The sequence below is a fragment of the Rhyacophila brunnea genome, unplaced genomic scaffold (genome assembly GCF_057557595.1).
Source record: "Rhyacophila brunnea isolate RB1 unplaced genomic scaffold, BYU_Rbru_1.0 scaffold_15, whole genome shotgun sequence".
NCBI classification, from domain to species: domain Eukaryota; kingdom Metazoa; phylum Arthropoda; class Insecta; order Trichoptera; family Rhyacophilidae; genus Rhyacophila; species Rhyacophila brunnea.
Genome location: NW_028232806.1, coordinates 24397034 through 24973749, shown reverse-complemented (window position 1 = coordinate 24973749; position 576716 = coordinate 24397034). Strand labels below are relative to the sequence as shown.

Here is a 576716-nt window from a genome sequence, read left to right as displayed (position 1 = left end):
CAATGTCGTTTGGTGAACACTATTTTATTTTATTCAATATTAATTTGGCCACGTATTTTTTTCAACTTATACGTGGTCTAAAGGGTCTAGGACGATTTGGCACCGCGAACTGGCCTCCGGCGATTGACCTCCGGTAATTGGCCGCCGGTACAATCGGACGCCAGCCCAATTGGACGCCGACCCAATTCGACGCCGACCCAATTGGCCTCCGGGAGGATTGGACGCCGCACAGTTGAATTAAATGCGCAAAAGAATAGACGTACGTTACGATTTGTTGGAGTAAATTAGCAAGTCAGTTTAATATGCTTCTATCTTCTCAGTAGTTGTACCTTATACATTTTGCGCTCGACACATTTTTAATATAGATTGAGAATAATTATTATGCCTTATGATGTTTATTAAAAGAAAATAATTCTTCCCTCGTTAAAACTTAAAGATGTGCATAATCAATTAATTTATTGTCTATACATGGGTACTTATTTATATTTACAACAAATATTTAAAATAATGTTAGATGTAAGAATGAAAATAACATTATATTTCAGCGTTTTATCGACTTAATATTATAATAAAGCTTAAACATGTATATTATTATGCATAAATGCGTATTTTAAGATAGTATGAAATTACAAACAAAATATTAAGTAAGTTATCTGCTAAGTATAAATGTTTCAGTTGATTGATAAACTACTTAGGTACTGGGTGCCGGACGAAATCCCGAAGGCCGAAATCCCGAATGCTGAAATCTCGAATGGCCGAAATCCCGAAAGCCTAAATCCCGAAAGCCGAAATCCCATTCCATTTTTTGTGGAAAATTCCAAAAATTGCAAAATTATTGATGTTTGTATTTTACATTTTTTTTATATTTCCACAAAAAAGAGGTTTTTGTGTCTCTTGCAAAAATTGCGCATTTATTGATGTTTGTATTTTTTTATTTTTCGGGATTTTGGCCTTCGGGATTCCGGCCATTTGGGATTTCAGCGTTCGGGATTTCGGTATTCGGGATTTCGGCTTTCGGGATTTAGGCTTTCAGGATTTCGGCCATTCGCGATTTTAGCATTCGGGATTTCGGCCTTCGGGATTTTGTCCGGCACCCAGTATCTAAGTAGTTTATCAATCAAACTACTGAAACATTTATACTTAGCAGATAACTTACCTAATATTTTGTTTTTAATTTCATACTATCTTAAAATACGCATTTATGCATAATAATATACATGTTTAAGCTTTATTATAATATTAAGTCGATAAAACGCTGAAATATAATGTTATTTTCATTCTTACATCTAACATTATTTTAAATATTTGTTGTAAATATAAATAAGTACCCATGTATAGACAATAAATTAATTGATTATGCACATCTTTAAGTTTTAACGAGGGAAGAATTATTTTCTTTTAATAAACATCATAAGACATAATAATTATTCTCAATCTGTATTAAAAATGTGTTGAGCGCGAAATGTATAAGGTACAACTACTGTGAAGATAGAAGCATATTAAACTGACTTGCTTATTTACTCCAACAAATCGTAACGTACGTCTATTCCTTTGCGCATTTAATTCAACTGTGCGGCGTCCAATCCTCCCAGAGGCCAATTGGGTCGGCGTTGAATTGGGTCGGCGTCCAATTGGGCCGGCGTCCGATTGTACCGGCGGCCAATTACCGGAGGCCAATCGCCGGAGGCCAGTTCGCGGTGCCAAATCGTCCCATTCCCTGGTCTAAATGAGAACTCTGCCATTCTTGGTAGTAATGTACTAGTATGTCCTTGATAACTATCTTAGAAATCGGGAGTATTAGTTGTTTGTTTCTCAAAGTGCAGAACTAACGTGCCACGGGTGATGTAAATCGGGAGTACAATAACTCTGTTCAACCAAATCGCTACAGATGTTGATATATTCCACCTACGTGAGGATGAGTATAATACGTAGGCATTGTTTTATAAATTATTAAAATAGGGTCCACTTAGCTCATTCGGTTATAATTTAATTCGGCTATATAATTTTTGAACCTATTTACTTTTTATACTTACTGTTTTTGGGATACCTACTGCATAATGTATTTATTTCTTCTGTACACTGTTTTAATACTATTTCTTTATTTTTAAATGTCACGTTGTGAACGCCTTATTTTTATAATTTGTAATTTTCACTATGTGTATAGAAGAAATTGAATTTATAAATTCTTAATGATGTAGGTAGCTCATTCGGTATACTTAAATGTACTTTTTAATGGTACTTACCATTTTTGCGCTGCCCTATATTCGTCATACTGTTACCTATATGACCATTATTTTTGTGAAGATATTTTTTATAATTTGTACAATTCACTATATGTAAAATAAATTTGATTGAATTTGAAAATTACTAATGATATTATTTACAAAGCCTTAAGTGCCAACGCCCACGGCGACGGATAGTCGCAGCGACGCGATACAATAGGCCAGAAACCTCTAATCAGTGGAGATCACCATGATTGCGTCGCAAGGACCAGCTGTAAAATCGTCATCATTTATTAGGCAAGGAAGAGAATATGAGTGATTTATTTGCTCAAATCACATGAAATATATATGCTAATGGAACAATTTTATTTATTTACATTTTTTTATAAAATTCAATTAAATTCATCCAGAAATTACAAATATCAACAAAATCAATAAAACAATATGTCATTTTGCAATGTTACGTATGAGTAAGCCTGGTCTCGGATACAAATCGTCTCGTTTGCGACACAGCCATAAATCAACCCTTGTAGAAAATAATGTCGCATAATTGTTCTATCTCTCGCCCTTGCACATAGTCGCCTATTATTGGCGAAATATCAATGTCGTCAACAAAAAACGTCAATATAAAAAAAACCCGTCAGACGCCAGACCAGCGATTATTATATTGTATTGGTAGGTACAGAAAAAAATTGGTGCATTCATCTGCCAGGTTATATTAAATCTATGTCTGCCACCGTGACTGATGGGTTTGACATTTGAATTAGAAATGGCCGACTTATAACGTCTGCGCATGTATAACTGCAACATCAAGGACGTGCAACACGTGGTCCGAGTCTCATGAAACTTGTTACTAGTGACACCAACTGTTTTTTAAAAAAAACTGTCGCATTCCAATAGCATGCAAAACTCAGAACTCTCGCATATGTTTTGTGAATACTAACAAAAATACACCGTCATATTTGACATATTTTATTTGAAACTATTTTAGACGTGTAGTCTGGCCAAGATTCAAGAAATAAAATGCTTGGATAAGAATAAGAGGCTTGATTATATATAATGCTTTTTGATAAATAGGTTTGGCAATACGCTACAGGCTTTAGCGATGGTGCCCACAGAACGCGTCGAGCGGGCAAAGTCGGCGTATTAAGTGTTTATTCATAACCATAATCACACGTCTCTCGCCGCGCATTACCCTTTACCTATGTAATAAGCGGCCCAAGCAGCACAAAACAATTATTTTTACAGCGTCTCTCATAACAAAGCAATAAAAATATTATATTATTTCGGGGCTTGTAATAAATATTTACGACGACATTATTCAACCAGCGAAATAAAGGACATGCAATAAAATTAAACAATGCGTTCTCTGTTATTAAATAATGACTTTTCGCCCGTCGATCGACGACGCCGTCCAGAGCGTGATTTTGCTCGCTGTGTTCAATGAATGGACTCCATTGTATTGTCTTTCATTCGTATCGCCGAGAAGCGGTGATTCGCGAAAAAACGATGTTTCATGCGGCGGGCGCGTATAATGCGTCGCCAAATCCAGTGGGCGCTGGCGTATTTGATTACGTTGTATTTTCGATGATTTACGCGCCACTTGTAGAAATTTTGCGCGAGCGCCGCACTCGCTGCGTCAATGGGCTTTATGCCTTAGAGTTAAAAATAACAGCATCTATTCCTAACGTAGGTACTTAATGTTATTTATATTATGACTTATGTTAATATAAGTATGTAATTAATTGTCACCAAGAATTTACCTTTAATTGCCATTAAAATGGCTCTAAAGTTTATGTTTTTTTATTTCCTGCTAGTTACTAAACGTTATGTAATAATATACTCAAGATTACATGATGAGTGATGAATAATTATGTATTAAAAGTAAATGCGCTTTTGTTTGCTTAGTTTACAATGGACGTACAACAACATATTGCAAGAAAATTGTTATAATATCAACCATGTAAAAACAATATTCCATAACATTATATTATTATTATATTTCAATTATTACGAGTACCACACTGAATGAATAATTTAATAAAGGATCATAAAGTTCCAAACTAAATATAAATTTGTTTATTTTTTCTTTTTCGTATAATGTACTTCAAAACTAAGAGACACCACATTTCCTCGAGGACTATATATTATTATTTCATAGCGATATCGTCCATATAACCCTTTTCCTCCATTTAATTTTAAAAATATTCCCGTCAAGTCCACTTCAATTTTTTGATTATCAACCTAAAATAAAACAAAAACATTATTTTAAATATGTTTTATTAAAAAAAATATATATCTATCGTCAGAATTATTGTAGTAATGTAGTACATCTGAATAGATGAATGATTTCAATAATTTTGGCTATTCCTCTGTCAACTGGATTCCGGCTAAACACCATCCATTAGACATATTGTACAGAGCTATGTAATACTGGCCTAAAATGTCGCCAGAAGACTAGAGTGACAAAGATCTGATGATCGAAAATGGGCAGATAAAGAAGGAAATTATGAAAAATAAATTTACATAAAATATAACTCATTACGGACGGAATCAAAATGCTTACCTTTTTCATCGTACACGTTTCTTTTTGCATAGTACTTTTTGCGAGTATGTCGGTGATAAATTCATATGTTGGTCTACATATATTTTTCTCATATATATTCAATACTCTATTCAATACTTTCTTCGCATATATAGAAATCCGAATATTTATCTATAAATGAAACAAATTGAAATAATGAAAGAACTTAAAAAGTGAAACTAGACAACATGAACGAAATCAAATAATTAAGGGCGGACGTGCTCAGCGTTGGTCAAAATAGAGCTTTTATTGTATTTCAAAGGATGATCCTGGTGTTGTAGATAAACGATCTATATAATTTTAAAGCCTTATTATCCTTTATATTTATTTTAAACATTTGATGACTGCATAAAGTATTTTTATTACATAAAATAGTATTCTTTTAAACCTCTCGCTCTAATGTTTTAGAATATAGACATATTTCAGTACATACATGTGCAGTGGTGTTAAGATTTTTTACATTTATTAATTTTTAAACGCATTTATAAAACTATTAGTATAATTTATGTCAACATTATTATAGTGAAATATTTACGATAAAAAATTATATTGATAATCTCTGTGATCCCAAATTTGACAAGAATTAGGGATTTTATTATTCAAAAAATGGGCAAGATTAACACATTTGAAGATAATTCTTAAGATATTAATTATAAGCTATGTTTTTGACCATTCAAGTGTGATAAACATCCTACAAATAATGATTGCTTTATAATAATTATTGACCTAAGAATAAGGTAGTGTTTTTTTGAAATACGCCATTTCTTTTGGCATTCTCCTGTGGTTAAGCTACAACATACGGCCGTAGCCATAAATTGACAAACTAAAACTGAAGTAGGGAGTAAGATCATGTTAACTCGCGTGTTTTAACATGTACCTAACCGATTTTTTTTAACGGTACATGTTCAAACACGCACAACGTACAATAAAAGCTCTTTTGACCAACGCTGAGCACGTCCGCCCTTAAAGGGTTCAAAAAAAAATAAACCAATGGATAAAGAAATAGTCAAGAGTACACAATATCATATAGGTTGCTGCTAAGCAGATGAAATAGTAATAAGCTGGGTATATCTCTGGACGAATAGACAACTACTAGACAAAATATTCCGTGATTCAGCGGTGCCTTAAAACCTGCTGGATAGTCGAATTCATAAAGTTCGGTGGATGTACGTGGCAGCAAAGATAGACCAAGAATAGTAGGTGGAGCTGGGGGAGGCCTTCATTTAGCAATGGATTGACCCTGGCTGATGATGATGATGATATAATATATTATCACAAAAAAATGTAGATAGAAAATAAATCGTACTAGAATCTTAAAAAAATAAAAGAAAGCTAAAAACAATACTCTAGGGCAGTGTTTCCCAACCTTATTTGTACTATGGGAATGGCAATAGTAATTTTCTCGGAAACTCATGGTTGCAATATTAAAAAAATATTTACAGAAACAAAAAAATGTACCAAATATTAATGATTTGCACATTGCCCCCCAAAAAATTCAAATTCCCCCCGGTGAGGAGTACGTCCCACGTTTGTAAACACTGCTCTAGATTCTAGACATTGATTTGGAATATAAACAAAAATAGATTAGATTAAATTGGAGAAAAATTTGGGAAGAAGAGATAAAATTATTTAGAGAATGTAATAAAATTTATATTTTATTGCATTTCCTAAATATTATTATGTTGAATCTGGATGTAGTCGGGATTCATATTATGCTCTTAAAGCCCATAACCATTTTGATGGTGTGGATAGAGGATATCTTCGGTTGTCGCAGCCAGGGACCAATATACTACTAAACGTATGTAAATAAGCGGCAGGCGTTTTCATTCCGTACCTAGTTGACCACTAGATACACTTATCTATTATCCAGTTTATTTTGGTTCGTTTATATACATATATTTTTTTTAATTTCATACATTTTACGTCCACGATGACCCAGACCAATGCATCGACTTATGATTTCGATGGTCCCGTGAGTCCAAGGTTTGGCAAATTTACTCGTTGTTTTTCAATATGTGTTTGGACACAGAATATGGAGTAGGTTGAATAAGGGGATAACATCTGTGGGAAATCACTTCAGTGATGGATAGGTGATGCAAATGAATGACGGTTGTAGTTGCCGTGATGATGGAGGAGAGCGAGTTTATTTACTGTTTATACAATTACAAGGGAACAATCATCGATATAATATAAAAAATCGGTGTGTGTACTTATGTACGCGCGTTAGAAGTTATACTTCTTTGGCGAAACAAAAACAAAACTTGTGATAAACTAGATTCTTTAACTAGTTCTTAATTATCTTATTAAATTACACACTCAAGACACTAACTTATATTACTAAATTATGTAATGGTTCCTCGTTATTTTTATTTTTAAAGTAACAAATGCCACTATGAAGTTTAATAGTTTGTTTACGTAAGGAATTTCAAATGGCCGAAAATAATAAATTCGCTGCCTAGGCAAAGGAACAATTATAAACTACAATATTATACTGTACAATCGTCACGATTGCAGTATCATACTGTGGCGTAAAGGTAATGCGTTTGGCTGATAACCGAACAATCGTTGGTTAGAATCCAATCGAGTGCGTTTTTTTTGTGTGAAAAAATAAATTATGTGTTATATGTCGCACGCCAAAAATTCACTCTGATCTGATTTCCCAAACGCGCCAAAAGAAGTATAACTTCAATAAATATATGCGATTTGTTTTTACCGGGAACTTATAATCGAATGACCTGTCCCATCAAATTATGATCCGCTATTTTTATTGACAGATGCACTATTGAATAATAATATGTTGGAATGACTCTTCAATCAATTGTTGCGAATCAGCTATTTTATGTGGAGTGTGCGCTAATTTAGACATTTAGCTAACTATCGTTAAAAAAGATATTAAGATATAAAATTTTAATTATTGAGGTCAATTCTTTTGTTGAGCTTACGATAATTGGATATTGGCTGATTCAATGTAAAAATGATATTAATATTGAGGTCTGGGTTACAGAAATCCCATGACAGACACACACCCATTTCTCGTTTAAAAAACTTTGTTAATACAACTACTCTGTAGAGACCCATATTATGATTTATTTATATCATTTAATTTTGAACATGATCTAAAATAATGTAACTAATAAAATTATACACGTACAACAATGGAACTTGTATCTTCAAAGAATGTGTAGTTTCCAACAAGTTTTGTGTGATTCATTTGATCATGTATCATTTCAAAATAAAAATTTGTTGCATTTTTGGCTTTTGGTCCTTTATTTAAAGTAAATGCTTTAAATTCCATGTTGACCTCACCCTAAAATATAATAAAAAAATAACGATTAAATATATTTTTAATAAACCTTGATACACACAAGATTTATGAATATTATTATTGAAGTTACATAAATTTACAAAAAAGGACAACATGTGTCGCCTAGAGCCATAACTCACGTATTATTCCAAAAATCGAGTTTTAATAATATAATCGTACATGTTTGTTGCAATGTTTTTTTGTAATTAGAAAAAACTAATGAACTCACTTGATTATTAATGAGTGAGTGAGTCGATTTACATTATTTAAAAAATATATAATACCTACTCCTAAGGTTGCAGACACACAGCAAACTATGAAAAATAGAGCTCCCTGATTGGTGAGAAAGGTATTGATGACAGAACTCACACTATTAATTGAAAAATGTGAATTATGACACTAACAGTCAACTTTATCAACGATTTTCATATGGTTGAAAATGAGTTTTGATTGCTAACTGTGTTTCTTTATAATATATATTAATGCATACAGATCGACAGATCGAAAGTTTAAAGGCTAGAACACTTATCCAAAGAGTGAAAGGTGTGAGTTAAGAGTGTCAACTGGTCCAAGTTTTCATTCAATAATAAAGAATTTAACATTCACAAATCTTGTGTAGGTATATTCATTGTTGAAAAAAGTTTACAATAATTATGTTAGAGTTAATTGTTACAAATGAAAAGTTTTCTTCTTCTTCTTCGGCCACATCCGCCCCTTCGTTGGAGCATAATATGGACACCACGCGGCACCTCCAAGAATCCCTGTCGCTCGCCAGTCTTCTTGCTTCATTCCAGGTCAAACCAGTATCCCATAGCGCCGCCGTTTACACTATATAGATATTATTTAGCGGCCTTCCAGGACGCCGGAATCCGGTTGGCTTGAAGAACAGGCAAGCCTGGTTGAGGTTTTTTCCGGCATCCGCAGCATGTGGCCAAGCCAAGTCCAACGTCGCCTCTTCACTCTCAGCATGATGAGAGGCTGCTTGGTGCGTTTTCGTATCTCCTCGTTGCTTCTAAAGTCATACCACCGCATACCTAGTATCCGTCGCAGATATCTGTTTTCGAACCTCAGTATACGGTTGCTCTGAGCCTTCGTAAGATGCCATGATTTGCTACCGTTAAGCAGCACCGTCAGAATGCAACCATCGAATAGGCGCCATTTTGGTTTTGAACGAGTACAATCATGAGTCCCAGACACTCCGCATCGAGTTGAATATTGCTCCAGCCATTCCCATTCGGATAACTCTTTCTGCAAAATTCCATCTCCCGTGATGTGTACCCCCAGGTACTTGAAGCTGTCGACGCTCTCGATGTTTTGTCCGTCGCTAATCAGAAGTAAATCTGGATCAGGACAGGTGCTATTACACAAGACGTTGGTTTTCTTCGCGTTGATTTTCAAACCAACGCGAGAGGAGTTTTATGCAACCTGTCGATTGTTTCTTGAATGCCCTCGATTGAATTGTCGAATAGGACAGCAAGGACACAACCCTGTATGAATCCGATCGTGATATTTGATTATGACAAAAGTTTTAAACGGACAAAAATTAAAGTACCTAATAATGGTTTATTATAGGTATTTACCTTCATTGATTTAGTGACCACGGCTGACGACAAACAATTAAAATTACTTAAGGCCGTACATCAGTTGAGGCACGGTCTAAAAAGATCGTTGCTAGGCGATGCGCGGATTGCGGGTCGCGGGTGCAAATGACGCCTGTCAAACGAAATATTATTTGTCATACAAATCCAACATACGTCCATTTTAAGTTCTGTTTATTGATCTATTAGTAACAATAATAATATATTCATTGAAATGTTTTCTTTTTAAAGTAAATGGGTAACGTTTTTAGTCATCTTTACACGATTTAAAAATTAATTAGGCCGTCGCCATCACGAAGCAAAGTGACGTGCTTCTAGTTCGACGTTCTCTCACTGAATGCGAGCGAGTCCAAAATTTCGTCGCGCTTACAGTTGAAAATTATTTGCCGTTTCACTGATGCGTCACCTTTAAGCTTCAATGACATTGAGCTTCTTTACGAGCTGTTTGTTGGCGAATTTATAATCTGCCTGTAAAGTCGCCCAGTGTAATCATCGAACATGTTAGCTTGTTCGATGATTACACTGGGCGACTTTACAGGCAGATTATAAATTCGCCAACAAACAACTCGTAAAGAAGCTCAATGTAATTGACGCTTAACCAATGAAGCTAAATATAATCTTAGTCCTTATATGATTGGTCAACGATGATTCCGATGATTTGTATGTATTTAGTCGAATAGAGACAACAGTTCAACAATAAATTTTAAGTGTCTTACCCATATATTTCCTGAGCTTTTAAGCATATTTTCTGGTGCGCTGCTTACCGCATTTAGAAACATACATAGTAAAAACAAATTACGTGTGATGTTATCTGTGCAAGCCATTTTGACATTTAAAATTAGTTTCGATTTACTGATACTTTTAAATAAATATTGATGCAAGGGTAGGCTAAAAAGTTCGCAGCATCGTAAAATATGTTATATTATTACAGTGGTACATGTTTTTATTTTTACAATATATATATATATAAATCGACAGATTTACGATTTCTTAATAAACTCACATGATAGACCATTTCAAACATTTTAACAACTTCAAAGTCAAATTACTCAAAACTAGTATTCTTCAGTTAGTGTGTTCTGCCAGAACAGAGACGATTAATGGACAACGCACTCAATACAGTAGCTAGCAAGTAAATTCGTGCATAGCGACATTCGCACATGCATAGGTAGACGTCACGCAATTTTCATTATGCGATAACACGCATCGGGAATTTATAGCAATATCACCTTTATTGTAATGACGTTACAACAATGTTTCTAGTATCAATGTTAATTTGAGCAAACCCGTTCGAACCGAACCATTCGGCAGACCCGACAAAAAGCATCGGAAATTTATAGCAATATCACCTTTTTTGTAATGGCGTTAGAACAGAATATTATGCCATTCGGCAGACCCGACAAAAAAGTGAGTGTCATTTTTTTCCAGATGATTCGTCCATATTAATGTCATTGGATGGTACGGTCCCTTACTGGACTTTAACAAAGAGAAATTAGCGTTTACTATTACTTTGATTGTGTATTTAGTTATCAATAACCTATTCGTGAAGATTAGCCACTAAAACTTATTTGTAACAGCGTCAGAAGCTTTCACGACTGCCGAGTCGAAAAATTTGATTACTCACTGCTATTTCGAAGACGAGATTAATACCTATTCACATAAAATAGCTTCAGGATATCTGCTATCTCATATATTCAGCATTCTTGTCAACCAAATCTGTGACTTGGTTGGCATATTTTGGAATTACCTACTGCTGGTGCAAGGGTATTGCACCATAATTAAGGGTAGGTATATGGCCATTGCAAGGGTAGTTTACAATATCTTGACGTCTTCAATACTTGACTGCACATATTTCACCATTGTACATGATTAAGTAGACTACAATAATGTGATCAATACGTCGTCTAAGATCTGCTTTGATGTACTTTATATTATATAAATTATTTAAAAACTAAGCACAACTAAATATTTACCAGTTTTACATAAAATCCAAACGCAGTAAATTCAAACAATAAAACTCAAATAAATTGTTGAATCAATGTTGTCAGATATTTCCAGTAATAATAAGAAGATTAAATGTATTGATTGAAAAAGTAATTTTAGCTTATCAGTTAATACGTGTTTTTTTTTCCATTCTATGAATTTTTGATCCATCTTTATATTATTCCAGGTCCATACACAAAGTTTACGTAGGCACAGAATAATATTATATATTATATTTAGTATGCATATAAAACGTATTATTTGTTCCCTTACTGACATATAATATTCTTCAAGAAATATATTATAATATATTATGTAAATATTGGATGATCATCAATAAAATTAAAAGCATCCACCTACCTAAGGAAGATTAATTTTGGGCTCTGATGACCGTAATATATGAGTTAGAGTATCCGCTTCTTAAACATTGAATGGTGGAAGGAATCCCACGTCTGGAATATCCACATGTTATTTTCTTTTGGTTGTAGCTATAGGGGACAGATTCCAGAGAATGAATCTATCAGATTTTGCGAATGAGTGACAATCAAATCTCTCAAAAGAAGCCTTTTCAGAAGAAAGCCATGATTCACATGAAATTGTAGAACAATCATGACAATTGCGTATTTTAGTTAATTGTTTTGTTATTATTTATTTAAAATTAATATCTTACCCCATAATCTTCCGGAGCTTTTATAAATATTTGAGGCATGCCGGCAGAAAACCTAGCGAAAAAATACAAGCTTGCAATTTGAGATTTTTTTTGATAATTTACAATTTCAACTGTATTATTAATACATATGTATATGAAAACATTAAACAGATCTTTTATTTATTTTTTAATTTAAAAATAAATTTACAATTATAAAAAAATTTAATAAACTGTGAATTCGTTGCAGGGTCACATATTATTATTACTTTATATTTTATGGTCATATTTATTATTAAAATTTAGTTTATTAAGTTTTCAATTTTTCGTGGTGTAGATTTTTGACTTATTCATTGTTTTAATATTTTTTATATTTATTTTAAAAAACATCGATTTTTATAAAAATATAAACGTGTATAACTTGAAATCCTTTTTATATATATCTATATATTTATATTTTGAAAAACTTGGTTATAATATAATATTATATGAAAAAAGACTGACTAAGTTTATTTTGAATTAGGTAGATCTTTTCACTGTCTATGTGAGTGTTCTAGCAATATAAGTTCACCCTAAAACTCATACTACCTAATTGAATTCAATAATATCTGCGTCATCGGAGATTTTCTAAAGATTTGATTTTTTATCTAGAATTTTATCAAATATATATTATTCAAATCTAACTCAAAATTATCCCCATTTACATAAAAAAAAAACCCAGTGAATTTAAATAGTGGTCCACATTGTATAGTACGCAATCTAAGATGTTTCCAGTAGCAATAATAAAAATCAGGATAATAAATAAAGAGTTAAACCAATATCGAGAAACTTATTTTTTTAAGGCTGTGAATTTTTAAGCCTACCTTTATTATTGGTCGATTGAGATAACAATACTAATTATAGTAGGTAGGTAAAATTATTACCGATTTAAAATATATAATATTATAATGTAATATAATATTTTACATTATTTTGTCATTATAACCATTAGTTACTAAATCCTAATGTTTAGATCAAATCATAATAATAACATTCATTAATAATAATATCAGCTTTGGAAATTTGTTAAGGTTTGTTTACACGGCCTCAGTGCTTATTATTAGTAATCGCTACTCGCACTAATACCGCCACGTGTAAACAGGCGGAATTAGGCCCGTTTCAGACGGAACACCGGTGTCGCGCTCGATATAATATAGGAGACATTTGTATTCGAATAAAGGGGCCTTTGTATTATGTTTATGAACGTCTCAGAGCTAATGAGTCAACGCGTGCCCGGTACACTTTTCCGTCGGCCGCTACATTCTTAAGCCGCCGATATACTTGTTTATATTACCGCAGCCAGTTTTATGTTCTAATTTATAACGCAAAATTATGCGTTGACTCATTAGCTTTCGCGGGTTCATAAACATAATACAAAGGCCCATTTATTCGAATACAAAGGCCTCCAATATAATATACGAGCGCGACACCGGTGTCGTACCGTCTGAAAAGGCTCTTAGTAATAAGCATTTTGTTTTCGGTTTGTTACCACGTGTCTGTATTAGTGCATGTAGCAAGTACTAATAATAACTATTGGTAATAAGCCCGTATTAACAAGCCGTTATCTTGCAAAAAAATGCGGGGCTCTAACCATTACCGCTGGACCGGACCAAACCACTCACCGCCGAGTCTGTTTCCCGAACTGGAAATTCTCAAATTGTCAGACTGATATATAAAGTATACGCTTCAAAACTTTGCACACCGGCTCTAGGATGAAAATGATGTAATATAGGTATCTATACTCAAAATACTTTTTTTATATATTATAATATGTATTTATTATTATGAGAAGACACTCGAACTTAACAAATAACGCCCCAGTTTTGAAAAAATCGCTCTCAACGTTAATACTTTGGACGCGGAAGACGCACACGGTGCGTAATGACCAGGCGGCCGATCGATGTAATTAACGTGCATTTTAAAGGGGGCAATTAAAATCTCATTATCTATTCAGCAGCGAAAGCGTTAAGCTAGCTATTATTATAGTGATACACAGTGGAGAACTGGCACGAGTTTTGTCTTACAGTAGCTGACTTTATAGAAATAAACTACGAGACCACGTAATTATGTGTTAATAATTTAATTTATTTTTGAAATTCTTTTCATTTAAATTGATTCAAGCTTTGGTATTTCGACCATAAAATATTATCATGAATAAATACTTTTGCCTTGACCTCCCGGGTGGATTTCTTACGAAAAATCGCACAGGCGTAACTAGACTAACAATTCAGAAACCTTTGTGGGCGTGAGCACAACACTTGATCAAAATTTCATTGCAATCGGACGAATGGTATAAGAACGCATACGAATAGAAGAAGATAGAATAGAAGACGAAGAAAAAGAAAATGGTTGTATTAATTCAAAAACCTTCGCGGGTGTGGGCATAATAACTGACGAAAGTTTCATTGTAATCGGATGAGTGGTATATGAACCATACGAATAAAAAAAGATAGAATGAAGAAGAAGAAGAAGAAAATAGTTGTACTAATTCAAAAACTTTTGTGAGTATTAGCACAACAACTGACGAAAGTTTCATTGCAATCAGATGAATGGTATAGGAACCATACAAATAAAATAAGATAGAATGAAGAAGGAGAAAAAGATGGTTGTACTAATTCAGAAACCTTTGCGGGTGTTACCACAATAACTAACGAAGTTTTTATCGCAATCGGATGATTAGTGTAGGAACCATACGAATAAAAGAAGATATAATGAAGAAGAAAAAGAAGATGGTTGTACTAATTCAGAAACCTTCGCAGGTGTTGGCACAACCACTAACGAAAGATTCATCGCAATTGGATGAATGATATAGGGACCATACAAATAAAGGATGATAGAATGATGATGAAGAAGGAGAAGAAGAAGATGGTTGTACAAATTCAGAAACTTTCGCGGGTGTTGGCACAACCACTGACGAAAGTTTAATTGCAATCGGATGAATGGTATAGGAATCATACGAATAAAAGAAGATAGAATGAAGAAGAAGAAGAAGATGGTTGTAGTGATTCAGAAACCTTTGCGGGTGTTACCACAACAACTGACGATGGTTTCATCGCAATCGGGTGAATGGTATAGGAACCATACGAATAAAAGAAGAAAGAATGAAGAAGAAGAAGAAAAAGAAGATGGTTGTACTAATTCAGAAACCTTTGCGGGTATGCGCACAACTGACGAAAGTTTCATCGCAGTCGGATGAATGGTATAGGAACCATACGAATAAAAAAAGATAGAATGCAGAAGATGGTAGTACTAATTCAGAAACCTTCGCGGGTGTTGGCACAACCACTGACGAAAGTTACATTGCAATCTGATGAATGGTATAGAAACCATACGAATAAAAAAAGATAGAATGAAGAAGAAGAAGAAAACGAAGATGGTTCTACTAATTCAGAAACCTTCGCGGGTATGCGCACAACTGACGAAAGTTTCGTCGCAATCGGATGAATGGTATAGGAACCAGTGGCGCACCCAGGATTTAATATTGGGGAGGGGCAAGGAGGAGAATGTAAATTAGTCCCATAGGCTCTTTTTTTATCTTCATATAATTATTTTTACATATTTTCACAATACATGGCGATATATTTGTACAGTTTCTCGCGGTAACCGTTGAGCGTGTCATCAGCGACTGGCGAATTGGAAGTGACTAACAGCGACCATCCTGGACATGTGAACCTTGTATGCTAAAATATTACTCAAATAAATTGGCTGTGCTACCCGCTTGGTCTAGAGCAGTGTTTCCCATAGTGTGGTACGCATACCCCCTGGGATACGGGAAGAGTTTGGTGGGGGTACAAGCTGCACCGGGCTATGGCTGCGCCTGGTGCAACAAGCATTAATACAACATCCATGCGAGAAGGTTTATCGCATGCGGAAGAAGAGCAATTTTACAACATCATTTAGGTTGCAAATGCAACATGTGTATCCAGTTTGAACAGAGAAATTCCTGAAATACATCTTGCCTTTTCCAACTTCATATCCATGTGAAGTTGCTTTTTCAGCATTTGTGGACATTTAGTCAAAAAAAAGGAACAGCTTTTTGGGTGTGAAACCGCATCTCAGATTAAAATTATTATCCAGGGAACCAAATTTAATTACGATGATCTGTCGTTTCAACATAAACAATTTCGTCCTTCTCATTGATTTATAATGAATGTTATTTTTTATAATAGTACTTCTATTTATATTTTATTATGAATGAATTTATTTTTCGTTTATTATTAATTTGTTTATGTACTACAAAAGAAAATATAAATATATTTTGATTGTTATTAAAGTACTTATATTCATTATTCTTTGACGAGGGGTACTCAATGTTACGAAAATTATAGAAGGGGTACACAGATGTCTAAAGTTTGGGGAACACTGGTCTAGAGAGCTACAATATTTATGCCGAATTCCATTGAAAAAAATGTTCTTTTGATTTACACCACCACCGACTGTAGTGGGTGTAGTGGGTGTAGTCGTTCTTTTCGCAGAATTTTTATTGTAGATTTTAGGTTTTTTAATATTGAGGTTCCAATAGAATGAAGAAAATGATTTGTCTAATTCCAAAAACCTTTGCGAATACACAACAACTCACCAAAGTGTTATCGCAATCAGATTATAGGAACCATATGAATAAAAGAAGATAGAATGAAGAAGAAGAAGAAGAAGATGTTTGTACTAATTCAGAAACCTTCGCGAATATGCGCACAACTGACGAAAGTTTCATCGCAATCGGATGAATGATATAAAAACCATACGAATAAAATAAGATAGAATAAAGAAAAAGATGATTTTTCACTAATTCAGAAACCTTTGCGGGTGTTGGCACAACCACTGACGAAAGTTACATTGCAATCTGATGAATGGTATAGGAACCATACGAATAAAAGAAGATAGAATGAAGAAGAAGAAGTAAAAGAATATGGTTGTACTAATTCAGAAACCTTCTCGGGTATGCGCACAACTGACGAAAGTTTCGTCGCAATCGGATGAATGGTATAGGAACCATACGAATAAAATAAGATAAAATGAAGAAGATGATTTTTCTAATTCAAAAACCTTTGCGAATATGAACACAACAACTCACCAAAGTGTCATCGCAATCGGATGAATGGTATAGGAACGCATACGGGACATACTGATAGACTGACAGACAGACAGACATATATAAAATTTATAGCCTATAATCTTTGCGCAAGTGCAAGCAATAAGTAGACAAAGTTTTATCACAATCAGATGAACGGTACATCACTTTCATGGAGGAAACGTTCGGACTTCTGCTGATAACGAATCCAACTACTCGTGGTGGGTCGTGCATTATTTTGATCTTCGCTTGCCACATCCACAAAATTCATTCTAAAAATTATTACATAACTTACTTCAGCTATCATAAACCCATGTTGACCATTACTTCTAACGATTATGTGCAGCAAATACTTACGCACCAACATGACTATATTATTAGTTCATAAATTTTAATTATCAGAAAAGTGCAATAATTCTTGTTTGAATCCTTTGCATTCGGTTACTTCGACAAATAAATTTCTTTCGAATTTAGACAACCAACATTCAGAGAATCAGCAGACAAATCATGTATCCATGTTTAATAATTTTAGCCGTCAGGGCTTAAGTAACTATCATTTGAGGGCCCCAGGAGGGGCCGAGCCCCCCCTGCGAGGCGCAAAGCGCCGAGTTATTTAATAATACATATAATGAAAATACATTTTGTTTGTTTATTTATCGATATTAAGAAAATCAATATTAGGAAGAAAAAATATTTTTATTTAAATTGTATTATGTTACATAAGAATTTATGTAACATAATAGAGTTTAGCATCCCAACTCATCGTCTGTTTATAGATTTAAAGGCCACATATTATTATAATACTGTAAAATTTGGCAGATTTAAAGATTAGTCTATTTATTAGTTATATATTCTATATGTAATTATATTTTACATATTAGTTATTATCTTGTACTTATGTATTTTTCTTGACTTTTAAACGATGGATCGCGCTGTGCTCTAATGTTAATGTATGGAGAATGTAGAGTCCTATGAATAAACGCAAAAAATGCGAAATCTTGACAACGCGACCGCTGAGGTCTTTTATGCGTATGTGCTGGAATGTATTAATATATTTATAACTAGCTGACCCGGCGAACTTCGTACCGCCTCAAAATCAATAATCTTGTGTTAACTTGTGAGCTGAATTAAATTCAGTTTTTTATTAAGTTAAAATGAATACTCAAATTGAATTAAGTTCAATAAATGTGCAAAAATCAAATCAAAATGAAATAGATTACAAAGTTTTGGTTGGTTCAAAATTCGAAGCAAGATGACTACCGAGCCAATCTTCAGTTGTAAATTGTGCGGTGGCAAGTCAGGCAGATCCAATGACTTAAAAATTCAGTTGGATAGTTCGTTGCTTCGTCTTCGTTTGTTACACAGTCGATAGATTTGAAGGAATGCAGTGAACCAACGATTTGATTTTGAAATGTGAAGTTTAAGTGATCCACATCTTTGTTCTTTGCCGCAAGAATTGCTCGTTCACTCAACTAATTGTAATTTTGTGGTTAGCAATGATGTTCAGGAACACTTTCTATGATTTGAGGCAAGCGTTTATTTCATCGGCAGCGGTCGATCTTGGAATGACTGGTAGTGTTTGGCGGAAATCGCCAGATAGTAGAATCATTGCGCCTCCAAAGCATCTTGAGTCATTGCGCAGATCTTTCATAGTTCAATTTTGAGTGCTTGCAATGCGCGTTTGTGCGCCATTGTGCATTCATCCCATATGATGATTTTACTTGCTACCAAAACATTGGCCATTGCTTAGTGTTTCGCAATATTGCATGTCAGTTTTTCAGTCGTTTGAAGGTTTAACGGCAATTTTAACGCTGAATGAGCCATTCGGCATTCTTCTAGCAACGTGGCTGCTATTCCAGAAGAAGCAACTGCTACAGCAATTGTATATCTCGCACAAACAGTGGCCAAAATCAATGACATGAGAAATATCTTTCCAGTTCTACCGAGCGCATCGAGGATAAATAAACCACCATTTCCATTAGCAATTGCCTTCATTAACGTATCGTACACTTCCTTCTGTTGGGGGTTCAACATTAGTACATTTGTTCAAATTGATTGGTTCAATACATCTCGATCATATTCTTGTTCATGTTCCAATTCTCGATTGAAAGCGTCATTCATTCCACGATGTGGCGTTGGCATTCCTAACTTGACTAACAAACTGCCGCACATGAGGTAACACATGTCTTCGATCAAAAGCAAAGCCTGGTTATGTATCTCCTCATTCACCTCAAGATCGGGATTCCCTGAACTGACACGAATTCGATGTAAAATGTCTTCTGACATATCATCCTTGTACTTTTTCCACAGTTCAGGTGTGTTCGATGGGAAGCATGTCGAAATAATGATAGCAAATAATGTGCGTATCTGACTTGGAGATGCTGAAACAATTGCTTTAGCGATTGTCATGTCCCAATGAGTATCGTTTTCAAGCAAATTGAGCTGTTGACATGCAGCACGAAATGTTTGACACACTACACCATTGACAGGTCGAAATGATTCAAATGATGTCGGCCTACGAACGTTTACCAGCAACAACCGCAAGTAGAAGCATTCGTCATTCTTCGGATGAACTGTGTAAATGCAACCAAGAGCATCAGTAGAATGCACATCCGGATGATTAGTAACCACATCGTCTCTCTTCCTACGTTGAAATTTCTTCGATAAAGCGTTCCAAGTGTAATAACGTGGCATCTCAGAGTAGAGCAACGTTCGTGCAAACGGATCGCTTTGGCAAATCGAAAAGAAACTGGTCAATGTTGTCACTGGAGATGTTTCAGCACGTTGAGCAACATTCGATGCGTTGAAATAAGCTCGTTGACCATTCTCTGCATGTCTATCTTTGAAACATTAGCTGCATCTCCTTCGGTGCTGATTGCATCGGGTAGATGAATATACTCCTCCGAACGCAGTTTATTATTAGTTGTATACGGATTTAATTTTTTTGTGATTTTCTTACTTTTCCAATGCGCGAGGAAACTTCTCGAGGCCGAGGCGAACAAAAAAAATCATCGAAATCAGTCAATCAGTTCTCGAGATATCATCAAAAAAGCCGTTCCATACGAAATGTATGAGAAAATGAATTTTCTTCATATTTTTTTTTCCGATTTTGACAAATCCAACAAATCAAAGATCATAAAAATCGGTCCAGCCGTTTTTGAGTGATAAATGGTGTAACTAACCCGACTTTATACACATTGATATATTATTTTTCTATGCAATTTAGTATTTACAATAACTAAATTTCATGTACTTTTTAAGTAAGAAGTAAAATCATTATTCTTCATTTAGAATTTATTAAATATATTTAAAAAAATAAATGTCACCTAATAGTATTATTATGAAACACCATGGATGCGTTTATATAATATTAATTATTAAAATGACCAATAATGCATAATTATGTTATATGGTATCTATTCGAAATGCATTTGTAATAATTTACATCCGAAATCATTTTTTTATTGGCGTATAAATATAGATGCATCTACTCATTGCATTTTAATCGGTAAAAATGTTACATATTTATTTTATATTTTTATATATGTTTGTAAGTTTTGAAACATATATCGGGAATTCTTTTAATTATGTAAGTGTTTTCATGTGTATTATACCAACTATTTATTTTTTTCTGTGTTTCCATGTAATCCGTGTAAATAAATAAAAAAATAAAATTTCCACTTTTACAGTGGATTGAAGTCATGGCTCCTACTCCTGAAGCGGGTCCCCAGACCACGATGTTTTGCGACCCCCTAATCCAGGGGTCGGCAAACCGTGGCTCGCGAGCCGCATGCGGCTCTTTGCCAAATTCCCAATTCACAATTTTTACAAAAACTATTTCAAAATTTACAATTTTTATGTTTTGACATTATTTGTACACTTATTATATTATATAATGACATTATCGCGAGCCTAATTTTTCCTCCGTGATGGTTGATGCAAAAAGGTATGATTATTGTTGTTTTAAATCCGCCCATTGCAAAAGTCGACAAATAAAATTTTTCTCCATTTGATATTGACACGAGCACTTTTGAAATACAATTTTATAGGTAAATTGGTGAACAAGCAAAGAGTAATAGAGCTCCAAATTTGTAGGTCTTGCCACTAATATTGAGGGTTAATGGAGAGAGAAAAATGCAATTGAATTTCACAACATAAGTTAGTGGAGCGCTCTAAAAGATTTACATAAGGTAGATATTACGATTTTAATACATGGAATAGCTTTTCGTACTCATATTCGAGTCTATATAATATGTATCTGAATAATCATTTTCAAACATGAACAATATAAATAGCATTTAGAGAAGCCAAATAACCGATGAGAATTTGGAGTCGCGCCTGAAATTAAAAACTACAAGTTACATACCAAACATACAGAAACACTCCAAAGAAATGCAAGGAAGGTCATTCATTGCTCACATTAGTTTCAAGGAATGCGTGAAATTGTAATTCATATTCTGTAAAAATTGTATTTATAATTTCAACAATAAAAACATATATGTACATTAGTTTTATTCGGGAAAACTTCTTCCCTTAGTAAATAAACAATAATAAAATGTAATTAGTTAATTTAAATAAATCATATTTATAAAAATATACCTACGTATGGCTCTCGAATTTTTTTTAACCGTTGTGCCACTCATATTTGCCTCCTAAGGTCTAAGAGTTTGCCGATCTCTGCCCTAACCTATCGCTAAGGTTCAGGGCAATGTAGTATTCTACAGTAGTGTTCCCCAAATACTATTTCATTGAACTCTATGGTTATTTGTAAAATAAAGAGTATTCCAAGTTTTTTAGCGATTTTTGGAATTTTACATAAATCCAATTAAAATGTCGGCACTCGGCATCATATTATTATGAAGTCGCTTTTTGTGATAGCGAAAATAGATGCAACCCCTTCGCCATATTGGATAAAAAATCATTTTTATTAGTCAGGAAACACTAAAAATAATTATAAAATTAAAATCCATTTGTGAAAAAGCACCGCAGGCGACTTTTTTTGCTATTTTAAGTAAATTCTTGATGTGTGTTTATCTCACACAAAACATAGTAAGTGAATATCAAGCTAGCTTCAGGGCAGAAAGGTCTACAACGGATCAGCTCTTTACAGTTCGCCAAATACTGGAAAAATGCTGGGAATTCAATGTGGACATTTATCAGCTCTTTTTTGATTTTAAGCAGGCATATGACAGCATCGACCGGGAAAAACTATTCACTGTCCTTCTGGACTTTGAAATCCCACCAAAACTAGTCAGGCTTGTTAGAATCATATTTAGTTAAGGGAGGCTTTGTAATGTATATATTTTATATAATATTAGGTACATAAGTTTGATAATATTTTTTTTATTATTTTTATGTTTGCATTGTATGTTATATGTAAAGGCTTAAAATACGCATGTAATTATTATTATCACAAAAATATAATTTTTATTGATAATATTTTGTATGTTTTATTACATATTTAATATGCCAAGTCTATTGTATAGAAATTATGCAATATACACTTTAGGACACATAGTGGTGAACTCCAATAATTTCCCAATTATGAATTAATTAAAATCAAAAAATTCTAACCTCGAATGTTCATTACAATTTACAAATTTAGCAAAGTAATCTAAGATATGTATCTGAAAAGTTTCATTTGTAGAGACATTTGTTTTTGGTTAAAACTGCTCTCCTACAAAATATTGAATGTGTGACTTCAGATTTTCAGTTCTAAGGTATATAGTATAATATTATATATCTGTATATTACACAATATGGTCATTTTTTAGTATAAAAATACTAATTTTATATTATATGTGCCCAAGAGAGAATATATAATTTTACGCGTAGTTTATCATATTAAATAAACTAAATTGTAATAATAAATATGACCATAAAATATAATGTAATAATAAGATAGGACCCTACAAGAAATTCACATTATATTACATTTTTTTACAATTGTAAGTAACTTACACTTAAATTGTTTATCTTTGACTTTAAAAAAATCTTTTTAATGTTTTACACACTTATAATATATATGATACATATTTATTAATTAATACAGATGAAATTGTAAATTATCAAAAGAATGTCTCAAATTGCAAGCTTCGTATTTTTCCGCTAGGTACCTCTGTTGGTATAAGGATCCCCCTTAAAATTGTGTATTGTTTAGTATGGGATAAATACTAATTTAATGATATTAGTTATAAATGTAAATATTTTTCTTTGTAGTAACTTTTAACATGGCGTCGTTATTTTCTTCCAAAACACTAATAATATGTTTATGCAGACTTTTACATTGGAATCCAACATAAAATTATTGAGACCATTTTGATTTATTAACACTGTATTATACTAGAGTACAGTGTAAAGGTCGATACCTTCACACTGTTGTACTCCGGCCCTTAAATATATGTCAGAAATAAATGAAGGCATATGGTGTTGAAATGGACTGCTATCCATATAATAATATCATTTTTCATAAATGGTTTTTGTAGCTAATAAAAAGTACAGAACAATTGGAAAATGAGAAATTTCAACTTTTATTAAATGCGTTTCATGCGAAGGAGTTATTTAAGGAAACCATGAACACATTGGAGACAATCGGCGCTAATTTGGCGCCGCTGTTACAGGGTGCGGGAGATGGTGAAAATCAAATATTTGTAATCATATTTTGATATTTAAAAAAGGGAAGTTACCTACTAATAGATGTAGCTATCATTTATGGTGTTGGTGTTAGTTATTATAGAGTCCGATAATTTTTTTTAAAATTATTTGATTAATAAAATCTATTTTTATTTAAATTTGTCAAAATAATGACCAGTTTGGTAGGTATGAGGTGTTTAATTGAGTAAAAAACATATAACTGTCCTCCATCTTCTAAATATCTTGAAGAGTAAGTATAATATTTAACTCCAGTTTTAGTGTATCTTTATTTTATTATTTACTTCTATCATATAATTTTTACCTTTACCATTTTATATAAAAGAAGGCTAAAAATAAACAAAAACCTATATTTGACATATTTTCTTAATTCCACTGATACACAAAATTAACTTAAATTATAAATAAATAATAATAATAAATAAAATTGAATACCTATAAAAATTTTTAAAAAATATTTGATTTAAATGAATGAGTGAGTGAGTTATATAAATTTTAGTGATCAGTGTACCTTTATAAGTGATCCTCAAAAGTTCACTTTGTCTCCAATGGGTTGAATAATTTATTATGCTTATTCACTTAAAATAATTTTTATTTCAGGCATCAGATATTCCAATAGAGGTCGACATATTAGACACAATTAATGTATTTGACCGTAGCCTCGGTTTCTATGGACTATTCTGGTATAGATTTACGATGCACGTACCCAGAGGAAATACATTATGTATTAGTTTCTTGATGCACAATTCACCGAAGAAGGAATAGACATCTGTTACGATGACTACCACAATGATTGCCTACGACTTTCCATGCGATTGAGCCAGGACATATAATATTCTTGAAATGTAAAATTATTTATTGCAGTGTTATTTATTTGAAACGTACCTACCAAATTGAAAAATAATAAATCAATTATTAAAGCAAGCCATAAATAATGTTATTCGAACAAGTGAATTAAAAATTTAAAATTTTAAATACTATAATAATCATCAAACCAATTAAGTACATAATTAAAATAATTTAGGAAACAATAAGATTCAAAACGTACAAATATATATAAAAATATAAAATAAATATGTATCTTTTTCACCGATTAAAATACAATGAGTAGAGTGGATGAATTTATATTTATATTTATACGCCAATACCAAATGTGATTTCGTGACAATTATTTATCAATATAATTTAACAACTTCTAAATGACGAAAAATGAGTTTACTTACAAAAAATTCATACCGGTACTAAACCAGCATAAAAAAACCTAAAAAAAGATCGTGGTATCAATATTTCGCGTTTTCTGCGTTGTTCATAACGCTCTGCATCCACATATTAGTATTATGTACACTAGAGTTAGAGCAAATGCCACCAATGATGAAGGTGTTATTAAGTTATTATCATATTATGTTGCACTGTGGAGAACTGGTATATATTTGGTTTTTCTTTCGTTTATCCAGAGTCCCATGTTTACAGCAGCTGACTTTACAGAAATAAATGCCCGTTTGAGGGTTTCTAGAGACCGGGCAATGACATCAATATCGTCGGCATTGGCTCCCAATTTGGTATCTCGGATAATCTTTTCAAGGGCCATGTTAAAAAGCAGGCAAGTGCGATCCTCTGTGTAAGACCATTCGTTGTAAGTTAAGTGGAGGCGATGACAATCTATTTTAGACCCACACACTTGATTCAACCCTTGACATGCTTTAACTATTATATACACGAGTTTGTATGGTATATTTACCTCCCGCATGGTAATTGGTTATTATTTTAATAATAATTGGTTTCTATTTACAATTTCATATTATATCCCCTTAAAATCTATAAACAGATTATGGGTTGAGATGCTAAACTCTATAGTTGACCTTTTTTGCCAAATTTACATTAGTAGTGTCCAGTTATATTCTCAGTATATTGAGTAAGGCGCTTATAATATATCACGTTTAAGAGAATATTTTTACAAAAATTTATACTATATAGTACCGCAATTCAATTTAATACATTCTGCTACGCATAAAGCGCCTCGACGCTCGCGGCGTCAAGATTTTGCATTTTCTGCGTTTCTTCATTCATAGCGCTCTGCATCTACATACACCAGTGACTAGAGCAAAGCACGATTCATCATTTGAAAGTAAAAAATATACATATATAATATAATATTCATGACAATAATCATAAAACCGATATATTATATATTAGGACAAATTGACTCCGCGCGGAATCAGCTGTGTCTAAACTGAGCTTTAAAATGGAAATCTGCATGCCTGATCGTTTATTATTTAAGTTTTTTTTTTATTTTTCTTTACAAGTCAATTTTATATAACAATATTACAATAAATAGATAATAATGTATTTATAAATTAGGTTAAATATCCCTTTAAATTTTATTATTGTTGAAATTTTATGGAAACAGTCATTGTAGTTTTTATTTATTCATTCTTCGGTGAAAGTTCTATCATGAAATTTATACAGAAGGTGTTTCCTCTTGGTGTATACGTCAATAATTCGTATTTGAATAGCCCATAAAAACCAAGGCCACGTAAAAAAAAGTTAATTGTTTCTATCATGTCAACTTATATAGGTGCTGTCCCCTGTAAAAAAAATTAAGTGAATAAAAACAGTCATTTTTTTCAATCCAAGTACAATATTTTCTATCTGCGGTGGATTACATGGAAATTTTTAATAGTTTTAAAACAGATGTTTTATAATATTCATTTCATTCACGATCAGATGCATCTTGATCTGAACTAAATTAGTGACTACTGAACTCTTCATATGAAAAATAATAGAAATATTCATATATTTTCATTTTAAAAATATGGGTGACTTTTTATCACATCCACAAGACCCTTATTGGTAGAGTGCTGGTTTAGAACGCCATACCTTGCGGGATCTCTCCCTTGACTGGTAAGCATACATTCTTTTTACAACTTGTGCTTGATTCAGTGAGTTCTCTGTCTCGTCTGCCTCACAACCATAAATCAAACCTAATATGAACGTTGATCCGGTATTGTATATTATGAAGACCGCACACGTCTACCTAGCAACAGTCGCACGTAACCCTCGAAATTTATAAATATTTGAATACGGTGATCGGCAAATCGGTATAGAAATGACCAATTCGTAGGTATTCGTATGCACTCTGGCGTCTTCGACTGACAGCTCGAGAAGCATGAACCTTGTCGATTGCAACAGTAGATTTTTTTTCAAACTAAGATATCGCATTTGACCAATCTGCGGAGCTCCATTTGGCAACGTGTGTTTTGTAAATAACTATGACGTCACATCGACGTATTCGACATGTTGCAGACGAGATGAGTTTTGTTGTGAGAGCCGGCTTGTGTAGGCTGATGTGAGAAAGGCGATTCGAGAGATTGCTCATTACTTTATAAAATGATATACACGCCATGTGAATACACATTATTGAACTAAGTAACCATTATACTGGCTTTGGATTTATATATCTCGATTTGAAGATGCTCTTATAATAATTGTATTGTGTGGCATGAACAACAGGAGTACAACACGTTTCATTTTATAGTTTAAAAACTAAGGTACCTTCCATAGCAGAAGCTGTAGTGCATTTTCACTAGAAATGGTTGTTATCTATTTGCTGAGACTTTTGGCTTCTTGCTCTGGATTCAATCAAATAATGAAGGTGATGACACACTTACTTTTTTCACAGTGCAATCATCTGAGATATTGGCAACTTTTCTTATGAAGAACACAGCACCATAATACGGTTTGCACATATTAGGTTCCAGTGGCGGAGACTCCATACTAGGCAATTATTTAAAGCATACCTTCTTAAGAAATTATTTTTTAATTTTATATTGACATATTAAATAATATAATCACATAATAATATATTCAATATGCCCAACGACATCTATCGTATAATTGTCATAATAATTTTACGATATTTTCCACTATTTCAATAAGCACTATTTATGGCATGTCTCGAAGGTTTAAAAAATAAGCGACATCTCGTTTTGCTTCACATATTGTATGGATTACGTTCGCGTGAATCGAAAACTTTTTTTATATGAAGTTTGTTTCTCATAATTTCAAGACGTCTGCGGCGGCCCATATGAATTGGTAAGCTATTTAAGGAGCGCTTACATTTTACGTAAGTGCACATTTATTCAAAATAATTTATAAGATAATTTAAAAAAAAAATTTCTAGGGATTCAATCAAAATATTGATTGTTGTTAAAAATATTAAATAATTTATCTCGTAATTTTTATTTGTCAGTTAGTTTATTCATAGACTAAGACAATTTATTCAGCCAATTATGTAAATTGAAATCTGATATTGTATCTAAGTCTGTGTTTTAAATAATATAGAAGTATTTTAAAATGTCTAGTTTACGGGTTAAATTATAAATTGTTATTCAATTGTGATTCACAACAATGGATATTTTCAATATATTTGAGCGTATCTTGCGTTTATATTTAAGAAAATACATAATTCAAATCAACTGCTTAATTTTATATCAGTGAGCTTTTGAAATTTCATCGGTTTTTGTGTACCTACCTATTCATCAGTAGTTATGTCGGATTATCTTCTTGTTTCCCGTAAATACATCTAACAAGTGTGCTTTCTCTACAGCCTACCTGTTTCCAAAAGTCACATTTCGCCAATGTTAGTTTCTCAAAAATTGATTATCTTTGTCATTTTTTTCATTACAAAATGATATACACGTAATTTTACCTACAAAATTAGGTTGATGATTTATTTATTTATATTAATAAACTTATATACTTATAACAAGCGACCGTAAGGCCTTGTCTACATGGCCCGTATCTCGCCGCGAGTGAATATGGACACCTCGATTCATGGCCTCCACATTCTGAAGCGGGCCTCCAGGCTAAGATATTTGGCGGGCCTCTCTACCTATCGCTAATGATAAAAGCAGTGTGATGCTCTTCACAAGCGTTTACCAAATGATGTACGCGTACGCGGTAAAATTAAAGTGTATATTTAGTGTTTTTTGTATATTTTAATACGTCCGTTTGAATTATGTTGTTGTCGAGTATTGATTCACAATTAAAAATTCTTATCGTACAACCGTATAATTTAAAATTAAAATATTATTGATGACAAAAAGCGCCTCAGGCGACTTTTATTTACTATTAAAGTAAAATTGTAATGTGTGTTTATCTTACTTATCTGGTCGACTCACCTCGCTGGGCCCCTCCTGATTCCGTGCCCCGAGGATAGAGCCCTGTCAGTCCCCCCCCATTGTGGGAGCCATGCCTCGATGTGGTCACATGTACCTTGATATATATTATTTTATCCGTTATAATATGATATACATATAAAAATATATTAACTATGCATCCATTTGATACATGTGTGTGCAAGATAGGGCTTCCCCGAGATTGTGTGTATGTGAAATTTTTTACAACAACATAATAATAGGTATGTATTTCATTTTACTTTGCTATGCGTACCACATTCGGAGGAAGGTCTTCAAGCAACGTAGCATTTCCAATTACTGTTTCGTGTCAATGTTCATTTTTTATCAATTTTAGATTTAGTATTGTTAAATTACGACGCATCAGGCCATTGCATACATTAAAATCTGAATTTTTTGCCGTGTATAAGCCCTGAAATCAAATTTTTCAATTGAATTGAGTATTGAAAATAGATCACTTTGGAAAACCACAGAAACATACATTTTAGAGAGAAAAACCTTGTCCTGAATGGGATTTGGATTCACACCATAGATAACAGACGTATATATATATATATATATATGAATGAATAAAAGCCGATATTTCAATTCACGTAGGTACAGTTTATTGCAATGATAATCATATTGACAAATTATGAATAACAACATAACTTTATGAGGACATAATTATGTAATAATAATAATAGTAACGCACTCCCACCATGGAAATTATTTGTTAGCACTTCCTGTCAGATTGATGACTTCATTAATTATTTCATATTGTGTTACATTATAAATTTTCATCGCTTGCTGTTATTCTCGCAGTGAAAACCTCAACGATCGAAAATATCGTCGGTGTTTTGTAAAAAGGGCGAATCAACCATTTTGGCGAAATTGAGATTTTAATGAAAACACAATATGTACCTCACTAGCCTTGTTGTGTAAAAACAGCAAACCTGTATCTCTACGGGAAAGTACTTAAAAACGATAATCGTATATCCACTTTGTGTTATGAATAAAGGGCGAATGTGACATATTGGGCCTTTTAAAATAAAATCTGTCCTAAAGTAGTGGTAAGTGTTATGATGTACGGGCGAATATACGATATTCGCCCTCCTTGCATATCCATCTACATATCAATGTGACTATTGTTAAATCAAAATTGTCGAGTTCGCCCAACGTCACTATCATTCGTGTCATTTAATTAATGACAGTAATGACAAAGCTTATAGGCGGGATTATTTTTAGAAGTTTCCTCAGTGTAATTTATGGCTCGATGACATTGAGCTACTTTACAAGCTGCTTGTCGGCGAGTTTAAAAGTGGGCGAGTCAGCGAGTGCGATTGTGATGATGACACACAAAACTTTCCACTCGCTTAGAAGCCAGCAAGCTATTGATTTGAAACCATCATTTTTGGTACTATTTTGACAGGACGTATTGAGTAGTTCGTTTTTTTACCGGCTGGTTTGCCACTATCGCTCTACTGCGCAGACGCAGATCGGCCCACACGCCAGCGTGTAGCGTGTAAAGTTGGCCGGCAGTCAACTTTTATCGGTAGATTGTTTACAATCTGCTTGTTAACTTGTTCGATGATGACACTGGGCGACTTTACAGGCAGATTGTAAATTTGCCAACAAGCAGCTTGTAAAGTAGCTCAATGTCATCGAGCCATTAGTGATAAAAGAATGTTTAGTTGACAATTTGTTAAACAATCGTTTGAAATATAGTTATTTGCTTTTTCTACTAATGCGTCAATTACATTGAGCTACTTTACGAGCTATTTGTTGGCGAATTTAAAAGCGGGCGATTCAGCTACTGCGATTGTGATGATGACACGCAAAACTTTCCATTCGCTGAGAAGCCAACAAGCTAGCAACTATTTTGACAGAGCGTAGTTCGTTTTTTACCGGGAGGTCGCTACTACGCTCTACTGCCCACACGCCGGCGTGTAGCTTGTAAAATTGACCGACTTTCAACTTTTCTCGGTAGATTGTTTACAATCTGCTTGTTAACTTGTTCGATGATGACACTGAGCGACTTTATAGGCAGATTGTAAATTCGCCAACAAGCAACTCATAAAGTAGCTCAATGTCACTGATGCGTAATTGAACAGCATTTGTATTCAATATTAAGTATTCATAGAGTGATACAACATACTTTACCTCAAAATGAGCGAGATGTAAGTTTTCTTGTTTAATTTTTCGTGTTGTACAGTTGTTAAGCAATTTTGGTTTTGATATATAATATACAATAAGATAAAATACCGGAAATCAGGCTATGGAAAGAAAAAAAACAGCTGAGAGCCGCTGGAAAAGAGTATAAAACTGCGGCGGGAAATGTTGTTCAACAAAGGAAACGATTTAATTTTTTCTGCAGAAAATGTACATATTATAAATGCAATGATAGATTTTTTGGGGAATTTTGGAAACTCGGTGAAAACGATGGCATCCAAGATGAACGGAGACAATATATTTCAGATAGTATAACTATTGAAAACCCCAAAAGGCAGCGTGTAAACAATATTTCACACAATTTTATTCATTTTGTATCTCCTGTCCAGTTAATTTGTCCTTACTTAATAAAAAATAATCTGATGTTCCATAACTATTTTGATTAGGTATAATATGCCTTTTAAGGACAAAAACACTCTTAATGTTTACTAGAATATGGTTTTGATTTAATTTAACTTTCACTAATATTGTTTTGTCTTGAAAAGTTTAAATAAAATATTATAAACATAATAAAATTACTTTCCTTATAATTATTCCCTAAGAAACCCACATATCTAAGGGCGAACGTGTAACTGTTCCGTATTTTTTATCACACATAAAGGGCGAATATCCATTTAAAATGATTTTTCCGACCTTTTTATACAAGTTTATACATTTTTTTTATAATATCAAGACAGTAGTTCCTCTAAGCTTTATTATGTATTTGTTAGAAATTTATATTCATCCATAGGTAATTAATAATTAAATGTCAAAAGTTAAAAATCCTCCTCCTGTAAAATAGCATTTTGGTTGATTTGCCCTTTTTACAAAACACCGACGATATAAACCCGGGACGTCGACTTGTCAGCGCAAATCGCTACCGGCTTTTCCAATTTATGCATTATTTTTACAAATACATACAGTATGTTACAGTTCATACATACAGTTTTATTATGCAGAGAAAATTAACGCGATTTTCCTTGTTAATGTCACGAAAATTATAATAATAAAATTACTTAATATAGTTTTTTAAATTAATAAAAAGCAATTTTTTGTAGTACTTAATTCACTTTTAATCAATTTGCGTTTTATTAAATTAAACAACAATACAATGCAGTTACACCATGAATTGACAGTTAACAAAATAAAAGAAATTACTTAATGGTAATTAACACAATAAAATTAATACATACCTCCAATATGGTAAAACTGTGCAGAAACGAGTAAATAATACGTTTGAAATTTATGCCAAGCTACTACAATATTATATTCGAAACCATAATAATATTAGAAACTATAAGGGTAAAAGTAGGTACTCCTTAATAAATTTGATAAGGGTTCGTTGTATTCTTTGAAAGTATAACTATGGCAAAACCTGAACTCGTACCTACCTCACCACAATAGCTCACTGTACACTGATAGGGTTACGGGAAGCCGCTTATACCATTTTCAGTGTAAACAAGACTATTGCGTTGAGCAGGGTTTAGCAAGTATAGCTCACTGTGGTCTGATAGAGTTCACGGTAAGCCGTGTATACCTTTTTCAGACCATGCAAGACTAGTATGCTGAGTCAAGGCCAAGCTGGATCGGCTTGGATCGGCTCAAACCGATTTGTTTGAGACTGCGTAGCGCCTTATATTCTCATCCGGGCGACCCTCTCCTCGCTGTCCAGCCGAGACGCCGGCGCGCGCAGGGATGGGAGGCGCCCGCGTGGACCGTAGGCGACGGCCGCGGTGCGAGGGAGAAAGTATTCGGTGCAAGCGAGAGGTCCCGCGCTACAAGACTCTTTAATTTGTAGCTACTTCAAACTAAATATTATTATCTACGACTTTACTAGCATACGTCTTATAGTCAACTGCAGCCAACACATCAACTGGACCACACTTATATGCGGTCGCTCTTAGTTCAGTGCTTCCATGTCTACTGAAATTTCAGTAGATCTACTGATATTTGTGTTTTTCCATAATTGTAAGTAAACTGATGATTATTTTAATAATAAACATGAAATGATTTTCGCACGCCCTTTTTTGATGTGTGACTCTTCTACAATGACAACAAAGAAAACATTGTAACTCTACCCAAGAACGCAATTTTACCCACTCACATAATCATTGTTTATGAAAAAAGAATAATATCAGTTATTGTTATTCTTATTAGTCTTAAATCATATCTAATATACTACATTTTCCAAAATCTACCGGTATTTTATGGAATCTACTGAAATATTTGTCAAAATCTACTGATGTTTTAAATTTTGACTTGGCAACACTGTTGGCGCTTGCTCCTTAATACCTTTCAAACGCTGTCCACTGCTCGCTGTCGACGAATGAAAGGTCAAAGGGGATCGGACAAGGCCTGAACAAAAACGATGCACTGGTTTACAGATGTGGGAGATGGGGGTATAGGACGATTTGGCACTGGGACAACTGGGCGCCACGGAATTCGAATATAAATAGACGTTAGGTACTTATAGGTACTTTAATATTTAAAATATTTAATATTATTATTTAAATGATTATATTATGATTTAATAGTTGGTGAGAGTATAAATATGCAGAAGTAAATAATGATTTAATCGTGCATAATATGTTTAATTAAGTACCAACGAAAAAGGAGTTTTTTTTATTTTATATAGGTACCTAAAGCCTTAGGCATGATAATTCTCGATCCGCAATAAAGAATACATTATGTTAAGAGTAAAATGAATTAAAACTACTAAGTAGTAGATATAAACTGATTGAAATACCTCGTCTACGTTCTGTATACTTCAGCGCACGAAATGTAAAATTATACGAACCGGAGCGCTCGATAATTTTAAGATAATATTAACATAAAACTTATAAAAATAAGTGTGTTAATTTCTTTGTTATGTGGCCTATCTAGTTCAGATGGTCACATTTATTTTTCCACAAGGCGTAGCGAAAATTTTGGGGAGTTTATGAAACGGAACGGCGCTCCGGTCCATTCCGAGCCCTGGTATACGTGTCTACGACAGTGTGGCGTCCAATTGTCTTGAATCCAGTCGTCCCATTCCCGGGAGATGGTTTGCTAAAGTGTAGACGCCAAATCGTAGTTTGTTGCTTAACTTAGCGTCGATAACCGTGTTGCTAAAATCGTTATTTTTGTGTTAAACATAAAGTCAGTGGTAAATATTTTTAGTAAATAATTAAATAATTAGGTAGAAAAGATGGTTCTGTGTGTTGACAGTATTAAAACGCGGTAGCCGTACTGATAAGCAAGAAGATTGTATTACGATTCATGGTTAGTTGATACATGTTCGTGATAATTTATTTGTATATTATTATGTATTTTATTATTAAGTAACCTGGTGTATCTTTAAAATAACCTAAATTGTGGATATCTTTACTTAATGGTTGCATTTTGACCGCTTAAAAATACTATATAACGTAAAAAATAGAAAATTATATTTTAATTCTGAGCGTCCAGTGCGAGCACTAGCGAAATGGTCTATGGTCTCAAACATTTGTGTTGCTAGATTTCAAAATTAGCCAATTCCATAATAGATGAATTAGAGAAAAACAGCTTTTTGTTTTCTCAAATACACAGTTACAAGGGTGAAAGTTTATATTATTTCAAGTATTGAATATTTAAAATGAATAAAATTCATATTTTGATAATGCAGAAATGTTAGAAATCAGTAGTTCTTCAGCAATTCACAAAAAAGTAAAAAATACCTAAAGTGGACTTTTTGATTTGTGGTGATTTTGAAATGTTGCGATACATTTGTACACGAATGCGTTAGCTCGCCCACAAACCAAACGCACGGCACGCAGCTTCATTTAGCTATGCAATGGGTGGCGTCTAGATGTATCTATAGTCTCTAAGGGTTTGGATAAGTTTTGATACAATTGAGTTTTCATTACAGACAAGTGGACTTCGGCGCTTGTTCTCTATTAACTTTCAAACGCTGTCAACCGCAGGCTGTCGGCGAATTAAAGGTAAAAAGGATAAGTTTTGATAAAATTGAGTTTTCATATTTCGACGCTTGTTCCCTATTACCTTTCAAACGCTGTCAACCGCAGGCTGTCCATGAATGAAATGTAAAAGAGGATAAGTTTTGATGAAATTGAGTTTTCATATTTACACGCTTGTTTCCTATTACCTTTCAAATGCTGTCAACCGCAGGCTGTCCATGAATAAAAGGTAAAAGAGGATAAGTTTTGATGAAATTGACTTTTCATATTTCGACGCTTGTTCCTTATTACCTTTAAAACGCTGTCAACCGCAGGCTGTCCATAAATGAAAGGTAAAAGAGGATAAGTTTTGATAAAATTGAGTTTTCATATTTTGACGCTTGTTTCCTATTACCTTTCAAACGCTGTCAACCGTAGGCTGTCCATGAATAAAAGGTAAAAGAGCATAAGTTTTGATAACATTGAGTTTTAATATTTTGACGCTTGTTCCCTATTACCTTTCAAACGCTGTCAACCGCAGGCTGTCCATGAATGAAAGGTAAAAGAGGATAAGTTTTGATGAAATTGAGTTTTCATATTTTGACGCTTGTTCCCTATTACCTTTCAAACGCTGTCAACCGCAGGCTGTCCATGAATGAAAGGTAAAAGAGAATTAGTTTTGATAAAATTGAGTTTTCATATTTTGACGCTTGTTCCTTATTACCTTTCAAACGCTGTCAACCGCAGGCTGTCCATGAATGAAAGGTAAAAGAGGATAAGTTTTGATAAAATTCAGTTTTCATATTTCAACGCTTGTTCCCTATTACCTTTCAAACGCTGTCAACCGCAGGCTGTCCATGAATGTAAGGTAAAAGAGGATAAAATTGAGTTTTCATATTTCGAAGCTTGTTCCCTATTACCTTTCAAACGCTGTCAACCGCAGGCTGTCCATGAATGAAAGGTAAAAGAGGATAAGTTTTGATAAAATAGAGTTTTCATATTTCGACGCTTGTCCCTATAACCTTTCAAACGCTGTCAACCGCAGGCTGTCCATGAATGAAAGGTAAAAGAGGATAAGTTTTGATGAAATAGAGTTTTCATATTTCGACGCTTGTTCTCTATTACCTTTCAAACGCTGTCAACCGCAGGCTGTCCATGAATAAAAGGTAAAAGAGGATAAGTTTTAATAAATATCAGTTTTCATATTTCGACGCTTGTTCCCTATTACCTTTCAAACGCTGTCAACCGCAGGCTGTCCATGAATGAAAGGTAAAGAGGATAAGTTTTCATAAAATTGAGTTTTCATATTTTGACGCTTGTTCCCTATTACCTTTCAAACGCTGTCAACTGCAGGCTGTCCATGAATAAAGGTAAAAGAGGATAAGTTTTGATGGAATTGAGTTTTCATATTTCGACGCTTGTTCCCTATTACCTTTAAAACGCTGTAAACCGCAGGCTGTCCATGAATGAAAGGTAAAAGAGGATAAGTTTTGATAAAATTGAGTTTTCATATTTCAACGCTTGTTCCCTATTACCTTTCAAACGCTGTCAACCGCTGGCTGTCCATGAATGAAAGGTAAAAGAGGATAAGTTTTGATGAAATTGAGTTTTTATATTTTGACGCTTGTTCCCTATTACCTTTCAAACGCTGTCAACCGCAGGCTGTCCATGAATGAAAGGTAAAAGAGGATAAGTTTTGATAAAATTGAGTTTTAATATTTTGACGCTTGTTCCCTATTACCTTTCAAACGCTGTCAACCGCAGGCTGTCCATGAATGAAAGGTAAAAGGGGATAAGTTTTGATGAAATTGAGTTTTCATATTTCGACGCTTGTTCCCTATTACCTTTCAAACGCTGTCAACCGCAGGCTGTCCATGAATGAAAGGTAAAAGAGAATTAGTTTTGATAAAATTGAGTTTTCATATTTTGACGCTTGTTCCTTATTACCTTTCAAACGCTGTCAACCGCAGGCTGTCCATGAATGAAAGGTAAAAGAGGATAAGTTTTGATAAAATTCAGTTTTCATATTTCGACGCTTGTTCCCTATTACCTTTCAAACGCTGTCAACCGCAAGCTGTCCATGAATAAAGGTAAAAGAGGATAAGTTTTGATGAAATTGAGTTTTCATATTTCGACGCTTGTTTCCTATTACCTTTCAAATGCTGTCAACCGCAGGCTGTCCATGAATGAAAGGTAAAAGAGGATAAGTTTTGATGAAATTGACTTTTCATATTTCGACGCTTGTTCCTTATTACCTTTAAAACGCTGTCGACCGCAGGTTGTCCATAAATGAAAGGTAAAAGAGGATAAGTTTTGATAAAATTGAGTTTTCATATTTTGACGCTTGTTTCCTATTACCTTTCAAACGCTGTCAACCGCAGGCTGTCCATGAATAAAAGGTAAAAAAGGATAAGTTTTGATAAAATTGAGTTTTAATATTTTGACGCTTGTTCCCTATTACCTTTCAAACGCTGTCAACCGCAGGCTGTCCATGAATGAAAGGTAAAAGAGGATAAGTTTTGATGAAATTGAGTTTTCATATTTCGACGCTTGTTCCCTATTACCTTTCAAACGCTGTCAACCGCAGGCTGTCCATGAATGAAAGGTAAAAGAGAATTAGTTTTGATAAAATTGAGTTTTCATATTTTGACGCTTGTTCCCTATTACCTTTCAAACGCTGTCAACCGCAGGCTGTCCATGAATGAAAGGTAAAAGAGAATTAGTTTTGATAAAATTGAGTTTTCATATTTCGACGCTTGTTCCCTATTACCTTTCAAACGCTGTCAACCGCAGGCTGTCCATGAATGAAAGGTAAAAGAGAATTAGTTTTGATGAAATTGAGTTTTTATATTTTGACGCTTGTTCCCTATTACCTTTCAAACGCTGTCAACCGCAGGCTGTCCATGAATGAAAGGTAAAAGAGGATAAGTTTTGATAAAATTGAGTTTTAATATTTTGACGCTTGTTCCCTATTACCTTTCAAACGCTGTCAACCGCAGGCTGTCCATGAATGAAAGGTAAAAGGGGATAAGTTTTGATGAAATTGAGTTTTCATATTTCGACGCTTGTTCCCTATTACCTTTCAAACGCTGTCAACCGCAGGCTGTCCATGAATGAAAGGTAAAAGAGAATTAGTTTTGATAAAATTGAGTTTTCATATTTTGACGCTTGTTCCTTATTACCTTTCAAACGCTGTCAACCGCAGGCTGTCCATGAATGAAAGGTAAAAGAGGATAAGTTTTGATAAAATTCAGTTTTCATATTTCGACGCTTGTTCCCTATTACCTTTCAAACGCTGTCAACCGCAAGCTGTCCATGAATAAAGGTAAAAGAGGATAAGTTTTGATGAAATTGAGTTTTCATATTTCGACGCTTGTTTCCTATTACCTTTCAAATGCTGTCAACCGCAGGCTGTCCATGAATGAAAGGTAAAAGAGGATAAGTTTTGATGAAATTGACTTTTCATATTTCGACGCTTGTTCCTTATTACCTTTAAAACGCTGTCGACCGCAGGTTGTCCATAAATGAAAGGTAAAAGAGGATAAGTTTTGATAAAATTGAGTTTTCATATTTTGACGCTTGTTTCCTATTACCTTTCAAACGCTGTCAACCGCAGGCTGTCCATGAATAAAAGGTAAAAAAGGATAAGTTTTGATAAAATTGAGTTTTAATATTTTGACGCTTGTTCCCTATTACCTTTCAAACGCTGTCAACCGCAGGCTGTCCATGAATGAAAGGTAAAAGAGGATAAGTTTTGATGAAATTGAGTTTTCATATTTCGACGCTTGTTCCCTATTACCTTTCAAACGCTGTCAACCGCAGGCTGTCCATGAATGAAAGGTAAAAGAGAATTAGTTTTGATAAAATTGAGTTTTCATATTTTGACGCTTGTTCCCTATTACCTTTCAAACGCTGTCAACCGCAGGCTGTCCATGAATGAAAGGTAAAAGAGGATAAGTTTTGATAAAATAGAGTTTTCATATTTCGACGCTTGTTCCCTTTTACCTTTCAAACGCTGTCAACCGCAGGCTGTCCATGAATGAAAGGTAAAAGAGGATAAGTTTTGATGAAATAGAGTTTTCATATTTCGACGCTTGTTCCCTATTACCTTTCAAACGCTGTCAACCGCAGGCTGTCCATGAATGAAAGGAAAAAGAGGATAAGTTTTGATAAAATAGAGTTTTTATATTTCGACGCTTGTCTCTATAACCTTTCAAACGCTGTCAACCGCAGGCTGTCCATGAATGAAAGGTAAAAGAGGATAAGTTTTGATGAAATAGAGTTTTCATATTTCGACGCTTGTTCCCTATTACCTTTCAAACGCTGTCAACCGCAGGCTGTCCATGAATAAAAGGTAAAAGAGGATAAGTTTTGATAAAATAGAGTTTTCATATTTCGACGCTTGTCTCTATAACCTTTCAAACGCTGTCAACCGCAGGCTGTCCATGAATGAAAGGTAAAAGAGGATAAGTTTTGATAAAATAGAGTTTTCATATTTCGACGCTTGTCTCTATAACCTTTCAAACGCTGTCAACCGCAGGCTGTCCATGAATGAAAGGTAAAAGAGGATAAGTTTTGATGAAATAGAGTTTTCATATTTCGACGCTTGTTCCCTATTACCTTTCAAACGCTGTCAACCGCAGGCTGTCCATGAATAAAAGGTAAAAGAGGATAAGTTTTGATAAAATAGAGTTTTCATATTTCGACGCTTGTCTCTATAACCTTTCAAACGCTGTCAACCGCAGGCTGTCCATGAATGAAAGGTAAAAGAGGATAAGTTTTGATGAAATAGAGTTTTCATATTTCGACGCTTGTTCCCTATTACCTTTCAAACGATGTCAACCGCAGGCTGTCCATGAATGAAAGGTAAAAGAGGATAAGTTTTGATAAAATAGAGTTTTCATATTTCGACGCTTGTTCCTTATTACCTTTCAAACGCTGTCAACCGCAGGCTGTCCATTAATGAAAGGTAAAAGAGGATAATTTTTGATAAAATTGAGTTTTCATATTTCGACGCTTGTTCCCTATTACCTTTCAAACGCTGTCAACCGCAGGCTGTCCATGAATGAAAGGTAAAAGAGGATAAGTTTTGATGAAATTGAGTTCTCATATTTCGACGCTTGTTTACTATTACCTTTCGAATGCTGTCAACCGCAGGCTGTCCATGAATGAAAGGTAAAAGAGGATAAGTTTTGATGAAATTGACTTTTCATATTTCGACGCTTGTTCCTTATTACCTTTAAAACGCTGTCAACCGCAGGCTGTCCATTAATGAAAGGTAAAAGAGGATAAGTTTTGATAAAATTGAGTTTTCATATTTCGACGCTTGTTTCCTGTTACCTTTCAAACGCTGTCAACCGCAGGCTGTCCATGAATGAAAGGTAAAAGAGGATAAGTTTTGATGAAATTGAGTTTTCATATTTCGACGCTTGTTCCCTATTACCTTTAAAACGCTGTCAACCGCAGGCTGTCCATGAATGAAAGATAAAAGAGGATAAGTTTTGATAAAATTGAGTTTTCATATTTCAACGCTTGTTCCCTATTACCTTTCAAACGCTGTCAACCGCTGGCTGTCCATGAATAAAAGGTAAAAGAGGATAAGTTTTGATGAAATTGAGTTTTAATATTTTGACGCTTGTTCCCTATTACCTTTAAAACGCTGTTAACCGCAGGCTGTCCATGAATGAAAGGTAAAAGAGGATAAGTTTTGATAAAATTGAGTTTTCATATTTCGACGCTTGTTTCCTATTACCTTTCAAACGCTGTCAACCGCAGGCTGTCCATGAATGAAAGGTAAAAGAGGATAAGTTTTGATGAAATTGAGTTTTCATATTTCGACGCTTGTTCCCTATTACCTTTAAAACGCTGTTAACCGCAGGCTGTCCATGAATGAAAGGTAAAAGAGGATAAGTTTTGATAAAATTGAGTTTTCATATTTCAACGCTTGTTCCCTATTACCTCTCAAACGCTGTCAACCGCTGGCTGTCCATGAATGAAAGGTAAAAGAGGATAAGTTTTGATGAAATTGAGTTTTCATATTTTGACGCTTGTTCCCTATTACCTTTCAAACGCTGTTAACCGCAGACTGTCCATTAATGAAAGGTAAAAGAGGATTAGTTTTGATAAAATTGAGTTTTCATATTTTGACGCTTGTTCCTTATTACCTTTCAAACGCTGTCAACCGCAGGCTGTCCATGAATGAAAGGTAAAAGAGGATAAGTTTTGATAAAATTCAGTTTTCATATTTCGACGCTTGTTCCCTATTACCTCTCAAACGCTGTCAACCGCAAGCTGTCCATGAAGAAAGGTAAAAGAGGATAAGTTTTGATAAAATTGAGTTTTCATATTTCGACGCCTGTTCCCTATTACCTTTAAACGCTGTCAACCGCAGGCTGTCCATGAATGAAAGGTAAAAAAGGATAAGTTTTGATGACATAGAGTTTTCATATTTCGACGCTTGTTCCCTATTACCTTTCAAACGCTGTCAACCGCAGGCTGTCCATGAATAAAAGGTAAAAGAGGATAAGTTTTGATAAATATCAGTTTTCATATTTCGACGCTTGTTCCCTATTACCTTTCAAACGCTGTCAACCGCTGGCTGTCCATGAATGAAAGGTAAAAGAGGATAAGTTTTGATGAAATTGAGTTTTCATATTTTGACGCTTGTTCCCTATTACCTTTCAAACGCTGTTAACCGCAGACTGTCCATGAATGAAAGGTAAAAGAGCATAAGTTTTGATAAAATTGAGTTTTAATATTTTGACGCTTGTTCCCTAATACCTTTCAAACGCTGTCAACCGCAGGCTGTCCATGAATGAAAGGTAAAAGAGGATAAGTTTTGATGAAATTGAGTTTTCATATTTCGACGCTTGTTCCCTATTACCTTTCAAACGCTGTCAACCGCAGGCTGTCCATGAATGTAAGGTAAAAGAGGATAAAATTGAGTTTTCATATTTCGACGCTTGTTCCCTATTACCTTTCAAACGCTGTCAACCGCAGGCTGTCCATGAATGGAAGGTAAAAGAGGATAAGTTTTGATAAAATTCAGTTTTCATATTTCGACGCTTGTTCCCTATTACCTTTCAAACGCTGTCAACCGCAAGCTGTCCATGAATAAAGGTAAAAGAGGATAAGTTTTGATGAAATTGAGTTTTCATATTTCGACGCTTGTTTCCTATTACCTTTCAAATGCTGTCAACCGCAGGCTGTCCATGAATGAAAGGTAAAAGGGGATAAGTTTTGATGAAATTGACTTTTCATATTTCGACGCTTGTTCCTTATTACCTTTAAAACGCTGTCAACCGCAGGTTGTCCATAAATGAAAGGTAAAAGAGGATAAGTTTTGATAAAATTGAGTTTTCATATTTTGACGCTTGTTTCCTATTACCTTTCAAACGCTGTCAACCGCAGGCTGTCCATGAATAAAAGGTAAAAAAGGATAAGTTTTGATAAAATTGAGTTTTAATATTTTGACGCTTGTTCCCTATTACCTTTCAAACGCTGTCAACCGCAGGCTGTCCATGAATGAAAGGTAAAAGAGGATAAGTTTTGATGAAATTGAGTTTTCATATTTCGACGCTTGTTCCCTATTACCTTTCAAACACTGTCAACCGCAGGCTGTCCATGAATGAAAGGTAAAAGAGAATTGGTTTTGATAAAATTGAGTTTTCATATTTTGACGCTTGTTCCTTATTACCTTTCAAACGCTGTCAACCGCAGGCTGTCCATGAATTAAAGGTAAAAGAGGATAAGTTTTGATAAAATTCAGTTTTCATATTTCGACGCTTGTTCCCTATTACCTTTCAAACGCTGTCAACCGCAGGCTGTCCATGAATGTAAGGTAAAAGAGGATAAAATTGAGTTTTCATATTTCGACGCTTGTTCCCTATTACCTTTCAAACTCTGTCAACCGCAGGCTGTCCATGAATGAAAGGTAAAAGAGGATAAGTTTTGATAAAATAGAGTTTTCATATTTCGACGCTTGTTCCCTTTTACCTTTCAAACGCTGTCAACCGCAGGCTGTCCATGAATGAAAGGTAAAAGAGGATAAGTTTTGATGAAATAGAGTTTTCATATTTCGACGCTTGTTCCCTATTACCTTTCAAACGCTGTCAACCGCAGGCTGTCCATGAATGAAAGGTAAAAGAGGATAAGTTTTGATGAAATAGAGTTTTCATATTTCGACGCTTGTTCCCTATTACCTTTCAAACGCTGTCAACCGCAGGCTGTCCATGAATGAAAGGTAAAAGAGGATAAGTTTTGATGAAATAGAGTTTTCATATTTCGACGCTTGTTCCCTATTACCTTTCAAACGCTGTCAACCGCAGGCTGTCTATGAATGAAAGGTAAAAGAGGATAAGTTTTGATAAAATAGAGTTTTCATATTTCGACGCTTGTTCCCTATTACCTTTCAAACGCTGTCAACCGCAGGCTGTCAATGAATAAAAGGTAAAAGAGGATAAGTTTTGATGAAATAGAGTTTTCATATTTCGACGCTTGTTCCCTATTACCTTTCAAACGCTGTCAACCGCAGGCTGTCCATGAATGAAAGGTAAAAGAGGATAAGTTTTGATAAAATAGAGTTTTCATATTTCGACGCTTGTCTCTATAACCTTTCAAACGCTGTCAACCGCAGGCTGTCCATGAATGAAAGGTAAAAGAGGATAAGTTTTGATGAAATAGAGTTTTCATATTTCGACGCTTGTTCCCTATTACCTTTCAAACGCTGTCAACCGCAGGCTGTCCATGAATGAAAGGTAAAAGAGGATAAGTTTTGATAAAATAGAGTTTTCATATTTCGACGCTTGTCTCTATAACCTTTCAAACGCTGTCAACCGCAGGCTGTCCATTAATGAAAGGTAAAAGAGGATAAGTTTTGATGAATCTGAGTTTTCATATTTCGACGCTTGTTCCTTATTACCTTTCAAACGCTGTCAACCGCAGGCTGTCCATGAATGAAGGGTAAAAGAGGATAAATTTTGATGAAATTGAGTTCTCATATTTCGACGCTTGTTTACTATTACCTTTCGAATGCTGTCAACCGCAGGCTGTCCATGAATGAAAGGTAAAAGAGGATAAGTTTTGATGAAATTGACTTTTCATATTTCGACGCTTGTTCCTTATTACCTTTAAAACGCTGTCAACCGCAGGCTGTCCATTAATGAAAGGTAAAAGAGGATAAGTTTTGATAAAATTGAGTTTTCATATTTCGACGCTTGTTTCCTATTACCTTTCAAACGCTGTTAACCGCAGGCTGTCCATGAATGAAAGGTAAAAGAGGATAAGTTTTGATGAAATAGAGTTTTCATATTTCGACGCTTGTTCCCTATTACCTTTCAAACGCTGTCAACCGCAGGCTGTCCATGAATAAAAGGTAAAAGAGGATAAGTTTTGATAAAATAGAGTTTTCATATTTCGACGCTTGTCTCTATAACCTTTCAAACGCTGTCAACCACAGGCTGTCCATGAATGAAAGGTAAAAGAGGATAAGTTTTGATGAAATAGAGTTTTCATATTTCGACGCTTGTTCCCTATTACCTTTCAAACGCTGTCAACCGCAGGCTGTCCATGAATGAAAGGTAAAAGAGGATAAGTTTTGATAAAATAGAGTTTTCATATTTCGACGCTTGTCTCTATAACCTTTCAAACGCTGTCAACCGCAGGCTGTCCATTAATGAAAGGTAAAAGAGGATAAGTTTTGATGAATCTGAGTTTTCATATTTTGACGCTTGTTCCTTATTACCTTTCAAACGCTGTCAACCGCAGGCTGTCCATGAATGAAGGGTAAAAGAGGATAAATTTTGATGAAATTGAGTTCTCATATTTCGACGCTTGTTTACTATTACCTTTCGAATGCTGTCAACCGCAGGCTGTCTATGAATGAAAGGTAAAAGAGGATAAGTTTTGATGAAATTGACTTTTCATATTTCGACGCTTGTTCCTTATTACCTTTAAAACGCTGTCAACCGCAGGCTGTCCATTAATGAAAGGTAAAAGAGGATAAGTTTTGATAAAATTGAGTTTTCATATTTCGACGCTTGTTTCCTATTACCTTTCAAACGCTGTCAACCGCAGGCTGTCCATGAATGAAAGGTAAAAGAGGATAAGTTTTGATGAAATTGAGTTTTCATATTTCGACGCTTGTTCCCTATTACCTTTAAAACGCTGTAAACCGCAGGCTGTCCATGAATGAAAGATAAAAGAGGATAAGTTTTGATAAAATTGAGTTTTCATATTTCAACGCTTGTTCCCTATTACCTTTCAAACGCTGTCAACCGCTGGCTGTCCATGAATAAAAGGTAAAAGAGGATAAGTTTTGATGAAATTGAGTTTTAATATTTTGACGCTTGTTCCCTATTACCTTTCAAACGCTGTGAACCGCAGACTGTCCATGAATGAAAGGTAAAAGAGGATAAGTTTTGATAAAATTGAGTTTTAATATTTTGACGCTTGTTCCCTATTACCTTTCAAATGCTGTCAACCGCAGGCTGTCCATGAATGAAAGGTAAAAGAGGATAAGTTTTGATAAAATTGAGTTTTCATAATTCGACGCTTGTTTCCTATTACCTTTCAAACGCTGTCAACCGCAGGCTGTCCATGAATGAAAGGTAAAAGAGGATAAGTTTTGATGAAATTGAGTTTTCATATTTCTACGCATGTTCCCTATTACCTTTAAAACGCTGTTAACCGCAGGCTGTCCATGAATGAAAGGTAAAAGAGGATAAGTTTTGATAAAATTGAGTTTTCATATTTCGACGCTTGTTTCCTATTACCTTTCAAACGCTGTCAACCGCAGGCTGTCCATGAATGAAAGGTAAAAGAGGATAAGTTTTGATGAAATTGAGTTTTCATATTTCGACGCTTGTTCCCTATTACCTTTAAAACGCTGTTAACCGCAGGCTGTCCATGAATGAAAGGTAAAAGAGGATAAGTTTTGATAAAATTGAGTTTTCATATTTCAACGCTTGTTCCCTATTACCTCTCAAACGCTGTCAACCGCTGGCTGTCCATGAATGAAAGGTAAAAGAGGATAAGTTTTGATGAAATTGAGTTTTCATATTTTGACGCTTGTTCCCTATTACCTTTCAAACGCTGTTAACCGCAGACTGTCCATGAATGAAAGGTAAAAGAGGATTAGTTTTGATAAAATTGAGTTTTCATATTTTGACGCTTGTTCCTTATTACCTTTCAAACGCTGTCAACCGCAGGCTGTCCATGAAGGAAAGGTAAAAGAGGATAAGTTTTGATAAAATTCAGTTTTCATATTTCGACGCTTGTTCCCTATTACCTCTCAAACGCTGTCAACCGCAAGCTGTCCATGAATAAAGGTAAAAGAGGATAAGTTTTGATAAAATTGAGTTTTCATATTTCGACGCCTGTTCCCTATTACCTTTAAACGCTGTCAACCGCAGGCTGTCCATGAATGAAAGGTAAAAGAGGATAAGTTTTGATGAAATAGAGTTTTCATATTTCGACGCTTGTTCCCTATTACCTTTCAAACGCTGTCAACCGCAGGCTGTCCATGAATTAATGGTAAAAGAGGATAAGTTTTGATAAATATCAGTTTTCATATTTCGACGCTTGTTCCCTATTACCTTTCAAACGCTGTCAACCGCAGGCTGTCCATGAATGAAAGATAAAAGAGGATAAGTTTTGATAAAATAGAGTTTTCATATTTAGACGCTTGTTCCCTATTACCTTTCAAACGCTGTCAACCGCAGGCTGTCCATGAATGAAAGGTAAAAAAGGATAAGTTTTGATGAAATTGAGTTTTCATATTTTGACGCTTGTTCCCTTTTACCTTTCAAACGCTGTCAACCGCAGGCTGTCCATGAATGAAAGGTAAAAGAGGATAAGTTTTGATAAAATTGAGTTTTTATATTTCGACGCTTGTTCCTTTTTACCTTTCAAACGCTGTTAACCGCAGGCTGTCAATGAATGAAAGGTAAAAGAGGATAAATTTTGATAAAATAGAGTTTTCATATTTTGACGCTTGTTCCCTATTACCTTTCAAACGCTGTCAACCGCAGGCTGTCCATGAATGAAAGGTTAAGGAGGAAAAGTTTTGATAAAATTGAGTTTTCATATTTCGACGCTTGTTCAATATTACCTTTCAAACGCTGTCAACTGCAGACTGTCCATGACTGAAAGGTAAAAGAGGTTGAGTTTTGATAAAATTGAGTTTTCATATTTCGACGCATATTCCCTATTACCTTTCAAACGCTGTCAACCGCAGGCTGTCCATGAATGAAAGGTAAAAGAGGATAAGTTTTGATAAAATTGAGTTTTCATATTTCGACGCTCTTTCCCTATTACGTTTCAAACGCTGTCAACCGCAGGCTGTCCATGAATGAAAGGTAAAAGAGGATAAGTTTTTATAAAATTGAATTTTTCATATTTCGACGCTTGTTCCCTATTACCTTTCAAACGCTGTCAACCGCAGGCTGTCCATGAATGAAAGGTAAAAGAGGATAAGTTTTGATGAAATTAAGTTTTCATATTTCGACGCTTGTTCCCTATTACCTTTCAAACGCTGTCAACCGCAGGCTGTCCATGAATGAAAGATAAAAGAGGATAAGTTTTGATAAAATAGAGTTTTCATATTTAGACGCTTGTTCCCTATTACCTTTCAAACGCTGTCAACCGCAGGCTGTCCATGAATGAAAGGTAAAAAAGGATAAGTTTTGATGAAATTGAGTTTTCATATTTTGACGCTTGTTCCCTATTACCTTTTAAACGCTGTCAACCGCAGGCTGTCCATGAATGAAAGGTAAAAGAGGATAAGTTTTGATAAAATTGAGTTTTTATATTTCGACGCTTGTTCCTTTTTACCTTTCAAACGCTGTTAACCGCAGGCTGTCAATGAATGAAAGGTAAAAGAGGATAAATTTTGATAAAATAGAGTTTTCATATTTTGACGCTTGTTCCCTATTACCTTTCAAACGCTGTCAACCGCAGGCTGTCCATGAATGAAAGGTAAAAGAGGAAAAGTTTTGATAAAATTGAGTTTTCATATTTCGACGCTTGTTCAATATTACCTTTCAAACGCTGTCAACTGCAGACTGTCCATGACTGAAAGGTAAAAGAGGTTAAGTTTTGATAAAATTGAGTTTTCATATTTCGACGCATATTCCCTATTACCTTTCAAACGCTGTCAACCGCAGGCTGTCCATGAATGAAAGGTAAAAGAGGATAAGTTTTGATAAAATTGAGTTTTCATATTTTGACGCTTGTTCCCTATTACCTTTCAAACGCTGTCAACCGCAGGCTATCCATGAATGAAAGGTAAAAGAGGATAAGTTTTTATAAAATTGAATTTTTCATATTTCGACGCTTGTTCCCTATTACCTTTCAAACGCTGTCAACCGCAGGCTGTCCATGAATGAAAGATAAAAGAGGATAAGTTTTTATAAAATTGAATTTTTCATATTTCGACGCTTGTTCCCTATTACCTTTCAAACGCTGTCAACCGCAGGCTGTCTATGAATAAAAGGTAAAAGAGGATAAGTTTTGATGAAATTGAGTTTTCATATTTCGACGCTTGTTCCCTATTACCTTTCAAACGCTGTCAACTGCAGGCTGTCCATGAATGAAAGATAAAAGAGGATAAGTTTTGATGAAATTGAGTTTTCATATTTCGACGCTCGTTCCTTTTTACCTTTCAAACGCTGTTAACCGCAGGCTGTCCATGAATGAAAAGTAAAAAAGGATAAGTTTTGATAAAATAGAGTTTTCATATTTTGACGCTTGTTCCCTATTACCTTTCAAACGCTGTCAACCGCAGGCTGTCCATGAATGAAAGGTGAAAGAGGATAAGTTTTGATAAAATTGAGTTTTCATATTTTGACGCTTGTTCCATATTACCTTTCAAACGCTGTCAACCGCAGGCTGTCCATAAATGAAAGGTAAAAGAGGATATGTTTTGATAAAATTGAGTTTTCATATTTCGACGCTTATTCCCTATTACCTTTCAAACGCTGTCAAACGCAGGCAGTCCATGAATGAAAGGTAAAAGAGGATAAGTTTTGATAAAATTGAGTTTTCATATTTCGACGCTTGTTCCCTATTACCTTTCAAACGCTGTCAACCGCAGGCTGTCCATGAATGAAAGGTAAAAGAGGATAAGTTTTGATAAAATTGAGTTTTCATATTTTGACGCTTGTTCCCTATTACCTTTCAAACGCTGTCAAACGCAGGCAGTCCATGAATGAAAGGTAAAAGAGGATAAGTTTTGATAAAATTGAGTTTTCATATTTCGACGCTTGTTCCCTATTACCTTTCAAACGCTGTCAACCGCAGGCTGTCCATGAATGAAAGGTAAAAGAGGATAAGTTTTGATAAAATTGAGTTTTCATATTTCAACGCTTATTCCCTATTACCTTTCAAACGCTGTCAAACGCAGGCAGTCCATGAATGAAAGGTAAAAGAGGATAAGTTTTGATAAAATTGAGTTTTCATATTTCGACGCTTGTTCCCTATTACCTTTCAAACGCTGTCAACCGCAGGCTGTCCATGAATGAAAGGTAAAAGAGGATAAGTTTTGATGAAATAAAGTTTTCATATTTCGACGCTTGTTCCCTATAACCTTTCAAACGCTGTCAACCGCAGGCTGTCCATGAATGAAAGATAAAAGAGGATAAGTTTTGATAAAATAGAGTTTTCATATTTAGACGCTTGTTCCCTATTACCTTTCAAACGCTGTCAACCGCAGGCTGTCCATGAATGAAAGGTAAAAAAGGATAAGTTTTGATGAAATTGAGTTTTCATATTTTGACGCTTGTTCCCTATTACCTTTCAAACGCTGTCAACCGCAGGCTGTCCATGAATGAAAGGTAAAAGAGGATAAGTTTTGATAAAATTGAGTTTTTATATTTCGACGCTTGTTCCTTTTTACCTTTCAAACGCTGTTAACCGCAGGCTGTCAATGAATGAAAGGTAAAAGAGGATAAATTTTGATAAAATAGAGTTTTCATATTTTGACGCTTGTTCCCTTTTACCTTTCAAACGCTGTCAACCGCAGGCTGTCCATGAATGAAAGGTTAAGGAGGAAAAGTTTTGATAAAATTGAGTTTTCATATTTCGACGCTTGTTCAATATTACCTTTCAAACGCTGTCAACTGCAGACTGTCCATGACTGAAAGGTAAAAGAGGTTAAGTTTTGATAAAATTGAGTTTTCATATTTCGACGCATATTCCCTATTACCTTTCAAACGCTGTCAACCGCAGGCTGTCCATGAATGAAAGGTAAAAGAGGATAAGTTTTGATAAAATTGAGTTTTCATATTTTGACGCTTGTTCCCTATTACCTTTCAAACGCTGTCAACCGCAGGCTATCCATGAATGAAAGGTAAAAGAGGATAAGTTTTTATAAAATTGAATTTTTCATATTTCGACGCTTGTTCCCTATTACCTTTCAAACGCTGTCAACCGCAGGCTGTCCATGAATGAAAGATAAAAGAGGATAAGTTTTTATAAAATTGAATTTTTCATATTTCGACGCTTGTTCCCTATTACCTTTCAAACGCTGTCAACCGCAGGCTGTCTATGAATAAAAGGTAAAAGAGGATAAGTTTTGATGAAATTGAGTTTTCATATTTCGACGCTTGTTCCCTATTACCTTTCAAACGCTGTCAACTGCAGGCTGTCCATGAATGAAAGATAAAAGAGGATAAGTTTTGATGAAATTGAGTTTTCATATTTCGACGCTCGTTCCTTTTTACCTTTCAAACGCTGTTAACCGCAGGCTGTCCATGAATGAAAAGTAAAAAAGGATAAGTTTTGATAAAATAGAGTTTTCATATTTTGACGCTTGTTCCCTATTACCTTTCAAACGCTGTCAACCGCAGGCTGTCCATGAATGAAAGGTGAAAGAGGATAAGTTTTGATAAAATTGAGTTTTCATATTTTGACGCTTGTTCCATATTACCTTTCAAACGCTGTCAACCGCAGGCTGTCCATAAATGAAAGGTAAAAGAGGATATGTTTTGATAAAATTGAGTTTTCATATTTCGACGCTTATTCCCTATTACCTTTCAAACGCTGTCAAACGCAGGCAGTCCATGAATGAAAGGTAAAAGAGGATAAGTTTTGATAAAATTGAGTTTTCATATTTCGACGCTTGTTCCCTATTACCTTTCAAACGCTGTCAACCGCAGGCTGTCCATGAATGAAAGGTAAAAGAGGATAAGTTTTGATAAAATTGAGTTTTCATATTTTGACGCTTGTTCCCTATTACCTTTCAAACGCTGTCAACCGCAGGCTGTCCATGAATAAAAGGTAAAAGAGGATAAGTTTTGATAAAATTGAGTTTTCATATTCCGACGCTTGTTCTCTATTACCTTTCAAACGCTGTCAACCGCAGGCTGTCCATGAATGAAAGGTAAAAGAGGATAAGTTTTTATAAAATTGAATTTTTCATATTTCGACGCTTGTTCCCTATTACCTTTCAAACGCTGTCAACCGCAGGCTGTCCATGAATGAAAGGTAAAAGAGGATAAGTTTTTATAAAATTGAATTTTTCATATTTCGACGCTTGTTCTCTATTACCTTTCAAACGCTGTCAACCGCAGGCTGTCCATGAATGAAAGGTAAAAGAGGATAAGTTTTGATAAAATTGAGTTTTTATATTTTGACGCTTGTTCCTTTTTACCTTTCAAACGCTGTTAACCGCAGGCTGTCCATGAATGAAAGGTAAAAGAGGAAAAGTTTTGATAAAATAGAGTTTTCATATTTTGACGCTTGTTCCCTATTACTTTTCAAACGCTGTCAACCGTAGGCTGTCCATTAATGAAAGGTAAAACAGGATAAGTTTTGATAAAATTGAGGTTTCATATCTCGACGCTTGTATCATATTACCTTTCAAACGCTGTCAACCGCAGGCTGTCCATGAATGAAAGGTAAAAGAGGATAAGTTTTGATAAAATTGAGTTTTCATATTTCGACGCTTGTTCCCTACTACCTTTCAAACGCTGTCAACTGCAGGTTGTCCATGAATGAAAGGTTAAAGAGGATAAGTTTTGATAAAATTGAGTTTTCATATTTCGACGCTTGTTCCCTATTACCTTTCAAACGCTGTCAACCGCAGGCTGTCCATGAATGAAAGGTAAAAGAGGATAAGTTTTTAAGAAATTGAGTTTTCATATTTCGACGCTTGTTCCCTATTACCTTTCAAACGCTGGCAACCGCAGGCTGTCCATGAATGAAAGGTTAAAGAGGATAAGTTTTGATAAAATTGAGTTTTCATATTTCGACGCTTGTTCCCTATTACCTTTCAAACGCTGTCAACCGCAGGCTGTCCATGAATGAAAGGTAAAAGAGGATAAGTTTTGATGAAATTGAGTTTTCATATTTCGACGCTTGTTCCCTATTACCTTTCAAACGCTGTCAACCGCAGGCTGTCTATGAATGAAAGGTAAAAGAGGATAAGTTTTGATGAAATAGAGTTTTCATATTTCGACGCTTGTTCCCTATTACCTTTCAAACGCTGTCAACCGCAGGCTGTCCATGAATAAAAGGTAAAAGAGGATAAGTTTTGATAAATATCAGTTTTCATATTTCGACGCTTGTTCCCTATTACCTTTCAAACGCTGTCAACCGCTGGCTGTCCATGAATGAAAGGTAAAAGAGGATAAGTTTTGATGAAATTGAGTTTTCATATTTTGACGCTTGTTCCCTATTACCTTTCAAACGCTGTTAACCGCAGACTGACCATGAATGAAAGGTAAAAGAGCATAAGTTTTGATAAAATTGAGTTTTAATATTTTGACGCTTGTTCCCTATTACCTTTCAAACGCTGTCAACCGCAGGCTGTCCATGAATGAAAGGTAAAAGAGGATTAGTTTTGATAAAATTGAGTTTTCATATTTTGACGCTTGTTCCTTATTACCTTTCAAACGCTGTCAACCGCAGGCTGTCCATGAATGAAAGGTAAAAGAGGATAAGTTTTGATAAAATTCAGTTTTCATATTTCGACGCCCCTTCCCTATTACCTCTCAAACGCTGTCAACCGCAAGCTCTCCATGAATAAAGGTAAAAGAGGATAAGTTTTGATAAAATTGAGTTTTCATATTTCGACGCTTGTTCCCTATTACCTTTCAAACGCTGTCAACCGCAGGCTGTCCATGAATGAAAGGTAAAAGAGGATAAGTTTTGATAAATATCAGTTTTCATATTTCGACGCTTGTTCCCTATTACATTTCAAACGCTGTCAACCGCAGGCTGTCCATGAATGAAAGGTAAAGAGGATAAGTTTTCATAAAATTGAGTTTTCATATTTTGACGCTTGTTCCCTTTTACCTTTCAAACGCTGTCAACTGCAGGCTGTCCATGAATAAAGGTAAAAGAGGATAAGTTTTCATGAAATTGAGTTTTCATATTTCGACGCTTGTTCCCTATTACCTTTCAAACGCTGTCAACCGCAGGCTGTCCATGAATAAAAGGTAAAAGAGGATAAGTTTTGATAAATATCAGTTTTCATATTTCGACGCTTGTTCCCTATTACCTTTCAAATGCTGTCAACCGCAGGCTGTCCATGAATGAAAGGTAAAGAAGATAAGTTTTCATAAAATTGAGTTTTCATATTTCGACGCTTGTTCCATATTACCTTTCAAACGCTGTCAACCGCAGGCTGTCCATGAATGAAAGGTAAAAGAGGATAAGTTTTCATAAAATTGAGTTTTCATATTTTGACGCTTGTTCCCTATTACCTTTCAAACGCTGTCAACTGCAGGCTGTCCATGAATAAAGGTAAAAGAGGATAAGTTTTGATAAAATTGAGTTTTCATATTTTGACGCTTGTTCCCTATTACCTTTCAAACGCTGTCAACCGCAGGCTGTCCATGAATGAAAGGTAAAAGAGGATAAGTTTTTAAGAAATTGAGTTTTCATATTTCGACGCTTGTTCCCTATTACCTTTCAAACGCTGTCAACCGCAGGCTGTCCATGAATGAAAGGTTAAAGAGGATAAGTTTTGATAAAATTGAGTTTTCATATTTCGACGCTTGTTCCCTATTACCTTTCAAACGCTGTCAACCGCAGGCTGTCCATGAATGAAAGGTAAAAGAGGATAAGTTTTGATGAAATTGAGTTTTCATATTTCGACGCTTGTTCCCTATTACCTTTCAAACGCTGTCAACCGCAGGCTGTCCATGAATGAAAGGTAAAAGAGGATAAGTTTTGATAAAATTGAGTTTTCATATTTCGACGCTTGTTCCCTATTACCTTTCAAACGCTGTCAACCGCAGGCTGTCCATGAATGAAAGGTAAAAGAGCATAAGTTTTGATAAAATTGAGTTTTAATATTTTGACGCTTGTTCCCTATTACCTTTCAAACGCTGTCAACCGCAGGCTGTCCATGAATGAAAGGTAAAAGAGGATTAGTTTTGATAAAATTGAGTTTTCATATTTTGACGCTTGTTCCTTATTACCTTTCAAACGCTGTCAACCGCAGGCTGTCCATGAATGAAAGGTAAAAGAGGATAAGTTTTGATAAAATTCAGTTTTCATATTTCGACGCCCCTTCCCTATTACCTCTCAAACGCTGTCAACCGCAAGCTCTCCATGAATAAAGGTAAAAGAGGATAAGTTTTGATAAAATTGAGTTTTCATATTTCGACGCTTGTTCCCTATTACCTTTCAAACGCTGTCAACCGCAGGCTGTCCATGAATGAAAGGTAAAAGAGGATAAGTTTTGATGAAATGGAGTTTTCATATTTCGACGCTTGTTCCCTATTACCTTTCAAACGCTGTGAACCGCAGGCTGTCCATGAATAAAAGGTAAAAGAGGATAAGTTTTGATAAATATCAGTTTTCATATTTCGACGCTTGTTCCCTATTACATTTCAAACGCTGTCAACCGCAGGCTGTCCATGAATGAAAGGTAAAGAGGATAAGTTTTCATAAAATTGAGTTTTCATATTTTGACGCTTGTTCCCTTTTACCTTTCAAACGCTGTCAACTGCAGGCTGTCCATGAATAAAGGTAAAAGAGGATAAGTTTTCATGAAATTGAGTTTTCATATTTCGACGCTTGTTCCCTATTACCTTTCAAACGCTGTCAACCGCAGGCTGTCCATGAATAAAAGGTAAAAGAGGATAAGTTTTGATAAATATCAGTTTTCATATTTCGACGCTTGTTCCCTATTACCTTTCAAATGCTGTCAACCGCAGGCTGTCCATGAATGAAAGGTAAAGAAGATAAGTTTTCATAAAATTGAGTTTTCATATTTCGACGCTTGTTCCATATTACCTTTCAAACGCTGTCAACCGCAGGCTGTCCATGAATGAAAGGTAAAAGAGGATAAGTTTTCATAAAATTGAGTTTTCATATTTTGACGCTTGTTCCCTATTACCTTTCAAACGCTGTCAACTGCAGGCTGTCCATGAATAAAGGTAAAAGAGGATAAGTTTTGATAAAATTGAGTTTTCATATTTTGACGCTTGTTCCCTATAACCTTTCAAACGCTGTCAACCGCAGGCTGTCCATTAATGAAAGGTAAAAGAGGATAAGTTTTGATGAAATTGAGTTTTCATATTTCGACGCTTGTTCCTTATTACCTTTCAAACGCTGTCAACCGCAGGCTGTCCATGAATGAAGGGTAAAAGAGGATAAGTTTTGATGAAATTGAGTTTTCATATTTCAACGCTTGTTTCCTATTACCTTTCAAATGCTGTCAACCGCAGGCTGTCCATGAATGAAAGGTAAAAGAGGATAAGTTTTGATGAAATTGACTTTTCATATTTCGACGCTTGTTCCTTATTACCTTTAAAACGCTGTCAACCGCAGGCTGTCCATTAATGAAAGGTAAAAGAGGATAAGTTTTGATAAAATCGAGTTTTCATATTTCGACGCTTGTTTCCTATTACCTTTCAAACGCTGTCAACCGCAGGCTGTCCATGAATGAAAGGTAAAAGAGGATAAGTTTTGATGAAATTGAGTTTTCATATTTCGACGCTTGTTCCCTATTACCTTTAAAACGCTGTTAACCGCAGGCTGTCCATGAATGAAAGGTAAAAGAGGATAAGTTTTGATAAAATTGAGTTTTCATATTTCAACGCTTGTTCCCTATTACCTTTCAAACGCTGTCAACCGCTGGCTGTCCATGAATGAAAGGTAAAAGAGGATAAGTTTTGATGAAATTGAGTTTTCATATTTTGACGCTTGTTCCCTATTACCTTTCAAACGCTGTTAACCGCAGACTGTCCATGAATGAAAGGTAAAAGAGCATAAGTTTTGATAAAATTGAGTTTTAATATTTTGACGCTTGTTCCCTATTACCTTTCAAACGCTGTCAACCGCAGGCTGTCCATGAATGAAAGGTAAAAGAGGATAAGTTTTGATGAAATTGAGTTTTCATATTTCGACGCTTGTTCCCTATTAACTTTCAAACGCTGTCAACCGCAGGCTGTCCATGAATGAAAGGTAAAAGAGGATTAGTTCTGATAAAATTGAGTTTTCATATTTTGACGCTTGTTCCTTATTACTTTTCAAACGCTGTCAACCGCAGGCTGTCCATGAATGAAAGGTAAAAGAGGATTAGTTTTGATAAAATTGAGTTTTCATATTTTGACGCTTGTTCCCTATTACCTTTCAAACGCTGTCACTCGCAGGCTTTCCATGAATGAAAGGTAAAAGAGGATTAGTTTTGATAAAATTGAGTTTTCATATTTCGACGCTTGTTCCCTATTACCTTTCAAACGCTGTCAACCACAGGCTGTCCATGAATGAAAGGTAAAAGAGGATAAGTTTTGGTAAAATTGAGTTTTCATATTTCGACGCTTGTTCCCTATTACCTTTCAAACGCTGTCAACCGCAGGCTGTCCGTGAATGAAAGGTCAAAGGGGATAAGTTTTGATAAAATTGAGTTATCATTCCACACAAGTATATTTCGCATATCTAAAAATTTTTTAATACTGTAATAAATATACATAAATAATTACTTACTTCGCATGCTTGTACGTTGGTTCTGTTTCGACATCTCAACAATCATTACCTCTTCAAAACATTGTTTATATGCAAATATGAACCGATACCAAGTGTTTACTTAAGTCAAATTGACATCTTACGCCAAACTAAAAATTACGAAATTTCCATAAACTAAACTTTATGTCGGTGTCATAAAGACGAAACGCCGCTTACGCCGAACTGTCCTTAATCAATCTTAATATTGATTTGTAGATACGCCGAGTAATGTCTGGCAAACCGCTATACGTACGAGTTTCATCTTTGTACATATAATAGAACTGCGTTCTAGCAAGACAATGCAATATTTAACTCAAAACAGCCATTTTGTAATTTCGCCCTTATGATCCTAGAACCTCGATTTAATGTCAACGACACACATACTCTTGCGCAGCCCTTATGAATGAGAGCTTGGCGCATGGAACTCAGAAATAGTAAAAGTTCTATGGCTTGGCGTAATAAGGAAATTTGTTTAGAGTCAATAAATCGGCGAACTTTATTTCTGTAGACAATAAGAATGCCAAAACTATATCCGTCTTCTTTTCAGTGACGAAGGGTGGACGTAGGTTGTGCATATTGGGTATACATAGTGCATACTAAATTTTGTCAGTCAAACATAACATAAGTTTTCATTGAACTCTAAATTGCAATGTTTACTAAGTTTAACTAAGATTTTAAAATTCAATTAAATCCTACTGATCTAAGCGATATAATACTAAAATCATATTCGACTATTAGCTGCTGTCTTTTTAATGATTTTTTAATTACCACCTTTAAAATGCACGTTAATTACATCGATCGGCCGCCTGTTCATTACGCGCCAGGTGCGTCTTCAGCGTCCAAAGTATTAATAGGATGTATTCATAATTCAACGAAAATAAATAAATACGACTGTAAACGAGTGCACCTTTTTCGTTGGGTCGCGCATAGCACAGCTGAACTAAAATGGTTTGGAGAAGGCAGGGCTTAATTGAATTTTAAAAACTAACAGCACCATCTGCCTGTATTCTTAGTTCAATGAAAACAAATAATTATGACTGACAAAAAATATAGTGCGCACTATTTATGTTGCATCTCAACAGCCTACCTCCACTCCTCGCCACTGCCATTAGACACAGAGATCCATTATTTAAGCTATTAGTAAAAAAACTTCATCACTTGATATTAAAATATATAAGTAATAATATACTTACAAATAAACTATCACACACATATTATGTGTAAACTTACCTACATATGAAACGTAATATCTGCTTCTTACTTCTCAGTACGGCTATTATAATTTTTAGTTAGACCCCTTTTTCTGATTCTATTTTTGTGACCGAATTGCATAAGCGACACTAATTTCTAAATTGAGTCATATTTTTAAAAAGTATCAACACCACCACTTAGACACAATCTTCAGGACCTTATAAAAGTGCAAATTTTAAAAATCGAACCATTGGGTGATTTAGAATGATTTTTTTTCCAAAATTCTTAACTTTTGAACATTTTGTATTTTGTCGGTTATTCCCGATAGCCTTTCAAACGCCGTCGACGTATGAAAGGCTTAAAGGAATAAGCGACAGTTTTGATGTAATGTAGTTCTATGTAATGGATGTTCTTCTTCATGTGTAAATAAAACTAGCTTAACGGTGCATAAAAAACATACAAACTATTAAATTTCCATATGTACCTATGTGATAGTTTAATACCTATTAAATGTGTTTTAAAATAAACAGTTCGGTTGTTTTTACAACGTTTTTCTTAGCTTGTATTCTTATTTGTCCGGTGATGCTTTGTCCGGTACAAATCTTGCAATCGATTTTTAATTAATTTCCCGACTAGCTAGACATTTGAAACTTTTAGAATATATCAGAACACGATGCCAATGCATTTAGCCCTTTCAGTAGAATTGAATTCATTTTCAGTTAATTCTGTTTTGTATTAAAAGTTATTTCGACACCATTATCGGTTGCTAGGGGTCTGGGGTAATAGTAACTAAATTATTAATATATACGTGTCTTACTATTGAAATCATTATGACATATTGTCAAGTACTTACAATTTTTTTTAAATCGTTTAAGCTAGTCAAGTCAAGTGTATATGGTTCAACAGAATTTAAAAACGTTGTATATAAAAAGTTATTTTTTATCTTGTAATTATTTTTATATAGGTAATATTTTATCTTAACAAATCCAGTATTCTCAAAATATAAATTCATTTTAAATCAAAAATGATGCTTTATGTAAGTAAGTAGGTACCTAGGTACATACCTAATTCAGTTTGCTATTGTCAAAATATATTTTCCTTCCAAGCGAACCAACTCATCACGCTGGTAGTGAAGAGGCGACGTTGGACCTAGCTCGGCCACTGCGGACGCCTGAAGAGAAGTTCAACCTGACTGACCTGTTTCTTACAAGCCACCATATTCCAACGGAAGGGCACCAAATAACATCTACAGACCTACAAAGTTATCTAAAGAATGGATGGGGGAGCCGCCGTCGAAAACTACCCAATCAAGACTCGCAGCTGGACACAATCTGACATTCGAATGATGTTTTCAAAATGGCGTCCATAGTGTAGTTCGTAGTTCAATTTTTGACCATTCTTTAGATAAGTTTGTAGGACTGTACGCTATGGCCCCCACATCCTTAACCGGGCCCCCAGGCTAGGATCTTTGGCGGAAGCCCCTTAACTATCACTAAGGACAAATACAGTGTGACGCTCCACATAGCGTTTTCCAAATGGTGTATACGGTAAAATTAATGTGTATTTTTAGTGTTTTTGCATATTTTAATACATCCATTTGAATCATAATCGCAGGCGACTTTTTTTTACTATGGAAGCAATTTTGTGATTTGTGTGTTTATCTCACTTATCTGATGGACTCGCCTCACCGGGCCCCTAGGCTAGGGCCCTGCCAGAGCCTCCCTTGTGGGGGGCATGCTGTACACGGTGTATACGGCGGAGCCACGGAATGCTGGAATGACACAAGGAGACTGATGAGTGACAGGGATTCTTTTAAGCGCCGAGTGGTGTCCATAATATGTTTAAACTAAGTGGCGGACAAGACATTTATAACAAAATACATCAAATTTGTAAAAAAAAAAACTTCGCTATAACCTTTCTAGTAAAGCAACCAGCCCAGTAAGTAGGTACTAGTACCTATGAGAGAAAATATGGCGTTTTGTGGTAGTACCCAGGTATCTAGTGAAGAATATTAGTTTAGAAAAACTATTTTTTCTCCCATGAATAATATTTGGGAGATTTTCAAAAATTGCTTTATTTTTTAGTCTTTTCCAAATTATTTACTTGTATTAAAACAACAAAAAAATCAATAATACATAATTCTTGTTAAAATTATCAATATACAAGTCTGAAAGGCATTAAAGAATCGCTTGTACTCAAAACATGACATCGACATTAGGTACTTCTTTTACCAAAAGTCCAGAAATATAATATTATTATTTATTTACAACATTGAAGTAAATAATGCTATTTCGGTAAACCTATAATATTCATGTACAATACATAATAATTACAAGATAAAAAGAACTTTTTATATACTTACAACGTTTTTAAATTTTCTGTTAAATAATCATATAAACTTGACTTGACTAGCTTGAAACGATCAAAAAAATTTGTACTTGATAGAAATGAGTCGTATAGTTCCTATATACGATAAGTGCACTTTTGGTCAAAATTGAGATAATGATGACATTTTTTTCTACCGCCAGCGCTCCACAATTTGGTTCAGTTGATTCGTTCCTAAAAACTATAAATTCATATGAAAAGAGAGTTTCAAAATCACGATAAATTCCTATCGGCGATAAATCCACGGTGCGGTTGGTTCCTAAGGCCGATAAATCCATGCGACCTTGTAGACAGCCAATTAGCATTTGCTAAAATCAACATGGCCGTTGTAGCAGTTCGCGTTATCAAAAGTGTCTCAAGTTTTTAGTAGAAATACAACGAAATAATGTTTGATCTTAGCCAGAATGTTGCTAAAGTGGAAGGAAATACATCAAGGAAACGATTCATCAATTAGGAATTATGGAAAAAGAACGTGGATCATCGGGAAAGGTATTTAAAATAAGACTATTTTGCATTAAATGTTGGCAAATACTGGGTGATTGAGAATTTCTCTCGAATTAAACAATTGTTTTTATTTTAGATATTTCCGTACTTTTTTGTAATTGTTCTACCTTCACAAAATAAAATCTGTGTGAATGTAAACTTCCCTCGTTTCAAATAATGGTTTTTTAATAACATTTTTTCATAACATTTTTTTCTGTTAAAAATTACTCGGAATACGTTTATTTAAAAAAATATATTGTGATTACATTCTTGATAGTAAAAAAGTGTCAAAATTATACATAATAAGTACATTGTGTAAAAGTACATGTTGTTTTTTCATGGTATGCTTGATCCAGTGCAAGGGCCTAATGGGTTGGGCGAATGGCTAACAACCATTCCTCGAAAAAAAGGGTCTCTTAATATAACCTTCACTCTGTGGAGGTTCCTATGCTCTGCTTAGGAGCGAAGACGGTAATTACATTTGTGTATCTTTTTCTACTATCACTTACCTAAAAAATCTTTCTAAGTTACCTAACCATGTTATATTTTTTTGATTTTATTTTACTAATCATTTGTCTATTTGATAAAGAGAAGACAAAACTTATGTTCGATTCGTTCTAATGTATTAGGTTTTATGATAATAAATAAATTTAAAAAAAATACGATTTTTATTTTACTGACGAAAATTCCCAGATCACCAATGAATGAAATCATTCTAACAAATTATTTTTGTATTTATTGAAATAATAATTGTTTTTTATTTACCCTATACTTGTCAACCACTCATCGTTAGCGTTGAGAAACAAAGACCGATAAGTCACACCTACTGGGTTCCTAAATACGATAAATTTGACAGTTAGTTCCAAATGCCGATAAATCCATCACTGTTTTGTCAATTTCTCCATTACTGCTATGAAAATGGTAAAAGAGGATAAGTTTTGATAAAATTGAGTTTTCATATTTCGACGCTTGTTCCCTATTACCTTTCAAACGCTGTCAACCGCAGGCTGTCCATGAATGAAAGGTAAAAGAGGATAAGTTTTGATGAAATTGAGTTTTCATATTTCGACGCTTGTTTCCTATTACCTTTCAAACGCTGTCAACCGCAGGCTGTCCATGAATGAAAGGTAAAAGAGGATAAGTTTTGATAGAATTGAGTTTTCATATTTCGACGCTTGTTCCCTATTACCTTTCAAACGCTGTAAACCGCAGGCTGTCCATGAATGAAAGGTAAAAGAAGATAAGTTTTGATAAAATTGAGTTATCATTCCACACAAGTATATTTCGCATATCTAAAATTTTTTTAATACTGTAATAAATATACATAAATAATTACTTACTTCGCATGCTTGTACGTTGGTTCTGTTTCGACATCTCCACAATCATTACCTCTTCAAAACATTGTTCATATGCAAATATGAACCGATAGCAAGTGTTTACTTAAGTCAAATTGACATCTTACGCCAAACTAAAAATTACGAAATTTCCATAAACTAAACTTTATGTCGGTGTCATAAAGACGAAACGCCGCTTACGCCGAACTGTCCTTAATCAATCGGCATTAATGTCAGTCACACAGGCGTAAAAAGGTGTTCGCCTATATGAAACTAAAATTCCATATTGATTTGTAGATACGCCGAGTAATGTCTGGCAAACCGCTATACGTACGAGTTTCATCTTTGTACATATAATAGAACTGCGTTCTAGCAAGACAATGCAATATTAAACTCAAAACAGCCATTTTGTAATTTCGCCCTTATAATCCTAGAACCCCGATTTAATGTCAACGACACACATACTCTTGCGCAGCCCTTATGAATGAGAGCTTGGCGCATGGAACTCAGAAATAGTAAAAGTTCTATGGCTTGGCGTAATAAGGAAATTTGTTTAGAGTCAATAAATCGGCGAACTATATTTCTGTAGACGATAAGAATGCCAAAACTATATCCATCTTCTTTTCAGTGACGAAGGGTGGTCGTAGGTTGTGCATATCGGGTATACATAGTGCATACTAAATTTTGTCAGTCAAACATAACATAAGTTTTCATTGAACTCTAAATTGCAATGTTTACTAAGTTTAACTAAGATTTTAAAATTCAATTAAATCCTACTGATCTAAGCGATATAATACTAAAAAAATATTCGACTATTAGCTGCTGTCTTTCTAATGATTTTTTAATTACCACCTTTAAAATGCACGTTAATTACATCGATCGGCCGCCTGGTCATTACGCGCCAGGTGCGTCTTCAGCGTCCAAAGTATTAATAGGATGTATTCTTAATTCAACGAAAATAAAAAAATACGACTGTAAACGAGTGCACCATTTTCGTCGGGTCGCGCATAGCACACCTGAACTATAATGGTTTGGAGAAGGCAGGGCTTAATTGAATTTTAAAAACTAACAGCACCATCTGCCTGTATTCTTAGTTCAATGAAAACAAATAATTATGACTGACAAAAAGTATAGTGCGCACTATTTATGTTGCATCTTAACAGCCTACCTCCACTCCTCGCCACTGCCATTAGACACAGAGATCCATAATTTAAGCTATTAGTAAAAAAAACTTCATCACTTGATATTAAAATATATAAGTAATAATATACTTACAAATAAACTATCACACACATATTATGTGTAAACTTACCTACATATGAAACGTAATATCTGCTTCTTACTTCTCAGTACGGCTATTATAATTTTTAGTTAGACCCCTTTTTCTGATTCTATTTTTGTGACCGAATTGCATAAGCGACACTAATTCTTAAATTGAGTCATATTTTTAAAAAGTATCAACACCACCACTTAGACACAATCTTCAGGACCTTATAAAAGTGCAAATTTTAAAAATCGAACCATTGGGTGATTTAGAATGATTTTTTTTCCAAAATTCTTAACTTTTGAACATTTTGTATTTTGTCGGTTATTCCCGATAGCCTTCCAAACGCCGTCGACGTATGAAAGGCTTAAAGGAATAAGCGACAGTTTTGATGTAATGGAGTTCTATGTAATGGATGTTCTTTTTCATGTGTAAATAAAACTAGCTTAATGGTGCATAAAAAACATACAAACTATTAAATTTCCATATGTACCTATGTGATAGTTTAATACCTATTAAATGTGTTTTAAAATAAACAGTTCGATTGTTTTTACAACGTTTTTCTTAGCTTGTATTTTTATTTGTCCGGTGATGCTTTGTCCGGTACAAATCTTGCAATCGATTTTTAACTAATTTCCCAACTAGCTAGACATTTGAAACTTTTAGAATATATCAGAACACGATGCCAATGCATTCTTTTAATACTTTTAGCCCTTTAAGTAGAATTGAATTCATTTTCAGTTAATTCTGTTCTGTATGAAAAGTTATTTCGACACCATTATCGGTTGCTTGGGGTCTGGGGTCCTAGCAACTAAATTATTAATATATTATATTGATGTAGATTCTGAAACAGTAATTTTAAAATGTACTTAATGTCAAATATAAAATGACAATGGTCGCCATTTACACTTTTGTAAGAATGCGCAAATATAATATAGACATTTTATATAGGTAGGTACGTAATTTACTCAAACATAATCTTCTTTACATACCTACCTATTTTTTATGTTTGCGTTGGTAGATTTGCAAACGTGGAAATTACAATAGGTAGGTACTATCATTTTTTCGATGCCATGACTGCAAAGAAATTTCAAGGGGCATACAAGCGTATAATACCTATAAACATAATATAATAAAAGTAGACTTACCCATTAACTTATTTTATCAGCTATCGGATTGCAAAACCTTTTTATCAATATGTTTTAAAAACAATAGCAATATTATTTCGACACTATTACATAATATTATTATAATTTATTGACACGCATATGTCAACTCGAAAAGTTTGCACGACTGCTTTTATTTTGAAAATATCATGTAGAATTGACATGAAATTTGAAAAGACTGATCGAAAGCTCGAATTTTGTTTGGCTGGACCATGGGTGAGCTCTGATTGGTCTTTGAAATGGCCTTGTGTCATGCGACTTCGTGTGTGACCATGCTGCCATCTATTCTGATAACTGAGTATTTCTAATGTATTAGAATTAGGTGGTCACGTTCGCTGCATGGAACTTTCGCCCCCCTGATGTACACCATTCACATTCTTTCTTTTAACGCAACAACAGATCGTACGGCACAATTACAGTAGTGTAGTTTAGTGAAACATTAACATAAACACAATACACAAAACTTAAATAATACTTTATTGTAACCCCACCGGGTTAAACCGGAAGCCCCCGGATATAAATGCACTACATAACATAGTTAACCGAAAGGGTAGCGCTTTACGGTTTATTACTCTAATTCAGGCATGTCCAATTTCAAGTAGGCTGTAATTTACAATCCAGTATAAACACTGACAGTGATCTATTGTAATCAGCTATTGTTAATTAACTATTTCTTTTATTCAATGAATAATTACAAGATTTAAGAATGTAATATTCTAATTATTGAACATACATAATTCTGAAAACACTCATGATAAAACCCGGCTGGAATCAAACCAGCGTTTGTTGCAATGAGTGTTTTCAGAATTATGTACGTTCAATAATGTTCTGTTGTTTTTCATCTTAAATAAACGTATCATAATATATTTTGACTCTAAGGAAGGAAGCGTTACCGATTAATAAATTACGACTCTGTTTAAAACGCGAGGATTCACATGTGCTCTTTCTTTGACTCATGCAGCAGGCCATTACAATATGCAGCCAGTGATACGGAAAAGCTACGCGGGCTTCCTCGTAGTTACTTTGAAAACAACTGATTAAGAAAATAAAATAAGAATGTTTAACGATTTCTCTTCCAAATCTCAGTGAAATTATATTATATCAGAACTAAATATACCTACTTGTTTTATTACATTTTTACGACTTAAATCCTATGGAGCGAGAGTCCAAAATCTAGTCATACAAATAATTGCAAGCATTCCATGTGTCATAATTCCATCAAGGACAAAGTCATGACGTATTTAAGTAAAAATATTGAAAATATATATATTTTCAATAAAAATAATCCTATATTTTTGGTACCTACGTTCACTAAATAAATAAATTTAATTTAAAATATTATTGCGATCAATAAATCAATTTTAACACTCTCGATTGCGAGAATAAACATGATGAAATTATATATATATAATTCTAAATGAAAGCTTTTTAAGATTTTAAAGAAATTGGTTTAAACGACCGGGGATTTACCATTTAACATCTTCATTGTCTGTATATTTAATATATACCAACAATGTGTTGTATATTATGTAATACAACTAACATTTTTTTTCGACCATGTCTGATCCTAATAAGATCATAATATGGGCTTACACAGAGTAAAGGTTTGTATTAACAGATTTTGTTTTTACGAAAAATAGAAGCCATTTAGTGGCAAATTTTGTGTACCTACTATAAAATATCAAAACGTTAAAGAGCAAAAAAGGTTTGAGTCACGAGATATTCATTCCTGAACATTTTAATAAAACTGACTTCTAGCCTTCTTCGCCTGAACCCTTCAAATATTCAACTAACAAACCTAATGAAATTTATCGACAGTCATTCATATATAAACAACTGCTTATTATTTTGCCTCAAACATAAATGCTAAAAATGGAAAACCGTTCAGTGATGGGTAATATATATTATGAAAGAAGCTAGTAATAAGTAGTTAAAATGCTTCTACGATCTGCTTAAAAATTTTGAAAACAAGAAAAACACGATGATAAATAGAATCTCAAGAAATCCGCGCAAAGACCTTTCGCAATATCAATTTGTAAGGGATATCGCACAATATCATTAACGTCAGCACAAGTTCTGGCAGGCATAGTGCCAATAGATATAAAAATACAAGAACTCACAGGAATATACCAAGTTAAAACAAGCCACATACTTCCTCGACACTTACCTACAGACAGAACATACGAAAACAAAATACACTACACACAACTTCCACACCCTGGTATCAGACATCTAGAAAATATAGAACACATAGGAATAGTTGACGAAGACACAAAACAAAATACAAATCACAGGATTGGAGATCTACACAGATGGCAGTCTAATCGATAACAAAGTAAGGGCAGCTTTTGTAGCCTACGAAAATGGAACATTAATAACCCCCCGAAAATTTAAGCTCGAAAGCTACTGCACTGTTTTCCAAGCAGAAATATTTGCTATCAAAGAATCTCTCGAGTGGACACTAAAAAGATTAAAGTTCCACAGATACGACTATGTTAACATATTCTCAGATAGCCAATCCAGTCTGATAGCTCTCCAAAACCCATCATGCACACACCCACTAGTAAGAGACATTTTAACACTATCAACACAGCTTCGAATGATAGGAACAAACCCTAGATTCTTCTGGATAAGAAGTCATACAGGGATAGCCGGAAACGAGGAAGCTGATAAATACGCTAAACAAGCCACAACAGATAAAAGACCTTTAACCTACACACACTTCCCTCTAAGTTACGCAAAACAAAAACTAAACGAAGACACAATAGAGCTATGGAACCACAGATACACAACATACGCCACAGGATCAATAACGCAGACATTTATTCCAAACAAAAACTGTGCCATCACTCTGGCCAGGAACTAAAAAATATCACACGAACTCACACAGATACAACAGGCCACGGAGCGGTGCGAGCTTACCTAAAAAGATTTAAATTGAGGGATGATGACTGTTGTCCATGTGACGGCAACACATCTCAAACTGTGTGGCATGTCATCAACGACTGCCCTATACTAGAAAGGAAGCGATGGACTCTCAGGACTTGATGTAGACAGCATAATTATGAAATTGACCTCCAAAAGCCTCACGAAGTACTAAGCAATAGAACAACTCAAGAACACTACACAAAATATTTAATCCTGACCATAAAGAAAATTAAAGACATAAATGGAGGAACCTAATTAGCTCCACGTCAACGCAACTAACACACCCAACCACCTTGTACGAAAAAGCAAGGGCATGGTTATAAATATTAAAAAAAAAAAAAAAGAACTCAGTTGTAATTTTTAAACTTTTTTAATAACATACTGAAAAACTATGTTTTCACTTTTCTTCATGAAAAACGCACGGCACGTCAGACAGTCAAATAATAATAGTTGGGAATTTTTGGCACGTGTACTTAAGAAGGTTCGCCAACCATAATCTAAGATATATAATTAATATAATTATATAATTAATAATATAATAATATAATTCAAACTAAGAATAGGAAGCTTTTACACTGTAATACCCACAATTCACAACCAAAGTCTTTGGAAGTTTCTCCTGGGACTCTCCTGTCACTTCTTTAAAGGGCAATACTTGAGAATTAAATTGAAGGAAAGTACGTATGGGTACAAGACAAATAGAAAAAAATATGAAAAACTTACGTAATTATAAGAATTCTCAATACATAATGTTCCTACAATAGCAAACATACATAATATTATTAAACGTACTGCGTTCATTCTCAGCGTTTAAAATGCAATGAATAGATGCCATTATAGTAGTAGGTAAAAAATAAAAATATTCATGAAGGATGTACATTATTACGACTATTTTTTTTAAAAACAGAAAATAATTAAGCAATATTTATCTATGTTAATCTCATTTTACGTATGTTTCAATGTTATTATACAATGAAACGATTAAATAGAATTATTATTGAAACGCAAAAACAGGTGTCGGTTTTTGACATACATCTTTGGGTGACCGGACAAAACAGAACATGACAAATCAGAACATGACATAACAGAATAGCCAGGGGAAAAATGAAACATTAATTTTTGTGGAATCTATTTATTAATTAAATTTTAAATGAAATACATATACTTACTTAAATATAAATATTTAATATTTAAAAAAAAAACAATTTTTAAGTGAAATCATCAAGGTATAAATATATTTCTTTATATATATTATATATATATATTTGTGCATGCTCGTCGAAGGTCAAAATTGAGTTTTTATTGTATTTTCAAACCATGATCCTGGACACTGATTAAACGTTGTAGATAATCTATTTATATAATTTTGAAGCCTTATTATCCTTTATAGTTATTTTAAACATTTGATGACTGCATAAAGTATTTATGTTACATAAAATAATATTCTTTTAAACCTTTCGCTCTAATGTTTTAAAATATAGTCATATTTCGGTACATAACTGTGCAGTGGTGTTAAGATTTTTTACATTTATTAATTTTTAAACGTATTTATGAAATCATTAGTATAATTTATTACGAGATAATTTTTGTAAAATATTCACGATAAAAAATTATATTGATAATCTCTGTGATCCCAAATTTGACAAGAATTAGGCATTTTATTATTCAAAAAATCGGCAAGATTAACACATTTGAAGATGATTCTAAAGATACTTATTATAAGCCATGTTTTTGACCATTCAAGTGTAATAAACATCTTATGAATAATGATTGCTTTATAATAATTATTGACCTAAGAATAAGGTAGTGTTTTTTTTGAAATACGCCATTTCTTTTGTCATTCCCTAGTGGTTAAGCTACAGCATACGGCCGTAGCCATAAATTGATAAACTATAATTAAAGTAGGGTGTAAAATTATGTTAACGCGCGTGTTTGAATCGGCCACATTATGAGAGGAGAAAAGTACAGTATTCTCCAACTTTTCATTCAAGGAAAGATCAATGGTAAGCGTAGCAGAGGACGGCACTGCATTTCATGGCTTAAGAACCTCTGTGATCGGTACGAAAGGAGCTACACTGAACTGTCCCGGGTAGCAGATGACAAATCAAAGATCGCCTTGATGGTGGCCGACCTCCGCTAGGGGATGGCACAATAAGAAGAAGATTTTTTTTGAAGAATTCTCATTTTAATTTTATAACCTTGATTTTGGGAAAAAGTATATTTAGTTTAGTGGAATACAGTAATGCACAATGAAACTTTACAATTAAATTAAGAATTAAAACAGAACTTCCGGTATTTAACTGAATTAATGATTAATCTCTGAAAGTGTTTTTCGAATCCATTACACAGAAATGTTTGGCTCATTTTTTTGCTGAATTATAAAGAGAAGCCTTTTCTACATCACCTAACTCAGAACCTCATAATTTTCAGTGTTTTCCTTATTAAAATGGGGTACAAATATATAGGTATACCTAAATTGTGTCATTTTTTTAGTAAAGAGGGGACATGCTCAGCGTACGTCAAAATGGAGCTTTTATGCTATTTTCAAAGCATGATCCTGGACATTCCTTAAACGTTGTAGATAATCTATTTACATAATTTTGAAGCCATATTATCCTTTATATTTATTTTAAACATTTGATGACTCCATAAAGTAATTTTATTACATAAAATAGTATTCTCTTAAACCTCTCGCTCTAATGTTTTAGAATTGATTTTTAGAATAAGATTTTTTATATTTATTAATTTTTAAAAGCATTTATAAAACTATTCGTAAAATTTATGTCGACTATAACTCTCTATCTAATCTTAACAGCCTACCTCGAGCCTTCGCCACAGGTTGGTAGGTAGTTAGTACTCTACTGATGCCATTATCATTATTGATTTATAAATCCATTAGGTATCTTAGCTTGTTTCTGATGAGATTTATAAACATTTGTTTTTATGACAATTGATTCTTCATCATTCACCAATCGTTTAATAAATACTGAATACATTATTTCTATCGAGAGCTTTCAACTCAGTTAGAAACGAGAGTACATTACTCAACTGAGAATACGAATAATATATATTTTAGTTAATATGATGAACAATATGATACCTATTTTATGTTTGTAGCTGCAGAATAATAGCGATCAAATATCTATTGTTTAATGTATCAAATTACTCTGCAGTAACATATTCCCAGCGAATTAATTTCCAGCAAACAATCATAGCTAAATCAGTAAGTTGTTTGGCAACATTAGATACGGTGTATTATTACATCATATCACAGCACATTATACCATTACGGTGTATCAGCCGAATAATCATTTTTCATAGTATCATATTTTCTTACAACTGTAATAACAAATAATATTTCATTTCACTACTCGATTTAAAACGCTGATTCTATAATTAGTCCAATATGATTATGTACCAGAATTTAATGTTAATGTGTTACTTTTTATTGTATAAATAACGAAGCATAATTTATCTAGATGTCACTCGAATCCAAGTACTTAGCTCGTAACTATCATTGTATAATATTATACTATTGTACCGATACGCTGCTAATAAATCTCACCCTGCTACATCGAAGTCTTCATTATCATCATCCTCTACCTACACATCGAACACCACACTAGTGACCCAACATGTTGATATAATATGATGTCGAAATAACACAAATAAGTAACGAGGGGTTTTTTTTTGGTTACAACATGAAAATAATATTTTAGGTTGATTATATTATTATACGAATAGTTGATCGATGGACACATTAAAAATAACATAAAAACGCTCATGTAGTATGTCATATGTCATTGTTAATATATTATGATAGCTATAGTCTGACTAATAAAAAATACCACGGTGATAACTGAAAAAATGTTGTTGAATACATATTTGTATATTTTCTATTTTATCTAACACTTTATTTTTCTATACGTTTTATTGAAAACACGACAAAGTAAGAACACAGAAATAGTTATAAATATATATCGCAAATTACGTTAGTTAATCATTCGAATCAATAATGGAAATACATTTACAGTAGAGCAATTGTTAATTAAAAATTTTCATTAGAATAGTCTTGACAGATTATGTTGGTGTTGATTTGTAAATAATATTATGTTAAAATATTTTCATTTTACTTTCCGTTTTCTACATATCATCAAACCATACTAAAACGGAGCCTTATAGTTTCAAATTTTTATAATACTGCTAATTTTTAGTTTTTTTTTATATTTTACATATTTATTAAGGAAAACAAAATATTACATCGATTAAAAATATGTAAAATAGATTAGAAAAAGGATATTTTAAGCAACAAAGTTAAACTTGACAAGATAGAAAGAAAGAAAGTAAGAAGAACATATTATACTATAAAGAAATTACATTAGAAAAATGAGAAAGAATATTGAACAATAATTGACAAAAAAATAACATAATGTTCCTATATTTTTCAAAGTGATCGAGGTATTTTAAAACTTTATATACCATTGTCTACTTGTAGAGCTTTAAAAGTTGTATGAACTAACAATGCTAACTCAATTTATACCAAAAGTGGAATTGTTAAAACTGTACTATTCACCTATTTTGTGTATTTGGTTTTTAAACTGTCTGGTGGGTATCATATCTTTTTTTGTGTTTTAAAATGACAACTACGGTCATAAATTTCATCTCCACTATCCTAAAAGTTTAAGATGTATTCATATAGCTCCAAATTGTTGTTGCAATAATTACATATGGACATACAATCCTATTTTGGCTAAGAATGGAAGTGATTTAGAGATCATGGTATACTATCAATTTTTCAATAGCATCGTGCAAAAAAACTAAGAATGTTTTTTTTAACTATGTCTCTATAGTCGCCATCGATGTAGTTGAATAAAGGAAATTTAAAGAATCATGGAAACTTTGCTGGTTGCAATAACTTTTCATTATTATATTTTATATTTTTGTAATCAATGTGTAACTGTTTGTTTCCTTAATAAATTTAAAAAAAGATTAAAAGTATTTATTGTACAAAACAGACAATATTATAAATATACAATATCATTAATTTTATTTCAATTATTTTTAAAATGGTTAAACATTATATTTGGTATAATATGAAATGAAGTTTATTTAATATACATTTATACACTTAAGTATTTTTATTAAAAACCATTATACAGTCTTTGGAAAGAACTCAATTTTAAACATCATACAGAATAAATTTCCTTTAGATGCATACATTGTTAATTCGTATCTATATAATCCATAGAAAGCACGACCATTTAGGAATGGATGAAGCAATAAACCAATATCGTGATTAAATATGTATAATCCCTAGAATCAAAAATAAAAATACAATTACGACTAAGTATGTAATGAAGTAAAGGGTAATATTTGAATTTGGTTTTGTATGAGTAATGGTATGTACTGTTACCCTTATGATAAATTGTAAACAAGAACTTATTACTTAAACTTAAAAAAAAATCAATAGGCGTCATCCGGTCCCTCCTTCCTAGGTAGCGTATCTAAAATACTTGGCCCGCCCAGCAAGCATGTTCATTTTAGAGATATACAAAAATTATGAAGAAATTTGGTACTGTTCGGTTAAAGCGGATACAGCGGAAAACGCATTTTGAAAATAGCCGATAAACTGGATTATTTGTTAGTTTGGGTTAGTTTAGGTTAGATTAGGTTGGGTTAGGTTAGGTTAGGTTAGGTTAGGTTAGGTTTGGTTAGGTTAACCTAACAAATAATCCAGTTTATCGGCTATCAAAATGCGTTTTCCGCTGTATCCGCTTTAACCGAACAGTACCAGAAATTTTATTAGACTTATGCATGTTGCCAAAATAGGTATTTCTTTATTGTCAGTCATTTAGGGCAACCCAAAGTGACAACACTAGAGCTAAAGGATTTTTAGGGTTGTAATGGAAAAGTTAAAAAATGTGTTTTCATTCGATTCGTACTTGTATGTATATAATTATACAAACCCATTTTCGTTGTTTTGTAACACATGGATTTCTGCCTAGAGTTAGGTTTCGGAAATTTCCCGACGGGAATTCTCGTGAAATTTTTGAGATTTTCCATCCCGAATCTCGAGAATTGAAATTTTTAATATTTCGGGAAATCCGGGATCTCGAGAATCTTTTCTCGAGATTTGGGATTTCTTTATTATTAAATATTAATTGAAAAAATATTATATATATAATTAAATTAACAACATTTGAGTTCGAATGTGTGCGGGAGTGCGATCGTGTGATTTTAGTTCAACATAATTAAGCCAACGTTGACTCAAAATGACCGCAATTATTCAACATCAGGGAATTTTGTGTCTCAAAAGCGTATACGATTGTCAGACGCAGCCATTGATAGTATTTCTTTTTGGAAATTCTATTTTAATAAGAATTTTTTTGAATTATTTTTGCTTACCTACTACTATTTGTTTGTCTTCTTACTTAAATAAAATAAAACATATTTTTTGAATCTGTCTGTTTTTACATTAATTTTAGGATTTTTTACTGTTTTTTTTAATTTTTTCGATATCTCGAGAATTCCTGAAAGTTCTTTTCTGGAAATCCCGAATCTCGAGAATCCAAAACTTCATCATGTCGGAAAATTCCGAATCTCGAGATTAAGATTTCCTCGGTAAATACGCAACTCTATTTCTGCCTATTATTCAACCCTTGAAGCCTATTATGGGTGTTAGTACATAATGTATATATATTATTATAATATTATTTACATTTTTCTTTATTTATACTATATACATGAATAATTGCCAATTATTTTTATTCTCATCTTATTATTATCTTGATTCTTTTTGAAGATTTGGGGAATCCAAAACCTCAACGAAAGCAGATAGCTGCTTTGAATATAACGTTATTGAGATCTAAATTTTACTAAATTTCTAAATTCTAAATTTCGAGATTTTTAGATTCTAAATTTGAACGTCTCTTTACTGATATGGACATATTAGAGAAAAACAAATATTAACATGGTTTACAGCACAAGTAGTCTGCTTTGAAAGACCTGGAGAAGGAAGACATGATGATTTTTAACACCTGAAACAATATTCCTAACTCATATTATAATCAGTTGAAAAAACTAGCATTTGCTGTTCTTTCCCTGTCCGGTTCTATATATTCATGCTAACAATCTTTTTCAAGCATGAATCTTATGAAGAGTAAATTGAGAAGTCATCTTATTGATGAGAACCTGGATTCGTGCCTAAAATTAAAAACAACAACATACAAACCTGATTTACCAAAACTTTTCAAGGAGATGGATATTAAGTGTTTGTCATGATTTAATTTTATGGATACCTTATTTACAATATAATTTTTATGAATAAATAAGATCATTATCAAGTATTATGATATCAAGTTGTATACAGTGTACTTACTTATAGTTTAATTAAGATTTAGAACTTTAATTAAAGTTTATCAAGTGAATAAGCAGTGTACCTACATATATAGTTTAAGAAGTTTGGCTCTCAAAAGAAATCTCAATCGTTGTATTGTTGATATTTGGCTCTGTTGACTAATGAGTTTGCCGACCACTGTTTTAGTCCAAGACCCCTGAAAACTTAGGTAAATCTGAATCTAGAAAGCGGGATTTAGCTTAGTGGAAAAGAATATAATAGTTGACTGCTGAATTTTATCTGGATGAGATGACAAAAATGAATTTGAAGTTTAATCACACACCTACTAATAGTCCTGTAAGGCCTTACCTTTTTTGCTGAGCAATCGTCAGAAAGACTTCCAGCCGTTCTTATAAGAGCCACGATGCCGTGAAGATTTTTACATATATTTTTATCATAAAAGTTTAATAATTTATTCATTTTTCCATTTTTAAAACGATGCACACGAAATCTTACCTAGGAACAATGAATAGAGTTAGGTATTTCAACACACGTAGTAGTCAGTAGCAGTTGCAGTTCTAAATATGCTTGATATTTTTTTACGATTTTATTTCAATAATTGTGGAATATGAAGGTTACCGACTTTTAAACTAACATTTAAACTAACCTCATATACGTTATTGTCAATATTAAAAGTTAACATTAAATTGTATTTGGTTGTTGTTGCATAAATTGTAGGTATGTAGGCTGCAGTGGCGAAGGGTAGAGGTAAGCTATTAAGATCAGCCATGAAATAGTGCATACTAAGCTTTGTCAGTCATACGTATTTGTTTTCATTGAAATAAGACTACAATTTACAGACGGTGTTGATTAGTTTTTAAAATTTAATTGAACCATGCTAAAACCAAGCCATAATAAATAATGGTCAAAAAATACTTGTCTATCTATAAAATATCTAAAATTATCCAATTAAATCATACATAACTTCGAATATTTTATATTTTTTTATATACTTATTATTATAGTTTGGTTTAATGAATTTAAAAAAAAATAGACCAACTATAGGTATATTGTGTAATATGTATTCTTAATCAAACGAAAATAAATAATTATGAATTAAATAGTGTGCACAATTTTATCGTATCGCCCAAAATATACCAAAACTATTATGGTTTGGTTTGGACAGGGTTTAATTGGATTTTAAAAACTAACTTACACCCTCTGTAAATTGTAGTCTTAGTTCAATAAAAACAAATACGTATGACTAACAAAGTGAAATATGCACTATGTATGGTGGATCTTAACAGCCTACCTCCACATTTCGCTACTGGTAGGTTGTAATATTTTATTCCATGTGCTCTATTTTACTATTTTATTTTATTTTTATTTTATTTGTATTTCATATAATAATATGTATACTGCCTTGCTAAGTAAATATATAGTATTTTTGGTTTCAGTGAAATGAGAATCCAAGTTTTATACTACATTTTCTCTTCCAATAATTTTACATAATGAACGGGTAGTTTAAAGTCTTTTTACTTAGCAAGGTAGTATATATAGTATATATAGTATACAAATTCCAAAAGATCTTTATTTAATTTGTTGATGCATCAACAGAATGATTATTATAATTTGGTGACTCTTTTCTCCAAGCGATAACAATTTTTATAGGAAATCTGGTATTTTTTTTCTTGTAGGAAAGCTGAAGAAGCATTGGCTGGACAGAATAAAAAAATGTGAAAAAGAATTGTCTAGATTTAACAAAATGTTCTCAATTTTGATTCTAGAATGAAAATGCCTTTTCAAATAATACAGTTCCAGGGCACCGTGAAACAAAAAAAATAGAATCGACAGCATTACCATTGAAAAAGACTACACTTTTATCATACTAATTTATATAACTTACCAGCAAAGGAGGTATGTCTTCCTGAAGTGTGAGGTTACCGACAATGATTCCATTACCAATTTTATTTGTGATCATTTCTAAGCTTCCTATTGTTAAATTTCGACGCTTTGGCCCATTGCACATACTAAAGTCGGAAACATTGTGAACGTATGGACCCTAAAAGCAGAAAGATTTTACTAAAACCATTAGATTAGTTATAACCCAGATGGAAAATGTGATTGATAGATAGGGCTGATAAAAAATAACATTATACTTACGAAGAAAACATTTCAATAAACTTCGTTTAAAAACTTCTTCCCAACAGCTCCTTACTCTAAATTTTAAATTCAAATCAACAGCAATATAATATACGGGTAGCTCAACAAGAACTGTAGTTTTTATCTCTCAATAACGTATAATATTTATAATAGACATACATAATCTAATCTTGTAGTAGTAAACGATTGCAAAATGCTTAGAAATTAATAAAATTTCTACTTTGTATAATTCGTGGTGTTTTCCCGCAAAATCATTTTTAATGCACTGAAGAATTTAATCAAAAAATTCGTTCTGATTAAAACAAGTAAACAGCAATTTGTCATTGTCCAGTTCATTCAAGTGGAAATAGTGATGATATAAGTATAAGTCTTATGTTTAAGAGATAATGTCATAAATAAATCAATCACTTTAACTCATCATCGTTTACACAATTAAACATTTCCAGATGATCGTTACAAAAATATTTAAGTTTACGACTTATCAAATTCAATTGGTTCAAAAAATAAAACCTGCTGATCATCAACAACGTCGTACGTTCTTGATTACTGCTTGTAATTGTAACGCATTGAAGAAGGTGATGATTTTTTTTTAAATCATTTTCAATGACGTACAAATACAAATATACAAACAAAATTACTGAATATGGATAATAGTAAATAAACTGTAACGGGATTTATTAATTACAAGATAAAAAGAACTTTTTATATACAACGTTTTTAAATTTTCTGTTGAATTATTATGCTCAATATGCTCAAACTTGTACTTGATATGAAGTAAATAAAAACAAACAAACAAATATAGAATACTGAAATGTCATTTTGACATTTTATTTTGATTCTCATAGTAACGCACGTATATATTCATAATTTAGTTGCTAGGACCACCAATAATAGTCGTTTACTTTTTACGGATTTTTCTGAAATAACTTTCCATACAAAACTGAATTAACTGAAAATGAATTCAATTCTGGTTAAAGATGGCTAAAAGTATTAAAAGAATGCATTCTTATATTTTATAAAAGTTTCAAATATATAGCTAGTCGGGAAGTTAGTTAAAAATCGATTGCAATATTTATGCCGGACAAACAACCACCAAATAAATAAGAATACGAACTAATAAAAACGTTGTAAAAAATACTGATTCATCTAAAACGTGTCACCGTTTGGTGTAGCATTTGGGCAGGAGAAGTCATTGGAACATATTTTTTCGAAGATGAACATGACCAAGCAATTTTGGTCATCAATGGAAATTGATATCGCGACGAAATTCAAACTTTTTTGACATCATACATGTACATGACATGACATCATACAGCCATTATTTCGCCACCCATATCATACTTTATTTAAACTTATTATAGTTGACATAATTATTAAATATTAAAATGCAGATTTTAAACATTGACTTACATAATTCAAGCCACATTCAATATCTTCCCATATGCTCATAAAAACTATTAAAATAAAATATAACGTCAAAGACCGCATCATAATAATATTTATGAAATTAAAGGAATATTTTATAGAGTGTGTAAACAATACAAAAATACAATATCAAGTGAACAAACGTAATCGACGATTATTAAATAAAATTGATGTCTCGTTAACTAATACGATTCAGTAAACGTTACATGTGGATGACCGATGATTTTGGTCTGTAAAAAGAATGAATAATATTATTATGTAGTATCCTGTCATATATCTTATTTATAAATTATTATATGCCAGTTGTTTTTATCTTATCTCATTTGTAATTTATAATTTTCTGCAGTAATATATAAAAACGATTAGATAGCTTATTCTATTACCTATTAAATTATGTTGCATTGCTGTTTTGATATTAAAAAAGATATTTATCTGTGTCATTAAGCTAGTTAAAATTGACTTTGTGTTATTCAAGGTTGGGAGCTGAAATTTAGCAGAAATGTTTTCTCTCAAAATCCTTATTTTACAAATACCCATCAGTAGCAATAGGTGTGGTGTCTTTTATGGATCGGTCCAGTTTCATATTGTAATGTTAACTAAAACTCCTAAGATTTATTAAGAATATTATATTCTCTACACGTTTGATGAATAATGTAAAATAACAGAAGTGAATTTTTTTTACTCTCCATTTTCGGGGACGCCTTCATCCATTTTTCTTTATGCGGCTGATTGTGCCATAATCATCATCATCATCGTCAACCTGAATCTATCCACTGCTGGATGAAGGCCTTTTCAAGCTGCTTCCACTTCTCTCGGTCTTGTGTATAGCGTTGCCACGTACTTCCGCAGAACTTTATCATTTCATCAATCCAGCGGCCTCTAGGTCTACCTTGCGGACGTTTTGTACTTCTTGGATACTACTGGATGATTAGATTTGTCCAACGATTGTCTCGTCTTCGAGCTATGTGTCCAGCCCATCTCCATTTAAGGCTTTTAATAAACTTTATTACATCGCAAACTCTTGTCTGCTTCCTTATCCACTCATTCCCCTTTTTGTCCTTTCGCGTTATGCCCAGCATGCACCTCTCTATACCACGTTGTGCTACTCTAAGTTTCTGGATCTTTCTTTTACTTAGGGTCCATGTTTCACACGCATATGTGATCACGGGAAGCACACACTGCTTGAACACTTTGCGCTTTAGGCACAGTAGAAGGTCACATTTGCCATATTAAAGTTAGTAAAACTATATAATCATAAAACACTAGTAGCGAGTTGTGACTTTGCGTCTGCGTTTGAGACTCATTTGATGGTCGTGATGGTTTTACCGTTACATGTCAGCAAGATTCACTCCAATGCAGAAATATATTCATCATTTTATGTATTTAATATTTTATTAAAAAACACATTTATTTCATATAGCGGTTAAGTTAATGTTTTATTAAAAAAAAACAATGGTTCATACACTGAGTATGTAACTCTTTCATATATTTAAACACTAGAAAAAATACAACACCCAGCAGGATTCGAACTTGCCCCACTCGGGTTTCGCGCCCATGTGCTATTTATCACTCATCTATAAGATCTGAATTTATTTATGACCTCCTTTTACTGGGAAATAATTATTGTTTAATTACGTCGATTAGGTATGATTTATTAATTTTTTTTTGTCTTCTAAATTCAATCATACAGCGATTTCACGGATGAAAACGAATATAAATATGCATGGATTTTTAAATAACCTGATTTCATGTAGGTGTCAAAAACATTTAATATAGGTACAGCAACCAATAGGTTTCTGAAATTCTACCTTCAAGAGTTATTTATATATAACGTTATTTTAGAAAGCTTAAAATTATTAAATTATCTCATATAAATGTTACTACGGGCTATTTAATTTATTTTTCTATTTGAATTAAAATGTTTCTTTCTCATTTTTGAAAATTTTAGAGTACGAAAAGGTTAAATAATTCGAAAGAATTAAATTCTACAGAAATGTGTTATAGGGATAATTTCTACTTTTGCATTTCAGATCATAATAAAATTATAGAGCTGCAAAATTTACTTTTAAAAGTGTTTTAACTTAGCAATATTTAGCCATTTAAAGTCAATGGCTTTGGCAGCATCCTCTTTCTACTGTTTATTACTATGGTTTGTTGAGCGCCACCAGAGGGCAAGCATCTGGATGTTTCTTCCTCGCCGTTTCCTTTTCCGGTGTTTGGATCTCAGGGTGTGTGTCCGGATGAAAGAAATTCTACCTGCTTCTTGATTCCAGACGATCAAAATCAAGAAGCGTAGTCCCACGTTGACGGGGCCACTTATCACTTGCCTTCATTTTCGTAAGTGAATAGCAAGCTGTCACTTTTATTTTTAGTATGGTTTTTCGTCTGGATTTTAGGACTTGAAGGTGGACAATTAACACACCGGAATTATGATGGAAACGACGGGTTTATTTGATGTTAATATATACTAGATTACTACATTTTATATAATTTATTTTATGGAGGACAAAATGTGCGTAGCGCGAGCGAACAGTGTTTTCTGTCTCGTAGCCGTCCACGTTCTGCCGCGCCAAAACAAAACAAAAACGAAAAAACTATGCGGAGTTCCCCAATATAAAATTTCTCCGGCAACCATATACAACGTTGCCGGTTTATTAATATTTATTTTCGTAATCAACCCACTCACTATTTGTTGGTTTGATATCGATTTAGGCCTCTCCAGATTCACAGAGACATCCCCAAATGGGGGACCATTCGGGAATGTAACACTTTGATTAATATTCATGAATCTTCTGGCGTCGTCAGTGATCTGGATGCTGGTTCTCTGACTACTTGTTTCCTGTACTCTTTACGAAGGATGCCAAATGATACGTGTATGGTGCGATCCTTGAACTGGTATCCACTCATTATTATAATAATGCGTAAGTGGGTCCAATAATCAAATTTGTGGCGGAAAATGATTTTTATTTCAATATCAAGACAGATAGCGTAATACAATTGAAGATCTTAGCATAAAAACAACAAATGTCCTTTTTTCCATTTTCATTTTATTACATTTCTATATTCCCTGTGTATGATTACATACAACTGTACAAAGATATATTTAAAAAAAAAAATATATATATAAGTCCCTCAAATCTGCTCTCAAAAATATGCCACTTTTCTAAAAACCGCAATAGTCTAGGCATTTTTGTATTGTAAACAGCAAAGGTCCAGTTGTTCTACACTTTTATCACCAGGCGGCGGTAGTAATTTTAGTATACATTCATACTACATATTATTATTATTTAGTGTCTGAGCTGTCAAATTATTTTTGATTCATTTAGTTATTGCTTTTTATAACGTTTTATTATGATTATTTTTATATTTTATCATGGATAGTACTATTATAGGTTAAAACTTTGGCATTTTTCGGTAAAAATTTGCAACATATTCAAGTTATAATGTACCAAATAGACCAGGCTATTAAGGGGAAGTGCTTTGCGAACATTTCAGTTTCTTTGAGATGTAGGATAGATTCAATTTAGTGAAGAAAAATCAAATGCCAGTCACGATTGCATTTAAAACAACATATTATGATGGATTAATTCCATTGAAAAGTCGGAGCTAAGAAAAAGATATTTTAAAATTAGCTAAATATTTACAAAACCCATTAAATATATAAATAATTTATTATTACAATACTTGGGCAGTCTAGCAGAGAAGTCCGAGTATATTCTTAGAGTACAGGCCGAATTCGCATATCCCTTGGTATGATTAACTATTACTGATTTAACCGAGTAAGGTAGCAACATCTGGTACCTCCGTCCTTCTTTTACAGAATTTGACTAATTTACTCTTACCAGGTGAAAGTTTTTTTACAATAATACAGCTAATTTTTGTATGCAGAAACATATAGTCAAATTTTATATTTTTAGACAAAATTGTAGGTAACTTCTAGTTATGAGACTGACAAAACCTGGTAGAAAAATGGTGTTGAATTAAGTCAGTGTAGATAATGCTATAATAGCTTTAATTTGGTTTATTTTAAATATTTACCAGTGCATAAAAGAGTAAAAAATATAATAATGAAAAATAACTTGGGTAGGTAGGTACGTAAATAAAATAACTGATACCTTATCCAAAATTCTTAATAAAATTATAAATCATATAAAAATAATATCAATACAGGATAATGAGTAAATACCATAAATTAATATCGTTATGTTATGATAAAAGTTTAAAAAAAAATAACGAATGATGTAATATATAATAAGTATTATTCGCTATCATACTTTCAACACTAATAACTAGACATTAAGCGAGGTTAATAATAATTATTTAAACATAATAATATTGGTACCGTAAAAAATAATTATATATGTATGATAGATATAATGAGTCGATGTTATTTTATTTTTCAAGGACTTCTAACTGATGCATGATAAGCAATGATATAACTTGTTAGTAAATGTATAAAAAATTTTAATTGTAATCAGTAATTACATAATATTGCATAACATAAAAACATGCAAGTACATGTATGTTATAACTAAAGTTTGGAGAGATCCAGACGTCAGTAATTGATACCTTGATAGATTTCAATAAGCCGATTGCCAAAATTTAACGCATTTTTTTAATTAAAAAATATATTATGCATACAATAATCGTTTTAACACTAAAACAGACCATGATGCCTAATATCAGTAGTGTGATGAAACAGTGGTAAAAGTGAAACGATCATAATAATATAAACACCTAGGTTTTGATAAACCATATAAGCATATTGTGACCACACCGGGAATCAAACTCGGAACCCATGAGTGAGAGCCCTGGATTACGCTTCAATATGCAAATACTACTATCATATTATTATAATATGTCGAAAACCAATATGGACATAACAAATCAGAATTCAGAACGTTCTTATAAAATTAAAATTGGCAAAACTGATTCAAACTGATATTCAAACAAATTAAATAAAAATACATATTTATATAATATAACAAAATAATATTAGCCTCACAAGTAAGAAAAAAAACATTAATAATGATATACAACGAAATAAAATTTTACAAAGTACATAACACATCACTGAAAATATCTATATTTTTCGTGAGCGCATTGACTAGATTTACACCCTTCGCTAATGGTGCCTGATATGCTTGACAGGAGAAAACGGTTCTGACCCAGAAAATATCATGGCTGCATCCACGTAGATAATCGATGGGCCCATATAAATTCAGATTCTTTAGTACAAAGGTCAAGAGTGGAAACCATCCCTTGTGAGAGTAGGCAAAAATGTTTCCAAAGCAGAAATGAGTGAAAATCGAGCATTCCTTATATAATAAGTCGGAAAATAATTTATTGTTTGACGAATTATTGAAAGGAAAATAGTTATTTGAATAAAAAATCGAAGAACATAAGCTTGTAGAAAACTTCATAATTACTCCAGATAATAGACCCATATTATTCAAGACTACTACGCACTAACTAGACGTAGAGTAAACGTATGACACTTGGATTCTTAGCTGAATAATAATAAATATCTGAGTTGTTCTCAAATTCTGTGTAATATTATTTTTTTAAATAATTTATATGTTTTATGATCAGAGAGATGGAGAAAATTAGGTGGCTAGACATGCGGATTCTATTTTAAGTACCTACCTGAGGATTCATTCTTCAAAAAAACATATGGTATTGAATGCTAATAGATATAAAATACATAAAATTTACCGGATGTGCACTTATGTGGCTCATAAACCTTGAATCATTTAAATAATACATAAATGACCTATCATTATTCTTGCAGCAATATGTATTAAAATACATAATATAGAAAATCATAAAAAAATCAAATAACCATGATGAAATTTAAACAGAATTAAGGTTCCTATAAGAAGATTCATGGTGGTATAATTAATAATACGATTGTCTCTAAAAATATATAATTTGTAACGCAATTATACTAGGGTTTATGACAATTCCTATCATAAATTTATATTATTACTAGAAAAAAAAAACGATTGCATTGCAAAAAATCATTTGTTTTCTTTCACGACCCGATTAAAATAAACGATTCTTTTATTTCTGTGAAAGCTTATTTTTATATTAAAAATTAGCGTTTATATGTGTGTTTTCTCTCCCCTCACTCCATTTAATAAGTTTTCTCCCTACTTGCTCACTTTTACGCATTTACATAATATTATAAAGGGTAAGTCGAAAGAAAGATGATTAATTGTCTATAAAATCGCAAAATGAATTAATGATACCATATTGTGGAAAACAATTTGAGCTATTGGATGGTATAATTGGAAAATCATAATAACAATCATTGTCCAAACACTGACCTTAAAAAGAAAGAAAACGTTAAAAATCAAAAGAAAAACATTTAAAAATTTATATTTATATATGTTTTTTTTCTTTCCAAAACCCTATATAATATACTTTACTAGAGTGAATTGTGATTGTAATTTATATAAAATTGAAGTGTAAGATGTTTTTAATAAAATAATATAACAATGAAGTTTTTTCACTTTATCTCAAAACTGAATTAATGTGACAATGATCTTTCGTTTCGCTTACCCTCCATATGTTTTCTCTCATGCGTTACAGAGAGACATATATACATAAATCAAGACAAATATATTATGCTGTAATAACTTTCACTCTGGGCCTAATCATAATATTATATTTTTCTTAATTATAATAATAATATATTGTTAAACAAGTAATTTTAAGTGTATATTGAATAATAAATAATACCCACTGTGTGTTTGTATTATTATAATTGAATTAAGATTAAACATATTATTTTAAAATACATATACCTATAGAAACATTGTATTTAAAAAAATATTTGTATTATGCCATGCCAATAAATTTGGTAGGTACAAATCATAAATGATTGTATTTATTATATTATTAATATTATAGAAAAAAACTTTTTATGGATGATAATAATATAGTTGCATAGAACCTTATTTAATATTTTATAATATTTATGCATTCTTTGGAAAGAATTGAATTTTAAACATTATACAGAATAAATTTCCATTAGGTGCGAACATTGAAAAATCGTACCTATACAATCCATAGAAAGCACGATTAAGAGTTATTGCATTAATCATTGAAGTTGCATCGCAATTTACGATATTTGTTGCCTGGAACCCAAAGATAAAATTAAAATACATTACATTGTTAAATTATCAAGTAGGTCTATTGTTGCATTGATTGATATTAGTATATAATATACACATGCGTCCTAAAATTGATTGTGCAGCGACATTTTTTTAGAATTTCCTACAGCAAATAGTGAAATTATCTCACATGTGTATTAAGAAATGTTTGAATGCTGCTTCTTCTTCACAGCATCTAGTTGGTAACTAGGATTATTTAAAATGCAAGTTATTTATAAGCAATATTTTTATTCTATAACAATCTTGGAACTGTAAATATTTAAGCCTATTGATTTTCTATGTAATACATTTTAAGTCATGGGACCTCATGAAAATGAAGCAGATATTTTGATAGGAACTTACTTTTTTTGCCGAACAATCGTCGGATACATATCCAATTGTTCTTATTAGCTCAACAGCCCCGAGAAAATTTTTACATATATTTTTATCATTAAATGTTAATAGTTTCGTCATTTTTCCACCCTTAAAAAGATGCATACGCACTCTTACCTGGAATAACGAACAAAATACTTAATAATACATCAATATTTCTACAAACTATATATGTTTTCATGTATTTAACTTTATTTGTTTATGTGTCATGCATGGAAAAACTATTTAATACTAGCTGAAGTACCCTTAGATATTTGAAAAATAATAAGAGGTAATTATTTTTTTAATATTAAAATATCTGTGTAATACAATATAGCATTATGAAAATAATTCGAATATGAGTAAAGGTCAAACATAAGAACACTAAATTAAAATCGAATCCAAAATATGAAAACGTTATTAATGTTATTAATATGTAGTAAAAAAAAAATCAAAATTGGATAGAACAAACAAACAACAAACTTTTTATTTTATATAATAATAATTTAGAAACCTTTGCAGGTGTGCGCACAACAACTGACAAAAGTTTCATCGCAATCGGATGAATGGTATAGAAACGCATACGAATAGTAGAAGAAGATGATTTTCTAATTCAGAAATCTTCGTAGGCATGCGCATGACAACTCACCAAAGTTTCATTGCAATCGGATGAATAGTATAGGAACGCATACGAATAGAAGAAGAAGAAGATAGTTGTACTAATTCAGAAACCTTCGCGGGCTTGCGCACAACAACTGGTCAAAATTTCATCGCAATTGGATGAATGGTATAAGAACGCATACGAATAGAAGAAGATAGAATGAAGAAGAAGAAGAAAATGATAATTTTTCTAATTCAGTAACCTTCATGGGTTTACATACAACCACTTACCAAAATTGCATTGTAATCGGATGAATGGTATAGGAACCATACGAATAAAAGAAAATAGAATGAAGAAGAAGAAGAAAGTGATGATTTTTCTAATTCAGAAACCTTTATGGGTGTGCATACAACCACTTACCAAAATTTCATGGCAATCGGATGAATGGTATAGGAACGCATACGGGACAGACAGACAGACATACAGACAGACATACAGACAGATAGACGTTCATTTTTATATATTAGTATAGCCTATACTCTTCGCGCAATTGCAAGCAATAAGTTGACAAAGTTTTATCGCAATCTGATGAACGGTATGGCTGCGCATTAAATACGAACAAACAAACACACAAACAAACAAATATTAATTTTTATATATTAAGAAGATAGATAAGATGAAACTAATAAGATAACAATGAACAATTGATCGACCATAAAACTAATAATAAACAATAAGTAAATTCTTGAAAAAGCGTAGTCGCACAAAGAATCAATCACATGTTTATTGTTATAAAAACGGGAAAATTTCCTACACAAAAATATTCTTATGACAAATCTCTCAAATTTTGTATTTTTTGGTAATTTGATTTCAAACACTAATACAATATTTATTTAATTTTATTTTTCTATAACTAAAATTAATTAATTCATATGCTATAAGCTGAAAATAATTATCATAAATTAGGTATTTAATCTTGATATTATTATGTATTTTTTTCAAATATTAGCTTACTTATGTTAACAAAATGGTTTTAAGAATTAAAGAATTTAGTAAGACTTGACAGAAAATAATGAACAGTACCTATTTAGAAAGTTATTAAAAATTTTAATTTTGACCCAATAAAATAACACAGTGTTTTAATTAAATTATTTTTTATTTAAGAATAAATAATTTCTAAGACTTGAAAAAGCATTATTTTCATTTGAATATATATATAAGGTAATTGGGACCAAAAAATACCTCTTAAATTGAATCAGTTTAAAATGGAGACTAAAATTACTTATTAAATGGGTTTAATTGTGACACGTTTAGAAAAGACAAAGACATGTGAGCAAGACAGAAATTGCGTAAGAGTGTAAGATTTTATAGTTTTTTTGCCTTTTCCTACAAATTCGTAAGTGCGGGGACTTGTACTCGGGTAATGAAGTGCCCCTGTACATAGAAGCTTAGAACAACCTAACAATTATTGAACAAATGACCGAACGTTTAATCAAGCAACGTAGGTTCATGTCCCGTTCGTTCTCATTTTTTTATGTTTTATGGGTAGGTCAGATGCTTCTCCAAATCATCAATATTAATTTTGTTTATTTCTTTCAGCTATCATCTCTATCCACCATGAAATAACATTTTTAATAAATTAGTATGATTTTAAATTCGAATCGAACCCTGAGTCAAATTATATATTAAGGCGAAGTCTTCACTGAGCCTTTTTTAAAGAGGCACCTAGCGGGAAAAAACGAAGCTTGCAATTTGAGACATTTTTTTGATAATTTACAATTCCAACTATATTAATGATTAAATATGTATCTGAAAACATTAAAAAGAAAAATATTTTTTATTTTAAGTCAAAGATAAACTTACAATTGTAAAAAATGTAATAAAATGTGAATTTGTTGAATCGGACCGCACCTTATTAATACATATATTTTATGGTCACATTTATTAATAAAATATAGTTTATTAAGTTTTCTAAGCATCATCTAAGAGATTTTTGACTAATTCGTAGTTTTAATATTTTTTATATCTGTTTTAAAAAACATCGATTTTTATAAAAAATATAAATGTGTATAACTTGAAATACTTTTATATATATCAAATCAAGCTTCAATATTAGGACCATACATAAATAAAATTGAATATAAATAAAAAGGATTTCAAGTTATATACATTTATATTTTTTATAAAAATCGATGTTTTTTAAAATAGATTTAAAAAATATTAAAAGTATGAAATAGTCAAAAATCTCTTAGGTGATGCTTAGAAAACTTAATAAACAAAAATTTTAATAATAAATATGACCATAAAATTTATGTAATAATAGGGTGCGGTCCGATTCAACAGATTAACATTTTATTACATTTTTTACAATTGTAAGTTTATCTTTGACTTAAAATAATTATTTTTTAATGTTTTTAGATACATATTTATTCATTAATACAGTTGAAATTGTAAATTATCAAAAACATGTCTCAAATTGCAAGCTTCGTATTTTTCCGCTAGGTGCCTCTTTAAAAAAGACTCAGTGAAGACTTCGCCTTAAATAACGATATCAAGATTGGCAATGGATTTAACTGGAATAAAATATTAGATTTATATTTTAAATACTTACCGCCAAAGATGATATGTCTTCCAAAAGTGTATAATTACCAATAAATATGTCATGACCAAGAACATTTTTCACCAATTCAAGATTTAATATGCTAATATCTCGACGTTTTGGGCCTTTACATATACTCAATTCAGACATATTAGCTTTATATGAACCCTAAAAGCAAAAAAGCTAACGAATTTTAGGTAATTAATGCCAGTTTCATAATGTGGTTGTAAATAATAATAATTGTATGATTAATCTGTTACGTTTTGTCGATGGCGAATCTCGACCCTTCAATTTCAGACTTATTGCTAATAAGTACTGATTCAAATGATTATTAATGTAAAACATAATTGGTACTATTTTCATAATATTATAAATATTGACTTACATAGTTCATATCACATTTAGAATAGTTCATCAAACTTATAACGATAATTAAAACAAAATAAATAGTATATGATTTCAGCGTGATCTCCATAATAATTAAGAGAATGTCTGTACTGTTAGTAGTTGACAACGTTACAAGTACACCAGGTAAACAAAAATTATTGACAGTTTTTATATAACTATAATCACTCATAAATCGGTTAGCATTATGTACATAATATTATTATGTTTGCAAACAAAAAATAAACCTAAATGTAATAAAAATTATTATTAAATTGAAATATAATAATAGCTATATCATACTCATATGGCATTATGAAATATTGCATTTTATTTATATTATTGTTTTGTCATTTATTTTGAATAAGTATATTTTTCATAACTATGCACTTTGGAATAAATCTAAATAATGTAAAATATGGTCGCGTGGCCGATTTTTAAGTATTCGCTAAGTAATTCTAGAGTCACGGATTCAAATCCTACCTATATAAAAATTAAAATATAGTTTTTAAATATGTATTTGAATTAAGAGCATGGACTGAAAGATTAAACAAGTGGCTAACATTCATTTCTCGTAAAAAAAAATGTTACGAAACATCTACATGAGGAGGCCAAGATCCGCACTGAACTGTAGAGCCAATTAAAAAATGTAAAATACATAATCATATTATGATCGTTTGTTCTTTCTAAATTTAAATTTGCAACATCTTAAGGGGGGACATGCTCAACGTAGTTCAAAATGGAGCATTTATTCAATTCTTATATTCTTTAAGATACTGATTATAAGCTATGTCTTTGACCATTCAATTGTAATAAACATACTATGAATAATGATTGCTTTATAATAATTATTAACCTAAGAATAAGGTAGTGTTTTTTTTTTAAATACGCCATTTGTTTTGGCATTCCCCAGTGGTCCGTACTTCAGTTTTAATTTGTCAATTTATGGCTACGGCCGTATGTTGTAGCTTAACCACAGAGGAATGCCAAAAGAAATGGTTTATTTCAAAAAAACACTACCTTATTCTTAGGTCAATAATTATTATAAAGCAATCATTATTCGTAAGATGTTTATCACAATTGAATGGTCAAAGACATAGCTTATAATCAGTATGTTTAGAATTATCTTCAAATGTGTTAATTTTGCCCATTTTTTTAATAATAAAATGCCTAATTCTTAAATCTGGGATCACAGAGATTATCAATATAATTTTTTATCGTAGATATTTCACCATAATAATGTCGACATAAATTATACTGATGGTTTTATAAATGCGTTTAAAAATTAATGAATGTAAAAAATCTTAACACCACTGCATATTTATGTGCTGAAATATGACTATACTCTTAAAAATTAGAGTGAGAGGCTTAAAGAATACTATTTTATGTAATAAAAATACTTTATGCAGTCATCAAATGTTTAAAATAAATATAAAGGATAATAAGGCTTCAAAATTATATAAATAGATTATCCACAACGTTAAGAAATGTCCAGGATCATGCTTTGAAAATAGAATAAAAGCTCCATTTTGACCCACGCTGAGCACGTCCGCCCTTAAGATACATTTTGCATATTTCGGTATCTATTTTAATTTGTGGTATTGACTTCTCTTTCAGAGTTATTTTTATTTTAACATTCTGTATGGCGTATTCCTAGTGATACTTCGAGGCGAAACAATCCTTAGGTGGCTTTGCTGATACGATCATGTGTAAAGATCTATGAAAACGATGTTGTTAGGATTGATGGCAAGTAAAAAAAAACAACGGGTTGTATAGAGATCGGCGAGATGTATTTACAACAAGATTGTTACAAATTATAGCGCATTAAAATAAAATTGACAATACTAGAATACGATTATTCGGCGGCTGTCTGCAATGCAAACAGACACAAGAGATATTTACATTCCGAGATCCCCGAGTATAGCCTTACGAGCATTATAGGTATTTTTGCGCCCGCAGGTACAGGGTTGAAAATCCTTTGTGTAGATAATTCGATTACCTACAGAAAATCAACTGATTGTGTATCTTTATGCATTCTTATGAAAGAAATTGATCTTGAACATTATACAGAATAAATTTCCGTTAGAGGCAAACATCGAGAAATCATGTCTATATAATCCATAGTAACCATGAATAGGCGATACTGGATTAATTATTGAAGTTGCATCGCAATTGATGAGATTTGATCCCTGAAATTAAATTTAAATAAATAATGTAATCTCCATAATTATTATGATAGTAATAATTAGAAGTTAAAATACGATACATCAATAATGTTTTAATAAATTATTGAATTTGTATCGCAATTTACGATTATAATTTATGTCTCGAATAAAAAAATAAAATAAGATCACCATCATTCGGCACATAATATACTCTATCTGTTTTGCCTGCAATAGTCAAGTGTCGGAAATAGATTATGAAGACCAGAAATATAGACGCATTTTAAGTGCATTTTCCAGACTATTAATTAGCATTAAACTAAAGTGTTGAATAGTAATATTACTTCCATGTAATTGTGCATCTTTACGTTTGCTGATTTGGAGTATTTTTCAATGTAATAAAATGACGGATTCCCGTTGAGAGTGTGACTATGACGTTTGTATAGATTATCATGACGTATAGCACTATGTAGCTTTTCGATCACGTAGCTCCAATGTGGACGATACTTTATAAGAAATACGTCCAACTTTAGGTAGACTGTGAATTAACGTCGACTATAAAAACTGCCAGTATCATTCTTCAATTTGAATAATCGTATAATATTTAACGAAATCCTATTCGTCGTGAAAATTATAAGTTTTGATGATCTTTTGGGCACTTATTATTCACATCGACAGAATATTATTCTACTGTGCAGAGAGCTTACGGTGCAACGAGAAAAGTCTCAATTTAAAGAGCGGGTATTTACGTATTCTCCTCCTCTTACTTTTGCGAAAGTTGTAGGTGATACAATACGAATCAAGTGACACAACAAAGTCACGCAAGCTTCCTCGGGATTAATTTAAAAATTACGTTCATAGAAACTGATTAAGGAAATTACAATAGGAATGGTAAATACTTCCGTTTCAAAATACCAAATGAAATTATTAGGGGTACTTCATTCCAAAATCCATTCCGCAATCGACAGTTTTATTGCAATCGATGCGTTGAACATGATTGACACCGAGCTTGTCCATAATTCGCACCGTGAGTGTAAAACCAACGTATGTGCAAATTACATGGTTTGGAGATTCGCACCGTGAGTGTAAAACCATAGCAAGTGCAAATTTTTCAATTTCGAGATTTAAATGCAAAACAACTGTAAAAGTCATAAACTTGATAATGTAAAATTGAAGTTACTGCAAACTTAAAAATTTTCATTAAAAAAGACAGATATTTGGGTTTTACAATACAAAGATTTACTTCCATTGTTAATGTAAAACCATAGTATCTGCAAATGATTATCCATGACTAATTGTGAAACCCGAGCATCAGACGCATTCTTTTGGTGTATGCAATGTGGCATTGTTTTTATTATTGTGATAGCAGGCAATTATTGAAATGATTCAGTGTTAAGACTTAGATAACGCATCCAGACGTATTCTACAACACATTATTGTTTCCTTTGATTCAAGTAATGTAGTGCAGTGTATTTTTTTTTTTATCAAATATGAGTTTAAGGATTCGAATGATGGTGGAGTTAGCTTTAAAAGCTGAAAAACTTCTAAAAAGGTAAGACTTTGTGATAAAATATTATACTAAAATGATATACAAAACTAACCTTAATATTATTATTGTTATGAAACTTATTATTATCGACTTATCTTATGTACCTATGTATTTATTTTATGCACCTATAATAATAAACTCTTTCAATTAACACAACAGTATATCAATCAGATCTATGATATTTTTGTTTTTGCAATGTTACAGATTTTCAAAAATGTGACAAGTACATTTTCTGATGCTGAAGAACCCATGTTGGATATAGATAAGGATGCTGCTGCTTTGCAAGAGGAACAATACCCATTATAATATAGGCTTTTTTCAACCAAACAAGGACCTATGTGACTTTTGTAAAAAATATAAAAATTGCAGTAGCGAAGAGAAAAATATAATTCAAGTTAAATAATATATGACATTCATCAAAAAAAATAAACAATTATTGAGAACACAGAAGGCGAAAGACGAATAAAATAGTATGTTGCTATAATCTGCAGGCCATATTATTATCTACACCAAATGCCCAGATATCAGTGCTATATTATAAAAGAAAGCTTTCAACCTATAATTTTACCATCTTACACACATTAATAATAAAAATGGTTACTGTTTTGTTTAGCATGAAGGGACTACAAACAAAGGGGCCAATGCAATTGGTTCTTGTGTTGTAAAATTTTTGGAAGACCAATCAATTGGGAAGGAAGTCATTTTTTATTCGGATAATTGTGCCGGACAGAATAAAAATAAATTTATTACAGCAATGTATTTATACGCCGTCCAGAATTTTAATATCCCAAAAATCACACACAACTTTTTGGTCGTAGGACACACCTAGAACGAGGGTGACTCTATAACACTCTTGCATAGAGAAACAAAAAAATAGTCTTGAAGTCAGGTCCAATTTATATACCATTACAGTGGATTCCAGTGAATCACTGGAAATTGGCACTGACGAGATTTTTGATTTTCACAAGTTAGCAAATGAAATGGGCAATAATTTTCAACTCAACGAAAATAGTAAAAAGGTTAGTTGGGTAGACATTCGCGTTATTGAAGTGAGGAAAAACAATCCTTATTGCCTGTAATAACCCTTATTGCAAGTATGAAACAGAAGTGTTTGATATAATAAATATTAGAAAACGTCAGGGCGGACGTCAATCAGTACAACCTCAACTACACAAAGCATTTATAAAACCACCTCGGATCTCCGAAGCAAAATTAAATGACTTGATTTCCCTATGTTCATCAAAAGTGATACCAGAAATACACCACAATTTTTATAAAAAAAAACCTTCATCTACACATTTAAATACAGATTCAGATAATAATTGACGTCGATAAAATTAATTATAAAAACATTATAATTATTGTAATTTGCTATTTTTATTTTGGTTTAAAATTGTATGCATCTATTTTAATAAATTATAGTTAGTAAGCTTAAAATATCAAAATATTATAGGTAAATATCATTCTTGATTTATTTAATAATAATATAATATATTATATTATAATGGTATTACCAAAGTTCCCAATAAAAATCTTACTGCAATTCAGGTAACTGCGAAATATCAACATTTTCTATGCATCATGAAAGTGTAAAACCATAGCAACTGCTAAAACTTGTAATCTTGATAGATTTATATGAAAAAAAATAAAATTAATAAAAGAACATGTCATAATGTATACATACACCAAATATTATGGTTTTATTTTAGAAACTCTATTTATCCTGACCAAATGAAAACTTCAAATCATGACGCATAAAAAATGTTGATATTTCGCAGTTACCTGAATTGCAGTAAGATTTTTAGTGGGAACTTTGGTAATACCATAATTATTATTATTAAATAAATCAAGAATGATATTTACCTATGATATTTTAAGCTTACTAACTATGATTTATTAAAATAGATGTTTACAATTTAAAACCAAAATAAAAATATCAAATTACAATAATTGTAATGTTTTTATAATTAATTTTATCGACGTCAATTATTATCTGAATCTGTATTTAAATGTGTTGATGAAAGTTTTTTTATAAAAATTGTGGTGTATTTCTGGTATCACTTTTGATGAATATAGGGAAATCAAGTCATTTAATTTTGCTTCGGAGATCTGAGGTGGTTTTATAAATGCTTTATGTAGTTGAGGTTGTACTGATTGACGTCCGCCCTGACGTTTTCTAATATTTATTGCATCAAACAGTCTTCTTGTTCATACTTATTTTTATAGAACAGGCAATATGAATTGCTTTTCCTCACTTCAATAACGCGAATGTCTACCCAACTAACCTTTTCACTATTTTCGTTGAGTTAAAAATTATTGCCCATTTCATTTGCTTACTTGTGAAAATCAAAAATCTCGTCAGTGCCAATTTCCATTGAATCACTGAAATCCACTGTATTGGTATATAAATTGGACCTGACTTCAACACTCTTTTTTTTGTTTCTCTATGCAAGAGTGTATAGAGTCACCCTCGTTCTGGGTGTGTCCGACGACCAAAAAGTTGTGTGTGATTTTTTGGGATAATAAAATTCTGGACGGCGTATAAATACATTGCTATAATAAATTTATTTTTATTCTGTCCGGCACAATTATTCGAATAAAAATGACTTCCTTCCCAATTGATTGGTCTTCCAAAAAATTTTAAAACACAAGGACCAATTTTATTGCCCCCTTTGTTTGTAGTCCCTTAATGCTAAACAAAACAGTAACCTTTTTATTATTAATGTCGAAGATGGTAAAATTATAGGTTGAAAGCTTTCTTTTATAATATAGCACTGATATCTGGGCATTTGGTATTGATAATACGGCTTGCAGATCATAGCAATATACTATTTTATTGTTGGCTACTGCCTCTTCAACGTCTTTCGCCTTCTGTGTTCTCGATAATTGTTTATTTTTTTTATGAATGTCATATTTAACTTGAATTATATTTTTCTCTTCGCTGCTCCAATTTTTATATTTTTCACAAAAGTCACATAGGTCCTTGTTTGATTGAAAAAAGCTTATATTATAATGGATATTGTTCTTCTTGCAAACAAGCAGCATCCTTATCAATATCCAACATGGGTTCTTCCGCATCAAAAAAATGTACTTGTCACATTTTTGAAAATCTGTAACATTGCAAAAACAAAAATATCAGAGATCTGATTGATATACTGTGGAGTTAATTGAAAGAGTTTAATATTTTAGGTGCATAAAATAAATACATACATAAGATAAGTCGATAATAATAAGTTTCATAACAATAATAATATTAAGGTTAGTTTTGTATATCATTTTATTATAATATGTATCACAATGTCTTACCTTTTTAGAAGTTTTTCAGCTTTTAAATCTAACTCCACCATCATTCTACTCCTTAAACTCATATTTGATAAAAACAAAATACACTGCACTATATTACTTGAATCAAAGGAAACAATAATGTGTTGTAGAATACGTCTGGATGCGTTATCAAAGTATTAACACTGAATTATTTCAATAATTGCCTGCTATCACAATAATAAGCACAATGCCACATTGCATACACCAAAAGAATGCATCTGATGCTCGGGTTTTACAATTAGTCATAGATAATGTAAACCGAATCATGTGCAGATACTATGGTTTTACATTAACAATGGAAGTAAATCTTTGAAGTGTAAAACCCAAATATCTGTCTTTTCTAATGAAAATTTTTAAGTTTGCAGCAACTTCACTTTTACATTATCAAGTTCATGACTTTTGCAGTTGTTTTGCATTTAAATCTCGAAATTGAAAAATTTACACTTGCTATGGTTTTACACTCACGGTGCGAATAACGCTTGTCTCGCTGCGATACGTCGCGAGTGCATGTGGATGGTTCAAAGAGGTCACGTGTACCTGGTATGCAAGCGAGTTTTTACGCGCGAGTCAAATCGCGCCATCTGGACATGGCCTTATAGTATTGGTCTGAGCAATTCGACGAGAAGAAAAAACAACCCTACGTAGATGGACATTATTAAATTAAGGGTGATTTTGAGGGTATTTTATTGACATATTTCTTATATATTCCCTGTAATGCTGAGGACCTTATGACGAATGATGAAAATAAAGCATACATTCTGATATAAATTTACTTTTTTTGCCGATCAATCATCACCTACATATCCAACTGTTATTATCAGCTCTCTTATCCCATGAACATGTTTACATATATTTTTATCATGAAAGTTAAATAGTTTAGTCATTTTTCCATTTTTTAAGATAAATATCCGGATTCTTATCTAGAAATAATAGACAGCAATATTTTCACAAATTAAAAATGTCTTCATGTAAAAAGTATTTTTATGGGTCGTGCATTATCGTATAAACTACACTGTGTGTAGCAGGAAACTAACCTATTAACATTTTTTTTCAAATAATATGTAGGTTATAACAAATATTAAAAAAAAAAAAAGTTGACGGCCAAATTGGAGCGAACGGAAATGAATAAATTAGGAGACATGGTGCCAAAAAAGCTAAGATACATAAAATACATTTTTATATTTCACACAAATATCACTTATCAAACTTAAAAATACAATTAATTTAATTCCTTTTTTCTTTTTTTCTGCTTTCTTTTGCCATATCCGCCCCTTAACTGGAGCATATGGACACCACGCGGCGCCTCCAAGAATCCCTGTCGCTCGCCAGTCTTCTTGCTTCGTTTCAGGTCAAACCAGCATCCCGTAGCTCCGCCGTATACACTCTATAGATTGTATTTAGCGGTCTAACAGGCAAGCCAGGTTGAAGTTCTCTTCTGGCATCCGCAGCACGTGGCCGAGCCAGGTCCAACGTCGCCTCTTCACTTTCAGCGTGATGAGAGGCTGCTTGGTGCGTTCTCTTATCTCCTCGTTGCTCCTAAAGTCATACCACCGCACACCCAGTATTCGTCGCAAACATCTGTTTTCGAAGCTCAGTATACGGTTGCTCTGAGCCTTCGTAAGGTGCCATGATTCGCTTCCTACAGAGGGAAATCTGGATCAGGACAGGTGCTATAACACAAGACATTGGTTTTCTTCGCGTTGATTTTCAAACCAACGCGAGAGGAGTTGTTATGCAACCTGTCGATTGTCTCTTGAATGACCTCGATTGAGTTGTCGAATAGGACAGCGTCATCGGCGTTCTAGGTCGCATAGCTTCACCGTGGGGGTAACAGGTATGCCTCGGTCGGGTGGTATTGACTTCCGTAGTATGAAATCAAAGATAATGATGAAGAGAAACGGTGCAAGGACACAACCCTGTCTGACTCCGGTCGTGACCCCGAACCATTCCGTGACAGTGTCTCCAATTCTGACACAGCATTCGCTATTCTCGTGCAGGCTTTTGATTATGGCAATGATCTTGGGAGGGATCCCGTATGCTCCCAGTATAGTCCAGAGGGAGGGGCGGTGCGGACTGTCGAAAGCCTTCTCATAATCCACAAAGCAGCAGGCCATCGGACTGTTCAGCTCATGGCTCTACTGGAGAAGACATCGAAGGTTGTGGATTTGGTCTTTTTTTCTACAAACTAAAAAATGATTCCTACCTCTATTTTCTATTTGAACTAAGCGAAATAAAACTACAGCCTTCAAGTACGTTATTATTTTCCCCGGTTTGGTAAAAAAACATATTGTTTTTTCAATGGGTATTTTGTTTTTGATTTTGTTGATTTTTTCAAATAGGTATACTTCGACACTTAACCCTTAAATTCATAATTAAAACCCTTTAATGTATGTCATACTAATTTTCTAATCGATCACAATAATTTAATGTATACTATTATTATTAATTAACAGTGGCACTTCCAAATAAATCTATATATATTTTTCCGGTAAATTTGCATTGAACTGCATGTTTTAAATAAAATTTCATTCAAGATAATTAATACAGATTGTTCAGGATTAAATCTGAATTATTTAAATTGATGTCGTTATTTGTTTTCAACTATCATGGCTTTGTATCAAGAAATAATAATATCGTAACATAACTGAATTTAATAAATGAGACTTAAAATTCATTCTTTTTCTGATCCATTATAACAAAAAAACAATTAATCAGCTTTAATTGGGAATGGAGCTGTCTTCACTGATATATTAGAATAGGTATATGATATATTTATAATACTTACCGCCGTAGTCGATATGTCTTCCAGGAGTGTAAAATTACCGAAAACAATATGATTACCATTTTTATTTCTCACCATTTCAAGGTTCAGTATGGTAATGTTTCGACGTTTTGGGCCATTGCATAATATACTGAATTCATTAATATTATGACTATGAAAACCCTAAAATCAGAAAGACTAAAACTTTTAGGCTAGCAAGTAGCATAAAATGCTGTAGTAATTGCTGAATAGAAAAAGACCGTACTTTTGTAAAGAAAGAATTGTGGGGATAATATATTTTACAACGTTTTTATTAGGTCGTATTCTTATTTGTACGGTACAAATCTTGCAATCGATATTTAACTAACTTCCCGACCAGCTAGACATTTGAAACTTTTAGAATATATCAGAACACGATGCCAATGCATTTTTTTAATACTTTTAGCCATCTTTAAGTGGAATTAAATTCATTTTAAGTTAATTCTGTTTTGTATGAAAAGTTATTTCGGAAGAAATCCGTAATCCAATCCAATATTATCGTTTAAGCTAGTCAAGTCAAATTTATATGATTCAACAGAAACTTTTAAAACGTTGTATATAAAAAGTTCTTTTTATCTTGTAATTTTTTATTATTATCATTCAATACTGAATTACAAACATTCTAAGATTCTTGATTCTTTATTATAGAAAAAACACAATTTGGAAAAACCTTAGAAACATAAATACTAATAATATTTGTTGTATGTTGGTAACATTGTCAATTATTGATCATTTATCATCACCAGCTGCGTGTACCTCAGCCACTTTATAAGAGAACTAAAGCACCACTGTGCAGCACTAAAAGTCAGTGCCTACGGTATTTAAATCAGATACGATGATTCTTTGGACATAGACTTGATACTTTTCTCTCGTATTGTACAAGGGCGAATTTTTTATCTTCCAAACGTAAGCTTTTTATCATCTGTGACTAATAATTATTGTCAATCATTTTCATATAGCCCAGCTATCTAAGGTGGCAATATTTGGTGGTTGATAGACTGTAATACTATGATGTGTCGGGTCTTATAAAACATATTCGTTGATGCGGCCAAAAAAATTATAAACGCAATACTTACGTTAAATTTTTATATTTTATATTATGTGGTTAATAACAATAATAAGAACATAATATTATATACTTTTTTATATTACTTATATTTTATTATCATATAAATTCATTCATAATATTATTGTATTATCTCCTATAGTTTCAACCGTAAACTTTTTTCACAGACGCAAACCAAAGAGTGTCCCTTTTAGAATTTATAGGAAACTGCCTTTGTTTTTTTGGGAAAGTCTAAAATTATTCAACGCTCCCATAGATGTCTTCGAGTTTTAACTGTTGAAATTCAGTGATTTTTCTTTATTTGAAATAAGTATTTTACTTACAATGTTTCCACAATCAACATATAGTTGATAAGAATAGCTGTATTTCATATAAAATCAATGAATCAAATTCTACAAACTATATGATGTGGTCAATAATGATTAAATTTAAACATTTTCACAATTTATTAAAGTTATGATATTGATAAATGCGTAAGTCGAAAGTCGCGAAAAGAGTATCACACTACTATTAATTGACCTTAGAAATAAATAGGGGGCCCACTTCAGAATGTGGGGCCTATGTCCCACCAATTAGAGGCGCTGTGGTGTAACGCTGCTAAACTTTACTGAACATAAACATTCATTTATTTCATAGCATTATTAACGGTAAATCTGTAACTGTTGCGTCACTCTATTAAATCACGTTTTATTTTATTGATTATGTGTGATTGAGATATATTTTTATACTTAAATTAATTCGTATTTTTATAAAAAAAAGTTTATTACCAGGTATTAAAAGATGTATCACTTTTTTATTATCTTTTATGTATCTTACAACCCTTAGCCAAGCCTTTTAATGACGTAACATACCTAAGTGAAAGAAGATATTATATTAGTAGATTTTAAGTTCCTAATAACTGTTTTTAGATAAAAATCAATCAAGTAGGGCCGAAATTATCCCGTTTAGATTAACTTTATCAGTGTCATATTATGTTCATCAGAAAAGCACATTTTTAAAAAATGGTATAAAATATTGTTTGATCATTGAACGGAAAAGGAATACGTTACCAAGGTATTATTAAATTATTTACCCAAATCTAACTTTTTCCATCGTTTATGAGTAATGGCAATTTCTTTAATGCGCTAACTGATTGTATTAATAGTGAGTATCTAGGGCTTGGGTCGAAATCCCGAAGGCCGAAATCCCGAATGCTGAAACCCAGAATGGCCAAAATCCCGAAAGCCCAAATCCCGAAAGCCGAAATCCCGAATACCGAAATTCCGAACGCTGAAATCCCGAATGGCCAAAATCCCGAATGGCCGGAATCTCGAAGGCCGAAATCCCGAAAAATAAAAAAAATACAAACAGCAATAATTGCGCAATCTTCAATAATTGCGTAATTTTTACAAGAGAGACAAAACCCCATTTTTGCGGAAAATGGATTTTGCAGATTGCAAAATTTTTGCAGGAGAGACAATTTCGTAGAATAAATGGATTTTGTCTCTCTCCCACAAATTACGCAATTCAAGATTGCGTAATTATTGTTGTTTGTTTTTTTTTATCTTTTTATATTTTCACAAAAATGGGTTTTGTCTCTCTTACAAAAATTGCGCAATTCAAGATTGCGCAATTATTGATGTTTGTATTATATTATTTTTCGGGATTTTGGCCTTCGGGATTCCGGCCATTCAGGATTTCGGCCATTCGGGATTTCAGAGTTCGGGATTTCAGTATTCGGGATTTCGGCTTTCGGGATTTCAGCATTCGGGATTTTGGCTTTCGGAATTTCGGCCTTCGGGATTTCGTCCGGCACCCGAGTATCTAATGTAATTACAACGGGTTTTTACAAACACTTCCAACTTTCAATTAGTTTTTATAATTGCTCATTTGCTTAGTATAAAATAAGGTTTCATATCGTTTTGTTGTAGTATTTTTTTGTATAAACGAAATTGAACTGTATTCGTTGTTAATCTGCATTTACCATTGGCGAGTGCGCATATTACCTGAAGATGCCAAACCTGCATTGCAAAAATACATTCAGTTTAGTACAAAACTTTACAAATCAATTCGAATTTATATTTTTTTGTAAAAAAATTAGGTGTTTTTTTTGACAGTTACTTTTAAGTATCTTCTAATGCATGATTATTTATTGAATTCCTCATAACTAATAATTACTGTTATATTAATATTCACTTTATGCAGATTACGTATAATTGCTAATAAATGTATATTATCTTCTGTAAAGTTCTGTTTTACTTTTGAACAGAATTTCATTTAAGTAATATTATATTTCATATTATTCTCTTATCTATCTTCAATATATAATTTTTCCATTTAAAAATTGTTAATATATAAATATCTGTATTAGGTATCGTTTATTTCGTACCACTTGACAATGGCTCTAAGTATTAAACTAAGTGGAATTTGCGTACATATTATGTTTTATTTTAATTAGTAGGTACTATCAACGCAAATAGTATATAATCTGTAGTTATGAATTCATTATTACATCATACTAAATCCTTGTGCAAGGCAGAGCTATTCTATTATGCATGGCACATAATGTGCAACAGTGTTAATTTTCAATTTAAATAACCGCTTATTATATAATATACATAATTGACCTGCGCGATATTCGTGTTATTTCATTTCATTCAGTGTCATTAAGAAAAGTAACAGAAAAGTGTTATCGTGTTAACCTTTTTGAATAGCATGTCAATAACAGAAGTCGTCCTGATTACTACCTACCTCTAGTTTTATAGGTAGTGGATAAATTTTGAGGTTAACACAAAAATAACGTAACAAAAATTAATTTATTATGCAAATTCCGTATATTTAGGCATAAAGTATTTATTTTCACATTAATTTATTTCTCTAGTACAATCAAACGTCTCGTGGTAAAATGTGCTGTTAGCATAAAATAATAAGACAATCTCCCTTTTGTTATTATTGCCAGTTCTCGGCTTTTATTTGCAAGATCATTTCAAAACAAATCACCTCATAATGAATGACATTAGGAAGCTTTTGCCTGGAGAACTCTGCGCAGGCGTATTTCCAAGTAGCACCATTGGCCACACATTTTCCAGCGTATTCAATGGGTGCATTTAACTTCCACTCGTTACTACACCTTTTCATACTGGATGTACTAAACCGCATGCGCTCATTTTACTACAGCATTGATTTTCTTTTGTCTTCTGTATATGGTTTTATATTCTCGAAAAGGATTTGTCTAGAACGTACTGATAGGAAAATCCAGCTGAGTATGTTCGCTTGTCACAACACAGAGTCCGCTAGTGTCAGTTAATGCTTCGTGTGGAGGGGTCGCGTTCCAATTTTCATGAAAACTTTCCAAATTCAAGTGTTACATCTATTATTCCGATAATTCACACGAAATGTATAAAACAAATGGAAATCATCAGTGAAAAAAACATGGCCAATGTCGTGACGTGTTTTTGTCAGTGTGTCAATGACAATTGTGTGGTTTTTGGAGATTTTTGTGATAGTGCTCTGTAATGTTTTTCAAGATATATTCGAGATAACCGGCCTAACCTATTGTGTCAAATGAAACCTTGCCACTGGTAACCTATATTGCAATCACCGTAAGAAAACGATTTATTTTTATCGAAACTAGAACAATTATTTTCATAATAGAGCTATTATTGATAGTTTATTGAATCGCAAATAGCCAAAAAATAAAGTAAAATCGTTTCATAATAGTGGTAAAAAACAAAGGTTAAAAATATTAAAAACTGATTTACATATTTTTTTTAATTATTGCCAAATAACGCTTTAATTTATTTGGATAATATTTGTTGGACTTTAACAACAATAACTATAAAAATATAATAGTATTTTTTTTTCGAATGAACTATCTGTGTTTATTATTTTTATAGTTTGACTTAAATATAATTTATACTTTTTTTATTCTGTTCAACCAAATTGCTTCGTATATAGATTTACTCCACTTACGTGACGATGAGTTTAGGTGGACGTTGTTTCATATTATATATTTTAAATAGGCTTATCGGTGTAACTTCCATATAGGTATTTTTTACTATTATAACCGTGTATTCTATTTAAATATTTTTAACATTTATTTTCTTCGTATTTATGTCATGTTCTGAAGGCTTTAAATTGTAATATTGTGTCACTATATATAAAATTAATAAATTTGAATTCGGGAAGAAAGACAATTAAAAATCATCATTTATTGGAAATGTTCACTCATATTCCTACTAGTAAGTATTGCAGTTAAAAGAGCAATTTTATTAATTTATCATTTCTTTTTGTGGTTAGGTATATTATAAAAATTATAAATGTATTAAGTATATACGATTTTGTTGAATAAAAAAAGGTTATTAAATTATTAGCAAATACAAGTACGTTATAAAAACTAAATACTTGGAGTAATTCCGTGTCGTCGGTTTGTAATTAGGGCATTTAATTAATACATACCCTTACATACAAAAACCGATAGCCAACATTATTAACGCAATTTGATAAGCATTTTATATAAGAACTACTACTTAAAGTTATCAAAATGAAGTAGGATGCCCGTAGCTTAATTGTTAAAGCTACTTGGCACGAATACTGCGATTACAGGTTCAAGTCCCGTCGGGTGTCGTATTTTTTTCTAAAAATGATTTTTTTCTGGTGGGTATATGCATGAGATGTTTTCAAATTATGTATGTTCGATATAAAAATGTATTATTTATTTATGTACTTAACCATAATATTGGTTTTTTTATATCCAATACAAATAAAGCAGGTATATATAATTTAATCTGAAATAATAGTAGATAAGGATACCTATAAGTACTTTATTCTTTTTTTGTTTAATATAGGTACCTACATACATCTGATTATTTTCCTGTTATCTATAAGTTGTATTGGGTTATCTCTATTGATATACTTAATTTTATTTTTGTCATCACTTTTAATTTGGTTTATATCACTAATAATTATATTACAATAATTATTGGTCTCAAATTCATTTATTATAGTTACTAACTATCTCTACTTTGAAGAAAACACAATAATAATACTTTAACAGAACTTCATCACTTCAACAGGATATTGTTATAATTCGTCAGTTAAGAATGTCCTGTTGCAGCTACCGAAATCGTTCCTGATCCTCAATGAATTGTGTGGATTAATAATTACTATACATTGTATTTTCTTTTAAAAAATGGGTACTCATTTTTTTAAGGTTAAAAGAACTACACATTTTATAAATTTTAGAATTTCGATTTCGGTATTCCGTTTCATTAGACAACTTTTAATATACCCATTAAAGATTTATTAATTATTACATGTACCTATCGTTAATTCCATGTTTAGTATTCTTTTTAGTTTGGCATGTCAACATCATCATGATTATCATTGGTACTACAACTCAATGTGTGAGTCTTTACATAGCCAGTAAAACTCTCCCTTCTGCCTGCTATTAGCTCTTACCATCGCCTTAGCGTCAAGGATTATGACGTGTTGATTTCTATACAGCCCAACTACCGGTTTACTTTCTGGTATGTTTTTAATTATGAATCTTTTGGATGGTTGCGTATCTTTGATTCTTCAGAAATAGCTTTTTACAAATGATACAATAAAAGTATCACTATACAACGCTTACATGGTGTCTAAACTCCCACCTCCGCACCCGTTATGTATATGCAGCCACGTCGATGCGCGGCCGCCTCACATAACCCTTACATGTGCCAGATCAAAGAATTTAAGCCCTCATTTTGTCCCGAGCAGAGCCGCACGGGACTGGTGATGCAACCTTGCACCGAAGTGCGAATGCATGATGTTAATTTATATAGCAACTATCAAAGTGACTTTAATTTGAAGAGTCGCAAGGGGAGTCGGGAGTGTCCCGCTCCCTGTACGCTCTGGCGAATTTAGTCAAGGCCGCAAAATTAGCCTCGGTTGCCACAATGTCCGCGTGTCCTATACAACGCTTACAATGGAATATAAACGTTTTCGAGATTTCGTGAAAATTAAATTAATCTCAAGAAGTAAAAAGAGTCAAAAAGTTTTAATAACTCTCGGCCATTCAAAAAATATTATTACATAGAATAGCTACTTAATGAATATACTGCGATTGAACGCTCCAGTTTTATCAACGTTTTTCGTTTTGATAGGTAATATACTTGCGTGTGGATTGTAACCACTCTATAAAAATTAGTCGTTAAACATTATATCTGTGAGTTAATCTTGGATGAAATAAATGTAGGTGTAGGTACTTTTCTTTTTATTACAACATCACCTTTATAAAGGCGTAGAACCATTTACTAAATCCTGCCTTTTTAAAAGAAACTATTCTAAGCCTGACTGATGTGTCTAGCGCTTACTGAGTGGTAAGTTTGCAAAATATACCTACGTAGTGCATTACTCACATATTCTTATATGAATATCGTTGGGATGGATTTACCTGACGTATATAATATATATGAATGACATTAATCAGATACATCAAATTTAGTCTAAGTGATGTATTGTAATAAGAAAACGTTACATAGTACTTGATCGGACTATATATTATTATATAATTAGTGTTTTATTACTTCGTATAACCAACATCAGAATTATGGGCTTTGTTTTAATTAATTGTTTTACGTGTAATAATTGTAAAGCTGTAATATATTATTGATCACATACAGTACAAGTGAAATTATTTTTAATTATGTGAAGAAAAGATCAAAAATGGTTTTCTTTTCTTTGTTAAATTTACGAAACATGCGGTTCAAACGGTGATTTCTGTTTTGGTATTTCCATATCCGCCTTGATCGCAGAGTTTTTACACAGTTAGCCTATCGGCTTAAATAAGGCGATAAATCGTAATATGTGTACTCTTGAATAGTTTTATGATTGTTTTATTCTATAAAATTGCCCTTGACGTAGTTGTAACGCACAGCGCGTGCCACCGTTACCCAAAAGGTTGGTGTTTTAGCCCAACTGGTAGGCTAATTTTTTCATGTTTTCATGTTAAATAATAAATTATTACGGAATAAAAGATATTTTTGTTAATCTGAGCGTTCGACTATAGGTAAAAACGTTGGTAGTTTTATCTTCTCATGGTTTTCACTCCAGCCAGCTGTGACGCTTTTCCGTTACACGTTAGCTGGATCCATTCTATTAGCGAGTTTTATGTACCTAAGATAAAAAGTCCTTCATATATTGGTACATTCTTTACACCATCTTCAAGGGAAACAATGTTGTCTGGGAATTATAAAGTTTTATTATGCTAGATCATGCGTGTTGTAATGATTGTATAAATACTCTAGTTATATACGGAAACAACTCAAATATCATAAGCTAATGGTAAAAAATCTCTTGAATGTGTATTAAAATGAAATAAAAATTTCCGTGTATAATTATTATTTTAATAATTATACGGGAATATCTTATTTGATTCCTTATTAAACTATAAGATTTCATTGAATATTGCTAAAAACTATTTAACTAAATAAAAAAATCATAGGTATATCCCTTAAAAATTTAAGTTTTTAAATTAAAATGATGATTTTTGTGTAAGTTTAAAATGTTATTATGTTAGAACAATTTGTTTTGAGTTGATTTCGTATGGTACTATTGTATTGATTTATGTAAATGATTTTTAAACTATAAGAGAACATTATCAGCTCAGCGCATCCATTCTATACTATAGACTGCTTTCGACCGCTATCTAGGGTTGGAAAGTATCCAAGTATTATCACGTTTTGTAAAAATTACAATAAATTAGTTGTAATTGTTACAATAAGTGCTATGTTTTACAGGACCTCTCTTGGCTGTAATAAATTTTAGAGCGAGATAGACAGTTTTGAGAGTTCAGATGGCTAACTTATTGTAATTGTTACAAAAAGTGTTAATATTTCGATACTTTCTAACCCTAGTTAGCTGCCGTAAAGGTCGAAAGCAGTCTTGTATATAGAATAGATCCGCAAAACCCTGCTTTTACACGTACTTGAGTACGTATAAATTACCCCTGGAAATGAAAATAATCTAATCTATCTACTAAGCGACCAAGCGCTTGACACATAATCTACTGTGCCACTTTTCTTTGTGGTAACACGACGGAATATAAAATGCCATAGACTGTTGCATAGTCCATATGCGAAAGTCGGCAGGTAGGTAGTACCTAAGTACCTCGTAATATTATCATGCCGGGGTGAACGAAACAATATCACGACGCAGGGCGACTCGATCCATCCGCAGCCGTGGCTGTTACCACGACCACGCTTTTCGCGCATGACGTGCCGCACGCGAGTCCGCCTTTTAAATTTTACAGGCCGCTCCCAACGTTTTTGTTTTGTCCGACGAGCTTCCATTTGACCACCTGATGGAGTAAGGGCACTTAACTTGATTGTGATGCTCTGATATTAGGTACTGTTCGTTTGGCTTCACAATTAAATTTTTACGCGTGTTTTTTACGTTAACCGATTCTAAAAGGCTTGTCGTAAAAAATATTATCATTTTATTATATTCTGTATCTGGGCTACATATTGTGTTTTTTCTTTCTTTTCGAGCTCATTGCAGACGATAGTGTACTAAAATTTATTATTAAGAGTATGAATTGTATTTGATTTCATTACCGTGTGTTTTTCCACATTCTTTCTTTTACATTTCGAACCATAAAAGTTGATTTAGTTTTCTTGAATTATTTTATTTTTGCGTATTCAATAGATGAAATGTATAATTGTTTTTATTATTGAACTTTTATCTTATGTAAGAGATTATTTCTTTTTCTCCCTTCTTGTTTAATATTATTTAGTTATCATCGGTATTCAAGTATTTCTTATCTATTCCAAATCTACTTTTCATTTGATAATGTATTATGGCATATTGGTTAATAGCTGTTATATCATACTTCTCTGTCTCAATACATAAATAAATAAATAATGCACTAAAGTGACTAGAATATGAATTTGGTTTTAAAGCGTGTTTTTTCTCTTTCCTTTCTTGACATTTTAGGCTCATTGGAGATGACATTCTTAAGAAAAAAAATTGTAGATAAAGTAGTGTAAAAAAGAAGACAATCATAATCACGGTGACAGCCTAAAATGAATTACAGTAACGAAATACTAAGAACAATAATTATTAGAAATAACCTAATAAGAAACCTAAAATGACTATTTATTTTATTAACAGAAAACAATGGTAAAACAGAATGCTAATTCTCCCGACCAAGTATTTAGATTAGAGATAATATTTTGGATTAAAACAAAATAAAGTCTTTCGATTGTATATTTCTCTTTATAACAAGTCATTTATCAGCGAGCACCATAATGAAAAGGTTTATTCTCTATCGATTATCGTTGTTATTATATTACGATTCATTCATTAGGTGCCTACCTAACCAATAAATGCTTGAAAAGTAGGGTGTGGGCGTGATGAATAAAAACACAGCGATTCGGCACCATTTTCTTTAGCACTACGATAATTGCCGCTTTCACTGCGTACCTTGTAAGAATTTCAGTATTCGGATACAAAGGATACGTCATAATATCATATATTGTAAAATCAATTAATTGATACATGATAAAATCAATAATTAACCTTCTTCTCTTTACAAATTACATTGTTAATAATGTTATGAGTTTACGGCTATTAAAAACAAAATTTTATTTATAATATTAATTATAGTACATATTATATTTAAATACACTAGCATAAACATTACATAATATTATCATTCAATATTTAAATAGAAGTTGTTGGTTTGACGTTTAGAACAAGAGTGCCTTTAGTTTGATTAGATTTTAAAGTCTGCTTCAGATAAAGATTTATACTAAAGGTCTAAATAATCTTAATCGCTTCCGTCGGGCGAGAGTCGATGGTGTGATAAGGTATGATTCACTTGAGGCTGTAATGATGGTTTTGAAATACACATAAGTGAATACACAGTTCTCACTCCGGCGCCGTTTCCCTACGTGTCCCTTTTTACACTTGTGGAACACTGAAAATACGAGAAGATAAACGTTTTGTGGACCGTTAATGCAGAAGTAAAATATATTATTTTAAACGTTGTTTCGGAGTGAAGTCCAAATGCCTAGGACGCCAAAAATTTACGGACCACTAAAAAAATTCTGCGGACCACTGGTTGAGAAACACTAGTCTAATATGCAGTGATGTCTCATTCCGTAGGTTCAGACTTCAATTCCCGGTGAGATCACAATATAGTTTTATGAGTTTCTCAAGCCCGCGTGTTTCTGTTATTTTGTATTGTCACATACTACCTACTAGGTATTTCACTCGTGGCGTTTTGTAGTGTTAAACACAAAGAAAAGAGGAAAGAAAAAGCGAAAATCCTTTCATTCTGACAAATTTATAGCGTTATGGAAAATATCCATGCATAAACTACTAGCATATAATATACGTGGCGAGTGGAGATAATGTGAGATGGGTGGGTACTAAATTATATTAGGCCTACTACCTGAGCTTGGATGTACAAAGCCTCTTTCCATCTTACTTATATTACTTATAGCTAATCACCTATTATATAAACCTCCACTAATATACTCATTGAGGTATATAATAATATAAGAAGACTATTTTACTTCCCAGAAATTCTAAAAACTTTAAAAAATAATACATAATACTCAAGCTCAACCACTACGTTTGTATTATTTTATCAAGCCTTATATTATAATATTTTGATATATGAAAAAAATATTATAAAATCTGCTACGTTTTTCTGCTATTTTTTGTTAAAGAAATTTTTGCCTACTTCCCATAATCCTATTGAATTCAAATTGGATATGTATGCGCTAATTTGGTAATCCAAACATGGGATATATTTATATATTATAATGTCATACAAGTTTTTTGTAATGACGCTATCAATCTGCACCCTTAAGGCCATGCATTAGTTGAGGCACGGTCTAAAAAGATCGTTGCTAGGCGATGTGCGGATTGCGGGTCGCGGGTGAAAATGACGCCTGTCAAACGAAATATTATTTCTCATATAAATCCAACATACGTCCATTTTATGTTCTGTTTATTATTCTATTAGTATCAATAATAATATATTCATTGACATGTTTGCTTTTTAAAGTAAATGGGTAAAGTTTTTAGTCATCTTTACACGATTTTAGAATTAATTGGCCCGTCGCCATCACGCAGCAAAGTGACGTGCGTCCGACGCCACGTTCTCTCAATGAATGCGAAGCAAGTACAAATTTTCGTCGCGCGTACAGTTGAACATTATTTGGCGTTTCACTGATGCGTCACCTTAACTAGTGATTACTCGTGACAGTTTTCAGATAGAATTAACATTTTTAAAAAAATCGTGTTGTTAATGCAATTTTCGATATACGTAATGGAACTAAAACATCATATTAGTACGCGTTACCGTTTTGCGTTTTATAAACTGAAGGATAGGCACTCTTGCTTTGAGTAGGGGTGAGTTATTGTAATACTGAAGGTGGCCAGGGGGAAACTTTTTCTTATTTTGCCTCAAGCTACCTAGGAGGGTAGAGCCTAAGCAGTGCTAAGTATATAAATTGATTTTGATAGCAGTTTGTCATTTTGCTATATTTCTTCACAGTCTTAACAAGTAGGCATTTTAAGTACTACTGAGGTCCATGACATACGGCTCCGATATGGCTCTCCGTCAACGCGTCGGTCTACAGCACCGTGTGTTTTTCCTTTAATCTAAATAGTGTCTTCATATCCACCTTTAATCGTAAATTCTGGTATATTATTTAAGTATCTATTACAGGGCCAATAAATGCTTAACAACGTTTTTATACGACTTTGTCACTAGGCTGTAAGACTTCATATAAATTGTTCATTATGTTCTATTACCCTAGTAATGGCTCATTTATCTACGTTTATCTACGCTAAATACGGATATAATAATGACATACTATTTTTTTATCTTCATTCTACATCCTACCAAATTCAATTCAATTTATAATAAAACATTTTTAATAATACTTCAATAAAGAAAGAAATATTTTAAACAATTTAAAAAACATTACATGGTATTTATCTTACAGTATTTTTTTTAATATATTTAGATTTAATTAATATAGTGTAAATAATTAAAAAAATATTTTGAGAAATGTTACCTTCCTGTCTACCTGTGTAGGCTGTGTGCTTTTGTACCTACGGCGCTGGCCAATTTAATATGCACAGGTTATGCAAATATTAAACACAGGAAAATAATTAGAATATGAACCCATAAAACATATCGTGCTGAAAAATTGTAATTGCTTTCAAAAAAAATATTTGCATTGGTTTAATTATTCTTTTATTTGAAAATAACATTTACTTAGGTAAGAGTATCCACTTGGAATCCGCATAATTCATAGTATAACAATTGGCTGATATCATATTCATGCTCTAGAAAAATAACACTGATAATTTCTAGATGAAATATAATTTTAATTAATCATCATCATCATCAGGGGCGCGACAACCTGGTGTGGGTCCTAGCTTCCACCTGTCCCTATCCAGTGTGGCTGCTTTCCAATTTGGTACCCCCAGAATACGGCAGTCACTGGCAGCTCCATCCAACCAGCGAATCTTTGGCCTCCCTCATCTTCTACGTCCTATTGGATTGCTGGACATCACTCTCTTTGCCGGTTCATTGTCATTCATACGATGCAGATGACCTAGCCATCGCAGTCTCCCATTCTTAATTGATTGAACTGCGCTGCAATCTTCGTACACCCCGTAGAGCTCAGCATTATAATATAAGATAATAAAGATATTATCTTCTCCTCCAATTGGTGCCATCTCTGATCGGTCCATATATACGGCGGAGAATTTTTCTTTCAAAGATGTTCAAGGCTCGTTCATTTCACAGAGTTAATATCCAGGTTTTCGATGCGTAAGTGATCACTGGCTTTACAAGTGTCTTGTAAAGAGTGTTTTTAGTTCGGCGAGATAGTATGCGGGACTTAAAATGTCTTAACAGGCCAAAGTAGCATTTATTCGCAGACATGATTCTCTTGTTGATTTCTTCTGTAATATCATTATGTCGAGTTCTAGTAAAGTTAGTTAGAGAATTATAATTTTAATTAAGTAGGTATTATATTATCATTGCAGTCTCTCTAAAAAAATGGTTTTAATCTGCAAAATCACTACCTACTCAGACAATAATAGTACATACGCATCTTGAGTATTATTTTTAATGAAAATTTAATAAAAACTGAATGAATGTTTAGCAATTACTGTAAAGCATAGTTAACTCTTTGGTTTAAAATTGTATTACTTCATTCAAATATTTTTCAATGAGTACGTCCCGTTTTGATTTTTGAAATTAATATTGTCAACAATTCATAAATATTAATTATTATTAATTTCAGAATATATTTACTATATCTGGTTCAACGGACATCATATTAAACTAATAAATTAAGTTACGTTATTGGAGTATAAACATATAAAATTGTTTTTTTTTTTTAATAATCGTTACCTTACTACTTCACCCTGTCACATCCCAGCATTGATATATTTATAGGGCATGCAAAAGTTTACGCCACTTACCTCGGTCCATCGCCTACTCTTGCGCCTCTTGCCATGCAAGACCTGTAGCGCGTAGATTGCTTTTGTAGCACCGTTGCAGGACAATGAAGGGCCGGCCGTGGCGACGGAACCCTTACGGTTGTGTCTCAAGGGTACGAAGGGGTCATCCGGAATACATGTCCGAGCCATATGAAGCGCCTCTTTGTGATTATTTTAATCTGAAGGCTGCCGTGTCCGCTCATGACCTCGAGTGTTTGTAACGTGGTCGTACTAATGTATCCCTATGATCCGGCGGAAACATCGATTCTCAAAGCTCAAAAGCTGAGACCTTTGAATCTTAGTAGGATGCTACATCTTACAGCCATACAAGAGCACAGACAGCACCAACGCGTTAAACAAACTGCATTTATGTAAATAATAATATGTGTGTAATTATAGAACCCTTTTAAATATTTATTTTCACTAATGTAATAGTTTCCATTTATATAAATAAATATGGACTTACCTACGTTTTATAATATGTGGTCATCTATTTATGACATCACGCGTTATGGCAGAAAAGAAGGTCTGATTTAATATCATGATTTATGTTGACGGGGTTAGGTTAGGTCCTATAAAATGTGATGCCTCAAATCCAACAAAATATATAATATAGGTACGCTTTTTTTTCTGAGAATACAATATTCTGTGAGAACATTTAACAGAAATTGATCAGTAACGAATTTGTTTTTTAATGAATAGAGGGGATAGAAAATTTTATGTTACTTAGATCGAGATATAAGATTTAATGTGACGATGAGAAAAGAGAGACCTTAAATACTGAAAAACGTATGACCTCATTATTATGGGTGACCTGTTATGTATATATCACCTACTAGTCTATACTGTTTCAATTATAATCCAATCCCAAATAACTCTTTTAACGGTGAGTTATGTGACACATTGTATATTAAATAGTTTTTTTTACATATAATGAATTACTTTTGTTTATACAGTAACAGCTATGAAAATTGCATTACTTAACGCCATCAAAAAAGAAGTATTTTTACATAGATGAGCGACATTTTAATTTCTGTGACCCCTATGAATTTCATTTTATTTATGGTGTAGATATGTCATAGATACATATTATTGAATCGAGTTTCAAAATTGTTCCATATTTCTACAGCTTTTCATAAATTAAGCTCGTTATTAATAAACTACTCCAAACATTTGTCAGACTTTTAATTTATAACTACTCTTAGGCATTGGCATTGTCAGAATATTCAATATTCAAAAACAAATGTAAAATTAACTAAAATAATTACAAGATAAAAAGAACTTTTTATATACCACGTTTTCAAATTTTCTGTTGAATTATATAAACTTGATAATTCTATGTACTAATAATTTAGGACAAATAAGGCAATTGTCAACAAATCATTTTTTTTGCTATTTTGCAACAAACAAACAAAATAAATATATAATACTGAAATGTCATTTTGATTTCCATAGTATCGCACGTATATATTAATAATTTAGTTGCTAGGATCACCCCCTTAGCAACCAATAATAGTGGATTGGATTACGGATTTCTTCCGAAATAACTTTTCATACAAAACAGAATTAACTGAAAATGAATTCAATTCTACTAAGAGATGGCTAAAAGTATTAAAAGACTACATTGGCATCGTATTCTGATATATTATTCTAAAAGTTTCAAATGCCTAGCTTGTCGGGAAGTTAGTTAAAAAACGATTTCAAGATTTGTACTGGATAAACAAACACCGGACAAACAAGAATACGAGCTAAGAAAAATGTGGTAAAATAGTCGATTGCTATTTTTGTATCAGTTTTGTTAAGTAAAATCAATTTAAATAATATGTTTTGTACATAATACTACCTTTGCTGTCAATACGTCAAACCTTATATTATGTAGCTTTTAATCGAGTTCCGTTGCGCCGGGGGCATCAATAATTACATACGTACACAACACGTCACAAAACTCTCAGGCTTAATTGAGATGACGTATTTTTATGACTTCTCCAGGAATCTAACCTGGTACCCCTAGTATGAAAACCCAGTATCGTGCGCATTTGACAAGGGCCAATAGGATATTTATTTTTTTAAAGAGGCTTATTTCAGTCTCTCAAAAAAATTTTTTTTTTCATCTACACACTGTTTCATCAATCATTCTATTCGTATACTTAGACGTGTGTGTATTTACACCCGGTCAATTATTTTTGTACAATTAGAATTTTAAATTCTCTATATTATATTTGATATTGTAGTCTTTGATTCAACATTAAATAATTTTTTTGTGATGTCCTTATTGTAATATTATTCTCACTTGGTTTTTTTTTGCCAATTTGTAAATATAACACAAACGAAATACAACTAAAGCCAAAGCTGTTAAAAAAATCAAACACTAGTGGCTATAAATGTCAGAAAAAACATTATACTTAAGTATATTACATAACATTAAATTAGTTATAAATATAATATTTTAGCTTTTTCTTTCACAATCAAGGAATATCAATATTCCCACATGTATATACCCCTCCAAAGTTACTTAAATAAATCCTATTATAAACAGCGACAATTTTCTTTCACTTAGATGGTTTCGTTTAACCTATGCAAGTGAAATAATTGACATTATCAACACAATTTCGAAACAATGTTATGTTTTCATGTAAACGGATTTCTGTTTGCGTTTCTATTCATACAATTGACGACGTTTACGATATAATTTTGTTGGTTGAATATAAATATAGTATAATTCAGAGATTATTAACCGTTTTCTAATAGCGATAAACCTATGATAGATTTGACGTTTTTACCACTATAAGCTGCAAAAAACGCCGAAAATATTGTATTTAATTATTGTTTGTGTCAAAATAAAGAATTAAGATTTTTTTCTATATTTCCATAATTTGCACATATTATAACATATATATCTTTAATGATAAACCAGAGAATAATATAGTTTACACATTTTTTTCAAAAAGGTAGCAAAAGCTGAGTAACATTTGTATGTATCTCACTGTCAGTAGGGATTCCAATCCCGGGATCCCGAGCTATTTTCGATACTTATGAATCCCGGGATTGATAAACATAATCCCGGGATTTCGGGATTGATTTTTGTATCAATTTTTATGGAACATAAAATAAAAGCAAAAATATAAAAGAAAAAATTCTTATAATAAAAAATTACTACATTAGAAATAAATTGAGTTTGAATGAAGTTTGATTTATACCCATGTGTAAGTTACCGATTCATTTTATTTTATCACATAAATTATTAAAAATGAAAAACATTGGAAAAAAACAATGCTTCGCACTTTTAACAACGTAATTCCACCATGATCTCATACGTTTTACGGCAGTTTCATATTTGGCTGATTAATTAGATTTATGAAGCGGAAAGGCCATAAGTACGCCATGATTATTTGGTTTACTATTTTAAATCTCGCTAATCCATTCATTAAGCCTTTACTATCAGTAACAGCAATCTCATATTAAATTCACATTATTATTTATATTACAATATTATTTACTCCATTAAACTTATGTATTTCCAAGATTGAACGTAGATACAATTTTAACAATAAATGTCTTAAATAGTATAAATTATACTAGATTTATTTTTGGACGATTTTATCAATGTTATTTGTGAATATAAAATTTTTATATTAACAATGGAAAAAATGCCAATCCCGGGACCAGTCCCGGGATCCCGGGATTGTCAAATTGTAATCCCGAAATCCCGGGATCAGAATTTTGGCTCGGGATTGGATTCCCTAACTGTCAGTATGCCTCAACAATATTAATTTAACTCTGTTTTTTCTTCAAACAGTTAATATAGAGGAAACCGTTTTCATTCCGATATTTTTACGAATTTGAGTCCCAGCTATCTCTTCATCATTTAGAAAATCTGTCAGGAAGACGACGATGATTGATTTTCCGTGCAAAATTAATTTCGCCCGTCCTTTGTGTGTGTACTCGGATCTGTTCATCTTTGTTTGATCCCTGAAAAGTTTTCCTGCGTGTTTTCATTTATAGTCTACGCAACACGAATGTTACTTTGGCTGTATCTGCTTTATTTTCGATCCCATATTAAGTATATTGTACATATTAATATGTATTATTGGCTTTAATTAGGTTTATAAAATTCGTATTTGGTTGTCTCATAATATTATGTTTATCACGCCAATTAGACACATTTAGATGACTGATTATACATATCATTTAATTTCACTTGGTATCTGGATTATATATCCTACTTTAAAGATTTATATTCGATCATAAAGTCATATGCTTTCCTTGAAAATATTAAGAATTTTGTAATACATACTTTTAATACATAATTTGAAAAAAAAATTTATTCAACGAATAATTTACAAGATTTAAGAATGCAACATTCTTTATTGAACATACATTGCTAGTTAATTTCGTCACAATTAGATAGAACACACATAACTTAGCAGTCAGCGTGCGTGGGGTACATGGCTTTGAATTCTGCCAGGTATGGTACCTATTTGTTTTTCAAAAACATTTTTTAATAGTTTTAATATTATATCTTTAACATGTGTTTTCAAATTATTTATAAGATAATTTGATATTGAATATTTTAAGTAAGTAAATTCAGCCAAGTGAATTTATAAAACCAACAAAGATATAAATCAATAGAAAAATATCATATATTATTAACAATATTACCAACTTTTGTAATATAAAACTTTTTTTTATAAATATTAACCATTAAATATGGAAACGAATGGTAATAAATTATTTCATATTACTTTAGAAAGTTTACCGACAAATCAATTCTCGTTTCATTGGAGATGGGTAGGCATTGGAGAAAGCAACCGAATATAAAATTTCGCGATTGCCTAGAGTCATTTTTAAATTTAAAATACCAAATATTCTTTCTTTAATAGGAAATGCGTTCAGATAGCATCACATATAGATATGAGATTCTATTATTATATAGATTACTTACTTAGTAAGATTGTATTCAGAAAACAGATGAAAATACTTTTATTTCTAGAGTATTATTTTTCTGTTTCTTTCTTGTCTTGAAGATTCAAAATACTAATATTGAACTTATATTTGGTTAATATCCGTGCTGTGGTAGCGAGAGTAAAATCAATATTTTGTAAGTTGGCGGATCGAAATTGTAACATGGTGGCTGTTGTTTTTTTTAAAGTAAACCATTATACACAGTGTAGTGAAATAGTAGTGCAATAGTAGAATCAAAAAGTTTACATAAACACCCAGACTGAGAAAAACACATTTTTGTGACCTCACTGAGAATCGAGTCCGGAGCCCTTGGGTAAGATCCCAGCACCTTACTCACTGGATGACAAAAACCAACTTCTCGCCTTTGCAATTATAACTGACATAGCCTGCCATTTGTGTTTGTTTTTTTTATATTAACACAATGCTTACGGGCCTTTTTAATTAATTTTGTAATTAACGTGTTAATTTGCATTTGAAAAGTAATTAGCAAAAACACAATTTTGTGCGGCCCGTAAGCTATGGGTTAATTATATAGATAGTTACATGTTTGAATAATTATTTGTGATCGTTCATTTTATTATTATCTAAATATGTTTACACGTTCTGACGAATGTTCACTTGCTTAAACCGTGAGTAATTACGATTTAATTTAATATTGAAAAGACAGTTGAGGGTTGCTCTCATACTCAATCATTTCATGATAGCCTGATTCATATTTTCACTGATTGCATCATCTTAATAATTATTATGCCATTTAAATTTAAGACTAACCGAATTCAGCATCTTTAGGAATAATTGGGCATAATAATAATAAAAATCATTTACAAAATATTTTTCTGGTTGTCTTGTTGAAAAACTTGCAGTTTTTTATAGAAGCAGATGAAAGCAAATGAAAAATGGATTGCCGTAAACATAAACAGCCGTTTATGAGTCATTTATTTCAGCTTGAAATAGGTACATATAATATAGATTCCTTTTAATAAAGCTTTGCAGAAAGTGGAGCTTAAATCAATAGACTTTTTTTACGATAACGTACTCTATTCGTAGAGCCCATTGAGCTTTGGATCGAAAACAAATATATTATTTTTGCCGAATAAGATATTCGTACCCACAAAACAAAAGTTCGCAAATGAGATCTTTGTCACTACTCCATCGTACAACTACAATTACCAGAGTGCGTTTATTTAATATTCAAAATATTCTGAATAAATTGTGTTGTAATAATTTTGTGCCGAAGCGAATTGAATAATTAAATTTATCACGTGCCAAGAATATGCTTTGTGTGTTTGGAAATATTAATTTCAGTTACTGTCTGCTCGAATTTCATATGGAGTAAATATTTTAATTACAAATTTCAATGACATTGTGTGTTTATAACATTTATATTTTGTCAGGTAACAATGCCATTATTGGAATAATAAACAAGAACTTTGATTCTTGAATCAATCAATCACCATCATAATTTTTCGGTCCACAACCCTTGGTGGGTATTGGCCTCCTCTATAAACTATCTCTATCTCAGAAGATCTAAAATAATTGCTTTGGCTGAGTATTCTTCAAACCGCTATGAAGTAGTACAGCCATTTCAGTTTCAGTCATTCATGCGTACTTAGTCCACCTTTTTTTTTCGACCATGTCCGATCCTGATAGGATTCTATGGGCCTCCACAGAGTGGAAGTTTGTATTTTGACTTATTTTATTATTATTTTTTACTTGTATGACAGATTTTGTTTTTTACGAGAAATGGATGTCAGCCACTTGCTTAACCTATTAGGTCCATACCCTGACAACACACAAATTGAACGCTTAAGCCGCGCGTCCACCGTACTGGTAGCTTTTCCGGCATTGTGTACAGGTGGCTGATCCAGTGCAGTTTTTGCATACTTTTATATGCTAAATGTTTTTTTTGCGCCCCTAAAATGAATACACAGCTCTTTGCTGTATATCGATCCCCAAATAACCAGAATCTGGAACCCGCGACATTAAAAACCGGCACTTTACAGCTTGGCCATCTATACAGTATATTTCAAATATATATGATGTACTTGCCAATTACTTACTTTCTATTTGTATTTTGGTTGCACGGCCGGTAATAAAATAACTTTTGTTTAACTTTTTCGTACTGTAAATTAAGATTAAAGTGTATCACAAGCCTTAAAATGTCTTATATAATTTAGTCAATATGCAGTAATTTTAATCAGTCTTCAACAGATGCTTTTTTTCATAATGTTAACTGATGCAAATATGAAAATAAGAGAAATGAATTGTTTTTGGTAATTATTTCATGATATGAGTAAAAGCACAACTGATTCATTCGTCAAAATATGTTCAGCCTTTAATTACTCCCTGTAAATCAAGAAAATAAAGAACAATGGTAAATTATATTAAATGTACCATTAAATAATTTTACTGAATATTAAATCTGTAGTAAGATGACAAAGCACGATATGTCCGTTTTTCTAAATTGTTCAGGAGAGCAATTTTAAACTTCGAAAGAAAAACAAAAAATTGACATATCACATATTGATACAGCTTATTTCTCCCAACCTATAAGATCTAGACATACCATATATCTTGTAGATCTCACTGAGACGAGTCTGAAGGTAAAAGTTACATAACTCGTTTTGCCATATTACTACGGATATAGTTTGGATTAATCAGATACAGATACCTACCAAGTATATCAAGTCAATTCAAAATTATCAACTTCACATATCTGTTTACTATTTTTTCTAGATTTACTTACTAAAGACCATAGATTATATTATATTCAATAAATTTCTCTCTAACTTTTCTTATATATTAAATTTACACGATGTTTTTTGTAATATTTTTACCTGTTTATCGTATTTACAATACAGTGTGGTTTTAATCTCATTAAAAAGGCAAATGACCATCCATATGCCGCATAAACGGAATAATTGATCGAATGTAAATTTGCCCGACGACCTCAGTAATAGCGTTGCATTATGTCATTATTTTATCATAAATTACTCGCGTAGTATGTTATTGAGAATCTGTCTGCAATCGATAGAATATTGTCCAGGGATCGGCAAAGAGCTGCTTTCGAACCCAAACTTGAGAATTTACCATTCGCAATATTTTCCCATAAATTTAATAAATGGCAAAAGTCATATTTTATTATTATACTTATATCACAACTTTAATTTTTTTATAACAAGAGTTTTTTTAAGCCAAAAGGGAATAAATAACGATTTTCAACTTTATAGAATACAATATTTTATTAAGGGGCTTTAATAATTTTGACATATTTTTTACTAACTACCCCACTATACTATCTTTGAGTGCATTCTCGTAATAGAAGATAATAATATGGTTATAGAAAAAAATGATACTTAGCCTTGGTCTCTTTTAGCGCTTTCCTCCAGACATTTAAAACTATTCCAACAAGGATCATTTTTAACATGCGTTGGACATGGGTTGCCTAGTTAAACCTCAGTAGTTTTGAGAAGTTTCAAATCCTGATACATGCAGAACAACTCACCATTATATCAGATTTTTCACATGTTATCTTTATTCATGGGTTTGTATTTCCAATATAAAATCTTTCTCTTTAAAGTTTCGTATAAAAATTTTATAAAGACAAGCCACTGCTTTTTCTGGGGGATACTCTTAGGCTCTTACGATAATAAAACTCGTATTTTAACATAATATGGTACTAAGTCAATCCGATGAAATTTAAAATATACTGCTGAAAACTGCTGCCTTCTCTCAATAATTCTCAACTTTTCTATGGCCCAAATAAAGCAAATTTTGGCTTTCTTAGATCCAGATAAAAATAACGCAACTGAAATTATGTAAATATCTTATGAAAAGACAATAGATCGTTTGTATTTTATTGTTCAGTGACAATCCTCTTTGCCCTTATTTTAATTTGTCAAGACCTGTAAAACATCTAAAAATAATTTAACTGGTTATTATGAAGTATGGTGATAAATGAATAATATTAGTTTGTGGTGTTTTGAACAGTTCAACAGTTTAGTATCAAAAATAAACTGCCAGTGGGGTGTTTTCAAGCCACCTGCTAGTATTTCTAAAATTTACAATTACACACATTCAACGCAACACTAAATACCAATAATATCATAATATACAATAAGTGAACTAACATTAAATATAAGAATCTTAATTCGGGTTCACTTTGCATCTCATAGTTTTCCGCACAGATGGGAACGACGGATGAGATTTCAAAATCTAATATTCAACCTGACAGGTAATACTGCCTCCTGCGTATTTAAATAATGTTTGGGTTTCGTATGACAAAAGATTTTTGATCCATGATTCAGTTATTGTTGTTTTATACGATAATTTCTAAGAAAAACTAGCATTGCTGTAAACATTTGTTTGTAGTTTATAATAGCTTATTAATATTTATATTAAAATATTCATGTTATACGTCTATTACTATCGTATATTTGATATTATGAAAGAATTCTCATATCTCAACGTCTTATAATACACATTCTGTTATACACTTATTAATGCATTTATTAGTATTTATGTTTACTGTGAAGCATGGACTAGCACACGGTATCTCTTACTATTGTTTCACTGGTTTAAATCATACTGTCTGATCACATTCACACAAAAAATATCTTACTTAAAATAAATATCAATTTTCAGCAAATTATCATATTCACCAATGCCATACTATATAGAAAACTAAAACCTTTTAACAGAAAATGCATTTGCGTGTCTTGTCAATACCATTATATCACTCTGCGGATATAAGGTGATATAGAACTACAAACCCTCACACTTTTTCACTTGAAAATCTATCCCTTCAACCCCCGCTGTCATCCATTATACTACTTCAATGGCAAGTAGTGCCTGTTGAAGGAAGGTAGGCTCTAGTAGGTAATTGAAAAAACTCTTTGGACAGCTATATTTACGGGACTTAAATTTGAATCTTGTTCGTCTTCAATATTTTTCTGATGCAATGTATTGAAGATTAGATATTCTTTTTAACATTAGATTATATTAAATTTTAGTTTAAAAAAATATGCCTAACCGCGATTCAAAACCATGTTCTATACTTAGAACATCGTATGAGTACCTACCACGGAGTGGAGATTGTATTAACAGTTTTTTTACGAAAAATAGATGTTAGCCACTTGCTCAACCAATCAGGTCCACACGTACATTGAAAAACAATATGTGTAGTTTCCAGACCCAGGGATCAAGCATGGGACCAACGACACTATAAGCTGACGCGTTAGCCGTTCGGCTATCGTGGCGCGATTTAAACTTGTGCTTAAAAAATCTAACGGCTCTATAGTCGAGCAGCTTGTCCAAAGAGAATATACATTTTGCGTAAAATAAATAATATTATAGTTATTATCTAAAACTATAGGCAAAAAACTTTTCCAAGATTTTATTTGTGTTTTTTCGTAGAAGATTCTATAGACTCGGAAACAATCAATCTATGCATGTGACTATTAAATTCAATGTTCATTATTCAAGAGACAGTAGGGTCTACCTGTATTTTTTATGTTTTAAAATGACTTTAGGTGATTAATATTATTTTTTTAAAGAATATAGGCTTTGCCACTGCACTATTACTATAATATATCGTTATTAAATCGTAACCATGATGCCATGTTGGTTGTAGAATAGTAAATTAATAAATTTTAAAATATTATTTTTTTTTTTAATTTTTGCAGCATATTAAAAAAAAAATCTTTTAACATGAAAAATGATGTAATCGGACCTCTCTGGGGTAAAAATATTTTTATTATCCTCTTTGTTTTTAAAGGCAGTTAACATTGAATTCTTATAATTGCTGTCTGTTTAAATTATGTTATCCTATTCTGGGGGTTTTAATTAAACTTGCTCTGCAAAAAAGATAAGACCATACGGAAGACAATAATTTTGTTTTTTTTTTAATTAAATGAGTATTGCAAGAGAAAACTTTTCTGCCAGTCGCACAAATATTATTTCCGTTTCAAAAAGGTGTAGGTATGTACGTAACTGTAAGATATTTTTTTACAAGAAAAAATAAACATAATATATTATTAACCACTTAATCTTTATTTTATATTTAGAATTTTCTTAAGAAATATTCAATTAATTCTAAAATACCCAAAATATCAAGTATCTATATTATATAATCATCATCAGGCGGCTCTCGTGGTGCAGTTGGTAAGGCGCTCGCCTTCCACCCGAGAGTTCCTGGGTTCGATTCCCGGTCATGACAAAAACATTTATGTGTTTTTCTCAAAGCCTGGGTGTTTGTGATTGTTCAAAATTACTAACAACCACCTTGTACGAAAAAGCAAGGACATGGTTATTAATAATTCAAAAAAAAAAAAAAAAATCACATCACAATATGGCGATAGAACAAATAGACAACATTTGATTGTAAATGATAAAAATATATTAGAAAACAAAAACACAATTAAATCAAAAATAAGACAACATACTCAAAACTTCAATTCATTCACTCTCTATCCACTACTGAATGAAAGCATCTCCTTGCTATTTCTTCTTTTTGGATTTATAGCCTCCGCCCATTACGACGACCACCCGTTGTAACAAGATGCAACGACTGATAGGTGAGCATATCAACACGCAGTCACCGTAAATTGTGTACTGTCTGGGTATGAGAGAAAACAAGCAAAGTAGATAATGCGGAAATAATAATGTGACGAAAGGCATGTATTGTGACCATGGCCCCCACATCGTGAAGTTGACCTCAAGCCAGGATCTTTGACAGGCCTCCTACCTATCGCAAGGTCAAAGGCAGTGTGATCCTCTTCAAAAGCGTTTTCCAAAAAATAATGTTGCCGGTAAAATTAAGGGTATTCAGTGTATTTTTAGCGATTTTTTGTTTTATTGAATACACCCATTTGAATTATGGAGTTACGTTAAAGTTCCCACCACCACCCGTCATATATGCACAGCCATGGATATGCACGGCCGCTTTCCATGACGCTTTAATCGTGTTGAAAGAAGTGATTTTAAGTGCTCATTCCGTCCCGAGACAAAGCCGTACGGGATTGATGCTGCAACCATGCACCGTAGTGCTTAAAAAAGAAAGTTAAGAAAGAATTTTTAATTATAAAATAGGTATTCTATTTTATATATATAATATTATGCTTCTTTGTTGCAAAAAAAAATACTTAGGTATTTTACACTCACATGCTAATATTTCTGGGGTCAAATCTATTACACTTTATACCATAAATAATAAAACATATATTTGTGGTATAGATTTTTTCTCTTATTGCCTGTTTTCTACTTATTGGATCGTGACTACTTTGGATTATTTTCATCTTTTGAGCGACCAAGACTTTTTACCCCTCTTGATCTTCTGTTCCTCTCACGGCAGAGTAAATGCTGCCCCCAGTCAGCCTCCTTCACTTGGTCGTTGCAACCCACCAACGCTCTTCTTCTCCTTTACTTTCCCTGGAGGCTACACAAAACCACCAATCTCTTTAGGTTCTCCAGTCCGTGCCGAACAATACGGCCAAAAACTTATAGAATGCGTCAATAGTAGTTTCTTTATCTACAATCTCTGGATGATTGACTGGTTCGTCCTGTGCTTTGTCTACGAAAAACGATGCATTCAGCGCCAACACCACATTTCAAAAGCGTCAATTGTTTTTGCTACCTTGGCTTCAGGTTCCATGACTCATTTGTATGTTTTACTAACATTGAAATAGACTTTTTTTATTTTCTTATAAAATTAATCTAAATAAATTCTCAATATAATATAATATGGAGTTAATATTATTATGATCCGTTAGAAACGGACGTGACAAAAAAAAGGAAACTAAAACCCTGTTGAAACGGTGTGAATAAAAATATTTATTTTTCATTTTGAAACGCAAGACCTACAGCTTTTTACTCTGTGCACGTGATATATTTATCATATACGTGTTTTAATGAAATACGTAGGGATACTCCACCATAATGCGAACTCATATTTCACATTTACATACAAAAAGTGACTTGAAGTATATTGTTGACTGCTGAGTGAGTAATTTCACAAAAATCTTGAGGGAATTTACCTCGCTCCATTATTCAAGTAGGTAAGTGATCGACTGACCTGTTTGTCTATGAGACTTAGTAAATTAATATTCATGTTAATAGCAAATAAACTTCACAACATCAGTACACTATTTTTTAGATCATCAACCGACAGTTTTTAATTTCTACGGGTTTAACTTATTTATTACTGCTATAAGATTGGTTTGTCAAATAAAGGAAATATGTATGTTCGATATTATATAAAGGAAATATCGAACATACATAAGACAAAAAAACCATTTTTATGGTATTAATATATTTTTATGTACAGAAAGATACATACGTATAAAGGTCAATATAATAAATGTGGATAGTATTTTAGGTTTCTATAAAATATTGTTTAAAATAGATTTTAATAGCTACTTATATTTATTTATTGATACTTCTTTTTTTCTATATTATGTTTTAATGAATATTGGTATTAATATCGGTATTCAATAAGAAATACTGAAATACCGGTATTGAAATATTCATTCGGTATTGCAATCCCTGATTGTTACCAATTTACATTCAATAGATTTTTTGGAAACTATCTGGACTCTTAATTTCAGTATTTGAAAACACTACCCATTAAATTACTAATAGAAATTATTAATTTTTCTAAATAATGACGCTCAATTTGGCTTTTTAAGTAAACATTTTCATGTTCCAAGTAACTTTGGTGAATATACAGGCATTTTATTAAACAGTTGCTTGGGTCGGGTTGAAGTGTTTCAAAATTTATAAAGTATGTACGGGACGAGCAATAAACCCTTGTTAGTCTTCAACTGATATCACTTAAGATAAAACTTTAACTTTGTTTTGAGATCTACAGACTACTTAAGTACTTTTTCGCGATCTTCTTTAAATATGGATAACAGATTTTTAAGGCCGTTTATTAATAAATATATTTTTTTATTTTCTATTAGGTACTGATAATGAAAATATTAATATCATTGAGAATATATAATTATTTTTAAACTCACTTATTAAAAATATACCTACTTATAAAAATATATAGATACATTGTAATATTAGCTATAAAATTGATAATAAATATTGAATAAAATAGAGGAGAGAATGTGTGAATAAAAATATAAATTGTAGAAATTGCAAGTTAAAGGTAGAGCATGATTAGATTTAAGCGTGAATAGTAAAATCGGATAATTGAATTATTCAGGGCCATGAGATTGCGCTGACAATTGTATGTGATTAACAGAGAACTAGCATCTGTAAAATATGTAAAAAAAGGAATTTAAATGGACTAAGAGAACTACGTATAAAAGAGACTTGTAAGTGTATGATAAAATTGACTGATGAAAGGGGCGCCAAGTGCTTTCTAAGTGTGTACATAATGAAATACCATATAAATAAAGAAAACACTAGATTTAGAGATAACAATAATTGTTTATTATAGTCTAAAAAAAACATTAAATTTATTTTGACAAGTATAACAATTGAAATTAAGGAGACTCGGTGATCTTTTTTATGCGAAGACATGCTATTCTACAAAAAAAACATTATAAATAAAAATAATAGGGTACTCATCTGCTCTGCATCCCTTCAAATTGTAGACACTGAATTTTAGAAATTAATGTTAATAAAAGTTCAATAAAAGTGAAAGAAAAACTGATTTTTATGTGGCCGGCGTCCATCCGGCCATGTACAAAAAGTAGGTTAAGTTGAAAGATCCATCCAGTTGAGAAGTCAGGGTAAAAGTGAACGAGATCGATAAAGGTGCAACCCTCCTGTCCGCCAAAGTACAAGTAGGTATCAGCAACGGCCGCAGGGTGGGGGTTTGTGTGAAAGAGAATCGATCTTGCTTCCTCTTCTATCGGTGAGAATTTACCTACTCTCAAATTACGTGTAGGTACGTATCCACAACGTGACAATACCTACTTGTACTTTGGCGGACAGGAGGGTTGCACCTTTATCGATCTCGTTCACTTTTACCCTGACTTCTCAACTGGATGGATCTTTCAACTTAACCTACTTTTTGTACATGGCCGGATGGACGCCGGCCACATAAAAATCAGTTTTTCTTTCACTTTTATTGAACTTTTATTAACATTAATTTCTAAAATTCAGTGTCTACAATTTGAAGGGATGCAGAGCAGATGAGTACCCTATTATTTTTATTTATAATGTTTTTTTTGTAGAATAGCATGTCTTCGCATAAAAAAGATCACCGAGTCTCCTTAATTTCAATTGTTATACTTGTCAAAATAAATTTAATGTTTTTTTTAGACTATAATAAACAATTATTGTTATCTCTAAATCTAGTGTTTTCTTTATTTATATGGTATTTCATTATGTACACACTTAGAAAGCACTTGGCGCCCCTTTCATCAGTCAATTTTATCATACACTTACAAGTCTCTTTTATACGTAGTTCTCTTAGTCCATTTAAATTCCTTTTTTTACATATTTTACAGATGCTAGTTCTCTGTTAATCACATACAATTGTCAGCGCAATCTCATGGCCCTGAATAATTCAATTATCCGATTTTACTATTCACGCTTAAATCTAATCATGCTCTACCTTTAACTTGCAATTTCTACAATTTATATTTTTATTCACACATTCTCTCCTCTATTTTATTCAATATTTATTATCAATTTTATAGCTAATATTACAATTGGCGCCCAACGTGGGGCATAATAATTATCTGAAAAAATATTCATGTTATTTCCTTTCTAATTGAATAAAATTGTAATATTAGCTATAAAATTGATAATAAATATTGAATAAAATAGAGGAGAGAATGTGTGAATAAAAATATAAATTGTAGAAATTGCAAGTTAAAGGTAGAGCATGATTAGATTTAAGCGTGAATAGTAAAATCGGATAATTGAATTATTCAGGGCCATGAGATTGCGCTGACAATTGTATGTGATTAACAGAGAACTAGCATCTGTAAAATATGTAAAAAAAGGAATTTAAATGGACTAAGAGAACTACGTATAAAAGAGACTTGTAAGTGTATGATAAAATTGACTGATGAAAGGGGCGCCAAGTGCTTTCTAAGTGTGTACATAATGAAATACCATATAAATAAAGAAAACACTAGATTTAGAGATAACAATAATTGTTTATTATAGTCTAAAAAAAACATTAAATTTATTTTGACAAGTATAACAATTGAAATTAAGGAGACTCGGTGATCTTTTTTATGCGAAGACATGCTATTCTACAAAAAAAACATTATAAATAAAAATAATAGGGTACTCATCTGCTCTGCATCCCTTCAAATTGTAGACACTGAATTTTAGAAATTAATGTTAATAAAAGTTCAATAAAAGTGAAAGAAAAACTGATTTTTATGTGGCCGGCGTCCATCCGGCCATGTACAAAAAGTAGGTTAAGTTGAAAGATCCATCCAGTTGAGAAGTCAGGGTAAAAGTGAACGAGATCGATAAAGGTGCAACCCTCCTGTCCGCCAAAGTACAAGTAGGTATCAGCAACGGCCGCAGGGTGGGGGTTTGTGTGAAAGAGAATCGATCTTGCTTCCTCTTCTATCGGTGAGAATTTACCTACTCTCAAATTACGTGTAGGTACGTATCCACAACGTGACAACACCCCTTTTCCACTCAAAGAAAAAAAGATTGAACTCCTCCCAGGGTTTCCATTGGCAGACAGCTGTTCATGGTGTGACTTATCGTGGTTGAATTTGCCCACGGCTCGTCAGCATCTCGACCATTGAAGTTCAGTTGCCTCTGCCAGAGTCGCTAAGTAGTAGACCATCGTGTGATACACTGACCCAAGATCAGTAGTGGAGAGCAGTTCCTCATCTTGCAGACTGGTTTGTTCCAAGGGCTCGTCTTTCTTCGAAAATCTTTGAGCATCGTTTGAGAAAAACATTTAGACGGTTTGTTCACTTTGGATTCTTTTCACTTAAGGAAATTTCGTTCCTTATTTTTTCACTAAAGGAAATTACGTTCCTTGTTTTCACTTTCACTGAATGTTTCTTCAAAGGTAAAATTGTCATTTTCACGTTGAGAAAAAAAAAATCTTGATGTTGATGATAATGATAGCAAATACCAGAAAGTAAAATTGATCACGAAGTCTCAAAAAGTCTCAGAAAAAATAATAAAAAAATATACAAAAATTCAAAAACTTATGCTAAACAATACCAATACAATTTATACATGTTGTTAGTCTGCCAGCATAGCAAAAAAAATGGTTTTAAGTTTTCAAATAGAAAACATTTGCAAAAGATGATAAATGATTCGTCAATAATAAAAAGCTTTATGAAGAACAAGCAAAGATAAAATTAAAGCGTAGTAATTAGTTATCAAATAAATGAAAGAAAAAAGATACATAAGCAATTTAAAATAACATCTATCAGTATGTCCATTTCCAAATTAAAAAACTACCAGCAAAAAAAAAAAATACAATTTTTAATTCAGTCTTTAGTTTAATACCGTTACGTGATATCGAGAACATTAATTAATTTATCTTTAAGCTCGCCATAATTTATGACATTCTCATTTAATCGAGTTGAAATAGCTTCAAAAACAAAGGGAAATGTTTACAATTTAGTAAACTGCTTTGATAAAATAGCTTACCGTTCAATGGTAATGCTTAGGTAAATACATTACATTAAGTAGACAATGTGATATTTAAAATAATACAAAATCTAGTATTGCACAAGCAACATCATAATAATAATGACTATACAACATAAAAGTTTAAAGATGTAAAGTATCAAATTACAATTCTTTGAAAATATATAAGTAATATTTTACAAGGAGAAATGCATAGATAAGTTTAGATAAAGATAAGATAACTCTTGGGAAGTTGATTTAGTAAGATTCAGTGCAAAAAATTGTGTTGGTATAAAAGAAAACAGAAAGCGACCAAGTCAATTATTGCGTTAAAGATTAGTTATTAATAACCAGTAGATCCTGCGATAAGCACATAAGGATAACAGGTGGAAAAAATAATAACATAAAAGATTGAAGCAGTACAATGAAATGCATAAAAAGAATACAAGCCACTGCCACAAATAAAATTTCTACTTCCCATGAATTTCTTAGTTGCTGGAATGGTGTTCACTTCAAGGTTTTCACTCAACGGTTATAATACTATCTCACTGTTTGTAAGCAGTCCGTACATTTATAATTTAAACTAAATACAATTGAAATTTCAGATCAGTATGCAGACTTTTCTGTTTATCTCACGAGGATACTAACCCAGCGTGATAATGCGTGGAAATCTTCTGCGAAACGTTATTAAGAAAAAAGATGCACTAAGAAGTACCTAGTCACAAATCTGCCTACCACGATTTCTCTACATGAATCTACTAACAAATGATATTAGGCTCATTAGTGTACTAATAATTAAGGACATTACGATTACTGTTGGCAAAAAACAAAAAGCTAATTAAAAAAAACTCTAATTTTAATGTCTGCTATTTATGTTCCCAGCACTGTCAATATCCTGCCTCGACAATTCTTACTTCATGTACTCTAATTTTAATACAATTTGCATAACAGGGGGTTATTGCTTGTTGTATAACCATCAGAAGTTCCATATAAAAAAAATCCTTAGAAAGTTACATGAAACAACCAAGGGTCAGTTCCCTTTTAAATTCTAACTTAATTACTACAGAGCCTTAGCAGACAATTAACATCGCAAGGAAAACAAAGAGACTTCTCTATTACGACAGATATATACTTTCTTGGACTCACTTTCCTACTAACTAAAATTAACCTAACGTGAGACCATTCATGAACACAAATGTGAGAGAATTGCGAAATAAACGAATCTATTGAGAAATCATAATAAACGAGAGTTGCAACACAGCTACATCAAAAACTACATCGAAAGCTAGTGCGAAATTACTGTTAGATACCACCAACGATATCCATGGATAATTACTAATTCAAGTAAAATCCATCACAAAACAAAGAATTTACTCATGTTTCGAGAATTAAGCTAAACAAGCCACCACTATGCTTTCATGCAAGGAAAACATTCTGAATTTAGAGCCCGTTACGTGACAAATTCATTCATAGGATCTGCTTCTTCTCAACCTTAAATAAGAATAGTAGTGCAATAGCTTATGAAACTCATGCCATAAGACTAATGACTAAATAGAGTGATTGGGTAAAGCTCCTCACTAAATGTTCCCGACCCAAATCAAAGTATCTGTGAGCGACACAGATAAACTACAAAGTAAAGGACCAATCCTAAATGTCCGCGACTTCGCAGTTTTAAAGAGAGTATGGAGATGTATGAAAATAAAAGTTTTGCATAGAAATCATCCACAATAGAGTAAGATTGAAAAAAAACTAGACCTCTGAACTTATAGTCACTAACACTTACTTCCTATCAAATACAAGCTCAATTTTCATTTCACAAAATTAATTAATAATACTAAGAATAAAAAAATATAACCCTAAAGTGAAACCAAACCATTTTGCAGATTGATTTAACAAATAAAATAGTCAAGTTACAATAAATTACAAGAAAAATTCTGTACAGAGTACAGTTGTAAAAAGAGAAATAAAAAAGAAAGAAAAAACATGTTTTAGCGTGAAAACTGAATTGTCCTTGCAAGCATTTGCGTAAAAGCCCTCATGACCACAACCTAGCAAAACTTAAGTTGATGTTGAACGTCCTCAACCATAAAGTAATAGACACAATTAAAAAAACAGGATTGCATTTGGCTGTTGACCACTGGAATACTGCGACACAAATCTCTGCAAGCCGACATTGCTTTTCATCCAATAAAAGCTTTTCAGTGTTGTAGTTGTGAACCTTGAATGAGATAAAACAATTATGTAGATTAAAATTGTCACAACATGTTGAAAGAATATTTGAAAACATATAATATAATTTGTTAGATTTTGTTTTAATCTTAATTTTGAACAAAAGAAATCTCGATATCAGATGTAACGTATAATACTAAAAGATAAAACTAATTGGAAAAGAGAAAAAAGTAAATGTATTATCTTAAATGCAATATTTTAAGTAATTCATACGTCATTTAAGTATATTATTTACAATACAAAATTACAAAATCATCATACCTAATTTAAACACCAGTTTTATAGAGTAAGAAATTTGTAAATATCAGTTTCGATATATAATAAGAGCATAATTAATCATGATTCATGAAAATTTGCAAAAAAAAAATATATGACATTAGAATCATTAACATAGATAAGAATAAACTTAGTTTCTAGACATGATAATGGGTAGAATCACCCCCTCGAAATGAGTTTGAAAAAAAAAAAAAAGAATTTTCTATAGTCTTTGAGTGACAATGTTAATTCCAAGATTAATAAATGCAAATTAAGTGATTAGCTTACTCAAAAGTAAAAGTATGTTGAAAAAAAGAAAGAAAATGGTAGCAATATTAACAAGCACACAAATAAGTTCTCAGTTTTAAGAAAAATAAAAGTAAGGTAGTTTGTCAAAATCATTTAAATTGTATTGTACAATTTTAATAAAAGTGCAATTTAAAAAAGTAGTGTGCAATAAAATAAGTTATATTTAGATTAAATGAAAAGATTAATAGTAATTTAAAAAATATTATGCTGATTTGGCAATATCTTTAATATGAAATTTCCCTATTGGTTTGAGATTTTTATCTCCAAGCAAGTAGATTAGAGGCGAAATTTTCTTTAAAACAACGTTTTCCACGAATCTCGGCGCCAGTTTGCTAGAAAAATAATTAGCTGCCGATGATTGCACAAGGTCCTTTCTGTATATGATGTCTCTTTGTGACGAGTAGACATTCATATTAATTTATAAGTATCTAACTTTTTATAAACAAATAACAAGTAGTTATTTCAAATTTAACGATTTGAGCTCTACTATATTTTACGTGAAAATATTAAAATTGCACAGAGAGTGCTAAAGAGTAAAAACAAAATAATATACAAGATAAGCTTGTAGAGATATAAGAAAATGTGCGAAAATAAAAAAATCTGAAAAAAAATATACTGAGCTCGCTCCTAGGCAATTGACAATCGTTTTCAAGTAATAAAAATCTAGATAGAAAATATTAATTTTGAAATATTACTGAAAAAATTATATCGAGGTTCTAATCGATGATAATTAATGTCGAAAAATAAAAATCAAGATAATCAATAAAAAATATTGAAATAATACGTAAAATTGTCTGAAATGAACGAGAAATTTACGAATCTTTAGGTGTAAATAAAAAAAATCTCCGATACTTGAAATTGAAAGAATAATTATGCTAAAATTATAAGGTTAATCAAATGTGAAAGATGACGAATAATATGTAATAAAATTCAATCACAAGATGAAAATATTCAAAAAAAAATCAAGCAGACGTAATAAAACTACAGTAAGTATTTATTTAAATAGTTGTTGAAGTAGTGATGAATTTCAGATTTAAGATTAAAAACTGCAACTATTTTATTTTAAAGATTAACATAGTAAAAGTTAATCACTGGCAACGAATTAATAACATCTGAAAAGAAATAGTGATGATTTAACCAGTTACTTAGCTTTTCAATTATATCTTCTGTGATATATTGAAGAAGGTATGTCGAAGACCAGACATTTGTCCTCCCAAGATTGAAGAAGACAATCTCGATTTTTTTTAAAATCCTCTTTGAAGCATTCATCAGAATCCCATATGATGCAATCGAGTCAGAGGTATGTATGCCCACGCGGCATAATAATTATCAAAAATCAAACCACTTGTAGACACTAAGCACGAGTACAATGGAAGCTAGTATAGAAAATATATAAAAGAGTAGGTATAGATAGTATAACACAATTAAGTTCTTAGATGTTGACACTTCGAAAGGTAAGATTGAAATGAAAGATGCGAACTGCCCCGTACCTAATATACAGTAAAAATGCAGTGCCACGTGGAGAAACTAAAAATCTGCGTTCGAAGCATCCACGGCCTCAACAAACAAAACTATATGAATTTCGCTAAATTATTGATATTCTCTATCAATATTTAATTGGATGTTAGAAAATAAACGAACAATGTAATTAATATAAATAATCAAGCGAAGATAATACAATCCACTAACTTTAACATAACATGAATTAAGTATTTTTGGCTAAGAAAAAATATATAAACCTAGCATTATTTATAGAATACAAACTAATGCATTTATAAAACAGTTTCTAACCAAAAATTGAAAAAAAACACCACAAACAACTATGTTTAGATAGGATTTGCTGTCAACGGACTTTCATAAAATTCATAATTCAAACAATTCACTAAGAAAAAATACTATAACAGATTTAATAACTAGAGTCAAATGCCGTCGGACATGAAAATTTTCTGACTAACAAACCTAACAATATAGATTATAAGTCTCCTTATAAAGTACAATATTCCCAACAAAATTATATATACACTGATTCAAAAACTAGTATGATGATAACATGTAATAATGCATTAGTAAAAAAATACAACATAGAAAATATCTAAGCGAAAAAATTAGCACTGCTGAAATAAATACACAAAAATATAGATTACAAAATAACCTAACATAGTAATTAAAATATCTATCTCCGCAAGCAAAAGATCACGTATCATCCGTTTTATAAGAGTAAAAGAAATAATTTAAGAGAATAAAACAATTGACAAAGCCTCAATTAAATTAAATACAAGTTCCACTGAAAAATCACACACAATTGACAATCGATGTTAAAATAGTTCAACAATCGGTCCTATGTTGTAGCGCCAATTGTAATATTTGCTATAAAATTGATAATAAATATTGAATAAAATAGAGGAGAGAATGTGTGAATAAAAATATAAATTGTAGAAATTGCAAGTTAAAGGTAGAGCATGATTAGATTTAAGCGTGAATAGTAAAATCGGATAATTGAATTATTCAGGGCCATGAGATTGCGCTGACAATTGTATGTGATTAACAGAGAACTAGCATCTGTAAAATATGTAAAAAAAGGAATTTAAATGGACTAAGAGAACTACGTATAAAAGAGACTTGTAAGTGTATGATAAAATTGACTGATGAAAGGGGCGCCAAGTGCTTTCTAAGTGTGTACATAATGAAATACCATATAAATAAAGAAAACACTAGATTTAGAGATAACAATAATTGTTTATTATAGTCTAAAAAAAACATTAAATTTATTTTGACAAGTATAACAATTGAAATTAAGGAGACTCGGTGATCTTTTTTATGCGAAGACATGCTATTCTACAAAAAAAACATTATAAATAAAAATAATAGGGTACTCATCTGCTCTGCATCCCTTCAAATTGTAGACACTGAATTTTAGAAATTAATGTTAATAAAAGTTCAATAAAAGTGAAAGAAAAACTGATTTTTATGTGGCCGGCGTCCATCCGGCCATGTACAAAAAGTAGGTTAAGTTGAAAGATCCATCCAGTTGAGAAGTCAGGGTAAAAGTGAACGAGATCGATAAAGGTGCAACCCTCCTGTCCGCCAAAGTACAAGTAGGTATCAGCAACGGCCGCAGGGTGGGGGTTTGTGTGAAAGAGAATCGATCTTGCTTCCTCTTCTATCGGTGAGAATTTACCTACTCTCAAATTACGTGTAGGTACGTATCCACAACGTGACAACATACTTAAATAAAAACTTATAAAAAATATCTATCTTTAACATACAAAAACACCTAACAGCCAAAGTGGCACTAGCAGGTTTGGAGGGACCCTTGTAATAGAGTTAATTGTGCGATAAACCGTCATTGAAATATGTATTACAATACAAGAATAGTTATGTAGTCAGAATTTGTAATGCTTCGATTATTTTTTAAACCAAGATGTCGATACTTTCTAATAAAGCGACCGCAAACGTTCTTCATGGAAAATCGCCATTGTTCTAAAAAGTTGCAATATTCGTATTCGTTCCTCCACTCGCCACTTCTATGCAACGCATGATCTGCCTACGTTGATGACGTTGATTTGTAAAAAATATATTATGACTATTATGCAAAAATTAGTGCCGAAAATGGTGATGTCGTATCTTTAGACACGCCTATTATAACAACGCGATAAACTTTGTCAAGCAAAATTGTCGACCGTATGAAATCGTTGTCCAATAATCGTGACACTTAAATAAACTAAAATTAAAACACCGTGTTCTGGCAAAATAATGATTCAGAAAGCTCAATATAAAAAATGGTTCAGAAAAGCTGACCGTCGAGCGGTTACCGGAATGAATTTGTCACCCATCACTGTGTATATGCACTGCTGTATGTATGCTGTTTTGTGTACTGGTGCCTATTTATTTATTATTCTTTTTGTTTACACATCGTTTACTTTCGTTCAACAGGCACTTTTTGTCACTGATGCATGCTTGTGATTATTTTAATAAAAATGCTGGACAAATGTCAGACGCAAAAATGGCGCAACGTAAAAAAAAGTGGTATAATTTATCAAAAAAATATTAAAAGACTAATATTGTATATACACAAAGTCTTATTTTGTCTAATATAATGTAAAATCAATAGGCGTGTAATTATATAATATTATCTTCAAAAGTCACCTCCCTATGTGAATTGGGAGCTAGGGAAAGCTTTCACCCTGCAGTGGATCAACCCCGGCTGATGATTACGATATATATATATATATATATATATATTTATTTTTTCCTTGTTTTTCAATTTCTTCATCCACTTATCTCCATTCCCTCCGTTAGTAGCAAGTTTCCTCCACTAATTTATTCCTCAAGGATGTTGTTTCTCTTTGTACACCGTCCAACCATTTCAGGCTAAGTTTTCGACCCTCATTCTTCCATCCGGTTCTTTAAAACGTTTTACGCGATTGGCGTCTTCCATCCTCGATTCACCTTTTTTCACTAATTGTGGAACGACTTTCTTGCCATATGTCGTATATGTTACATAAGTCTCTAAAGACCGTTCTATAAGTATATTTTCTTTTAAAATGTATTTAGCTTCTTTTCTTCTTTTTTTCTATTTAATACTCTAAAATACTCCGATGTATATGTCAATATTAGCTTGATGAGGGTTTTGTGTCAGATAAAATTGCTAGCGTGGTACATATTATTTGTTACTTTTTAGGAGGACAAAATAACGCTTCAAAATAAAACAATTCGATATATCTTTAGATTTTTATTAAATAAACGAAGGGGTATATTTAATTTTGCTGGGCGGCCTAGAATTTATATTCCGTTATTGCTAATTTATATAATGTAGTCCATTAAAAAATCACAAAATCAACAATTATGATTATGGACTATTAATTATTGGGCCTATTGATAGGTGCAAAACGTATGCAATCAATAATATGTGTAATTGACGATACAGACTGAGTATAAATTACAGGAAATTAAATTACTACATACTACCTTTTACCTATTATCACAGTTGTTTGAATATATTAGAATTTAAATATTTTCCGTGGCACGACTCGGGTGGTACGTAATCTAATAGAGAATAATAGCGATTATATTTTTATAACTTTTCCAGTACAAATTGTTCTATAAAACGTTTTGTTTTTTGAATAAACCGTACGTCTTATAAAAACTGTTTTCCATAAAACAACCGCATAACTGACACATTAACATAGTTTGTGAGTTTTATTTAACAAATTTCTATTTCCATTATTATAACCCGGTAAACTTCTTTCAATATTTATTTAGAGATAATTCATAATTATTATATATAGAATATATCGCACCCCCAGTAAAATATTGTAGTAATCCAAAAATTGGCATTTTGCAGGAGAACCATTTGAAGTTTCAAATATTCTTTGTAAATACAGGAAAAGTCTGAATGTAAAAATTATTACTCATTTTTATGGAAAAACACGATCTATTTTCAACTGTATTCACCATTTTTCTCTAAAACATATACAAATGGAGATATTTGAATATTTTTGAGTTACGACAGTATTTTATTAGGATATTTGAAAATTTCATGGTAAAATTTGAATCAACTCAATACTTTCTATGTAAATTTTCCTACCATCACTCTAATAATTTCGACTAATTTGTTGGGCACTGTAAAGGAACGTTTTCAAAATATTAAGTTATGGTATAATCTTTAAAGATTTAATGACAAAACCAAGAAAAATACAATTATTAGTTCAAAACAATAAAAAAATACTTAATTATTTTATTTAATAAGTAAATAAAAATTTTAGGTACGATTTTTAATTTTTAAACATCACTTGGAAAAGAAGCAAAAAAATCATAATAAAATTCACGATGTAGCAGTGCAGAGAGAAAGCAAATCCTTCTTTTTAATTGTCGTTATTTTTGGCCGCTCTTGATATGCTTTGGATAAATTGAGACCATCCATTGGTAACGGTTTACCTATTTGCCGTTGACGAACATTCAATTTCCTACTTCTTCATGATAACTGGTTCTAAAAAATATAATGTATGGCTAGTCTCTGTCTACTTTTATAACTTTAATCTTCTGCCACAAAACTTTTTCTCCATTTTCATCTGTGTTGTAATTTTTACCGATTTCATCTGCTAGTTTTTTCATGCTGTGAAAATTATTTGTCGCCATGGGTTTAACTTTATGGTTGTCCTGTTTTCTTACTTATTTGTACAATGGTAATCATTTGGCTAGGCACAAATATTGGTCTACTTGTTAGAGCCTTAGTCTTCTGCTGATCAATTGTAGAATGGACAATATCGCCTTCATTTAGGGTATGCCCGGTGACCAAAAACTTATGATAGATCATTTTATTTTTTTCTGAATTCCCGATAGCATATAAATACATTGCAGCAATGTATTTATTTTTATTCTGCCCGGCACAATTGTCTCTGTAAAAAAAATGCTCAATGTGGTGATATTTTTCACGTAATCGAGTACACAGCTACCAATTTCATTGGACCCTCATGCAGCTTGACTCTCGTCCCACATGTATCAGTTTGCAATATTTTCAGTGATATTATAGACTGTAAGATTGTACATGGCCAACTTTCGTTTATAATAGAAAGTTGACACATTTCCGCAAGGAAGCGGTAAAACAGCCTGCAAATCATATACAGCTACATTAATGACGCTATTTTGGCCATTAGTTTGGGATTCTGCTACGTCTTTGGTCTTTGCATCCTTTGCCTCTTTTTTTCCAGGTTGATGTGTCTCATACTTTTCTTGAAGTTGTTCTTTTTCTTCTGGTGAAGAATTATTGTATAGGTCGCATTCAACGCACAAATATTTTTTAGGCTTAAGGAAGCCAATATTAAATTCGTTATTAAATATGGATGCGTATAATATTGTTCTTTTCCAAATGGCATTATCAGCAATTGTTAATTTACCATCTAAATACAATCTAGACGTCTGTGCACGCGAATAATGTTACTCGATCACTGGGAAAGACTTAATGTGAGCTCTTATATCATTTTTTAAATCATCATCAATTTTTTTGTGATTGCCATGGTGACCTCTTTGTTCTGGAATTGGCGTTCCGGAAAGGAGATCTCTTGTTTTCCATGCAGTGAAGCAGTACCTTTCACTCACCCCAAATATATTGATAAAGTATTTTTTGCATACTTCTTCTATTTTACTTCCATTTAATTGAAGTTGATAACAAAAATTGTTGCCTCTGCTGCTTCCAGTTTTTTGTTTGAATACTACAATACTACTGTAACAATAATATCCATGCAACTAGTGAGAAAATTACGCTGTATCTCAAGATATTCGTGTAGTAACAGAGTTACAACAGTATTTTTTTGAAAAGTATTGTTTTAGTTTTTTAGAAAGCTTCTTGTAAAATACTGTCGTAACTTAGTTACAACACTATTTTATTATCGATTTAACAGTTTTCGGAAAGTAATGTACTGTATTAAGTGCTTTCTCTCTGACACTATTTGAGTTTGAGATATGACAGTATTTTATTAAAATAGCAAAAAAAAATACGAATCCAACCACATCCATAACTCGAAAACGCCCATTTCAGACTTACGACAGTATCTTACTGGGGGTGCGATATATTATCTATTAGCTGGTATTCATCACATATTATTATATATTATTTTCACACTTGTATCGCCCAAATACTATCACATAAATAATCACATTTAAGTCCTGTCAGTGGTTTAATCTTGAAAATTTATAAAATCCACTTCTCATTCCAATTAGGGAACAATATACTGTAGTAAGATGGCAAAACATGATAATTATGTCTGTTTTTTTTTTGGCAAATTGAGTTATGTATACCTTCAGACTCATCTCAGTGAGATCTACAAGATATCAAAATGGGGTAAAAGTCATTTATGTTGGAAGAAATAAGCTGTATGAATATGTGATTTGTTCATTGTTTGAATATTTTTCGAAGATTAAAATTGCTCTCCAGTGGGTCTATTCTATGCTTATCGACCGCTAAAGTGATAAAGTGAAAAATATTATCAAACTTAGGGTAGGTTTGTATCAAAATATTAGCACTTATTGTAACAATTACACGAAGCCGGTTTTTATTGTTGCAATAAGTGCTATATTTTAACAGCACCTATCTTGCTGCTGTTAAAATATCGCACTTATTGCAACAATAAAAACCGGCTTCGTGTAATTGTTACAATAAGTGCTAATATTTTGATACAAACCTACCCTAAGTTTGATACTATTTATCAATTTAGTGTTCGATAAGTATAGAATAGACCCACTGAACAATTTAGATAAACGGACATATCGTGTTTTGCCATCTTACTATTTACATATTATGAACATACTGAATTTTAAATCACCTGTGATAATAATTATGTACACCTATTAGAAAAAATCTTTTTGAAAAAAATATAATCTCCAGCGGGAATCGAACACGCATTCACTGGATTCGCGCCAATGTGGTTTACCAATTAAACCATGTGCGTCCAATCTAATTAACTAGTAGTTTTATTTAAATTTGTAATCCAATGGCTGCATGAAAATAGCGAATGCTGTGTCAGAATTGGTGACACTGTCACGGAATCGTTCGGGGTCAAGACCGGAATCCTGAAACTGAAACTGAATAATTACTGTGAAGCAGTAATCAAATCAAATCATATTTATTTATTTTACATATAATTAACACAACAAATTATAAATTTAAAGCGTTCACGACATGATATAAAATAATCGTTAACATTTAGTGAAAGTAAGTGAAGTAATAAAATAAGAAATAAAATAAAATAACAAAATTAAAAATAGATGGAAGCACACAGAGTGAACTATTGATAGACTTTATCTTAAAAACTTATAAAACATCGTCCACCTAAATTCACTCTCACGTAAGTGGAATACATCAATATCCGAAGCAATTTCATTAAACATGCTTTCCCAATTGGCATTACTAATAGTAGGTTAGTTCTGCACCTTGGGAGAACAAACAACGGATGCCCTCGATTCCTAAGAAAATTATCAGAGCCACACAAGCCAACATCACCAAGAATGGCAGAGTTTCCATTTACGCCGTGCTTAAGTCGGAAAAAATATGAAGCTAAATAAAGATCCCTTCTAAATATTAAGCTACAGTATGTAAACATAGTTAAGAGAAAGTCAGTCGGATAAATCACGGATAAATATGGTTTACCATTACAAGTTTAGTGTTGATTTTTTTTTTATATTGATTGTTTAGTTACTGAATTCTATGACTATGCATACTATGCATTTTTCATATTATGCAAAGCCTCCTCTTTAAGGGACTTATTTCCAGGTAAATATCTAATATGACTGAACTATAAGTACAAGTAACAAGAGACATTGTTGCAATTAACAAATCATAATAAACCCTATTGATCTAGAATAGATTATGATTGAAGAAATGCGGAAAATCGTTTCCGCTACATTGTTTTGTTTTGACAACAAAACATACATATTAAAGTGTATCACCTTTGAAATATTGAATGGTATGATTGCTACAAGTGTAATCATGCTATAATAATTTATAAAATAATGTCCACCTAGTCTCAACTTATGTGGAATATAATATCTATATCAGAAACAATACGGTTATACATAGCAATTTGCTTCCCAATTAGTATGACAAGTGATAGGCGTGTACCTTAAGAAAACAAAAAACTGGTCCTGCCGATTCTTTAGATAGATAACTATACTCTATATAGGATAGACAAACATCAGCGCACGTAGGAAAATATGTAACCAAAAGTAATATCACTTCTAATTTTTAGCCTACTGTATATAAGCATGCCCAAGGGAAAGTCACTTGGATAAAGTCATGGGTATTACGTCATATTCCCACACAATTTCTAATAAATTATGAACCTTGCTCACCAAATTGCGTAAAAATTTCGTCCATAAAAACTTGCATAATATTTTGTAGATGGCCACATTCTCCAGCTTGAGGTGAAAATAGTAATTTTAAGCTAAATGAAAATTGAAAGGAAAAACGAGTAAAAAAAACTAAATTCGGCATTCACCCCAACCGTTTTGATGAAGTAGCAATAAATACGCGTAATGTAATGGAAAAGTTATCTCACGTTTCTAATAATTTATATTCAGGAATCACAACAACCTAAGTGATTTTTGGCGCTCACAGATCGGACAGTTTTCTTCGCGGAATAATTTAACGACTTTTAAAATGTTCCGTTTTCCACTCTGGATTTTCATTTTAGAACTCTGCGCCTTGTTTTTTCTTTTTTATACATTTCTCAAAAACTTGCTGATTTTAAAAATATATTTTCAGTGTTAGTTTGCTAAATTATAAGTATAATATATTGTTGATCACTTTTTAAATAGCATGTAGGTATATAAATTATTTTGATAGTATTTTTTTGTAATTCTTAAATAAAAGCATAATGATAATAATATATACTTTATAAGAAATCATATATGTTAATAACGATAAAAAATTAAATACTGGTTTTGTACTATTAAAGAATATTGTACAGTTATTATTAATTTATAAGGTATGATAGTTCAATGAATTTTCATTAATTCATTCATTAGTTCATTAATACAGATAATGACATGTCAACAAAAATAACTGAAATTAAGATATTCTCCACACGAAAAATATAAGATATTTTTAAAATTAAAAATTATAAGTTTTATTGTAAACTAACGTATTTTTTTAAACGTAGTTTTATTTGAAATGGATTTAAGTTTCATTTATTATTATACCCTAAATATTATAAAAAATACTATAATTTACTATTTTACTTATAGTTTTTACTCAATTAGTATTTAAATGACATTTAGTTCAAACGCGATTTCGTTAGATGGCAACTCTTCAGATCTATGTTGGTCAAAAAACAGAATTTATCATAAGTCGACAAACAAAAATACACTTTAATTTTTCTGAGGGCTGAAGTTATTCTTCTTCTTTGATGGCGCTACAGCTCAAGTCAAGCCCTGGCCTCCTTCACCGCCGGAAGGGTCCTCCGCACGTCTTTTCCAGTTTTTTAGCAGCTGGTTGGCATCGTTTGTCCCATCGTGTGCGTGGCTTTCCCACTGGCCTTTTCCCCCCTGGGTTTCCATCGAGGATCTTCTTCGGTATCCGTGACTCAGGCATGCGCTGGAAATGGTCTGCCCAGTTTAACCTCTGGAGTTTTATGAAGGTGGAGAGTTTTTAATCTTGGTATAAGCGGTATATTTCCGTGTTGTACCTAATTTTCCACTCCCCACCATCATTTATGGAGTTTCTGAAGTTAGTCTGCTGAACCAATAATACCATCACATGTCTGCAAATAGGCTTAATCACTACGATATAATTTCATGTGCTGCTGTAGTGCATTTGAATGTCTAGCAACTTGTTTAGCTTGCCCACTCTACACGCAACTTTGTTACGTAAGTAATAATTTTTAGATCAAATTAAACTCTGAAAAAAAATATCATATTTAAGTAAGTACATAGAGGGAACACATTTTGTACGATTCTCAGGGCATCCAACTCGTTCAGATACGTTCTAAAATTAGAAACTATCAATAAATAAAAATAGGTCCTAAAAATGACACTTTCTGACATTACAAAAAAATACTAATACACAGTTATGCATTATTTTAAAATATTGCTTTTATTAATAGAATATTTTAGTTCACAGTATACATTAATAATTGAAATTATAGTAATAATATTTAAATTTGATATGAAATTAAACCTAAATTAAAAAGTGAAAAGTGAATTATTTTGTAAAAAAAAAAATGTGTAACACAGTATCTGTTGACGTTGTGGAAAATTTGAAATGCTTCCGGATCGAGCTGCCTAACCCAAGAAGATGCAGTGGTTGAAAACCGATGCAGGACAATGTCTACCAAAAAGGGATCCCCAACCAACGGTAAGGAATTTCTTTTCAATTATAAAATTCTATTACAAGTATTTTTGTAAATTGATATGATTTTAATTGAACTGCGTGTCAAATTACCTACAAATACGCATTAATAAAATATACTTTCTTTTTCAAATAACCTCTTGGGCCTTTTTATATTTCATATAATGTTATATGATCTATTTTTACAGCTCTATCTATATTAAAAGTTTTGATTGGAATATAATTTTCTGTCAGAAAAGGACAGCATATTTATATTATTATCATGAAATATTGCTATTGTTTCTTTAAAATGGAATGCTAAACGTCCAAATGAACAAATTTTGTTGTATATTATTATTATTGTTGATATAATATATAACAATCAAATTATTCAATTATTTCTTCAAAAAAGACATTAAAATGATAATATCTTGTAAATAAATACCATTATGGTGTGGAACCATCGTCATAAACATATTTACGTCATAATTATCACAATCCTAGATGGTTGGGCCAAATATGCTAGCCCTCATCCTTTCTTTCCACCAACCCTCGAATCGTGTTCACGCACTTACGCACCGGTAAACGAACAGTACACTTTTAATGGATGATATATGAGGTTGATGAATGATGATGATTAGTTCAGAATGGCTGATATAGATGCCACGTTCACTCAAGAGGTTGATGTTTAGTGGAACGAAGGTCAAACAGATGCATTTCGTATGAATCACTCTGTAGTTAACGCGACCTCGTTCGTATCGTATCAAATATAGCGCGATAACTTTAACAAGCCTACGCGCTCAGCTGTCTTGGAGTAACTGAATGTAAATTGCAATCCACGAACCGTAACTGCTGGTCGCACTGGTCTGGCGATGATAATAAATAAGGATTCGAGTGTAGGTGGGAAGATAGGATGAGGGCTAGCATATTTAGCCCAACCACAACATATAATTATCCATTTAGAAATTTCGAGACTAATATTCTCTATTCCGATCCAGATAATTAATAAACGATCAAGATCCAGAATTTCCGAATCATAGTACCTACCTATAACTTCTCTAATGCAAAATTATTTTATTTATTTTTTAAAAATTACACAAATTTCGAAAATGTAAATTTAATAACTAATATTAAAATACATGTCCAGTTTGTTAAACCTATGCATATTTTACTCGCTATCTTTTGATGCATTTCCTGGAATATTGAGTGCGCTGAAAATGAACGGAAATCCCCAAGCTACTCGGTTCCTTTTGATGGTCTATGAATTTTTCATCATCTGATGCAAGTATATAATATTATGTATTATTCCATAAGGAATATCAATAACATAGTAGCTCGCTGTGATATGCATGCAATATTTTAAATATAAATAAATTGACATAAACCACTGATATTTTACCTTTAAAGAGTCAATACCATTATTTGAATCGACCATTTCTATGATTATTAGGAACTTCTAAATATGATTATTTTTTTTATATTTTGTTCATTACTCAAATGATAATTTCTGTCACTTTGACAGTTCAAACGATATACTACATTATGCTAGTATGACATATTAATTATACAGGTACCAAACGAAAATCCATAGTATGCAAATGAAAATTACGATTTTGTGGGTTGTTTTATTTGTGTTTACTCAATACTACCACGAAAGCAGGTATCTCATTAAGATATTCTTTAATTACAATTATTAATCTCTTTATTTCTTTTGAAACGTAATTGGTAAACATTCTTGTCTTCTCTACCGAATTAAAAATTATATATTTTATAACTACTTAAAAATAATCAAACTATAATAGATCGAATCAGTCAGTTTCACAATAACCACGCTCTTTAAAATCTGTAGATAATTAATGACTTCATTGACGTCAGTTTATCCGTTGTACTTAAGAGCATACATAAGTGAAACGGCAAATAATTTTCAACAGTAGGTGGAAAGAAAATTCCGTACTAGTCGCCAATCGGAGACCGATAGTCAAAGTGTGAGCATGTCAATTTGTTTTGTGATGGCGTCGGAGAAATGTTTTCTAAAATCGTGTAAAGATGACTAAAAAACGTTACGGACGTACTTGAAAAAGAAAATATGTCAATGAATATACTATTATTATTACTAATATAACAATAAACATAACATTAAATGGACGCATGTTGAATTTTAATTACAAATTATATTTCGTTCGGTTCGCGTCATTTACACAATCCGCGCATCGCCTAGTCACGATCTTTTTTGACCATGCCTCAGCTGAAGTATAACCGTAAGGTACCAGACGTTTTAAATAAATATGAGACAAATCGCGGAGAAAAAAGGAGTAGTTTCGTTTAGAAATAAACCATTTTTTTTCAGATCAAGCCTTTTTGATAAAGAGTCTTCTTGATCTTTTTTATGATTATGAAAATAATAGAGGTGAAATTAATGCCTGGAGGCCAATGGTGAGAATTTTACTGATGGTAAATGGAAAATTGTATCTTTATCTACTGTACGATTCAACACATGAAAATCGTTATATAGACTAATATAATTAATTTTATTAAAAGAAGCATATTGCATAATAATGTATTGTATTTTCTCTTCTTCTTCCTCTAACAACCTTATAATTGAGAATCATGACCTAAATATTTTCTCTTCTCTACGGCTCAGATCCTTAGTTAGGAGACAGTAGAAAATTCTTGTAATTATTGATTCAGTCTGCTCATTTAAAGTGATATTTTTACATCACTGTGCATTTAAAAAGTTTGTTGCGTCAATAGGATTACGTATTAGTTTAGATTTATCACTTTCAAACTCCTGATTTATCTACCTCAGCAGAGTTCATTGTACGGTTACAAATGACACTTAATATTACTATGACGGAAGACCAACTCTCTTTTTTTTTTTTAATTTTTCTTAACTCTTTCTTTAAGTACCAAGATGCATGCTTTCCAAATCATCTTCGTGTGGTTTCGTCTCGGGGCGACGAAGTGTAGCCCTAAAATCTTTTCATGTAGATAAGTTTCTAGCATCATGTACATGACAGGTGGAAATTAGGTAGGTTACTCCAATCAGTGACCACCGAAGTAACCAAATACCACTAGTTATTGCATATTGTTGTTGTCGGCCTACATTATTAAAAAATTAGAGGGTTCATTGACGACTAACCGAGGAGAATCTGTTTCAAATCTGGAATTCACTGATTATGGAATCATTGGTTCGTTTAGTAAACCAAATCTGTCGTAATTTTGGAACTCTATGTCTACTCTACTCTCTCTTCTTGGTCGTGCACTCATGGCTGAGGAACGTGACCACATTTAAATTTCGCCATCCTTTGAGCGACCAAGACTTTCCATCCTTCTCGATCTTCCGCTTCTCTCAGGGCAGAATAGATGGTGCCCCCAGTCAGCTCTTTCACTTGGTCGCTCCATCGCGCAGACGCTTTTCTTCTGCTTCGCCTCCCCTGGAGGCTACCCTATCAGTCTCTCCAGGTTGTCCGGTCCGCGCCTGACAATATGTCTAAAAAACTGCAGAATTCTTCTCAGACATATCGTTGAGAGCCGGTCCTTTATCTTCAGTCTCTGGATGATTGACTGGTTCGTCCTGTGCTCCGTCCAAGAAATGCAAAGCATTTGGCGCCAATACCACATCTCAAAGGCATCAATTGCCTTCTGTTCTCTTGCCTTCAGGGTCCACGACTTGACTCCGTATAGAAATATCGAGAACACTAATGTTTGCACAAGCATCATTTTTGTGGCAATCGAAATTCCCTGATCCTTCCATATAGTGGTAAGGCGTGTCATCGCATTTTTTTCAATCTGTGTGCGCCTTCTTATTTCCGCTTCGCATCCGCCCTTTCCACTGATGGTCGATCCAAGATATACAAACTCATCGACTGTTTCGAGATTTTGGAGTGAACTTGATGTTGGTAGAAGGTTGGCCCGATCAACAACCATTAACTTGGTCTTATTCCTATTAATAAGGAGGCCGTATTTGCGACTGTCTTCCTCTACCCTCTACCACTCTAATCGCTAATGAAAGAGAACTCACAGAGCTACTCTACTCCACTAATTATGAAACTTTTATAGATTTTGATAGACATATTATATCATATTGTATTTTAGCCTTTATAAACTAATGTACAGTATTAAGACATGAGCTTTTAATGGACAATTCTCAAATGTGAAAAATACTTCAAGGAAAAACCTAATATTAGATTTTAAGGTATAAAGATAAACCCAAAATATTAGGTAATAAATTATAGCTCAATATACTATATTATCATCATGTTAATAATACGACAATATATCCGTGTAGCTTTATTCAATATTTCTAAGTACTCTGGCAGTTTTCATATCATTATAATTTTTTATCTTTATTCATCACGCAACATGCCTTCCAATCAATACCACGTGATCGTTTTCAGTTTTATAAATACCAACACTTCGACAAAAAATATTCTATTCCAAATAGCTGTTTGACTTTATTGTCGAATGGCCTACAAACCACAATGGGAAACGCTGTACAATGGAAATGGAAAAGGGTGATAACGGTTCAACGATTTTCAGATTTTTTTTTGTAGTCAACCTAGATTCCCAAACAATACCTCCAATCATAAATAAAAATATTAAACTGTCTACAAATCAATATGACAGAGGTGTAAAAACAAAAAAAAAAGAACTTTTCTATTGTGTACAAATTGCTCTATTTACAATAAATCTGTAAAAGAATAAAATCGTGAAGTTAGTAACAGAGATTTTCAACCTTGGTGATCTGGGGCGCCGTATTTTTTTTTGAAAATTTTAATACTTCATAATATTAATATTAATACATGCAATATTCAATTTACAGATCGTTCTGGTGTTCTGCAAATTTTGTGTCTGCAGAATTAGTGACATAAAATTATGTGGGTGCACGAATGGAGTCAGACTAGGTTGTCTTCTTGTTCCGTTACAATTTACCATTTTATACTTCGAAAATCACCTGATAGACAATATGTCCAGTGTGAAGATGTAGGAACTCGCATATACCAATGATGCTATTGTAACTGTCAGTATATTAGTGATCAAATATTTATTTTGAATGTATCAAATTATTCGACCATTCCCAGCAAATCATATTCCAGTAAACAACTTTATCTGTATCAGCGAATCGAAAAGCGATATGAAATACGCTATCGCAATGGAAAAGTATTCAAATATCTATTCCCATAGTCTCATATTACATCACGACTGTAATAATAAATAAACTATTCGATTTAAACCGCTGACTCGTTCAAGATGTACTAGAATATAATGTTTATGTATTACTTTTGACTGTATAAATAACGAAGAATAATTTATCAAATGTCACTCGAAGATACGTTTCTAGTCTGTTACCATCGCAGTCTCGATATCGCTTTGCTCAACATCTGATTGTACCGAGATGCGGACCTCGGCTCCATACCTATCATAATATGTACTGTCATTGTAATCTACTGCTGCTAATACTGCTGTAACATCTATTAATTGTACCGACCATTACGCTGCCAATAAAACTCGCTCCTGCATATGCCATTTACGACTTCTTCGTCATCATCCTACAACTTCCCTAAACTATTATATTTGACAATTATATGGAAGCATTCAAAAACAATCGATAGACTACGTAACAAATCTTCTGGCATTCACCTCAAAATCAACACGCAGAAAACTAACGTTAGTTAACGAAAGTGTCGAAAGCTTTCAATGCTGTTGAGTGCACATTACTGGAGATATAAAAGCTGGAGAGGAACTGTGTCAAAATCAAATGCCGCTTGGTCAAAGTTTCCATTTTGATGCTACCGATTTTACAGAAATGCATTATGGTATTTCTCAAAGACTCAGATCAGACCATACAGCTTCTCGTCACACTAAAATGACTGTCAGATGTTGAACCTTGCTCGGCCATGTGAAAGCCTTAAGCGAGCCAAACTTGTATTTTTTCAAGACAACCGGAATATAGGTATCCTTTAAAATCTATAAATACTACCCACAAGATATACACGGTAAAACTACGGGGTGAATCAACGTTAAGCGAAAACTTAAGTCTGGCAAGCGATAGGGATTATTTTATTTGCTGTGCAGTGATTAAAAATGCTCCACCTGAAGAGTGGATAAATCAAAAAATAAATAAAGATTTCTTCGGAAGCTATTTTCGGTACTGTTCGGTTATCAGGAATACAGCGGAAAACACATTTTGAAAATACCCGATAAACTGGATTATTTCTTAGGTTAACCTAACCAAACTTAACTTAACCTATCCTAACCCAACCTAACCTAACCTAAACTAACCCAAACTAACAAACAATCCAGTACATCGGGTATTTTCAAAATGTGTTTTCCGCTGTATTCCTGATAACGGAGCAGTAGGTACCATATTTTCTTCATGCGATAACAAACTTTCAGCATAGTATATCTACTGCTTTTCTTTTATTGCAAATATTACGTTTTGGCAATAAGTAGCTGTAATAAAAACCAAATGTCGCTAAAACCTCTCAAATTAGAAAAATAAATGAGGGCGATAGTGACTAGTTTGAGTCCAACATTTGAACAACTGTTTGGTGTGTAATAGGCTCACCCACCCTACTCATCTATATTTTTTTAAGGCGATGTGAAAACTTTTTCATACACTAAGGGCACCGTGAAACGAAAAAGTTTGAAACCCGCTGAGTTAGTATATTGGGAATATCTTTAAATTTTCGATTTCCCCATTTAAATGGAATACGATTGGATTTTCTACTTCTTTGTTCTAAAGATATCATAAATAAACAGTTCGGGTACGAAACAACTACTGTATACATCCAATGAATAATTTATTTGATTTAACGCTGTTAAAATACGTAAGGAATAAAAACGAACAACCGAAACGATTACAATTGAGATGCCTTCATTCAGCAATGGAATATGCCCTGCTGATTTCCAAACATATTAATATAAATAGTTACTTCATTTTTCTAAAAATGTATAAACACAAATCATTAATATTTTAAATGATTCTTTGAATTACGTGTTGAACGTAGTAATCAGTCCATATATTCTTAGTTGGTACTATTAATCAAAATTCTCATGAACAATGTCTCAAAACATACTATTTAGATAATGTCTTTTATTGTTATGTATCAATGCCAATAATTCTTTTTGGCTTTAAAACTCGCGAGGTTCCAAGAAGATATCAAAAATTTGGATCTAAATGTCGACTAAATCGAAGCCTTTCTACCGCTATATAATTGTTATAACTAGACTCGCGACATTAGTGCTAATGTCGCGATGTGAATATGACTGATATAATGCGGAATATTAGTCTTCCAATCAGTGTACTTCAAGCCATACTAAGTTACGGTCTATAATCATATTATGTTTTTCATACCGATTAATATCTAAATATAATTGAAGGGGATTCTTTGAGGAGGCTATTAAGCCGCCCGTTTTTTAGCCACTGATGACGGTGATGATTGCGATGATTGTGATGACTGATGAATATTAAACTCTTTAGATATGATAGCGATTTAATTTTTTATTCCGTTCATTTTCACAATACTTGTGGTTGCTTCGTAGATAAATACATTGTATTGGACAAGCTATGTGTTTTATTTTGTCATAATTTTAATCTTAAATGTAACACATATTAAGTAAAATTACAAAACATAACAAATGGTTATAACAATAGGTACTCGAAAAAGTAATAAAACCAATCAATATTTCTCCCACCATGAAAGTAATTTGATTGTTTTATAACCCTGCTAAATATTATTTTAATTCATTCTGCATTAGAAGCGCAATGTTCCTACTAGGTGAGTTCTGGTCTCTTTCTAGAATTCTCTCTACCTATTCCTCCTCCAAAGTAGCCGCATTCTAATTCGGCACCCCAAACGCACGGGTGTCATTGGTAGCTCCATTTACCAAAATAATGCTTCTTCTCCTGCGACTTATTGGGGCTTGCATTGCACAACATTACTCTTTTTACCATTCCAGTGTTACTCGTACAATGTGCATGTCCTAGTCAGCACGGTATCTTAGTATTAATTTATTGACCTATGCTGGAATCTTTAGAGTTCAGAGAATATAATATATATATAAAAAATATCATTTTTCTCCAATCGGTGCTGTCTCGTATTGGCTCATATATACGGAGGATTTTACAGTAAATTATAATCTATCAAAAAATGGTATTTTTATCATGTAATTGACAATGAATGAATCTAGATTGCAATTGCGCTCGATCTTTTTACTGTCAGCTATGGGTTAATTTCATTTGACCTATGAAATAATCGCGGTAGCCAAGTTCATAGTAGTATTATTATCAAAAAGTAAGTTATATCTAGATATACGTAGGTAGTTAGAAAATGAAGCGTAACACGAATGAAAAAATCCACGTTTCTCTTTCATCTGTGATCATTGTTAAATAATTTAGCTAATTATTAGTTTTCAAAAATAATTACAGTTCTCATTGAAATATATGCTTATAGCTGTTATAGTTATTAACTAATAAAATTGGAAACTATTGACATAGTTTATCTTTCCACCGATGTATGTTTTTAAATAAGAAGAACAAAACTGTTTACACTATTTCTAGTAATAATGATTAATTTATATGATAGGTAACGAAATAGGTAAATGAAACTAGTCCAGGTATACATAAAATAACATACTCTTTACCACTGGTATATTAAATCAAGCGTTCATTAGTTTTACATCATCTTCTAGGTTTTAGAATAATAAAATTTGGAAAATTGTCGAACAAACAAACTAACATAATAGACTCTCTTGAGGTATCTATAAGACGTCTAAACATAGGTTTTATATGGCAATGGATGATAAAAAGTAAAATGGCAAAATACTGATATAGGCACATAATAATAATATATTAAATTAGGTAATTAGATACCTACTATCGGAACTGTTAATTTGCAATATAAATAAAATACTCTTTAAATATTTTTAAAAAATATGAGCAATGCAAAATAATGAAATGTGCATTAATTACAATATTATGTTAATAGAAATGTCACAGCAATTTTATATACTTAACTTAATCATCTATGAATCCCGGTAGCAATTATTTTAACGGCTGCAATTCGAGTTTTGCAACTAGTATGTAATATATCAAACCATTGTTTAGTTTATCATGTCGTGGAAGGAAACAAATAAACTGACATATTAGTCTAACAAATATTTAGCAGAGATGTATTATTTTATTATAATAATAACATGTACTACATTTTGTATACTCAAAGTTTATTTTACTTCAGTGTCCTGATTTAAATAGTTTGTGGGAACATAATATTGACCAGGGGTAGTCAACCTAATCCCTACAGCCCAGCTTTCATAGTGGGCGGTAGGGCTAGGAAAACATCTAAGTGCAAGTCTTCTTTCATCGTTAACTATAATAATAAATCCAATTCAAAAAATGATAGAATGTTTCGACAGCTTTGCCAGGACAATAATGATACAAGGTATAAATAAAAAAATAGATTTAACTACAGTAAGTTATTTTATAAAGATTTATTCTGCCAAACTTAGCAAAAGTCTGACATAAAGTATTTGGTAAGTAATTATTATATGCTTTAACTTACTGTACGTCTGCTTTATAAACTTTATAAAGTAAATTTATTTCCCTACTTTATAACTCACCATTACTGTGGAACCGGTGGGCGGTTAGAAAATTTTACTACTAACTGATATACAAAAGTGGGCGGTAGGTATAAAAAGGATGACTACCTCTGATATAGACAGTAAGTTGTTAACGACACATTATTTAATTCGTGATAAGTCGACGAAAAAATGTAAAAAAGTTTAGTGTTGTATATAAAACTCTACATTTTACATAATAAATCTATGGAAGTCTCAATTTGCTGAAAAATGTTTTTGGGAGTCTATAAATTGAACTGAAATTGTTAAAAAATCAACAAAGTGGCGATTGGATAAGAAATTAGTGTTTTATTAAAAGTTTCTTTAGAGAGGAGTTTTAAATATTATATTGATATGCTTATGTTTAGCAATACAGCAAGATGAAAACGTTCATGCCACAGCAATTAAAAGTACCCGAGTATCAAGGCGCAACAAATTACTGATAAAATGGTCGTTATGGGAGTTGTAGTAAGCGAGAAAATTCGCTATATCACTTAACAAATTAAATAATAAATTAAACCAGACGATCGCAATCTACTTATTTACCATACTGAATTTATGCTGTTTAAACGTACCAAAACATATTTATTTCAAGTTATTATGATGAGAAAAGTATTATTGTGTCGATCAAAACATTTCATTTTATTCTATGACTTTATGAATTTGGTTAAACACGTAATGTGTATAGTAAACCAACGTATACAACTAATATCAAATGATAAAAGTAACGTGATGTTAATGCTATTAGGAAACAAGCGTCTATGCTGAGGAAAAGCAAAAAAAACTGATCGCTATCATTGTCGCCGGAAAGTCGGAAAACGGTAGCATAAAACGAAATCTACATAATAAATTTTCCAAACCACGCACTACTAATAAAACGAATAATAATTAAATGTGGCCCACTGACTACAAAAGAATTTTCTTTGTTTAATCTTTGTAAAAATTCCATTAGTCATTTTAATAGTGTGAACTGTTAATTTCTTGATGGAACTACTTTGTATTATAAAACACAAAATAATAAACACTATCGTCATTTCTAAACAATTCATTATTAATTGCATACATAATTACATTTTAATTAAATAGATTGTAAGTTTATCTGGGGAGTTAAATTATTTACAGCTAGATTAGTGTTATCAATTTTCACATAAGCGAGCTTCAGGCTAACACTTAAGGCTATATATCAGCTGGGGCACGATCTAAAAAGATCCTGACTAGGCGATACGCGGATTGTGTAAATGACGCGTGCAAAACGAAATATAATTTGTCATAAAAATTCAACATGCGTCCATTTAATATCCTGTTTATTGTTTATTAGTAACAATAATAATATATTCATTGACATGTTTTATTTTTCAAGTAAATGGGTAACGTTTTTTAGTCATCTTTATACGATTTAAGAATAAATACCCTCGTCGCCATCACGAAACAAATTTACGTGTTCACAGTTCGACTTTCGCTCTCCGATTGCCAGCGAGTCCAAAATTTCGTCGCACCTATAGTTGAAAATTATTTGCCATTTCATTGAAGTATGCTCTAAAATAATAAATTCCACTATTGATTACAATGACTAGCGATTTAAAAGTTTGCTATAAAAACTATATATAGTAATTATTAGTCGGTAATATCATCACATTCTTTTGGTTGAAGTACTTTTGCATAAACGCCTTCTAGTGTTTCTTCAACTCTTTCTGGTCTATAACAGCTTTCATAAATATTATTTTAACCAATTAGTATCTTTTACATAGGTACCGTTGTATGATGGTAATATGTAGAGCTTTTTATTTCTAAACTTTCGAACAACAAATCTTCGTCAACTTTTAATATACCTTCAAACTATGAAAGCATAATATGAACTTTTTTATTACGACTCTTATTAGCGGTAATAACCGTAGACAAATTGGTAACTTCTACACGTGCAGCAATGTTTATAAATAATATAAAATAAATGGATACTAGTTTTACTCGATTACTTATTAACGTAGGTACTATTATTTTAATTTTTTCATGATAGCTAATCTAAATAATTATGATGATTAAAATTATATAAAACGTTTACAGCTTGTAACACTAATGCAAGTGCAATCCTTGAACATAAATCTCAGTGTATAAGTGTCATAAGTGTAAATTTTCTACGGATAATTCAGTGATACGAAATGACTCGCTGCTAATTGACTCATTCGCTATGGTATCCTTTTTTTCATCAGACTTTTATATATGTCAGGTTTATATTCATAATATAAGGTTTTTCAACATTTTTGTACTTTATCCTTTTTCTATAGATTTGAAAGGCGGACGTCAAAATTGTGATTTATGAGATAAATCATGTCCCTCTCCGTTATCATAAAAAAAACTAACTTGTAAAAGCAATACAACTCCCAATAACTGAGAAAACGACATGTGTCCAAGGCGTCATATCTGTGCTGCCTTCCTAAAGGGAGAGGGTATGAAAATAAAAACAGTATTTGCTTCTTACTAATGTTGTAGGTATGTAGGAGAAAAGCAAAATATAAAAGATATATATTTTCTTTCGACAAATTGGCAACTTGGAACGTAATTATATTTTTTTCCACGAGGCAATGTAATAACGTCGAATATTTGACGTTTCGGAATTCTGGCTCGTGTAAATTCCGAGCCCTGAAGGCATATTAACATGAGATTATAATATTTAAGGCCTTCGTCCACAGAATATGTCGCTATTCGCCAGTGCGGCCTAGCGACAAAATAATATATAAAGGCCGTTATGTAAATCCATCTACCAAATCCGTCATATTTTCCTACACTATTGATACTATACGCACGACTAGATTTGAATCCCAGTAGGTATCAGTGGAATAACTATTTGCTTTCTGTCAATATGTATTTTTTATATTCAGTGTAAGGGTTTCGTAACTTACCCGAATTATTATACAATTGAATGGATTTACACACATAAAAAACTGTTACCAGGTAACTACGATATCAAATAAAATTGATAATCATCACATTATTGCATCTATAAAGCAATGATAAATATGTGTTGATAACAATGAAATGATGTTTGCCAATACGGATTGTAATGTGTCTTTTAGCATTTTTAATTATCAAGGGTAGTCAATTTTCCTTGAACCATTATTTTCTTATGCAGTTTGAAAATACTGTTGAAGATATATATTGTTAGAAGATAAATGAAATTTATTATCGCGAGACATAGAGCCTAACCCTTATTTCACACTGTACGGAAAAAAATCGAACGGTAAAAATCCGAATCGGCAACAAGTTGGTGATCTTTTAACACTATATAGTTTATGCACGGTTTTTTTCTGTCTCTGTTTGTGGTTGAGTGTTGTGCTGACCGTTTGATTTAAAACGGTCTAATGTGAAAGCTTGCATTAGGTCACGTACACCACTGAGTCATCGGTGGCCATCTGGGCGCCATGAATACAGTGGAAAAGACGGCTGCTATACCGTTTCGGTTTTTAACCGTCCCCGTGTAATGTGAAAATGGCCATGCTCTTCTTCACGCCACTAAAAGAATGTCGCCGTTCAATTTTTTGCCGTACAGTCAAAACAGTATAATGTGAAAGGAGCTTTACAGAAAAGAAAATGTCGTCAAAGTATTAATATTATTTTACAAACTTTACAAATATTCCATGAAAAGATTGTTTGAGATATTCGACATTTTGTATATAATTAGGCTTAATAAATGTTTGGAAATCTTTTGTAACCGTTGAAAAAAGAATTTACAACACATGTCTAAGACCAATAATGGCATATGGGAACAAAACTAGAATAAATACAGCCAAAACTTAAATGTATACCTATATAGAAAAGGCGAGGAATAAGGACGGCTACCAACACCCAACAAAATGAAAATTTTGTTAAGTGGGGTTTTATATTATTTTGGGTTAGTTGGTTTTACTAATACCTGTAGAATTTATGCATTTTAATCCACTAGTATCTTATTTTTTAATCCTAATCATAGTCTGGATGATGATGTATCAACATGAAAAAATATAATTTACATTACGGGAGATAGGTTTATAGACACATAGACTTATGGTTTGAAATATTTAATATCCATAAAAACTCACATAATTTAGAAAGGTCAGATAATTTAAATTGTATGGACTAGGAAATTATGCAGTGGATTAAAATATAAATACAGTTAGGTACATAGACGAAAATTAAATTGGTCGTATCTATATATACGAATAAAATGATGCCATCTGGTATCATATGCGGCCTGACTATTGCCATATGGCTAAATAATAACCGTGTAGAAAATATCCTTCCCCAACTCGCCACAATAAAAATATATTGATATCATTGAATATAAAGTGGAATAAATTATTATAACGATAATATTAAGAACGTTCAGTGCTCGAAATAGAAAATTTTACAAACCGGAACGCTCAATATTTTTTCAAAAAATATGTGCAATATTCCATATAATAACTGTAATACAAAAAAATATCTCAGTTTTACATAATGTACTTTATAAAACATTTTGATCACCACATTCGCCCAAATCAGCTGTTGTTTGTGACATCCAAATATATAATAATATAAGTTTACAAAATCGTTTAAAAAATTATAACAGTAATATACAAATATAAATATCTAAATGTAAATGAATCTAATTGGAGTAGGAAACATAAAAATATATGAAATTATGGACAAACCAATGCAATTTCCCATTGGTTTCGTCAGTAGTTTTATCTACCTTACATAACCATCTACCTTACGTCCTTCTATAATCTATACCCATAATACCAGGTACTCTAAACAAATGATGTATTTTGTGATTAGGTTTGCACGCAAAAAAAACATTGTTATATTAATATAATATTATCTCATATTATCTTATTAAGAAAACGGAAGAGAGCAATAAATCTAAAGGTGCTTTCGTCAATAAAAACTTTTATTTTTTATTATTAGATACATGGGTTGTCTAGAAATGCACTGTTGGGAAAAAATATACCTAACTTTTAACTTGTGGCACCCATTTGTATTGACATATTATGTAAGAACAATAATTAGGGATTTTCGACCAGTAAAATCATTGTTTAAAAGATAATTATTTTATTATGTTTTCAAAATATTTTGAACCGGAACACCATATAAATTTTACGAGATATCTTCTTGTATTCCACGAGACGGAATGGTATATTCGAGGATTCCACTAAACGGAACGGTATTGTCGAGAAATTCATGAACCGGAACGATGCTCCAGGGCGTTCTGCTCCATTCCGAACGCTGGGAATGTTACGTTCTAAATCCATCCCTAACTTACGAAAACTAAAGACTTAATAATATGGAAGTTTGTTTAACATGCGAAGCCCTACTAGAATCAAGGGGTGTGAGTTTAAATTCACCGCGTTGTAAATGATTGCATTACCGTCCATTGCAGGTTAGCGAGCCAAATCAATTACGCTCCGTTCCATTGTTTCCGGGAATATTCAACAGCCATCGGCCGCAGTGGGCGCTTATGTCACATTATGTATTTAAATTTACTTTACTACACGAATACAGTGGCTTGAATATGTTACTAGTTATTACCTAGCGTGACTTGTCAATGTTACTAAAACAGCAATTATTTTATCGACTGTATTTCGTTTATTATTGGTCATTTTTTTGCATTATGACTAGAGCTGTCATATAGAAGGAAAAATAGTTGATACCCGGGATTGGTATCGTATCGAAAGAAAGTATCAATACTTGCTTCTACATACAAGGTTGGGCTTACTAATAAAAAAACTCATATCAATGTATCACCGTAGTTGGTTTTTTATTTTTTAATATAATCATTATTTTACTAACTATACAGAATAAGTAAGAGGCTCTGGAGATAGTGTTAAGTAATGTTTTCCAACCTTTTTCACGTCATGTGGTTTATATGTTCTTATTGTACTTTCAAAAGGATTTCGAATCCAATCAAATCATGGAGGGGCGGTTTTGTTAAAATCACGATGGGACTTCTTCACAAGTATGCTCAGATGGCACTCTAACTCAAACATAATATAATATATTGCAATGAAGCATTTCCTGAAAATGAGAACACAACTGCTAGTCGATCCTTTCGCCACCATATATATACTGGTAATCAAAATTAAAACATTTATAAATATTGGAATAGTGCTATTAACATATTCATTCAAAATAAAACGATTATATTAAAATCCATTGACTTTATCAATAGATAGTCAAGACCTACACCTAACTGCGATATTTTATTAATATGATACTGTAAACTTCAGATATATTCAATATCGTTATATGAACGTGTAGCCGCTCCTTTGACGCTAGACATATTGTAACTGCGGTATTTTAACACCACGAATGTCTACACTGTACGGTAAACGTATGAACGTAAAATTAACTCTCGTTGCTACAAGGCAGCCCAGCTCGGTCGATCGACCCGATTAGTGATTGAACCAACTTGAATGTTTCTTCCCTTTTTTGCTCATCGTAAAATATTTACTAATGTTTATTTTATCTCTGTCACACCAGCTGTCGCCAAAATTTCTAAGGGCGTACCAATGCGATGATGTTCAATCTCGTTGTATGACATAATTACGATTTACTGGCGCATCCATACAAAACTGCTATATAATAATAGTAAAATAAACATAACTTTTACTAAAAATAATTTTACGGCTTTTCAAAATGCCTTCCATAATGTGCATGTATTCAATGTTGTTTTATTAAAATGGTACGCTGCTCTGATGTCAGGTAAGCGCCTACGTGTAAAGTAGCAATCGAAAGTAATTGCGTAATTTATCATCATAAAACTAACACTTCTAGAGAGTTACGGCAGCTATCTAGGGAAGTTTTGTATCGAAGTATTAACACTTATTGTAACAATTACAATACGTTAGTTATAATTGTTACAATTTTATTTACAATTTTTGTTTTTTTGTTTACAATTTAACAGCAAATTGTTTTAACAGCACCTTTTTTGGCTGTGGTAAATTTTAAAGCAGGAGAGACAGTTTTGACTATTGATACGGTTAATGTCATTTCCTTCCATTTTCAACTGTGAAAACACGTTGTCACTTTTATTTTTTTTGCTGGTTTTTCGTCTGGGTTTGGAGGTGGACAAATAACACACCGGAATTATGGTGGAAACGACGAGGTTTATTTACGTTAATATCTACTAATGGTTACATTTTTTATAAGTTATTTTATGCGTAGCGCGAGTTAATAATGTTTACTGTCTGGCCGTCTGCCGCGTTATGTCCGCCATTTTATGTTTCGTCTTCAACGGAAAGCGCTGTCAAAAACGGCGACAATGGCGACGTTGCAGATATTTTTAAACGGCTGCAATTTACAGCATTGCCGGCTTTATTATTATTTATTTTCGTAATCAACCCTTACTATTTGTTGGCTTGGTACCGACTCGGGCTTCTCCAGATACACAGAGACATCCCCAAATGGGGACCATTCAGGAGTGTAACATTAACTTATTGTAATTGTTACAATAAGTTCTAATACTTCGACACGTACATATCCTAGATAGCTGCAGTTATGGCCCAAAGCAGTCTTGTGTATAGAATAGATGCGCAGGAGTCCTTTTTGCTTCACCTGCGTATGTTTATATATTCCAATACAAGAAGGTTTTCATCAATATCTTTGGTAAACAACCAACTTTCTTTCTTTCTTTAATGAGCATAATGATTAGCGCATACAGTAACTAGTTATTCTTTACAATATTACATACTAATGCGTCGATACTGTGCAATATTCATGCGTTCAATATATAAAAGTGCGGACGTTATTAACTTTACATTAAATTTAATGGTGGGTCGATTCCAGACTTCCGCGTACTTAATGGAAGTCACTTGTTTCTGTAGCGCAACATGATAATATTGTCGTTATAAATACAATATAATATGCGCATATAAAACACTACATGAAATACTTACACTATGTCGCCTGCCGGCTGTGCTGTTGAGTTCGAAAAAAGCTTTATTCTTTCCAAACTTTAAAGCTTCGATATTGAAATTATTTTTTTGTATCCAGTTGATTTATATTTTCTATTAGAACAGTAATTTTTTCGATTGCTTTTAATTTGAAACCAATTTATAGCCAATTCGAAAAAACTTATATTTTATGATGCGCAAACATTTTCTTTTGCATATAAAATAATATGGTAATAATAATCAGGTACTGCATGAAAATACAAATTAATATTCACATAAATATTCCTTCTTCCATACTATGCAATTTTTGACAAGAAATTTTAATTACGATCGGTTTCTATTATTGTTATATAGGTACCAATCATGGCCCCCACAAAGGGAGGATGATAAGGCTCTAGCCTGGGGACCCGGCGTGGCAGGTACAGTGAGATAGACACACCGTAAATTTATATGCTTTAATAGTAAAAAAAGTCGCCTGCGCGCTATAAGACGAAAAGAATTTTTATTTAAGAAGACTATCTATCCAACATGGCAAAGGGTCACATGTAACTTGGCTATCACAAAAGAGGATCGCGATCAGCGCTTCGTAATATGGTGACGAGTGCCGACAATTCCAGCTAATATATTTAAAATACCAAAAATTGCTAAAAAAAATACACGGAATACCCTGTATTTTCATTTTCACATTAAAAATACACAGAGTTCCGCGGAGTATCATTTAGGAAACACTACTATAGAACATTATACTGCCTTTAACTTTAGCCCGTCAAATATCTTGGTCTGGGGGCCCGCTTCAGGATGTGGGGGCCATGGTACCAATACAAATACTGCTTTGTTACGTATGTTACAACTATTTTAATAATATTAACGTTCACAAGGTATAGTAAGTTATCGACTTTCAGATACCTCCTAATGGATGACAAAGAGCTATGAGTTATGATTCTATAACAAGTGGAGTAGAGTCTTAAATTAATGATAAAATAAAAACTTATTTACGGTTGAGATTTCACCGGACGTACTTTTTTATTTCGAAGATTTATACATGAAATAAAAAATATTGCCTACCATAAGTATGATTGAACTTTTCCCTAGCCCCTAACAAAAATAATGACACGGTTTTAATTATTATAATAAATATTCTCTTGTCTGGTTTATATTAGCGATCAAATAAGAGAGAGATCATTATCCGCTATGGACTCTCGAAAAAAGCTTCTGGTATTTGCGTGAGCCACTATTACGTGATCGGGGAAATGCCTGTTAGTTTTTTGTCGAACGCTAAACAACACGCGAAATATAAAATGAAAAATGAAACACAGTACAATATCATCTCATACGCCTTGGCGATGTATTATTGTGATGGTAACATTACCTGCTTACCACTTTGCATCCATTTTGACCTATTATTTGTACATATACGAAGTCGGGAGCCGCAGGTTATTTTTTCAGTGTGTATTTGATCCAGTGCAAGAACACATTGGGTTCGGTCATTGCCTGCTCGAGAGAAAGCCGAAACATTCACGGCTGGCCTTACCTTTTCCGCCCGTCCCATTGTCTATGGATGACCTGTCATTGTTTTATAGAGTGCTCATACTGACGCGTGTGTCGTGTTCACTTATGAATAACAGGAATGTATATTATTTATAAATAACACTGATAGCTAATATACTTGATTTTTTTTTATAATTCAATTTGAAACGAGAAAGGGCGAATCAATATGTCAAGCAATCTGGAATCTGATTTGGACAGCTGAACAGTGGACCACTCGTTGCTTGTGCAAAAACATATTATGCGCAGGCTTTATTAATCTAAAGATGGCGCTGGTTGGGTCAATTCCTAAATACCAATCCTTAATTATTATATCGTATATATATAAATATCCTCATTAATTCAAAAATCTGTTTTTACAACATCCACTCTGTGAATACCCATATAATATAATACTCCGCTTAGGATCTAATGATGTAATTTAGTTTTTTACAGCACTATATAATATATTGTAGATAATTTAAATCTTCGTAAAACATATTTTTTCTCACATTCTTTTTTGCGGACAAGTTTTACATTAATTACAAATGTGCAATTGCATTATTGCACATTAGTAAACCTACTCAAGTAGGTGGGTACTTGAACATTTAAATACGGAAGTCTTTATCTCAGTTCAGTGTGCTTATTTAACGTCGGCAAAAAATCTTTCTCTATTTCAATATTCATTTGTTAGACTTCTTACCATTAATATTTAACTTGGAACATTCATCAGAAATTCGGATTCTTTTGACAAGTCAGTTTTAAAACGTGAAAACTTCGCTTATAAAGCTTTCAAAGGATCTTGTAATTATAAAAAAGTGTGCTCATAAAATAAAGTTTTAGTGGATACAATGAAACCCCGCTTTACAAACTATGAAGAAAAAAATACAAAAAAAAAACAATGATATTCAATTTTTTTATTGCTGTACACCTAGTTGACAATATACTTAACTGGATTATTTCGCATAAAATATCGCTTTTTGCAGTAAATACATATTGCCATCATTTTTATAAATAAATTACAATAGTACAAGAGTCATTGAGTATGTAGTTTATTCTTAACATTGTTTTAAGAATATCTTCTATCATAATATGGGGTATATTTTTAAATTTATATAATTCACGTCATATAGGTACAACATTTTGTACCAGCTTTCACGGAGAATTATTTCGCATTAAAATTCTCATACATATTTCTGGGAACACCATTAGTCAAGTAGATCATATAATTATTATATATGGGTAAGTCACTTCTAGACATTTTTGCCTGTTATCATGAGGGTTGGTTTCCAATCCTGGCGTCGTAAAGAAGTTGAATTTTTAATAGTATGCACCTGTAAATTATCTACGTGGCCGCAATGACTTATTCTGGATAGAAATCGTTTCCTCGTGTCAAGCTTATCAGGCACCATTAGCGTAGGGCGCAAGATTAAACAATGAGCTCACCAAAGACATATACATTTCCCGCGATATGCTGTGTATTTTGTTTTTGGAATATTATTTTATTCTATAACAGTGTTTTTGTTTTATTTTTTCTCTCTTGTGAAGATAATATTTATATCGACTGTGGAAAGGCAAAAGGATTTAACCCTCACTTTTTGCAAAATAGGTTTTATTGAAAAATAGCATTGCACACAACTAAATACACGTTCTGCCTAAAGGATGTAAGCTGCAAAATGCCAAATTATTATCAAATTTTAGCTTTTAATTTTTAAAAAAGAAGGGCGTTCGAAATTTGCGTCCAGGTAAAAGGATTTATTCCACATCAATGACATTATTAGTCATTCAAGTAATCTTTTACGGAAAGGAAAAAGGCGTTATGCATCTTACGTTGCAAATGTATGAAAAAAATGGTAGTTTTACTAAACTCTGCCGGCCGACCAGGTAAGTTATGAACCAGAAGGAAGACTTAAGCCACATACATTTCTCGGTCGGTCGTTTGACAGTTAACATGGATTTCGACAGTCTTTTCATAAAAAATCATTTAATGTTTAAGCATTGAGTGAAAATGGTAACAGAACGAAGCAAAATGATTCTTGAAATGTGTGGTGTTAATATGGACGCAACAAATAATCACGATAAGAACTGTTAGTGTTTAAAATTACATCTTGAAGTTTTTATATCACACACGAGAAGAGCTATTGTAAATTCTATCTATATCGGTATGAAACGGCCTGTTACAACTTATATTGTGTTTTAATTATCGATTATCGATTAATTGATTTGATGATTTCATAATATCTGAGAAAAGTAATACAATATTTGCTAATTCACTTAAAACACCGCCATGCGATTTATAGGTTATGTGATATGTCAAAAACACTTCTCAATTGAAATTGTTTTCAATTCGCTTTAATTTACGATTAATATCATTGTAATAGACTAATATCATTATTATGCACTGTTTTATGTTAATATATTATAGTAATAACATAAATCGCATGTAAAATGTATGTGTCTAAGTCCAAATATGTTAATACCTACCTAATTTTTAGTCAGGTAAAATGACTTAACCCTCATTTTTATTAGTTTTTCTTCAATAACTTCATTATTTAATTATAGATTGGGGGAAAAAAACACCAAATTATTAATCATCATGCACTTCAAGTTTGTGTCTATTTTATATTTAGACTTTGGCCCAAAATCATTATCAAAACGTTTTTTGTGCCTCCTGTAAAATTTGATTAGTGTGGATTAACTCCTTTTGCCTTTCCACAGTCGATATATTAATTTAAATCTCACTTCCACAAAATCTTAAAATCCACAATGCTTTGTATCTTTTAATTTATAAATAAATATACTATCACTTTACTGAGAATCGAACTCGAAACGCCGGTATGAGAAGTCAGTGCCTTACGCATTAGAATTAGAGGGCAGCCAATTATCTATACAATATAAAAATTATGTTTGTGTGTTTTTCTTACCAATTTTTATCATATATTAAGACAAAGCTTGCATAATATTTTGGATTCCATTTAAATTTAGTATTAATTTCTTTGACCTTTACTGCTGTCATAAAAATGTAATTTTGACATAATGTGTGCCTATTTATATACTGAACACTATAATTATTATTGTTTTGTTAGATACGAAAAAAGTATTTCGATCAATAAAGCGACCTCGTACGATGCCGGCTACTTCAACTAGTATATGCATAATTGTTTAATATAATATTCGTCTTACACTAACCGTATCAAGGTAATTAAATAATACAAGTAAAACTATCTCATCTCCAAAGATTCATGGGCGTAAACTTTCCCTTTACACCTCAAGCAGAGATTACGAATTTATCTACGCTTCGATGAATTTTTAATACGCCATAAATTTTACAACAACGTTTTGTACGTCAAAATATACCAACTAATTTTAACATTTTATAAGCTTCCGTTCTTAATACAAGAATACCTTATTAGCATACCAGATTTTCGCAACACTTGCTTGTCAATTTGAATTAATAATAGAAAATTACTAACAATATCATCGAAGTGTCTTATAGAATAAAACCACTTGTCTCATTAATAAGGTATCTTGTAGAAAATTTACTTCAGGGGTTGGCACGTATTTTAAATTTTGCTCAAACCAATGTTTTGATAAAACTTTTATAATGAAGCTTACGCTAATAATTAAGCAACCTTTTCATTTATTTCGCCTGCAGTGCCGTACTTCTTTAGTCCTACTCATTAACTTACATCCTTTTATAATGTCCCTTACTTTCTGAGTATAGGAAAAGCACCAGGTTATACCATTTTTCGCGTCACTTCTTGTAAGGGAAACTCGTTTGCAATGAAGGAATATGTGAGTCTCTGCCACCAAGGTGCTACATGTCTCAGAAAGATCTTCCTTCTTTAACTATATTAATTTATTATATGCGTTAGAATTGACTGTATTTGTTGTCAGTCGCATAGTACCTGATGGGCCAAAAGGCGAAACTCAGCTTGCACTAAACGGCTCAAATGTGCAGAATTTAAATCAATTAAAATTCTATATTAAGTTGAATGCTGCTCCAACTCTTCCCATTCATAAAGCGAGATGTTTTTTCGATGTGTTATTTCTGTGCACTTTCAGCTGTTAAAAACAACTGTCTAAACTCTTGATGTTCTACCTGTCACTGAAGAGTGGAAAATAAAATGGGACAAGAGCGATTGGACAAAATGTTGATTTCTGTTAATACAATATTGGCATTTTTTCCGTATTATGGATCGAAAGTAATTATTACTAAATTCAGGATAGTATTACTAAGACTTATAATGACATATTCGTAAGACTATTAGGCTGCTCAAAAGGCTAATAGTCTCATCAACATCAGATTACTTTCTAAATAATTAGTGGCATTGGTTGACACACAGTCAGTAACCACTACTTTTTTTTACATATTTAGTTAATAATTTTGTTCTCTAAGTAATGTTCTATTATTTTTAGTTAGTTTATAAAATAGTAAATCCAGCTCCTTTTCTAACAAAATGTATTAACATCGGAAGTGGGTACATCAAGTTACAATGTTAGTCAATGTCGTACAGTGGCGCACCCAGGTTTTAATATTAGGGGGGGGCCAAGGAGGAGAATGTAAATAATTAGTCCCATAGGCTCTTTTTCTTCTTCACAGCCTAATTTCTCGTTTATCGGTATTTTGTCTATTGCACTCGGTGTACCTACACCATGGTCCCCACATCCTGAAACGGGCCCTCAGGCTAGGATATTTGGCAACACTACATTAACGTTTTTCAAATTATGTTTTAGTTCAAATTACGGGTACTTATACAGTGAATTATTGGCGATTTTTAATACATCCACTTTAATAATGGAGCTGTCGAGTATCGACACATAATAATCAAAAAATATATTGCACAATGATTATATAAGTAATTGAAAATGTTCATGGCCATGAAATATAATAGCGCCGCAGGCGACTTTTTTTACTATTAAAGCTAATTTATGATGTGTGTTTATCTCTCTTATCTGATCAACCCGACACTCCGGGCCCCCCACAGCCCAGGCCCCCAGGCTGGAGTCCTGTCAGCCCTCCCCAGCCATGACCTACACCACTCCGGAATTCGGGTGGACACCGAGAATTTTTTGACAGTTCCATTAGGGATTGGGTTTCTAAAAAAAAACCGACATTAGTGTTTCGAAATTTTTGTGTTAGAAATTAAAATCTAAGAAATTGTTCTATAAAGGGTGCTGGAGATTACAAATGCCAGTATTTTTATTTGTCTAAGCCCAAAGGTATAGTTTATTGGCTTTCAATGTTTAAAATCATTCTGATAATTTTCATGTTTGGGGGGTGCCAGGGCCCCTTGCCCCCCCCTGGGTGCGCCACTGATGTCGTATAATTAATTATTTGTATAATAACAAAAAACTCTATTATTAATTGAAGTAGTAGATCTCTATTACAACGGTAACATAAAAAAAATCATAACATATGGAGCAAACTGTACCTATTTAGAAGTAAAGTGTCTAATTATTCAAAAAAGATTTCAATGTAATAGTCAATTCCAAATTGTATAATATAACGTCATCTCAAAAGAACTAGTTCTCAATAAAAAATTCTTTTCCTGTTCAGTTTCCATATACCTTTTTCGTGTAAACTAGACTATTGTATCAGGAATAATATAATAATATTGATTTATTTTAAATTAAACCAAAAAACAAATATGCTTAAGATGCCCATGGGGATGATCTCTGGCAGGGGTTTCTAACCCTAAGCCATCACTGTTATCACCAATAATTACTGATGGTGCTCCAGCAAGAATAGATTCATTTTCCAGTGTAAGAGATATGAGTGTTTAATGTACTGTAAGTATTAATTATTATTCATTATGATGCATTAAATGTATCAAAATACTATTCTTTGAACATGTCATGAATGCAGTTTTGAAAATAATCAACAATATTCAAATAAAACACAGAATGTTTAAAGCCCCCGTAAAAAAACAATTCCTCGAGAGCTGACCTTATAAGATTGTTTTTTAATCTTTTTGAAGAGATTAAAAATATTCTTATTTCAAAAGGTCAAACATTCGAACAATTAGATAAGCTTTATAACTTCAGGGAAAATAATTAGAAGATAAAAAGAACTTTTTATGTACTTACAACGTTTTTAAATTTTCTATTGAATCATATAAACTTGACTTGACTAGCTTAAACGATCAAAAGAATTTGTACTTGATAGAAATACTGAATAATGAAATGTCATTTCATATTGATTTCCATAATAATGCACGTATATATTATTTAATAATTTAGTTGCTAGGACCCCTAGCAACCAATAATGGTATCGAAATAACTTTTCATACAAAACAGAATTAATTAAAAATGAATTCAGTTCTACTTAAAGATGGCTAAAAGTATTAAAAAAATGTATTGGCATCGTGTTCTGATATATTCTAAAAGTTTCAAATGTCTAGCTAGTCGGGAAGCTAGATAAAAATCGATTGCAAGATTTGTACCGGACAAATAAGAATACGACCTAAGAAAAACGTTTTAATAAAATAAAATAAACATATCGCAGAGATTAGCTCTATAAAACCTTTCAAAGTTAATATACAGTTTAAGATAATATTTTGGCAAAAAATTCTCTTGTACATTTTCCATGGATGAAAAAAGTGATTGGTGAAATAGTTTTAACCTAAAATTATTTAACACTGTTTATTTAACAAATGTTCCAAATGTTTTTCTTTTTTTTTTGAAATCTGGCGTTCGCCCGCTACTATTTTCCTAATTCTTAAATGCGTCCGCGACCGCAATAATGTTAAGAATCCCTGATCTATAGGGATTACTTTTGTATTATGCCAATGGCACAGCAGGCTATTTTAAGATCGTTTTGTGGAAAATTACACTCAAAGAAAACACGGTTAGGAACTCTGGTCCCAGTGATAAATATGCATATAACATAATATAACAATGTATTTCTGATTGAGACCTTTGCAAACAGAGTTTATTTGTTTTAGCTGCTTCACGGACCATTACTATATTCATGATCCGGGGCAATTCGGGGGTCGAATTATTTATACCGGCTCGGTTTATTGAAGAGGCGGTAGAAAGGTTATGTCATATAAATCAAAGCTACTATATTATAAGCCCCGACGTTAGCAACCCATAAAACCGTTTGCTTATATTATAATAACTTACTATCACGCTCTTAGTGACTCTGTTAAATATTTAATACGATTGTAACCACTGTGATATTTGTTTTTAGTTCAGAGCAGTAATTTACATAGTTGGATAATTATTATAATATTCTTAACCACATCATTTCTAATTTAATAGGGAGATGGTGAAAATTTCTCCTATTTTATTCTAGACAAGAAGTCACGTTGAGTAGTTTCAATTAAGATCTATTGTATTTAATAAGCAACAGAACAAATAACACGTGGAATGGTAGTTACGCAAATGGTTTATGTAGAACTATATTAACAACCATGCATTATAATTTAAACACAGTAATAAACGAATACATGCAATCCGGGATGCATGCTAGTCCCAACTCATAATATGTACATACTTAGTTAAAATTGCATCCAAGACAAAGACTACAAAATATTTTATATTTTCCAGTAAATTAAGCCAATTCTGAAAATCAACATAATATGGTGAAAACTGCTTTTACTTAGATATGTTCATAGTGGACAATTCGTTCAACGATTGTGTCAAATTAAAAACTGAAAGTTATCTCGTCCAGTCCAGACGTATCTAAAGGTTAATTATGATCAAAATTGTATATAAATAATTATCACTGCGCGTCTTTTCGGGATGATCTAAATGGAAGAGAAAATAAACATTTTAATAATTATTGAATTTTGTTAGTAACTATATTAGACTATGACTTTTTTTCAAATCCGTGTTTATTGAAATATTATATATATGAAAACAATACTTAACTTTACACGTCGAATAGGATATTATATTATAAAATATGTATATATATTATATTAAACTTGCTCATCTACTTTTCGGTTAAAGATGTGTAACGTAAATGCTTATATGTATTTGTTGGTGCATTTTATTCATCTGTGCGGCACCCACATGTCCGTCGATCAGTTATTCTGGCTTCCAGTCGGCATTACAGAATTGTCATCGACTCGTCCCATGTCGCCCATATTATTGCGATCGATATAATACATTCGACTTATATAAGATTTTCTAAAGATTAGTGTTAGGTCCTAAATGAAATATGGATAGTGTAAAATACATTTGTAGTATATGGTAAGTAAATATGATAATTTTATTACCTGTCAATAATTTATTATAATTAATAATATCGTATTACAGTTGAATCAATTGAATATATTACTAAAAAAATAATTTTACTAATGGGAATACTAAATGAATTCAATAAACATAGAACGATATAAGCGTGATGCATTTTAGTACGAAAGCTAGACATATTTTCTTTTCTTTATTTATTTTAAAATTTTCTTACCAACAAAAAGGAGACAAAAACACTCTGACTGATGAGGCCGCCGCAATTTTATTCCTCTATGTAAGACGTAAGACCTCACGTTATACTGAGCAAAGATGTCTGGTGAAAGTAATAATAACTAAGCTCGCAGAAGTAGCTTTTTTATTATTCATTAGACTTTTGATTCATCCATTATGAATGAGCTTAATAAAATGTGTTTTACCACACTCAACGACGGCTCATTAATTATTTGATAAGTACATACACATACAATAAAATATAACTTTTATACGTTAACTTATTATTGCGTCAAAGTCTCTGAGAATAGGTCAAGCTTAAGGTTACACAATAATTTTATTCGATCTATTCCATTCATGCAGCCCGTAGATCGCTGTTTTAGGCTCCTGGACAATGAGTGCTGTCTATGAATACAACAATGGAAACCACGATGTAAAATTTTGAATTTAATTTTTTCATGATCAAACTTCTTTCATCATCAACCGGACTCAAAAGGAATGAAGGCCTCTCCAGTTTATTATTTTCTTCTCAGTATATATCGCAGCCACATTCTTCTGCATTCGGCTAGCTTTAGAGTAAACCTGTGCTTATTTAGACGTGCCCCTCAGATGACCTTATTAATTTTCCCAACATTTATCTATCGATTGTCCGTTATGAGTCCGGCCCATCGCCATTTCAGCACCTCAGTGACCTCTATCACACCACGTACTTTTTTGTGTACCTAAATTTTTATGTGGTATTTTCATCTACCAAAGTAAGTAAAAACATTACGTTTATGTATACACACATTTGTAAGTTGATTTGTTGGTGAATGATAAAAAAAATGATAGTTAGCGGTTTACATACATCGAGACTGCCAGACCAAATGGGCATAAAACAAATTTTGCCAAAAATATGTTCTTACTTGTTTATAGGGTAAAATCCAACCCCCAAAGTAAGAGCTATTCCGTCAATAAATTACATTTTTCGGTACTGTTCGGTTATCAGGAATACAGCGGAAAACACATTTTGAAAATACCTGATATACTGAATTATTTGTTAGTTTGGGTTAGTTTAGGTTAGGTTAGGTTGGGTTAGGTTATGTTTGGTTAGGTTAAAAAATAATCCAGTTTATCGGCTATTTTCAAAATGTGTTTTCCGCTGTAATCCTGATAACCGAACAGTACCCATTTTTCTGCCGAGTACTTAGTAAATAAATAAGATGAAATAGATAAATAAAATAATTTCAAGTGTGTTCAAATAATGATTTCCAATAAAGATACTATTTGCACTATCACGAATAATTAGTAATTTTAATATAAACATACGTAATAGTAATATATAAGTAAATATATAAGTATAAGATCGTGCAGAGATGTCTAACTTCCCATTCTCACGCGTGTAGGAATACCGTCTGTGAAAAACTATCTGCTAGTTAACAAACTGCGTGCTAGGTATTTTCCCCCTTGCTGACCAATTAGTGAAGAGGGTTGAATGAATAGCTTAAATATATAACTAATTACAGTCAGTTTTACATATCTGCACGACATTGACTTCCCTATGTCATCTCTTGGTCTGGCGCCGCTGCCATACATGTCGACCACAACCCTGTAAATTGGCATATTTCCTTAGCAATGTACACACTTCGCTGGCAGGCGTTAGAACCGATTTGAAGATTAGGACAGGTGCCTAGTGGATGAACTGTCGGTGGGATTTAAGCCAATGAGCTCGGGTTTACCACGATATCATGTCATGGCATGCTATGGTCTAAGCAGGAGCAATAATTGACCACATCCACCAAGAGACAAACGTTATTATTATTTTTAGTTACGTATATTATGATGCGTGTAGGTAACCAGATTGACTCCACATTTTAAACTGTAGGACTTTCCAGTAGTCCTTAACCCAGGGAACTCAGAAATAATGGGAACTGAAATACATAACGGGTAAGGCGAAGCAGGTAACCGACTCCGAGTAAGGAAGATTCCGGGCTAAACTTACACACGTGTCAAGAATACGTTTTACCTCAAATACTGAAAACTGCTCTCGGTTTATGCATTTACGCTCATTTAATGTTGGTGTATTACACACACTATTGCACGTGCATAATGCGTGCTTCATTTTTCGTAGGTCACTCACACATTCAAAATACTGCATCAACATGTGGCGTATTGAATATAGCCTATCGATATTCTATTTATTATCTGTTCTGTGCCTTAACCGGATACGGAGGTTGTTTTGGCACCATCCTCTGCTGGAGTGTCCTTATAAAAATTCGTACATACTAGTATGACCAATCGAATATTAGGCGGTTCTCGTAGTGCGGTGCGTAAGGCCCTGATTTTTCATCCGGAAGGTACGGATTAGATTCCCGGGAGGTCACAATATATTTATGCGATTGTTCTCAAAGCCTGAGTGTTACTAAATACACTACTGTGATTGGGCTTCTTGGTCTGTCGTAGTGTGTATATACATTTATATATATATATTTGATTATGTAGTTGTTTATAGTACATTTATTGGGACGCCATTTGTAGGTGATCAACTGGTTTAAATTTTGATATGTTGATAGATTATTGATTGATTGACAGAACTGTTCATAATGGTTATTTACTGTCGGCCCTTGTACATTATATTAAATTTTGAGGATGTATATATTTAGATAATACTAATTTGGTTATGTATGTTAATTTAACATTTAATACTATTATGTCATATTAGGACAAACGCAATATGCGAGTAACGACTAGTTAATTGAGAGGTTAATTTTGAACTGCTTGATTCGAAGGTTTGATATATACTGATTAATTTATTCGAGTGACGAGTACATAACTATCGTCTGAGCTCGTTAATTATAATTTATTTTGATATATGTTACTATAATTCCAAACGTGTCATCTAGGGGTGCCAACGTATTATATCGGTTGAAAAACAACTTTTAGTACATGACATATGGTATAATACGTTGTTTCTACCGTAGTAACAATTGAAAATTTACAGACCATAGAGAGCTCATGCTATTAATATTGCAAACACATATTATAGATTGACTCAGCATTTCGTTCTTTTTTCTATACTTTCGCGTTATATTATAAGTTTTTTTATCTAGCTATCTTGTAGTGAGGGTCAATGTGAAACTTTTTAAACTAACATTCAAGCACCCAAATAAATTCCTGCCCAGATTATTCTTTCAAACAATTTCTTCAAGCAGTGTTCCATCTAAGGACTCTTTTTGTATAAGATTATTATAGTAATTCACTTATTCTGTCCCATTTGGTATTCTTATTATTAATAATAGCCCTACAGCCTTATATGGGCCCCGGCTGACTCCAACATAGCTCTACACCATCTTCTTTGCTTTGCTCCGGAATGCCAGTTAGACACACCGAGACTTTGGATATCTATTACTCTATCCAGCCAACAGAGTTGTGATCTTCTGGCACATCGTTAAGTACTTGGAGCGATGATGTATTGTTCATCTTCTCTATGTATCTTACCAAAGTTTCTGTATCTATAAATTACATAATTTTTACGATACTCAGTTCATCTCAGTTACTGTACAGTCTCATTTTCTTTTTTTCTATACACCGTCCGTTCCTGATAATCACTGTTAGCACATTATCCATATTTCATCCTAGTGTGACAGCGTCTATCTCACGAGAGTTTTTTACATGCTTACTTTTTCTGCATAATCCGTTTGATTTAACTTGTTCTTGTAGATTGTAGATACACTGATGGCAGTTAATATTTATCTCTACTTCTTTCTATACCATATCCTTTACCGGATGTCGACGATGATTTTGGCTACCTGTTCTTTGTTCGTCGTTGCGCTGAATCAATCTCCGAAATTCTTGAACCAGAACGTTTTTCTGGCAAAATTTTATTTTACGAAAATCTTCTCTTAAATAATAGAATGCTGAAGATGTACTTTCTAGTTTTTACTAGTCTGATTATTTATTTGGTCTTTTTTATCTTTGGTATCGCCTCGGCACTCGTAATATTGACTTTACAGCTTATACATAGAATATGTCTGAATAGTCGTATTTCAAAAGCTTTAAATTTTTAACATTGTTTCTGTATGTACACGTCTTCACTACGTATACAGGATCAAAAAAAGATATTAACACTTTATCATTCTCATTCTGATTCCCAGGTTTAAGATCATTTCTACATAGTAGTTTCCGCATACGTATGAAAGCCGCCATGACCTTTTCAAATCAGTATTTGAGTTCAAAGGTATAGTTCCAATTATCACCTCGAGTGCAACCTAAGATCCAGATGCATTAATCGCTAAACACATTTATTTTTTGCTATAATATTGGGTAATTAACGGATACACGATTAAAATAGCAATATTAATGATTTCATACACCTCTATTTTTTACATTTAGTATTAAATGGTGATATATGCATATCGATTTAATGTAAATCATCATTCTATGCATCTCGAGTTAAGTGTCTATATAATTAATTTCGTCACCTCAATATTACAACTAGATAACTCTGATTTAGTCACTGTTGGGAAAATAAAATGTAAATTTTACTTGATTAACATAAATCTAGGCTGAAATTATAATTTTAAATTAAAATGGTAAATTTTGCTTGTCTAATTGGGAAAGAGCGCGGCACTTCGTACCCTTATGGCACAGCCTCAAAGGTTCTGTCGCCGTGGCCGGCCTTCCCTCACCCTGCAGCGGTGCTATCGACCTACGTGCTGCAGGTCTGACATGACGGGAGGCGCAGGAGTTGGCGATGGACCGAGGGAAGTGGCGCCAACTTGTGCTTGCCCTATGCCCCAATGTTGGGACGTGACAGGGTGAAAGAAGAGAAGAAGAATAAGACTTGGGAACAATTAAATTATGTTCAATTGTATGAAAAAAATATTGTATATATATTATTTTATTTATTAAAGGCATTTATGGTTTTAAAGTTATACAATATGTTCAATCACAAAATTAATACAGTTCCCATTACATTTTGACTTACCTAATTTTATCATTTTGTAGAGAAGGAAATGTAGAATCATATTCAATAGCAATCTCAAAAACGGTGAAAATCAAGTTATCTAGTTGTAGTATATTGAGGTGACGATTTGTAAACTTCCTTGCTCATTTGATATATTTATTGTAAATATAAATAATAATAAACATCTATATAATTCATAAATAACTGTGCCCATTTATTGTTAAGATTGTTATGTTTTTCATAGCCATATATCAGAAAAATGTTTTAAAATTGAGAGACAAGCGTAGGAGTATTCTACCAAGTACTTGCCATACTTAATTCTATCATACCGTTAAGTCATGCATACAATTGGTTTAACTGCAGAGTTCTTTACTACTCATAAAATAACACCATTAACGTCACATAAGAAATATACAATAAAATACAAGTATTTTATTAATACATCTAGTTTATTATTATTGTGATCGATAGGTTTTATTAAATTTTTTCCGTAAATCTCCTGAACAGTATCATATAATGACATACTATATAATATGGCGACGTGACTTTGTTTGAAGTCAGAACAGATGAAGAAAGAGCTTCGCAAATAACTGCCATTTACAAGTGTTTCTCGACTGTCTTGAATGACGTCTGACTCCAGATTTTTTCATAAAACTGGATATGTTTATTACATGAATACGTGTATTAAATAAGGCTCTAAGTACCAAGAAGTAGTATTGCCTGTAGTTACAAAAAACCGAGTCATTGCAGTAAAATTTCATGAAGCAGACCTTTTGAAAAATGTAGTTTTACAGTGTGAAGCAATCACGGCAGCTTCTATAATTTTAGGTATTAAGAACTCGCAAGTGTCAACACACCATCGTCAGCTATTTTATAATGAATGCCGTTGACCACTGCAGTGCTACTTACACCATTATAAATAAAACACGCCAATGGACTTACAACGTCGACAGGTTTAATTATTTTGCTGTATTTTTTTGACTTGCTTGAGGCACTTAGACTATAGTTGAAGTTATTGGCGTTGGTATGTAGAACATTTTTCTATAAAAATGTCAGTTTTTATTATTTTGGTACTTAGCGCCTTAATTAATACACGTATTCACATTATTATGTGATTCTAGTGCCAGTATTGTGAAATAAATCGATTAATCTAACATAATATTAGTATTCTTTCAGTTGAACCAGTTTTTATATCCGTCTTAATAAACAGGTTATAGCAAAAATATATTAATGATTTCGGACTATATCTCTAAGATTTTAAATCGGGTACTATACGTATATTTGTAACCTATACCTACAAAATATGCACATTTGAATATATTAAAACCTATTTTAGCTTAAATTCAAATATACCATCAAGTACCCTCGGTCAAAAACTCACTATTGCCGAGCGGCTTAAGCGTCGGCTGATAATGTCGTGGTTCCCAGGTTAAAATCTTGGGTCTGGGAAATACCGACACACATTATTTTTCAATTTGTGTTGGGGGTCAGAAAAATCTGTTAAATACTTATATTCTGCAGAGGCCCATAATATTATGATTCTATTAGTATCGGACGTGGTTAAAAGAAAGAAAAAGAAGATAGTATTATTTTTTCTAAATATTGTTCTTGATTTAGTAGCAATTGAGATAGTATTATTGATATTTACCTAAAATGTCATACAATATTGGACACATTTTTTCATTCTTTAACGACATTTGTATCCACGATTGTGCGATCGGAGACACAATTTATTCAATTTGTTTAACGGAAGGAAATAGAAATTAGATATTTTTATAATAATAAATGTATTTATAAAATCATTTAGATAGATAGATGAAATCAAGTTAAAGACATCTGGTGCTCGTCCAGTAATAGCAACGAGAGGAATGTAATCACATACACAACTTAGAGTGCCTTTTTTCCAGCTATAGAGTGTAAAATGCTGATAATGCTAATCCATTAAAACGCTACGCTTTGCAAAAAAAAGTATTTCGTCAAAAATTGAACCGTTATACTTTGGGTGAATAATCTGTAAGGAAACACTAATATCTTTTTCAGTTAATCCTAGATTGAATCGTTCTCTTTTGAGGAAGGCGATTAAAGAGGCCTGTATTTGAAAATCGCTCGTTTATGTTACGAGGGTGGGTCAATAAGTCCTTAGAAAAGCCGACAGGTGGCGCGACTAGTACTGTAAGCGGTTTGTTTTCATGCAGCGGCACTACCGATTCAGTATGCTGCGAAGTTTCAATCAGATTGGTCGGGTTGTTGTGTGTTTCTCGTACATTTAAAAAAAAAATTTGCTTGTGGAAAATGGAAAAATGGAAAATGGAGAAAATTGAGTTGAGATCTGTTATTAAACATTTTAATATAAAAGGGTTAACAGCAAAGGAAATAAAAAATGAGTTGGATTTAGTACACGGCATATCTGCTCCTTCACTTGCAACTATTTATAACTGGTTAAATGAATTTAAACGTGGTCGTAAATCAACAAAGGATGAACCACGCTCAGGACGTCCTGTAGAGGTGACTACACCAGAAATGATCAATAAAATCCACGATATGGTGTTAAGTGACCGAAGATTAAAGTTGAGTGAGATAATTGAGGTTACAGGGATCTCAAAAGGTAGCGTCATTTCTATTTTACATGACAAATTGGGCATGAAAAATATTTCTGCAAGATGGGTGCCGCGTTTGCTCACAGTCGACAATAAACGCAATAGGGTGGTGGCCTCTAAAGCCCTGTTGTCGCTCATGCAACGCAATCCGGATAAATTTTTTCGTCGCTTTGTGACTGTGGATGAAACATGGATACACCACTATACTCCCGAGATGAAAGAACAGTCAAAGCAGTGGATTGCGAAGGCAAACCATGTCCATAGAAGGCGAAAACCGTAAAATCAGCTGGTAACGTTATGGCTACTGTATTTTGGGATGCACGTGGAATTATTTTCGTTGACTATTTGGAAAAAGGAAAAACAATAACAGGGGATTATTATGCATCTTTATTGGACCAGCTAAAAAACAAAATTGAAGAAAAACGGCCTCATTTAAACAGGAAAAAAATCCTCTTTCATCAGGACAATGCCCGTGTTCACACATGTTTACGATCAATGGCTAAAATTGAAGAATTGAAGTTCGAATTGGTCGACCACCCACCGTATTCGCCAGATTTAGCCCCCAGTGACTTTTTCCTTTTCCCAAACTTAAAAAAATGGCTAAGTGGACAACGTTTTTTTTCAAATGAAGAAGTCATCGATCGGACAAATGCTTATTTTGAGGACCTTCCGAAAACTTATTTTTCTGACGGTTTAAAAAAAATGAGAAACGTCTTACCAAGTGTATTGAGCTCCAAGGAGATTATGTTGAGAAATAAAAAAAAAATACAAAAATAAAAACTGTTTTAATGCTTTTTTCTAAGGAATTATTGACCCACCCTCGTATTTACAAGAAACATCTGATAATAATATTTCAAAACCCTGCAATGTACCTAAATGTATCTGTTCATATGAGGATTGGTTGGTGTTATTAGCAATTTTTCATTCCTTATTAAGAAAAATATATTATACAAACAACCACGTTTTTCATGGAAATAGATAAGATGGTTATTTGTACAATATATAAATAATTGTAATGATTAAATAAAGGTTTATATTATATATAACCTCACAGTTATGAACTATCTGACTGATTTTCTTATCATCACAACTTGGCAGCATATTAAAATAATTAACTGGTCACCCTCTTTAATACCACGTGATTTATTTCCTCTTTATATAAACATTATCTTCTGTATTTGTTGCATTTCTAATCGAATTCTATTCTCAAAGGTCATATACATATTTACCGTAACAATATTCATAATATGAAGCATTTGTTTAGTACACTATAATCTCATTAATTTACAAAAACATTTCCAAAATCAAGACAGAGCACATAAATGGCGCCCGTCTAATAATCTAAATGTTTCGACGTCTAGGGAAAAATGAAAGAGTGAAAACAGAATTGTATTAGATAACGTCACAGAATAAATGCTTACATACTGTAGCTTAAAATTTAGAAGGGATCTTTATTTAGCTACATATTTTTTCAGACTTATACGCGGCGTAAATGTGAACTCTGCCATTCTTGGTGGTGTTGGCTTGTGTGTCTCTGATAATTTACCTTAGGAATCGAGGGCATCCGTTGTTTGTTCTCACACGGTGCAGAACTAACCTGCCATTAGTAATGCCAATTGGGAGGGCGTAACCATGTTTAATGAAATCGCTTCGGATATTGATATATTCCACTTACGTGAGTGTGAATTTAGGTGGACGTTGTTTTATAAGTTTTTAAGGTAGGGTCTAATAAAGTTCATTCTGTGTGCTTCCATCTACTTTTATTTTGTTACTTATTTTATTTATTTTCTTATTTTATTTCTATTTTATTACTTATTCTCTGGATTTTTATTTTTTTAAATTATTAACACTTATTTTATGTCATATCATAAACGCTTTGAATTTATAATTTGTTATGTTCATTATTTGTAAAATAAATACATTTGATTTGATAAAAAACGGCCTGGCTAGATTGAGACTATCTAAAGGCGTATTTTCATCAACAATCTTATTTACTGTATATTTATATTTTAAAATATATATTGTTTTATTTCTAATACGTTTAACTTAAACGATGGTGAATATTTGACGACCTCATTAAACATTTCACGTGAAGAGTCGACAATTATTTTTCTATTATGCTTTTACTTCTTAAAATTATATTTTCATAAAGCTCCCCTGCTAAAATATCTCGTTTCATCAGCCGCTCCTTTGTATTGCAATTTGCTAAAATGAAAAACAAAGAGATTTCTCAGATATTTCATTATACCTGTGTACACAGAACACAATTTGAAATTATTATTTTTACGCCACGTAAAAATTCTGGGCCCGTACACTCACTTGCTTTTAAAACTTACCTTAAAAAACTTTTTCAGTTCAACATAATAATATTATTCACAAAATACCTACTTTATATAATAAAATAATTTTTAACAAAAAGTTGATTACGCCAAAGAAATTTTTTTTATATCGTCACCTTAATACTACAACTAGATTACTTGATTTTTACTGGTTTGATCTAGCTATTGAATATGACACTACATTAATTCCTTCTCTACAAAATGATACAAAATAGGTTAGTCAGAAGTTAATGGAAACTGTATTAATTTTGTGTTTGAAAATATTAGATAACTTTAAAAATATATATGCATTAAATAAATAAAATAATATAACTATAATATTTTTATGCAATTGAACAATATTTAATTGTTAATTTTCATTAATTATGTGATTACAAAGTAATCACATAATTAATGAAAATTTGGTAATGTATTCGTCGCCACTATTAAATATAATTTAAGTACATGATTAACACAATTATACTAATAATATTTTAATTGATTAATAATGTCAAGAAATAACCTAATCACTCAAACACTGTACTTTTGATAAATTTTGTAAATTTTGATAACCATTAAAAACCCACTTAGGGTTTCCAAAGTATTAATAATATTACAATTAATAATAAGTATACAAAGTCATAATATTGTTTGAACGAATAAGATGTATTATGTCTCTATCTATACGTATAGTATTTAAGCAAAATCAAACGGCCTATCTGAATAGTCTTGATCATGGTGTCATAACCGAAATAGCTATCGACAAACCTTTTAAAAACCTGGAGAATTTAATATTAATTAAATTTTCATTTCTTGTAAAATGGAATTCTACCAAGTAAATGCTAACTCAATTAATATTTTAATATGATTATATGCGTATTGATTATTTAAAATGAAAATAAATATTAAAATGTATTAGTTTGAAAGTTTTGCTATAATATATTAATATATTCCTCTCAACTCTAACTATGTGGTGTAACAAAAATTTTGAAAAGAAACGAAATCGGAGGTTTTTACAGCTCGACGAAGATATACCTACTGGTAAAAAAAATCGGTGTGTACTTATGTACGCGCGTTAGATGTTATACTTCTTTGGCGTAACAAAACAAAATAAGCCGTTATCTGAGTCTATTAATACTACAGTGGATTAGGTTGACGAAAACGTACGCGATTCATACAGCACATACGTGGCACAGACGTGTCTCATATAGCACATGATAATTTCAATTTAATTATTGTAGTGGACCAAAACTCATTTTTGCCATACAGCGGTTATAATTGATTCTGAAGTGCCCATGATGAATTAATGAAAAATCAAATTTTATTTATTATTTTTTGAATTATTTACAAACTCAACATTCACAAAATTTATTTATTGATAAATAATTTTGCTCATAAATAATACTTACATAAATATAGCCTCAAATCTTGATACACAATATTTACAATGAAAAATAAATATACACTAATATAAATAAAGTTTTATGAATATAAATTAACAGTGTAGAATGTTAGTCTCCAGAAGTTTGTTTATAAACATATATATTTATTATGACACAATATTGGTAATGTTTTCAACATGTGCTGTTTATTTGGTTGTATTGAACGACTAACTAAATGATAGTATGCGCATGCGCATGTACCCTTGAAATGAATATAATCATAATAATAAATTATGTGTCGCATCGGCGCGCGCAACTTCCGTCACACGCCAAATGTGTTACATCAGCAGCCCTATGTTATAACTTGTGATATGAAGTCACCCTACGACATGACGTAAGCCAATACACGCTCGAGGCAAGTCGTCCAACGCACACGGCTCACCATAGATATTATTATGCTGAAACACGTATTTGTGTATGGGGACAATGGATAACGCCAGTATTTGAGTAGCGTTAATTTCTTGAATGCTTTGACTCACTCCGGTAGTACGTCACAATGATGTTATATGACGTCATGTCGACCGGGCGACTTCAACTCGCAAATTACAACATAAGGCCCCAGTGCGCGCAACTTCCTCACACGCCAAAAATACACTCTGATCTGTTTTCCCAAACGCGCCAAAAGAAGTATAACTTCAAAAACCTAAGTCCTTAGTGGGACCGGTGGTTGTAAAATATTACCCATATAAAACTAGATTACTTAATATAAAACTGTAATAAAAACTAAACTATTCAAATTGGTCAGTCGTATCGTGTAAAATTTATTTCAAAACGAAATTAGTTCGAAAGAGGTTTTTTATGCATAAAAATAACTATTATTTAACAACCCACATTTCCCGAGCACAAAAGAAAATTCTCGTGAAAACCGGAATAAGCTGTTCTAAGAGAAGTGTATTATGAATGTATATGTCGGGTTACCGCAACCTGTGACCACGCAATGTGTGCTGTATCACTGCGCAGGCGTCGAATATGACCGTTCTTTGTTTACGTGAATATCTAACGCCGTCTAAAAGTAGGGCTGTCATTTGCGAATAACTCGTTTCATTATATTTAAAACTTTTCTTATTATACGCCATGGTTGACTAAATTTCAAAGTAAACGTGAAGTTTATAACTAGTGAAAATGCAATAAATAAAAATTACATAAGTAGGTACAGTAATATAAAGAATACAATAATACTTTTTTTTGTTAATAAGAAAATAAAACCAGATCAACAGGTGTTAATAAATATGTTATCCACATGATATGCAGCATCATGAAATATCTCCCACCCTGTCTCGTGATCGGATAATCGTAGATACCATAGAGTTAGGAGTGTCATTTGTAGTAATATTTTAAGTTGTAAAACATCGGTTCCCAAGTTATTTTGAGTTGCGACTCGTCGTGTGTCCCAAGCTCGAATCCTGGGTCTAGCAAATATACATATTGTTTTTCAATGTCTGTTTGGACCTAATAGGTTTAGTAAGTGGCTGACATTGATTTCTCCAAAAATCAAAAATCGTCACTCATTGGAGGACAATAATATGATCTTCTTAGAATCAGACATATTCAGAAAAAATATGCATTCTATACACAAATAAATAAATTTAAATATGAAAATTATTGATATAAAGCAAAGCATTTCAATATTGAGACACCAATAATATAATATATTTTGTATCGTAGTGAATATGTTTTCAATTTAATATTATTAATACTATCGACTGAAGGTATTTGATAGAATTTTAATTTAAATTCTAATGGATTTCAGTTTTATACTAGTATTCCATTTGAGTCCAATATTATGTTACCCATTTTTGGAATACTCTTTGCAACTCAAATGGTATAGTACAAAACTTAAATCCATTGGAATTTTAATATTATTATTTTAACTCGCAAAAATATAATAAAATATTTTGAAAGAAAATTTGCTCTTAGGTTGGGTAAGGTTAGGTTAGTTAGAGTATGTATGTACCTCACATAAACAACAAATAAACTAATTAAAAAAATATTTTTCGCATAAACTCGTTAACTAGTTATGTAACCCTAGTTATTATGGCGTTCGTTATTCCATGTATAAAAACTTTTCGCATATACCTACCTAGTGAAAGCAATTTCACAGCTGACCGAAGTTTTGTGAACACAACAGATTCCGTTCGCTTCAAGTCATGATATTACATGACCTATCGATTTAGCCAGTTTTGCACATTTTTATTAAAATAACTTATACGATAAATAATTTTGACAGTATGTAAATAATCTATATATAGGTAATTATAGTCTGACTAACATAAGGAGTCATAATAGCTGAATCAGACATGCTACCCTTGTATACATAATATGTGATATTTTATTTACGTATATTTGACGTATCTATGTAATGTCACGTAGTAACTACAAATCTACGACATTGTTTAATATCAATAACTTGTTTTTTTCTTGATTTATGTCATCATATGTATCAGAACACAGCAAAAAAATAGATATTACATATCAAAAATATTAACCAATCAAATTAAAATGATACCTACGCTTCTAAAATAATACATCGTACTTACATGTGTTGATATTAGTCATCACGCGGTACTACGTGAAATTCTATTTGTCACTGACTGAGAAATTTAAAAACGGGACATCATAATATTCTAGCTATATGCCATTCTAATTCAGATCTAGTATAATAATAATTTCGTATTTCCAATTTCTTGGACGGAGCACAGGATGAATCAGTCAATCATGCAGAGACTGAAGATAAAGGAACGGCTCTCGACGATATGTCTGAGAAGAATTCTGCAGTTTTTGGACATATTGTCAGGCGTAGACCGGACAACCTGGAGAGACTGGTAGTTTTGGGTAGCCTCCAGGGAAGGCGAAGCAGAGGAAGAGCGTCTGCGCGACGGAGCGACCAAGTGAAAGAGCTGACTGGGGGCAACATTCATTCTGCCCTGAGAGAAGCGAAAGATCGAGAAGGATGGAAAGTCTTGGTCGCTCAAATGATGGCGAAATTTAAATGTGGTCACGATCCTCAGCCATGAGTGCACGACCAAGAAGAGATAATAATAATAGTTATATGTCAACATTTATTCATGCAGTAATACGTGGTATTGGAATCAGATGCTTAGAGATATGACAACATAAACACGAACCTTTCCAAACCAACCAGCCCCGCACCACACTCGGTCTTAATCGAGCGTCTCACGAGGCCCTACGTTTGTATGTGGTCCAACAGCAGTTTTTTTTACGCCTGGGAACATCGCACGAGCAGATACCTAATACTGAGATCGCCACGCCTAAGTTTACTGAAAGACATAATTTAATAAAAAGTCCTATGGAAGAGAAATAAATGAATTTAATGATATATAATATACAAAAATCAATGCTAAAACTACAAGAACAAACAAGTTTAGAGACATGACAGTGGATTACAGCCGCTGATTATTACTGATATACAGCCATATTACGCTGCCTACTGCGTGTCCATATGGGACGTTCGGGTGCGACTCGCTACGGAGTTTAAAAAATTCAGATCTATACGGTGCTACATAATCCCACTCCACACCACCTACTATTTATCATACTTCGTTGCTTCCATCGCCGACCCGACCAGTCCAATCCAGGAGAAATTCCCTATGGTCTTATGTATACAATTCGCATGGCTTATTTTAATACAACATTCATCCAATCGAATCAAAGCCGCGCGAAAACGTCTGAAGTAGACAGAGGTTTTGTCGATAGTAGTTAAATTTTCAATTATGAAGTTATTTATTACCGAATAATAAACAAAGTTTTTACGGCAGCGGTCTAGGAAATCCAAACCACGCCCGCCAGCTATTATGAATCCGTAACTTAGTAGTACCTAACTTAGCGAGAATCAATATTTTAAGATGGATGCTCTACCACTATCGAACCTGTCCAAGTATATAGGAATAAAATATATCTCAAGATACTTCCTGTGGTATGTTATGTAAATATCATTCGTGAGCCAGTGTATGCACACCGTTAACTACATCTTTCCAAGATAAATAAAGGACTTTTCTAAACTTACCGTTTCAAATATTTACTTATAAAAGGGTCAAGAAATGACAAGGGAAATCTTTAAAATTTTATTCCGAAAAACCAGTCTAAATTTTATGTTGAAGATGGGTGGGTACTTAACACTTTTATTTGGATAATATTGTACAAAAATAATTGTTTAATTAATTTTATTATACATAATAATTTGATGCATTACTTAGGAATATAAAACTTCTATGTGACATTCACCATGATAGTAAGTTACTTTATAACTTTCTATCAAATTAACTCATCCACATTCTTACCGTTGATTACAGGTAGATCACATACTACAACTTTTATCTACAAACCGTCCGATTTGGGCTATTTAAGTAAAACTTTTATATTCTTTCTTTTATATTTCTTTGATATGCATTAATATCTATAGATTATGTTATTATCACCTGGGATCGATCCACCGCCCAATGAAGGCCTCATATAGCTTCTTCCATTTTTCTTGGTCCCTAATTCTTCGCCGCCACATACATTCACTGAAGTTTATGAGTTCGTTTATCCAGAGGACTTAAAGTCGTCAATGCAGTCATGTAATACCTCTTGGGTACTACTATATGACAGCTTTTGACCAGTGGTTGTCTACTTGCGGAGTAACATGTCTAGCCCCATTTCCATGTCATCTGCTAGCCTCCTTTACCATATCGTATATGCATATTATTTTTTATATAAAAAGCTCAAAACATCGAGAAAGGAAGTAAATAGCAACTTAAATCTCACACATTATGCCTTAGTTATTAATATTATACTTTTGGTACAGCATTGGCGAAATTAACACCTCACGCATTTGTCACAAATGCGCCATCTCCAATTTTAATACTGTTTAATATTTTTTTTATGTTTATCGGAGCTGCTGAAGATGAAGTATTTTGTCTATTTTTATATGCCATGTTTAATGATAGAATTGTATAATATACTTATATATTATATATAAGGTCTCGCCGTTTTATTATGAATAATGAACTCAGGGAAAGAATGACAAATGTAGTGACAATATCCATTTCCAGATAATTCTCCTCGGGCTAAAATACTACTTTTAAACTTTGCTTACATTTCAACAGCTGATAATAATATACAACAGGTTGAGATGTGATATCCTATCTTCTTACATAATATTCTAAATGTACAATATTATAATAAATTTCAATAATAGATATAATACCCATTTTAAACATTTTATTATTAATCATATCAGTATGAATTATGAGGAGTGGTGATTTGATCGGTTATTGTTTCTTTTGTATATATATATATATATATATTATTTATTAAGGAAACAAACAGTTACATTTTGAATGCAAAAATAAAATGAAAAAGAAATAGTGAAATTATATTTCAACCAACAAATTATGTATGTTTTTCTTTATTATAATAATAAATATACTTTGAATGTTTCGTCACTGTTCTGGCAGAAGACACTAATTCGAAAAAAATACATATTGAGTTAGTACCAAAATGTTGCTTATTTCAAACTTTACCGTTTGGAAACCTTCTTAATAAATAAACAGTCTTTATTTTAAAGTCATCCTTTTTACGATTACTTAATAAACTCACATGATAGACCATTATTTCAAACTTATTAACAGCTTCAAAGTCAAATCACTCAAAACTAGTATTCTCCAGTTAGTGTGTTTAGAACAGAGACGGTTTTTAATAGTGTCTTCCAGAATAAAATAATCGCATATAAATTTATCGTAATCTTACACTTCAACAAAAATACATACGTATGTCATGAATAAAAGCCCAGTACTCATTTTTCTTCATTCACACATTCATAATAAATGATACTAATTATTAATGGAACTAAGGTTTACCTTTACATGATAGAATTCCATTATTTTTGTTAAATCAACAAAATGGTAGAATTAACAAACACATTGTTTCAAAACCATTACATTATAATACTGTTTAGAATACTAGTACAAATATTCTAGACTCTAAAAGTACATAAATAAGTGATATTCATGTTGTCTTTATATATTTTCACCAACTGTTAAATACAGTACTTACTACGATAACTATTTACACATTTTAAAGTAGGTACATTGATTAAGTATTCACTTTACATTCAATATTTCTTCCTTAAATACGGTACTACGATATCTACGACAACGTGATACGCCCCTTTAGGGGGTTTCATTGGTTATTCCGCAGTCGGTAAAATATTTATTGAATTTATTCACTAACTCTGAAATTCAGCCTGTCAGTCAGTGTTTGGTACACTTTCGTCCCCTGGCGATGGCAATTCAAATTTCTCGCGATAAGCGCCTCAAATAATATGTTACTTTAATATTCACGAGTTCCGCGTCCACGCCCTGCACGACCTGTTAATATGCGGTTGATTCTTGTCTGTTAGTTACATGTCACTTTAGTCTTTTTAATGATACACTTTTCATGCGGCCTAGTTTTTCCCAATTATCTTAGGTACTTACCTGTAATTAGTACTTTAATACACAACGTGAGTTTTTAACATGCTTACGGTTTTAATTTATCACAAAATCTTTTATTGTTAGTGAAAATTGTTACGTTTAGTCGACATTTATGTAATACTTATTTAAATAATTATTTAGTAACCACTGTGTAGCATAGATAAGTGTGCTAAGCTCTTTGCCTAGTTCAGGAGTCGAATACCATACCTGGGTCATATTGATTAATACTGTATCTTATGAAATATATTATTAATGTCACTAAAATTCTTATCTTTCTTATCTTTAATCACTAAATGCGATTAAAAATTAATAAATGTAAAAAATCTTAACACCACTGCACATTCATGTACCGAAATATGACTATATTCTAAAACATTAGAGCGAGAGGTTTAAAAGAATACTATTTTGTGTAACAAAAATACTTTATGCAGTCATCAAATGTTTAAAATAAATATAAAGGATAATAAGGCTTCAAAATTATATAAATAGATTATCTACAACGTTTAAGGAGTGTCCAGGATCATGGTTTGAAAATACAATAAAAACTCAATTTTGACCTACGACGAGCATGTCCCCCCTTAACAACTACCTACATAGTCTGAAAATCTGAAATTGTTTTAATGGTATATTATATATCACTTAGTTTTCCCGTAAATCACCATACATCAATTACTTAAAAGAAACCACATTCTAAAAATATATCGTTAAGTAATTTGAAAGAAAACATTAAAATTCTTCATTAGTTGTACGTATCCTGAAATAAAAAAAGCATCACAATCTTATTACATGCTTGGATCTAAAAATCTAAATTGGAATCTTCTACGTCAGTCAACATCCTCTTTGATCAGCTTTTCTAGATGTGATCATTGTCTGGAGTAGATACCTATAAAATAATATTGTGTCTGACTAGTTTAATAAATCTAATACATCTCAGTAATTTCGGTTACATGGGCAGTGTATCTTTTTCCTACTGCGTTTTCCTATTTCTGAGTTAAGTAATTTTAATTGATGTCAGTCTCTCATACAAACGATCATAAAAATCATTTTTCACATAGTATCCTTGTTTAATATTATTATTAATTATCTACTTATTTTCTTTGAAAGACAATGATGATGATAATGACATAATCCGTATATAAATAGTACAGTAATTGATATAAAGTTTAGCCAATTTACTTCATTTGGATAAACACCAAATATGTAGAACCTACGTAAGCCATTATATAATAATATATACAAACTTATAAAGCATGCAAATAAAAAAAATCTATTCTTTAAAATTATTATGCTTTTGGCTCTTATAAGATAATATTTTTTTACTACTACATACTCATGTAATCTATTATTTCACACAACAAAAATATATTACAATCTTCCCTTTTTCGATAACCGTAAATCCTTCCGACATCCAATTTATAAATCTTGTGAGACAATAAAGCAATCTCTTTTATTTGTAAATATGATTACTTTTACCACATAAAAGCTGCTAGGGTAAGAGAAGCTTTCAAATTTCTTTGACCTTACTGACATAAATGAATTTTCATTGCGTACTGGAGGTATGTGGAAGAATATAGGGATTGCAATACCGGTATTTTGAAATTTGTACGCTCGATCTCGATCTTGACCCCAAAATCCCGGGATTCGGTATACCGAAAGTATTATTTTAAAAAAGTCTTAACTATTATATTATCAACCTACAAAATTATCATGTAGTTACTTCGTTACATCTTAAAACATGAGAATCTAGCTACGATTATTTTTCTATAATGCAAAAGTATCATAATATTATATGAAATCATATTTTTCATTGAATTGAATATATATTACATTTGGAAAATCACTTCTGTCAAGCAATATTTTTAGAAAAATAAAATTAAAAAGTAATTGCGATTTTTTTCGATCCTGTCATAATGGGAGTCAAGTAATCAAACAGAACCTTGATCCCCGTTTGAAATATAATTAAAGTTGTGATCGTAAATACCCATGAACTATCTTAAACTATTTTTTTTCTATTAAATACTCATACCTATATTTTTACGTTTATAAAACAAGTAATTAAAATGAATAATCATCTTCAGGAGCTGTCTCTTTTGCGAATATTGGCCATTATGCCTCTGATCGGCATAATAAAGCTGTGCACTTACGAAAGATTTTTTTAGATTCTTCAATCACGGTCTTTGTTTTCTATCTGGACCTCTTTCCCAGTTCTATACGCATATCTAAATGCATTCTCTTTACTATCATGTCGTTTTTTATCTTGTTTATCCACGATAATTTAATCCCATACTTCACTTTTGCATATTTCAACTACCCAACACAATTAATTTGATTGCTACGTTGTGAATAGCTTAAACTTGTACATTAATAAATTGCATGTTTCATCACACATAAATATTATGTAAAATTCGCTCTAAAAAATAAATAAATTATAATTTCAATGCTTTTAATCATACAGAATATAATAGTAAAATGAAATTCCTCATACTTTGCACAGGCCATAGATTTTCTTAATAATAATATTACAGTCGTACATTACCAACTTAATCCTATCATCGTGGAAGATACGCGTGACTCAGTTTTGATTAAATCTGTCTGGAGACGCTGGTGATTCAAGTTCGTAGACATGGAAATTTTAGTACAGTACTCAAACTCTTCAGACTAAATAGCATTTAATTTGATATGCCGATTCGTAGTTTTAGTGAGAACGAATCAAAATAACATAAAGGATTAATCATCGAAATCATAACATACCGCTCTACTCAATTTACGAAAGTGTTATTTAATTCTCTCGTCGGTATCGTAAATCATGTGTGTCCAACCGTTTAATACTCGTACTTGGAAGTTTTCAATATTTTTTTTTATTTGAGTGCATCTTTACTTATTTTACATCCAGTGTGAATCTTGGTTATCTATTATAAAGGTTTCTTTGCCGAAACCTCACAGGAAGCTTCAGGCAAGATGTGGGACTTGCGTGCGCAAACCAGTGCTTCATAAACCCTCCTAATTCGACCATTCGTCACACCACGTCTTGTACGCCTTCTCAGTAACAGTTATTTGAATTACGATTATCAATACTGGTATTATACCCTGGCTCCAACATTGCGATCTACCACCCTTTTTAATTTGTTCTGATCCATCATTTTTGTAAACAAAAAGTTTGAACATTATTTTCTTCTCCATCCAACCACTGAAGTCGTCGCACCTCCAGCTTTGTCGAAGTTAGCGTTTCTATGAGGACTTGTCATCCAGTTTTACTTCATCTATGTCTCCAAACAGCGGACCTATATTTTTATGCACTTCGTGATATCTACATAGCTCATCAAAAACACTGTATAATTATTATTTATTCATTAAACTGGCGCCACCATACTCTATTTATTTAATTACATAAATTTAGACATAATATATAAACAGTGGTTATTCTTTCCAACCTTTGTAAAATATAATTTCAATATTATTCGTAAACCAATGCTCAGTTACAGAATGTTTTAAACAAACTATTTAAAATTTATAATTGAATACCTACTTATATTTCAAGTCAATTTACTCAACTAAGTCACCGTTGAGCTTGTATTAGCTCAATCCTTAGTACCTACCTGAAATATTATGCAGGCTATAAATTATATCTTCTATTTGACGAATAAAACATGTGTAACATTGCACAGCAGTACGTGTGACATAATATAACTGAGTCAAATGATATTGTCTTTCGCAGTATAAAGTCGAAGATGGTAATTTAGAGAAACGGATCAATGACGCGACCTGTCTAATTCCGTTCTGAACTATTATGTGAAATGATTTCTTTCAGCATTAATATATTTTTTAAATCTAACAAATTACTTTGGTATTTGGAAATTCCATGTCACATAACTAAATAGTGACAGTGACAATGACAGATATGCGTCCGATATAACAGTTTATTCACCCGCTAAAATTTGTATAAGCAACAAAATTATGTTGCTACATCAATGATGCCTGTAATTTTTTTTTAAATGTTGCAAAGAATAGTCATTATAAGGATATCATAGTAAACTTTTGTAAAAGTTGATTAAGGATTTGATAATGGCTCCGCAGTCGACCGGTTGGGCACGCGTGATATAAATCGCTGGACACATTTAGAGTTATTATTTATACATATAATATGTAAACGAAATAACGCGAAGCCATTTCGGTATCAGCCGATCTTTTGTCCGATTTCGGGCTCATTGGTTCCGTTGAATACCTTTTTGTTGTTTAGCTACAACATAATATAATTCGAAACGTATCGACACCGTATAAAGGAAAAGGTACAGAAGGTTTATTTAAATGCTTTAACCAATTTGCATCGTGTGGTTTAAATAATATATTATTTTATTTCCGCTATCTGCCGCTTTCTATACGGTTTCATAATGTTTTTTGACCGGGAAATTAATTTATTGCTTATGACTAATAATATAATAATTTGAACATTTTTTAATCGGAAACCACAATTTTATTATTATTATGAATTAAATAATAAGGTAATATTTGAACGGCTTCTTTAAGTTAATTTCGACCCATTATAATACTTTTCTAACGCATTTAATTATTCATATTATAACTACGATTGATAGATGACTAAATAATTCTCCCAGAAAACTATTTGTGATTACGTATCTAGTATTAAAATTAAAATTATAATAAGCTTATGCCTGGTTAAACATTATTGTTGATTCTGAAGAGGCGTATACCTACACAATTTTACATAGTGATTTAAATAAAATTTGAGTTACCACATCTCTACCCGTCATGTATAATAATATATAACTACATATTTATTTCAATTTCAATTTTAATTTATTTTACATATTGTGGATATTACAAATTATAAGTTTAAGACGTTCACAACATGACATTTAGAAACAAATAAATATTATTAAAAAAGTATTATGTAATATTGTAATTATGCAATATTAAGTTATTCTATAGTATAAATGTGTAAATACAAAAAATATGAAGTATATAGGTACAAGGAAGTACACCGGATGAGTTAAGCAGACCCTATTTTAAGAATTTATAAAATAACGTCCACCTATACTCATTCTCACGTAGATGGAATATATCAACATCCGAAGCAATTTGGTTGAACAGAGTTATTGCTCTACCAATTGGCATCATCAATGGCAGGTTAGTTCTGCTCCTCGGGAGAACAAACAACTGATGCTACCGATTTCTAAGATAGTTATCAGGGACACACAAGTCAATATTACTAAGAATGGCAGAGTTCTCATTCACACCACGTATTAGTCGAAAAAAATACGTGGCCAAATATTGATATCTTCTAGCACTTAAACTACAGTATGTTAGCATACCTAAGAGAAAGTCAGTTGGATAAAGCCACGGATAGTATCCATATAACCTCAAATAAAGGAGTCTCAAAAATTTCTTTTGAACTCGTTCCACCATAAGGTCATATTTCAACTGATGCGGGGCCCAAACAATCGACCCACTCTCAAGCCGGCTTCTCACTAAGGAATTATAAAGAATTTTTAATACAGTAACATCCGAAAAGACCCGGGAAGTACGCAAGACGAAGCCCAACATTTGTAGCGCCTTTTTACAAATGATAGCTATATGACCACTAAATGACAGCTTACTGTCAAACGTAATGCCAAGATCCCTTACAGATGGTATTCGCGAAAGAACTCTGCCATTCATCGAATATTGGAAAAATAATACTCGCGAGGCTCTGGTAAATGATAAAATATTGCATTTTTCAATATTGAAGTCCAGTTTGTTACGCCTGCCCCAATCTAATATATTGTCTATATCAAGTTGGAGTTGACAACAATCGTCTAAGGTGACAACTTCCATGAAGAGTTTCAGGTCATCAGCGAACAACAAAAACATAGCATTTTTAATGAACATTGCTATGTCATTTATAAAAATCGTAAACAGCAATGGCCCCAAGTTTGAGCCCTGAGGGACACCAGAAAATGTATTGAACATCTGTGACTGATAGACTCCATACGATACGTATTGTTGACGATTCCTAAAATAGCTCCCGAATAACTTCAGAAAACGATGACATTATTAACGTACCTATCTCAACTAAAATATTTTAATGCCACACTTCTTTGTGCCGAGATGAAGCTGCACGAGACTGGTGTAGGAACTATTCGCCTTGGTGCATAAAGAAAAAGCTTAGAAAAAACTTGACTTGCTTTGCTGCCATTTATCTATATCGATATTAAGTTTCATTTGTACTCGTGAACTAAAACTTAGAAGTCAGGAGATGAAAGTTATCAATATTGGTTGATATCAATGCCCGTATGTGGATGGACCCTGCCAAACAGCTCCGCTCGGTCGGGTCCCAACTAATAGCGGTCATTCCCAAAGGACGTGTTCAACGTCTTCACTGCCATTCTTACAATATGTGCTTTCAACCATGTAGCTTGGCCGTGAAACCATCATGGCCGGTCAGGAACCAGCTTTCTCAATTTGTTGGTCTTAATTGTCTCATTTGAAGCCTGTAGAACACATCTAGCAAAATACAAACACGTTTATCGCCCTTTTTTAGATGCAGATCATCTCAATTTCCATGTATCGAGTGCTATCTTGGACTGACATGATCACAGTCTCCGTGTAAGGTACATCTCTCAGTTTTAGCGGGAGTGTCAGATGGACACCATCGATGATGGAGTTGATCCCTCTGTCGGATTCACTGTTCAGCCGATTTTTCGGATAAATAGTAACTTGTCATTTTTTCTGCACAATTAATGAAGCAGGCAGCAACTAACTAAATCCAATACTTTGAATAAAACTGACAGCTGCCAAATAATAATATTTTGTAGTAAATAAAGTTTTGGATTACCGATTATCTACACCGAAAATTACTAATTTAATTAAGAAATTAATAATTTTCAAATATTAAGGATAATAGTTATTGTCGATGGTCAATCCATTTTGAAAACTGATGTAAAATAATTATTGATGGTGTGTTAGTATCCAATGGTTGTTTTGCTATTTCTATAATGAATACAACATTATGTTTTGGATCACTTAAGCCGAAATGCGTGCATTTACTATAATTAAAATAATATGGTTAAATAATTTAAATTTTAAATCTATAATTTTTTTATTTATATTGTGCAGTGCTCATACCATTATTATCATTATTGCATGTCAATTAAAAAGCTTCCAATATTTTTGACAAATAAGAATTCATGAAATCGTGGATTTTAAATCATTCTGATCGCGTGAAGTAACATTGGCACTGTTAGTCAGGGTTTAGTAGCTGTCATTTCTTATTATAAGATCGTAGCGGGAACAATGTGAAGTGTACTGTAAAATTCAAATTTTCGTTATATTACATTTAATCAGTTAGATAATCAAGAACAATTTATAATGAGGTTGCGTTCATCAGAGATAATCTAATATTATATTTAATAGACCTGTCAAGACTTGAAATCACAGTATAACAACATCATAATGACATAAATATTTTTCCTACTAAATATACAATTAGTCCAAGCTTGAATCTCCAACTTGCCCCAAAGTGTTCATTTTTAACAATAATTAACAATAAAATAGTTTCTCTTAAAAGTACGTATAATATATTTTTAATATAGATATACATTTGAGTGACTATTTACAATCGTAAAAAACTTTAACATAAATGTTAATAAAACCGCGTAAATATGTATGTACAAGATGGCAGGGATAATATCCAACGGAACCACTGTAACTGAATACTTACATAATAAATCTGTCTTTCCTCCTTGGTATTTTATTGTCTTTTCTCTGATTTTCTGCGTTGTAAAAAAATGTGTTTTCGGAAAAGTCTACCCTCTAGAATTTCATCACCGAAATATGTGTACAGGTGGAAACAGGACTCTCTCGTACCGTATTATATTATTGAGCACGGAAATGCTTTCCTCTGCCGCATTCTTTTTCCGAAGGAGACATTTCTATATCAATTTAGTTAGAATTCGAATTTCATAACATAACAGGATATTCTTTTGTTTTTTTTATTGTAAAGTAACGTCATTGAAAAAATCATTCTAGAATTTTAATCTGTCAATTGCGCCGACGATTTTCTTACATATCATGCGATGATTTGGTAGTTTGAATGACAAAATTACTAATTTTGCAACTAATATTTATTGAATATACATACTATAACTGTTTATATGTGCTTATATGTGAAACAAACTGCTATGTCGCTTTAATAAAGATGTACAAAGCTGCTTCGCACAATGAATTTCCAATACTTCGCGTCGTGGGTCTCAGGTTTGAATCCTGGGTCTGCCAAATACACATATTGTTATTTAATTTGTGTATGAGCCAGAGTATGGACCTAATAGCTGTTGCACTGTTGCTGTTGATCAAGTGGCTGACATCCATTTCTCGTAAAAAACAAAATCTGTTAATACAAACCTTCACTCTGTGGAGGCCCATATAATCCTATTAGGATCGGACATGGTCGGAAAAAAAATTATAATATCATATATTTAATTTAAAATATATGAAAATCTATATTTTGAAGCTCTAGATCAGGCATTGCTTTGCAAATTTGGTTGGTCATTTTCAACAATAAAATCATGTTGCATTACTTATTTACATTTACTTACATTACCTACATTATTACTAGAATTCCATACATTACAATTGTACACATATAATTTTAACAACCTTTGGAAGTTTTGGTTGATTTTTTTTTCTAAGAATGAGTTTTAAAAAGCTATTGACTATGGTCGTAAAATGAAAAATAATACGCTAATAAATAGACCGTGGTTAAAAAAAGTTTAAAAATCCTGCTATAGAATAGTCAAAAATTGCCTCACCACAACTTTATATTTCATAACATATAAAGCTCAGAATATTGAATATATCGTCTCATATTTTTGTGTTTATATAAATTATATTATTCCAATCATCAAAACCTTTAATTACCACCATCCACATGGTGTATACGATGAAGATATTAGATGCTGGCATGGCCTGAAAAGAAGTAAGAAGACTGGCAAGTGACACAAACTCTTGGATGTACGGCTCGGTGTTCATATTATCTTCCAACTAAGAATATGGACTTGGGGAAGGGAAACAGGGAAGGAGGAAAATATAATCTATGAAATACTTATTTTCATGGAAACTTATGATGTTCTTTTCTCTTTGTCTTTCAACTACTAGTAAAAACTAAACAAAACATTTATATCAATAGAAAACTGTAATATTATTTAATATTCAGGGATTACAAAAACAATGGAAAGTGGATTGGTGATGGTATACAAAGTTTAATTTCTGAGTGTGAAAATATATTAGATAAATGTAAACACGTACTTAAGAATATGTTATTTTCAACAGTTATGTCTGTATTTTAATAATTATTATAGTTTATCACGTAAACAAAACGCGTATTCGATTTTAGTTATATTTGAGGACATTTGGCGTGCTAGTATTTTTCGAGTTTTATGGTCTGACCGTCATAAAGTAATGATCCAAAATTTGGCATCATAGTGTTAATCTAACTCATCAACTTGCTTTCACATTTCAATATTATTAATCTACTCTATGGTAATATCTTTACTATGATTTTAAAATAAGGTTTTTGTTATTTATTATACGATAATTCTACTCTAATCGCTTTTTAAAAGATCTATACCTACCTACTGTTCGGTTGACAAAGAAGGATTTTGAATTGGTTGAAGTGTATGATTATTATGCTATTTTGAATTTTCCATCAATGGGATAATCATCCAAAGACTCCCTTATTATATTATTTTATACTCAAATATATTTTGAAGATAAAACGAATTCATCCAGCGACGCCCGTTTGACCGTACAACCCTTATTATATCCATTTCAATTCCCATGTCAAAATAAAACATTCTGTTATAAGATAGAAAGGATATTCGAGAAATATCCAATTGTATTATATTCACGCCAAGAACAGAGAGATCAAACACTACTAGGTACTAACTTTATTAGAGAAAATTATTTTCTTGGCCACTTACCTCGTAACGGAAACTGGATAACAATCAAATGGATAACAAGAAATATTATGTTTTCTTGGCAAAAGGTCGCCTAATTAGTATAGTAGTGTGAGAATAATATAATAACAGTAATATATTGGTTCAAATTAATACAATATATTATATTAATTTTACTGAACAAATGTCGTTTTCACACTGTCTTCAATATTCTTTTAAATTTGCATGAATATTGAATTTAGATAATGATTTAAGAATGTAAAATAAAAGTACAATTTTTAATAGCCTCATAAATACACATTTTAATCCTTCTAAGCGATTCTAATATTAATCTTTCATCTTCTGGGTGAGTACTCTTTGCTAATTAAGCTATCGACCTACGTGACTTTCTTTCGAGTCCTGGAAACATCTTGTGACATATCTTGCTGTAAAATAAAAATACAGTAGTCAGCCTTTATCTTTATTTTAAACGAATGTAATAAATAATAATATTACCAAATAAATTTATATATAGTGTCAGGACTCAGGAGTAATCTTAATAATATTTTTAATATATTATTTTATTACTATTCTCTGCTAACTTTTATATATATTTTTGAATTATTAATAACCATGTCCTTGCTTTTTCGTACAAGGTGGTTGTAATTTTTAACAATCACAAACACCCAGGCTTTGAGAAAAACACATAAATGTTTTTGTCATGACTGGGAATCGAACCCAGAACTCTCGGGTGGAAGGCCAGCGCCTTACCTACTGCACCACGAGAGCCGCCTAGCTAACTTTTATATTAAGAGCAGTGAAACGGCAAATAATTTTCAACAGTAGGTGGGACGAAATTTTTCACTCATCGCCAATCGGAGACCGATAGTCGAGGTGTAAGCACGTCAATTTGTTTTGTGATGGCATCAGAGGTATATATTCTTAAATCGTGTAAAGATGACTAAAAAACGTTACCCATTTACTTGAAAAAGAAAACATGTTAATGAATATACTATTATTATTACTAATATAACAATAACATAATATAAAAATAGACGCGTGTTGAATTTTAATGACAAATTATATTTCGTTCAGCTCGCGTCATTTGTACAATCTGCGCATCGCTTTGCAATTGCTGTCGCAATTAGTATGTCACGCCGTAGCATATTGGTTAAATGCGACGGATGGGCATAAACCCGGGAGAAACGGGGCTTGATTCCCCGTCGGGGTGACTTACTTTTTTCAAAAAAAGATTTTTTTCTATTGGTTACAATATACTCTCTCAGAAAGTGTTTTTCAAAATTATATATGTTCAATAATCAGAATGATATATTCTTAAATCTTGTGAATTATTCGTTGAATAAAAGAAATAGTTAATTATGAAGTATAAGCCTTAAGTTTTATATTTTCTTTACAATTATTACCTATGCGGGTGGTACATTGCCGCAATATTACTGAATAAACAAATTAATTATTATACCAATTTCCCCTAATTAAAATATAACAGTTTACCATTATTTATACACACATAGTAGCAGCACCTGCCACGTTTCTATTTTACTAGAAAAACATAATACGCGTTATCGAAATGCAAGCGTGCTTCCGTTGTTTAAATATTCACGATGCTATGTTTAGATAAGAGGTTTTTCCACGGGTCAACTATGCGGTTATGTGGATATTCACTTATAAAATATTATGAATTATTTTCTTTACCTTAAAAAAAACTATTTTTAAATACAGTTTTACTTATTATTTCGTTATTATTTATGTATTTATTTATACGTATTATTATTATCTACGGTATAATCATGTTTACTCTAAGTAATTATCATCACTTTATGCAAACGTATAATATAAAGCACGTATCTGGTCTTCTTCTTATTGTGCCATCCCCTAGCGAAGGTCGACCACCATCAAGGCAATCTTATCTTTGTTCTCTGCTACCGGGAACAGTTCAGTGGAGCTGCACTCGTACCAAGCACGGAGGTTTTTAAGCCACAAAATGCGGCGCCGTCCTCTGCTACGCTTACCGTTGATCTTTCCTTGAATGACAAGTTGGGGAACGCTGTACTTTTGTCCTCTCATAATGTGGCCGAGGTAATGTAGTTTCCTGGTTTTTATACTACGTAGAACTTCTCGGTCCTTTCCCATTCGATTGAGAACTTCAACATTTGTCACCCGGTTAGTCCAAGGAATTTTGAGGATGCGTCTATACAGCCACATCTCGAAAGCTTCAAGTCTCCGTGACATCTCTTGGTTTAGCGTCCATACTTCCATACCATAGAAAAGAATTGAGAGCACATAACAACGTACCAAACGCAGTCTCAGACCTAGGTTAAGGTCTCGATTGCTAAGGAGGCGTCTCATTTTGAGAAAAGCGCTCCTTGCGATCTCAATTCTAGTTTTTATTTCCTGAGACTGGTCCCATTTCTCATTGACCCATGTACCTAAATATTTATAATGTGTCACACGTTCGATTGGTTCGCTGTTAATAACAAAATTTTTGTTGGTGTCTGATGTCACAATTTTTGATACTAGTAATAGTTTTGTTTTCCTGAGGTTCATTTTTAAACCATAAGAATTACTGACCTCGTTAACCTTTTCAATCAGTTGATGTAAACTCTTTAAACTATCAGTAATCATAACAGTATCATCGGCATATCGTTAATTGTTAATATGTTTCCCATCAACCAAAATACCCACCGATTCACCTTATAAGGCTTCCTTGAAAATAGCTTATGAGTACATGTTAAATAGCAGTGGTGACAATATACACCCCTATCTTACACCGCGACGAATTTTTACCTCTCCACTGATTTCCTTTTCGATCTTAATATTTGCTGTTTGATTCCACTGAGTTCCATTGAGTTAACTATCAGTTGAATGTTTCTTGCATCGATGCCTTTCTCCTGTAAGAGTTCGAGAATTGTATGCATCTGGTAACCATACTATAAAGTTTAATATCGTATTGTGCTTACAATAATTTGAGCCTAAAGCGAAATGTACAAAAGTTAAATACTTAAATATAGTTGCGCCAAAATTACACCAAAATATGTTTAATTAAATAATATTGTGAAGAATCAACTATAGTTATTACTAATGTCTGCGTGTATAAATGTATGATATTTATCATTGATTACTTATCGGACAGCGGTAATGATTTTTGCTATCCCTGTCTACGGTTACTTTGAACAGACGAGTGGAGAATGATTATTCATTTACATGAGCTTCTCTTACCGAAAATATAATAAGCAGTCAGAAAATTTTCACCAAACGAATATTATCTACATTTGTATAATTTGTCGCAAAAAAAATATATCCACTCATCTCCACTCATTTTGCTACTACCTACTTCCGACAAACTTGGTTATTTCGTTAATCGAGAAGTTTTTTGGTAGGCCTTGTAGCCATTTAATATCTCTTGGTTACAGCTATATGTCACTATATATATATATATATATACATTTTTTAACCGAAAAGCACTCACGATCAACATTGCTTAAATCGGCTCAGTGAATTTTATATCCGTACATCCATTAGTAAAAATAAAGCAGACTATATTATAAGTTTTTCACATGATTTAACCAAGATCAGGATCGGTTTATTTCACAAATAAAAAGTATGGTTAAGAATGTTTCGTCTCTGTTCTGGCAGAACACACTAACTGGAGAATACTAGCTTTGAGTAATTTGACTTTGAAGTTGTTAAAATGTTTGAAATAATGGTCTATCATGTAATTTTATTGAGTAATCGTAAAAAGGATGACTTTAAAATAAAGACTGTTTATTTATTAAGAAGATTTCCAGACGGTAAAGTTTGAAATAAGGAACATTTTGGTACTACCTCAATATGTAATTTTTTCTTCTGCCAGAACAGTGACGGTTTTATTGAAGTGTACGAAAGCACTTCTAATCATTAATACATTATTTTCAATAAGGATTATAATATATAGCATTTTATTTTTGTATTTCAATTCCTTTCCACCAATATTTAACGGTTATTTGAGTACCTTGGTATCAAAGTGGGACATAAGCCATTTACAAAATTTTACAGGAGACTCACAAACATGTGTGAAAAGTGTCCGTTTTTCATATAACATACCAACTTTAAACTAAAAAATCTCTATGAAAACTACCGTTTTTGATACTTTTGGTAGATTTTTTGAAAAGAGCATCACTTGCACTACCATAATCAATTAAAACATGAATTTAGTGGGAGGTGGCATTTGTCCCACTTTGATACCAAGGTACTCATTTATTCATTAAAATTATTAATTACATCTATATCAGACAAAAAAATAATAGATTATGTTTAGGCCTTTTTGTCAAAATAATTCATTATTGTATGGTGAGAAAAGCTTAATTTTATATTTTTTGGTACTATTCCTAAAAATATTATATTTGTATTGTAAATATTATACTGTCGTTACAATTCGCTTCAAGCTTTTTCTCTTATGTTTTATTTTTTCCGAATTTTAGTAAGAATTTTTTTAAAATATTTATTGCATATTTATAGGAAAATATATTTCATTTTTTTCGTTTCTCTCTTTCGGGGTAATAAAATATTAAATAATGTGTTTATACTGTGAACTACACCAGTATACGAGTATAATTCAAATAAAAAATCCTGTCCGCTAAGATCTGTTACAATGTACGACGGACAGTCACAATCTTATCTACTATCAATAATAATTGAAACCAATGAACTGATCCAGTTATAAGACACTCATCTTACCAGTACTTACAAACAGATGGATTGATGTAATGATGGACATAGTGATTGATAACTGCGTTAGTAGCTATTTGTTTTGATAAAGAATAGGGTATAAGGTGCGATCGTGATTTATACAAATTGTACAATAATGACACAATCATAATATTATTATGGTATAGTTTTGATTTTTAGAACACGTACAGCCCATGAATAACTGCGAGCCTTACAAACAACTATTTTAAAAGAATCCTACAGGGAGTTGGAGAAGTCCGAGACTTCGATATTGCTGATGATATCAGTAGGGACACTGATTTTAGATTTTTTTCAGGAATAAATTGCTCGTGGACAAGCATCATAGCGCCCGTTCACGTACATGGATTTACTTGCACCAATAGTGTATATTTTAAACTATCGTAATAATATATGTTTACGCGTAAGAGCGCTGACGGTCTCTCCAATCCCATTCTTCAAGAGTAAGCGAGGCGCGATGTAGTCATTCTATGGTACTATTTAACAGGTCGTGAAAATCGGCTAACCTTAAACCGAGTCTTTGCGCGGTGTAGTTTATTTTTTTTAACGGCAGGTTTACTACTATCGTTCTATTGAAGATAAGAAGTTTCTGATTTTTTTTATACTTTTTTGATTCATGCATGCAATCTTGCAATTTGCTCGATAATACGTGTTTACACGTGCATTTTTTCGTTATGGCCGCGATAATACGTACTTATTGTCAGCAGTAAATTCATGCACGCATAAACGGGGTATCATTTCGATACCGATACTTTAGTAGTATTGATACTAATTGATAGTATTGATATATTTAGTTGGATATTTATGTCCCTAGGTATCAGTGCTGATTACACACTGACGCATGTTTGTGCATGACAGTCGAGCTTAGCATCTATTAGTTGTGAAGCGCGAAACCCACCCGCCCACAAGTATTTTACCACGTTTTTTTAGCTCGTATTCTTGTTTGTCCGGTGGTTGTTTATCCAGTACAAATCTTGAAATCAATTTTAAACTAATTTCCCGACTAGCTAGCCGAGCTAGCTATTTGAAACTTTTAAAATATATCAGAACACGATGCCAATGCATTATTTTAATACTTTTAGCCATCTTTAAGTAGAATTGAATTAATTTTCAGTTAATTCTGTTTTGTATGAAAAGTTATTTCGGAAGAAATCCGTAATCCAATCTACTATTATTGGTTGCTCAGGGGGTGGTCGTAGCAACTCAATATTAATATATACGTGCGTTACTATAAAAATCAAAATGACATTTCAGTATTCTATATTTGTTTGTTTGTTGCAAAATAGCAAAAAAATGATTTGTTGACAATTACTTTATTTGTCCTAAATTATTAATACATAGAAATGAATTGAATTGAAGTTTATATGATTCAACAGAAAATTTAAAAACGTGGTATATAAAAGTTCTTTTTATCTTGTAATTATTTAAATATTTTTTTACGAATTTTAAATTTCGTTAGATTAAGTAAATTTAATTTAAATTATAAATAGTAATAATGAAAAATTTTGTCTTTTTTCTTGATTTAAGATAAGAAAAATAATGTACTATTTTCCTACAACACAAGATAATTTTCTAGCGGCATCGAGAAAACCTCTCACCCCTTTTATTAAACTCCTCTCATGTCAATTTACCCTCAGTGGGAAATATTATTTTATTTTGAGTTCAGATCTCATTTCATCTTATTAAAATGATTGATCGTTTGAATTATGGCAAGCAAAATTCAACAATTTACATCAAAAACAGAATGCAGAACATTTGTTTTACTAATTCTTAGTTCAAAGTATTTTCTCTTTTGGAAAACAAAAAATGCCTTCTTAGATAGATGTTCGTAAAAAATCTCGTTTGTAAGCAGTTCTTTTTAATTCAAAGTGAATTCTTCAAATTTACCTAGATCAACAGTTTTTGGATTTTTTTTCAAAAAAGTTTTTTTTTCTTTTATACATAGAACTCAGTTTATAAAATTATTTTTTTTTGTTTTGTTTAAAGTTTTGTTACGAAGTAATAATTTTCACCTTATATATTGTTTTGCTAACCGAATATAGGAAAAAAGTAGGTAAATATATATTTTGAACGACACAACAAACGCCGTGGTTAAAAATTTAAGTTTGGAACTTAAAACTTGGGTATTTCAAAGACCATATTTTTTACTGTAGGTTTGTAATTTGTATATCATCATATTATTTTCAGAGAATATTAAAATAATATGTAATACTATCCCTACTATTATATTACGGACTATTCCAAGAATTTCAGAGATTATCCTGAATTTTTTTCGTACTTATAAAAACCTTAAAACAAAATTCATTATAGAAAACATCTTAAATAATTTTAAAATACCACAGAAACATGCTTACAAAAATAAAATAATACCAAAAAAATCTAGGTAAAAAGTTGAACTAAGTGGAACTCGAACTCACGTCTCTCACTTTTCGGTTGAGTGCTTTTTCCCCTTAACTATCAATCCATACAAGATTAATGAGAAATATTTCTTAAAAAAACGTTAAAACTCAGATACTGAGAGATTCACTACACCAAACTGGAATTGTAACCATACTAAACTCCGTATTAATTTTTATTTGATAATAAATTGTATGGTTATACAAATTAATATTATATTATCAATATTATATAAATATATATATATATATATATATATATTTATTTTCATACTAAAATATACAGACAAAGCGTATCAAGCTAATAAAGAGACATGTCAAATGAGAAAATAATAAGATGTATTCCTCTAAAATTATTATTAAATAAATATGTGTATCATTCTCAAATCGTATATTATAAACTTTTCTGTCTTTGGATAATATGCAAAACATTGAGTAAGGTCTATTCATCTTCTGTTTGAAATGCTTTGTCATCTCTTCCCTGCAAACTTTCTGAGATATTTCTAACTTTCCTTTTCAGTACCTATACTACGTTATTATGGCATTTTGTAATATTAAATTACGTGGCTGGTGGTCTGGTAGTCTCGGATGTAACAAAAATATTTATAATTTTACATATATTTAGACTATGTTGGTTTATGTTTACATTATTTGTTATAATAATTATTAATGGCGCTTCAGGTTAGTGTGGGCTATGGCCATTTCCAACATAGCTCTCCACCATTATTTTCTCCCTTGCCGAATTTGACACATCGAGAGTCTGGAGGTCCTTTTCAATTTCGCCTAGATACGGGAATTAATAGTGGTCTTCTGTATTCCACTAAGTCTACAATTTTCACGAAATGCAACTTTTCATCACTGACACCATATAATCCATGATGAAACCGGCGCCAAAATACTCTATTTTCACAGATCGGCCCAAAGATCTTTTCTATATACCCTGCAACTCAAACGCCAACCGTTTTTGACAATATTAGAAGATCTAAGGGTGTATGTGGCAACCCCGCATAAAAATGTTGGTTTTACAAAAGTTTTGAATTACTGTAAGCTATGATTTATTTAAGATATATCATTATCAAAACACCTCGGAAACATATGCATTGAAAAATCACACGTAAAAAGGTTGACTCGAGCCGGGTACAAACTCACATCTGTACTGTTTGGATGAGTTTTCTTATCCATTAAGCTATTGATCCATTTACGATTTATAAAAATGATGTCTAATATGACACTTTATCTGACAAGTTCAAATGCTGTCAAAGAAATTTACCAAAATAATGATATGAAATACATTACAATTTTTCATAACCATAAGATCCAAATTGGCATCTTTACACTTGCGATTAATTATTATTTCTTTTTCCTTTCAATAGTGAATACATAAGATGTGTGAATATAATATTATGTATATTGTATAATTTTCACAGTGTATCAGAAGGTATTGAAAAATATAATAAATAATCCATTTAAATAAAAAAAAATTAACCGGAGCACCGATTTCATAATGGTATTTATGATTTTATTTTAGATGTCTTTATCTAGTGTAGGGTGTATGTATGTATACCCAAAAATGCGTGAACACATCATTATGAAACATTTCTGTAACTGTTTGCGTCTGGGAAATGTTACACTAAAAGATTACGTGGATTAAGGATCTTTTGGTTAATATTATATTTTGAGGTCGGTCTACCGTCTTTGCTTTGTTTTCTTTGTATTTGATGAGTAAATCACGTGCCATACAGCAAACAAACGTTCTTCGAAAAGAAACAGTTTGAATAAATCCTTCTACCGGATAATGTGTACATATTGGAAAGATTTTTTTGATTCTTTGATACTAATACTGAAACGAAAATATTATAGATATAAAATAAACGCTGTTCTTTCCTTTGATGGCTGTAATTTCTTCAGAGCAATATTACACAACTCTGTATCTTATTTTAATATTAATAAATACTAATAGTTGTTGAAGCATACTATAAGAATTTGTGTTTATCTGTACAGTACTGTTAATCTCACTCAGAAGCGCAGCACCGCTAATTAAGCGCTGACCTTTTCCAGTATACTGTATATTCTACTGCTCTCTTTCAGATGTTCACCAGTAACAGCTCCTTCAAATGTTTCTCCAGCTTCTCGATATTGTTTCGCTAATATAATAAAGTCTATGATTTTCCACGAATTTCTTTCCTCTTGTACATCCATTAAGTATCTTTTTTATAAATCGGATGTAGCTCATCTATTTCAGATACTTCGCCCATCTTAGGTTTGAGCAGTTTTATATTATATGTATATGTAAAGTTGTGGATCCTTTTTACATACGGTTTGATTATGGCCAAGAGACTCAACATTTATATATCATTTATAGATTTATATATCATGCCTCACAGAGCCTTCCATTTGAACAAATAAATAGTAGATTATAAATTGTCACCGTTATGGTCTAGGACTCTACTAAGACTCTATGACATAAATGTGCAAGTAACGGTTTAGTACATCATTTAGTGAGTTTTTCTGTGTACATTAATGGCCATAAATAGTCCATAAGGAATAAGTAAGTTATATTCCGTGCGGCTATTTATTTAGTAAATTTGATGGATTCTTCGATGTTTTACTGTAATAAGTAATTATTTTATTATTAAAAAAAACTAAGAAAAGGAATATCCTCCATGTCGTCGACTCTTAGAATTTCATAGTAATTCTAGAGGGAGGCAGCACAACATTGAAGATACTTTATAAAATTGCTAAAGAAAGTTTTGTTTTTACTTTAGTTGGCTAAGATCCGATAGCTTTATAAGCTTTATAGCTTGTCAAGATTTTTTTTAAATTGGCGTTACAATCCGTTGGAGACCTCGGGTGCCTCGGGAAGAGGTTTCTCAACAGATGTTTTTGTTTTGTCAATAATCATTTATAACATTTCTGGCAAACCAATCTGTGAGGTGTTATGGGAAGTCTTTCTTCTTTCATATAAAAATAAAAATATCACCAAACCTGGTTATTCTGGAAAAACAAAAAATCAAAAATGTTTAAAGCCATTTATGATTACATATTAATAAATTATCAATTCAGTTATTTGATTATATATTTTAAAATATTTTTAGTTATAATTGATGTGCGAATTGAGTCATATAATATGCTTCTTACTTCCAGAACCAATATAAATACAGTAATAGACTTTCTAGTCTATAATTCTAAATCCATGACTGTATCTAAATAACTTTTCTTATGGTTTAGTCCTAATTGAAAATAGACACCATCATCACCACTTTATTCCAAACAACCTTACTGTTCATAATAATGATTTGTACTACATCTGCACCATGGCCCCCACATCCTGAAGCGGGCCCCCAATCTAGGATCTTTGACGGCCCCCCCTACCTATCACTAAAGATAAAGGCAGTGTGACGCTCTACAGTAGCGTTTTTCAAATGGTGTAGGTACGCGGTAAAATAATGTGTATAATAAGTGATTTTTGTATATTTTAATACATCTATTTGAATTATGTAGTTGTCGAATATTGATACATAAATAAAGATTGTATCGTACAACCACATAATTTTGAATAAAAATATTACTGAAGGAAAATAGCGCCGCAGGCGACTTTTTTACTTTTCAAGCAAATTTGTGATGTGTGTTTATCTCACTTATCTGGTCGACTCGCCTCGCCGGGCCCCTCCTAAGTCCGTGCTCTTAGGCTAGAGCCCTGTCAGCCCCCCCATGTGGGAGCCGTGATCTGCACCGTATTTGGAGGTTATCCGACATTTTTCTATCGGTACTTTGATGAGTTATTGTTTCTCGTTTATCATTGTTTATCAATCTCATGGTGTGCTTAAAGTGTCTAAATTATTCTCATTCTCTATAGATTGTAATATTTACTTATATTTTACCATGCCATTCAAGAAAATCTGATTTTTAGTTTCAAAACTTTATCTTTCGAAAAAAGTTTTAATATCCTACGGTATCTATGAATACCCGTAGGATCTTTTGCTATCATCTTTACTGATTATTTTATTTGGATGAGACAACATCTTACAACTTGACATCCAAATAACCCAATTACCGTTACCCATCTTTCAGAAAATCTAAAAAAGCTGGTGTTTATCTGTACAATCTGATGTGGATACTGGCTGCTTCACGAATGGGTTTCTTGACAGAGTATTGAAGAGAAATATATGTTAGTTATTCTTATAGTCCTTGCTCTACGATTAGAAAAACATTGTAAATTTGCCAGATCTGGATTTATAACTCAAAACCCACGACTTCAAAAATAAATACTTGCGATAAAGCATATTTTCAATTATTTTCTCATAATTTTCAATGTTTAGGCCCTCGGGAAAATTTTTATTCTCAAAGGATACCGTGAAATGAAAAAGTTCAAATACCACTACCCTAAGTGTTTATATATTTTTATGTATTAGTATAGGTACCTATCCATCATATTATAATAACGAATATTTTCCCATCTATTATACATATTATTAAGTAATTATTTATATCCATCATTTATTACATCTTCGCAATTTTGATTACTGAACTTAAAATGAAAATATTTATACAATTATTAATACCAGTACTAAAATTCTGTGAGTTTATTTTCTTCCGGCTGTAGTTATCATTTTGATGGGGCAATAGAATAATTATTTAATTTCGTAACTTTCCTTTGCCTCAGCGGATCTGAATGAAAAGGGACGAACAAACCCAGAACGTTGTAAGTATGAACAATGTGCGATGCGAAAACTCAAGTTTAATATTCATAAATTCCGGGCCATAATTGCTTTTATCGAAAATGATTTACGCATATCAATTATTATAGATCGATGCTAGCAAGCCGCCACGTCAAGGACATGTTGAATTTAATTAAATTATTAAGTCGTCGATAAAATGACAAGACACAAAATATGGGAACCAATTGAGTGGACTCGTTGGACGGTTGGGACCGTTGGGACGGTTGAGGCGGAAATGGACGGTTGAGTTTTATTTATAATTTTTCTTATTCTTATGCCATTCCATATCTTAAGTCGGTCACCATCAAAGCGATCATTACTCTATTGACTTGTATCGATGCAGCTTTTGACAAGCACCTTTTTCATCGTCACAAAAATGCCAAATCTTACTTATACGTAACAGAGAAAAAATACGTAAAGTTTTTATTGATTTCGCTGACATTTTTTTAATAAAAATAAAAGCTTTCGAGATGTGGCTATATAGACGCATCCTCAAAATTCCTTGGACTGACCGAGTGACAAGTTCTCAATCGAATGGGGAAGGACCGAAAAGTTCTACGTAGTATCAAAACCAGGAACCTCGGCCACATTATAAGAGGACAAAAATATGGCATTCCCCAACTTGTCATTCAAGGAAAGATCAATGGGAAGCGTAGCAGAGGACGGCGCCGCATTTCGTGGCTTAAGAACCTCCGTGATTGGTACGAGTGCAGCTCCACTGAACTGTTCCGAGTGGCATTTAATTGCGTTTTTATGAGGAAGCGTAAATATGCTCCCTTTTGGGTGATACGTTTATGATTTCAATAAAACTTAGATTTTAAAATTACTTACATCATTCTTCTTGTGCGAAAAATGCCATCAATTATTATGCATAACACATAGAAAATAAAGAACAATTTTCATAAAAATATATAGAATGTAATATAGAATGTAAATGTATGTGTGCGACTAGTGTTTTCTTTTCTTGTGTGTAAATCTCTACAAAAATGGAGCTCAACGGTGCAGTTAGTGCTTATTTATCCAATTTTATGGCACAGAAACATTAATATCTCACTCTAAGTTGTGTTGACAATATCCTCGTCAAAAGATATATTAACACATCTTTTACAATTATTTTTGTTTGGCAAAACTTTGCACGAAACAGTTGGGTAAAGTTGCACCAATCACTGCGATTATTAAGTCATAAAATGCGCCATCTTCCTCTGCTACTTATGATTTATGACTTGCTACCATGATTTATTCATTAGATAATAAGTTGGGAATGCTGTACTATTAGCGAGAAGATATCGCTATGAATTATAGCATATTATAAACATAAATAATAGGAGGAAAATGATAAAAATGTGGATGCATATTATTTCCTCCAACGAATTTTGAATGAAATTATATTATGACGAACAATAAATCACGTGATAAAATACGTACTTATATAATATCTACTTTCATTGAAAATTACAATCTAGAATGAAAAAGTGATTGTCCTGTAGTGTTCGATGTGAGGGTTATGGTGTTGAGGATAATGATGAATAAGTCGAAAATGTATGCAGGAGCGAGTTTTGTTTGCAGCGTAACGGTCAGTACGATAGTATAAATACAAAAACAGTACATATTATTTACTGGGATAGTTACGAGCCAGGTACTTAGATTCGAGTGACATTTTGATAAATCAGTATTCGTAATTTATGGAAAGGGGGTATGTAGCTGTCAGTATAGTATTGATCAAATATCTATTTTTAATGTATCAAATTATTCGATCGCAATAATAAATTTTTGGCGATATTAAATACGGTATCGCAATGGAAAATTAGTCTAATATCCATTCCCATAGTATCATATTATATTATGACTGTAATAATAACTAAAATTCACAGCTACTCATATTTAAACCGCTGACTCGTTCAATATAATTATGTACTGAAATATAATATTTAGGTATTACTTTTGACTGTATAAATAACGAATACTAATTTATCAAAATGTCACTCGAATCTAAGTACCTGGCTCGTAACTATCTCAGTATATAATATGTACTGTCATTGTATTTATACTATAGTACTGACCATTACGCTGCAAATAAAACTCGCTCCTGCACACATCTTCGACTTCTTCATCATCATCATCATCCTCAACACCATAACCCACACCTCGAACACTACAGTCCTATTTTATTAAACAATAATATTAAATTTATTGGTTACTAAATACTATAGCTGAGAATTTGGTATGATCGAAATTTGTTCTCACATCATATTATTATCTACTAAGTACTAATAGTTTTTCCCTCTGACACGATGGATTTTTTGTAATGTTTTTGTTTCATACACGGCCTAACATTAAATTGAAGTAGGTATATAACGATCAAGAAAGGTTCGTGTGAATTTGTAATGGGGTATATTATATTATTTTCATTTTGAGATTTCCATATTGAGCGACCATTAAATCTGAAAGGCATTTTTACTTTAGTATGGTACACGTATATCGAAATTTGCATGAAAAGTTTTACTAATTCACGGAAAATTTACAGGGTAAATTTCATTTCAGATTTTGTGTAGTAACTATACTCAGAAGCTATAATTATTTTGTATTATTTTACAGACCCTAATAAGTGATTTTTAATTTTCATTCGTAATATCAAATTATTAAAATCTTTTTAAGAGATCCAGTGTTTACTTAGTTTTATTTAAAAATACATTTATAAAAAAAAACATTATTATATTGCTGAGATAACGATATTATTATATACCTTTCTATATTATATTATTTAGAGGTCTTACTTTGTGGTGTCAATGTGTATTCTTTCTTCTTCTTTCCTCGATCTTTTCTTATATCATTTTTATTAATTGTAAAATGTCTAATTTAATAAACGAATATAAAATATAATGTACTGTTAAATCAAATATTATCGTTTTACTAAACAAATTATTGAACATACATCATTTTGAAAAACACTTTCTGAGAGAATATATTATAACCAATAGAAAAAATCTTTGTTGAAAAAAGTAAGCCACCCCATATATATAGATAAGCAGGGAATCGAACCCTGCATATCCAGGATTTATGCCCCATCCGCGCATTACCTCTATGCTACGCAGTGACATACTAATTGCGATAAATTTAAACTATTGGCCACTTTTAATACCCACTCATCAGCGCTCTTCTAAATCAAGTTACTATGGCAATCGATTTTTGCTTATTAAATCAAAGTAGATACCTATTACTTAAATTACTAGCCGACGTCGTGGATTTCTCCAATATTTTTTTATGATATAACTTACTTGAACTTGCCGGGGTGGCTTACTTTTTTCAACAAAGATTTTTTCTATTGGTTATAATATATTCTCTCAGCAAGCGTTTTTCAAAATTATGTATGTTCAATAATTAGAATGATACATTCTTAAATCTTGTGAATTATTCGTTGAATAAAAGAAATAGTTAATTAGAAATAAATAATTTTTTTCTTTGCTAAATAAAATCATTAAACCCTAATATCTCCAAAACGTATCATTTGCACTAACTTTAGTTTAAACTTAAACACTCACAGTGCGATTCGATTATAAAAACTAACGAAAAATATAAAAATATGATGGAATCAATTATATTAATAAAATGTGTTTATTTATTAGACGTTTGCAGTTTATGTTGCATAAAAGGGGTCTTAAAATGTTATATTTTTTACGTTTCTGTGTATTCTTATTAGGTAGCTAGTCTTAATGATATTCATGTAAAACAAAGTTTTCCTTTAGGGTATTTTATAATGAGCCAAGTAAAAATACTGGTATAATTTTAACAAGTAAAGTACGTGATCCAACGTTACGTGGAATGGAAACTTGTTCGCTCTATAAGACGTAAATTTATGTAAGTATATGTTTGCAGCTACAGGTGTGTGTTTTAATTAAAATGGCGCTTTAAAAGGCATTCATTCAAATATTTTTCATAATTATTGGATAATAATAATAAAATATGCATTTTAAAATAGTTTCTAATCAAAATCAGCTTTTTAGTGTCAATAATATAAACGTCCAGTACTGTAATAAATGTCGACAATGTAAAATCTGAAAAAAACAACTATACGCAAAAATTTTCCAGGGATGTATCCTCCCCCGAGATTTTTTTTGATCTATATGGAAAACAGATTATGAAAAGATTTAAAATTCATTGTTTTAAAGCACATTTAAAATTTAACCGAGGAGTTAGTTGCTCTAATATATAAAATTGGTGAATTGATGGGCTTATAGATAAATTTCCAAGACGAAAGTAATGTCGATAGATTGAAATAATTCTGTGCAGCAACCTTATCTACTGCTTAAATAGAAATATACGGTCTAGATTCTACGTCCTATCTAGAGTCGAGAATTTCTATAAATGTGGATGTGAACCAAATATCAAAGGAAAATCGCAATTACAAAAAAAAATCTATGACAAAACTGCAACCAATTTTTAGAAATAAAAATATTACCAAATCAACTAAAATGACTTGAATAGGCTATGCAAGAATAATACCCCGTTTACACGTCCATAGATTTACTGTGCACAGTAATGAAATGTATGGGGAAACATGTATTATCCTGCAGTTGGCAAGATTGCATGCATAAATCAAACAAGTTTGGAAAGTTCCAAATTCAACGCGTAAGTAAGATTATTTTCGATAGCGATATGAGCAAACATGCCGGTAAAAAAATGCACTAGAGCTTAACCGATTTTTAATACGACCTGTCAGATAGTAGTATAAAATGACAACATCGCGCCTCGCTTACTCTTGAAGAATGAGATTGGACAGTCAGCACTTTTACGTGTAAACAGTTATTGTCACGACAGTTTAATAAAAACACTATTGCCGACAGTAATTCCATGCACGTGTAAAGGCGCTATACCTAAGTCTGGACATATTTAAATCGTGGTGTTAAAATAAGGCTAGAACTAACATCTTATCGGGCCGCTTTGCACTACAAAGATTTTTTTAGTACAAGGCGGGTTTTATGGATCGTAGCCAAATCCAAATCAGCAATTTGATGCAGGTAGACAGATAGTTTTCAATAAAAAAAATTCGTCAGCTGGTACAAATTTCCTTTGTCTTAGCATCAATTGGAGTTGTTTCATGTTAAATTCATTAAAGAAACTTTGATAGTTAATGCGAGGTACCCAGGGGGAAAAGTCTAATAGACGTCAAAACGGATGAAAAAATTAATCATCAGTGAACTACTAAATTCTAGTTAGATTTTTCTCAATTTTCTTATACTGAACTCTCCAATTCTTCAATCATTTCGACGACCCGGAATAACTTGTGATGTTTGTTCACTTCGGTGATCGGAGAGGTCTTTTCCGGTGAACGGAATAAATAATGAATGCAACGAACTTGCTATTGAAACAAACGCTGCATACCACAGAATGAAAAATGGAACAAATTCGACAACTAAATTATCTGGACCTCGACAATGTAAAAGTTAGGTCATTATGTTAGCCAAAAATACCCTCATACTGATTTACAGAAAAATGATTATAAGGCATTATATTTTTTTATGTCATTATAATTCAGCATATTACGCCACATCCAAAAAATATCCGCGAAATTTTCCGTTGGTTATATTATTTTCCTTGCGGCCATTTAATGTCGATATTCACAATTATTTTTAACGGTTATCAATAATCTCTGTATTCTCGGGTTAATAATAATAATAATATCCGTGAAAAATTATTATTTTATTAAGCCTTGAAAACTTCTAAAAAATAGCTTGAATGTCAATACCTAAAATTTAGGGAATGGGACAACTGGACGCCGGGACAATTGGATGCCGCACTGTCGTAGACACGTATACAGAACGTAGATGAGGAATTTTAATCAGTTTCTTTCTATTACTTAGTAATTTTAATTAATTTTTCTCTTAACATAATGTTTTTTTTATTGCGGATTCAGAATTACCTTGCCTAAGGCTTTATATAAAATAAAAACTCTTTTTTCGTTGGAACTTAAACATATGCACGATTAAATCATTATTTATGTGTACATATTTTAAATTCTCGCCAACTTTTAAATCATAATATAATAATTTTAATATAAATAATATTATTAAATATTTTTTTTAAAGTACCTATACGTACCTAACGTCTATTTAATTTCGAACTGCAGTTGTCCAGTTGTCCCGGCGCCAAATCGTCTTAGACCCATTATTTAATATGTATTGCGTGCTTATGAGCGGATATTAAACCTCAATTTTTCCCCACTGTATGTATACACTAGGTAATAAGCCAAAACCTATTATAAGATAGACGCTAACTATTCGATTTCGTAAACATTATTCAAAGTACTTATCTAAAGGATTTGTTTCCATTATACGTTTAGACTTTCGATTATTATTCATGTACAGAATTTAAGTCAGGTATTGATTGAGTCACAATTTAAAAGGGTTTCGTTTCAGTGTGGTAGACTTTATCTATAATTTCATCATCATTATCAACTGGAATCAATCCACTGCTGGGTCGTATTTATTAGTTTATTTAAAAACAGAATAATGTGGATTTAAAAAAAATATATTACTGAGTAAGAGTTAAATAAAAATACATGTATTATCTAATACAATATACAAAGCATTTACCTCAGGAGAGAGAAGGAACAAAAATAAAAACATAAACAATAAAATTAAAATTTCTGTAGAGAGTGCATTGATAAGTCTCGCCCCCTAGCTAATATTGCCTGATAAGCCTAACACAAGTAAAAAGCTCTGATTCAGAAGAGGTTATAGCTGCGACTACGTAGGTAATTTACGGGCGCATATAAATTTAAATATGACATTAGGATTCAAAACTATCCCTCGTGAAAGTAGGCAGAAATGTATTAAGTGATCTACAAGCTTCAAGAGGGTGAAAAACAAAAATGCCTTCAAAAAGACAGTTGAAAAAAATATATAGAAAAATATTACTTATAATATATATTATAATGAAAATAGTTTATGTATTAAAATAAAGGCATCAATGATGCTGGATGTGGTGTAAAATTAGTTTGTACGAAGGGCTACAGAAAATTGATCCATATTCAAGAATACTACGCACTAGCGAGATGTAGGGTATACATATGACATTTGGATTCTTGAATGGTTTAGCTTGTATCTTTTTATGTCGGTCTTGAGTTGGCTTAATGCCTCTTGGGTAGTCCTGCATTACTCTATCAGTTTTCCAATCATCGAGAGATATAATATTATATTTCTCATTGATATATCATCAGCTTGAAGACCTCTCTCACAGCACGTATTTTTACCTGTCTTCTTATATCTTGGTCTTTCTTTATGGTTTTATTTTTTAGATTCTTCATACATTAAGTGCTTTAAATACTTCACGTGTATACTTTAGAACTAGTATCATACATTTATCGATTATTTTTAAGGTAGGTATTATTCAAACACCCAAATACGCTTCATTATAGTTTGCTTTTACGAACAATATCGTCGTCTTCAATGTTCATCTGTTGTCCGAGAGAGACGTGCTTATTTAGTTGCTGGATTTGAGTTCCAAGTATTAAAGTTCGTTTTTAGGTCAGCTAAGAAGTTTATCATTACGTTTGTCTTCAAGATATAATATGTATGTGTATATATATATTGTTTAATTACCTTCATAGATAAGTCTAACTGAGCTGTTATTTAACACATACACATAATATATTAAATAGGTTATTAAACTTTATAATAAACATATTATTTTAACAGTAGACATAATAATATAATAATGTGTATTTCAAAATAAATAATAAACTAAAATCATTCTGCACATCATTAGCATAATATTCAGCTTTTCAAAATTTTAGTATTAAACATTGCTTTCAATATTCGAACTCACGCATAATACCTTTGCATCCTAAATTAATTTTTTGATTTCTCAAGGAATAGAATAAATCAAATACTTATGTATATATATTTTCAAACACGGTATCTACAGCCTAGAGCTAAAAGCTCAACATAGCGTACGCCTATACTGATTATAATATAAAATTTATTTAATTTAAATAAGTAACGAGGCAGCTTTTTGTATGAACTATTAAATATGATTAAATTAATATAACGTTGTAGGTAATTTCCTGCGTGAATAATTGATGTATCAAAAACTCTGTTCCTTTCAAATTGCTCAAGGTGCGCTGAATTAAAAGCTTCGCACGGTTGAGCTTATTATCATCGAATATGTACTGACACGCTACATACTTTTTCGACAGCGTTTTGTTTATGATTCTCTTTGGGGCTGATAGAAAAACTTCTGTGAATTGGGATTACATAATATACTGAATTAATAATTAAATATATTGAGTACATCCACTAACGCTAATAAACTAGTATAACTATTGGATGGGGTCTTACTTTTTGGTAATCGAAAGCTAGCAACAGGATCTCTTCACTAATATAATATGTTTTTTAATGCAAAATGATGTTATTTGTATCAGAATACTTCAATCATGTTATCGGTCCACCTCTTTTTGAACAGCGTTTCTCAAATGCTGTGCGCAAAAAATAGGTGTCTCGTGGTTAAACTTCTCGATTCTCGGTGAGGTTACAATATATTTATATTGTTTTCTCAAAGTTTGGGTGTTCGTGTGATCGTTTCAGTTATACTACTGAACTACTTTTTCACTACACTACTGTCATTTGGGCGTTATAACATGTAAAAAATATATTTTGTATTTTACATATAGGTATATAGATAGCAAATATTTATTACTAACTAATTGAACCAGATAACGTTACACTAACAGAATATCGTCACAAGAAGTATCATCCTAGCAATTGGATTACGACATTACTCCTATACTAACAATAATAGCAAGGCTTCATCTCTCGAGCCACCGCCAGAGCACCTACCTATCCATTTTTTGCTAGATGCCTAAAATAATAACGTGTACTCATACAGTCATCTCGAAAAGTAGATCGACGACTCCCATTTTTTTTACTGTTTTTTCTTTCTGGAAACCGTGAAAAATCCGTTAGAAATCTATTAGTAAAGATTTCAAAACGATAATGAAACCCATGTTATGTTGTAAATTTACAATAATATGTAAGTAATTAAATAAAAAGGATTTCAAGTTATACACATTTATATTTTTTATAAAAATCGATGTTTTTTAAAATAGATATAAAAAATATTAAAACTATGAATTAGTCAAAAATCTAAGCGGTGAAAATTTTAAAACTTAAATAACTAAATTCAATAATAAATATAACCATAAAAATAATGTAATAATAACGAAAGCCATGTACCAAATATGTGACAAATTCACATTTTTTTTACAATTGTAAGTTTATCTTTTACTTTAAAAAAAAAATCTTTTAATGTTTTCAGATGCATATTTATTAAGTAATACAGTTGAAATTGTAAATTATCAAAAAAAAAATCTCAAATGGCAAGCTTCGTATTTTCCGCTAGGTTTTCTGTTGGCATATAATTATGATCCCCCTTAAAGTGTACGTGAACAGAGATTTTTCTAGATTATCTTTTATATTTATATGTTATAAATATAATTAACATAAATTGTTCAATAAACATATTCTGTTTGTATATTGAATGCGAATATTTGCTGTAAAGGTATTATTTCATGTTGAATAACAGTTAGACAATTCTCCCGATATCCTTAATTACGATGGGATCCACCGATAAAGTGTCTCTAAGGAGATAAGAGAACGTTTTAGGTTTTGGAAACTGAAATAAGTCTTGACTTGTATTATGGATAAATTTTCGGAGACTTGAACCATCGTATCCATTATAAATTACATAAAGAAACACTCATAATGAAATTGAGTAAAAATAAACAAGTTTTATTTAAAAAAAAAACTCTTTTTGAAAAATTTGAGAAACATACATATTTAATAGAAGAAATCCTAGTGAGTGCAAAAGATGTAAGTTTGATACCTATATAGTGAGTATAACCTTTTTTCAGTTTTCTTCTAATAATTATATTATGTTTTTGAGATTTTTAAAAATATATATTTTCTATAATAAAAAATCTAATTTTTAAATTTTGGTTTATTTAGTATTGAATAAAAAAACAAACTTTTAACGCTATCATTACCAATAATTGGCGTAGACGACTTATTCAAATATTAGATAGGTACTGTGTGAATTATTTTCCACCATTAATTTCGTTATATTGCTTTTAAATTGTTCAGAATTGAAATCAAATCTACATAGTAAATTTGGCTTGTGTGAGGACTAATTTTCCGTTATTTAAATGAAATTTGCATATTCAATTCATATAATATGTCAATTGTTAGGTACATATAAAATTGTAATATACGCCTATTAACGGCCCACATGCTCAGCGTAGGTCAAAATGGAGCTTTTATGGTATATTCAGAGCATAACCCTCGACATTCCTTAAACGTTTTAGATAATCTAATTATATAATTTTGAAGCCTTATTATCCTTTATATTTGTTTCAAACATTTTATGACTGCATAAAGTATTTTTATTACATAAAATAGTATTCTTTTAAGCCTCTCGCTGTAATGTTTTAGAATATAGTCATATGTCAGTACATCCATGTGCAGTGCTGTTAAGATTTTTTATATTAAATAATTTTTAAACGCATTTACAAAATTCAATTAGTAAAATTAATGTTAACATTGTATAGTGACATATTTACGATAAAAAAAATATATTTTATAATCGTTGTTATCCCGAATTTGGCAAGAATTTGGCAATTTATTATTCAAAAAATTGGCACGATTAACACATTTGAAGATAATTCTAAAGACTACTGATTATAAGATATGTCTTTGATCATTCAAATGTCATAAACATCCTACGAATAATGTTTGCTTTATAATAATTCTTAACCTAGGAATAAGGTAGTATTTTTTTGAAATACGCCATTTCTATTGGCATTTCCCAGTAGATAAGCTACAACATACGGCCGTAGCCATAAATTGACAAACGATAAATGAAGTAGGGAGTAATATCATGTTAACGCGCGTGTTTGAACATGTACCTAACCGAATAAAAAATATTTTTTTAAAAACGGCAAAATGATTCCCAAATATATACATTTTTTTTTTATTTTCGGTCAAATAATATTTTGTTGTATTTAAAATCCATTATAATTGTCGTCTCATACTATTTTGTCTTTGACTGACATGCTGGATATAATGTAATGTTCGTTATTAAACATACATTGTTTGGAGTCATATTCACCATATGAACGACATTTAATTAACTGTCAAACACAATAATGTCGACCAACCAAGAGAAGCCAAAAATACTTTAAGGTGGTGAACTAAATATTTTTTAAAGATGTATGCTAAGTAGTGTAGATAACAAGTATGCATTTCAGGCGTACTTACATCTCAAATGCATGATTTCGAATACCAATGTATATTAAACTTCTGATATTGTTCCAAATTATATATTATATATATTTATATTCTTAAACGATTAGATGGAAAGACAATATCATCAGAAATATCAAACAATTTTACATGTTTAGTTATAATTTTATTTATACTTTTTCCACACAATATTAATAAAAATCATACATCGGTTTTGTCCTGACAGACATTCTCAAATTGTAACAAAACTCTATGAAACAACATACCGTATAAACTTATTTGATCACTATTATACATAATATACACATAGAAACATTTACCTAACACTGATATCAACACACACACACACAAAACCAAACAATACTTACCAAAAGTGTTAATTTTTTTTATAAGTAATAAAGTTTTATTATAGTAAATAAAATCTTTAAATGCTGTTTATTTCTCGTTGTGTATTTCAATAAATGGAAAAATCTGGAATTTCAATTAAAATATTTTATTTTTTCACTTTCACAGGTCGGTCCCGGCTGAACGACAATGGCGCAAACCTCGGACGGCTGAGCAGGTCGGCGTCGGAGCTGTCGGGCGCAGGCCTCGGGGGCACCTGCTGCCAGCCTCCCGGCCCTCCCCGCGCCAAATCCGCGCAGCCTCGGAGGTCGCCGGCGCCCCTCTCCGTCCTCAACAAAACGCATAGCTTCTTCCATACGCTCAGGGTAACGCTTGTATGATGACTTTGATATTAGGCTGCATGTGCTTGGTGGAGCTGCAAGCATGTACGTGTCTTGTATTACTTGTATGACTGTATTAATTTCTTCTTCTTCTTACTATTTGTGCTGTAAAGTTAGGTTACGTCTGTTTTATTCGGAAATTTAATATGTTCATAATTAATCAAAGGTTTGCCAGAAAGACAACGGTCAGCGAGTTTTAAATGCAACTAGGTATATTATTTACTTACTAAGTTAATTAATTATAAACCACACATGTTGGAGACATCTACATATAATAGTATTATCAATATAGATGCCTCTTTCTGTCATATTAATTCGACTGTGCTTAGGAAAAAGGGCGTAATCCTCGATTTTTCTAAAAGTGCTTTTATTAGATATTAACAATGTATACAACTAAATTTACACGTTTTATAAAAAGGAAGTAAGCCGCAAATGCCGAATTATTATCTAAATTCAGGTTTCAATTGAGTTTTAATTTAAGGAAAAAAGCATTTACCCTCAATATTAATGATTTTTCTATAATAACTTCTTTAATTATTATTAGATCGAAAATTTATTACACCAAATCATCAATGATCGTGCACCCAATGTTTTTGCCTATTTAAAAAAAATATATTAAACTAAATTCATTCAAAAAACGTTTTTTGCCCCTCCTGTAAAATTTGTTCTATGAGGGTTATGCTCTTTTTCCTAAACACGGTCGAATTGTAATCAGCTTCATTGTCATAATATAAACGTCGAATAACACAACAAAATATTCCAATCATGTTATTTCAGTGGGTCTATTCTATACTTATCGAACACTAAATTGATAAATAGTATCAAACTTAGGGTAGGTTTGTATCAAAATATTAGCACTTATTGTAACAATTACACGAAGCTGGTTTTTATTGTTGCAATAAGTGCGATATTTTAACAGCAGCAAGATAGGTGCTGTTAAAATATAGCACTTATTGCAACAATAAAAACCAACTTCGTGTAATTGTTACAATAAGTGCTAATATTTTGATACAAACCTACCCTAAGTTTGATAATATTTATCACTTTATCACTTTAGCGGTCGATAAGCATAGAATAGACCCACTGATCGCCGTTAAATACTATTCTTACCAATACAATATTGCCCACAATATCACAATAATTAATTAAATGTTATTTACAATACAAAATATGACAGCTGTATCAACATTAACAAGTAATTACTTACCACCCACTATCTATTATTCATCGGTTACAGCTAGTAATGGATTTTTACTTAACATCATCGATTTAATTTTAAATTTTCATAATACATTCATTTACAAATATAAAAGCTTTATGCTATTTTTCTCACTGAAAATGGGTATCAAAAAAAATCTGTGATCTGAAGACCTAGAAACTACCCTTCCTTTTATAGCTTGTAAGTTGTTCGAGCAACGTAAAAAAAATACTCAGTGATAACCTCGTGTGAAAGTTTATCCATTTTTTATCGTAATCTTACTCGTAAACGCAACATTATTTCGTTTAAATTACATATGATCGTAGATTTGTTTTATGTTAAAACTGTAAAGATGTTAAGTCGTGCTTGTAAATAAATCACTGGTGTATTTGAACGCAACGAATTTATCCTAAGTTTTTACTTCAATGAATCCCATATAAACATATTAACAACTCACATGCTATTGCAATGAATACTAACACTAACCCAGATTGAATTCAACCAAACTAAATTCAATTCAATTCAATTCGCACTTCGATCCATTAATCTAACCATTCAAATCAGTTGATATCGCACCACGTGGCTCCTTGCCAAGAAAGAAATCGGAGAGATTAAATTTCACTACTTAGGTACAGAAAATGGCACTATGTCCAATCTTCCGGCTATTCTAGCTTGAATAGCTAAAATTTTAATTTAAAAAACTTGAGCATTTTGATTTCATTTAACGTGTACAACCACAAGAAAATATATGTACTGTATATAGATATTTCAGTACATTTAATATTTGATGTATTTTTATTATAAACTCATAAGTATTCTTTCAGTTTACAATTACTTTTAGTAACTATTGAGGTATTATCGCATATCTTTCAAATGAATTGGTTGCGCTTTTTATAGTGGACTGTAATTAATTTTGATGAAATGATTATAATGGTGGATGTGGATGCTGGGGGGTATTATATTAGGATGCCAGGTACTAACCGTATTGCTGTTGAGGCTGGCTCCATGGTCTTGTTGCACTAGCGTGGTATTATTTGTAGGGCTACCCGGTGTGCGGCACTTGACAGTATAATATTGATGAATGTTATGATAAATGAGGTTGATAAATTACATGAGCCAGTATATCGGATTGCCAGGTGTTCAGAATTAACTTGGACGACACACTATATCAAATTGACTCGGCCGTCGTCTACGAATAACTTTTGAATCAGTCTGTATGCGCTTTGAATTACTCGCGACGGTCTAGCTGTAACAAGCCTAAAATACGCCCGCTGTCTTGAGGTAACGTGTGGTAACTTAATGTTATTCAATCACGGTCGACTGGTGACCCATGATTGCTGGTCGCCTGACTTGCGACAATAACTGGGGATTTGAGGTAGTAGGGAAATTTAGGGATGAAAGTGACCATAATTGGCCCAACCAGGTATATAGATTGAATAAATTGATGAATACTCACCGAATATGTTTTTAATATTTTTTAGTAATTTATCAGTGTAATGATGATTCCAAATTAACTTTAATAACCATGATCATTATCACCACTATTACCCAGTACAGACTATGGATGGTTTTAGAAAACGTCTACCCTCTGTTTGTCATAAGCTCTGTCCACTGCTTTAGCTACAAATAATATGCTGTATTACTTTTTACACAGTCCAACCATTGCAGTTTGGGTCTCTCAACCATTATAGTATAATATAGTGTCTTGACACATGGTCTCCCCAATGGATTCTCTCCACTTTCACGTATGAAATGACAGGGGATCATTGTACACTGCGTAGGTATATGTCGTATTTATCCATCTCGGCACGTACCATCTTCGTCACAAACGGCACCGATGACCCTTCTCAATATACTCCATGTGGACATATCCGACGCATTGGTCAATATGGGCCTGAAGAGGGTTATTTACGTATGTACGTGTGTGTTATTATATGATTAATATAAATAATGGGACAAAATCACATTTTTGTATGTCGTGGCTGCATTTTCTCTCATGTCGTAATATGTTTTTGTAAAACTTTGTTGTCTGTATGTGCTTGGATTGAATGTGCATGGTTGTGTTTCTTTATATATATGTATAAGTACTTGTTTTCACATATAGAAAAACAAACACAATCAGAAGGCAGTACATTTAAAATACAACTCGTCGATTGAAAATCATGATAAATATAGAGTAAACTTGTCTCAGGTAAACATAACCTACTCGAAAAAATGTATGTGTGATTTCTTCGTTATTTTGGGCTACCTTTATTTAAAATAAATAGTGTCTTTAGTGAAGTATCATGCACGATTGTTGTAAAAACATTTGTAATTATTTTACGTCATTGTATTCTTTTTTGAACTAGTAAGATTGTCGTCCATTCTAATTATTATAATTATCTATTCTATTGTCATTTTAATTTTAATATAATTTATAATATACTTTCATAATACCTACAACAATTAAAAATTGACCAATAATCATAAAAATCACAATATATCAAATGTAATCTATACTAATACGCTGAGAAAAAAATATGTTGATTAAGGGCGGACATGCTCAGCGTAGGTCAAAATGGAGCTTTAATTGTATTTTCAAAGCATGATCCTAGACATTCCTTAAACGTTGTAGATAATCTATTTATATAATTTTGAAGTCTTATTATCTTTTATATTTATTTTAAACATTTGATGACTGCATAAAGTATTTTTATTACATAAAATAGTATTCTTTTAAACCTCTCGCTCTAATGTTTTAGAATACAGTCATATTTCAGTAATTATACTGATGAATTTATGTCGACATTATTAGAGTGAAATATTTACGATAAAAAATTATATTGATAATCTATGTGATCCCAAATTTGACAAGAATTAGGCATTATATTATTCAAAAAATGGGCAAGATTAACACATTTGAAGATAATTCTAAATATACTGATTATAAGCTATGTCTTTGACCATTCAAATGTGATAAACATCTTACGAATAATGATTGCTTTATAAAAATTATTGACCTAAGAATAAGGTAGTGTTTTTTTGAAATACGCAATTTCTTCTGGCATTCCCCAGTGGTTAAGCTACAACATACGGCCGTAGCTATAAATTGACAAACTAAAACTGAAGTATGGAGTAAGAACATGATGACGCGCGTGTTTGAACATGTACCGTTTTTAAAAAAAAATCGGTTAGGAGGGTAAGACATTTATATTGTATTAGGGACGTCATAACTAGCCCTACCATAATTATTATTGTACTACAAATGGCTTTTCCATATATGGCACAAGTGCAAAAGCAGGGTTAAAAAACAATTTGTTAAAATTGCACAGTGGCTCCAAATAATCAACTGTCTCATAAAAAAACTATTTTTTGATACATACTGAGTATTATGATGTGCTTAATATGTCACATTTGAAACTATTAGTTTCAAAGCCGGTAACATCCATTTTTATTTGATTTTGATTTGAAAACATATTATATCTAGAAACCTCCTCGGGAGGAACCCAAACTCACCATATAATTGCAGAGCCAATATGCAACCTGTCAAAGTTCTTGTATATTTGCTGAATAATAAAAATTTTTATATCATGAACAAAGCAATATAGAATAAAAAATATTTCATTCTAAAGAGCGCGTCGATTTGAATACTTACATTGGTATGTATCTATTTTGATAAAGCCTGTGTGTTTATTTATAATAATAACAAAACTTTAATACAATACATTGTATGGGTCAAGAATCGTGTGAGCAAAATGCATATACGTATCTAATCTATGTTTGACAGGGATGTAACGTGGGTGTTCTATTAATTCTTATAATATGATCGCAAAGACGCAAACTCCTTTGACAGATAGATATCGAGTATGCTGCCCTTCTAAGGAAGAAAGCAGTAACTGACTCTCACACACTTTCGAGATAAATGACATAATGTGGTTTTTTTTCAACTTTAGTACTGTGAATTAATAAAAAAACGGTGATAATTTTTATTAGTAGGATGTTAAAATACATAAACAAGCAGTAACTGCAATAAATAGATGCACTTACTGGCTTTTTGCTAAGAAATTTGTATTATTTTAGCAGATGTCCATTTTTTCACTAAGAATTTTAACGGTATTTTAGTTATAATTCTAATTTTAAAGTGAACAGAATATATAGCTTTCAAAATTACCTAACGGATGGCATTCATAACTCAATTTCACAAATTTGGCGAGTTACTGCCATCTTCCTTCGAAGGGCAGTATGATTGTCTGTGTGCTCTGCGTTACAGACATATAAATCAATACAAATCCATTATTATAATGTAATTATTTTGACACATGTCATGTCAAATGTAAGCTTTTAGTAAATTGTGTGTAATTTGAGGTTTTCTAATTTTACCATGACACGAGTGACGATGACACCAGATATGTAAATTAACAATCAAAATTATATAATCCAAAATTCTTCAACTTTTGAAAGACAACAAAGTACGGTGCATCCGTATCAATGTTGACCTGTTAAAATTTATATTCCCCGTACAACAAACATTACTGTATCCCAAAGGCTCAGGACAGGTTTTGTAGTCAGGTGCGAGAGATCCGGAGCTGTAAAAATGCCCCACGAGGGGGATCCTCCCTGATACTCAAGCCCTGAGCCACCCAATTCAAAACATGTGCGGATTATATGCATAATGGATGCAGTAACGGTCAATGTGTCCTGTTGGAGATAAAAAATCAAAATTGAAACTAAAAAAAGATACAGAAACTATAGAGATTGAGAAATCAACCATTGGATTGGAAGGTTTTTTTAGTAGGTATAATAACCTTAAATTAATAATAAAAAACACACACTCGTCGAAAATCATAAATATCTCTACAAGAAAATATACATAATGTAACCCAAACTATATTTTTTTTTCAATATTAAGAATTCAATATTCTATTTATTATTATTTATTATTATTGTTTTTATTGAATTAAGACTACAACTATTTACAAACGGTGTTGATTAGTTTTTAAAATTCAATTAAACCTTGGGAAATCAAGCTATAATAGATAATAGTCCAAAAATACTCGTCTATCTATAAAGTATACAAAATTATGCAAATTAATCATACCTAACTTTAGATATTTTATAGATAAAATAATATTTTTTATCTATTATGGTTTGGTTAGGCGGCTTAATGAATTTAAGAATTGAACCAAGTGTGTAATATTATTTATTCTTAATCCATGAGAACAAATAAGTGTGAATGAATAAATGTGCACAATTTTGTCATATCCCCCAAAGTAGACCAAAACTATTATGGTCTGGTTTAGGCAGGGTTTAATTGATTTGTAAAAACTAACCAACACCATCTTTAAATTGTAGTCGTTGTTCAATAAAAACAAATACGTATGACTAACAAAGTTTAATGTGCACTATTTATGACGGATCTTAATAGCCTACCTCTACCCTTCGCTACTGGTATATTCAGTATTGAATGATAAACAATAATGTATTTGTTGAATATTCGCAAGTGCAGACGTTATTAATAAATTTTGTTAACACTGGTTGCCATTTACAATCATGTTAGTAATATTAGGACTTAATTACAAAGCTGGTTATATTCTATTCTATACTTGAATCGATGGGTAACGTAGTTATTACAATTAATTCATGCGATCAGATATACATCATAGACGGACCAATAGCCGAATAGATGAAAGTAGTCACCCGGATAGTAAAAGAGTTTGAATCCCACTCGGTCTCTCTTTCTTCTATGATTTTTTTTAATATAATATATCTTTAAGATCATTTAAAAGAAGGTATAATTTATTATAAAGTCAGTGCAGGTGTGTACATAAGGGAGGTCCTCAATTCTGGACCCTACCCTACCGAAACGAAAAAAAATAGAACTATCAAAGTGATGTAAAACAAATGTTTGATTTTCTATTGCCATGCAGCTTGTGTAAAATACGTGACAACGTGGTATGGATGACACAAATGGACACCAAAGCCCTTAATTATCACCACAATTAGCACACGTGTCTATGATAACCATTTGTGGATATAAGAGGTCACTGCGACTAATAAGTGCTGAGTTGGCACAACCACACTACCCAGCACAATACAGTTGTAACCACGTTTTTGCCAGAAGCCATCTAAATAACTAAAGCGATTATTAAAAAAGTTTCAAATATCTTAATCATAACTGTCATAATCTAATAAATATTAAAATATATCAATTTTTATTTAAAAGAAATATGTGCAATGTCGTTGAAAAAATATCATATTTTTCCATAAACATAAGTATTAATTTCTTCATTCACACTTTTCTATATATTACAAAGAATGTTTAAAGTTTAATTTTTAAATTACTACATTAGTTTACTGGGAATGCGATATATTGTGATAAAAACAGTAAAAAGCCATATAATAAGTATGAAATTGTAGTCAGTATTGACAGATAAAATTAATTTTCTTTTTTATGTTATTTATTGCTCAACTTTAGAGTAATTTTTAAACTAAATTAAATTTCGTTATATTATAAATTATAATGAACTAGTTTCTTTTCAATGCCATCAAATGAAATTAACATTGATAACGTTCAAAGTTTTTCATCCACACCTTTACCTACACACATGAAGTCTCTTGTTCTAAATTTGATAACATAAGTTCAACAAGTGCGTGAGACCAAAAAATATTTTACATACTCTCCCCTGGGGATGTGTGAGGTTCCATTAAAGCCTAATTTTATTATCTAACACCGTTGCTCAGAGGCTTTTTAGGAGGGTAGTGATGCGTCAACAAACTATTAGTTACATAAAAGCTCGATTATTTTTAACTGAGGCTGAGTCGTTAACATCATCTCACTGAGACTTGCATAATGTAAGAACTAATCATACTTTATAACTAGAAGAGTTAAAGACTATATAACTTAATCCTTAAATAAGAAATAATGTCGTTAGTTATTAATTACCATTTTAAGTTTATTCTGTCTATACACAATTTATTTCACCCAAAATTACTTACTTCGAAAGTTTTTGTATTTTTTATTGATTTTTGAAAACTTTTCGTATCTTTAATTAAATTTGAATCGTTTTATCGAAGTGAGTTTCACTTTTAGATATCATCTTTAGTTACTATGCAAATTTTCTTGTGGTATCCACATCTAACAAATTATGAAAATCTGTAAATAAAATCAATTCTACATTATGAAACTGTTGGTTAGTCTTCAATCACATTTGCAATTCTGCATTTGTTGGTGGACTCAGCTGTCGGACAGTTATCATTATAATATTATGAACACGCATCTGATGATCATTTAAATCAGGAAATATTTGTCCATTCAACTTGTGCACAAACATCGCATGAAAATGATTTTCTGGCAGTGAGTGTTTTTAGATGACTCGTATACTCTCTACGCATAAAAATTGAGTATAATTTTGGTTATGTAAGCAGGGATTTCCAACCTGTACCTTTGAGCTTTTTTGCATGCGGTCATGGACGAAGTTGTGAATTTAATGTATTTTTTTTTTAAATATTATGAAAGTTATTATATTTTAAATTAATTAATAGCAATTAAATTATTTCATTGGTCTATGTATGAATAAACAATCAATTTAATTTACTTCAGAAATATTTAAAACTGCATACATTTTTTTAACCAGCAGTTCCGCCGCCTAGCGGAAAGACGATGCAGATATTTAGCCTATTTAAATCTGTGTACGTACTCGTTTGTTACGATGCATTAGTTGTTTGTGCTTCATAATATATTTTTCAATGCGTGCCCAAAAATGAGTACTTATTCCAAATTAAAAAACTGTTTTTAAATGATTTATAACTTTATTATTGACTAGACTATAATATATTTTCTAAATAAGTCTAAGTTATATAAGTTTCTTGGAAAAAAATCCCGCCATCCCATTTTTTACTTTATTATGTGCTTCTGGTGAAAATATAATTGGGAACCCCTAACAAAGCATTTCCCCGTAATTTTATTATTATAAATAAATAAAAAAGCTATAAATTTACTTTCATTACTTATATGAGACTCAGATCTTCTATATGTACAGAGGTACTACATTATTTAAAAGTAATGATAGACGTTGCTGCTTTATTTTTATACCTCTCTAAAGTGACGTGGCTAGGTACCTTTCAACTTTGATAAATTATTCACGGATCAAAGGTGAAGGGAATAAAGCTAACCTCAAAGTAATGTTTATGAAAAAGCTACCCGTAACCTTTGCCAAACTCGCCTAATACCTACGCCGAATTTCTCTTCGGCTTAAAAAACTAACAAACAGTTTAAAGCCTTTCAAAATGTTAAAATCAAACTACGAATAGGTATGTATTCAAAAACTTTCCAAACCACAATTTGTCAAAAGCGACGGCGAACGTTTCGGAAAGCATGTAGGTATCTAGTTGCCGAATTGCAGAAGTTACCAGATTTAATTTGTGTACAAATAAATGTCCAACTTTGGTTTTGCCTTTTTGCGTTCCAATAGCTTCAATTCGACCACTGCATACGTCTTTTTCAACGGCGTCATTTGTGTCGCTAAATTTCAAAACACGCTATAACACTTTTTTGAAATAATTAAGATATATAATATATATATCGTTGGATTCGTTATTAAAATCTCTACATGAAAATCTTATCGCTTCTTTCAAAATCCGCTACGATTAACTGTCATTTATGAAACAAAATCAATGCGTCTATCAATTCCCGCTATAACACTACTAAAACATTCAAAAACATTTTTAATTCAAAAAGTTTTTATTGATTTTCTCAACGTGGAGCGGGTTTTGAAACTTAGTGACACATTTATAGAAAATTGAATTTATATATTTTATTTTAGGTCAGTATGTTCCTTTGTGAATTATAAATTCTTGTATCAATTCACCAAACCTACACGAGAAGAGTGGGTTTATATTGTTTATTGTGATTTACCCGATATTAGCCTTTATATCATGTCAGCCGAAGTTATTTAAATTTCATCCAAACTTCTCTCATTCGATTCTCTTGTAAAATGATAGACATTTTTTATAATTGATTCATATAATAACTCATCCGCTCTTTTTAAATGCGCCATTCCCAATATATCGTGTAATCTATGCATATTGCAACTTCTTCTCCTTATCATGCCATCTTTTAGTAGAGGTCAGTCACCACCAGAATGATCTTTGTCTTATCATCTGTTACCCAGTACAGTTCAGTACATAATTATTATAATGCATATTGTTTCTCTCTGAACTTTCTTACATTCGTACAGATACATTTTAATACATTTCACTAATTACAATTATTTTGGTTTTCTCTGATTGTAATAGTGTACGTATTGTTCATTAAAATAAAATCAAACTTAGTATATAAAAAAAATATCTAATACTTAGGTACTACATTTTATTCCATGAGGTTGGATCGGTAACTATAGAAAAACTTATTCTCAGCATTGGCAGCTTTATTTTATAAACAAAACGACGGCCTATTTAATTTTGCAGTATAACGTGACTTTCTTTCACATTATTATTTGCGACTATTTGTGTTTTTATCTAAACAATGATATTTAATTGAAAATAACTTTGTTATAAGTAATGATGAATGAATATTCAATTATCTGAATGTTGGTCGATTGTAACAGAAATGTTTATATATTAAATAATGAGCAATAAAGAGTCGTCGTTGAGCTATTTAAACTTGCAATGTGACAATTTTGTCAAATTGTTTGTTTTTGTTCTTTTATTCGTTTATTAGACGACATAATTTAGAAAAAAATATTAATATTCTTTATACCACCATAATCAAAATAATATGATTAATTATAAACATCATCTCATTGAAACTATTACAAACACCAAATAATGGTGGTTCTCATATTGCGAGTCATTTAGATAAATCAAATTATTCGGAGACTCTAAAAAAAGAAATTCCATCTACAGTTTTGTGCTTATAAAGCATTTTTTGTCTCTCCTGTAAAATTTGAATGTTTTCACATCAAAGATTGTAAATACCTAGTTCAACGATGATTCGCAATCACGTATTTCTTTGAGCAATCTATCTATCATTGTGACAACTTCTTTAACTACTGGAATTGCAATTACTCACCCACCCATCTCTTCTTCGACCATTGACCCAAATATCAAAAAACATGCGCAAGTAACAAAAGTTATAGGTAACGTAACTTTACTAATCTTCGGTTAACGTCTCCTCTAATGTATGTCGTGTATGCTAGCATATTATTTGTAGAAATTTACCTACATAATTATGTTCAAACTGGTTACACAGAAATATTGTAGACAGTAGTATACGATTTAGTTGGGTAGGTAGTAACAGCATAAAATTTCGACGATTTATGCAAAAAAAAAAAAATTATTGCGCACATACTGTCTTTGTATAAAATTTACTGCTGAGATGAATTTTATTTATGATTCGCACACACAAAATTAGAGATAATATTGTCGTCAGTGTCCAGTTTTTATTTAATTTTAATACTTTTAGTAGCTATTCATATCATGTCACTTACCGAAACGAATTTTCTATCTCTCTATTAGAGCATCTGTAAATAATAAAATAGTATAGGAGCTTTCATATTATAATAAAGTATGTCAATAAATAGTATGTCTAATAATCTGTGGAGGGAACGCAACAATGATATTCGTATTTGGAAAGTGATAACCTATGTTGTGTGTACCTACTATTGTGTGTCGTGATACGAAAAAGGTTGAGAATCATCTATCTACATTACATTTATAGTATATAACTATAACATCAAGTCCCTAAGAAACTTTTGCTTTGATGTTTATTATCTTTGAAGAAGTTATCGTTTGTTGTATTTAACATAACATATACCAAAGTATCATTAATGGAGTAATCTCACTATTCTAATAAAAACAATAGTTTATACAGAGGTCGTACAAAACTTTTCCGCATACCAAATGTTGAGCCAAAAGTCCGATCAGTAATAAATTTAATGTAACAAAAATGGATTAACTATGACTCTGTGCCAGGTATGCGTAGGAGTATAACATTTTTGCGTGAGAGCATCTATTTCCCAAGAGAAATAATTGTACAAAATAATAAGTGTCAAAAGAAAATGACCAATCTTCTTCTTATTGTGCCATCCCCTAGCGGAGGTCGGCCACCATCAAGGCGATCTTATCTTTGTCGTCTGCTATCCGGAACAGTTTGGTGGAGCTGCACTCGTACCAATCACGGAGGTTCTTAAGCCACGAAATGCGGCGCCGTCCTCTGCTACGCTTCCCATTGATCTTTCCTTGAATGACAAGTTGGGGAATGGTGTATTTTCGTCCTCTCATAATGTGGCCGAGGTATTGTAGTTTGCTGGTTTTGATACTACGTAGAACTTCTCGGTCCTTCCCCATTCGATTGAGAACTTGAACATTTGTCACCCGAGTCAGTCCAACGAATTTTGAGGATGCGTATGGTACGATGTTATGTGCTCTCAATTCTGTTCTATGGTATGGAAGTAAGGACGCTAAACCAAGAGATGTCACGGAGACTTGAAGCTTTCGAGATGTGGCTGTATAGATGCATCCTCAAAAAATGACCAATACAAAGTAGTATTTTCTAGTATCAATAATTAAAGATAAAAGGACGAGTTTTGAAAAAATAATGTTATAAAAACTGTGCCAAATGTAAGTTTTCTATATAATATAATAATTATTAACAACATAGTTAAAACATGAGTTATTAGTTATTAGTTGATTTCTTGGGTAATTTACTTATTGATTGTTTTTGGCCTTTTAACCATGCTGTTGTGTAGGAGTAAACTATTCATAAACGTATTTTATTCAAAACTATTCGACGGATGCCCTGAAATGACACAACAAATCGTAAAAAAAATACCCAGTACCGTAAGACGAGAATTTCTCGTATTCGAAAACCAATGGGTAGCTCTTGTATTTTTCATCCCTCTCGATTCCTCTTTAATTAATGATTTCGGACGCCATGTATATACATATATTATATATATATGAGTTTCTTACGGTCACTTGACTTTACGAACAGTTTCTCAACAACTTCAAACTTATCCACTCTCTAGAACTCCTCTTATGTACCTACTCCCAACTCTGAGAGCGAATTGGTGACTTGTGACTGCCTCAGGATATTTTCTGTCAAAATTAAAATATATAATATTCTTATATTATGTATACAAATTATATATTCTTAAAAATTGAAACTAAATGTTGAAACACAAATTAATAGCTCGATATGTTACTTATTGATTATTATAAATACTTTCTAGGGTGGTTAAGATGCGGTAAAGAAATTATGACAAGGTGCCAGGAATTACTGCGTGTTATCATATTTTGAATCGATTTAGGCGTTGCTGGGAAAATAAAATGGAAATAATGTACTCGTCGGGCTACCGGGATTTCCGTCGGTGTCCCGCCGGATTAATCCGCCCCTGTTCAACTCTTCCCACTGCACATATATTTCAGGGTAGTGGTATGTCATAGAGGGTTATACGCATGAGATTTGACTCCATGCCTTGGTAGCGATGTAGACTATCTGTCTGCGGTGACTCCCAAAATTAATGTAGATTTCTATGATATTCAATAATCAACTGTATTACATTTGACGTAATAAACAATTTGTAGCAATCATACCATTCAGCATTACAAGAGTGACACAATTTAACAAGTATGTTTTGTTGTCAAAACAAAAAAATGTAGTGGAAGTGATTGTCAGCATTTTCTCAATCATAATCAAGAGCAATAAGGTTTATTATGATTTGTTACTTGCGATAATGTCTCTTGGTATATATTATGAACTGCATTTGTATAAATAGCAATGATGATCGATAACTCGTCACTCATCCTGAGTTCGGTCACTCGATACAGTCAACCGTCTTTCCACTCGAGTCCAGTCTTTCGGTTATATTAACATCTCAGTACATCGCCTGTCAATAATTCAATAATATAGCCAATCTCATCAGTACATCCATACCCGCGATTATAACATCACTCTGTCATCATCATTGTATTTATTTATTCTTGTAACGATAAATAAACTCTCTCCCAAAACATCCAAACAACTACAACATTTGATTTCCTGATTAATTACGTTATCCCATTTTATATTACAAATCAGGATTATAAGACTTCATAAGCTAACGTGAATTTTCATTAATTGGATCGATTACGATCTCGAAATTAGTCAAACCAAGATTAAGATATTATTGTGTATTACGTCTTGTAAAATAATTATAAACACATCGTTAATGTCATCTTCGTAAACGAGATATTTTCTTTGTTCATCATGTCACCCACCAAAGCATCTATTATCCCAACTGTTGAACACTGAAACATGACGTGGCATTTTCATTATATCTTTGAAATGTAACTATTCTCTTTGAAATAGAAAACAGACGGATTTTAATGATTCAACACAGCCTATTAATGTTCTATAATCTAATACAAATTGGCGGTGTTATAATATTAATTATTTACATACTCACTGCCAATTCAATATCTTTCTATATTTTTTGGGAAGACTGGACCATCCGCCACTCTCATTATTCACCATAATATATTTCATTCATTTCAATTTGTTAGACAAAAGAATCCTTGCCACCTGATTGATTGCCGTTGATGTTTCAAAATGAAAGCCATAAATTAGACGTCAGGTATTATTTCCAACCGACGGAGTTTTTTTTTTTGATAAAATCGCAAATATATTTTATATGGTCAGTATCTCTACCCTCACTCTTAGACTGATTTTTAATTTATTTTCGTTTAGATAGAATCATTATTTTCAATAGATGATAACGAAAAATCTAGCAAACAGAATCAAAAAAAAAACTGAAGCTATTATGTACATAATATAAATTAAATCACATAATAAAATGTTTGATTTTTTACAATATAAAAAATAACCATTCGTTAAATATATTTTGCATAAATTCCACGCTCTGGATCAATACACAAATTGAAAAGATAGCATGTAAATTGGACAGACGCTAAATTCAAATTGCTTATCTAATGATTTAGAGTATTTAAAGTATTTAGTGGTTCTTGGGTCGTCCTGCAATTGCTAAATTGCGCTATTTCAATCGCATAAGTCTGTTTATATTAATAATAGCATATCTGCGTAGGTATTTACTGATTTATATTCGTCTTCCACAGAGCCGCTGGCATCGCAGCAGAAGCAAGGAGAGACCTTCAATATCGGGAATGGGCAGAGATGGCTCCGCAGGGAGCAGCACGGAGTACGCTGGTGACCAAAGCTCGGACCACAGTAGTTCTGCTACCCCAAGCACTCAGTCTCCAAGACATCGAGCTAATAATATCCAAGGTAATTCTTAAATACAACTAAATAAATCATAATTTTTAAACAAAGGTCTTATTTAATTTTCTCAAAATGATTGATTTCGGGTTTCTGTCACGATGCCGGGTATGTTTATTTATTTAAATTTACTTGTTTATAATATTATATTAAATTGTGTGTGATCTTTTAAAATTGTATATACCTATTTTGCATGTCGTATTTTAATATACTCATAACTATACAAATAGTAGCATTATAATTATGTTAATAAGTTTGGTAGGTAGCTACTTAAATTTTGTAAGTAGATATAACTGCCCCTGTGTGAAACTACTGCTCATTTTGGATACGATTATTTTTATCTACCTTCCTCTAACAAGCAATCTTCATCACTATTATAACTAATCTTACCACACGTCCCGGTTTAAGGGTCCGTCCCAAAGTCTCGGCCGGTTTGTCATTTTATCACGATTTGAAATTCAGAACACATTTCATTCAACTCATCGAGAATTAAAGGATTAACATTTTTTAATACCGAATCTAAATCGACTAAGTAATAAAGTTATAGTTATATCTAGTCGAGTTACCCGGTCTTAATAGGGCGTGTCACGGGATTCGTGTAAAGCATCATTTTTTTACGACTGCTAATGTTTCGGAAACAATTACCCAAGATGGAGGTGTTTTTACTAAATTTACATGACTTTAAATAAAATGTACCCATGGAAAAGGGGAGTATTTGGAGGCAAAATTACAATGTTTAATAAGTAACAAAAGCTAATACAAAAATACCGCACTATTTAAGTGAAGATATTTTTACGTTGGCAATAATTTCTAAATGCAACAAATTTTGTTTTTGTAGCGACCAGGTCGGATGGTCCGATAGTTTTAACAGCATAATTCTGCAACGCTTAGCATAGACTTTAAAACATATTATTGTCACATCAATAATTAATGGTGTTCCATAGAATTTGACAAGCGGCTATTTAATAGTCATTCATTGTGGCTTAATAATTTATAACGCCAACAATGAAAACACATAAGATAAGTCTCCACCATTATAATAATACACTAAATAATAATATAATAAAAATTGATTGTTAATAATAATACGCACGTGATGAGACAATCTGTCTGTGTGTTAATGTGCCATAGGTTTTGTTTCTGTGCGAATTTTTGTGTTGTGTTCTACACCTTGTCGTCATACAAAATAAAAAAAATACCATACACGTTACATATTTGAAACATTTTCTTTGCCAAGTAACGTCGATCACCTTTACTATTGATTAAAGGTAGTTGAGATATTGTTCAATATCTCGATTTGTATTCGTATGTCGCGATTGTGCTATCATTCATCATTATAAGACAACAACCTAGACTTGCGTTTTTTTATCCTACTTCAGTATTCTGTATTCTTACCAGTATTCTCCGTTGCTTATACTCGTTTTTTAATGTCTATCTATATGGTCTATAATATTTTGTCGTTGAGATACTAAAACCTTCAATTTGATGAATTTCAATTATACAGAAGCGACAAAAAATGCTCTATTGTCTATAAGCACACATGTGAAGGTATATTTTTTGTGAGTTGTGAATAACTAATGAAGAGGTCGTCATCATCGAACATTATTGTAATCACGTAAAATGTGATTACACTGATTACTACGATTATTTGAGATATTACGCCATTACGGTCTATTTTTTAAATGAAACATGTTACACCGCTGGTTTTTATAATTAATCATAATTTAATTAAGATGGTTGGTATATTATAGAACATTGATAATTTTACTAAATCAATGTACAGAAAATATATAAAAATATATTTTCCAAAATTATCACAATAGCTCAACGACGATTTGTTTCATCTGTTTATTGGGTGTAATATTATTGAACTAAAATAAGCTATCTATAATTAACTCAGTCAATCTACCTTTACATTGTCTCATAACAATATTATGTACTTATGTACATACCTACGTATATTCTTAGTATCATGTATATTAAACACTGTCAAAATATAATCTAGAGCGAAATCTCCCAGCTTAGCAGCTTTAATCGATTATATACCTATGAACATACAAAATATATAATATACATTATTGTATCATGTCTATACTATATACTTACTACGTATCTATTTGAAGACCCAATTATATCGATGGAATTAAATTTATTTTCGTTTTAAATAATACCATCCATTTACAAAATTATCCGTCAGTAGACATGTATTTCTATGATTAATTATTAATCAAGTTAATATAATCAATGGCCAATTATTGGTAGATTGTTTAGTATAACAATTATATTATTTAGAAACCTCAGAGACATACAAATTAAAGAAGAATAAAGATATATATATGTTCTGTTAGTTTCTGAGGTATTCCAAATTACGTATGTTCAATAAAAAATACTGCATTTTCATATATTACGTATTATTGATTGAATTGAGATCAATTTGATATTATGGACATATACTATTTAAAATAAAACATAATATTATATTATAACTTAAACAATTGAATTTATATCTAGTTCTGCCCGCTTAGTTAGACGGAAATTCTCAACTGATCAAATTGTACTATAAGAGGTTTTTTTTTTTTTTTTTTAAATAAAATCAGATAATGGCAGTGCCGCTTCGACAACGTTAGAAGGTCGACCGACTCTACCAGGCGTCTCAGATCAGCCTCTCCGTTACCGCGTCGCTATATGTTAACAAAAATCGTGACACCACCGCGTTAAGATTTTTTGATGGAGGTCTTCCCAATAAACGTAATCTATGCTAATATTGCTTTACCTACTTTATCTTCGCTTGGTTTACAATCATTTATTCGAAGGATTTATCACTCCACTTATCATCATCATCATCAGGGGCGCGACAACCCGGTGTGCCAATTTGGTACCCCCAGAATACGGCAGTCACTGGCAGCTCCATCCAACCAGCGAATCTTTGGCCTCCATCTTCTTCTACATCCTATTGGATTGCTGGATATCACTCTCTTTGCCGGTGCATTGTCATTTATACGGTGCACATGACCTAGCCATCGCAGTCTCCCGATCTTAATTGATTGAACTGCGCTGCAATCTTCGTACAGCCCGTAGAGCTCAGCATTATATCTTCTCCTCCAATTGGTGCCATCCCTGATCGGTCCATATATACGGCGGAGAATTTTTCTTTCAAAGATGTTCAGGGCTCGTTCATTTCGCAGAGTTAATGTCCAGGTTTCCGATGCGTAGGTGAGCACTGGCTTTACAGGTGTCTTGTAAAGAGTGCTTTTAGTTCGGCGAGATAGTAAGCGGGACTTAAAATGTCTTAACAGACCAAAGTAGCATTTATTCGCAGACATGATTCTCTTGTTGATTTCTTCTGTAATATCATTATGTCGAGTTACAAGAGATCCACGATATATGATATTTATCACTCCACTACTCTCTATAAATTCAAATTAAGCCCTGGTGTCCTTAATTCTTTGTATTCACGCTTCTCCAGCGTTCTCCATCCAACGTTTTTCTGTGCTTTACTCCCAAAAGCTCTCTTGCCTGTTGTAGTCCTCATGTCATGGCGTTTTCAAGTTATTCATTCACTGATGATTATAATAAGAACTTTTACAATTTCAAAAAGATTTCTTCGGAATAATAAAACACGCCCTGATAAATAATACGGTTCAATCATTTTTAGATTTCCTTTTCCTTTTTTACATAATCCTACCCCTCGTCTTGTAAAATGACGTTTAAAAAAAGCTATAAGGAGTTATTACTTCCGGCTATTACCTATTATTCCCTTATCCGTTTTTCAACTAGCGGAATGGGAATTCCCAAGTATGTAAGTGTGGAACGCAAGGTGATTAGATAGAATATTCCAGTGCCAAAGCAAGCCCGGGGCGATAATCAAATATAGTCAAGATTGAGGGTTTAGTTGGGATTAATAATTCCTTAGCAGGGTAAGACTATAATATGCCAGGCTAGTCAATTTTGCTAACTAGATAGTTACACGATGGAACTGACATTATAACTAAACTTTTTTCAAAAATTATCACGAATATTGGTAGGTATATTATTTTGTGGTTAATCTGTAATAAGTATCATTAATAATAACTAAATTTCACTTATTTTCGTAACACATTTTATAGGTTAGGTGCGAAGTAAAAAGAGCGTAGAAAGATACAAACCAATATGAAAAAAATATATATTTTTTATTTAAAATAAGGGTCATAATAATAATCTCTATATATATAAAAATCTCGTGTCACGGTGTTTGTGGTCGCACTCCTCCAAAATGGCTCGACCGATTTTTATGAATTTTTTTATGTATATTTGATAGGTATGATAATAGGTCAACAAGTATATTTCATACCGCTAAGTGATTAGGGTATCTCTGTCTAGAAAAAATTTTCTTTTATTTTTTTGAAAATTTCTTTTTGTATTTTTTTTATTATTTGGCATTAAAAATACCTATAACCCCAAATTTTTATCCTCCTACCCCCATCCTCCTATTTTTTAATCGCGATTTTATTATTTTTGTATGAACAAATTTAACCGTCGTTCGTATTTCAAACAGAACGAAATTATTTATGTTGTTGAATGACAGATGGCGCTACGTCCAAGAAGAATTCAAGAAAAGCGTCACGTCATTTTGACATTTCATTCGGCATATCACAACGCAGTGCGTGCAAAATTTTGTACGACTTATTTTAATTTATCTATTTTTGTGTGCGTGTATTACAGTGCAAAATGCCAGCAAGACGCAAGGGGGGCCATTTGGGCCGTCGAACGAATAAATCAACAAACATGCAAAATAGTAGATCAGGAAGAACAGACGAACAAATCCAACAAAATAACAAAAACGTGCGTATGAGCATGTCGCAATTGCGTGCATCTCAATCACAAGAGGCACGAGCTGAACGAAATCAACAACGACAATTGGAACGGAGCCAAGCGCGCCGGTTCGTAGTTAACACACGCAGAGCAAATGAGCGACAACGCCAACAAGTACATCAAGTATTTACATCCGCTTCGTTCCTTCGTCTTGCATTCGAGTACGAGCCAGATATTGAATATTCCGCTCATCCAAAAGTGCTGATTGGGTGCTATGGACAAAGAATGTCCCCATTGTCATGCGCTCATCAGCCGGGATGTGTTGCGCATCAGGAAAAGTGCAACTACCAGAAATTGAGATACCACCAGAACCATTGAACGGCTTGCTCATCGGCACGGTTCCAGATTCAAACCTGTTCCTGAAGTCCATTCGCACATTCAATTCATGCTTCCAAATGACTTCGTTCGGAGCAACAGAAATAGTTCACAATACTGCGGCAAATGGTCAACAATTCCATTCTACGTTCAAAATCAAAGGCCAAGTATACCACAAAGTAGGCTCATTGCTGCCAATGCCAAACGAACCATATACATTTTTACAAATCTACTTCATGGGCGGTGAGGACACCAATCGTGTGGATGCACGTTGCGGCTACAATAACCTCAATTCGCCTAATGCCAGGCGCATCGTTGGCATACTGGACGTCCTATCGAATGAGCACAATGAATTATTGAAATTCTTCAAAACACACATGCACGAATTGCAAAGTGACAATCACGCTATTGTCATCAATCCTGATAAAACAGTAGCTGGAGAGCACGTTCGCCGATTTAATGCGCCTGTTGTTGACGACATTGCTGGAATCATGGTTGGCGACTGCACATCGACGCCAGAAATCGTAATTCGAAGAAGAAACAATAATCTAGAGTTCATCGCTGACACACACCGTTCATACGACGCTCTCCAATATCCGCTAATTTTCTGGAAGGGACAAGACGGTTATTGCATAAATATTGAACAACGAGTTCCTGTCACAGGTAATTCATTCATTATGAACATCATTACTCATTTTGAATTGAGAAAATGAATGGTTGGTGTTTTTTTGTTTTTATCGGCGGTCATCGTCTACAGTGCTCCATTCCTCTTTCTGTCATAGATCCCATCCCCACACAAGTACGATACATTCATTATTTTTTATTTAACAACCAACATATTTACTAAAAATAATTTATATGGCAGAACAACGTTTGCCTGGGCAGCTAGTAATATATAGTTTCTCAACATTTGAGGCTTTTTCACAGTCCGTTACTTCCACATTTCGCCATTTTTAGATAATCGCAATATATCGCTAATAAAAACTGTCAAGCATATTTTATGACTCCACACCTATAGATTTTTTTTAAACATATTAGTAAACAGTATCATCAATATAAGTCACTTTAACATAAGAAAAAAATATGAAAATCATGTATAATGTCAGTCGTAAAATATTAAAAAATTCAGACTGATGATTTTGTAATCAATATCCGATTTAATTCGTTTTAACTAGCAAAAAGAGCTGGATTTTGTGTATACCATACACGATTTAAAAAAGTAAAAATGAAGTTTACCGACTTTGAAACTAATAGCGTTGTTTGTTAAATATAACAAAGTAAACCACCTGATCTTTTTTTAATTGTTACTTTACGTCTAGCTACGACAGATTTATAATAATAGCGATCAGGGCCGATTTCGTAATTTGTAATGTAACATTACCACTAGATGAAAGTAGATTTCCGTAATAATTAACACTATTAAAGGAACAGTGTTTTTTTCTGAATACCGAATGCTTTTATATTATAAATTAAGTATTTAAAATAATATATTTTGATTCAATTATCTCAAAACTATGATTTATCATAATATACTACATAGTCAGGTTCCATAACACGCTGATTTGCATTCAATCTTCACACCCGATTAACTCTACTCACTAATAATAATATTGCATTCACATTATGTTAGTAACATGTTGACAATATTATATAATATTATTTTCCTAAGTATCTTATTACATTATACCTAGGCCATATTTTAAAAAAAAATTATCAAGCAGAAGTGTATGAACAACAGTAAAATTAAATAATTACAAGATAAAAAGAACTTTTCTATATATACAACATTTTTAAATTTTCTGTTGAATTTTTATGCTCAATATGTTCAAACTTGTACTTGATATGAAGTAAATAAAAAACAAACAAACAAATATAGAATACTTAAATGTCATTTTGATTTCCATAGTAACGCACGTATATATTAATAAGTTAGTTGCTAGGACCACCCCCTTAGCAATTAATAATATTCTTTTACTTTTTACGGATTTTTCTGAAATAACTTTCCATACAAAACAGAATTAACTAAATTGAATTCAATTCTGCTTAAAGGTGGCTAAAGGTATTAAAATAATGCATTGGCATCGTGTTCTGATAATATATTCTAAAAGTTTCAAATGTCTAGCTAGTCGGGAAGTTAGTTAAAAATCGATCTCAAGATTTGTACTGGACAAACAACCACCGGACAAACAAGAATACGAGCTAATAAAAACGTTGTAATAATAAATCAACAGCGTTTTGCGAATAAAATTTCACCTGCAATGCGTATCGATAAAATCAATTTCGAAAATAATACCGTAGTTTTGTTATGCAATCCATATGTACTCTATATTTAATTCTTTAATTCTTATTACTAATAAGAATATCATGTGTTTCCAGTTTTTACATTTAATAATTATTAATAAATTATTAATATATCCTGTTTTAATTATGTCTCATTTCTAATAAATTATAATCTGAACACTGCAGGCGTTTTCACGGCAACTTCCGGCTTCCGTACTCCTCATTTTGGTGGCATATGTCACTCAACGTGAATTAATAATGTTACCATGCCGTATAGTATATTAAATAAGTAATAATGTATTATTTTATTATGTAGAATCTAGTTAAGTTTAATTACAACAATACCAGCAGAATATTAAAAGCTTGTGATAAAGCGGTAATTTCATAATACAAAAAAAACTTAAAAAGATCGCAATGCCCGATCGACGTTTCCCCTATGCATGCTCGAGCTTTATAAATGCAAATAATCTCCTATATATTATTATCCTACAGCTTTGCCCGTTTTTGCGAGCGATTGTGTGCCTTATTCGTCATGTCCAATAGGCTTAAATGAAAAATCGGCTCTCGGATCGTGAAATAACGGTAAACCATAGTTGACAGCCGTTTGACGAAATTCCACCCGATATCGGTGATTTTTATTCATTTCCCGATACATTTTCTAGCGACACGCCACTTTATTGACAACTGATTATGTCGGGAATTTATTTTTTCACAATGTTTGCAACACTCAAACCGACTAACCAAAGATGGCCGCTTTAAATTTAAAATGCGTTTTAACCGATATATACAATCGATTTTCACAAACTAATCATAATAAGATAAACCGATAAACATATTAGAACTGATTTATTTAAATTTTTATGAATTAAGTTCTTTGTTTAAGTTAAGTTTCTACACCTCTGACGGAAAGGAAGTCTTTTGATACTGCGCGTATTTATCACGCTATGTAAACTAAATTACGGTATTTCAATTGACCCACCACATATTTACTTATCAGATGCATTCGAGTAACTATAATTTGAAGTGAGCACAATTTTGTAAAACTTAACACAGTCACAAAAAAATCACTTTTAAAAACTAGGTAACATCCGTCATTATTTGGTGTTTCACAGGTCACAGGTGATATTATTTACGTCGCATAAGGATTTAAAAATGCACAGCACTATATAATAACTCACATTTATAACAAGTACCCGTAGATAACTATAATTATTCAAATAAACAATAACATTTATACGAATTCCGATTAAAACTGATCATTTCATTGAAACGCGGGCGCACGAAATATCGGCGTTTTAACATAACCAAGGAATAATAATATTTCCAAAGTCACTTTTTTTTTTTGTACGGCTGTTGGATGAATTTTTTTTGAACCAATGAAACTTATATACATTTAATTAGCTCATTATATAACCCAAAAATATTTAAAAGGTATCAACCAGTGTTGCCAACTAAAATTTTCAAGGTGCAGTAGATTTTTTGATTTTTTCTTCAAAATATCAGTAGATTGACAAAAATGTATAAAATTCAACAATTGTGTTTGGTGAAAGCGTGCATATTGACACAATCTTACAAGTGTCTTTTAAAAAATCATGTAAAAAGTGACTTTTGTTCATCACAAATATCAAAATTTCTTCTTTTCCTGACAAAAATTTCAGTAGATCTAATGAAATTCCAATAGACATGGCAACACTGACTATGCGATCAACCCAGTGTTGCCAAGTCAAAATTTAAAAATTCAGTAGATAGACATGGCAACACTGACTATGCGATCAACCCAGCAGTGTTGCCATGTCTACTGAAATTTCAGTAGATCAACTGATATTTTTTGCCAAAATACTGAATTTTTGATTTTTTTTTCGAAATTCAAGAAATCTACTGATATTTGTGTTTCTCCATAATTGTAAATTAACTGATGATTCTTTTAATAATAAACTTGAAATGATTTACGCATGACCTTTTTTGATGTTATACACTTCTAAATTGACATAAAAAGCATTGTAACGTGCGCCATTTTACCCATTAATATCATCATTGCTTACAATAAATTAATATAATTAGTTATTGTTATTCTTATTAGTTTTAAATCATATCTAATAAACCACATTTTTCACAAAATCTACTGAAATTTTAAATTTTGACTTGGCAACACTGCAAATATTAAATTTTGAATTGGCAACACTGGGTTGCAGTGTTGCCAAGTCAAAATTTAAAAATTCAGAAGATAGACATGGCAACACTGACTATGCGATCAACCCAGTGTTCCCAAGTCAAAATTTAAAATTTCAGTAGATTTTGACAAAAAAATCAGTAGATTTCATAAAATATCAGTAGATTTTGAAAAATGTGGTTTATTAGATATGATTTAAAACTAATAAGAATAACTATAACTAATTATATTAATTTATTGTAAGCAATGATGATATTAATAGGTAAAATGGCGCACGTTACAATGCTTTTTATGTCAAAAGGTCATGCGTAAATCATAACAAGTTTATTATTAAAAGAATCATCAGTTAATTTACAATTATGGAGAAACACAAATATCAGTAGATTTCTTGAATTTCGAAAAAAAATATCAGTTGATCTACTAAAATTTCAGTGGACATGGCAACACTAGATACCATAGAATATTATTTCAAAATTTGATAACGTAACATATTTTTTATGGCTGTTTAACAAACCAATGAAACTTATATACATTCAATTAGCTCATATAACCCAAAAATATTTAAAAGGTATTCAACAATAATTGGTGTTATACCTACATATTATTTAAATCATTATTAACCAGGATCAATCCACTGCTGGATAAAGGCCCCCCTAGCCTGATTCTATTCCTTTCTGTCATTTGAATTCCTGTATTTATCAAAATCGGTGATATTATATTTATCCTCATATTCATATCGTCATCATAATCATCGACCTGAACCAATTCACTGCTGCATTGCTGTATTTATCAAAATCGGAGATATTATATTTATCTACATATTCGTATCGTTATCATCATCATCGTCAACTAGGATCAATCCACTGCTGGATGAAGGGTTCCGCAACCTGATTCTACTACTAGCAGTTAAACGAATTTGTGATACTATACCTATTTATATCATCCTTATCGACATCGACCTGAACCAATCTACTGCTGGATTAAGGCCTCCCTAGCCTGATTCTATTCCTTTCTGCATTTTAATTGCTGTATTTATCAAAATCGGTGATATTATATTTATCTACATATTCATATTGTCACTATCGTCATCGACCTGAACCAATCCACTGCTGGATAAAGGCCTCCCTAGCCTGATTCTACTCCTTTCTGTCTTTTGAATTGCTGTATTTATCAAAATCGGTGAACTTATATTTATCTACATATTCATATCGTTATCATCATCATCATCAACTAGGATCAATCCACTGCTGGATGAAGAGTTCCCTAGCCTGATTCTATTCCTTTCTGTCATTTGAATTGCTGTATTTATCAAAATCGGTGATATTATATTTATCTACATATTAATATCGTTATCGTCACCTTCGACCTGATCCAATCCACTGCTGGATAAAGGCCTTTCTACCCATATTCTACTCCTATCTGTCATTTGAATTGCTGTATTTATCAAAATTGGTGATATTATATTTGTCTACATACTCATATCGTCATCATAATCATCATCATCATCAACCAGGATCAATCCACTGCTGGATGAAGAATTCCGCAACCTGATTCTACTACTATTGGTTTAACGAATTTGTGATATTATACATATTTCTATCCATCTTATCATCATCGACTTGAACCAATCCACTGCTGGATAATGGCCTCCCTAGCCCGAATCTACTCCTTTCTGTCATATGAATTGCTGTATTTATCAAAATCAGATACGTCTTTATTTATCTACAAATTCATATTGTTATCATCTTCATCATCAACCAGGATCAATCCTCTGCTTAATAAAGACCTCCATAGACTGATTCTACTCCTTTTTGTCATATGAATTTCTGTATTTATAAAAATCGCTTATATTATATTTATCTACATATTCATATCGTCATCATCATCATCATCACCACACTGACCTGAACCAATACACTGCATAATAAAGACCTCTCTAGCCTGATTTCACTCCGTTCTGTCATATGAATCCCTGTATTTATAAAAATCGGTGATATTATATTTATCTACATATTCATATCGTCATTATCATTATCATCATCATGGACCTGAACCAATCCACTGCTTAATAAAGACCTCCCTAGCCTGATTCTACTCCTTTCTGTCATATGAATTGCTGTATTTATCAAAATCGGTGATATTATATTTATCTACATATTCATATCGTCATCATCATCATCATCGACCTGAACCAATCCACTGCTTAATAAAGACCTCGCTAGCCTGATTCTACTCCTTTCTGTCATATGAATTTCTGTATTTATCAAAATCGGTGATATTATTTTTATTTACATATTCATATCTTCATTATCATCATTATCATCATCATCATCATCGACCTGAAACAATCCAGTGCTTAATAAAAACCTCGCTAGCCTGATTCTACTCCTTTCTGTCATATTATGAGTTTCTGTATTTATCAAAATCGGTGATATTATATTTATTTACATATTCATATCATCATCATCATCATCATCATCGACCTGAACCAATCCACTACTTAAAGACCTCCTTAGCCTGATTCTACTCTTTTCTGTGATATGAATTTCTGTATTTATCAAAATCGGTGATATTACATTTATCTACCTAATTCTACTCTTCTTGGTCATATAAACTACAATATTTTTTTAAATTTGTGATTTTATATACCTACCCATTTATATCGTCATTATCGTCATCAACCTGTATCAATCCACTGCTGGATGAAGGCCTTTTTAAGCTGTTTCCACATCTTTAGGTCTTATAAATTCCTATTCTTATCAGATATAATATGTATTGCTTCATTATTTATCAACATTTGTCTCGATATGAATGTCCCGCACCGGGAAACTATATTGTTTAAGGTTAATTTTTAAAACAAAATATGATTTTTAAAATAATATTCTATGGCTCCAAGCATTTATTTTTTATAGACAATGAAACAAAATAATGTTTAAATTTATTTTTTATGCTGCTAACCTTTTTCTATTATGTAAATGGGACCCGAAAGAGATTAATATTCGCGTTATATTGGATCGCTATTTATGATATTCACGATTGAGATGTCTAATTATTTATCATATTTAAATGCACATACCTACACATATATTGTACGAGGGTGGGTCAATAATTCCTTAGAAAAAAGCATTAAAACAGTTTTTATTTTTGTATTTTTTTTTTATTTCTCAACATAATCTCCTTGGAGCTCAATACACTTGGTTAGACGTTTCTCAATTTTTTTTAAACCGTCAGAAAAATAAGTTTTCGGAAGGTCCTCAAAATAAGCATTTGTCCGATCGATGACTTCTTCATTTGAAAAAAAACGTTGTCCACTTAGCCATTTTTTTAAGTTTGGGAAAAGGAAAAAGTCACTGGGGGCTAAATCTGGCGAATACGGTGGGTGGTCGACCAATTCGAACTTCAATTCTTCAATTTTAGCCATTGATCGTAAACATGTGTGAACACGGGCATTGTCCTGATGAAAGAGGATTTTTTTCCTGTTTAAATGAGGCCATTTTTCTTCAATTTCGTTTTTTAGCTGGTCCAATAAAGATGCATAATAATCCCCTGTTATAGTTTTTCCTTTTTCCAAATAGTCAACGAAAATAATTTCACGTGCATCCCAAAATACAGTAGCCATAACCTTACCAGCTGATTTTACGGTTTTCGCCTTCTTTGGACATGGTTCGCCTTTCGCAATCCACTGCTTTGACTGTTCTTTCGTCTCGGGAGTATAGTGGTGTATCCATGTTTCATCTACAGTCACAAAGCGACGAAAAAATTCATCCGGATTGCGTTGCATGAGCGACAACAGGGCTTTAGAGGCCACCACCCTATTGCGTTTATTGTCGACTGTGAGCAAACGCGGCACCCATCTTGCAGAAATATTTTTCATGCCCAATTTGTCATGTAAAATAGAAATGACGCTACCTTTTGAGATCCCTGTAACCTCAATTATCTCACTCAACTTTAATCTTCGGTCACTTAATACCATATCGTGGATTTTATTGATCATTTCTGGTGTAGTCACCTCTACAGGACGTCCTGAGCGTGGTTCATCCTTTGTTGATGTACGACCACGTTTAAATTCATTTAACCAGTTATAAATAGTTGCAAGTGAAGGAGCAGATATGCCGTGAACTAAATCCAACTCATTTTTTATTTCCTTTGCTGTTAACGCTTTTATATTAAAATGTTTAATAACTGCTCTAAACTCAATTTTCTCCATTTTCCATTTTTCCATTTTCCACAAGCAAATTTTTTTTTTAAATGCACGAAAAACACACAACAACCCGACCAATCTGATTGAAACTTCGCAGCATACTGAATCGGTAGTGCCGCTGCATGAAAACAAACCGCTTACAGTACTAGTCGCGCCACTTGTCGGCTTTTCTAAGGACTTATTGACCCACCCTCGTATTAAAATTAAAATGACAGTGGAAGCAATCGGCGATTGCCAGCTGTTCTGCTAGGCTTAGCAGCCTGAAATGGATACTCCAGAATAGACTACGCACATGACTCCAAATTTGTATTGGCAGGGACGACATGCATATCGTAAAACTGACAAATCAGATAAATTTTCAATTATCTGACGTGAATGAAAATCCATCCCGAAGGGAAAACTATGGCGCCGTATATACACACTTTACAATTATTATATTAAAATCCAACACCAAGTCACTATGACGGAAAGCTGTCTGCAAGACCTAGCGAGACAGACTGGCGAGAGCCAGCTGGCTCAGCTAGTACTATATAAAGACGTGTAAATGAACAACACTGATTAAGTATACCTACGTATAATCAATATGAAACTCTACTAAATTGTAAGTTCATCACTATTAATTGGTCTAGTAGTTTTTAAGTTACAATGAAACAAACAGACATAAAGGAAAAAAACTATAGTTTTTAAGAAATACTATATTTATTTTTGTACTTAGTTATCTATATGACGTAAATCAGCATTTCTCAACCTGTATATGGGGCTCCCTTGATGCCACAGGACAATTCAGGTCAAAATGAAATTTTAAGGCACCACTGCAAACTACATTGGGAGCACCAATGACATTATTATTGGACAACGCTCTCAATACAGTAGCTAGCAAGTAAATTCACGCACAGCGACATTCGCACATGTATAGGTAGACGTCACGCGATTTCCATTATGCGATGTCACGCATCGGGAATTTATAGCAATATCACCTTTATTGTAATGGCGTTAGAACAGTGTTTCTAGTGTCAATGTTCATTTGAGCGAACCTGTTCGAACCGAACCGTTCGGCAGACCGACAAAAAGCATCGGGAATTTATAGCAATATCACCTTTATTGTAATGGCGTTAGAACAGAATATGCCATTCGGCAGACCCGACAAAAAAGTGAGTGTCATTTTTATTCCCAGATGCTTGGTCCATATTAATGTCATTGGGGAGCACAGATAAAATAAAATATTAAATTTATAAAAAGAATAAAATAAAATTAATTATAGCAATATAAATTCATAAAAATATTATAATTAAATATTTTTTTTTGTAGAAACAGTGGTACCATCATGAGCTTTTAGTTGCAAAAAATAGGCGGACTATAATAAAAACCACATTTTTTTTTATAAATATTACCATAAAATACGTAATTCTAATCGAATCCACCTCAAATCGTCTTTTTCGACGTCGGTCAGGAAAATGAGAAAAATTTTGACGCCGCTGAGAATAAAATTATAATTAATTATTATGCACAATTTGTTCATTGGTAATCAAAGTGTATTAATATTGCATTTTTGTCGCGTTGTTGCACTTTGGTACAGTATTTTATTATTTATGAGTGGTAAATAATTTGGAAAATAGATAGCTGGTACTAAATGTATATTTTATCAATCAGATTATATTAAAAAAACTTTATTTATTAACAGTCGATAAAATTTTAATCAAGCTCAGAAACTAATCGTACGTATATACTTTATCAAATATATTATGGTTTAATTATTTTGTATTACAATTTTATTTTGTAACTTAAAAAACGGTGAAATTTTTAAAGCTCTTTTTCCCCAACCCAGTGGGTAGGGGAAGGCTTAAAAATATAGTACAAGTGTCCAAGAGAGGGCGACAGACTACAAAGGTTGAGAGATTTGTAAAAACACTGATAAAAGAACAAAATAGACATACCTACCAAAATATTCATTTTATTATTAGTATAATTATTGGAAAAATGATATAACTTTATTATTTATTTATTAATCGATAAAACTTTCCATGTGAGTTATAAATTCTCCATAGTTTTGATAGTTCAATAAATGCTAAAATAATTGGAGATAATATAACTGTTATCTTAGATACTATTTGATTATTACAATATTATATTAGAATATAATATTATGTTATATTGAATACCTACAAAAAAATATAATGCGGCATGTACATTATAAAGCTATTACACGTTTGGACCCTTGCTTAGCTTTGTGTGTCGATCACTGATAACTATTTCGCAATATTATGTAGCAACTGTATAATATAACAAGTAGCAAACAACACACTTTTGTGAATCGGTATTGTTAAAATATGGAAACGAGGCATGCTTTGCTCTAGTTTTGCCTTCAGTCGACATGAAAAACTTCAATTTGCAGTTGAAAATTCAAAAACCATACGCAACAATGGTAATTTGTAAATATTATGTTTAGCTTTCACGGTTTGTCGGTAGGTACCTCGTTTTCCCCCGATACGAATAAATTAAAACACGCAATGTGCTATTTTACATAGTATTATTTTTCCATAATATAATATAGTATAATACAACGTGTAAATAAATATGAAGACACAATAAAAAAAATACACATCTACCTACTTAATATTAATAATTTGTTGAACACGCTTGTTTCTTTCTAAAACAAAAATAATATTAAAGCTCAATAAAAAAAACCTGCATAACCGATATTTTATATTATTGTGGTCATAAAATAAATAATGCCTGGCTATTATTATAATAATAATGTTTACAAACACGAATACGAAAAATGTTTAATTTTCATAAATTGTGTTTACTAGTGCCATCTGTTGGCTTAAATTAAAAGCTTTGAGCTTTTCATGCGGATCGGTAGGTCGCTTCGGAAAATTTATTACTTACGTCAGCTTTTTACTAAAAAATCTCTTAGGAATAAATTATAACAGTATTCTCAATCAATTTTAATTATTATTCCGATAAATATACTAAAATTAAGATTGATTATGTCCTCAGAGAGGCGAAAATAATTTGAAATCTTAGCAGAATGAGTAATGATCTCTAAAGTACCCACTTAAAAGTATATAAAATTATTTTACTTTACTTTCCATTTTCTTTTCTGGGGTACTAGAAAGCGGCTTACGTTTTTTTTTCAATAAAAAAACCCCTGTGGATACATGAGCCGAGTCAAATTTCAAACAAAGCTGACTTTGTAGTTTAGGAAATGCTTGTTGAATATAAATTTTGTTCGAAACTTGATTCGGATAACAAAATTGCAGAATATATTCAAACAAATTTCGATTTTAAAGAGATCTTACTTTTAGTAAAGAATGCTTCTTATAAAAAATGCATATCTACCTATATGATACGAGTATTTAAAAACAATTAGAGTTATTAAAACAATATGTCGGATACAATTTACTTTAAATTTAATGCCTACATCTTTAGTAGGTACCTACTGTCACGGAAAGCTTTCAACGTAATACTAATTATTATGCCCTTCGGTCACATATAGAAATATCCAGGGGCGGCTCTGCCTTAGGGGTTCGTAGGGACCATCCCCACATACCTATCGTGTCAAAAATACAAGTATGATATTTGTGTTATTGCAAATAATATTCATTACGTTCATTCATTCATTCACCGCAACTGGTGCGTTGCCCATCAGGATGACATTTGATATAATTAGCATGTTATTTAAATGTGTTAATTAAATATTAATTAAAAGGTCCGCAGCGAATGGGTTTTAAGAAAGCTAGTAAGGTCAATTTCTCGATTACCGTGATCTCTCTGTCCAATCCCTTTGCCACGGTACAAATCTCGTTCAACACGGGACTCGAATGCATTGTCCTTAGTAAACGCATACTGCGGATGCATTAAAATAACCCCGACGTAAGTTAATTACATTTCGAAATATTGATATGTATTCTGATAATATAAAATTACCCTCAATCACCATTAATAAAAATCATATTAATATTACTAGCTTGGGATGTAATGTATAATATTATGATAAAGTTTGTACCTAGGTATATTAAATTTAATAATTAATGGGTAAAGTAAACCCCACCGCCTAAAAATTCGTTGAGCCGCCACTGGAAATATCATATTATAATCGCATCCAACCGAATTACAGTCATGTCCTCTTTTTTAACAATAATTATTGATCAATGACATCGATCTATTTAATAACTAAAGTTCCCTTTTGTCCTCATTGTCAAAAAAATCATTTCATTGTCGTCATTGGCAGAAAAAAATGTCAACATTTTGTAACATCGCAAACATATCGAAATAAATATGTAAGTACATTTATGCCTATTAATTTTTTGCTATTGAACTGTCTGTGGACCAAAAAATGTATTGATTTCGATTTATAAACATAGGCATTATTATAATTTTGTGCTATGGATCTAAACCACCTTGCCAATACATTCATGCCATATTTTATTATCTGGTTACTCTAAGCATCTACATCATTTGTGATAAATGCATTACATAATAAAATTATTAATCTTTTTATCCTATGCCCGTTCGTTAGTTGAAGAATATGGACTCCCCATGGCACCACCAAGGATCTCTCTCAATGTTCATATTACACACACTTCCCCCTAAGTTGCGCAAAAAACTAAACTAAGACACAATATCCGCCACAGGATCAATAACGTGGAAATTTATTCCAAATATAATTTCTGCCATCACTCTTCTCAATATTATAAAAACGTCACATGAACTCACACATATACTAATAGGTCACGGAGCACTAAGAGCCTATCCACAAAGATTAAAATTGAGGGACGATAATTACTGTCCAATGTGACGGCTACACATCTCAAACTGTGTGGCATGTCATCAACGACGACCTAATACTAGAAAAGGAGCGATTTATTCTCGGAGTTCTGTGTAGATAACATAATCACGAAATACTAAACAACAAAATAACACGAGAGCACTACTAAAAATATTGAATTCTGGCCATATAGAAAATTAATAGAATAATATAATTAACTGCACACTTCGCCTAAGAACTCTAATCGAGCAAATTTTTCAATATTAAGTACATACCATAAATGATAATGATATGTAAATGACACAATATAATTAACTCTTTCAACCACCTTACTCAAAAAACCAAGGGAATGGTTATTAAAAAAAGGAACCATATTATCACTCTTTAGTTTTCTTGCATCTTCCCAGGTCATTAGGCGCGTACTAACTCAGCGAGCAGCTTCGGGCATTTGCTTCGCAAAAATCGCCGCACGAGGCAGCTCGCAATAAAAGTAAGGTCACGCGAGGCAGCCGTGCGCTGCACCTTTGAGCATCGATAAACCTAGAACGATTGGATAGGTTGTGACAATGCTCAAATGCTGACTGACTGAGCATGTTGCCTCGCGAGGCTTTTATGTATATTTTCTATAGCGAAGCTGCCTCGCAACCATGCCAGGCTGCTTGCTCGGTCAGTACGCACCTATTCTTTTATTCCAGTGTATATTATTGTATTCCTAATAGATATTACTCACTTCTAAACTTACACAATTAACAGCGTATCATACATGATCATTATTGTGATACTTTTTTAATATTTATCCAGTTTATCCATCATTTAATGTTTTTATTGAGTAATTTACTATCAGAATATTTACATATTCCAAAGATAACCCAGTAAAATATAAATAAATCATTGAGGCGAGCCATCTCAGCTACCCCATAAAAGCATAAAGCGATGTCATTTTGAGTTTAGCGGAAATACATAAAATGCGGCATAAAACTACAAGACATGAAAAATTTAAGCATGGCTTTTTCATACTGTTAAGTGTACTGAAAATGCGATCCATTTTGATTCCAATAACTTTTAAAATCAGTCGTAAATACTGCTTACTTTGACAGGTAGTTACCTCTTCTGGGTGAAAAAAATATAACATTACTTGTTATCGTATGGTCTCATACTATAAACTATATTATAGTTTTTAAATATTACATGTAAATTATTTTTCATTCAATAGCTTCATACGATCCGATATTGATTTTAGCCTTCTCCCGAGATGTTTTATAACACACTTTGTTAAATAAGTAGTTAGCCATTCACTAAAAATATTAGCTACATGCTCTGAATTGAAATATATATTATTATTTCAAAACAAATTTTATAAAGTATAAAATTCCCTCATCCTTCTCTTCCTCGAGGGAGGCTGACTCAAACTAAAAAAATATTCAAAACTTAAGAGGTCAGAAATTTGTATATCGGTTATGCCATAGCAGCATAGCACATGCAATCAATATTGCCACCTGTCTTTGTTCGGGTGTTTTACGGTGAATTTTGTCAAGCTTAGCGGCAACGCTTAGCTGGTGGTTATTCCTAATCCATAATGATTCTATTTTTTGATTGATTATGTATATTGTTTTAGGTTATGGCACCATGTCCGCGTTATAGTTACCCTTAAACATTGTTCATTCTAATTACTCGATATTCTATTACCGCAGTTTAAGAAGCATCTGTCAAATTGTTATTTAACTTACCCAATTAAAATATACAACTTTTCCGATTTTTCAAATTTAGAATTTGCATACGCGTATGATTAGTACTTCTTCTCTCTATCCCGCTCACTTAAACATTTTTAAATAATATTATATTTTCTCATGCGTTCCAGATAATTCAAGATTATTATAATAAGGTATCTATTTCTGTTAATCCTTTACCTTTAATTTCATCCAACACCCTTATAACGCTTTTACCCCTAAGCAATTAACAGTACGAAATAACTCAAAATTTATCAGTTTAACGACCCCTAGAGTAATCAACTCTTAGTATTATTTTCATGACCACATTAAGACCTAATTTAATTTTATTCATTATAGTCCATCTTTTTACCGCTTTTTACGTCTTCTTGCCGTAATATCAGTGTAGTACCTACGTAAATACTTAGAGCATATTACTACCCAATGTTCGAAATTTACTTACAACTAAAATTTATTATTTATGAAGGCGTTCTGTTTGATATGCATACATTAATAATAAGCATTATCACATAATTGTTTAACACTACTTTTGGTTCTGTCAGCAATCTCGTCAAACATACATAAATCTATAGAAATCTGTTGTAGGAGATAAGTGTAGTTTTCAATCTACAAGAATTTAGTGCCATTTGTGTGCAATGCTTTAGGGTCAGATAAATAATTTATCATCACAATGTGGCATGGCAATTTATTTAACCTTCTTCTTATCATGGCATCCACTAGTGGAAGTCGGCCACAATCAGGTTTTAACGGTTCTCTGCTAAGCTCACAGTTGATTTTTCCTTGGATGAAAAGTTTGGGAATACTGTAATTGTGTCCTCGAATAATGTTTGAGAACGTCAACATTTGTCACCCGGTCAGTCCAAGAAATTTTGAGGATGCGTCTATACATCCACATCTCGAAAGCCTCAACTCTCCGTGACATATATATAATATCTATATAACATATAACATCGAACCATAATTACGCATTCTCAGACCTAGGTTAATATTTCAATTGCTATGGAGGTGTTTTATTTTGATAAGGGCACTCCTTGCGATTTCAATTCTAGTTTATATTTCCTAAGAATTAATTATTATTAATTAGAAAGAATTATTATCAAATATTGCTTTGAATCTTATTATACAATAAATTTTACATAATATCTACCTACTTTTTACTAACCAGTTGACAATTACTATACCTACATGCATTGCAGTAGTAATAATATTATAATTGGTACAACAGGTCATCTCACAGAACAGACTAATAAGATTAAAATGCGAAACCCAGTCGCCATATAACATGATTTTGAATTAGATTTATGACTTAATGACGGTCAGCCAAATTCCCTCAAATATTAGCAATATTCAATGCGCGTTTCGTTTCCGTGACAATCATTAATGCATACTATGATACAGACATAAATATTGAAAATAACATTGTTAATCCCATATTTCCCCATACTCGAGAGTTATACCTTCTTACAGCCACACACATAAGGTAACCCGTTCCCCCTATTGTTGTGTTCCCTGGGTTAATTTTACGAAAATATTATTTAAAATACGGTGCCATATTTTTCGCATATATTTTCGTCCAGAGAATACACAAAAATAATTGATATGAAATAATGGGACCAAAAATAATTAATCTCTCAATTTCGCCAGAATACACAAAAATACGGAAAGTGGTCAATGGATTCCTCATGTTTTTTCATGACAATGTCGAAAACGTATATGATACAACCATGATTCAATCGAACGAATTGATACGTATTTATTATCTACCAAAAAATATTGCGAAAACTTTTACTACCATTGGTGATGAGAGTGGATAAATAGTGAACACTAAGCTTTGTCAGTCAAACTTATTTATTTTCATTGAAGTAAGGATACAATTTGCAGATGATTCTGGTTATTTTTTTTTAATTCAATTAAACTCTGTCTAAACCAAACCACAATAATAGTTTAGGTGTGCTATGGGTGATCCGAGAAAAATAGTGCACACTTTTTCAGTCATACTTATTTATCTTCGTTGAATTAAGAATACATATTACAGACAGTGTTGGTTAGTTTTTTAAATTCATCAAGAACTGCCTATACCAAACTATAATCATTAAAAAATATTTTATGGATAAATAAATATTTAGACTTATATCTACTATGGCATCGATTAGCAGGGCTTAATTAAATTTTCAAAACTAAAACCAACACTATATACACATTGTAGTCTTATTTCAATGTAAACAAATAGATTTGACTGACAAAATTTATTGTGCACTATTTATATCGGATCTTAATAGACTACCTTCACCCTTCGACAGTGTAACCTACCTATTTTAATTTTATAATTCTTGTAACTTTTCTCAATCATAGTTGCAACAGTCCGTTTTATAATGTGTTCAAAATGTTCTACATGTTTACCAGTTTTGAAGATAATAAGAAAATAAAAACGTAAATCAAAGTTTGAATGATTTTCTTTTGTAATTTACTCTAAATTACATATAAAATATATTCACAGTACAAATTTAATGATAGTACCTACAACGACAACGATCACAGCAAGTGATTTTGTACGTTTTATGTGTTCACTACCTACAGTGCTCCTGTCCCTTTTACCGCGGGTAAACTGCTCCCTACACTTACATGTCACATCGTATTTTTGCAAACTGCTCCCATATGAATACATATAAATATACACCATGTTCCAAAAAACAGCCGATAGTTTCACTAAAATGACAGAACATAACTTTAAAACAAGTTTTATTGTGAGTTTAGTTGCAAGTGTGAAGTCGATGAATAGAAATGGAGTAGTGAAGCTTCGAAAAAGGATACTTGAGAGGAATACTGAATACCTACGTAATTTAAGATGCAAAGCTTACAAGAAGAGCTGAAAAAATGGCATGTGCACCAATTTACAAATGGCATATTGTCCGTCCACTCAATCAAAATATAAAGTAATCAGATACTGCAAAACCGTTCAGTTTAAGATGCTAGATTCTTGGTTGAAGCAGTGCGCCACCCAAACGACATGTCTATCTTTTTCCTATCACTTCCTGATCGATTATTGATATATTTTTTGAAATATGGATAAGTACACATTCACAACTCTGATACTACATGAGAAATGTGGAACCATTAAGTTCGTAGGTATATGCTTTGAGCAATGCCTCGTAAATCTCTTCACCATACCCGCTATCTGAGAACTTTTTCACTAAAAATAACAAAGACACGCTGCCTCTCGTAATATTAAAAGTGAAGAGGCGATGTTGGTTCGGCCACGTGCCACGTGCCACGGATATTTCAAGAGAATATCCACCAGGCTCATCTTTTCTTCAAGTCCACAATATTCCAACATCCTGAAAGAGTGAGATATACGCTTTATAACTTTGCACTTTTTTTTTCATTTTTTACTACATTGATATGCATCTTTGCCTGATTACCTCGCATAAAATCACATCAAATTATATTCACTGTAATATTGTATATATCACACAATAATATGTAGGAATAAGAAAATAAAAAAATAATATATTATGTAAAAAATGTCTTCAGAATATATTACATCATTTTCATCCTAGAGCCGGAGTGTAAAGTTATGAAGCATATACTCTTCCATCCACAGGGTGTATGTATACGGCAGAGCTACGGAACATGATATGATCTAATAAGATGCAACATGACTGTCACGTGACAGGAATACTTAAAAGCTCCACGTTGTATCCATATACTCTGACTGAAGAACAGACATGGAAGAAGAAGTTATAAGTTGTGTATAAGCCACTACAATTAAAATTAATTAACTTCAAGTACCTAACTGGATTATTTTATCTAATTTTATTATATCTTCACCAAGACTTGTTGAGTATATTTTCCAAATTTCAGAGCGATTATTTTTATTCTTTGCGATAAATTTTCTTCTTGTTTTTTTCGTGGTGTGTAATTTACGGCTCGTATACTCGCACCCTTCTGAGATTTCAGAGAGACTTCCTTAATAATTAGTGCCGGTTAGTTTGGTTGGCTAACTTTTTAATTAACAGGAAATAATAATATGCCTTTCTTTATGATTAATTAGGTTATTGCTTTATTTCTGATTAAGGTTTTTCAATAATAATAATTTGCTTTCAAGGAAAATTGACCAAGTGGAAAATTATTGACCGCAAATGATACACTATTTTAGGCCTTTTTGTTTATTTAATGTTTGATCCATTCAGTAATGGGTAAAAATTTATTGTTTTCACTCAGTTATTTTTTTATACATAAACTTGAATTATTCCAAAAATTATAAAGGAGGTCTCCTAATTCGTTTTAGTAAACTAATGCAGTTACAATTATACAATTTCTCTTTTTAATATCATGGAGATCAATAATTGAGGCGGCTGATTACAAAAGCGACAAGTCCACGATTCAATATTTTCAGGAAACAACGTTTTTATGTTTCACGCTTCAAATATTTGTTTTAACGTGAGATTATTTTTACCGTTTTATAATATGTCGAAATTAGCACCAAATGGCAATTTGTTTCAGCCGATAAACTTTTAAATGTAATAAATATAGGCAAAATTAAATTGAACGTAGCGCTATTTTTACCTCACTTTTTAATTTACTCCGCATAAGGCACATATTTCTGTGGCACTGTCATGAGTTTACCAGATGCTACAGCATGGGAGACGCTCTTTTCAATATTGAACGTTCCCTTATTGGCTGACTTAAATACGCACGAAATCAACCAAGCTTTAAATAATATGAAACACGGACTTAGCGCTTTTTGTAATTAATCGAGACTTAAAAGATTTTTTCTCGTAGGGTTATGTCGCGTTTTGGAATTTATAGATCAATAAACATTGTGTAAAATTATACAAAGAATACGTCCGTATTTTTTCTCGATTTTGACTAAATGTGGACTTATCGCTTTTTGGAATTAGACGCTTAAATTTACTTCAATACCACAGTGACTAGTTAATACTTTGTATCAATGCGTATGTGAATTGATATGTATGTGCAATATTCCATACGATAAATAATTCGGATTCGATAATTGGCAGATAATGTGTGTTTATTTGTACGAATTAAAGTATTCTTTGTTTTTTAGGATCGTCTTTTATCAAAATGTTGGCAACAAAATTGAAATAAGTACCTACATCCTACATCTACTTGTCGTGGTCCAGTCGTATCAGACCATCAATTATTATACTAAACTTAGTATGCGGAAATCATTCAACTGTGGCACCATGGATATGGAAATTGCGATTTGCGGTTGTAATGGTATTGTTTGACAGCATGGAAAGATGCATTGTAGCAAGCAATACCAACACACCTTCAAACCGTTTACGGTGCCACTAAAAGTGGTGAATGATTTACCTCTACATTAAGTTACTTACACAGCTTGTGTAGCGAAGAAATTTTTTTCTTCGTATATTTCTGCTACCTTTTATCTTTATCTTTACCTGCATTATTATGACTTTTAGTAAATTCTATTTCTCATTGAGTAAATTATAGTGCATAATCAATATAATAGTACACCACATTTTACAAGCCGGACTAAGTTTTTATTGATATTCAAGTGGTATGATAATGTTGACAAAATAATATTGTATCTATAAAAAAAACATCCCAAAAATTATGATATATAAAGTTATAAACTGTCGCTTGATGATGATCATAAAAAATCGTTCTATTCTTAGATTTTTATCATTATTTTTTAAAACTACACTTTTCTGAAGACTGACTTTGTGACGTCGTCGTTATGTATATTTCCGGCGTAAGTTCTTATGATTTCATACAGAAGTACTTCATTAATTCATAGGCACGATTCCTCATAACACGGCGATATATATGCAGATTATATTTTGTTGCAGTTGCAACTTAAATAGAAATAATTACAAGATAAAAAGAACTTTTTATATACCACGTTTTCAAATTTTCTGTTCAATTATATAAACCAATTCTATGTATTAATAAAAACTTTTTATTGTACTTGATAGAAATACTGAATAAATATAGAATACTGAAATGTCATTTTGACATTTCATATTGATTTCCATAGTTTCGCACGTATATATTAATAATTTAGTTGCTAAGACTCTCTTAGCAACTAAAAATAATAACTTTCCATACAAAACAGAATTAACCGAAAATGAATTCAATGTTGCTTTAAAATGCCTAAAAGTATTAAAAGAATGCATTGTCGTCGTGTTCTGATATATTCTAAAAATTTCAAACAAGATTTTTGGACAAACAAGAAAAAATTTATACTGGACACACAACAAAAAATCTGTACCGGACAAATAAGAATACCAGGTGATAAAAACGTGGTAATAATAAAATAGATAAGTGAACACCAACAGAAGCTTTTTTTTAAATGAAGATAGTAACTTAAATATACTTTTTATTTTTTATTGAATGAATAAATTATATTCAACATTTTGTTACATAATTTGGATCCGGTACCAATATTTTTCAAAGAATGTGTCAGAAGAGAAAGACATGTTTTCTAATATTGGTATATTTTTAGATGTTCTGTATTATGTATATATATACTTTTTAATAAATACATGAAAAGTACATGTCCATATTGTATAATTCAAAAGCAATACATAAATGTTTCCTACGATCATTCGTCATTTTACAAACATACATTGTATGCTACGCCTATGAGTCAAAGCATGGACCATAAAGATGAAAGTTATAAACCGTCTGAAAGTATTGTAAATGTAAAAGTATCAAAGGGTATCACTCATAAATCATCACAAACACTACATTTTTTCAAACCTTAATATAATTATTGAGATAAAATAATTGACGATATTGTTGTAAAACGGTGCTATGTAACTTTTTTCGGCCACATTTTGCGGAAGAGAATTAATCATTTTCCACAGTGCGTACCGAAAGGGAAAATAGAGGGATGCATAGGATCTTTTAGAAAGTGAACATCCGATACTATACTGAATTTAGAAAAGTCAAAGAACACTTCCATATAGTGCATGGCAGAGACGCTTTTGCCAATGTAGTTGCCAACGTCAGAGAGATCTGATGACAAACACTACACAATTGAAATTTTCAGGTCTAGACACAATACCCATAAAATAAATTTTGAAGCTATTCCGTTCAGAATGTCATTCGATATAAAAAGGTCTTATCTTTATAATTCAGCAAAAAAAATAGTCAAAAATTTCTTTAATGTGTCATAAAATCAAATAACCCTTTCTGAGATTAATCAGTAATTCCGTTATATAATCAAATTTATTGGTTAATTCCTTATTAAAATGTACAATTTCATTGTGCATTGATGAATCCCACTAAATTAAATATAAAAAAACATACACTTTTATCGAAATCAATGCTTTAAAATTAAAATGAGAATTACTGCGAAAAATTCAAACGCCATTATCTTGGAACAAGGTTTTATAAGTTGTTCCCCTATTGAACTAGGGTATCGATATGTACATCAATTCATGGGATTATAGCAATTAACCCGAAATAACAACCCATAGTTTTAACGTATTTTGAGGTGTTTAGCCATTCGCTCAATTCAAACACACACGTTAACTCAGGAAGAAAAACATGTCAATTTTACCCGACCGTGTAATTCAGCGACCTATCTAATAATAAGCACTTAAATACTCCACGATTGTCACAAAATATACTTGTACGTGTGAATACTGGATAGGCCCCTATTTCAGACAATATACCTGTGCTAAATTACTGTTACGTACTGGCGTATACAAATAAAGAGAAAACATATGCTCAAATTATAGTTAGGGGTCATATTTACACGAATAAGTTCAATGAAACCTTTTTTAACCCATATAAACTAACACTAACTTTATATAACACTAAAAGGATGACTGCAAACGCTTAATAGTTTGATAACTTCACAGATGTACCTAAAGGGAGATGTTTTGAAACCCCTCTTTCAAAAAAAAACAAGGGTATATTTTTTTCAAGTATAAAATAATATTGAAAAGAATGAATTTTTGACGCTTCACTGCGTATTTTCAGTACTTACTCCAGATCAAAAAGGCACATGGATCTGTTTAAAAGGTCTTTTATTGAATAAAGACTTTTCAAGGAGCTACCCTAAAAATGTTACGTCTTCTCTTATCAAACTACAGGGATGCTACTGTAGCTTTGGAAATAAATTCTGAATCACTGAAGCGAGGGATAAGGGTAGATACTGAAATATTTTATATGCTGAAATATTATTATATCGTTTAAAGTTAGCGGTAAATATTATAATAATATACCTCATATAATATGGTTGTATTTTATCAATGAAAATATAAACATAAACATTCAGATGAAAAAAAATAGATCAGCGATGTATCTATCAAGGCCCGAACAAAAACGTGCATAAGTGCGAGTGAGAAAGTATTCGGTACCCTTATAATCTCTGCGACACGCACTAGAGTAAGATAAAAGGTTTACAGATATGGGAGATGGTTTGCTATGGTATAGCCGGCAAATCTTAGCTTATTGCATAACTAAGCGTGGATAACCGTGTTGCTAAAATTGCTATTTTTTGTGTTAAACATAAAGTCAGCGGTAAATATTTTTAGTTAATTAAGTAGAAAAGATGGTTCTGTGTGTTGTATTAAAATATGGTAGCCGTACTGATAAGCAAGAAAATAGTATTACGTTTCATATGTAAATTGATACATGTTCGTGATAATTTATTTATATATTATTATATATTTAAATATCAGTGACCTAGTGTTTTTTTTAAATAACTTAAATTATGAATATCTTTACCTAATGGTTGCATTTTGACCGTTTAAAAATACTATATAACGTAAAAAAAAATAGAAAATTATATTTTAATTCTGAGCGTATAGTGCGAGCACTTTGGGCGAGCACTAACGAAATGGTCTATGGTCTCGAACATTTGTAGACGAATGCGTTCGCTCGCCCATAAACCAAACGCACGGGACGCGGCTTCATTTAGCAATGCAACGGATGGCGTCTAGATGTATCTATAATCTATGGATACAGCAGACAATCAATCTCTAGGTGCTTTTACAGTGACAGCCAGTGTGAAGCTTCATAAGCCGTCTTGTAAGTTTCCTATTAGCAAGTATGGCGACACGATATCACCCAAATTATTCGAAATCAAGTATTTTTAAACATAAACCCAAGATATACGAGTTTGTAATACTCTATTTTTTCTCCTTCTCTCTCATTAAAATAATGGTTAAATTCCACGATAATTAACAAAATTTGTTTAACAAAAAATTATTTTAATCGAAATTTAATGAGGTTGGCAGCAACTTGTTGCCAATGTGGACACGGCTTTAGGATTTAGGCTACAGTTTAATAGAATTTATAACAACCAATACTTGCAAAAAACTGCTATGTTCATACCCTCCAATTACAGAATTGTATGTTCTCCAGTTTTAGAGCTGAAGTGGGGTTTCATATATTTTTTAATACAAGATAACATTATTTCGCTGATGAATATTATACTTTAGATATCTGAATGGATAATTTATGTAAGTTGGGATAAGAGAACACAATATGCTATTGCACTGATTATTGTTATATTTTAAATAAATAAAACGAATGTAAAAATATTATGAAGTACCTAGATTTACTCAGTATTTTTTTTTAATAAAGAGATAAACCTACAATTAATAAAAAAAACTATTATAAATCGAGCTTCAATATTGAGACCATACCTAAATAAGATTTGATATACATAAAAGAGATTTCAAGTTATACAAATTTTTATTTTTATAAAAAACGATGTTTTTTAAAATAAATATAAAAAATATTATAATTATGAATTAGTCAAACATCTCCTCGTTACAATATAGAAAACTTAATAAACTAAATTTTATTAATAAATATGACTATAAAATAATATTTATAATATTAAGATGGGATCTTTTAACCAATTCACATTTTATAAAAAAAAAATGTAAGTTTATCTTTGACTTAAAATAAAAAAATAAATATTTTTTAATTTTTTCAGATACATAATTTTACACAGTTTTAATTTTAAAATTATCAAAAAAAAATGTTTCAAATTGTAAGCTTCGTATTTTTTCGCTAGGTTCCTCTGATAGGTAGAGAATTCGCCTTAAACACTATCATATGATATTTTGATGTTTTTTTATTATTCAAGTGTTTAATAAGTTCTCTCATTTATCTACTAGATAAATTTCTGAATAATTATTCAAAATTTTGATGTTTTCTTTATTTTATTTAAAAAAAAAACCACAATTATTGTGGAAAATAACTGAAAGTCGTTTTTTTTAAAGGTACAACGTTCAAAATAAAAATGTCAGATTAGCTTGACCAAGATACTTACTTCTTGATACTATTCGTTAGCTATTTTTTACAAAATGTGCTCCCACACACAGTTTAGTGAATATTATATTATTTAGCATATTTACATTATATTGTAACTCACTTTTCCAATATTAAAACATTACAATATGTATTGATTGTTTGACTTGCCTGAACCGGAAACGTCAAAAAATGAATACTTTTAAAACATAACGTTGACAGACATTTTTATATTGTAAAGATGTTTTAAAAGAAAATACATTTTATAAGACTATTTTTCTTTTGTATTATACATAAAATCGATAAATAAAAAAATGAAAAAGACAAGCTTATAATCTAAAATTGTGGATACTGGTACTAGACAATGTAAAACATATTACGATAGGTGTAAATTATTATGCAACCTTGCGTATATACATCTGCCTCTATAATTTACATAAAAAAAATATTTATAACGAGCAGTAAAATGCGGTGGCTTTTTTTCGAGTTTATTATTCCGCGCAGGCCACTAGTGAAAACTACAGGTCAAAAAGTAACAAAATAAGTTTGAAAATGTGTACTTTTACTGAACAATGTTTATTTAATAATAGTTAGGATTTTACCGTGTTTGATTTTTGTTTACCTACCTTATTATTTTTATTGATATGACAGTTGATATTATACGTTGCAAAATATCTTATTTAGCTGTCTTTACAGAGCCTAACTTTATATATAAACGATAGATGCGTACTGTTTTTTTTAATTTTTTTGAGATAACTTATATTTAAATCATCATCACCATCAGCCTAAATAACCCAAGGGTGAATCCAAGGGTTGCTATCATCCATTTGGGAGTTAAAAATGTCAAAATTGGTCTTTATAAAAATATGGTAGAATTATATATGATATATTATTATAGATATGTTAATTTTTTTTATTAGGATGTGAAAAAGTACATATTTGTTATCATTAAAATGTTATATTCACAATTGACTACTCAAGCAGGTCTATTCTATACTTATCGACCGCTAAAGTGATACAGTGATAAATATTATCAAACTTAGGGTAGGTTTGTATCAAAGTATTAGCACTTATTGTCACAATTACAATAACTTGGATGTGAGTTGTAATAAGCGTTACATTTTAACAGCACCTCTCTTACTGCTACCCTAAGTTTAATAATATCTATCACTTTATCACTTTAGTGGTCGATAAGTATAGAATAGACCCACAGATGGAGTAAATATTACAAGTTAAAAAAAAGTTATCTAATATTGTATATTTTCGATGCAACAAAATACTATTAACTGCTCGCAAATTATTCAAAGTAAAATAGATAGTTAGTATGTACATACTTTTATATTGCATGAATTAAAAGTCAAAGTAAATAAGTTATGCTACATATTAACGTACTGCGTGTGATGGTTACCTATAGTTGTAACTTTAGCATTATTTAATAGTAATTTTGGTATCTACTTCTACTATTTATAATATATTTTTAATACTGCTATTAATTTGTAAATTGTATATCTCTTTAACATCGTTAGCAGTGCACACACAGTATTAAACAAAAATTTTATTCAGTAGGTTTTCCATGCTTCTTATTTGCATAAAAACGTGAAGTGTACACAGTACTATGTATGTGCAATGCTATGTTTGTCATGTGAAAAATCGATTATGAACCGTTGGGCGTAACAGGTAAACACACTGTCACACAGCTCTGCCTTTTAAATTACTTTATTTTACTACTTCTAAACTACATTAGTATACGTATTGTGCTATAGTATGCCCGTATACAAAAGCGTGAAGTTCAGATTCATACTAAAATTCCAAAACAATTTAATACTATTTTTCCACTATTTTTCTTCTGACATAATTTTAGCATCGCATCAGTTATTCCCATCTTGGAATCGGTCATTCTAGATAACCAGTTTATAATACGAATAGCTGTCAACATGAATTGAAATGTTGTAAAAATAAAAAATAAATTATTAAACCAGTATGACTATTAGATAGCTTTTATTCACATAAAAAATATTATACTAAAACTTCTTACATAGTGGTATGGTAGATAATTAAAAATTTTGTTCAGTCATATTAAGCGAAAAACTCCTTACCTGCATTTTTTCCCAAATGGGGATACTTTGTATAATATGCATGTACTAGTTCACAGTGATACCGTTATTTTTAGCCATCAATAGGATATTGCTGAAAAAATAATAATCTTCCACCGATTTCTATGTACGAGTGTTATTACTGCAAAGCTTTCCCTTGTGGGGAATTATTGCTAAGTAAAACCTCAATATGATTGGGTTTAATCACTTAATAAGTTTTTGTCAGAACTCTTAGAACTGTTCATTTTTTATCGCCAATTCCAGGTTCGGCTCCTGCCTTTCCTTGAAATGAAAAATTGAAAGTTCAGTTCTGTGATTCGGATTGGTTCTTTTCAAAAGCAATTTTCTTACTTACCTAACTAAAATAATGTGAATTAATATTATATTATGTTAATTTAAAAACTCCTAAATAGATGCATACGTTATTTTTTCAAGATACTCTTACCAAGTGGACATTTTCAAACCACAAAATGTTAGTAAGTATTGAATAATATAATGCACCAGCATCACTAAATGAAGGCATACCCAGAAAAGGGGTCTATATAATACATCATATCAAAAATTGATTTTATTGACTAAAACGGGCCATTGCTCACGATATTGGAAAGTTTTATTATTTTAACTGCCACACTTTTTCAGATATTAACAACACTAAAATGCTTACCGTAGAAAAGGGGTCTATATGATTATATTATTATCAAAAATAAAAAAAATAAAAAAATTTCAATGATTAAGAGTGTTTTCATGAACATAATTATTATCACAGATAATATACTACAAAAGACGGCATGATCGAATAAAACGCTTTTTTTTCTCTCCTGAAGAATTTTGTTTTTTAATATAGACCCCTTTTCCGGGGACGCCTTCAATTATTATTGATAGACAAAAATAATAGAATAATGAAACGTCCAGATCCCTGTAATTTTAACGGGTTCCTGTTAAAGTTCGGTTATCATAAGATTAGGAATCAAGGGTTTGGATTCCGGTATAATTAGATGGTTAGTGAATTTTGTGGTTTGGTTCCGGTTTCATTTTCAGAACTGATTTCAGTAAATATTTAATAACTTACCTACTATATAAATCAAAAGACATGATGTGTTGTGGCATAATTTTATATGGGTGTAATTGTCATTAAACCACCCTTTTAACTACGTAGATGTACTTAATACCCTACACACCAGCGTTGACTAATGAGGTCATGCTTACGTCCGTAACATTTCTGAACCAACCCTTTTTATTTTATTTTATTTTATTCTGTGCTTATGTTGGCATTAATAACCCTGAAATGTATAATATTATGTACTTATGACAACAAGTTATATTCATTTTATGCCGTGCTGAACAACTGTGTTATTATGTTATACTATATATCTTTAAAGTATACGCAAATATTAGCATCATCATTGGGACAATAATCTAAAGTGGGTATTGGCCACATCCAATAAAGTCTTATATGTCCTTTATCTGACCCAATTTTCATCCACTGCCTTAGCCCTAGTGATTCTGTTTCTCTATCTCCACAGTCTATCCTTTGCAATTTAGGCCTCCGGGCCCTCCTTTTCTCTCACAGTCTATTGAATATTATGTATATACTCAAAGCCGACTTAAGTACAAGCCGAAGCATTCGGAAACTTTCCGACAACGAGTGGTCTTATCTCTCCTGCCTCTTCCGCTGCTGTCTACGGGTGACCTATAAAGTGCTTATACTGACGTGTCTGTCATGTTCACTTGTCAGAGCATTTTTATTGATTTCGTCAAAAACTGATTATATCAACGTATCTTGGAGAACTCGGAGTTCATGTGATTTAGTGGCGTGGCGGTGATTTAGTGGCGCTGAAGATGGCGCTGATATACCTGATAGATAATATAATGATTTACAGGTAGCGCTCACTTAGTATTATGATAATAACTGAAGTAAGTAAAAAAATACTCATTTTTTTATCTCTAGTAACAACAGTCGATTCGACATGTCTCGCTCATAAATTAACATTACAAAAATGTAGCTCATAGTATAATCAGTTTGCGGTTAATCAGCAATAAGTTTTTATCATCTGATATAATATTATAATGGTGATATTATTTTTAGATATTATACAATTCTACCGATTCTTCCAATATCCACAGCATCACAATTATAGAGTAGCATCTTCTCCCACTTCCACGTCGTACAATTCAACAGTGAGATCACTGTACAAAGCGTATTTATGTAGTTCCTAGTCATAACTTATTTTCCACGGGCTAACTTTTGGATAGCTTAAATTTAATAATAAAAAAATGTAGATTACCATGTTTACCCCTAAGCTGAAGAAAAATGCTTCTTCCTTGTGATAAAAATCCAACATCTGAATTTGGCTGACACGTGATGCATACCCGTTACCTACAGCTTTAAATTCGTATGATCAGCAATTATCTTACCGTGAGTGCATAAATAATTATGCTACGACTAAAGAACGGACATGCAGTGACGTCCCTAGATAAAATGCCGCCCCATTTTTATTCAGTATTTTTTATCATCCTTACATGACCCCAATATTTAAGAAATGTGTTGTATGGATACATTACTAACAAAATAATATATACCACTAAATCCAATTTAAATGCCACCTCTACTTCAATAAACAATATTGCAAGTCCACGGTTTCATTTACATTTAAAAATACACCTGACAACTTTCAAAACACGCGAGCTAGGTAAGTATCTATGTAGGTGCCTACCTATAATTCAAAATATAATTCGCAAATCTGCACGTGTCATTGCTGGTCATCAAAGACGTGACGTCCAAGGACAACAGAAGTAAACTAGACATCGCGAAACTGACGAAAACAATACAGTCCTGTTAAACCTTTTATTTTAATTCTTATTTTCCAACCAGTGAGCTGATTTTTTTAATCAAAGGATATTTTCATATAATATACCTAATGAGTTTCTCTCTGAGACTGATGAGATGAGACTCTCAATCTGCCTACCCCCATGGGACGTCACTACGGACATGGACTAAATAAGTAGATACTTAAGTAGTTTAGTACTTTTACAAATTCTTGTACTAGCTGATATGTTCATTTAAATTGGAATAAGTTCTATTTCTATTTTTAAATTCTATTTTTATTACAGCAAAGTTTCTACGACAAGAGAAGCGATACGTACAGTATTTCAGTGAAAGAGACAAGTCACGTGACATGCAAGAATGTCATAAATCTTGACATTATATAATGTTACGTTGTGTTTATTTCCTAAAGTGTTCACGGTTAAGGCTTAGTGAGAGTAAATTAGTATGCCGTATTCATTTCAGGAAGTGTGCGACGCTCGCGTTCGCTTCAAGTATTTTACAATTGAATCATTTGCCAATGTAAGTAGTAACTTGTTAAATTTATTGTAATCAAAGGCATAATATTCAAGTCAACAAAATTAATGACAATGACTTAGGACGCTTAATTGAAATTGAATTAAAATTCTAGGTAATGGAAGTTTTACTACTTATTTATAGCATAAGAATAGGGCTTGCGACCCGTGTTCTGTCTTTCATTGTCATCGAATAATGTATATCTATACTAACTGTCAACTTCAAGTAACTGTGAGTAGTTACTATTTACCTACTTTCTTATGCATGTATATTTCCGAACCGGTTCTTGCATAATTATAATACACTACGATAAGTATATAAATATAATTAGGTAAAAAAATGTTTTCCGGCAGTTCCATCAACGTTTGACGAAAGCACGCTGGTCCGCGAAATTAATCTGAAATACGTATTTGTATTTTCTATTCGTTTTAAATGGAATATATATTTTTAAAAACCTTTATATCATGTCCTAAAAAAAGTGTTGAACGTCTTGAGATTCTAACTCACATATTTCACTGTTCGGAGTAAGTGCTCTTATCCTTCAAGCTACTGATCGTTATATAATCGTGTGAATTAATTCTGAATATAAATTTTGCAGAAGAAAAAAAAATACGACACCCGACGGGACTTTAACCTGCATCTGCTGGGTTCGCGCCAGTTTGCTTTTCCGATTGAGCTACAGACATCTTACTGAAATACGACGCGTCGTAGTTGTATAACATGCATGAGATGTTTTCAAATAATGTATATTCAGTACCTATAATATAGAATGTTTCATTCTTAAATCTTGTGTCTTATTCGTTGAATAAAAGAAATAGTTTATTGAATTAATTCTAAAAACTACGTGCACCGAGGTGTTTTCAAATTTTAGAAGTGGAAAAGCAACCAATATTTGAATTTAATCAAAGTTAATTACATACTAGCATGATTATAGATGACGTTTTAGCTGTTAACCAAATTTATTAAAATTATCCTTGTACCAACTTGCTTATAATTATTAATAAACGTTGGTTGGTATATTTTTAATTTAATACGAAATATTTACGAACGTTACATTATTATTAATGAAAATACATATATTTCATACAATTTTAATGGATATTGTAATACAAAATAATAATATAAATTATTCTACCAAGTAAATGCTGACTCAATCAAAAAATTGTAATTCTTTAAAATTATATATTATTTTCATTTATACCACACCCTTGTGACTGATGTTGCTCTGGAATACTGAGGTAATTTGGATCAGATTTTCCATCTGCCCCTATCTCTGCATGCCTTTTGGCGGGTGCTATTAATTTTCCAGCAGATCTCTTCTTCTCCAACTCATCATATTTTGCCTTCTACCCGTTTTGCTGAAAGACCGATATCTGAAAGATAAAAAATAAATAACCTTTCAAGATTTAGGATAGGATAGCTCCGCTCCGCATAAAAGATTTGGGTGTATTGTATGATGCAAAGTTCACTTTCAATTAGCATATTCTTAACATCAGTACTAGATCTAGCAAAATGCTTGGTTTTGTTAAGGGTTTCAAAATCATTCGAAAACGTCCGAGTGCTACGTACATTATACGTATCAGTTGTGTTGAGTATTCTTGAATATGCCAGCATTATTTGGAGTCCTAATATCCACACAATTAAGTTGGATCGAGTCCACAATAGATTTCTTAGATTTCTCTACTTAAGAACATACGGGTTCTTTCCTTATGATAATGATAATAAAATTAATTTCCCGACTCGTTTTCTTCTGGCTATGCTATCAATGCAATCCCTGTCTAACCGAAGAGTGATTTTTCTTTTAAAGCATTTCTTTTTACTTCTTCGTGGGTTCATTTACAATCCGTATATACTGGCAAATATTAATTTTCATGTTCCCACCAATATCACTCGTAGCTCCACGGTCTTCAAGATACCTCGTCGCAGGACAGATTTAATGTTTCATGATGCTGTGTATCGTGCAATTAGCTTATTTGATGGCACCATAAAGGTTGATTTGTTTTTTTATTAACTATATAATGTTTGTGGACGTATTAAATAGGTTAAATTTGTAATTGTATATATTATCATATTTCTTTAATATTTACACATGCTGTCTTTTTTATTTTCTTGTTATATTAGTTGTTATTTGTAATTAAGATATTTGTATATATTTGAATTTATTATGTATTATGGCGCATTGGCAAATCGCTGTAATGCCGTAATACTCTTTTTCTAAATAAAAAAATAAAATAATACGACCCAGGCGCACAAAGAACAGTTTTCACTAAAATGCCATTGAGTTATCGAGTTATTGCCATTGAGTTATATGTTGTTTCCTGATTCGGTCAAAATACCTTCAGCAGCAGCTGTTTCTAATGGTACGTTTACATCTGACACTTATACCGTTATACTTATTTTATGTGTCGGACATAAAATTTCATTTACTGTTTACACCTGCATGGATCTGACATAAAATTCTGGTATACTTCTCGTTGAAATAAAGTCTCGACACTTTATTCAATGGCAACATTGGAATAAATATATGCGGTGTTTACATATGATATTGTAATTTATTCGGACACTTATTTTGTATACTTCTCAAAAACGTTATGTCAGTTGTCAATATGGGAATGTTAAAAAAGAAAGCAGCGAGTGTTATTATTTTAAGTCTTTTGGCAACAAAAAGGAGGAAAAAATGGTCTAGATGGGTGCGGGAATGGATTCAGCGACGAGAAGAACTAGGTGCCTTCCGTTTAATGTCAGAGTTTAAAATCGAAGATCCAACTCAATTTGTGAACTTTAGTTTGCAAGATTGGACCTTTTGCCAAAAAACAAGACACACAATTCAGAAATGCGTAGAAGAACGATTAACAGTAACATTGCGATATCTAGCACTTGATCGTCATTGCATATTCAATATAATATTATCGTACCTAATACGAGTGCAGGTGTGGGCCAAAATGAATTAGGTAATACCATTTGAAGCGCATTTTTTCTTCACAGAGTGCATCAGAATTAATCGTATGTGCCGAGAACAAGCGATATTTTATTTTCGAACAAAATCCATAGAACACGGCACATCCGATTTATTTCTGATTGTCTATGATTTTTGACAGATCGCTACAGTACATTTATTAACGTAAACGTTGGGCATACATTCATGGTTTACCTATGATTATTGATTGTCCGTTGTTTTAGAAATATACATATGCAATTCACTAGGTACCTGTCAAACTTCAAATATTGTGTCAGGTACTTGACATAAAAGTAGACGGTGGTCCAACTTCGGTGATATATCGCTCCAAGTTTGAACTTGTCGAATACGCGGTGTTTACATTTGCGTATATAAGTAGATTGAATAAGTGGTAGGTGAGAGTCGACACACGCAAAATAAGTGGCAGATACAAATATACTTACTGTTTACACTTAAGTGAATATGGTGTCATACATAAATATGACGATATTAGTGTCAAATGTAAACGTACCATAACACCACATCTCGTAGGTATACGTCGAACATGTTCTTATAATTTTCTCATGATTCCAGGATTTCATACCAAATAGGAAAACAGCACTAGTTATAATGTGGCTATTTAAACATATTAGGTACAATTATATTCCTGGAGATATTCCAAACTCGCTGTATAAGGTTCAGGCAGGTCAAAGCCGAATCGTCTATTATCGCTCTATATTTTATTTGTTTCTCGCATCTGCCCGAGCTATTTTTTTGTTCTTATATTAAGGTAACAAACAGTTACGTGATGATTACAAAAATATGTTTAATAATAGAATAGTGAATAGTTAAAGTCTCCATATATAAATTATAATATACATTGTCAAACTGAACACTTTCCTGAGGTTAAAGTCTAGAAAAACAAAAACAATAAAATATACCGGTATAATGCCACTTAGTTCATTCGAATGCCTGTTATTTGGGTCAACTGTACTACCTACTACTTATTTGTCAGGTGTTTAGTCATATTTAACATTATATTCCCTCCACTACCCACAATATCTCCACACCCGTTATGCAGGCATATACGGTGGCGTAACATTCGTTCAACACCCTTCAATTTTGTACTGAGAGTGTCCCAGGAGCTATTTTCCAAGAACTTGGTTGTCATGCACTAGAGTGCGCATGATCCCTATTTTGATATAATATATTACGGTCAATCCTCGGTAAGAAAAAACCTTCTCGGTTGCCGTAAAATGCCGCACACTTTTTGAAAGCTGCGAAATTTTCCCTTGTAGATATTAAATAGCAATAGCTGACCAATCCAACTAAGGATAGGACCAACTTGAGAAGCTCTTCTCTTTCAACCCCCATATGGGGACACTACCAGAGGATGCGATCGGCATCCTAAAATTCGCCACATAAACAAGCCGAAGATTCTATTAGACCAAGCTGACAGAGTTTGGAGGCAAAACCGCCGAGTAATTACTTGACTGCCGTTTAACGTTAAGTGGCCTAAATCATCCATGTTATGACTATTAAATACAACTAAATAGTGAGAGAATTGGGAAACGCACCCGACAGCCGTCAAAATAATCAATTTATATTCATCTTAATTTTATATTCCTAATAAATAAACAAGACCCGCCACTATAAAACCGTCATACGCACAGTCGTTGCATACGGGTGCGAGTCATGGACGCTAAATATGAAAGCAGCTGAATTGGTGGATTGCTTTGAGAGAAAGATCCTAAGGCGGATATACGGATCCATGAATGATAGTGGGGAGTGGAGAATTAGGTACAACACGGAATTATACCGCTTATACTAAGATTCAAAACTCTCCACCTTCATAAAACTCCAGAGGCTAAACTGGGCAGGCCATGTCCAACTCATGCATGAGTCACGGATACCGAAGAAAATCCTCGAAGGAAACCCAGGGAGGAAAAGACCAGTGGGAAAGCCACGCACACGATGGGGTGATAACGTTACAAAAGATGCCAACGAGCTGCTAAAAATCAGGAACTGGAAAAGACGTGCAGAGGACCGTACCGGATGCAGGACGGCGGTGAAGGAGGCCAAGGCTCGACTTGAACTGTAGCGCCATCGAAGAAGAATGAATAAACTAAATACAATAAACATCTATTACATTTACTTATAATCTGCCACTTTTTAGTCAGGTTAATTTAACGGCAAAATTTATGCATATTGCTTCAATAGTTTTATAGTTATATTTATTTTTATACGACAGTTTTTTTCATATTATAGTCTATATAAATAATATCATGTTAGTGCTTTCGAAATAATTTATATTTTTTATATTCAATAAACCTATGTATATTCTTTAGTCTATTAACTCTTATTCGTTTAATATATTCTTGGATAGAATACGAATCAAAAAATACAAACTATTAGTGACTTACGCTATTATTATGTCTGTTTTGATGCTGTCGCACCCTTCCAATAATTAATTCATATATGGCATGCTCCTTGATTTTTAATGCGAACGCCGAATAAATGAACTTTACAATAGGTTCATAGATTGACCTTCGCCAAAAACGAACAAAGCATGCTATATTTCAAGGTCTTGTGTCAAACAATTTTGCAACAATGTACTCACTCGTGGCCCCATAACCATTATAAGAGTATCTATATAATATACCTACCTTCCGTATATTCTATAGATATATATTATACTACAATGCAATGTCATGAAGTATAAAGTAATAAAACCCAATCTACAACCATTTGTATTGTAAATTTATACTTAATAATACAAACTACTGTCGTACATATTCAGTAGGAGTATTTTACTAAGATTTTACGTATGTATATTAATTTTATAATGCAAATAAATTGAATCCATATAAGGTTTTATTATTTTTTTTCTGTTAAAACCAAAGATATTGAACTATGTTTTTATTGGGTATTTATTATTGTACTACAATACTTGCGGTTGCAGATGATTATCTCCGTCGCTAACACAGAAAATAATATTCTACCTATACGATGACAGGGTTGACTTTTTAAATCAATATGGTGCCCTGGCTTGATTTTTGTATAATGTGGCTTGTGTACTAACTATCATTACTATATATCTATACTGAATTTTCTTGTGACACGTCTTATTCAATGCGTTTTAAGTCAGCGCACTCTATGAATATCAAAGCACAAAAGTGTGATCATGTTCCAGATGAATCAGTAATGCAAACTTTAGTCATCAGCCTTAGTAACCTCTTTAACTTCACTTGCACAAAATTTAACATCTACCTAGACAGAATATCGTATTTTTTAACATCTTTGCTTAGAGCATTTATGGGGATATCTTAAGGCTATACTTCAGTTGAGGCATGGTCTAAAAAGATCGTGGCTAGGCGATACGCGGATTGTGCAAATGACGCGTGCCGAACGAAATATAATTTGTCATAAAAATCCAAAATGCATCCATTTAATGTTATGTTTATTGTTATATTACTTATAATAATAGTATATTCATTGACATGTTTTCTTTTTTAGTACATACGTAAGGTTTTTTAGTCATCTTTATACGATTTAAGAATATTTTCATCCGACGCCATGAAAAAACAAATTGATGTGCAGACATCTCGCCTATCGGTCTCCGATTGGCGACTAGTGAGAAATTTCGTCGCACCTACTGTTGAAAATTATTTGCCGTTTCACTGAGATACGCTCTTAAATTGTTCTTCTTTGTGAAGTTAAAAAGTAGGTATGCTTTTTGAATTCGTAATAGAATTGGCTAGACAAACAATTATTAAAGATCTTTGGCAAGGATGTCTCGTTGAAAATTATCAAAAAAAAAAGGAATCTTTTATTACTCATATATATTTTATATCTCATAACACAAGTAAAAAAAATGACAGACTCTCATTTCATTATTTCTTTATCAAATTTCAATACCTAGAGAGGCCGTGCTGTGGAATAAATAATTGAAGATATTTTACATTTTGTGTTCCCAGAATATATTTTGTGTGTTATATAATATCGCAAATGGTAATTTGATAGCAAATTAATTAACATTTTAATGATATTTTTTGGAATTTTGTTTTGGTGGTTAACGACGTTTTTTACAGCTAGCATTTTCATTTCAATTTGTAATGAAAATTGGTGGTATTTAATTTTAAAAGGTGTTTTTCTTTGTTCTATTTTATATTAGCATACTCGTATATTATTATAATAGCTAAGATTGCTCGACTCAAAAATGAACGTTTGAGTAAGATAATGTAAGAATTATATTTAAATTATATTTAATTAGTTAAGTATGAAGTTCTTTCATTCAAATACATTTTGTTTATGTGTATATGTTACGCCGAATGTGTGAAATTGAATATTACATGAAATGGGCAAAATTTTGCCTAAATCATGAAAAATGCAAGCCCGTTGCCTTATTCATGAATAAGACAAAATATCTGAAGAGTGCGTGAATTCGGCAGTAATTTTTCTGCCTAGTTCATGTATTGGACAAATTAGATAGTAGCACTACGGTGGTATTTTTTGCAACTAAACTAAGTGTATCAAATGCTCATGCATTCGTCAAAATGTACATATATTATCTATGGTCAAAATAGATGATCGCGCTCCAGTGGTGTTTTTTGCAACTAATCAAACTAAACAAATGTGTCAAATGTCATTGATTATAATATTAAAATATACCAACCAATAACTACAATTATGTTCATATCCATTTACTATGCGCAAAAAAAAATCTAGAACTATAATATGATAACGGAAGAATTTTATTGAAAAGTATTTTCGCGATTTGATTCGTTGTTGGGTATCAAACGTGCAATGGTCGATTGAATGTTTGTGATAGTTTGTTGACACTTGATAGCTAACCTCAAAATGGACATTCAGTTGAATAATTTAATTCAGAATTACAAAACCTAACCTAACCTAACCTAATAATAATAATATTATATTATGTCCAATTATAACTAATAAAACCATCCGTATTAAATTTACTTTTTCTTCTGTCATGTTGACAGTTCAAGAATTCCATACCCTGGCGAATTCATGTACTCAGCAGAAAATTTACCTAATTCATGAATAAGGCAACAGGCTTGAATTTTACATGAATTAGCCAAAATTTTTCCCATTTAATGTAATAGTTAATTTCGCACATTCTGTGTAACATATACAAATATGTTATTTAAAATACTTTGGACGCTGACGACGCACTTGGTGCGTAATGACCAGGCGGCCGATCGATGTAATTAATGTGCATTTTAAAGGTGTTAATTAAAAAATCATTATCTAGTCAGCAGTGAATGAGTATGGTATCAATAATTTATTTTTATTTTATTGACAATAATTAAAAATTAGAGCAATAAAAGTACTGATTTCTCAGATGATATGTATTGCTTTGGTTTAATTATAATATTAAATAATTAATAAACACAGGTGACCGTCCTATTTTTAGGCAGGTTGTTAACACTTTTTGAATATTTTTTTTTGTATGTGGAACCCTAATTGGTGCTACGATTAACCCAAGAATGGTAGGTATATTATATATAAATTTTTAGCTTATATTATCAAGACACCCATACATACGATTACATGAATATAGCATATAGGTTGCTGCCAAAAGTTTATATATCGATAATTTAGGTATTCAGAGTTAACAACGGATTATTTGTCTATATATAAATATATATGCTATATATTTGGCCACCCTATTCGAAAAGCGATTGAAACTAACCCGGCACTAAGAACCACGACGTTGACTACGCAGATAGTTAATATTGTTAGGAAATAGGAGCAAATGAATTATGTTTAATAATATAATATCAAGATTACTAACATTGCCACTTAAAATGACGAAAACTTCCAAGTTTAAGAAATGCAGACAAGAGTTTTGTATTATATTTTTTCCCAAAATGGGAAAAATCCTTAGCTATTTGTGAGAACACAATTTCATTAAAGTCAAAATTGAAACTATTTATATAGTTACCAGTTATTTTAGAGCTATTTTATTTCAAATAAATTCAATTATGCATTACGCATCATAGCATATAAAGTATTGAGACACAATATATGTTTTCTAATCAGTTTTTTCAATCTGTAAATCGAGTAGGTATTGTGTAACAGGAAAAGTATTCACCCACACTATTTCCAAACATCCTCACAATCTTGATATTATTTATAGGGGTGTTATAATGCCTTTCTGCTGTTCTTTTGTTAAAAGCAAACAACCTCAAAAATAAAACTTTACGCCCACAAAATAATACACACTTACAAAATAAATAGAATATATGATATGGCATGTTTTGTTAAAATAACCTAGAGCTCTCCCTCGTGACTGTGTGAAGTGAACGATGTTCAACGAAATAACAAAAAAAAACATTCAGTCTTTTTTATGTTTACATGGAAGTTTTAATCGGAAATTATTTATTTACCCTGTTTTAGTTTTCATATTATTAAACCATAATTATCAGAATATTGATATTATACATTAATAATAACCTTATACTGTGGTAATAATTTGTACTAAGACACTAATTTTATGAAGAAAAAATAGCCAGAACGATTAGTCCATAAAAGGCAGTCCCGAGCCTTGTCACAACCGTAATTGGTACGAATTTTATAAATAAATAGAACTGATTTCAAACACGAATTTAATTAATTTAATATAATAATATTATAACTAGGTATATAATATAAAATGGCAATGTACAAGTAGTAGTCTCATAATTATGAGTAGGTATCTAGGTATAGGCAATTTTCGATTCGTTTAATCGTTAGAGTTTTAAAACACTTACCTATAAAATGTCATCATAGACAGCACGCAACCCCCAGATCTTTCTCAGTACATCAATTAAACTTAATTTTGAGCAATTGCTTTTAATTAGGTCATAGGAATATCTTTCCCACATACAATTTCGGTGTTTTTTTTTTTATCAGGCAATGGTTAAGTTTTCCCCGTAGGCCACAATCTCTCAGAATTCAATTGGACGCCTATAAAATACCAAGATGGTGACCTAAATTTGAATTTTCTACATCTACCACCTGGTTTAAATTATTTTCACTGTAGATAAGACGTTGTTTAAGCAGTTATTTTAAGTGTAGACGAAGGTTTTATAACTTTTAAAACTTTGCTTAATTAGAGGTTTATTAAAAGATTTTAATTGTCAATGCAAAGCTCGGAAAATTCAATGACATGTATTTTTTATTAAAAAAAACATGATCTTTTGCATGATTGATATGGAAAATGTAAAACCGTTGTATACACTTAATATAAGTGTTTCAAAATTAATAATCAATCAAATCAGAGGAATATAATATTTTTTCATGAGCTTCCAATTATAAATTATAAACTTTAATTTCAACTGAAAATCAATCAAATCAGATGGTAGATAATAATTATAGAAAATTGAAATATTTTGGGCACCATCTTCGAACTTTTAGGCGTCCAATTTCAGAATATCATATTTAATTCAAATTAATATTCAGCATCATAAAATATAGATTAGCCGGTAATTATCTAAAATTGAATCTATGTTCTCCCTGTTGGAATTTAGAGAATCATCCCTTAAATTTTAAAGCGACTAAATGTATAAAAAAAACCTTTAGGATAAGCTTATTTATCGTGTTTTTATTGAAAAGTGTATTATAGTAAAGTTACAATATCTGAACTACATTGATCGAATGGAATTCGAACCCATATCTTACTGATAATACCAATACATCTGGCCTTTGGTAAGTTGTATATATAATTAAATATACAACCATTTTATCAATAATTGTAATCCTATTGCCATCTAGTATTGGAATATGGAGACTACAGTTAGAAAAGTGGTGTTGCACTACGAATGATGATATTCACCTCGTTTCAAACTTGTTGTACGTAAGCTATAAATTACTCGGTTATCACAAGTGTGTATAGTTTTAGCCTCTCTTCAGTAGACATTCCCATATTTTATCAATCGGTTTTAAGCCTTAAATCATTGCCACTCGGAATTCCGTCGAATTTACTACTTAGATTCAACCTTCAAACTCGATTATCTCAAAACTAATAAATCGTACTTACAAGCTATAACTCGATTGGTGATATAAATATCAACTATAGGGATCTATAGATGTATCACAATAATCCCTAGCAAGATTTCCACGAAATCCTAGAGTAAACACCTCGTGTGAGATATTTCCGTGAAATCTCATTTCAACCTCAAAGATCCTACCACGTAAACGTAAACGACCCCCGAATAAGCACCGACCCACCCACGCTACGCAGGAGCGCTTAAAGCTCTTTTCCCAAAATAAGTTTCACAGTATGATTCTGGTATATTATCAACAATTCTATCTAAATCATGTATAATTAAAACGTTTTTTATATATTTAACAAAATATTCATATTTATATATACGTTTAAAATAATTTAAAATAAATAGACAGTTGGATAATAAATGTTAATACCGAATATATATTAACTAATTTGCAACTTACCAGAGTCATTTTGCGAAATAACTTTCACCTGAAAGCTGTCGACTAACCTAACCGATTTGACAAAGTAATTTGTCAAATTCGCAATGAAAGGGTTAACAATATTATTCATAGCGTTGATTGTTACACATTTTGAATACAATCGATATGAAATACGGTGTAGGTTTTCATAGACTATTTTGAGTACCCACCCATAGGTAGATACCTAAATCCGATATAGCTTTTATGCAATATAATGTTTATGTCACAGTCTATATTAGGTATTACTATTTACGATGATCTATCTGTCTGCATCGTTGACGCATAATCTTTTCATCAGTACGGTAGGTGGTTAATTTATCCATTTTATAACTTTGCGTTATATCACTGAGGAAACTAATAGTACAGTTAATTTATATCTCTCATAATTATTGTATGTACAATCATCGTTATATGCGATATCGAGAGTTACATAATATGCATCTAAAAATTAGATACTAGTAGCGCAACGTGGCATGGAAAGTCATTTCCTGAATCAGGAACCAGATATTTGCGGCTGATACTTTATGTCTTTTTTGCGGTGCTATAAATATAGAAGTAACAATGAAATCAGTTAATGAGTGATACTGTGGGTGAATATGTTGCATTGGACCTGGATTAGCTCTTTCTCACGAAAATTTCAACCTGGATTGCTTGTTTTTTAAGCTATTTGGATTCCGGCGTCCTAAAAAGCTGCAAATTATCATCGACAAAGTGTATAAGACGGATCTACAAGATCCTGGTATCTCCTAAAAAGGTGCAATAATAATAGCGAGCGACGGGGTGGACATTGTCGAAGAAGTATAAAATAATTTTATCCTAATACTGTGAATGTATTATGACGATAAAAGATAGGGCATCGTATTGATATCAATATTTTTTACAAATGGAACCTACAAATCCCATTTTTTTCATTATAACATATAGCAATACATTCACTTATTACTAGGCTCCTCTTTTTCTTGTTGAAGCTATTACCTGTATAAATGTTGTCGATTATTCTATTTTAAATCAAATTAAATTTGAATACTAGCCTCCTTCACAGCAGTAGAAGAATTAATACATACAAACTGGTTTCCTGCGGTGCTTTTTCCAATTACGCTTCTTTAAAATGTCTTAAGCATCCTTTACCATAGACTTTCAAACATTACAATATGTTCATTTTAGATAATATCATCCAAACCTGTGAGCGTCACGTTTTCCATAAAACATAACTAATCAAAAATCAAATCTCTAAAATGGAAAGTGCGATGAATTGCAGTTAATTGCAATTTGGAAAATCTGTTTAAAACATTATTTTCTTCCATGAACAGTCATATATTATACCTATATAATATGAAAAAACTAATTTACTTTAAACTTATTTTCTTGGCTCACCTGTTAAGCTAACGACCGAAAAGAAATTAAATATTTTTTGAATTTCATTTTTGTAGGCAATTCATCATTATCCCTCACTCCCATACTATATCATTCTTCACAAGCCCTTACATATTTGCTGTAAGATCATTCCCTCAAAACTGTCACATAACTTTTATATTATTTAATATAATTAGATAAAACACTTATAAAACTTGTATACCTCTACATACTACATATTATGGCACCTTTCGAGAGCGAAGCGTTGCCGTAAATCTTATTATCCCTTGAGGTATATTTTATGAACGGTTTTAAGGGCATTTTGAATAATTTATTTTAAGATATTAACATTCATTCGTATAGTTTTATGCAAAATAGAACTGAATTCGGAGTATAGCAATTTCCATTTATTTAAAATACAGTTAGGTACATATTATGTACGTTACGTTTCTTAGATAAATGAATCTATGAAAACCGAATGAATTAATCAGTCTGTACGGTCTGTACCTATAATATGCCCAATATTTAAATCTGTATTACTTGCAGCTTTTACATACAAAATTAATATCAACCAGTTGCGTGTAATACTCCTTAACTTAACAATATTAATGCCTCACATTCTACATCAGCGATTTCCAAACTGGGAGGCGCGGATTGTTGCAAAGGGAGGCGCGAAAAATTTAACACAATTAATGTAGTCACAGATTTGCAGTTTGCAAATGCATAGTTTATAAAACGGCCGCTAGTTATATACTACATAAAAAACAGTCCTATAAAAAGTTGTTTGCAAACCTGTCTGAAAATATGGAGACTAATTTTATAATACCTCACTTCTATACTATTGTGAATCGCGCTGGCTATCTCATGAAAAAATGAAATAAAAGGGTCAAATCATAATGTTGAAATTTGAGGAAAATTTGTTTGGGAACGATAATTTTGTTGTTAAACTTGTCTATTTGGTTGTAATTAAAAAAAAATGAGTGAATATATCAATGCAATGACCACTAATGAATTTACTGATTTAAAAAGACAAAATGAAGGCATTCGTAAAAAAAAATCATAAAAAGAATTGGTTTGGAAATCAAAATTACAAAAAAAATAGTTTGGCATGTCTCCACTTTTAAATGATTTCTACGCCAGATATATTGTAAGCTTTTTTTACTATTTATTAATAGTAAAAAAAGGCGCTGCTTTGTTTCAGGGCTGCTACATATTTTAAATATGTGGTTGTTGCAATTTGGTGTGATACCTATATGATGATTGATATACTTAAATGATAATTCCCGTGTATAATTTTGGAAACACAAGATTAGAGCACCACACTGCCGAACGATGAACGATGACCGATGATGAATTTGGATTGACTTCTATTGAAATTGACTGTGCTAAAAAAACAAATTAATTTGAAATGTATATAATATAAGTAGTAAAACCTTGTTTATTTTTATAATGTATTATTTAATGAAATAAAGGGGGGGAGGCGCCAAGATTAGATTTTTTTAAAGGGAGGCGTAGTAACATAAAGTTTGGAAACCACTGTTCTACATTTTGGTTCATGAATGCCGTAATTATTTAACCAATTAATAATTGTGTGGTATAATTTTATTAATTACCAAATTAAACTGTAAATTATCTTTGGCATTAATTATTGATTGCATTAAAATTTGGTAAAATCGTTAATTATTTATAAGGCGTTCATGTTTAGATGTTACGATTATTTTTGTTCATTTTATTGCATTATTTTAATTCCAATAACATGATTGCTTTGAACCGGTTTCAATCAGAATTCCTTATATGCATTTATTCTCAATGGTAAGTTCCCACTCATCTGTTTAACGTATTAAGAAATATATACCTAAAAATATTGTCATGTGAGAGGTGTATTATTGATCATATTACATTCCATTCTTTCACAGTAGAGTATAACATTTTTTTTACAATATTGCAATAATTTACAACTTTACAAAATAACTTTTCAAGCTCTTTAAAACGTATCGATGTGAAAATCGCCAATAGTTTTCTGATAATTTTTAAACACTCAGAGCAATCGTTAGTATTACCCAAGAAGGGCTACGTATGCTGTAATCCATAACTATACCAGAAAATTACAACAGAGACCACGTTATAACCTCGTAGGAATAACAGTTATTCATATTTTACACAACAAAGCACACACCACCGTGCCTCGGACAGATACCCTGGAAATAATACAGCTTTTATTAAGAATTAACATATTATAAATTATACAATATATTACAAAATAAAAATATAATTCATTATACATCCGTATTAAATTACTTCTTTCGCTGTGACATTTCGGGAAATAAGAAATCTTTATGATTCACGACGTAATTTGGCAAAGTATTATAATATTTTATCCATATCAAGATACTCAAGCAGTATATAAGTATAATTTAAATTGTTTTTTATGCATTTTCGTCTAGTTTTTCATTATAATGACAATTGTATAACTCTCTTCTATATTTTCTTCTTATTGTGGAGTGATTTAAATATGCCCCATTAACTTGCTAGTCTACATTTTCCCATGCGAACAAGGATTTTGCTTTAATTCAAGGACGTGTGAATAATAATAATACACTAAATAATTAATGATATATTTGGTTTAATATATTTTCATGAACATGTAGCCTTCATTCTTCAATTTTTAATTTGATAACACGATAAAATACTTAAAATAAAAAAAACGATCATTATAATATTATATTATTTATATGTGAAATAAGACTAACATTACTGCTTTTTAGTAGAGCCAATATATAGGATAATTTTGTATTGGAAATTCTATTTATGTGTAAATTATGTGTGAATTTATTAATTTAGCAGTGTTGATTTGACTTTGGGTTTTTGTCGGTTGTGAATATAATAATATATAGTAATACGTATGTGAGATGAGGCACTGAGCTAGCCTATGTTTATTATGAGGATGCCATGTATGACGGAATCATACAATATATACAAGCGGTGAACGGTGTTTATTTAAGATAATCACAGTGCAATTTAAATATAGTAATATATTATTATTATGGCAATATATTCTATATTATGGCAAGTCCGAGAAGTTCGCCTAGGTAGCGGGTCAGGTCCAATAATTATTGATGAGTATTTTTTGGAACGTATTGGTGATGTGTTATGTGACAGCAGGGATTGTCTGCTTTTCGGAACTCCGCAACACTCCGTAGGTAATTCTTTAATTAATATTAGGTAAAAATAATGCGGCTATCCTCGTTTATTAAAGTTCCTTAAATGTAGGCATGAATAAGTATAATATGATGGAATACTTAACCCAATACTTAACTCTTTTAAATTTTAAGACTTATCCACCCTTTTCTTTCGCGCGCAAATATATTGTCATGAATGAAAACCTTGAACTTATCCGCATTTATCTCTTTAAATCCAAGTATGGTAAGCTTTTGAATATGTAGCTATATAGGTTGAGCTTTTAAATATATTTAACTTTCAGCTTTTACTATAAATTGTTGAAATAGTTTAAATACTAAGCTCCCGTGCTTAAAATTGTTATCTGGAAATGCTTTAAACTTCGAAAACGTTAAGGCAATGCCACCGTCAGATGAAAAGTGGTAAGGGGCTCGCCAGAGAATTTCTACTGCGCAGCCTTGTGCGAGTCTAGGTCAACCCTGTGCATGTTATAAGGGGAAATATTCGCACACTGGATTGAGGCGGAAGTGCATAACCGTGTCATTTAATAATCGATCTCATCATAATATTTTTACCATCAATATTAGATATGAACGAGTTTTAAAATTGACTTTAAAGCACGTGTAATATCTCAATATATATTATTTTTTGTATAAGTACTGTAAATTTATATATATATATAATAGAAATCGCATTTTGCAATGGATTTACATTTGGTTTCATGTCAAAATATGACTATTTGAAATTAATAACTTTTTTCGTCGAATTTATTGAATACAACTCTATACTTTATAATATCTAATTAAACAATTATTCTCATAATAAAAAAACAATGATTTTACAATTTTTTTACCATGTTACAATTTAATAAGTAACCTTTTAAATAGGGTTCGAAATGATTAAAATTTAATAAAATAATTCGACCATAAGACGAATAAGACCAAATATATAACAAAAACTTCATCACACTTATTTTTATAAAATATAATAATAATAACCACTATTTAAAGTGATCTTTTCTCCTATAATTCTCCTATAAATACTACACTCAGTTCATTTAATTACCATTCAAAACATTATTCATTAAGTAGGTACACAATAATATTGTTGTTTTGTTAAAAGTTGTAATTAATTATGAATAACTTGATAACATTATCAACAAAATGTTGGCATTTTGGCAATTTTATTTTATCAATGAAATTAATTGGTCTTATCGTATCGTATCAAACATGTATTTATAAATACGCTTTACAAGATTTTTAGTTTTTTTTTTTTACAGTTTATATAAATATATTATATTATATATAAGTAGTTATTATAATATACTCAGTTAGTTAATTACAAAATAAATTATCATCATCAACTAATGTCAATCCGTTTCTAGATAAAAGCTTCTTCTAACTCCTTCCACTCTTTTTGGTTAATAGTTATTCTCTGCCGCATACATTCGTCTAACCTAGTGAGTTTTTTTAATCCAGCCGGCTTTCGGGCTAGTTAAGTGCTCCTTGCTTGGGTACCACTCTATGACTGCATTTATTTTATCAATTTGTTGTCAACTCGCTAAGCGGCATATCTGGCCCATTACCATTTCATCAGCTTCATCGCATAACCTTATCTGCTTTCTCAGCTATTGGATTCTTTTCAATATGCAAATTTCCATGCTACGTTGCATTACTCGTAGTTTTTGGATTTCTTTTATATTAAGAGTTCGTGTTTTACGTACATACGTGAATACTGGCAACACTCATTGCTTGAACACTTTAAAATTTGGGCGTAATGGGAAGTCACTTTTAAAGATATTATTCAGGTGCCTAAATTCAGTCTGGTTCTGGAGCAATCTCGTTATACATTGTCCAAGACAGACGTAGGTAGATCAGTATTTTGTTTTAATATAGTTATCTCTAAATCATAAAATAAATGCATACATATTATTACGTGTAACTATTTAATACAAAGATAATCTATACAAAATCTTGAAAATTAATTCTGAGAGTACTTAATTCGAACGTATCATAATCTTTTACATATCTTATAAGACTTCGATTTAAACCCTTATTTGGCACGTTTAATAGTACAAAAATAACAATAAATTATTTACACAACTAACATAGAAGTTACGACGTGTGGATTCTCTATACAACGGTTAAGAACTCGGAGTGTATGGGTTGATATTCCCGCATGCTCAGTTGATACTAATAATTCAATACAAGCCAATACAAAAAGAAATATTTGTTGTTTAATTTATATTTATAAAACACAGTAGTATGTTATCGAAAGGAAAATGTTTGCATATCCTGCGAAAAGTGACGTAGAAAAGAGGAGTAAAGAGGTTTCGCGCATCACATGACAACTAATCCCGATCGCAATCAGTTGTCTGCCGGCGAGCGTCGGGAACGGACGTCCAAGTATATGGACGCTCGAATTTTCTCTATTTCCGGTTCAATATATTTAATAGTTTTCCGAGTGTGATGTGATTTTTTTTTCTCATTCCGTGACTTTTGGATAACACCGACATGACGCTGAAATCACTTTTTAGCGGTTCGAAATTAACAACAATATTCAATTACTAATTTTATTATCTTTGGCAAATTCGTTCAAGTGCATTTCGATTGTATTAACAAGCGTAGTGCAAAAATGTATTATTCTTTTTTATTTATTTTACGTACTTTTTATTTATTTATTTTATATCTAATACACTCACATAAATAAAATGTAAAATAATTCACAAAAATATCTTTGGTTCTCTTGTTTAATATTACTTAGAATAATCGCATAACAATATTATTAAATATATCAAATTATATTCTGCACATTTAACATCGGTATTGGGTGCACGATTCCTTTTAATGTAATTAGTGTTTAGTAAGCGTGTTATGTTTATAATATCGTTTTAATCGAAAGTTTAGAATTTTTTGTCAAAAATCATATTGGTTTTCTCATAATTCAATGTAATTTTCTCTTTAAGACTACTGGTTTTTTATTATATCAAACTTTGAATGTTCTCTTATTTTTCTCGACTATATTGCTTCTTATCACATAACGTAGTGTTAATCCAAAGTACGTATTTAGTTTTAACAATCGAAATATATTACACAGTAAAGTTGTTGTTATTAGGTACTCTTTTTTCCAATTTCTATTATTAGATGTTTCATAATAAATATTGACTTTTAGTTTTATATAATACTAGTAAGTATGTACATATATTTAATATTCTTTATTGCTTTTGATATTGTAAGATAAGTAGAAAAGTTATTGGTATATTAGGTAAATATATTATTATTGGGACAAGTATTGCACATTCACTTCCATAATAAGCTTTCAATATATTTGTACAAGTATAATTGTTAATTATTGTTTGTTTGTTTAATATTTTCTATCAATTTCAATGTAGAATATTGTTAATAATATTCTTACCTACTTTATTGAACTAAACATAATATTGCATTTTCAACTGTGATTTTTGTATTGATTTTTCTTTTCTGAAATTGCTTTTGAATAAATAAAATATCATAATTTGCAATTGATTCAGTAGTTATTATCGGATTGCATGTGTTATTCATATGATATTATAATTATGTTTCATTAAGTTTTTATCGAAGTATTTTGTACGATAGCAATTATAAATTATTTATATGTTATGTTGTATCATGGAAACTTTTTGATTTTAAAGTAGCTCTCGGTCTACTAGTTGTAGCATGTATCACTCATTTTAAAGTAAATAAAATAACATTAATTAAATACTGCATTAAAAGTCAAAATAATTTTATATTAATTTCCTTCTAATATGACGTATAAATAATGAAACTCAAAACAGTCTGAAAATAAGATAGTCTGTACCAAAGTCGTACTTGTTTTAAAGTAGGTACGTATCTCTATTAGATTTAAATGAAAAATATGACAAACACGGTTAAGAAAATAAGCTATTTTTATATAAAAAAAAATTAAAAAATCTAAAGAAACTATAATTTTCAAAAATATTATATAATATGAACGTTAGATTCACGAGAACAATGATAATAGAAAAAATCATACGACTATAAATTAATTGTATGTAAGTACGATACTTGTGTTCATTGTTAAATATCGTGTGTTATATTTTTATACTATTGTCTCTTGTCTTGATGATATCAGGATGTTTATGTTAAAACAAATTCAGTAAGTATAACATGTTAGATTTTGTAGATAACTCATATTATGCTATCTATTTTTGTTGTCAAGTAACGTTAGATTTAACTCCATGCACCCGATGCGTGTTTTGCAAACGATATTATTTTGCCATGAAGCTAGTAATATAGCCAGATAATTTAAGCGTATAGCCTTGGTACAATACAAGACTATACCATGGACTGTATATTTTGACTTTTTTTAAATTCGAGTAGTACGTTGAAATTAACAGCTGTACAATATTATTTATAAGAAATAAATTCACAAATATTTTGAAATAATGTTTCTAATCATAATATTTTTGAGATGAAGAAATTATTTATTTTCAACAGATTTTATTCCAAATACCTAGGTACGAAAACGGTAAGGTAACAGTTTCTAATCTACAAAAAATCTTTACTCATCCCGATTACATATCATTGTTATCCATGAGTAAATCAATCAAATACGCTACACATATTTAGTCAAATTAACAAAAAAGAAGATCTCATCTGGAATATTAACGATAAATTGTTCCATATTGTAACAAAGCCTCTTACCTTTTATCTGACAATCCAAATCAATCACAAAACAGTAGGATATTCTTATCGGCTAAATTATTTATTCTCAACAAATATTGTTATACTTACCATTTTTTAATAAATCTCTACTTATCGTACAAATATATTCAGGTTATGCCTACCTATACTTTAGTTTTACATATACTTACACAAAATTTTTATGAAATACATTCACATTAAAATTTTCTCAAAGTTGTGATTAAATTATATTCTTGAGTTTCTTTGTCTTGTTGAATAATTAATTCTCAAACAGTTGAGATAATTAGATCAATGCTGCTCGAAAATCTCGTCTTAATTTACTTCTTACCCATATAAAAGGTTTTATTCGATTCAATAGAACCACATTTCTAAATAATTCAAATGGTTCCAACCACTCTCATTTGTTCGGCTTAATAAATATATCTTCATGAAAACACTAAATCATTATGATATAATATGCAAATTTCAAAGTTGAACAAACTCTTTGTTGCTCGATAAATTCTGCCTTACATTATTTTTGGTAACAAAAGTATTGTCAAAATTAAACTTTAAAAGTTTTCTTCATTTCTGTTTTCATTGTTTGTATAAAATCATTTCTTTATAATACGGTTATTAGTTAAAAAAAACGAGGTTTTGTATAAAAAAAATATCGTTAATTGTTGTCAAAACGTGGTTAATACTTAATACATATAATCTTTTTAGGATATAAATTTTTCATTGTCAAATACTAAATAAATCGGTATATAGTTTTATTGTATAACATGTATTTAGTTAAAGATACAATAAATCGTAAAGTAGAGAGGAGTTGGTTGCAATTATTGTTTAAAATATTACAAATTAACGTCTTACTGCTATTATAATATTATGTTTATTTATGATAATTGTCCATAATACATAATAATAGTACTTAAACTCGAGTGTAAATTATACAAATCTATATCGGTACCCATACATACTCCCAACCAAGTGATAAATACGTTATTTTATGAATTAATTATCACCGAGTAAATGCTGAATCTCACAATGACATTGGATATTATTGTTTAGTATTTATAAAAGTATTAACATAAAAAAATATTAATTGTTTGAAGTATTAGTAGTACTAGTATCATCTTAAGAATTTTATGTCATCATCAGCCTGAATCTATTCACTGCTGGATGAAGGCCTCTTCAAGCTGCTTCCACTTCTCTCGGTCCTGTGCATTGCGTTGCCACGTAATTCCGGAGAACTTTATCATTTCATCGATCCAGCGGCCTCTAAGTCCACTGGATACCACTAGATGACTAGATTTGTCCAACGATTGTCTTTGCTTTGAGCTATGTGTCCAGCCCATCTCCATTTCAGGCTTTTAATAAACCCTATTACATAGCAAACCCTTGTCTGCTTCCTTATCCACTAATTACTCTTTTTATCCTTTCGCGTTATGCCCAGCATGCACCTCTCCATACCACGCTGTGCTACTCTAAGTTTCTGGATCTCTCTTTTACTTAGGGTCCATGTTTCACACGCATATGTGTAGTACTAGTATCATCTTAAGGTGATTCATCAGTGAAACGGCAAATAATTTTCAACCATAGGCGCGACGAAATTTTGCACTCGCTCCCATTCGGAGAGAGAATGTAGAGCTGGAAACACGTCATTTTGCTTCGTGATGGCGACGGCCGTAATAATTCTTAAATCGTGTAAAGATGACTTAAAACGTTACCTATTTTCTTTAAAAAGAAAACATGTCAATGAATATATTATTAATGTTACTGATAAAACAATAAACAGAACATTAAATGGACACATGTTGGATCTATAAGACAAATTATATTTGGTTTGACATGCCTCATTTGCACCCGCGACCCGCAATCCGCGCATAGCCTAGCGACGATCCTTTTAGAGTTTTTAGACCGTGTCTCAACTGAGGTATGGCCTTAAGAATTTTATGTAAACGAAACTAATGCTAATTTCTTTAAAATTTATTTCCAAGGAAATGTATTACTTTACTGCATTGAAAAACTACAGAGATCAATGTAGCTTTCTTTCAGTATAAATACTATAAAAACAGTACTTTATGTATTTTCATCCAACTGAAAATACACGAGTACCTACATATTTCTTCGGAAATACAAATGCTCTTTGAAGTTTTATTATTTTACATATTGTAATACAAAATATTTTGTATGTTACAAGAGAGTCTCAAAACATTTTAGCTCCCTTGCGATCCCACTCACAGCTACACGTTTAATACACATGGAAGGTTTTTTGCTCAAACGTCTTTGCCTTGAGGTCATTTATTTGTATTTTATTATATCAAAGGAATTTGTAACAATGTAAACCACATCTTGCGAGCCTTGTAAACTGAATAATATAATATATTATTTTAATTGCTAGAATTTAAAAATGCCGTAAATGTATATAAAAACGTTGTAAAGTTTTCCGATAAAAAACTGTGTCATTTATATACCTGAATTTTATCATTTAAATTACGACAGTTAAATGCGGGTTATTATTTATTCATTTATAACGCCATCTACCTATTGATACTGATAATATAATATGCCTACTATCTACATTATTTGGTATACTTTAGCATGCTATTAAAAAATATTCGTGCCATTTAAACTAAATATTGTTTTTTAAATATATATAACTATCGTCAACTATAACCCAATGTGTGCATTGACCAGTGCTCGAAATGGAAAACTTCACGAACAGGAACGCTCTATAATTTTCCGAAAAAAAGTATGCTTGATTTTTTTCGTTACATACGTGCCTACTTTGGATGTACAAATGCAACAATAAACGTTGAACTTCTTACGTGGATGTATATTGAGCAGGTGGGCAAGGATTGTCATCGCCGCAGGCGAAAGAACCACGTTTCAACAAAGTATACCGTCAAAAATTGTATTATTCTCTATTCTTACTTTATCTACCACCCATAATCAGTACATGATATATCTACCACCACTCATCACTGTTTATAACTTATATTACTGTCTTATTTGGGATAGTTCAGTTTGTTAATTAATAATCGTTAATTTTTAATTTTGAGAAAAACTTTAAGAGATACATTCATAGATAATTATCTCAATCTAATGAACCGGAACGCAATTCAAATGAATCTACGAACCGGAACGGTATTTTTTGGAATTTCACGAACCACAGCGGCGCTCCGGTGCGTTCTGCTCCATTCCGAGCGCTGGACTATTGACTACCTCCAAAAATATCTCCACTCTCCTCTATGTATCGCCCTAGATATACTGAATATTTTTCTATAAAGTCTTAATACTTATATCTAATTTTTTATACTCTCTCTAATTGAAAAGGAATGTTGTGGATTACTGGGTGTCTTATATCCTTGAAACATTGGCCTGCCCAATGAAGTCGTCTACGGCTCCGACGATCATTCACAATATTTTTTTAAATGCATAAATAAATTAATGCACATTTATTCGAACGAAGAATTAAAGGTATAGCGTGATTGTGATGTGTCTTATGCCGGGTCTACACTGGCAACATGTCGCCGGCAACCTCATTAAATTTTACGATAAGTATGATAATTATCGTAAAATTTCTTAAGCAATTATGATAATTATCGTAAAATTTAACGACATTGCCGGCGACAAGTTGCCAGTGTGGACCCGGCATTACGCTTACAGTATTTCACAAATTATGGTACCTTCGCGAATGATTTTAAATTTTACGCGTTTGAACTGTTTATATAATTGTTCTTTTTATTGTGTGATAGATTCAATATATGTAGCCAAAAACTAACGTCATATTATGCTATGGTTACAGTATATTGCATACTTAAATATTTAATCATTATTGTAAAAAGTGGTGGACGCGAGTAGAATCTAAGGCTTTTTTCAGACGGGACACCGATGTCGTGCTCTATATAATATAGGAGGCCTTTGTATTCGAATAAAGGGGTCTTTGTATTATGTTTATGAACGCCCCAGAGCTAATGAGTCAACGCGTGTCCGGTACACTTTTTTTTATTACCGCAGCCAGTTTTATGTTTTATTTTATAACGCGAAATTATGCGTTGTCTCATTAGCTCTGGGACGTTTATAAACATAATACAAAGGCCCCTTTATTCGAATATAAAGGCCTCCTATATTATATCGAGCGTGACACCGGTATCCCGTCTGAAACGGGCTTAATTCTCTAATCGAGTACGTTGTTGCATAGCATGTTATAAGTATATGCCTTTCGATTTATAATGGCAACCTTTCAACTATCTTAGTTTGACACACAATTGAGCGTTTTAGCATATATTTAACAGTAATAATCCATTAAAAAAACAAAGATATTTTTTTATTATTTTCACAAATAGCTTTTCGATATAAACAATTATTAATGTATACCTATGCATAAACGATAAAAATCACAATGCATTTATTGACAGCTAGCTCATCAAAGGAATTTAAAGAATTTATATTGTAGTAAGTTAATTCTTACCCGCAAAGTAAAAACCTGAAGTAAAACTAATTCTTTAGCTGCGTAGTGTAAAATCACCTGAAGGATAACCAACATCCATCAAGAAACATTACACTATATCAGGATAACATGATTTGCGAGAAGGCATTCTATTCTGAAATAAACAAACCTGAAATAAATAATGGCAATCTTTTATCATAGAATATTTGAAACACAGGTAAAATGAATTATCTAGTCATTTCAGTAAATTTATTAAATCCAATGATTATATTATGTATTATATAAATTTTCTTTCGTGTGAAACACAGGCGGTATTTTAATCTAAGCATAATCCAAAAGAATTTTCTTTTAATTATTAATGGTTTTATTGGTACTTTTAACATACGATCTTAGTCATATTTTAACACATTTATAATAGTTAATTTGTATTTTAATAGACATTACTAAGGTTTATTAAATTCATATGCGCGTGGAGGACACAAATATTTATTATATTATATATTTTTATTTTTTTTTGTAATAAAAACTACAGAATTAGGCATATTCAATGAAAGAGAATGAAAATAGAAAAGGACGATGACGATCATTTTAAAATAGAGTCAACCTTTTGCTATTTACACTATAGCGGCCACTACATGCAAAAGAAACAAAACAGCATTACACGTTATTAATCATTTCAATTTGATGTAACTACTCCGTAATTATTCATGTCTAGTTTGGATCCTTTTTCTGAGTCCGGCCGCATTGTTTTTGAAACATTTTGTTGGAACAAAAAAAACTAGCCCACCATGCAACCTAATTCAGTCTGCGGGCGGCATGTGCAAAAAACTGCTATTATAAAGGATGGTTTGTGAGTTAGTCGGTTCCACTATGTTGAGCTTTTTTTAATTTTTGACCACATCTGCCACTATAGCCGAACAATAATTGGTCATAGTTATGCAGAAAGTAGCCAGTCCACAAAAAATAAAAAAATGAGATATGATATAGATCAGATGCGAGAAGGTTTTCTCTACGTTCTGCTGAAAATAGCCAAATCGCAAAAAAATTATTCTTGAAATAAAATACTATTTACAGTTTTACATTTTACATACATTTTTAATATCATGTTGTTGCTAAAGTGCCATTATCTCAGCTGGACATTATTGTGGACTGGCTACATTCTGCATACCTACGTTCAATTTAGCTTTGAAGATTTGCATATTTGATTTTTTGTACTACGAAATAATTAGACGGAGAGAATGCAATTTTTGTTACGGTTGCTATTCTCCACTGCATAATATACACCAATGCATCGCATTCTCTCGCTTGGCGCCGCTCTGACTATATCTTATTTTCTGTCAAAACTATCAATCTAGGTGTCACAGTAATATGGTAAGTTTTACATTAGTAAAATTGGAATGCGTATATGTTGAGAAGCGCGCGCCTAGAAATCGAAAAATTATCGTATTTCAATACAATATAAACATTTATGGATAAACAGGCAGGTAAGAGTATTTGACGACATAGATATCGCTAAACTGGTAACACACCAATAGTATTAACATATTCCTCGACTATCGGATACCGGATGAATCTATGCAGTGGTAGTTACATTTTAGTCCTGGTGCCTGGAAATTGTTAGTAATAAACGAGTATTTGGTAATCTTCTACGTCGGCGAATGAATGAGCATGGCGGAAAAACTTAACATACCCACACTATCATATTATATACTATCTTAACACAATAAAAGGTTTTATGAAAATGATAGTTTGTGGCGATAGTCTCTTTTTCTCTACTCTTGTCTCTACTCCAGGACGCATGACTAATTATTGTACGAGTTCTACCCAAGAAGTACATCTACGAACTGATATAATTTGGTGGAAATAAGGTGCTATAGGAGGGTTTCATTCAACAGTCTATCAATATTATGATATAAAGTTATAGTAATAGATACTTAGCGTTAAAATTGATACTCAGAATACGAGATATGGATGCATGCTCCGTTTATAAATATATATATTTATATAAGTGGTGGTACTTTAGAATACGTCTTACTGAACTATGACATTTGTTCATTATTCGTATAACATGTTTACTACACCTATTGACAACAGAGAGAAGTTTTCCCATGTTGGCCTGTTCAAAAATAGATGAAGTAATACACTTTTCGTAGTATGTAAACATTTGTTAAGGGATATTAGCTTACGCAACTTTGTAAAGGAACACTGATGGCAGGGATATAAGGTAATAAAAGCCACCCCGCCTTAACTTAATTGACCTACATGCCGTGACGTAAGTGGCGACTTTACGAGTTGACGGTAAATTGCACGAAAAGAATTTGCCAAAAATACAATTCATCAACACTGTTTTTCATAAAAAATAGTGTCGTGTTTTGTATAATAAATACTATCTAAACTCATCACACAACCTTATTATCTAATATCGCAGGTGCTTAACCATACTTAGTCGTACTTATGAGGTCTTAAATAACTTAGTCAACCGAAATCAACCATTTAAGTGGCATCGACGCCACCTGTATATAGTTTAAAAACAGGAACAAGGAGTGGGTATAGAGATTTACGTGAAAAAAGATAATATCGTTGGTGTACAGACAGAAGTCACTAACTCCAAATACACAGTTCTGAGATAATCAATGTTTTGTGTTTTTCTTAAAATGGTTGTAAAATCTTTATTTTTCGAGTTCTTTATTTCTTTTATTTTTCTATATGTTCAATAATCTTAAATCGTGACTTATGCTAGTCAAGCAGCATTACTTTTTCTATATAATGACATTAAAACCTCAAATTCGTCAAAACTGGAGTTAGTGACTTCTGCCTGTACGACCACGATATGATATTCCACAGATAGCCACTAATGCGTCCACAACTGATATAATGGTAAACCTATAGCCCAGGGTTTGCAAACCTTTTTATGTACACGTGCCAAAATTTCCCAAATAATATTTTTCAACTGTCTAACGTGCCAAGAAGTTTTTCATAGCGAAAAAAAAAGTTTAAAATTACGATTGAGGTCTTGCTATTCTATCTTTCGTCATACTTCTAGCTGAATCCATATATTTTATTATTTGAATGTTATTTTTTCCTTGTTTTCAAGTTTCTCAAAGAGATCGTGGAAGCATTTAAACTACTCTGCTTTCATATTATATTCTCCATCACTGAACGGTTTTCCATTTTTAGAGATTATGTTTGAGGCAAAATAACAAGCAGTTATTATATTTTAATGACTGCCGCTAAATAATTTATGTAAGTAATGATTATTCTTGAAAAGGATTTTTTATACAATGTGATTTGTCGTTTATACATGATTTTCTTCGTTTCCATTTGCGCATCGATTTGTAAATATAATATGAAAAACCGAAGAAAATACACATGGCTAGGTCGTCATTATTTTTTTTATTTAATTATTTATTGTATTATTTGTAACAAATCCTTTTAAAAAATCATTTTTTAAATATATATATACTTAAAATAGTAATTTCTTTTCTCTTCAAAGTGAAACATTCGCGTGCCATGAAAAATCATCTTTCGTGGCATTGGTGGCACGCGTGCCATAGGTTTGCCATCCCTGCTATAGCCTATAGTAGCAAAATTGAGTAACGCAAGACACTTTTTACACCGAAGATAGTATTTTTAATAAAATTACAATTTTTCTTGACTAATCGACAAATTGATAGTAATTTTAACGACGATATATTCCAGTTTCGATATACGTAATACAAATAATTTTTCGAATATGGTTTTAACGTATACCCGGACAAAGAAAACTTTTTTAAACAGATGCGCGGTATATCATCTTCTGAGCGTCGCGACGCCCTCCCAGGCGCCATCCTGTTTCAAGCGTCACTCACGAAAACTTTCTCTCTTTGCGACAAAAGATTAATCCATTTGGAATTCTTGTCACAGAAATGAATCTGATAGCTTAACACGGAAATGAATACGTAAGTAATTGTAAGGTTCTGTGACCCGCCAAATCAATAATAAATAATATTATTACTAGAAGACATAATTTATTGTGTATATTTTCTCTTTTTTTTGTGATCATAAATTTTAATTTCGATTTTCTGTCTATAAAAATATTCTGCCTTATCTTATTCTTATATTTATCGAATTGATAAATCAAAAACATTTTTTTTCTTTTTATATCTTTTTTTAGTCAGTCTTCAAACAAATAATGTGTATTATTATTTGTCAATATATAGCTAGGTGATTATATTCAATAGGTTTCCTTACATGTATTATGAAAAAATAAACAGTAAAATATATACTTACCAGTCTTACCACTTAGTAAACTGCAGACAAAGGAATCCGTCGGTGGTAAATATTATTATAAAATTGACAAGACTGGAGGGGAAAAACAGACTCGATAACTGTGTTTCAGCAGTCATATTATCCAGATAACTACTTCTACCAAACGATTTGGAAGTTCACGTTGTTTTTTATAAACCATTCACTCTTTCAATAAATGACACATTATTTTCATACAAATAAGTGATTAACACTTGATACGCTATTTGAAGTAGCTACATAAGATCAGTCATCGTATATCGTTTGAAAGACTGCTGCTTGATCAAAAACCTAGGGGCGGCAGGTTATATGAAAGTATGGTGAAGCAGGCAAGTATGCAGGCAAGTATGCAGGCAAGTATGGTGAAGCAGGCAAGCTGGTAATCAATTTGTGGCAAAATTTCTACGTTAATATTATAATGTTATAATGACCAAAGTAAATCCTCCGTGATGCCCTGATTTTTTTTTATCGCGTCGGTATTTCTCGTAAGTTGTCGGCTAATATTGGCCTGCTTCATTCAGTTGTATGAGAAAGCCGATTCCTTGCCCCTCTTTTCAATTAATACCTCTATGTCAAAAACATATATATATTACTGGAAACCTTCAAACAGAGTATTTTCCGTCATATGAATGAATTCTGGGGTTGAGGAAGATTTTCAAGTATACAGATAAGCTCAATTAATATTACTTCATCGTAAAAGCTATCAAATGTCGTCTCAAATGGAATATTTTTCTACCACCACCCGTTATATTAGGCATCCTTCAAAATTGTTTGACAATTGTCCTAGAATCAACTTTCCAAAACAATGGTGTCATCTATTAGAATGAGGATTATTCCTATGTTGATTTACTACATAACCCTTTCGTTGATGAGAGGAGACCTTACTATAAGCCGCTCCAAACTTTTTGAAATATTTTTTCTCTTAAAGAAACTGCTGTAATATGTTACCTATCGTTGACGTGGGAAGCTCTTTTCTTTCAACTGTAATATGGAGACACTCCCAAAGGATTTTATCGACACTCACAACTTATCACATAAAGTTGATTCATTGATATTGGCATGTATTTAAATATCATTTTACTTGTTTACTATTTTTGCGTCGTCTGATTTATTTATGGTTGGGAATTAATGACACATTGCGTTACTCAAAATTCACAACATTTTGAATATAATTTTCACATAAACCACATAATACTAAACAAAAGTAACATATCATATTTTAAAAATATAAGTGAGCTTGATTTTGTTAACTAGTCACATTGGTAAAATAACTCTCGCCTATATAAGATATTTTGCAATAGAAGGACTAAATTCACAAAGCGAAAAATTATTTCACCATGCAAAATGGTCCTTACTCTAATACAGTGGTCGCGAACCTATGGCACGCGAATGTTTTATTTTGAAGAGAAAGAAAATTACCTACAATATTTAAGTAAATAAAAAATTTTCATTAAAAAAGTTTTACAAAAAATGTTGGTAAGTAGGTAAGTATATAGGTATAATATTAAAAAATAATAACAACTATGCGTATTTTCTTCAGTTTTTATATTATTTTTACCAATAATATTAATTACTAATCGATGCTCAAACGTAAATGACGAAATTCATGCATAAATTAATGACGGATCACATTATATAAAAAAATAGCATACAATTACTCTTCAAGAATAAGCATTACTTTTACTGTAAATATATAATTGCATAGATCGGTCTTTAGACTTTATGCGCCACATAATATTAACGTACTGACCTCACAAAGATAATATGCATTCGGCTATCAGATGAATAATAGAATCTCAAGAATTGAATTGTAGTTTTTAAACTTTTTTAATAGCATTTTTTAAAACTATTTTTTAATTTTTTCTCCATGAAAAACTGCTTGACACGTCAGACAGTCGAAAAATAAGAATTGGAAAATTTTGATACGCGTACATAAAAAGGTTCGCCAATCCTACTCTAGCAGCTACGCTAGCAATCTACGACTGCCTGTCACCAACTTCACACCGTCATAATATTTTAGATCTGTCAAATAAAGTATGACATTACTATAAAAATTGTCATTCTCGTCATAATCAAAAATAATATAATGCGAATTAACAATTATTATTGCATCTTATTTTCTTAATTAACTTTATTTTCATATTACCATGTCCGATCCTAATAGGATCATATGGGCCTCCACAGAGTAGAGGTTTGTATTAACAGATTTTGTTTTTTTACGAGAAATGGATGTCAGCCACTTGCTCAACCTATTAGGTCCATACCCTGACTCACACACAAACTGAAAAACAATATGTGTACTTGCCAGACCCAGGATTCGAACCTGAGACCCACAGCGTGATAGTCCAACGCTTATGCCGCTCGGCCACCGTGGGTGTTTATAGGTATGGAATAATAAAAAATGCTATCTTCATTGCTGAAAATGTATTGCAACAATGTGTCCGACTGGATTACTTTGATTGAGGTTGTTTGTGTACATAATAATATAATGAATAGTATGCATTACTGTTTATTATGCACATGTTAAAATACTCTTATAATTAAATTAACCATTAAGAAGAGCACCCACTTACAAATACGAAGATATAAAGTAATCAATACATAGATCAACAAAAAACTCACTCGGCTTAGGTTGTTTGTATAAATGTACGATTTGTCCAATATATATCTGTGTAGGCGAGCGTTGTTAGGGACGATTCTTGGAATTTATTTCATTTTCGAAAAACTTTTCTTGACATCTTACTAAATCTCCTTTTTCCATTTCGGTACATAGAATTTAGATGCTATTTCAGAGATAAAAAAATATTCCGTGAAATTTTTTTCGCTTACAAGTACACGGATACTACAAATAACGGAGAATTAATAGAAATGTCATTTCAATTGTTCAAATTTTCTTGGTAGAATAATATATATCTATTAATTAGTATGTATAAAACACATAAAGTTCCACTATTTTAAAAATGATAAGAAAATATTATTGATATATTACATAAGATTAGGCGGACGTGTGACGTACTAAGGGCACGTATCCGGAAATTTTTACGTAAACAGTTCACCGCAGGAGACTTATTCGTGCGCCGCAGTACGTGAAACATGAGTTCGTGTAACATTCATCATTAATCAAATGACGAGTTCTTCGTTGAACATTTCACCGTGGAGTATATTTGTACGTATGCTACAATATGTGACAAATTTTATGAGATGTCTTTACAAGGTTAGGTTAGGTTAGGTTTGGGTTAATCTAATTGGAACAGTACTATTTGCAAACTATCGCCGCATTTTGTAAGATACGTACAAATGTATTAACGTGTATTAATGTATACGAACTCATGTTTTATGTACTGCGGCGCGCGAATAAGTGTCCCACGATGAACTGCACACGTACAACTTACATGTAACCCTAAGGGCATCCATTGACGGAATTGCGAAATGGGTAATAAAGACGATGCGCAGCTTTATTTATTCTATTTCTTAATTTGCTGTAAAGGTGTATCAAACATTTTACCTACCAAAAGAGAGCTGACCAAATTCAAAAAAGGCAGGCTGTAAGAAAGTAAAATGGCGAGATTGACTGATAGGTACGAGGTGGGTCAATAAGTCCTTAGAAAAGCCGACAAGTGGCGCGACTAGTACTGTAAGCGGTTTGTTTTCATGCAGCGGCACTACCGATTCAGTATGCTGCGAAGTTTCAATCAGATTGGTCGGGTTGTTGTGTGTTTTTCGTACATTTTAAAAAAAAATTTGCTTGTGGAAAATGGAAAAATGGAAAATGGAGAAAATTGAGTTTAGAGCTGTTATTAAACATTTTAATATAAAAGGGTTAACAGCAAAGGAAATAAAAAATGAGTTGGATTTAGTTCACGCCATATCTGCTCCTTCACTTGCAACTATTTATAACTGGTTAAATGAATTTAAACGTGGTCGTACATCAACAAAGGATGAACCACGCTCAGGACGTCCTGTAGAGGTGACTACACCAGAAATGATCAATAAAATCCACGATATGGTGTTAAGTGACCGAAGATTAAAGTTGAGTGAGATAATTGAGGTTACAGGGATCTCAAAAGGTAGCGTCATTTCTATTTTACATGACAAATTGGGCATGAAAAATATTTCTGCAAGATGGGTGCCGCGTTTGCTCACAGTCGACAATAAACGCAATAGGGTGGTGGCCTCTAAAGCCCTGTTGTCGCTCATGCAACGCAATCCGGATGAATTTTTTCGTCGTTTTGTGACTGTAGATGAAACATGGATACACCACTATACTCCCGAGACGAAAGAACAGTCAAAGCAGTGGATTGCGAAGACAAACCATGTCCAAAGAAGACGAAAACCGTAAAATCAGCTGGTAAGGTTATGGCTACTGTATTTTGGGATGCACGTGAAATTATTTTCGTTGACTATTTGGAAAAAGGAAAAACAATAACAGGGGATTATTATGCATCTTTATTCGACCAGCTAAAACACGAAATTGAAGAAAAATGGCCTCATTTAAACAGGAAAAAAATCCTCTTTCATCAGGACAATGCCCGTGTTCACACATGTTTACGATCAATGGCTAAAATTGAAGAATTGAAGTTCGAATTGGTCGACCACCCACCGTATTCGCCAGATTTAGCCCCCAGTGACTTTTTCCTTTTCCCAAATATAAAAAAATGGCTAAGTGGACAACGTTTTTTTTCAAATGAAGAAGTCATCGATCGGACAAATGCTTATTTTGAGGACCTTCCGAAAACTTATTTTTCTGACGGTTTAAAAAAAATTGAGAAACGTCTAACCAAGTGTATTGAGCTCCAAGGAGATTATGTTGAGAAATAAAAAAAAAATACAAAAATAAAAACTGTTTTAATGCTTTTTTCTAAGGAATTATTGACCCACCCTCGTACCTACGAATCGATACTTGAGCATTCGGATTCGGCCTGTTTCCGCGGACAATCGGACGTTGTCGCTTGCCTAATTTAAATATAGTTAGTTCATTACGCTATACCTACTGTATATATATGTACATATTTTAAATTAACACCATTATCCGTCACAACTCCTAATTAGTGGGTACATCTTACACCGCATTCCGATGAAAAACCGACGCTGGCTCAGGGCGTCGTATCACATTAACGTATCAGTAGGTACCTGTGTAAAATCACACAATAATAATTATAATTTGAAACTTATACTTCTTCATATGATTTCATAAATTTATCATCAGAGCTATCTACTTATCTAGTAAATCTATTTAAACAAGGACAAAGCTATTAACTATAATACGTACCATTTTAAATACTATATTTATAGCTGTTTATTAAGTAATGTCATTCTAAACAAACATTTTCTGGCTAAAGTATCAGCATTTTAATATTTCCCTGGTGTCTTCTCATAGTGATGTATACTTGATAGTCTGTATAATCAAGTGAATGGGTAAACGTGCCCGCTCGTTCCTGCTTTTAAGTTGGAGATCAATGAAGCTTTCAATCTCGGGGGAAGGCTTTGTGGAAATATCTCACTTCACATTGGTTAACGTGTCACAACACCAATACTAATTATATTTTAACTTTCATGTTAATTAACATCTTTTTAATAATAAACATAGGTAACATAAGGCTTTTAGTAATAATCCGGGTACATAATATATTTAATATATATTTTTGATACTAATAAAATGGCGTCAACAGTTTATTATTATTATTGAACATGCAGAATTATAGACCAATATAGTATATCAGTATGTCTTATAGTATATTTATAGTAATATACCTTCTACTATAACTAAAACTTATTAAACCTTAAAATTAATTTGTGCAAATAAAAACTACAAAATATGGGTCCCATGTAGGTACTAGTTGCAAAGTCAGTCAATTTACTACATTCAAATTTACGATATATTAAAAAATACCTCCTGCCATGCTAAGTACTCATTGCAAGATGAATAATATAATACATAACCTACACAAAATCACCTGACAGATATTATAACAGAGTTTATAAGTAACTACCAATGTTAACCAAATCTTACATGTGAAATGAACATGTATATTAGCAAAAACAATAAATTAGCATTTTTTAGCTGATTCTATACTTTTATTAAATGTAGTACAATAGACTATGGATATCATAATATAAAAATAAAAATTCTGGGAAACTCAATCGGAAGATACTTAAATGTAAATTTGATATAACATTTTTTTCTCTTGCCATCCCCAATCAAAGATCGAACACTATCAGGGTAGTCTTTTCTCCATCAACTGCTACCTGGAACATTTCTATCGATCTGCACTCGTAATAATCACAAAATCCGAATTCTACTCTGATACGTTTACCGTTAATTTTCTCTTGGATAACGAATTTGGGAATAATGTACTTTAATCCTCTTGTAATTTGGACAATGTGATGTAGCTTTCCCGTTTTGATACTGCACAGAACATCTCAGTCCTTTCCTATTCATTTAAAGACACCAACGTTTGTCACTGGGTTTATCCCAAGAAAGGAAGGATACCTACGTATATACAACCACATATCGAAATCCTCAAATCTTCATGACATACCCTGGTTTAGCGTTCATACATATTATATAATGTCAGTATAAAGATTAGGGTGAACATAACAGTAAACCATCAACAGTCTTTATTATTGTTACGTGTATTATATTGAATGAAGCACTTCATTCTAGGAGCGGAATGCAGAAACACTTGTCATAACTAAAATTTCCTTAGCAGAAAACACTATGCAGAAACATTGTCTTTAGTTAAGATCACGTTCGTTTTTTCTATTGAAAATAATACCACATTTAAAAATTCTCTTTCCTATAGTTTAGGTAAATTATTTTATAATTGTTAAACGATGACAAAAATATGACAACTGCACTTTATAAATGCAATAACTATAAATACATAATAATATTTAATTATAATACTCTTATGTTTCCGTTATCAGTCATACGCGATTCCACAGGTCCCGCAAAATATTTTATTAACATGGTAACACTAGCGTCAAATGTCATTCTATCATCTGGCATCTTGTTATTTCTGCGGGCTGGCGTATAAAAGTAAAATAATATTCTGCAAGTACATGCCAAACGAATTAACACTATCAATATCCATATTGAGATACATTGTTAAATGAATTTGAGTGTATGGACTGTTTTATAGACATGCGAATTTATTTTGACAGCAGCTGTCAGTGGTAAATGGTAATATAGAAGGGGACGTATTCATAACAAAAGTAGTCTATGCTTAAGGATTCCTTAACTCTATTCTCAGGATTGTCTTTAGTTAAGTCATGCTTTTCGGCGACTTATCCTTAGGATCGAAATCTTAGATTGTGCATGCCGCTCTAGGTATGTATTTTTGTCTTTTTTATTTATTGACAATGGTTTCATTTTTTATTGACCCATGTTGCTAAATATAAGTACAAAAATATTTTTTAAAGTATGCTCCTTACTACAAATTTATGTCTTGACACACAAAAAATATTAACGGCAATGCGCTTTCAAAAATCTCGTTTTACAAACTTATTTGTTTTCGTATGAAATTGCTTCTTGAACACCACAAACATTTCTCAGAAATATCACATAACAATAGATTTTTTTCATTATTATCATATAAAAAAGCAATACACAATTACAGTATTATATCCACTACATTGATATAAAACATAAATGTTGTCAGACAAATGTTTCATGCGGCTTTTAGTCTAGAAATATTTATTTACATTTCACATGTGATATAAATTACCTTGCAGTGCTAAAATAATTCTTTTATGTATGTATAATTTCTCAGAACTCTTTTTGTTTGTTACAAAAGAAGTTTATGTACGAAATTCTTAAAATTTGTTAAAATAACAATTACTTCAATTGAACTTTCACATAAACATCGATATAATTCAACGATTGCATTGTTATACTGCCTTTACATTTAAATTATACAACACCATCACACCAATAGATAATTTAACTAACAATATAATTATCGGTGGTTATCACCAAGTATTGCAAACCTGTAGTTCTCCTGAAATGGGGACTCGCGTGCCATTATAAATCGCCACATAATACCACAATGAAGAGAATTGAACGATGATAATGGAGTCACATCCAGAGAGGAATAAAAGTAGATTACCATTTAATTTTAGCCCGCAAAATGTGGATCTGCTTCGGATATCTTTTGTATTTATATCCAAAGAAATGACTTAATTTTTATGCTCAATTGTAGATATTAAAACATTATTATAATAGCATAACTACCCTCTCATATTCTACCCTCTCATATTCTACCCTCTCGTATTATGTTCATGTTTTTTTGTTGTTGTAATAAATAGAAATTCACTGTTGTAACCTTCAACTGGTTGTCGTCCACTAGACGAGTAAAAGGCCATATGGTGGAATATCAATTATTCGAGGCCTACAAAAGTTACCACATGGTAAATTATTTGTATAAACGATTATTACATTTAAAACAAAACAATCAAAATTACAATTTTACGCAGTTTTCATGAAATAAATATGCGAGAAGAATTTTATATTCTGCTTTCAATAAACATGGTAATAAGTAAATTATTCTACAGTGGTACCGTGGATACGATAATAGTGATTTACAGTTGTATGATTGCTGTTAGCTAGTATTGCAGCAAATAACACCGATACACCTACGAATCGCCTGTAGAATTATTCCAGTATACTCTCTTAGAATTAATAGCACATGCTGAGTTCAATGATATAAAATGACTTTTTATCGTGTATGCCGACTACCGTCATCTTGGTTATCTTCAAAGGCTATACCTCAGTTGAGGCACGGTCTAAAAAGATCGTGGCTAGGCGATGCGCGGATTGCGGGTCGCGGGTGCAAATGACGCATGCCAAACGAAATATAATTTGTCATATAAATCCAACATGCGTCCATTTAATGTTCTGTTTATTGTTCTATTAGTAACAATAATAATGTATTCATTGACATGTTTTATTTTTAAAGTAAATGGCTAACGTTTTTAGTCATCTTTACACGATTTAAAAATTAATACCCCCGTCGCCATCACGAAACAAATTAACGTGTTTCCAACTGAACGTTCTCTCTCCGAATGCCAGCGAGTCCAAAATTTCGTCGCGCCTATAGTTGAAAATTATTTGCCGTTTCACTAATGTATCGTCTTAATACATGTCCATGTGGCGGAGAAATACAGGATGCAAACCGCATACTCTGGGAATGTCCTAAAATCAAACCAAAACTAGCATTTCTTATTGATAGTGTCTCACAACATAATATATTGCAATATAATTCGTATACTAGAATTACCAATGTAATTTGTAGTAAATAGTTAAACTATATTAAAATATTATCGAGTGAAACACCATTTTACATCAATTAACCATTAAAAAAGCGAAATTTAATTAACGTGACTATGACATGTTTTTAACGAAATTACTATTATCCCACTCGTTTTTGGCCATCAACTATTTTTATTAAATTATGACAATATGCCAACGGCGCGACGCGGCGATCAGTGGCATTTTTAAACGGTCATTAATTTTCATCAATGAGCCAATGAATTCAGTTTTTGCCTTTATGCTAGTATAATTTTCTGCCATAATGTATGCTTAGATAGCTATATTGGCTACAGATATTACTAGCACTGTAGTTTCGAAATAATTTAAAGTCTAAAACTTAAAGAACGCACAAACTTTTAGCGTAAATACAATTTTTTGATTTATCGGAATATATTCTAAAAGAAATTAATAATTTCAGAGCTGATAATATGTGAGAAAATCCTAATTTTCTTTGCATCCATATACACTTCAGGATCCCATAGACTTTTCATATACGTAATGCCGGGTCCACACTGGCAACATGTCGCACGACAACCTCGTTAAATTTTACGATAAGTATGATAATTATCGTAAAATTTCTTAAGCAATTATGATAATTATCGTAAAATTTAACGAGGCTGTCGCGTGACATGTTTCCAGTGTGGATCCGGCATAATATGCGGAACGCATTCTGACAATTGGAATAGGTTCTAGGGGTCACAAAGATATATAATGTCGATGTTGCCAGGCGATATTAGTGGTCATTTTTTTTATTGAGGTTTTAAATATTTTTTTATAGCCCACCAAAAATTGTTCTGAGTTCTTCAATAAAACCAAGACCGAATCAGGGATTGATTGAAAATGCAATAATTGTACTATGCCGTCGGCATGGTGGTAGAACGGTTCGTCCCATTTGAAAAAATTAAAATAGCGGGTAGTGCAATGTGTGCAATGGCCTCGGACACCATTTGAAAAACAATACTGGAGAGCGTCAGACTGCCTTTAACCATAGCGATAGGTAGGGGGGCGGCCCAATATCCTGGCCAGGGGGCCGGCTTCAAGATGTGGGGGCCATGCTTAAATTATTTTATTTAGTAGCATTTTTGTATAGAATCACCCAGATTGGTTTCTTTACTATATATATGCATATGACATTAGTTTTAGTATTATGGTTAATCCAGAAACAGTGTAGGTTGCATAATATATATAGGTATGTGAATAAATGAAATATCCTGCACTAATAGTACATAGTTTTTTGAGATCTGTACCCATTTCTCAAAAAACTATTCCATTGTTCCCTAGAACGTTTTATATATCTACTTTTTTAAAGCAATTCTACGATAATGTTTTTATCTCTGTATAGCACGGTGTATGACAGAATATGTTAACATTAATAATAATATGTATTTCCTTACTAATTAATATGCATATATTCATCTAATAGAACCCCACCAGTATATATCTGCTATAGAGATATCACTGATAAAATAAAAGTCTTCACCTGTTTCCTTTCCATCTAAAGATTTTAATTTTAAACTCTTGATGTCATCACATCAATACGATTTGCTTAGAAGTGTCACTATTGATATTTATGTATTGTTAATAATTTATCATTCTCAGTAATGGCAGGGTCAAATGCTTAGTATAGATACATCTAGACGCCACCCATTGCATTGCTAAATGAAGCTGCGTGTCGTGCGTTTGGTTTGTGGGCGAGCGAACGCATTCGTACACAAATGCTTGAGACCATAGACCATTTCGCTAGTGTTCGCACTAGATGCTCAGAATTAAAACATAATTTTCTATTTTTTTACGTCACATAGTATTTTAAGCGGTCAAAATGCAACCATTAGGTAAATATATCTATAATTTAAGTTATTTTAAAGAAACACAAGGTCACTGATATTAAAATATATAATAATATACAAATAAACTATCACAAACATATATCAACTACCTATGAAACGTAATACCATCTTTTCACTTATCAGTACGGTTACCACATTTTAATACAACACACAGAACCATATTTTCTACTTAATTAATTAAAAATATATACCACTGACTTATGTTTAACACAAAAAAATATCAATTTTAACAACACGCGCTCGCAGGTTATCGACGCTTAGCTATGCAACAAACTAAGATATGGCGGCGACACCACAGCAAATTATCTCACACATTTGTAAATCTTTTATCTTACTTTAGCACGTGTCACAGAGATTAGAAGGGTGTCGAATACTTTCTCACTCGCACTTATGCATCGTTGTTGTTCAGGCCTTAGTCAAATGAGATGAAATCGTATTGATGTCATCATCTTTTTAGTATGTTCTAATTATAAACTGCCAGTCCTAAATACATTAACATTATCTCTACTTACACGTTATTGTCAGCAGCCATTTAAAATGTAAGTATACATAATTTACAGTCGATATCATTATATTATAATATTACCTATGTACTTACGTAAACTTCATAATACTGTTAATACATTCTGTTTTACATACATACATTTCTGTCATACAATTTACCACAATATCATATTAAAAATATAGTATGAACATTAGGTACAATACCATGCATTAAAATATTTACAAATCAAGAAAGAGCTTTAGTCTTTTCCTTTATGTGCTATCTTTTACATAAAGGTCATTGTAAGTACCTATAATTATTTTATTTTCCGTCTTATTCATTGCGGCTTTGAAAAGTTACCGTTTGTTTGGTTGAAGCGCAAACGCAGATTCTTCACGCACGCAATGCATCTTCTTACTTGCCCTTAATCTTCCGCTATATCAGTGGTTTTCAAACATTTTGGTTTCATGGTGCCTAATTGTTTTCGTTTCCATAATATATAATCAAATTCGTGACATTTTTTTTTCACTGAAATTAAGAATTAATAGATTTTTCTCCGTGTCTATTTTAGGACTATTAAACTCGGTTTGTCAAAATGTAGAAAATAAAGTATTTTTTTAAATCGTTTAGCACATCGTTAAAATAAAAGACGAATGGCCATCATAACGATAATAGACGAGCACTTTACATGAATTATATATGATTAAATGATGCAGTACCTGAATATGTATGATTTCGCACGATATGCCCGAAAGCATTCAAGTTATTGGTTTCTCACAATGAATGAGATTTTCTAACTTTTTAACTCATTCTTTTGAGCACAATAATTTAATAATTTAACAATAATTTAAATAATAATTTAAATTTAACAATAATTTAAAAGAGTAAATAAATTATAATTTAGCCAACTTACTTAGGTGTAGATTTAAAGTACGTAGTGGAAATTAACGGCCCACATACTCAGCGTACGTCAAAATGGAGCTTTTATGCTATTTTCAAAGCATGATCTTGGACATTCTTTAAACATTGTAGATAATCTATTTACATAATTTTGAAGCCTTATTATCCTTTATATTTATTTTAAACATTTGATGACTGCATAAAGTATTTTTATTACATAAAATAGTATTCTTTTAAACCTCTCGCTCTAATGTTTTAGAATATAGTCATATTTCAGTACGTCCATGTGAGTGGTGTTAAGATTTGTTATGTTTATTAATTTTTAAAAGCATTTATAAAACCATTAGTAAAATTTATGTGACATTATTATAGTGAAATATTTACAATAAAAAATTATATTGATAATCTCTGTGATCCCAAATTTGACAAGAATTAGGGATTTTATAAAATGGGCAAGATTTACACATCTGATTATAAGCTATATCTTTGACCATTCAAATGTGATAAGCATTCTACGAATAATATTTGCTTTATAATAATTATTGACCTAAGAATAACGCAGTATTTTTTGAAATACGCCATTTCTATTGGCATTTCTCAGTGGCTAAGCTACAATATACGGCCGTAGCCATAAATTGACGAACGATAAATGAAGTAGGGAGTAAGACCATGTTAACGCGCGTGTTTATTATCATTATCTACAATGTTTAAGGAATGTCCAGGATCATGCTTTGAAAATAGTATAAAAGCTCCATTTTTACGTAAGCTGAGCATGTCCCCCCTTAAAACAAGCATCGTAAGTAACCTTTAAATGCACAGTTTTGATGAAACGTCATGTGAAATTAAATCAGTCTAACTTCAAATTGATCAAAATTAATATTTTATATCAATAACAGTGGTATGAGTAAAAGCTTTCATTAATTTGTTTCCACACTATGTGCACCACCAAAAACTGCATGTTTTTTTATAATTTCATTAAAATAAAAGAATATAATGAATCGTATAGTTTGTTGGCAAAGGCAATGCCATGCATTTGACTTAATATATTTAAAAGTAGATTGACAAATGTTTTGTTTTTTTGTTTATGATTGTAATTAAGCAACTATAGTTTCTAAACTGCCAATCAGATGTTTAAATGAAAACATCATCTTCTCAACAAATTTTTAAAAAGAACTCTATCTTGCTTATAATTTCAGTGATTCAGTTTTTAGTTTATTTTATTTTTGTATCCGCCACAATATCGGCGTAATGAAATTGTGTTGGTCATTAAGAGGAAACATTAGTGAAACACAAAAATTGCACAGTCCCAAGACACTTTGTCGGATAGGAAAGTCTAATGAATGTAACAAAATATACTTCTGTAAATAAAAGATAATTACCTACGTCAAAATTTTGTTTGATTATCAAATATTTCGAGCTTTTTTTAAAGACGTTTATACGAAATATTATACGATTGCGGTAAAAGTGGTGTTTAAATCACTCTGATCATTTACAAATTAAATCACTGATATTATTAAATGAAATATGATAGCAATAATTTCGACTTCGCTAAATAATTGCAAAATTATGAAGTCGTTGTATGTCCGCTAAAATTACAACATGCTTTTCTGTATTATCTGTTTTCATTCGTTTGGTCGAATGCTTCATAATGAAATTTTAAAAACATTACTAACAAAACTTTGTTTTCACTCAAAAAAAATAAATCATTTTAATCAATACTTGTCCCAGCACGAAAGTGATGATAAAAAATGACGATTAGCTTAGATTTTGTCAACCAAAACTATTTATTTAAAACATCATAACGATTATGTACATAAATTATTATATTTATTCTGTACACTTACCTCGTATTTGTATCATTTTGTTATTTATATGTACCAAATGAATATGATAAAATTTCAGCAGTGTATTCATTACAACTTACAATTATTACATTTTTTTATTTTATTTTATCTACGTAGAACTATGCTATAATATTCATATTAGTGTAATTAATAATAAAACACGATTTTTAAAATGTAACTGAAACATGAGTATGTATTTATCTATAATTTATTATTTTGTTTGTGTATGAGGTATGTTGTAAATTTTGATATTTTTCGATAGAGGAAATTTTGCTATTTTTACCCTAACGACGTGCTTAAATTCTCATTTGGGTTACAATACAAATACATATTGCAAAGTACATGACACATATAGGCACAGACATTATATATGTTTTTTTTCTTTTATTTGATACAGCAATACGTGTGAATATAGCGCTTGTAAATGTGAAACGAAATAATTATTTGAAATGGATAGAAAATGCAGTATGCATCTAAAAGTCCACGTCGTCTACAGAAAGTTCAAGAAAATGTTCAAAAAAGGTAAGTACCACTCCAGTATGATATTAAGTTTTATTTTGAATTTACAATTTGCAATCATAAGCTTCTTTCCATTCTTAATAGCTTTCTTGTTTGCGGAGAATTGCTTTATAATATGAATAATATATCTGAGAGCTTTTGTTGCTTACTATATTATATTTTATGTTCTTCTTATTTTATAAGTATTACGTTATAAATATTGAAAAAACCTTCTTCTATACAGATTGATAATAAACATAATGAATTCAAGTAAAAAAGAACCCCTAATCTACTAATTTTCATGCAAACTGTGATTTATATCTACTTATTAATTAGTTAATATGACATTTGGTTTGACTTTACTGATCTCTATTTGTTTACTGTCTGTAAAATATTATACATTTATAGCATCTTGAAGACTTTTTTTTATATTTTTCACCGGTAACTGACAATTTTTATTTCTGGATATATTGTGTGTTGTAACCCAATATGTTAAATACAACTTCTTCCACAAAGATGGAGCTAAGACATATGAAAGTTAAGCAAAAAAAAAAGATCCCCTTTTACCGACTAAATATAATTTTCATGCAAATTTTGAATTGCTTGAGAGATAGAAAAATGACAAGTACGATAATCTGAAATCATAATAAAGAATAACCATATGAGGTTTCATCTGGCAGAAGAAGGACTTCTTTAACATCTTTGTTATACGATTTATATTAATCAAATTTAATAATGATTATACCATGATTCAATATAATATAACCATCTGTATTTGGAATTTGGAATTTGAAATGCCACCGCAAGAGAGATACGTGGGTTAGTGGCTTAGTGAATGGACCCCTCACCAAGCATGTGAAGAATAATCTTATTAAGAAAAATTTTGTCATATGATTAATAATTAAGCTAATAACATATATTTGACGTTTTCCAATGTATGTATTTCAAGGAAAATTATTTGTTGACTGGTCATAATATGTCCCGTTGTTTACTATAATAACATAAAATATTTTTTTCTTAACAATCACAATGTTTTCAGTTTGCCGGTTTACATGGCAGAGGAATAGTAGTAGAAAACTAACGGTGACCTTCAACCATCAGTATTGAAGCCTTTGTTGATTACGATTATATAAATATTATTTTTATAAAAATCGATCCGATGATACCCACAATATACTTTCAACTCGATTAAACCCAGTAACTTTTCGGTGTTCTTTTCTTAATTATGTACTAGAGTTCTGAAAAGTACTTATAATACAATATTTCTGACCTTATTATAATTTTTATACAATTCAAACAAAATCAGTACTCATGTATTTTGCATGTTGTTGTATGTCGCATTATTTATAGAAAATCTCGAAAATACAAATGATTTAATGAAACTATCATCTAACCACGCTAAAAATTAAATTATCTTGTATTTTATCAACTTTTTATATTATGGAAGATCTATTTCAGTATTTATGAAAAAAAAATATTGAAATTTATGAAGCATTTTAAGTTTTCTTTTCTTCTTTGATAACAATTTTCGTGACGTAGAATAAGATAATGAAGTTTCTTCTTAGTTAACTGCGCCTATCTCCACTTTTCGGGGAGCGTAAAATTTTATTTTCTTCAAAAATTGTTTGATTTATTCATTTTTTACGCTCATGAAACTTAGAAAATTTACAGGACAGAACTTTTTTTATTTACGTTGAAAATTAAATTTTAAATCAATTTTCTTACCTATAAAATATAAAATCAAACACATTGTGACTGTGGATAGATAAACTTTGATATGTAATGGTAGAGATAATATTCGTCAAATGCTGTTTTACAGTTCGCCCCCTGGAAACTATAAAAAAATTCCAGTAAGATCATCAAGCAATATGACTCTTTTAATAGCTAACGACCTCTACTAACTACCGCATGTTAAAGTTTTTGCATCCAAATCTACAGTAAAAAACTTAGATATGTATAACACAATTAATTCACCATGATAATATAAATCAAATACTCGTATTTATATACAAAATGTGAAAAGGGTGTATATTAAGAAAATGTTTATTTTTTGAACAATTAATATTTATTTTCACAAAATTAGATATTAGTCGATATCTATTTCTGCTGTAATACCATTATCAAGGCTATATGAATAAATGCTTTTACCATTCTTATATATTTGACTTACATAATGTGTGTGTGATCTTAATTCTCATTTACTTAACCAATGTATAATGAAGTATACACGATTTGATTATGTAATATTGTTGTACTAAAAACTGTACTAAAAAAAATTCAAAACACCAGAATTACACATTTTAAAGAAAATCATAGACAAAAGCTCGGACTATGTTTTTACAGTTTTTATAATAAATAATGTTATCAATAGTATTATTATTTGCCATAATCTATGAGTTTTTGTGCCTACGTTTTAACTTAATTAGTAGAAATTTACTTAGGAAATAGTCACTTGATTCCATATGTACCTACCTACAATTGTATAGTCTTTATATCAAGGCTCAGCGGGTTTAATCTCAAGATTGAAAGGATAATAAATACATTTGGTCCAGTTACCAGGGAAAACGCCGTATAGTAAATTCAGGCAACATCCCATTAACGTTTATTTTTATTGTTCTAGATTCACCTCTGGCAAGGGCAGGTCCGGAACATCAGGACAGGCCGCCCACCCCTTTGCCGGCCCCAGCTCATTTAGATCTAGTGCCTGTGAGTGATTCTTTATTATCTTTGTTTTTTTTTTCATTTTGGTAAAATATATGTTGTTAACGTAATAAAACTTACTCATTTTAATGTAGGTACATATTTCAATGGTTTACATGCACTTTATAATATATAAAATGACACATATGAAAATTTTGATCCACGATGGCCGAGTGGCTTAACCGTCGACCTATAACGTCGTGGATCCCAGGTTCGAATTCTAGGCCTGGCAAGTACACATATTGTTTTTCAATTTGTGTTTGAGTCAGAGTATGTACCTCATAGGTTGAGCAAATGGCTAATATCAACTTCTCGTGAAACCAAAAATCTGTTAATACAAACCTCCACTCTTCGGAGGGGGTACCGGACGAAATCCCGAAGGCCGAAATCCCGAATGCTGAAATCCCGAATGCAGAAATCCCGAATGGCCGAAATCCCGAATGGCCGGAATCCCGAAGGCCGAAATCCCGAAAAATAACAGCAATAATTGCGCAATGTTTAAATGAGAGACAAAAACCATTTTTTGTAGATCAAATGGGGTTGTGCCTCTACTGCAAAAATTGTGCAATCTCAAATTGCGCAATTTTTGTAAGAGAGGCAAAAAAACATTTTTTGTAGAACAATTGGTTTTGTCTATCCTGCAAAAAATTGCGCAATCTTAACACTTAGAGACAAAAACCCATTTCCCACAAAAAATGTTATTTTGACTCTCTTATAAAAATCGCTGTTTGTATTTTTTTTAATTTTTGGGATTCCGGCCTTCGGGATTCCGGCCATTCGGGATTTCAGCGTTCGGGATTTTGGTATTCGGGGTTTCGGCTTTCGGGATTTAGGCTTTCGGGATTTCGGCCATTCGGGATTTCAGCATTCGGGATTTCGGCCTTCGGGATTCCGGCCTTCGGGATTTCGACCCAAACCACTTTGGAGGCCTATATTATGATCTTAATAAGATCGGACACGGTAAAAAAAAAATACAAACTTGCGTTTTGGATCAATAAACAATAACATCAAAACTAGTTGCTACCATATCGATCTCTGTGTCCTTTTTTCGAAGTGCCATCTTATAATATCACAAAAACTGTCTAAAAAATCATAAATATGCATCATAAACAAGAAGTAATCCATTTGCACATGGGATTGATATGAATTCGATATATAAACATAATAGAGAAGCTATCGTTCAAAATCACGCCGTGAATTTGGTATATGATTAGCTTTTTTTAATAAAGTAAAAGTATAGTACATGCACTGACAATATATATATATATATATAAAATAATTCGAGGGCTTAGTGTCAAATAACACTATCTACAAAAGTGCAACTTTACAGGAGAGCCAAAAATCGTTATTTTAGATTCTTGTAATTTAACAAGGGAAATGTTTATTTAAAACCCAATATTAATATTTTATAATTTATTGTGTATGGTACATTTATCTTGCTTATGATGATGTTAAAATTTATAGGGATAGTTTTAAAAAAATATGAAAACAAGGGTAACTTATGTAGTTAGGGTTAAACTTTACTGACGATTTAATAAGAAATTAGAAAAGATTGACATAATGTTGTTTGACTATCATGTAACCGTAAATGTAAAATAACGTTATCTCAAAAAAAAAAAGCACTTTTTTGTAGATAACGTTGTCTGACTTTAAGCACTCGAATTATAGCCATGGACATCTCACTCAATTTCAATTTCAAATCTCTTCTCAAATTTCAATTCTCAATTTCAATAGATAACGTTTCCAATAATAACATTTTATGGTTGGTGTGGTTAACAATAACAATATATTGTACCTTATAATTTTTGATAATTTTTGTGACGAGTAAATCATTGCAATATAATAATGAACATAGGTATTACGTCCTTCCTACAAACTATACAGATTTTTCAGACTTATCATTCAAAGATACCTCAAACTATTTATTTTTATCTGGTATTATTGTTATCCGGCACATAAAACAAAAATTTAATAAAGAAAACTAAATATGTTTTATTTTTACAATATAATTATAATCCTGTATTGCAACTTTTGATAGTTAGCTCTTTGATACAAAAACACACTTTATGTACAAAATACTAATATTATACTTACAAAGTAAGTAGGTAGCTATTCAATATGATACGAATATTTTCTCATGGGAAAACATCTAACTAAGGCAATATACGAGAAACTCGGTCTCTCGGTTTTATTACATCCAAACAAATAGGTCGATGAACATTTTTATTTACGTTGAATGTATTTGTTTTCGTACATTTAACGATTGTATTATTCTCGGCGGAAACTATAAAATTCTGACTGAAGAAAAGTGAATCTGGAAATAAGAGGAAAAACTTGAATATTTATAAACCACTGAGGTCAAGCTCGTTTTACTGTATGCATAATAATAGCGATTGTAGAGAAGTGAGTTTTCGAATGAGACCTTTCACCGCCTGGTTTCATAGATGATACGACATGAGTGCTTATTAAGCAGTGACAATAATATGGACGAATCATCTGGAAAAAAAATGACACTCAATTTATTGTCGGGTCTGCCGAATGGCATCATCTGTTCTAACGCCATTACAATAAAGGTGATATTGCTATAAATTCCTGATGCTTTTTGTTGGGTCTGCCGAATGGTTCGGTTCGAACGGGTTCGCTCAAATAAACATTGACATTAGAAACACTGCTCTAACGCCATTACAATAAAGGTCATATTGCTATAAATTCCCGATGCGTGATATCGCATAATGGAAATTGCGTGACGTCTACCTATACATGCGAATGCGCGAATTTACTTGCTAGCTACTGTATTGAGTGCGTCGTCCATTAATAATGTCATTGTTACTAAGTACTTTCCTCTGTCGCGCTCTAGGATTGGAGTATAGGGCAGGCACAAGGTCTTTTTTCTTCAGTCTGATACCATGACTGGCGCACTTTGCCGTATCACAATCCTTGTCTTTATACACCTCTAGGAAAACGTATTTGTAATATTATATTGTCCAGACTTCGCTTCCTTATCCACTCATTCCTCTTTTATCCTTTCGCGTTATACCCAGCATGCACCTCTCCCATCTCTATTTAAGGCTTTTAATAAACTCTATTACATCACAAACCCTTGTCTGCTTCCTTATCCACTCATTCCTCTTTTATGCTTTCGCGTTATGCCCAGCATGCACCTCTCCATACCACGTTGTGCTACTCTAAGTTTCTGGATCTCTCTTTTACTTAAGGTCCATGTTTCACACGCATATGTGATCACGGGAAGCACACACTGGTTGAACACTTTACGCTTTAGGCACAGTGGTAGGTCACTTTTGAAGGCATTATTCAGGCGGCCAAAAGCACTCAACCTATCTTCTTATATATAAAAATCAATATTTGTTTGTTTGCTGGTTTGTTTGTTTGTTTTTTCGTATTTTATGCGCTGCCATACCGTTCATCCGATTGCTATAAAACTTTATCAACTTATTGCTTGCACTTGCGCGAAGAGTATAGGCTATATCATATATAAAAATCAATGTATGTCTGTCTATTTGTCTGTCTGTCTGTTTGTCTGTCTATCTGTCTGTCTGTCCCGTATGCTTTCTTATACCATTCATCCGATTCCGATGAAATTTTGGTATGTGGTTGTATGCACACCCGCGAAGGTTTCTGAATTAGAAAAACCATCTTCTTCATTATATCTTCTTTTATTCGTATGGTTCCTATACCATTCATCCGATTGCGATGAAACCTTCGTCAGTTATTGTGGTAACACCCGCAAAGGTATCTTAATTAGTACAACCATCTTCTTCTTTTTCTTCTTCATTCTATCTTCTTTTATTCGTATGGTCCCTATAGCATTCATCCGATTGCGATGAAACCTTTGTCAGTTGTTGTGGTAACAAAAATAAAAATAAAGAATTACCTCTTATTATTTTTTAAATATCTAAGATAAATATAACCACGAAGCGACCGTGTGTGATGCCGGGTACTTCAGCTAGTACCTAATAAATAATATACTATAATGTAATTACATTAACATACATTACGGCAGGTGTATTTTTTGTGACAATATAATCCTTTAAGTGTAAAATATGCCATAGGCACCCTTTTATGACATTTTTTTTCATAAATTTATACACTCATGTTCTTCCTTCCACAACCCGTTACAATCCCAGATGATTTAGGGCGTAGAAATACCACAGTGCGACGAACGAAAAACACTCTTCAAATTTGTACTGTGAATTTCACAAAACTTTACAACACCAGCTAACTTGATTCTAAGCTTAGTTTCACAAGATATATGAGCTGAATATCTACTTATTTATTTAAAATATTACAGTCGCGTATATTTTATACATAATGTATAAGATGGTCTGAATTATTGTATCATATTACCTTTCAACTAAGGCGGTGAGAGAATTGTGGATATGTTTGAAACGTCTTGAAAGGAATTTTTAGAACTACTGAATTTAATGACATTTAGAGTCAAGATATAATGAGGAGATATATTCACTTTATGGGAACGAAAAATGTACATCGCATATGGCAATAGAGAAACTGCACTGAATCGCTTACGAAGAGTAAGTTTTTGCTTTATAACTTTGCATTTTGTATGCATTTTTTACTACAGTGATACGCCTCTTTGCCTGATTAACTTGAATAAAATCGATCAAATGATATTCACTTGTATTAATATATTATTACATCATTGTCATCCTAGAGCCGAAGTGCAAAGTTTTGAAATGGGAACTCGATGCGATACTTTTTAATTGGTCAATCTAAACTCTTAAGACTAGAATGATGTGATAGTTTGAATAAATCGAAATAAAAGTATCAGATAATCAGCAAAAGTGGTGTTAATGTATGAAATACGTAATTTCTCGAAAATTTCTAAACGTTAATGATTTAAGAGAATCATTCGAAGTAGGTATTATACTCTCGTCCAAATACAAAATACTGTTTTAGAAGTGGCGACGTTTCAAGGGATTAGAACCTTGCAACCTTGAAGACGATCTAAATCTTTATTATGCCATCCCCGTGTGCACCAAACGAACTACATAATATTTAAAAAAATATATTTTACATAATTACATTAGCATTTTGTTTCCATGGCAATTTGCTATATGAAACACAGTATATTTTTACAAAAACGTAATTAAAACTTTAGTTGTTTGAGTAGTTATATAGTATTGATGTTTTCTTTTTACTAATTAAATTGCTTTTATCGCGATAATATGGATATTTTTTAAACACTTCACCTTTATTTCTATGTATGGCTTAATAACTCGTACGTATGACGCAATTGATACGAAACTATTTTTTCGCCCCAGGGATATGAAATTATATTAACAATACACTGTGGAAATATTAATCAGTCAATCAGTCACTTTGATAAATTATAAAAATAACTAGTCAACGATAATTCTTATTTGTTGACCATTTTTGACCTTAATATCGTGACCCAGATTATCTGACTATCGATTAGCATTTTTCACATCTTTGTTACATCATTTTCGGCATTTAGCGATACGCAGGATCAGTTTCAGTTGAAAAACCGTTGCATTCTTGATGTTGACCTCCATTTTGCTGGAGTTCATCTTTATCCTCTCTGAACTTAATGCACTTATCCAACTTACTTTACTCTGCGAATTAATAATACCGAAATATTCGGAATAATTGATGTGCGATCAGGATCCCATTATCAAATGGTTTTTTGTAATCATTTTATTGAGAATTATTAATGGTTTTGCTATATTAGTTATTTAATATGACATTGTTATATTTTTTTATTATAAACCATATTATATTATAAATGCTCAAATGTCAAACCGTCGATATCATAGTATTTTAAGTTATAATATAAAAAGGCGGCTTTCAAAATTATAAAATTATCATTACTTTTATAGTACCTATCCTTATATTGATTATTCGTTATTGGGAAGACTACAGTATTCCATATGAGGGTCCATACTGGCTTGATTCGTCATTGTGTTCAAAATGGTTGGATTAATTGATATTGTATTAAGTACCACAAATTACCTGCTTTTTTTCAAAACAAGCCTGAACACTATTGGTGCGTACAATATAATACATACAAATTCCATGACTTCAAAACACTTGAAATGTTTTAAATAGGTAAAAAAAACATCAGGTAGGTCTCCATTTGAATGCTTTACTTTTGATAAGTAACTTAGTATCCACCTATCGCGTGTTCATAATATTTAAGCGGACCCTTTGAGTCTTAAAACATCTTCTGACATATTATTATATTTAACTTTGAGAATCACTGGTCTAGAAGACTTTTCTTTTCTCTTTTAGATTAATTTTCCCACCCCATTCAATATCCATAGTGTTAATTTCATTAACTATAATCACTCTTAATATGTTCAAAATCCAATTAACTACCTACCGTGCTAGTATGGATCTGCTGAATATATTCAGTTAATGATATTATTACTTAACTCTTTTTCAGAACGCTAAACTTTGAATGGTTCGAAGGAAAGAGAAACACGGTTCAAACTCTCTTGAGACAGACATCCGTATTAGATACTCAAACGATAGTTCACTGGAAATTCTTCGCGCGAACAATTGGCCGTAGGCGATATATTATAATTATGCCGTTTTTTTTACAATTTATTTGTTTGCTTCGTGGTTACTACATCATACAGAAATATATAACAAGAAAAATCTACTCGTATAACTCATTTATTGACCGAAAATTATTCAAAAGTGTACAAAAAATACTCAAATCTGTATTATTAAACAATATAATAATATACAAAGCGCCCAATTTGCAATAATTATGACCTGAGCAAAGTCAAAAATTTAAAATTTATTGTTTACACCAAAACAAAAGTGTGTAATTTATTTTCAAAAACAATACTTATAATCCAGGTGACTGCCATCTGTCAACATTCTCAGACATCACTGTCAAACTATTATGAAAGTATCCTAGCAATTGTTTCTGTTCACGACCCGATTAAAATGAATGATTCCTTTATTTTCGTGTCAGTTTATTTATCAAATTAAGAATCTTCTTAGCAACACATCGGATGTTTCGCTCTCTCCTTCGCATTTACTTATATTTTCTCTCATGATATATAAATGAAGACAACAATATAATAATATTGAAGGTAATTACAGTTTATTTAAAAATATTTAGTTTATTTTTCACAGAAAAATAATCACGTCTAATTTAAAGCAGTGATGAGTAACCTCTCTTATCATAAAGACCAAATTTATTACGAAAAAATCTGTATGGATTATTGCACAAAATTCTTTGTTCTTCGACATATTACTATTATTTGATGCTTATCACAGGAGGCGTGAGATGCTTATCACTGCTTTTGTTGAATAAAATTTTCACTTTTCTATCATTCTTAGGTTTACTAAAAATTATTGTGTTAAAAACTTAAAATAACTTGTTTTCGACGCATTTAGTAGATATGGTTTTATATCAATAACTAGACTAATTAATGTTTTGCGTTGATTATTATTTTTTTTAATATCTAAGTAAACAGGAAATTGTAAATTTAGTGGCGCAGTCAATTGCCCGGGTACGCAACTGAGGTCTACCGTCACGTCTTCACTGTCGATTGGAAAAGAGCCTGCGTTATCATTTTTCCCATCTTCTCATTCCTGACGTATTACTTCCAGTTCTATATCCGCCATAAACATATACTGTTGAAGTCAAGTCTTTACATAATAATATAATATGTGTATAGTAATAATATTATTACATAATATTCTCTATTCCACAGGTAATGGATGAAGCCGTCCAGAACAGAGAGGCCCAGCTCCGCAAGTTCTCCTTCTTCCAGCTGCGCATCCATCTGAAGAGGGGGCAGAATCTCGTCGCCATGGATAAAAATGGTCAGTGAAGCGCGCTCGCCATGCCAAGTGCCCGAGATGAGCACGAACGAGCACTCTCGCACGTCAATCACGCGCCTTTACAGCACGCAGGATTTTACAATAATACGATACTAATTTTTTAATCACTCGGCTATTTAACTTTTTGAGCCCCCCCGTATAATTTTGTTGTGTTCCGCACTGTACAAATAAATTCTACACTAATTAAACAATGATTTAGGTACCTACACATATTTCGTAACTGGAATAAGTAAATAATATTATCATCTTAATCGCTTTGTTTGAAATTAACAAAATCTTAACTAGATATCATTAAAATCACTTTGACAGTTACTAAGTATTTTGTATTGGGCATAATAATATTAAGTCAGTGATTTTATATAAAATAACAAATATTGAAAGCCATATTTGAATATTCAGCCACAACTTTAACATTATAATGTCAGCGCATTTGGGAAGTGTTTTAATTAAAACAGTTTATGAAAAGTTTTTGGCACTAACGAGCTTGATAAAAAATAATATTCGATAGCTTTTTTCACTCACTAATTTGTTTGAATCCATATTTTTACCGCATATTATATAGTTTAGCAGAAAAAAGTTTGCAAAACTTCGACTTTACTAGTATGTACTTTAAGGGAGAGCGTAATAGGTATTATAGATATTACGTGATGAAATATACAATGAAATAGAACATAAATAATTTTAATTGATTTTCAAAATAAGTATTCTATTAACATTTATTGAAAACTATTTCAGCTTAGATCGTGATGCGAATTAAAAAATCTATTCATTTAACTTATAAAATAATCCCAAAAATAACTCTAAAATATTGTCATTGCACGTTGTTCTCCATTATATTATTTAAATAATGAGATTTTACTAAAATTACAAAATAATATGTAAAATTAATTATTCATTCAATGATTGACTAAAAATGTGTGTTTGCTATGCTGGAGACAACTTTTTAAACTACATATAATCAGTAATAATCATACGAAAGACAATCATAAAAAATATATGTTTTTATTTTAAGTATATTTTTGATTTTAAACACATTTTATTAATCTCATTGTTTTTCAATACGAATTGATTAATTAAAACAGATTAGTTAATTTTCATTAGGTATATCTAAATTGTATTTAATTTTGCTAGTGAATAAGTACACTCCGCCTTAACAATTATTATTGTCTAGTAGAGATCAAAATTTTCTCTTTGGAACAATTACAAATATCTATATAACTTCTAAACAATACAATCCAATTTGGCAGCAACTTGAGAAATAATTGCTAATACTGCGATAAAATTGGACCAATATCATTATTAATGTATCCCGCTGCCAATATAACCATAATATTAACGAGATAAGAAGTTAACTCTGGTTTAAAATTTTCAAATCCATCCCCATTACATACCACAAATTTAAATCATTTTATATTTAACAATATACAAACCTAAAACAAAAATACTCTTCACTATCGGTGGTGATTATTCTCTTAAAAATGAAATTCCACCCACCAAAGTGTTTAAACAATAATTCATCATTATAAATCTTAGATATTATTTAACAATTTGTACACTATTACAAAACGTATCATAGCGTCTCTCAAGTAAAATTAAAGAAAAATAAATAATAAAAAATAAAACTAGTCGTTAGGACCCGTGACAGAGATAGGTGACACTGCATCCATACACAACAGTATCACATGTCGTTGTCGCCTGTCTCTACGTTCAAATGGCTAGCTGAATACTAACCTTAATCTGAATCTAAATTTTCTGTGTAGGATTTTTCAAAATTATATAATATGTTCAATAATAAGACAAATAATAATACATTAAAAAATAAAACTAATCGAATAATGATTGTAATGTGGTTATAAGTTATCACGACATAAATGGAAATAAAAGAAAAATAATATATAAGGCCCATTCGTTAAAATTCGTATTTAAATGAATTTGGCGACTATTCTGAATAATATCATTCACTCTGTTTTCATTTTGACTGGAAAATTCATTATTGATACCACTTTAAATGAATGGTTTATATCAATTTAATTAGAATTACTTCAAAATATAATTATTTCTGTACACAAAATATATACTCACCTAATAATAATATAAGTTTCCAATTATAAAATAATTGGGTGGAAATAAGCTCACGCCTGGAGGTAAGAACATAATAATTGAACTTATAACAATAGTAAAACATTGTTTTCTAACTTCATCGCCGCAACAAGTTTGATAGAATAGCATGAATATCATATTGTGCCGGGTATAAAGTTTTAATTAAATGCTAAGAAATTTTGCAATACACCGTTTACATTAAAACGCTCTTATGCCACTAAAATTTATTATTTTATTAGACAACCTTTATTAGATAAGATTACAGTCATATTAAAACGACAGTTTCTTTGATTTAAATATTTTCGCTGATTACATTTAATATGTACTCAGTTGGTTCATAATTATAATTTATAAAACTTCTTAAAAATACCACTCTAAATATAAAAGTTTTCATATTTTAAGAATAGCACTTGATATCAAATCGTATATAAAGCATATTTATTTTGATTGCATAGAATTGTGTAAATATAAGTATAAATAAGCGGAAAAATTAAAAAGAAAAACACCATTTTTTTTAAATAAGCAGATGGTAACTCTGTATACTGTTTATTGAAAAAAATATTTACATAAGTTCTATCAATATTGTATGTGTCCCACTGGTTCAAAAATTGATGATTTTGAATATGTATCACGATCATTATGGCAATATGTTGAAATCTCTCTATGTTGACATGTCTGGTGTAATATGCACTAATTTACTTTTATTTTTAATTTTAATGAAACTTTTACTTCAATCATTTTAATAATCATATTTCATACCAAAAGACGTAAAAAGTTTAATATGCATAGGCAAAAATGATGTTATCCGATTTTTATAATATCAACTTTTTGAAAGATAGCTTTTAGAGGCTTTAGTTTAGTATATTATAAAAAGCTCTCAGCCTAAAAATCACTGGATAGAAAATTACGAATGTCGAAAATGAAGGTCATAATCTAGAAATTCAGACTACCTTTTCCACGTGATGCAATATCTTGACAAGTATCAACTACTACCTACATTGTTTATCAATGAAATATTTTCCGGTATACGAGTCTCTTATAAAAGAATTATGTAATGGCTCTACGTTAGGCTAACAAATTTCAGAAACTTGTTTAGCTTGGCGCTCCTGCCAGATATATAAAAATGGATATGGGATTAAAAGAAGAAATTGGGATTTAGTAACTGCCTGTCCATATGCAATATTCATTAAAACTTGGCTTTCTTACTAGCTTATCTCGAATAACAAATATTTGTAGACGGAAATGTATACATTGAGAAAGCTCACATAAATTAACTGTAGTAAAGCTCAATCGAGTGCCTGAATAAGACCTCTTAAAAAACATTGTTACATTCTCAAATGGTCTCCATTTGGGGATGTGTCTGTGAATCTGGAGAGGCCCAAATCGATACCAAATCGACAAATAGTAAGGGTTGATTACGAAAATAAATAATAATAGAGCCGGCAATGCCGTAAATCCCGGCCGTTAAAAATATTTGCAACGTCGCCGTTTTCGACAACGCTTCTCGCGGGGAACGAAACACAAGATGGCGGGTAATACGCGCCAGACGGCCAAGCCGTAAACATTGTTAACTCGCGCTTCATATGAAAGAAATTGTAACTGTGAAAAAATGTAACCGTTAGAATATATTAAACGTAAATACATTTTGTCGTTTCCACCACAATTTCGGTGTGTTATTTGTCTACCTCTAAGTCCTGAATTCAGACGAAAAAACCACAAAGAATAAAAGTGACAGCGTGTTTTCACTTACGAAAATGGAGGTAAATGACAACATCTTATTTTGTTTAAAACGTTGTTTTAACTAATATATAGTACTAAAGGTGCAATGCACAATCAATGCATGTAAAGTAATAATTTGTAAAACCTTTAATATATGGGTGGTTAATTTAACGACATTGTGCATATCGTGCATAATGCGAGAAGACCACAAAAGAAACTAATCTATAATGAGATAGACATGCTGATGAAATAGCCGATGTGAAACCTGCAGGATCGATTAAGGGCAGCAAAAAACTAGGCACCAAAAACAGTGAAAAACTTCATCCAATACTTGATGATTGATGATAATCCTCTTTAAAACTCCGTCTTATATCATTCTCTACCAGATATTTACCACCAGCAGGATAATATTTATATTGCGGATTACTTTGTGAATCACTTCAGTGAATCTCATACCAATCACAAGTATTTATAACTCTCGAAATGCAGCATCTTTTTCCGCCACTTATAAGGTTTAATTTCAAAATGCGCTGGTTTTGACCTCTTATAATTTAGCGTAATACTACGTAGAAGTTTTGCTCCGTTTCTTATTCGTTTTAGAAAGTCAACATTGGGTATCTTTTTAATCCAAAGAATTTTGAATATACGTATATAATATAACCACATCTCGATAGCTTATCCGTGGTATTTTTATGTATTCCTTGTTAGACTAACAATAAATTGAATAAAGCTAATTAAGAGTCTTGCAATATTCCACAGTGGTCGGCGTCTATAAGAAAACCGATATGGAAAACGAGATAATTATGACGAGATAGTACGCTCAATTTAAATTTAACAGCTTCCGTCACGCCTTGATGACCTAAATACCTAGCATAAATTTAAATATTGTTCTTTTGAAAACTCTTTTGGTGGTTTATTTTGTCTGGAACTTTAAAATAACCAGACTGTAGTAAAAAGTTTGAGCAATTTCTCGTTTGATAACGTCGCTTGTCCCTACCGTTTTGGGCTGAATAATTAACCCATACAAAGTTTCCATATCGCTCGCCTCACGCGACATTCAGAACTCTGAGCAGTTTCTCTGGATTTAAATACAAATTCGGTTTAAAAGTTTGTGGGGACGTCAAATTAATTACAAACATTGCGAGATAATTGCAACATTTGCTTTCAAAAACAACAGTCTTTATTAGCGGACCATGCGGACAATGCTTACGGGGTAAACCTTAGTCGATTTTAATTTAATATTTATAATCACTCTGTACTCAATACATCTGAAATTAATTAAAGTATTTTCAAGACTGGATAACAATATAAATATACTTTAAAATTATATAATATTTTCTATAGAAATAATCTTACCTTCTTAATTTAATATTAACTAGTGCAAGAGCAGCGTAACTAATCGTTCAGATAGCAAATTTTGATTTTTAAATATTTATTTACATATATTACATCAGTCTCAGTCATCCAAATCAATCAGTTACAACAGTCTCAATGTTGCAGTCACTGATAAAGTTTTATAGTGAATATTTTTTAATGAATGATTAAATAAATGTTCAGTTTGCGTAACAATTTAAATTAAAATACTGAAAATATTTTATCGAATGACATCTTTTATCATAATATGTTTTTATTGTAAGTGATCCCATTGGTTACTGTTTCATTGTTGACCAATGATGTGTGTGAAAATAAATAGAAAAGAGATTAGTCTTAAAATCGAAAAAAAATATAAGGGTATACTAAAATGATCACAGTGAAAATAAATGCATAAAAAATGAGAAAAATATGGGTCAAATCAACGCTGCTGAATTGATAAATCTCACAAAGAAATATATTATAGAGTAGTCCAAACCTCAATTTTAGTATAATTTTTTTCTTTCAATCAAAGAATTTTTATCAATTTTACCGTTTAAAAGCTTTTTTCTTCTTCTACAGTCGTTTTTAAGGGAATATTTTTCATATTAATTGACATTCAAATAACGTATCACTAATCCGTGCATGAATTGTGTATGCTACAGATTTTTATACATTATTAATGCAAATTCTGGTGCATTGCAATTTCCGAGTACTTTTAATATAAATTAAAACAAATTTTAATATGTACACTTAAACAATAAAATTAATTGTGTTTTTAAAAAGAAAGATTTTAATAATTCTGCTCGGACAGATGGATTATTTTCCCATTTTTAAATAGTTTTATAATCCAATACATCCATCGATACAAATAACTCAAATATCGAACAATTAACAGAAAACAATGTATTTTTAAACCGTCATAATGCAGTTCCATCTAAAAAATGCCAGTTCAATTAATAAATTAATAAAATAAAAACATCTTACTTTAGTTTCAATGTCTATATAAAGTATAAATAATTACAAGATAAAAAGAACTTATTATTTACCACGTTTTTCAATTTTCTGTTGAATCATATAAACTTGACAATTCTATGTATTAATAATAATTTAGGACAAATGAGGCAATTGTCAACAAATCATTTTTTTGCTATTTTGCAACAAACAAACAAACAAATATAGAATACTGAAATGTTATTTTGATTTTCATAGTAACGCACGTATATATTAATAATTAAGTTGCTAGGACCACCCTCTTAGCAACCAATAATATTGGATTGGATTACGGATTTCTTCCGAAATAACTTTTCATACAAAACAGAATTAACCGAAAATGAATTCAACTTACTTAAAAATGGCTGTTCGTGTTCTGATACATTTTAAAAGTTTCAAATGTCTAGCTAGTTGGAAAGTTAATTAAAAATCGATTGCAAGATTTGTACTGGATAAACAATCACCGGACACACAATAATACGAGTTAATAAAAATGTGGTAAAATGTCTCTACGTGTTTGAATTTCTAAATAACACATGGATTCTTTGACATAAAAGATCTCAGTGTGTGATTTTACAGTTTACCTAAATGTTGCAAGAGTTCATAGTGTATTATTTACAGCCACACTTGCACAGCGTACCTTCCATGCGATAGTTGGTATTATCTTTTATTGTTCACGCTTCGTCTGCATACAGAATAGTGGGTTAAAAACAAATCCAAAGGTAAAATTTCAACAGACTTCTCTTATGTAAGAAAACTTGATCTTGATATTTTCATTAGACCATGACACCATTTACCCTCATAAAACTTTCACTAGTAATCTAAGGCCTCAATCTTCTGAGTGTCTGGGTTCACATTTTCGCTTTTCATTTTATATAATATCGATCCCGAGATGTATATATATATAATAGTCTAATTAACAACAATCTCTTCTAGCTTTTTCGAATACGTATATTATATAAGATTATAAATTAATATATTCGGCAATATTACCGTAATTTTAAATTTAATTTAGTTATAAAAGTTTGGTTTAATTAGATTGCATGGATAGCTTACCTACACAAAGCAAACCTACGGCATATCAATGGTTCTGATTTCAAGTCCCATTCAGTACCACAAATATTTCTCTTCTTCTTCTTCCACGTCGCTACATCCCGTGGTGGGATTTGGCCTCCTCCACAACCGCTCTCCACTCACTCCGGTCTCTCGCCACACTTCTCAAGTTACCGGGTCTTCCTATATGAAGCCAGTTTACTTCTACGGCGTCAGCCCATCTCCTTCTTGGACGGCCTCTGGGTCTCTTCCGTTGGGGTAGCCACTTCGTCATGATCCTTGGCGCTCTAACTTCAGGCATTCTCTCCACATGTCCCGCCCATCGTAGTCTTTGGGACTTACAGTATCTTATGATTGTTTGCTGTTCAATCAGCTCTTCCAACTCGTGGTTCATATTTATTCTGTAGTTCCCATTTTCAAATATTTCTCTATAAATAAAATATGTATATATTTCTGAGATGTTCTAATTTATCTACATACTTATAAATAATTAGCTAAGAATACTTTTTACTTGACTTTTTTAATAAATATTTCAAAACCACGAGTATAGTTTCAAAAAAAATGTAAGTATCATGATTCTGTGCACTGTTTCTGTATATTTTTACATAACTTGTGCTTATTTTGTGCCTCGTCAATTTTTCACATACTAATCAACCTAGGGACGGCAGGTTATATGAAAGTATGTTGAAGTAAGCAAGTATGGTGAAAAAGTATGGTGAAGGAGGCTGGTAATCAATTTGCGGCAACATTTCCACGTTAACATCATATAATAAGGGTACGTTATAATGACCAAAGTAAATCCTCCGTGATGCCTTGCATTTTTTTTATCGCGTCGGTATTTCTCGTAAGTTGTCAGCTATTGTTGTCCTGCTTCATTCAGATATATGAGAAAGGCGATTACTTGCCCCTCTTTTTATTTAATACCTCTATGTAATCAACATTTGAACGAATAGCTATCACAGAATACTCGCGGAAAGATGTAATTAAGATGGTCAAATTCACACATTAAATATTAAAATTCAAGTAAAAATATCGGGTAACATAAGCTCTTTATATAACGTCTCATAAGGTATAATATTTGTAATTCAACTTTTTTTATTCGATAAATAATTTTCAAGAATATAATAATGTGACATTCTTCATTGAAAAACCAATATTCGAAATACCTCAGAAACTCGCCTTCTATATAATAATAATTATATTTTTGAGCAGTGGCGTAGCTCTATTGGCCACTGTGCAAAAATCCTATAAACTCTACGCCCCAGCATGTCCAAAAAAATCCATCCAAAACTTTTAGCCTTCGATCCAATCAGCTTATCTGCCTACTTTTTCTACGCATACTTGTAAAGAGAGTTTTTCGTATTTATATGCGATTTATTTTTCATCTGTACTTTTCTGAACGGTATTATACTATAAATAGAAAATTTATTAACAACTATCGGGCTAAAATTAATGGCCCCATAACCTTTGAGGTAGGTTCTGAGGTGTTCCAAAGTATGCATGATTTTAGGTAGGCACCGACAAATTAAGAATATATATTATAGCTACTTCATTCGATTTCCCCGTTTCAATTCTAGCATTCGCCACTTTTTGTCTGACAATATTGTCATAATATATAAATATTCCCAAATTCTACAGTGTTATCACGTACCAAAGACTGAGCATTAAACTTTTTTTTTTAATTTAAAAACAACCATGGCTTTAAAAGAAATGTAGTTTTAGAGAATCTTTTGAGAATATATTTAACATAATATAAGACTATTATAATATATCAGTGGCGAAAAGTGAAGGTAGGCTGTTAAAATCCGATATAAATATTGCACACTAAACTTTGTCAGTCATACTCATTTGTTTTCATTGAACTAATACTATAATGTGTAAATGGTGTTTGTTAGTTTTTAAAATTTAATTAAGCCCTGCTTAATCCAATCCATTGTAGATACTAGTAAAAATATGTTCGTATATACATAAAATATCTCAAATTATACCATTAAATCTTACATAATTTTAGATATTTTATAAACAGAAGTATATTTTTTATCAATTATGGTTTGGCAAAGTCAGAGCTTAATTTAAAAAAAAAGTAACCAACACATATAAAATGTATTCTTAATTCAACGAAAACAAATAAGTATGACTGAAAAGGTGTGCGCTATTTTTATCATGTCGCCCATAGAATATTATCTAAACTATTATGGTTTTTTTTAAGCATGGTTTCATTTAATTTAAAAAACCAACCAACACCAACTGCAAATTGTATTCTTAGTTCAATGAATACAAATAAGTATGACTGACAAAGCTTAGTGTGCACTATTTGTGTCGAATCTTAACAGTCTACCTCATCCTCGTCTATAATATAATATGTAAATGTTAGGATCCAGGTAGGATGGCCGACAAACACTCCTCGTAAAAAGGTATATTTTAAAATGATCTGCTACTGTGTAGGGTCGAATATTCTGTCTTGGAACTTAGTGATTTATCTTTCACGTATCAAACGGGGCTAGGACGGTTATGAGTTATAAATTATTTTAATGTTTTGCATCACGCTATCTGTACGGAAGGTACATTTTGTACATATAATAGGTACACGCCAAAATGTTATTTTGGCTATTGGGAGAAATAAATATTATACAAAAGTTTTCCAATTAATATACTCGTTTCGTGAAACAGCGTGAAAATTATACGGCTAAAGTTATGCAAAGCTCTACCATCTACTAACTGACACACTTACGCAACTTCATATCATGAAAAAAATAATATTGCCTCGAAAAAATAAAGAGAAACGTTCTCTTTTTAAAAATACACCATATTTTTGTTTTATTCACCGGTAGCCTTTTTGTAAACATGTTGTGTTAGTATGTCAAATATTATGTTTTCTCCTTTTAAAATATGCTAACTCATGTTTATTTTATTCCATCGGTTTACCCGGATTTGGCATTTCTTTTTCGAGAAAATATTTGTGGGATGTGATTTTTATTAAAATAAATATTAAAGTATGTCGTATACAGATTTCCTGAAATAATTATTAATATCGATTCCGTCGTTCTACATTCATAATGGTATACATAATGTTAATTGAAGATAAGGATATTTGGAATATTATTAAATAGCATTAGTACCTTAGGAAAGTACAACCTTGATCTGTTTACATTACACAAGGTTACTCTATCATCATTTATATACATGTTATTTTGTTGACCGGCCATATCTTAAAGATGAAACGAAATGAAAAACTAATGAGGCTCCTCTCGCATTGACTGGAAGTTAAAAGAAACGTTGAGAGACCTAAACTGTGGTTATTAGATTGTGTAGAAAGAGACCATCCTCAAGGCTCAAGCAGTGGAAAAAACGTGTAACAGACTGAATAAAGTGGCAATATTACTTAAAAAGTGACCAATACATACATTAAAAATAGCAACGACACCATATTGCAAAAAACTTTGGGTTTGGAGATCATGCATCGTACAGCGTCTCGACAAAGATTTTTGATCCTCTAACGAGTGGAAGGGAGACTAATCTCTGACAATATAGATAATAAATATGTGTACCGTAAAACTGAAAGTCTAGAAGTCACATTTTTACCATTTGTACATTAATTATACCAATTGACAATACATTCATGTTATATTAATGCCAAAAATATTGTCATCTGATAAGATACATAAAAATAAATAATTTTAAGACATCCGTAGACCGATTTCACCCTAAATCTAGATATGGTTTATTCAACCTTAATTCAGGCAAATTTTTTAACCACACTTGTAATACTGATATCATAATTAATTGTATTGTCAACGATCTGTCATGTGATATGTCAATTGTTTTAGTCAAGTAGTATTCAAGGAAATGGTACATCTATAATCTCTAATCTAAAACATGAAATATTATTAAGAGGAAAGAGCAAGACAGACCAGGCTAATAGAATAAGCGTAATAGTGAATTACTGTTGGTTTGTCATGTATAATGTGGAACAAATCGATGGGTGGGCTTAAAGTTAATAATAATGGAAATTCAAAAAACTACATTTATATTAGACTATTGTATTGGCCCAAACCACAGCTTAATGAAAGAAATTCCACTTTAATACTACAATAATAAACCATAAGTCATTTCCACATGGATGTACTTAGATTTCATATTCAGTACCTACCGTGAATCACTCGCTGATTGGAAAAGCAAAAAGATGTCAACTGAACATAATATACGAGTATAGTCATACAATAGCTGCAATGTAATGTGCATTCTATGGAATTTTCAGATTTAACATATTAATATGCGTATATTGTACGAGTCATTAATTGAATTTAAGTATCAAGGAAAAGGGAAATAGGTGGACAGACATTTAAAATATCATATTCATTTTAGTTGCAGGTTTTAGCTAACTTAATAAGATATGTACACCATTTAAACAAAACCTTTATACTATAAACCATTAATTTAATGCTGAAAATACTAGGCGGACATGCTCAGCGTAGGTAAAAATGGAGCTTTTATTGCATTTTTAAAGCATGATCCTGGACATTCCTTAAACGTTGCAGATAATCTATTTATATAATTTTGAATCCTTATTATCCTTTATATTTATTTTAAACATTTTACGACTGCATAAAGTATTTTTATTACATAAAATAGTATTCTTTTAAACCTCTCGCTCTAATGTTTTAGAATAAAGTCATATTTCAGTAAATGCATGTGCAGTGGTGTTAAGATTTTTTTACATTTATTAATCTTTAATTGCATTTATAAAACTATTAGTATAATTTATGTTGACATTATTATAGTGAAATATTTACGATAAAAAAATTATATTGATAATCTCTTTGATCCCAAATTTGACAAGAATTAGGCATTTTATTATTCAAAAAATGGGCAAGATTAACACATTTGAAGATAATTCTAAAGATACTAATTATAAGCTATGTCTTTGACCATTCAAGTGTGATAAACATCCTACAAATAATGATTGCTTTAAAATAAATATTGACGTAAGAATAAGGTTTAAGATTTAAAAGAATACTATTTTATGTAATAAAAATACTTTATGTAGTCATCAAATGTTTAAAATAAATATAAAGGATAATACGGCTTCAAAATTATATAAATAGATTATCTACAACGTTTAAGGAATGTCCAGGATCATGCTTTGAAAATGCAATAAAAGCTCTATTTTGGCCTACGCTGAGCATGTCCCCCCTTCATTTGTAGAGACTTTCCGTCACCACGTTTCTAATTATTATTAAGGAAAAAATACTTTCGATTTCTCATGAAATTTTCATCACCACTATTATATACACCAATATTTTATAAATTATGTAGATTCAATCTTCTAACGCAACTAACTCAAAACTAATAAAATCCATAATAAGACAAACAAATATGACAAACTTTTTCATTCAAACTTCTCTCCTGTAAAATTGTGACATCGAGACTTTAGATCTAAGGTGCAGGCATTTTCTTCCGTAAATGAGCCATATAAAGTACCTAAATGATAATTTTTGTAGGTTGGTTTAGTATTATTCTGATTTCATCCGAATCTCGCTATTTATGTACACATTTTGCCAACTCGCAAATTGTTGATAGCCCATAAACATAAAAAAATTACTCATCCCATTTATAAATCCCGAAATGAATTACTTTTTTTTGTCGCAGTAAAAGGGTGAAAATACCTAATGTAATATTTTTCATCACATAACATATTTATGTGAGTTTTCCCACACACGCATTACGTAAAAACACCCTACGCGAATTTCTTCGAAATGTTAATATGGGCAGTTCTGCGAGTTTACTGGGCCTGTGTTGTATGTGAGTACCTACCTACTTTATAAAAAAAACATTTCAGAGCATATTTATAATTTAAGATTTATTATACAGATTGACCCATAAGTCACTGTTTCCAAATATTCATAATAATATACTTATATATTTTTTTTTAAATTCCAATACGGTAATTTAAAAGGTGTTTTGGATCATTATACACCGTAGAAAAAGTTGTTTTTCAAGATATAATTTTTCGATGCGCATATCGCCATCATTTTAATGATAAAATGTATCAACATTAAGAGATTAATGAAAATTTTTGACAGTAAAGTTCAGCAATTTACTTGTCTATGGTGCCATCATTGGGAAATGGATTAATTCCGCTATACAGTTTTGTGCAGTGCCATAACGGACATCAGTTATGATAAAAAAAATCAGCTATCAAAAATAATCCGATGATTTTATTTCAATTAAATAATAGTAGCTCATACCGCTCGATTGTCAATTTGCTATTGGTGAATCACCTATTGAAAGCGAATAATTTCCATATATTCCAAGTTTAGTTTGTACCGCTCTCGATAAATTTGAACGTGTCATATTATGTCATCTTCCAATGGGAATATTTGAAGGAATATATCTATAAAAACAAACTAGTAATAAAACAGTAATTTAAAAATAACATTCCTACCGTAAATTAGACAACTATAATGGTAGATAATACAGTCGAAAGAAGATGTATGTACATCAGTAATATAATATAGTGGAAAATAAAAACTACTCGATACATATTATTTAGTTTACAAATTTGTTTGAACAAATTTAACACTTCAATAGATGTTTCACTTTTTTAAATAAATGTGTAAAGTAACCAAACTGGGGCGCGATTTATAGGGCATTCTAGACATGTCTTTAGACTTTAATATTTCTTTATACATAATTATGCGCAGTAATTTTGTTTGTGAATTTTTGCCGCGTTTTAAAATTAAACGTCCAAACTTTTCGGAAGCGTCAACGCCAAACAAGGGGATTAACTTGATTTTCGTCTTAATAACCGTTACAGAACAACCGTCAATAAATACTTTGGGTTAATATTAATATTCAAAGACATCCACCGCTCAGTGGAGAATGATGTTACAATTTAAACATCACTATCGACCAGTAAGTTAATTATTAGTATAATGTTATAAAAAATAAAAATCCACTAAACAGATGCTATCTTAATTAATAAATTAATTATTTTCATGACTTAATGATATACATTTTTTTGTTCAAGAATTATTTTGAACGTTGTCACAGCAATACATGGTATGTAAAACTCCCACCTTCGCACCGGTTATGTATATGTAACCACGTCGATGCTCGACCGCCTAACATAACTCTTACAATGACGTGCCTGATCAAAGAATTTAAGCCCTCATTTTATCCCGAGCAGAGCAGCACGGGACTGGTGTTGCAACCTTTCACCGAAGTGCCAATGCATGAAGTTAATTTGTATGGCAACTATCAAAGTGACATTAATTTGAAGAGTCGCAACGTCGCAGTCTGGCGTCACAGCAATACAGTGTCAGTTTGATTATTGTATAATGTACATATCGCACCTCTGATAAAATAGAGTCATAACTCAAATAGAAGTAGAGCCAAAAAACGAATCTGAAAATGGTCAAAATCACGTTTTTGTATGTTTCCCGCATTACTCGTTAGAGCAATGCCCATGTTATATATATATATATTTGGATTCGTCGTGAAAAATGCTATGTTATATTGTAAAAAAAAACTCATTTTACAGAAAGAAAATTGTGAAAAACTTGAGTTGCGACCCTTTTTTATATAAGTTTTAGGAATATTTCAAGAAAAAATATTTAATTCGAACTATGACAATATAGTCACTTCCCACTTTATGACTAATTTTGAGATACGAAATACAATACGTGCACACATCGACGCATCGTAAAGTTAAAAATGACACTGTTCGAGAATGAACACGTTCAAATTAGTCTCAAAGTAATAACGTCACAATTCCACCTAGTGGTTTTAATATTAAAGCTAAAATAATGACTATTTTTTAGCAGGTGGAGATTTTTTTGTGAAAATTTCTGCATACTTAACTCAAAATCGTGTTTTTTGACTTATGGCTCTATTTTATCCGATGTGCGATATGTATTACTTATTTAATTTTAATTATGTAATGATATTTTTTGATATTATATTAACTCATAATAATAATATTTAATGAAATCCGGCTTTAATTCTGTTTAAGAATTTAATTTAAATTTAATTAAGAATTTAGTATTTTCAATATTTTTATAATTTTATGACTGTTCACTAAAACTCCTTTAAAAACAATAAATACGAAATAATATAATATTTCTATGGAAGTGACTTTTAATTTTCTTTTTTTTTAAATGGAGTTTAATTTAAGCATTTGCTCCAGAGGCCACCGCTAATTTATGGAATCTTATAAAAATGCAAACGAGGTCCATAAATATTTTCCATAAGAACAAACTTCAGAGACGATGCCATTACAAAACACTTTAGAGTATACTGGTATAATATAACTCCCTAGTTATATCTAATTATACATACTGTATTATAATCGTGTGGTTTAACTATGCTTTAAAGCAGATCCATGACTCACACATAAAGTCATAATATAGAATTCAGCTCTCAGTACCACAAATGCGTAGTATGTAGAATAGTTAGCTAAATTTTCTCGTTGCCTAAAAAAGTCAGCTTACCATATTATTATACTTCTGTTGTTTGGCAATGACAGACGTGTCTACATAATATTTATATCTGTTTGTTCCATTTATTTTAGAAAATTCAAAGTTAAAGAAAAATTTCTCAACATAATGGATATTCATATTTTTTATTCGATCTCCTGCTGCAATATTTTATACTACTCAAGTCATATTAATTTTCTTCATAAATGAGGGTTGTTTTTTGAAAATTGTATCAATGTTAATTGAATTGGCATTCATATGATATAAATCCATTATACTGGTTTTAAAAATAAGGTACTTTGTTAATTCTATGATATTTGAGTTATGTGTGTTGACAAAAGTATTTCGGACTATAAACGCATCTTCAGAACGACAAAAAAGACTAATTTTCATAAATTTAAACTGAACGTTTGCAACTCACAATTCATAATATAAAGCAGAACCAGTGTCGTGGTTTCATTTGTTTTATTTATTTTTATTATTTTTATTCCACTAGAAAGATGTTCTTCTTCGTATATGTTTTTACTCCTATTTCAATTATTCACTTCAATATTTTTTCATTGTTTCATAACTTTTACATTTAAGAACTTAGTATAGGTAGGTATTTTTGGAAAAAGAAAATTTCACAAACCGACACGCCCTAGAATTTTCAGAGTAATCTCTATGTTTGCTGTATATGAAAATGGGAATGTGGAAAGTTGGAACGGTTAAAAGTTAAACTCTTACGATTCGGTTCTTTGTACTTCAACAAATATATAAGTCCTGATTTTCTCCTTCACGTATTTGTAAATAGTTGTTGATTTTCATTTAAAAAATCACTGAAGTTTCTTTTTGAAGATACTATTTTATATTATTCTACATCGTAGATATTGAATATTTCTTCGTAGACTCTAAAGTTGAAAACGATACTATGTTATTGCAGAGATTTTTAAGTTGTAGAGAGCAAACAATTATTATTTTGATTAATCGTATTTATTTTGAAGAATATTATATGAGTCGGCAAAATTGATAACAATTTTGAAATAATTTTTATTCAATTTCAGTATTTTTTAAATTACAATATTAAAACGTTAACAATATGACATTAAAAATATAAAGTAAAAAGTTATAGGCAATGCACGTTTTAGATAAAATGAAATTTAAAAATCATGATTTTTAAAATATGCAAAATCGTTGGAAATATACGGAAGTAGTTGAGTAAACTATATTATCTATATTAATTATAACAATTTGGTTGAACACAGCTATAGACATTATATTTGCAGCCCAAATCTCTTGTAGATGACTTTTCCAAAAATAGCCTGCGGCGCAAATTTCAGGTATGTTGACCTTAGGCACTTATAATATAGAAGAAACAGTTGTGTCATCATATTAATATGATACTACGTTATATGCAAATATTGTTTATTGAAGATTAATTAAAATAAATAAGGTTTCGTAAAAAAAATATTAAGGTGTCTCATTATAAAACTATTTGTATAACATTACTGATGATGACATCAATATATCTTTATAAACGTTCATACTCAAAATTATATCATTTTCAATATAACAAAAGCATCTCCACGCGGGTGAATTGCCAAATTTTAATGTACCATACAGTGTAATATGTTAAAAAGTTCGAGAAACACCGTTTTGTATTTTCAATTTAAAACTAATCTCTTTATCTTCAAGTCGAATTTCAATATACAAACTGGCTACTTGTCTCTATCGATTAACGTTTCTTGGATAATGCAGGTTCAAAAGTTTTCAAATTTTCCAAGTCGTACAATGCAGAACGAATAATCTCATTTGAATCAAGCATTCTTCGTTCGAATTTTTCTCTGTCTCACTAATGGGATGTTCATGTAGCATTCATGTATACGTAAGTAGATTTGTACCCTCATTAAAATTCGTCGAAAATAAAACTTTAGTGGAAAGGTGAGCAAGTACAAATACCTAGTGCGTTGTCTGAATGGTGAGTGGAATCACAACCAAGGCATAAAGATACAAAATGAGATAGCTCGAAACACGTTTATCAAGATAAAAATGGTACATTTCAATAGTCTCTATTGAAACCAAGGTGAGAATACTCAAATATTATATTCTGCTTTTGTAGCGAGAAAACTCGGACACTCAAAAAATACTTATTTTAGGATTTGAATGAATTGTATAAATATTTTTAAATATTATAGTAGTCCGCAAACAGAAGTGTAAAAACTATAATGAATAAAAAATAGAAATACTTCCGGCACATCATACTAAATTATAAATAACACTTAATAGGTGTTGGAACTGAGTTGAAATGTCGAAAATATGGATAGACAACATCGAGAATGGTGCAGTTACAGCAAAGAACGATAATCAAATATAACTACCGTATGGTATGCATTATGATTTATAATATTAAATAAATTAGCGTTAATTAGTGATTTTACCATATGCATTGGGTTGATTGTTTATAATTTTTAAACCTTTTTCATCGATTAAATAGAAACATGTTGTCGTTTTCTATTATTATTTCCATGCTGGAGTAAATTTACATTCAAATAATTTATTTTCCTTGGGAAATAATAGAGTTTTTAAGTAATATTGTATTCAAAATTACTATCCGGCGTGTAAAATGTAACTCACAACATCAATATTATGCCACCTATCAAGGTATCGCATGACTGATGAATCTGACACACAATTTAACAGACGCTTCAAGGAGTAATATTTTAATTATAAGATACCTAAATAGTCCTGCTATGTGCAATAATTCATGTTTTACCAATTTAATTTTGAAATGAATCAATAGCTTATCTATAGTTTATATTATAGGTATCATAAAAATCAGACAATTCGGTACTGCTTTTATTTGTCAACATTTTGACCAAAACTTTTAATGTTTTGATTACCTTGCGCTATAAAATAACTTCTGAAAATTGGATAACTAATTATTAGGTATATATATAATATCTATCGTTTTGAAGATCATAATAATATTTTTTTATTCATAATAATTGTTTTTCTTACAAATAAGTCACAAACTGTACTTGTATTGTAATTGTATTATTCATTTCATCTCATCGCAAACTAATTTTTAAATAAATTAACAATTAATTAATAATTCCACGTTCCACGTTAATATATTTTAACCTTAATAATTATTACAAGGACTAAATAATACAAAATGTACATATTTAGTTATCTTTAAACATTATTAAACGACATAAAGTAGTATAATTATGTACTCATTATCTTAAGAAGCATACATATAAATCTAAATTTTACTAATCTATGTAAAGATTGCTACATGTGTGCTCGACTTATTAATTTAAATTACGATCTTCCGAAATCAAACAAGATAGTAATCTTAGAAATATCATATTTGTATGAGTAGGTACTATTGGAATAATTCTTTTATACAAACGATCTAAATTTTTACGATTTTTCGAGATCATCTTTAACATCTGTTCGCACTCATTCAATCATGTGTCTATTTTAACGACCGCCACATAGAATGCTTTGTAGACAATAATACTAATAATATATAAATACTAAATGAAAATTACAGAAAAAAAACAACAAATACCCATATTTCAATTTTTTAATGTATTCTTGGTAATTTATTCAGCAAATAATGTTATAATGAATGATAAAAGATTAAAAAAAACATTTAATTTTTATTATACCATATGACCTAGATATTAATAAAAAAAACCTAAAATAATAAATAGCGAAACTGAGAGAATACACGTTACTTAATGAATAATCTGCTAATTTATTGAACTCGGTAAGCAAATTTATAATTAAACTATTTTTTATTTAAATAACAATATTTAATAATTGAATTCATAATTTTTCGTAACACATCAGAAAGAACAATAAAAATAAAACTATTTGCACTTGAACTAAGTACGAAAAATTGTGAAATTTTGATTTGAAAATTTTCAACTTTGATATTTTGTTAAGCCCACTTCTGTGTAGCTTATTTTTACTCTTATTTTAATAAGAGAAACTTTCATATTATGAAACATATTTTTATAAAGATTAAAAAATAGATGTTTTTAGAGTGGTATTTAAAAAAACATAGACTTAGCTTTGTTATTTCATCAGCAGGCTTAAAAATATATATAGCCTAAAAGATTAACCCTTCTACTTGTATTTATAGTAGTTACATTTACTTCGCTCACATAGATGAATGTTTACTTCAATTGAGATTTACTTTGAAGTGCGTGATAAGAGTGGCTGATATTATGCCCCAGTTTTGTTCACCCTTTCCTATCTTCTAATTGAAAAGCTAAGTTGAGTTTTAATGAAATATTTTAAAGAATATTAATTATGAAAAAAAACATATGTTATTCGTTTCCTAACCAGTAACCACTATGCAAGAGCGTGTCACAATTATTTTTTAATTAAACTATTTTTTATTCAATGAATAATACGTTTAATAATTAATAAACTACAAGAAGACATTTTGAGGACCCCAAATATACCTTATAATGTATTCATATTTTTTAATTTGTGACAATCTGGAAAACTACCATTCGTCTTGATAATTAGTTGAAGATATGCAGAGCAAAATTCTCAAAGCGATTCAAGTTTTCGGAACTCAGAGATGGTCTTCCATTTTCTATTACTACTATTGAAAGATTATCTCATATAATTTTACAAACTCATGAATTTCATGGATTTGGTCGATTTATTTTTAGGGTCCCGGAAATTCTGCCTAATTGGGCTCTTGGCTATAATATCTCCTTAGTTCTATAGTTAACCCTGACCTGATTAAGAATATAGCAATCATTGTAGAATCAAATTTAGCCTATATTAATAATACCTAATGCCTTGATTCAAAATTACAAGAAAATATAATCACCAATATTAGCGGCATCCGAATATCACTTCAGTTGCAATATTGTAATGAAATTTCATCGTGATGAATTATTGCATCGATATCTTTGCAAAGTCCAATGAAGTATGATTTTATGTCCCATTTAGTACACATATCTTATACCAAATTATGTAGTCTAGAGCCAATTTAAATATCAAAATTTAATACCCCTTTTTGTATAATAAACGTAAATTTAGCTAAATAATAATAAATGCTTTTTATCTCGTATATTATAATATCAGTACATTATACCAGATAAGGTTGATTGATACCTACTAACTGTCTATATTAACTAATTCAAGTGGTATGGCATACTGAAATACCATGTCTGTTATCTAAATGTAGAGAAGACAGTGATGGAATTAACTCTTAAAAATGTATATTGAATTTTAAAACGTCATATTATTATATTTATTTAATATAATATGTATCTGTTTAGATTCAAGATTTTTGTATTTATGTTTAAGACTGAAATAGTTCATTCTGACATTTCTATATGTCTTCGAGTGTAACGTACAAAAATACTCATACAGCTTATTATATTATTATATAAAATTGAAATGCCATTTAGTTTCGTTTGATGCTTTCAATCAGGCGTTCACAGATCGAGTTTGAAATAAATCAAATAAAACGTCATGTCAAACGATATTTTTCACATATTGTTATGTGACTGAGCAATATTGAAAGTAATACATAATATATCATCAATTGCTGAAGGAATTCTTGGCACATAAGTAGGTTAACTTGTTGAAAATATTTAAGTGCTGCCAAATATCTATGAAACGTTTTATTCAACCCAAATTTATATTTTATTTTTATTAAATTAGTTTAAAATTATTTAATAACTAATTTATTAACAATATAATTTTGTTCTAGGTTTAATGGTTAAACATAATTAATTTAATGAAAGATTAAACTGAATTAAAATTCGTAAAGTTGTAAAACATAATTTAATTAATTAATTATTTATTGTATAATGAAATTAAGCTTTGTAAAATATTCTAAACCAACTAGAGATTAATCGCTTTTGAACATTTTGTCTCTAATAATAATTACTGTGGTTTAAAATTTTCTTATTCCAAGATTGTCAGTATTTTTTATTCGCTTGTGATAATTTTGTGCATTAGATATATTTTTTGTTCTTAAATTTCAAAATGATATCACAATAATTATTTGTAAACAAAGGTATATAGAAAACAATATTGTATACCTATATAAACTGTGCTTAAGATGTATCAAGTGCTTAAGATTTCGTTAATAGTTTTGCATCAAAAACCAATATTTAATTAAAAATGTGTTTATTGCTTACTAGCCCAACTGAGAAAGCTTATTTTACGAGTATGTAAGCTTGTTTTTATCACTGTGTGTTTATAATAATTGAGTCATTACAAATTAGGTAATATTCGTTGTCAATTAAGTATTATGTAATTATATTTGTGTTTGTTTATGTGTGTTCTTATCTGAATATATTGTGATGGTCAATAAAAAAATACTCTAAAAAAAGTAATAAGGCATTAAAATGTAGTCAATAAATTCGGCACGTCAATAGTAATATTTTCCAAATTCAACATACCATGAATATGACCATTTTCGATTTGTAGTGACTCAATAATTATTTTCTTTATTATTAATAAAAATGTTTTCTATAATATGTATTTTAGCGCAATTTTCCATTAAGAATCACCGAGTACCTAATTATCTAGTGCCTTATCAAAAAGAGCGTACAATATTACAACCAATATTCTTATAGTGTTCACTTTGAAATTAAATTCATTTATATTATTAACGTTATGTCATTTTTTTTTTGATAACTGAATATTGAAATGATATGTAATACTATACGCAATTTTAATATAACACTTACACCACAATATTATGTAGAATTTCAACTTTCTATCACTAACATCAATTAATTAATTATCCACCAACAAAATATATCACAAAACACAATATTATATTATCTACACATCAATTTTCCTTTAACACTTTTTTTCCATTATATCATTACATTGTTATTGTATATTTGGTTGTAATTACAATTACATCATCAAATTGACTTGTTACAAATTATCTCTGTATTACCACCACACCAGATATTTTCCACTATCACAATTTTCTTTTCTTTTCTTCCCGATCTTGCTTCTTGACAACAACAGCTCTGACAAATGTTTCAATCACTTACAACGGCAAGAGTTCGTTCGATATATTTTTTGCGCCGCAGAATTTACTTGAAACTATTTTGGTGGCTTTTCTCACAAATTACCCAAGTACTTAATCTCGCATGTCACGTAACACTTAATAATATATATATTAACCGTATTTGACTAACTCTTTCTAGTTAATAACTTACAGATAAACCGATTTATTCTTACTAACACACAAGACTTCTCAAAATCAAACATAATAATATTATGTTTTACCTACTAAACAATCATCCATTTTTTTGTTTATCTTTTTCCGGAAAATTTGTATGTCAATCAGTCTTTTCCACAGCTTATCCCCTCCTCTATCGGTGTTTAAAGATACGCAGGTCCTGTGTTAGTAGACAACCTGTGGCATTCTTGTTTAGGTTCTCCATCAGAATGTAAATGTTTCTCGTCTTTTTCAAACTTCGACCTGGTCACAAGTTTTTCGAGGCTGTCATCCTGATTGCGGGCTGTGAGAGCCTATATTCTGATGATTAACTCGTTCGTATGTTTTAGATCCACCATTTGAAATGCATTTCGCTTTTGTAGTTCTCTTGAATGTCAGTGATTATTAGCCCTGAGACTCCGCAAGATCTGTCAGGGGCTCCAAAAGAATTCGGAAAAGCTCACCCAGAAGGTAGGTTCCTATCTATAGCTTAAAGCCTTTTTGGTTATAGGCTAAAAGTAAGGTTTAACGTGACATGTATTTAAGCAATAAAATGAACTTGTTTAGATTTAGATATCGCATCATAGTTATTTACTAGAGCGACTTGTACCCGGGATTTTTTTTTTATAACAACGATATGAATGAACAAAATTTAAGGAATTTATAGTATATTATCTTTTTAACACACATGTAGCTACTGAACATTATTACTAATCTTACTAGCAATGTCATTCTGTACCGGTAGACAGGTCGTACGTTGCTTAGGGAAAAACACTCTTAGAAGATGGCAGCTTAAAGAATAAATACGAATAATACTAAAATAAAACTGTCACCTGCGAGAAATTGCACTAGTTACCTACTGCAATGTCTGAATGAATTTAGATTTGAGATTAAAATAGTAACGTGTAACATTTTGAGCTTTAGATCGATTCTCTGCTTAGGTACATATTATGTCACTACCTACTGCTTAGCACGGCCATTTTGTAATTTATCACGGTGGACAATCACGTGTAAAAATATCTCAAGGGTTCTGGCAAACAAATGCGTATATGAAAATTTGAGTGACAAAATATATAATTATCCTCATTATTTCACAGGAACCAATAATAGAGATGATAAATTGACTAGCTATGTAACTTGTCTTACATACTTACTCTACACTTTGATTCCATTAATGTAGTTACATTCTTCTAATTCTTCTTTATCATCGCTACCATCCCAGGGTAGGATTTGACCTTCACAAATATCATTCACTGGCTCTTATCTTCGACAATCTTCTCCACCTTGCGTCACTTATTTTTCCCACAAGTAATCCATCTCTTAAGCCCATATTCCATTGGCAGATTGCGTCTGGCCCGATCGTCTGCCACGACTGTCAAACTCTATTCTCTATGGTTTTCAAGGATCGTGAGCGATCAGGTCGAAAGTGGAAAATTTTCTATTATCCGTCGTGCGATCCTTTCATTATCAAGCGAAGATTTCCGAAAGCGTACGAAAATAGCCGAATATGCGCCTGAGTCATGCAAACGGTCGTTCATTTCATTATACTGGTCGATTTCAACTGAACAACTACAAGATGGCGAAAACTTAAAAAATATATATGGAGTATCACCGAGGACACAGTCCTCGTCGAATAAATACACGCCAAAGATATAGTGTGGAACGTAAAAAAATCCGCCATATTCAATGGCGATCACGCTGTTCTTCAGTTAGCCAACTTTTGACCCAGTGTTTTCGTTTACGGCGAGTCCTGACCGCCTGAGCCAGTTGAAATATAGCCATACTCGCTACAATAAATTAGTCTTTGGATTATTCGATTTCGATATTCGAATTACTCAATTGGTTTGGAGATTCAAGCTCGCCCAGTTATTCATGATGTAAATTAACAATAAGTATACAAACTTTCTATAAATGTCAAACGGCCGCATAAATTTTAACAGATCTGATGCTCGCTAGGTTTGACAGCTGACAGCTCAGTTTTGTTGACGTAAAATTGCGCGGGAATGCGTTCAGTGTAGCCACCAATCTAAGAAATATGTAGTTTTCACTCAACCTATATTTTTAATAATAGCAACACTTGTATTATTTTAACCAATCAAATCAAGGACCAACGAGATTGAATCGTTGCGTGTAATTGCAAATAGCTAGCGACGACGGTTGGCGTCGATCGTTGGATCGGGTTGGGTCTGTGCGTCTGCCAATGGAATATGGCCTTTACTCGCTTCCTTGTCCCTTCCACTGTGGTACCCACGTCAAGACTTTTAGAGTCATATCGTCTGCGATTCTTAAAATATGAAAGTGCCATCGCACTGTAACTATCGGAGAAACTGGTAAAGACTTCTTCAACTACTCTTTTCATATCAGAAAAACAAGATTCAATTCAACAATACTTTTTTTTATATATTTGTTTAGGGAAATGGTGGTGCTATAAACTTGTTAACACTATAGAATTGATCTTTTTGTATCGTTTTATCTATCTGAAATATCCACAAATTTTTCACCATGTTTATTTATTTAAAAAATCAGCACGTTGAGTTTGGTCGATACAGATGTAATGAACAAAACAGAAAGCCCCATACATGCAACAACGTATTTATGACGTCGTTATCGTTTTAAATGTAAGTATATTAATTGATTATGTTTTTACTAAAACTTAGATTATCAGGCGACCACACCATGCGGATGGCTTGGATACCACCCCCCCCCCCCCTCCTTCGGAACAAAAAATAAAAATTATTTAGGTGATGGAATACAACGTGCGGAGTGTCTGGGTATGGAGAATGTACTCGAAATAGTATGAGTATGAGAAGCTTTAAGTAGTAGGTGGGTTAAATACATATCAGTGGCACCTGCTAAATTCTGTGAACCCCACCCCTCACCGCCAAAAAATAATTAATTATAGATATTTTTTGAAATGAACCCTCCTATACCATTTTTTCTGTATGCGCGTCAGAAGATTATAATTATAGCTAATTGTAATTTGTAATTCAATTAGCAAACATTTTCCCCAGTTACTTTTAAATTGGGTTCTTTTTAAACAAGTTAAGTAGTTTTTTATTGTCACTGTTTTTGAAACTTTGACACGCAATAGTCAGTGCTTTTTTATTCTTTACTATGTTTAATATATTATTCATATGTGTTACTTTCTTATTTATATTATATACTATTAGTAGCAGATCATCCATTTCTACAACTAAACTATGATAATATTTCGTCACATCACTTTCCAGTCATGACACAATTTTATTATCCTTACAATATCGACATGTTACATTTATTTTATTTGAAAAATAATTTCATTTTTACTCTTTGCCCCAGGCCCTAGGACCTAGAGCTAGCGTATTTCAAAAGAATGTCTGGAAGCTTTATATTAATTTTACTACATAGTCAAGAACATTTTTAAAGATAGCGAAATAGAATCTTCCGTAATTTAAAAATGATACTCAGATAATATACAATATATATTTGCTGTAGTATTCGCAATATGCAGTTTCAAAGCCATAATATTATATTATTACAGTTCACGTTTACACATAGAGGGTGGTTAATGGGTCCGAACCACCCATATGTGTCAATAAATCATAAATGTCGTTGTAATATTCGTATTCACACGTAGTCTTTGAATGGGTTACAATAAAATTGAATTAGAAAAGTACCTACGCACACGAAATGAAAATTCGGAGCGCACCGAAAAAATCTGTTTGTATATTTATAACGAGTATACATTGAGTTAATCAACATGTACGATTTTCATACACGTTAATGCTTTTAACTGTGTGGCCATACTCTAATACTAAATAAATCACGTCTATCGTCGTAATCAATCGTCAGTTATAAACAGCAATTACATGCTACGATTCAGATAACAATTCAATCGTTCCGACACTTAGTTTAATTGGCTAATAACATATTGCGTTGTGCTGTTGGTGCTAAAAATTTAAATATAAATTAACCGAAATCTATCTTATGGCCAGCTTGATGACTATATTACTAAATAATATTTTTCAAAGATTTGTTTCTTAAAATGTCACTGCAAACTATTTTCTAGTTTGTATTAGAACACTAATTAGCAACAAGTTGCTGATTATACATATTTTTAAAACCTAGCATTTTTTATTTAAGTATGTACTACATAATTCAAAAATCAGAATTCAGGACATTCACAGCATAACATTTAAATTTACTAATAACTGGTATTATTCGATCAAGTTAAATGAAAATACACACTAAATAGAGAGAAAAAACATAAATAATGTTAAACAATAAAATAAAATTTAAAAATAAATTCATACACACCACATCACTGATGAATAAAGTCAGGTGACTTTTATTATAAATGCAAACGTCAAACTGGCAGCATTGGCAGCAGCACGACTTAACGAATAATTCCAAATGACATTTAATTTCTGGATCGGGCCAGATGGTCAGCTTGAGTCTACTCTTCTAATATGTGCTGTAAGGACCCTTATTAGTAGTTAACGCTTCACCACAATTAAAACCATGAAATTCTCTCACCTCTTTCGTGCAACCGGATGCGTTTCCTGCCCCCCTGTCAAGTGGCTCTTCCGTGGCTTTTTTCTGATCTCTTTCGTATTGTTTTTTGTAACATCTGGGATTGTCACAGCATAATAAATAATATAGTCCATAATTATACGTAGGTATGTCATACCCCACGATGGCCAAGTGCCTAAGGAGTCGGGTTATAATGTCGTGGGTCACAGGTTCGAATCCTGGATCTGGCAAATATACATTTCTTTTTCAATGTGTGTTTGGAGTCAGAGAATAGACCTTATAGGTTGAGCATTTTACTATCATCCATTTTTCTTAAAAACAAAAAACTGTTACTACAAACATCCATCGTTTAGAGGCCCATAGAATCGGACATAATCAAAAAATCTTATTATATTTTTATCAGTAACATATCAGTATAGACATCATTATAAATATACGTTTATAATATACACTTGCGAATTTAATTAATCCGTTTTTAATAGTTCGAAAAAAAATAATATTGTCCACGCAAACTTGACCGTTTTGTAAGTATTAAAATAAACTTCACTTTCCTTAAATAAAACATTTTGTCACTCCGGCCATCTGGCGACATCTAAAAATTTTACGCCCGGTCGTAAAGCGTGCGGTTTTATTATACACCAAGATAAAATTAGGGTCCAATTTATGATTATATTATTTCAAATATATAATAATACTAGCTGACCAGGCAAACGTTGTTCTGCCATATAAATTATTTCTAGTGAATATTTTAGTTGTTAAATAAAAAAGTAACGAATGTATCGTAAGTGTGTGGGGATCTATGACAGAAGGAGGAATAGAGCACTGTAGACGATGACCGCCGATAAAAACAAAAAAACATCAACCTTTCATTTTCTCAATTCAAAATGAGTAATGATGTTCATAATGAATGAATTACCTGTGACAGGATCTCGTTGTTTAATGTTTATGCAATATCCGTCTTGTCCCTTCCAGAAAATTAGCGGATATTGGAGAGCGTCGTATGAACGGTGTGTGTCAGCGATGAACTCCAGATTATTGTTTCTTCTTCGAATCACGATTTCTCGCGTCGATGTGCGGTCGCCAACCATGATTCCAGCAACGTCCTCAACAACAGTCGCATTGAATCGACGTACGTGCTCTCCAGCTGGTGTTTTATCAGGATTGATGACAATAGCGTGATTGTCACTTTGCAATTCGTGCATGTGTGCTTTGAAGAATTTCAATAATTCATTGTGCTCATTCAACAGGGCGTCCAGTTCGCCGACGATGCGCCTGGCGCCTGGCGAATTGAGGCTATTGTAGCCGCAACGTGCATCTACATGATTGATGTCCTCATCGCCGCGCCCATGAAGTAGATTTGTAAAAATGTATGTGGTTTGTTTGGCATTAGCAGCAATGAGCCTACTTTGTGGTATACGTGACCTTTGATTTTGAACGTAGAATGGAATTGTTGACCATTTGCCGCAGTATTGTGAACTATTTCTGTTGCTCCGGACGAAGTCATTTGGAAGCATGAATTGAATGTGCGAATGGACTTCAGGAACAGGTTTGAATCTGGAACCGTGCCAATGAGCAAGCTGTTCAATGGTTCTGGTGGTATCTCAATTTCTGGTAGTTGCACTTTTCCTGATGCGCAACACATCCCGGCTGACTCATGTTTGAATTTGAGCGCATGACAATGGGGACATTCTTTGTCCATAGCACCAATCAGCACTTTTGGATGAGCGGAATATTCAATATCTGGCTCGTACTCAAATGCGAGACGAAGGAACGAAGCGGATGTAAATGTTCGATGTACTTGTGGGCGTTGTCGGTCATTTGCTCTGCGTGTGTTAACTACGAACCGGCGCGCTTGGCTCCGTTCCAATTGTCGTTGTTGATTTCGTTCAGCTCGTGCCTCTTGTGATTGAGATGCACGCAATTGCGACATGCTTACACGCACGTTTTTGTTATCTTGTTGGATTTGTTCGTTTGTTCTTTCTACTCTACTATTTCGCATGTTTGTTGCTTTATTCGTTCGACGGCCCAAATGCCCCCCTTGCGTCTTGCTGGCATTGTGCACTGTAATACACGCACATAAAAATAGATAAATTAAAATAAATCGTACAAAATTTTGCACGCACTGCGTTGTAATTTGCCGAATGAAATGTCAAAATGACGCGACGCTTTTCTTGAATTCTTCTCGGACGTAGTGCCATCTGTCATTCAACAACATAAATAATTTCGTTCTGTTTGAAATACGAACGACCGTTAAATTTGTTCATACAAAAATAATAAAATCGCGATTAAAAAATGGGAGGATGGGAGTAGGAAAGTGAAAATTTGAGGTTATATGTATTATTTTATGCCAAATAATAAAAAAAATATTAAAAAAAAATTGTCAAAAAAATAAAAGAAAATTTTTCTGGATAGAGATACCCTAATCACCTAGCGGTATGAAATATACTTGTTGACCTATTCTCATACCTAACAAATATACATAAAAAAATTTATAAAAATAGGTCGAGCCATTTCGGAGGAGTTCGACCACAAACATCGTGACACGAGATTTTTATATATATAGAGATATTGTATATTATATTAAATGAATTTTAAATATCAAATTCATATCGTACAAAAACTGCCGCACAACGCTATCATGTTGTGCTTGAAATATTGACTTACACCCAATGACATTATTAATGGACAACGCACTCAATACAATAGAAAGTAAATTCGCGCATAGCGACATTCGTACATGTATAGGTAGACGTCACGCAATTTCCATTATGCAATATCACGCATCGGGAATTTATAGCAATATGACCTTTATTGTAATGGCGTTAGAACAGTGTTTCTAGTGTCAATGTTCATTTGAGCGAACCCGTTCGAACCGAAACATTCGGCAGACCCGACAAAAATCATCGGGAATTTATAGCAATATCACCTTTATTGTAATGGTGTTAGAACAGATTATGCCATTCGGTAGACCCGACGAAAAAGTGTGTCATTTTTTTTCCCAGATGCTTCGTCCAATTGCTTACACCAGTTAAAATCTCAATATCACGTTAGCAGAATAGATACATGGCGTCACCCACTCAAGCAATCCACTGCAGGCATCGACACTGTTAATACGCTCACTTACAAGTTGCCCTACGTTGTAAATCATACGTTAATAAAATATTAACATCTTATATAATAATATAATATAGTCTACCCAAATGATATCAAGTATCTGTACATATTTCACCGGTGACCTACTACATACCAAAATAATCGATAGGTGAAAAATATTTACGCGAATTTTCAATGATGTACCTAATATAAAATATTCAGTTACCTTTTCAACTTCTTACATAAACATTTATTTTAGGTATACTTATGTGGAAAGAAATAAATAGACACTACTCTATTTATTTTGCTGTAACATTATTAACGTTATTAAACAATGATGTAAAGCCAAAACGCAGATTTTAAATTACGTCCTATATTTATATGTAGATTATATCATATTTTTTTCAAATAAATGCCATTCTTTCGTACGTTTGCATGGGCTCTTTTATAATTCACATGCTTCACTATTTGAAACCCAACAGAATGAAATTAGCCTCGAAATTCAACTCCGGAATAAACCGATATAGTTTGGCGAGTGGATAACAAATTATTTTTGTAAAAAATAGGTATGTAAAAATACCTTTACAGGAGATTATAATTAATATACACGCTAATATGTGAAGCCAAGGATAAAATACATGTCATTGCTTCTTAAATATTATTATGTAGGTAATATTAATTAGTTGATTTTTTGTTTTATTCTAAAAAAAATAACAATTTACATGATAACTCCAAAAGTTTTGTAGATTTAAGTGTGAAGTATCATTGTTCGAATAAATTGGTTTTTATTTAGAAGTAGTGATTTAAGGCCATTGAACCCGTTTTTTCCTATCTTCTCGGAAACGTGGAAATGGCAAGCACGTTTAAAACGAATTGATACACAATAAACTCTTTATTTATTTAAAATCTAATAAATAGTATTCTAATAAAACTATGTGTGTCATTAAAATTTTCCGAATCGCTTTACTTTTTGAATTAAATGACAAATAGTCGGTCCTGTTTTCGAAATTGGCCAAAACGACTGTCACGCCACAATGAATTTTGATCTTAATAATGATTTTGCAGGTATATATTGTATGAAAGAAATGCGTAAAATAATACATTTCATTGATTAATTTACGTACTTTTTTTAATATCAGAAAAATAAAGATTTAAAAGCCATTTTAGTTTGAGTATAACCTTATAAAATTTGAGTAGGTAACCATTTAGTTATAATGTATTATACAGACGTTTCACTCTATTTGCCAATTTATCTTATAATTCAGTAACTATTCCTAAAACTGTTGTGGATTAATTATTATGACATTAAACCCTTATGTTATTTGCACAAAACCTTGTTAGATACTACTTACATGGTTTGTGTACTTAAATGCCTACTGCCTACTGTACTTTTCAGTAAAATATTTTCAGCAAATTAATAATTATTTCTGCCTTGTCTAGACCTTTATCTTATCATTATAATAGTTTTTAATAAGGTACACAAATTCACAATGTAACTTTAAACACATGAATGACGAAGTAATGAATTATTAATTTTATAATTAATTGATAACTTTATTAGTCATACAAGGAGTTTTAGGCTGTAAATTCTTCAGAATGTATCCGCAAAATAATATTATAATAATTAAAATTCTATTTAGCTACTACTATTAGTCACTACTTGAACAACATTATCTTTATTCCTATACTATAACGTTAGTCCCGTGAAGGCAGTAACATGTCTCGTTATATCCTCTAGTTATTATATTAGCCCTGTCACACGTACAAATTGCCAGCAATGTTGCATCTCTCTTTCACGCGCATAGGCGAGATCATACCGGAACAATTACGTCACGCGGCTAGCTGGAATGAATGAAAAACCAGCGTCCGCACATGAGCTGATTGAACATTTCCTGTTATACCTGCGGCCCATGCCGAGTAAAATTTGTTGCGTGCGACAAGCAGATTTTTATTTTCTACCAAAAATATCGCACTGACACTGTATGCAGCTGTGCATTAAATTAAATGTGTTTTGTGAATGACAATAAAATCACATCGATCAATAATTTGACATGGACGAGTTTGTATGTGCGAAAGAGGTTACATTCATATATATGTTTTATTAAACATTTAAAGTAGTCTTTACTAAATATGCATTAAAGCAAATAAATAGTTTATATTATATAATATTACTATTTCTGTAGTTATAGGATAAAATTACGTTAGCTTTGTTACCAACAGCTGACATATTCACACTTGAAAAATTCACACTTGAAAACTATTATACGTACTAATGTTTATTTTAATTGGTTTAGTATGATTAGAATCTTGAATGTGTGTACAATTTAAAGTCTGAATTAATAATATCAAGCATTAAAATTTTTAATTTACTTACGCTAACATGTATCCAAGTACATGTACACAAAAAAGAATAACATTCTCTAGATACATCCAAAACGATTAAAAGCTCATTTTAGTCTAAATATAACGTTGTTTTATCCATGAACCACAGATTAATACATATTATACATCAGGCATGTTCAACTTTAACTTAGCTATGATATACTTCCCAGTATCAAAACAGGTAGTGATCTACCACACTTGCCGATTGTCACTATTCAAATTTAACAAACGTATTATATTATTTGGCTGAGGACACTGAGACGTTACAAATTAAATAACAACACTTGTCATTCAGTATCACAAATAAAAATATTCAAATCCCATTGGTTTGTTTTCTTTTTGATGCTGATTGCACTCACCACAAACCTTGTTGTCTACACTGCAAAGATCCTACTGCACGACGGTAATTGGAAACTACCCCTTAATTTTAAACGTGAAATTTTACATTTTTTCTCACTCCTGTGACAAGATTTGTGTGTGATACAATACGAATGTGACGAGGTCAGTGGGTTTCCTTATAGTTAATTTGAAAACTTCTTTCAAATAAACTGGTAAAGAAAAGAATTATAGAAACAGTTAATGCTTCATCTTCAAAATCATAATAATTTATTATAACTGATTGCGATCGGTCAACATCCATTTCGCGATCGACGCTTTGGACATGCTTGAATAGCTTATATAAACGTGTATAATATAAACGTTATTTATATGTTTAGGTTTTAATATACGATTTGAAATAAATTATTTTTATTACATTTTTATAGGCGATTCCAATCAATACATGAAAATCTTGAAAATATTTTTAGGAAGGCAAGCTGAAAAATAGTAACACTTATTTCTCATCTATTTTCATGCATTTTTAAAACGGCATAGTACGCTTACATGTTCTATTTGTATATGACTAGCTTACTTGACTTCAATAAGACTCATTTAGCCATGTTAACGTCACGTAGTTACCTCTTTCATGGAATGAAAGGTCACGTCAAGTCAAAGAAAAGTTCACGTGCACTAAAAATAGATACTGAAATACGACTGCATTAAAAACTTACGGTAGCTACCTACAGGTATCTCGTATTGACTTAGCACTTAATATTAAAACTCTGAAAAGTTTACGTTATTATTATTGCAACAGACAGATCAATTGTTTATATATTAGTGCTATGCCATTATAGATACTGGCTTCCTCCAAACACTCTATCTAGTGTCTACCTATCATTATCCAAAGTGACAACTATCAAATTCGATACCCCAGTCATTAGTAGCTACACCTGACCAGCGTATTTTTGGTCTGTTTCTTTTTCTGTGCCATATTCTATTGCTTAACATGCCTCTCTTTTCCAGTACAATGTTATACATGACTCAATCGGCGCCGATTTCCAATTTTCATTTATTGGACTGAGTTATGGTCTTCATACAGATCGAATAGCTCAATATTGTGCCTTCTCTTCCAATATTATTACTATCTTTAAAATTACTATTGGCCGTAAGTAGAGTTGGGTTTCAGAATTTCCCCATGGGATTCTCGAGAATTTTTCGAGATTTTCCATCCCGAATCTCGAGAATTGAAATATTTAATATTTCGGGAAATCCCGGATCTCGAGAATCTTTTCTTGGGCTTCGGGATTTCTTTATTATCAAATATTAATTGAAAGTACGATTATCTATATGAAAAAAGTGGACAGAAAACACAAAACGTTCAAGGACTGATCGGGGCATTTAACACAATTAGGCCAACGTCAACTCAAAATGAGCGCAATTTTTGCATCATCAGGGAATTTTGTGTCTCAAAGGCGTACGCGATTGTCAGATGCAGCGATTGACAGTCTGTGTTTTTTGAAATTCTATTTTATTTAGTAATGTTTAGAATTATTCTTGTTTTCCTACTTCTATTTTGTTTGTCTTCTTACATAATGAAAAAAAATCATATTTTTTTGGAATTCGTCTGTTTTACACTGATTTTAGGATTTTTACAGGTTTTTTTTTAATTTCCCGATTTCTCGAGAATTCTCGAGAATTCTTTTCTGGAAATCCCGAATCTCGAGATTGAGATTTTCTCGGGAAATACCCAACTGTAGCCGTAAGTGTGTTAAGCAGAGCCATCCAAAAAGTTTTAACTTGAATTAACACGTAATATTGTATATAATATATGAAACGATTAATACTCGTATCAAATGAAGAATTTTCAGGAATCTACAGTAGGTACTTATACAATTAAAATATTTCAATTTTTGTGAATGTTAATCATCTAGTATCATATTATTTTAATTGTTTTGAATTTCAAGCATTTGGTAGGTAATTTATTTAGGCAAATATGAACTTACTAATTAAGTAAAATTTCTAACATGGATAGTAAATTCTGAGTTATGAATTAATTTATTACAAATAGTGCTATCTTCTTCTTCTTCAAATCTAATAAATAAACACTTACACTGTAGGCGTATCTATAATTTTATTTGTGGTGTTATGAAATGTGTTATTTATTTATTTTTTATGACGTGTTATTCAATCTATCTTCTTTCAAGACTTTTTAAGATTTCCTATCCGTTTCAAATATGTACTTGCATTTATTTATTATTTTTTTCACACACATTTCAACCAAAACACATACACACAAAAATAACAAAATCTCACACAACACAATCTTCGACAAATTTTACTCAGGTGATTATTAATGAGATCGTTGCGCGTTGCAATGAATTTTGCAATGTCAGCTGTGTTGGCAGGCACCAGCGACCCCTACGTCAAGTTCAAGACCGGCGGGAGGCTTCTGCACAAATCCAGGACCATCTATCGGGACCTCAACCCCGTATGGGACGAGAGCTTTACAGTGCCTATCGAAGATCCCTTCCAGCCCGTGCATATCAAGGTGAGAAATTTTATTACATTACATTTTTAACGGATACCCTGATAATGTTGTCAATATTGTTATTTTATATCATTTTAATTATCCAAATCAAATATTCTATCAACTATATATTAAATTGTCTGGATACTTATATAATAAGATAATCGGATGCTAAATTATCCATAAGCTAAATGTATCGAAAGGCTAAAGGCAATTGCCATGAATATCGAAAATTGCTTTATTATTCCCTCCGTAAGAAATCAAATTACTTCGCGAGAAACTAGTGAATTCTTTAAATATTATGAAAATCTATCTGCCTATTTGTATAAATAAAATATATACAGGATAAGAATCGTATTTGGAGGTATAAAAAGAGCACTTAATTATATAATATTAATATTTTGTAATTGTGATCTTTGTCGTCACAATTACAAGATAAAAGAGTTTTCTAAATAGAATAGAATAAAGTAAAGTAAAAAGCAAAGAGCATGAGACACAAGAGAAACAAGGGCCGTGAATTACCTGATCTTTCTCAAGCCGAACAATAATTACTTCTGCAACCTCGGAACTGACAACTGTAAAATTTAATTAGAAAACAAGGGATTACACGGCTGAGGGCACGTGCAGAATTGGGGACAATAAATAAAAGAGCGATTTATATACTTGACAGAAACTATATTATAGCAAAAGCAAGAAATTAGAAATACATTAAAAGGTTATTAAGCGGCTCGATACTGAAATTTGGAAATACTAAAATGAATACAAGCAGCTAAGTTTGAAAAAAAACATTGGAAGAGTTGTGAATCAAATAATAGTTTTAAAATACCCAAACTGAAACGATCAGAGGCTTCAGACACGGCGGCTGCAATCGTGCTCCATTAAGTGACGTCCATGATAAATGTTTGGTAAACTCAAGCGGAGCACGACTATACTAGACGACAGTCAGAATCAAAAAGCCAAATTGTTTGTTCCACACCTCGCGACCTCTGTTGTTGCCGGAAATTCCATCAGCGACATCTGTCAAATCACGTACGCTCATCGACGTGACCATAGATAATCGTCGGGGTTGCCAGCGGTATCGTATTTAGTTATGTTAAAAAATGAACATAACATTATTCTCAAATTATTAAGATAAGTCAAGCGTTACTTGGCGTAACTATTTACCACTGATATATTATAATAACAGATATTTCATAGTTCACTTGACTTTCTTAGTGTGCATTATTATTCTTTTCATTTGTTATAATCATTTAACTCCATTATTCAGACATTTGGGAAAAAATTATAAAAAGTGAAAAGTGAAAGTGGATAAGGAAGCAGACAAGGGTTTACGATGTGATAAAGTTCATTTAAAGGCTCAAATGGCAATGGGCAGGACACATAGCTAGAAGAAAAGACAATCGTCGGACGAATTTAGTCATCCAGTGGTATCCAAGAGGTACAAAACGGCCACAAAGTAGACCTAGAGGCCGCTGGATCGATGAAATGATAAAGTTCTGCGGAAGTACGTGGCAACGCAACGCACAGGACCGAGAGAAGTGGAAGTAGCTTGAAGAGGCTCTCATCAAGCAGTGGATAGATTCAGGCTGATTATGATGATTCAGACATTTGAATTTCAAGAGAGTTTATCATCTGGTTGAATCTAGATAATCGATAACAACAAATAATATAATGAACCATGATCATCCATATATTAACTCTATTCCATCCATATATTATATTATTAACCCACTGTCAGGACATCAACATAATTTTTTCTATTGTCTATATTACACTAATATTTTTAAATTACCATATTTTTAATAACATGGTTCAACGCTTCAAATCAGATTTTATCAATATATCCGATAGAGGGCACAATTGGAAAAAAATATTGATGTATTTTTTCGACCGAATAATTTAAATGACGTGTGTTTGGTAGGTATGTATTCCGGAAGCACAATTGTTCACTAATCGAAATTGCTCCGCTGGTGGCTTTTTTACTGAGCATGTAACAAGTTTAAGAAAAGTAAAATAACGTATAAAAAGTTTAGAAGATTTAAGGGAAGAAATTTAAAATGTTTTCAAGGCAATGCAAACGTTTCTTACCTCATCTGACATAATTTTGTCGACAAGAGTTGGCAACATTAGCGAGGGTGTATCAAATTAGTATCTTCCAGCAACTCGTTATTCATCCCTGCTCCAGATAGTATAAGTATTTATTTTTTTATATAAAAATTAGTAATGTTTACATACGGACAGTACTCGGTCCAAAATTTGTATAAAACGTTCGTTATTACATATAGTTTTTAATGTTATTATTTAACATGTTCATAAAATTTCGGATTCATGAATATATATGTTTAAGATTTAATATTCTCATTTACTCTATAATAGTAAATAAAATAACCTTCTTGTAGGGTTGAAAAGGTAAATAATATTCGTCTAAATTACTTCGTTTCAGCGAAATATACAATATATTTTATTTTCATTAAAAATAGAGGTTTTTTGGAGAGAGAAATGTATTTTTTACCCCACCGAACATAATGGTTAATAATGGCAGGGTATCAGAAAAGGGGTAAGGTCAAGTTCTAAATAAACAGTTCCTGTGCTATCGATAGCGCGCCAAATTCAATGAAATCGGTTTTACAAAACAAGCCGCAAACTCCTGATCGAGATCGTGGAATATAGAAAAGCGTGATTTTGGACCAAAATGAATTCCTGTGGTTTTAAATAATTCAATTCGGAGTTGGTAAACTTTTAGCATACGTACCACGAAAATTGTTTGGATTATCAAACATTTTTCGTACAACGTTCGCGAAGCAATCTTGTTTTTGGTTTATCCTATGTATGTGTATTGTATGCCATTATGCAAGGTTTCCTGTAATACAATGCAAAATACAAAGTTTCGCGCCAAAACAGCGTGGTCATATTTCGTAGCTGTCAAAATCAAAATGAACATAACTTTGATTGAAAACTAAGTAATTTAACTAGACTTGTTATGTTATTATTAAATCACATGAGATGAAGCAGAAATTGAGGTTATCGTAAAAACTATGTAATGAGAATTATAGCTCAAAATTTATATAAAGTAATGAATGCTTGTATTCTATAATATTTATGAAATATTTTCACTGTGTTTTGGCGAGATACTTTGTGTGACTTTCATATACGTGGCTTGCATTATATTGTATAATATAAACCATATTCCCTAAATATCCGATGAGCTTATTCTTCTTATTATGCCATCCCCTAGCGGAGGTCGGCCACCATATCTTTGTCGTCTGCTACCCGGAACAGTTCAGTGGAGCTGCACTCGTACCAATCACGGAGGTTCTTAATCCACGAAATGCGGCACCGTCCTCTGCTACGCTTCCCATTGATCTTTCCTTGAATGACATGTTGGGGAATATTGTATTTTTGTCCTCTCATAATGTGGCCAATGTACTGTAGTTTCCTGGTTTTGATACTACGTAGAACTTCTCGGTCCTTCCCCATTCGATTGAGAATGAGCTTATAAAATGCATAAATCACAATATCTAAGCTGAAATAACTAAAATAAATAAAGGTGATTTCAATTATAATTTTCTCGACAAACCGATATTTTTTAATTAAATTATTTATACCTATGTAAAAACCATTAATTTTTCAAAAATCGTTTCGTCACCTTGTAAAAAACTTATAAAGCTTCATTTTAATGATAAAATACGATGTACTAATAAGAATTTATCTTCTAAAAAACTTATATTATTTTAAATAGTTTTTTAACTGTTAATATATTTTTTTTAAATTAAAGTACCTAAGTATATAGGTATTTAAATTTTCTAAGTTGTATATTTATTATTTAAAACATAAGTATTCAGTGAAATATATTAAATAACTATCATCCTTTATAAAAAAACTTTATATTTACATAGGAATAATTATTCACCTTAATGTACTAAGTAAAATAATCAAAAGAAAATTAGTTTCTTCAATTTATCACTGTGACTAACTACTATAACATCCATTAATTGGTCAGTACTAACTAACTGTGGCTTATTAAATTTAGTCTAGCTTTGAGTCAGACATAAATCTTTTCGTTAACAAAAGTATAGAACGTTCAGTAAAATACATCAGCATACCCTTTTCACTTTAATAATTTTCATATACGTATTATTATTTTGTAAGTCTTTGACTGTGACCACAATGTTATTGATTTATATCTGCTTTCCATCTAGATAAACGATTTAATTTTATCGTAGCAAATGTGTACCATTGTCATGAAACGTTTTATATTATTAGCATTCAAACTATATCATTATGATCAATGATTTGAGCTACCCAATCTCCACCCGTCACGTCATTATTATCAGCTGAGGTCCCTCCACTACTGGATAAAGAACTCCTTAGTTTATTCTTATTTTTCTTGATTGAATGGTTGATTTTCATTGTCATCAAAGATAGACGTGGTTGTTGACCTATTTAATTCGAATGCCATAGATGAGTACCTCATTTAGGTCAATAAATCACTTTTCTATTACTTTTGTAATCGAAACATTGATTTATCTTTAAACCTATTTCGCGGTCCTTCGCAAGCTCCTGCATACTATCCCGGATGTCTTATAGTTATTCACCAAAGCAACAATACTCAGGCACAACACAACAGTCACATTTAATATTGGATTTATTTATAACAATGAAAAGTTTATCGGATTAGAAAAATGGAATTATTAGTGTAATTTGTAACAATACGATGGATAAATGAAGCATAATATTATTAACAATTTACGCTTGAAACACAAAAACGTTTTTACCACAAATATTAAACTGTTGAGAGTCTTATTTTTAAAGTAATATGGGTCGGTCAGGGTCTGGGACTTCCACATATCTACTTAAACACTTTGGCAATCGCTGTTTTTCATCTATAGTTAACTATTCAAACAGTTTGAATTACGTTAAAGTTACAGCATACATGCACAGCCGCTTTCTATGACGCTTTAAACGTGTCTGAAAGAAGTGATTTTAAGTGCTCATTCCGTCCCGAGACGGAGCCGCACCGGACTGATGCTGCAACCATGCACCGTAGTGCTTAAAGAAGAATGTTTTTAGGTGTTAAAAAAGATTTTTTTTTTGTTTCGTGGTTATGTTGGAAGAAAATTAAACTAGTGTTTTACAATATTACTGGTCAAGAATCTCCGCATTCATATTTACGACTTTATTTGTATTCATTTTAAAATATGATTCCTAGAGATGGAGATTTAAATTAGATCATTAAATTCATCCAGATCAGAACATTAAATGTTGGCACGATTAAAAAGATTTCAGCTACTATCATTCATAATATGTTGATTGACATTTACCGTAATAGTTTTCTTTTTTATCTACAGCGGGGCGAAATACATTTATTTATTGATTAAGCAATGATAAATCCTTAAATATAATATTATATTAATGATTGGATATCATTTATCTTTTATAAAAACCAACTTATATATCAAATCTTATATGCCACAGCGCTGTTGACTTGTCATTGTAGATACTGTATATCTGTCACTCTGTTTAGACAAATTAAAAGCTTTCTTTTCTGTTTTCCTCCTCATAATTAATACATCTACATTCGAAATGATGCTCTTCGTCTGATTCCGCCACAGTTTAAACATTTACATTTTAATAAAACTACACGCGATATCAAACACACATTGAATTATAGGCGCTGAGAATGAGAAAAAGTAAATAATGGAGAAGTTTTTAGTTCCAGAAATGACCGTGGTGACGTAGAAAACTCGGCATGAAAGTCGCACTGTAGATTATATCTTGACGAGTTTCATTCAACCACCAAACTACACGTTTGGTTGAATATTGACGAAATGAAAATGTGCAAGTGTGTTTAGCACAACATTAAATAACTCTGCATCCCCAGTAGGGTGATCCCCATTATGCTCGTCTCTAATTTTGTGGATCGCGCAAACTCGCTACCAACTATCATATCATTATGTTAAGATAAGACTTTTTACAATTTAGGAAATCCCGGATCTCGAGAATCTTTTCTCGGGATTCGGGATTTCTTTATTATCAAATATTAATTGAAAAAACGATTTTTCTCTATGAAAAAAGTAGACAGAAAACATAAAACGTTCAAATACTAATCGGGGCATTAAATACAATTAAGCCAACATCGACTCAAAATGAGCGCAATTTTTCAATATGAGGGAATTTTGTGTCTCAAAAGCATACGCGATTGTCAGACGCAGCGATTGACAGTCTGTGTTTTTTGAAATTCTATTTTAATACGTAATCTTTTGAATATTTTTTTGTTTTCCTACTTCTATTTTATTTGTCTGTTTTTATACTGATTTTAGGATTTTTTAGTGTTTTTTTTCTTTTGAAATTTCCCGATATCACGAGAATTCTTTTCTGGAAATCCCAAATCTCGAGAATTCAAATCCCGAATCTCAAGATTGAGATTTTCTCGGGAAATGCCCAACTCTATCCATGGTTGCCTATGTTAGAAGGAAAATAGAAACTTTCATTTTTCTAGTAAGAAAACTCACAACTATATCTTTGCATGCTGCTTATTATTTACAGGTATTCGACTATGACTGGGGTCTTCAAGATGATTTCATGGGATCCTGTTTCTTGGACCTCACCGCCTTGGAGCTAGGAAGACCTCAAGATCTCGTGCTGTGTCTGCAAGACCCCAACAAGCATGCTGTCCAGCACGACATGGGAGAAGTCGTCATCAACGCTACTCTCTGGCCGAGAACACAGGAAGATAAAGAACAAGTAAGTCACAGTTCAATACTTCGTTTTTAGGTGATTGTAATAATTAGTAAATGTCAACCTAGGTTCAAGAACAACCAGTGATTTCCAACTGATAGCGGTGTATTTTTTAAACATAAAGTTTCGGGTGATATCGGTAAGAACGGTAAACAGGCACGTGTTATGTTACTGATTGTATAATGCGTAGGCAGATTAAATTCACAAGCTATGTTAAAACAAATAATAATATAGAAATTGTGTTGACAAATCAAGTCTATCATTTTGTTAAATAAAGAACGGGATATATTAGTACATTTATCATCCATAATACAAATATAATATATTGTATTTTTGTGATATTGAAGAAAGCTGAAAAAAGTTTTTAAGATGCTTGTACGAGTATTATGGGATTGATTATAATACCACTTTAAATGCAATTTAATACGAAAAATTATTACATTAAATTTGTCTAATTTTGATTATTCAATGTTATAAAAATTCATGTTTGGTCTACATTCGCACCCATGCACTAAACCGCCACAAGTCCAAATTTACGTGTTTTGAGTTAATTGCTACGTTTCATTATCTATCGTTCATAGTATATGTACCAAAAATGTCATATCTTTAAGTCATCAAATTCAAGTCAAAACTTCATTCAATATCTAAACATATTTCAAAAACACAGTACAAAAATGCGAAATATAAAAACTTCAAAGCTGATTTTCTCTATTTGACGTTTTTTGGTTTGTGGCAGTTTAGTTGCGAGGGTGCGAATATTTGTTAAACCATTTCTTTTATTCAATTCAATTGAAAGCACTTCAGATATATACTTACTACAAAAAATCTGAGGTGTTTTCAAGTTATGTATGTTCAATATATGGAATGTTACATTCTCAAATCTTATGAATTATTCGTTAAAATGGTTTCTTCAAAAATTGTAAGCAAGTTCAAATAGGCATTATAACCAAATATTTTACGAGAGCCGGGCGTCGGTTACTAATTAAACCAATTAATATTCCTTGATTTAAAACACAAAAATCGATAGTCATTAATAACGCAATTTGGTCACGTAGGACCTGCTAGTTTAAATTATCGAAATTAAGTAGAAGGCATGTAGCTTAATTAGTTAAAGCATATTGGCGCGATATCAGTAGATATACGGGCTCAAATCCCGTCAGGCATCGTATTTTTTTCAAAATGTGACCTTTTCTTTTAGGTACCTATATAGTTGAGGTGTTTCAAAATATGTATGTTCAATATATTTCATTTCTCGATAATATGAATTTACAAAAAATGGCCATGCCTGGATTTGATTCTGTAATAGTAATAATAATAATAATCAACCAAGTACCTACAAGGCCGACTAAATTTAGGACATGGAACTCAATTGCGAAGGTAGCGCTAGTTATTGATTATCTCCGAATAAAATGCGGTTTCTTGTTCACAATAAATGAAGATTTTCGATTGCATATTTCGTTCAAATTATTATCATTCATTTCAATATGCAACCATCATTATTTTTCTACAAACAGTCAACCACATTACATTCGAAGTATGAGCAATAATTACCACTACCGTTGAAGTTTAACTAAGCAAGCATGTTTACCATTCCATATTTACCATATTCACTGAGTGCATGACGAGTTAAATAACATTCATCACACCGTTCAGATACCCATCACATTCATTATTAAAATGCGACAGATAGGTAAAAACTGGTAAACTAAATGATTTGAGACATTTTCGAATGTCCATCCACCGGCCGAGACTTTCCAGGTTTCTCAATTATATGTAAGTACATAAAAAACTACCCAAAAGTGTTCCAAATTTAAAATATTTATATTTATTTCTATATTTTTTATTAGGTTTCACTGTTATTGATTCTACAACATGATAAACAGGAAAACGGCAATGCAATTTGTAAAATTTATTCAGCTTATCCTCTATTTATGCTGTTTATGTTGGTAAAAAATATATAACATAGGATAATGTGATTTATTGTTGGTTCACGGTCAATATGAGTATTCGATTTGTCTGACTACATTACAATATATTTCAATAACATGAATTTTTACGAAATTTCTTTTGAAAATACCCAGTTTAGTAGAAAATGATCGTGTAATTCTGCAAGTCATTCATCTTTTGGACAAACAACACAAATAGAAAACGAGTTGTTCAAAGTCAATTTAACTGTGTATTTTCAATACTTTAATATTCCATCATTTCAAAGTCAACAGAGTGAGGGTGAATATTGAATCGTAATTCTACATACATATCGATTTTTTGAATCTATAGCCATTTCGACTCTTGCAATTCTATAATCATGTTCTAAAAGCCGATATAGTTAAATATACCTAGATTGAAAAAGCGAATTGTATTCTAATATATTAATCATAATTATTATTTCACTATCAAAGTGGGACTCAACCAAATAAGTAAATGCCATATCGTTTCTAAATAATTATAAATGACTTACCAAATTATACGTGTACATGTAAATTAATTAATGCATTAATATTTGATTGTCTTTTAACAATAGGTATACCTACCGATATCAAATAAAAACCTCCACATGCATAGTAGTAAATCTGGTGTGTATTTCAATTAAAAATCAAATTAAGATACGGTTATTTGTCGATTAGTGTAGTATCCGCACTAATTAAAACATTTAACTTAATTACCTATTAAATGGCATTTTTATTTTGACTCAATCAGGTAAATACTCCTAATATAATATGAGGGTATAAGTTGAAAAGTCAGTTATGTTACTACCGCTTTTTTGAATTTTAATCTTCAGTAGGTACTTTTCTATCGTGTGTTAGTTCTTAATAATTACCAAATCTATCTGTGTCGCCAGTTAAATTAGATTCAAATCAGAAGCTCGTTTGCAACGTTGTATATTTATATCATATCTTTGGACTAATAGTGAAACATCGTGTTATAATATTTATTATAGCATAATATATAACGTATTTTGGTTCATTCTATGTCACTTTTGTGATTATTTAACAATATATTTGTCAAACCTAATATTATATATTCTATAATCGTTAGTATAACATCTGGTTTTTAATTAGAAGTTAACTGACTGCAACTCGTCACCATATTATATATTACATAATTTAGTGTGTTATTATAATGAATTTACTAAAAAATAGATTTGATATTGCGCTCAATAAATATAATTTTAAATTGCGTATGCCAAATATAGTAATTTATTGTCAATTATGTTATTATTATGATGAGACAAAACTTACAAAATCTTTGGGTTCTGTCACCTGATGAAGGTAACAGTTTTCTGCCTTTGAACAGTTTATTTTAATTCAATCTCAAAGTAGCTAATAAATTATATTTCAGTATGTACGAAGGGTATTTGAATACTGAAAACTTAACGTATTTTAACCGTTAACTATATTAACCAATTCTTGTTTCTCCGGAGACCTGCTATAAACTAAAATCCATTTTGTTTAGTTTAAGTTGTTGTTCTGACTTGTATGTTGACATCGAGTAAATACCATACCGCGGTCGAGACACATTCATGTAGCCGTTGTAATAACAAGCATAATGAAATGTTTACTTTGTCTTGATTAAAAGTGTCACTTACATAATAATATAATAAGGTCTCAAAAATCTGAGCTGGCATAAGACTTTTCATTGTCCAACTATGCATTCAATTCAACATTAATATATGCCTATAATCATTTCCCTTCGAAAAAATCCAAAGAGAGTGAGGTACCAAAAGCAGGCACATCCATGTACGTAAGTAGGTACCTATGTATATAAGTTGACTCAGTATTGAATTTAGGCATGTACCTACTGTACAAAATGTACAATAATTTATTATTCTTATTAAACTCAAGCAAAATTCGGGTGAAAGCCTGAAAATGGTATTTGCCAAGTTATATTTTCCAACATATCGTGCTCTCCGGAACATGTCTTGCAGCCAGCTAACATAAATAATAATTTACGTTGAAATTTATCGTTTTGAAACGTCCCACCTTAATTCGACGGGCTCGCACGGCAATAAACATAGACCCTTTGCTACACTAAACTATCAACACGTATATATTTCGATTAGTCTGAATATATGAAAATGTAAAATAGCAGTAGGTAAATAGCACGGAAATTATAATATCTTAACATATTATTATTATAAATTATGTGATGGTTTTTTTAATATATAGCGGCAACGTCGTATCTACAAAGGTGTGTACTTTACAAGATAGCCGACAACAGACATATTATCTAGTCCATTAATTTATATGAAGCTAAAAGAGTTTAAATTCTAATGGATTCAAGCTCTGTACTATTCCATTAAAGTCGTTTTTGCGACCCGGGTTTCGCCTTTCGGCATCTTCAGGCGCCGTGTACACTCACCAAAGGTAAACACACACTCTCAACTCTAGCTTATATAATAAATCAATACAATAAAGTAGGTAAAAACTCCATTACCTACCTAACAAGTCAGTAAAAACCCTAATTAGTAAAAACCCTATCTTATTAATAAAACACTCGATAGCATATTATAATAAATCGTCAAAACCTAATAATAGATCATTATTCATTATAAAGCAATAAAAATACTATACTCAAGAGGTGTAAATCGTCAATTCTAAGAAAAATAACTAATGAGATATAGTCTTTAATAACCCCATTATCCCCATTAATTATTTTTCTTAGAATTGACGATTTACACCTCTTGAGTGCGAAGTCCTCTGCTACGCTTACCGTTGATCTTTCCTTGAATGACAAGTTGGGGAACGCTGTACTTTTGTCCTCTCATAATATGGCTGAGGTACTGTAGTTTCCTGGTTTTGATATTACGTAGAACTTCTCGGTCTTTCCCCATTCGATTGAGAACCTCAACATTTGTCACCCGGTCAGTCCAAGGAATTTTATAGGATGCGTCTATACAGCCACTTCTTGAAAGCTTCAATTCTCCGTAACACATCTTCGTTTAGCGTCCATACTTCCATATCATAGAAAAGAATAAATTGAGAGAACATAACAACGTACGATACGCAGTCTCAGACCTAGGTTAAGATCTCGATTGCTAAGGAGGCGTCTCATTTTGAGAAAAGCGCTCCTTGCGATCTCAATTCTAGTTTATATTTCCTGAGACTGGTCCCATTTCTCATTGACCCATGTAACTTAATATTTATAATGGGTCACACGTTTGATTGGTTTGCTGTTAATGATAAAATTTGTGTTGGTGTCTGATGTCGCTATTGTCGTACATCATATACAAATAAAAAACAGAGAATGGAATATGTAGACGCATTTGAAATCAGTTGATTGCAAACACCGTTTTTAGAGACAATGAAGACAATTTTGAAGATGCTCATACATTGCCAACGATTAGGAAGTGGAGCCAGATGATATTTATCCCCCAAACAAATGGCAACTGTGTTTCCGAAATTGGCCGCAATACATTTAAAATTATTTGAATGTACTTATTATAAGTTAGGTGTCTAATTATATTGTTTTTGGGAATGCTGAATTCAAAAGAAGCTGTGAAACGTTGTATGTCTCTGGGACGAGATATCCAATATAGCAACCAAAATGGCCGTCGTGTAACAAATATATTGTTAGTACTTTATTCTGTAGGTATCCGACTAATTGTTTTTAATTCGAAAAATAAAATGTTGAATTCAAAAACGCCTAAAATATTACTGGATGTATATGTAGCTGTCAGTATATTAGTGATCAAATATCTATTTTTAATGTATCAAATTATTCCCAGCGAATCATATTCCAGTAAACAGCTTATTACATGTATCAGAAGATTGGATGGCGATATGAAATACGCTATCGCAATGGAAAATGAGTCTAATATCCATTCCTATAGTCTCATATTATATTATGACTGTAATAATAAATAAAATTCACAGTTATTCGAATTTAAACCGCTGACTCGTACAAGATAATTATGTACTAGAATATAATTTTTATGTATTACTTTCAACTGTATAAATTACAAATAATGATTTATCAAAATGTCACTCGAATATACGTTTACAATCTGTTACCATCGCAGCCTCTATATCGTTTCACCCAACATCTGATTGTACCGAGATGCGGACCTCGGATCCGTACCTATCATAAGTTTAGTATTGTAACATAACTGCTAGAACATACTATTGTACCAACCGTGACGCCCAATAAAACTCGCTCCTGCAAACATCTTCGACTTCTTCATCATCATCCTCCACACCATAACTCACACATCGAGCACGACAGTGGTGACACCAACATATCTAATATGTATAGCGAATAAACTGGCTGATATAAATTTTAAATAAACTGAATATTGTTATGTCAGTTAGATGGCTAATATTATTTTTTGTAGATGCCGAATTCAAAATAGGCTATAAAACGTTGTTAGAAATCCATAGAACGAAATATCCATTACATCGATCAAAATTACTACCATGTAATAATAAAATTGTGACGTTATGTTTTTCTTATTATTTTTCGGCTGACGTATTTTACGAGAAGTGTTTTTCAATCTTATTTTATATATATTATTAAGATCCATAAAGTTGAGAGTCTGATTATTATGGTCATCCTAGATATTTAATTAGGATAGCATATTTACTTAGTCCTCATGAAAAGTCGGTGAATGAAAACGATCGCAAACTTTTAGGTACATATTTTGATGTCATTTTCTATGATGAAACTATCTTCAATCACTCAATTTAGTCATCCTTGGAGAAGACTGCTCCTGGAAATTCCATTTCCAATTTCAATGGAATACTTCATATGATTTGGGATATATGTACAGTTGATAATGTTTTGGCAACTGTCCATTGGGAATATATTATTGAAGGTTTCAGATCAGTAGGACCATTAAAAAAAGTTAGTTTTTTTATAAACGTTATAGATTGATTGCGGAGTATCGATTGCGTTAATTAATGCCTTGCCGGTTCCACTGTCATCTGTTATATGACTAGTTCTGTGATTTTGTTTTCTAATGTTTTTTTAACAAAATTTCATACCCCTATGTAAATGGTAGGGATTACAATATCGATATTTCATATCCAAAATACCGGATTTTTCGGTATTTTATACTCGTTTACTATTTGGAAAATGAATTATACGTTATGTGCTGCTAAAATGCAAATACATTGAGTGAATCCAACAGAAGTGAAAAAATAATAAAACAAATTTCATCAAATGTATTTATATAATTGTCGCGATGAATTATCATAATATTATTTCGAAATATAAAACATCCGTGACAAAAATGTTCAATTTTCTTATAATTATTGATGACTGTACAAGCCTTGAATTTAAGAAGCTTTTCCTGCAACCGGACTTATTTGCACTTGATGAACTTTTGAGGGCTTTAGTTAAAATCATCAATTTGTTCAAATTATTTGCAAAAAAAACCATTAGTTCTACAGTTATGATCAACATATATTTTTTAAAGTCAACATAATTAATGTAGGAATGTAGGTTTTTGCTATAAAACAATATTTAAAAAAGATTTTAATAGCTATATTTAATGAAAAGCACCTACTTCTGTTTTTTTTATGTTCAAGAAATACCGAATAACCGGTATTGACATTTTCATTCGGTATTGCAATCCCTAGTAAATGGCAATTAGGCAAAAAATCTTTGGAGCAGAACAGAATAACCTTTCATTTATCTTACATTTTTGTATTATAGAGTAGCTGTGTAGAGGTGAAGATTTTTTTACGTAATAGAATAAACATGAGAGTTGTGATCTGATTGTTCAACGTTAAAAGTTCATTGTACGTATCTGTTCATTGTAGGTATGTTTACATATTTTTATTCTAAAAGACCTTTTTCTCTTTGTTTGAGACTATGTGAGACTTCACAACAATGCCTTGTACTTATATTATAAATATTGTGCGTGTATTTATTTTTGACAGTGAATAATATCATCAAAAAACATTAAATAGGTAGGTACCTACTTACCAAATTAGAAAATAATTGCTTCGCTCGATTTATTTCTTTCTATCTCTACGCAGGAACTTATAATTTATTACCAAATAATAAAATTAATATTCATGGCGTGTGGATGTATTTTTGAAAGCATTAGGTAAATTAATATTGACATCGTATGTAGGTATATAAAAAAGTGATCCCCCGACCTTTTTTATTGGAGGAATCCTTGAAATATTTTGAAAAACTTTTGTCGAAAGCTGATATAATATTGAAACATTTTCAAATACTGATAATTTAATATTTTATGTAAGGCGCTATCCAGTTGGCGCGATTTGAATCGCGCGTAAAAACTCGTACGCTTTTCAGGTACCGGTGATGATACGCGTCATCTGGACAAGCGCTTAACTAAACGACGACCGTGTATTTCGAGTGCAAATGGTTGGTTATAATGTCCATTGTACTTTATTTTTAAATTAGAATAACAATCAAATTTTCAAAAAAGCTTTAAACGCAATAAATGTAAGCATAATAAAATTTGACACATCAGCGTTTTTATTTACTTATTTGTATCATTTTAACCTATCGATTTCACATTTCAATATTATTAATCTGTTCTGTGGACCTTTACTATGGTTTTAAAACAAGGTTTTTAGGTACTGTTCGGTTATCAGGAATACAGCGGAAAACACATTTTGAAAATAGCTGATAAACTGGATTATTTGTTAGGTTAACATAACCAAACCTTACCTAACCCAACCTTACCTAACCTTAACTAACCCAAACTAACAAATAATCCAGTATATCGGGTATTTTCAAAATGTGTTTTAATATAAACGTAGGTTAAGTTCGACAAGTATAAAAAACAGCAAATATTCTTTATTTACGTCGGGCTTACTGGTTGTTTAATACTACCAAAACTAAGCGCTTAACAATTTGCTAAACATTTTACTCAAAAATGATAATTTTTAGTTATATAATTATGTATACTTATAATCTTACTTATATATTTTTTAAGACAAACTTTTTTTTTCGCTAGACAAAATCTTGCTGAACCCTGGTCGTCGGCGTAGTTTACCTGAAAACAATAGTAATGTTTTTTTATGAAATTAGCCTTATCACAACCAGGAATATATTATTTTCCACTATAATACTCGAATATTAATTTATAATCAGACCCGCGTCTTCCATAAATGCGAAATGTGCATGGGATGAAGGTAACAGCCATTAAAATCTTAAACGTTTAGTGACCGACGACCTTCGCATAAATATTGCTCATAGCTATAAACTTTAGAGATGATTCTATCAACGTAAAACTTTTTGTTTACGCTTAAAAATTTCGTAGTAAATATCGTATTTTTTTATACAGATAAACTATCCATATATTATGTGAATTGACTAATGTAAATTATGTTACCCCACACTTATTCATATATTTATTTTAATTTGCTATCATACCTACTTCACAATGCCAATAATAAACTTATAGCGCAGTATTAATTACCAGAAAAATATTTGTATCTCGGGAAATACTGTTAAATTAATGGAATTTGATTTTTTGACCTTCAGAATTGAAGTTTTTGTAGCGATGGAAGTAGCGGTTTTTTAGGATTTTGTACGTGGACGACCGAGTCTCTTGGGGCGGGTCTGTTTATTACGATGTAAAATTTATTCATTACAGTAGGTATTTATTCAACTATGGTTTACAATTGAATACGTGTATTAATTAAGGCGCTAAGTACCAAAAAAATAAAAACTGGCATTTTTATAGAAAGATGTTCTACATACCAACGCCAATAACTTCAACTATAGTCTAAGTGCCTCAAGCAAGTCAAAAAAATACAGCAAAATAATTAAACCTGTCGACGTTGTAAGTCCGTTGGCGTGTTTTATTTATTATGGTGTAAGTAGCACTGCAGTGGTCAACGGCATTCAATATAAAATAGCTGACGATGGTGTGTTGACACTTGCGAGTTCTTTATACCTAAAATTATAGAAGCTGCCGTGATTGTTTCACACTGTAAAACTACATTTTTCAAAAGGTCTGCTTCATGAAATTTTACTGCAATGACTCGGTATTTTGTAACTACAAGCAATACTACTTTTTGGTACTTAGAGCCTTATTTAATACACGTATTCAATTTACAATGACATCAAAATTGTTATCGAGACTCAATTAAAATTTCATTTCTGTCCAATTTTAAAATTCCAAAATACACTTAAGTGAGAATCGAATAATTTCTTATCTTCTCGATTTTTCATGAAAGTGATTTCCCAAAATTATATTCCTTGTTGTATATATTACACTGTGAAAGGCGGAGAAAAATTTCTCGAGTACAATAGAAGCAACTGCTCTCTCGACACCGGTGCCTCTTTTTATGGTCCCACATCAAATCAAAGCCAGTCTTTTTTCAAATAACGCCTTTGTTTAGGACCCCCTCGGAGACACCACTTATACCTCCTGTATTCCATATTATAGAAAGAGGCGGATCGGTTCTTTACCCTTCTGTATATTTTATTATCTGCTGAGCTTGGAAAACGAAAATTTTCTAAATTTTCTTTTACCTTCCCTGCCATTTTTTGTAACAACCTTTTAGATAGGTAGATACACTTTAAAACATAACAACACAAATAAATTGTATTACTATTTCACTATCTTCTTCCACCTTTATCTGCTCGCATGTGGATCACGAGTGACCCACATTAGATATAAGTGTATCATTCCACCTACTTTCTAGACTTTAACATCAATTTTTCGCAATCTTTGAATGCTGATACTGCAAATTAAACTAAATATACTTAATCAAAAAATTTTTAATGTTTTCAGATACATATTTTTTAATTAATACAGTTGAAATTGTAAATTATCAAAAAAATGTCTCAAATTGTAGGCTTCGTATTTTTCCGCTAGGTGCTTCAGCTGGTATAAGGATCCCCCTTAACGGGGACATCTCTGCATCTGGCAGCAAGTTTGTAAAATAGCATTGTGTCTTTTATGAGAGTAATATTAGAAATAGTGCTTAAAAATAACAAAATATATTTATGATTCTGCCCTGCAGTAAAATCAATTTTACGATCGAGAAAATTTTTCACAGTCGGTTAGAAAATTTACAATACAATACCTACTTATCGTCAAAACGTATTTCGAGCAAAGCACTCTATTTTCAAGTGAATATCTAAATGTAGTATACCCATATCACGTACAGGCGTTTTAGCCAGTTTTTTTATTAGATTTCTTTTTGTTTCGCCGTGAAACAAAAGTTAGGGAATGAAAGCATTTCCTGTACAAAAAAAAATGCTGAAAGTTTTTGATGTATGATGCCGTGTACCTAAATACAATACTAGTGGTTGTTAATTAATTAAATTAGTAGAAAGCTGGTTGTTGCTTTAGTTTAGAGGTACCGACATATTCAGACATATATATTTGTAATATTATAATAAAGAAATTAACACACCTGTGATAGTTTTGAGGTGTCGTTTTTGCCATTTCTCAAAATACCATGTCAAGATTCATTATTATTTTAATTTCACTTATAATTATTAGTCTACGATAGAATTAGTTTTTCAATTAGCACAATCTTTTATTCAATTTAAAATCATGGCTTCAAATGAAACTTACCAAATACTAAAACCACGAAAACCCTCAAATCAATCAAACAGGAACCACATAAAAAAACATAAAATTATGACTTTCGGTGGTTCCATTGTATTTTTCTGAGTCAGTTTATTTTAATTTAATATCTAATATATTATGAACAGTTACAGTTTATTACTGTAAAATGTTTTTATGAACGTGGTAGGTATATAAATGTTTTACCTACCTGAAAAGTATTGATTACATGGTATAGACAGCTAAATTTGAGTTTTTAAATAAAAATAAAATCCATATCATTCACATTACTAGGCCTTAGAACACGTACCGGAACATTTGATAATAAATCTTGAATACTTCATACTGGAACCGGAAGTCCTTGAAAATGTATGTTCCATTTTTATTTAAAATTTCAGTTTTGTTTATGTATATTTAATTGTACTATTTTATTCGTCCTGTTTAAAACTTATCCAGTCACTGTTCTGTTTTTTCGAAAATAAATTCTTTGATAACAGCAACCAAGAAGTGTTGTAGAGAATAAATTGTAATCACTACTCCAATACCATTAAAAGCAAGTGTTTCTAAGTTGCAACTATGTAGAGACGACGTGTATACCTACTATATTCTGCAGCAGTAAGCACAATATGGAGTATACTTAAGTGTATAGTAAAACTTGGTCCAACTCAATTGACGAAACTTAAGTTTCAATTGCTAACCGTTGTGAGTACCAGCTGGAATAATAAGTCTCACGAAGTTTATAACTAAACATAATATTACAATATATTATATTTAATGCAACTGATGTATGTTTTGGTGAAACAAAATATGGAATAAGTGTTCCAAATGCGTTTGTTGCAGATTGCATTACTTCTAGCTGGGTAAAAATCGTACGATCTATTTTCCCTACAGCACAGTAAAGGTAAAAACTCTTGTCACTTAATTCATAGGTTAAATTCTGCTTTTAAATCCTGCACAAATATACCACGGACTAATCGAATGGCTATCGAAAAATACTTTTGAAGATACACACTTCCGCACTGTGATGCTCCATAATGTTCTAATTGGAGCGAAAATATAAATTCACCATTTTCCTGGATATGGATGCATGCAATTCTCGCATATTCTTTCTTAAATTGTACGCTTAAAAGGATTTACAAATTTACACAAAAACCTATAACTTAGTCATTATAATTTTGAATAGAATGAATGTAATTAATTAATTTAAAAAAACAATTACAGTATAACCCCTATTTTACGTTTTTTAAGGGACTGAAAAAAAAACCTAATTGGAGGGAAAATGTAAAAGATGGGTATTGAAAAAAAGAACATTTAAATTTTATGTTTCTAAAAAAATAACGTTTTATTTAAAAACAACATTCAATTTAAATTTTTATTGAATTTTTTTATTTTTTATTAAAAAAATCATGTATATTACTGTACGACAACATTATTTAGGCGACAACAGGAAGTCGCCCTTGTCGCGCATAGAATATTTCTCAGTGTTGTCATTTTTTGAGAAAACAAATCCCGCGAATTAGGTTTTTAATTTATATCAATCAGTAAGTTCTCAGTAAGTAATTAATTTAGGAGTCCAATTATTGTTCGATAAGTATCAATAGAAAAATTATTTTATATAATTTCACCTCTTAATTATTACTATTATATTAGGATAATTAATACAGCGTAATTATTTAATTTGGAAGGAAATATATCATTGAACCCACATTAACTGTTAATATTGCTGCAGGTATTTATTAATTAAATAATTAGGAGAACATAAATTATGACTAAATAAGTAGAAGTGAAAGATATAACATATTCAATATTATTTTGATGACCCAATCACATTTTTTTATAATTTACAAATGATGTCTTTTATATCGTATTTTTAGTAAAATTGTTGTCGAAACACATACTTACTGTGAAAATAATTTTCTATAAATTAAATTATATCCACCTAACATTATAAATTTTAAAACAATATGTAGGTACCTACTTATCGGTTTAAAAATACAAGGGCAATTAATTAACTAACCGTAAATACAAATAAGATTAAAATAATTGATAACGTCATAAGGTCATCAACACAACTTTTAAAAGTACATTTCCAAGGACACGACATTAAAAATTGATTAAACCAATCATCATGTGAGGTATTCTACACCAGACATATTGGTTTCATCATCACTCGATACTAATTCACTTTTACTACTGCTGTCAAAATCGACACTAAAAACTAAACTTTGGTCACTCATAGTCTCACAACATCTATCTTTTACCATATAATCCTCTTCCAAAATTAATGTATTGTGTGTTCACATTATTTTTTCCAATCGTCCGGTGTTATCGTTTCAAAAGCATCTTCTGTTAGCCTCTGCATGTCAGCTGTTCAGCAATCAACATTATTACTTGCAATTCTTCTTTTCGCAAGTGACCAGATAAATTCTATTGGGTTAAGATCACAGGGGTATGGTGGTAGACGAACTACTGTTGAGCCTTTTTCTTTAATCAGCTCGTCGAATAAATACTTTTGTGGTGGTTTATTTCTTTTAATTTAGTTTTAACCATATTTTCCTCGAATATAATATTATTGTCTTTCAGCCATTCTTGCATAACGCTTTTTTTATTGGCCATAGTTGGCGGTTTATTTATTTTAATGCTATCTATGGTAAGGGGCAATATCCATAACTATTATAGAATTTGTGGGAATGTTCTCCACGCAACTATGTCATGTCTCTCTATGATAACATTTCTTTTAGAAAGTCTTTTTTTAAATTTAAACCCTAGCTTATGTAACCATCGCCGTAAAAATTCTTTGCTTCCTTGAAAATCCATGCACTTTCCTAAGGAAACCAGTAAGTTTTGCAGCGTCGGAACTTGTTTGTGGACAGTATAAAACTACTGCACTTTTTGACGTATGGTACATAAGTCCATACTTTCCAATGCAATCTTATTTTTTCCAGGCGTTATGATTTTTGAAGAGAAGGCACTCGCTGTAGTCATTTCTTTCATGATTCTAGAAACTGTCCTTGGGGATATTCCTGTAAATTAATGATACACTACGAATAAGTATCTAGATAATTTTAATCATTTTTGTAAATTTTACATCTCCGTAATAATTGATTTAATGACAATAATGTTTATTCTTGAAAATATTCTTCTTGCCAATTTATTATTACACTGCCAGTGTACTTAAATGATCATTTATACTTAATTATTATACGTCAAAAATATTAATAAAATAGATTACAATACACACAACTGTATAATATACAAACATAATTCCCAGTTTTTGGGGAAATATTTCTAGTATTACAACACTGAATTTTGACATACCTGACAATGACAGCAACCCGTGATATGGTATTGTATAGACTCGCCTTTTCAATGCGACTCTTTTTCTTCTTCAAAATAAATCAAAAGTTTACTAATAATAATTCGAACATGACTTCGTATTGTTTTAGACATCTTTTGAATATAAAAAGCTTCAAATTACGTAAATTGATAGATGCGTCCAATACGACTGTCAAAAATGTAATGAATAATTTGGGGGCGTTCCTTATTTGAAACCGGAAGTTCGATTGTAGTTCACAGTTTTGCCACGTAGCCAAGATGAAGTTGCCGGACAATAGTTTGTTGCATTTTTGTTTTTTTGTTATGTAATTCTCTTTCAAGACTATATAAACATTTTAAATATCTTCATCTTGAATAGCAGCAAAGCTTGTAAAGTAGGCTTTTAAACCCTCGATGAACCTCATTGCTTCTTCTTTTGTTGGAATATCAACCTCTTCTTCATCAGACAGTTCTTCAGCAGACAAGTCTGCTGGTGTTAAATGACTGTCAACAATGTCATCAACTTCCACCAAGTCTGATGTCATAACATTGGAGTCAAGTTTTACATAATCCTCCAGGGGTTGGTCTGAAATCCTTTACCAGCCTTCTATAACATCATACTGGATAAGCGCGCGTAACTCGCATATGTATTTTAAATATTTCCGACGTAAATCGCGGAAAAGAAAAACGTAAATGCGGGTATAAAATGTACTGAAATACATCGAGACTGAAAAAATTACACGCAATTGCCGGGAAAACGTGAATTCCGGGCAAGTAAAAACGAGGTTATACTGTATTAACAGTCACTTTGTTCCACCACAAATAACATTTATTAATGCGGATTGGAGTGTTTTCTTCATGGTGTTAAGTAATTCAAGCGAACAGTCAATTGAATAATTAGTTATCTGTTCCGAAATAAAGCAGCAACCATAAAGTAATGGTAAAAAAATCATGGAAATGGTAGTTATTTTCACGTCTGCGCACAATAAAATTGTCAACGACGGTGAAATTTTCATAAACCTGTGAATTTACTTCGCTTTATTTAGTCAAACTTCTCATATATGAGGGTCGCGATATTTAACCATGACCAGGTGGATAGCTTCATGCAGTAAAGATGTTTCAGTGTCATTTTCTTCATTGTACTCGTATTATAATTTAATGTAAGCACAATATTTCTTTGTGATAATTGTATACAACGTATAAAAAAAAGTAAATTACCATGTGGATCGTATCAAGTTGTAGCAATAAACTTTTTCGAGGACTGATTATCGGCCATTTTCCCAACACATTAGGTCCTTGCACTGGATCAAATACATATTGAAAAAAACAACAACCATTTTTTGAACAGCCGCGGATTCGAACCCGAGACTCCATGAATTCGTATTTATACAAAGACGGACGAGCTAGGCAAAGGTGGGTGCGACACCGTATAATAAATGCCGATTCATTTTACTCGGGCCTATGTTTATCTATATAAAAAAAACACGTTAATAGCCCATTGTTTTTGTGATTTTCATTTGACATCGTTAGCTTAGCCTTGCCTTTATTTAGTTTACCTGATTGCTCTATTAATAAATTTACTATAAAAAAGTTCTGTGGTGTTTCATAGAATTTTAATATTTCTTCATTTCCATGTTAGATAATAATATATATTTTAAAAACATACTTCATCAAAAATACTACATAAAGTCATATTTTATGGTGATTATATGCCATTACATAGATATGCTAAACTTATACTCCGTTTACGTGCATGGATTTACTGCTTATAATACATATTATCGCGGTCATAACAAAAAATGTATTATCGTGCAAGTTAAAAGTTTCATGGATCAAAAAAGTTCAGAAGCTTCGTAATTTTCACGCGACAGTTGGACTGTGCGATATCTGCGCCTGCGCAGTAGAACGATAGTAGCGAACCTGCCGGGGAAAAAAACGAACTACACGGCGCAGAAACTCATTGTGACGTTTACCAATTTTCACGACCTGTCAAATAGCACCATACAACATGACCCCCACATCCTGAAGCGGGCCCCTAGGTCAGCGTGTTTGGCGGCCCCCCTACCTATCGCCAAGGTTAAGGGCAATGTGACGTTCTACAGTAGTGTTCCCCAAATGGTATTCCGTGTGTTTAAGCGATTTTCTATATTTTAAATAAATCCCCTTGAATTATTGATTTTTCGGCACTCATATCATAATTATTATCGGTCGGTATCATAATATGAACCATTGGTCCCGACTAGGGAATCCAATCCCGAGACAAAATTCTGATCCCGGGATTTCGGGATTACAATTTGACAATCCCGGGATTGGCATTTTTTTCCATTGTTAATATAAAAATTTTATATTTACAAATAACATTGATAAAATCGGTCGAAAATAGATCTTGTATAATTTATACTATTTAAGACATTTATTGTTAATATTGTATACGTTCAATCTTGGAAATACACAAATTTAATGGAGTAAATAATATTGTAATATAAATAATAATGTGAATTTAATATCTGTTTCTGATAGTAAAGACATAATGAATGGATTAGCGAGATTTAAAATAGTAAAGCAAATAATCATGGCGTACGTATGGCCTTTCCGCATCATATATCTAATTAGTCAGCCAAATATGAAACTGCCGTAAAACGTATGATATCATGGTAGAATTACTTTGTTAAAAGTGCGAAGCATTGTTTTTTTCCAATTTTACTCATTTTTAATAATTCATGTGAAAAAATAAAATGAATCGGCAACCTACACATGGGTATAAATCAAACTTCATTCAAACTCAGTTTATTTCTAATGTAGTTATTTTTTATTAAAAGTATTTTTTTCCGTTTTATTTTCGCTTTTATTTTATTTTCCATAAAAATTGATAAAAAAATCAATCCCGAAATCCCGGGATTATGTTTATCAATCCCGGGATTCATAGGTATCGAAAATACCTCGGGATCCCGGGATCCCGGGATTGGAATCCCTAGTCCCGACCCCCTCTTGTGGTAGCCAAATGGCATTCGCCTTCGATATTGGATACATAATAATGATTTTTATTATTCTGGTAACACTAAAAATAATTGTAATATAAAATGATACACGTGAATAATTATAATGTAGTTGTTTATATCAATCGTCATATCACATTAAATTGTATAGCGCCGCGGGCGATTTTCTTTATAATATAACAAATTTCTGGTGTGTGTTTATCTCGCAACTGTTCGAGCCGCCACGCCGGGCCCCCAGGCTGGAGCCCTGTCAGCCCCCCCTTTGTGGGGATGCCATACAATAACAACATCGCGTCTCGCTTCCGCTTGAAGAATGTGATTGGCGAGACAGTCAGGACTTTTATATCTAAACAGTTATTATAGCGATAGTTCAAAATACACACTATTTGTGCCAGTAAATCTATACACGTGTACAGGCGCTATTATATTAACTTCATTTGGGCTATCTAATCCTGTCAACAACTCCTTCGTCGATTACAGGCGCTAATGTGATGACAAGATATTCTATTCAAATTTGGCGCGGCGCCTTAAATTCTTCAGATATCGGGTCACCACCATTTTGACGTTTTTCCAAAAAATAATAACTCTTTTGTTAATGATCTTTCACCAATCGATTCTTCGTTTTTACGATAGTAAAAATATGATATTAAATTTAATCTACACTGATTCAACGTGCAAATAAAGTCGATATAACGACACCCATCGAATATCGGTAGTTTACATTTAAAATGACTTATTCTGTTAATCTCGACTGAATTTATTATGATATTGTAAATTAACTTATCAATTAAATATGCAAACATTTCTTATCACATTTCTTATCACTCATTTCTTTGGTTCATATTATACTGTATTGTTGTTTAATTTAATAAAACGCATTTTTTGTAGTATTCATTCCCCTTTTAATCAATAAATTAAGACCGGTTTCGTCCGCCTCAGAGGGACATTTTCAACTGAATTCTAAATTCAACTGAAAACTGAATTCAGTTGAAAATATCCCTCTGAGGCGGACGAAACCGGTCCTAATTTATTGATTAAAAGTGGAATAAGTACTACAAAAAATGCGTTGTATTGAATTAAACAATACAATGCAGTTCCACCGTGAATTGACAGTTAACAAAATAAAAGAAATTCATATTATACGATTAGTTTTTTAAAACTTTTTCCATTTCCTACTTTTTATTAAAAAAAAAAAAGTTTATTCTTCAGTGGCGTGCCATATTATTATAATATAATATTAGATTAAATTAATCATTGGATGGCACTCATGATAATTACCGCATTTTCAATAAAAATATAATTGTTTTTTTTATTATGACTACATTTACCGTCTGTCAATAAGTTAGTCTAATTAAATTTACTCGATACCTTATCGGAAAAAACAATATTCAAAGGAATCACCATAAATGTGATATTTTAGCAATCAACCGATAACAGTAATAAAGTTTTTAATCATTCCGTTGCGTGTCTGTTTAAATTACGCTTCGTTCATATCTACCAACAATCTATACACCGTTTTACATTATATTTACAAAAACGCGTACTAATTATACTGTGATTCTGGCAACGTGAGCAATGTCATATTGTACTATTAAAATAGTCTACGTTTTAAAATGTACAAAATTGTATCCTACTTACCACCTAATCTGTATTGTACGCGTTCGAACTTAAATATCTTATAATAAATGTCAAATTGTATTTATTTACATATATAAAAAAACAGGTTTAAAACGTTCACAGCACAATATGAAAAAACTACTAAATAATATAGTACTTATAAAGTATATACAGTGATTAGTATAGAGAGTATTAGATATTGGTGCATACAAGTTTGATACGGTCGACAGTTTCATATACCTTGGATCTCTTGTAACTCGACATAATGATATTACAGAAGAAATCAACAAGAGAATCATGTCTGCGAATAAATGCTACTTTGGTCTGTTAAGACATTTTAAGTCCCGCTTACTATCTCGCCTGCTACTAACTAAAAGCACTATTTACAAGACACTTGTAAAGCCAGTGCTCACCTACGCATCGGAAGCCTGGACATGAACTCTGCGAAATGAACGAACCCTGAACATTTTTGAAAAAAAAAATCTCCGCCGTATATATGGACCGATCAGGTTCAATCAATTAAGATTGGTAGACTGCGATGGCTAGGTCATGTGCACCGTATGAATGACAATGAACCGGCAAAGAGAGTGATGTCCAGCAATCCAATAGGACGTAGAAAAAGAGGGAGGCCAAAGATTCGCTGGTTAGATGGAGCTGCCAGTGACTGCCGTATTCTGGGGGTACCAAATTGGAAAGCAGCCACACTGGATAGGGACAGGTGGAGGGAGCTGTTGGAGGAGGCCAGGACCCACACCGGGTTGTCGCGCCCCTGATGATGATGATGAGTAAATATACCATTTTTGCTTCTACATGGAGCATAATGTGAGTCTCCGTAGAGTGAGAGTTATATTAAAACATTCACACAACCCAATTAGGTCTCGCACTGGATAAAATAAGATTTTTTTCTTTACCAACCAGTAGGTACTGTCCTATGAACTAGGTACCGTAATAAATTAATAGAAATTATTTTTAATACAAAATAATATGCATCTATATATTCTGGCGTATGGAAAAACAGGTGTTTTAATTTAATTTTGTATTCAGAGCATGTACCTAATAGGTTAAAAAAAATGGTTAACAAACATTAAATTTGTCCAAAAAAATATGTTAAGAAACGTCATCTAGCCTAGGCCTAGTTCTACACCGAATTGGTGCTGTTAATGATACGTTTATCTACGTTTAACGGCCCACGTGCTCAGCGTACGTAAAAATGGAGCTTTTATGCTATTTTCAAAGCATGATCCTGGACATTCCTTAAACGTTGTAGATAATCTATTTACATAATTTTGAAGCCTTATTATCCTTTATATTTATTTTGAAGATTTTATGACTGCATAAAGTATTTTTATTACATAAAATAGTATTCTTTTAAACCTCTCGCTCTAATGTTTTAGAATATAGTCATATTTCAGTACGTCCATGTGAAGTGGTGTCAATTTTTTTTATATTTATTAATTTTAAAAGCATTTATAAAATCATTAGTAAAATTTATGTCGACATAATTATAGTGAAATATTTACAATAAAAAATTATTTGATAATCTCTGTGTTCCTAAATTTGACAAGAATTCGGCATTTTATTATTCAAAAAATGGGCAAGATTAAGACAATTTTAAAGATACTGATTATAAGCTATGTCTTTGACCATTCAAATGTGATAAACATTCTACGAATAATGATTGCTTTATAATAATTATTGACCTAAGAATAAGGTAGTATTTATTTGAAATACGCCATTTCTATTGGCATTTCCCAGTGGCTAAGCTACGACATACGGCCGTAGCCATAAATTTACAAACGATAAATGAAGCAGGGAGTAAGATCATGTTAACGCGCGTGTTTTCGTTACAGCAAAACCTTTATTAAGTTATCCCGGTTGTGCCTGTTACACACAGAAATAAGGCATTGCCGTAAAGTTTTTATTCGGGTAAACTTCACTCGGAATAAAATTAACCACGTAGAATGTAGATAACCTATAAACCCAAACTAGTTTTTTTTTCTTAGGTACCTACATTAGACATACGCCGCATGCGCATTAATACAATCAATCAGTTTGCAGGTTTAAAACGTCCACCATGTTCTGTCGTATAACGGAAACCATATTCTAATAGTATATTAAATTAAATATTAGGTTTCAACGAAGAATATAATATTTATCAGGAAGACAAAACTTTCTAAGTCGACATTTAGCTGAGTGAAGGGGATATGCTACCCCTGATTACCGCAGGTCCTCAAACCAATAACATACTGGTCCGTCAGTCGTTCTTGTGACGTAGCTCATTTTATTGTTAAAATAACACCATGCAAGATGTTTTCTATATATTGACATTACATATTTGTATGTTTTCATGATTATTGTATCAATTTCACTAAATGTCTCTTTTTAATGATAGGCGGGGAGGCTTTCTTCGAAAAAGACATTACGTTTTTCAATTTACTGGATACGTACTGAAATAATATTAACAAATATTTCGTATAATAAACGATTTATAGCTCAAGAATCAAATTTTATACTACACTTACCACATTTTAAAACTGCAATATTTCCTTACCTACGTCCTTCTCTTTTCCCGCCAGGCAACGCTTTTGTTGTTTCGCTCATTCTGTTCAGTTGACTAACGTCTACCTCCATAGACGAAACGTAAGTCGTTTACCCATGGCAAGACCGGAATCGTTCCAAATTCGAACAATAATAAATGTAAAACTTCGAATAATATCATTTTTTAAATAAAAATAGTGTTCTAATTAACTTTATTCAGTGTAAATTGTATTGTTCTATCATTAGTTATAACACTGTTACAGCAAACAGTGTAAATTTCGTATTTTAACCAGTTTTCAGTTATATTTAAATTCGAAGTGTGTTGCCACCTGTCATGTTAACGCTTCGTGGAAATGATTATATTACACTAATTGCGTTCACTTAAAATTTCTGTCTTACGTTTCATCTTAGTAAAAATAATCAATATTACATAGCAATAGCTATACTAATATATATCCATTTCTAAATCGTTATACAATATTCTAATGTGTGTGACTATTATTTAATAAAGTGTACTTTGTAAACAATATATTGTGTTATGGGTATTGCAAATGTAGTTATGACTTCGTGTACATGTGAACTTTATTTAATTTTAATTTAATGCAAAAAAAATTAATTCCGTTTATTTCCTGGCAAGATTATTTAAATATTAATTTTGTAGAACATACTATTTTCACATTATAATTTATTAATATTCGTATTTGCCAGTGTTTACCCGTTTACCGTAATAATGTGTAATATTATTTATTACATATTCGCCCAATGTTACGATAAATATTAGTTAGAGTTTATATTTATTTAAGATGTTATAAACAATATTATACCATAGATAAATTAAATTAATCACGTGTTGTGTTTTATCGAAAAGCGGTTTAAATTGTAGACTTCATACCGAACCGGTTTTCTACTTCTATTCATGATTATTTATATATTATACTCAAAAAATGATATATGTAAATAGTTGCAGTTTTTACTATTATATTATTTTAGTATTAAACGATTTCAATTGATTACTTTTTTTCTAAATTAACACATTGCAACAGAAATGACGAACTAATTGTAATTACCTAATAATAAAAATAATATGAAGAGAAAACATATTATTTAACAACAAATAATCATCGATTCAAATCATTTCGTTTCTTTAAGTTAATAAAAAAAAATTTTAATCGTTTCAAATCAGTGATGAAAAACCTTTTTCAAATTAATCACTCGTTATATTATAATTGTTCGCGTATCACACACGGCACGTGTATGTCATCCGTGGAGTAAAATGGAAGCAAATAAATAATTAAATATAATTGTTAATTTTTTAAACTAACATTTTGACACTCATTCATTGTTATAATATGCACATCACGTCAACCTGTAACGTGGTATATATGAAATATAACTATACAATACTATCTGCATTATAATACCCGACCGAATCTACACCATTCATTTATTATATGCTAGTATTTTTTTCAGATATTTCATTAAAAATTCTTTCATTAAAAATAAATGGCATGGTAAGCCGCGTGTTCTGTACCACTGATATAATTAGTCTATATTTGACGGTTAATAAAAGAAAATTTTGTTACTCCGTGTTAGTTATTGGGCTAAAGGCTAAATGAAAACAAAAAGGTGTTTATTTTATACTTGTGTTTTTATTAGTGTTGGTTGGGCTGAATTGAATGGTTATCCTTCCCATAGTAATTTGTAAGCAAAATAAAATACCCATTTCTAATAATTGACCCGTTTGTATATTGTAAGACATCGATTTTCTTTTTTATGCGAAATCAATTCGACTTTCGTTTGTTGTACCTAAGTGCGCCAAGGCTGTCATATGAGTCACATAGCGTTGCTACGTAAAACCTAAACAAATCAACATACTATGTAAACATAATATGTGTGCATAATGGGCAAGTTCTATTTTGACAGTTTTCTGTGAATGAATGAATCCAATAAATCTACCTTGGTTTCTTTATAGATTTATGTAGGCTCATATTATTATTTATAGTGAATTTAATTTATATGATCATTTTTAATTAGTTCTTTTATACAAACAAGGTAAACGCTAGGCTATGATTCATTACAACTCGATTCGACGTATTATCATTCAATGAATTTTGATATTATTTCTAGCTTTTAAGCGATTACTGGTAAAAATGACTTTAATACTTTGGACGCGGAAGACGCACACGGTGCGTAATGACCAGGCGGCCGATCGATGTAATTAACGTGCATTTTAAAGGGGGCAATTAAAATCTCATTATCTATTCAGCAGCGAAAGCGTTAATTACTTTCGTGGGAATGAAATTATATTAATTGAAATAAATGCAAATGGAAAGACGTCGAAGCTATGTAAAATTACCTAATTATTCACAGGGAGTTTAAAACTTAAAGAAAACAGTAGATAAAATGGCAATGTCGCTATAAAAAAGTATATTTTTATTTGAGGTATGATAACTTTACTGTACAAATTAATGTTTTTTTTTTATAAATTTAATTCTATGGTTGATTTGCGTTTTATTTAGATAAATACATGCACTGCTGAAGCAGTGTCCCTAGATTTTAATTGCAAGTCGACTGCAGCTAACTGCACTTTTGACCAAAAATGAGATTTTGATGGCATTTTGTTTTAAAGCATGTTTTCTATGCTCACGCAAAGTTTAAAATTCCTAAACCTATAAATAAATGCGTTATTGTTCTTCATACAAAACAGTGAACTGCAGGTGCCAAATTTTCAATATCATAAATGGAACAACGATAAAGAAAAAATATATAAAATGGAAGCTAAAATAGTGTATTGATTCATGGTGCAGCTTATTTTTTTTTAATCCAAGTGTATTTTTGGAACTGTTAAATTCCGCTCTATAGTAAGTTAAATTATTAAGTTTTTTCTCCTTCGTGAACAATTTTCCCAAATGGAATTAGCAGAATTAGTAGAAGAACCCCCTAGCTTCGCCAAGTGTCCCTAACTTCACCTAAATCAATTAAACACTAGAAACTCATGTTTTTATTATTGCACCACTTTAAGCCACTAAGGTGATTTTAAAGATAATATTCGTCCTGTCAACACACAATTGTCCAATCGCCATTATTTTCGGCGTGTTTGTGTTGGTAACGTTTTTTCAAATCCGGTTTGAAGAGATTTTTTCGGAAAACCTCTGAACTTTTGCTGATTTCTACGAATCTTGTAAAGGTAGACTCTTCAAATTTTGACAATAATAATTATAGTGATATAGTCTGCTTGCCAAATGTAACGTGCGATTTCCGATTTTTATAATAAAACATCAATTATTTGAGTATGCAATGTCAGGCTACGTTTTGTGAACTACTTGTTCCTAAACTTCCCTTGGCTTTGGGGTTGTCACAATAAAATGCTTTTCTTGAAATAGATGTGTTTTTTTTTATTTTTATGGTTTTTAGACTAAAAACTATTCATCACTTTAAATCACCAGTTAACATTTTTTCTCATATTTCCTTTATTAAAAATGCTTTATCTAAATCAATACGTAAAAATGATACTTTAATGCTTTGGATTTTGGCAACCCTAACGTAAACTGGTAGGTTGTATGAAACAGTCATTGAAGTGATCCCTATCTTCACCTACATAGATATTTCTTTAAAATATCTCAAATTATCTCTGGCATAAGACCTGCATTTGCTTGAGATCATTTTTCATGGATTTCGTGAGTATCCATAGACAATAATTTTGTACTGGACCTACTAAAACACACTAGGCGAAGTTTGGGAATCATGCTGTATGAAATAGTTATTTATTGTATTATTTTGTATGAAAAGGGTGTTATTTTTATATAAATAAAAATAAACACAATCATTGTGCATTACATAACGTCTATAAGACTTCATATTGGTGAATATTTTGGTGGCAAAACGACTTTCTGTTAAAAAACCGGGCGAAGTTAGGGGTTAGTTTGACGGTACGTCAGTTGGTGCATGTTTAAGAAAAAAGATGAAACTGACTTTAATAGGTTAAAAAATACATACATGTTTAATACTATTAGTATTTCGGACTTGCGTTGATAATCGGTACCCAATAAAACTGTCTAACTAGGTACTTTCATTATTGTTTGATTTCTGTTGACAATAAGTTTTTATTTGACACCTTTGACACAGCATTGTGTATTATGCGTGTGAAAATCGGCCTGATAACGCATATTAAGGTTCTTAGATTTTATGTCAAAACAAAAATGTATGGAGGTAGGTACTCATAGATTATGTACCTTTGAGATAGTTTGAATGTTAGGAGTTTGTCTCGTGGAGTAGTGTAGTAACTGATAACAAGTATTTCATTTACAGTTGGGATTCCACTAAACGCATTTATTTTTATTTCAATTTAACTATCCAACAAGTCACATTTATATGGTAATTGTTTGTTAATAATATCTTCCTTGACCATGAAAAAGAAAGAATCGCGCGGGTTATATTTTATAAATATACCTATAGTTTTATAGTATGAAACACAGTTCTATATAAAATGGCTATCATTCAACTGATAAGGCAGAAATACAGCGTGTTATCATAAAAGCACCACATTCAAATTTTATTAAAATCCAATTACCCTGTTTAGGTTAGGTTATCCTTTTTATGATAATGCATAGATTTATAATCCTTACCAATGCATTATCACGATGGTAACAGTACTTTTTTTTTGAGTTATTAATAACCATGTCCTTGCTTCTTCGTACAATGTGGTTGTTAGTAATTTTGAATAATCACAAACACCCAGGCTTTGAGAAAAACACATAAATATTGTGTCCTCACCGGGTCGAACCCAGAACTCTCGGACGGAAGCGCCTTACCCACTGCACCACGAGAGCCCCCGGTAACAGTACTTAGTAAGGTACTAACTTTCATATTGGAGTATAAACCCGCGCTATGTCAGACCTACAGCACATTGATCACTATATCATTGAGCGCATACTAACTAATAAAATAGAAACCCCGAACTCCAAGGTGGTATCCTCGACCGTGAACTTAGTGGAATGATTACAAAACGAAGTAAATGCTACTGAGCTATACTACATCTGTGGATGCAATTATGAAAAATAAATGAAATCCCTATGTTACTTATTAAAAATTATGTAAATACATACTAGGTGTAGATAGTATAAAGTTATTTTGACCTACTCGCACGACACTGTGGAGTTTTCTACTACTACTAAAAGCATTTCCGGTAAATTTAGAATCATAAGCGAAATGCGCTAGATACTACGTATACGTATAGTGTCATTACATTATACTCGTACACCAGTGGTTTTCACGCTTTTTCGTTTTATGTTATCCTTAGTGTAGGTATAGTCATATTTTGGCCTCCTAATTTTTCTAATCGGTGATCAGGAGCCTTATGTTAGAACTTGCGATTTGTAGTCGCCCGGTCGACATGACGTCATATGACATCATTGTGACGTACTACCGGAGTGATAATAGCATTCGAGAAAATAACGCTACTAAAATAGTGGCGTTATCCATTGTCCCCATACACAAATAGGTGTTTCAGCATAATAATATCTATGGTGGGCCGTGTGCGTTGGACGGTTTGCCTCGAGCGTGTATTGGCTGACGTCACAATTACGTCATGTCGTCGGGTGACTTGATATCACTAGTAAGAACATAGGGCTACAGTTCGTGATCGAGAATTCTCATTTCTCAAGAAACCGTCAAGGAGATTTCGAGAAATTGTCAGTAGCTAAGTTGTCGGACTAAATGGATTTTTTTAATAGAATTTCTCAAAAAAAATATTTCTGGTTAAAAAAAAATTGATTCTAAAAACAGAAAAAAAAACCGTGAAGAAAGGGTATTTGCGTGATAATGACGATTTCTCAAGACATAAAAAATCCAATCTCGAATTTTCGAAAAACTTGATTTCGATAATTCAAAAAACTGGGTGCGTAATGTCTGCCATAAGGGAAGAGCAGTATTATTCACTAAAATGTTGTTATAGCTTGAAGTAAACAGCCATTGTGCAAAGACGAATTACACTTGAAATTATTATCACAATTTTCAAATATTCTGCGGCGCCAAAAGTGCAAACTTTGAAAATAACTGGCGTACACTTAAAATTATAATGATCAATCCAGAGTATACTAATTGTGTATATTCTAGAATCTAGATAGCATAACAATGTGATAGGTATGCTAAAACATAAACCGTGACGCTGTAAAGTTTTAAATATTTTTTCGTAATTATATTAATATGTTGAATATAAAATTACGTTATTTTTTGATACAGATTTGTTTTCATAATATTAAGATCATCATCGGTGATCAAAAATATTATTTATTCAGTTATTAATGTGCCATGAAATTACAATAATAGCTATGTACTTGCATAAATTTAAATGCTTGAATTTACAGCTGTTTGATATTTAATTTATGAACTTAAAATTATTATTACTAATATTATAATTCATAATAAGGTAATTAATGGTCATAATAAATATTGTAATTTGTCCTTGAAATAAAATAAACATTGTGGTTTTTCGACTGATTATACAAACGGATCTCAAAAGTAATTTCTAAAACACTCTTAGGGAAAATCATAAAGTGAAAATTCAGTATAATTCCTTATATCTAAATATTGCATGAATCACGTATCATTTTCACTAATATATTTTTTATGACGAATGATTTAAACCAGTAATGCACAACGTTTTTATCAGTAGGCCAATAAAATGTTTCCAATTCCCAATAATTGTTCGCAGACCTCATAGTGACCTTGTATCATGTCATGATATAATATTCTCTCAACATAATGTTGTTAAGTATATTATTTGTCTATTATATATTTGTTATTTATACGTTTTCATAATTTAAAGCCCGTTTCAGACGGGACACCGGTGTCGCGCTCGATATAATATAGGAGGCCATTGTATTCGAATAAACGGGCCTTTGTATTATGTTTATGGACGCCCCAGAGCTAATGAGTCAACCCATAATTTTGCGTTATAAATTAGAACATAAAACTGGCTGCGGTAATAAAAACAAGTGTATCGGCGGCTTGAGAATGTAGCGGCCGACGGAAAAGAGTACCGGACACGCGTTGACTCATTAGCTATGGGGCGTTCATAAACATAATACAAAGGTCCCTTTATTCGAATACAGAGGCCTCCTTATTATGTACGAGGGCGTCACCGGTGTCCCGTCTGAAACGGGCCTAACTTGAATAATGTTAGGTACCCAATTGTTACGTTATATTTTTCATGTCATGTTATAAACGTCTTATTCTTATAATCAGCAATGTTCGCTTCCTGTATATAAATACTTGAATTAATTTCAATTTCAATTGCGTAAATTTTTACCAGATTAAATTCAATCTCAGCGCTAATGAGATTCGCCGATACTGAACGATGGCATCAATATACTATCCATTCCCAACAAAAAATATTTTGATTTTCTCTTATCAAAAGTCAGGCAAATTGTCTAATATACAGTGAGGTGCAATAAGTCTGTGTCATGGTCAACTCCATAAAGGTGTCTATCTTATTATGTTACACAGGTTTCACTGAAAACGTATTTTAACTCTAGGGTAAGGATTTGCTAAGAATAAAAATCGTTTACTATTTCTTAGTCGTTATAATAAATGGGCCGCGGGTTGTGCATCACTGACACAAAGAATCATTATTTTTGATCAAATCTTAACTCCTGATATACCTAATATATGATAATAGATTGGTGTATTGTTATATTATATATGGTACATTATTAGTTTTCAATAAACCAAACCTAATAGTACGGGCTATCTATTTATTTCATCAATTTTTGTTTAATATCCTGTTTACCCACCTATATACTTCCTTTATCTATCATCAACCTTTGATCACCACTAACTTATTACGACTATCTATTATTGTAAATAAAGCACAACTCATGAATAACAGTTGATATTATGAAGAATAATAAATTGGTACTATGTATTTATTGTGTAATTGTGTATTATGTAAATATTTGATTATATATATACCATTCCGTAATACCACACACCTTACTACTTCATCGTCCGTAAGCTTATATTAAATTGGGTAACTTTATCCGTAGTAGATAAATGGGAAATTGCAGAAAAATAATATGATTTCTTTTCCAAGAGCTCTTCAAGCAAACGTCACCGCACGACACTAGTACCTATGAGCGGAATGCAGAAACATTTGTCATAACTAAAATTTCCTTAGCAGAAAACACTATGCAGAAACATTGTCATTAGTTAAGATCATTTCTATTGAAAATAATACCATATTTAAAAATTCTCTTTCCTATAGTTTAGGTAAATTATTTTATAATTGTTAAACGATGACAAAAATATGACAACTGCATTTTATAAATGCAATAACTATAAATACATATTAATATTTAATTATAATACTCTTATGTTTCCGTTATAAGTCATTATACGTAATTCCACAGGCACCGCAAGATATTTTTTTAACATGGTAACACTCAACGTCAAGTATCATTCTATCATTTGGCATCTTGTATTTCTGCGGGCTGGCGTATAAAAGTAAAATAATATTCTGCAATTACATGCCAAACGAATTAACACTATCAATATCCATATTGAGATACATTGTTAAATGAATTTGAGTGTATGGACTGTTTTATAGACATGCGAATTTATTTTGACAGCAGCTGTCAGTGGTAAATGGTGATACAGAAGGGGGCGTGTTCATAACAAAAGTAGTCTATGGTTAAGGATTCCTTAACTCTATACTCAGGATTGTCTTTAGTTAAGTCATGCTTTTCGGCGACTTATCCATAGGATCGAAATCTTAGATTGTGCATGCCGCTTTATGTATTTAATTTAGAGTATGTAGGTACATACATAATTTGATTTTATACTATTTTTAAATTCGCAAAACAGCCATAAGATAACATCGTATTGATTGTCCCTAAAAATAATTAATGTAAATTGTGTTGTTATCTTCAATTTACCACTACCTACTACAAAATGTTTACTCAATAATTCAGTTTGATTTTACTCGTAATTCTAATCTAGTTTAATCAATAAATTGATAAAAAAAAAACAACTTAAAAAATTATTATTAATATCGTAATACGTAAGTAATGATATTTAATGATCAAATCCACCATTTTATTCATCACATAATGACTTTGTGGTTTACTATAAATATTAGCTTCATTAAAAATACATTACTTTTATTGTTAATAATGATCGAGATAATCCATTAGGTGTTATTTGACTCTTTTTTTAATTTACTTCGTGTTATTCAATTTGCAGTATTCTTAAATTAAATTACCCAATATATCTGTATAACTTGGGTTAACCCCAGGCTAAGATGTTTGGCGGGCCCCTCTACCTATCGCTAAGGGTAAAGGCAGTGTGACGCGCTGCAGTAGCGTTTTCCAAATGGTGTACGTGGTAAAATTAAGGTGTATTTTAGCGATTTTCTGTATTTTTAATATGTACATCCATTAAAATACAGTTAAAGATTGCATCGTATAACCAAATATTTTTAATTATTAATATCAATGTAGTAAAATAGTACTTTTTTTACTATTAGAGCAAATTTGTGATCTATGTTTATCTCACTTTCTGGTCGACTCGTCACGCCGGGCCCCCAGGCTAGAGCCCTGTCAGCCCCCCCCCCCTTGTGCGGGCCATGCACCATACAATACAATCAACTGCAGTTTTAGATTGTATATATAATCAGTGAACAAAAACTCAACGAATACAAAATTAAAAATTGCAAGTATTTTGATTCATGGTAACAAAAAGAAGGGGAACGGGATAATGATAGTTATTTTGGTGACTATGTCAATGGATATGCAATAGGCATGATTTAGAGCCAAATGCAAAAATGTCGATATTTTTCGTTATTTTAATGCAATTAATTTATAAACTCGTTGTTACATTGAAAAAAAAACACATAAAAACAATGTCATATTTTACTACTTATAGATATTGCATCCATTTTTTAATCCAGATTTTCCGTATTTTTTTTTTTAAATAAACGTGATATTCAAAAAATGCACAATATAAATTAATAGATAATAGGTAATAAATATACTTCAATTGGTTCAATTGCTGAATAATTGGTGGTGCAATTGAATAAATTCGTGCGCCGTATATAACACAGATCGGTTTAATGAAAAGAGGTGTAAGCTCTGACGATCTGCATATTAAACCCAAGAAATACAATCCCTCCGGAATATTGAAATAATAAACTTTAATGCATATCATGATTCAGAATAAACTATTGAAAAAATATATACATATTTCTCCACGCAGCTCGCCCAGAAGGCAATCCACTTTCCATTAGTGTCGCGTTCTTTTGTATCGTATCTATGGCATTCGCATCAGACAATTGCATCTACCTACATATAGCAACACAACAATACGTCAGCTGATGCATGCGTTCAAACAATGTGAAATAAAGGTTTCAATGGGATAATATAATTTTCATTTTTGATAGCGTTAGTATTTAGCGTTTACGTTGATAATCTGCACTCGACACAATTTTCCTTTTTCGTAAACGAGTAAACGACATTAAATTCTATGATTATTTGACAACTGTGTTAATCAGTATTTTGACAGCTGTCATCTGTTTTTCTAGATTCCGACACTTTGTTGGGGGGCTGTCCATCATGCAACTAAAAATCGTCTACATAACACATAACGCCACCAATTTACATATTAAAAATGAATTCTATTTATACATATTTAATATTTAAAATAGATTATTGTCCAAATCGGTTAACTATTTAATAATTCCGAAAATACTCATATGTCCGTAGCATTGAATTATTTGACATTTCAAATAACAAACATGTATATTTTGAAAACCAATAAAGTTCTTCCAGTTAAGAATTGAATCCAGTATTCTCAGCGGAATGGTTTTACGGCTATACCTACTTCAACTGGGGCAGGTCTAAAACGATCGTGACTACGCGACGCGAAGATTGCGCAAACGACGCCTGCAGAACAAAACATAATTTGTCATAGAAATTCAACATGCGTCGATTTAATGTTATGTTTACTGTTCTATTAGTAATAATAATAATATATTCATTGACATGTTTTCTGTTTCAAGTAAATGGGTAACGTTTTTTAGTAATCTTTACACGATTTAAGAATTAATAACCCCGTCGCCATCACGAAACAAATTGACGTGTTCACAGCTCGACTTTCGCTCGCCGATTGCCAGCGAGTCCAAAATTTCGTCGCACCTATAGTTGAAAATTATTTGCCGTTTCACTGATGTACGCTCTTAAATAATATATCAGCATCATCATCAGCCGGGGTCAATCCACTGCTGGATGAAGGCCTCCCAAAGCTTCTTCCAACTCTCTCAGTCCTGTGTCGTTCGCTGCCACGTATTTCCGCCGAACTTTATCAGTTCGTCAATCCAGCGGCTTTTAGGGCCGTTTCGTGCCCCTTGGGTACCACTGGATGACGGCATTTGTCCAGCGGCCGTCCTTTCGGCGAGCAATGTGCCCCGCCTATCTCCATTTCTGCTGTTTAGCATCGTCTATAATAATATATACATAATATTTATTATAAACACAGTTGCCAGCAAATATTCAAAGTGACACAAATCACAGTTTTACGATATTGAAACATGAAGCCAAAATAGTATTAACTTATTTGGTCGGTGGCCAAAAATGACACGACCAAAGTATACTGCTTATTTCTAAATTAGATGTTATATTATATATTTACAGCTTAGTAAGAACGATTTCTCATTTCATGGCATCTTACTTCAAAGTAACTTTACACTTTGACGTCGTGTTAACGCTTACTAAAATTTCAGTAAACAGTACACAGTATATTTTTTGTATAGCTTTATAATTTGAGCGAGACTTTGACTGCGATCCTCCGTCATATTGCCTATTCTCCTTTGTGTGAGTATCCGTTGTTTAAGCCATCTCTTCAATTATGTTTTAAAAAATTACAATATTACCGAGCTCTTGTCTTCCCCAGTGCCTGGACAGGTAAAATTTTTGGTCCTTGATATTCTCAAAAGCATATTCTGCAAGTCTTAACTTGACTGTGTCATTCAAATTTGGGTCATTATTTTTGAACACAGTATTTTTTCAAGGTAAGTAAGTAGTGCTTGATTATGCAATCAGAGAATTATAATTTTCATTTCATCTTATACATGCGCAAGTCATTTGCATTTCTTCGTTTTGTTTATTTACTTTGTAAGTTCACTTGTGCCTCTCCATGTCGAATAAATCATTCACTTTGCAATGACAACATGATGCGTTCTACATTCAACGTTACAAATCAATTACAAAGTAGCTTGCATGCTACATTTCCTACTTATAATCTGTGACTCACTAATGGCCCTATTTGAACTATAACCCCGGTCGCACATTGAAACTCGTCTCGATTGCAACACGTCGAATTTGTCGATGTGATTTTATTGCCATTAACAAAACACATGCAGTTAAATATACTGCCGGGTCGGGGTGTAATTTTAGTCGAAGAAAACATCTGCTTGTCGCATGTAACAAATTTCACTCGACATCGCATCAGTACAATATGTGCAGATACTACTTTTTCATTCGTTTCGGCTAGCCGCATTACGTCATTGTCGCGGTACGGTCTCGTCTGTGCGCAGAAGACAGTTGCAACATTGCTGGTGGTTTTAATTTATGACCATATCCCAGTCGAAACAATTTTCTATGTGTGACTGGGCTAAAAGAGGCCTCATAAACGACCGGCCCATAGACATATTGACATATTTAAATTCAATTAAATATTTCATACACATATGAATGTCGTTGAAAAATTAACTATCTACAAACCATGTCGTTTCTGCATTGTCGTCCTATTCTGGTAACGTGTCCGCTTAAATACTGTTCAAGACAATATACCCATAGGTAAGTCAATAAACAGAACTATTATTATTCACCAATCCGCTAGTAGTCGCCACTGGTCCCTCCACGCCCTACGAGTACTCGTACATTGATTGCCAAAATCCGCCAATGTTTTCAAGGATGAGGTTAAATTGGTTACTAACCTGACCTAACCAACTTAACATTTAATAACTGGTGAAATTGTAAAATTTTATCTAAGAATGCACAATTAATTATTGGGATATTTGTCATACCAGTCATGGGAATCCATCATTATATTCATGTAAGAACTTGAACTGCACGAAATGAAGATTTTACTAAACAATATAATCGTTTATGCATCGTAATAATGCAGTTTAGAACTGCATTTCAATCGATATGTTTAACCTAATTTTATCCAACAAACAAAATTAGATCACACTAGATAGATTGCAGTACCTACCAATGTAGATTCGATCGTCATATAATCAAAATAATGTTCTCGTAAAATGGATTTGAATCGTTACTTTAAACTGCTTTACATTACGGATAGATACATATCTTTCACAAGATTCTAATAATATGTAAATTACAATTTTCTATCCTTACATAAAGAGTTCGCATTTTATAATATGTCGCTATTTCTGCTACAAGACTTACTATTATAGTAGTGATACGAAACTGTAAGATTCGGCCTTAGTACTAGTTATTTCTAATACTTCGAATGCAATATGATAAACTGTTTGTAGACAACTTAGATTATAGAAAAATAGTAGACATGATTTTTGCATATTATTCAATTAAATCATGGGCGGCCAACCCACGGTCCACGGAGCAGTGAGAAAATAAAAATACGCTTTGTTAATATCCGACTTGAACCTTCAATTCGAAAACCGATTTCAAGATTTTAAAAATCACTGTGTGTTTTCTGCTGCATTTGCAAAGCCATTCTCCCGTAGACGTGAATTAATTTCCGGTAAATTTACAAATGGAACATTGTAAAATAGGTTGTGATGATCAGTTAAAGGAGAAATTCCATCAGGTTGGTTTGGAAGAGGTTTAGAAAACATATTTAGATAAGAAGAAATATCCTGCATTTTAAAAACATGCTCTAATGATGACTTCGCTATTTGGACAGCTTTTTAGTCGGATGAAGCATATCAAATCACGAGTAAGAACACGAATCACTGATGTGCATTTGGAAAACTGTTTGCGTGTAGGAACAACCTCACTCGATATCGATATTGATGCACTTAGTTCTGCCACACAAAATCAAACTTCTCACTAAAATTTATTATTTTCATATTATTTTGTTTATTTTTTATTATTTAAAAAAAGTCTAATCTAATAAATATGTTTGATTCTCATTTTTGATTTATTTTAGTAATATACTTATATAATATATATTTCTTTTTTGTTTTGTACAATAAAAAAATCGGTGATGCGACTCGGTAAGAAATCTCATTTTTAGAATCTGGCCCGGCTGCTAAAAAGGTTGGCCACTCATGAATTAAATGGTAATAATTTTAACGAAGTACAAGATCAAAATTCTTTATTTATTGCGTACATGTTACCGCATTGCATTAATAGATAATCAATAACTAGCACTAACTACCATTGTAATTCGCAATTCAGTACGACGGCCTTGATCTGTTACTATAATAATAATGTTTATACTAATATTATATATTATATAATAATAATATATACTACAATATCACATTAATGAATTTAACTGCAGTATAATATTATAATGCAGTTAAATTCATTATTGTGATATTGTTATAGATACATATACGACATACTACATAGTGAGCTTAAACATATTTTCAAGATCATAGATTAATAAATCATAGTCAAGGTCAAGTAAAAAACCGCTCACACGCAATTATGCAGGATTCAGATGAACCGGCTGACTCATTTTATCTGTTCTCTGTAGAGCGTGGCCTTCGTACTATGATAAATTATTTTGTTCATCATTTTTTGCCTAATCTCGAATTGTCTTTTTTTGTACAAGCAGTTTATAGTAATACAACATTATTGTACCTAATACAGATTGCGCTGTTTTTATTATAGATAGGTACAAAGTTACCAAGGTGACTTTTTGTTTGGGTATCTACCTACTGTTAATTTATTTTGCCTTCTGCGAGATAATGCGAAAAATATACATATAAAACATTATAAACATCTTCTACTAGTACTATTTTATTTAACACTTAATGCAAGTATAATGTATAGTTGCCACAAATGGGAGATTTTCATAGATAATAATATTGTAAATATATTAACAATGATTTGTGCAATTTAATATATCGGTGTATGAACCCAGACTAACTACTGCGCCCTTTTACGCACTAACAACAAGTGCAGAGCATGCAATAGGTCTTTCTTCTGCCATGACTTGCGTTTTCCACCATGTGAGACCTGCAGTGTATAAATCGCTTTTGTACGAAGTGTCGCACTCTCTAACCGCAACCGGAAGACATGTTCAAGCTACGCGAACTGCTTCTTCGTAATTACGTTTGTCATCGAAGACGTATCAGGTGTCAGTTCACTAACTCAAGATATCGATTATCAAGCTCAAAAGTCGAAATCTTTGGGTATTAAGTAGTTGGGTGACGAATAGTGGTCAGTCAAGCCGGCTATCTATTTTTTTTTTTTTTTTTTTTGTGATTTTACCGAGGCTTTGACTGCGACTCGCTGTCATATCGCCTCTTCTCTTCTAGAAGGGGATCCTTCGATCAGGTCCTCACTCCTATTCTGTTAAATGGCTTTATAATTATTTTGTCTAGCTCTTCCGTCTTTCTTTCTTTCTTCTTTAGACGCCAGTGTTTTATGCACCAGAATCGCTCTCCTCCGTATCCATCCCTTCTGTATTTTCGATACATCGTGTAATCATTGAATTTCAGATAGTCTAATTCAGACCTCAGCCAAGTCTCTGAGATTAATGCTATTGAAAATTTTGTCTTATTAAGTAGAGTTCTATATCATCCTTTTTTTGCTTCATACTTCTGGCATTCCATTGTAAAATCCTAATTTGTTTTTTATTATCCATTTTGCTCCAGAACCTCCCCTAGAATTTCCTTTAAGTGTCCTTCTTTGAATTGTTTGCATACCCAGTCCACTGCTTTAATTATTAGTTGTTTAATGATCTGCTGCCAGTCTCCCCCTTTCAGCAAGACTTTCATAATTTCTCCCATCGCGTTAACCTCTGTCTTCCCCTTTGAATTTCTCTTATTTTTTGTAGGCTTTACGCTACTACCTGTAGATATTATTGTTGAGCCTGAAGCTTCTACCACCGCTTCTTCTTTCTTTTTGTTTTCCTTAGTTTTTTGAATTGTTTCGCTTTCATCTCTTCCTACGATTTTTTTTTGTTTTAATATGTCAGCATAGCTATTATTTAACATATTTTTTTTTGCTTCCTTGAAAGGTATGTTCATTTTTTTCATTGCTTCTTTGCAATTCTTTTCCTCTTGCCACTTTGGGCATTTTTGGCTGTTTGCCGCGTGGTTACCTTTGCAATTGATGCACGTAATTTCCTCATTTTTTTCGCAGGTTTTGTGGTTTTCACCACACTTAGGGCACGTTTCTATTGTACGTCCGCAATTGTTCGCGATATGCCCATATCGCCAGCATTTGTAGCATTGCATAACCCTGAATACATACGGTTCTACAGCAAAAGAGACTCCATATATGTAAATTGTTCTCGGCAATATTTTCTCCCCAAATTTAATACTGACTGACGAGGTCTTTGTCAGCTCTCCTGTATCACCTTTTCTTGTCAACCTCTTAAGGTTGATTACTTTTGCATCACTTTTGATTTCCATTTGCAGTTCTTGGAGGTCCATATCAATATCGACTTTTCTTATTACTCCATAAGAGCAGGAGTCATTCTCTTTGGTCACAAAACCGAGATCTTTGAGTTCTCCAGCTTGTTTCACTTTATCTGCTTCTTTTTCGTCTTCTACTTGGATGTACGTCTTTAAATTTTTATTGTAAATTTTCTGTACTTTTACTCCTGCCTTATGCAGCATCTGCGCTATTTTCAATTTTAATGGAATTTTACTTCCCGTCGCTATCATGACGATGTTTTGGTTTCCCTTTGGAGTGACCCCAGAGTCTCTTCTGGGTTTTTTTCCAGAGGTCACCGTCTGCCATTCTTCTTCTTTTTCTCCAACCACTTCCTCTTCATCATCGTTTCTTTTCTTCTTCGTTTTTTTGGTTTCATTCACTTCCATCGTGGTGTTTTCCATTTTATTGCTTTTGCCGTTCACGCGGTCTTGGAATTCGCGCAACAGTGTGAACAAAAAACCGTGTGGACAACCCCTCGCTTCACAGCGTTTGACGCACTCCCCGCACAAAGTGCACTATCCGTGCAACAATAAATATTTTTCACTTTTTCTCAAGCACTGGCACTGATTGTCAAAATCACATGGGACCACACATGTTGAGTTTATTGTCAAATTCATTTACAAACAATATTATTTTTGTTGTATCCCGTATTTATAACCGTTCGCGAGTAACCAGGCGAATAGCGACCCGAATACGCAAGCGAAGTTGTACAACCTCACTCCACCGCTGTTGGCTTCCGACTGCCGGCTATCTATATTTTTCGAACTCCACATCAAGTGGCTTTCCTCCGTCGTATGCAACGCAGAATGTGTGGACCCCCATACAGCTAGTATGGTAAATATCGTCCACAGCATCTAGTTATCACCAATAGCTATCGTCAAATTCATAATCGGATGGTTACTATTGAAGTTTATATTACTAATTGTATTCCACATAGAATTACAAAGGGCCGATAATCAGTCAAAAATCAACTTTCAAACACAATACAATATGATCATGGGATACGTATATTGACAGGTTCTCTTTCTAAAATTCGTAATGGCGGCTATATAACTAGTCGCTTACACTAATTACGCAATTGCTGAGATTGCATGAAATAATAATTTTACATATACCTACTTAATACCACGATGTATAATAAATATTTGTATTAATATAATAGGTAGGTACTAAAATAAATAAGTACATTATTTATACCTCGTTATTTTTGCCATTCAACAGTGTATTGGATGACAGTTAAACGTCAATTGATAAATGTGAGAACCACCTTTCAAAAAAAGTTGAATCGAACATTAGTCGTTCAACATTTGAGTCGACTAAGTTTAAGTAACTAAGGTGGTAACAACTCGCTTCGGTATGTCAAACTTGTTGGTTTCACTTGAAGCCATCTTCATTACAACTGTCGATTCAACTTAAATCGATACGTGGAAAGATTCATTTTGATTTCTTGTTCAACATTAAACTACCGATGGTTGAACGACAAAAATTGCGACACGAGAACATGGCATTATGTATAATATTATAAATTTGATAAACTATAGTATTATTTTTATCAATTCCTTAAAATATTAATAAGAACAATCACTATAATAGTTTGTTCGTAGAAATACACAGATACTAAACTGTACTATCAATATAAAAAAAAATCATTTACACATTTGTCTCTTGCATGATCTTTCATAAAAAAAACTGTTTGCTTTTTAATTCAGTTCAATTCGTTATGAGCTTTTGCTAAACTTACTGTTATGTATATCTACATATTAAAATCCAATTAAATTGATTATTCTATCTACATTAACCGTCTGTCGGTTTGGTACTGTGAAAATATGCGAATAATTGGGGTAACGCGATAACGGATATAGGTAGCGACTAAATAAAATCATTATGCCGGATATACCTGTACGATAAACTTTATAGGGTAGGTATGAATGAATCCACGTGTGAATTGAACAAACGGTAACATGTTATGTTGGTGTATTGAAATATGTAGGTAATTTTAAAAAAAATGGAATTACAATACTATCCTTAAATCGATATTGGATTTTAGAAGATTAATGATTACTATTTTTTTTGACGAAAAAACTCTATTTCTGCAAATAAATTCTCATTCACTGCTGACTATATAATGATTTTTTAATTACCACTTTTAAAATGCACGTTAATTACATCGATCGGCTGCCTGGTCATTACGCGCCAGGTGCGTCTTCAGCGTCCAAAGTATTAATAATCTGATGTAATTGATAATTTAATATGGTATAATATTTTTTCTGTCTTAATTATAACAAACCTCAAAGTATAATACATACCTAATTCCCATAATTTAGTACTTAGTGGCTTTTTCTTCCGCATTTATGAAGATTTTCAATAGCTACAATACTATATATATTTTGAAACGTCATTAAAATGGACCCCATGTGCTATTTTTGTTAAGCAGTATTGCAAAACAATATTTATAAAATATACCACCTTCCTATCATAGCTATTTCGTTAAGCGTCAATTACATTGAGCTACTTTACGAGCTGCTTGTTGGCGAATTTACAGTCTGCCTGTAAAGTCGCCCAGTGTCATCATTGAACAAGCTAACAAGCAGATTGTAAACAATCTACCGAGAAAATTTGGAAGCCGGTCAACTTTATACGCTACACGCCGACGTGCGTCGGCGCAGTAGAGCGCAGTAGCAACCTCCCGGTAAAAAAACGAACTACGTTCTGTCAAAATAGTCGTTGGCTTGTGGCTTCTCAGCGAATGGAAAGTTTTGTGTGTCATCATCACAATCGCAGTAGCTGAATCGCCCGTTTTTAAATTCGCCAACAAACAGCTCGTAAAGTAGCTCAATGTAATTGACGCATTAGCGAATTAATTGTATTATTTGTTACCATTTTTATTTTGATTTCTTATTACGTGTAACGTGTAAAAAAGTGATATCCGACTAATCAAATGACGAATTCGATAAAATAATAGCTTAATTCCCGGTTATTTAAATAATTCGATTAATTTGGTACTTATATCAAATAATAATATATACTGTCAGATACATGAAATCATAATATAATGATGAACGCACCACGTAGGTTATTTATTAGGTATCATATATGGTCAAATATTTATGAATGATTTAAAACATCAAACACGTTTCATCTGATATAAACTTTATGGAGATAAATAGACTAAACAATATTCTTAAGAGTTGTATCGCAACTTTCGTAATTCGTCCAGTTGTTTAAATCTTTCGTATTTTTGTACTGACATTTCAACACCAGTAGCAATGTTTCAATTAGCTTTGTTTATTTAAGGTGTAAAAGCATTTTATCTGCCATTATGTGAGATTTACTTTGTTTAGCAGTTAATTGCTAATTATTCTACCGAATTGCTTTGTAACATAAATAATTTGACTGTTATATAATACTTACATCCATTCTCATACCCATTGCACAGACGTTTTTCGAGTGATTTACAAATACATATAAAGGGTTATCAAATACGAGATATATATTTTTTAATTTTAAATAAAAGCAAAACGCTGAAAAATATCAGTGTGATATATTTTTTTTATTTTGAGATTAATTCATGGCATTAACATTTAAATGATATCATATGAATGACCGCTTCTGGATTCTCCAAAAAAAGTCATTCCTGGAACACAAATTTTGGTCACTTTCTCACATAAATCAGCACTTATTTCAGTGATGATACGAATAGACAATTTAGTGATTGTGGTTTATTGGAGTATACTAATAATTTAACATAACCCCAGAGAAAAAAGTCAAATGGAATTATATCGCATGATCTTGGAGGCCTGTTTATATCGGCATTTCTTGAGATTACACAGTTACAGAACTTTTCTCTCAATAAGTTGATTGTCTAATGACCTGTATGGCATGTTGCACCAGCTTGTTGGAATCAAATATCGTCGAGATCAAAATCATCTAATTCATGTCAGAAATCATGTTTATGTAGCGTTCTCCATTGACAGTTCGTTTTCAAAAAAATGCTGTCCAATTACACCTCCAAACCATAAAACACACCAAACTATAATTTTTGTAGATATAAATGTGTTTCAAGAATAGTATGTGAGAGCCTTTACTGATCCATTTTTAAAGAGGCACCTAGCGTAAAAATACGAAGCTTGCAATTTGAGATTTTTTTTTGTTAATTTACAATTTCAACTGTGTAAAAATTGTAATAAAATGTGAATTTGTTGAATCGGACAGCACCCTATTATTACATATATTTTATGGTCATATTTATTATTAAAATTTAGTTGATTAAGTTTTCTAAGCATAAGAGATTTTTGACTAATTCATAGTATTAATATTTTTATATTTATTTTAAAAAACATCGATTTTTATAAAAAATATAAATGTGTATAACTTGAAATCCTTTTTATTTAAATAAATATCAGTAAATTATCAAAAAAAAATCTCAAATCGCAAGCTTCGTATTTTTCCACTAGCTAAAAACGGCTCAGTAAAGGCTTCACCTTAACCAAAAACGAGCTTCATCGCTGAAGATGTTTTTTTCATGAAATATAGGGTTTGTTTCAAGTTGCTCTAAACCCTATTTTTTAACAATTTTTATCTTTACATAATGATTTTCCAAACAATACTTAACACAAAAAATATCAATTTTGGTGGTAATCAGATAAAAATATGGCTTCTATGACATTTTAAAAATCTATAGTAGGTACTAATTTGATAACCCTTACATGTTGACAGAACTTTAATATGTTGTGAAAAGTGAAATAAGTGGGTATTAAGAATGGCGGAGGATTCCAGTACAATACAACGCGTTAAAAATAAACTGAACAAAGTGCACGATCAAATTCAAATAAGAGTCGAAGATTTTAAAGATGACATGCAAGAAAAATATGGAGCAAAATCAAAAATAACGAACTTTGTATCACACATATCGATTTCAAATGAAGACGATCATGATAAAAAATCATCAAAAAGTCTATTGAGCATTGAAAGTAATGACGTTGATAATAATAATACTGTAACTAGTTCTTCGTCGGAGAATTTACATTTTTCTCCAAGTTGCGACGATTTTAGTAAACTCAAATTGGGTTCGAAAATAAAAATTCTAAAACAAATACTATCCAAAGGATCGCTTTCTAAAGAGGAAAGTAAACAAATATTGAATATATCCAGTACTGAGCTCAACTTGATTGAGCAAGAGCTTGCGTCGAGGAACGAAAAGCTTCTGTCTGATGATGGATTTGACTCCTGTAAAGATCGATGGAAGTCTGAAGGGAGCGATATGGACTGTAAGGATTTGTTCGCCGACTCGTCGTGTGATGAGGAGAGAAAACGATCAGTTGATACGCACAACAGTGATGACCTCACCTCGACTAGTTCAGCGAACAGTAAAAGGTTTGTCACCATGAATAGTATAATATAAAATTATTTTGATTAATTTATTAATATCAAACGAAACTACATCTATATGTAGTATGTAACATTGTCACCTGTCACTATCGTCTGTCTCTATATTGATGCTTGAAATAAGTAGAAATAAATATCTGACTAAACCTTATATTTTTATGAAACACGATTGCAAAGAAAATATCGTATTAGGTATTCTTTGTAAGGCTGTACGTAATTTATCAATACGCCGTATACAGTGGTAACGAATATTTATTCTGGACCGAAGAGGTGGAGTAGTGTTTCTGTCAATAGTTGTTATGTATGGTGACTGGTTTTAATAAAACGACAAAAATTAATAGTATCGACTATTGAGATACTTGGGGTAGATATAAAGTTATTTTTTCATACCGACTTTAGTAACTAAACATGTATTCGATAATGAGTATTGCTCTGTACGCATAATATAAACATCTTCCATCGTTTGATTTTTGGATTACTTCTACAATATTACCGTCGTTAATTTTTATTTTAATTACTCGTCGGCTTATAATGTCGTGGGTCCCTGGTTTTAATCCTGGGTCCGGCAAATACACATAATATTGTTTTTCAATTTTTGTTTGGAGTCAGAGTATGGACCTAAGTGTTGAGAAAGTGGTTAATATTCATTTCTCGTAAAAACAAAAATCTGTTAATACAAAACTCCAATCTGTGGAGGCCCATTTATGATCCTATTACTATTAGTATCGGGCATGATCAAAAGAAGAAGAACGAAAAGAAACAATTTTCTGGCCGCAAGTTTGACTCAACTAAAGTGGTGATTTTACTTATGCGATGATCGCATCTGAATTAAATGCATACATTCAAATGGCAGTAATTTTACTTTTTCAATTTAAACATTTCCATGCGTTTATCATAATTGAATCAATGTTATCAAATGACAATGATTTTACATACTTATCTGATAATCACACTCGATTCTACATCATATGTACAAATAGTGTGTTTTACTATGAATTTTGGCTAAAATATTCGCAATGCGACCATTTTATTAGTCAATTTGACTTATATGATGAGCGCATTCGATCAAATTGAATGTGTACATTCAAATGCTATTTCACGTATGCTGTGATTGCATGCAGATATATCTATGCACTTTAATACAACTGGACATCGAATCGTTTTGGTTTGGATATCTACCATATTATTATTATTATACATTAATTATTTTAATTCAGGAGTCGTATTGACAAATAACAAAACAAAAATAATTGGAAACAAAAACGGTAGTTTTCATTCTCGTAAAGTGTTGCAAGTCAATAAAAATTTATTTTCTTTCTTACCGGTATAATTTCCGAAAAACAATGTTATTTTTTATTAGTAACATTTCAGAATGCTTTATTTAGAAAATATACATATAAAAAAAATGTTTTATGTTTTTTATACATCTTGCATAAGTTTTTATGATAATAGATATTGCCGTTTTTGTTTCCAGAGCTTTTAAGATGATCGCATAAACGAAATTCCATTGCAAAATCATCACTTTATCGGGTAGATAACGTATTCCAGCTGATTGTCCAATTTTAAATTCAGAACATTTTCGCGGTCTATTTTTAAAATATTTTTAGGAGAGAAACGGATTGTTTTGACATAGAATAAAACTACCATTTTATATACTATTTTTAGAAATATATTAGCTACGTATCAAACATATATTTCCTACTTACTTGGGTTTTGGTAAATTATATCAGGCCTCCAAGATTATAACAAATACATTTACAGGTAAACTGAAAATAACTATTTTACCATCAAGATAAAGTTCTCCATAAAAATGCGTATGCTATTAATAAAAGTGAGTATACTAGCCTAAAAATTAGAAAATGTATTCACAAATAAACGTATGGTGAAAGAAAATAACGAAATGTTACAGAAATAATAAAATTGTTGGTTTTTGCAAGCAGATACAATACTTTACCTCCGAGGTCCAAAATTTGAGATTCGTTTATTATAAAATATATGATGTAAAAAGACAATAGGTACATAATTATTTTTTTCTAGATATGTACCATTCTCTTGCTGGTATGTACCTACTTAATTACTTTTATTTATAAGTATAATAAAATATTGTAATAACTTTATCAAATGGCTTTGTTTTGTAAGATACAGAAAAGTAGCATTCTATAATGTCAAAATAAAGTCAATTTACATTTTAATGTAGCTATCTTTAATGGAAATAAAATTACGGCTTTAGTGACTCTATGCCCTATTTAAAATCCATTTAAAAACAATTACCGCTCAGCTATTCCTTTCCTACGGCGAGCGCTTTATTAAAATGCAAATTGAAAAATACCTAATCAACAAGTGATTTGCAACCAGATCCGATTGGCCGGCGGAAAAGGAAGAGGGCGGCGGATGTGTCCCGCCGGAAGCGCCGCCATTTCATTATCCGCACGGCGTCCATTTCGCTAACCCATCGGACATCTTGGAAAAACTGGGACACCGCTTTCCGAAGCTCAAGGAAAAGGGGGACATTGTGCAGAGGGTAATAACAATAACAAATCTCCGAGAATGAGTTTACTAACAATAGAGATTAGGCAATTAGCATTTTTTTTCCATTAAAACACACATCGCGTTGACATTTTGTTCACACTATCCTATGTTGTTTAATATAAAATGTACTATCTTACTGTTCTATTCAAAATTTAAATCATCATAATATTAAGATAGTACGTTGCTCTTTTTATCATGATATATTATAAGACTTTTTGTTATTTGGAAGTTCACCAAGAGGATTAGTTACTATCCCTAATATTGGCACCTAAATACATCATGTCGACGACTCAATACCAAACGATTATCTTCTTAACGTATACGTAGGTACTTTGACTTAACAGTTTCAATACCAGAATTTACCGAATTTACCAAGTGCTACGGGTAGTTAATGGTCTAATTATGATGGACACAGTTTCTGTTGTGATTCATCTATCTGCGACTATAGTATACAGTTACACATAAAGTCATGAAGCCTACCCCTAAAGCGGTCGTGGATCCCACTCTAACCTATAACGTAATCATGGCCCCTACAAGGGGTGGCTGACAAGGCTCTAGCCTGGGGCCTGCCCTTATGAGGAGCCCGGCGTGTTGGGTCAACCAGTTGAGTGAGATAAACACAGACCAGAAATTTACTCTTATAGTAAAAATATCGCCTGCGGCGCTATTTCAATTAAGGAGTATTAATACTTTGGACGCTGAAGACGCGCATGCGCGTAATTACCAGGCGGCCGATCGATGTAATTAACGTGCATTTTAAAGGGGGCAATTAAAATCTCATTATATAGTTAGCAGCGAATGCGTTCATATAAAAATAAGTACCTGTGCGATGCAATTTGATGTGATATTATGATTAAAATAAATACATGATAATTCACTGTATAATTTTATTTTATAATTATTTTTAGTGTATTGTTTCCTGTCTAATAAAAGTAGTATGCAATATGGCGAAGGGTCGTAAAAATGAATGCTCTTTATCTATAATATGATCCGTAGTGCCCACAACTCTTTATCAATAATAATTAAAAATACACGGAATACCATTAATTTTACGACAGAATACCATTTTATTATACTAAACATACTACTGTAGAACATCACAATGCCCTAACCATAGCGATATATCAGGGGGTCGGCCAAACATCTTGGCCCTGGGGCCCGCTTCAGGGTGTGGGGGCCATTAACATAATACATAAATACATGAAATGATAATATTAATACTAGGCGGACAGAAAAGTATGTAGGTACATAAGCTTTGAAAAAAGATATAATATGCTTTGTAGCACTAATGCACTATTCATAACGGTCACAGGAATAACATATTTTATGGAAGTCGTAAGCCTTAGTTTGGCGCATAATAATATTCTGATTGACACCTATCTATTCGTGGCGTACTTATATTATAATTTACAATGGTTCGGTTTGGCGCCCTTGTCGTAGAATAAATTTATGATAGAATCCGAATAGGTTATAGGTTGCAGATATTCAACGAACCACGATAATTTTAGCCTATAGGAACTATTTTTTATAATATGTTGAACACTATTGTTACAAAAAATAATATGTATGTACGCTATACACATAACTCAATAAAAATAGTTGATCATTATAAAACTTCTGAATTCAACATTAAAAGCTTGCCCGTGTACATAAAATTCATCAGCTGCAAATTATTGATAAACTAAAAATATTAAAATCGTAGTTCGAATATAAAATAAATATTGTACAAACTCTAATGGTAGTTAAGTAAGTGAAATTGTATTAATTTTAGTTTCAATTATGTCATTGCTTTGATTTCTGTTTTTTGGCAATATCCTCGATTTACTTAATTATACTATAATTTATATTAATATTATACAAGCTACCCGTAACTAGATAGGTAACTACTCACTATTATAGAAAAATGTGTTGTGGTGTGAAATTTGCTATTTGATCATATTTTTTTGTATATTAAAAATGTCATGGAAATTATCCACACAATAGTCCAAGATATTGAAATGGAAATATTGGACTTCCAACATGATATTATAATTAGGGAATCCAATCCCGAGCCAAAATTCTGATCCCGGGATTTCGGGATTAGAATTTGACAATCCCGGGATCCCGGGACTGGTCCCGGGATTGACATATTTGGTCCATTGTTAATATATTTTTTTTATATTTACAAATAACATTGATAAAATCGGTCATAAATAAATCTAGTATAATTTATACTATTTAAGACATTTATTATTAATATTGTATACGTTCAATCTTGGAAATATACAAGTTTAATGGAGTAAATAATATTTTAATATAAATAATAATGTGAATTTAATATGAGATTGCTGTTTCTGATAGTAAAGACATAATGAATGGATTAGCGAGATTTAGTAAAGTAGTAATAATATTATATAGCAATAGTAAAGCAAATAATCATGGCGTACTTATGGCCTTTCCGCTTCATGAATCTAATAATTAATCATCCAAATATGAAACTGCCGTAAAACGTATGATACGAGTATCATGGTAGAATTGCTTTGTTAAAAGTGTGAAGCATTGTTTTTTTTCCAATCTTTCTCATTTTTATTAATTTATGTGAAAAAATAAAATGAATCGGCAACTTATACATGGGTATAAATCAAATTTCATTCAAACTCAGTTTATTTCTAATGTAGTTATTTTTTATTAAAGTATTTTTTCTGTTTTATTTTCGCTTTTATTTTATTTTCCATAAAAATTGATAAAAAAATCAATTCCGAAATCCCGGGATTATGTTTATCAATCCCGGGATTCATAGGTATCGAAAATAGCTCGGGATCCCTAATTATAATGTAATATTATGTACTTAATGCTGACATCATTATTGAAACAGATGATTGCTTTTGAAACTGTTCGATCTATAAGTTGTAGCCTAACTAACATTGTATGGGTCATCATAACTTTGTTCATTATCAAAAGCGAGTCGGAAACCTTTTTCTATTTATGATTATTGATTAATATCAGCTAACAAACAGAATTACAATAATAGATTATGAAATTTAGTATAATGCTTATATTATATTTGATTAATATATCTACAATAGCCTCTTGCTACAATAATAATAATAATAATAATAATATAGACTTTAAAATAAATCATCATTATTCATTACATTACAATCAGCGATTCATTATTTTTCAATATAATATTAATAATAACTAATAAAATAAGTAATATTATAATATAATATTTATAATTGTTCAGATGTTTGTAGTATTTTTTAAATATTGACATTGACCACATTGTGATAATTAACGTTCACCATACACGATAACCCATGGCCCCCACAAGAGTGGGACTTACAGGGCTCTAGCCTGGGGGCACGGGTTTGGCGGGGGCAGGTTTGGCAGCTAAATGTTTTGAACGGAAAACAAAAGCGACTTCATAAAACATTGACTTTTGTTTTGTCCCTCCAACCATTATTTTATGAAGTATATTGCTTTATCCTCTTGAATCATTCAGTCGTAATTTTTAATTTATTATCGTTACGTATTCGGAAGTCATTTTCCGGACAGAACAGTTTCAAAATCCTTTGTAGGTATGCACTTCAAAACTAAAAAAATATTATCAACATTACGAATAAATTTCAATCATTGGTTCCCAATCCTTGTGTCATCTGGTTTCCAGACAGTCGTCAGCTACGTATTCTTAAAGTATGATGAAAAGTAACATTTATACACACTACTAATTTATTCCATGAATAATAAAAACAGTAATCTTCAATTTTTCTTTCTATACACATATATTATATTCTTGTTAATACTAAAACAGGCCTAGAGGCTCAATGACAGTACTGTAATTTTATAGTACATAGTAGATATATTATTTAGCAATAAAAATAACACCCAGGCTTTGAGAAAATCACATAAATATATTGTGTCCTCACCGGGACTAAAATTAAACATACAATTGGACAATAAATTACCCATATAATATTATAGAATAGCACATTTTTTAATATTTCTAACTTTCTAAGGATGATCGGCATCGACGGCATCTACAGTAGAGGTGGGAAAACTGGTCGATTTTGAAGACTAAGTATACGTACTACCAGTATAAATAAATACTTAGTATCGAAACTTGTTCCAAAATACTTCTAGTATTTGTAATACTATATAGAGCGTTTGGCGTGCGTATGCGACAAAAGTTTCATAATCAACTGGAACTAAAACCAACTCCATATTAGTATTTGAAATACGTATCGGCTCAGGGAACACAGACTGTGTATCGGCTTCAATAGAATCGCTTAAAATACGCTGAGCACCGCTTGTCGAAAAGTCCCATTTATTATAAAATTTTACACATTTTAAATTTATGAATTGTTTTTCTGTTAGATTACAATATTCTTATTAACAAAAATGAATAACAGTATTTTTTTAATTTTAAACATGTTTTGAGCGGTCATATAACAAGCCTAAGCCTGTGCGTCATCTCACCACTGTGTTGCGACACAAAATTTATGACCTATTTATTCCTATTTATATACATCTAACTTGTGATGATATCATCACAAGTTTTTTTGAATAAGTTTATTGGGCCACACATACTGTGTATGGGTAGTTTCATCCGAAACTTGAGTACACAAACTGGTGACAGTATTTTCAACTCACTTCTAGCTTTTACGGTTCACAGTGTAAAAGTTTATTGTTTATTTGTAGTATTCTTGTGGTGCTCTAATAACGTCGTAGATTAAGAAATTCTATTTTACTTTTAGAGTACACAAACTGGTGACAGTATCTCCAACTCACCTCTAATCTACAGCATCTATGGACCGAACGACAATGATAGATATATAGGTATTTATTTACGATCGCCATTGTACAAATTCGATATCAGCAATCTGTATTCGATTATCTTATAATCCTACGCCACGTTTCCATCTAGAAAAAAAGTGTTTAAATAGTGTCAGAGAATAATTTTATGGTTCGAATGCTTTCAGAATGAAGCAATAACATCAATGCAATCGTAAAAACGTCGAAACTGTTTCCAAAAACAACATTTTCCCGCCGTGTTTTTTCCCGCGATTTATCCACGATAGAAAAAATACTTCGCGTATATTCTCCGTTGCGCCTTACGTGTTCTCCGCACATAACGACGCAAGAAAATAGAAATTTTTTGCTCCAAAGTGTCTCCCGCGGCCTATATTTTAAGGCTACAAGAGAGAAAACCATAAATCACCGACGTCATGTTTGCAGACTGCGATTGTCGTTAATTTTGCAGCGAACTATACATTTATTATTACGCTTACAAAGAAAACTTCACTTTTGTTTTTTTACTTCGTGTGTTACGAGCTTTATGCTCCACAGCTGTTGTGCGCAAAAATAATATTTTGAATTTCGAATGTTTTTCGTGGCTTAAATTTATTTCATAACAGTATACACACAATAATCTTAGCTAGCTTATAGTAATCCATTGTATCACTTAAAAACTGATTTACCAATGTAAACTTGGCTCATTTTATTATTATGACTAAGTATTATGATATTTTCTTCACAAATTTGTTGGTATTATTAAGCTGATTCCCAATACTTACATCATGCTTATAATATATCCTAACTTTTTAGAGATAATTAATACATTATTGTATAATAAATATATTATGAAACATTTTTGTTTTATTATTAGAGTCAGATTCAAGTACTATTTTTAAGTTTTTTGAGCCGCCAAGCTAAAAGAAATATTAAGTAAGATATTTAAGGACTTTTTTTTTCATTTTTACCATTTTTCGTGTTATCATTTCCCTCCATTTTGGAAAATGAATAGCAAACTGTTACTTTTATTTTGTTGTCTGGTTTTTCGTCTGGATTCGGGATGTGGAGGTGAACAAATAACACACCGGAATTGTTTTGGAAACGGCAAGGTATATTTAAGTTAATATTATATATTAGTTACATTTTTAATAATTTATTTTACGGAGGACGAAATGTACGCGTCCGCGATTTGGCTGTTGACAGCGTTCTCCCGCCATCTTGTGTTTTGCTTTCAACGAAAGCCGTTGTCGAAAAACGGCGACGTTGCAATATTTCAACGGTCATAATCTACGGCATTGCAGGCTCGGCTCTATTATTATTATTTATTTTCGTAATCAGCGCTTTACTATTTGTTGGATTTGATACCGATTCGGGCCTCTCCAGATACACAGAGACATCCCCAAATGGGGACCATACGGGGGTGTCACAGTGTCAATATTTTTTTTTTCATTTTCCGATTTTTAAAATTATATTTGCTAAATCTGACAAAAATATTGTAAAAAATAATAGTAGTTTTGCCGTATAATGTGTAGACCAGTGGCGTGCGCTGACTATTGGTTTAAAAAATTCTGTTAAAAAAATATATTTGCTACAATATACTATCGTCCTAAAGTTGAATAACTATTGAATCTTGGCGAACGGCCATTGAAGTAGTATAGTTCCGTAAAAAATACAATGAACATAATTTCGTCATAAATATAAATATTATTATATAGATAGTAATTTATCCGTTATCTTTGGGGTACTCCATATACACAGCATCTATAGACTGCAAGCCATTGGTATATTCATACTGCAAGTAGGTACTTACTATATATATTTATATCTGAATAATTATTTATTCAGATGTAGTGGCGGCTCGACGACTTTCTAGGTGGTAGGGTTTAGCCATTTATTATTAAATATACATACCTACCTACTTTCTCACATTATACATTATATACCAAGATACTTATAATAATATGATATAATATAATGAGGAAATGAGTAATTTTTCAGAATAAATAAAATGATTATCTGAGTCGACACTTAATCACAAAATCAAAAGCGTGCTTAAAATATTAACTTAATTAATACCACGGGGTCATTTGATTCGCTCCCCAGTATGATAAAATTAATTAAATAGTTAATTTAATCATGTAATTAAGTACCTGTGTATATTATGAAAATATCGAACGTGTATTTTTAACATAACGATGTATGGATGTTCCCTACGAACCCTTAAGGTAGAGCCGCCCCTGTTCAGATGTGAGATACTGGTGCAAATAATATAATGATATAATAAAACACCGTCATTTGTGATGATGATGGATTTACGATGGGTTCATCATTGTTTTACATTTTAAATGTGCATACCTACTCTTGATTCACCATAATCTGAAATAAAATTGTAATCTTGGTTTCTTTACGGTTAGTTTTTTGTTTTAAAAAAAAATGTTTGAAAATTTATTACGAGTATCTGCGAATTATTAGTATTCTAGTAGCAAAATAAATGTTGAGACACGCTGCTCTACTGTATCGTTTGTAAGCATTTTGTGTATGCTAATATAAATGTACTATCGCATTCTGTTTGTACATGATGTGAAAGGCAATATCGACGTGGTTGCTAACATCCCTACTCTGTCACATCAAGCAGATAATAATGCTATCTACGTAGGTATATGATATTCTCTATGTCTATACTATTAGGTATAAAATAAACATACTGGATGACATCAATCAGACCGATGAATCCACAGTTACGCTATTATATACCTACACAATAATATGTGCGGCTGAAAGCCATAAACTGATATGTGACATTTGGTCGATTTTAACTTTTTGACTGATAGGATACGTAGGTTCCTTCGTATATTATTAATTTATATGTTATATTACTATCTCCTTTATTTATATACCAAAACTAGATATGAATTATATCTCCTTTGTAACAAATCAAAATCTTAACAATGTGTGTCCATATTATTTATCAAAGCTAACTTTAAATTAATTAAACTAATTTATTACATTTATATGACTAAGATAAATAAGTAGGTACATAATATTTTCATTTAAAGTTTTTTTTTAATTTAGATTCTTCTTTAAAATTTGTGAGGTTTATATTGTGAAATAAATAAGTTGGTCTTGGGTTGTATATTATCTAGTGTTGTAAAGAACCTAGTTTATGATATACGACCGTGTTCAGGAAAAAGGGCGTAACCCACACAGAACAAATTTTACAGGAGAGGCAAAAAACGTTTTTTTTAAGGTTTTGGTTTAATGTTAATAATAAGCACAGACATTGGGTGCATGATGATTGAATATTTGGTGTAATATCTTTTCGATCTAGTAATAATTAAAGAAGTTATTACAGAAAAATCATTAAAATTGAGGGTAAATGCTTTTTTTCCTTAAATTAAAATTTAATGAAAGCTCAATGAAAACCTAAATTTAGATAATAAATTGGCATTTGCGGCTTACTTCCTTTTACGCCCTTTTTCCTAAACACAGTCGAATTAATAATATGTGTTTATCACACGATTTTCTCCACATGTAAAAATGTTTTGTGACACTTCTTTCACTCATATTTGTAAAAATGATCAAGTATGTGTACCTACTCGCCGAAATTTATTTTTGAGTTTATGTAATAACGCTATGTATCAACGCTGTACGGTGGATGTAGAAGAAGAGTCTTCTAGTGTGGGAAAGGAAAATCGTGAGCTTTTGATTTTACCACCAAAATTGCCAACATCTCTACTACTTATTAACTATGCCTTTTCTATATGGTGTAGCACATTTCATAAAGTATCATCAATTAAACTCTGACAGTTTAAGGCGGAACCTACCCAGACCTCGAAATGGACCGGAGTGCAGTTCCGGTTCATGAAATTCCCGAGATAAGCTATATAAGTTCAATATTCAACAAATATTTTAATATTTTCGGAAAATTATCGAGAGCTGTACCTACTTAATTTTTACATCTACAATTTCTGTATACATTTTTAAACGTAAATGCCTATGTAAGTGTTCGACAACCATTTATTATTATAATTTAGTTGACATTTACATAACCATTGCTGCACTGACACACACTGAGCTACGTCGTTTTTCTACATTGAAGAAACAGTGGTTTACGTTTTCTATAATCTAAGAGCGGAATGCAGAAATATTTGTCATAACGAAAATTTCCTTAGCAGAAAACACTATGCAGAAACATTGTCCTTAGTTAAAGATCATTTCTATTGAAAATAATACCATATTTAAAAATTCTCTTACCTATAGTTTAGGTAAATTATTTTATAATTGTTAAACGATGACAAAAATATGACAACTGCATTTTATAATTAATGCAATAACTATAAATACATATTAATATTTAATTATAATACTCTTATGTATCCGTTATAAGTCATTATACGTGATTCCAGAGGCACCGCAAGATATTTTTTAACATGGTAACGCTAGCGTCAAGTGTCATTCTATCATCTGGCATCTTGTATTTCTGCGGGCTGACGTATAAAGGTAAAATAATATTCTGCAAGTACATGCCAAACGAATTAACACTATCAATCTCTATATTGAGATACATTGTTAAATGAATTTGAGTGTATGGACTGTTTTATAGACATGCGAATTTATTTTGACAGCAGCTGTCAGTGGTAAATGGTAATACAGAAGGGGGCGTGTTCATAACAAAAGTAGTCTATGGTTAAGGATTCCTAACTCTATACTCAGGATTGTCTATAGTTAAGTCATGCTTTTCGGCGACTTATCCTTAGGATCGAAATCTTAGCTAACATCTTTGACGCTTTCGTCACCTCTATCATGTCTATCAGTCAAACGCCCAACATAATAATAATGTCGGACGATTTTAATATTATTTTTCCTTCCAAAAGGTTGAGAAATACCTTCTTAAGATATTTATATCTGTTGCACTGATGCATTAAATATTTCCACTTACTTCTTATTTCGAAAATTACTCTTTCTTTATCTGGTGACATTTTGTTCACGACACAGGTATAGCTGGTTTGAGTGGTTTGACGGTCCAGTCGATATTGTCGATTTGGGTATATAATGTACTATTATTATGGTATAAATCGCGTATGTGAGCGAGATCGTGTAAGCTATTTTGTTGGCTTTTCTGGTTTCATATTAAGTCGAGGTCGGGTCGTAAAGATAATATTATTATTATATATAATATTATATAATATATAAAGATATTGTAAGTACGTATAAAATCTCTACAATATTTTGGCAGCATAACGTCAAGTATGAATTCGCTTTAGTCCCTAACATGAAATCCATTAGTTGTTATGTACGAATTTTGTAGTTAGTTCGTAAACACGCAATACATAGTGATTTTATATGTTACACAGAAAGATAATGACTTGCTCATAATATATTCTGTGTGCGAAAGGAAATGGGAGATAAGACTTAATTGTCAATGATGTCAAAGGCAAATAAAAAGGATTTCAAGTCATACACATTTTTTTTTTATAAAAATCTATGTTTTTTGTACATTTAATATAAGTATTTAAAAAAACTACTGAATTAGTCGAAAGTATTTTCGTTACAGAAAACTTATGAAACAATATTTACATTTTAAAGTCTCTGTTCATTTTAAAGACTTTAAATAATATATATATATATATATATATATATACTTATCATCATCATCATCAGCCTGAATCTATCCACTGCTGGATGAAGGCGTCTTCAAGTTGCTTCCACTTCTCTCGGTCCTGTGCATTGCGTTGCCACGTACTTCCGCAGAACTTTATCATTTCATCGATCCAGCGGCCTCTAGGTCTACCTTGTGGACGTTTTGTACTTCTTGGATACCACTGGATGACTAGATTTGTCCAACGATTGTCTCTTCTTCGAGCTATGTGTCCAGCCCATCTCCATTTAAGGCTTTTAATAAACTCTATTACATCGCAAACCCTTGTCTGCTTCCTTATCCACTCATTCCTCTTTTTGTCCTTTCGCGTTATGCCCAGCATGCACCTCTCCATACCACGTTGTGCTACTCTAAGTTTCTGGATCTCTCTTTTACTTAGGGTCCATGTTTCACACGCATATGTCATCACGGGAAGCACACACTGGTTGAACACTTTGCGCTTTAGGCACAGTGGAAGGTCACTTTTGAAGATATTATTCAGGCGGCCAAAAGCACTCCAGCCTAGCTTTACTCTGCGAACAATTTCATCAAATATACATCCATCTATAGACATTTGTTGTCCCAGATAGATGTAGCTTTTCACCTGTTCGAGCTGAGTGCCATTGATGAGGATCTCTTTTTGGCCTGCAAAGCAGTTGAACATGACTTTCGTCTTTGTTACATTTATACATATATGAATGTTTTAAATACTCATTTATTAATTAAAATACTTTAAAATGTAAATTATCAAAAAAACGTCTTCATTTGCAAGCTTCGTATTTTACCACTATAGTAGGTGGCGCAATCGCCTTAAGGCGAATTCTTTGCCTCAATTTACGATCAAATGTGACTTCAACGCCATCTAAAGGCATCTACAGGCATCTACCATGAATTTCTAAAAATGTATTACTAAAAACTTTCGTCGATCGCAACCAGATGGCAATAAAATATAAAATAAAATATTGTGTGTCGCCACATATTAAAAATCATAAGTTTGATAAAAATGCATTTAAATTTATTATATATTTACTTACCTATGTAAAAATATTTACAATTAATATTTCCCCATAAAATATTTACAATTCTAACATGTCGATTTGATTTAAAGTGTTTATGATTTTTACATTTTGTTTACCGTAGTTATTTTTACAGTGGCAATACAAGGTATCCTGTCCAGCCAATGAACCAGATTTTTTTACGTTGTCAATACGAATTAATATAAATATTTTTCTACAGTAAAATTTATTTATAGTAGTAAATGAACATTTAAGTACAAATGTTTATAAGATTGAGTTTAATCTTGTACAATTGACAATTACATCGAATTTCTAGTATAGGTGGAATAAAAGAATGATATGAAATGAATAGCAAAACAAATGCCATTCGAATTATTATTAAACAAAATAAGGAATATACAGTTGTACTTGGTTATTACTAGGAAGGTTGGACCGGCTGAATTTGCTCGTTATAAGCGGTACTCGTTATATCAGAGAATAGGTATTTTTATTGTCGGCGAAAACAACAATTAGACACTTAACTAGTGTCATAAACGTAATCTGTCCCCGGCGGCATCCTGTCCGATCGGATTTTATTGCTTAGGGTCGAAATGTCTTTAAACGATCAACACATTACCAGTATTTTAGCTCGGTATATCCGATAAGTATCTCGTTATAACAGTGAATAAAAATGTATGGAGAAAATCATATACAAAATGTCAACGACTGTTTCCTCATTACATCCGAGATCTCGCTATGTCCGAGATTGTAATAACCGAGTTCGACTGTAGTTATAATTATGACAATGTCGATATTATATAGACATCCCAATTCATTTCGTTTCAACCATGTCCGATCCTAATGTACTATATATGCTACCAGGTCACACTGCAGATGAATATTACCTACTCTATAAACTTAGGGAAGGTAAAGAAAACAACTTGTCATAGGAATGGTCAATTTTAATAGAACATTACACAATAAAAACAATACAAAAACATTATAAATAGGATAATTAAATATATTTACACTTAAAATTAGTTAAAATTATGAAATAAAACCCTAAATATCTACTTTAAAATTGCTTTGAACTGCATCCTATACTGTGTGATACAGCTCAAAGCAAAATTTTGTGCACACGTATATATTGCATTTTATGCAAATATACCTGGTGCGGGACTTGCATCCAGGGTATCTGCACACGGATGCTGAATGGTGGCCAACGCTGTCCAAACATACCTCAGCGATCGGTTGGGGGAAAACCGTTCTCCTGCGAGCTGGTGGCTCTGTGTCTACCTGCGATGTCGACATGTTTCTTGGCCGACCTCGTGCTGGCAGTGTTAAAATGTTGGCTACCCGATCTTCATACCGAATCATAGCTTTCGCTAATCTGATTCAGTACGACAACAGTCCCATAATATCCTTTCGGGGTACATTTTCTAGTTTACAATTCCGCATATACATTAGCCAACAGTTTACTACCGCCAAGTCCACAAAGTGGTTAAAAACCCTCACAGGCCATTTGCATGTCTTCATCGCAGTCCTGTAATAAGCAATTACCCGATCGCAAAGATCAATGCCACCCATCGACATATTGTAGTGCTTTACAATGGCCGGCTGAGTGGCACTGATCTTCCTCATTACTTCCTTCGATCATCGAATGCAGGTACCAACAGGAGTACTGCCGACAGCAGTGTAAAATAATAACACGGATTTATTATCTTTCCACTTGACTACACAGACTTTGTCATCCTACCGAACCTTCTCATCCCAATCTCCCCTCTGCATTGCCTTATCGTTTTTTTAATTTCTTAATCACATCGCCGATTCTATTACTTCTGACAGTTCCAGTTAAGAATATTTTGTCTTGAAGTAACGAATCGGCGAGCTTCAAACTAGTGAAAAACGATCAGTATAGACAATGCAGGAGGATTGGGGAGAGTCCGGCAGAGTAACTTGACCACACTTGCGCCCAGACCGAACTGCTTCATATCTCCATCTGATACCGTTCCCTTCCCTACATATATGTGAAAATCTATCACTAATCCATCTCTGGCCGCGAGAACAAAATTTTTAAGGCCTACAGGATTTGGCTTGTTAAGCACAAATTGCCTGTGTCTACAGCGGCCAGTGAACGGCATCATTTGCTCGTCGATGGAGTTATGAGCAGGTCTGGGCAAAGTATGGCATTTTTTTAGAACCTCACTTAAAAAGGGACTAATCTTCCAAAGTTTATCTGTGCAGCCCATGCGGTCAGCAGTGTTATCTGCAAAATGAAAGTGATTCCGCAGTTCGAAGTACCCGTCTCTGGGCATTGCTTGATTAATGATTGGAATGCTTAGATCATAAACACCAGTACATTCGAGTCTGCGGAAACCTTAATGTACCCATCATAATTTGGATGACGGTGAATACGAATTTCGAATTCGTATTCACCGACCACAAGTCCCTTTTTTGTGCTGAATATAAATTTGTCTGCTCAGCTATTTTTTCGAAGAGAGCGAGGTTGAAGTATTCGAAAAAGGAGCTGAGTACATTGTCAGCAACATGCCCTCTCGCCAACAAATCTTCCTCCAATTCCGGACCAGCATTCGGCATACTGAAACAATAGGAAAAAATATTATTACATAATCCATATTTCCTCATTAATTCAAGTATTTAGCAGTAAAAATACAAATAATGATGGGCAATAATATGTTTTGATTGAAGTTTACTATTCAAACCATCAACTCCTCATTCGAGACAATCGCTACATCATGTGTACAAGATGTAATGAATTCTTGTTTTTATGCCAAAGCATGAATGAATCTAATGTATGACTGGATGGTATATAAAACCAATAAATATATTATTAAGAAAATTGTAAACCTACCATTTTGTGAGCCGGGGAAGAACCCTGGATTGTGATGTCGAAGGTTGTAAATGTCGAATGTAAATGTCGTCGCTGTTGTCGGACTCGTAACCGTCGCCGACTTCGCAGTCACTGTCGTCCAATATTTCGTCGAGTTCATCAGTATTAAAAGATTTATCTATATGTAAACAAAAAAACATATCCTCATTATATTCATATACTCGTGTTAAACTTATCACTGTAGATAACGTTTTCAATTTACGATTATGTTGTATTAAAAACACGGACACGTGTTTGAAAGCACATAAAATATTTGATTTTCTACAATCATATTATGCGAATGAAAGAAATTCACTATCTATTAGATAATTTACAAAACGTACAAGATAGGCTCGATGACATTTGTCATAAACATAACCTCAAACTGACGTAAAGTATTTATAATTTTACGAAAACGATGAGTATACGCCTAAAATAATATATATTGATGATAAATGCATGATGGTGATTGAAAATACAGTATATGTAACTCTTTTAAATAATTTTTGAATGTTTGTTTGACAATCAAAACTGCGTGACATAGTTTGTCATTTTGATGTACGATAATAATATTATTTATTATACACTGAAAAGTTTACTTACTTGACAAAAATGTTACTGATGAGAAGTATCTTATCTATGCTGATGAGTCGATTCCTTCCTGTTTTCAAACAATATAATAATGGCAAAAAAATAAAGAAGAATTGTTATAAACCCGATATTCGATGTCTGTGTATTCGATCGAGAGCACGAATGCTACCATATGTTAAAATGCGAGATTTGTTTATTTTGTTGATTATTTTTATCATAAATAATGATAAAAAACAGTTTTAATTTAAGCAAATACTAATTGCAAATAATTCGCAGTTTCAAATTTTGAATATAGGCAGGTTCCTACGTATATTAAGTAAATATTGTAATTTTAATTATAAAGTTATTTTTATTCATATGGCAATTTCGCGTCGAAGTTTTACCACAAACTGATCCTAGCGAAAATGAAGCAGAAAAATGTTATTTTGTCTTGTCTATGTGTGAGTTTCATTTTCAATGTCCTGTTGTTGCATGTGTGTGTATTTTGTATATGTGTATTGTTTCGAAATAGTTCCACGGTGGCAGCACCGGACAGCTAAACATCGGTTGAATTTGGGCAATTATTATTGTTTCGATTTCTATCGATTCGTTAATATACAAAAATACAAGATTAAATTCAAATTACTGCCGTAAAAATTAATAAATAATATTTTTAATAGAAACGCTAAGCGTTTATTGCGATAAATTGCGTCTAAGCCGAGGTTTTTCGATTTTAATTGCGTGCTTTCTAACCTCTAAATCGATGTTTTTTAAATTTGAAAAACAAGATATAAGGATATAATAAATTCCAATTTTCGTTTAGCGTTTCCCTGGGTAATAGATTTACGTACATTTTTATCGTAATTTTGATAATAAATCTTATGTCATTCATTCTTACCACCCGATAGAAATGTACCGAATTTGACACGTATTTTTGGTATATAGAACTCCATGATACTTCTTAATTTTTTATTTTATTTTTCTCATTACTTTTGAATATATATTTACCGATTAATAAACTTTTCTAGCTATTTTTCGATAACAACTTTACCTAGAGACATCACCTTAAGGATTTAAAAACTAGTTGGAAATTCTAAAGTAATCATAAAACATATTATACGAGGAAAGAGGTGGATAAAATTAAGGGCTCTGAATTAGTAAATACCTATCTATAAAAAAAAAATATTTGAAAATTCCCATATAAATTTGTTAAAAACTAAATCCTCTTTCGACTTTTTTTGAAAAATAATGTTTCTAGCTAGACGCATATTTATTTTACCCCCTTCTCATTTTCAATTAATTTAATTTTAATTTTAACAGTTTTCATCTCTAAATCTCAACCGCGATACGATCTAAATCAAAATCTCGATAAAGATGCGGATGAATCTAGTTGCTTCTGACATATATATACTATATAGTATGCTCTTCGCTTACAATATGAGGAAGTGGGTGTAACGTAAACCTAACCTATTCTAATACAATATTATCAATATTCATCTAACCTAACGATATCTAAACGTACGAAACGATATTTAAAAGAAGGAAGAATACACAGTGAATGACGGATAAATTTCACGAAATATTATATATCAGAAAACGAAATTAAAAATTTATAAATAAATAGCTTGGGGTTGTTTTACAAAATCCATCAAAAATAATACATATTTAAAAATTCTTTTAAAACGTGTAAGTATGTTATTTGATTAAAATCATAAAATATAGCCTAGTTTTGAAAAAAACCGCATATTGCTTACAGTATGAATAATATCGTTGGAAATTGTTACACTGCACAATCATTGTAAAGTCAAATAATGGCAATTTATTAGGTCGTTAAATTCAATTCAGGAATCCAGGTCACATAAAAAGCCACCAGGGAGTAATATATACTGAATTCTGTCATTCAGGAACAGTTATCCTGCTCACTATAGGTACATTCATATACGTTGCCTCCTTTCCTCATCTTTATTTACACAGTTAAAACTTTGACGTTAATATAATCTTCTATAATCTGAGGTTGATATTCTGAAAAGTTTACAATTTACAAACATCAGCTTATGGCTTTCAGTCACACAGTTATATCCCTCCCCCATGTCAAAACTGATTCCGTGTGACGTAAGATAGACATTTATTATTTCTTGCTTAACTGTGAGCAAAATATAAACTGCCTTAAAGCTTTATTCAAAAACATGACTGCTCAGATATCGCATTTTTTTTAAACCTTAGAAGTACAAACTACATCAGCTGTGCGTGAAAGTTTTTTTTTATAATGTACGAATATCATACTGAAAATATCGGATACGTGTCAGGTGCAAAGGCATATTTTAATTATTTAACTATAACACAAGTTTGCTGGTTGCAATAACTTTTCATTATTATATTTTAAATTTTTGTAATCAATATATTGTAACTGTTTGTTTCCTTAAAGGGGGACATGCTCAGCGTAGGTCAAAATGGAGCTTTTCAAAAAATCGGTTAGGTACACATATTCAAACACGAGCGTTAACATCATTTTACTCCCTACTTCAATTATAGTTTGTCAATGTATGGCTACGGCCGTATGTTGTAGCTTAACGTAGGATGTTTATCACAATTGAATGGTCAAAGACATAGCTTATAATCAATATCTTTAGAATTACAGTATTACCTCGTTTTTACGTGCCCGGAATTCACGTTTTCCCGGCAATCGCGTGTATTTTTTTCAGTCCCGATGTATTTCAGTACATTTAATACCCGCATTTACGTTTTTATTTCCCGCGATTTACGTCGGAAATATTCAAAATATGCGAGTTACGCGCACTTGACAATGATTGGGTCGTGAAATTCGAACGATTTTTCAATAAAAATTTTAATTGAATGTTGTTTTTTAATAAAACGTTATTTTTTTAGAAACATAAAATTTAAATGTTCTTTTTTTCAATACCCCCCTTTTACATTTTCCCTCCAATTAGGTTTTTTTTCTTCAGTCCCTTAAAAAACGTAAAATAGGGGTTATACTGTATCTTAAAATGTGTTAATCTTGCCCACACAATCACAGAGATTATCAATATAATTTTGTATCGTAAATATTTCACTATAATAATGTCGGCATAAATTATACTGATGCTTTTATAAATGCGTTTAAAAATTAATAAATGTAAAAAATCTTAACACCACTGCACATTTATGTACTGAAATATAACTATATTCTAAAACATTAGAACGAGAGGTTCAAACGAATACTATTTTATGTAATAAAAATACTTTATGCAGTCATCAAATGTTATAGTATAAAGGATAATAAAGCTTCAAAATTATATAAATAGATTATCTACAACGTTTAAGAAATGTCCAGGATCATACTTTGAAAATAGAAAAAAAGCTCCATTTTGACCCACGCTGAGCACGTCCGCCCTTAATAAATTAAATTAAATTAAAATTAAAAAAGCATTTGTATTAAATTCTTTCTTAGATTTTACTTTTAAATTAATATCAGTCTCGTTGATCTGTACAAGAAGTATCCACTTAAAATTTGTTAATGTGGTGGTAATCAAGCAAGGATTAACAATATAATATTAAAGTACCTATTATCTATAAACTATATTATTCTACATCATCAAGACAATGACAGTAAACTAACTCATCGCTAGAGTAGGTACGCAAAGCATTGGGTTACAACCGCGCGAGGGACTTAAATATTAGTATGATAGCTGATGGTAATTAAATTCCTATTTTATAGCATTATAATAATACCCTTCAAATAGATATATAGATTATACAACTAAATTTAAAACTACCAACTTGTATAAACGTGACATGCGCAATAATTATGAGTTCTTGAAAGACTTTAAAAACTTTAGATTTTAGAGTGAAAGTTTATTTTAAAATATCAATCATAATATTACAATTGTTGGGTTACAATTGCTACCATGAATCTATAATATGAAAGCAAGGAAGAATAAAATATTTTAAAATCAGTAATTAGTTAGTGTATATTATTATTCTATTATAATAAGACATAATATGTGGGGGGGGGGGGATTATAGCATTTCATTTTGTAAATGCTGCAGGGCCCGATTTTGTATTACAGTGGGGCCCAATATTTCCAACTATGCCACTCAGTAGCAGTACAAAGACATTTTACTTCCACTTCATTGGCATTAGACAACACATGCAATCTCCAGATATTGCTGAACTGCAGCGCTTTTTAGATTGTGTTGCTCCGTCAATCTATTGCTTGCAAAACGACGCCCTCTTCGAGTACATATACCGTAGACAGTGGCGCACCCAGGGAGGGGGCAAGGGGCCCTGGCACCCCCCAAACATGAAAATTATCGGAATGATTTTAAACATTGAAATTGAAAGCCAATAAACTATACCTTGGGCCTAAACAAATAACACGGCAAAAAAATGATTTGTAAATTTTGAAAATTGAAAAAAATGGCAATGAATGACTAACACAAAAATTGACACAGGCAGATGTCGATGGATCTGAAAAATAATACATATTACATATCCCTAGAACTATTTTGCAAACTGTTATTGATTTTGTGATGCAATTTTGATGTATGTATTTACAATGGAATATATTATCTTCTGTGTGAAAAAAAAACACTAATGTCAGGTTTTTTTAGAAACCCAATCCCTAATGGAACTGTCAAAAAATTCTCGGTGTCCACCCGAATTCCGGAGTGGTGTAGGTCATGGCTGGGGAAGGCTGACAGGGCTCTAGCCTGGGGGCCCGGACTGTGGGGGGCCCGGCGTGTCGGGTTGACCAGATAAGTGAAATAAACACACATCATAAATTAGCTTTAAAAAGTCTCCTGCTATTATGCTTCATGACCATGAACATTTTCAATTATATAATTGTGCAATATATTTTTTGATTATTAAAGAAGATGTATTTAAAATCGCCAATAATTCACTGTATAAGTACCTTAATTTGAACTAAAACACAATTTGATAAACGTTAATATAGTGTTTCACACTCCCTTTAATCTTAACGGTATGTAGGGGGCCCGCCAAATATCCTAGTCTGAAAGCCCGTTTCAGGATGTGGGGACCATGGTGTAGGTACACCGAGTGCAATAGACAAAAGACCGATAAACGAGAAATTATGCTTTGAAGAAGAAAAGGAGTCTATGGGACTAATTTACATTCTCCTCCTTGCCCCCCCCCCATATAAAATCCTGGGTGCGCCACTGACCGTAGACGTTATCGTTAGGTTAGTTAGAAAGCTTTCAATAGTTGTCCCTCCTTTATTAATATAACTTTCGTAGTTTTATATATACTATATAAATTCCCTGCACGACGATGGCATTCTAACATCGTATCTAAAACTGTTCTCAATAGGGTTGTGTAAGCACCAATGAAGCTTTGATAATACTACGTCAGCATTTTAACTTAGTATCTAAAACGAGTTTTATATTAAGGTTATATTGTTTTATTATTTTATAATACCGCCGTGCTACGAAATATTTTGTATACGAATCATTTTATGATTTTTTTTATAATACTTAGACAGGAAAAGGTGCTCACGGGGATGAAAGCCTTGCACCACAAATGAAAGCGGTAACTAAAATGTATATCGTAGAAAAGGGTCGTGGTTGAAAATACTTTTTCCCGTGTTTCACTCTCTTTTGTTTGCTCAAAATTACTCGGCATGCTTAATTGTCAGACAGAAAATTAGTTCTATAAACTCGTTTAATTAGTTAGTTAACTGGGAAAAGATTTATTCGGTAAAGGTAAAATGGGATAGAAAGAGAAAACACCTATTTTAGTCACGGATGGTGCGCAACATGACAGAACCCCTTGATTTTTTAGCGTAAAAAATAATGTGAATAATGACTCTGGAACAGTGTTGGAAAATAGTCTTATTTTTTCTGCGCAACCGGAATCCGTTTGCAACTTACGAAATATTTAAACTATTTTATCTCTCGCATTAAAATGTTTACGTTTTTTTCATTTGGGTGGTACATATACCTCATTTAATTATTTGAAGATGACGATCCTAATTATTAGAGCTTCTCGATATTATATTTACAATCCTCGAGATTCGTTGAATTCAAGAATGTCTAATTATCGAGAATACTAGATAGGTTTTTTGATTTCTCTAGATTTCGAGAATTCTGGAGATTTTTTTATTTACGATTAGTATTATAATAATAAGTATTTTTTCGAACAAAAATCTGTCTGAACCGAAAGTCGTGGAAATTCAATCCTAACTTCCGAGTGGCAAGAATTTATTAAATTCTCATGGATGATTAAATATTAATGAAAAAAAATCTCGAAAAACGAAAAACAATATTTCTCATCATTTATCGAGAACTCTTAAGATCAGAAATCTCGATTACAACCTAGAATCATATTCAATTCATTGGTGCAGCGGGTTTTAAAGCGGCCGTTTATCTGTTTTCAGTTTATCTGACATTAATCGAGACCCAACACGTTGAACTGATCTATACAGAATTTCTTTTACTCCAAGTTTACGCGATAAATTTACGAATCTGAGAAATTAGGCAAATAAATAATATCCAAATTTAGTGCAATATATGCTCAAACTAAGAGCATACTTCAGTGAAACGGCAAATATTTTTCAACTATAGGTACGACGAAATTTCAGACTGGCTGCCGATCGGAGAGAGAAAGTCGAGTAGTGTACACGTAAATTTGTTTTGTGATGGCGTCGGGGAATTAATTCTTAAATCGTGTAAAGATGACTAAAAAACGTTACCCATTTACTTGAAAAAGAAAACATGTCAATGAATATATTATTATTATTATTACTAATAGAACAATAAACATAACATTCAATGGACGCATGTTGAATTTTTATGACAAATTATGTTATGTTCTGCACGCGTCGTTTGGACAATCTTCGCGTCGCGTAGTCACGATCGTTTTAGACCGTGCCCCAGCTGAAGTATAGCCTTAATTGGTAAACAATGTATTTGGTATATTGATGACATGTAACAATTTCGCGTTAGTATCCATTAATAAACGTTTTCATAGACGAGATCTAATGTAATGATAAAGTCTAGAAGCCATCCCAAATTCCTAATAAGTTTACCGGACAAATTGCTGAATCAGAGAAATTAGATACTGAAATAGTTCGCAAGATTTTGTGCAAAATAAGCAAGTCTACGAGGGAAACGTTAACTAATGTGTCCGGATAAGTGACGTCACGCGGTCACGCCAAAGTGTCAAGTTTACCAGACGAGACAAGAATCGCGTGCATTGTGAGGTCGGGTCAAGCCCTGCTTTCACATCAATTAGCGACGAACCCACCTGTAGGGCGATTTGAGGGATAACCACCATTGACACTGACGAATGAGAGGGCCACGCGTTCTTGTGCTTTTAGCCAAATTGGCAACACACTAAAAAAAGATTAACGGAAACTTGACAGTGAAATTATCATTACCGGCAATAATTAATTATCAATGGCACGATCTTTTTTGTCACACGCTTACGTCAACTCTGTTTAGCTTTTTGATACAGAAATAGAAATTTTGCATACTAACATACAAAATATTATTATATATTATTATCTGTAAACAGCGTAAATATTTTCATAAATTCATTAATGTTTTATTATTAATGGGTTCGGCATAACGTTCGGCGATTCTAAATACATGTTGACAAAATAAAAACTTCAATATCGAATTAACATTATGAAATTGTAAAAATTTAATACACTGAGGAATGAGTTAAGACTGTTAAGAGTGTATATAAGTGAAACGGCAAATAATTTTCAACTGTATGTGGAACGAAATTTCGGCCGCGTTGCCATTCGGAGAGCGATAGTCGATCTGTTTGCACGTCAATTTGTTTTGTGATGGCGTCGGAGGAATATATTCTTAAATCGTGTAAAGATTACTAAAAACGTTCCTTACCTACTATTATTATTACGAATATAATAATAAACATAACATAAAAAGGACGTATGTTGAATTTTTATGACAGATTTTATTTCGTTCGGCTCGCGTCATTTGCTCAATCCGCGCATCGCCTAGTCACGATCTTTTTAGACCATGCCTCAGCTGAGGTATAGCGAAACAATCCACACCTATGCAATTACCTAATTACAGTGAATTAATCATTCTATTATAATATGCAGTTATAATATTTTTTCATTATCATATATCTTGTTGTTATGCCTTAATATTATCTATTGATTCGATGGTCACAGATTAATTGCGAACTTGTATTGGCTGTCTTTGAAAGGAAAAGAGTTTATGACCAAAATTTGTCACGAAATAATATCGTAGGTAATGTAGGTATCAAGTGAAACATTATTTGCAAGTATGTGTTCGATTCTACGATAAACGAGCATCTAAAAAATAAAAATAAAAACTAATTTTAAACAATATAGAACATTCAAAACGTCGTATTAGCTGAATTTTCTTTCAGAACAATGAATCGATGCTGATCGTGGCGTGCGATGACTTTTGTATATTATATGGATCGTATTAAACTACTAATTGATACGTCATATTATTATTATTTACGTAACATAACTTTTGTTTCTCTTTTTATCTTGGCCAGTGGTATGCAGTATTACGAAATGGTAACTCTACAATATTCTAATACTTCGTATTTACATATTATGAATAATTAATTATATAGAGCAATTAGAAGAAACGTTCTTACGCAAAAAAAAATCTACATATTACTTTATCGCTTAATGCTGGAGATGCTCCACATCTTCAGCATCTATGGACCGTACGCCACTGATGCTGGTAGGTATATTGTATTAGGTATGCACATATTTTGGTGTGTGAAGATGGAACGGATCCGAACCCCCCCTTTTTTGTGCGCGCCTGCATACAATCATTTATTGCATGCTTGATTATCATTCTTAGCACAGGTGTAACAGATGACTCAAGTATGATTTTAAAAAAATATATATTTCATGTTGGATAAAAAAAATTGTGAGTTAGATTGGTACCTAGTATAAAGTATTGTAAAATTATACAGAATTTCAAATTACGCATAAAAGATGAGAGGCTCTAACTCCCACACTTTTTAATGTTTAATTTTGAAAATGGAATCCTTAATAAATTGCAATGATAACACTGAAAGCATTTACATGTTTAGGTAGGTACCTACTTGGTCTAAGATAAGAATGAAATTATACGGTATCGATTCAACTCCATTGCATTGTTAAAAAGTAATCAGAATTTCTAGTTGTCCCATTCCCCCTGTAATATAATAATATTTATATTATTTATATATAACCTATAATATTTTTTATTTCTATCCGACACCGTCCATGGCTTATCATCACTATCAGGGAAGGTATCGGAATGTCTTCAAATTTTATTGGAATGGATGATAATATACAATTTATACTTTATAGCATATTATGTGTATCGAATTACAAATCTCTGACTATATAGGAAGTAGGCGAAGATTGAGCGTGACAGAACAAATTAAAGGAAAAGCGTTGCCTTGATTTTAGTTTTTTATTTTTGTATCATAGAAGAGAAAATATATAGAATTGATATAGGTACTCGTAAAGATAGTAGACGAGGAATTTTAATCAGTTTCTATCTACTACTTAGTAGTTTTAATTCATTTCACTATTAAAATTTTTTTTTTATCGCTGATTGAGAATTACCATACCTAAGGCTTTATATAAAAATAAAAAAACTCTTTTTTCGTTGGAACTTAAACATATTATGTATAAATCATTATTTACGTGTGCATATTTAAATTCTCACCAAATATTAAATCATAATGTAATAATCTAAACATAAATAATAATATTAAATATATTATTTAAAAGTACCTATAAGTACCTAACATCTGTTTATTTTCGAATTGCGTGACGTCCAGTTGTCCCGGCGCCAAATCGTCATAGACCCTCGGCCAGGGAACTCAAAATGAATGGGAACTGGCTTACCCTTCGAGGCAGTGGTGCATTTAGTGACGTAGAGGCCCGATGCAACGACTGATATTGACCCCCCCTACTATAAAATAAATTAACAATTTCGCGTCCATAAAATCTACTATCAAACATATTTTTGAAGAATATTTATGAAAACCAAATATTATTAAATTTATATGATGATTTCTTATTGAAACATTTTTAAAAAAATACGATATTGAGCATATTTTTGGAGCTTAAGTTGTGAAAACCTTAAAACGAAAATAATATGGTGTTTTTACAAAATTAAGCTTGCTTGATCATATTACGATTTAAAAGAAAACGATGCGGGAGAGAAAGCGCAAACATTTTAGTCACTTAAGTTCGTTAAAATCCTTTTACAGCCGGTGTTTCTTAAAAATACAAAGAAATATGGCGTAATAAAAAATGTAACTGTAAGATATTGCTTGGAAGACAAAGCATTCATTGCGAAATTATTCAACGAAAAGTAAAACGCAGGAGTGTTTAATTTTCATTTTAAGTTATTTCTCTTCAAAATAAGTGTTTTTCTTTTTCGGAAATATTCTACATATTTTAAATAACAGACATAAGGTATCGTTGGCAACATTAAGTTTAAGACCATCATTATTTCGAACGCTTCTTGAAGTATTTTGTTTTTCACAACCCACACAAGAAATAAAAATGTGTTTTCTTTTCTACAGTTTTCTTGTGTAGGTACTATAATGTAAGTAAGGTAATAAAAAGTTCATCTAATATAGTACTTAGAGCTCGATGCCTCACTTAGGAGCGTAAGTTCTTAAGATACGCGCCAATTTTTAAAAGGCCAATAACTTAGATTACATCTCCCATAGTATCCATACAAATAATAATGTGTCATATAGCAGATCTTAAATCTAATGAAATAGGCAGTGGCCAACAAAGAAACCATTTAAAATACGCTCAAGTCACGCATAACTAAGTCGAGCTAAATTAGCAACTCTGGATAGTGTTTATTTCCATGTTAATCCAGATGGTTCTGCATCGTGCTCTTGGTCTGGATACCACTGGTTTTATTAGTATATTCCAAATAATGCTGTTCTAATTCTTATCCCTCCACTTTATCCCGGACCAGTTGCATCCGATCACTAACGCCTTGGACAATGAGCAACTTATGAATGTTGTTTAGCCTGTAACATATACTGCATTCTCCCTATGCACACATTATAAATTCATACTTTTCATTGCGAAAAATATTCCCGAGGTATGCAGTATTTCTGTGTTTAGCGGTAGCAATAAATTGGCTAATTGACTCGTCTTCTAATCTCCTCATTGGTAATGTCTGAGGGCAGAACAGGAAATTCTCATCAAATGCCGTTATCGTCGTTAACATCATATGACCATAATGTAGCACCTGATCGCCCTCCACCGTATAGGTGAGTTGGAAATACTATCACCAGTTTGTGTACTCAAGTTTCGGATGAAACTACCCATACTCAGTATGTGTGGCCCAATAAAATTATTCCAAAAAACTTGTAATGATATCATCGCGAGTCGCTGTTCTGTGCACTCGCCAGTTGGTAGACTTTCAACACTATTGATATTAAATGCGCGCAAACGAAATAGCACTTGAATATAGGTATATTTTAATTTATTAGTCTATTGCGCTCGAATTTATGAATAATATGTCATAAATTTTGTGTCGCAGCACAGTGGTGAGATGACGCACAGGCTTAGGCTTGTTATATGACCGCTCAAAACATGTTTAAAATTTAAAAAAAGATACTGTTATTCATTTTTGTTAACAAGAATATTGTAACCTAACAGAAAAACAACTCATAAATTTTAAATGTGTTTAACATTTTATAATAAATGGGACTATTCGACAAGCGAAGCTCAGCGTATTTTTAGCGATCCTATTGAAGCCGATACACAGTCTGAGTTCCCTGAGCCGATACGTATTTCAAATACTAACATGGAGTTGGTTTTAGTTTCAGTTGAGTATGAAACTTTTACGCACGCCAAACGCTCTATATAGTATTTCAAATACTAGTAAGTATTTTGGAACAAGTTTCTCTACTAAGTATTTTTATACTGGTAGTAAGTATACTATTAGTCTTGAAAATCGACCAGTTTTCTCATCTCTAAACTAATGATAGACTAATGTGTCGATTTCAAAAGGGATGTTTATTTTTCGTGCTTAACCACCTCAATCCTGATCTCGATCTCAAGGTCTGGGCTCCAGTCTTCTTGTTGTCGACGGCAATCGACGTATTTTACATAGTCCACTCTCTTCACCGGCTTGTGCTCAATATACCTATCGACAACTATAAAAACTTTTTCGCAAATTCGTTGTAGTATCACTTCTAATGTTATTCACTTCGGTCAGTAATTAATATTAGTACCTAGTATTCGGCATTTTACGGCAGTAAAACTGTATCGTCCGCATATTGAAAAATACTAAACCATCTTCCATCAATATCTGTGCATTTTTATAATAATCCCAGACAAACTTTATTTTTAATGCAACTGATGCGCGATCTCAATGATAAATTCGTGTATTTTAATAATTGTTTCCTTCACGCTCTAATAACGTATGTAAACTAATAAACACCGTGATGACCATAAATCTTTTAGTCTATAAAGGATGTGTCTTTTAAGTTAACCTTTTTTTATCAAAAATTCACATCTGTTCTTTATTTCGACATCCGTACATTATGTTCGTTGAAATTTTGAAAAACAGGAAATTAATTCCTATGTACCCAAAAAATACTGCGCATAGATTGGGACGGAGAAAAAACTGTTACGTCTGATTCTAATAGGGACATTTTTTGGTACAGTTCGGTTATGAGGAATACAGCGGAAAATACATTTTGAAAATACCCGATATATTGGATTAGTGTTAGTTTGGGTTAGTTTAGGTTAGGTTAGGTTTGGTTAGGTTAACCTAACAAATAATCCAGTATATCGACTATTTTCAAAATGTGTTTTCCGCTTTATTCCTCATAACCCAACTGTACCCATTTTTTTTTATATTGCAACTATAAATCATTAACCCCGTAACTCTCTGTTACTGAATGAAACCCAAAGAAGAAGATTGCTTTTGCTACCTACATAGATTCAATTCTGATTAACTTTGTTAATTGAATTTTAATTTATAAACAATATAGTTAACCGCCTTCAGTTGATTGCCGTACGATCGTAATAATTTAAATTATACCAACGTAATGTAAATATGTGTGGGAAGAAGGTGTCTGACAAAAGGTCACGATGTGTATATAATTTTCAATCAGCATTTCTAATTTAATTTTGTTGTTCTTCCCAGTATTTCCAACGCAGCACCCGTCTATGTGACGTCAACAAACGCCTCAAATGTCAGATATGGAGTTCCGTCGTCACCATCGTGCTTGTGGAAGCCAAAGGCCTCACAGCGATGGATCAGGACACTGGATCGAGTGACCCTTATTGTAAATTTAGGTGAGTGAAATTTTATTGAATTAGATACAATTTTGTTTTTCGCTATTACAATGGAGCCCTTCATCGTATTACGCTCCAGCATCTTAGCACAGGGAAAATACAAGTGTTTTCTGTCATGAGCTTTGCTTAGGGCAGGGGTCGGCAATCCGCGGCTCGCGAGCCACATGCGGCTCTTTGCCAAATTCCCAATTCACAATTTTTACAAAATCTTTTGCAAAAATTCACAATTTTTATTTTTTATCATTGATTTGTACACTTATTATCGTATATTTTATATAATGACATTATCGAGAAACTAATTTTTCATCCGTGATGGTTGATGCAAAAAGGAATGATTGTTGTTGTATTAAATCCGCCCATCGCAAAAGTCGACTAATTAAATTTTTCTCCATTTGATATTTCAACAATAAAAACATATATTTACGTTAGTTTTATTCGGAAAATCTTCTTTTATTAATTAATTCATTTAAATAAATCATATTTATAAAAATATATGTAGGTATGACTCTCAAATTTTTTTAACCGTTTTGCCACTCATATTTGACTCCTTTGGTCCAAAAGTTTCCCGACCCCTGGCTTAGGGTATGAACATTCGATGGGGCGCCTAGGCAATCTTGGGCCTTCATCTCCTTTATATCTAGTTCCCATCTCTGGGATTGCTTGAATTTATTCTTTCTTGAGAAGCTGGCCTCGGTGGCTTCGTGACCAACCGAGGCCAGGTTGAAGATCTGGGTAAATTATCTGGGTGATTTTATAAAAGTTTTCGTGCATACGCAGGGCAGTCCGTCGATTCTAACCACGTCGTGGGCTTTCGTCCTCTGCGCAGTTGTGGGCTGCTATCCTTCTTTCCACAGTCAGTTTTCATGTTTCCGTCTTCTTCGATCCGTGATACTGATGGGGCCTTACTGGTGTATGTGTATATGCGTTAGTTGGGTCTTGTAGTGTGAGCACCCGTTGTACGTACAGAGCACGTATTCAGGTTCTCGGCGCTTAGATGATTGATGCAGTTCCCTCGAGTAGCAATTTTTCTTTTTTGCTTAGCCCTTGATCTTTTGGTTTGGTATTTGTTATTTTGTAATACCTAGGGTGGGTGGGTTCTGAGACTTTTACTTGAGTCAAGAGTCAGACTGACCACAATCTTTTGTTATTTAGATCTGTCATGAGATACATGCAGCACGTATATATAGCATAGCTGGAGGGTGGGGGAGTGGTGCTGCAAACAACTATCCGTAACACGTATATCAGCCTTGTGAATCGTCTCTCCGTGATCACATCCATCACCATTGACTGACGTGGCTGCTCACGTTTGTGAACTGACTAGTTTTAGTGTGTTTGTTACGCGATCGCACCAATGAACCCCTAAGATTCAGCGAAGAAATAGATTCTCAAAACGTAAATATCAAGAAACTTGTAGGCCTTGGAAAGATATCGTGTTCCACATGTGCGTTGAGCAAATGGCATTTGATCATCACAAAATACACCACTAAAATGGTACTCTAGGTAGGCAGAATGCATCCGCTCCACATCCGTGTGAATTCCAATTTTACTAGAAATACTGCAATCAAGATTTTCATTCTTCCACCTAAACCAGTGTTATCAAAATATATACCTACATATTTTATCTTTTTACAGTGTGTTAGCTTATAGGTGAAAATCTGCCATTCTTGATCTGTATTTCCCTAGTAAATATTTTTTTAAATCAGCAGTATGTATCAGTTGTTTATTCTCTCTGTGTGTAGAATTACTTTAACTTGTGTCCGGTTAATTTTACGTAAACACTGTAAACAGTAATAATAATTGTGCGTATACATTTAGGCCGTGAACAGTAATTATTCAAACAACAGTTGGCAGAGTAGCATTGAGAAGGTAAAGTAAATATTGTAATTTGTATTCACACAATAATACTAATGTATAAATAAAACATTTTAAAAATTTGTAATAAAAAATACCGGAATACAGTGGAAAGACAGAAGAAAATAATTGCAAAATGCAATGAAATCTTATGTTATATTTTCAATATAAAATTATTAAAAACCAATTAAGATATCTTATTCAAGTAGGTACAGGAAAAATCTGTACCATACAAAAGTGGGTATGTAAGTAAGTACTATTAGGTACCAACCCATCATTATTATCACATATTTAATACAAATCAATTTCAAATGATCTAATTAAATCTAATTGGAACATTGCAATTTACAAATAAGCGTCTCATCTCGAATAAATAAAATACATACAAATTACAGTTCGGTGAAATACTCGACGAAGAACGTGTCATCCGGTCTCAATGCTACTTTGCCATCTGATATTTGAATAAATGTTCACGCCTATAATTTATACGTACAATTGATAATATGTAACTATTTTAATTCACTCGGTAGATTTCTCACTATATTATTTAATGTATTTTTCACAATTCTTATTGATATTTTCTCTTACTGACTGTATTAGTTGTTACAGCATCGTATTGATGTGCATCTGTGATGTCAATAATGATTAAATAAATAAAACTGGAATATTCGTCAAAATGTCCCTTAGACCCTGTTAACATAGCAATCTCTAGTAAATGCTCCATCTCCATAGAAAAGTTTTTCCTCTAACATCTTTATTTTTAATCTAAATAGACCCCCCGACATGTTCCATTAATAACCCTTTGTGCATTGTTGTTTTTTCAGATTAGGAAACGAAAAATACAAAAGCAAAGTGATATGGCGGTCACTGAACCCTTGCTGGTTGGAACAATTCGACCTACATCTATACGATGACCAAGAGCAACTCCTGGAACTCACGCTCTGGGATAGAGATAAGCAATCAAAGGACGACTTTCTTGGAAGGTTTGTGGACAATCGTTCATTAGTGATCGTAATCGAGTTTATTCTTCTAAGACCCAAGTCAATATTGGATGTAAAGATATATCATAGAATCAGCATTTCTCAAACTTTTTCATGATGCGGCCCCTTAAATTTAAATAAACAGTTTTTAGTGACAACACTATTCACCATTAATTATTTCGTGTCTATCATGGATAAATTGTATTGAAAATAATATAATATTATGAATACTTACGGTAAAAACATATAAAAAACACAAACAAGTGAAAACAGGGAAGTTTTAAGAAAAAAATAGTCCATCTAAATGAAATCTTTAAAAAATATTGGTAGCAAAACACAGTTTTTAATTGTTAATCAAAATCAAATACGATGACGTTTTTATTTTTAAAAAAAATTAGAAAATTGTAAGAAAGGTATTCGCAAATTTAAATTACTTCTTATCATAATTTGATAAGGGAAAGGAGAAGAAATCTTAATGTCCTTTTTACCCATGAATTTATTGTTAATCCATTTGAAGATGAAATTTCCGTTTTCCAACATTCTACTTCTAAAATCTCCCACGGTCTGGGAGGACTGCACTAATGTGTAATGAGAGAATTAGGGTCATTGAGGTGACGAAATCTTCGGAATGGAGGTACCGCGACAATATCAACGGTCCTCAACTCTTCATGTTGTTTTCATCGAATACGACAAATACAACACATTCTTTACGTTATTCAATAGTTCTATTACGAAAGCTATTACTATAAAAACTGTGTATGCCCCCAGTTTTAGAAGCACTATTATAGATAGAAGATCTCTTCACATGATCGGGCTGATTTCTATGGAAGGTAAAATACAATGGCATGAGTTAACTAGTAAAGATTTTCGTCGTTTTGGGATTTTTAGAAAAATAAAGAAAATGTATACTTACGTAGGTAGGTATACTTACATACTTTTTGCCATGATTAGCGGTCATGCCCATTCTTCTCACGCAAACACGCCGAACTCGTATTTTTTTGTTGGGTTAGGTGCGATTATGTTGTATAATAATGCTTAATCTCAATTGATAGGAGCTTATCGCAATTAGAACGGACACCCTTTCAATCGTGTAATATATTATTTAATATATTTATATACCTGGTTAAAACTCTTATATGTTTCCATAAGTAGGTATATTATTTTAAGTTCTCAAGATTGACATTATATTCTTAGGTGCTGAACGCTATCGATCATCACCATTGCGATCAGTTTAAAGAGAGTTTGTTTTGAAAGCTTCTTAATTTCTTAGTTGGAACCAATGTTCCCTGTAAGGTGTGTGCGTGTGCGCGCGCACACCTACAAAAGTGTCTCCGCACACATGTTTTCATCCCCCGCACAGTCCTCATATAAAAATATTGTAAAATAAAGTTTCCTTTGCCAGAAAGCTCGAATGCACGAAACCATCACATGCACAATTCTTCAACTTATTTCTCGGAAGGTGAATGTAATTGTTAATAAAATTACCTATATATCTGTGCAAAAATTCTAATTTTATACGTCAAATATCGATATGGGATGAATCTACTTAAAAAATTATCGTTGTTAGTGTTATTATTATATAAAATCACTGAAATTAATAAATACCTAAAAAATATAAGTTTTAATGAAAAAGTGTATGTCTGTATTTGTGGGGAGGAGGTAAACTGCTCATATGCGTTGATGATCCGCACACACAATAGAAAAATTAGAGGGAACGTTGGTTGGAACATATGGACGCACGCAGCCCTAGTCTTCTTGCATCTTTTGTCATTACATATGGAAGCCAACATCCAACCGTTTTCAATCACCCAGACTCAATCAGGCTCTCGGTCAAGCATGATACTAACGTTCTTGTCTAATTGCACTGGCTTACCGCACGTGCCCACTATAACGTCTGTCCATTATACTAAATGTAGGAGCCAGTTGGCGCGGTATGCGGTGGGTAGCCTCTCGTTCACGACTGACTTCAAACACTAAATGAGAGGCTGTCAGTAAATCAGTCGTTCACCATCCTGTCAACGCTTCTGTTTATTCAGCTGGCATCATTCGCGAAAAGACAAAAGCGAGTCAGACAGACGCAACCGTGGATCTAGAGATGAATAAGTAGCCCTTTAGGTCAAGATTAAGGGAATATTTCGTTCACGGTTAGTCAGCTCGTGGCCAGGGTTGAGAAAGTGATGAAGGACGAGGATAAATTTTGTTGCTATTGACTTAAATAACCCATCTAGAGATATAAAATGTGATTGAAGTGAATAATATTATGTTCATATTTTAGTCACTAATTTTGCACGACTTTACTGAAACTGACGGGATTATAGAAATGAAACGGCTGTATATATGGGGGTTTAAAATCAATACTCATTTGAATGAATTTTTTATTTCTATTTTATCGCTAGATTATAATAATATGTGTTTTCAAAATTGTAAAATAGTAGTTATATTGGTATGTATCTACAATCATAACACGAAAATTAGCCCAAATCATTTAAGGCTTATACCTCAGTTGAGGCATGGTCTAAAAAGATCGTGGCTAGGCGATGCGCGGATTGCAAGTCGCGGGTGCAAATGACACATCCCGACCGAAATATAATTTATCATATAAATCCAACATGCGTCCATTTAATGTTCTGTTTATCGGCTGTGCATATATGACGGGTGGTGGTGGGCACTTTAACGTATGTTCTATTAGTAACAATAATAATATATTCATTGACATGTTTTCTTTTTAAAGTAAATGGGTAACGTTTTCAGTCATCTTTACACGATTTAAGAATTAATACCCCCGTCGCCATCACTTAACAAATTGACGTATTGACACCTTAACGTTCGCTCTCAGACTGCCAGCGAGTCCAAAATTTCGTCGCGCCTATAGTTGAAAATTATTTGCCGTTTTACTGAAGTATCGTCTTAAGTCGCGAGCTATCGCTAGATTATAATACGTGTTTTCAAAATTTAAAAACAATAGTTATATTATAGGTATGTATTCACAATCATAACACGAAAATTAGCTCAAATCATTTAAGTAAAATAATATAGATACTGTCTAATTTTTATCCGATGTACACATTTTTTATATCCAAAAAATCATAAAAAGCAATAAAAATACTAAAAATACCGACAAATTTTAATTGTATTGATTTTCGATGTTTTACTTGCTATAAGCTATAATAATCGTATCCACTTGAATTTAATACAGGTTCTCAAAATAGAACTCGGCACAGAACTCTCGAAGTCAATAACGGCCGGCTATTTCCGCTTTCCGATCTTTTGGCATTAAATCATTAAACTCATATCGTACCTAAATAGCGACAGGTTTTAATGATAAGAAGAAAACATTTCAGCTATGCCTGAACTTATTATCATCCGATATTGTCTCATTTAAGTACGCTATTACAATCCGGCCATAAAGAAAATGCTATCATCCGTTCAAATTTTACAGCATATTTTATATCTTCCGAATTGTTCTTCTTTATCTTATAGCAAATAATTTGGTCAACGTATTATTATTTTTTTGAACATCTATCTGTCGGTTCGTGATTTAGATATGTTTGCCTTTTCAGCCTTTTGATTATTATTGTGATGGCACAAAATGTTTTTTTTTATTTTTGTCTGTCTATCCGGCTATAACTCAAAAATTACAGTACCATTATTGATAAAACTTACATAGATTATAATATACTATATTGTTGGTACAAACTTGACGTAGACACGAAAGTAGAAAAAAAACTCAAATACTTAACTCATTTGCAACAACGTGAGGTGGCAAAGCACGCGCTTATAAACCGAACATATTATTATAGTGACACAAATCTTTCTTTCCGTATTTCAAGTAGACGTTGTCGAAGTCACTAGTAATGTATATTAACAGTGTTAATATGTATTACAGAAAATGATACTTTTTTTATTAGTTTTCATAAAACATCTTGATGTGTATATAAAGTAAATAACCATTATTCGCTCAGTATGCCTAGTCCAAGGTCAAAATACATAAATAATGAATAATATGTTATATGAACCAATGCTAACATAAATAGCATTTGTATTATTGAAGTGTCCTACGTTAATTATCGGTAATTGTTATTTTCTTGAGAGAGGGGTTTGTGCGGGAATTATTAAACGTTTTTAGTAAACTCATCCGATTTACGGTTGCAGTTAACTGGAATAAACATGCTGTCCCGCTTTGACATATTCCTCAAGCAATAAACACATGTTAGATCTAAATTCAACATTGGTCAGTACGATGTAGCGCGTACTAGAGGTGGGAAAACTGGTCGATTTTGAAGACTAAGTATACTTACTACCAGTATAAAAAAATACTTAGTATCGAAACTTGTTCCAAAATACTTACTAGTATTTGGAATACTATATAGAGCGTTTGGCGTGCGTATGCGACAAAAGTTTCATACTCAACTGGAACTAAAACCAACTCCATATTAGTATTTGAAATACGTATCGGCTCAGGGAACTCAGACTGTGTATAAAATACGCTGAGCACCGCTTGTCGAAAAGTCCCATGTATTATAAAATTTTAAACACATTTTAAATTTATGAGTTATTTTTCTGTTAGGTTACAATATTCTTATTAACAAAAATGAATAACAGTATTTTTTAATTTTTAAACTTGTTTTGAGCGGTCATATAACAAGCCTAAGCCTGTGCGTCATCTCACCACTGTGCTGTGATACAAAATTTATGACCTATTTATTCATACATTCGAACGCAATAGACTAATAAATTTAAATATACATATTTTCAAGTGCTATCTCGTTCGCGCGTATTTAATCTCAATAGTGTTGAAAGTCTACCAACTGGTGAGTGCACAGGAGTTTTTGGAATAAGTTTATTGGGCCACACATACTGAGTGTGGGTAGTTTCACGAAGCTTGAGTACACAAACTGGTGACAGTATTTCCAACTCACCTCTAGCGTGTACGGTTCACAGTGTAAAAGTTTATTGTTTATTTGTAGTATTCTTGTGCTGTTCTAATAACGTCGTAGATTAAGAAATTTTATTTTTTAAAACAGTGCTGAATTCATTGTTAAACTACGTGTTCACTTTAAAAATCCGCTCTTCCTATTGTCTGAAGATATGTAGTCATTCAAAATGGACAAATTATTTCATACTTACGTCAAAAGACAGGGACAGCATATTATCCGATTTAGATAATAATTGACTTCTTACAACGAATAGCATCGACTTTTTGTAACTTACGATACTTACTATTTTTCTCGCACACTGGTGGCTATAACACCCCTCGCAGCGGCTGTCATTATTTAACATTAAAAGTAATTACTTCCAATACATATCGTAATTTACTCATGCAATAAGGGATATATTATACAATAATTAGTCTTAATAGGGTGTTGCTTTTTATCGATTTTTTTTATAATGATAGGTAGGTACTTATTCATAAATAAATAAATATTTACTTAAATTGGGTCGGGATTTTCATGATAATAATATATTTTTCAAAACACATTTATATTATATTGCCTACCGGATATTTTTTGTCCATTATTTCATTATTTTCTTGTTATATCATAGCCTTTTATACGTTTTTTATGGGTAAGTACTTACCTAGCAATACTATAATGATATCCCTAATAGCCTATGTTTACTCAACTATGTTTAATGTAACTATAATAAATTATGATTAACCGCATTAAAAGTACGTTTCTCAAAAAAAACAAAATCGGTACGTACCTAACAATAAAACCTCTTTAACTATAATAGTCAGTTTTTACAAACATTTTTTATGAATAAAACAATAAATCTTTTTATTTGATTTTTTACTCTCATATAATATCATTATTAATAATAGTAACATATAATCAAACTCAGACGCGCCCATTATTTTAAATTTGTAGATAAACGCAAAAGAATGCGTAAGCTTGAATGTGAGTTAAACTGTACGAATTTTGATACTTGTCTGATAAAATCTCGTGTATTAGTCGAAGCATTAATCAATCATGAACATCCGGAGATGTGGTTACTTGTTATGCGAAGTAATTAGGCAGGGCTAATGAGGTTATTTTTGCGATTGTTTTTTTTCAATATCAAGCCTGTTGCGTCGCTTCTCTTGCTAGCTGGCCCTCTGACTACGCCTTGTTTCGTTTCAAAACTATTGAACCACATAGATAAATTTGATTTTTTCTAGATAGCAAAACTCAGTAACGTCCCTAGACAAAATGCCGCCCCTAGCTAGCGCCAAAATGCCGCCCCATTTTTTATCATCTTTTCATAACATTGCAGTCATATTTCAATTACTACCGCGATTTAATTACATTTAACTACTTACTATAGATCTACCAGTATAAATTCCGTGTTTTATTTATTATACAAGTTTCTTTACTAAAAACTGTCTCTAAACTTTCTAATATGTTAACGTTTTACTGAAGAAAAATAATGAATTATGTTTCCAAAAAATAACATTTTCGGAATTACACAATTTTATTTATATTTACAAGATTTTTCAGCCGACTGATTAATTTAAAGCGTTTCGTATTTTTTATTTTAGAAATTTCAAATTTTTGTTATGAATATACTCAAAGGTTGGACTGTTTCTGAAATGTATGATACTTAGGCTATAAACCTATACGTATTTTTTTTTACAAAATCATACTTTCGACTAGGGAATCCAATCCCGAGCCAAAATTCTGAACCCTGGTTTTCGGGATTACAATTTGACAATCCCAGGATCCCGGGACTGGTCTCGGGATTGACATTTTTTCCATTGTTAATATAAAAAAATATGTATTTACAAACAACATTATTTAAGACATTTATTTTTAATATTGTATACGTTCAATCTTGGAAATACATAAGTGTAGGTATATGGAGTAAATAATATTTTAATATGCATAATAATGTGAATTAAATATGATATTGCCGTTTCTGATAGTATATACTTAATTAATGGGTAGCGAGATTTAACTCGTAGTAAAGCAAATCATGGTGGAATTACTTTGTTCAAAGTGCGAAGCATTGTTTTTTTCCAATCTTTTTCATTTTTATTAATTTATGTGAAAAAATAATATGAATCGGCAACTTACACATGGGTATAATCATACTTCATTCAAGCTCAGCTTATTTCTAATGTAGCTATTTGTTATTAAAAGTATTTTTTCTGTTATATTTTCGTTTTTATTTTATTTTCCATAAAAACTGATAAAAATCAATCCCGAAACTTTCGGGATTATGTTTATCAATCCCGGGATTCATAGGTATCGAAATAGCTCGGGATCCCGGGATTGGAATCCCTACTTACGACGCACTGGCTCTGATATAGTTACATAACATTTCTAACAGCTGTTATAATCTGAGCATAATTATGCAATAATTGTCAATAATTTTGTGATTTACAAATTTAATATCAGTTAGGTATTCGATTTACAAAGTAATAATCAAAATTCAATCATAATTATATTCAGAAATGATTTGACAGAGTCACGAAAACGCTTGAATAGTTTCAAAGTAATCAATCAGTGATGATAATTAATATCATTCCATCAGTGGCCTGAATAGTTTTCAATTTGATAAATTCAAACTTGCGGAAATCGATTATGCACTCTCACCTGCTAATGTAGTTATCCCAGTGATAGTAATATACAATGTGGACACGACTTTTTCTATATTAGGACAGGATCGCAGGTCACCGAATTTCAATACGTACCTACTTTGGATGGTGACATAAATGTATGGTGGTATTGAATGGTTTGTACCAAGACTTTCGGCTGTATGGATATTATCCGTGGCTCTATCCGACTAATTTTCTCTTAGGGATGCTTACATACTGTAGCTTAAAATTTAGTAGGGATCTTTATTTAGCTACATACTTTTTCAGACTTATACGCGGCGTAAATCTGAGCTCTACCATTCTTGGTGGTATTGGTTTGTGTGTCTCTGATAATTACCTTAGGAATCGAGGGCATCCGTTGTTTGTTCTCCCACGGTGCAGAACTAACCTGCCATTAGTAATGCCAATTGAGAGGGCAGTAACCATTTTTAATGAAATCGCTTCGGATATTGATATATTCCACTTACGTGAGGGTGAATTTAGGTGGACGTTGTTTTATAAGTTTTTAAGATAGGGTCTATCAAAGTTCACTCTGTGCGCTTCCATCTACTTTTATTTTGTTATTTATTTTATTTATTTTCTTATTTTATTTCTTATTTTATTACTTATTGTATTATTGACTCACACTTCTCTGTATTTTTATTTTTAAAAACACTTATTTTATGTCATGTCATGAACGCTTTGAATTTATAATTTGTTATGTTCATTATATGTAAAATAAATAAATTTGATTTGATTTGAAGACCACTATAGTCAGGACGCGGCACAAAATTCTGAATTTCAATCATAGTGCTGGTTATTGTCTATACTGCTCTCGCCCTGCTAAGTAAAAATACGTTGTTTTAGGTTTTAGTGAAATGAGAACCCAAGTTTTAAACTACCTTCCCTCTTATATTATGTACAATTATTGGATTGTTTTGACATAATCTCTAAATATACTATCGTTTTAATTTTAGTAGAGCAGTATACTTTGAATGCAATATGGTAAACTATTTGTAGAAAATAAGTATTGTTTCATTATGTAAAAAAAAATGTTAACACTTCAATAACTAATATGAACGAAATATGCCACCTAAAATCTTCATTTACTGCAAAGAGGTTACCCTAATGCATCCGAAATTAAGCAGTAAATACCACTACCATCGGAACTCGCAATTTAGTACTGTGATCTGACTATAGTCTGCCTTGGGTCTGTACTCTGGGTGGATATTTTGTTAAAGCTAAATGAATACATCCGAGTATGTCGAATATTGATTATCGGAGGACAAACTTAACATAATTATTATGATCTCTTTCAGCAAATGCGTTTAAAATTCTTGTGATATCAAATTTGGAATCCATACATTCATTACTCACAATTTGTAATAAACTTGTTTGGTTAATTGCATTCGTAACTAATCAGCTTACCGGGATCTATCCCGGTATCCCGCCAGGGCAATCCGTTCCTGGTGAGACTTACATAATATTATTTTCCTCATATATATATACTTTCGTTCGATCCCGTGGCTTTATCAAATTTAATAGGGATTTAGAGAATCTAAAACACCGGAAATATTCATTTCAGATGTGTGATAGACTTGTCAATGTTGGAACGCGAAAAAACGCACAATATTCGTCAGAACCTTGAAGACAACAATGGCGAAGTGTTCCTCCTTCTCACAATAAGCGGAACCACATCTTCAGAGACCATTACTGACCTCACAAATTACCAGGACAATCCGAGGGAGAGGAAGATCATAGAAGACAAATTCGTAAGTTTGAATTCATTATTTTACTGATACTTGTAAACGTTTGATGCTATATTTTGTTTTAATGATGAAACAGTGTTTTTTTTTACTCTGGTTGATTTAGCAAACGGAGCACATATATTGGAGCAGAGGTTATGAAGGATATCTCCCGTTCGGTGTGTTATAAAAAATAGTGTCTGAATGCGACTATTTTCATGATTTTTTTATATTACCAACAAAGTATTATACAAATATCTTGGTACTATTTAAATTACAATTCAATCAAAATTGTGAATGTTTTCATCAACGTCAGGATTCCCCAGACTCGTAATCGAGAATATTAATCCCGGGATTGTAAATTCTGTTCGAAGTTACAATCTTAAACTAATCATACCTACCCTGTAACTTTTAACTTACTTCTCTTCAATATGAAAATAACTCAATAAACGTAGGTATATTCTTATAGGTAAATCCACATTCTATAATATTTTTAGATAAATTTATTGAAATTATCTTCAAGTTTATTATAATGCAGTGTATTGAGTTTTTTTTTAATGTATAAGATAATTTTACATAAACGTTATTAAAAAATGATCTAACTTGAGTGTATTTTATGTTCAAAAATAACTTTTTCGGGAAAACGCAATTTAAGATTTTTCATCCGTTTAGTGATAATGGATTTACGGTTGTATGGTTTTAGCAATTTCTGGTTACTGTTATGAATAAACTCAAAAGGTTAATTGGCTCTAAAAGATAGTATGCTAAGTAATTCAGTTAATACGGAATCTAAACAAAATTAATATTCAGCAAAGTCAGACTACAACACACTATCTCTGTCTCTAGGTACAGATTTTATTTTTGATTTTTATACTTGTAGGTATGTCGATATATTATTATAATATTCTTCTCTCCATCATCATTCATAATATGAAAGAAAACATCAATTCTAACTTTAGTAGGTAGGCATTCGGATTTTTCTTTATTTATTTCGCAGATAACATTTTAGGTCCGTACGATCTTCAGTATTTATTGGTGATTTGTATTTTACGCACGTTTCAATTTTACGCGAAAGAAAATTCAGAACGACTTGCATAATGTCTCCTGAAGGAAAACACTGATTTGTTTGCAGTCAACCCTCGAGCCATTTAATAGTAGGTAGGTATAGTAAATGTATGGAAAGAAATACTTATATCACACGTCTTCAATTACGCTATGTTCTACATATAATAATTAACATTAGTAATCTGATACATAATTTGTTTAATTTATAATATGTAATTGTTTATAAAAAAATATTGTTAGATAACTTATCTATTTCGTCTTAGTTGACGTATTCTCCACCATTGAGGATCTTGATCCATTCAAAAGCTTGCTTCGTTATATTATTAGGAATATATCTCAGAGATCTCTTGCATGTCGCCGTCCACATGAGGCACATAATAAATGTTATTCACTTGGTCAAAACGTCAAGATAGGGATTGTCCTCAATATATCTGCCTCTCAAAGGCTGTATATTGTTTTTATGTGAATGATTAAGTATGAAGAAGATATTTCGGTTATAGTTGAACAATATCGTTTTATATTCTATATTAAAAGTACACTCGTAATGTGTTTATAAGATTTCAACAAAGTACTACATTGTTAATAAATTTATAATTATATAAGTCCAGTTGAATAAAGAGTAACCGATTAATTCGGCGTAAAATTTGATATATTATGTTTGGTTAAATATATAATTAATTACGGACATATTCGTCTTTTTGCCTACCATGGAATCCTCACCACTCGCCTTCAGCACTATATTCTAAAGGAATTTACATCATATTATTTAAAAGTTAAAATTGTCATTTTCAGAAATGGAGCCGTCTGGACGTCTGGAACGACCTTGGATCGGGTGGTGTCGGTTGGCTCTGCGTGAAGGTGTTCGGGGCGAAGGGCCTTGCTGCGGCAGACCTCGGAGGAAAGTCAGACCCGTTCTGCGTCCTCGAGCTAGTCAACGCCAGGCTGCAAACGCACACAGAATACAAGACCCTCGCACCAAACTGGATGAAGATATTCACTTTGTGAGTTTGAATCCGCATTTTAATTTGGAGAAGCGTTGTCTTCTCTGTGTCTAATAAATTATAAAGGCTGCAACTATCCAGCGTATCAAAATAAAAATCCCGATATCATGAGATTGAAAACTATTAATTATTCCTATTGAAAAATACTAATCCCAATGATACATTTTTAATCATGTAAATACTGTCTAGTCTTGTATGCCGTGGACTTAAAATTCTGTCCAGGACTGCAATCTCTAGTACCTATTTACCTACCTAGATATTTGAAGTGACATCCCACCAACTAAATCGAACAATCGTCAAGGATATTATAGGTATTGACTGTTACTATCACTGTGTTTCCAGCAACGTAAAAGATGTCTCGTCCGTCCTGGAGATAACAGTGTATGATGAAGATCACGATCACAAAGTGGAATTCTTGGGAAAACTCGCCGTGCCTTTGCTCAATATCACCAACGGAGACAAGAGATGGTTCTCTCTCAAGGACAAGAAGATGAGGGCCAGGGCGAAAGGGAACTGTCCGCAGATACTTCTTGAAATGACTGTTATTTGGAATCCTGTAAGTATCTAATGCCATACATAAGATATGAGCCAAAAGGCATAATAGTAAATGCATATAATATTAAATTTATTAGTTAAAATCAAAGACATTACAGAAAACGTTTGCTAGAAGATGAAACAATAATGTATGAAAGTGAAGCTGAAATAAGGAATACTAGGACTAAGGGTTAAGTTAACTGTAGTTTTTTTGATTGGCGTAAGGTACCTTAGTAGCATTTTATAAAATCTCGAGAAACCCCTATTTGGACAACAAAGATCCATAGTGGTAAATTACCATAGAGACATGTACATCATCATTCAGTGATATACCTACTTGAACGCCGTCCATAAGCACATTCACATTGCCGGCCCTTACTATTTGTTGGTAGACTCAAATTTTATATAATTTCATATTATATTCTGCATTTTATTATTTTCTGCAAGGCTGTCTTAAACAGATACGTGCAAAGAATTTGTTTAATATTTTGATATACACATCTCCAAACATTGAAAGAATACTAGTGCCGCATAATCTCCTCTCAAAATTTATATTGTTATTCACAAATTTATTGTGCCTCATTCTGCCGCTCCCTTATAATGTGCTACACCTAAATGATTCAAGATCTACAAACCTGCGCTGGACATCACTGGAAAATATTTAAAAATACTTTAATAATTGAATAGGCCATGTTAAACAAATTCTAGTGGAACCCCTGGCAATACTCGCGGAGCTCCAGGTTTCCCGGGAACATCGAATTTTCTCTTTTCATAGTCCAAACTCTTTGATTAAAACCATGTCGAAACACCTAAGTGTGAGATTATTTTTAATAGAACCATTGAAATTTAAAGCTAAATCTTCTTCTATTCATTTATATCCAATAAAATGTTATTTGGTGACACACTTCTTATAATATTACTCCTCACATATCCCCATTTGGCATATGGACTTATGTCTTATATTATTTTTTGATAGGTAAAAGCCTGTGTAAGAACGCTTAATCCTAAAGAAGAGAAGTACATGCAGACGGAAATCAAATTTAAGAGACAAGTCTTCCTCAGGAATGTCATCAGGCTGAAATCCATTATCATGTGGTTCATAGAAATTGGGAAAATATTACAGTAAGTTTACAAGCCTCCTTCATATTAGATTTAAGTCTTTACCTATCAATCCAATCCTATTCCAACTAGACTAGATGGGCCATGTTCAGGGCATATTAGAAACACAGCTGTGAAAGAAACCACTAGACTTACAAGGAACTCATCAGGAAATAAAAGACTACTTGACTATCCAGGAAGATAGTACGAGGGAAGTCTATGACCACGGTTTGATACATATTATTATGATCTCCGGTATCTTAGAAGAATGAAAAGAAATATTTAATTAATTTACTAATTTAAATTTAATTTTCTATTTCTTTCAAAGTATTTTTGTTTTAGCCTAAAAACCTAATCAAATAATTAACATTGGGTATTTTCTTTTCTAATGACTAGAATATGGTAATCATGTTTTAGCTCCACATAAAAAGATGAATAATAATAATTGACAAGCACAATTATGTGATGTAACGGAAGCATCTCCGCACCACCTTCTGATTTTATTACGTAGGAAACCAGAGACAATTTTATACCACATACTCTACTTCTTAAATACTGTGCTAAAGTAGCTCTGTTTACCAAGTGAAAATGTGTTGACACATCTTAATCTTATTTCGTGTATTCACGCTATACAAATTTACACTCATTATACTAGCCCCGATCGATCATTTTAAATAATTTAATATGTTGTACACATACTGCCATCTCTTGGAATCATGATAAAATACTTAACCTAACAAGTCATTATGAAAATATGTACTATATTAAATAAGGTTTCATTTTTTTCATGAAAATTCACAGCTTTTTCAGCGAGTACCACCTTGGTAATACCTCCCGGTTTTTAATGGGTAAATTTCTTCACTTTGACTTCTATTACACCATATAACTTCAAATCAAAATATGTTTCTCATAATTTAATTTCAGGGCCTGTTTTGAGTGGGAATCTCGTCTTAGATCATTCTTAGCTCTTTTAGTATGGATATTCGCTTGTCACTATTTTGAACCATGGATGGCACCTTTTGGATTACTACTTCTCTTCGGAAGGAATTGGTTAATTTTTTGGTTAACGGGTATGTACTATATTTTATTATTATCTCTTTCATAATGTAATCTTATGCTTTAGTTACACAAACAGACTCACAGACTAGCCGACTCATGCCAAACAACGTGAGCAATTATCAACGCAATAGCATAGCAACATCATACCAATTACGTGCTACAATTTAGATACGAATTCAATCATTTTCAACGCTTGTTTTGATTGGTCCATAACATACATTGTCAAAATATATCTATCGGTAAGCTTGCTCGATAAATTAAACAGTCTTCACTCGTATCTTTTTAATTTAAAATGTCACCGCAAACTATTCAAGATTACTTTTTAAAAAGTTGGTAACCAGTTGCTTTATTAAATTTGTTGGCATATTATTTTTGTTTCGTAATAATTTTTAATTTTTAATTTAATAAGTTTCGTAATTACTAGAGATGGTCACGAACTTTTAAAAAACCAAACATAAAGCCTTTGACAAAATCGTTCACTTCAATCATCTTCAGTTCACAGATTTCAGACCAACAAACAATTAAATAATCAATGTAACAAATATTGTTGACTTCATTGCTGAATTGCTGATTACTACACAAATTGAATGTAAATTGTACCCGTAATAGAATACTGGCAGAGCGTCAGTCACTACACCCATTGCTCCTGGGTTCAGCGCTTGGAATGGAGCAGAACGCCCTAGAGCGCCGTTCCGGTTCGTGAATTCCTTGAGAATACCGTTCCATCTCGTGGAATCCTCGAATATACCGTTCCTTCTCGTGGAATCCTAGAAGTAGCAAAATGTCTCGTAAAATTCTCGAGCCTCATTAGAATATTTCATATGTCATTCTGGTTCAAAATAATTTGAAAACATAATAAGATAATAATTATCTTTCTATTAAACAATGATTCTACGGCGGATTTAGCGGCGCTGCAAAAGCGGCTCTTTTTTTGAGTGTGTATTTTAACAAGATAATTAAAAGAGTAATAGTAAATAATATTAATAAATATGGAATTAAGCAACAAGATAATTTTAAACCAGCGGCACTCCATTTCATCTTCCTACCAATAAGCAAAACAAATAATTTGGATAGTTCGATGAACCAAAGAAACACTTTTATTTATTTTGTGAACCTGACTCTAAATCAATACACCAGAGCTAGTTGAAGAATCTAGGTCTAAGGTTGTTTAATAGTATGCATATTTAATAAAGAATGCTACATTCGTAAAACTTGTGTATGAATTGAATACCTAATTTTATTATATTAATTTAATTCCAATTTACTAAAAATCATGTGTCACAGCATGTGTCTTGGTTTTACTAAGTTATCTGCTGTTTGAGAATTTCACGGTTATTTGTCATCGTAATTGATTTTTGGGTTTTCACCGCGTGGACTTCTTCCTTCTTCCCTCGACGTTTCGGGCTAGTTGCAGAGGCCATTATCAAGAGATATCATAATATCATAATCAAACATAATAATTATATTATAACATGCTGAGGAAAGAAGGAAGAAGTACACGTCGTAAAAACCCAAAAATCAATTACGACAAGGTATCTTCACTCATGTTTCCATCTACACTTAGTTATACATTTATAATTTATTCAAACTACTGACGAAACCAATGGGAAATTGTATTGGTTTGTCCATTATTTTATATATTTTTATGTTTCCTACACCAATTAGATTCATATACATTATACATTTAGATATTTATATTAATTTGTATATTAATGTTATGATTTTGTACACGATTTCGTAAACTTATATTATTATATATTTTGAAGTCACAAACAACCAATGACATTATTAATGGACGACGCACTCAATACAGTAGCTAGCAAGTAAATTCGCATGTATAGGTAGACGTCACGCAATTTCCATTATGCGATATCACGCATCGGAAATTTATAGCAATATGACCTTTATTGTAATGGCGTTAGAGCAGTGTTTCTAATGTCAATGTTCATTTGAGCGAACCCGTTCGAACCGAACCATACGGCAAACCCAACAAAAAGCATCAAAACTTTATAGCAATATCACCTTTATTGTAATGACGTTAGAACAGATTATGCCATTCGACAGACCCGACAATAAAGTGAGTGTCATTTTCTTTTCCAGATGATTCGTCCATATTAATGTCATTGCAAACAACTGATCGGGCAATTGGGGAATTTTGAATCAAACACTGGCAACCTAGCTATTTATGTGTTATTGTAAAAATTGCATACTGCGGCAATCTGTAGAACTATAAATCCCCCAATTTTTTTTACATACACATATATTCCCCGACCCCTGCATCCATTGTTTACTTACCACATACAGTGCTAATAGGTAGGTACTTATTAACTAATATGTTTCGATTTCTAGGTGGAAGTTATTTACAGCAACCAATAGATGATGAAGAATTGTTGGCAGAGGAAGACGAGGACGATCCGGAACAAGATAAGGTACTACAATCATTGCAATAAAAACAAATAAAGACTAATAAATTCATCAATGGGCCAATGGGCATTGAAATCGTGTTTTGCTATAATATTACCTATATCAACTGTCAATTTTTACAAATGACAATATTGTAATACCTGGCCAGGGACCACAGAATTAATGGGAACTGAAATACCTAACGAATGTGGAGTAACAAGCAACCGATGTCAAGTGTGAAAAACATGGGATAAACGTGTCAAGAATACATGATTCTAAGATTTTTCTTCGTTCTGACAGCTGCTCTCGATTTATGCACTGACGCTCATTCAATATTAGTGTATTTGAAAGTTGCAACACACATTATTGCACGTCTATAATGTGTGCTTCATTTTCGTAGGATCACACATTCAAAACCCTGCTTCAAAATATAACGTATTGGGGTATATATAGCCTATCTGAATTTTAACAATCTGTTCTGTATGTAATACGTATTGTACCTACAATAATAAATTAATGGCTGCTTCCAGTAATGACAGATAGAAAAAACCAACAACAATAGTGATATGAATGACTTTCAAATTGGATAAATTATTTTCTACAGTCATTAATATTACTACATCATTCAAATAATGCATATTATTATGTTACTTAGTTATATATTTTACAACGTTTTTATTAGGTCGTATTCTTATTTGTCCGGTGGTTGTTTGTCCGGTACAAATCTTTCAATCGATTTTTAACTAACTTCCCGACTAGCTAGACATTTGAAACTTTTAGAATATATCAGAACACGATGTATTTTTTTAATACTTTTAGCCATTTTTAAGTAGAATTAAATTCATTTTCAGTTAATTCTGTTTTGTATGAAAAGTTATTTCGGAAGAAATCCGTTATCCAATCCACTATTATTGGTTGCTAGGGTCCTAACAACTAAATATTAATATATACGTGCGTTACTATGGAAATCAATATGAGTGTCAAAATGACATTTTAGTATTATTTCTATCAAATACAATTTTTTTTGATCGTTTAAGCTAGTCAAGTCAAGTTTATATGATTCAACAGAAAATTTAAAAACGTTGTATATAAAAAATTCTTTTTATCTTGTAATTATTTATATGAGTTATATATTTTCTTTTCCCTACTTATTTTCATAATAATTATATTTATAACACAATAGGTTTTGCCTTCAAAACATTCTCAATTGGTAGCCGCACAGTTTAACGACATAATATTTCTGACAGTTTTGTAGACACAGAATATTCACATCTAGATATTATATAGGTCTTGTTATAAATAAAATAAAATTGTTGAAATAAGCAGCTACAGAAAATATATACTACTAACTACATTGTTAGTCAGTTACTGCTAGTAAAATGTATTTTCATAATGTAATAAGTAATAACAGTGAAAAAAATTATAATATCTATATGTAATTATTATAGTATAAAAGTAATCTCAGACTATGTAATGAAATGTTATCATTTGATTTCTCATTCAACAGGAGGAAAAAAAATCTCTGAAAGAAAGACTACAGGCTATACAGGAAGTGACCCAAAGTGTTCAAAATTCCATAGGTTACATGGCATCGCTAGGAGAAGAAGTGAAAAAGTATTTATATTTCAATTGATTACTGTCATAAAAATATCATTATTTTCACTATAATGTTTGACATACCTGCGCATCTATCCTATCGACGGCTATCGAGGGTAGTTTATCATATTTATATATTGAGGTAGTATAATTATTGTTAGAGACCGACAAGTTAGCCGTATAAACTGTCAAAACTGTCTATCTCACACTAAAAGTTAACACACCCAAGAGAGGTGCTGTTAATGCGTCAATGACATTGAGCTACTTTACGAGCAGCTTGTTGGCGAATTTACAATCTGCCTATAAAGTCGCCCAGTGTCATCATCGAACAACCTAACAAGCAGATTGTAAACAATCTACCGAGAAAAGTTGAAAGCCGGTCAACTTTACATGCTACACGCCGGCGTATGGGCCTACTGCGTCTGCGCAGTAGAGCGTAGTAGCGACCTCCCAGTAAAAAAGGAACTACGTTCTGTCAAAATAGTCGCTAGCTTGTTGGCTTCTCAGCGAATGAAAAGTTTTGTGTGTCATCATCACAATCGCAGTAGCTGAATCACCCGCTTTTAAATTCACCAACAAACAGCTCGTAAAGTAGCTCGATGTAATTGACGCATTAAACATAGCACTTTTTGACAGTTCAGATGTTAACTTATTGTAACAATTAACTTCCTCAATACATAAATATGATAAACTACCCTCAATAGCCACCGATAGCTACCGATAGCTGCCGATAGCAGCCTTGTGTATAGAATAGATGCGCTGTTGTAAAATTGTAACAATATGAAAGAATAATTGATAGTTAGCTTCCAATGAGAACACATTAATCTTTTAATGTACCCAAATCAAAAACATTGAAGAATACATATTTTAACTAATGACGAATGATACAATAATACATAATGAGTAAAAATGCGACACAGGTAAACCTGAAAAGGTTAAGTAAGAGATGAATTTTCAAATTACATGTCAATACGGGATTGAAAATCTCAATCCACCATTTATTATAATATAAATTTGCTCTGGCTAAGCTATCAAAATAGTTAACTAGTCAATAATGGCTCATCTTACGTGAGCAATGTCGGCGAAGCGATAAGCGGCGCGCGTGACTCAAACGTATAAACGTACAACCAAAAAAAGACGAACACTTTCACACACGGTTATACGTTTGAGTCGCGCGCGCCTCTTAACGCCTCGTGCGACTTTGCCTACTTAAAACGCCCAGTAATAGATTCATAAGATATTAGTAATAGCCAGATAGACTGATAAATCTTTCATGTCTTTTTTCCAGTCTCTTCAACTTCACGGTGCCGTATTTAAGTTGGTTGGCTGTGATTCTTCTATTTGCAGCTAGCTTCGTTTTGTTCCTGATTCCCGTCAGATTTCTTCTAATGTTATGGGGTAAGGTTTATCAATATTATCACATGATAATATTAAGAATTATAATCTAAAGGTCCTATGCATAGTAATACTTATTTAAATAAGTCTGTTAAGAGTGTTAGTCAGCCGATCTTCAGATAAATATGAAATAAGGCCAAGATAGACATGCAAGAGGAAAAGCATGCTTTTCATGAGCAGCTTGAATGTGCTACTTAGATGCTTGATGATCAGTATACACACGTTAGCCATGCTCTCTTCTAGTTACCATTATATAGATAATAATACGAGGTTGTCCAAGAATTACAGACCTTTATTATTTTAAAAATCAGCCAAATGTTGCTTCGGGTGAAGAAAATGATGGAAATCACTCGGCACCAGGTCAGGGCATGAGCAGCAGCTTTTTCTTCACCTGAAGCAATATTTGGCCGGAAAACACTTCGAGACCAACGAGGACGTAGGTAGGGAAGAGGTGATAACATTTTTAAGGACAGCAGCGACGGAGTTCTACAACAAGGGAATCTAGAATCTAGTACCACGGTGATACCAGATGGAAATCTCCCACAGGAGACTACCTCAAAGGGCGGACCGAACCATCATATTTCCCAAAATACCACAGCCTACGTCCACTCTTCGCGGTGATCGCAACCCTCGGCCGAGCGGAACCCGTCTCCTTGAAATTCAAATTCGTCAAAATCCCGCCAAAACAGACACGGTCTATCAAAAACGGCCGCTCGCGCCGCCACTAGTCAATCCGTCGGTAAAACAGGGAGCTTCCCGACCGACGGATAAAACAGGACGCCGCGAATCTGGCAGTTGGATCTGGATGGGCGCGAAAGCTCTCTCTTGCCTGATACGTCGACCAGCGAGGAGATCTCTTACATCAACCGCCGAACCAACAGCATCGACCGCAAAATCTCTTCTCGCCTCGGACGCGAAGCCAAGCCAGCATTCCGGACAGCCCGCCAAAAAGACCACATCTGACATCGGCAGCACGCCAAGCCGCAAGCCCCGACCCTACCTCCCATCGGACAGCGAGCATCGCCTCGGATGCGAAGCCCCAGCAGCCAAGCCCGCGACACCACGTTGCAGCCCGCCAATTACCAACCGACCGCCAACGACGACAATAACCTGTATCGTATCTGTAACGACTACCCTGCAATACGATGAAATAAACCAGCCTTGACCAAATACCCCGTGCGTTTCTGTCCTCCACCCCCGCTTTCACCTTGACGTTATCACGGCCTGCCATCTCCGCTTCAGAGCGCCCAGAAGGCCGGTGATAAGTTGACGCCCATAGCGTGGGGCTTGTGGGCAGGATTGTGTCCATCGGAGCCAGCATCGACCCTGAGATACGCCAGCAGAGTGGTACAACTGTGAACTTCCTCAAACAGTCTCATTTGCGAGTACTCACTCTACCGGGGGAGAAACACACGGCCGGTATTTACAATGTCAAATTGACCTTGTTTCGCGCGTGCAATCGCAACATCGAGACACGCGGCGATACGTTCCTCGCAGCGGAAATGACACACTCCCGCAAGTTCATTCGATGTGGAAAGCATAGCCAGACACTGCTGGGGGCCGCGCGAAAAAACCGCGTGGTCCCGAAACCTGGAATTCAGCACACCAGTGGCGCCTGACAGAAGCAACAGCCTGGATAGCAAATCAGCATGGACATCGGCTCCATCGCAAGACGTGACAGCAGCATCGTTATGTTCCTCCGACCAGCGGTATCATCCGTCGACCCTGGCCCACGGAGGAATACGTAAGATGTCATGGCCAACGGCGTCGCGACGCTACACGGAGATGCCCCGGCTACCGACGCCGACGCTCTTCGTGACCGACGTCACCCAGCACAGCGAGGTGCCAGCCAACGGCGCTCGTACCTCAAACCCAGGCGAAACATCTGCCACCAGCGCGGATGTCTCGCCTAGCATAACCACTAGCCTTATCAAGCCTAGCAAGTCTTAACGCACTGGAAGACGACACTCCTCGCAAAGACCCAAGGTCAAGCTTCAGTACCAAACCCCATAACCAGCCGCTTACCATTTGGCACCGGCGTTATCACGGAGTGCCCCGGCGCGACGCCCGGCACCTTCGTGATATACCTTACGGCAGACCGAGGTTGGTCGCCTGGTCTCTGGTTGCCCAACCGGCGGTGACCAGCAGATACATCAGACACCACCTCAATCGCCGACGGCCCAAGGCTACATCGGATCTGCAACCTGAGGGACCAAGAAGACTGAAGCGGAAGCCAAGATTCCAGGGACACAGCAAGACCCCCAGCATTAATCGACAAACATCCGACGCCAGCGAGGATGTCACGCCCGCCTTAAAACTACGACACCTATGGCCAAACCGCTTCGACGCCTTGGACGTGCGAGAAGACGACGCTCAAGAACTCAAGGTCCCACTTCCAACACCAGACCCCATCACCAGACGTCTATTCTTGGAACCGGCGCTATCACGGAGTGTCCCTGACTGACATGTCTGACACCTCCGCGAAAACCTCACGAGGAAGCTGAGATTGGTGCCCTGGTCTCTAGTCACACAATGGCGGCGACTAGCAGGCGCAACAGGTCCCACCTCACTCTTCGACGGCCCAAGGATGCGATGAGCTGGTCGATTCGAGGGAACCACCATGTGGAAGTGGAAACCTCAGCAGTTTTGACACGAAAGAGCCTCAAGCACGCCAAGACCATCGGACGCGTCAAAGCCGCACAGAGGTGAACCGGCCCCCAAGGACAAGCGACGGTAGGCTGATGGAAAAGATGACGGTTCGGTCGTTTCCCGGAGAGGTCGTTTGATACCAGATGGAAATCTCCCACAGGAGACTACCTCAAAGGGCGGACCGAACCATCATATTTCCCAAAATACCACAGCCTACGTCCACTCTTCGCGGTGATCGCAACCCTCGGCCGAGCGGAACCCGTCTCCTTGAAATTCAAATTCGTCAAAATCCCGCCAAAACAGACACGGTCTATCAAAAACGGCCGCTCGCGCCGCCACTAGTCAATCCGTCGGTAAAACAGGGAGCTTCCCGACCGACGGATAAAACAGGACGCCGCGAATCTGGCAGTTGGATCTGGATGGGCGCGAAAGCTCTCTCTTGCCTGATACGTCGACCAGCGAGGAGATCTCTTACATCAACCGCCGAACCAACAGCATCGACCGCAAAATCTCTTCTCGCCTCGGACGCGAAGCCAAGCCAGCATTCCGGACAGCCCGCCAAAAAGACCACATCTGACATCGGCAGCACGCCAAGCCGCAAGCCCCGACCCTACCTCCCATCGGACAGCGAGCATCGCCTCGGATGCGAAGCCCCAGCAGCCAAGCCCGCGACACCACGTTGCAGCCCGCCAATTACCAACCGACCGCCAACGACGACAATAACCTGTATCGTATCTGTAACGACTACCCTGCAATACGATGAAATAAACCAGCCTTGACCAAATACCCCGTGCGTTTCTGTCCTCCACCCCCGCTTTCACCTTGACGTTATCACGGCCTGCCATCTCCGCTTCAGAGCGCCCAGAAGGCCGGTGATAACGGTTTACCAAGTATAATTAGAGTTATTCTAATGTCAACCGAAGGTTTGTGAAGTTATTTGATCATGATTTTCTACAATTTATTTTAGTTAAACGAGTCGTCTATATAATAATTATGACTACATGCCCTAAGGATGGAGGAGATCTGATGTAATGTTATGATTTGTGGCGAATATGATGGGAATGTAGAGTATTTGACATCACAAAACCATCAAAATAATAATTTTTGAGGATTATAATATATTCAATGTTTTTAACGAATTTGTTTTTTAACAAATGCATATGATTTAAACAGGACGGTAAAAGATTTTGTGACAAAGTATGACAATAGAGGAAAGGGCAACAAAAAATTACGAACATCATATATTATCGTTTATGAGTCACAGAACCTACACGTGATATCTGTCATTCAGTTTTCAACTATGCATAACTTTCTTCATTAGTTTGATAGTAAAGTTAGATTTACAAAATGTTCACACTCTATGCATCAGGGACAATCGGAAAGTCAGCATTATCAACTAAAAATGGAAACAACTAAATACTTTTAATACCCACAACATCACAATTACGAATATTATTATTTCCATTCACGGATTATTCGACATAACATTTATGGACATAAAAAATAGGATACTATATTATTTGAAAGCACTGGTTGAGCTTTTTAAGTGGACTGCAATTATTTTAAAGGAAGGTGAGGAGGTCGGATCTAGGGGTGGGGGCGATGGAACAGAATGCCAGACACTGACCTTTGTGATGATGTATGATGGCTCCGTGGTCTGGTTTCAACTGTCACTCGCGCGGTATTGTTGTTTTGGGTCACCCGGTTCGTACACTCACGCATTTTGTGACACAGTCTTATGGAATGATAATGATACATTCTGAATGAGTCCTGTATCTATTGAGTCAATCACTTAAGCGACGGAAAGCTATTAGAAGCCCGCTCACGCCCGCTATCGAGATGCAACTGCATATTCTTTATAAAACCGTCTCTCATGACCCGTAATTGCTTATTGATTGTCTGGTGACAATAACACTGGGGATTAGGAGGTGGGTGAGGAGATAAGGAGTGGAATGGGAATATAAATGGCCCAACCAAGCACCTATAGTATTTTATTATTTATGGATGTTCTCATCGTGAACGAGAGATATAACATTCGTTTTGGCAAGTGACATGATATAAAAATTTGACTATAGGCTTCAAATTATGTTTTATATAAAAAACCGCACGTGTAGTTTGCACCAATATTAAATTTATCTATTTATGATACTGATATTAAAATTATTGTTGCAGGTATTAATAAATTTGCTCGAAAAATTCTGCGACCACACACAATACCAAATAATGAAGTTTTGGATTTACTATCAAGAGTTCCAGATGACGAAGATCTGGTAAGAAAACCTTTTTAACTTAAAAAGACAACTGATCAATTTAATTTGATATTCTCCCCCACCAAGTTGTCAAAGAAAAGTCTTATAATAGTGATACTGATGAATAGGTTAATACGACCTCTTAAAATTAGATGGAAGTCACAAACTTCACACTCATTCATCAATAAAATACATTTATCATGGAAAATAAATTAGGCAAAATGTTGCGATTTCACCAAAATTATGAGACAACAATAATTGAGACCATGCCCATGCCATAGACATTCCAAGTACGAAAATATGTCTTTATTTTCAATTTGAAAACAATGACGTTCACAATAATACTTTTTAATGGTGCCTACCTGAGTATTAATGTATTTTATGTGATCATGAAATGATGATTTTTATGAACAAAATTCGTTATGATATGATATTGTTCAGACTTTGCTTCAAAGATACCCCAAATTCGTAATTTCCAATAAAATACAGCAGTTGGGCCCTTCACTGGAGCCGCACTAAGACAAACACCTTACATTAACATTCCAAGCATCAAAGAAGTGTTTATTATGAACCGTCATTATTTCGATGATCATGTCAAATTTCAAATAACAATAACCAAGACAGTAACCAAAGCATGACGCCAAAAGCAGGCTGCCGTTTTTTTATTTTTTTTTTATTAAAAACTAAACAATAACATTCAATATAAATACTGGAGTTATCTACCAATAATTATTTTAATACAAAGAGTTCATATTATTAGAGACTGACAAATTTAACATGAGGCTCCCGCGTTAAACATGTCGGTCTCCACTCACCCCAAACCCGTTAAATGCTGGGAGGTATTCGAATGGTGAACCCGGCAGGTTACGAATTTCAATGAAAAATAAAACCTTAGAAACATCATTATTTAGAAATATATTAAAAGTATATCATAAAGACTTGTAAATCGGTTAAGAATACCACCATGATTACAAGAGATGGCAATATATTAATTTATTTAAAACAACCGACCTGGGCTAGTGTAGTGAGTGTGAAGTACTGAGTGTTTACACGCTCATTTTCAATGGCCGACCTTACATGTACGAATTTGTAGAGCGTGTAAACGCGCTTGTGGCACATGTCTGGTTAGAGTGGTTCAATCTTGAAAAAAAAATTGCCCAGGTTAAATTCAAACTCACAAATTTCACTCACCAGGTGAACATAATATCTCATTCATTAATTAAACTATGGATCCATATGTCATTCATGGGAATAGTATCTGAGTTGATCAAATTCCACCAAGAAATGGTTATCAACTTTGTAATTTAAATCATGGTAATGATTTACAAACATCATTTATAGTTGTCATCGGGAGTGATCCAAATGTTTAATAATTATGATGTCATTGCAAATGCTAAGTTTCCAAACTACGTACCTACATAAAAGATTCGAAGGGATTTAGGTTGAACTGTTATTACATGAAAATATTTGACTTATTCATGGCATAGTGTCACCACTCATTTACGACAGTAAGTATGTATAGTACACCAAAAATACTATCTTGAATGCTATTCTGAAGGGAAAATCTTCAGTTAGCTACTCAGAATATAAAAATAAGACCCATTACTAGTCACAAACACACACGCCGGTAAAATCTATGTCTCTCTTGCAAGCATACATTTTGGGAAACTAGCCTGAATGGTTATTTGTCCCTTTTCAGCTGGACTTCCGGGAGTTGAAGACTCATCAGACGAATGATGCTCGGAGAGAGGTGAAGAAGAAACACAAAGCCTCATAACCAGATCTGGAAGGCAAAGTGCAGATGAAGGAATACCTCAAGTGGAAAATGAAAGAGACCCGCTCGAGTGTGCACAACAAAAACATGCACTTGAAGATGAAACTCTACGAACTCCGCGACAGGATCAGCAGCATCGATAGGGAAGAGTTGGAATTTATATAAATCAAAAATGCAGGTTTACGAGGCAGTCTTCAGAAATAGTCTATCAAATAATATGCAGTTTCAAGAGTCTATTAAATTTATATATATTACCTACTCAATTTTGAATTTTGTGTCACACTGTCCATACCGGGTGCACCGTGTCTCCAATATTCACGAAGTATACCTGCACATAACATGCCTCTACTGTCCAACAGGATCTTTTTGGCTACGTGTTAAAACTGTGAACTAACAAGCTCCTCCCATTTTTAACCGCACTCCGATTGAAGCGCCTTCCGGTTAGCGACGAGTTGTCGACGTGTTAAAACTGTGAACTAACATGCTCCTACCACTTTTAACCGCACTAGCGACTTCCGGTTATTGCCTAGATCTTCTTGTCGGACAGTAGTGTTGTCTACCTTCGTTACCTTTATGTCTTATTCATACTTCATTGATACCCTTGGCAATATTGCCAACTTAGCATTTTTCTTGCCACATTTTTGAATAAGCATCTATAGTACTAAATCTAGCCTTTTTTGACACCGCAAACAGACTAACACTTCTCGTAAAAAAGCAAGAATACTTCATCATATTTACTTGAAATCCTTACTTAATTAGTCTTTTGCACCTTATTCTTTTTCAACCTTAGTTCTTGTGAAAACAATGTTCATAATTATGACTTATTTCTAAGTAGGTATCAGACATTTTTAGTTAAATCCGTGAAAATGTAGCATTTTTTCTGAAATTTAACTTATTTTCTTACCCTATTTGACAAATTTTTGTCAACGATAGTAGGAAACATGGCTCGCCAGATTAAAGTGACTAACAGAGCCTCTTGAAATATTCATACAAAATGCTATCTCCCCGGAGTGTTAATAATACATGATTTTACGCTTTTTATATATTTAATTTCAAATATAATTTATCATTATTTCCAAGTACTGTGCGTATAAATAGTCATAATATATATTTAATAAACTCTTGAAAGTGGTATTTGAGCCTGGTATACTAGTTTTAAGACTTGTGAACACTACAGCGTCAAATTGAAGAATTTAAAGGATCGCGGGACACCCACCATTCAATTAAAATGTGAATTAAAAATGTAAAAGAAATGAAAAGTGCTCTTTGCTTATTAAATACTGTGAGATCTCAAAAATTTTAACCTATAATACCAGACTATCGTTTTTTTCTTAAAAAACGTGCAGCCAAAATATTCTTAATAAACAACTAATCAAAATAATAAGTTCATTCTCAATAACTATAATATTTTATGTGAATTGTGTCATTATATTGTAGATTTTCTAAAATAAATATTAAATATTTTTCATAACTTCTGTGTCACTATTCAAAATGTTTAAAAACAGCTTTTTTATCAATATTTAATTGTGCTGTGGATATTTTAATTTTTGTAACTATTATCTGCAAATATTTGCATTATATTATAATTAATAAATATTTATGTGATATTCTTTTATAAAATCTATTATATGTTTAAATGTGTAATCTTCCCAATCACCTTTATGTCAATATATTAGTCAATTTTAGTAAGGTATTAATCAAATTATTACTTATTAATTGCCCGAGATGCATAGAATTTCGAAAGAATGTTAAATTGAAGTACAGCAAAAATGATATTTTACTTTCAACCATGTCCGATCCTAATTGGATCATATGAGCCTCCACAGAGTGGAGGTTTGTATTAACAGATTTTATTTTTACGAGAAATGGATGTCAGCCACTTGCTCAACCTATTAGGTCCATACTCTGACTCGTACACAAATTGAAAAACAATATGTGTACTTGCCAGAGTGCTTGCTTGTGTAGGGGCCCTCGACACTATAGACCGGCACTTAAGCCACGTGGCCATCGTGGGTGCACAAAATGACATACTTAGACCAAAATAAAAAAAACTGCCACAAAATGCTTAATTAGTGATGTAACATCGCATTCCACGATCATTGACATGGGAAGAAATATTTATATTGTACTGAGATGTGATCTGTTTACAAAAGTAATCGTTAATACCTATACAAAATATTTCATGCATGATTGTGTGGATACTCGTGAGTCACCACTTATAAATATCAGCTGTCACTACTCTCACATGCAGGTTCTTACACGCAAGACATTTTTCGCAATCCAAACGGTCGATAAACGGCAAAATCACGCATAGTGATTCATGACATTCCATGCATCTCGGCCATAGCTTGTAATTTTTATATTGCTTGTTTAAAACATGACAGTGTCATGACATTACGTCACATGTACCTTCAGCTTTCGTCATAAAATGATTAAAGTTTTTCTATTTTTTAAATTTTTTGTTGTTTTATTTTATTTTTTATTCGGCAACGGAATCGCATTATTTTTAAAATATATAGCAATTAATTAATCTGGGCCGTAATTAAAGCCTTAAACAATATTATTTAAATATTCAAAATAAGAAACAATGTCAAATATATAAAAAGGTCTTTAAAAATAGAAAAATAAATTAAAGTTTTTGAAATAAAATAAAGAATTTTGGTTGAAAAAACTTTTGTCGATCTCTTTAGAGTGAGTGTAAAACCTCTAACACCCCCAACCCCTTGAACCATTTCTTTTATTATCTCTATAAACGCAAAATATTCATATTTGAGAATAAATTTGATATAAAATGTTTTCAACACTTTCAAAACTTACCTTTAATTAATAATTAAAATCTTTAATTAATTATAATTTTAATTAGCATTTTTCCTTTTTCTGACAATATTTTATAGGAAATATCTACCAATAAATTCAAATTAGGTAATTATATTTTTTAATAGATAAATCCAAAGACTTCCTACCTTCCCATTTTCATCCTTTTTTTATTATAGGCATACAAAAAATATTTTGAAGTGAGATATAGAAGACACCAATTAATATTGAAAGTAGATAGAAACAAATTGTAAAAGTCATTTCAAGAATTAATAATTCAAAATAGAATATTGAGGAACGATTTAGTTAGAAAATACTATATTTTAAACATTAACGCACACGAGCAGTGGTTTTTATATTATCCATTGATTATTCTGAATAACCTGAATATTAATAGGTATCTTTGAATTTTACATTATAATTTATTTGTTTCAGAAAATGTAATATGTATTATTATTATTGGTTGAATTATCTAACAACATAATATTCATTCGATGATGATGATGATGAATAATACAGATTATCAAATTGGGTCACTTCCTTTCGGTCATTTCTGAAAACCACTGCTATGTGCTATCTTCTTAAGGCCCTATGCATAGTAATACTTATACTCATAAATAATTCAGTTTATTTTTTACATGGAATGGGAATTGTTGATACATTCCAATTCCAAGTAAAACAATATATACCCACTTATTTACAAAGGTTGACTATGCATAGAGCTCTTAAAATATAAGATAATTCATTACTCATTGAAAATGTCACAATACAATAAATAAGAACATCATATTTTTACGATATTGATAATGTTAAATCTCAAAACTGTATCTATAATAATATAATCGATACGATATACATTTTAGAATATTAAAATCTTGCTATTAGAAAAAATACATTCTTCTTCTCTTTAACGTTGAAAAAAAGACATCGTAAGTGTGACAAAATAAATTCTTAAATAAAAATAAAATATAATACAATAATTGGTATTTAAAATTAAATCTGTTATAATATTCAATTAATATCCTTACCCGGTGGAGCATCTGGTAAACATAATATAATAGAACCTTGTCAAAATATAACCTTACTTAGTAAAAAAATCAGAACAATAAAATTTATACTGCTCCAACCATAAAATAACTAATTCCAGTCATACAATAGTGATTGTTTGTAGAAAATTTTATCATTCATTCATACTAACATTGCCATGGCTTGCTCGAAGCTTGTAAGATGAGTGTTAATTTCATTCATGACTATTCAACCTTATTTAACGAAGAATTTATTCTATCCGTATGTTAATCTTTGTCTTTCTAATGATGTACTGTGCCCTACATTCCACAGTTATAATAATTTTTAAGGTTGCAAACAGAATGTGAGAAATCTCTCTTCGATAAAGCCTCAATTACATTGAGCTTCTTTACGAGCTGTTTATTGGCGAATTTACAATCTGCCTGTAAAGTCGCCCAGTGTAATCATCGAATAAGCTAATAAGCAGATTGTAAACACTCTACCGAGAAAAGTTGGAAGCCAGTCAACTGTACACGCTACACGCCGGCATGTGGGCCTATTGCGTCTGCGCAGTAGAGCGCAGTACCAACCTCCCGGTAAAAAAACGAACTACGTTCCGTCAAAATAGTCGCTGGCTTGTGGCTTCTCAGCGAATGGAAAGTTTTGTGTGTAATCATCAAATCGCAGTAACTGAATCGCCCGCTTTTAAATTCGCCAATAAATAGCTCGTAAAGAAGCTCAATGTAATTGAGGCTTAACTAATGTTTTGTTGCCATAGCGACAGTTAATTGAAAGATGTCTGCCGATATTGAAATGTCAAAATATGCTCTTATTTTGTATTAAATTCGAGAGAGAGAATTCGAAAGAAAAGTACTCATTATACCAAAATTTCTGCAAGATACCAACTACTAATTGATGTAAATTAATTTATAGCATTGTGTCGATCAAACGTTGATGCACATTAAGTAAATTAATAGGTGAAAACTGCAGAACATTTTGACCAAATATTGATACAGTAACTAGGTACTTACTGTACGCCATTTCAATTATCATTAATATTGGGATGTCATCCATAATAATGTTGTCACACTCTTTGGGTTTTTTGACCCGCCTATCTGTTTAAATTATGTCACATTTTTTCAATCCCTTCGTCGCAATCATTCACATTATACCAATCTCTCCACATAAATATGGATGACACTTGAAAATCGAAGAGAACATCACAAAAGTATCTTTTCCTCACTCTGAATGCAACCTCAATATTACCATCGATAATATGTACCGATTCTTTCCCAAATATACAATTTTCAATAATATTTATCATAAACAGTTTATTTTTTGTATTGGTATGGTGTCTACCAAAAATTTTAAAGAAATTCTTCTTCTGTAGAGATAAATCATAAATGCAATATGAAAGTGAAACAAAAAAGGACCTCTAAATTAATATTGTAGTTTACTAATTTTCATACAAACAAAATACTTTGAATAGTTTCTTTTTGATAATGTTGGTTTCATAAAAAAATGGCAAAATAACTTTCTCTAACGATTTAAATCAGAAACTAAGTAAGAAGATTCCATCTGGAAGAAGGAGAGTTTCTTCAAAATTTTTGGACAGTACTTACCTATTATTTTATAGTTTTATCTAAACATTATGCGCTTACTACATGTGCTTGAATAACATAATATATATATATATTAGAATATGAAATAATATATAATATGTAGGGTTTTTCAGAGGTTTAATAATATAATCCAATTATTAAGCTTCGCATCATCAACCCACTTGTCCACTAGATTTAATATTTCCAATCATTAAAATAATCTTTTTCCATTCATACTAACTACGCACTAAGTATTTTGTAATAATGTGTACATTTATCATAATGTTAATCTCATATTCCATACGAAATATCAAAAATTCCGATTACAAACTAAGAATCAAATATTTATTATTGTAAGGGTTACTCGTCAGAATAAAATATTTTAGATAGTGTATGCCAAAATGAATCATTTAATAATACTGTTGATCATACATAACTCCACGTACGGCAATGTCATATTGATAGTTTAGAATCTTCATTATTTAACGCATCATGCATCAATGTTCTAATTATACAGAGAGCGATAGAAACGACCCATGGGAAAATTTATGGCTGCAACATATCAATTAATTTCAAATAAGGAAGACATGAAACTATTCTCCAAGTTCTGGCTTCGTACATTACCATATTATATTTATTTATATAAAATTAGCAGATGACTATTTATAGAGGAACAATTATTTTGCCTTGTGCAAATGCGATTTCTTCTAGTGCACTGCAATTTACTTTACTATGTATACCATCGTGGATTATGCTAATGTGATAACTTTGCTTTGATCGCACCGGCCAGAAATCACGCTACCGTTCTTTCGTCCGCCACTTTTGACTCACTGAGCTGAAGCATCACAGATGTCATACTGACGCAAGTGGAATTTCTCACACCTACGCGAGCTGTTGTATAGGTATTCATTTTTTTAATGTCAATGTTGCTTTTACAAATTTCATTGACGCTTTAACCCTCGCGTCTGAGCTCAATAAATTTCAAAAAATAATATGTTCACACTAAATAAGAAGATAAATCCAATTACATATTGTGACCAAGAATTAAGAATATTATTCTAAATATTGATGATTCTTGAACCTATCAATATATTAGTATTCATACCATCAATGCCTTGATACGCCTGCAATACGTTGAAATATCATAATAAAATGTTATTATAATATACAAAGTCGAATTTATTATTAATTTTCTAAACATGGTTCTTATATTTTTGTAGGCAGCATTATTGTATAATTTTAGTGTTTTATTTTAATCATATTTCTACCTTTTAAATTATTAATAATTACCTTGATTTACATAAGTATAGCATTTTTTTTAGTATTTATTATTTTATTGTCGATTGTAATTTTTTGTAATCCTTATACTATCATGATTTATATTTACTAGTTTTTTTACCAGCCTTTTATAAAACGTAAGGAAGAATTTTAGTAAAATTTTTGGTACCTAGTCTTGTAAATTTAGATCAATTACATTACATATTATTATTACCACAATAATTATACTTAACTTAATAGATTTTTAAGATATTTCATCAAGAATCTATTTTTCTCATAATATAATATTAATTCTTCCAGTTTTCACATATTTCTGTGTGTCGTGTACAATGTAAGAGTAATTTTTGTAATTTTATTAACTTTCACCATGTTACTCGTATTCCATTTTGTGTACAGATTTATATAAAATTTTAATGTTAATAATGGTGCTCATTTGTTATAATATTCTTCAAATTATGTTATTGTGATGCGCATGAAATAAAAAAAATATTAATATCTTGCTTTTTATCTTTATCCCTCATTATATATACCAGTGGCGAAGACTCCATACTAGGCGATTATTTAAAGCCTACATTCTTAAGAAAGATATTTTTTAATTTTATATTGATATATTAAATAACATTATCACATAATAATATATTCAATATTGCCAACGACATCTATCGTATAATTGTCAAAATAATTTTACAATCTTTTCCACTATTTCAATAAGCACCATTTATGGCATGTCTAGAAGGTTTAAAAAAATAAACGACATCTCGTTTCGCTTCACATATTGTATGGATTACGTTCGCGTGAATCGAAAACTTTTTTTATATGAAGTTTGTTTCTCATAATTTCAAGACGTCTGCGGCGGCCCATATAAATTGGTAAGCTATTTAAGGAGTGCTTACATTTTACGTAAGTGCACATTTATTCAAAATAATTTATAAGATAATTTTAAAAAATAATTTCTAGGGATTCAATCACATGTAAATATTGATTGTTGTTAAAAATAATAAATAAATTATTTCGTGATTTTTATTTGTCAGTTAGTTTATTCATAGACTAAGACAATTTATTGAGCCAATTATGTAAGTTGAAATCTGATATTGTATCTAAGTCTGTGTTTTAAATATAGAAGTATTTTAAAATGTCTAGTTTATGGGTTAAATTATAAATTGTTATGGAACAGATTCACCACAACGGATATTTTCAATATATTTTGAGCGTATCTTGCGTTTATATTTAAGAAAATACATAATTCAAACCTATTGCTTAATTTTATACCATCAGTGAGCTTTTGAAATTTCATCGGTTTTTGTGTACCTACCTATTCATCAGTAGTTATGTCAGATTATCTTCTTATTTCCCGTAAATACATCTCACGAGTGTGCTTTCTCCACAGCATACCTGTTTCCAAAAGTCACCCTTCGCCACTGATATAAATACTATCACTCAATACCAGGCACATTTGGTATTGCACAGAAAAATGGTATAAGAAGAGGTTCATTTCTTTGTTCCCGCGGAACCGTGCCATATCTTGTTAGCATTTTATCTATAAAGAGCATCATGTCTGATATCGTATCATATCGATGCTTGGTGTGTAACAAGAGTTTTGCATAGGGTCAAGTTTTTCGCTTTAATACATAAATAGATTAATAATAAGTGTTATATATTAATGATATATGCTGTATTTTTAGAATAGGTATTACTTTTTCTTCTGTTGTATCAATGCGAGAGATGCACCTAGCGAGACTCTTCCCGACCACGCTAAGCATAATTAGTAATAATAGATGTAACAATATACCGATTTACCTATACCTGACCTGACAACCATACACATATTATAGATGTGTAAGTAACTAATATGTTATGGTTGTTGATCGGGCCAACCTTCCACCAACACCAAGTACACTCCAAAACCTCGAAACAGTCGACGAGTTTGTATATCTGGGATCGACACGCCTTACCACTATATGGAAGGATCGGGGAGTTTCAATTCCCACAAAAATGATGCTTGTGCAAACATTAGTGTTCTCGATATTTCTATACGGAGTCGAGTCGTGGACTCTGAAGGCAAGAGAACGGAAGGCAATTGATGCCTTTGAGATGTGGTGTTGGCGCCGAATGCTTCACATTTCTTGGATGGAGCACAGGACAAACCAGTCAATCATTTAGAGACTGAAGATAAAGGAACGGCTCTCGACGATATGTCTGAGAAGAATTTTGCAGTTTTTTGGACATATTGTCAGGCGCGGACTGGGCAACCTGGAGAGACTGGTAGTTTTGGGTAGCCGGTAGACCAAGTGAAAGAGCTGACTGGGGGCACCATCCTTTCTGCCCTGAGAGAAGCGGGAGATCGAGAAGGATGGAAAGTCTTGGTCGCTCAAATGATGGCGAAATTTAAATGTGGTCACGATCCTCAGCCATGAGTGCACGACCAAGAAGAAGAAGTAACTAATAATTATTTGTTACGTTGCCACATTGGCCGCGCGGCTTATGCGTCGGCCTATAGCTTCGTGGGTTCCAGGTTCGAATCCTGGCTCTGGCAAGTACACATATTGTTTTTCAATTTGTGTATGAGTCAGAGTATGGACCTAATACTAATAGGATGAGCAAGTGGCTGACATCTATTTCTCGTAAAAACAAAATCTGTTAACGCAAGCCTCCACTCTGTGGAGGCCCATATGATTCTATTAGGATCGGACAAAGAACAGGATCGGAAAATTTCCAGAATGAACAGACAGGATAACCAATTATGTACTATATTAAGTTTGAAACTCATTTTTTCCAACCAAAAGTTGGTAAGTCTCGAAATCATGTTATGGAGTACCAAATTGCAATTTGAAAGTTTAACATGCCCTCTAATATCAGACATAATGATAATTTCTTTGTGTTTTATGTGCATGTTCATGTGCAAACATTCATATAAGTACTTATAAACACATAATCCGTTGTTAACTCTAAATACCTAAATTATCGACATACCAGCTTTTGGCAACAACCCAATGACATTAAGATCACGATAAATTATCTTAACTTAAACTTAAATTCATCAAAAATTGCAGGATTTTTAAGTTACTAATAAAACATATTATTATGTAAACTAAATAATAATATTTAAGGGGGATCACATCAAAAGTTGTGATTTAATAGAGACATCTATTACTGGAATCACGAAGCATATAGGTATGTAAAATTATAAAAGAAGCTAGTTCCAATATTATAATCTAATTAAAATAACCTTCGAGGCATCTTAACTAGATGTCACTGTAATTAACCGATGTTATAATAAAATTACAGTTATTATTTAAACAATGGTAAGTATATAAACTTTTATAACATATTGCACTTTATTTCAATCGGACTCTCTTTATATTTTGTCATATTATTATATTTGACCATAGACCTGGTAATAATAATTATTATATGAATGTAATATGAATGTAATTGAATAATCCAGATTCTAGATTTTATAGACTTCTGGGCTTTGGAGTTTCTTTAGACTTTAGAGTTTAGAGTGAATGACAGAAAGCTAAGTACCTACCTATTGGGATTTCCTTTCAAGGGTTCGGTGATAAATTATAACACTGAAACAAGTTACCGGACACCAAATTTATTTTAATGACGGATGATCAGTTATGGGGTAATTGTATTTTCCCTCCTAGCTTACCAAATAATGAAAAAATGATAGGGTTGCATTTTTAATTGTTTTACTATAACATGGACGAGATCGTGCCAGGTAGCTGAGAAAAAGTCAGCCATTCGACGCCTGTTGGTCCATTCTCTTGTGACAAATCTTCATATTCATGGCAATTATTTATAAAAATTAACTAGTCCTATTTAGGTCAAACTATTATCCTGATCATAATAATCCATCAGTTTATAAGTCTTATCAATGCATTATTATGATGGTGACACTTATCACTGCCAGCCAATTTTTACTAGGTGGACACTGTAGGCCAGCTTTTTTGGAATAAAATTTAAAAAAACATATATGAAATAGGAACAGAATGATAAATATTTGTGAAAACTTACCAAATCAAATTTTCGAATTTATCGTCAATATTTTCACACTACAATGATAAATATTGTTTATAAAATAGACAGAAACAATTTATTCAGAAGTTATGACGTTTACAAGAACGCACGAGTTAACTCGTCCATGGCCTGACGCAACATACATGCTTTGATGAGTTAGCTCGCCTCTGGCAGTGATCAGTATGTTGTACAATCAATGTTCGTATCAGTTATAAAAGGTTGATATTTCTACTACATCAGGGGTTCTTATCCATTGGCTTGTGACCTAAAATTGAGTTATTTGACGTCATATTGAGTGGGTTAAGGAGTAATATATATAATATATAATAAGGGTAAATCCTTAAGGAGTTTTTAGAAGGAAAGACAAAAATCAAAGTTCTCGAGTTGGATTCTGGACGGAAAAATTTTATGATGCAGGAAATTCTAAAGAAAAGAAAAGGTCTCAACTTTGATATTCCTGGATATTGGCTCAAAAACTACAATATCTAAAAATTCATTCTAGTAAAATGCCAAATGTTAAATATTTCCATATGGGAGTCTATTGATACTTTTCAGATATTTCTTCATGTAACGAATCACTATCGACATGGGCCTGTCTTCCCATTCAAGCAGAGTAGCTTTTGGTGTCAATACCTAAAAAAAAATATGGTGATTATTTAAACACTTAAGTTTCTTATTCTCTATGACAGGGTTTCCCAAACTATGTTCCGCGGGTAATAGGTGTTCCGCGACCATTTGGAAAGGATTTATACACTGCAACACATTTAAAGAAGTAAAACTAAAATAATTAAAGAATCTACTTCATATTGAAAGGCGAGTGATGATCAATCTCCACTGATGTTTATGACGCCAAGTATCTAGATAGGTAATGGCTTCCACAAAGGGGGGGGCTGACAGGCCTCTGGCCTGGGGGCCTGGGCTTACGGGAGGGGGAGCCGGCGTGAGAGATCGACCAGCCAAGTGAGATAAACACACATCCCAAACATGCACTGTGAAAAAAAATGTAATTTTACCTCGAACACCACTTGGAATATGCAACTGTAGATCGTCACATTGCCTTTCCTTTAACCATAGCGATAAGTAGATGGCCCGCTTCGGGATAATATGGGGGGCATGATCTAGGTACAGACGGAGGACCATCTTTTCTCACACCGTGCGCATGAAAAAGATGGGGTATATTATTTTTAACTGACCGGCTGACAAGTCTTGTCAGTTTAACGACAGTTGCCAAAATTGGCAGAATGGTTAGCTGCGCTAATAAATAACCTACAAAATAAACTAAGCGTTCCGCTAAAATTTCCGGGTTTGCGAAGTGTTCCATTGCAGAAAAAGTTTGGGAAATCCTGCTCTATGGAATATGATGTTTATTATTATTCAACCAATAATAACAATCAAATACCTTATTTCTCTCTCAGATAGAATGCAATCAAAGAAGTACGTACTGGGAGTATTTAATATGGTGTATATTGTATGATTTATCAAAAAGGTATAGAGATAAAACGGCAGATAATGCAGCTTTTTATCACTCTGCCCTGAAAGAAACAGAGGATCAAGTGGGGTGGAAAGTCTTGTACGGAATTTCAAGGTGGTCATGATCCTCAGTCATGAGGAAATGACCAAGAAGATCACACACAGCACAGTTGGATCAAAGTAGTTTCAATCAAATATGCCCAGGAATTTTTGTACGAGTAGCATCTATCAAAACTTATAAATATCAAAATGAGCTTAAATATTGGGACCATAACTAAATAAGATATCATATAAATTAAAAGGATTTCAAGTTATACAAATTAATCTCTATATATATAAAAATCTTGTGTCACGATGTTTGTGGTCGAACTCCTCCGAAATGGCTCGACCGATTTTTATGAATTTTTTTATGTATATTTGTTAGGTATGAGAATAGGTCAACAACTATATTTCATACCGCTAGGTGATTAGGGTATCTCTATCCAGAAAATTTTTCTTTTATTTTTTTGACAATTTTTTTTTTGTATTTTTTTTATTATTTAACATCAAAAATACCTATAACCCCAATTTTTCACTCTCCTACCCCCACCCTCCCATTTCTTAATCGCGATTTTATTATTTTTGTATGAACAAATTTAACCGTCGTTCGTATTTCAAACAGAATGAAATTATTTATGTTGTTGAATGACAGATGGCGCTACATCCGAAAAGAATTCAAGAGAAGCGTCGCGTCATTTTGACATTTCATTCGGCATATCACAATGCAGTGCGTGTAAAATTTTGTACGATTTATTTTAATTTATCTATTTTTATGTGCGTGTATTACAGTGCACAATGCCAGTAAGACGCAAGGGGGGTCATTTGGGCCGTCGAAAAAATAAAGCAACAAACATGCGAAATAGTAGAGCAGAAAGAACAGACGAGCAAATCCAATAAGATAACAAGATAACAAAAACGTGCGTGTAAGGATGTCGCAATTGCGTGCATCTCAATCACAAGAGGCACGAGCTGAACGAAATCAACAACGACAATTGGAACGGAGCCAAGCGCGCCGGTTCGTAGTTAACACACGCAGAGCAAATGACCGACAACGCCAACAAGTACATCGAACATTTACATCCGCTTCGTTCTTTCGTCTCGCATTCGAGTACGAGCCAGATATTGAATATTCCGCTCATCCGAAAGTGCTGATTGGTGCTATGGACAAAGAATGTCCCCATTGTCATGCGCTCAAATTCAAACATGAGTCAGCCGGGATTTGTTGCGCATCAGGAAAAGTGCAACTACCAGAAATTGAGATACCACCAGAACCATTGAACGGCTTGCTCATCGGCACGGTTCCAGATTCAAACCTGTTCCTGAAGTCCATTCGCACATTCAATTCATGCTTCCAAATGACTTCGTCCGAAGCAACAGAAATAGTTCACAATACTGCGGCAAATGGTCAACAATTCCATTCTACGTTCAAAATCAAAGGCCAAGTATACCACAAAGTAGGCTCATTGCTGCCAATGCCAAACGAACTACATACATTTTTACAATGTGGATGCACAACGTTGCGGCTACAATAGCCTCAATTTGCCTAATGCCAGGCGCATCGTCGGCGAACTGGACGCCCTGTTGAATGAGCACAATGAATTATTGAAATTCTTCAAAGCACACATGCACGAATTGCAAAGTGACAATCACGCTATTGTCATCAATCCTGATAAAACACCAGCTGGAGAGCACGTACGTCGATTCAATGCGACTGTTGTTGACGACATTGCTGGAATCATGGTTGGCGACCGCACATCGACGCGAGAAATCGTGATTCGAAGAAGAAACAATAATCTGGAGTTCATCGCTGACACACACCGTTCATACGACGCTCTCCAATATCCGCTAATTTTCTGGAAGGGACAAGACGGATATTGCATAAACAGTAAACAACGAGATCCTGTCACAGGTAATTCATTCATTATGAACATCATTATTCATTTTGAATTGAGAAAATGAATGGTTGATGTTTTTTTGTTTTTATCGGCGGTCATCGTCTACAGCGCTCTATTCCTCTTTCTGTCATAGATCCCATCCCCACACACTTACGATACATTCGTTATTTTTTATTTAACAACCAAAATATTCACTAGAAATAATTTATATGGCAGAACAACGTTTGCCGGGTCAACTAGTATTTTTATAAAAATTGATGTGCTTTTAAATAAATATAAAAAATATTCATAGTTTAAAATTAAATTTAATTTTAGTTTAAATTTAAATTAGTCAAAAATCTTTACGCGGAAAAATTGAAAGCTTAATAAACTAAATTTTAATAATGAATATGACCATAAAATATAATGCAATAATTAAATGCAGTCCTGTGACAAAATGACAGTTTATAACAATTGTGGGTTTATCTTTGTATATTATAATATATTTTTTTTAATGTTTTCAGATACATATTTATTAATACAGTTGAAATTGTAAATTATCAAAAAAAATGTCTCAGATTGCAAGCTTCGTATTTTTCCGCTAGGTGCCTCTGGTAGGTAGAAGCATTGTTACATCCTTACATCTTGTCAATTATTTGTTGAATAAAAATAATAGTTTATTACCTATACTTTTTGGTAGGTATTTATCAAAAGAATTACCTACTTAATTGATTATTGTTATTTACTAACACTAGATATCCTGTGTGAGTGGGCAGGCCATGTGTTTCTTGACAGAAAATTATGGAAGGAATGCGAATAATACCACTGTTGATAGTAGATTTCGTAGATATGAAAAAAGTAATATGGATATTGTTCATGAATAAAAAAGAATGAACGAAAAAATTTAAATAACTATACGTATAACATTGCTTTGCTACTGACTTTTCGAATGTCTGTGAGTGGGTATGTTAAGAGTACATAATTACAAGATAAAAAGAACTTTTTTTATACTTACAACGTTTTTAAATTCTGTGGTAAAAAAATTTGTACTTGACATGTCATATTGATTTCCATAGTAACGCAAGTATATATTAATAATTTAGTTGCTAGGACCCCAGACCCCTAACAACCGATAATTGTGTCGAAATAACTCTTCATGCAAAACAGAATTAACTGAAAATGAATTCAATTCTACTTAAAGATGGCTAAAAGTATTAAAAAAATGCATTGGCATCGTGTTCTGATAAATTCTAATAGTTTCAAATGTCTAGCTAGTCGGGAAGTTAGTTAAAAATCGATTGCAAGATTTGTACCGGACAAGATTACGAACTAAGAAAAACGTTGTAAAAAATACATGTCTAGGTACCTGATCTCCATCCAACCGATCCAAGAAGGTGATGCATATAACTGCAGACTTGATTCCAGCTTTGTGAGTGAGCGCAGCAAACCCTGTCAGTTAAATTTCCATATTTTTTTATGTCCATTTCCTTCAGCTTTAAAAGAAACTTAATTTTTCCTCTTCAGCGTAGTCGTAGAATGGGCCACCGAGTCTAGCTTCACCTGTTTATAAAATATTGGTTATTTCTATTCACAGAACTTGCTTCAGATGGATCATAATGTGGATTCCACAGGGTGAAGATATCAGAAAATCAATGATTCATTTAGGCATTTGGACACTCGTATTGTAGATGTACGTATTTTAGCCAAAATATTCAACTTTTTCTGTTGTTAAAAAAGACCAAGTATAAATATTTTCTTTCATTATGATACTAAAATTGAGGCGGCGCATTGGCGTATTGACCAAGAATTTTCTTTCAATATGACATCCCTAACTGTGGCTTTGTTTCTGTGGTTCTTAATATTTTTTCGTATATAGCCTGCCACCGTTATAAATAAAAGTGGATAATTATTATATGTTAAAAATATTGTCACCACTTCTTGGAAAATATGTCATTACGCCAAATAAAATCACAGAAAAAATATAAATATATAAAGAACGACATTCAAATTCGTTCAGCAATTAAAAAAATATCAATGAAACTAATAAAAACATGATTTAATTTTTCTCCCATGCGAGTGGTTTTGGCACTATATTCTATTTGAGTACCTAACATAGAAATGTACTTGCCAAAACCTACATCATCGTACCGATGCGCATAAGAGTGGGGTTTAGCAACTCACACTATACAATTGAATTTAATCCTCCTGGACCTTAGCACATTAGGTATTGTGTCCATCAGGTAGAGGTTCCTATATATTTTAGAAAATGTTTCAATGATTCCTCCAAATAAAAAAATTTGGAAATCATTCCTATAATCTAATCGCACAAACTATAATAACAGAGAATATTTTTGAAGTTATACTTCTTTTGGCGCGTTTGGGAAATCAGATCAGAGTGTATTTTTGGCGTTTGACATGTAACACATAATTTATTTTTTCACACGAAAAAAAACGCACTCGATTGGATTCGATACACCGATTGTTCGGTTATCAGCCGAACGCACTACCTTTACGCCACAGTATGATACTGCAATCGTGACGTGAGTTTAATATTATAGTTTAGAATTGTTGCATTGCCTAGGCAGCGAATTAATTATTGTCGGCCAATTGTCAATTCCTTACGTAAACAAACGATTAAACGTCAGACAGTTGGTACTTTAAAAATAAAAACAACGAGAGACCATTATATAATTTAGTAATATAAGTTAAAGTGTATATAAATAATCCAACGGCGTTCCAATAAGCGGTCCCTTTTCTTGGGTGTGTAATTTAACAAGATAATAATTAAGAGTTAGTCAAAGAATCTAGCTTACCACAAGTTTTGTTTTTGTTTTGTTAAGCCAAAGAAGTATAACTTCTAACGCGCGTACAACTACATACACCGATTTATTTTCTTCATAACACTTATCATCATAAAAATCATCAGCACACAATGTATTCGCAAGGACTGTATCAAAGTCGTCATCACTCGAAGACATCGATTTCAACTCTTCAGCCAATCTTTGGTCCAAAATCGCTGGCAGCTTTCTCATTTTTGTTAAAACAGGCTGTGAAACACGAGTGAAACATTAAAAGATTTCAAGTTTTCGAGACACTTAATTCATAACAAATGTCGTAGATTATATGAACAAACCAATATAAATACATAATATAATTCTTTCAAAATAATCATAATACTTATATGGCTTATAGATATGGGTATTTCCCGAGAAAATCTCAATCTCGAGATTCGGGATTTCCCGAAATGATGAAATTTTGAATTCTCTAGATTCGGGATTTCCAGAAAAGAATTCTCGAAAATTCTCGAGATATCGGGAAATTAAAAAAAAACTGTGAAAATCCTAAAATCAGTGTAAGAAGAGACAATTTCCGAAAAAATCTTTTTTTTTTTATTTATGTAAGAAGACAAACAAAATAGAAGAAGAGAAACAATAATAATTCAAAACATTACTTATTAAAATATAATTTCAAAAAACACAGACTGTCAATCGCTGCATCTGACAATCGCATACGGTTTTGAGACATAAAATTTCCTGATCAATTTCCTGGGGGTTTGCGGGTAACGCCGACTCGGCCTGCTCCTGATATGCCGTCAAGAGCAGGAAGTGCAGCGTCATGAGGTCCCTCAGTTTGGTGGGCCGGAATGCGGCGAGTCTGGTTAACTCGATTTGGATGTGTTCCATCTTGTCGTAGGCGGATGATCGGTTAGACACTTGCGGCGGTGTGCAAATGGGTAATTTGCTCGGTCGGCAGGTAGCGGCAAAAAAGTAGGTAATTCTTTGCTGGCTGGCAGGTAGCGGCAGAAAGTAGGTACTTCCTTGCTGGTTGGCTGGTAGCGGCAAAAGTAGGTAATTTTTTGCTGGTCGGCGGGATGTAGCAAAGTAGGTAATTGCTATGTCGGCTGGTACTGCGGGTAGATTGAAGGTCTTGGTCGGATTGAATATCTCAGCTGGAGTCGGAGCGCACGGAAAGGCGACTGCTCGCGACGGGTGCTAGACCGCAAGTGTCGCCAAATGACTACTTACTTACTTAGGGTATGTGCTTATTCATTTGGGCCACCTAGACGGTTTTTAGCGTCTATCCCCTTTATATGAAGTATCTATCTGGAGTGAAGCATGATTGGAGTGAGAGGACCTGGTTTCGGCGGCTTCGCGACCGACCGAGACCAGGTTTAGGATCTGGGTGAAGGAATTTCTAGTAAGTATATTTAAAAAGTGTTTCTTCTAGCAAACAACAACAAGGACCGCCGCCGTCACAGGCCCCCAACATCTCCCCACCCCACGTCTCGCTTCTGTCCGGCTTTGCAGAGTCCAGCGTTCAGCCTGTGGGGTCTGGCGTTCGTCTAGTCCGAATCCAGAGCCGGGGTCATCTTCTTCCGCACCAGCCGGTGCTCCCACGAAGACTGAGAGAAGGCCAAAAAGCAAGATCGGCATCCATAATCGCATCTTTATCGTGTGTTACTTCGGGTCTTAGCCCGTTTGCTCATCAAAATTTGAGCCGCAGAGGGGGGAAAAAACTCCGGAGGTGAGCAAGCCCACAACCGGCCAAAAACCCCTCCGCTGTGGTTTTAATCTGTAGGGGGAGAAAATAATATAAGGAAAAAGGATATTTATTTAGGGGAGGGGGGATTTATTAGAAGTACCCTCCTGGGTCGTCTGGACATCTTGGGTGGTGGTCGGTCTAGGTTGAGTGGCAAGGGATCTGTAATCATATAGAGAAGTACAAGAAGTAACGAGTAAACAGAAAGAGAAGTATATAAGGAGAAAGGATATTTTTATTAGTGGAGGGGGGAATTAATAGAAGTACCCTCCTGGGTCATCCGGACATCCTGGGTGTTGGTCGGTCTAGTTTGAGTGTCAAGGGGTCTGTAATCATATAGAAAAGTACAAGAAGAAAAGAGTATACAAAAAAGAGAAGAATATAGGAAAAAAGGATATTTATTTAGGGGAGGGGGGCATTAGTAGAAGTACCCTTCTTGGTCGGTCAAATTGATAATGAGCGTGTATGTCGTAATGTAATAGGTCTTTAATTGTCGTGTTGGGATGGTTGTTGATGGAGCTGTAGAATTGCTTCGTGAGCTTGAGGATGTGGGTTTGGAGGGTTTCCAAGTTAAGATCGCTGTGGAGTGTGGTGTTCCTGACGAACCAGGGAGCATTGGTGATTGCTCTGAGAGTTTTGTTCTGTACGATTTGTAATCTGTTGATGAATTTTAAGCCGGCAAATGCCCAGACGGGGCACGCGTAGGTCATAATGGGGCGAAAGATAGCTGTGTATAATAGCAACTTGCTGCGATAGGCAAGTTTGCTCCTATGTCCTATCATGGGTTTGAGCTTAGCTAAGACTATGTCGGCTTGGCGTCTTTTATCGCTAATGTGTTTTGAAAAGTTGAGTGCTGTGTCTAGCGTTAGACCAAGATATTTGACCGTATTGGTCCAAGGGATTTTAGTTTTATGCATTATCAGGTGTGGAAATTTGCGCTTACGTTTAGGAGGAGGCTTCTTCCTAAAGTTGCGCCTGAAGCAAATGGCGTTACTCTTGTCTGCGTTTATCTTTATGCGCCATTTGTCGCACCAGGCGGAAACCTGGTCGGCCGCCCTTTGGACTAGTTCTGTAGCTCTGTCTTGATTCATCGATCGGGAGAGGATCGCTGTATCGTCTGCATATTGTGCTATTATGCATGAAGCTAATGGGGTGTCTGATGGGATTGGAATGTCTCTTGTATAGAGGTTATACAGAGACGGAGCGAGAACGGAACCTTGTGGGACTCCGGCGCTTGCGGGTCTGATTGAGGATCTTTCTCCGAACAGTTTGACTGCGAAGTGTCTGTCGGTGATGAACGAGTGTAGGATTTGAATAATTGGCTGATCGATTTCGGCCTCTGAGAGTTTAACAATGAGGCCTTCGATCCAAACTTTATCGAAGGCCTTAGCAATATCTAAGAACAAGCCAACTGTAGATTTATGATGATTGAAACCGTCTGTTATGTATTCTGTTACGCGCAGCAGTTGATGGTTCGTGGCGTGACCGGCTCTGAACCCATGCTGAACGTCTGGTATGAGTTTCTTCTTATGGATAATGATTTGAAGTCTGGCATTTATGAGTCTTTCTAAGAGTTTGCTCATCGTAGGGAGGAGGCTGATTGGCCGGTGACTTTCGGGGAGAGTGTGATCCTTGCCCGGTTTTGGCAGGAGTATGATGTCAGCAAGTTTCCAGACATCTGGAAAGTATTGCAGCTCTAGACAGGCATTGAAGATCCCTGTTAAGGCAAGGATGCCTTTTTCTGGTAAATTCTTGAGGGAGAGGTTGCTCACTCCGTCGTTGTCTGGCGCTGAACGATTTTTAAGTCGTGAGATTAAATATTCAACTTCCTGAGTAGAGGTTGGCGTGATCGGAGGTGGTGGAGGATCTATTCTATCATGTATGATTGCGCTGGCCCTGTCTTCAATTGATTTTAGGTGTCTTCTGGTGGACCTTTTAGATGTGTCTAATTCGTTGGGTCTAAATTGATTTTGGAGGCTGTCCGCAAATACCTCGAGTTTTTCTCCAGTCGTGAAGACCATTTTATTATGGGCTTTCAGAGGAGTGATAGGACATTTCTTTATCCTCAAGGCTTTAGAGAGTTTCCAGAAGGGGTCACTGCCCTTAAGTAACTCTGTGAGTTTGGAGTTCCAGGTCTCACTAGCGTGTGTGGCGTTTAGATTGCGGACCTCCTTCCTTAGTTTCTTAAACTTGAGGAAAGAGGGCCGGTCCCCCAGGATTTGGGAGATTTTCCTGGTGCGGTTTCTCGCCGTGATTTTAAGTCTGGTGGATTTAAGCATATCCATTCTGTGGGTATCAGTCTGACTGATCAAAGTTGAGGCGGACTTGATCGCCTCGTTTATAGAGGCTGTCAGTTCCCCTATTGCGGCATCTATTTTAGGTGTTGACGAGAGATCTAATGGAATCGTGTGGTGTTCCTCCAGATGAATGGCAAAATCTTCCGAGGATACTTTATATCTTTGGGAGTCTGGTGTCGTAACTAGTGGGTCCAATGCATCCCCGAGGAACATTAGGACCGGTTTATGATCGGAGTTTAGTTCATCTACCGTACGAATGATGGGGATGTAGTTGGTATTACGGATGATAGCGAAATCGAGAATACTAGGCATGCCTCTGGTTGGGAAGTTAGTGGGCGTCAGAGGTGCGACTATCACTGATTGGCTAGCTTGAATGAAATCGTATAACACTACTCCACGAGCCGTTGACTTACGGTTGTTCCAAGCGGAATGCTTGGCGTTGAAGTCTCCGGCAATGACTGTGGGAGTATTGTTGGTGTCCAATAAGTTATCGAAGTCTGATCTGGTGGGTTTCTGTTTCGGAGGACAGTAGATAGCTGTGAATTTAACTAAGCCGTAATTCTTAGTGGTTACTAATATCGAGGTAGATTCTATAGCCGGACGTGTGACGCGCGCGGGTGGCTGAGAGTGTATTGAACAGTGCTCGATATGTGATTTTACGATGATGGCTGTTCCGCCACCTTTAGTGAGTCTGTCGGTTCTGTGGATAGTGTAGTTCGGTATATTAATATGGTGCGAGGGTTTGAGCCATGTTTCATTGACAAGAAGTATGTCAATGTCGTGCTCACGCAGGAAGTGTCGGACTTCGTGTTTGTCTTTGAGGAGTGAACCTCGAGTATTCCAGATCGCGGTCTGAAGTGATGTTGGTTTTATTTTACCGGCCATAGAGGGTTGGGCATATTAGCTCTAGCGAGGAGTTGACTTCCTCCGACAGGGCCTTCAACCTTTGGGACAGCATCAAAATATGCTGTACCTGTGGATGATCCCGCGGGAGGGTGGTGAAGGTGGAAGTGGATGGGTGGGCTGCGGGGGCTTTGGTGGTGGTGGATGGGATGTCCTGGGTTCGGGGGGCGCTGTTCATCTGAGAGGCCGCTATTGTGGCCCAGGTGTTTGGGCGTTGGACTGGCCGGCTCATCAGTGGTTGCGGGGGCAGGCGTCTGGCAAATCCTTGATTGCCGGGTCGTCTTGGGCAACCCTTGAAGTTCGCAGGATGCGGTCCTTGGCAGTTTGCACATGTCGCGGGGCCCATCTCCCGCGTGTGTGCGCAGGAGGAGGAGATGTGTTGTTCTCCGCATTTAACGCATCTGGGGGGGGCGAAGCAATTCATGGCTGAGTGGTTGTATCCTTGGCATTTATGGCATTGCCCGGCGGAGGTTTTTCGTCTCAGTGGCTCGGCCTGGATGCGGGGCTGCCAGATCGCGGTTAGGTTGTAAACTTCCTTTCCACGCTCTGTCTTCTCGACATCTAATAGGACCAGGGGCATGGGGGTCCTATTTGGTCCTTTGTTCATCCTCTGGACTTTGAGGACTGGGTAGTCGAGGACTTGCGTAAGTTCCTCTAGGATCTCTTCCTCGGTGAATTTTGGATCCAACCCTCTGAGGACGATTTTGTAGGGTTTTCGAGTCTGGAGATCGTACGTGTTGTACGAGATCTTTTCTGATTGGATGTGGTCTTGGGCTTTTCTGTAGGTATCCATTGACGGGAGGGTGACCTTGATTCCTTTTTGGGTGTCAACGGCATCGGCTATTGGCTTGCCTATGCGGAACATGTATGTTTGAAATTTCCGGTAGGTGGCTTTGTCATGGAGGACAATGGGCGGGATTTTGATCGTCTTGTTGACAGGTGCAGACGAGATCGTGGTTGGGGCGGGGGTTTTTGGGCTTGAATTTGTGCTTGATGAAGCACTGGAAGGAAGTGATGGTGAGATAGGTGGTGGATCAGTTGTGGTCTTCTTCGTGGGGGGAGTCACTTGGTTTTTGGGGTCTTGGTGCGAGGGCGAGCTGGTTGAGGAGCTCGAGGCGTTTCTCCTGGTTTCGTTGTGCTCCATTCTTTTACGCGCTTTTTTTCCGATAGGTATAGGGGTGGAGTGGTTGAGCGGGGAAGTTGCTTCGTCCTCAGTGATTGTTTCCAATCCTTTGGGAGTCTGTTCGATTATTGTTTTGAGGATCTCCTTCGTGAGGGGGGAGGTTGTGGAATTGGAGGTGTTAATAAGGCTGTCCTCCTCTTCTGAGTCCAAGTTGTGGATTTCATCTGGGGTGATGGTAGCTTGGGAGTCAGGGAGCTGGGGGGGGGCGGGTTGATTATTCCGGGAGGTGCTCCTGGTCTGGCGTCCTGTAGTCGGTGTACCTGGGGGAGAAGTGGAGATGTCAGCGGGTGCGCGTTGTTTAATGAAAGTTTGTAGTTGGTCCATGAGCTCTGCTTCGGCCGGTGGAACTTGAACATTCACAAGGAAGGCCAGTAGTTGAGTGATCAACGAGGGTTGGGTTGAATTTTGGTTTTTCTTTTTGGCGGGAGCCATTTTAAATAGATGTGAGAGATAGAAGATAGCGGTTGAGAAAAGATAGAGGGTTTGTAAGTTATTATTTATTTATTATTGCGCAATCTAATTTGTGCAATATTGTAAAAATAAAAGTAAATAAAATAGAAATTAGAGATAATAAAAATTAAAGGAAATAAAGAATTAAAGAATTAAAAAAATTTTAAAATTAAAAAGTTAAAAAAGTTAAGAAGTTAAACAATTAAAAAAATTAAAATTGCGCAATCCAAATTTGTGCAATGTTGTAGTAAGTAAAATTGTTGATAAACGGCGCGAAAAAATGAGTTTAAATTTATTGCGCAATGTTAATGCGCGGTAGGTAGGGGGGTCGGAGTAGGTAGGGGAGGGTTGATATTGATATTGCGCAATTCGATTTGTGCAATATTGCAGGGGTTTAAGAATATTGTTTGGCGCGAAAGTCAATTTAAAAAATTTAAAAATTTAAAAATATTGCGCAATGTTAATGCGCGGTAGGTAGGGGGGGAGGGTTAGTATTGCGCAATCCAAGTTTGTGCAATAAGTGGAAAACAAATATCATTAGTTTAAGTTAAAGGGCGCGAAAATAATTTGAAAATATTGCGCAATGTTGTTGCGCGGTGGGTAGGGGGGTCGGGGTAGGTAGGGGGGGAGGGTTGGATGGGTTGTCGGTAGGTGTGATAGAAGTTTTAGGTATTAGTTTAGGGGCTGGAAAAGGGGCTGAGAAAGGGTCTCGTCAGCGAGCTGAGGTTTTCGGAATTTTATCGGTATGCGGGTACGCGGCGTAAAAAGGGTCAGACGGACCGAGCGAATCTATTGTTACAAAAGCAGGTAGGTGAAGCCTCTGTGCTTTTTGTAAGTTTGAAAGAATTTAAAGTTTATAGGTATTTAATTTATTCTATGCGAGTTGATGAATTTATAGTAAAAATGTACGGACAAGAGTGAAATATAAATGAATAGGATAACAGAGTGATAGAAAGCTTAGCTGTAGCCTCGGCTCCTGAGGCGCGGTGATCCGGTGGTCTCTCTGGGGCACTGTTACTGGCTGGACCGAGCTGAACGGGGCCGCCGTCGATTTATGCGATCCGGGACACGACAACTCCGGTGGGATGAAGGTATGCTCGGATCGCACACGACAAAAACACAGAACTGCCCGGAACTGTCAGCGTTGCACTCCACGGACACACTCGAAACACAACACTTTGGAGCACACGAAAGCAGTGGCACGCTGCCAAGCACTTCACTGGGAGGTGGATAGTAGGTAGGTATATGTGATTTGGTGGGCGGGTAGGCGAGAGAGGCGCAATTCAGGTCTGGACACGATTGACGGGTCGATTCTCCACTATGAAGGCCCGGGCGAAGATTCTAGGTTATTCGGCTGTCGGCGATTATCTTTAGAAAGACTGTTCAGCGGCAGGTAGATGTCTGCTAGAATCCTCAGGCTGGCGATGATAGCGGCGAGTCGATGGTATCTGGAGTCCGGTGCGATAACAGTACTGAATAATCTTTGCAGAATTAATTCAATAGTGAAGGCTGAGATCGGAGCGGCTGCAGAGAGGTGTTGTCGGTACGTGTGTCAGACGAGAAGTGGCCAAATGAAATAAAATCCTGCCCTTTATATAGCTGTGCGGTATAGAAACAGCGGTCAAAAATGGAACGTTGCGGGAATCACACCATTGATCGATGGCAAAGATGGCAAAGATGGAAAAGCCCTCAGGGAAATGGCCCTCAATTCAAAAGCGCCAAAATTCCCTTGCAAGGACACACAGACCCAATCTCACCGGTCGACGGAGAGGAATGCTGACTTTAAACCAAAGAAGGCACCCTCGCTGCCGCCCGCCAAGAAGGAAGCCTACAAGATCCCAGCCCTCCGCAAATCATCAGCTCCGACACCTATGGAAGACAAAATTCTAAAGGTCGTCGTCAGAGGTATCCCGCCACATGTCAGAACGGATGACATCACAGATGACCTCCTCAAACAAGGACTGCCGATAATCACATCGACACGCATGACTCAAGGGACGAGCAATTATCCAATGCCGCTCGTCCTCGTCAAGCTTTTATCTACCGACAAAGGGCTGAAAATATTTACAACCCGACGTGTGCTGCAGACAAGGGTGACAATTGAAACACCCCGACGCAATTACCCGGACAGACAATGCGCGCACAGTCAGAATTACAAACACCTGACACGCGACTGCCCAGCCCTACCGAGCCACCAAACCAAGAAAGACCAAGCAGCCCACACTGCCAAATCTCAGCCCAGACCAAATAAAATCCCTTGGAATCAAACCATCCAGACTCCAAGTAAGCCAGACATACTAAAACCATCAGAGGATATCAACCAGACTCAACATCAGTCGACCATCGCCGCTGATCTGGCCAACAAGAAGATGAAAATCTCCCTCGACGAACTACTTGCCAAAGCCAAACAGACTATACAAAAAACCGAAGAGATCTACGAGCGGAACACTCTACGAGAAACCGCCACCAAAAACTCGGAAACCCAAACTAACATAGCAAAGACACCGGAAACGGAAACTCACGTTGCTCCAATAACTGAAGTAACCGAGAGCCCGGATATTGAAACCAGCACGGACATAATCCGGAAAATACTTAAACAACTTGAAAACCTCCAGGCCACATCCGCACCGGTAAATGAATCAAGCGAGACACCGGAAACGGAACTCAATGAGACTTCAGAAACCGCAACATCTGAAACCCAGGAACCCGAACCCGAAGAAACCTCGGAACCGGAACCTGAACAGACAAAGACCCCAGAATCGGATGTCGAAGAGATCCCGGAAACTGAAACATCGAATCCCCCGGATTTTGACTCAGATCCCCCGGATTTCGACTACGATAAATTCTACAAGGAGGAAAGGATCGCACAAGCCAAAAGATTCAGGGAATCGAAATCCGAAAACGATTTTGAACGACAGGTCCAAGCAGCCACCGACGACCTGACACAACACAAAACAAATCACGATGAGGAATACCTGAGACACATTCTCATATATGCGGAAGAAACCAAGGCCGAATTAGACCCCGAAGACTCTTACTCAGATACAAGAAAATATTTCTTCATGGACGACTATCAAACAGCAGCGACTAACCGTCTACAAGAACTCGGCAAAAACCCGGACGCTACACCAAATCAGAAGACAAAAAAAAAACAGAAGAAAGAACAATCGCCGATAAAATGATCACAGATGATTCACCAAATCAAAAGAGAAAATCAAAGGAGAACAATCGCCAATAAACCTGCTACTCACCAAACGAAACAACGACGGACCCCCTTCCCAAAGCCACCATGAACCGAACGGCGGCAAACACATGATGCACGAAAACAGACGATGCAAAGAATGAAAAGGAGGAGCGAGCAATCGGCAATCGACGGACGGCCGAAAGAAGAATGTACCAGCTTTTTAAATTCACAAGAGATAAACTTAATCGAGACCTCAAATTGGGCCTCTGGCCGGTCGCGAAGCCACCGAGGCCCAAAGAACTCAACAATGGTAAAAACAAATACCTCAAGGCAATCTAAGAGACAGTAACTACAGATAACGGGGATGACTCCCATTGAGTCGGCGCCCCAGTAAAATAATGCCATTACCCCAAGCAAGCAGCGAATTTCCTCTATGAAGAAATAATGTTTTCTTATTTTGTGAAAATAGTAAAATATTATTTCATATTACTATAAAGGACGTAATTTTAAGCTAAATTAAGTATTATTATAGTAGGTAGTTGTTAAGGTAAAGACGTCAGACACTTTGTTCCATCGTAAACTCACAAATATTTATGTGCAGGTCGGTGGATTTCAATTACAGGGCCTATTATCATGTTAATAGGTACCCGATAAGTAGCTTTAAATGCATATACTTCAAACATCAATCTAGTCATGTGTTTACTCTCGTCATAAGACATTAATCGCTGGTCTATGTCAGAGACCGCCACTCAAAGGCTCTTTATAAATTCATTTAAAATCAACCAAATTACATAGACGTCATTTTATAACGACAATACATCCGCCCACTTGAACATAACATAATATCTCTAAACACTCGGTCCTTCCGACGCACCGGTAAATTCAAATTAATTAAACAAGGGATATTTCGTAGGACGACAATTAAAAATCATGGGTAAAATTTCACTATCTCTTTCGACCAATCAGAAGCAAGGGAAGAGCTTCTGGGTAATTAATCATCAGTCGGACTCAGTCTCTCGAATCAACCACCCGGATCAGTCAGAATCTTCAGTCACTCACATCAGTCAAAACTCGCCGCTATTACGGGAAGTAATTATATACGTACCTTTACGTATCGATACGGGCTTTAAATTAAAATTTAATAAATTCCATCCACGTACAACCTACGGGTGGATTTTTCACGCGCATTTTTTAAAATTAAACTCTGCTTTGCAATACCAACTACGTGTCTGGAGTAATTACCGATTAAAATAACCATTAACTAAATTCTTATATAATTAAATGCTGTATTAAAAGTAACAATAAATTTAAAGGTTGCAACCCAATTTTATTTTAAAAAATAATTCTTTTCATTAATAACCTCTCCAACCGACTGAGCTGATCCTTCAAGAGGTAGTTAAAAACCTTCTTGCTGAAGGGGGGGCTTATTAGTACCTACCTAAGATAAAATCAGTCGGATAATATCCATACAGCCTAAAGTAAACGTATCTTTAAAAAATCTTCTGAACCCACTCCACTCCAAGGCCGTACTTCAACTGATGCGAGGCCCAGACAATCGATCCACTTTCAAGTCTGTTGCGAAAAACCCTGAGAGGTACCTACGCAAGACAAAGCCCATCATTTGTAGCGCCTTATTACAAAATGGTAACCATTTGGCCAGGTACCTACTAAACGTCAGTTTACTGTCAGAGGCAATGCCAAAATCCATCAAGAGATAATTACTGCCATGCATAGAATATTGAAAAAACAATACTCGTGAGGTTTTAATAAACGATAAAATACTGCATTTATCAATATAGTCCATTTTGTTACGCCTATCCTAATCTAATGTATTATCTATATCAAGTTTGGATTGACGACAATCGTTCAAAGTACCAACTTCTAAAAAGAGATTCAAGTTATCAGCAAACAATGAAAACCATTTTAATTACAAATCCCATATCATTGCAACATCAATGGATCCAAGTTTGAGTCATGAAGGACACCAGAAGTTGCTTCAAATATGTGTGCCTGATAGAGGCCGTACAATACGAATTGTTGAAATAATTCCTGAATAACTTTAGAAATTGATTCGAGAATCCAATTAGCGTGAGTTTTTTCATCAGCATGTCGTGGTCGAGAAACCATTGAAGGAACAGTCAACCTGGCGGCCTCTATCTAGTGCTGATAACAAATCGGTAAATAACATCAGGTTTATTTCCTTTGGTCGACCTGCTCTAAATCTGTAAATTTTGATCGTAATGTTATCGCTTGCTTATGTTATTTTCTAGTGCAATATAGTAAATTGTTTCTAGAAAATGATAATTATGTCATATTCAAATACATGGTAATACGTTAATTGATATGATAAATATTAAACCATTCCACTCCCGGGCAGCGCCGGGTGATACTGCTAGTAGACTATATTTTTAGTACCAATTTTGTAAAACATCATTTCGATATCTGAAAAGATTCCAAAGTTAAAGGTAAAACTTCTTAAAAATAATGCACTTGCAACAAAATTGATCGTCACGAGTTGGTAAAGTATTCAGAAAGCAATCGTAAAGTTCGCATGTACTCACTCGAGTCAAGTGTGTTACTGACGTAACGAGACGAATGTCTAAAGTCTCTAAAGTAGTCTGGCACTGATATAATGACTAAGTCAATTTACAGTGAATCTGGATTGACCTGATGAATTCGTCTTATGAATAATATTTTAAATCGAGTATTACCAACGCTGAGAGTCATCACACCCCTTTCATATGTTTGGCGATCGACTTTATTGACACCCCTGCTATATAGACAGTGACTTTACTTCTGCAATGATCTTTACTTAACCGAGATAGTTGGCAACCCTAACGATGATTGGTGATGACTGATGACAAACAAGGTTAATTAAAATTTATCTTGCGTTGAAGAGTAGTATGACCATACTATAATGTATGTATATATGTGGGCTTTGCCCAACTCCAAATTTTCAATGAATTAATAAATACTACATGAATAATTATTTAGTCTATTTTTTAAGAAGTTAAGTTGAAATAATATAGGTATGTGCCTAGAGTTGGATTTCGGGAATTTCCCGACGGGAATTCTCGAGAAATTTTTGAGATTTTCCATCCCGAATCTCGAGAATTGAATTTTTTAACATTTCGGGAAATCCAGGATCTCGAGAATCTTTTCTCGGGATTCGGGATTTCTTTATAATCAAATATTAATTGATAAAACTATTTTCTATATGAAAAAAGTGGACAGAAAATACAAAACGTTCAAAGACTGATCGGGGCATTTAACACAATTGCCAACATCAACTCAAAATGAGCGCAATTTTTGCAACATCAGGGAATGTTGTGTCTCAAAAACGTAGGTACGCGATTGTCAGACGCTGCGATTGACAGAGTGTGTTTTTTGAAATTCCATTTTAATAAGTAATGTTTTGAATTATTTTTGTTTTCCTACTTCTATTTTGTTTGTCTTCTTACATACATAAAAAAATCATTATTTTTTTTTGTCTGTTTTTACACTGATTTTAGGATTTTCACAAGTTTTTTTAAATTTCCCGATATCTCGAGAATTCTCGAGAACTCTTTTCTGGAAATCCCGTATCTCGAGATTGAGATTTTCTCGGGAAATACCCAACTCTATATGTGCCTGTGTTATACCCAGTAGCGGTACATTATCATACGTATTGTATGCAGCATTTTATTTATTTATTTATTAATTAATTCGCCGGCTGTCTCTTGATTTGGCGGCCTGCATAAGTGATCCATTGATTAATTTTAAATAATATTAATATGTTCTACCTACAAGGACCTATACGAAAGTGAATATTAAGAGTACATACAGTGCAACTTTCATATTGAGTCTTCTACGTCACCATGGTCGTTTCTGGAACTAAAACCATCTCTCCGCATTTACTTTCACCGCTACTACATTCCCTGTACCCTTAATTCAGTATGTGTTCAATATCTTCGATATCGCCTGGAGTTTCATCAATCAACCCTTTGCGGAAACTGAGGAAGTGCATTATTTCGAATGTAGAAGTATTGTGAGGATGAGAAACGGAAATTAATTCTTCTCCCATATCCCTATGACAAGCAATGACATTAATTAATATGGACGAATCATCTGGAAAAGAAAATGACACTCACTTTATTGTCGGGTCTGCCGAATGGCATAATCTGTTCTAACGCCATTACAATAAAGGTGATATTGCTATAAATTCCTGATGCTTTTTGTTGGGTCTGCCGAATGGTTCGGTTCGAACGGGTTCACTCAAATGAACATTGACATTAGAAACACTGCTCTAACGCCATTAGAATAAAGGTCATATTGCTATAAATTCCCGATGCGTGATATCGCATAATTGAATCGCGTGACGTCTACCTACACATGCGAATGCGCGAATTTACTTGCTAGCTACTGTATTGAGTGCGTCGTCCATTAATAATTTCATTGATGACAAGTCTACACGCAAAAGAGCACGTGGCGTAACAGTGTCAGAGCTGTGACTATAAACTTTGATATTATAGAAGTTGGTTTATAGAAGATTCCTCTCCCCCTCACGATCAGTGACGCCCCGTGGGGGTAGGCAGCTGATGCGTTGCAAAGCGGCGGTCTCGGGACACCTGTCGTTTTGGCAGCCCTAGGTTATAATCTAGGTTATATAGGTGAACAAGCAAACAAAATACACTTCCTAAAATATGTATAATACCAATATTATAGATACCTACAGCCATTTTCAAATGGTGAATAATCAAACAAACTTTTATAGACAATAAAACACATTGTTACTCTTTCTAAAATATCTTTATTATAATTATTCTTTATAACAAAAATAAATCCCGATTATATACAGAGAATTTTATGACTGTTTACTTACCTAATGATATTGCTTTCAAAACTCCCACTTACATAATATAAATATTATTTCTTATATTTAGAAAATAATAAATCCCACAAGATAGCAAGCCTAGAATGATATACGAGAGTGGGTCAATAATTCCTTAGAAAAAAGCATTAAAACAGTTTTTATTTTTGTATTTTTTTTTTATTTCTCAACATAATCTCCTTGGAGCTCAATACACTTGGTTAGACGTTTCTCAATTTTTTTTAAACCGTCAGAAAAATAAGTTTTCGGAAGGTCCTCAAAATAAGCATTTGTCCGATCGATGACTTCTTCATTTGAAAAAAAACGTTGTCCACTTAGCCATTTTTTTAAGTTTGGGAAAAGGAAAAAGTCACTGGGGGCTAAATCTGGCGAATACGGTGGGTGGTTGACCAATTCAAACTTCAATTCTTCAATTTTAGCCATTGATCGTAAACATGTGTGAACACGGGCATTGTCCTGATGAAAGAGGATTTTTTTCCTGTTTAAATGAGGCCGTTTTTCTTCAATTTCGGTTTTTAGCTGGTCCAATAAAGATGCATAATAATCCCCTGTTATTTTTTTTCCTTTTTCCAAATAGTCAACGAAAATAATTCCACGTGCATCCCAAAATACAATAGCCATAACCTTACCAGCTGATTTTACGGTTTTCGCCTTCTTTGGACATGGTTCGCCTTTCGCAATCCACTGCTTTGACTGTTCTTTCGTCTCGGGAGTATAGTGGTGTATCCATGTTTCATCTACAGTCACAAAGCGACGGAAAAATTCATCCGGATTGCGTTGCATGAGCGACAACAGGGCTTTAGAGGCCACCACCCTATTGCGTTTATTGTCGACTGTGAGCAAACGCGGCACCCATCTTGCAGAAACTTTTTTCATGCCCAATTTGTCATGTAAAATAGAAATGACGCTACCTTTTGAGATCCCTGTAACCTCAATTATCTCACTCAACTTTAATCTTTGGTCACTTAACACCATATCGTGGATTTTATTGATCATTTCTGGTGTAGTCACCTCTACAGGACGTCCTGAGCGTGGTTCATCCTTTGTTGATGTACGACCACGTTTAAATTCATTTAACCAGTTATAAATAGTTGCAAGTGAAGGAGCAGATATGCCGTGAACTAAATCCAACTCATTTTTTATTTCCTTTGCTGTTAACCCTTTTATATTAAAATGTTTAATAACAGCTCTAAACTCAATTTTCTCCATTTTTGTAAACAAGCAATTTTTTTTTAAATGTACGAAAATAAAAAACAACAACCCGACCAATCTGATTGAAACTTCGCAGCATACTGAATCGGTAGTGCCGCTGCATGAAAACAAACCGCTTACAGTACTAGTCGCGCCACCTGTCGGCTTTTCTAAGGACTTATTGACCCACCCTCGTATTATTATTACTCTTCTAATCGACCACATAATTTAATGTTTTTGTTTTTTTTTCTCTCCTGTAAATTTGTATTGTAATAAAATAACTGTATGAGTAATTATTGTAATAATAATATGTATAAACACTAAACAGTGTATGTTTGAACGGAAAGCTAAATAAGGCCGGTTTCAGACGTGACACCGGTGTCGCGCTTGTATATAATAAGGAGGCCTTTGCATTCGAATAAAAGGGTTTATGTTTATGGACGCCCCAAGCTAATGAGTCAAATCGTATATGGTACACTTTTCCGTCGGCCGCTACATTCTCAAGCCGCCGATACACATGTTTTTATGACCGCAGCCAGTTTTATGTTCTAATTTATATCGCGAAATTATGCGTTGACTCATTAGCTCTGGGTGTTCATAAATATAATACAAAGGACCCTTTATTCGAATACAAAGGCCTCCTTATTATATACGAGCGCGACACCGGTGTCCCGTCTGAAACGGGGGTAAGATTCAATTGAGACTTCGTAGCTTAATATATATATATATATATAAATTAGCATCGGCGTCGGTGAATAAACACTATAACTATGTTGTCAGCATACAGCAGAGAACTGTAAATTTTTAAATAAAATTTCATTCACACAAAATATATTAAAACTAATAGATATAGTTTGTTGCTGAACGAAACACCATCCAATTAAGGATTTAGTACCTATACACATAATATGACTTAAAAGCACATATAAGTATACTTGAATATTAAAAGAGAAAAAACTTAATTCCTCCCACGATGGCTTAATGGTAACATGTCCGCTTATGAAGTTGTCAGCTCGAATCCCGGGTCTGGAAAATGTCACACATTGTTTGGACCTAGGGCAACAACCTAATAGTAATAGGTTAGGCAGGTGACTAACATCCAGTTCTCGTTAAAATACATCTTAGGCTGCAGACACATGCCATTGCAGTGGATGTGCGTAAACGTGTCATTTCAATTGATTCACCAATTGAATTTGTTTTATCCAATTGGTGATTCTAATCAACTCTAATCGGATGCAGTTCGACTCAAATAAGGCCTGTGTCTACCAGGCCTTTCATGGAAATAGGTCATCGTTGTAGATTAGTTTCATCCACGAAAGCAAAGTTTCGTAATAAAGAAAGCAATCATGATTGAATAAAATGAAGCACCAATTATAAGATCAATTGTAAAATAGATAATACCTTTAGACACTAATCAAAATAATTCACTCAATCATAATGAAATACGGAAGAAAACAAGTACGTATGACAATTATTATCAACAAACGCGGGCTGTCAGTTGCAATCTGTCAAACATCGACTACCATATTTATTTAGCAATCGGTTTGCTAAACTTATGGTAGAGGGGCATTCTGTGTACGGATTCAGCGAGTGCTTATATACAAAATCTGGATGAACGCAATTATACGTTTTGCACGCCATCTGGCGTAAAATCGCATTCGAAAATATTGGGTGGATGGCCTATACGTCAACGCACATCGACTGCAATGCCGCTTGTCTACGTCCTTAGCAAACATCTTCGTGAAACGATAAGGTCCACGTCGGATTATAGAACCAATGAAAAAAATGCCTAATAATATGTCTAGTATTTAATTTACAAATAAATTATTGTAAAAGTCAAATTTTCAAGTGATATTTTAAATATTTCCACACTGAAATCGTTCGATATTTTCCAGGTACTTCTTCATGTAACGAAGCACTATCGTCATAGGTCGTTCTTGCCAATCAAGTAAAGTTTCCTTTGGTGTCAATACCTAAACAAAATAAATTCGATACATTTTTTAAATCATTAACAAAATTATTATAAAAATCTTTCGAAAAAAAAACATTGTTCCTTATAAAATACGTTTTAAAGAACATGACTGTTCGTTGGCAATTGAAAACAGTAACTTTTAAGCAGGTATAATATAAAATCACTTCCATTAGAAAATCATAATATCTTCTAATATAAATTTTCATTTTCGAAAATTATTCTGAAAAAATTTATATTGAAAAAAATAGTTAATTAAATTATTTGCAAGTAATTAGGTGCGGAGGGATCCTGACACCAGTTAGTAATTATTTGAGGTAGTTAATACTTGAATTTAAAATAAAAATCCGAGTGGCAAAAAGTTAACGCAATATAGAAATTACATGGGACGCAGATAGCTTAGCTAATCCGCCTGGGCGTCGTATTTTTTCAAAAAGATCATTTCTAGTATATGTATTTCTCTGAACTGTATTAATTGAATAAATTAATGTAAATCATTACAATATTAATACTTTCGACCGAAGGTACTTGATGGAATTTGAATTTAAATTCTAATGGATTCAAGCTCTGTACTATTCCATTTAAGTCGTTTCTCGCGACCCGGGTTTTGCCTTTCGGCATCTTCAGGCGTCGTGTACACTAACCAAAGGCAAAGAGTATTATTAAAGACTAATATCTCATTAGTTAACTCCATAAATTATTTTTCTTAGAATTGACGATTTAAACCTCTTGAGTGTAGTATTTTTATTGTTTATAAAGAATAATGACCTATTTTTAGGTTTGACGATTTATTATAATAATATGCTATCCAGTGTATAGTTACTATAGTTACTGACACTTCAACTATTCATAATTTGTTTGTTGTATTTTTTTTTTTGTAACCTCTGACTAGATAGGTAGGTAATGGAGTTTTTACCTTCTCTATTGTATTGATTTACTATATAAGGTAGAGTTAAGAGTGTTCGTTGTCAGTGTGTGTTTGCCTATGGTGAGTGTACACGACGCCTGAAGATGCCGATAGGCGAAACCCGGGTCGCGAAAAACGACTTAAATGAAATAATACAGAGCTTGAATCCATTAGAATGTAAATCATTATATTAATTTACATTTTTCAATAAAGTTTAATAAGAAACTTGACCTGTCGTACAACCTATTTCTACAAACATTAATGAGTTATGTATTGTTATGATACAAAGTTATTATGACATTTTAATAAGACATAAATTCTGAATAATTATGATAGTTTTGTACAATTCCATATGATTTGGGCTTAATATTCTAGGATTCGCGTTCTGACATTTTCAGTTTCTGTGGATATTGTATGATATTACTAAATTAACTATCGTAAATAATACATTATATATAAGTATAACGAAGTGACATCTTGCGGAGATAGACAAACCTTGCACTGCTTAGGTATTTGCGGTAAGGAAAAAAGTAATAATATAATTTTTATTTAGCAAAATATTTTGTAAAAAATAGTTTAGTTAAAAATAGTGTGCCTGTCCAAATCTAAGGTTGTATTGCGTATAAGATGTTTAATATATACCAGGGAACTCAGAAATAATGGGAACTGAAATACACAACGGGTAAGGCGATAGCAGGTAACAGACTCGAGTAAGGAATCATCCGGGTTAAACTTACACACGTGTCTTGAATACGTTTTACGTCGAATACTAAAAACTGCTCTCGGTTTATGCATTTACGCTCATTTAATGTTGGTGTATTACACACACTATTGCACGTGCATAATGCGTGCGTTATTTTCATAGGACACTCACACATTCAAAAGCCTGCTTCACCATGCGGCGTATTGAATATAGCCTATCGGTATTCTATTTATTATCTGTTCTGTGATATATACTGTTAACGCACATGACCGTCTAAGGTATTTAGATAGGCAGGTACCTATATATTAAAAAATACGCACTGAAAATCGGAAAATTATCGATCGTTCCGGTTCAAAAACTTTTCGATACAGTTCAGTTATGAGGAATACAGCGGAATACAGAATATTCCTCATAACTGAACTGTACCTTTTTTTATACTATACCACTGATGACTGCATACCTGATCTCCTTGCAATCGATTCACTAAAGTGACGCATACATCGGCAGCCTTGATTCCAGCTTTGTGAGTGAGTGCAGCGAACCCTGTCACTTCCATTTCTATGTTTTTGATTTCCATTTCGTTCAGCTTTCGAAGATAGTTCATTTTGTCTTCTTCACTGTAGTCACAGAATGGTCCATCTGTTCTACCTTGGCCTGTTTAAAAAATATTGGGTTAGATATGAATGTAAATAATCAATGTGAAAACAATATCCCGCTATCCCACGACGCTGTAACAACTTCTTACGAATGTATACTACGTGTGTAGTGTAAAATATCCATCATTTTATGGTGTTCTCTGCACAAAGGTATCAAATTCAAGTCCAGCATGTTCTTCACTTATACCAAGAATCAATTATACGATCCAAGTCCCTTCACCGAAATTCCAAAGAAATGAAAGATTTCTGTGCATCCATCAGCGTTCGAAATAGACGATTTTATGAACCGGAGCGCTTGATAATTTTCCGAAAATATTTCCATTTTATTTATGTAATAATTATATGTATCGTAATATCTATCATATGCCTGCCAAGCTCGGCCGGTCAAATGAAGTGACTATCTTTAAAATTGTGGCAAGATTAGGGCATAACGTTATCGACGCCACAGCCAAAAATTGAGCTTTATGTCATAAATATATTTTTTTTACTTTAAATCCGACAAGTAGCGTATAAACTTTTAAAAAAATATATGAAGTAAATTAATTTTATGATTTTTTAATACTTCACTTTTTCCACGAGACGGAGCGATAGTTTTGGGGGTTTCACGAACAGGAGCTGCGCTCCGGTGCGTTCCAGTCCATTTGAAGCGCTAGCAACCATGTTATAATTGCCCCGCAATTTTGCGCCTGGCTTTGTATTCTTATTCACTATTATCAATACCATGTATTAATAAGCAGCATAATATATGTCTGGAATGCATTTGATAAGGTATGCTTTAACACTCATTGTTTCAAGCATTCTTTCTTATATTATGTTTTATATTTACTTTTCTTATCAACCTAAACGTCTAATGCTATACTTAACATTAATATAGTTTTATATAGAATCATACTAGCTTTTCAAATCAGTATCAACTCAGCCTTAAGGAAGAAAGGATCGACTGCATTCAATCACTGTATCAAATCACTGTTAACAAATTATTGTCCATAACATCATTTATTTTACCAATATATATTACTAGATTATAATAAAAACAGTTTAAATAAGTGTTTGTATGAAGTTGATCCCACCGTTCCATAACACTCAAGACTGGATCCAATTATGAGGAGTTATCGATAGGTAAAACTAAAATCCTGACTGACAACCAGGATGACCCAAATAATGAAAGTTTTACTTGCGAGGAGAATTTCTGTAATGGAAGTCGCCGCCTACTACGCACTTTTCATATTGTTGATTCTATCAACGCGTATAAAAGTAATGATATGTCAATATAACAGTATTGATTTATTGCAAAATTATTTATTGTTTGGTGTGTTTTGGTTGTGAATAATATGTAAATAATAATATGTTAAACTTGTCGGTCTCTAACATATGTATCCGAAGATGTGTACCTTAGACCCGTTTCACACGGGATACCTGTGTGGCACCACCGGCGATTATTTAAAGCTTATCTTCTTAAGAAAAATATTTTTTAATTGCACATTGACATTGTATTTATATAATCACTTTATTATTTCATCTCTATATATATAAAAATCTCGTGTCACGATGTTTGTGGTCGAACTCCTCCGAAATGGCTTAACCGATTTTTATGAATTTTTTTATGTATATTTGTTAGGTATGAGAATAGGTCAACAAGTATATTTCATACCGCTAGGTGATTAGGGTATCTCTATCCAGAAAAATTTTTCTTTTAATTTTTTGAAAATTTCTTTTTGTATTTTTTTTATTATTTTGCATCAAAAAATACCTATAACCTCAAATTTTCACCCTCCTACCCCCACCCTCCCATTTTTTAATCGCAAATTTATTATTTTTGTATGAACAAATTTAATCGTCGTTCGTATTTCAAACAGAACAAAATTATTTATGTTGTTGAATGACAGATGTCGCTACGTCCAAGAAGAATTCAAGAAAAGCGTCGCGTCATTTTGACATTTCATTCGGCATATCACAACGCAGTGCGTGCAAAATTTAAGAATTATTTTAATTTATATATTTTTATGTACGTGTATTACAGTGCACAATACCAGCAAGACGCACGGGGGGCCATTTGGGCCGTCGAACGAATAAAGCAACAAACATGCAAAATAGTAGAGCAGAAAGAACAGACGAACAAATCCAACAAGATAACAAAAACGTGCGTGTAAGCATGTCGCAATTGCGTGCATCCCAATCACAAGAGGCACGAGCTGAACGAAATTAACAACGACAATTGGAACGGAGCCAAGCGCGCCGGTTCGTAGTTAACACACGCAGAGCAAATGACCGACAACGCCAACAAGTACATCGAACATTTACGTCCGTTTCGTTCCTTCGTCTCGCATTCGAGTACGAGCCAGATATTGAATATTCCGCTCATCCGAAAGTGCTGATTGGTGCTATGGACAAAGAATGTCCCCATTGTCATGCGCTCAAATTCAAACATGAGTCAGCTGGGATGTGTTGCGCATCAGGAAAAGTGCAACTACCAGAAATTGAGATACCACCAGAATCATTGAATGGCTTGCTCATCGGCACGGTTCTAGATTCAAACCTGTTCCTGAAGTCCATTCGCACATTCAATAATTCATGCTTCCAAATGACTTCGTTCGGAGCAACAGAAATAGTTCACAATACTGCGGCAAATGGTCAACAATTTTATTCTACGTTCAAAATCAAAGGCCAAGTATACCACAAAGTAGGCTCATTGCTGCCAATGACAAACGAACCACATAATTTTTTACAAATCTACTTCATGGGCGGTGAGGACATCAATCATGTGGATGCACGTTGCGGCTACAATAGCCTCAATTCGCCTAATGCCAGGCGCATCGTCGGCGAACTTGGACGCCCTGTTGAATGAGCACAATGAATTATTGAAATTCTTCAAAGCACACATGCACGAATTGCAAAGTGACAATCACGCTATTGTCATCAATCCTGATAAAACACCAGCTAGAGAGCACATGCGTCGATTCAATGCGCCTGTTGTTGACGACATTGCTGGAATCATGGTTGGCGACCGCACATCGACGCAAGAAATCGTGATTCGAAGAAGAAACAATAATCTGGAGTTCATCGCTGACACACACCGTTCATACGATGCTATCCAATATCCGCTAATTTTCTGGAAGGGACAAGACGGATATTGCATAAACATAAAACAACGAGATCCTGTCACAGGTAATTCATTCATTATGAACATCATTACTCATTTTGAATTGAGAAAATGAATGGTTGATGTTTTTTTGTTTTTATCGGCGGTCATCGTCAACAGCGCTCTATTCCTCTTTCTGTCATATATCCCATCCCCACACACTTACGATACATTCGTTATTTTCTATTTAACAACCAAAATATTCACTAGAAATAATTTATATGGCAGAACAACGTTTGCCGGGTCAGCTAGTAATCTATAAAAACAATTTGTTTTGTCAACGAGAGATGTCGTATATGTGGGAATGTATTACACAGATTACAAAACAATCTGCAAAGGTTTTAAAAAATATACCACAGCGCGCTATCCGTCTCGACGTAAATAAAGATCAGATTATGTGTGAAATAATTCTGATTTTTTTTTCATATGGACTTAACGCCACACAACTTTTGCCATTCTGTTGAATTGTATTAAATAAGTTTAGCTCCTATCGCAGAGCCTAAAACATTCGCGCATAATATTTTTGTCATAACTGCACTTTGTCCAAAATAATTAATAATTAGATTAGAATTAATAATTTAAAAAAATATTTTTTATGGCTTTTAATCGAATAATAATAAATATAGATTGTTTTTAAAAATAAAAAGAGATTTTATCTAATGATTTTTTATGGGTATAAATGTTTTGAAAATACGCAATTTAAACACATCGCTCAATTTTATGTCGTCAGTGAGTATTTGAAGTTTCATCGAATTAGTGTATCGTTGTCATTAGTATGTACCTAATATCGTATTATCATCTTATTTCTCGTAAGTACACCTGACATGAGTGCCCTTTTTATCAGGTCCCCACAGCCTACCTCTTTCCAAAAGTCACCCTTCGCCACTGTCATTTACACATAACTGAATGAGAGCATTCAGACAGGGACACACGAGTGTTGCGTTCATTTATTTGTAAATGCGGAATCTCGCCACGCCGGTGTGTTGCCACGGGTGTCCCGTGTGAAACGGGTCTTACTAAATTATGATTAATAAATACTATTTTATGATGCTACTTCAAAGCTATTGTTTACTAGCCCTCCCAACTAACTGATAGCGCCAGTGACATCCCGCGCAGGTAAACACGATTATAAACAAATTAAGGAAAGAATGCGAGTAATAAGTACCATTATTTGTGAGAATTGTTTCATGCAGTTGAGAAAAATTTTGCATGCAGTGCTCACAAACTATGTTTTTGGATGTATGGCGTGGCATATTTTAAACAGTTATTTGCATGTATTCGTTTAATATGGCCACGTAAAAATAATAACATTATGTAGAAGTTAGGTAATGAATATACATAAAACTAAACTAAACGTCATAGTATTTAGAGTCTGAGTATGGCATCGCCTACTAACGTGTACATAATATATTATTTTCTAATCTAAGCATCTGAGTTCTGGACCTTAACATGACGTGTCAGTCAGACTTGAATTCCCGCGATTCATAAAAATCTTTCAGTGCTTCTGACAAACAAAAAAAGTTGAGAATCACTGTTCTAGGAATACAGTTAATTTAATTAAAATTATTTTTAAAAATATACTCAAACACTCACCATTATAAAAATCATCGGCGCACATTGTATTTCCGATGACTGTTTCAAAGTCATCATCACTCGAAGACATCGATCTCAACTCTTCAGCCAATTTTTGGTCCAAAATTGCTGGCAGACATCTCATTTTTGTTAAAACAGGCTGGAATGATTTTTAAAAATTGTTAAACAATAATAAAAGATAATTATCATCTTACAAAGCGATGGTAAGTTCGGCTATTCACATATTTACTCTGCCAAGACACAAGACAGTGAAAAAAATTATCATCTTGTTACTGTAGTTAGGTATACTCGAGACATCTAGCAACTGAATACGAAGCATGCAATTTAATACAATTTACTGATAATTTGAATTTTTAAGTAAGTATCCCATTCGCTGCGGACATTTTAATTAATATTTAATTACCACATTTATATAACATGCTAATTATAATTATGTACTGGCCACCTCACCAGTTGCGTTGGACGCAGTGAATGGGTCAATACATACCTACCTAAACATAATACAATACAAACAAACATAATTAAAATACCTAAACTGGTACAAGTCGGTTATGAGGAATACAGCGGAAAACACATTTTGAAAATACCTGATATACTAGATTATTAGTTAGTTTGGGTTAGATTAGGTTTGGTTAGATTAACCTGATAAATAATCCAGTATATCGGCTATTTTCAAAATGTATTTTTCCGCTGTATTCCTCATAACCGAACTGTACCACATATTTTTAATACCCCCCCCCCCCCTCCATGTTTAATTAATCTAAAAAGGCAGATACTTAAATACTTAGGTACAAATAAAAAATCTTTACAGAATGCATTACACCTACTGAAAATGATTTATTAAATTAAATTTTGGATGTAAAAAATGTAGATACCTACATACTTAATCTATAAAAACATCATTAGATTTTTGAATTTTTCATCTTCATTTTTAAACATGTAAGATTGTTTCTTCAGCTGGAATTTGAATCCATGATGTTTTATACACTAAACCAGTGGGGGGCAAACTTACGAATTTAAAAAAATGTTAAAAAATGTACAACAGTTTCATTATTCTCATTAATTTTTTTGTAATGTTTATTTTTCGTGATAATAAATAGTGTCTATCTAACAATGGTATTTTACTTGCGGCCCGCCGCTCATTTTGAATTCTTGAATTTGGCCCTTCATCCAAAAAGTTTTCCCCCCCTGTACTAAACCAACCTTTTTCATTATTCCCAATTAACCTGCGACCCGCAGCCACATTTGTATAACTGTGGTTAATAAAATACATTTAAAATAACGAAAACGTATAACTTTGTGTGAAATAGACAATGTCTTTTTTGATTATACGTTTATACGGTTATACGTTTGAGTTGCGCACGCCGCTCATGCCCCGCCGAACGCTGTCCACTCCGGCCGTAGGCTCAGTGGAATTGTTAGTACTGTGAAGGTATCTGTTTACAGTCAAACAGCCTTTTTATCTGTGTGTAGATATTATAATGTCCGTTACACTTTTATGAATCGACTGAAGCTATTTAAAATTATCGAATTACTCGTAAATTAATCGGTAAATAGGTACATTACATCAAAGCGATGGTGCCCACAGACGCGTCGGGCGCGCGAAGTCGGCGAATGCAGTGTTTATTCATAACCATAATCACACGTCTCTTCCCGCGCATTACCCTTCACCTATGTTATAAGCGGCCCAAGCAGCACAAAATAAATATTATTACAGCGCCTCTCATAACAAAGCAATAAAAATATTATATTATTTCGGAGCTTGTAATTAAAATTTACGATAACATTATTCAACCAGCGATAAACTGAACACGCAATAAAATAAAACAATGACTTCTCTGTAATTAAATAATTGCTTTCCGCCCGTCGATCGACGATGCCTCGCGCAGCATGTTTTTGCTCGCTGTGTTCAATGAATGGACTCATTGTATTTTCTTTCATTCGTATCGCCGAGAAGCGGTGATTCGCGAAAAAACGATGATTCATGCGGCGCGCGCGTATAATGCGTCGCCATATCCAGTGGGCGCTGGCGTATTTGATTACGTTGTATTTTCAATGATTTATGCGCCACTTGTAGAAATTTTGCGCGAGTGCGGCGCCCGACGCGTTCTGTGGGCACCATCGCAAACAGGTATCTACATACGTTTTACACAAAACAAATAAGAAAAAACCCGCATTGGACAGTATATTATTCTAACATCGCTACATCGATACTGATTTTACAACGTTACAACGTTTTTTATTAGGTCGTATTCTTATTTGTCCGGTGGTTGTTTGTCCGGTACAAATCTTGCAATCGATTTTTAATTAATTTCCCGACTAGCTCTATATTTTAAACTTTTAGAATATATCAGAATACGATGCCAATGCATTTTTTTAATACTTTACCGTCTTTAAGTACAATTAAATTCATTTTCAGTTAATTCTGTTTTGTATGAAAAGTTATTTCGGAAGAAATCCGTATTCCAATCCAATATTATTAGTTGCTAGGAAATTATTAACATATATGTGCGTTACTATGGAAATCAATATGAGTGTCAAAATTACATTTTAGTATTATTTCTATCAAATACAATTTTTTTGATCATTTAAGCTAGTCAAGTCAAGCTTATATGATTCAACAGAAAATTTAAAAACGTTGTATATAAAATTCTTGCAATTATTTTATATTGAATTTTGCATCATATTTTTCAGTTTAATATTTAGTTGGCGACCCCCTATAAAACACAATAGTTGAGAACCCGTGTACTAAGTAAATAGATTACACATATATTATATACCAAATAAATAATAGTATTGTTATCTGTCCACTATGTTCATCTTTTTCATTAATTATTGTATGAAAACACACTAGCATACCCCTTAAGTTGTAAATTGAAATATATTTAATTTAGATAGTAGTTTGTGATAAGTATTAATTACTATGTACGTCATCAAAATTACTTACTATGTCATATGTGTCTTTCAATGACCCATTGTAACCTTTTTTAGATATTACAACAGTTCCCGGGTCGATTCCAATTCCTCCACTGGTTCCAACACGGAATATTATCGGGTCCTTAGCTCCGCTATATTGGAGAAGTTTAATTACTTCTTGAAGCACGACAGATAACGTCGACATCCCAATTCCGTGCTAAAATTAAAATATTAGTTACCATTGTGTTTCAAAGCTATATAGCCAAATGACCCTAAACTAGAGTTAAATTATAAAATCATAATACCCCGAAGCTACGCAATGGATGGTTCCAATCATTGATATACTACTGGATGAATCATGTGCTTCTTAAAATGACGCCCGATTTTCAGCGACTCGGCCAGTGTTAAAACTTACTATTTTAATATCAGCGGACTTAACTCGATATAAGCTCACTTAATATTTGTCTCGAAAACGACCTGGCAATAATTACGAGTAAGCCCGATCTAGCTTGCATCTTACTCTAACTAATAGTCAGCGAATGACGACTTGCTCTGTCCGCTCAGACATGAATTTTTGGTAGCTTGCAAGCTTTGGGTTGCAGACACCCTTAGGGTCTTTATTCCAAGAACGCAAATTTAGTTTTACAGCCAGGGCAATACGGGTGAAATTCGGGAATCCATGTTAACGGTCTTAACGCATTATACCTACAAGGAAATATTATAAGACGATATTCGTAATATCTTCTTTTGTGGTACATTTTTAAAATGACACTTGTATGGGAACTCCTCATCTAGTAGTATATCAATGGTTCCAATGAAGTCTGGGTACAATTTCGCATATAAATGTTGTTTATTTGGGACCAAGGACTAACAAAAACACCAGTTAAGAAGAAAAATACTTTATAAAATTGCAGTTCTTTGTACACATAAACACTAAACAGTGACGTCCCGAGACAAAATGCCGCCTCATTTTTATACAGTATTTTTTATCATCCTTTCATGACACTAATATCTAAAAAATGTGAAATATGGATATATCACTAACAAAATATACCTACACTTACCAATAAAACATACATAATTAAATTTAGATTTAAAAAGCGAATTCACAAGAGTCTGAGGTTCTATTTGGTTTATACTTCTGAAACGTTTGGTTTGTACCATTTAGCAATAGGTACACAGAATTATTATTTTCACACAATTCTTACTATACTATTATTGTACATCAGGTAAAGAAAATTTTTTTAGCTATGTTTATATTATATACCAAATGATTCTCCTCGATTTGCCGCCCTTCGAGTAACTGCCGCCCCCAAGCGACGCTCAATCTGCCTACCGCCATGGGACGTCACTGCACATTAATATGTACAAAGTATTAAAAAATATTTATTTAAAAGGTATTTTCTTTTTTCTTTCACCACCCTGTAGCTACTTCCAATGTAAGTAGGTACTACCGCCCATAGATCGCTCCAGAACCTTCTAGTAGGTAGTATCACCTACTTTTGGAAACAGCGGTGTAGTGTTGACCAGTGTGTCTCAACTGGTGTCCGCAGAATTTTTCTAGTGGTCCGCGAATTTTTGGCGTCTAAATACCTATGCTAAAAATTCCAATATAATCTTCAAAACCCATACACCTCAAAGTGTTTGTGCATTGCGTTTTTGTTCTTAAAATAGATTAATGGATTTACGTGACGATATCAACCACACTTGCAATATAATCGTTTCATACCGCTCACTTGCTAGGGCAATCTATGGTTTAATAATCCCTGCATGGAATATTTAAAATCATGTGAACTTAATACCCGAGAGAAAGAAAACCTAATTGTCATCTGATGCCACTCTGGTGTCCAGACATAACATTTTTTATTATTGTTTTACATTATAAAATTTAAAAAATAAACAAAATTATTAACCCTTTACTGCATAGTGTCGCAAATTTGCGACATTTCGAACTATTTCGATATAGTCAATGCCATCTGTGTAAATTATCAAATAATATACTTTTTCGATGCCTAGAAAACTGTTTTACCATAAACATCCTACTTTACCGATTTTGTTTCGACATTTCAAGAAATAAAGCATTTCTGCATTATAGTCTCTGCATTTCTGCTTTGACAGTTGACGAATTCGTATGTACGCGAAAATCCGCATTTGTAAATAAATAAAAAAAAATATACAGAAGATTGAAATTGGTTGAATAAAAATATCTACACATCAAATAAGGTGTGTACATTAGTTTTTTATAATTGTTTTCATTTGGTTTTGTATTTTGACATACTGAAATTTAAGATTTCCAAATGTCGTAAATCTGCGACACCACGCAGTAACATACAAAATTTAATGAAATTTTCGAAAAATATTTTTTTTATTATTTTTCCTTCATTCACAAGGCATTTTGACACCAAGAAAAAATAAAAATTTTCAAAAAAAAAAAATCATGCAGTAAAGGGTTAAGTATCTTTTTCATTTGTTACATTTTTATACGCCCAAGAAACGCTGGTAAATTCAGATCGTACCTACTATATTTATAATATTTTTTTTATTTCTGCGTTTGCGGTCCACAAAACGTTTCTCATATTTTCAGTGGTCCGAAGGTGTAAAAGGTTGAGAAACAATGGTATAGTGTAGGCAATCAAATTATGCGGAAACGAAATATACAAACAAACAATATGCTTTACAACTAGGGTGACCAGACTTCTCGTTTTATAGGGCGTGTCTCGTTTTTTTAACATAAACAATACGTCACACTGTCCCAATAATGGTGGTAGGGATACTAAAATGTCTGAAAATATACTAGGTATATTTCTTTATTTATGTACAGTATATTGTATCAGTAAAATAGTGAAAATGAAACAAAATTCTACTTCAACAAATACCTAAAACCAGTAAGTATGACTGCCTTGTCTTTTCGGTTTAGTACTTACACACAACTCACCTCCTTCTAAGATGCACTATGCGTCAATGCCTACAACTAGTTCAATGAAAAGATAGAGCATCATATTGACACAAAAATCTGTCCTATAAAATTTTCGGATGGTTCAGGTTTAAGTCCGTATTTTTTGACCTATTTTAAGAACTAATCCGATTATAAATAATTATGTATTATAATAATACTTACATTAATTGAAATGACGGGTCCAACTTTGTAGAGAGAGTATCGGTGAGATTTCTCTGTCATGTCGATGAGGTCGTATCCGCTAGGGAATTTGCATCCCAGTTCATCTGCGGCACGCTTCGCCAATTGTTTCATCCGATGGGCGGTTCCTCCCATGCAGATAAACTAATTAATAAATCGACAACGATCAATATATATCAGTGGCGCACCCAGGATTTAATATTGGGGGGCGGGGCAAGGAGGAGAATGTAAATTAGTCCCATAGACTCCTTTTCTTCTTCACAGCTTAATTTCTCGTTTGTCGATCTTTTGCCTATTGCACTCGGTGTACCTATACCATGGTCTCCACATCCTGAAACGGGCCATCAGGCTAGGATATTTGGCGGGCCCCCTACCAACCGCTAAGATTAAATGCAGTGTGAAACACTACATTAACGTTTTTCAAATTGTGTTTTAGTTCTAATTAAGGGTACTTATGCAGTGAATTATTGGCGACTTTTAATACATCTACTTTAATAATGGAGCTGTCGAGTATCGACACATAATAATCAAAAAATATATTGCACAATTATATAATTGAAATAATAATAAATATATAATATAAAAAATAAATATAAATGGCTAGAGCCCTCCCCAGCCATGACCTACACCACTCCGGAATTCGGGTGGACACCGAGAATTTTTTAACAGTTCCCTTAGGTATTGGGTTTCTAAAAAAACCTGACATTAGTGTTTCGAAATTTTTGTATTAAAAATTAAAATCTAAGAATTTTTAAGGGTGCTGGAGAATTATTACAAATCATTTTTTTGCCGTGTTTTTATTTGTCTAAGCCCAAAGATATAGTTTATTGGCTTTCAATGTCAATGTTTAAAATCATTCCGATAATTTTCATGTTTGTGGGGTGCCAGGGCCCCTTAAGGCCAAGGCCCCGGACAATTTAGTTATCGAATGGTCTTCTCATCTCGGCATACTACGAGACGAAGGCCTGTGTCAGTGGAAGACTGTCATGAATTTATTGGTGCAACCATCTGAGGCGTCCAATTTTTGCTTGAATATTTTGATGTAGTAGGTATGTCTACTTCTAAAACATTAGACACAAACGGACAACCACTTGTGGATACGAAAAATCGCATAATACCCCGAAGTGATAGCTACAGGCCAGGTCTTCATTGCTATACTTAAAGTACGGAGTGTCCGTATATGAGTAATCTACCCGGAAAAGTGCCGTGTAGGCAGGGTAAATGCGGAAGTCAGTGACTCCTGCTAGATTTTGTCTTACCTTAAAAAAACAATAATAAAATATAATATGGATTTTTTAATTTAACCCTCTCCCCCATAACATTTTTCTGTATTGCGCGCCTGTAACTATATTGTGTAGTGACAATCTGATATGAGCTATGTACCTATCCCGACCATAGATAACCATAATCCCACAGAAAAGTTCCCTGCATAATCCCGACTCCGACTTTGTTTTGTTTCCATTAAAAGCACACACACATTTACTAATCAACAAAATCGTACCCCATACAGTACATGTAGTAAATGTACAAGAGGAGTTCCTATACATACCTACAAATTTATCTGGAGAATGGCCAAAAATGGAACTACAAACTATCATAGGACGCCATATTGATAAACGTCATACGAATGTCACATTTTGCCAGTTGCGAGTCGTGATTGGGTAGTTTTCGACAGTGGCTCCCCCATCTCATTCTCCAGATAAGTTTGTATGTCTGTAAGAGCATTTACTTTTTATTAGAATTTACAAAATTTAAGGGAAATGATTCAAAATATATCTAGCATTGTCATGTCAAATTTTTCATTTCTTTACGTCATCTGGCATATGTTTGTCGACAAGAGTTGGTAACATTGGTGAAGACACATCAAAATATACTCCGATCCATGCAGGGCTCGAAATGGACCGAAGCGCACCGGAGCGCCGTTCCTGTTCGTGAAATCGGTAAAATTATCGCTCCGTCTCGTGGAAAAAATAATTTGACCGTCTGAACTAGATAGGCCATAATTATAATAGAAAATTTAACAGACTTATTTTTATGAAATACACATAAAGTTTGATAACTATGTCTTCTTACTATGATAACTATGTATTGTTCTTCAGAAAACTGTCGAGCGCTCCGGTTCGTAAACTTTTCCATTTCGAGCGCTGGATCCATGCCGTAAATCAAAACTCAAACTTCATAGTAGGTATATAAATAATTACAAGTTCTTACTTTAACATCGCCAAATAATTGTTTCAGATCGTCTGTCTGCGTGCCGAGAGAGAGATGATACAAAAAATCCCCGTTTAATTTCTTCAAGTGTGGATTCTGCGATCTCAATGATCCATCAGGATTTCTTGAAAAAAAAATACTCATCAAGATTAAGAATACGGGTGTGGAGATAGTAGCCTGCGGTCAGTGACGTTCCGTAGAGTTAAGCAGGCCATGCGTTGTTTGGGGGCGGCACATATAAATGGCTGCAAAGTATCATTATAACTTTTGAAAGCGGTAGCGGTTTTCTATAAAGCGGACGATGCGGTCGCTTCATTAGAAAGTATCGAAATTTTAGTTTTAAAACTTCACGGGGGCTCTCTAAACTCATCCGCACACCAGACCTTCACGTATTCAAAACCACTGGTATGTGAAATTAGGTTTCATGTAAATACTGTATACGAATATGTAGGTTTGTTCAAGATTTTACTTAGTCGAAAATAAAGAGGGAAAAAATATGTAAATATGTCACAAATTTTGATACAATTTTTTCTAGGGACGTCACTGCCTGCGGATCATAGATGCTGTAATATGGGAACATCTACAAAAGTATCATTAAAGTTACTAGTAGGTGTAGTTACACCCACGGTGGTCGAGCGGCTTAAGCGTCGGCTTATAGTGTCGTGGGTCCCAGGTTCAAATCCTGGGTATGGCAAATATACATGTTGTTTTTCAACTTGTGTTTGTAGTCTGAGTATGGACCTAATAGTTTGAGCAAGTGGCCAACATCCATTTCTCGTAAAAACAAAAATCTGTCGATACAACCTCCGCTTTGTAGAGGACCGAATGATGCTCTCAGGATCCAACATGGTGGTAAGTAAGAAAGAAAGGTACCTATGTTTTATTATTATAAAATTATATTAGTCTTACAATTGTAGTGTAAAAGGATTTTTCAGAATTTTGAATAAGGCAATATATATGTGTGTGAATGTGTGTGTGTGTCTTTTTTCAGATTCTTAAGGCCGTAATGTAAAAAGATTTGGGAAGCACTGCCATAATACATCTGTATAAATAAAAGCCAATCTTTACAATTTACACGGTTTATTTCATTTGATTACCTACCTAAGTGTATCGAAAGCAAACTGACATAATTATTATCTACGAAATACAAACATACGCCACATACCTACCAGCAAGTTAGTGTTTAGTCATATTGCGGTTCACGGAATCGGTTAAATGTCAACCAAAGAATCATATTACAATATCATAGAACATAGATTATCAACCCATGGGTCGCGAGGTGAGGCCAACTACTATTCGAAAATTATGTTAAAAAAAAATAAAAGAAATATATATTATTTTTGGAAATTTGCCACATAATTAGTGAAAAAGTCACATGCAGTGCTATTTTGTTTCACGTTTATTAACATTTTAAAATATGCGGTTGCGCGGTTGTTACGTATTCTATGTCGCTAGTTAACCACAGTTGTGGTAAAATAATTAATAATACCATAGTTTTTGGTCTCTGTGTAATAAATTCTATAAATATTATCTGATGACACTGGTTTAACGACATCTATTATATCGTGAAATCATTATTGCATGCTTCCTTGTCCATTGGTTTATTTGTGGTCTTTCCCATTAAAACCTACTGAATGATCAAAATTATTAATACCCTTTTTCAATATAGACTAAATAAAATGTATCCCTCCATTGAATGATAATTTAAAATCAAACGAATATGTTTTCCTTTCTTATCTTCCATGTTTCGTCTTCTCGTAGTCTGAGGATGGGTCAATGTAAATGTCTCAAGATTGTAGAATTAACTAACTATTGTTTCCAAACTATCGATAAGCAACATAAAAAAAAATGTAGCATGACATAAAATATAACGATTGCTAATAATAATTGTCATAAACATAAACAAAGAAAGATTTGCGGTGATTGATATTTAAATAGATCTAGTACAATTACCCCTAGACAAAAACTCCCCTCCCCCGTGTTAAAAAACCCCCGTATAAAGAAAAAATGTAATAAATAAAAATTCTTTCACACAACATACAGTGGATAGAAACATTTATTATTTGACAAAAAAAAAATGTTTAAAGTGATTTTGGCAAGATCAAAACATTATGGACACTGTGGAGGTAGTAAGGTTAAAAATATAATTACTTTTAAAATATTGAAACCTCTACCAGAAAAGTAATTTAATATTATTATTTAAAATTATACCACAACCTATTGAGAATTGATTTAAAATATTTATTTTGTCCAATAGATTGTTGCATCCATTGTTTGTTGTGTTAAAAAATATTTTATTTAAAGAGTGTACGGGGTTTTTTTTACACGGTGTATCCAGGGGTAATATCCGTGGGGGTATTTGTCTTGTTGCGGTAAGGAAACACTAAGCAGCATAAACCTTCATAACTGTGCATGAAAATTCTGTCGTTTAGTGTTTTAATCAAAAAATTTACCTATTAAATGTTTACCTTGGTAATCCATTTGGAAATTCACCCCTTTCTTCCCCCTTTAGAAGTTGACTCACGCAAGTGATGTAATGTACATAATTAGGAGAATTTTTTTTATAAACTGACGCAAAGTCATCACAGTCACAGATTTGACGATCCATCATATATTCTTCTAACGTTAGATGCCGTCACTGTATTTTGTTTCGGTTTTGTCAGCCAGCACAACCAGTCTTTACTGAAAAATCAATAGATAACTTACATTAAAACAATAAAGGAATACTAACGTCAATTGATAAAATTATTTCAATGTAAATCTTCATCAAATTTTCATCAACGAATGACCCTTTCTGGAATTAATCATTAATTCAATAATTATAAACGGGAATGCCTGGGTTGATTATTAGTGAAACTGTAAAATTCCATTGTGTATTGCTAAGTTCATTTAAAATAAATAAAAAATAAACATATTTACTTCAAAAATCAAGGCTTTAACATTGAAATGAGAATTTGTGCAAAATTTTCAAACGCCATTATTTTAGAACAAGGAATTTTGAGTTGTTTCCTTATATAACTAGGTATCGAATGTGTAATGAAACAAGGACATAAAGGTTAAAGCATTAAAAATCTCGAAAGGAAATAAGTAGGTAGGTACCTTGATCTAAACCAAAAAATTAGGTCGTCAATATGAACCAACTTTGAGAAACGCTTCAGTTGCATGAGTATTGGTTAATTTAGTCGTAATTAGGTAGGATGCAGGTAGCTATCATTGTTAAAACATATTGAGTCCCGCCTGGCACCATATTTTTTGCACGATTATTTTATTTCTGAGGTGTTTCAGAATTATTTAAGTTAAATAGAGAATGTTACATTTTTAAATCTCGTGATTTATTAGTTGAATAAAAAATATTTAAATAATAAATATATACGTTCAGGAGATACATAGATACTATCTGAAATTTGGACCAAATAGGACTCGAACCCGCGTCTTTCACTTTCCCGGTGAGTGCTTTCACCCCTAAGCTATCGATTTATCTATAATTCATGCGGTACTTCAAAGTCCACTCTACCATATATTTTTGATTATACAACCCAAATCAACCACCTGATGACGATTAGACTGATAGGGGTCAAACAGATTATAATATTGTGTGAAATGCTTTACTATTCGGCGTGAATGAACATTACCATCAAATTATTCACTTCAAAGAGGTATTACGAGGAAAGTGTATAATACCAGTACATACACTGTAACGCAAAAACAATTCATTGGCGGGAAATATTAAAAATATAATTTGTGATTATCAGAACCAGGGAACTCAGAAATAATCAGAACATTTCAGAACCTCTGCGCTAAGTACCTAATTAAGTTTGCCGCTTAGTAAATATACCTACCATAACAGCGAAGGCAAACCTTCTTAGGCTTACGTGCTAAAATATTCGTAAAAATGAGTGGAGTGCCAATGGCTAATATTGGGAGTAAATTATAAATTCAGAACCGCATTATGTGCCTATTAGTTAATTAGTAGTATTAATTGATTATTATAAATTTAAGGAAATATGCCTAAATAGGTATAGTTTTTATTTCCGCCCTGCCGTGTCAATAAAATTATAGTAAAAATAAAATAATAAAAAAACAATTTTTAATGGAATAGTTGTTCTTATAAAATAATATGACACATATAGGTGAAACCTCAATCAAATGCAATATGTGTTCTTACACATTCTTATACAGAATATTTGACAAGTTAAACACGTCATATTCATTATAAAAACCGCGACAAATACGATATTTCTGAATTTACAAGTAAAAGGTATAACCACCCAAAAATATCATGCTGGTGAGAAAACTGATGAAACAGCGATTTACATCAGATACTTGTTTTATTAGAAATGTAACAACTTAAAAACGCTCCAGTGAAAATCTATTTAAATGCCACTGTCACGCATTTACAATTAGAACATAAATTATCATCAAAACCATTTACTGGTGACCAGTGGCGAAAACGATTATCACGGTTTAAGTTGTTTTATAATGGTTTTAGTTCATACTAAGCTTTGGGTTCATTTTAAGTAAACTAAATATATTGCCGGGGCGCAAATGCTTTCAGTGAGGATGACGTATACGGTGCAAGTGCCTTTATTATCCCCTATTGGCAATATGGGCACATCGGTTTTTGGTTTACATTACAATAAGTGAGCGATAATATTAAAAACCTATGAAGAAAAAATATGAATTACGATGTTGAACGATGTTTCATAGCAACGCAAGCAGTGCAGTGCACTTGTATGATGTTAGACCAGCCGCCGCTGCTGGTGACAAACCATTTAAACCAAATACTTGATATTATTACAATGACGACCGTCCGGCCGACTTAAGCGCAATATTGCAAGTGTGATGAAGAATAGCCAATGTTCTCTTGTAAAAAATGCAAATTTATAGGCCATCCATGGACAGAAACCGAATGCGGTTTCGAACCGTGTGCCATACTAAGCTTATCTTTTCCATTCATAGATATATATTTTCACAAAGTATATTATAAGCATCTGGTCGTATCCGTTTATACTATACACTTACACAGTGAAAATATATTTTCATGAACAAAAATCATAAGTTTAGTATGGCACACGGATCTAAACCGCATACGGTTTCAGTCCATGGATGGCCTCTTATTTTGTAAATTTGATTTCATCTAAGATTTTTTCGCGTGCCATAGATTCGCCACCGCTGTACTATAATATTCGCGACTCGACCGCGGGGCTCCTGTAAATGCTCCAATCGGGCCTCGCTGATGATGGTAGATAATGGTATCCTGACAGCCTGTAGTGATATCAAAATATATGCATGTAAATGCACTCACTGCGTGCATTGACTCGTTAATCATTCATTACTCTTTGCAATGATTGTGAAATAATGCGAAGTTTATCGCCAGTGCCTGATAAAATATTTATTATTATAATAAAATTAATGTATTATCATTTTCTGGTATATAACCTACGTACCTACCTAACTATAACTTACAAAAAACTTTCAATTGCAACAGGGCTCGAAATGGACCGGAGACTGTACAGTTATCGCTCAGTCTCGTGGATAAGATATTTTGACCGTCTGTGCTAGATATGCCATATAACAAAAAATTTAGCACATTTATGTTTATAAAATACCCATAAAATTTGATAACAATATGTTAATATCCTCAGAAAATTTTCGAGCGCTCCGGTTCGTAAAGTTTTCCATTACGAGCGCTGAATTGCAAACAATGTCATTGTAGGTAAATACGAATACTAATTATTATTAACGTAATAAATTCCTAAATCCCCATCAAAAATCCTGTAATCAACAGTTAAAAAGAAGAGTATTATTATAGGTATCCCATTCGTACGTAATAATGTGTGTAACTTTTAAACGAGACGACCAAGGAATGCTAGACCATGATGGATGACAACAAAACGAAGAACCCCACGAAATTTGAAATAACGGAAGAAGTGCAGTTACTTCTACTCCGGCCAGAAACAGCGCTCGAAATGGAAACGTTTACGAACCGGAGCGATCGACAATTTTCTGAAGATATTTTCATAGTTATTAAATCTAAGCTCATACAGTCAAAATATTTTTACCACGAGACGGAGCGATAATTTTACTTATCGTCGCTATAGGATTGGTTTGTCGAATATCCATTTTTGTCGACATCGACCTTTAAATGCAAAATGATTTTTTGTATCTAAATATTATAGTAAGTATCACACACTATTGCACGTGCATAATGCGTGCTTCATTTTTGTAGGACACTCACACATTCAAAAACCCTGCTTCAACGTGCGGCGTATTGAATATAGCCAATCGGTATTGTATTTATTATCTGTTCTGTGCCTAGAACCTATTCTAATTGTCAGAAAGCGTTCCGCATATTATTTATACGAAAAGTCTATGGGATCCTGGACTAAAGCACTTATTGGGTTGAGAGGTACTTATTTGTACGTGGTGTAAACCGGTATTTGGTTTTTGTATGAAGGAATAGTTTGACTTTGACAGCCGATGAATAACAAGAATGTATATTTATAAATAAAACTGATAGGTAATACATTTGATTTGTGATTTTTTTATAATTCAATACGAAACGAGAAGTGGTTTATAATTATGTGGTTTTACAAAGAAATATGTCAGGCAATCTGGGATCTGATTTTTACAGCTGAACAGTGGAATCACTCGTTCGTGAAATACGCTTAGGCTTTGTATCTTAAGTTGGCGCAAATAGCATTGCAAGAGACTATATTGCAAGGCATAAAAAATACACACAAATTATCGTGTTCTTTACCTGTTCATTAGCTCGTGTGTGACATCATGTTGTATTTTGTAAAGTGATCTATGACATCGTAAATTGAGTCAAATGACAATTGATAAGGCAGTAATCATGTTTGTTTTATAATTATTGGAGGTGAGTAATATAAACATACTTTTTCTATATTTACATTATTACTCAGAGCTCAAATAAGAGAACTGGATTCATAATAATTCCTACTGCCCAATTGTTTATTTATCATTACATAGTTTTTTGAATAAATTGTCATTTCGGTAGGTACCCACATGGTTCCCACAAGGGAGGGGGGGGGCTGACAGGGCTCTAGCCTAGGGGCCCGGCGTGATGAGTCGACCAATAAGTGAGATAAACACAGACCACAAATTTGCTCTAACAGTAAAAAGCGGCGCTATTTTGGTTGAATAATTATTAATAATTAAAATATTTGATTGTACAATGCAATTTTTAACCGTGTGCTGGTACTCGACAACTCCATAATTCAAATGGATGTACATATTAAAAATACAAAAAATCGCTAAAAATACACCTTAATTTTACCGTCTACATCATGGAAAACGCTACTGTAGTGCGTCACACTGCCTTTACCTTTAGCGATAGGTAGGGGGGGCGCCAAACTTCCTAGCCTGGGGGCCCGTTTCAGGATGTGGGGGCCATGGGTACCCATTGTAACGTAGTGATAAATGTATGTATATTATAAATAATTATACAGGCCCCAGAAATAAACTTTCGTTCAATGTATAGATAAGAACTGAACGTTTCCAGAAAATACTTTTTTCTTCTGGATCATTCTGGATGAAAAACCATGTTTTAATTAAATTCAATATAATAAGGTGGGCGGATACTCAAACGTTTCTAATGTATGATTAAATGATTGTTAATATAATACACTGTATTATATCTGATTTTTTATTGTTTGATATATTATTATAATATATTAACGGCCCACATGCTCGTCAATTTATAGTTATTAGTTTGTCAATTTATGGCTACGGTCGTATGTTGTAGCTTAACCACTGCGGAATGCCAAAAGAAATGGCGTATTTCAAAAAAACACTACCTTATTCTTAGGTCAATAATTATTATAAAGCAATCATTATTCTTCGTAGGATGTTTATCACACATGAATGGTCAAAGACATAGCTTATAATCAGTATCTTTAGAATTATCTTCAAATGTGTTAATCTTGCCGATTTTTTGAATAATAAAATGCCTAATTCTTGTCAAATTTGGGATCACAGAGATTATCAATATAATTTTTTATCGTGAATATTTTACTAAAATTATCTTATCATAAATTATACTAATGGTTTTATAAATGCGTTTAAAAATTATTAAATGTAAAAAATCTTAACACCACTGCACATTCATGTACCGAAATATGACTATATTCTAAAACATTAGAGCGAGAGGTTTAAAAGAATACTATTTTATATAACAAAAATACTTTATGCAGTCATCAAATGTTTAAAATAAATATAAAGGATAATAAGGCTTCAAAATCATATAAATAGATTATCTACAACGTTTAAGGAGTGTCCAGGATCATGGTTTGAAAATACAATAAAAACTCAATTTTTACCTACGACGAGCATGTCCCCCCTTAAGAATGTTTGTTAGGTAGATATAATAATATGTATCTTTGTTATTATTTTTTAGTAATTATTTTAAAGTAAGTAAGTGAGCTATGTCATAACACCTTAACAAACATTAGAAATAACAAATTTTATTATTGTCGTGCTAATTTATTTGAGATAAACCTTAAAACTATGTTAACGACATGTTTTTATTTGATATTTTTTGTTTTTGTGTGTGCGATGAAAAAATTCAATTCTTACCAGTATCGTGTCAAAGCCAAGTTAATACTGAAATGACTGTAGATTTTTAGAATGACAAGCCGCTTACTATCAACTAGGGATGCCAAAAAACTATCGTCACTTCATACCCGATACTGTGCTACTCTCGATATTATGACTTTTGTGACTTGGGTATTTTGCGTTTTTTTTTCGCGGACAAAGATCACTTGATACCGAAATCAGTATCGATACGTCGATATCAATCCTTCCTAATAACGAAGCGGCTTTTAATACTAATAATGTTACAATATATTCACCCTGTCCTGGATAATGTTCAATTTATCACCAATAAGTGGAAAATAATTAAATTAAAATAAAACTTAATATAACTACATCCACTTACTCCAAACAGTCTAAGCAATTAATTATCGATCAGACCTGGTTTCGTCCGATAGGGGAGACATTAATAACTGGCATAGTATTTTACTAGTACATCCCCCTGAGATGGCCCAAGCTAAGCAGAGATTAAGGGGGTACATCGCTCGGCGTACGTCAAAATGGAGCTTTTATGCTATCTTCAAAGCATGATCCTGGACATTCCTTAAACGTTATAGATAATCTATTTACTTACATAATTTTGAAGCCTTATTATCCTTTATATTTATTTTAAACATTTGATGACTGCATAAAGTATTGTTATTACATAAAATAGTATTCTTTTAAACCTCTCGCTCTAATGTTTTAGAATATAGTCATATTTCAGTACGTCCATGTGAAGTGGTGTTAAAATTTTTTATATTTATTAATTTTTAAAAGCATTGATAAAACCATTATTAAAATTTATGTCGACATTATTATAGTGCAATATTTACAATAAAAAATTATATTGATAATCTCTGTGATCCCAAATTTGACAAGAATTAGGCATTTTATTATTCAAAAAATCGGCAAGATTAACACATTTGAAGATGATTCTAAAGATACTTATTATAAGCTATGTCTTTGACCATTCAAATGTGATAAACATTCAACGAATAATGTTTGCTTTATAATAATTATTGACCTAAGAATAAGGTAGTATTTTTTTGAAATACACCATTTCTATTGGCATTTCCCAGTGGCTAAGCTATAGCATACGGCCGTAGCCATAAATTGACAAACGATAAATGAAGTAGGGAGTAAGATCATGGTAACGCGCGTATTTGAACACGTACCGTTAAAAAATCGGTTAGGTAGACGAACCACAGAAGAAACTGCGTCCCTCATTTATTATGTATACATATAAATTATAAAGTCTTGGACTGATAAATAATATTTTGATGATTCCTACTCGTTTCAAGGTCAACAGAGTTTATCTAGAATGACCTTATGAAATCATCTTATAATCAATAATGCGTGAGGTTTGTATAGGTACTTTTAAATTTGTATTTTTCAGTATATTAGAAATTCGACCAAATAATAATATAACATTTCCCTACGATAACGAATAACGATAATAATAATTGAAGATTATTCAACTCCATTTATTTGGCCTTGCCTATCTGCAAATAACTAATGAGTAAGTAATAAATTAATATATACTGATTTATTTAGTGTTTTTAAAGAAGCTGAAATTGAATCAAATTGTTAATAATTATAGACGTACGAGTACATACAGTAAACTTACGTACTTATCTGTAACGATGACCCGTTACAAAACTATTATTTAACATTTATCTTGACAAGCAATCAATTATTTATTACTTGTCCAGCTATTTTTTTCCTAGATGCCTTTATGGATACCTCGCATTTACTATCGAGGTTTGTGTAAGGACTTACTTGATGCTAGTCAATTGAAAATTGTGGCGGCTGAGAAAGATACCTTAATGAAAACCTTTCGTCTACACTCTACCCTCATCGGGTATTGCTAATTTGAATTCGGCCAGGGCTTATGAAACCACCTTGCAAAAACCCTGGATTTTTTTTTGTAGGGGTGGTGATTCTGGTGAATATTTCGTCGTATTCATTTGGAACTGAGAACTGCGATTTATAGCCGAGTTTTTCCCGTGGTAAAAGAGATGTCGCATCGGACTGAGCATATACTTATCCTAACTTATATGACTCCAGTCACTTTGTCCAGCTATTGAAACCACGATGTTTAATTAGTATTTAAATATTGTAGAAAAAACTGTTTAAAAATTCGAAAAAGAGGGAAAATACCCTCAGATTAAGTTAAATAAACAATGATTTATAGCGTTTTCATACACACTATTAATAAGTTGGCCATACAATTTAATATAATTCCGAGAGTCATAAATGCTAAACAGGTCGGAACATATTATTATCATTATGCTATTTTTTCATAACGGACAATTCGTCACACTTATCTGCCAGTCATTAAGTTAATGGTCCCGCGAACCCACAGCCGATCTTAATCGGGCGCATCACGGGAGCCTACGTTTAGATATGAAGCATTAGTATTTTTTATGACTGGGAATGTCTCAACAGCGGTGACGTCTTTAAGTTTAAGGCCCGTTTCAGACGGGACACCGGTGTCGCGCTCGTATATAATAAGGAGGCCTTAGTACTCGAATAAAAGGGCCTTTGTATTATGTTTATGAACGCCCCGAGCTAATGAGGCAAAGCGTGTCCGGTACACTTTTCCGTCGGCCGCTACATTCTCAAGCCGCCTATACACATGTTTTTATGACCGCAGCCAGTTGTATGTTCTAATTTATATCGCGAAATTATGCGTTGACTCATTAGCTCTGAGCGTTCATAAACACAATACAATGGCCCCTTTATTCGAATACCAAGGCCTCCTTATAATATACGAGCGCGACACCGGTGTCCCGTCTGAAACGGGGGTAATAGTGCACTTGGGAGAGTGGAGCACGTAGAGTCAAAATAAAAAAAATGTAATACAAAACTGACGAACAATATAAGTTAAGGCCTACCTAGGTGCCCACCATCACCCGTCATGTATGTACAGCCGTGCACGGCCGCCTTCCATCACGTTATAAACGTGTTTGAAAGAAGTGATTTTAAGTGCTTATTCCATCCCGAAATAGTATACTAAAAGTTACCTTGTTTAGGGTCCCGCAATACGCTCGATTAAGGCCGAGTGTGGTGCGGTGCGGGCTTCGATGGAGGGCGCTTAACTTCAATGTTTCCAATCGATCTATACTCCGGGGTTGCAAACAACCACCCTCTTTTTACATTCCGTCGCAGATAGAAAACACTTCAAATTCAAATTATGTATTTTACATAATATTCTTAGTAAGCATGACAAATTATAAATTCAAGACGTCCACATAATAAAATAAACATGATAGTAGATAGGTATATTATTTTAGTCCAACGAAGAACGAAAAATAACGAACATTTTTCTTGCATAATCCTTAAATTGGTGGAATCTGTCTGAATAATTGACTGAATTTGTCTAAATTTGTCTAAATTGTAATTGGCATTGTAAAATTTTGAGATTTCTTCACGACGATGCAATTCTCTTAAATCAGCGTCACACTGCAGATCAATAATCTCAAGTTGTAGCTCTTTCGGTACACTATCAATATCTATTGAAAATGGATCGCATACTATTGCTAAACTTGTCTCAATTTTAGCCAAAAGTCACCAAATCTTTGTAAAAAATCGTCATTCAGAGCTTTAATAATTTTACCATATTCTTCAAATTTATATTCTGGTATATTCAGCAACTTCAAAGCTGGAAAGTAGTCCACGTTTTTATTCAATATTTGTCGAAGGAATAACTTGAGTTTTAATTGAAATCCATTCAAACTTTTTACCATATCATGGGCATATATTTTTTTTCCTTGCAACGCGGAGTTAAAAGTATTTAAATGTGTCACGATGTTCAACGTAGAAAATAGTGGTTACATAGTGTGAGACGAGATGCAAGGAAGACGTAGTGAGACAATACATTTACGAAACAACAAATTCTTAAAATTTTAATCTATTGTCAATATTATTTAAAAAATTATAAATACCCGCAAAAAAATACCCGGCGGGTAGTTTGCCCCGCCCTGTAATATATCAATATCCGAAACTAATTGATTGAACACAGTTATTGGCGTCCCAATTGACATTACCAATAGAAGGTTAGTCCTGCACATTGCCTTGGGAGAACAAACAACTGCTGCTCTTAATTTTTAACATAATTATCAGGGACACACAGAGGTACTACAAAAAATGGGAGATTTCACATTTACACAGGCCCGGTCCTAGCAAGTGCGAGACCCAATTGAAGCATGACGCGAGGACCCTGAGTAGGCATATTAGTTATCCATCAAAGAGTGGCAGGAGTTAAAGACATGTAAATAGTTTACTTTACCTATATTATAACAATGTATTTACCGGACATTTTAATCCCAGGTTCGAGTCCTGGGTCTGGCTAGATTGTTTTTTAATTCGTGTATGCGTCAGAGTATGGACCCAGTGATGTCCCGTGGGGGTAGGCAGATTGAGCGTCGCTTGGGGGCGGCAGTTACTCGAAGGGCGGCAAATCGAGGAGAATAATTAGGTATATTTAGAAATAGCTCGACGCTCACGGTGGCCGCTCGGCTTAAGCGTTGGACTATAACGCCGTGGGTCCCAGGTTCGAACCCTGGGTCTGGCAAGTACACATATTGTTTTTCAATTTGTGTGTGTCAGGGTATGGACCTAATAGGTTGAGCAAGTGGCTGACATCCATTTCTCGTAAAAACCAAAATCTGTCAGTACAAACCTCTACTCTGTGGAGGCCCATATGATCCTATTAGGATCGGACATGGTCAAAAGAAAAAAAAATAGCTACCTAAACTTAGTAATATTGGAAATATCGTTCTATTAAAAAATCAGCTCATTGTTTCAAAAAAAATGTATTAATTAACATTTTTTGTCGGGTTCGCGATGTCTAGCTTACTTTCGTTGTACTTGGGCGTCACTTCTTGATGACCAGCAATTACTCGTGCAGATTTGCGAATTATAGGTAGTACCTACATACTTACCTAATTTAAAATTTATCCAAATATATTTACCAGTCTCTCGTGAGTTTTGGAAGTTGTTAGGTTTATTTTAAAATGTATTTGAAACCGTGGACTCGCAGTATTGTCTATTGACGCAAAGATGGCATTTAAATTAGATTTAGTAATGTATCCATACAACACATTTCTTAAATATTTTAGTCACGAAAGGATGATAAAAAATACTATAAGTATAAAAAATGGGGCTGCATTTTGGCGCTGCCTAGGGGCGGCATTTTGTTTAGGGACGTTACTGTATGGACCTAATAGGTTGAGTAAGTGACTGACATCCATTTCTCGTTAAAACAAAATCTGTTAATACAAACATTCACTCTGTGGAGGCCCATATCGTCGCCCCAAAAGCAAAAGGGCACTTGTGCATAAATTGAGTTTTGAGAAAAACGCATTTTAAGTTTGTTTTTGGAGTGAAAAAAAATCGTGGAGAGGTTATTACTTAATATTTTGAAATGAAATTTCGAACACATGTGACCTAATTACTCAAGATTGAAATGCATTTTTTTTTTATAATTTGTCAATTTTTGATCTTTAAGAGGTTTTAAGTCACATGTTACCTTTTTCCTATATGCATTTATGAATAGCTTTATCTTCATCTTTTGATTTGCGAGCGTCCACTTTACGCTTATTGTGATCTTCCAAAATATTTATTTGGGCCTCTTTGTCCGCTGCCAACATGTTTTTAAATTTTTCACAAATTTCACAAGTGCCCTTTTTCTGCAACGAAATTTTTTTTTTTGTAAGTACAAAGGCCCTTGATAGACTATATGACGATCGGACACATATATGCCAAGAGCGTTTTAGTGTCTATGATCAAATCTATGCCATTCCGACATATTATACCTACATACATATTATTGTATTACTCACTTTTAAATAATTACACTTGTTTCCTTTTTTTTATATTATTTTTGTAAACATTGCACATAGTTATTAAAATCGTGTAGGTACATGTTATCTTTTTCCGTTCTTTACCGTTACATTAAATGATGTTACATCAGTTTAGAAATACACAAGTAACCTTTATTTTCTTTGCTCAATTGTGAATTCATGGGGTTTGCTACACATAATGTAGAGAAAAAAATTACGAAGAAAACTGCATTCATAACTTAAACCCGTTAAAATTGCACATGTGCCCTTTTGCTCTTGGGGCGACGATATGATCTTATTAGGATCGGACATGCTCGAAAAAATATTAATAATATAACAAAACTACTTAGGTACTTACCTATCTACTAATCAAGTTGATATTTTTCTTCCGTTTATCGGCAATATTCAAAATTTAAGCTTTGGGGTTTTTCAACAATTATTAATAAAATTAGCAAAACACTACCCATTTTCATATGCCAAACACTGTTTTGTAGGTAGTGCATTTTATTCTGCTAAAGAACTTATTTTGATTGTGTTTTGTTTTTCAATGTGTGGTTTTAACAATATTAAATACACGAATAATTAAAATCACGGTGTGGTTTTTTTATGAATGCTCTATGATTCTGCTTAATATAATATAATAAATACTGACTTTAAGATTTAAATGATAATATATAATAAATACTGGCTTTGGTAGAAATGTACAGATTTTTATAAAAGTAGGTAGGTATATAAAAAAACATTGCGAAAACCAAAGCTGTTGAAAAAACGTTCTTATACCTATAGGATGGATCGTAAATGTAGGAAAATGGAGCAAAAAAGTACTTTTGGTGTACTGATTACGTTAAATACTAATTATTATTTTCACGATTTTCCCAACAGTGCCGTATGTACCTACCTCAGACTCAGACATTAAAAAATCGCTTAATTTGTCAAATAAGCCTGACTGTAGAGTCAGTACTTAGTTTTCTTAATATTCTTTCAGGTTGAATGGTTTATTCCGATCTTTTTAGTAATATACCTAGTGAGTTACAACCTATACCTTTTCAAACAGTATGAAAAATGTATTTCTACCAAAGAGATTGGTTTCAATCTCTTTGATTTCTACCTACATGAAAGAGGCCGACTTTACAATGAATTTTTACCGGTTAGTTTTAATCCCAGTTTAAAAAAATGTAGAAAATATTATGACGTACTAGGTACAATAATATTATTTGCAATGTTGATAATTCATTACCTATCAAAAAGATCCGGTCTCTTTGTTACCTACCTATTTATGTAGGTAAGTACCTATTTCAAAGTTTATCCTATCCCAATGAAGTAATATTAATAATAAATTAATATTACTATAATATGCTATATATGTAAGTAAAATGCATTTTACGGGCGAGGGCACTTACATAAATACAATATCAAAGAGTGCCCATCTTTTTGTAAAATATAAATAGCTAAATTTTAACAAAAAAAAACATAAAGTTAAAATGTTTTCCCTAAAATTGGTTATGACGAAGTATACATAGCATAATACTTATTTTATCTATTGGCAATACTTCGTCTGATTTTCAGTGGCTTCCAAAGTGTGCGTATTAAACTGAACGAAACCGAATAAGGAAATTATATGCCTTAAGTATCTCATATCATCATCATAAGTATCTAGGTAAGTTAATAAATTTAATAATAAACATCTTCAAAGGCTCAGCCACAGAAAAAGCTAAAACAGTAGGAGTTACATTACCTTTTGGGTGTGGTTGTAATAAGGTACGGTCCTCGTATGTGGAGATATATGGGATAAACTTAGACACAAGAAAGAATACGCTATTTTTAATAGAAAGTCTTTACGTCTCTATTATAATATTGTGCATTAAACATTAAAGTGTTTCATGCAAACGCAACGCGCATTCAATATTGATAATATTAGACGATATTCGTAGGGGTTTATATGTCGCGGGTCGCGGGCGGCGGGGGTTTATATATGGCGACTAGCGTTTGCATTTCTATCTAATTAATTTGTGCTGTGATCAAGGCTAGTGCTAAGTCGATCCAACCGTCTGTTGAGCGCAACGGGAGCCCATCGGACAATCCGATCTGCTCATCCACTAAGGCCAATGTTGTCTTCCTCCAATTAGATTGTTCAGCATTTTTTATTAGCTTTTATTACGTATTACAATGTTTATGTTGCTTCTGCGTGCTCCTCTTTCCAATTGGCACTCTCAAACTTAAAGTCATGTAAATTCAGTCAAAGCACACTTGAGTGCATGGCGATCTTAATATTGGTTATTTGGTACTGAGACATTTCCAGTCATAAAAAATACTGATGCTTTTCACCATACGTATTACACGCCCGATTATGACCGGGTGTGGTAAGATGGGGTCATTAACTTCAATGCTATGTGCTTCGCCCACACACGACCCGTGACTTAATGTGTCGAAACCTATATTCAGCATCAATTATTTAAATTGATGGGAGCATGGGTGTGTTCTCAATAACGATGCCCGATTCAATAAAAATATAAAAAGATTGTCGACTTATACTACGTATTTTTAGTTTTTACAAAACTCTACGGTTTTTTAATGATATAATATGTATAAAGATTTTCAAACTAAGAATAATAAAATAAACTCCTACACATTCAATAAAACTTATACTTGATTCAATGATTAAAATTGTCATAAAACATTATATTGTAATAATCAGATCGATATTAAATTTTGTTTTATTTATACTTTATATGATTGTACCTACACTTTATTTTGTATTGACAGTGAATGCACCAAGTTGTGGGATATAGGTACTGGGTGGCCGACCAAATCTTTCAGTCTAGTTTCATTGTTGTCATTGTTGTCAATATAACTTCTAACTAGTTACCTACCTACCTACTTGTATCAGAATGTTTGAAAAAAGGAATATTTTATTAATTTCTTTAAAATTATCCTGTATTTAGTCACCTAAACCTAAATTCAACCAAATCCAACACATTTTACTAATTTACTTCCAAAAAAAGTTTGGGCAGCGCTGATTTATTGTAATTTTTGACGTTCGCATTTCAGCCGGCTCGCGACATCATTTATTACGGAAATAAGCTTAAACGAAGGAGGTTATGTTCACTCTGTTTTACTTATAGCCGGTTCTAATTTGTGCTAAATACGGCTTGATCTGCCGACATTCAATTGTTTGTGTTTGTGACACATTTTTAAGTGAAAAATCATTTTTTTGGTTGTCATTTTCAGTGATTCTTTTTTTGAACGTTCTTGACAGGTCGTGCGTGCTGAGTGCCGTGCTAGTGCTTTTTCATATATTTTCTGTTCTACGTTTCTCTCTACTGTTGAAAGACAAAGGACTATGAAGAAATTGAGTAATTTTCTGAGGCATGCTCGTTATGGTAAGCAGTCACCAATCATTAGACATTATCGATTGTTGATTTCACATCGAGATTTCGTTAATAAAATTGAAGTGTAAACATTCAGTGACAGCCGACTCTCAGTTAAGTCTGTCTGCCTCACATACTTTTTTGGTACCTACCTAAATGAATAATCCAAATTTAAAATTCTTCTAACTATAGTTTAATTTCAATAAACAATCTTTGACTACCTACTTATACTCATAATAAAGAAAAGTCACAGTAATGATCTTTGTCGATCGCAAAACAGTGCACCGACTCGACATTCTTTCGTCAATAAAAATATTGGTGAAACGTTTACGGTGTGATTTGCATTTAAAGAATCCTTTACACCAGCCTCCCTCCATACTCTATTATAGAGTCAATTAGAGGTCTCGTAAATAACCAAAATTTGAGGTTCTTTGGGTTCTTTTTTTCACGAAAACAATGTCATCTCAGCGATGCATTTATTTCTCCCGGTATTTCTCATCGTACGTAACTACACTGGTGAAGAGCCTCTACATCGTATTTTCAATTATTTTCATAAAAATACCTAGGTATCTAGTAGATATATCGTTTACTGTATCATTTTGTGGTTATTGTTATATTTTGTGACCTAACTAAAAATCTAACATAACTAGGTACTGACCATAATCCTGAAAAAAGTTGTGTTGGATTTGGTTCATTTTTAAATTGACAAACTAATGGTGAGCAAGCATTCTCAGTGTAAAATATATTTAAAACCCTTATAGAAATCAGTACAAGTCGGTTATGGTGAGCCAGCGGCAAACACATTTTGAAAATAGCCGATATACTGGATTATGTGTTAGGTTAGGTTAGGTTAGATTTTCATTAATGAAATTCATGAATTTTGCCAAAATTAGCCAGACAATTAGCGCGGTTCCCGCCTGGCTTCCCCATAAGTAACCGACTTGTACCGAAAATTCATATAGGTACTTAGATAAGTTAAAAACTTTAAACAATGAACCAAATATTGAAGTTAAAGTAAAGTTGACCCTCAAGGAAGTTACTGATGTTTAAATATTATAATTTTTTTTATTATTATAGTAGTTAGTTAACTATGATAGTGTACCTATATTATTAAGGAATATACTTTTATAAAATATATATTTTTTTGTATACTTTCTTTATCCAGATTTCTTTTTGATCATCAGTTTCGTATGACTATAAATATATGAAAAGGACACTAATAATTGCTTAGTAAGAAAATGCGAATTGTTCATTAAATTCTGTAAAAACAGTTTATTCTGGAAGTAAAATAGATGTTTCATAATTTTTTCAATTATCCGGATTAATCGTTTTCTGGAATATCTTATAAATATCATCACCAAGCAGTCCGAATAATCGAGGTTCCACTGTAGTTTTACAAGTTTGATTTCAATAGCACTCAGAGTGTCCAATACTAAAAAAACATAAATGGTGAGACATTTCAGTATGATATGTAAGTTGCCGACCCCTGCATTTGGGCGTAAATATCTCACTGTACGTTTGAGGTATCAATATATTGTAATGTTGTTGTACAAACATTAATGCATGTTTTTATTTATACAAATATAATTTCTGAAGTACGTAGACAGTTCATTCCGGAATTTTGGCATGTTTCCAAAATTCTGACGTATTTTTGCGTTTAGTGACGCTATGTTTAATCTCTTTTTTTCACGTTATATCTACAACGTTAACGATATGCTTGTACAAGTACTTCTATTTATTTTAAAAACAAGGAAGTGTTTTCCAAATTAATATTCTTTGAAATACTAAATTTAAACATCAAAATAATGTTTACAATGAATCAAATTTTATCATTAAGTACAATCTTTTAAAAATAATACCACTTAAGTATGTATAATAAGCTGGACATAAATATTATCTTATAATAATTATTATTTACACAAATTCATTGAATTCAAATAAATAAGACTCGCATGGCGTGCAATCATAAAAAAAATAGTATTGAGTAAATATACATAGGTACTTATAATAATTAATATTTATAATGATTCATAATATTACACATGATAATATCAATAACGATTCAACCTAAATTTTGAATTCTGATATCAGGCATTATGACATTATCCATCTCAGAGACGTTGTCGAAGACTACCTGGCGGAGGGACGTAGCGATGGGTAAAAGAATAGTACAACTCGTGATTTTTGTTTATATTATGTATGTTTTTTTAGGTGTACCAAATTGCGGGGCTAGTGCCTGTACGAATTCTGCATGCCGCTGGAGTAGCAGTGATGCGCAAGAACATGCCGAGTTACCTCTCAAAAAATGCCTTTTGGTCTCTAAAGTTACAAGATACGAGTTCGAACAGTAAGTTTTTGACACTAGAAAATTCATTGTAACTCACATAATACTTATTAATACTTTTCACGCACAAAGGACGATTTACGTTACACCGTGTTGGTATCGGGCCTTGCGTCAGACAGAGCATGTCATGTACATTTTGAATGAAGTAATTTACCGGCTTGTGGTTTATAAACACATTATTGGGTATAACTGTACCTCGTTATCAAGAAGTTTTGACTTACATCTATAGGGATTCATATGAATGTTTTATATTATAACACTGTGGTGATTCCAAAAGGTTTTTAGTCTGTTGTAATTGGGAGTCATAAAAACATACACTCTACTGTGCAAATGATGTTATTACTGTTATCTTTAATATTCACAAATAATGAAAAAAATATATAATATACAGGTAACCCCCATTTATCGCAGGGCATACGTTCTGGACATGGTCACGATAAGCGAAATTTCGCGATCAACGGGGGATTCCCTTGTTTGGCTTCTCTACGTTTACATACGGGGTCGCGATGAAGTTACAGTTTTCTTGAAAATATCATACATAAAGAAATGTGTTTTCCGGTAATATAAAATGAAACCCCCAAAACGTTCAAACAACACCGTATGTCCATCCCTAATTGGTTAAACTAAAAGATCAACCACCAATCTTATCTAAACTGTTCCTTGGGTACTGCAGATGTATCTATAAATAGAAACGCATATGTGCGTTTGCACCTTATTGTTAATTTTAATGATTGCCTTGCATTTAAGTACTTACTTAAATGTTAACCTTTTAAGTATTTAAACTTTTTGAATTTTTAATTTTAAGAATTTTAATTGAATTTTGAATATTTCAGATGTAAATTGTTGGAAATAAAAATTTAAAACCGGATATTAAATGTACTAAAATTAAACGAGACTTCGAGACTACATGAAAATAGTGGGAAAACGTGAATTCCAATCGCGTAAAATCTGGTTTCCACTGTATAAATCGACACCTTCTACGTAAAAGGCCATAACTGCATTTTTGGCTATTTTGACTTGATTGCCTTTTATTAAATAATTTTAAAGATAATACAACAATGATAATCGAAAAAAAAAACAAAAATTCAATAAACTAAAAAATTACAATTTCAGCATTAAAAATTAACGTTGTGGTGTCATTAAAATTTATTAAAATCGTACTACTGAAAAGTACCATTATGCGGTTCCGTCCTTATACGTAGGAGGTTTCGAAATATACTTATAGTGCTGGGGGCTGACAGGGTTCTAGCCTGGGGACCCGGGCTTTGTGGGGCCCAGCGAGGAATTTGCTTTAATAGTAAAAAAAGTCGCCTGCGGCACTATTTTCCATCAATTATATTATTATTTAAAATTATGTGGTTGTACGATACACTTACCGCGTACACCATTTGGAAAACGCTACTGTAGAGCGTCATACTGCCTTTATCCTTAGCGATAGGTAGGGAGATCCGTCAAGGATCCTAGCCTGGGTGCCCGTTTCACGATGTGGGGCCCATGATTTCGAGCGATATATTCCTGTTAAGGATAAACTATTCATTTCAAATATTGTGATTGCATTGTGTTTTTCTTCTAAGCATAATATATTATTTATGTGAAAACTCCAACAAGCACATACGGTACAATCTATATGACCTAAGACCTCTTAAAGCAGAGATATTTGCAAATGAGATAAAACTAAACATAAAACCAGACAACTCGAATAGTAATAATATGTTTTGCAAAATTTTCGGGTCACTGCAAAAATGGTTTTCCCAGCACAGAGGATGACAGATACTATATATCTTATTAAGATAATTTTATGGATAAAAACATGTGTACGTACAGTCAGTGGCGGCCGGTGACAAGAATATGAGGGAGTGCAAAAAAGACTCACCTATTTATGCAAGAAGTCCATCCTCCGATCCTTGGATTTTGAAAACACGTCAATAACACGAATATTAAAGTCTGGTATTGACGATATCAATTGTTTTTCTATACTAAGCATCGCAAGAGCATTTAGCCTGCCTTGAGACATGGTATTTCTCAAAAATGACTTAACCCTCTTTAAAGTTGAGAAACAACGCTCACTTTCCACTGAAGTCATCGGAATTGTACAAATTATTTTTAATAGGGTAACACTTTCACTAAATACTTCCAGTAAATTATTATTAGTGAAAAGTTGAAGTATCGACAATGCTCCATCAGTAACGTAGAAATCTTCTCTACTGTATAAGACTATTAGTTCATTTTTAAGTTTAAATTTGTCAATAATGTCGTATAATGTGGTTACCGTATTAAAATCTGTAGTTGGAAAATTTGTATGATAATCCCGGAACTTTTCACTAAAAAACAATTTGGCTATTACTAAATGACCTTTATATTCGAAACGATCTTTCGCTTGGTTCACTATAATGTCGCATACTTCATTGCATATTACAGAATGAGGTAAATCATTGGGACGACGTTTTTTCGATGGTTGAATTTGTGACATATGATTATTTTGACGAATACATTGTATAGCACGCGTAAAGTGTTCAATGTCCATATTTATCTCCAACACGTCCTTTGACCTCGATTGAAGTTGTTTAAAAAGTATATCACAGTTTGGCATAATTTTGGCAAAGAAATCTAACCAATAGTTAAAATTGTCTTCGTTTAAATACCGTAACAACATTCCAGCTTGATTAATGGTATCTTTTGGTATGCACTCTTTTAACTGATCGCGATAAGTATGCACAACAGTAACTGTTCTTATATTGAAATTCCACCTCGTTGTTGGTGCTGCTGGTATTTTTCTATGAACTATTTCTTTCAAGATATCAGTTCGCTTCGCAGACCTCGAAAAAAAAATTGGAAACGCTCGTAAATTAGCAAAAAAGTTTCGGACTATGGTGTTAGCTGAAACACTTCTTTCCATTATCAAATTCAATTGGTGTGCATAACAATGTATGAAGTGTGCGTGTGGATACGAAGCTTTTATCAAAGCCTGTACACCACCTAATCGGCCACTCATCACGGATGCGCCGTCATAACTCTGGCCAATTAGTTGTGCTTGTTTAATGTCGAGAACTTCTAGTTCTTTCAAAATTTCAGATGCAATACCTGCCGCAGTGTGGTTTTTCGGCGTCATAAATTTCCAGAATCGTTCATGTATCTGTCCGCGTAGTTCATACCTTATGACCAAAACAAGTTGTTCTGTAGTAGATATGTCCGTTGTTTCATCTGCTTGTATAGCTACAAACTTGCTTTGTGATATTTCATTTTTAATTTCGTTACGGCACACCTCTAGAATCGAATCTAAAATGTCATTTTGAATCGTTTTTGACGTACCCTTAAAAACACTATTGCTCTCCAAATGCTGTTTCATGGCTATGTCAATTTCCGAGACAAAGTCAATAAGCCCTCGGTAAACACCTGGATTATTTGAATCTGCAGATTCATCATGTCCTCTAAGAGCTAATTCAAATGCACCACAGAACTTCACACAGTCAATCAATCTGGATAAAATATAACGATTTTTGTCAACACGTTCGTTAAATTGTTTCACAGATAAACGGTACCCTGCATCCAATTGTGAACGTATATCTATTTCTCCCAAGACTGCAAGTTGCATTTCATTTAAAATATGTTTTTCTGAACCACTGTGTTTTTTGATTTTTACTGACAGGTGGACCAAGTCTTGAATCCCATGGACCGTCCAGTTAACATCTCCGCCGAACAACAGACACGGAAAACAAAATAGGGTATTAAGAATATTACATCCGCAAAGCCATTGTGTTTTTGAGTACATTTGCACATTAAATTTCCGATTAACAATCTTCGATTTCACTGTACACTTTTGAATTAAATTTATACATGGCAAAGGACGGCCTGCCACTTTAATATCAATTCGTTTGGAAAAATCGTGACGATTGTCCTTAATATATGCAACTGAATACACGGTACTCATTGTAAATACTATTAAATCTATATTATAAACCCAACTGTCGAACGATCAACCCATAGACTATATCAACCAAACTAACAGTCGTGAATATGATTATATTTTTGACACAATATGCATCGACATGAAGTTCGTCATTTCATTATAATAATTAGGCTTCCAACTGTACCTCGACGCGTCGCCTGAGTTATATGTAGGAATATTCATATTGGTTTGTGAGGTTTGTGTATAAAGTCCAAATGACTAGCTTATGTGTGTGTGCTTTCGGCCGGTGCACTGTACTTGAAATGAAAAGAATATGAAAAACATCGTTTCCAACGAAGACTCATGTAGTCTTATAGAACTTTGGTGATTTTGATTCTACAAGCTTCATTTCTTTTGTCGCTGTGGTTGTCCGCTATAAATGTATGCGTGAAAAATGTGCGTAAATTCAAGGAACACTTCGAATAATGCTCCTGCATCGATGGAATTATTACGTGTGTATTAGTCGCGTCTCATCGACATTGTTTTTTCGACATTTGTGTGTATGGGTGGCTGAGGCGAAGTGTTGAAACGCTTGCGTCACCATTGTTCGAAAACGCGCGGAATTTAAAATGAGTGATTTCGCATAAGTTTTCGATATCGCATTTTTCTGAATACATGGGGGTTTTATATTACCTATATATTTTTATTTAATCTATGACGGGAGTGCACTGCACACTTTGCTCCTTTACTAGAGCCGTCCCTGCGTACAGTCATCCCAAATAATGTATTCATTTTGTCGCATCTGATCAGCTTTATTAATTTACTACTACTGAGACATTTTTTCATCCTACTTCTTTAAAAAAATATACAATGTAGCTATGAACTTATTGCATGTATAGCAGGAAATAAATAATCTTGTAAGTAGTATACATCGGTGGCGAGGGGTGGAGGTAGGCTGTTAAAATTTGACATAATAGTGCACGCTAAACTTTGTCAGTCATACTTATTTGATTTCTTTGAATTAAGAATACAATTTGCACATGGTGCTGGTTAGTTTTTAAAATTCAATTAAACCCTGCCTAAAACAAACCAAAATAGTGCACACTTTTTCAGTCATATTTATTTGTTTTTGTCGAATTAAGAATACATATTACAGATGGTGTTGGTTAGTTTTTTAAAATTCATTAAGCCCTGCCTAACCAAATTGCAATCGATAAAATATATTCTTCTATCTATAAAATATCTAAAATTATGCTATTAAACCATGCAAAATTAATATTTTTTGACTATTTACTACTATGGCTTGGATTAGGCAGAGTTTAATTGAATTTTAAAAACTAACAAACTCTATCTACCCATTATAGTCTTAGTAATTTAGTTCAATGAAAACAAATACGTTTGACTGACAAATTTTAGTGTGAAACATTTATGTCGGATCTTAACAGCCTACCTCCACCCTTCGCCACTGGTGTATGTCTTTTCTTTATTGGGTCTACGATCAGATGGTGATCTTGGTCACATCCTAAAAAGATTTTTATTAGGATAAATGGATGTTGGTCACTTCTCCAACCTATTAAGTTGTGGATCCATGTAGATTTTCTATACGCAGAATTCAAACCTGCCACCTGCGACTTCATACGTGGATACTTTACCCGCTTGTTCATTGCGGATACATATATCGCATCCTCGCAACTTAACCGCCACATGTCCAAATTTACGTGTTTTGAGTTAATTACTACGTTACATTTTGTATCGTTCATAGTATATGTACCGAAAATTTCATATCTCTTAAGTCATCAAATTCAAGTCAAAACTTCATTCAATATCTAAACATATTTCAAAAACACAGTACAAAAATGTGATAGGTAAAAACTTCAAAGCTGATTTTCTGTTTGACGTTTTTTGGATTGTGGCAGTTTAGTCGCGATGGTGCTATATAGTTGTCTGTTAACTGTTCACACAACCCATTAGCTTCACGCCCCGTATCTAAACACACATAATAATCTAACAAGCATTATTTGAATTTTTACCCGGTACACAATGGACTAGGAGCAGAGTGTGCTGACCTTTGTTTTACGGTGATTCTTCTTGGCGTCTTGAAGGATTCTGTTAATGCTAGTGAGAACATCCTTTCCAATCCTGCCAAAAATATTCGATAACAATGTGTGTTGTAAAAAAAACATAATTTTCAGAAACCGACACAGAGGCTGCAGTCCTACACAGCTGGAGGCTTTGATAAGACGCCGAGGATCCGACTACGAAGCGCTTCTTCACTATCACCGACAGCAGAGAGACTTCGAACGAGGAGTTCTCAAAGCTCTAGCAGACCTAGGCGCCGAAGCTAAACTAGTCAATAGGTAACAAATTCAAAAATAATCGTAGACTCGTATTGTAAAAACAGCATACACATTCATATTAAGTTAAACAAACAGATATACTATGACATAGTTTGCTAGAGAATTTAGGCCAATTTTAACAATAACTGAAGCAAAAAAAGCAGAGCAAGATCACCCTAGATGGAAGGAGATCGTTCATTGCCTGTAATTTTTCTGATTACCATTTTCACTAATGAGGCAAAGGATATCCATTGTGATCACTTTTGACATAATATTGTTTTCTTTTCTAGATTAACATACAGTCCATCGTTGATAAACTGGTGTGACGTGATAATTCCGTGCGGTGGAGATGGAACATTCCTTATGGCAGCATCCAGGATCAGAGACAGTAGGTTAGGATACTTTGTCTAATGCTTACTTCTCTCCTTACCCTTCCTATGACGTACTTCAAATATATGCAACACATTAACGAAGCTGTCTTCGATTTTATTTTGTTAAGAAAGTCTATGAGACAATCAACTTTGTTGCTTTCCTTCGCTTCACTATGCACATAACCTCAGGTTTCATAATGATACATGTATTAATAGTATTTATTGTACAGTGACAATTAGTAAAAGTAATATAATATCTCAGTTTTTTTATTCCAGTAAACCAGTTATCGGTTTCAATAGTGACCCGAGTAGAAGCGAAGGCCGACTGTGCTTGCCCAAATGGTGCTCTCGAGACGTCAAGGGGGCACTGGATGCCATAAAAGAGGTAACATAACCTATTGTAATCAAAATATATTAAAAATTCACAGCAGTAAACTTTTGAAATAACTAGTAATATGCCAAAATTATAACAATATAATGGTTAGTAAATTTATTCTCTATCTTCTATTTTGTAAACCTCTGTACTGGAAATGAGAGCGTGAAGATCGTGAGAAGCTTCACTATAAAACAGTGGCGTAAAGTGACTTTTTGAAAGAGGTAGACTATGAGGATCCGAAAAAATAGTGCACAACTGTCAGTCATACTTACGTAAAAATTAAGAAAAGAATAAAAATAATATGATATTACTACTTACTAACGAATAGTCATTATAGTCAACTGTTGACATTGACAACAACTATTATAGATAAGACTAGCTTCAATAATTTCAAATTTAATTTCTGAAATAATTACGGAGGAGACTGATGAAATTATTAATAACATAAAACTTTAGGTATATTAATCACTTGATTATCCAAAAAAACCACATACGAATTAAAATTTATTTAACTTCTGCAAAAAAAAATTATAAGAGACAAAAAATCTTTTTAAATTATGTTCGTAGGTATGATTTAATGGCGTTGAAATAGTATTTAATTTGTTCAAAGGCTTAAAATACCAAAACTTTTCATGCTATATAATTTGCTGATCTACTTCCATAACTTCCACTAGATGGCACATAATATTTAATGCAAAAATATAATCGAAGTATGCCAAAGTATTGGTGTACCGTTGTGACAACCACTGGCGGCCTTAGGCCCGAAAACGTGTCAGGTCAATTTTTAATATATTCTTTTAATTTGCCTTTTCGTTGTATACTTAAAAGACGTATTGCAAATTGGCTTTTTATACATTATAGAAGAAGTGCTAGAAATTGTTATAAGTAGGTACTTACCCTTAAAAAAAATGTCCATTTTTCACATTACCAATCCATCGTTAACTGAAATTGCACGCAACATGTTATAATTTTTTGTAAATTAGGTGAAAAACCAAACTTTGTGTGTCTATTTAGGTATATACCTAATAACTGTACTTAATACTATTTACATGAGATTAAAACAATCAAACACTCCGCGTACAAGTACGCGCGTTAGAAGTTATACTTCTTTGGCATAACAAAACAAAAATAAAACTTTTGATAAACTAGATTCTTTGACTAGCTCTTAATTATCTTGTTAAATTAGTCACTCAAGAAAAAGGACCGCAAAAGGACGCCGTTGGTTTATTTCTATACACTTTAACTTATATTACTAAATTATATAATGGTTTCTCGTTGTTTTTATTTTTCAAATACCAACTGTCACTCTGACGTTTAATAGTTTGTTTACGTAAGGAATTGCAAATGGCCGTCAATAATAAATTCGCTGCCTAGGCAACGGAACAATTCTAAAATATAATATACTGTATAATCGTCACGATTACAGTATTATACTGTGGAGTAAAGGTAGTGCGGTCGGCTGATAACCGAACAATCGAGTGCGTTTTTCGTGTGAAAAAATAAATTATGTTTTACATGTCACACGCCGAAAATACACTCTGATCTGAAAATGCGCCAAAATAAGTATAACTTCAAAAAATGATATGCTTTGTGTTAGTCTCACATCCACTTTTAACAAAGAGGATTGGAATTTGAACCTCAGTATATGTAGTTGATTGACAATTTGTATTGATAATGAGTGATAACAATGTTCTTTAACAAATTCTCCACAGCAAGGTGCAATGAGTGACCTCTGTAATTGATACGGGATAAACCCAGATAAATTTTGGTTATTAATACAAACAATCCATACTTAGTTGTATATTGTAGTTGTAGTTGTATATGTATTATTCATTGACAAAATATTTTAGTAAACACAATATTTCTGTGGATCAGGGCAGGTTTAGTTGGCTGCACCGCAGTCGCATAAGGACCACTATTGCGAGCGATGAGCGGCTGAAGGAAACCAATCCAATATCCCCCGTTGACCTTCATAAGCCCATATTACCAAGGTACAAATTATTTTTATTCAAGACTGAACGTAGGTACACACCATTTTTGGAATGCAAGGCATTTCATTAAAATACACATCTTGGAAAAATCTTAGAATAGGAAAATTGGACAAAGTGGAATTTCACATCAATTATTTGGACTTATCCAGACACCCTCTATAATAAAATTCAGTAAATATTGTTTTTTTGTTTTATTAATCATGTCAGATCCTAAGAAGATCATATGGACCTCTACAGAGTGGAGGTTGGATTAACAGATTTTTGTTTTTATGAGAAATGGATGTTAGCCACTTCGGCCACTTGCTCAACCTAATATGTCCATACTCTTGGTATAATCACATTGAAAAACAACATGTTATTTTTTCTTGCCAGATTTGGTATTCGAACTCGAGACCCATGACATTATTGACTGACACATTATCCACTCGGCTATCGTGGGCGTTTAATGATTATTACTTTAGTTCAATATAAAAACAATTGTTATCTGTTATCATAGCCAGTAGTTATCATAGTTATAGAGCCGTTTTAATTTTATTTAAAATTGCCGCGGTTTTACCAAGACACACTCCTTGTGGCGAAAACAAATAACATAGTCTTTGATTTCTGACATTGTTTGAGATATCTGAAAAAAGGTCAGTTGATCGCCATCCGCCATCCAATCACAAACAAACTTTTGTCATTGCTTTGGCCAACGTGTCGATCGCAGTATGGATTTTGGTCAATCGCTCCATAGGAATGGGAATTTAGTCATAAAAATATGTATATATTCTGTTGTACCTAATATAATATGATTTCATTGAGATTTTGAAAGAGAGACGCTAACGATTTTTATTTCCTTAACTGGCCAATTTTCTTAAGCCAGCGTGACCTCATTGTATCACTCACGGCCTGCTGCAGGAGTGAGAGAAGGAAAAGGTATGAAGCCCATACTTTAAAATGAGGCGTAGTTCCTCTTACCATCACACAGCAGACTCTTTGCACAGTATGAGAATAGTGTGACGGTAAGTGCAATGCATGCCCAAAAGAAAACCAAAACTTATCATTTTTACAACCAATGAGAAATTGAAATACAATACGTTTATTCAAGTTGAAGAATGACAATTGCAGAGTACGGTACATCACAGCCTATTTGAAGCGACATGCCTGCCTTAGCACAGAGATGCTTTGCCCAGTCAGATGTCCAATCCTTGACGAGGAAGCCTCTCGAGTGGCTGGGTGTCAATAATTACTGCTCTAGTATGCATACTTACTAACTTTTTAGGTACAATGTTCCATCACCGCAAGACTCCTTGGTCAGCCCCGGCGCTACGCCAAACTCATACGGAACAGAATTGGAGTCAGATTTTGAGCGGTGGCGAGGAGTGAAGGAGGAGAGTCTCGACAGAAACAACCAGCCCGGCATCATGCGAAGAGTCTTACCGTTTTTGGCTCTCAATGAGGTATTTAGACACTGTTCTCCATACAATTACTTCTTCATGTTTCATTACTGTATTAGGTATACCTATCAGCAATCCATAATTTCAAAATGAAACACGCGTGTCTAATTTTTGTTTTTATTATCTTTTCTTCTTCTTCGACCATGTCCGATCCCAATAGGATCATATGGGTCTCCACAGAGTGGAGGTTTCTATTAACAGATTTTGTTTTTACGAGAAATGGATGTCAGCCACTTGCTCAACCTATTAGGTCCATACTCTGACTCATGCACAAATTGAAAAACAATATGTGTACTTGTCAGACCCAGGATTTGAACCTGGCACCCACGACGCGGTTAGCCGACGCTTAAGCCATTATCCACAACCTTTTGCGATTGCTTCTGTAAATGTAAACAACCATAAAAAAATTTGATATTGCCAGCACTATTGCCAGAAAAAATGGTGAAACTAATGCCCGACACCATGTCCAGCAATACTGTTGCTGGGCAATGTATGACCCAACATCAGTGCCGGGCAAGTAAGGCTGATGTATTATGTGTATACATATTGTGACTTGAGATAAACCAACAACGGCCGACAATGAAGTTTCTGCAGCATAATATACCGTTCTAAATAATCACATAAACAAATCAAGAAATAAAAAAATAATGTGGATCCGGCTTCCCATGGTACAGTCTTCCCGGTCAAGCTCCTTTATTTTTTTGGGTTGTTTTTTGCATAAGGTCTCGCATTATTATGTTGCAGAATGAAGTACCTTCTGCTGACTTGCCTCAATACCATTCCGATCTTGCAGAGGTGTGTTTACACTGTCATGAGCCAAGTGACATCGAGTGTGGAAGTTATTTCTTATACGTTTACTCTTAACCAACTTTGACATTTATTGACATGGAACTCTTGGAAGCTAAATTATACACGGGAAAAGAATAAAAGAACAATGTTGTGTATTAATATATTATTCATTCACTTGTATGACAGCAGGGTGTACACAATAGCATAGACATATCCACAGAAACAAAACTAAATTCACCAACACAAAATCACATTCTCAAGAAACAGTAATCAGTTGAGACGCGCCAGTAGAGCCTCAATTCATGCCAGCACATTTACATTATCTTGGTGGATGGCAGAAAGTCTTCAGGAAAGAAATTCTTTCATACGTATTAGATTTCTTCAAACTTACACAAAGGAGAGGGATGTCAATGTAATCGCCATTTATTCATACTATACGCATTTTATATGTAATGATTTTGTATTATGTTACGTACTTACCAGGTTTTCATTGGAGAGAATGTATCAGCACGAGTAAGCCACCTTCAAGTGAACATTGACAAGTCCGCAAGACCCACTAGAACAAAATCATCAGGACTCTGCGTCTCCACCGGAACTGGATCTACCTCATGGCATTTAAGGTTAGGCTCGTTTTCTGATTTTTATCAACATAGTCATATTAATTACTACTTATCTACTTAAGAGTATTTGTCTTATGTTTTTTTACCTTTTTTCTGCCATTCATGATGTGTCCATTTGGATATAGTTCTCAACAATCTTTTTGAAAAAAATATGACGCCTGGTGGGACTGAACTCGAATCAACATTCACTGGATTCGTGCCAATGTGCTTTACCAATTGAGCTACCTGCGTTCTACTTAACTACAAAGAAATTAACTAGTATTCATACATCTGAATCGCCTTACATATTGCGTTAATTTTGGCAATCGGCTTTTGTGGTTTGAATCCAGGTACCAATAATCGTTACTTACCTTGACAAGTAGCTGACGTAAGCTCAATTTACAAGGAAAGGAAATTTGGAGAAAACCTCTAAGGTGCCAATGTGCTCAATGATAAAGCATATTGGCGCAAATCCAATGGATGTGAGTTCGAATCCAGTCCAGTCCCGCTATATATGATAAACTATATCTTTTCAATAAAGAATGTTACAAATCTTGTGAATTACTCATTGAATAAAAATATTATTTAGTTAATATAGAATATTCAATCACATATTTAACGTTGAGATCTATTTATTCAATTTGGTCACCAAGTGCTCTTGTATTAGTTCAATCCTAAATACCTCAATTGTTTGAGTTAATGTCCTAGACTAGAGAGCTTTAGAATAGCTAAGGTTTGTTTTCTTAAAATATTTATTTCAAGTTAGGTTATATTGCCCTCGTGCATCTCCAATATCAATTTTTCGATTGCGAAATTATATTTTAAAGTAATTGAAAATACTTCATGTCTGTATTACCCTTTCCCATAATTTAAATTCATTATGTTTGTTCTATCGGCAGTATCAATCGTTTGAGAAGTCAGTCAGTGTTGGAACTTTTGGAGCTACAGTGGCAGGGTGTCGGCAAAGAGCAGGCGCAACCGAAGCCTGACGAACACTACGCCACGCTGCTCGCCGATCAGTACAATCACACCCTCACTTTTCCACCAGGTTAATGTCGCTCTCTTATTACAAACAAAAGTCATGTAAATAACGTACGAGTAATGCGTAACACAATAATTTCTGTTTGTTATTTTTTCTAGATGATCCACGGTTAACTTATTCAATCCGTGAACTGATATCAGGAGAAGTGTCGGCAAATTTGAAAGGACTTAAAGCCAGAGGATTTGCAAAAACTTTACATGTAAAGAGTAGATGTGTAGACGCAGGTAAGATAGTATTGACTGCATATAAGGTTATGATCAGGGCTTTTTTTTTTAACAAACAAAGGTGCCGTAACTCACTTCTTGCCAAACTTCTTACCTACTAAAGAAAATAATATTCAAATATCATTTAAAGCAACTTTTACTAAGCCACGAAGTGCATAAAAAATTAAACAAACAAACAAATACAAATAAACAACTAAAGCTGTAAAAATATAAAATTGTATAAACATCATATACTTGAATAAAAGTATATAGTGATTTCCATGGCCCCCACATCCTGAAGCGGGCCCCCAGTCCAGGATCTTTGGAGGGCACCCTTCCTATCACTAAGGTTAAAGGCAGTGTGACGGCTCTATAGTATCGTTTTTCAAATGGTTTTCGAGGTAAAATTAAGGGTATTCAGTGTATCAACAAACAACCAAAAAATGCAATTACTCAACCACATATTTTTTTCATCTGGCTAATCGTCTCGATTCCTTTTCTTAGTGTTAGAGTTTATGGCCGAATATCTTCCACTGAGTAACCACTGATTAATGTATTTTGAAGGATCGAAAAGTGTCAAAGGTGGTCTGATGAGTTTGACGAACAAAAGTGCCGAAACTGTGTCGGTCTTCAACGAAGCTTTTGCTTTTGAAACATTAAAAATACCATGAAAAAATGTGCCGGAACGCCGTTCCCACCGCGTTACATGACAAAAAAAGCCCTGGTTATGATCTATCCACACAAGATCGAGAGAAACGGGTTACAAATGACAACTGTAAAAATCTTAAATCTGTTTATATTATTGTCTTTTTCAGGTCTTGTAATTGACGGAGGAATGTCTTTTCCATTCAACGATGGCACGGAAGCAACGCTTGAAGTGCATCCCGACGATGCTCTCAGAACCATCACTGTTAACGATAACTAATGAAATATAATAAATTTAGTCACTTTGTTACAACGAACTTCATCCTGAGTTAATCTGTGGATAAAAGAAATGGGATCACCAATGAATTCAACGAGAGGATTGAGTCAATGAAATGATGCTTCTAAGGCCTGATGCCTGAGGCCTACCTTCCAGAAGAACCAAAAAAAGTGACTTAGAAAGTAACCTTTTTTTGTAAGACGTTCACCAGATGGACCTGTAGGCGGCTGTCGTATCCTTGGAAGACTCAGCAGGAAGACACAAAAATGATACAGGAAACTAAAACCCACCATAAGTTGCTCTTTTAGCAAGGATTGGTTTAGTTTATATATATGGGATGTAAGATGTATTGAAATACAGGCTTTAACTTTATGATTAATCTCCTAAAATTTATATTATTTAAGATATAAGAAATGTGAAAGCTAGTAAAGCGCTATGTCAGGGTCCATTGAGCCGAATGGGAGTATTTGTTTAAGTTGCCATATAAAGAATGTTTGTCCAAATGAAATATGAAATTTCCTTGACTCGCCACACTCACTCTTATGATAATTATTATTCAAGTCACCACACAGGAATTACAATAAAATTTGACCTCATTATGTAGAACCCGCATTCTAAAACCAAAAGTTATGAATACTTGACAATAATTGCTAGTAAAAAAAAAAGATGTGTGATCCCATAAGAGTGGTTGAGTTATCCATCACATACACACATTATTTTATTCTCTATTATACACTAATTACCTGAGAAATGGCTGATTTTCGAATTCTATCCATTTCGACCTTGATCGTCATCAAATGTGCAGTGTTGGCAGCAAAATATAATGATCTACACTGGAATATAAAAAAATAAGTCAGCATTTTGTTACACCAATCAATGAATTTTCAATTAATGGTATGACTTTTGTTTATGTTTAACAGGTTCGCTGCCACCCTATATAATATAGAATTGACCCCTTGTGCCAATCCACGAAAATGTAAAATATAGGTCAAGGTGGATGAAACCAAGTGATGACTATATTCATAATATTTTTTATCAATCGATAACATGTAAATACGTTAGTAAAATGTCACCGCTCGGAGAAAGGCAGCACTGCTACTTGAACTGTATTTGTTATAAATAAGTTATGTTATAACAAGTCATAAATTATAAAAATTTTCACAGTACCTACACATTGAAAACATTCAAGTGGGTTTGGTGAATGTCAGCCCTTGTAAAATGCTCCAAAATGTTATGTTATGCAGTTTTGTTTTATGGTTTATTTACGACCTGAGATAATGAAATTTATTGGTTCCCTAATTGCTTTTATGGGATTTGGTGCTCACCATGTTATGAAAATTATCAAATTTCAAAGCAATCCACTTGAGTAACACTAATATGAAGACCAATTAATATTTTCCTTGAACAGTGGTGTGCTTGACTAAAAAACTTTTTATCTTTATAAAACACAGTGCCGAAAAATATCTATAAAAAATAAAAAATCAAATTATGATGCAAAATAAAAACCAACTAGCGAAAAATATCGGTAACGTATTCAACTACGATGCCAGCTAAGAAATAAACCACTCGATGGTAGTGCCTGTGAAAGAATGATATTTTCGTGATTACTATACAGGCGGCACCGAATATGAGTGGCCACGCGGCTCCGATCTGCGCCGGTGGCAGCAACCCTGTTAAATATTATTATTTATTTTAAATCAATTATTGTATAATCTAGTGCGAAATCCATCCATTTTTATAAAATGGCTAGTTATATAATGAACTTTTACGCTGGCGCTACGGATAATTCAGTTTCGTGGCCGACCGCACAACTGTCCCAGGAATCTCTTTCCAGTCGGTCCACTCAGCTTCTCTTTGCGTCTCTCTTGACATCTCTTGACTCCCAATACTATTGGGTTTAAATTGTTTGAAGAGCTCAGTGTACGTACGGATGTGCCACCTTCAGGTTTAATAAAAATATATAGTCTGTATTTTTGTATTATTGTTTTGTTATTATTGACTTGTCAAATTGTGTTTACTTTATTATTTATTGTGTAAATTTAATTGGAAATTGAATGGATTAAAAAAATCTTATATAACTGATATTAATAGTTTATAGAAATGAGACTTGGCTACAGTGAAGCTGTGTAAAAATTAATGTTTATTTATATACAGTACACTATCAGTAATCTGCCGCTCGATTATTCGACAACTACATCTTTCTCTACTTATACTTTTTTCCCTGGCTAGGATTCTCTTGCTCTAGGATTGCATCACAATGATTATGTCATGCTCCAATGCAACCGGGACACGCCAAATGAAGCTTTTGGTCATAGGAAAAGTCAGGAATCCTAAGCCCTTCAAGAATATCTGCCTCACTGGTTGTGTCAAGTGATTTACTGTTTAATATTTAGTTAACGGCCCACATGCTCAGCGTAGGTCAAAATGGAGCTTTTATGGTATATTCAGAGCATAACCCTGGACATTCCTTAAACGTTTTAGATAATCTAGTTATATAATTTTGAAGCCTTATTATCCTTTATATTTATTTTAAACATTTGATGACTGCATAAAGTATTTTTATTACATAAAATAGTATTCTTTTAAACATCTCGCTCTAATGTTTTAGAATATAGTCATATTTATGTGTGTGTTTGGTGTTAAAATTTTTTAGATTTATTAATTTTTAAACGCATTTACAAAACCATTAGTAAAATTAATGTTAACATTATATAGTGACATATTTACGATAAAAAATTATATTTAATAATCTTTGTGATCCCAAATTTGACAAGAATTAGGCATTTTATTATTCAAAAAATTGGCATGATTAACACATTTGAAGATAATTCTAAAGCTACTGCTATGTCTTTGACCATTCAAATGATTGCTTTATAATAATTATTGACCTAAGAATAAGGTAGTATTTTTTTGAAATACGCCATTTCTATTGGCATTTCTCAGTGGTTAAGCTACAACATCCGTATGTTGTAGCTTAACCACTGAGAAATGTCCGTAGCCATAAATTGACAAACGATAAATGAAGTAGGGAGTAAGATCATGGTAACGCGCGTGTTTGAACATGTACCGTTTTTAAAAAAATATTTTTTTTTCCGGTTAGGTAATGAAATGTTTAAAATAAATATAAAGGATAATAAGGCTTTAAAATTATATAAATAGATTATCTACAACGTTTAAGGAATGTCCAGGATCATGCTTTGAAAATAGCATAAAAACTCCATTTTGACCTACGAGGCGCACGTACCCCCTTAATAAACTTAGTTTATAAATATGTATAATTTAGTAAACTTGATTTTGATTATAAATAAAACCGTAATTTGCTAGTACAGATTTCTCAAAAAAACTATTTTTACGAAATACCTGTTTTAATTTTTACCATATTTTGTATGTATGCACTATAATCCGCCGCTTTCACTAATTGGACACTTGTCTAGTTTTTGGGGTGGCAGATTACTGAGAGAGTACTGTATTGTATAATTATGATAGGGATAATAGGTATTGCATAAGAGGCATGTGCAATTGGTTTATATTTAAATTAAATACCTTAGAATAATAATTAAATTATGTAGGTATATAAAGCTTAAGGCCTACATTATTATTTCTGTTTGCATAATATTATATATGTACAGTCGAACTTGGTTATTACGAGGAAGATGGGACCGACTAAATTTTCTCATTATTGGCATTACTCGTTATACCGCTATATAACATTTTCGCGCCACATTCTATTGTACGACAACATCTTGGCTACGTGAAGGAAGTCGCTGTTGTCGACTAAATGGGAGGAGCTTGTTAGTTTATAATGGAAGTGCGGTTAAAAATGGGAGGCGCATGTTAGTTCACAGTTTTAACACGTAGCCAAGAAGATGTTGTCATAGAGTATTTCAGCATAGAACATAAAAAATCTGAAAACCATCGTAAAAATCCCCGAAACAAGCATGGCATTCTTTAACTACAAAGGAAGTTGTTTATTGTAATTAACGCTGGTAGGTACCTACTCACTTCAGCTTAGATTTTTTACATGAAATTTCAATCATATGCGTGTATACTTTTTCAATGTTGTTGGCGTAAACACCAATTAGGTACACACACTTAACTAGTGTCATAAACGTAATCCTATCCCGGCGGCATCGGTCTACGTTCGGATTTTATTGCTTAGGCTCGAAAATGTTTATTAACGATCGACACATTAACAGTTTTAAGAAAAATTTTGATGATATTTTTCCTCGGTTTAAGTAGCTCGTTATAAAAGTGAATAAATGTATGGAGAAAATCATAAACTAAAATGTCAACGAATGTTTCCTCATTACATCCGAGTTCTCACTATGTCCGTGATCGTAATAGCCGAGTTTGACTGTATTAATTAAAATATAATTCACTGAATTTGAATTAAGAGGCTTCTTGAGTTATCATCGCATTGTAATTGTCCATTATGTACACGATTTAAATATTTTCCGTATGCCAAAACTTTTCCCATAAAATACTGCACTATTTTCAACTAAAAATTCCCGGTTTCTTAACCTTTTCATATCTCCGAATCTCAGTTGCATACGTATTAACCCATGTCCAAAAAAAATAATTGTCACAATATTGATAAGATAACTCTGATGCCATATAACCAAAAATTATATACCACCTGTGTTTTTAAAAGAACACTCGGAATCCTGTGCGTTTTCAAAAAAATCTTAAATTCAATTTTTTCAACTACAATAGAACCTCGATATAACGAACTAATGCAGGTGTGGGGGTGTCTGTTAAAGCCGAAAGTTATATAAAAACAAACAAAATCCTATTTATCTTCTGATGATATATCCAGACACACCCATTGTGAAGTGACGTTATCATGCGCAGAACATTATTTACAAGCAGTGACACTTGGATTTAAACCGGATATTTTGTCCATTATCTGAAGTACCTACATTATATCGAGGTTCTACTGAAATATAATATACCATATTATACTTCCAATATGACGTTACGTACTTATATATATATATCCAGTTATATTGTTAAATAAATGCTATATTACTGTCTATTTAAATGTGATCCAATCCATAGCAAAATGTAAAAAATATTTTTATAGATCAGTATAAGTTGTCCACTGAGTGAGGGCGCCACATACTAACATTTGACACACAATGTAATACTTGTTATACTGTGATGAGCTTAGTTCTAAATTCGAACACCGGACAATTTATGATAGTATATCATATTATTTATAGCACTTTACGCCGAATGTTTGAAAGAACTATTTATTAAAACCTTGCACAATATCATTCCAAGTTCTATGTTTCAATTGTCAAAACAAAAGTTACTCTTGGTTTATACTTAAATATAATATATATATATTATATTATAATGATTAATCGAAAGTGCAATATAAAATATAGTAGATAGGCTATTTAGATAATATATTTAAGATAATACATACATACACCTACTATATTCTCATATCTATACAGATACAAATTGTTATTTATATTGTAATAAAAAAAATTATCTTATCTTGGCAACATTTTCACAAAGTGATTATTGCTGATAAGTTGAAGTCAACTGATACATGTCATGTGAATATATTATTTTCAGCAAAGCTGATGAACAAAGTAAAACTTCTTCAGCCGCAGTAGCGTAAAATCACATCAATAAAATTAATGTGAGACCAAAATTCATCACGAATTGTCATAAGGCAGACTTGAAACGATATTTTTTTTCATTTGAAACACATTACTTAATAATGAATTTTCTTGTCAATTGAATGAATTGATATGTAGTACAATTTATGCAACTAAATGTATTCTGAAAATAGAGATAATTTATATCATGATACATAATATGTTTCTGTGATTCAGTCAAGTGCTGAAATACTTGCATTCATTCATGAGATTTTATCTGTGTATACTATTGACGTTGCAGCTTTGCATATCGTCGACGTAGATGTCAAGAGAGCCAGTCCACAAAATCATATTGTTGAGAAACAGGCACTCAAAGATTTTGTGTGACAAAAAAGGTAACATTTTTTTATAGAACTTTTTTGTTTTTAAAGATATAACGGTGAAACTTTCAAGATAGAATATACTTTGTGGTGTTATCTTTTTATTATTTTGTACAAATAACTAAAAAAATTAGTATCTTAGAAGTTGTGTGTGTTATATCTCTTGACCACTGAATATTGAAATGTACAAAAAATGTAGTCAAAAGAGTTTTGTGGGTTAAATCCATTGACCACTGCATCTTTGATGATTTTAAAATGCTTTTGTGTACTTTACTCATTTTCGCCAAATTTGTGGCTTGGCTTCCTTGACATCTACGGCGACGATATGAGAGACCACAAGATACTCAAGATGCTTAATCATCGGTTGACCTTTTTAACAAGAAATGAAATTTAAAAATGACTACATAATGATTCAGGTCCAACCACAAGATACGGAATGACCATTCGCATGATATTTGGATTAATTTCAATCAAGAATATTTATATCATATTTTAGTTATCATAATACGATTTTGTTTCTAGGTTATGAATCGATGGAACTTGTAGAATAAAAATTGACAAATTTTACATTTACGTTTTATGTGCTTTACCAAAATTCCTTTATAACTACTTGCCATCTCTGCACTCATAGCAAAGAAGGTTAACTTACGTTGTGCGTGGACCCCATGTATATTTTTTTACTTCAATGAAAACTTGCATATCTACTAAATTTTAGTACATTCACAATGTTGTGTTAATATTGTATTTGACCGTTACTTATGGTATAAAGTTAAAAGGAATTTCATCTGCAATAAGGAATTTTGTAATTTGTCGAAGCAATTTTAGTAATATGTTGGTATTGATTTGATTCAAACCTGTCTACTATGTATAGCTTCTCGACAAACTACTCTACGACTAAACTAAACTACGACAAACTCCCCTCCGCACTTTCCTCTTGTACATTCCTTATACCCAGACTCTCCGCACTTTGAGTCTAGCAGTGAACACCTGGCTTGCAGTTATAACTACGGGTTCAGACTCATATAGCAAACATTGGATGCGTTAGATTTAGATGATTGCATCATTTCTTTGAGTGTTGTAGAATACCCAGAGGAAAGGTCGACCACGATCCTCAGTCATGAGGTCCTGACGAAGAAAAAGTTACATTCGATTCACGTAAATATTTTTTATTTTTTTCCTTCCTTGGGGGTGATCCGGATCCGAAAACCTGCCCATTGTTTGCGCGCTTGGTGTGATGTAGCTGAATGTCACAAGTACCCTTTATACACACTGAGATACATTATAGATAACATTTTTAGTTACATGAAACTGAATAAAACAGAGCTACTGACTGAAGGTGAGACATATTCATCTGGACACAATAGGTAATTGTATTGATCTTTTTTAGATGATATTGCTATACACTCTACAGCAACGTGTAAATGTATTATGTAACAAGTGTTTCCCAACGTGGGGCGTACGCCCCACCGGGGGGCAATTTGAATGTTTTGGGGGGCAATGTGCAAGTCATTAATATTTGGTACATTTTTTGTTAAAAAAAACGCATTTACGAAAATATTTTTTTGATATTGCACCGTGACTTTTTGAGAAAATTACTGTTGCCATTCCCATTATAATATTTAGTGGAATGTGGCGCTTTAGTGATGTAAATGATTTGTTATTGAAAAAAAAAATTGATATCACAAACTGTGGAGATTTAAGATTAAAATCGACCAAATTAGTACTTCACATAAAAACTCTTTGCAGCTCAGATCAATCTCAAGGATCGCACTCATTTTCTTCTGAGTTTTACATCTAATATAATATACATAGGTACTTACTTACGAAAGTTAAATTTAAAAAATAGTATTTGAAAGAATTCATTTTTTTTCAGAATTTGTTAGTTAACTGTGAAATTTTGATAGGGAGAGGGGGCATGGAGATTTTTTAAGCGTTGAAGTGGGGTCACGGCACAAATAAGGTTGGCAAACACTGCTGTACAGTGTACATCAAGGGTTCCCGACACTGCCTTTGGGGCGTGGGCAGTTGCACCACAATATAAAACTTAAGGGAAGTCCCGAATAATATCACAATTGTTAGAAATGAATATTAAACAGGATATATAAAATAAAACAATAGATTTGGTACACTAAGAATATAAATTATACCTACTTTAAATCTTTCATTTCCCAGTTCTGAAAACACACCACGGTATGTATTGAGGGCATTTCAGGTGAAACTGTTCAATTTTACATGCATGGTGTAGTACATGTCGGAAGGCCGCATTTAAGAAACTAACTGAAAGTTAATGAAAACAAATTTATTTATTTTACATATAATGAACATAACAAATTATAAATTCAAAGCGTTCACGACATGACATAAAATAAGTGTTAATAGAAGTGTGAGTTAATAATACAATAAGTAATAAAATAAGAAAAGAATTAAAATAAAAGTAGGTGGAAGCACACAGAGTGAACTTTGATAGACCCTATCTTAAAAACTTATAAAACAACGTCCACCAAAATTCACCCTCACGTAAGTGGAGTATATCAATATCCGATGCGATTTCATTAAACATGGTTATTGCCTTACTAATGGCAGGTTAGTTCTGCACCGTGGGAGAACAAATAACGAATGCCCTCGATTCCTAAGATAATTAATTATCAGAGACACACAAGCCAACACCACCAAGAATGGCAGAGTTCACTAATGTTAATGTAGGGACCTATAGTGTCCCCCGATTTTACATTTTTGAAGAAACTGACAAAAATGTAGATAGGATTGGAAATTTTTTAAAAATTAATTTGTAAGTATTTATTATACATTTGATGGAGTCAAATTGCATCTACAGCTTGTGATTTTTCCACGTTTTTAATTCTCAAGATTCAAGAATATATTCGGATCATTGTAGAGAATTGAAGGCGTCCCTATAAAAAGGATCTATATGCAAAAACAAAAATGTTCAGGAGAGATGAAAAACACTTAGCGAAATAAATACAACAATTTCAATGATTTATGTGTATATTTTGAAAGATAAGCATTTTCTTATTTAAAAAAAAAAATTTAAGATAACAAGGTAAGTCGGGGGAATATGCCTAATGGGAGAAGACACCAAAGCTCAAATAATTTATTCATCCATCGCTACATGTTGGTGCAGTAACCATTTTTAGGATCAGTCATTAGTACCGGAAAACGCATGCTTGGCGTTGGTCCTGTTAAATTCTTAATTAAAAAAATACGCCTATAAAACGAGGGAAGTACCCATTTTTTTGGTGGTACTTTATTTACACATTTACTCAAAATATTCTCAGCATAAAGATTTGATTCATGGTTAAGTTCAGTGTCATTGTCATGTCATGTCATGTCAATACACTATGTTTGGCATCACATTTTACTATTTTATGTTATCTTGCACACTGGCGTTATTTTATTTCTGTCCTTGGGATCTTACCCCTACAAATGGAGGAAGATGCCATTTCGAATATTTTTGGTCATTCACTATCTCAGTTTTTAGTATTTTGCAAAGCCTCATCTTTAATCATTATTGCATTAACATTAAAATGTATTTCTGTCATTGAAAAAAATAAGGTGAGTCGGGGTAAGTGTAGCTACTAAGATATCTCAGTATCTACTACAAATTGGATGATGCCATCTATGGAAAGGTGATAGCAAAGTCACCGATTTATAAAAATAATCAGAAATGGTGTCGATACCATGTTTTTTGAGGTGACTACATGGATTATTCTCCAGACGACATTTTGAAGTCGACGAGTGAGATGGTAGCTGTTACTAAACTATTTTTTAAAACACGAAATCTGCACATTATTGACTCTGAAGTCCCTTGAGATGTTGATCGTATTTTTGCCTTGTGTTCTTCTGGCCAGCACAGAACCTTTTTACCCCCTTTCCTTCTCGATTATTTATCTCTCTGGTTGCTCATCTTGTTTAGCAGGCTGGCAGGACTGACGCTTCTATTGGAAGCGTCTTTTGTCTCTGCTCATTCAATAGTTGATTGTTTTTCCTTTGTTACAAGCGGAAAATTTTTTGTCTAACGAAAGTACAGTTAAATTGTGAAATTTGTGCATTAACATGAAGCGAAATGAAGACAGCAACGTCGCGTAGGGACTGGCGATGGAGACCGACTCGAATGAGTCGGAATTACTGTTGGACGATCCAGTAGGTGAACTGAGAGCATCAGTCATCATCACTGGATAACAAGGTATCTCAGATTTTTTCAATCTTGACCCAACAGGGTTGGCCTGCAGTGGTACCTACTCCGCAGAGGCCGACGGTAAACATCGACTCTCCGGTAAGTTTTTTACGGCCGCCCGCAAGGCCTGAAACAGCGGAAAACTGGATTCAGTTGCCTGTATTTAGTGTCGTAGTACAGGAGCCTGCTTTTCCGACGCCAGACAAAGCTCGGGTAGCGGAACTTACCAGACTCCAACTTTTCGACACAGATAATTGGGCGGGGGTTCGCTATGCTGAAACCCAAAATGAATGAATTACGCCCCTACGATCGTTCATCGCAAACCATACATCTAATGGAGCGTACGATCGCCGGCCTCCAAAATGCGATGCTCGCTCAAAAAGAGTATTCGGGACGCGTTACAGCGAGTGGTCGACTCTGTCAGCGACCACACCATTGGTACGGCTCTTTTTGAGACGGTCGTAAATGAGTTCGGGACCTCGTCAGTACTCAACAAAGTGTCTGAGGACGTCACCCGAATCCTTTGTGGAAAACGGGCAGAGTTGGTTCAGACGAGGCGGAAGAAAATCCTCTCCGTAATAAAAGACACCTTTACGCGAGAGGCTCTTAACAAGATCCCACCTAGCGCCGAACATATCTTCAACAAAGATAAAATAGCGGTTTTCCTAGAAAGAGGTGGGGGTCGTGACAAGGTCTTCGATCAGACCACCAAAGTGGTTGACCAGGGCAGGGAGAGTCAACCTAGCACTTCATCAGGTGGACACAAGGACACCTTTTGGAGGCAGAGATATACGAGGAGGATATCAGCCAGGTTAGGGGTGGCTTGCCGAGAGGCCCACGCCCATCCAACCGAGGTTTTCCCTGAGATAACCGAAGTGGTGCGAGGGGCACTTACCCTAGACGCAGGTGACTGGGTCTCACTCACCACGTTCAAAGGGGGACGCCTCCAGCATTTTCAGGAAATCTGTCAGGCCAAGGGTGCACCACCACCATTATTAAAAATAATAACGGGGACCCGTATTCCGTTTATAAAGAAATCCCCCTCTAATAATGCCTTCCGTACAATTCTAGAAGGATTTCCAAACGCGACAATCGCCGGAGATCACTTCACAAATCGCGGAACTGAAGAAATCAGGAGTATTGGAATCGGCAGAACCGTCTCCGAGCTTCCTCTCGACCCTGTTCCTAGTAAGGAAGCAAGACGGCAGTCAACGACCCGTCTTCAACCTAAAACGCATAAACGGTTTTTTACAACCAAGGCCGTTCAAACTGTTCCACCATTTCAAGGTCCCAACATTCCTGCAAAGGGAAGACTGGTTAATAAAAATAGACTTAAGCCAAGCGTACCTACATGTACCTATAGCTATACAACATCGCCGATTTTTTCGGCTAGTTTACCAAGGAGAACTCCTTCAATTCACATGCCTCCCGTTCGGACTGTCGGCAGCACCAAGACTGTTTGCTTCATTAACAAACTGGGTGGCCGAACACCTCCGGGGAAAAGGTATGAGAATCGTCACTTACTTAGACGACTTTCTGATGGCAAATCAGTCCAGAGAGATTCTTCTGTCGCAACTGACTTTTATGATAGATTTCATGCAGGCACTGGGCTGGATAATCAACAAGAAAAAATCTTGTCTGATTCCAAGCCAACAGCGGGAGTTCTTGGGTATCACGTGGGATACTCACAACAATCGGAAATATCTATCAACAGAGAAGTGCACATCACTTTGTCAACACCTGCAATTGCAGGTCCAAAAAGGCAGTTGTTCGCTCAGGCAGGCCCAACGCCTCCTCGGGCGGCTCAACTTTGCAACCTTCGTCACTCCACAGGGGAGGTCGCATTGCCGACGTCTACAGCGTACGGGCGCTCAATTATCAAGGAGCCATCCTCACTAAACAACATCGATTTCACCACAAGCTCGAGAGGACATCGTGTGGTGGATTCGAGCGGTGGGCTCCTCAGGAAAGATTCACAGGGCAACCTACAATCACTTCTTAACCACAGACGCAGCCGATTCAGGCTGGGGAGCGCAGTTAGACGAGTACCACCTATCAGGTACCTGGACACAAAGCCAATCCACGTGGCACTCCAACCGAAAATAGCTGTATGCAGTACTGTCAGCCATACAACTCCGGGAGCAAACGCTCAGGGGATCAGAATTACTCCTACAAACCGACAACAAAACAGTGGTGGCCTACATCAACAACGAAGGGGGCACAAAGTCCGCAACCCTACTAAGTCTTTGCCGACAGATTCTGGAAATCGCCAGCCAGGCTAGTATATCATTGACTGCACAATACCTTCCAGGTAAATACAACTGCGTGGCAGACCATCTCTCACGCATCAAAATTATCCCAGAATGGCACTCAGTTATGGCGGCTACAGCTCCCCTATTTCAAAGATGGGGACTCCCAGACGTAGACCTGTTCGCGTCCAACACAGCCCATGTTGTCGCAACGTATGTCTCACGAAATCCGAACGATGCCCTTGCACTGTTCCACGATGCCTTCAGTCGACAATGGGACTTCAAACTAGCCTGGATATTCCCGCCACTAAATCTAATTCCACAAGTATTGGCAGGCACACCTGAACACGACAAGGGGAAAATATTTACTAGTGGCCCCATGGTGGAAGAAGTGGTTTTGGAGCGCAGATCTACAGCAGAGATCACTGGAACCCCCCTACCCAATCCCGCACTTGGAGGCATTTCTAGTGGACACGGTGACAAACCATCCAGCTCCACAAGTCCGGGACCTATCACTCCAGTTATGGATAATTTTGGGTGGGCAGAGTTAGTTTCAAGCTGGTCGGTAGAGGACAGATCACTTCTCACTTCCGGCTGGCGACCATCCACTTTGAAGACTTATAAACCTGCATGGGACAAAGGAAGACATGGTGCATGGCCAACACGATAAGCTATAATACCCCTGAGCCGATTGAAGTGGCTAGATACCTGGGTCACTTATACAATAAGGAAGGTCTTTCATATAACACTATTCTTGTACATAAGTCAGCCATAGCTACCTTTTGCAAACCTATGATCAGTAAAGACATCAGCAGTAACATAGTAGTACGTCATATGTTAAAAGCCATATCCACCCGCAAGACTAAACCTACAAAACCACCGATTTGGGATCCAAGAATAATCGTGGACTACCTCAAGAAAATGTGTTTTGATACCCTGCTTCGCGTGTTGTTATCGTTTTACTTATTGATAAGCATTTTAAAGCTTTAATCGAGTAGACACACTTTCCCCACGAAAGTAAACGCGTGGGGTAAGTGTGCCGTTGTGTTGTTTCACACTTCCCCCATATATTTTCTATGAATTCGCATAGTCATTATTTTAACTAGTGATGTGACACGACGCATAATTTATATCGATCGAAAAAATGTTCGCAATTGAAATAAAATGTTTATAATTTTATTGTTATAGTTTTATGTTAGCTAAGTAGGTAGGTACTCGGAAGAGTGCATGTGTTTCAATTTAATACACAAGTTTTTAAAATAAGTGCTTATCTAAAATGCGATAATAAATAATGTGCATTTTTTCCACATGTAAATATAAACGAAAGACAGATACAGGAGCTTACGACCAAGAAAAATTAAAAAAAACAATTAAATGTGTAAAAAAACAGGATTTATGTCATATAGATGTGTATAATCATGTTTACGAAAGAAGAGAAGACAGTTTTAGCAGAAGTACAATATTACCCAAAGAGATTGAAACATCTTTTGCAGAAAATTTGCATACGTTGGAAAAGCATGTCTCACAAAAAAGTAGTCTTCCAATTAATTGGACAGTATATTAAAGAAAATAATATTAACACACCATTTAAAAACGAAGTACCCGGACACAATTGGTTTATAGGTTTTATTAAAAAAAATAAGTTATTATTTAAAGATGATGGTAACATGGAACATGCTTTGCCCACTGATTCTCCGAATGCTAGTTGTCCAAATTCGAAGGAACATAAAATAAATTGCGGGGCGCGGGTCACACGTTATTCCCAAAGCGCCGTTCGCGGCCGACTGAAGTCACCCCAGCCCGCGCTGCGCTACTTTCGTGACTTTATTTTTTGTTTTCGTTACCGCTGCCTGTGCGATTTTTTCGTAACTAATCCGGCCGGGTGGTCAAGACAAACGCATGTTCCATGCTAAAACCCGCAAGCCGTAGAATATGTTTGAAAAAAAGTTTACGATCCTTTTGTAATCAATTGATACTATAACTTGTCTTATTAAACAGTACAATCATCAACCTGAATTTAAAGGATTGTCCACAATGGATATATAATGTTGACTGTCAACTTGACATAACAACTTTTTCCCATGATCC

The 576716-nt window shown here is 32.6% G+C and overlaps 3 protein-coding genes across 4 annotated transcripts; 2 read left to right on the top strand and 1 right to left on the bottom strand.

Annotated features, from left to right (window-relative positions):
• The first annotated feature begins 225524 nt into the window (after window positions 1–225524).
• Window positions 225525–479514, top strand: Mctp (multiple C2 domain and transmembrane region protein). The gene is made up of 18 exons (XM_085943140.1): window positions 225525–225715; window positions 241020–241188; window positions 324056–324141; window positions 331866–331977; window positions 367593–367747; window positions 374273–374470; window positions 449035–449186; window positions 451862–452020; window positions 461158–461344; window positions 463175–463383; window positions 463726–463939; window positions 464894–465039; window positions 465940–466085; window positions 468424–468503; window positions 469985–470091; window positions 471362–471471; window positions 476290–476387; window positions 478066–479514. The coding sequence occupies exons 2-18, from the start codon at window positions 241068–241070 to the stop codon at window positions 478141–478143; spliced, it is 2358 nt and encodes a 785-aa protein (XP_085799266.1). The 5' UTR covers window positions 225525–225715; window positions 241020–241067; the 3' UTR covers window positions 478144–479514.
• Window positions 479515–512598: 33084 nt separating this feature from the next.
• Window positions 512599–536718, bottom strand: LOC147075073 (uridine phosphorylase 1-like). Its single transcript, XM_085942984.1, has 8 exons — window positions 536690–536718; window positions 530560–530773; window positions 528092–528215; window positions 525863–526024; window positions 522776–522961; window positions 519829–519967; window positions 514901–515094; window positions 512599–512834 (listed from the first exon to the last, which is right to left on the bottom strand). The coding sequence occupies exons 2-8, from the start codon at window positions 530700–530702 to the stop codon at window positions 512718–512720; spliced, it is 1065 nt and encodes a 354-aa protein (XP_085799110.1). The 5' UTR covers window positions 530703–530773; window positions 536690–536718; the 3' UTR covers window positions 512599–512717.
• Window positions 536719–545599: 8881 nt separating this feature from the next.
• Nadk2 (NAD kinase 2, mitochondrial) lies at window positions 545600–563690 on the top strand. 2 transcript variants are annotated; one of them, XM_085943142.1, is made up of 12 exons: window positions 545600–545702; window positions 545789–545912; window positions 548112–548247; window positions 554323–554487; window positions 554757–554858; window positions 555114–555222; window positions 557089–557204; window positions 558466–558643; window positions 559913–560049; window positions 560928–561076; window positions 561169–561294; window positions 562089–563690. In XM_085943142.1, the coding sequence occupies exons 2-12, from the start codon at window positions 545873–545875 to the stop codon at window positions 562196–562198; spliced, it is 1368 nt and encodes a 455-aa protein (XP_085799268.1). In that variant the 5' UTR covers window positions 545600–545702; window positions 545789–545872; the 3' UTR covers window positions 562199–563690. The 2 variants fall into 2 exon arrangements, with proteins under 2 accessions (XP_085799268.1, XP_085799267.1); XM_085943141.1 differs by having other exon boundaries at window positions 545600–545912.
• The last annotated feature ends 13026 nt before the right edge of the window (window positions 563691–576716 follow it).

Coding starts and splice junctions, on each gene's coding strand:
- Mctp (XM_085943140.1), top strand. CDS start 241,068: ATGGGCAGAGATGGCTCCGCAGGGAGCAGCACGGAGTACGCTGGTGAC. Junction 468,504..469,984: donor ACGATCCGGAACAAGATAAG/GTACTACAATCA, acceptor CTCATTCAACAG/GAGGAAAAAAAATCTCTGAA. Junction 471,472..476,289: donor ATTTCTTCTAATGTTATGGG/GTAAGGTTTATC, acceptor TTATTGTTGCAG/GTATTAATAAATTTGCTCGA.
- LOC147075073 (XM_085942984.1), bottom strand. CDS start 530,702: ATGATGGATCGTCAAATCTGTGACTGTGATGACTTTGCGTCAGTTTAT. Junction 519,968..522,775: donor TGAAAGACACATATGACATA/GTAAGTAATTTT, acceptor AAATCATTCCAG/CCTGTTTTAACAAAAATGAG. Junction 512,835..514,900: donor ATCGATTGCAAGGAGATCAG/GTATGCAGTCAT, acceptor TATTTTGTTTAG/GTATTGACACCAAAGGAAAC.
- Nadk2 (XM_085943142.1), top strand. CDS start 545,873: ATGAAGAAATTGAGTAATTTTCTGAGGCATGCTCGTTATG. Junction 555,223..557,088: donor CACTGGATGCCATAAAAGAG/GTAACATAACCT, acceptor TCTGTGGATCAG/GGCAGGTTTAGTTGGCTGCA. Junction 558,644..559,912: donor CGTTTTTGGCTCTCAATGAG/GTATTTAGACAC, acceptor CGTACTTACCAG/GTTTTCATTGGAGAGAATGT.